The 575422-nt window shown below is 45.2% G+C and overlaps 8 protein-coding genes, 4 long non-coding RNA genes and 3 other non-coding genes across 56 annotated transcripts in view, besides 1 other annotated feature; 8 read left to right on the top strand and 7 right to left on the bottom strand.

Annotated features, from left to right (window-relative positions):
* The first annotated feature begins 20167 nt into the window (after window positions 1-20167).
* On the top strand, window positions 20168-94312 carry Nfyc (nuclear transcription factor-Y gamma). 13 transcript variants are annotated; one of them, XR_003954890.1, is made up of 11 exons: window positions 26006-26217; window positions 61258-61370; window positions 70204-70275; window positions 72514-72627; window positions 77980-78075; window positions 82848-83021; window positions 83533-83654; window positions 86375-86533; window positions 90012-90119; window positions 92356-92415; window positions 93451-94309. XR_003954890.1 is itself a non-coding variant. In NM_001048168.2 (10 exons), exons 2-10 carry the CDS (start codon window positions 61266-61268, stop codon window positions 93568-93570), a joined length of 1008 nt encoding a protein of 335 aa, NP_001041633.1. In that variant the 5' UTR covers window positions 20168-20306; window positions 61258-61265; the 3' UTR covers window positions 93571-94312. The 13 variants fall into 13 exon arrangements, 11 of the variants coding, with proteins under 11 accessions (NP_001041633.1, NP_032718.2, NP_001264024.1 ...); XR_003954891.1 differs by lacking the exon at window positions 26006-26217 and adding an exon at window positions 26500-26860; NM_001048168.2 differs by lacking the exons at window positions 26006-26217; window positions 83533-83654 and adding an exon at window positions 20168-20306 and having other exon boundaries at window positions 93451-94312.
* Mir30e (microRNA 30e) lies at window positions 79050-79141 on the top strand. Its single transcript, NR_029602.1, has one exon. It is a non-coding gene; the product is annotated as a microRNA 30e (primary transcript).
* On the bottom strand, window positions 79050-79141 carry Mir30f (microRNA 30f). The gene has a single exon (NR_105851.1). It is a non-coding gene; the product is annotated as a microRNA 30f (primary transcript).
* Window positions 82125-82213, top strand: Mir30c-1 (microRNA 30c-1). The gene has a single exon (NR_029716.1). It is a non-coding gene; the product is annotated as a microRNA 30c-1 (primary transcript).
* Window positions 94313-104255: 9943 nt separating the features above from the next.
* On the top strand, window positions 104256-155613 carry Kcnq4 (potassium voltage-gated channel, subfamily Q, member 4). 5 transcript variants are annotated; one of them, XM_011240582.1, is made up of 14 exons: window positions 104256-104887; window positions 134199-134289; window positions 134696-134822; window positions 135020-135195; window positions 135856-135981; window positions 136386-136496; window positions 136667-136762; window positions 138647-138735; window positions 142837-142893; window positions 147172-147392; window positions 149262-149361; window positions 151724-151855; window positions 153119-153248; window positions 153641-155613. In XM_011240582.1, exons 1-14 carry the CDS (start codon window positions 104571-104573, stop codon window positions 153851-153853), a joined length of 1986 nt encoding a protein of 661 aa, XP_011238884.1. In that variant the 5' UTR covers window positions 104256-104570; the 3' UTR covers window positions 153854-155613. The 5 variants fall into 5 exon arrangements, with proteins under 5 accessions (XP_011238884.1, XP_011238885.1, XP_006503318.1 ...); NM_001081142.3 differs by lacking the exon at window positions 142837-142893 and adding an exon at window positions 140363-140524 and having other exon boundaries at window positions 104348-104887; window positions 153641-155609; XM_011240583.1 differs by lacking the exons at window positions 135856-135981; window positions 142837-142893 and adding an exon at window positions 140363-140524.
* A 28313-nt stretch (window positions 155614-183926) lies between these two features.
* Window positions 183927-185184, bottom strand: Cited4 (Cbp/p300-interacting transactivator, with Glu/Asp-rich carboxy-terminal domain, 4). The gene has a single exon (NM_019563.2). The coding sequence runs from the start codon at window positions 184942-184944 to the stop codon at window positions 184396-184398; it is 549 nt and encodes a 182-aa protein (NP_062509.1). The 5' UTR covers window positions 184945-185184; the 3' UTR covers window positions 183927-184395.
* Window positions 185185-188470: 3286 nt separating this feature from the next.
* On the bottom strand, window positions 188471-192108 carry Gm29891. The gene is made up of 2 exons (XR_376613.4): window positions 191123-192108; window positions 188471-189004 (listed from the first exon to the last, which is right to left on the bottom strand). It is a non-coding gene; the product is annotated as a predicted gene, 29891 (long non-coding RNA).
* A 49965-nt stretch (window positions 192109-242073) lies between these two features.
* On the bottom strand, window positions 242074-263002 carry Gm8439 (predicted gene 8439). Its single transcript, NM_001101603.1, has 3 exons — window positions 262895-263002; window positions 250913-251035; window positions 242074-242262 (listed from the first exon to the last, which is right to left on the bottom strand). Exons 1-3 carry the CDS (start codon window positions 262940-262942, stop codon window positions 242143-242145), a joined length of 291 nt encoding a protein of 96 aa, NP_001095073.1. The 5' UTR covers window positions 262943-263002; the 3' UTR covers window positions 242074-242142.
* An 18468-nt stretch (window positions 263003-281470) lies between these two features.
* Ctps (cytidine 5'-triphosphate synthase) lies at window positions 281471-311879 on the top strand. 2 transcript variants are annotated; one of them, NM_016748.2, is made up of 19 exons: window positions 281471-281596; window positions 284320-284497; window positions 286308-286478; window positions 288869-288969; window positions 290233-290349; window positions 292878-292961; window positions 293388-293468; window positions 297650-297801; window positions 298735-298867; window positions 302195-302283; window positions 303598-303692; window positions 304379-304441; window positions 306686-306729; window positions 307923-308019; window positions 308982-309037; window positions 309120-309216; window positions 309740-309884; window positions 310366-310454; window positions 311093-311879. In NM_016748.2, exons 2-18 carry the CDS (start codon window positions 284332-284334, stop codon window positions 310448-310450), a joined length of 1776 nt encoding a protein of 591 aa, NP_058028.2. In that variant the 5' UTR covers window positions 281471-281596; window positions 284320-284331; the 3' UTR covers window positions 310451-310454; window positions 311093-311879. The 2 variants fall into 2 exon arrangements, with proteins under 2 accessions (NP_058028.2, NP_001342420.1); NM_001355491.1 differs by lacking the exon at window positions 281471-281596 and adding an exon at window positions 282288-282671.
* A 3205-nt stretch (window positions 311880-315084) lies between these two features.
* Slfnl1 (schlafen like 1) lies at window positions 315085-319723 on the bottom strand. 3 transcript variants are annotated; one of them, XM_017320083.2, is made up of 5 exons: window positions 319265-319641; window positions 318159-318729; window positions 316272-316799; window positions 315925-316068; window positions 315085-315349 (listed from the first exon to the last, which is right to left on the bottom strand). In XM_017320083.2, the coding sequence occupies exons 2-5, from the start codon at window positions 318591-318593 to the stop codon at window positions 315227-315229; spliced, it is 1230 nt and encodes a 409-aa protein (XP_017175572.1). In that variant the 5' UTR covers window positions 318594-318729; window positions 319265-319641; the 3' UTR covers window positions 315085-315226. The 3 variants fall into 3 exon arrangements, with proteins under 3 accessions (XP_017175572.1, NP_808238.1, XP_006502944.1); NM_177570.3 differs by having other exon boundaries at window positions 315086-315349; window positions 316272-316802; window positions 319265-319516; XM_006502881.4 differs by lacking the exons at window positions 315085-315349; window positions 315925-316068 and having other exon boundaries at window positions 316391-316458; window positions 316535-316802; window positions 319265-319723.
* Window positions 319724-321546: 1823 nt separating this feature from the next.
* Scmh1 (sex comb on midleg homolog 1) lies at window positions 321547-446597 on the bottom strand. Of its 15 annotated transcripts, none has more exons than NM_001379185.1 (18): window positions 446291-446399; window positions 404586-404714; window positions 398441-398503; window positions 397972-397995; window positions 395238-395462; window positions 389592-389734; window positions 388602-388672; window positions 383278-383512; window positions 373657-373745; window positions 367914-368157; window positions 346234-346463; window positions 343535-343661; window positions 336473-336673; window positions 334670-334861; window positions 329098-329292; window positions 326684-326749; window positions 323449-323591; window positions 321547-322613 (listed from the first exon to the last, which is right to left on the bottom strand). In NM_001379185.1, the coding sequence occupies exons 6-18, from the start codon at window positions 389665-389667 to the stop codon at window positions 322488-322490; spliced, it is 1995 nt and encodes a 664-aa protein (NP_001366114.1). In that variant the 5' UTR covers window positions 389668-389734; window positions 395238-395462; window positions 397972-397995; window positions 398441-398503; window positions 404586-404714; window positions 446291-446399; the 3' UTR covers window positions 321547-322487. The 15 variants fall into 15 exon arrangements, 11 of the variants coding, with proteins under 11 accessions (NP_001366114.1, NP_001366115.1, NP_001366113.1 ...); NM_001159630.1 differs by lacking the exon at window positions 395238-395462 and having other exon boundaries at window positions 321548-321993; window positions 322499-322613; window positions 446291-446466; NM_001379186.1 differs by lacking the exon at window positions 389592-389734.
* Window positions 446598-454570: 7973 nt separating this feature from the next.
* Window positions 454571-532645, top strand: Gm36574. Of its 8 annotated transcripts, none has more exons than XR_001784420.1 (10): window positions 454571-454626; window positions 455176-455270; window positions 463707-464065; window positions 493950-494233; window positions 494547-494657; window positions 518378-518479; window positions 525195-526077; window positions 528465-529093; window positions 531961-532065; window positions 532604-532643. It is a non-coding gene; the product is annotated as a predicted gene, 36574 (long non-coding RNA). The 8 variants fall into 8 exon arrangements; XR_868087.1 differs by having other exon boundaries at window positions 525195-528906; window positions 529000-529093; XR_868086.1 differs by having other exon boundaries at window positions 525195-529093; window positions 532607-532645.
* Window positions 457801-460144: an enhancer, noted in NCBI's record as "VISTA enhancer mm145". NCBI's record gives its function as "enhancer in: heart[8/8] | other[7/8]" and the evidence as "EXISTENCE:transgenic organism evidence [ECO:0001131][PMID:17130149]".
* A 6156-nt stretch (window positions 532646-538801) lies between the features above and the next one.
* Gm36499 lies at window positions 538802-542045 on the top strand. Its single transcript, XR_376607.3, has 5 exons — window positions 538802-538994; window positions 539117-539207; window positions 539464-539641; window positions 540896-541014; window positions 541769-542045. It is a non-coding gene; the product is annotated as a predicted gene, 36499 (long non-coding RNA).
* A 5808-nt stretch (window positions 542046-547853) lies between these two features.
* Window positions 547854-560614, bottom strand: Foxo6os (forkhead box O6, opposite strand). The gene is made up of 2 exons (NR_166471.1): window positions 559917-560614; window positions 547854-549664 (listed from the first exon to the last, which is right to left on the bottom strand). It is a non-coding gene; the product is annotated as a forkhead box O6, opposite strand (long non-coding RNA).
* A 3871-nt stretch (window positions 560615-564485) lies between these two features.
* The window catches only part of Foxo6 (forkhead box O6), a 20184-nt gene continuing 9247 nt past the window's right edge, over window positions 564486-575422 (top strand). The window contains exon 1 of one of the 2 annotated variants that reach the window (NM_194060.1): window positions 564486-564908. In NM_194060.1, the coding sequence (NP_918949.1) occupies window positions 564495-564908 (414 nt within the window). In that variant the 5' untranslated portion in view covers window positions 564486-564494. Of the gene's footprint in view, window positions 564909-569359; window positions 569492-575422 lie in introns of those variants that run through there. The other variant, XM_011240558.3, reaches the window with a different exon arrangement.

Raw genomic sequence — 575422 nt, 5'->3', positions numbered from 1 at the left:
TTCAGATAAATCAGGGGTGGAGGGGACTGATGGGTCATGCCTGTAAGCTCGGCACTTGGAAGACTGAGAGGGAAGACTCGGGAGTTAGAGTGTAGCCTGAGCTACACAGCAGGACCTGTCTCAAGAGAGCAAAGATGGAGACAGAAAAAAATAGGCCGTTCATCAAGTGGAGAAAGAGAAGAAAGCCATGCCTTACACAAGTAGGGAAATAAACTCCAGGTAGAACACATTTAAATAATTATAGCATATGACACACCGAAAGGAAAACACGGGCGAATATTTTGAACATCAGGAGACCAAAACCATTTTGTAAGCTGAGAAGCCGTAACAGAAAACACTGAGACATTCATTTTCTTGTCTACCAAAGAAATGACCATAATACCAAATTTGAAAGACAAGTCATAAATTGGAGGGAATAAATGCTCTCCACTCTGCCCCTCTGGCCTGTTGTCTCTTCTCCCAAGCCTAGGGGGAGTACACAAAGAGGGCCTGTGAAAGTCTGGACCAAGCACATTGCGGAGACTCTTCCTAAGGCATCCCGGCCAGCGCCCACCTGTTCTAGGACCGGGAAGGCCCGGAAACCCCGGCTCTGCCATCTGGGTCCTCAGCAGGTGACAAGGCTGAGCCAGAGAGTCTGCCCGCAAGCTGCTCACTACTTCCCTCACGTGGCCATTCTGGAAACTGCAAGTTTCAATTCAAGCTACTTCATATAGTTTGTCTGTCTCTTTTCTTTCTTGAGAAAAGGTCTTATTATGTAGTCCTGGATGTCATGGAACTCGTTTCGTAGACCAAGATGGTATCGAATTCCCAGAGAGCCACCTGCTTCTGTCTCCTGAGTGCTGGGATTAAAAATGTGAGCCATCAAACTCAACCTGAGAAGCAGTTTGGTTTTTTTTTTTTTTTTCCTTTTAATATGAATACATTGTCACTGTCCTCAGACACACCAGAAGAGGACATTAGATCAAATTACAGATGGTTTTGAGCCACCATGTGGTTGCTGGGAATTGAACTCATGACCATTGGAAGAGCAGCCAGTGCTCTTAACTGCTGAGCCATCTCTCCAGCCCCAAAGCTTTTTCTTAAAATAAGTTTTCCCCCTTAAGAGAGTGAACGTCTACATAGTTGCTAAGTTAGTTTATTTGTGCGAGCAAGTGTGTGTGTGTGTGTGTGTGTGAGTGTGTGTGTATATACATGCCAAAAGTATTTGGAAGTCAAAGGATAACTTTCAGGAATCTATTCTCTCTACACTGTGGGTTCATAGAATCCTACTGAAGACCTTTCTCAAAAACAAAACAAACAAATAAAAGGGTGAGGCACTGGAGACAGAGACAGAGAGACAGAGAGTTCAGCAGTTAAGAGCATTTGTTGTTCCTGCAGAGAACCCAGGTTTGATTCCCAGTACCCTCATGGTACCACATGACTCGTGACTGTTATTCCAGCTCCGAGAGATCTGACAGCTTCTTCTGGGGTCACCTTTGCAGGCACCAGGCAGGCATGTAATACCTATACATAATGCAGGCAAAACATTCATACACAAAAATAAACTTTAAAAATGAAAAAGCAACAAAGCATGGGACAGGAGGGCTGTGTGGCCAAAAGGCCTTGTCAGAAGCCCCCTGGAGGCCACCTGCTGCTATTCTTCCATAGAGCAACTATTGAGAGCCAGGCACTACTTACTGGGCATGGAAGAGTGCATAAGACCCAGCTGAAATTCACAGCCTGGGTTAGATGTGGAGAGGAGATAGGAAAGGCAAAGAAAGATTCCAAATTCATAACGTAGGCACCCTAAAGCAGGCCTGGAAGTCTGGCCGAGGAACACTTTTCCTCTATGCATCCTCTGCCTCCTCCTTACATTCTTTTCTCGGGCTAGAAAACAGGCGACCATGATATATACCTCCAAAGCCTTGCTGTGGGTTTTGGAGCACGCTTCTCCTGCCTGTATCCGGGCTCCAGCTTTCTTGGGAGCTTGGCTCACCAGGTGCCTCTGCTGATTGCAGCGTTCCCCTGTCCCACCGCATGGCTCAAGGAGCATGTGCTCTGTCGGTCTCAGCCCACATGTCACCTTCCCTGGAAGCCCCCTGCTCTCTTGTCATCCCTGGCCAAGATGGCTCTCAGTGTGTGCTTCAGGGTGCAGACTGCGAAGCGCAACATGAACAGAGCAGGCTTTGGCATCGGAGCCCCGCTGTGCTGTTGATTTTCTGGGAACGGCTCTGAGTCTGTTTCCTTCAGCATGTGTGAAATGTGCTGCGGGCTTCATAGGGGAGTTGTAAAGCTGAATGAGCAAATGTATATAAGCAACAGTGATCAAGACCCAGGGCTGGGTAAGTTTATACTTCTGAGTTCTTTTCTGCTTTCATCTTCTCTACATCCCAAGTTCCCAAGGACCCAAAAGAGGACAGGGAAGAGGAGGAAGCTATCCATGATGGCACTGAGCATGCATAACGATCTGGCTGCTGCGTTAATCAGGGAAAGAAATGGTGACTCCGGGGGGGGAACGTTCCAGGCAGGCTCTCTGGACCCTTGGGCCTCCAATCATAATCGCAGCAATGGTGTAGTTTCTGTGTGACTCATGTCCATTCTGAGGAAAGCCACCCACTTCAGCATCATCTCTTGCATCCCAAGAGTCCATTCCAGGACCAAAAGCAGAGCTCCTGGAGAGGCTGGCGTGGGGGTGCCAGCAGGAAGGTGCTGCCAACTGCCCACAAGTGCCTCTTCATCTCACTCTACTTCTGTCTCTGGATGGGAACATGAGCATGAGACCAAAGGACCAGAAGGAGCATGCAGGAGTATGCCACCTTAGTCCTTCCATCCTCTAGACCAGAGCAGGTGGGGCCAGCACCTGAGGCAAAGGACGCCATTTCCAATATGAGCTGCTGACATTTGATGGCCCTGCACAGGCCAGCTAGAGTGTCTCTAGGATCAAAGAACAGGAGGAAGTTTCCAGGTGGCAGAGGAAATTGAAGTAGAGAGGCCCGAGACAAGCAGGTCTTGGGCAATTGAGCCACCTACAAGCTAAGGTAAGAGGTATAAGTATAGTGTGGAAGTACGGAGGAGATCATAGGTTCCAGTCTAGTCTGGGCAACATGGCATCCTACCAGGAGTGACAACAAACACCCCATTGAGCTGGAAGCTCAGACTTCCCTAGTCATTTTGGGCTTTGAATGCCCTTAAACCAACAGGTTAGGAAAGGAATAATAGTGTTAGGAGGGGTGATAGATGCAGATTACCATGGGGAAATTGGACTGCCTCTCTACAATGGAGGTAAGCAGGATTATGTCTGGAGTGCAGGAGATCATTTAGGGCATCTCTTAGTACTACCATGTCCTGTGATTAAAGTCAATGGGAAACTACAACAGCCTAATCCAAGCAGGATGGCAAGGGATGCAGACCCATCAGGAATGATGGTATGGGTCACTCCTCCAGGAAAAGAGCCAAGACCTGCTGAGGGTAAAGGAAATACAGAGGGGATAGTAGAGGAAGGTAGTTATAAATACCAGCTAGGGCCATGTGACTAGTTGCAGAAACAAGGATTATAAAGTAATACGAATGCTTCTGTTTTATTTTGTTAAGAACACATTTGTATAGCTATTTGTGCTTTCTTCCAGTTTCTTTAACATCAATCAGTATTTAAGTTGAGATACTAAAAGAATGTTCCCAAGGGACATTGCCCCATTGTAAGTTTACAAATGTGCTTGCAATTGTACGAGGAATGATTATATCATGTTAGGCGTATTCATGAACTTGTTATTGTTTCATGTGGACATGAGATATTACTTGTGTCAAGTTGACAAGGGGTGTGGATTGTAGTGGCTATTCCTGGTTGTCAACTTGACTATATCTGGAATGAACTACAATCCAGAATTGGAAGGCTCTCCTGTGATCCTGATCTTGAGGCTGGGAGATACAAGTTTCTGACCTGAATCTTGGCATGGAGATCTTGTGGCATAGTGGCTATGAATCCCAGGAGACCAAGGCAAGGAGATCTCTGAGTTCAAGGTCATTTGGGACAAAGCAAGTCCCAGATCCAGGCATGGTGGCACACACCTTTAATCTGGGCCACACCTTCTGCTAGAGACCTACATAAGGACATTGGAAGAAGGAAGATTCTTTCTTCCTTGCCTGCTTGCCTTGTGGGACTGAGCAACTGCTAGATCCTTGAACTTCCATTCACAGCTGCTGCTGACCACTCTTGGGGAATTGGACTACAGACTGTAAGTCATCAACAGATTACCTTACTATATAGAGACTACCCATAAGTTCTGTGACTCTAGAGAACCCTGACTGATATAATCTTAAAATTTAAAAAAGAAGAGGAAGAGGAGAAACAGGATTAAAATAAAAATGAAAGCAGAAAACGGAATGACTTTAGGCATCGGATGAAGGGGCAGTGTTGTCTGCAAATGGAGCTGGAGAAGTGAGTGGGACAAGAAGAGAACAGGATGAGAACAGAGTTAGACCTGCTGTCTTAGCGAGGCTTTTACTGCTGTGAACAGACACCATGGCCAAAGCCACTCTTAGAAGGACAGCATTTAATTGGGGCTGGCTTAGAAGTTCAGTCCATTATCATCATGGTGGGAGCATGGCAGCATCCAGGTAGGCATCGTACAGGAGGAGCTGAGAGTTCTACGTCTTCATCTGAAAGCTTCTAGCAGAATACTGACTTCCAGGCAGCAAGGATGAGGGTCTTAAAGCCCACATTCACAGTGACACATCTACTGCAACAGGGCCACACCTTCTAATAGTGCCACTCCCTGGGCCTAGCATATACAAACCATCACAGCTGCCTCCTGCCAATCAGCTCCAGGTCTTATGAGAGATACTCCTTGTACGTGAACCACGTTGACTAGGTTCCTATATCTTGTAGCTCAATAAGCCTGATTCCACTGTCTGTCCCTCTTTGGAACTTGGTCTCCTGAACCATCTAAACAGTCCTTTCCGGATCATGGTGGCAAGGCAACAGGGTCTGTTGCTGGCAAATGAGATGGGGCTTGGAGCACTGACATCCCAGCTCCCAAAATAGCTTGGTGGCTGGTTAGTGGATCCAACACACACCTGGCTTTGAATCTGAGCCCCATTGCTACAATCTGCCTCCCCCTTCCATCACAGCCTTTGTTGGATTACAAAGGAGAGGAAGCGCTTGGAGGCACTCTTGGCAGCATCCTCTGGCTGCTAAATGCCCTACCTGCCCCCTTAACACCTTCCCTGACCACTTTAGCCTCTGCGACAACTTCACTGCCAGGCTTGTTTCAAAGAAAGAGCTACCCCAGGAAGATTTTGAGACAAAGAAACTTTTCTTCTTTGGCATTGACATTTCCTGCCTCCCAACTGCTTGGCTCTCATGTCTGCCCTGCCTTCCTCCTTGGCTAGGAACCATGTGTTGGTGACAGGTCTTTGCTTCTCTATGGTGCTTTGTGCTTTTCAGAGCCTTTCACAGGCTCCATCTTGTTTGCTGATCACAGAAACGCAGGGAGGGGCAAGGAAAAATAGAAGACACCACTTACTGTCCCCCACCTCCCCTCTCCAGTTAGAACTATTTTATGGGCTTTAGAGGGTGTCTTACATAGACCTGGCTGCCCTTGAATTTTATGTGTAGCTAAGGATATCACTTTTGAGTTCCTGATTCTCCTGCTTCCATCTCCCAAGGGCTGTGGTTTTAAGCACATGACACTAGGCCAGCAAAACAATTTACTTAAAAAGTTTTTTTGATAGTTTTTGCCATGTGTCCTAGGCTGGCCTCCAACTTATCCTCCTGCCTCATCCTCCTAAGTAGTGGGATTACAGGCATGCAATGCCACACTTGGCTGATACACACACACACACACACACACAGACATATGAATGAATGATTTTCAAGACAAGATTTCTCTGTGTACTCTGGCTCTCCTGGAACTCACTCTGTAGACTAGGCTGGCCTCCACCTGCCTCTGCCTCCAGAGTGCTGGGATTAAAAGCTTGTGCCACCACTGCCTGGCTTGAAAATAAATTTTAATTATCTCTATGCTACTTTTAGAACAGGCATGGTGGTACACTTCTCTAATCCTGACACTTGGGACACAGAAATAAGCAGATCTCTGTGAGTCCTACGCTAGCCTAGTCTACACAGTGAGTTTGAGGATAGCCAGGACTACATAGTAAAACCCTGCCTCAAACAAACAAACAAACAAACCAACCAATGAAAATATTGAAACTGAGTTTCTTAATGACTTGCCTATAATCACACAGCAAGTTAATGGCTAAATGGAATCTAGATAGTTTCCAGGCAAGGACCACACTTTAATGTCGTTATCATCTCAGGATTTGCCTGACCCCAGCTTGCAAAATGGTACTGACATAGCAAGATACGGCCATGAGAAATAACACTCCTGTGGCTGCTGATCATGGTTTGCAGGAGGCATTTACAATAACCCCTCCAGAGACCTGACTGCCCCACCATGTCTTGGGTAGCACCAAGAGACTGCAGAAGAAGTCTGGAATGGATGCAAGGGTTTTGTGACAGTTCCTCTAGTGTTGGCAAGGAGAAATGCTTCGAAACCACTTCCCGTTTTGATTGCTGGAAACAGGGTGGAAGGTAAATCAGAATTTAAAGATTCCCCCATTTTGTTCCTCTGTCAGGACTGCTAAAAAGTAAAAATAAATGAATAAGAAGCAGATGCAATAGACTTTGACTCCTCTTTCTCCCTAAACTCTACTTTGTGACAAAGACACACTTTCCTGTCCCCTGTTTTGGGCTCCCTTGTCAACTGTGTCCAGGGGTTCATTGGATACTTTTGGAGCCCTCTGAAGCTGTCACAGCAGAATCAAATTATCTCACGATGCAAGCTGCAAGCTCTCTGTGAGACAGTCCTAGGGTGGAGGTGCAGCACAGTTGATAGAGTGCTTATCTGGTGTGCACAAGGACCCTGTTTGATCCCCACACAGAAGAAATCTAGCATGGAGATGCATGCCTATAACCCCAGCACTCGGGAGTGGAGACAGGAGGATCAAAGTCGTTATTGAGGATGTATCAAATGTGACACCTGCCTAGACTACAAGAGTCCCTGTCTCAGACAAAACGAAAGGAAATGACAGTTTTATTGGTGAGGGAGTAGCAGTCCCCCAGTGCTTGTTGGGGGTCTGCCCTCTCTTCTTGGCAGTGCCCTGGCTGAGTGCTCACCACACCCCTCTGACCGTTTCACCTCATTCCACAACAGCAAGACCCTATTGCCGGGGAGCCGGCTATTTCTGTCAGCCTTTTCTGAGGACCAAGACAAAACTGTGTCAGTTGGGGTAAAGACAAGGCACCAGAGCTCAAGCAAGGAATTTAGCTCAGTGAAATGTTTAGAAAGATTCTAGAAGACCTGGAGGGGGAAAAAGAGTAAGGTGGAATAAACTTAGTAGCAGCAAGAAACTCCTACCACCCCAAGGCCTAGTGCAGTGGTTTTCAACCTGTGGTATTCGACCCCTTTGGGGTTTACATATCAGATATTTACATTGTGATTCGCAACAGTAGCAAAACTGAAGTAGCAATGAAAATAATTTGATACTTGGGGGTCACCACAACATGAGGAACTGTATTAAAGGGTCACAGCATTAGGAAGGTTGGGAACCACTGTTCTAGGGGATCAGATAAAAGGGTGTAATCTGTGCTCCTAGCACAGGGTGTTTAGTTTTGTTCTGTTTTGGTTTGGTTTGGTGTTTGCAATGATGCTACGAGCAGGATGACCAGCGATCTCTGGGGCTCCAGGAACCCTCTGCCAGCCCTCCAGACCACTGACTGTGACAGTGGTCTGCCTCCAACCCTTCCAGAGACTCCACCCTTAAGCACTAGCTGCTGCCAGAGTTCCAGCAGATGCGGAGAGAACAGCAGCTTTGCCTTTCAGACATTCAGGCTGCCAGCCTCTCTTCAGGCACCGAAGTTCCTACCGGAACTTTCTATTGGTCAACACGACAAGAATCCAGGTGGCAGGAAGAAATCTGGGAGATGTATTTTGTTGAGGTGTGAGGGGCGAAAGCGTGTTCAGCATTCTTCAATACAAAGCAGTGTGGGAAGGCGTGTGGGAAGCTGAGAGCCAACAGATGAATGACTACAAGGCACAAATACTTTTGTAACTTGCAACTCATTTTGGTACCATTCATAGACCATTATAGAGTCCATAATGTATTGGAATTTGGGGTGGTAGTGAGGATCAAATCTAGGACTTTGGGGCTGACGAGATGGCTCAGTGGTGAAGAGCACTGACTGCTCTTCCAGTGGTCCTGAGTTCAATTCCCAGCAACCACATGGTGGCTCGCAACCATCTGTAATGGGGTCTGATGCCCTCTTCTAGTGTGTCTTAAGACAGCAACAGTATACTCATATAAATAAAATAGATAAATCATTAAAAAATACTAGGACTTTGTACATGCTAAATAAGTGTTCTACCTTTGCTACGTATTATATATTGGATTCTGTCTGTCTGTCTGTCTATCAGTCTATCAGTTTATCATCTATCCATCTCCTTTGTGTTGCTGTTTGAAATAGGATCTTGCTAAATAGCCTAGGCTGGAATTCTCTCCTGTGCTGAAGTTATAGGTTTAAGTCACGCATGATAACCCATCCACTTCTCTCGTTCTACCAGCCCCTAAGTCCTTTCGAGGACCTATGTATTGTAAGGAGGCTTGTTTCATCTGGTAGAGCAGGATTGAACCAATCAGGGCGCTCAATACTTCTGGCTGCAATGATTGACCAGGTGGGCATGTAAACATAGGTGGTCCAATCAGAGTCTGGCAGAAAGACTCTCTTCCTTGCTACTTGTAAATGGAAACGTGCGACATTTAGAACTGTTGACAATTGTCTTGGGCCAGTATGGGAAGTGGAAACTAGGAAGGGAGTGATGATGGTGGTGGTGATGTTGTTGATGGTGATGGGGGATGTTGGTGGTGATGGTAATGGTGATGATGGGGGTGGTGGTGATGGTGATGATGGTGATGATGATGACAGTGGTGGTGGTGGTGGTGGGCTCATATGTAACTCACTGTTGCCACCAGAGGGAATTCCAGCAGAGTGGACCAGGCTCATGCACCATACAATGTTTCATCAGTTGTAAAACATGAGCAAGCGGGCTGGAGAGTGGTTGTTAAATGGTTAAGAGCGTTGGCTGAGTTCAACTCCCAGCAAACACATGGTGGCTCATAACCGTCTATCATGAGGTCTGGTGCTCTCTTCTGGTGTGCAGGCACACATGCAGGTGGAACATTGTATACATGATACATAAATAAACCTTAAAAAGTCATGAGCAGCCGGGCGTGGTGGCACACGCCTTTAATCCCAGGACAGCCAGAGCTACGCAGAGAAACCCTGTCTCGAAAAAAAAAGTTTAACTGAAACCAAATAAATACAGGCTGGAGCACGATGGCTTAGTGGTTGAGAGCTCTGGCTGTCCTTCCAGAGGACCTAGGTTCAAGTCCCCACACCCACATTGCAGCTCACAACTGTCTGTAAATTCCAGCTCCAGGGGACTCATTCATGCATCCAGGGTAGGTAAAACACCAATAAAACAAAAATAAATAATAAATAATAAGTCATTAAATAATAAATCTTACACTGTGACCAGTGCACATGTGGATATACACAGGGCTAAAACAAATTTTATAGTACTTTTCACAGTACTTAATCTTGCTTTGTGCAGGTTACTCCATGTCCCTGTCCTGGTTTATGCTACCCCATTCCATAGTTTAAAATAAAAGCTTGCTCCACCATCTCAATGATTTCATGATCTCTTAATGTCTTGTGACCTGCAATTGGATCCACTTCCTCTACGTTGCCAACATCAATTGCTGCAAATTCTAACTCTTTTTTTTCCCCCTTGGTCTTTTTTGGGGTAGAGTCTTGCTATACAGCCCTGGCTGGTCTAGAACTTGTTATGTAGCCCAAACTGGCCTTAATTCTATGGCAATCTTACCATCTCTGCCTTTTGAGTGCTGGGATTACAAGCATTTGCCACCACACCCAATTAAAATCTTGATTTTTAGGCATTTTCAATGCCACCAACTGTCTTGTTTCTCACATTCTCCATCGTCACAACTCCACCGCTGTGTCCCAGATCCTATCAGAGATGAACTAGTGCTACATAGTGAGACCCTGTCACAAGTAAACAAACAAATACAAACACTTCTACTTTTAATTGTGTATATGTATGTCAGTTTGAGGTTTGTATATGAGAGTTCAGGTGCCTGAGGTTCCAGAAGAGGGCGTCAGGTCCCCTAGAGCTCTGGCTGTCCTTCCAGAGGACCTAGGTTCAAGTCCCCACACCCACATTGCAGCTCACAACTGTCTGTAAATTCCAGCTCCAGGGGACTCTACATCCTCATTCATTCATCCAGGACAGGTAAAACACCAATAAAACAAAAATAAATAATAAATAGTAAGTCATTAAATAATAAATCTTACACTGTGACCAGTGTAAGATTACAGGTGTTAGCGAGCCTCCTAACATGAGTGCTCAGAACTGAGCTCAGATCTTCTGGAAGAAGTGTTCGTGCTGGCTGTGGTGGCACATGCCTTTAATCCCATCACTCGGGAGGCAGAGGCAGGCGGATTTCTAAGTTCGAGGCCAGCCTGATCCACAGAGTGAGTTCCAGGACAGTCAGGGCTACACAGAGAAACCCTGTCTCGAAAACCAAACAAAAACAAAAACAAAAAAAACAAAAGAAATGTCCATAACTACTGAGGGACCTCTCCAGCCCTGCAGCTTTTCTCTTACACTGTCCATAACCTCTTGTCTGCCAGAATATTTAGTTTGCTCACCTGCTCTAGACCCTCTCAAAAGCAGAAATAAATCAAGAAAGGGCCCTTTTAAAATTTGATTTCAACTGCTCTCTGAGTCTGAGATGTGGTTGAATGAGGCAGGATGCAGAAGAAGAGATACACTCAGCGTCGAGGAACCTGACAAGAAGGGGAGCAGTGGGCACAGAGAGGAGGTGGCGGAAATCCGGATCCCCATGAATGAGTGGAAAGCAGAAGTAGATTTTGATCCCAGAGTAGCCTTCCTTAAGCTTTCCTTTTGAGACTTCCTGCTCTCTGGCTCCCACATCTTAATTCCCCAAGGCTGATGTCTGGAGTCAGGTAAGCTTCGGTCCTGTCCTCTCTGAGCCAAAGGACTTGGGATACATTTCATCTCTTCTTCATATCCACCCAGCTAGCCGAATAAAACCCATACTGCTTGCAATAGTGGTAGAGGCCTGCAATCACTGCATTTGGGAGGTAGATGAAGGAGGATCAGGAATTCAAGGCCAGCCTCAGCTATCTAGTGAGTTCGAGGCTAGCCTAGACTGCATGAGGTTCTGTCTCAACCAGAAAACCAAGCAACAAAATCGTCTCATCAAGTTGGTTAAGGACTAAATGACACCAGCACATGCTAACTCGCTTTATTAGCTCCCTACCACTATTAATTACTGCCATTACTAGTCCCCCACCAATATTAGTTACCACAGTGATTACTTGATCGAATTCTCTGGGCCAGGCACCACTCTAAGGACTTCTGACAGAAAGGGTTTTCAAGCCACGCACTTCTAAATACTCCCTCTAATAACTATCTATCATTGAGTATTTGAGTATGCACTATGTAACAGGCATAAGTTGGTTTTTTGGGTTTTTTGCTTGTTTGTTTGTTTGTTTGTTTGTTTTACCTTGAACGGATGCTAATCACCCACTATGATGTCAGATGTTTACAATATCTGGAGTTCCCCAGGTGGTCTTAGGTCACCCTGGAAGGACTCGTGATCTGTCTGACACAGTGAAAGCTATGGACCAAGGGTGGGCTCTGAGCTCTCTCCCTGGATATTCTTGTTGCAGGCTACCCCCACTTTGGTTCTAGACCTAACCCTTTCAGCTGACATTCTGCCTCTCTTTTTCAGTCCTCACCTTTGACTCCTACTCTTATTACATGTCTTTGAACTCTCTCAGCCCTACCCCACCCCATGGGACCAACAAGATTAGAAGAAAAGTTTCATGTTCCGGATCTCTCCCTGCATAGGCTTCCAAACTGAGGTATGTATACCCCCTGTACATTATTTAAATCATACTTTTATTGTTAAGAGTTTTAAATTTTAGATGTCTAAGAACTTAATAAATGCCTCATAATATCTTAAAACTAGACATAATCATATCTAGGTGAGATGAAAAGGACCCACTCATTGACACATGGCATGAGCCTAAACAGTAGGTTATTATGGGGAAAAGGGGGCGGTGTTTCTGTTTTATCCACAGAATGCTGCAAAAGCATGCTAGCTTCCAGTATGATTCGTGTGACAGACTGACCTGTGAGTTCATGAGTGCCCTGGCAGTGATGACAAGAAAGCTGTGTTGAGTGCACAGAAAAAGAACAATCAGAGAGAGCAGACACTTACAAACAAGATTAAGAAACTTCCTATCTTCGCCATGGGCTACAACAATGAGAGCCGACCTAGTGTCCACTTGAGGACAACTATAAATGATGACCCGTGGGGCAGAGAGACTGCTACAGTGTATTTAACAAGATTTCATCAGAGACACTGTTTTTGGCCATTCAAGCCAACTCCCCTATAGCTGTAAAAGCTTTTGTACCTTACCTATATGCTATATTGTTAGATAATTTTAAGAGTTAAGATCACCAATCTTGACAAGTCTTTTCATATTCATTGTAATTGTTGTCAATTAACTAATCCTGTGGATCCTAATTTAGATAAGGAATTTGCTGTTATGATTTTGTTAAAGAGACCTCCTTATGTTTTGCTGCCTGTTAAAATTAAGAAATGATCCTTAGTTTAAAAAATTCAGAAATACAAACTTAGAAAAGGTCAAATGAGCAATTTTTAGATTTACTGCTTTAGTTGCAATTTTAACTTCAATATCTACCACAGCTTTAGATCAACAGCTGCATACTGATCATTTTGTTTATGATATACATACGTATATTAGCAACTTATTGTAGATAAAAAATTAGAGGCAAAGGTTAATGTCTTAGAAGTAGTGGTCTCAACAATAAAACAGGATATAACATATTAAGGCTACAAAGACAGAAATTTCAGGTATTAGAAGAATGTTGTCTTTACTCTGACAAGACTGGCTTAGTTCAAGATAACATAGACAAAGTTAGAGCTAGTTTAAAAGAGAGAAAACAACAGAGAAAAACAAGAATTTTGGTATAAAAATTGGTTTTCTACTTCTCCTTGGGTCACTACCTTGCTTCCCACACTTTTGGGACCTTTCTTGGGTGTTCTGCTGCTTTTGTCTTTTGGCCCCTGGGCCTTTAAAAAATTAACCAGTTTTGTTAAGTCACAGATTGAAGCTGCTTTAAGTAAGCCGGTTGCAGTCCACTACCATCAGCTGGATGTCCGGGACTCAGACAAAAAAGATCCTCCTCCCACCGAGACAGAAACAGCGACTCGTCTCCAATTTTCCACCCTTGCTGCTATAGCAGAGTCCCCTTGGTTCCTTAGGTTTTGGAGACAATAGGGACAAAGAAGGGTGACCTCCAGCTCCTATTATAGCTTGAGAGCCACAAATTGTGGTGTTACAATTGGCATAATTCCTACAGAGGCCTTACTGAGTCTGAGGTTGATAATTCTCCTACGAGAGCTGCACAAAACTCAGAATTGTGCATGCTGGTTCGTAATAAATACGAATCCAGTATGGGCCCAGCATGGGTGCAAACTAAGTATTGCAGGGGAAGGTCCAAATAGACCGTTTCTGAGTTCCCTGAGAGACAAACCCGGTTAGGAAGAGGTTGGTATCTAATTTCAGTTACAATTAATAATTTTTTCAAAGGCTCTGCCTCACCTCCCCAAAAGATACCAAGAGCCACAAGTGTGGGTCTGTGACAGCACCCACGGGAGGAATCGGGTCAATGTCCCCCCAGCCATGGTAATGCCCGCTCATCTAAAAATGAAAAGATTATTTGATCACCTCAGTTAAGTGTGGCCTTATTTAATTTAATTCAGAAGGGGGAGATGTCAGAGACCATCCCGTGAGAAAGTGAGCCCTTCACAATCTCCCTAGCAGGCCAAATGGCCTTGTACTGAGAGCTGGTTGTCACCCCCCTTTCCTCCCTATTCCTTTCCTGGCACCTGAGGCTGTAAAAGCTAAATTATAGTCCCCTCTTCCCTATCTCTTCCTGAGTTCCCATGACATCCAAGGACATGAGTTACGCCTGAGCCCAGCCTGACCCCCAAGGCTGTCGAGGAGGATCAATGTTCCAGAGATAAGATCCAGAGTGCCCGCTGCCTGGCGCCTGACTTCGGCCCCCATGTCAGCAGATGCCCACTTCTTTGTTCTTTGTATAATTCTCCCTAGACCCCTCTCATATTCCCCGCGATGTATGCTTTAAAAAGAAGGCACCTCAGCCTAATAAACGAGACCTTGATAGGTTCAATCTACTTGGTCCTCCGACTCTCTTTCTTTTATTCCCATTTCCTTCCAGGTTTGCGGTCCCCCTCGCACCCATGAATAACTGAATCCCGCGGGACGGGATAATCCAGAAGATAGTTTAAAACCTGGTGTGGATTTTACACCATTATTTGGGGGGAAGGGTTGGTTTTGGGGTTTCTGAAACTGGATTTTAGAATCCAGCCCCCAGTTTGTGATTGTCTTGCCTCAGCCTCCCCTCCACCCCCTTTTTAAAGATTTATTTGTTTCTTGTATGTGGGCATGCTGTCTCTGTCTTTAGACAACCCAGAAGGTGGCATCAGATCTCATTTCAGATGGTTGTGAACCACCATATGGTTCCTGGGACTTGAACTCAGGAAGGGCAGTCAGTGCTCTTAGCTGCTGAGCCATCTCTCCAGTCCTTGCCTCAGCTACTTGAGTGCTGAGTTTACAGGCGTGAACCACTACACCCAGTTCCCAACACATCTTACACTTCTTTTCATGTTTTGTTTGGTTTTGCTTTGCTTTGTTTTGTTTTGTGGCTGGCCTTTCATTCACAGAGATCTGCCTGCGCCTGCCTCCCAGTGCTGGGATAAAGGCCCATGCCATCACACCAGGCAACACTTCTTGTTTTCATTCACTTCCCATTACTATCCTATTGCTGTGAAAAGGCACTGTGACCAAAGCAACTTGTAAAAGCAAGCCTTTAACTGCCTTCTTACTTACAGTCCCAGAGGACTAGTCATTATGACTGGGAAGTATGGCAGCAGACAAGCAGGTAGGCAGGCATGATGCTCGAGCAGTAGTTGAGAGCTCACAAGATCTGCAGGTTACAGGCAGAGACAAAGAAGGCCTAGTGTGGGCTTTTGAAACCTTAAAGCCCACCCCTAGAAATACACCCCATCCAACATGGCCACACCTTATTTATTTATTTCCAAACAGGGTTTCTCTGTGTATTCCTGGCTGTCCTGGAATTCACTCTGTAGACCAGGCTGGCCTTGTACTCACATAGATCCACCTGCCTCTGCCTCCAAAATGCTGGGACTAAAGGTGTGAGTCACCGCACCTAGTTAAGGCTGCACCTCTTAATCCCTCTCAAACAGTTCTAACTGAGAACCAAGCATTTAAGCGTCAGAGCCTATGAGGCCCATCCTATTTGAAATAATCACACTGCCAAACCAATGGACTAGTGACCCCACTATGGCTCTTCTATCCTATTTCTCCTTGTGGCACAGTATGTTATTATTCAACTGCCCTTCAGATCTCTCAGTTCTCTGGCTCAGGGAGGTAAGTGGAGCTGGGATTCAAACCCAGATCAGGCTGATTCCAAATCACCTTCTATAACCAATACTCTACTATTCTTTCCAATGCAGGTCAAAAGGCTATCTGAGTATTCTCTACAGTGTATGCATCTACCATACGTAGCTAAGTTTTATTTTAAGGGTCTTGCACATTCTAGGTAAGTTCTCTATCATGTAGCCCAGGTTACCCTTAAATTTTTTTGATTCTCCTGTATTCACCTCTGGCATGCTGGGATTACAGGTGTATGCTGGGATTACAGGTTCAGAGGTTCAGCCCATTATCATCAAGGCAGGAACATGGCAGCATCCAGGCAGGCATCGTTCAGGAGGAGCTGAGAGCTTTATAACTTCATCTGAAGGCTGCTAGCTGAATACTGACGTCCAGGCAGCTAGGACTAGGGTATTAAAGCCCACACCCACAGTGACACACCTACTCCAACAAAGCCATACCTCCTAGTAGTGCCACTCCCTGGCCTAAGCATATACAAACCATCTCTCTCCTCTCTCTCCCCTCTCTCTCTCTCCTCTCTCTCTCTTTCTCTCTCTCCTCTCTCCCCCCCCCCGTGTGTGTGTGTGTGTGTGTAGCAGGATTTTCCCTGTCTAATTAATTTAATTATCAATACAACAAGAAGCCTGTGATTGGACAGGGGAAAGGGAGGCGCAGCTAAGAGTTGTAGACACAGGAGAAGGAGAGAAGAAGAAAGGAAGTTGGAAGGAGATGATCCAGATTCACGTGGCTTTAAATAGTCACAGGTAGGGCTGGTGAGATGGCTCAGTAGGTAAGAGCACCCGACTGCTCTTCTGAAGGTCTGGAGTTCAAATCCCAGCAACCACATGGTGGCTCACAACCATCTGTAACGAGATCTGACGCCCTCTTCTGGAGTGTCTGAAGACAGCTACAGTGTACTTACATATAGTAAATAAATAAATCTTTAAAAAAAAAAAATAGTCACAGGTAGCTATAATATCATATAGGGATACAATAATTGGGATAACTTGTCTAATCTAGGTGAGCAGCTTATATCATTATCAATTGGCTCTGAAATTTATTGATATATAAATCTGACTGATTAATTATAAGCTTCTAGAGTTTTGATTTTACAGTGTTACTGAGAATTGTGACAGCTAACCTCGAGGTGGGTGGTCATTGCATGGGGGCTGGCATGGCAACAACCCACCAAGGGAACTTGGGAGCTCCGGGCCAGAGAGTCTGCTGAGATGAGAACACCTCACTGGAGCCATGTGGCCTTCCCAGTGCCCAATGTAGCACGAGAACTTGCAATTCTTTTTAATATTTCCCGCAACATATGTGTGTGTTCTATATGCATATTCATACATCTATATACATACAAATACATGTGCATATGTATATTTGTTTTGTTTTGTGGTGGTGTTGTTTTAAGACAAGGTCTCTTATAGTCCCTGTTGGCCTTGAACTCATTATGTAGCTATAGCTGGCCAATGAATGCCTTATCTTCTTACTCTACTTCCTGAGGGCAGGGTTCTAGATATGGGTCACCACTGGATAGTGTTTTGAATGTCAATGACCTGTGAGCCATGGGTGACTATGTTTTATAGTATATGAACTGTCAAATTTTTATTTTTAGAGTGATAAATGATGAGACAGGAATGTTTACTGTGGTGGCACACACCTGTCATTCTAGCACTCAGGAGATAGAGGCAAGAGGATGAAGGATGTCCAGACTAGCCCGGGCCACATAGCAAGCCCCAGGCCCAGCCTACTCTATAGAGAAGGACCCTTGCCATAAACAAACAACCAAATAAGTAATACAATAAGGAGAGATTGTCAGGGGCGTGTCCCCTCCTCCTTCCTCAGATGCAATCATGCTCTGGAGGCTCTCTAAAGCAGGAAGGGCTATAGCCCAAGGCCTCTAGAAGAGAAATACTATCTTTGGTAGGAAAGCTTTCTTTGCTTATTAGCCTTGGGGTCATGTGCAGGTCTGTTAAGAACCAGTGTTCTGTCCTTTCAAGGTTTTCTTGATGAAGAAGGGATTACATACTGAAGTTTCATGCATGGGGCACAGTCCTGTGTCTTAAAGGCAATAGAAGGGGATGTAGGAACTGGGAGGCCATGCAGAGAAATGTTTGTCCTGAAGAGACTCCACCAGTCTCTTGGCAGTGAGCCTCCAGGACCAATACAAATGACTAAAGCAGATTGGATGCAATTATGCCTTGGGACTGACCAGCAGAGACAGGCAAGAAGAGTGCATTGTCCCAGCCTGTTCCTTCTTATCTCATTGATCAGTTTGTCTGGTAGACAGCAGGCAGCTTTCCCTGGTTCCTCTTGTGACTTCTCAGGAAGTCACATCCCACGTTTGTGAGGTAGTGTGCTCCCAGAGTATGGAAGTTTCAGGAGAAGGAGACTCTATGTTTGTCCCAAGGTGGCCTCAGGTAGCAACATATCTCTGCTCGCTTTGTTGGCCTTGCCTTCGGTAGAGGTGGATCAAGTGGTTAATGGTTTGGAAACCAAATACTGCTGAGATTCCAAAGAAGCACTGGACTAAAATGTGTGTCTCAATCAATGTGATTGGTCAGATGGAGTCATGTGCCTGCTCCTCTCAGGTAGGTCGTAGGAGAGCAACTACGGAAGTAAGTCTCCCCTCGAGTCAGTACATATCCTCAGAAGGGCAGAGACCAAGATAGCATAATGCAAAAACCTCATCAAAACTAACCAACTACCAACCAACCAACCAACCAAACAAACAAACAAAGAAACACCTGTGAGAGAAAATGGGCATGAACTGGGAAAGCGGGGTTGGGGGTGGGGTGGATTTCTCATCTGGGGGGCACACTGGAGAATGGGGGGGCAGTGATACAATGTTGACCCCTAGTGAAGGATGGAGAGAAGGGAAGACATTCAGAGGGAACCATATAGAGGGCAATGTGGTTGTAGAAAAAATTGGTGAGGGTACTGAGGTATCCTTGAGTCAAAATCATCTGTCAGAAATGTACTGCCTATTCTGGGAACAGGTCTTCTCTAAAACTGTTGTTCCCTGTAGTTGAGAGCAGCCTGGGAAGAGGAAGACTTCAGTTCAGAGTAAGGAAGGATGGATTTTAGAGCTCTGTAGCTGCCAGTTGATCAATTACAATTCCCCTCAGCAGAGATCTGAGAGTTATAGTCATGCAGCTTTATGCCCCCTGAGGCTGGACCACAGAGAGATGAAGGATGGCTCTAAAGCCTAAAAGGGGTGAAGGTATGGGGAGAAGGGTGTGATTAACTACGTGAAGAGGTTCATAGAAGTTCCTGGCCAGCCTGGGCTATATTAACCCTGTTTCAAACAAAACAAAACAAAGCAAAGCAAAATGGGAAACAGTCATGCTGTTACTGGTTGAAAGGCCAAAGGGATGTGGGTTGTGCATTGAGGCAACAGGTGTCTGTCCTACAGCTTGTCATCAAAACACCACATGTCCCAAGATGCTTCCTCAAAAAATTAAATATAGGCTTGCCATATAATTCATAAGGTCACTTGTAGATCTAAGCCTCAAGAGAGCTGAAAGAACACTCTAAAACACGCTACATTAAGTTGTGTGTGGTTGTATTGAAAGAGAGTTTCATTTTGTACCTCAAACTAACCTTGATCTCATGGAAAACTTCCTGTCTCAGCTTCCCAAGTGAGAGCTACCACATTCTGCTTGTACACTGCTATTCAAAGCAGCGTTAGTCATAGCACCCAAAAGGTGGGAATAACTCAACTGTCCATCAAAATGAATTATAGTTACACATTAAATAAAATATTTACTATAAAAGAGAAACATAGTTATAAGGAGTGGTGACACACACTTTAATCCCAGCACTCCAGAGGCAGAGGCAGGTAGACCTCTGTGAGTTTGGGGCCAGCCAGGTCTTCTTGTCACGTTCCAGCCTAGCCAGAGTGGTATGGTAAGAACCTGTTTTTGTTTGTTTGTTTGCTTGTTTGTTTGTTTTAAAGCAGAGATGGTGACACAATCCTGTAATCCCATTCAGAGGGACTGAGTGAGAGTTTGAAGTGAGCCTAGGACACACACAGTGAATTTACGGATAGCCTGGGCTAGGGAGGTAACTCAGTGAATAAAATTCTTGCAATGTGTGATGACTGGTTTTAATGTCAGTTTGCCCCAAATTAGAATCACCTGAATAGGGAGTGTGACGGTTATTCCTGGTTGTCAACTTGACTACATCTGGAATGAACTACAATCCTGAAATGGAGGGCACACCTGTGATCCAGATCTTGAGGTTGGAAGACACAGGCTTCTAACCAGGATCTTGACAAGGGGGTCTTGTGGCATAGTGTCCTTGAAAAGCTTAGCCCCAGGCAAGGTAGTACACACCTTCAATCCCAGAAGACTGCACCTGAAGAGCTCCGAGTTCAAGGTCAGCCTGGGACAAAGCAAGTCCAAGATTCAGGTGTGGTGGTACATACCTTTAATCTGGGCCACACCTTCTGCTGGGAGCTTATATAAGGACTTTGCGAGAAGGAAGATGCATCTTCTTTGACTGTTTGCATTTACTTGCCAGCATATCTGTTAGAACCTACTTCTATAGAAGACCAGCTCAAAAAGCTAGCTTCGTGGACCGAGCAACTTCTAGACTTTTGGACTTCCCATCCACAGTTACCCGTTGCTGGTTAGTTGGACTACAAACTGTAAGTCATTACAGTAAATTCCCTTAATATGTAGAAACATTCCTTAAGTTCTGTGACCCTAGAGAACTCTGACTAATACAGGGGGCTTCTCATCTTATTGCCTCAGTTGATTTGGGAAGACCCACTAAGGAGTGTGGGAGGCCCCTTCAGGGAGCAGCCCAGGTTTAAAAGGCGCAGGCAGGTCAGAAGAAGAAAAGCTAGCTGTTTGCTTTCAGTGCCTTTCTTCTTGCCCGTTCAGCTTGCCTCTTAGTAGCTGCGTTGATCTATCCTGTTGTTGTTGCTCATGCTTCCTTCACTGATAACAGAACCAACATTTCCAGGCCTCTACCGTTGACTAACAGCCAGTGGCTCTCCAGGAACCTTCCAGGTTTCTGGCACCAGATTGGGACTGCTTAGGCGCCCACTGAACAACTACTGGGTTGTCAGCCTGTGCAGTAAGACAGCTACTGTGGGACTACTCCAAGTAAATGAGGCACCCAGCATTAAAGACCGAACAGCTGCTAGGCTCTCCGCCTCTCAGGAGTGAGACAACTGTTACTACTTAAGCAGAAGGGAATGTAATAAATTATATTCATCTTGTTGGTTTTCTTCTTCTAAAGAACCCTGGCTAATACACTGTGCAGGCATAAAGACCTGATAAATACGGGGTGGGTACAGCAGTCTACCTCCAATTCTTCTTATTTATTTATATTAGATATTTACTTTATTTACATTTAAAATGTAAATACCCCTACCTCCAATTCCAACACCTGGGAGGCAGAGAAGGAATCCCTGAAACAAGCCAACTAGCCTTACTAGTCACATCACTGAGTTCTGGGTCTACTTGAAGGGACCACACCTCCATGAATAATAGGGAGAGTGAACAAAGAACTTGCTTAACGTCAGCCTTGGGCCTCCACGAGTATATATACATACATGTATGCACAGCCATATATACACATGCACCCCCACACATAAGACACGTGTCTCTCTCTCTCAAACTCCAACAGCATAAAGCTGATCCTTCATCCCTCTGTCTCTCAGTTCCAAAGCAGTGTGCCATGCAAGGAAGTGGTTTCTGAAATCCATCTGGCCTCTCTGGAGTGCTTAGAACCTTAAGGAATTTACTATGGTCCCAGAGCTGATCTTTAACTTTTCATACCCAGAAGCCTGATTTTTACAGTGAGCAGAGAGTGGAACAAAGTACTGGGGAGCTTTGACGGTCACACACTCACAGAAACCGTTATTTATGGAAATCAGAGTTGGATTAATTTATACAGAGAAATACAGGGTGTTTTGGTTTGAGTGACACACACACCTGCAGTCCTAGCTACTGAGGAGGCTAAAAAGGTGGAGGGTGGCTTGAGTCCGGGCATTTGAACCAGCCTCTCGACATTGCTGAGCCAGCATGCAGTCACATCAGGAAAGAGTGTGTAAGACTTTCTTGGTTGTCAACTTGACTGCATCTGGAATTACCTAAAACTCAAGTGAGTCTGTATACCTGTGAGTGGTTTCTTTTTGATTGAACCATTTGAGATGGGAAGATCCATCCTACACCCAGATCTTTTGAGGTGGGAAGATCTACCTTAAATCTAGGCCACACCTTCTGGTGGCATTTTATATAAAGGAAGCTTTTGCTCTCAGCCCATTGTGCCCACTCTTGTCCTTCACTGCTGTCAGAGCCTACTTCTTTGGGATTCAGACATACGCTGAGACCATACGCTGAGACCAGCTGAGGCATCCAGCCTTGTGGACTACTGGAGACAACTATAACTGGACCACAGCTTCTAAGCCAGTATTTATTTTTACACATACATATACCTCTAGAAAATCCTGACTAGTACAACAAATGCAACATGCTAACCATTTCCACATCCCCTTTCTTTCTTTATTAATCAGGGATAAGTCTTTATTCTTTGGAGCGATCGAGTTAACATGGTAATAAGCACAAAGAGAAATGTCTGTGGCTTGTGTAGTTAGAAAGTTTAGAGGTAGGTACATAGAGCCTGATGGTGGGGACTGGAGGACAGCCTAGTCATCTGTCTCCCCGAACCACTTTGTTCCATATGACTCTTTCTCCGGTTTTGTTTCTGTTTTCAATTCATTATGTGGAGGAAAGACATGGCAGCAGGACAGGGAGGCCAGGGGCCAGAAGAAAGAAGCTGGCTGGTCACATTGTTGCATGCTGATCTTTAAATTAAAAAAAAATTATATATATATATATATATATATATATATATATATATATATATATATATGTATACAACCAACTGATAAACCAAACTTCAAAACAAGGCCACTCATACTGAGATTAGGGTTGGAAGTTCAATTCCTTAGGGATTCACACAGGAAAGGCTTTAGAGACAGAGGCACAAAGACCATAGACACCTCACAGCAAGCAAGGACTCCTGTTCATCTATTGTGCTTACTGTATTGTTATCAGTGATAATACTGACCATTAAAACATCAGAATAGTACTGACAAATAGCTACTGTCTCTGTCCTTTTGCTCACTGCCCTCTCATCCCCTGGGAGATAGTAGTCAGAAATCAGCAAGCAAAGGGTTAAGAAGTAGTACAGGCTACTTTTAGGATCCTAAATGGACTCTTTTTTTGTCCCTCCTACTGTTTCTGGTCTGGAGATTGACCCCAGGGTGCTGTGCACAGTGAATACATGTTCTGTTGTAGAACTACGTGATCAGTCCCTTTTTTTTTTTTTTTTTTTTTTTTTTTTTTTGGTTTTTCGAGACAGGGTTTCTCTGTATAGCCCTGGCTGTCCTGGAACTCACTCTGTAGACCAGGCTAGCCTCGAACTCAGAAATCTGCCTGCCTCTGCCTCCTGAGTGCTGGGATTAAAGGTGTGCGCCACCACACCCGGCACATTATTTCTTAAGTAGGTAGTTCTTAAGTAGATATTTTCTCTACTATGTAGACTTGCATTTACTTCAATTCTAAGAGCAACCTAATTTCTAGGCTCTGAAGGGAAGCAGGGTACAGCCCCTGTAAACTGTCCATACTTAATTACAGTATAATCTCTAGTAATTTGGGCTGTTTCTATGCAATTTTTACATTTTTTTAAGTTTCTGTGTAGCAGAACACAGATTTAAAAAAAAAAAAAAAAGATTTAGCCAGGCGTGGTGGCGCACGCCTTTAGTCCCAGCACTTGGGAGGCAGAGGCAGGCGGATTTCTGAGTTCGAGGCCAGCCTGGTCTACAGAGTGAGTTCCAGGACAGCCAGGGCTACACAGAGAAACCCTGTCTTGAAAAACCAAAAAAAAAAAAAAATTATTTATTTATGTATATTAGTACACTGTTGCTGTCTTCAGACACACCAGAAGAGGGCATTAGATCTCATTACAGATGGTTGTGAGCCACCATGTGGTTGCTGGGAATTGAACTCAGGTCCTCTAGAAGAGCAGTCAGTGCTCTTAACCACTGAGCCATCTCTCCAAGTCCCCAATTTTTCATTTTTCAAAAAACATAATTTTCAAACAAATATTTGTAGACTTCTCAAGTTTTTCTTTGTTTACCTAAGTTTCCTTCCCGCCCCTTAACTGTTAGTTAGCAGAGGATTATCTTGATACCCCTTGAGTCTCAGTCACTGATTTCAAGTTATCTGGTTTGGAGGCAAGTGTCTTTACTGGCTAAACCATTTAGTTAATTTGCTTTTGAACTTTTCCTCACCCTGAGACAAGAGTTTCTCTCTGCCCTGTCCTGAAATTCACTATGCAGAGATTCCGACTCTTCTGGAACTCACTCTGTAGACCAGGCTGGCCTTGAACTCAGAAATCTACCTGCCTCTGTCACTGAGTGCTGGGAATAAAGACGTACCACCACTGCCACCCAGCTATTTTGAATTTCTAATCTTTCTAGTCATCTCCTGAGTCTTGGGATTAACTGCATGTTCCACCACACCAGGTTTTATGCCATGGTGGAGACTGAACCAGGGCTTCCATACCAGGCAAACTCACTACCAACTGAACTGCATCCTCAGGCCTGCCTCTCTTTCTTTCTGGAGCAGGAGGTCTTTCCCAGGGCCATAGGCATTTTAATTATTCACTTCACCCTCATCTACACCCACATCTCAGTCAAAATACAATTTCTTATTTGGGGTATCCAGTAAAAACAAAATTCTTTTTTTTTTTTTTTTTTTTTTTGGGCTTTTCGAGACAGAGTTTCGGTTTCTCTGTGTAGCCCTGGCTGTCCTGGAAATCACTTTGTAGACCAGGCTGGCCTCGAACTCAGAAATCCGCTTGCCTCTGCCTCCTGTCTTTTCTCTTTTCTTTTCTTTTCTTTTCTTTTCTTTTCTTTTCTTTTCTTTTTTCTTTTCTTTTCGTGTGTGTGTGTGTGTGTGTGTGTGTGTGTGTGTGTGTGTGCTGGGCATGGTAGTTTATGTCTGTAATCCCAGGACCCCGAGGCTAAGTAAGGAAGATTTAGCTGAGTTTAAGGTCAGTGTGGACTACATAATGAGCACCGGACAACCAGTTATAGACAGGCCTTGTGAAATACTACACTTCCCCATCCCCACCCCCACCTCCCCAAAATGGTTGGCTTCCATATTCAGCCTAAAGTGCCAAGATTAGAGGCATGTATTACCACACCAAGCCATACATATTGTGTTAATGTATTTGCATGGAATGCATTCGCCCATAGAAGGCAACATCTAGATGTCTTCAGTGGAAACTTCACCCTATTTTTTGACACAGGATTTCCCTGCGTAATTCTGGAAGTCCTGGAACTCGACAAGGCTGGCGTTGAACTCACAGACCCTCTTGCTTCCGTCTTCCCAGGTGCTGGAATTTCAGTTCTACCGCGCTGGCCCCAACCTATTTGTATAGACTGGGCCTCCCACTGAACCAGGAGCTTGCTTATTTAGCTAGGCTGGCAGGTTTCTTTTCAAGCCTTTCAGGTATGGGAGACTACTGTGCTAGTGGCTTATGGAGTGTTGGGGGGGCTAATGCAGGTCTTAATGCTTGTAGGAAGCACTTTACTGAGCCACCTCCCAACTCTTTAATTTTTTATGCCAATTTTTAAAAAAAATATTTATTATTTTATGTAAGTACACTGTAGCTGTCTTCTGACACACCAGAGGGCATCAGATGTCATTACGGATGGTTGTAAGCCACCATGTGGTTGCTGGGATTTGAACTCAGGACCTTCAGAAGAGCAGTCAGTGCTCTTAACCACTGAGCCATCTCTCCAGCCCTTTTTATGCCAATTTTAACGTTTTAAAATGTCACCTTTTTGGTTGTTTGGAAATTTTATTTCTTCACTTACTGGTGTGTGTGTGTGTGTGTGTGTGTGTGTGTGTGTGTGTGTGTGTGTGCGCGCGCGCGTCGCACATTAATGATCAGAGTTCAGCTTTCAGGACTCTGTTCTTCTGGTCCATCCTGGGTTCCAAGAATCGAATTCAGGTCGTCCGGTTTGCTGAGCCCCAGGCGGCTTTTTAAATTTTCCATGCCCGCGAAGTTCTTCTCTCCCTACCATTCATTTCCTTGAAGAACAAAACACGGAAAACTATTTCCTAAAACCCAGAAGCGAGCGCATCCTAGCTGAGAGCTTCAAGGATATAGAACGTCCTCGGAGGTCACCGAGAAACGCCTCCCGCGCCCCTGGGAAGGGGCGGGGCCCCAAAAGTCTCCGCTCTCACTATCCCGCTTGGCCAGGCAAGACAATTCTCGCGAGACTTCAGGCACCTCAGCCGCTGCGCACTACGCGTTGCTGGGAGTCGAGGCGCGGAGTGGGGGGAGGGGCAGGGGAGACGGTACAAACGGCGCGGCCGCCATCTTGTTTGCGCCCCCGCTCCGCACGCGCTCCGGTTTTTCGTGACGCACGCTTCCCCCTCCCCTCCGCCGCGCCCGGGCCTCTGCATTGCCCGACGGCGCAGCAGCGCGGGGGCGGCTGCTTTCTTCGCTGGACGCCGGAGTAGAGGCCTGTGAGTGTATGAAAGCTTGGGTGAGGAGGGGAGAGAGAGAGGGGGCGGCCGGCAGTGAGGGCGGTGCTTCCCGCCAATGGCGGAGAGCTCCCTTCCCTCTGCGGCCGCCGCTGCACTTCGGTCGGCTCTGCCGCCGCCATGTTATGTGTTCGCCGGGCCCGCCGCTGTCGTCGCGGCTGCGCTCGCGGGGTCCGTGCGCCTGGGCCCGCGGGCTTTCTCCCATTGGCGGAAGGCGACGGCGGGGGGGCTCGCTCGTGATTGGTCGGCGGCGGGGAGGCCGCGGACCTGGCACCTTATTGGTCACGCCGGCTCCGGCCTGGGGGGTGATGAAGGAATTGGCGGCTGTCGGGATGCTAGCTGCTCAGGCTCTGGCGGCAGGGCGACGGTCCCTCTAATGCCAGCGTGGCGGGGAGTCTCCGGGACGGAGCCGGAGGCCCAGAGGAGAAAGAGAGTGGTAGCCTGGCGTGTGGCCTGCAACGGGGAGGGGTCACTACTAATACCAGAGGCACGGTCAACTACAAGATGGGGTGTGCAAGCCCCTGCTTTGTAAACACGGAACAGAAGTGTCTTCGAGACCTAGGGGTGCTAGACTTGGAAATTGATCCAGCTTGGGAATGACCCTGAGTAGAAGTCTGAGTGCATGGTATGGAAGTAGTGGGAGTGAGGACCAGAAGGACAGAATCGGATTAGGGAGCCTGCTGTAAGAATTTGGGTTTTGAAACCCGGAGGATTAGTGTAGAACTCCAGACTCCATTCTGGGTTCTGAAATGGAGAGTGGGAAACAGGTAAACAGCCGGATCCCACTGGACAGGTGTATCAACTTTTAGAGGCTGAATGCCATTTTAACATTACATTAAGTAGAATCAGAAAGTCAGCTGTAGAATGTATTTGCATAATTGGGAAGTTGGGGGTTACAGGATTTGGGATCATGCTAGTTTTGAGATGTTATATATGAAATTTTCACTGGTCTAAGAAGAATATAGGATCAGAGCTTTGTGCTTGCTAGACAAACATTCTACCAACTGAGTTACCCCACTTCCCCCTTAAAATTGATCTCTCTTAACTTTCAGTTCAGAGGGCAGGTGAGACAAACTCAGGAGTAATAGACCTTGTTTCGCGTGCTTACCTGGGTGTATGAGTATATTTTACAGTCACACAGATATTGGCAGTGCCATCCTCATTCTGTGAGGGAACAAGCAAGAGTTTGTAAGTTGCTGGAGTCAGGTGTACTGTCCTTGTTGTGGGAGCAGCCGTGCAGATTAGGGTGAGAGGGTTGCTTGAGCCCAGGAATTTGAGGTCAGCCTGTAAGATGTGAGACTCTAAAAGGAAGACAAAACCACGAGGAATTTGGTTAAGTTCACAGCTAGTAAGTGACAGCCCAGATCCAGACACAGATGGGATTCTCCATCCTTACACTGCTTTTAGAGTTCCCACTTCATATCCTTCCTTCTCCTCCTCTTCTCTGTCTTCCTCTTCCCTCTTTACTCTTTCTTTACCTTTTTTCTTTTGAGGCAAGTTCTCCTGTAGTCCAGGCTACTCTTGCTTGCTCTGTATGTAGCTGGTAATGACCTTTCACTCCAGATTCTTCTAGATCCACATCCTAACTGATGAGATTTCCCAGAGAGTCCCACCACTCTGGGATCTTGGAGCTCTTAATTCTTTTTTATTTTGAAATTTTTATTACATTTTAATTTATTATGTACATGTGAGTGTGTGAGCCATAGTATTCTGGAGGTCAGAGGACAGCTTGTAGGTATGTTCATTCCCTCCTTCCATCATGTGAAATCCATGGGAGGAATTCCAGTCCTCAGGCTTTGTGGCAAGAGCTCTTACCAGGTGAGCTACCATGCCAACCTGGAGCTTATTTTATTTTCCTTTTTGAGATGGTGGTCTCACTATATAAGGCCAGGCTGGTCTGGAATTCATAGAGATCCACCTCCTTCCTCAGGAATGGTGAGATTAAAGGTGTTACCAAGACCAGCTGGAGCCCTTATTTATTATTTATTTAGGTTTTGTGTGTGTGCGAGAGAGAGGTGCGGGCAGGGGAGGGCGGTAGAGAAGGTTTCTCTGTGCAGCTCTGGCTGTCCTGGAACTCCCTCTTGTAAACCAGACTTGCCTCAAACTCAGAGATCGACCTGCCTCTGCCTCCTGAGTGCTGGGATTAAAGACCTGTGCCATCACTGCCCTGCTGGAACCCCTGTATTTAAACTCTGTATTACCTTGATGCCACAGACTGTTGTGGGAAAAGGAAAACCCTTGCATCTTCAGCTGCTTTTAGGCATGTTTTTTATGCTAAGGTTCTAAAGAGAGAACCTTGTTGAAGTCACTTAGCTTTGCAAAGCCAAGCCATGTCTATCTTCGGTCACTTGATAGAACCTCATTCTACTGGACAGCATTGCCTCACCTATGGAAGCATTGACTTAGTGGTAGAGATGACCCTTTAAAGGCAGGCTCTTGGGCTGGGGATGTAGCTTTGTTGGTAGAGTATGAACCTAGCATGTACTAAGGCCTGGGTTTGATCACTAGCATCTAATAAGCTGAACCCAGTGATGAATACTTGTAATGCCAGCATCTAGGACATAGAAAGAAGGTTCAGGAGATTGATGATAGCCTGGAATATATGAGACTCTGTCTCTAAGTTAATTAAAATGAAATAAAAACAAAGGCAGAGTCTTCCTGTGTAGCTAAAGCTAGCATCTAACTTGGGATTCTCTTGCCCCAGGCTCCTGAATATTGAGTCTACAGGGTATGTGTTGACTTTTCTTTAACCTCTTTGGTACAGTGCCCAGAGTCACATGTCAGGAAAGTGCACTACCACATGATTCCAGTGGTGACTTTAAGTAATAAGTTCAAGTGTACCTCATTCATTGGAAGGAGAATGGCAGAGGACATACTTATGGTCACAAATGACCTTGAATTTTATTCCAGCCGCAGATATTACAATTTAAGGACATTTCTTAGCTAGCAAGTTGTTCTTTTCTAGTCTCCTTATTTCAGAGGAAACTGAGTTATCTGATGTTTTACAGACTCTTTCATATACTTTAGTTTCTCATGCATGGACTGACAAGTTAGGAAGGTTAATAATGTACAGTTCATTTTAGTATTTTTCCTGCAGAGACTCAAAGTTCCCAACATCCTTTAGGTGGATCATTTACAGGAGGAAATGGATTATGCTTTGACCACAGAGTGCCTCTGGGAAGGGGCAGTAAAGCAGCTGATTTTAAAGTTGGACCTAGGAAAAAATTGTGTCTCTGTAGTTTCTGCAGTCTCTACTGTGTGTGCTGGGGTAGAGTCTTGTCTGCGCTTTCTTTTCTTTTCTTTCCTTTTCTCTTCTTTTCTTTGTAAGTCGTAATTACAAGAAATGAGTATAATAGAGAATGAGAAGATGACATTGTGGACCTTAGTAAATGAGAGAACTCCGTATTTTCTTTTTGGAACTGCATAAAATGTGCCATCCAGTTAGAGCTTCCTCAACAAGGAGGTCTTTTATAATTCTTTCCTTGTGTACAGCGGGATTCCACTTGGGAGAGCAACCACTTGATAGGAAAGAGAAATCTAAATCATTTGTGGTTTAGAGGCTGATTTTCCACAGGTCAGTGTGAGGTCAGTCTTAAACTTCTAAATGCTCAAAGTGGTTGGGAAATTTGTTTCAGAGAAGAGTTATCTCATGATACCCTCTGCTAACTCCTAGTTGCATCAAAGTAAAGATGGAGGGGGAATGAAAAGATTTTCATATTTGCCAAAAGCAATTATTAAAGTTAAACAACCAGTATTATTCTGTCCAGTAATTTTTTAAGTTTTTTTAATGTAGAAAATTTTAGTTGAAGTTGGATTTTTTTTTTTTTAAAGTAAGAGGAAAATGGCATTGTGTGGGGAAAAAATCTGCTTGCCAACAAAACCTTTTGTCAGGTTGCAAGATTTGTTGTACCATTCCCACCTTTCATCTTTCTCAGCAGTGACGTGCACTTGGACCCATTTCCAGAATGGCCTCATGCACCCAGTCTGCAGAGAACTTTGTAATGGAAAAGCTTCAGGTGTAGTTTAGAGAGGTGAACCACAGTCTAACTTTTCTACGTTTGAATGTTTCTAGAATCGGTTTAAACTAAAGGTTTACTTTTTCAATGTCTAAGGTACATAAAAGGGGCTGGAGAGATGGCTCTGCAATTAAGAGCACTGACTGCTCTTCCAGAGGTCCTGAATTTAATTCCCAGCAACTACATGGTGGCTCACAACCATCTGTAATGGGATTTGATGCACTCTTCTAGTGTGTCTGAAAACAGCTGCAGTGTACTCATAAATAAAAAAAATAATTCTTAAAGGTACATAAAGGTGTCCTATTTAAGTTTTACTGTCCATTTAAAGTCAGTATATAAGGATTGCTCTGAGTATGAACTATAAACAATGATCTTGTACAGTGTTTCAGTAAGGTAAAAAATAAAATTACTCAAATGATACTACTGTATGTATTGTTTTGTATCATGACACTGGCGGAAAGCTGTGAGTTTCCCAAGCTGTTCATGATACCTGATTGCTCCAATCCCCAAACTCAGTGAGCTGTATGAAGTGAAATTCTTTGCCAATGTTGTGTCCATTTTAAAAGACCAAGGGCTAATGAGGTATATACTATCTTCACAGGTGATTATCTTTGTTACTTTTAACTGTCTTAACAATTCCTACTCTTCCCCGAGGGCTAAGTACCATAGAGCTTGTTCATTATGAAACAGCACAGTTTGGGAAGCAGAGTGTGCTTGGTTGGCAGTAATCTGTAAGGCAGTATACTTTGTTTTTGGTGATAATTTAACATCATTTTCAGTAATACTAAATTTAAAAAGAAAAACATGTGCATTAAACTTTATATCCTTTTTCAAGGCAGGGTCTCTCTACGTAGCTACATCGGTCTTGGAACTCAGTATGTAGATGAGGCTGGCTTGAACTCACAGAGATGCCCTTGCCTCTGCTGGGACTAAAGGAATGTACTGCCATGCCCAGCAAGTGCATTGAGCTCTTCACTATTTTAGAACACCAGCTGAATAAGGTTGCCTGGAGTCTTTCCACAAAAATGCGTTGCTGACTAGTGACCAAGTCAAATGTAGTTTCTTATTTTACAATTGTTAGGCCTTTGTACATGTGTGTTTGTGAGAACTAGTAAAGAATTTGTGTTAGGATCCTTGTGTAGTGGAGTTCAGGTGGTTGTTCTAGGGTAGTCTGTGAATGAAAAATAAGTACTCTGTGCAGGACACCTGGGTCTTTCTTTGGGAAGGAATTTCCTGAGAATGACGTATGTCTCAAGAATGACATGGATTCTTAGAGGTTAATAATATGTCAAAGGCTTTCCAGTCTAATAAAAAATAAGTTAAAATTAATAACATCTTTTTTGAGCTTGTATGGGGCACATTATTGTTATTCTGTATGTGTCATTAACCACTGAGTCCCAGGCACCATCAGAATGACTCACTGGGTGAAAGTGTTTGCCTTGCAAATCTAATGACCTAACTTTGATCCTTAGAACCTGTGGTGGAAAGAGAGAACCTACTTCTAGACATTGCCCTCTGACCTCCACAGCCCATACATGGAGTAGTAATAAAATAACATTACAAGCACCAAATCTTATATTTTTCAAAGAATCTTAATAGTTCCCTTCCGACTCCCTCTCCCTCTTCTTACTCTCTCCCCCTTTCTTGCAGGCTTAACCGCCCTTCCCCCGTATTTTAAACAGGCTGTTTCGGGCCTCACTGTCCTGGAACTCACTATGTAGATCAGTCTGGCATAGAACTCACAGAAATCCTCCTGTCTCTGCCTACTGAATGCTGGGATTCTGATTTGGGATTCAGGGTCTGTGCCTGTAAGTAGTTATTGAACAAATTAAACTATTCTAGTCTTCCAACCTTGTAAGATGTTACAGTACTGGAGACTTGCTGCAGTAGACCTTTAACAAGCTTGAGGTCATCAGCTACACAGTCATGATAAGGAGGAATTGGAGTGCAAAGCTTTTTTTGTGTGCTACTCCACGTGGCTGCTCATTTTCTTGACTTTACATATTCTTGTCAAGTGTTGAAACAGCCTGTGACTAATAACCCCATTCATAGCTTTCTAGGCAGCTTATCCCCATGTTTGGACAGCTGAGAGCTGAAGTAAGTTCCTCCAGAATAATTCTCATCCATTTGTCTCATTTTATGCCTTGGAGTCTCTACCTGCCCTGTCTAGTTTCTTGAGGAGTCTCACTATGTAACCCTGGCTAGCTTGGTACTATGTAGTTTAGGCTGGTCTTGAAGATTATTTTTTAGCCAAGTAATTTAGGTGTATCATCTACCTAAGGTCCTCTTTTTCCTTTCTTTCATTCATTTATTTTCTAAGCACCAGTGCTATATTACTTTAATTTGATGATAGTCATTACTCTAACTGTTCTGGGCTGCATTTGGGGAGTATCTTAAAAACTGATGGTGCTGGGCAGTGGTGTCACACGCCTTTAATCTCAGCACTTGGGAGGCAGAGGCAGGCAGATTTCTGAGTTCGAGGCCAGCCTAGTCTACAGAGTGAGTTCCAGGACAGCCAGGCTACACTGAGAAACCCTGTCTTGAAAAACAAACACACACAAACAAACAAAAACTAATGGTTAGGGTAGCTTTCTGTTACTGTTGGAATTGAACCTAGGACCCTATGTGTGCTAGGCAAGTGTTCTGCCACTAAGCCACTAGCTGTGTCCTCAGTACCTCTTACATTTTAAAATGGTGTCTCACTAAGTTGCCTGGTCTGGCCTTAGCTTTACCTACCATCCTCTTGCCTTCGTCTGTAGCTGGGGTTACAGACTTGCACTGCCACGTTTGCTTACTTCTGTCTTCTGAAAATATGTTAATACTTTAAAAAACAGAATCTTGAGGTAGGTTTGATATGGGAAGTAGCTGATAGTTGTTCAGAACTAAACCAGGGGGGAAATGGCTCAGAAGCTATAATCTAGTGAATAGCTTCTGGTTTTCTTTAATTTGCTTATAACTTTTGAGACTGGGTCCCTCTGTAACCCTGGCTGTCCTGGCTGTCACTGTGTAGACCAGGCTGGCCTTGAACTTACAGAAATCTGCCTGCCCCTGGCTCTTAAAGGCTGGGAGTAAAGGTGTGCACCATGATACCCAGCCTGATGTGTTTATAATTTTTAAAAGGTTTGAAACATTAAGATGCAAAGATTTGGCATTAAAATAATCTGACTTTTGTGTTTTTTTTTTTGTTTTTTTTTTTTTTTTTAAATCTGGAGCTCCACAGTGCCGTAGAGCAATGTTCCTACATGACTGTTTTTGTTAGTGCAGATGGGGACATTCACTCTGCAGTGCTGCTCAGCTCTTACTGTCACTTACTGACACAGCGGCTAGAGTCAAGAGTAGTTTATATCTTTTCAGGGGACAGGAAGGATCTGAACAGGATCTTGTTGTTTAGCTTTGGTCTAGTGCTTACTGTGTGCAGCCAGGGTGTCCTTCCTCCTGCTTCAGCCTCCAGGGTACTAGAATTACAAATGTGCACCTGATCTATATATTCATGCTGAGCATTGGGAATAGATGTAAGAAAGACATAGTTGCTGACTTGAAGAATCTCCTGTGGTAGTAAAGATATTTTGAAAAACAAATTATAGTATGTATAAAGTACTGTAGTATGCTTAGGTATTTATTGAGAACCTACCACATTCCAGATTTGCTCAGTGCTCTCATTTATCTCAATACTCCTGTGAAGTAATACTATTTTATCACTTTCAACAAGAAATGATCTCAGGAGTGGCTAAGTAATGTAGCTAATATCAAACAGCTAATAAGGATGTAGCTGCTTGTCAGAAATTAGTGTTGTGGCCAAGAATGAGCTCTCAGCCCCTGTGAGAACACTGAAGCTTGAATTGTGTAACCTGAGTTACTGGTTTTTTCTCTTAGTGATTTGAGTGCTTTTTATGGTGAGTTGATGCAATTGTGTAGCATAGAGGGCTGCCAAGATTTGGGGCTAGGGAAGAATTGGAGTTAGAGTCCCAGATATCCCATGAGGCACTTAGTCTACAGTAATATCAGCTAGGGAGGAGAAAGCTATAGTAAGTGAATAGGTCAGATTGCCAAATGCAAATTCAAGGATAATTTGTGTTCTCTTCCTACTGTGGTTTGAATTCTACTGTGGTGACTGCTGATGAAAAATAGGAGTTGAAATGTTTTTCCTGTACACTGCCAAGGACTAATAAAAACTGTGCCCAAGACCGTCACAGAGTAGCAAGGGACTTGATTGGTTTAATCAGGTACATCAAAAGCAGAGCTGAAGGGCAGACTTTTGGAACAATAAGCAGACCTCGGCTGTGACTGGTGGTGAAAGCCTGGATTTCCGGCCTAAAAACCAGAGAGTTTTAGTTCCAGCTGGAAGTCCTCTTACACAGCTCTTTACAGCTGTGGAATTGCCTGCTGCAGGGCTGCAGGACACAGAAGAGAAATTACTGCAAAGTATGGCTAGGGCTTAGCACAAAGCTTGTTTGGTTCTGCATGATGTCTGTCTTCTCTGTAAAAAGCAGAAGGTAGAATTGGATGTCATTTAGCACTTTATATTTTTTTAAATTCTTATTCAAGCACAGTATAATGTACTGTATATATTTATTTAGTCCTTACAGTGTGTACGACCTGTATTACAGATGGGCAAACTATGGCTCAAACTTAGTCCTTGTCGTATAATTAAAAGCTAGTGGTAGAGCCCCGAATACTAGACAACCCTGTGTTATCCCTGGTGACCTTCAGCACCCTAGAATGTTTCCAGAAACAACAGTGAGCCAAGTAAAACTATTAATCTCTCTGGAGAGCAGTCCTGCTGCTTATTTAACAATCAAAGTAAACAAAACAAACAAACAAAAACCCAGAGCTCTTCCTATGTAGATCACATTGGAATTCTGAATTCTTCTGCGCCATCCTCCCTGCTGGTTACATGGGATTACAGGTATGTGCTCCCATACCTGAGTCAGAGTTTTGATGTCATAGAAGGCTTTTCCCCATTACACTTTGAGTAAGTTGGAGTAGAGCATTGTGATAGGATTCTTTTGAAATGCTGAGGCCTCTGCAACCAACTTTACCCACCAAAACATCCTATTTCGATTTGTTGGTGTTTACAATAAAATGCATTGCCTTGGTAATAATCTATGCTTTTAAAATTACAAACACAAAGGTACCTTTAGAAATCATGAAGACTGTTGTACCGGCATAGCTCCACTTTGATATTATTAAGTTTTTCTTTTATTAACTCAACCTGGTTTTATTCTGTTAATAATGATCAAACAAAAACCTGGAAATAGATGATTACAACTTTCTAAGCTTTTGCACATTGCTTTTCTGGTTTACTGCCATAGGTTACTGTAGCAATATCTTACAGACACCGTTCAGGGCCAATCAGAAGCAGTGAAATTACCTTCAATTTTTTAAATGGAACTCCATAGCCAATAGAAAATCCTTTAGGTCGGAAATGTAGCGACCCTTTCTTTCGTTTTTTAAAGGACAATTCTAAATTTGCCCTCCCCTGTTTTAGAAGCGCATGAGACCATATGTGTCTGCTGTGTACATTTGCTAAATATTTCCGATCCTTAAGTTCTTGGGTTTGAAGTGAAGAATCTGACCCCTGTTCTGCTTCTCAAGGTAACTTTAAAACAGGAAGTGTACAAAGGAGGTAACTGATGACGTGAACAGCCAATCATGGCTTTGTATTCTTAGCTGATAAAGCAGCTCAGCCAATGGGACTGCTTCGGAGGCAAGGTTTGGTGTCAAATAGCAGGCTAGATTGAATGCCTTTGACTGTTAAAGTGGAAGGAGGCTGCAGGGCTTCATTGGAGCCTCAGAGTTTTTCACTGAGGCAGGGGTCAGCTGAAAGACAAAGAAAAATGGCGAATAGTTTGCTGGGGGGTGGGAGGACAGCTGTTCGGGTTTTCACTGGAATGAACATTCCATTCTCAGGTTTCTGCATCTTCTGCTGCCTTTTGTCCTCCGTTCTTTTTTGGGGGGGAGGGATAGGAGTGACTTAAATTCTCCCTGTCCGAGGAGATATAAATAACTCCATGTAAAATTAATGCAGTTCTCGGTAAGTTTAATTCTTTGTTTTGTGTTGAGATGATAGAGACTATTTAGCTTCAGAGAGTGTAGACAAGTTGCACTGTTTCAGAAAATGGCCACTTTACATTCCGTGCATACCTTCTTGGTGCACCTAGATTACCTTGCTCTGTTTAGCTTTTGCATGCCCTTCAACTAAGATTTTCCTAGTTTAATATCAACAAGACAGATGCAAGAAGGGCTAATCAGTTTTCATGGGCATACAGAAGCAAAGCACTTTGTCTTTGCATTGGGTAAACTTAACTGTTTTCCAAATAATTTTCCTTTGTTCAAGTGCACTGAAGCTTTTCTACAGAATAAGATGAGTTTTAAGAGGTTTTTTTTTTTTTCCATGCATTTGGTTGACATATGTTTTAAAGATAGAAGCACATTATTGTTCTTTCAATTGCTTGAAAATATGATTAGCAACTGATTCAGGTTCTAATGGGGGAAGGCCCACATGCCAGCATGAAAATTCTCCTGTAACTTTCTTGATCTACTTATCTGTCTCTGGATTTTAATAAGAATCAATTGAGTAAGTCTTCATTGTTCATCTTAGTTTAATATGCTGACTAGTTTAGCATCCAGTTAATACTGGGAGTGAGAAGCTTACCATGTTTTTGTCAGCTGTTGATTGGGTGCTTTAAAATGATTTAAGCAGATGCCTTTGTTTTCAGTATGAAGTATATAAGGAAAGGGCTTACCTGCAGTTTGTGACTAGAAAAGTTAAATGTTTAGGTAGCCTTTTGCCCTTGGTGTTTACCCCTTTCTTTAAGGATATGAAGCTTCTGTAGATTGCTAATCAGTAACAAGTCAGTTCTTGTGAGTTAGTGAAATCATCAGTCCATGTACTAAGATCTGTAATATGTCTGGTTTTTAAAAAGCAATTCTTTGTTTTCTCTTTATTTGGAAATGTTGGATGAAGGTCATTCGAACATTCCTGCTGCAGATCAGTTAGAGCAGTGAGGCAGCAGCCGTCCCTGGACAGGAAAAGGAGCAGGCCTGGCTGAGGAGAACTTGGAAGGTGTTGGTCTGCCTTCACTTGCTTCCTCTTGAGGGAAGGGTTTACCTGATAGGATCCATTGGGGCTGTAAGTGTAGATATGTGCAGCTGGAGTTGGGTAACAGCCCAAGTTCCTGGATGCAGGCCTCTGCCGCTGCTCTGAAAAGTGACCTTGAGGAGTTGAAAGATTGAAGGACAAAGTTTGTTTATGCAGATTGGAACTGAAAAGCTCTCTTAAAATGAAAGACTACTTCTGGGTGTTCTAGTCCAGTGGTTACGAGGAATCTGGTCTCGTTCAGGTCAGGAGTTTTTAAAGGAGTAATAGGCCTGCATTCATTCTCTTCTTCCCCTGCTTGCTTTCCTACCCCCAGCCCCAGGACAATTTTTCCTAAATCTTTCTGATATGATAATTGAGTGAATGATCCAACAGATTCAGAGTTCCTTGCATGCCATTCTGTCACCCTTGTAATCTCAAGGGTTCTTAGTGGAGAAAATGGTATTTCAGGAGTTCAAGTAGTTGTATTTGTGAAACTCCTTGGAGTATTGGAATGCTGATGGTAAGAAACTATTAATTTGGGGGAATTTTAAGTCCTAAGAGAAAGGATTATGTGTCAAATGTTATATTTCAAATGATACTTCTTTATTTTGTATAGGTTGTTGGTACATACTAGTTGTTTCAAGTTGTATATATGGTTTAAAAAAAAGATTTAGTGACCTTTTTGGCTCTGAGAGAGGTCTGTAACAGAGGGATAAAATTGAAGGTGAGAGAAAAAGGGAGGCTGAGGGAAAACTATAATCTAGAACTTTGGAGAGCTAGTTACTTAAAGCATGAAGCCAATTTTTCCATTTTTTTAAAGGTCATCCATTACCTGGGAAAACACAGGCACACCTGTGCAAATGCCTGAAGCAGCTAAGGTGTTTCCTGTATATTGAATGTTGAATGGCATTTGTGAACCCCTCATTTGATACTTCGTTGAAAGACATACAATTCCTCATTTAATACATTAGACTTGAAAATGTTTTCTATACAAAAGAGGAAAAGTTTATATGATAAAGAGCAAAAAACCTTATGGAATTAACCATAACTCATATTGGAAGTGGCAGGAAAGAGAGGTGAGGGCCAGGGAGGCTTGGATAGAGCCTAACACCTGGACCTTTTTAGCTTGTCCAGTCTGGTGATAGACAGTATTTTGAGGCAGTAGAATATAAATTTTTTAAAGCTGAGAGTCCTGTGCTCAAATCAGTTTTGAGTATGGGCAAATCACCTGTTCAAAGTAAACATAAAAATATTAAATTATAAAACTATAGGGTCTAACAGGCTAACAGGCTGTTAGCTGTGCAGCTTAGTTGGTAGAGTTGCTAGCATATAGGAAGCTTAGGATTTGATTCCTAGCCCTTCATAAACCTGGCATGGTGATCCATACCTTTAATCACAATACTTGGGAAGGGGGAAGCAAAAAGATCATTCAATACCAGCCTGGCAATATCTCAGAAAAGAGACCCAGAAATAGCAATTTGGTGAGTGGGATGGTATATGTGTGTGAACTGTGTACACATGCCTTCGTGTGTTGGGGACAGAGTTAACACTGGGTGATTTCCTTTATCATCCACTGCTTTTCTTTTAAAACAGAATTTCTCGGTTAACTTGGAGCTTACCAATCGGCTAGACTGGCTGGCCAGTGAACCCTAGTGTCCTTTTGTTTCTGCCTTCTTGTTATGAGATTACAAACAGGCCTATATACCACCATGCCTGACTTTTGACATGGATGCTGGGAATCTAAACTCAAGTCTTTAGGCTTGTATGTACTTTCTCACTGAGCCATTTCTCCAGCCCCCACTTTCTTCCTCACTTCCTAAAAAGTCTTTTACATTTGCGTGTGTGTGTGTGTGTGTGTGTGTGTGTGGTGGTGGTGGTGGTGGTGGTGGTGGTGGTGGTGGTGATGATAGTGAGGTCACAATCATGGTGTGCTGTACATGTAGGTTATAGGACTATTTCAGTAGTGGGTTCCTTCCTTTCACCATGTGGGATCTGGGGGCTTAGATCGAAAGGCTTAAAGGCTTTACCTGTTGAGGTCTCCCACCCCTACCACCATATATAGTCCAGGCAGGTCTTGAATACTTTAGTCAAGGATGACCTTGAATTCTTGACCTTTCTCCACCTCCTGTGTGTTGAGATTCTTGGTCTACACCATTTGGCCTCAGAGCTGCGGATAGAAACTAGGGCCTGGTGCCTACAAGGCAAATGATCTACCTGAGCTACATCCCTGCACCATTATTTAGCGGTGAGTCTTGAGTGAGGTCTTGTATATTGAAAATTCTCTGCACGTTATGAATACTTGCATAAATATTGTCTGTTGCTGATGCAGGCTAATTGAGGGCCTTAAGTATTTTAGGGAGATAGGTGTGACATCAAAGAAAATGCTGGTGTTGTGATATATTTATAAAATAATGTTTGATTACCTCACCTGCATATTCTCATTTGTGTTTACAGGATCCTGTATTTAAGTTAATTTATTATTTTGTGTATGTATGTAAGTGTGGGCATGCATAAGAAATGGCATATGTGTGGAAGACAGGATAACTTTTAGGAGTCAGATCTTTACTTCTACCATGGATTTAAGAGATTAAACTCAGGTCTCAACAAGTACCTGCTGAGCTATCTCACCAGCTCGATTCTGTCTATTTAATATATATTGGGATTATTGAACCATCATCAAGATTCTTATGAAGGAATTTTAACCTCTGTGTCAAAAATTGAGAGTCTCAGAGGATTCAGGAGTTCGACAACCTCTGTTAAATAGGGAGTTGAGGGCTAGCCTGGGATACATGACGCCTGCCTCAAAAAAACAAACATCAAATTAAGGACCTCAGAATAGGATACAGTGATCGAGTGTGCGTGCGTATGTGTGAATGCACATGTGGAGATCAGAGGATGACCACTTAAGGAGTTCAGGGATTAAACTCAGGTCATCAGGCTTGCCTGGCAAATGTTTTTTCCCACTGAGTCATCTCCTGGTCTTTTCCCCCTCCCCTTTTTTTTAATGGAATGCTGCTTTAAAAAATGTCATCAAACTTAGGAGCTTCTCCAAATAAAGACTGGGAATGGGAAACCTGTTCTTATTGGATACTGAGGTGTGCATTTTATTTTCATGTGGGTAAGTTCTTATTGCTGATTGCTTAGCAGAGATGTGTTGTTTATTTATTTTTTGTTTGCTTTGAGGTCGTGGTCTTTCTGTCTTCAATTATTTGGGAGCTTGGGAAGTAGTTACACCTTGTAGAATAGTAGAGAACAAGTAAATATTGGACTGAAGACTTTAAAGAAGAAAATAGGACTCAATAAAATCTAAGCATGAACATAAATTTGACACAGTTAATACTGTGTATTGCTTCTGTAGTGTAAGTGATAGACCCTCATGGAGGCATTTTTCACACTTTTGTTTTGTTTTGTTTTTTCGTCTTTTTTTTTTTTTTTCCCTTTCTTTCAGAGCTGGGGACCAAACCCAGGGCCTTGTGCTTGCTAGGCAAGCGTTCTACCACTGAGCTAAATCCCCAACCCCTTTCACACCTATTTCACATGTCTAGTGTTACCTATTTTTAGGATTGTGCACCCCCTCCTAGTTGATATTTTGTGACTTCTTTCTTTTAAATTTCCTGTCCTATTAAGTTACTTCCTCTCAGGCATGGTCAATCTGAGGGATTGATGTTGATCTATTTTATTTTATTTTATTCTCTGTGTATTGAAAAACTTAATTCAGATAGAAGGTTCAGCAAAGCTAACATTAACTTAGCTGAGTAATACCCTAGTTCCTAGACAGTGTATGCTTGAAAACAACAGCCTTGGTGACTAGGCTTTTTATTCCTAAAATTAGACTAGGCCACCTTTTCAAGAAGCTGTGTACTTGGGCTGTAGAGATGGCTCAGTGTTTAAGAACATTTGCTGCTCTAGAGGACAGTTCAGTTTCCAGCAACTACATGGTGGCTCACCACTACCTGTGATTCCAAACCAGGCCTTTTTTTTTTTTTTTTTTTTTTTTTTTTGCTCTCTTCAGACACTTCCCATGCATGTGGTACCTATACATAAATGCAGGCAAAATATGCATACATAGGAAATAAAAATAAATCTGAAAAAGGGTAAAAACAACAGAAAAAAACCCAAGTTGTATACTTTTGGAAGGGCTTCAGAAATCTAAAGAGCATTATTGCTGCTCCTTTTTGTTTGTTTTGTTTTTTGTTTTTTGCTTTTCTTTCCTTTTTCTTTTTGCAGTACTAGGTATTAATTAAATCCTGAGCCTTATAAAGGTTAGGTTAGCCCTCTACTACTGAGCTACATTCCATAGCTCCTAAAAATCATTGTTGAAGCAGATTGTGGTTGTCTTTGTGAATCAGATTATTTTAACCCAAATTTATCCCCAGAGTTGGGTTAATGCTAAATTAGACTGAAAGAATAATTTAGGCAAGCACTCTAGTGCATCTGCAGCCCTCCTGGAGTCATGGGATCTAGTCTAGTTTTTCTTGGAACAATTGAGGCCAGAGAGAGTTGGGCTCTATTAAGATTTCAAGTTTTTAGTGTCTGGCCTGTGTTAAAATCAGAGCTTTTAGTCCCACTCAATTCATTGCATGCTTGTTTTAATCATGTCTGGGTGATTTTATCTTTCATGTTTCTTTTGGTACACCTGTACGGGACACAGAACAGAGAAGTAGACCATGAAGGAGGTTTGGTAGTCTACACGTAGATCTGTTGGTTCAGATGTTTGCTGTGGCAGCAGACCTAGTGTCCCTTTGGGGATTGAAAATCTCTTGCCTCAGCCAGTTGCTTGTTCTTAAAACTGAGAATCAGCTAGGAAGCTAATGGTGCCCACCTGGCTGAGGTGTCCCAGAGAACTGGGTGACTTTTATGCATTAACAAAGAAGTAAAATAAGGTACACAGCATAACACCTGCATTCCACCTCATGCTTTTTAATTCTTATTTGTTATTAATACACTTCAAGGGCAAGCTGTTCTCACATATGTTTGGGCCTAGTTCTTCAAATGAGTTCTTAAGGTGACATTTTAATGACATAAAGATTTTTAACATTTGACAAGACTAAAGTAGGAATCCTTGTCTGTGTATGCTTAAAGTAATACTTTATGCCAACTTCTCCCACCTCGCAAAATGGCATTATTATGTGTGCTCATGGGTAGCTGTGAATTTTTGTTCTTTGTTTATTTTTGGTAGCCTGTTTCTTGAAGTTTTTCTAACCACTATCATATATCTAAATGAAAAATCAGTTTATTGAAAGAATGAGGGATTGAACCATATAACTTATAAAACATTAAGTCTTGAAATACTCTGTGATTGAAATTGATTATAGACACAGCTGAGTAGTATGTACTTCATGTCTACATTATGCAAAACGTTCCTTTTCTTTTTCATCTGTTCTTAGTATTAAGGCCAGCTCTGTAGTGCTTGGTCAGTTTCTACTTGTTTATTATGCTCATCTCCTTTCTCTCCATGCAGTAACTGACCCAAAGTTACGTATTGTAAGTTGAGAGGGCAGCTGATTTACTTTTGTTGTTGTTGTTGTTGTTGTTACTGAAAAGGGCAGCTGATTTACTTTTGTTGTTGTTACTGAAAGTACTGTCATTTGGCTCCCATTTCCATGGTGTTAATTACATAGAAATATTTGGATAAAACTAGGTTTTCCTTTCTCTACCTATACTATATAATTCTTACATCTGAGGAGATCCTGGTGGCTTTGCACATTCTTTTTCAATAGTTCATTAGATTTACATATTTTTGTGTGTGTGTGAAAACTTAAAAATGCACAAGTAAAATTTAATCCAGATTTAACAATCTGGTAGGGATACTTACAGTATATACCAAGTATTAGGAACTGATGTGCAAAGTGCAAAGAAAGGACATAGGATTCAAAGGATGTGTGATGGGTTACAATTGTAGCTCAGTTGGTAGAGTACCTGCCTAGCATTCATAAAGATTACCCTAAGTGGTAGCATGACTCTGCAGTCCTACCATGGTAGGAGGAGATGGGGTAAATACTGGAGGATCATACATGTAAGGTCATTTTCAGCTATATAGAGCAGTCAAAGCTATAGCCTAAGCTTAAAAAAAAAATCAAGAGAGGAGACCTCAGTTTAGGAGGGTAAACAATAAAACTGGCTCGATCAGACTTCAGGAGGTAGGAACAAGACTGAGGCATTAAGAACAAGGTCATGATTCACTGTGCAACTTTTGCACTGAGGAGAACAGTAAATAGGTCACTCTGCTCAGAGTATAAAGAGATGAGTAAATGACAGGCAGGAGTAGTAACAGAAATGTCTAGGGAAGTTGGAATCAGCTGTTGAAAAGGCCTTGACATTGAGAATGATTTCTGTTTGACATTAGTGACTGTAGAAGATGAAGGGTAGTAGATGGATGCAGCTTTATCAGAAATATGTTTTCACTAAATTTACTGCACATCCTATGTAAAATGAAGATGGAGCTAGAAATTTTGTGATTTTTATTTTAACTTGATCTTTTCTTGAACAAACTTTGTAGATGACAATGTCACTTGACACGATGTCAAATGGTTGATCATGCCTGCTAGAGGCTTGTGAAGAAGTTTAGAGTAGTTGGTAACATAAGTGGCTTAGATTTATCCTTGGCTCACAGTGATGGCTAAATGGGTATTAGCTATTGTCATTGTAATTATTATTCTTATTATTGTATGGGAGTTATGGAAGTCTGAATAAAATGGTGGCAGCATGATGAGAGGTCAGGTGAGGACACCACTGTTGAACACTGTCATGACTTAGCAGTTAGTGGAACATGAGGGACAGTCTGAATGACTAACACATAGGAACTGAGAGGGAATGGAGCAGGTTTGAAGAAAAGATAAATTTGAATTTGGACATGGGGAATTTCTAATTAGAAATGTCCAGTAGGTAGATTGTATATTTAGGACTGGACGTTGGGGAAATGTCAGAATTGGTAATATTGAGAATATTTGGATATTCTCATTGTCTTCTCCCTCCATTTTCTGTGACACTGCTAGGAATTAACTCTGTGTGTGGCCTTATGCCTAGTGGGCAAGTGTATCACCATTAAGCTATATCCCTAGCCAATAATAATTGGGGTTTAAACTCAGTAATTATAGCTGATCTCGGTGACAGATAAGAGAGAATCAAGGGAGAGAGAGAATGGTTAGAATTTATCAAGCTTCATCTCAGAGATAGAAGCATACAAAAGTGTTGGACCCGTTGGGTATGGTGGTACATGCCTTTAATCTTACCGCTCAGGAGCCAGAAGCAGGAGAATCTCTGAATTTGAGGCCAACCTGGTCTAAATAGAGAATTTGAGGCCAGCCAGGACTAGTGAGATCTTGTTTCAAACAAACAAAACCCAAACAAACAAATAAAACAACCATGTTAGAGACTGCCTATAACTAGGCATCCATAACAAGGTAGACATGTTATTTAGCCCTCATCTTCCTCAGGATGTTTTGAGTCCCGTGTGTGCATGATACATGAGAGCATCATTTTAAGCTCATATATATGCAAGAACCTAAAGATATGGAGGCACTCCCTCTGATCTTACTGGGTAGTTCCTTGAAATGTGTGTGTACAGAAATGTATATCTCCATCCAGTGCAAAGATTAGATTCCTGGCTTGCATTGGATATAGTGTTACTGATAATAATTTTGACAAGTCTGAAGTGTGAAGCCAACGAAAAGTACATGTGTAGGAATTTGGCAGTGCTTGTTTAGCAGATAATTTACATCCCAAAAGAGTCTTAGTTGAGAACCACTGATCTATATGATCTAGCAGAATTTTCACTATAAACTACCTGTATATAGGTTCTAAGTTAAATATGTTGTAATTATCTTCAATAGAAAAGAAAGACATGAACTTGTCACTAGAGAAATAATGGTAAATTTCAAGCTGTCTTACTTGGTTATTTTTATCCTGAATTCTTGTGAATTTTTTTTCTTGGTAATTAACTGGCCAGATTCCTATTCAGCTACTCTCAACAATGGCTAAGCTTATAACAGTGTGCAGTATTTATATGAATCAGTGATTTAGTATTCTTATTTGGTACTTACTAATGTAGGTAGGACAGAAAATGATCTCCATTTTGAGGGTGAGGAAGCAGGGGCACAGCCTGATGAAATGAGCCCAGTGCGTTCTACACTGCCCTTCCTTATTATATAGGAAAACTGTCCACTCTGCTTCACCTTTCTGGTGAAAACTCTCCTGCCGAAAGACAGAAGCTTGATTTTTGGGGGGGTGAAGGGGGATTAGGGATGGCTCATGCTCATATGCTACTACTTGGGAAGTCTAGGCAGGGGGATTACCAAAAATTCAGGATCATCTTTTTTTATAGAGTGAGGATCCCCACCCCACCCCCACATACCCTGTCCTCCCAGTCTAAAAAAAGGTTGCAGGGTGGGGGCAAAAGCCAAGTGGTTGTTTGCACATGCCTTTAATCCCTAATCCTCAGGACTGAAGGTCTCTGAACTCAAGGCTAGCCAGGGCTACACAGAGACATCTTGGCTGGAAAAAACAACAACAAGAAAATTCAGCCAAAGGGACACAAGAAAATTTCTTAAAGAGTTCTCAGTCTTTTTTTTTTTTTTTAAAGAGTTCTCAATCTTAAGGAACAAATGCATAGTAAGATTGAATTACTTTGAAAGCTTTTATTGAAAAAGGTGGCTTTAGTCACTTTTCAGAACAAATTACAGGTAGATACTTTGGACAGTAATACATATTTGGGGAATTGCCTTCTGTGACTCCAAAGTTCACTACAGTCATACAAATAGATGCTTCCCAAAATAGATAACTTGGTTAGATCAGGGTTAGCATTTCTGCAGTACTTTTCAGCCATACAGGGCCACAATATGTAGTATGAATTGGGTTCTTCACTTAAACCACGGAGATCAGTATTTTTAAAATGAGAAATGACTGAACAGTCTGCTTTAGATGTCCTAGCTGTGATTTATAATTCTTGCTTCACCCCTAGTATCTGTGCAGCTATTGAAACATCTATAGTGGAGGACTGACTAAGGCTGTTGGGTATTATAGTTTACCAAGCCCCAGAAAGTGAGTTGGGTCTACAAGGTCTTTCAGTTTCCACTACTGGCTGGTAACCCATTGGTCTAATCTTAGTCCTCGAAGGATTCTGCAGCTTACCAAACTTGGAAACTTTAATCAGTTTCCACCTTGAAAAGAATATAACAATCTGTTAGCTTTGCATTAGAGATCTCAAAATTATTAGAAGCAACAACAAAAAAAGATATGTGTTCCAGCATGAGAAAAATCCAAAAATTCTTTAATTTTGTTTACCAATTAAAGAAATAGATTTATTTTTCTTTCTCTGTATGTGTGTGCATGTACTCACAGTGGCCAGGAGAGGATAACAAATCCCTTGGAGCTGGAGTTCAGGAAGTGAGCCTCCTGATGGGGATGCTGAGACCTAAGCCCTAGTTCCTCTGCCAGAGCAGCAAACCTTCAAAACACTGAGATATCTTTCTTTGTTGTTGTTGTTGTTTTGAGACAGGGTCTCACTGTGTAGCCTTGGCTTGCCTAGGCTACTTAAACCGGGCTGACCTTGAACTCACAAATCCACATATCTCCTGAGTGTTGGAATTAAAGTCATGCACCACCATGCCCAGCTTGAATAACCAATCTTAATAAAGAGAACTTGAATGAAGAAGCACAGGACTATCTAGGCAGGAGAATGGCTGCAAGTTTGAGGCCAGCCTAGGAAGCTGGGTATGGTGACATTTGCCTATCTTTAATCCCACTGCTGGAAAGGTGGAGACAGGTGAATTGCAGCCTGTTTACATAAATTCTGGACTCCAGGTCAGTGAGAAATGCTATCTCAGAAGATAAGGGTCTGGAGAGATGCTTTAGCAATTAGGGACACTGACTATTCTTCCAGAGGACCTGTGTTCAAATCCCAGCACCTACATGTTATAGCTCACAACTGTCTATAATCTAGTTAAAGGAGGTCTAATATCCCTTTCTGTCCTCCAAGGGTACCAAACAAGCAAGTAGTACATAGATATACATGTAAGCAAAACACCAATACACATTTTTTTTAAAGTGAAAATATGGTGGTGAGGCCTGGAGATACAACTTAGTTGGGGTGTTTGCCTGGCATATATTGAGCTTTGGGTTTGATTCCCAGCAACTCATAAACTGGGTCTGGTGATATAGAAGGTGGATGCAAGACGGATCATAAATTCAAGGATGGTATAGCAAGTTCAAGTCCAGTTTCATACACAAGAGTACAGGACATGGGTTCAAATTCTAGCTCTGACATCGACTTATTCTTCCAGAGGACCTGTGTTCAAATCCCAGCACCTACATGTTAGGCCCTGGCCAAGTCTCTCAGTCTACCTGGATTAATCTGTCAGGTGGGAGTATTTGTACCTGTGCTCAGTTTCTTATGTTTGTAGTGAGGACAAAATAAGTGAATGTGAAATTACTTCAGAAGTATAAAGGGTAAGACTGTAGAAATGACTCGGTCAGTCATGGGTTTTTTTAGTTTGATTGTACAAGCATGAGGATATGAGTATGGATTCCCAGCACTCACGTACAAAGCTAGGTGTGGCTTTGTGTACCTGTAACCCCAGGAGTCGGAAGGCCGAGGCAGGAGCTCTGTGAGGCTTGTTATAGACAACCATTCCAACAAAAACATCTTAAAAACTAGAGATCAAGGAAGACACCCAGTGTCAACTTCTGCCCTTCATATGTGTCAGTACACCCATGCACATACTTAACGTACAAAAGTGTAAAAGATACACAGTTGTTGGAGATTAATGTAACATTATTTCACATAGAAGTGGGGGATTTGGTTTTTGGTTGTCTTGGAGGATCAGTTCCTCCCACTCTTTTTTTTTTTAAAGATTTATTTATTTTATTATATGTAAGTACACTGTAGCTGTCTTCAGATACTCCAAAGAGGGCGTCAGATCTTGTTACAGATGGTTGTGAGCCACCATGTGGTTGCTGGGATTTGAACTCAGGACCTTTGGAAGAGCAGTTGGTGCTCTTAACTACTGAACCATCTCACCAGCCCGCTCCCACTCTTAATAATCAGTATAATTTGTGCTCCTCCAGAGCACCCAGGTTCAATTCCCAGTACCCATGTGCTATCTGTAACTCTAATTCCAGAGGAACTTATGCTTTCTTTTGGCTTCTGCAGGCACTGCACACAACTGGTGCACAGACATATACACAGGCCAAAAAAAAAAAAAAAAAAAAACCCAAACAAGCAAAACAAAAAAAGATATACATAAAATAAAAAAGTAATTTACCAGCACAGTCTTCCATTTTCCAGGAAAACCTTATGAGTAGTATGGGCTGCATTTCTAAAGAACAGTTCCTCTCCATCTCTACCCTTTTCTTCTTCCCTATTACTATTTTTTTATTCTTCTATTTGATTATTGCACAGAGGTTTCTTTTTCTTTTTCCTTTTCTTTCTTTTTTTTTTTTTTCCAAGACAGGACTTCTCTGTGTCTCACTCTGTAGACCAGATTGGCCTGGAACTCAGAAATCTGCCTGCTTCTGCTTCCCAAGTGCTGGGATTAAAGGCGTGCGCCACCATACCTGGCTTAGACTAGTTCTTTTTTTTTTTTTTTTTTTAATTTATTTCTTTTTCTTTTTTTTCTTTTTAAAATTATTTTTATTTTTTTTTGGGGGTTTTCGAGACAGGGTTTCTCTGTATAGCCCTGGCTGTCCTGGAACTCACTTTATAGACCAGGCTGGCCTCGAACCCAGAAATCCGCCTGCCTCTACCTCTCAAGTGCTGGGATTAAAGGCGTGTGCTACCACGCCCGGCAATTTATTTTTTTTTAATTGGGTATTTTATTCATTTACATTTCAAATGCTATCCCAAAAGTCCCCCAGACACCCCCCATCCACCCACTCCCACTTTTTGACCCTGGCGTTCCCCAGTACTGAGGCATATAAAGTTTTCAAGACCAAGGGGCCTCTCTTTCCAATGATGGTCGACTAGGCCATCTTCTGATACATATGCAGCTAGAGACACAAGCTCCGGCTGTACTGTTTAGTTCATATTGTTGTTTTACCTATAGGGTTGCAGACCCCGTTAGCTCCTTGGGTACTTTCTCTAGCTCCTCCATTGGGGGCCCTGTGTTCCATCCAATAGCTGACTGTGAGCATCCACTTCTGTGTTTGCCAGGCCCTAGGCTAGTTCTTGATTGAGGATCCTGTGTTTGGTCACTGGGTCCATGGTCCTTCAACTCTATGCAATACTTGTTTTGAGTGTGTGTCAGAAACAGTCAGTTATATAAGAACCAGGAAGAAAATAGTGTGGACATTTGAGACTTAAAAGAGCATATGCTAAAATAATAATAAACCACATTAATAAGTCTGGAAATGCCACATATAGAAGTAGACTCAATTGTGCACTAAGGATATTTTGAGAGGAAGAAAAAATATTGTTTGAGACTAATTAGTAAATATTAAATATTTATGTATTAAATGTCTTTACAGTTGGAGAGAAAAGATAAGTTTTTATTTATTGTAGAACCCCAAATCCTTAAACAGTAGTTATAGTCCATGAAATGGCCCCCAGAATTCTTGCTTTGTGTGTCCAGACGTTTAAATAAAGATGGATCTAGGTGGATCTTTCTTTATTTTTTCTTCTTTTAGCAATAAAAAACCAAACCAAAACCAAAACCGTATGGTGGTTTGCTTCAGTCTCTATATACTTGACCATGCAATGACTGAGGAGGCCAGAGGAGGGCGTCTGGATCCTCTGGAACTGACATTACAAACAGTTTTGAGTTGCCCCATAGGTACTGGGAATTGAATGTAGGTCCTAAAAGAGCAGTCACTGTAATTAACCACTGAGCCATCTCCTTCCTCCACCCCATCCCACCACCCTCAGATAAAACTCACTATTTGACTTTAGGTGACCTGAAACTCATTATGTAGACCAGGTTGACCTCAAACTCAGAAATCTGCCTGCCTGCCTGCCTGCCTGCCTGCCTGCCTGCCTGCCTGCCTGCCTTTGGCTTCTAAGTGCTAGAATTAAAGATGCTCCCATTCAGAGCTTACTTCAGAGTTCGAAACAGAATTTTTCTTTTGGTGATAGGGTAAGTGGAGTATAGTAGTGCGGTAGCAGCCCTAGACTCCACATTCTGAGTACTTCTACAAGACAAAACAGCCTTACACTCCCAGTTTATACAAATCTAAAGTGTCAAAAGAGATGCATTCTAAAGAGTTACATGTTTCTGGATTCATTTAGAAGGGAAACCTGCATCTGTACTCATCACTGGCATTCCCAGTTTTTAAAATTTGAAACATTCCTAGTCACTTCCAGCTTTAATTGTTTGCTTTTTTTGGAATTAGAACATTTTGTTCTAACTTGACTGGTTTGAAAGGCCTGGAACTATTTGATATTTATAAAAGAGATGAGAGGTCTCTTTCATTTTAATTTATATCTCCATGCATATGAAACAGGGCTTTTTAAAAGAAAAAAGTAAAGCAAGTACAGGGAAAGAAGGCTTGATTCCTGTCGGAGCTGTTGGAATGGAGCCATGGGACTGATCCGAGACTGCCGAGCAAACAAGAGTGGCTCTAAGAAGTTAAGTGATTTGCCCAAGATCATAAACATACAGGAATTGGTATTAAGGACCCCCAGGTCCAATGTATTTAAACTTGTACTTTACTGCCCCCCCCCCCACACACACACTGTTCACAGCTGAATACTCATAGTTGCTGATATGTCAAGAAATTTGGGAATGGAAAGATAACGAAAAAGTGACAGCAGGCCAAGGAGAACAGATGTGGAGTGGTTTGTGTGTGGTCTCAGCACTCAGGAGGCTGAGGTGGGAGGATGACTTGAGACCATGAGTTGGATACTTCCCGGGCCACCATAGTGGGAACCTATGGAGAAAGAAAGAGAAGGAGACAGAGAAATGGAAGCTACAAGGATGCTGGGAGAAAAACGAATGTTTGGTCTAAGGATTTAAGTCAGCAATCCCATGCTGAGACTGTCTTTGAATATTTTGAAAATATACCTAAAAACAGCAGAGAGAGGAGGGAGAGAGGAAGGGGGAAGGGAGGGAAGGGGAGAGAGAAAAGAAAGAGAAACTTAAGTACTTAATATCTAATTATCCTATTCACTGTGTTGGAAACTTAAGTAATTTAATATGCCTAGTTGTGTAAAATTGGAATGATACTGATAAATTTATCACTGAGCTAAATGAAGATGTACTAAAGGTAATGTTTGTGTCAAGTGATTTGTAAATTCCAAAATTCCAAAGTTGTCATCTTTAAATACTATTCAGAATCACACTTCTTAATTCTGGAAACAGAAATCTTGCCAGAAATTTGGCAAAGTTTATTTGTAAATCTCAGATGGCCTAGGAAGCAAAATGACACAACCTAGCTGCATAGGCCTTGATCTTTCTCCAGCTAATGTCAGGATTTCCTTTAGTGTCAAGGCCTGAAAAACTAGTTGCTCTACATTCTTTTGCAACAATGCATTTATTCTCTTTTGCCTGGAGAGTCAAAGACAGTACATTTATTACTTCTGTGGGGCAGAGGACGCAGGCCCAGCCTACTTTCTAATGAAGGCTGGGCAGGTTAGGAGTCATGGAAGCCACAGAAGAGCTGTGTGCTCCAGAAAAGCTTCATCCCGGGTTCTTTGAAAGAAAGTGGTGAGTGAATAGAGCATATGACATTGCTCTAATTAGTACCCCTTTTCTTTAAGGGGCCACATACTTTAGGATTTGCAAGCCTTGTGGTTTCTTTTGAAAGCCATAGAGAGCTCAAGCAAATGAGAATTGCATCTTCAAGGAAATTTCATTTACAAAACCAAACCACGCATCATATTTACTTTGGGGGCAGTAGTTGTTAGGCTCATGCTTTAACATTCTTCACTCAATTTTTAGTTGTTTTAAATCGTCCTACAAATTACTTACGGTAGTGCATACTACATACGGCATTACTGTCATACATTCTGGTATGATTGAAGCTGGGGTGAGGAAAGTTGGGGAGTAAAAAATATGTATGCCATATTCTATTCCACAGCAACAAAACTTAAAATACCTTCTTCACATCATGTCACTTCCATTGTATGTACTAGTTGCTGTACCTTTTTCTTTTCCTGTTAAAACCTAGCTATATGATCTGGCCCTTGTTTCATCTTATAGTAGATAGCAAACAGAAACATGGTTTTGAAGGAGAAAATGTGCCTCTGTTGCCAGTTTAAAAGTATGTCCTTGTGAGCAGATCTTTAAGGAGAATGTATATAGCCAAATCCAACACTAGATTGTAGACAAACCCTCAGCTGATCTTGATAGTAGTCAGTTGGGTCAAGTAAGACTCCATTTTTGTAGTGGTGTCTATGTGGTAGACCAGCATACTAACAAGTCTGTCTCTCTCAGCTTCTTTGATTTTCAGATTATAATATGTGTATGAGTGTTTGCCTACATGTTTGTATGTGCATGATGGATCCCCTAGAATTGAAGTTACATATAATTGTGAACCACCATGTATATGCTGGAGGTTGAACCCAGGTCCTCTGCTAGAACAGGTGCTCGTAAGCTCTGAGCCATTTCTTCAGCCCCCACAAACTGGTCTCTTAATTTGTAGAACAGTGTTATTTTTTTTCCTTCTGAAGTTGTCGGTTTGTGATTGGTTTTATGATGGAAACTGAAGGCTTGAAATGATTTTTAGCCAAGGTGATTGATAACGGCATATTCTAAGGTTCATCTTTATGTGAGAAGCAAATTATTGGTAGAATTGTTTAGAAATTCTAGTTTTCAATTTCTTTTTTCCTTTGCAATTTAGATGGTTATCTAACATAGCATGCACAAAGTAGTCTGTCTCATCACTTCCTTTCTTCCTCATCTGCTTATTCAGATTAACATTTTCTCTTCATTGCTCAGTTGCTGTTTTAAATGTAACACTTGAAGAGTTTTGGTTGGTCATTGAATACTTAAGCAAAGCTGGAACTTTAAGTGCTTTTAACAGTGACAGGAAGATGTGGTCAAAAAGTAAAAAGGTGCCAGGCGTGGTGGCGCATGCCTTTAATCCCAGCACTTGGGACGCAGAGGTTGGTGGATTTCTGAGTTTGAGGCCAGCCTGGTCTACAAAGTGAGTTCCAGGACAGCCAGGGCTACACAGAGAAACCCTGTCTCGAAAAACCAAAAAAAAAAAAAAAAAAAAAAAAGTGTGCAGGGCTCTGTGGTAGAGCACTTGCCTAGTATACACAGGCATGGGTAGTTGGGGTGGGAGTCCGAACCCAGATGTAATCTTAGTCCTTAGGAAACTGATGCAAATGAGTGTTTAGGCAAGCAGTGAACTGTGTAGTTGCTTAGAGGCCAGCCCCATGTTAACATAACATTCAAAGCTCCACAGTGCTGTAAGAACAATGACCAAAAAGGAGTGGGGATAGGGACTTTCTCACTTTTTTTTTTTTAAGATTTATTTATTATGTCTAAGTACACTGTAGCTGTCTTCAGACACACCAGAGGCCGTCAGATCTAATTACAGATGGTTGTGAGCCACCATGTGGTTGCTGGGATTTGAACTCAGTACCTTTGGAAGAGCAGTCAGTGCTCTTAACCGCTGAGCCATCTCTCCAGCCCTCACTTTTTTTTTTTTTTAACTTGGCTAATTGGTTGATTTGTGTGTATGTGTGTTTCAGAGGAAAACTTGTGGACATTGGTACTCCTTCCAATATGAGTCCAGGGGATCGAACTCGGGTTGTTAGGCTTGGTGACACATTACTTTATCCACTGTGCTGTCTTGTCTACCCAAGCAAGATAGGTGCTTTGAATAACAGAAAATATGTCTTGGTTTATGTTAAGTTGGAGGCACTGGAATGGTTGAAGATGATAGCCCAAAAGACCTATGCAGGCTGGATTAGAGACATTAATAAGGAATGATATGGGACTGTAGAGATGGTTCAATGCTTAAGAGAACTCGTTGCTCTTTCAGAGGACTTGATTCCTGGTTGTGTCCCTAGCACTTGCATGGGAGATCATAGCAGCAGTAACTCCAGTTCCAGAGGATCAACACTGCACACTTAGAGCATACAGGGGTGTGTGTGTGTGTGTGTGTGTGTGTGTGTGTGTGTTAGTACCAACACATACAATTGCTTTTCACAGTAAAGGCCTAAGATTTTTTTTACATTTAATAGGGAGAGCATTGTTTTTAGTTTTTTTTATTTAAAAAAAAAAAACAGGTTTGGTCAGCCTTTTAGCAGTAAACATTATTGATCAAGAAGTGGCCTTTTTTTGTTCTTTTGTTTTGTTTTTTCGAGACAGGGTTTCTCTGTGTAGCCCTGGCTGTCCTGGAACTCACTCTGTAGACCAGGCTGGCCTCGAACTCAGAAATTCACCTGCCTCTGCCTCCCAAGTGCTGGGATTAAAGGCGTGGGCCACACACCCGGCCACTTTGTTCTTGTTTTTTAAATAGGTTTTCACTGTATGGCCCAGATTACTTTCAAGATCTCTGAAACTCTTAACCTTTTGACCTCTGCCTTGAATGTGGAGAGAGTATGTTTTCCTATATTGGGTTTATGTTTTCCTCTAACAGTTTTGTTGTGTCATTAAGGGTGGGGTTGTGATTTTGAGATTGCTAGGCTCACAGCAAGTTCCTCAATTGTTGAATAGTCTTACCACTCAAGCCTTAAGTCTCTTTCTATCTTACCTTACTTACTGAAATTCATTATAGCCTCCAATTTGGAGTAAACCTCCTACTGACATCATCTTGAGTGCTGGATTACAGGTGTGCAGCAGAACACTTATTTTTTTTTTTTTATTTTTATTTTCGAGACAAGGTCTTGTTCTGTAGCCAGGTAGCCTGGCTTTATTTCTCATATTATGAGGCTGGTTTTGGTATATCCCATACCATAACTAGTTACCACTAATGGTGATTTGATGAAAATGGCTCCAGTCAAAATCAAGACCATGACAATGCAAGAGAACTGTCCCCCTGCTGCTCCCTGATGTGCTCTACTACTGAGCTATATCTTGGGCTTCCAAGAGAGTCATCAAGGTGGCACATTCCACTTTAGAGATCTTTTACAGACTGCAGGCATAGTTCCTTTTTCTTCAAGAATGACAAAGTAACAGGTGTTATTTGCTAATAAGTACCTGTTTGTTCTTAATGATTCAATTGAATCATTGTTTCCAGCTTTTTTGTTGCATTTTTAGATTGAAAATAAGAGTACTGTGAGGAGCTGGAGAGATGGTTCAGTGGTTAAGAACACTGACTGTTCTTCCAGAGGTCATGAGTTCAATTGCCAGCAACTACATGGTGACTCACAACCATCTGTAATGGGCATCTGATGCCCTCTTCTGGTGTGTCTGAAGACAGCAACAGTGTACCCACATACATGAAATAAATAAATAAATCTTTAAAAACAGAGTACTGTGAACCTAGACCTCATGAATATTAGGGAAATCCTCTACAATGAATTAACCCACACCTTCATAGCCTCAACAGAGCCTTAAACTCTCTCTGTAGCCCAGGCAAGACTTGAACTCGTGATTCTTTTGCTGCAGGCCTCCCTCTTGCTGAGATTGCAGATCTGCACTACTAAGCCCAGTTGCAGTTTCTTACTTTATTGGTAATGTGTAAGCCAGACAGAGGTGTTTGCCCCTCCTCCTTACCAGAGTCTGTTTTAAGTGCCTTTTGGAAAGAGGCTCTAAGTTAAAATGATTAATGGTTGTTAAGGACATGCATCCTGTGCTTCTGCATCCACAGCTGCTTTACAGCAACCAAGGCAAAATTCTTGGATGTGTGTGGTCCTTTCTATTATTCCTTTTATATGAAGTTCACCTCAGGTAGTTTTTTGTTTTTTAAGAGATCCTTTGGAGCTAGAATTAACAGGGAGTTGGTTGCAAGCCACGTGGATTTTCCCACTGGTCTGAAACTCAACAGAGATTTGTCTGTCTCTACCTCCCAATTGCTGGAGATTGGTGTGCCACACTACCAAGACTTGGTATTCAGGAAGGGAAACACCTTTACTTGATAAGTCATCTTACCAGCCCGAGAAAACCGTTTATTCTGAGATTCCTATGTAACCACTTCTCTTTGGTTATTCAGGCAATCCTTCCTCTCAGGTCAAGCTGTTCAGGCTTCCCTTTCTTAGGCCATACTGCTCAATGACTCTCGCCCGTCATAGTGGCTACCTTGCCGTCTGCTAGTTGCTATGAGGGAACCAGAGATGGCTCATACAAGCAGCAGACTCAAGGACCTACTACTAGGTTGAGGCTGTTTAGAGAAGTCTGATTTGAGCATTGCAGAAACAATATTTTCATGATGGACTTTGAGTCTTTCCTTTTTAGCTTTGGAAAGGAAACCGTTTATAAAATCAGTTAATTTAAAATCAGACAAATTAATAGATATTGGGAGTTGAAAATACTTCCAGAAATGACAATTGAGTACTTCATCTCATTAAACAAGTCTTATTCAAGTACTTAAAAAGTAATTAATGAACATGAATAATAAATTGAATATCAATAATGAATTAAATCTGAGAAATTCTATATTGCATTTTTCATAAGAGTGATGTAAGTTAATGTGTTTGGTCTAAAGACAGTTTATTTTTGTCTTTGTTATATAAATAGCTTTGTCCAGTGGTAGACAATGACTTAACATAGAATGAAAAGAATCCTAAAGCTCCCAATTCCCACTGACTTCCCACATGGCCTCATTGTGTGGCCCAGGTTGCCCTAAACTTTCCCATTCTCTGCTTCTGCCTCCTAAATGCTGGTATTAGGAGTAATTCTTCTAATTTAAATGTATGTTTCATCACCCAGATGAACCCTGCATGGTTTTCCATGGGGTGTAGAGGTTATAAATGAGCTAATTTTGTAGCAAGATCAATTCAGTTGTCGTTTATGTGCTAATTAATTACTAAAGTAATTCAGGTTACTCCTCCCCACTCCCTTTTGAGTATTTAGCCAGCAGAATTAGTTTGTGTTTATAGTTAGGCTGTCTGTGTTACATTAATATTAAATTATACTTCAGTGAGTAAATACTGAAAACAAAATTTTTATGAGCTATATTGCTTGAGGTATAGTGTAAATTTTAAAGCCAGTCCATGTACCCTTATAATATATATTATGTGTTTTGAAGGAAACAGTTAAAGCTTACCCAATTTTAAATCTCACAGGTGTCTGTGCTCCAGTGAAATCTGGTCACCAATGTCAAGTAAAGGAAAAGGCATTACAATAGCAGTGTGGATTCTCCCTTCACTGGGTAACAGTCTGCACAGCAGTGTGCTAAGATCACACCTAGCCATGGTTCCCTGCAACAAAAGTTAGATTGTTTCTGTTTTTCTGTTTTTTGTTTTGCTTGCTTGTTTAAGATATGGTTTCATTCAGCAGCCAGGACTGACCTCTAGACTCCAGATAATCCTTCTCCAGACCCTAAGTGCTGAGATTATATGTATGAGCCACCATACTTTGCTTTAAATATGATAGCTTTGTGTGTGGTAGTAAGGAACTCAGAGTTAGGTGAATGCTAGGCAAGTGCTTTACCACTGAACCACATACCCATTTCTTCATCACTACTATCATTTTTTATAGCCTAGGTTAGTTTTGAACTCGGTCCTCTACCTCAGCCTCCTGAATGCTGTGATTACAGATGTATACTGCCACATCTGGCTAGAAAAATGTTTTAAAATTTTTGCCTGTTTAACAAAAGGTTGATTATCATTCTCTTGTCATGAATATTTCATAGGAAATTATTAATAGAACTAAACTGAAATTCTTTCCATGGAGCTGGAGGTGTAGCTCAGTAGAATGTTTACCTGGTAAACACCAAGCCTGAGTTTGGTCCCCAGTATCACATGAACTAGATGAGGTCACATATGCTTATAATGTCAGCACTCTGGAAATAAAAGCAAGGGGATTAGAAATTCAAAGTCATTCTTGGATATGTAGCATTCTGGGCTAGCCTGGACCATGTGCAATGACTGTCTTAAAACATTTTTTTTTTTCTAATGATTTCTCTGTTCTGGGTACATTTGAAGTACAATAGAGGCCCTGTGATAATAAGTGAAGTGCAATGGAACTGTGTTGTATGGGGTCTCTGTAGGTATTTAGGACTTGAGATTTTTATCTAGTCATTTCCATTTGTGATTCAACACCTCTTTTTAACTCTTTCCAAAAACTCTTAAGACAACATTGCTTCCCAGATACTAAAAGAGTTGATGTATAGAGCTCTTTATAACCCTCCAGCATCAGAAATTGGCTTCAACCATTTTTCCCATTACATCATCGTCCACTAATGCCATTACACCAGAGTGAAATCTGCTTTGAAGTCTTAACTGTCATGCCTCCCTGTACATACTCATTTCTTTAAAAAGGAAGTGGGGTGGGGTGGGGGATCAGGTAGGTTATGTAGTCCTAAGCAAACATTTAGCATGACTTAAGCATCCTCACAGTTTAAACCTAGATTTACCAGACATTCCACTCTGCTAGTGGAGAATGGCCTACCCAGCTGTACGTACATGAAGCCTAGGAAGTTACATATTTGAAGCCTAGTGTGTTGTCTCATACCTTTAATCCTAGCATGCTTTTAATTCTAGCATATCTGAGGCCAACTTAGTCTACATAGTTTCAGGACAGTCAGAGGTATATAGTGAGACCTCCTGGGAGGTAGAATGAAAGAAAGTGCATTACATGTTTGCTCATGTGATACCTGGCTCTGGTACTTTTCTTTTAACCCTGCAGAATTAGTTCTAAATAGCTTACATAGCACTTTCCCAGTGCCCCGTCACTGGGATATTAGACATTTTCAAGTAATTCCCTGCAATTGAAATTCCTTAGATAACCAAAAGTTTCTTGTCCTTCATTTAAAAACTTACCAGGTAAGTGTTTTTAACTAGCTTTAAAAAAAGACGAAAGGATGGACCATCCAGAGACTGCCCCACCCGGGGGTCCATCCCATAATCAGCCACCAAACGCAGACACTATTGCATAGGCCAGCAAGATTTTGCTGAAAGGACTCTGATATAACTGTCTCCTGTGAGGCTTTGCCAGTGCCTGGCAAATACAAAAGTGGATGCTCACAGTCATCTATAGGATGGAACACAGAGCTCCCAATGTAGGAGCTAGAGAAAGTACCCAAGAGCTGAAGGGGTCTGCAACCCTATAGGTGGAACAACAATATGAACTAACCAGTACCCCCCAGAGCTTGTGTCTCTACCTGCATATGTAGCAGAAGATGGCCTGGTCGGCCATCATCAAGAGAGGCTCCTTGGTCTTGCAAACTTTATATGCCCCAGTACAGGGGATACCAGGGCCAGGAAGTGGGAGTGGGTGGGGAGGGGGGGCGGGGGGAGGTTATGGGGGACTTTTGGGATAGCATTTGAAATGTAAGTGAAGAAAATATCCAAAAAACAAAAAAGAAAGAAAAAATGCTTTACAATATTATTTACAGTTCTGGCTACTAAGGGAATGTTTTCTTTTCTTTTCTTTCTTTCTTTCTTTCTTTCTTTCTTTCTTTCTTTCTTTCTTTCTTTCTTTCTTTCTGGCTACTAAGGGAATGTTTTCTTTTTTTCTTTTCTTTCTTTCTTTCTTTCTTTCTTTCTTTCTTTTTTTTTTTTTTTTTTTTTTGGATTTTTCGAGACAGGGTTTCTCTGTGTAGCCTTGGCTGTCCTGGAACTCACTTTGTAGACCAGGCTGGCCTCAAAATCAGAAATCTACCTGCCTCTGCCTCCTGAGTGTGCCGGGATTAAAGGTGTGTGACACCATGCCCGGCAAGGGAATGTTTTCATCTCCCTTACTATATTACAAAGTAGTTTGAAAAATGTTGGTTCAGACCTTCCTCTCTTTATCATGATTTTAATTCACCACTTCTTTCACCTATCTTTTTTCTTTAACCCTCAACATTTATTTTCTGTGTATGTGTGTGTGCTACAGCACAAATGTGAAAGTCAAAGGACAACTTGAAGAAGCAGTTCCTTCCTTTTACCAATACCTTTGAACCATCTTATCCTCCCCTTTTTTTCTTTTAAAAAAGAAAAACAAAACAAAACAAAGTTTCATGTAGTACAGGCTGACAAACTATTTAGCCAAAGCTGACCTTGAACTCCTCATCTTGCTTCCACCTCAGACGTAGTAGGATTATGGCTTCAACTATCTTTAAAGCTTCTAATTGTTGGTGTACTGTGTTTGGGATTTGGCCAAAGCAAAGCTGGAATTAGGAAACTATTAGGGAGTGCTCAGTTTCAGCTCAGAGACTTCATACTACCACTTACTTACCCGTTGTACCTTTAGCACTTTCAGTGTTTTTATTTAAGATAGATTTATTGGCAATAAGAAGGAATAATAACATCAGAAATTCAGAGAAATAGTATCTCAAGTGTCTAACAAATAAATAAAAATTAATAAGTGTAACCACTACTGTTATTTTCCAAAACCCTTTAGCCTTCTGTTCTGTGTTTATCATCAATCCCCTATCTGCAGGCTGTGGCATGGAGTATGAGCAGCTACAGGTAACCTAGAGAGCTTTGAAGACAATGATGCTGAAGATTATCAGTTAGACTGGACCACAGAATGCCTTCCCATTCTGTGGGGATATTCCCATGGGAAGTTAACTTCTGATTCATATTACTACTCTTCCTTCTGTGTAGCCCTCGCTGTCCGGGAACTTACTCTGTAGACCAGGCTGGCCTCAAATTCACAAAGATCCACCTACCTCTGCCTCCCTGCTGGGATTAAAGGTATACATGGCCACTGCCTGGCTCAATACTTGATTTTCTAAATTGGAACTTTTTGATAGTCTGTGATGTAATCTAGGAAAATTTTGCTTCAAATGTCTTCTGTGAGGATGTAATAAAGCCTATCAGCACAGCACAGACCTTAACACTGAATGAAACAATTAAACCAGTGAAAACAGCTGAGAAAAGATAAGTAACTAGCCTGGTGAGAAAGTATGACTTTATTATTTCTAATGTGCTTTGTGTCTGTGTGTTTTCAGTTGTGAAAATGTCCACAGAAGGAGGGTTTGGCGGTACCAGCAGCAGTGATGCCCAGCAAAGCCTCCAGTCCTTCTGGCCCAGAGTCATGGAAGAAATCCGAAACTTAACAGTGGTAAGGAAAAACAAGGAGCTTCTAAAGCAGATCAGTAGAAACAAGACTCGGGCACTTTTATTTTCAAGCATATTCAGGCGTAGTGTATTCCTGACCTGAATGTTGGGAAATAAAAATAGAATTTAACTTGTAGGAGGCAGTACCAAGGTGTGTTTGTGACAGTGGCCATCTGTTTAGATGTTCTGCTTGGAGGCAGGCTCATGTGGAACTGTGCTTTAGCCTATAGAGAGAAGCAGAGATTGTGCCTTCCTATGGTAGTTTCACAGCCTGTTCCTTTCGTTATAGCCTAGTTTATTGGCTGTACCAAATTTCTATAATTTTGGTAAAAATTATTGGACAGCTTATTCAGCAGGAGATCTGCTGTGAGCTAGCACTTACAGTACTAGATACACTTAGTTAAAACATACTTAGATTAGGGTTTCTCAGTAGCAGCATTATGGGATCTTTGTTCTAAGGGTCTAGCCAACTGCCAATAGCAATTTTTCATAACTGTGATCAAAAAACCCCAAAAACAAACTTCATAGACTAACAGATGTCCCTTTGAGCTAAAATCCTCTTCTGTTGATAACTGTGAACATAGAAAAATCAGATATAATCACATTTTTGAGGAGCTTACCATCTTCTAATTGCAGCTAGAGTAATATTATTCAGTAGCTATTCACTCAGTACTTAAGGACAAAGTAATAGTGGTGAGTCCTCAAGCAATGAAAGGGAATGTACTGTGGGAGGTCTGGAGACAGTGTAGTGCCTGTTTTTCTCTGGTTGAGCTAGAGAAGGCTTTAAACAATGGCATATAGGATGTCTCAGCAGCTAAAGTACTTGCTACCAACCTGATAACTTGAGCTTTGATAAAATTTAATAAGAAACAAAAAGAATAGTGTGTTTATTTTTATTGGGTCTTAAAATATGACCATTAGCCACATGGATAGGATGGGGAAATAGTTCTATGCTAGGAAGCAAAAAAAGCACATGCAAAGGCTTGGAGTCCTAGAGGAAAAGACCTATGTTTAGAGGAAAAACAAAAAGATTTGTATGGTAAAGATTGGGGTAGGAATGCAGTATGTGGTACAGAGGTAGTAGCAAGAGAAAGGTGTGATAAAACAGAAGTATTTTCAGAAAACATTGTGTCTTAGCAAGTATGGAAGGAACTCCCTGTGTCTTGTGCCGTTGTTGCCTTGACAGCATCAGCATTCTGGCCGAGCAGATGCCAGATTGTTTGTCCTGACATGGAGCTAATGTCTTAGGGTTAGCGGTGAGCAAGATTGATTTGTTTGTTTTTCTCAACAGATTCATATTTTACCTTTGTTCTGTGCTGTGTTTTGTAACTCTAATAATAACACTCAACAGACTAGATCATTGACCTCCTGGAAAATGTGTTCTCATAAAACAGACTGTAAATAAGTAAAAAATTAAACTAACTTGGTACTGTGAGTACCCATTGAGTACCCATTGAGTATTTATCAGGTATTAGCATGGGGGTAATTAGTGTTCTGAATGTACCACTGGGTGTTGTTTGTTCACATAAGGTGGGTTTTGAATTATTGAGCTTGGCTCAATAATTTCTGAGTGGCCTGTGCTCATGAATTTCCAGAAGTTTCTTTTCAGTATTCTGCCTGTGCTGTTTCAGATAGAGTAAACAGAGAGCATGGCAATGAAATTTATAAAGTCAGAAGTCTAGGGTGTTTTGCACAAATTTTTGGAAGATAATCTTTAATTTTAATAATCAGGATTCACACACATACACACACACACACAATTTATTAGATTGGCTTATAGGATGCAACCTAGGTAGTCCAACAGTGAGTGTCTTAACACTGGAGAAGCCAAGAATCTGGCTCAATCAGACCCAATAATGGTGCTGAAGGCCTGGAGGGCTGCTGGGCTTCAGTCCTGCTTGGAATCATGAAGAAGTTGGTTCTCATATCAGCAGAGGAAATGTTGTAGCTAGATGAACTAGCCATTAACAGTGAGGGCAAACAGACGAAAGGCAAAGGTTCTTTCCTCCATGTACTTTTGTGTAGGCTGCTACCAGAAAGTGCCAAGTTTAGGGTGGGTCTTCCTGCTTCAAATACTTTTCTTTGATCAAGAAAATCCTTCACAGGAGTGCCTCAGCAGGTTTGTATTTGAGTTGATAACAGATTCAGTAAAGTTGATAGCCAAGATTAGCCATCTCGTATATAATTTAGTGGTTATGTTCATTTGATTTTCTGTGCTTTATTTGATTTAGATCAGGCTGGTGCAATACGAGTACCCTTCTGGTTCTATTTTTGTATGTAGGTGAAGAGAAAGAAATGGAAGAAGGAAGTTGTTTTTACTTGTTCTTCCATTGACTTAAATAAACTTGTCTCCCATGTAGCTCAATTCCTTAGATCTCTACTGTGCTGTAACATCTGCTTGAAAGAATGACTGGCATATAATTGCATAATGAATAATTGAATGAGCCAGACTTCTCCCTTCAGACTTAGTACAGAGCAATGTTAGTTGCAATTTTTCACAAGAGGGTTGGGGTGCTTGTTTCCTTTCTAAGAGTGAGACCTGCGGTTAGTTTTCAGGCCTGCAGCACATGAAGGCCTATATTTCTCTGACTATACCTCTGCCTCTGCAGCCTGTCAGCACTTAATTTGTATTTTTCCAGAATTCAGTGGTACTTAATATTAGACTTTTGAAGGGAGTTGAGACAAGATCTTTTTACACAGCCCTGATCAGTCTAGATTTGCACTGTGTAGACTGGCCTTGAACTTGCAGCAGTCCTCCAGCGTCTGCTCCTAAAGCCTGGACTTACAGAAGTGTCACCACATCAAATTGATAGCAGACTTTCCCAAACGTGTCAGATCCTTTTAAAATGTTGAGCAGATTTTTTATGTTTGTTTGTTTTGTTTTGTTTTGTTTTGTTTTTCGAGACAGGGTTTCTCTGTATAGCCCTGGCTGTCCTGGACCTCACTTTGTAGACCAGGCTGGCCAGATCCGCCTGCCTCTGCCTCCTGAGTGCTGGGATTAAAGGCGTGCGCCACCACGCCCAGCCTGAGCAGATTTTTAAAACCCTATTATGCATAAATTATCCAAGTATAAGTAGAACAGGACTATTTGTAAAAGTGATGTGTGTTTATATTGAGATTCTGGTTGTTCCAAAGCAAGTAACTGTACTTTGACAGGTGGTATATTTCATGATGTATTGAACATACCTGTCCTTAGTCATTTTAGTGTGAATCAAGTAATAGAAATTTATCTTTCATCTCAATTTGACCTTCCTATTCTGTACTCTAAAAGGCTCTGTAATTGTCCATAAATCCAGTTGCTCAGATAGGGATGAAGTTGGTTACAAAGTCTAGCAAATCATCATGTCCCTCAGTGATTACATAAAACATTGTATATTCCTGTTTACCTAGACTCCAGGGACAGGTAATAACAGGTTTTCATACTCTTTTAAATCCAGATTTCCCTCTACCCTCTATCCCTCTCACTTCTGTGGGGTGTGTGGGGTGAGGGTGGGGTCCTTTCAGCTTTCCAAGCACTAGAATTACAAGCATTTAGCACCATGTAAAGTCATGGTAGACATCTTGTCATTGAGTTTTATAATCATCAGGACCTCTTTTAGAGTGGAGAGGAGAAAGCTAATTTAGTCTTTGGGAGAGTAGATTGGACAAATGGCGAGGATCCTGATTCTTGAGAAATTTAGTCTTCCCCTGACTTACTTTCTATGTCTGGTTCAACCTTCGGTAGCTGTAATTTAGTAATCAAGTCATTTAAAGTTCCATCTTTTCATGCTGAACACTTCTAGGTTGGACAAAGACATTTCTAACATGATCGTCAAATTATATTAACCAAATATAACCAGGCAAGAACATGGAAGACTGATGGGTATTTCTAACGTGACAGTCAAATTGTGTAACCAAGCAAGAACATGGGAGACTGATAGACTGTTAAAAGACAGGCCCTGGGAACTGAAGAGATGGCTCAGAGTATAGAGCACTGGCTGCTCTTCCTGAGGATCTGGATTCAGCTCTCAGCATCCACATAGCAGCAGCTCATAACCATCTATAACTTCAGTCTTAGGGGATACAGCACCTTCTTCTGGTCTCTGGGGAACAGGCAATTACGTAGTGCATAGATATACATGCAGGGAAAATACTCATACACACAAAATGAATAAAGATAAATAAATCTTTAAAACAAATAGAGCCAGGCCTGGTGGCGCACGCCTTTAATCCCAGTACTTGGGAGGCAGAGGCAGGCGGATTTCTGAGTTCGAGGCCAGCCTGGTCTACAAAGTGAGTTCCAGGACAGCCAGGGCTACACAGAGAAACCCTGTCTCAAAACAAACAAACAAACTAACTAAATAAATAAATAAATAAATAAATAAAACAAATAGGTACTGGGCCAGGCATGGTAGCTTCATTTATTCCCAGCACTGGGTAAGTAAAGGCAGGTGTATCTCTGAGTCCAGAGTCAGCCTGGTCTACATAGTAGTTCTAGACCAGCCAGAGCTACATGATGAGACCCTTCTTCAACAACAGCCCATATAGGCCAAATGCTATAATCTCTTTCTGTACATCTGTGCTTTGCAGACTTACAGAGTGACCCATAACCCTCACTCTTGATGACAGTTATGAAGGGAATTTTTAAAAAACCAATCAAAAAACCTTGATGTCAGGATTCTACTCAGGATTCCTGAGTTCTATTTTGTCGGTTTGCAGCAGAGTGCAGGCAACTTGATTTTCAAAAGCTTCCCCTAGACAATTCTAAAATGAAGCCAACCATTAGAATTATTACTTTCAGAAGGATGAGAATCTTGACTTTCTGGAGTGTCCCAGTGAGCTTAGTAAGGAGATTTCTGTTACTTAAAACTCCCGATTCTGTAGTGTAGCTTAGAACCCACTACTGACTTTTCTTTGCCTTTCAACTTGAGTAATTTCAAGTCTCCTGAAACTTGGCACTGTAACACAGTAGTAATTTACGTGTAGTTCTCAGACCGTAGTCAGAGCACCAGAGTGTTCAAAGATACTCTTCTGCGGTTTACTCATCCAGTTCCCAAAGAGCAGAGGAAGAGTTTGGGTTAGTCCTTCCTCAGGTCAGCTGGGAGGAGTCAGTGCTTCCACTCTCACAGCGCTGCCTGCTGACTTAAGTCAGTGTGGGGATTCAGTAAGCTGTAGTAGAGAGACCTCCTTTTCTGCAAACTTACCTTGGGCTCTTATGTGTCTCTAGAAAGCTGGAATGGAAGTCTAGAAAACTCAGCTGTTGTCAGAATAGTTACCCTGTTGTCAGGAACCTCACCCCTGACAGAACTCCCTGTTATGATCTGTTTTTCACACAGTGCATTTTTAAAAAATGTTTTTAATATTTTTTTATGTAGACGAGTGTTTTGTGTTGCCTGCATGTATGTATGTATGGGTGGTACATGTGTGGTCCTTGTAGATGTCAGAAGAAGGCTTCAGGTCCTGTGAAACTGGAGTTAAAGATGCTTGTGAGCTGCCATGAGGTGCTGGGAACCAAACCTGAGTCTTCTGCAAGAGCAGCTGTGCTCTTTCCAGCAGCCCCCACATACTTCCTTTTGGAGAGGAACACTTCAAGGCTTGGGGATCATGAGACCTCACAAAAGAAAAAGGTTGGGTAGGTTAGCTACAGAGAATTTGATGCCCCTTTTTTGGCCCCTTCAGGCAGTCTTACACATGTGACATATACATACACAGATGCTCATGAGTATGTACAAAAAAATAAATCTTTAAAAAAATTCTTTTGGCAGCCGGGCGTGGTGGCGCACGCCTGTAATCCCAGCACTCGGGAGGGAGAGGCAGGCTGATTTCTGAGTTCGAGGCCAGCCTGGTCTACAAAGTGAGTTCCAGGACAGCCAGGGCTATACAGAGAAACCCTGTCTCAAAAAACCAACCAAACAAAAAATCTTTTGGCAATTTCACACATTTATGCAATGTATATTGATCATATCCATCCCAGATCTTCCCTCCCACTGCTTCTAGACCTCCCTAAACATTCCCCTTCGCCTTCATAGCCTTTTTAAAAAGAACTAAGTCGCTGTTGCCAGTTTTACCTGCATGGGCATGGGTGTAGAGTCTTTCATGGAAGCTTGAGTGATCTAGTAGTAACCTTACTCCCAAGAAAAATGACCCTCCTTTCTGCAGCAGCCCTCGGTTGCCAGTAGCTCCCATGTTGGAGTTGGATCCACATGAGCCCCTCCTGTCTATGATGAAATGTTGACTGGCTTGATCTTACAAGTCTTCTATAAGTAACCATAGGTGCTGTCAGTTGATGAGTTCAGCAGCCATGTCATCCAGAAGGCAGCTTTCCACAGCATTACTCCTAGTCCTTGAGCTCTTACATTCTTCTTAACCCTGTTACCATAGTTTCCCCGAGTCTTTGAAGGATCAATAAAATGTCTCATTGAGGGAGAGATACTCATCAGTCAATTATTTTCAGCACTTGACTGAGTACAAATTACCCACTGTATAAAGAGCTTCTCTGATCAAGGCTGAAAGCAGAATTAATATTTGTGTATTAATGTAAATATTTAGAAGATAGTTTTATATTGACATTTAGAAAAAACTGGGATTACAGACTGCCAAGGTGGGCTAGAAAGGCTTTTAGATTTGGGAGGGGGTGTGTGTGTGGGGGAGACAGAGAGAGAGAGAGAGGGAGAGAGAGAGAGAGAGATCAACTCTGGGCTTTGGTTATGTAATCTTAGAAAAGTCTGTGGAGAAGACATTAAATGACAAATGGCAGTACATTTGCAAGAGAGCTACTCTTATGATCATGTGCTGTATGTATCCAGGGAGAACTTTGAGAGTTACATCCCTTTCCTCTGGTATTTTTGAGTAAGTAGCATTATCATCTTGTGTGATGTGCTACACTAGTAAGAAGGCAAAGGATAGATTTCAGTGATTAGACATTTTAAAACATGCCTCCAGTCCAACTCCCTCTTTCTCTTGCTATCCTTTGCTCTCAGGTCATACTTCTCACACTGCATGCAGGTGGGATTGGTTCTTACTTCTCTCTGTGAGAACACACGCCTTTGTATCACTTATACATAATTTCTAACTTACCTTTCCTGTGGGACTTTTCCCAACTCTTCTTTTCTCTTAGACCCAATTTGACAGCTGGTTATTTCCTTCTTTGTGTCTCCTTGGGACTTTATACTCCCTAGTGTAAGATAGAGACTGTATAATGTTTTTGATATGACTGTCTTTGGCAAATCACAAGTTCCTCAAGAATAGGGCTAGGGTTGCACATTCACGTAGTTATAGGTGTCATAGGTTAGGTTGGGGTATAGGAATGAGTTAAAGAAAGAGGAGCAGAAGCAAGGTGTTAGAAATAGTGTGTCTTCTGTCTCCTGGTAAAATTGTAATAACCTGGATATCTCGGCTTCTACCACTCCCAAGGTTAGTTATAGTAGAGGCTTCATGGAGAATGTTACCAGATTTGGAAAGAAAAAGATCAAAAGGTGATATTTGAGTTTGTAGAGCTGAGTATAGCCAGGAAGCTTGTTGGTCTATGGAGAGACGTTTGGGTTTTTTGGTTCTTTTTTTTTTTTTTTTGGTTTGTTTTGGTTTGTTTTTGTTTTTGAGTTTCTGCCTTGAAGGTATTCCTCTATGCTGCCAGTTTGCCAGTTCTTGTACTTTTTGTTTGATTTAGTGTTTTGGTTTGTTTGTTTGCTTGCTTGAGATAGGGTTTCTCTGTGTAGCCTTGACTGTCCTGGAACTGCAACTCATTCTGTAGACCAGGCTGGCCTCAAACTCAAATAGATCACCTGCCTCTGCCTCCTGAGTGCTAGGATTAAAGCCATGCACCACCATATCTTTTAGATAGTTTATCCTAATTTTTTTCTTCTATAAAGCCTCTCCCCCACTTCCCCCCACCCCACCAGCCACTGGATTCTGAGAAACCTGGTGATATTTTTCTAGAATGCCTTTGACACATAGAGTTTTCTGTTTGTTTCAGAAAAGAAAATCTACTTGTGGTTATTAATTCAAATAATAGTTCCTCCTTCTATAACATGATAACATAGATACCCAGGTGATCATACTGGGTTTAGAGAGCCATGCCCATATGAACACTCATGAGATACCTAACTTCAGCACATATATTGCTGATTTTAGCACTCCACCATGTCTTTTCTTCAAGGTTATTTTTTATTTCTAGAATTATATCCACTTTTGGACATGTGTTTAAATAGCAGTAGTTTCAGAATAAAGCAAGAGGGGGTAAGGCTTAAATTGTACATAAATTGAGTGGTGACACTCAAAAAAGTCCTTTCTTAAATCCTAGCCAGTGTATTTTCCCAGTAGTGTATTTTCCCTATCCCATTTCTGTTTAAGGAATAAGTAGCAGTCATGATTCTAGAAGGCAGCTGCTGAATTTACCCTCATTTTCAGGTTCCCTACAGAATAGAGAACTGCAGCAGTGTCAGGGAAAGCTCTGTGAATTTGAGGCCAGTAATGAGATCTTGTCTCAGTCAAACTCAAAAGAACTGTCAGGACAGGGAATGCCTTGGAGGAGAAATTTTACTTTAATCTGCTTGTTGTAGATTAGTAACTTGGTTCCAGAAAAGGAAGGAAGATGGGACACTTGAAATGAACTTCTTCTAAGCAGAGGCAAAGAACCTGTTAGTGGTTGACTTTCCTTCATGAGTGCAGTCTGAGAGTTTGGAGCTCTGCAAGGGCTGAGGAAGAGTTTTGGTTAGAGCGTGTGTTTTGTTAATTTATCTGTCCCTCTTTCCTTGCTGCATTTCCTGAGCTGGGATCTGTCCCAGTCTGTCTGCCAGTGCCTGTGCTCAGCTACTTTGTTGCCCACTCCACACTCATGTGCCTCTTATTGCTCATTTCAGAAAGATTTCCGAGTACAGGAACTCCCACTGGCTCGTATTAAGAAGATTATGAAACTGGATGAAGATGTGAAGGTGAATTCACATTATTTTTATATTAGGTTCATATTAGAGCTACAACTATAGCTCAAGGTTTAACAGAAATAAAAATATTATGTTACTTATGTTTTTATTTGGCTTTTAATTAAAGTAGAAATAACTTTAAATGAAACCGTTTTAGTTATTGAATGATGTTTCTTTGAAAATTGGGATATCATGGAATTTTTTTTCCTCTAAGATACTTAGTGTTTGCTTTGAGATCAGGTGCTACCCCTGATTCTTTGCACTTCACAGTGTAAATATTTGCATACATCAGTTCAACAGAGCACTGCTTTCCTCTCAGCACTTGCTACAGTCTCAAACCACCTGAGCTGCAAGAAATTTCTAATGATACTGCATTGCCTTAGTTACTTCTCTGTTGTTGTGATAAGACAGTGTGACTAAGGCAGTTTATAACAGGGTTTATTGGGGCTTATAGTTTCAGAGGGTTAGAATCTATGTTCACTAAGTCAGGGAGCTTGCAACAGGTAGGCAGATATGGTACAAGCAGTTGCTAGGAGCTCACTGTTTTATTCTCCCCCCTGACAAATTTTCTCTGTATAGCCCTAACTTGTCTTAGAACTCTCTGTGTAGACTAGGCTGGCCTTGAATTCAGCTATCCATCTCCCTCTGTCTCCTGAGTACTGGGATTAAAGGTGTTCGCCATAACCTCCTTGCTGGAACTCACTTTTTTTTTTAAATTAATTTATTTTCTTTATATCCCGATCGCAGCCCCCTTTTCCAGTTCTCCCTTTGCAGCCCCTCTACCATACTCCCCTCCTCGGAGAAGGGTGAGGCCCTCCCTGGGTATTCACCCTGCCCTGGCACATCAAGTCATTGCAGGGTTAGGTGCATTCTTTCCCACAGAGGCCAGACAAGGTGGCCAGTTAAGGGAATGAGATCCACAGGGGGGCAGCAGATTCAGGGATAACTCCCACTTCAGTTGTCAGTGAATGGAGCTCACATTTTAAAACACAAGCACCAGGCAGAGAGACTGGAATAATACAGGCTTTGAAACCTTAGAGCCTGCCCCCAGTGACATACCTCCTGGATTAGGCCACACTTCTAATCTTTCCCAAAGAGTTCTATCTGGGAACCACATATTTAAATATATGAGCTTTATGGAGGCCATTTTCACTCCAAACTACCACATGCACCTTTCTGATATTTTGATCATTTTAAAAACAAACAAACCATGAGTAAATCGTACTTGTGAAAGGGTTAATCCCTGGTCATTTTTTTTTTATTCCTAGAAGTTTACCTCTGATTCTTAGGGAAGAGCAGTTCTGACTCTTTACCTCTCAAAATGTGTAAAGTCTTTGGATTTGCTAGGGAAACTAACAGTTCATATAGCTCTTACCTTTTATTAGCTTCTGTGAGTTTGTTTGTTTGCTTCTTGTTAAGACAGGTGTCACCTCATTATATAGCCCAGGTTTGGCTAGAGCTCTTGGTTTACCTGTCTCTGCCTCCTGAGTGTGGTATTATAGGCATGTGCCACCTTGCCTACACACTACACAGCTATAGAAGTGTGCACAAAGATGAATTGACCACCTGTGTTGGTAGAACCAAGATCCCCATTCTCATCTTATATCTTTTAACTATCTACAGCTGCTCTTTACAGCTTTGGTTGAAGTCAGACATATTAAGACAGCTTAGTACATGTCAGGCACTGTGCTGGATACACTGGCTACTCCCACTTATTTCCCTCAGTCACACCGAACGTTTGTTTTGTTTTGTTTTTAAGTTTAAGAAAACCAGAAAAGTGAGAAATATGAGATTTTATCCCGATCTGTTGGTGCCCAGGCTCATTGTCTTTTCTCAAATGGTTTCTTGGGATTCAGATCTAAACTCCGCTACCTGCTGGCTCCATAGCTATGGCAACATCACTTTACTTTCTTAAATTCTACTTTTTTTGAAAGGCTGTTAGGAAGGCTAAAAAGAGTAAGCACCGGTATCTGTGTAATCCCAGCATTGGGAGGTGGGGGCAGGAAAACCAAGTGTCTAAGGAGCATGGTCTGAGACACTGATCAGAGCCAAGAGTAAACACCATGCCTTGACCTGGCAGTGACAGGTGCTATGTCTTACCCTACTCGGGAATTTATTTTACTCTGGACTCTCGAGAGTCTACCGCTTTATTTTGTAGTTCTTATCTAAAGGTTGGCACCAACGCAAGAGGCTGACTGGCTTGAACGCTTTATCTGGTGGTTAACAGTGCAGGCCTACAATCTCTTACAGATGATCAGTGCAGAAGCCCCTGTGCTGTTTGCTAAGGCAGCCCAGATTTTTATCACTGAGCTGACTCTTCGAGCCTGGATCCACACAGAGGATAACAAGCGTCGTACTCTTCAGGTAATGCAGACTCACATCGGTAAAACTAGGGCAAGCAACTTTTCTTCTCCCATGCTTTGGACTGATGGACCTCTGCCAAGCTGATATGTAATTGTGATCTTTCTCTGTTGAAACACAGGTATACTTTGTAGATACAATGATGGTATTTCCTTTCTAAGATTATTAGTTTACAGTTCTCACAAGGTTTTCACAGCTTAGTGATGGAGCACACTCTTTACTTGGTGCACCTCCATAGAGGCAAAGCTCAAGTCATCCAGTGCTTGCCTTTTTCTAGATGTAACTTCTGTTGGAAACTGAGAGCTGTTGTGAAAAGACAGTCCCCAAAGAATTCAAGGTCTCACTCACTGCATAGATATTTATTTTTTGTTCCTTGTCTGCCTTCCTTGGAGTTGTTTTCTTTTGTTCTCTTTTTTACTTTACTATTTTGTTGTGTTTCTTTGTTTGTTTGATTCAGGGCCTCACCATTGTAACTCTGGCCAGCCTAGAACTCATTATGTAGACCAGGCTGACCTTGAACTCAGTGAGATCCACCTGTCTTTATTTTAACCTAGCAAGTCAATATTTATATTGTCTGTAGAACCCTCGATGATACTAGTTCTCAAAATTCTTTCTTATTAGCTAGGCACTAGCCCTTAGAGCAGCAGTTCTCAACCTGTGAGTCAAGACCCCTTTGTGAGATTTCATCAGATTTTACATTACAATTCATAACAGCAAAATCACAGTTACAAAGTAGCAGTGGAATTAATTTTCTGGTTGGGGATATTAAAGTGTTGCAGCATTATAGAGGTTGAGAACCACTGTCCTAGAAGAAAGGTTTTCCAGATACAAACAAAAAAGGCGGGGAAGGTGTGTAGATACAAAGGACTGAAAGTACTTTTAATAAAGCCAATGAGTTCTTCATTTTCCTTTACCTACAAAAGTGGAAATGTATATGCCTACTCATTTCTATGTTTACTGAACACCTAAACTGTGACAGGAACTGTTATATGCCCTGTACATCAGCAGTGTACAAAACAGACACAAATCATATGCTTGTGTGTAGGTAGTGCAGATGCACATTAAGTAGAAGTTAAGATTTGTATCTGGGCATGATAGTATAAGCCTGTAATTCCAACCTCAGTAGACAGGAGCAGGATGATCAGGATGATCAGGGGGAGTCTGAGGCATGTTTGGGTGACACAGTAAATTTCAGGGAAATCAGAGCCACATGAATCAGGGAGATGTCTCAGGAGATAAAGTGGTTGTCATGTAAGCAGGAGAATCTGAGTCCACCTCTGCAGAACCCATGTAAAAAGCCACACACGGTAGTCTGCTTCTGTGATAGGAAAGAGACAGGTGGGTCTCTGGAGCTCATTTTTTCAACCAGTTTAGCCAAATCATTGAGTCCCATGTTCTGTGAAAGACTCTGTCTCAAAAAAACATTAAGATGGAGAGAGACTTAGGAAGACTCTGACATCAGTTCCTGGCCTATGCATGCACATGCACGTATGTATACCACACACACATGCACACATGCATGTATGTATACCACACACACAAGTTCAGATTTATATGCTTTACTGTTTATTTAATTTTGGGACAGGGTCTCTGTGTAGTCCAGGCTGCCCTGAATTATCTTCCCTGTCCTACTTATTTAAAAATATTGTGCCGGGCATGGTGGCGCACGCCTTTAATCCCAGCACTCTGGAGGCAGAGGCAGGCGGATTTCTGAGTTCGAGGCCAGCCTGGTCTACAAAGTGAGTTCCAGGATAGCCTGGGCTACACAGAGAAACCCTGTCTCGAAAAACCAAAAATAAAATAAAATAAAAAAATAAAAATATTGTATGCATGTGTACATGCATACTGTGGAGGCCAGAAGAAGGCATTGGATCTTCTGGAGCTGGAATTATATATAAGTGGGTGCTAGGAACCAAACTTGGATCCTCTGAAAGAACAGAACATTCTCCAACCCCCTCTCCAACTCTAGGCCTGACGTTTTTGATTTTCCTGAGTGCCAGGATTATAAGTATGTGCCACTATGCCCAGCCACTATAGTGCATGGTGTCTGCACACTGTCTCTCACTCTCCTGTATATGTATATATGTACATATGATCTTGTATGTATGTATGTATATGATACATGTGTGTGGGTGGTATATAATCTTGTAAAAGCTACTGTCTAGGTCAATTCAGATTAAAAAGTAAAATGGAGAAAGTACTTGAATAGCCCTCCTAAAAGGTGATGGCAGGGCCTGGCAAAATGACTTAGCTAGGTGAAGCACATTAGACACAGACAGACAGACAGACAGACAGACAGACAGACAGACAGACAGACAGACACTAGGTGAAGTACATTAGACACACAGACAGACAGACAGACAGACACTAGGTGAAGTACATTAGACACACAGACAGGCAGACAGACACACACATGCACGCACACTCGCGCACACACACACACACACACACACACACACACACACACGAGATAACCTAGTTCAATCCATGGTGGAAGAAAAGAGCAAAGCTGCTGATCACTACACTCATACCATAGCATGCCTAATCTTACTGTGTCCCCTCTATAATTAATACAAAGGGTTTTAAAGGTAATGGCCATTAAGCCTGTGTGCAGCATCACTAGTCATCTGTGAGTAAGAGCTAAAACCCACAGTGAATACTGTTCTAATCAACCAGAATTGATTAGGCCAGTATAGGTGTAGAAGGTATCTAAAAATGAATGCTGGTTAGAATGTACGGTGGTGTAATCACTTTTGAAAACCTACTTAACAATTTGCAAGAGTTAAACACATATTTACTCTAACTTGGCCATTCCCTAGGTTTGCATTCAGAAGAAATGCAACATTCTTACTTACTCATTTGTATGTTGTATTTATAACAACCTTATTTGTAATAGCTCAAAACTGGGAACAACTCAGCAACCCATCAGAAATATATAAACTGGTGGTGTACGCCTTTAATCCCAGCACTCGGGAGGCAGAGGCAGGCGGATTTCTGAGTTCGAGGCCAGCCTGGTCTACAAAGTGAGTTCCGGGACAGCCAGGGCTATACAGAGAAACCCTGTCTCGAAAAACCAACCAACCAAACAAAAAAGAAATATATAAACGAATTCTGTTATATCATGAAATGGATCAGGATTTAGGCTGTAAAGACTCCTGCTCCATATAATACAATAAAACTAAAATCTAGTAAAGATCTTAGAGAAAATTGTCTAGTGTATATTAAAGCACTACCTCCAGTGATAATGATCAGTGCTTCCTCAGCTGTAGGGTTAGTGTTAAATTTCTGTATTTCACTGAAATGAGTAACTCAGTAAAATATTAAGGAAGGCACAATAAAGTGGGAGTGATAGTGTACACCTTTAATCCCAGCATTCCTGAGACACAAGGAACTCTGAGTTTGAGGCCAGCCTGGTCTACAGAGTGAGTTCCAGGACAGCCAGGGCTACACAGAGAAACCCTGTCTCAAAACAAAACGAAACATCAAACTAACAGATACATACTTGGGAAGTGAAAGCAGGTTCTGGAGTACAAGGTCATCCTTGGCATATTCTCTCTCTCTCTTCTTCTCCCTCTCCCCCTCCCCCCCCCCAAATTCAGGGCTAACCTGAGCTATAAGAAGGGTAGAAAAGATCAATTTAAGTGAATTGAAATGTTTGCCTTTGTGTGTGTTTGGAGGTACTTTATTTTTTTCCTTCATTTCATTCTTAGGGAGCTGTTTAGTTAGCATGAATAGGTGTCATTATCAAGAAGGCTATACTAGTGTGTTCATCTTAGATGAGTTCTGGCAGACTGTAAGATAATGCCCTTCTTCGTTAGGAGGGTTTATTATGAAGTTGGTAGTTGGCAAGAAGGGTGGATTGGAGATTTGCATTTCAGTGGCTTGGGACCATGACAGATACTAGGGAAGGAAAAAACAGAACATTTCCATGACTCCTTTTGGCCCTTTGCTTCAGATGTGGGATCGAGAGGTTGCTGAGGAGTTTTTGAGTTTGTTTGCTTTTCCTTGTTATGCTATTGTCAAGGATTTATAGTACGTACCTGTTTAGTTTTTCCCCAAATTCTGCTGTTAAAGTTTTACTTTAGCAGGCCACAGGATAACTAACCAGGGCTATACAGAGAAACCATGTCTTGAAAAACAAACAAATTGGGCTGGTGAGATGGCTCAGCAGTTAAGAGCACTGACTGCTCTTCTGGATGTTGAGTTCAAATCCCAACAACCACATGGTGGCTCACAACCATCCATAATGAGAAACAGATAATAATACTTTTAAAAAACAAAAAACAAAAACAACAAAAAAACCTATGGACTGGAGTGAGTGGGTCCCGGGAGCAAGTGGGGCCCAGGAGCAAGAGGAAGAAGGGAAGGGGGGAAATGAATGAATGAATGAATGAATGAATGAATAAATAAATAAAGTAAGAAAAACAAATTTATCATACCTCTCACTTCAGCCATAAAGTGATCTATTTTTAAATACATTTCAAAAATTACTTTCCCATATATACTTAACTATATCACTCACTTGAGCTTAGTGGTTTTGTTTTTGTTTTTTTAACCTTAAAACTTTCAATAAAGTACACAAATCATATGGGAGAAAAAGTGTTGATTTTTATTATTCAAAGGAAGGGGAATAATATCAGACTTGAAGAGAAAGTCCACTTGTGACATTCTTTTCAGCTCTGTGTTCACTACCTACCTATAGTAAATTCAGGCTTGAGTATTCAGGCTCAAATTCGGATTAAACTATTCATTAAGCAGTGCAGTTTTGATTTCTAAACTAAAACCCATAGGTAACATAAAAATCAAGCGACTGGATTATAAGTGCCTGTAAAAAGAAAAACAACAACAACAACAACAAACAGTGCTTAGGGCCTTTAAAAAGATCATACAAGTGAATGATGGGCTGACCTTGTGGACCACAGAATGCCAGTTGAGACTGCTGGCTTTGTCCTGAATTAGCCAGAGGATGGTGGTTTTACAACTTTATGGAAGCTTTGAAACCAGAACAAGCAGAAATAGTGGTGAGTAGGGCTCAGATGTCCTGGCCTAGAGCACGAGATATGTGTATCTCTTTCGTTGATTTCTGTCCAGCAAGTCTGATATAAATTGAGCTGTTCTTATTTTTAGCTCTAGACAAACCTAGAGATTTTTAGTACAGTCTAAAAGTCATCTCCTTGGGCTGGGGCATAGCTCAATGGTAGAATACCTGTCTAGCTTGTGTAAAGCTCTAGGTTTAATCCCAGACACTGGGACTAGGGGATAGGAGAGGATCATGTCCTTTTACTTGAAGGATAACAGCCAAAAGAACTAGATTCTTCCTAGGCCAGTTTTTAACTTTGTTTTTCTTTGTTACAGAGGAATGATATTGCCATGGCAATTACAAAATTTGATCAGTTCGACTTTCTCATCGATATTGTTCCAAGAGATGAACTGAAACCTCCAAAGCGCCAGGTGAGCTGGGAGGATTTGCTCAGCTGCCACCTCCAGGGCCTGGGCAAGATGCTCTCCGGAGCTCCTCCCTCCCTCCCACCCAAAGCATTTCTTGTTTGTGGTTCTCTTCCGTAGTCCAGATCATCCTCAGCATCTCCTTCTACTCATTTATGGGTACTTTTAACTCAGTGCCTCTGGGGTGGGGTTGCAGTGAGAGAACAAAGTTAAAAAGACTAGTCACAGATAGTGGGGTGAAGCTCAGTTCAGGATTTCTTCATCTAAAATAAAAGCTTTTTCAGCCAGTCAGTTTTCAGATTCTAAGAAACAACCTCTTTGTGCATAGTGATCAGATTGGAGCCAGTGGCTTTTATTTTCTTACTCTATGCTGTGTCTCTGTAGTGTGATGACTCTACCCATCATCCACTGAGTCAGAACCTATGACCCCATGACCCCAGGAATCAATAATTAAAGTTCCCTAGATGCTTTGGTGTCCAGTGAAGTTTTAGAACCACCATTTACATTTTTCTTTTTAATTACAAGAACTAAGTGTCTGCCCTTCTTCTGCCTGTTCATCTCCAAAGATCACACCATTTGTTTTGTTCAGCACTTGGGTGCATATAACTTAGTTGTGATTGTGATAGACCCCAGTCCTATAGAGCTCATTGTTTCAGGCACGCAGTTTGCATGATTCACTAGGTTTAGTGTAATATGCCTCAGAGAAGTAAAGCCATACCATGTCCTGCTTGTTTTATTTTTGTTCATAAAATATAAGTGTTTTTAACTAATTATTTTGTAGTATACTGTTTAGAGTCATTTAATGACAACCATTCTCCCCATGTTGACCTGTACAAATAACCAGTCAGAAAACCTGTTGGAGAAGTGGGCATCCTAATTGACATTAATTCTGACCCTGCATGAGGGTTTTTGGGTTAGCAAGCCCTGGGTCACCTCCTTATGGGAGCAGGTTGTGCCTCACTGAAGCTCTTTATTTTTCTGGGCAGTCTTTGCTACTGTAAACATCCTTGACTGGAAGCTGTAAGGTGTTGAGAGGAGCTTTCAGTCGGATGTTTACAGCGGCAGGCTGCCACAGTCGTCCCCGGCTGCGCTCATCGGCTTTGAGACATTGCAGGTTTGTGCCCATGAACTTGTCTCCTTTTCTTGGGTTACTTCCTTTCTCTCTGAGAAGTCACAAGAACTCAGACTGTCTCTCTTCGTTTGGAGCTGATAATACCATGAGCCTGTTTTCCTTATTGGATTTTTGCTCCCATGTATCCACCAGGAGTTTCCTTTAAAGACAAGGTGGTAAGATCTGTGATGCAGTCAGGCATTGCTCTTATTGTACTGATTGTTCACTATGGGCTGCCTGCTGAATAGATGACTAAAGAGAAAGTTATTATCCTATACCAGTGGTTCTCAGCCTTCCTAATGCTGCACCATTTAATACAGTTCCTCATGTTGTAATAACCTCCCAACAATAAAATTTTTTTCATTGCTATTTCATAACTGTAATTTGCTACTGTTATGAATTTTAATGCAACTATCTGTTTTTCAGTAGTCTTAGGTGATCCATGTGAAAGGATCTTTCCATCCCACAAAGGGGTCACAACCCACAGGTTGAGAGCTGCTGACCTATACCTTCCTCCAAAGTTGTTTGTTCTTCTGGGTCTGTCAGGGTGTTAGATTTGCTGGTGGTCTACCCCATCTCCCTCTTTTGTTCTTTGGTTTGGTTTGGATTTTTGAGATAGGCTCTCCCTGTGTATCCCTGGCTAGACTAGACTGTGTAGACCAGGTTGTTCTGGAACTCGGAGAGATCTATCTGCTTCTGCCTCCTGAGTGCTGGGATTCAAGGCATGGACCACTATACTTAGTCCATCTCCCTTTAAAAGGTATACAGCAAGAACACTCCTTTAGCTGCCTGGTTTTAGTTCTTTGTAGGTGTTTGAGCTATTGATTGGCATCCTATTCAGGACAGCTGCTGCCTGGCATTTAAAAGGTTGAGATTGCTGAAAGCTGGCCTGAAATTCTAAGATAGCATTTTTTAATTCTCTGTAGACATGAAGTTTTCCCAAGCTCCAAATTGGCTGGCACCTCCTAAAGTCCTTTAAAAGTGCCTACTCTCCAAAACACACCCTCTGAAGGAGGCAGCAGTTCACCCTGCCACTAAAGCAAATGTATTTTTTCCCCTAGTCTGGAGCTGGCTGCTCATCAGTGTAGTGATGACCCTGTGCTGTGATACTGTTTGTTCACTGTCACTGTTTTTCAGTCTCAGCACTGGAGAAGCCACTGTTAGTGTGGAGCAGGTACCCTTCTGTACTGAGTGTTAGCATGGAGCAGGTACCTTTCTGTACTGACCTATTCGGTCAGGTGTTTTCCTAGGGCTTGGTGCTGATCCATCTGGAAAGGGAGACACTGGATTATGAGGCTTCTCAGAGATGATTTGGAGTCTCCCTCTCTCTTTTTTGCCATGGAAGTAAGTAGATTGTCTGCAAGTAGATGGTAGTTGAGGGTTGACTTCTCCCCGACTAAGCTATGAGTTGAAAGTTCCTTGCTCATTGAAATGTCATTATCTTTTCACCCATTTCTTTAAATCAAGCATCATCATTTCCTGCTGGCTTGATCTCCATTTGCAGAATGAGTGCTTCATAAAGCAGAAGAACCTTACTTGTGCCTCCTTCCATCACAGCAATTTGAAAATAGCCATGCTTGTCCTGACAACAGTGTTCTAGAAACTGTCTAAGTCATTATTACCTGAGAGGATGCAGTAGAAAACATGGGAGAGGCTACCTGCCTGCCTGAGAGCTTTTGCTAAAGCACTATTTTGGGTTCTGGCAGAAGTATTTAAAGAATTTGCTTTTTATCTTGGAAAAACAAAACAAAACCCTTGTTCAGTGTTGTAATTATGGACACCTAGAGCTGATCACAGGTCAAAGGCAGGAAGGGACCGTGTCCCCAGCTGCTCTGTGTTCTCAGTTCTTAATACTCTCATAAGCTAAGAGTGTTTCCACTGTTAAGTCCGGCCTTCCTATTTCTAAAATAGGAAGGGGAGATCTCAGTGAGGGGAAAAATAGACACTGAACTTATTTCCACAGCTTTGGAAAGAGCAGTTGACCTCAGTTTTGTGGTCTAAAGGAGTATTGGTATGTATCCCTGCCAAGACATGGTTGCCAGCTGACTTTTGCTTAAAATGGAAAAGAAACCAAAATTGAAATGGACCTGGCTTTGACTTGAAGTTGAGAAAATAAAAGGAGCTCTATATATATATTTTTTTTACCTCTGCTGAAGGTTGAGGACTGAAACTGTGGGTTTGAAGCATAGACTACATTATCGCAGAAGGTCAGCTTATGCTTAAAGACTTGCTTGGATAACCAGAACGTTAGGAACAGTTTTGTGTTCTGGGTTGATGACCATTGGGGAACCTTGTTATGTTGCGATTGAAATGTCTCAGAGGCTAGTTATTCATGATCCCAGTTACAGGATTAACAGGCAGGCACTTAGCCTGGTACTACAAGGACAACTTTTCCCACACACTTGGTCACAGATCTGAGGTACTCTTTTGTAGAGTTATTGGTTATAGCTGTTCAGTTTAGAAGAATTAATACTGCAGTCAGTATGCATTCAGAAAAGTACTTCTCTCTCTCCAGCTTTCTCTTTGTCTGATAAGTAGACTCATCAGTCAGGTAGTATATACCAGTACCTGTATGGAACTACCAGGGACAGTAGCTAGCAAGCAAGCAAGTGAGAGGCAGTAGTACTTACATCTGAGCAGAACTGACAGTTTGTCATGCAAGTACAAAATCTTGCAATAAGTGTCCATGACAGTGTCATGGAAGTGCACTTTAGAGAGCATTGAGCAGGTGAGAAGGTCTCAGTACCTTGAGAAGTATCTCGTTTTTGAAACCTGACAGGGAAAGCTCTGAATAAGGAAGTGAATAAAATTAGCTAATATTCTTACTCAGCCCATGTGGTCGAATATATTTGTTGTCCTGGACGGGGACACTATGTGTCACAGGTCACTCGGGATGAGACGCTGATCTCTAGGTGGTCAGAGACCTACCAACCCCTGGGCTGTAACCATGTTGTAGTGTGTGTAAACATCCTACACTCTCAGCTGTGAGCTCAAGGTGGCTGGGAGAGGGTTGTTTACTCCTTCTGCCATGGAAAACGTCAGCTGAAGAACAATCTCTTCACCCGACAGATCGGACAGAATGCTGCCTCCCTAGTCAGCCAAAGCAGCGCCCCAGCGGAGAGCTATCATCAGGTCCCCTGGGTTGCACTTCTGTGGCTAAGTACAACTAGACTTAGATGCTCTGCTGGGGTAGACACATCAGTGATGAACATAGAGCTCTCAGTGTGTTGTGAAAAAAAAGCTGGAAAAGCCTAGGAAAAGCTGTTTCCTCTCTCCCTGATAGATCCCTTCTGGGACTTGGGGATATTAAGTTTGGGTAGCATCTTCCATCGCAGGCTTTGACAGAATCTACTGACAAGCTCTGCTGGTGCATGGTTGTTGCTTATGGTAATTATTTGCCTGTTTGCAACTCATCACACAATGGATGATTACTCGGGACTTCAGAAAATTGGCTGTATGTTCTGTGAAGCCTATAGAAACTGTTATTTTTAGTTTGATTTAGCACAACTGGTCTCCAAATTCCACTTCTCCTTTGACTGCAAATGTGGAGAGCTCAGCATTCGGCAGGCAACTGCACATAGCCTGTTTCAGGGAAGAGTGGAAATTCACTGTGGCGGTTGCTGAGTCGGTTTTTTTCCCCTTACCTGCTTCTCCTTCCACCCCACAGGAGGAGGTACGCCAGTCTGTGACTCCTGCGGAGCCTGTCCAGTACTACTTCACGCTGGCTCAGCAGCCCACTGCTGTCCAGGTCCAGGGACAGCAGCAAGGCCAGCAGACCACCAGTTCTACGACCACCATCCAGCCTGGACAGATCATCATTGCACAGCCTCAGCAGGGTCAGGTCTGTGAGTGGCAGGGAGTACCCACCTAGTAACACAGTGTCTCTTAGGTTTGGGTGGGGCAAGTGTGACCAGTACAGAGAGAGGCCATCACATCCTTACAGAGTGCTGCATTTGATGTCTGGAAACCTGAGCTTCCCCCACATTAAGTCACAGAGGCAAAGTATCACCCTAATCTCTCTGGACCCTGTTTTCCTCTTAGGTCAGATAAGGAAAGTGCAGTGGACAAGATGTTCTCCAGGATCCCTATGAGCCCAGATATATTAGAAGGAAAAAAATTTTCACTAATGCACCCATGAACAGTAGTGGGATGTCTGTAAAAGATCTTTTCAGTGGACTCCATACCTGCTACTTGTCTATGCCAGGACTGGAATTTGTTGTTAAAGGGAGAGCAGTACTATTGCTAGCTTGCATACCTCTCCTTTCTGGCAGGTCTCTGTCCTACTGTATTTGTGTCAGGTGACCTTTTCCTTTGACAATAGTAATCAGAGGATTTTTTTTTCTCCCCCATAGTACTGTTGAGAGCAGTACCATCCGTTGGGAGTCATGAGAGGCTGCAGAGGACTCAGTACTGTGAGCTCTGAATCCCAATTCTGTCAGTCATTACTTTATTTATTCATCAGTGAGCATCCTCTGTGAGTAAAGTCTTATGCTAGGTATTGGGGACATAAGCATGGATAAAAAAATCCTGATTTTCAAGGAATTCACAGTAGTCTTAGTTGGGAATACAAATATTTTTAAAGGTTATATCATCACGTGGGATGAGTAAAACTAAGTCAGCCTTAGAATTATATACAGAGTGTTATCAAAAGAGTATCTGACAAAGATATGAGAAATTGGTGGGAGAAAAGGTGGTTAGAGGCTCCTGAAAAGAATAATGTAACTTTTAGAGGGATCACTGGAAGTGTTAATACTTTGGGAAAGCATGGTGTTGCTACTCAAAAGCTCCAGCACAGCCAGCCGCTTAGAAATGAGAAATAGCTGGGCATGGTGGCATACGTGTATAATTCCAGCACACTGGAAGGGGGATGGGGGGAGAATCAAGAGTTTGAGACAAGACTCAGCTGTATGAAATTCTGTTTCAAAACAAGCAAGTAGAGCAAGCAGACAGAAAAGTGAGAAACGGCAAAGGAAATGATGTGAATTTAATTAGTATGAGAGCTATCTAGGCAAGTCTAGGAAACATATCCTAGAGAGTCTTGTATATTTCTAGTGAAGAACTAAGTTTGTTTGGGGTGGGATGGATTTAATTTTTTTTTTTGACTTTAGGATTTATTTCTTGTTCATTTACTCATAAAATAGAAGTATATTGAGTACTCTCTCTGTCGGACACTACTAGGCAAACAAGGTTCAAAACTGATTATGGCCCAGTCCTTGTCTCAGGATTCACTGCACCCTAATGCCCTGTGCCTCTGCAGTGAGAAATCTTTACCTGCCAAAGGCTTTGTCCCTTTACTGAGTGAACTTAAAGAGAGGCTGCCAAGGACTGGCCCTGATTGACTGATTGACCCAAGAAGTCCATGGCTGTTGGGCTTACAGCAGGGCACACTATGGGTGATTTAGCAGCTTCCATGCTAATACAAGTCCTCATTTTCTTGAAACAATTTAGAATACCTTGGAAATACTCTCAAAAATTGGGTTGGTGGAGTACAGTGATGGGTTGGCAGCATGCTTGGTTTTGGTCAGCAAAGATTTCATCTGTCTTCCTTGCCAGCTGAGACCTGCTGGGCTTGGAGCTGAGAAAGCTTGTGAGGTTGATGAAGTTGTATTGCTGTCCTGCTTTAGGTTTAGGGTAGCCAGGGGCTAGGTCACACCTCCCTAGACCCATAGTGAGTGAGTAGTGAAGGTTGTTTCATTTTAAGTGCAGGTATCTTTCCTAAGGTAGGATATACATTATAATAAAGTTGGAAGGAAGTGTGCTGAAGTGAATTCTGTGTTTTTTGTTTTTTGTTGGGAACTCCCTTCTGGAGGTCAGGAATAGATGTAGCATCATGCTACACAGGTGGAAGAGATTATTTATTTGCTGTTGTCCAACCTACCAAGGAGACTTATACTGAGAATGCTGTCTCTCCTCTTCCAGTCATTCTTTCCTACTGAGTAATCTCTTAAATCTCTTCTCTAGTTTCTATGACACACACACACACACACACACACACACACCCTTCCCCCACCCTAGTTTTAGTTACCAAGTTACTACATCTGGGGCACCTGTGCAATCAAGAATTAACATTAGAACAGCAACATCATTTGAAGTCTATGATACTTTGAGACTCTCCCTATCATCTGGTTGTCAGGGTTGTTAGCTCAGAGCAGGGAAGATCATGTCTGATGTGGGATGAGACTACAGGTACAGGTACTCCACCAATCTCCCATCATTCCCATTTTTAGACAGGTCAGATACACTGCGTTCATTTCTCTGTAAAAGTCACATCTAAGAAGCTGGGCAGTGTTGGCGAATACCTTTCATCCCAGAGCTTGGGAGGCAGAGGCAGGTAGATCTGTTATGAGTTTGAGATCAGCCTGGTCTACAAAGTGAGTTCCAGGATATCGAAAGCTACACAGGAAACCCTGTCTCTAAAAACCTTTTAAACAAAGCTACATTAGGGGCTAAGGTCTTGGGATTTAGAGTCTGCTTCATAGTGATAAAGCTGCTAAGTACAAGTCATGAACATAAGGCACAAATGTCTTAAATCTGGACTCTTCATTCTTGACTATTCAAGCTATTGCGTTGCTGGGTGCTGCTGAATGAGGGTAGGCTTTGTTGAGTTGTCAGCATCTGATGTTTTCACCCCTGTGGGGAGCTCTGCTATAATCTGTAGCAACTGTCTGGCTAAGCTGGGCCAGGTTCACTCTGCTGCTTGAGTGGATGAGAGCCCACATGCGCTAGGCCTAGCCTGAGAGATGAGCCTTTGTGCTTTGTTTGCCTTTCATTGTTTTTCATGCCTACAATACAGTCTAGGACCCTAAATATAGTGCATTCACATAGGCTCCACTTCATGTTTCCTGGTGTCCTCTAGATTCGCCTTCCCCTAATTTGACATGGGTCTGTTTCTGTCAGTTGTCATGATTGCTTTGATTTTTTTTTTTTCTTCCCTATTTTATATGCACTCTGCCATCACAGAAGGACTATGGAGTTGCAACATTTAAGCTTAGATATTCTGCACTGTGAACCTAAAACTTGGTTTGGCTTTCTTGTTTCTTTTTCAGACTTAACTCTAGCTGTGTTGTACAACCATTGGGCTGCATGTTAAGAGGGTGACAAATTTAGGCAGTAATGGAGTGTGTGAGCTTCCAGTTTACTACTGCAGGCTCCCAGCCAGAGCTCAAACAGCTTTCTCTTGGCTCTTCCTTCTAGACCACACCCGTGACCATGCAGGTTGGAGAAGGTCAGCAGGTGCAGATTGTACAGGCCCAACCTCAGGGTCAGGCCCAGCAGACCCAGAGTGGCACTGGACAGACCATGCAGGTGATGCAGCAGATCATTACCAACACAGGAGAGATCCAGCAGATCCCGGTAAGCCTGTCTTCACTGTCCCCAGCCGGATGGGTTTCTTCAGTTCATGGTGTCAGTATTCCCATTACACACCCAGCTTTATTCGCTGTTTCCTTTCTACTCTGCTTCAGTCCAGGTTCTGCCTTACTTGTGCTGGAGCTCCCCTCTGTTCCCCTCCTGCACCTACTCAGAGAAACGGTGCTAGCTGTAGCTCTTGCCTATTACCACCACCACCACCTCTGCTACTGCATTTATTTGTTTGTGCATGAGTAGGTTTGCTTTTTTGTATGTGTATAGAAATCAGTACAACATTATGTAATGAGATTTTCCAAGGCACTTTCATCTATACAAGTGGTTTAATGTCAGCTAAAAGCTTCAGTATATATTTTGTCAGGGAATTTGAGTACCACAACTTTTTCTACCACATGGGTCCTGGAGACTGAACTCAGGTCATCAGGCTTGGCAACAGGTGACATTTCATCACCCCCAGACCTATCTTTTGATTAGAAGAGAATAAGAGGGGTATGTAAGGATGGCCATAAATAACACTTGTTACATATTCTTTAGTTGGTTCCCAGAGGAGCAAAGTATATTTTTGGCTTCCATTTAACTTACTCATTCCTTTACTTAAAAAGCCCCTGTTCTTTTAGTTATCACAACAGCAACTCTAGGCATGCAAGAAGCAACAAGTGATCAAAATGAGGAGTAGAGCAGTCCTTCATGAAATGTAGGCTGATAGGAATCCACTTGAACTTGCTTTGCCACTTTTCTGGAACAAAGCCCAAAGAACACCCTTTGTCTCATACAAAACATACGAGTAGTTCCAGGTATTTGGGTTTTACATTTTGTCACTATTTTAGCCACCAATTCTAAGACATTCCTTTTAAATGGTTCTCTTTTTGTATGTGTTGTTGTTTGTTTGTTTTCAAAGACAGAGTTTCTCTGTATAGCTCTGGCTATCCTGGAACTCTCTGTAGACCAAGCTGGCCTCAAAGATCCACCTGTCTCTGCTTTCTGATAGCTGGAAATAAAGGCGTGTGCCACCATAGTCTGACTTATGTGGTTTGTATGAACCAAAGTAAGATCATTTAAGCCTGAGCTCCCCCATCTTGGAGTAGTAATTTTATCCCTCTGAGAAACAAAGTATTGGTCAGAAAATGTGTTACAAAATTCAGCACTTCATCTTCACTGCTCTCAGGACATCTTCTCAAAAGCTGGCATTTCCAGACTCTTGAGGCTGCTCAGCATTGTCTATAATAGTGGTGACCTAGAACACAGACCCTTTAATTCCCTCATAAAAGCTAGAGAAGAGGCTTGTTTGTTGAGGAACTTGGGCAACAGACCCATGAGGAACAGTAGACCCACTATGTCTTGAAGGACTGAGGCACTGGGCAACTCTAGGTCTCTCAAGCCTAAGAGCAAAGCTGCTCACCTGTTTCAGAGTAGAGCCACTTGGCAACCCTAGGAGCTGCTACAGGTGTCATCTCTGTGATTGTTAGGAGCCTTACCTAAACTTGGGATAAGACTTTAGTTTTTCACCCTAGGATTCTTGCCTGGCCTTCCAGATTCCCAAACCACTTTCATCCACAGAAATGACTTGATAGCAACAGGAAATTGCAGTACAGATTTGGAAAGGAATTCAGGCACAACTTGCCAGTAGCTGTATGTATTTCCATTGAACCAGATGTTTAACAGGTTTAAATTCTGTGTCTCCTCTATCTTGCCTCAAGCCAATAGTTGTTCACCAAGAATATAAGTTATGGGGCTGGAGAGATGGCTCAGCGGTTAAGAGCACTAACTGCTCTTTCAGAGATCCTGAGTTCAATTCCCAGCAAGCACTTGGTGGGAGGACTGTAATGGAATTCCATCTGTAATGGAATCCGCTGCCCTCTTCTGGTGTGTCTGAAGACAGCACATGCATAAATAAATCTTTTTTAAAAGAAGAGGAGGAGGAGAAGGAAGGAAGAAGAAAAGAAGGAAGAAGAAGAAAAGAAAGAAGAAAAGAGGAGAAGAATAATGGCTTATGGGCTAGGGATACAGCACTGTCAGTAGAGTGCTTGCCTAGCATGCAAAAAGCCCTTAGTTTGATCCCTGTCACTGTATAAACTGTATGCTTGTAATCCCAGCACTTGGGAGGTAGAGGCAGGAGAATCAGAACTTCAAGGTCAGTCTTGTCTAGGTAGTAAGTTCAGAGCCAGCCAGCGATGGATGGATGGATATATGAATATATGAGTGTGTGTGTGTGTGTGTGTGTGTGTGTGTGTGTGTGTGTGTGTGTGTGTGTGTGTGTGTGTGTGTGCTGGTGGTGGTGTTTTGTTTTTAAAGAACTTCCATTTTTCTTGATGGCTCAAATGCTTTGAAGCCAGCATTTCAGTGAAGCATTTGATGTAGCGATGCAGCACTGCATGTAGGGCGCAGCTTTCTCCTGTCAGCATTTTCCTCATAGAAGTAAAGTTCCTGGGATGAAGTTAGCTTTTGAAAGCCAGGAAGAAGCTTGTGCCAGTATAACAGTGTGATGCTGTGTGCCTGGGGAAATTCTTGTTTGCAGTACAAGCAAGCTGAACAACCAGGAAGGTGCTTTCTGACCCCTAGATACAGACAGACCAAATTAGCATATATTCTCAAAAACTTGCAGCCCCTGAGTTGTGGGCATGCACAACTACTGTCTTCCCCAACCCCAACCCCCACCCCACTACCCTTTATCTCTGCTGACCCACAGATCTCAGTGCAGCTGTCTCATTCCTCCTCCCTTTACCCCAGCTCCAAGTGACAGTACATTCATGGCAGAGTGGAATTCTAGGAGTCTGAGTTAAGGCTTTTCAGTACACAATTAAGTGCAGGCTGCTGTATTACTGGTTATTGGAAGTCCCATTGTAAGCATGAAGAACTCCAAGGACAGTTTTGTAGCTTTGCTTTCCCATAGTGGAGTTTTCTGTGAGAGTTTTACTGGCTTTGCTTCCCCTGGGGAGTATTTGGCCAGAAGCTAGTGCTGAATATCAAGGATCTTCAAAGTCCCCAGACCACCACTACCCCCAACTCCCTCCTGATTGGTCCTGGATCTTGGGGTCAGAGATAGTAAAGCAGGCCAGGCTTTTCCTCCAAGATATGCTGAATGGCTTGAATTGACAGCCATCTGTTTTGGGTGCCTGGCAAACCTTGGAACTGTTCAAAGTGTATGGAGGTGGTAGGGGAGGGCTGCACTTAAAGCTCAGTCTGAAGTGTCAGACAGTCTCAGGAAAGCCTCAGATAAGCTCTGATCAAATAGCCACGTGCCAGCAGAGGATGGGTGTGCAGCCATATTAGGACATGCTCTTTTCTATGTGTGTGGGTAGGTGGTGCTTTGTTGTTTTGGCCTGTGTTTAAAAGGACTTTTTTTTTTCAGGGTAGGCTTCTATGAGAGACTTGCAGGGTGTGTTCAGTCCCTAAATCTGGTCATGGGAAGTGTGTGTGTATGAGACTGTGCTCATCCCCTGTGGTCTCTATCTCTGCCCCATCCTAGGTGCAGCTGAATGCTGGCCAGCTGCAATATATCCGATTAGCCCAGCCTGTATCAGGCACCCAAGTTGTCCAAGGACAGATCCAGACACTTGCTACCAATGCCCAACAGGTATGTACACTGGACACATGGACTTGAGTGGGAGGCAAACATTAGCCAGCCAACTTCTTGTACTCTCATCACACTGTCCTTCAGCAAGAACCATTTACCCCAAACCTTTATCTCTGCCCCTTATCTAGGGGCAGATGGAATTGTCTGGACAGTTGGATTCACAGTGTGTTTCTTACCATCTTGCTCTTGAGGGACAAAGGAACAGACAGAGAGGTCTCAAGAATATCAGGAAGAACCCTAGTATAAGCGTGTACACATCAAGCTGGAGGAAACCAGTTGCCAGTCCGTGTTCCATCCTAGGTCCCAGTGACAGCTAGGTTCTGATGTTCTTGTGCCCTTGGGGAAGCATATTTACTTTACCTCCATAGACAGGCTCAGCCAGAGGAACCCCACACCCCTCATGTCCTCCCTGCCTTGCCATCTTGAAAGCTGAATCATAAGTGCGCGAAGGGGGCTACTTACTCCAGGCCTCAGGCCTGAGGGCCATGGTCATCAATTGCAGATGATGGGGGACAGTGGTGAAGGGGCTGCATTGTTAATGGATCCTTTCGCCTCAGACCCAAAAAAAGCAACAATCGTTTAAGAGCTGGACCTGTCTGGCCCAGTTACATTTCTGGTGATGTATCTATTGACAGTGGTGACAGAGCTGAGTTAGAGCAGGTCTCCAAAGATCTCATTTGGGAAAATGTGAGGAATGAGCCAAAAGTAAGGCATCCATGCTCAGGATCATCTCTGGAATCATTAAAGGACCTTTCTCTCCCTGCTACCTGCTTGCCTGTGGATCTGGGCTTCCCATGAGTTTCTTAGGTCTCAGTGATACTGATTGTCTTATCAAGACTGGTTATGTCCATGAGCCTGTCCCCTTTTTCTACTTCTTTTTTCTTTTCTTTAAAAGCATGTAGGTAGGATTCTTACAATTTTTCTTGAGATCCAAGAAGCCCTTTACTTTTATGACATGGAAGCAGAAGGAAGTGAGAAGGGTTTGTGGTTCCTCAGAGGCCAATTTGGGCAGTAGAAGCCAGAAAGTGGGGAGAATGGAAGAGATTCAAGAAGTGGCTACTTTGTGGGTACTTAAAGTCTCCATGACATAATTTTACAAGTTGGCACCTAGTGGTTGTTTAATAAATGTTTGTTGAGTTCATGCTGGATAAAATACATATGATTTAAAGGTAAATTAAACTTTTCAGCTGCTATGGATAGCAATCTTGCCACAAAGCTCAGTTGGCCTTAATCTATGAGAATTATTGTTTGTCTTGGACTTGTTCATTTATCCTGAAAGCATTTCTGCAAGACTAACTTTGCACTAGGGTAGTGAATAGATTAATCAAAACTACCTACAGTCCTCAAGCAGCTTATAGACCTACAGAAGGCGAAGGACCTAGAATAAGAAGCAATAACAAGCCTTTCACACCTGCCCCTTTCTTGGTCTTTATAGTCCTTGCGAGGCTTGCAGGAGCTGATTTGGGCCATTGTGGGGACACATGAGAGAACAAGCTTTACCTGATAGATTAGCTCTGATAATTCCAAAAGCTGGTACAAAGGCTGCTGCAAGGTGCATGTTCCATAGACACACACGCACAAACCCTGGTCTTTGCAGCTTGCCCAGCTCTTCCCAGAAGCTGTCATCATATCCTGCAGTTCTGTGTGGCAGTATGAAGTCCTGTAAAATGTAAAGTGTGTGGGGTGAATGTTTTTCTTTCTGCGCACGACTCACTCTCTCTCTTTCTCTTGGCCCAGAGGGCTGCACACCGAGTGTCGGAAAAAAGTACTTCATGGCTTGCCATGGGGACTGTGAGGGCCAAGGCTGCTTGCTGCTCACTAGGTGTTTCATATTGCAGTCAGATAATCTGGGTGATACGGGCCTGGTTTGGAGCCCACCTTCCAAGGATGGAAGGGACCACCCACCACTTTGCCCTTCATTTTGTAATCTGCTTTCACTGCCTGAATTAGGGCTTGTAGTCAAAGCCATAACTCTGACTTTAAAGCTGAGAGCCTCCTAACTTGAGGGGAGATGGTGGTTCCGATCTCCCTGTGTGGAGCCAGATCTTTGCTAACCCTAAGTGGAAGGAGAATGAATGAGAGAGACTTTTTTTGCTCTGCAGGCCTTTGTCAAACACCTACTCAGTGGCAGGCCTCATTCTGAGCATTTTGTAGGTCTTGTGCTGTTCAGTCTTCATGTGATGAGCTGATAGACCCTCAGCTAACATGCCTGCTCTCTCTTCGTGCTTCCCTACAGATCACACAGACAGAGGTCCAGCAAGGACAGCAGCAGTTCAGCCAGTTCACAGATGGACAGGTAGGGACCCAGCCTGAGTTGGGGTCCAGGGATGGCAGACGGTGTGGGTTTGGATGGCTACAGCTTTCTTCCTAGTAGTGGACAAAACATTGTTAAATAAGTAGTACTCCTTTACGTCTGCAGGCTATGGGAGCCAGAAACAAACAAACAAACAAAACCTTAAGTGTTATACAGCTCAAATTACCATTCTTCAGGGAGTGACCTGAGCCCTGGAGGTGGGATGTGCCTCTTCGGAGTTCACTCAGTTATTGTTACAGAGCCAGCACTAAAATTTCGGTTTTCTGGTTCCTTCTCTAGGACTACTTTTTTACTATTCCAGGACACTTAGATATGTGGATTAGTTCAAATAAAGGAACATATGACTGCTTGAACACTCTTAGATACCGAAGGAAGAGGGGCCTTCTCTGCTCACCTGCTTTTCCCTCACAGCATAGTCTCTGGATCCACTGAGGATGAGATGGGTGATATGTCCAGATTTATGTTTTCTGATGCCCAGAAAGAGAAGAGTTGGCTTCTGGTCCCTCCGGTCTCTGCCAGGACCAGTGCCAAGCTCTTAGGTCAGGGGTCCTTTGGGTATTTTCTTTCAGGGGCCCCCAAAACCAGGAGGCTGGGCTGCCCTAATTTGTCTTCTTTGCTCTGACAGGTTTGGTTATAGTAAATGGTTAACACCAGACCACCTCCTTGCACAGATCCCTTGGAGGAAAGGTCTGAGGATCCTGGTTTACAAGGTGCTAGTACTTGTAGTTGCCAAAGCAGAAAAGGATACAGCAAGTTTGAGCTAACTGGAGAAAAAAGAAAAATGAAAGACACAGGAGATGGCCACTAAACTACCTCACATGGCAGTCTGGTGCCTCCTGTGCCTGCTGCTTGTTGTCTGCCTCCTCTACAAAGACTGCCACTCCATCCCGCTTCCTTCTGACACTTTGTAGTGGGTAGTAGTTAAGGTATCTGGGACCCCATCAAGTTGGAGGCTTACTGAGAGCTGTCTGCCTCTATCCCGAGAGTGACCTCATTCTCCTCTCTACCCTTTTGCAGCAGCTGTACCAGATCCAGCAAGTCACCATGCCTGCAGGCCAAGACCTCGCCCAGCCCATGTTTATTCAGTCAGCCAATCAGCCCTCTGATGGGCAGACCCCCCAGGTGACTGGAGACTGAGGGCCTGAGCTGGCAAAGCCAAGGACACCCAACACGATATTTGCCATAGAGCCCCAGGCGATGGGGACATACCCTCCCTCACCAGAGGACCTGGGACTTCATTGCCTCCTGCAGGCTAAGATACTGGTGCACTACTTTCCACGCCTGGGGACTGAGATTCTACAACAGAAAGATGCAATATTTTTTATTTTCTTTTTTCCATTTTTGTCTCCAAGGAATCAATATTTCAATATTTTGAGCTATGTGTCCAATGCTATGAAACGAGAATATTAAATAACATATTTATGGCCTTTTCTTGAAACGTGTGGTTGAAGAAATAATTCTCTTGTGTGTTTCCTGGCTTGGGCACTCTCCACCACTGCTAAGGGGCGGCCTGTGCTCTTCCTTCCTAAGGGTGTACAGGATTTCCACTCTGCCAGTTCTGCCCTCAGAAAAAAAGAAAGGGGCAGACCCTTTCCACCAGCATTCTTCTCTGCCCCTTCCCCAGAACCTTCCGAATCCAGAAGATGTGGAAACATTTCCTGCCTGTGGGCCATGAACTCATTCTCCACAGAGAGCTGGTCTCCTCCCCGTCCCTTCTCTCCAGACCCAGGAGAACCAGGACTTTGAGAACCAGGACTTTGTGCACTGCTCTGGCCACTGTTTTATTTTTTAAATACATTAAAGATTGTGCTCATCTCCGTTGCTGCATGGACTCCAGACTGCATGAAATGCAATAAATCTTGTTTTCGGTACTTGAGAATCTGTGTCTGGGACATTCATGGGGGCTACTCACTTGGGAAAAGCTTGGAAAGGTTGATTTGTTTCAAGGTTGGATGTCAGGAAAGGTGGACCACTTGTCAGGAGCTAGTGTACAAAGCCAAAGGAACTTTCAGACTGAGATTCTTGACTGGTTTACAAATGAATTTCATCAGAACATGTCGCTTGCTCAGAAAAGCCTTGCCTCACCCAGACGAGCTACTTGTATGGCATTGTGGGGACATCTTTGCAGGAGAACACGGGCTTCTCTAGCAAACAAAGAACCCAGGAAATCTCTGCAGCCTTCGTTGTCATAATGGCTCTTGCCACTGTCTGCTGTAGTTCTCATCACCAAAGGCTTGGATCTGCCATAGAGGGCAGCCCGTGCCCCTTGCCATTCATCATGTTAGGGCTTCTATAGCCAGAGCCTGCTTCCTGTCCATTGAAGCAGGAGCAGCAGAAAAGAGCCAGCAGTGAGCAATCTCTCTGGCCTCCTTGTCTTTTTCCAACCATAGTTGGGCCTGCTGTCACTGTGTGATAGTGCAATGCCAGGAAAAGCAAAGATCAGTTTGCCATAATCTGGTAGACAACTCCCTGGGCTTTGGGCTCAAAGGGTGAGGTTGTGTAGGGAAGAGGCTTATACTAGACCCTTCAAGCTGAGGCCTGGTATCCTTAGGATTTCCTTGCCACCTATGGCTCACTGTAAACCTGCCTGGTAGGGTAGGCATTGGTGTAGCAAAGACTGATGGTTCACACCTCCTCTTAAAATGTAAGTCCCAAGTTCTGGGACCTACATTATATTCAGGTCTAGCCAAACTGCCCTTTACTCCTTGGGCAAAAAATAGGGGAGACTATTGGCCATGTTGGTGACCATCTGCTTAAGTATACCTCACCTGATATCATTAACTAGGATTAGGAAAAAATGGGATCATAAAATAAGAGCACGTATATGCTAGACCTACATAATTTTGAAAGGATTTGGTGCTGAGCTTCCTGGCTACCAAAGCAAAAAGCTAGGACCAAGTAAAGGATTCATTCATACTGTAAAGGAAAGTTAACAGTTTTGCAAAACTCTTCCTAGTTTTAAAGGAGTTGGATAGAGTTCCCTTAACAGAGAAGATTAAGTACCTCACCATTGTCAGAAAGTAGGCTTAAGAAAGCCCCCATGTGCTTCTAATTCCCAAATTGGCCTTCCCATCTGTCCCACCCAAACCCTCCTTTGTGCACATCACACCATTGAACAGGTAGAGGGGCCTGGTCACAGCAAAGGAACTGTACACTGTTTCCTGGTGCCCCCTGTTCCACCCTTCTTCCCTTCCACCCATTCCATGCATTAATTTAGACTTCATTCTTTTCTTAAGTATTTCAATTGATTGGTGCGATTGGCCAGCAGTTCCTGTGCACAGCACGCTCCCTTTAAGCAGGGCCCATTCAGATGTAAGCAAACCCTTTGGTCCAGCCCCAAAGAGCCCCTATCTAATCCCCAGCACGATCCCCTTACACCCATCAGGAGCACTCTGAGCATTTCTAACTGATCTTCACGGTGACCCTTCCAAAGCCAGGAAGATGGAGTACAATCCCTGAGTTACCGGCAGTTTGAGAGGTCCTGTGCACTGACTTGTCCAAGGTCATTCTGAATTAGGGAGTGAGGTTAAACACAAACCTTGGTCTCCTGACCCCTGTTCATCTCCAGATAGATGCTTTATTCAAAAACAGGAAGGGATGTGTGAGAGAAGAAAGCTTTACAGAATGTCCCACATTGGCTTTTACTCAGCTCCCAGGCCACTTTCCCCAGCCCTGAGTGTAAGTGGAATAGTTGAGTGTAAGTGGAATAGTAAATGAAGTTGGTGCTGCTCTCTGGTGGTTGGGTAAGAATTGGGGACCCCTGGGATTTTGAGAGGACAATGTGGTTGATGCCTTGCTTCCCAGGTTGGCCAAGGCCACGAGGGGGCAGCATACCACCCTTGCCTGGGTCCTTACCATCTAGTCCCATCCTCTATTTGAGAGAGTTCTAAGAACTAAAGGGGGTGCCATCATTTTCTGCTAATACCACAACAAATCCCTTGAGGAGAGGGTCCTTTGTGATAACAGTAGGACAGAAAACTTCCCTCTTTGGAGTATTGTTTGAAGAAAGTAGTCCATTCACTGTATAATTCCAGCACCTGGAAGGTGAGGACAGGGACAGGAAGTCCACATAGCAAGTTCAAAGCCAGTCTGGGCTACATGAGACCCTGACTCAAAAAAAAAGAGGGGGGTTGGTCCTACATTCTCTCATTTCATCACTCTATTAAAGGGAGAAACTGAAGTACAAAGAGGTTAAGAAATTGCTCACCTCTTTGCTTCTTTGCATCCTGCTTGCACCCACTGCCCACTGACTGCACTCAGTGTTCTTGTACTAACTGGTTGGGTTTCTGAACTTGCAGCCATATTTTCAGAATGTGCTGGCCCGAGTGCCTGGAAAGCCCTTTTCCTTTATCGATCTCATATACATCCATCAAAGCCCAATTGAAATGGCTCTCACTGAGAAACTTCTAATTCCTTGAGCAGAGTCAGCGAGGACTCTCTCAGTGCTCCTACATCAACGTCTACAGACTATTATTAGAGCTCACATACACAGCTGGGCAGCAGGGATTTCTTTGGCACCCTGTGCGCATGTCAGATGCTGTTTAGGACATTCTGCATCCAGCTGAGAACAAGCCAGGCAAGGTAGGTACTGCTGTTGTGGACTGAAGCACCTGCCGCATCCTCCATCTCTGCTCTTCCAGGCATTTTGTTCACTTTTGGTTTTTTGTTTTTGATAAATATATATCTCTATCTATCTATCTATCTATCTATCTGTCTGTCTGTCTGTCTGTCTGTCTGTCTGTCTTTCTGTCTGTCTATCTATCTATCTATCTATCTATCTATCTATCTATCTATCTATGAGTTCTGATGGTCTGCTAGGCAGGATCCTCTGAGATAGACCTTATAAGAAATTATTGTGGAGGAAAATAGAGCTAAACTGTAGAACAGAGGGCTTGCCTAACATAAAGCCTTGGGTTTGATCCCCAGCTCATGATAAACTGGGCATAAATAGCACACACCTATAATTCCAGCACCTGGAAGGTGAAGACAGGGACAGGAAGTCCACATAGCAAGTTCAAAGCCAGTCTGGGCTACACGAGACCCGGACTCAAAAAAAAAAAAAAAAAGGGTTTGGTCCTACATTCTCTCATTTCATGACTCTATTAATAAGTTAATAGCCTCTCCTGCTTTATAAGGAAGAAACTGAAGTACAAAGAGGTTAAGAAATTGCTCAAACCATGTTGTGGTGCACACTTTTAATCCCAACACTTAGGAGGTAGAGGCAGATAGATCTCTGAGTTCAAGGCCAGCCAAGGCTACAGAGAAATCCTGTCTCAGAGAGAGAAGGGGAAGGGAAGGGGAGGGGAGAGGAGAGGAGAAGGGGGAGGAGGGGAGGGGAGGGAGAGGGAAGAGGGGGAGCAGAGGAGAGGGAAGAGGGGGAGGGGAGAAGAGGGAAGAGGGGGTGGGGAGAGGAGAGGGGAGGGAGAGGGAAGAAGGGGAGTTGAGGAGAGGGAGGAGGGAAGGGAGAGGAGAAGAGGGAGGAGGAGAGGGGAGGAGGGAGGGGAGGGGAGGGGAGGGTGGAGAAACACAAAGGAAATTTCTCAAGGGTACCAGTTGGCTGTCAGTTTCATGTAGCCTGACCTCTGTTGATCTTGCTCCTTTCCACAGCACCAGCTACCTGTAGTGCTTTCTAAGGTGACATCTGAGATATTGAGAGAAGACCCTATGGTGGTCAAGTGCCCAGTCACATGAGTAGTTTGGACACAGCCTCTTCAAGGCCCTAGAGCCAGGCGAGTGATATCACCCCTAGCTTAGGTATCATGCCACTGCCATAGTCCAGAAAGAGGGGACAAGAAGACAACAGGGCTGGCATTCAAGAGGGGAAAATCTGAGCTGGGTCCCAGCTGGGTCAGGCTGGACTGGGTTCCTCAGGCTGGCTAGTGCTAGGGCAAGATCTGAAACAGAGCCCCAGCTGGCCTGCGCATCGGAGCCTCCAGCCCCTTCTTGGAGACCTGGCCTTCAGTGAGCCTCATGGCACCTGAGTGAGCTCCAGCCCCTCCCCCTAGGCTCTGTGCCTTTTTAACAGGTGATGTCTGTGGGACAGAAGCTTTCTAAGATAATGTATGTGTCCAAATGTCTTTATTTTGCCCTTTGATTTAAACAACAGCTTGGCAATAGATGGAGATGAAGGTTCACAATTCTTTGCCCTCAGCACTCTGAAGATGGTCTTCCACTGTCTTTTGGCATCTGTTGTTGCTGATGAGAAGTTTACTGTCAGTTCAATTATTGGACCTTTGTAGATAAGTGATCTTTTCTCTCTGGTGGCTTTTAGAATTTCCTCTCTATTCTTGATATTCTTCACTTTTGCCTAAAGGTGTTTAGATGTAGGTTTTTGTTTTTGTTTTGTACTGTCTTATTAGGCAGTCTGTAGATCATCAAACTAGAAACTCATATCTCAGTTCTTGAAAAAGCTTGGTCACCTTTCAGTATCTCCTGAGTGATGACACACATACTGGAGATTCCCATTTGTTTTGTGATATCTCTTCTTTCACATGTTTAATTCCCTTATTCTGAACCTCAATCTGGTAGATTTTCCCAGTTCTAACTTCTAATCTACTGATTCTCTCTTCAGCTTTATTTACTAAGTTGCCCATTGAGTTTGTTATTTTTCAATGTCAATGGCCTTAGTTCCTTAAAAATTCAAGATTAGTTGTGTTCATTTCTGCTGTGTGTGTCTGTTTGGTGTCTTTCTGGATTTGTTTTATAGATGCTGATCCTTTATCTTCTTGGAGATTTTTAACTGTATCAGACTTCTTTCAGACTGTCCCATTTTCTCTTGGTCTTTAGATAAGATACATAGCAAGACCCTGTCTTGAAAACAGTCCAGCATTTATCTCCCACACCTAACATTTCAAGGAAAAGCTTCTATTGATATTTGATGAGGTTTGAGGTCAGAGACCAGGAAGGCTCCAGAAGCCTGAGATAGCTTAAGATCAAGCTTGCCCTAGAAGTGCTGCTCTCTGTGCCTCTCCATGTTGTCTCTGAGCCTCTCACCTCTTGTAAGACCCCCTGAACTCATACCTCCTACCAAATATTAGCCATCCCTTTTCTAACTCTCCTCCCTTGCACTCATGGTTTTCAGTCCCTCCTACTCTCAAGATCTGCCTCCTACCCTGTTTATTTTGCCAGGAGAGCTAGCTAGCTTGCTTGCTTGATGTGTCTGTTTGTGCTGAGGTTTGAACCCAGGTCCTTGTACCTGCTAGGCAAGCGCTCTGCCGCTTAATACATCCTCAGCCCTGGTTTTGTGTTTTATTTGGAGATGAGGTCTCACTAAGTTGCCCAAGCTTGCTTTGAACTCCAGCACTTGTGATCTCCCAGCATCAGCCTCCTGAGTAGCTGGAATGACAAACACGAGCCTCCAGGTGACACTTGGTGACTCAACATCCCTTCCTCTACACTCCAACTGCTCTACTGCCCCAGTGACTTTTGCTGAGACCGAGGAGCTGCCAGAAGATGGCCCAGGACCACGGCCATCTTCATGGCCAGCTCTCCAGCAGCTAGGGAAGAAGGAAGATTCCCATGGGCAGAGGAGGAGCCTGCGAGTTAGGAATGGATTTGACCTTCGTTTCCACACCCCCTTCTCTTTCTTTGTCTTGTTTAGGTGACCCCCTCCCTGCCTTTGAGCCTTAAAATCAATGGAGGTTTACATTCACCGAGCTCAGACACACTCCTCTCTGAGCTTCTCCCCATGTCTGTGGCTCTGAACTGTCTGGCCAAACAAGCTTGTCTAGGGGAGCAGATGAGTGGTCTGCTCAGATCTGGGAGAAGGGGCTCCTTAGCTCTCTCCGGTTCTTTGAATCCCTTTTGTCCGTAAGCCTCCTGTCCGTTCTGGACTGTCTAGGGAGTAGAGAGAAGGCCTCTCTACATCCCTCAATGGCTTCCTGCTATTGCCCTGTGAGCACCTTCTGCCAGTTCTCACATGAGCAGTAAGAAGTATCTCCTATTTGTACAGCCTCTGCTGACCTGTGCCTTCCGGCATTGCTATGTCTGGCCCTCTTGAGCCCTCCTCTGCTCTGGACCACGGCTCAGGCCCCATCTGCTATCCAGACTCTTGAGCCTCTGCTGTTAACCACATTTCTTCTTTCTTCCCTGTGCCCTAGAACACCCTCCCTGACCCAGGCCCTGGCTACTCTCACACACTGTAGCCTAATGCTCTATTGGGCAAGTCTCCACCCAGCCTGAGGCTGCCTGACAGGTATGGATCTCCTGAGCTCCCAGCATGTTTGGGAGATGCTGAAAGAGAAGAAGCAGCAGTTTTGTGGAGCTGTGGGCCATAAAACTTATTCTCCAAGTCCTCTTCATTCCTGTCCTAAAGAAGGCTCATTGGCCTTCTCTCGTTGCCAGTGACAGCTTCTCCCTCCTTGGGCCCTCTAGCAATCCAGCAGCTGTAAGAAAACTCAGGAGAAAATTAAGTGTTGGCACACACTGGTAATCCCAGCACTGGGAGGCAGGCAGGTGGATTGTCGCAGTTTCAAGAGCACCAGGACTATGTAGGCAGCTGCACAGGGAGACCATCAGAGAGATAGGGAAGAAATAGGCAGGTGGGAGGAGCCTGGAGCCCCTCACCTCAACCATTCTTTACCACCTTATGATTCTGTCTGCTAAAAGAAAAAGAAAGAAAGAAAGAAAGAAAGAAAGAAAGAAAGAAAGAAAGAAAGAAAGAAAGAAAGAAAGAAAGAAAGAAAGAAAAGAAAGAAAGAAAGAAGAAAGGGACTCCTGGTGCTGACAGTGGCTGAAAACTGCTGAGTGCAGTCAACCCTCCCACTCCAGCAAGGAATCCGAGCCGTGAAATGACCTGAGGTCATAACAGGAGTCAATACCAGGGATGAAGCTACCCCCAAGAACCAAGGTGCCAGCCACTTCTAGACCTTGATCCTCTCAGATCTGGGCATCCTACCCCCTGGCAGGAGCCAGTGCTAGAGACTCAGAATCATCTCTTAGAATTCCTTCTCCTTGGCACTCAGGGCCTAGGAGTTCTGGGAAAGTGCAAGCCAGTGAGGGCGTGAGCTCCCTGCCTGGTTGTCTCTCCTTGGGTGAGTGTCCCTACCTCTCAGCCCATTTCCCACAAAGCACCGGACTCTGTTCTTTGTAAAGGAGAGGATCTGGCCCCCAGCTGGTGCTCAGCAAATGGGAACCCTCTCCCTCCCCACCCTTCCTCGCAATCAATACCTGCTCCATTGATGGATGATGGAGACAGTGATGGATTACAGCAGATCAGGGAGTTGGCCTGTTCTTATACAGCCCTGGAAACTCAAGAGCCAGGGAGAAACATGGGTCAGGGGATGAGCTCAGAAGACTAGGCAGGGTTCCCAAGGAGCTGAGGAAGCAGAGTTGAGGAAGTTGCAGAGGGTGGAGTCAAGGGCATAGATGTGGGAGTTAGAGAATGGTGTGTGGAAAGCCATAGCATACCCCACCTCCCTCCAGTAGGGAGGCTAGACCTGGGAGCCAGAGACAGCTGTTTGCTCAGAAAAGTGTCTTAGTCACTAAAGCCTGCTGTGGGGAAAGTCCGTTCTCTGTCATGTCCTGGGAATCCGGATGGGCACAGGAAGGCCACTGAGTAACACTCAAGAGTAGCCACCTGTCCTCTCTGGACTCTCCTCTGCCTCCTACACACACACACACACACACACACACACACAAACACACACACACACACACCACACCCTAGGAAGAACTCTCTCTTGTCTCCCTCCTCTTACTATCAATGCACATGACCCTCCACGAGGTGCTGACCTTCAAAGATAGCCTCTGGGACCTCTGTAGGTGCTTCTGAAATCTAGCTTCCATCCCAACAGGAACTACAGTTCTCTTACCTTCCCCCAGCCTTGGATGGGGTAATATAGGCCATGAACTGGAAAAAATGACGAGGACCCTCTCCTGCGGAGTTCCATTCACAGAGAGAAGGGAAGCTTGGCAATCACCCACACGAGAAGGGGAGCATGGGTTCATAGGTGGCACTCAACTGGAGGATCAGATTTCCCAGAACAGACCCAATTTTAGATATCCCAAGTGCTGATAAGGGCAACCTGAATTCAAGTTCCGTTTCAGCTAAGATCAAAGCCTCAAAAGACCCCAGCAGCCACTTTCCGTTGTGTAATTTGAATTCTTGACTTGAGTCCCATCCCTGGGCCTCTGATTGAGAACTTGCAGTTTACCAGTCAGGAGAGACAATGCCATATATGGGGTGGGGGATATACGGGCTTCAGCTTATAGGGAGAAGATAGCTATATCTAGCCCTGGCACTTGCAACCATAGTGCGCACCCCCCCCCCGCCCCCAAGTCTAGAAACCTTCAGTTCTCAGTAGGTCAGGGCATGACCTATGCAGGAGCACTGCGCACTCCCAGCACCAGCAGCAGTGGGAGAGATTCAGGTCAGACCCCAGAATGCATCCCAGCTGGGCAGGAGGGTAAGGGTCGCTAGGGGTTGGGGTACAGGCTGCCAAAGGTAGCTTGGGAACTTCGAATCCTACCCACCCTCACGGTCCATAGCCCTCCCTCCAGCCCTCCCGCTCTGGCGCTCAGCAGATCAATGCTGCCTTTGCTGACAGCTGAGAATCGAGCTTGCAGCCCGCCCCCCCCTTCCAGCTAGCTGTGTCCCCCGAGATCCTCCCCGAGGAGTGAAGAAGAGTTTGCTGCGGAAGCGCTTCACCCTGGGGCAGGGCCTGCGGAGGGAGCGGGAGCGTCTGGTTTGGCCATCGCTTTAGGCTGGGGAAGAAGGAAGGAGGGCCAGCAAACCCGAATCATCACCTAGTACACGGTCAGGAGGGCGAGGGAAAAGGGGCCAGACAGCTCACAGCGGAGACGGAGGTCAGGCACCGAGAACTTTTTGCTGGAGAGGGGTGCTCCTAGAGAAAGTCCTGGTGGGGTGCTATAGGCCTTTGGGAGTGCTCTGTCCGTTCCCCTAATACTGGCCCCTAGTACGTTTATTTCTATACTTCTATCTGCCCTAAACAAGCTTTTCTGGGCTAGAGTGGGAGAAGGGGGTGGCGGGTGTGAATCCCACGGAGCGGAGATGGAGTGGGGAGATGAGGGCAGGTACGTAATCAGGGAGGGAGCGTCCCCTCTGCTCAGGGTGATCAACTGGGGTCTCCTCCTTCATCAACAAGACGGGAGGAGAGACGCATCTGGGCACAACTGTGAGCTACACCACCCCACACATCTCTCGATAGCTGTAGGGCACCGGGCCCTTCAAGTAACAACAGCAGGAGGAACGGAAGCTGCTGTCCCAACTTCACTCGGCCCTCAGCGCATTTTAAACACCCTGCACTAGAAACCGAGGGCACGACCCGACGGGCACACCTCCTCGCTTACATTACCCATCGCGCTGTACTGCCCGGTTCTGCACACTCTTCTGTACTCTCATCCATCTATCTATCCACCCACCCACCCACCCACCCATCCATCCATCCATCCACCCACTCACTCTGAACCCACGCAGACCCACGGCTGGCTAGCCAACTCTCACAAGTAGGCACTTCTCTGGACACAAACACCTCCACTCTACAATGTAAGTGTCCCTCGAGCTACCGCGGCCACAACTCCACACTCCACGCTCCACTTTCCACAACCACTCACCAGGCGTCCCAACCTCCCTCCCCAGAGCGGGCCACCAGGGCCACACCACTCGTACACGCCCGGCCTCGGGGCCCGGCGCGCTGCCCGCGCCACGCGCTCGGGGCCGGGACACACCGACTGGGCGGACCGCGCGCCCTGCTCCGCCGCGTCCGACCCGGGTCCCCCTCCCGGTGCTCTTCTCTCTCGCTCCCTCCCCGATTTGGGAAGGCGGCCGCGGGGCGGGCGGGGGAGGGGCGGGGCGGGGCGGGGGAGGGTGACATGTGAGCGGCGCGCCGGCGGCAGGTGGAAAGGCGAGCGGCATGGAGCGCGTAATAAGAGAGTTGGAGTCGGAAAGAGCCGCCCCAGTCGCCGGGGAAGCGGGCGGTCAGTACGGGCTCCCGCGGCCCCGAGGCTCCGAGCGACCGCCTCCGGACCCCGCACGGACCCGGCCTGGTCCCTAGCCCCCGCCGCCTGCGTGCGCGCCCAGGGTCGCCTCGCCGGCCCGGGGTTCGAGCCATGCGACTCTGAGCCGCCCGAGCGCGCCCCCGCCCCGCAACGCCCCGGTCCCCCGTCCGGCGCCGCCCATGGCCGAGGCCCCCCCGCGCCGCCTCGGCCTGGGCCCCCCGCCCGGGGACGCCCCCCGCGCGGAGTTGGTGGCGCTCACGGCCGTGCAGAGTGAACAGGGCGAGGCGGGCGGGGGCGGCTCTCCGCGTCGCCTCGGCCTTCTGGGCAGCCCCCTGCCGCCGGGCGCGCCCCTCCCTGGGCCGGGCTCCGGCTCGGGCTCCGCCTGCGGCGGCCAGCGCTCCTCCGCCGCGCAGAAGCGCTACCGCCGCCTGCAGAACTGGGTCTACAACGTGCTGGAGCGGCCCCGCGGGTGGGCCTTCGTCTACCACGTCTTCATGTAAGTTGGAGCCCCCGCACCCCTTGACGTGCCCCGGCTCTGACCCCGCATGAGCCAGACTCCTTGGGGACCGCCACCCCGCGCTGGCTCCACCTCTCTATCCTATTGCCCCGGGGCAGACCCTCACTCAGTTCCCCTCTTGGGCCTGTGCCCCCTTTTCGGTCTCCCAGCCTGACCTAACCCCTGATCTCCCAGCCTTGACCCCTGTTGCCCTGGCGTCTAACCTCTTCTGCCTGCTCTCCTTACTTTCATCCTGATCGCAGAGCCCCACTGCTCTGATCCGTCATTCAGCTTCTTGCTCTTCTCTGCTTTACCAAGTCCGAAGCCGCTAAAGTGGGACTCTCCTTATCTTTTGTTCACCTCACCCTCCCTGTGTCCCAGACACAGAAGACCCTAGCCCCTACATTATTTTTCTCCCCTCAGGCTCTGTAGTTATGTTGTGCTCCCACCTGGTCCCCTTGGAGATTTCTCTCTTCAGAGACAGGCTGTACCCAGATCAGGGCTGTCTAGGGTCCCTATGGCTCTGACAGGCCTGTGTGCTGTTTCCAACTTTATCCGTGTCTTCTTTAGTCTTGCTCCGCACCCTCAACTTCGAAGTACCCAAGGCAGCAGGCTGCCCTGCCTGCCCTGCCCTGTCCTGCCTTGCCCTGAAGGCTGGGCCCAGCTCTCCTGCCTTGCTGGCCAGCTGTACTAGGCCTGGCTCTGAGCATGGGGAAAAAGAAAGAAGAGAGGGGTATGTTTGGAAACAATGCCGCTGTGGGGCCCCTCCTCCTCTCAGCAGGCTCCTACAACTTTCAAAACACTGACCCCTCTTGGATGTAGAGAGTGAATTTTGGCAGCTCGGAAGGCAGTCTTGGGGGAAGGCCTGGTCGGACCAGGAACATGAGAGGCCCAGGCCATATCGGTTAAAGGGCTGGGCCTGGTGCTGAGATGCTGAGAAGTGCCTGGGAGAGACAATGAGCTGCTCTTACCACTGCCTGCTCCAGGGTCTCCAGGGCAGCCCGCTTTGTCCACCTGATAGTCACTTGACAATCTGTCCCTATGCAAGACTTGAGTTTCCCTTTGTGTGTGAGTTAGCTTGTCTGTTAATCTCTCTACCTGTCTGTCCCACAGCCTTTCTGTTGGTCTGTCTGTCTTCGTGCTTTGTGGGCCTATCCTCTTACTTATTTTGATGTCTGTGTGTCCATCTGTCTATCTCTCTGTTCACCTGCTTGGCCACCCTTCTATCTGGCTTTCCCCACCCGTGTCTTTCTGCTTGTCCTCCTTGTATGCCCTCTTACCTCTGCCCCATGAGTCCGGGGGGTGGGGGGTTGGGTACAGAATCTCAGGGGAAGAGGAAGATGGTACCAGGAAGAACAAAGAAAGGGAACTTTCTACAGACCCACTTAGAATACTTAGAGTGGCAGCTGTGGCTTTGTGCAGAGACCCCAGGCTGAGACTCTGCTGGGTGTAAGGCCAGGCTTTGGATCCCAGTGAATAATCAGGGGCAGCCCACATCTCAGTGCACCCAAAAGACCTGGACGGACGTCTGTTGGATGTAGCTGTCAGTGGAGTGATATAGTTCAATGCTGGTGGACTAGGGGCTCCAGTGTCCACTGAACATTAATACGCCAGAGCCCCTTATGTGCCTAGGGAGGCTAAGACACAGGGCACAGCTATGCTTTCCACAGGCTCTTCCCTGGAGGTGACTTTTCCAAGTCATGGCAGGGCCTAGAGAAGTCAGTTGGCTCCTAACTTAGTTCCTTGGCCCCAGGCTGGGGCCGTCAAGTAGAGATGAAAACAGCCTAACCCTGACCAACCACTACTGTAGCTTCTTTAGAGGGGCCTCCCTTCTTACCAGGAGCTAAATCGGATGACACCTTTGCCCCACATCCGCCTCTCTCCAGATGCCAGGAATGCCCTGGCTAGGGGCAGCCCTGTCCAGAACACTTGTCTCCAGGAGCTCAGGATGGAAGCGTTAATTGGAGCCCTAGGGGAAGACACATGGTGTGACAGTGTCTGGATGTTTAGGGATCTCAGGGAACTGGCTGTAGATCTTGGAGGTCAAGGAGACTGAGAAGGCCCTTCCTGTTGAGTGCTGTGGGGCACTGTGTTAGTTGAGAGCCTTTCTGAGCATTAGATCTGTAGGTCATTGGAGTGGGTAGAAATCCTGTATTTTGGGACTTCTTCATGAATGGGCTAATGGGTGGGAAAGAGATAACTGAACAGTTGTGTGGGTGAGAGGACTAGGAATGGGTGCTAGCACTGGGGGTGGGGAGGGAGCCTACACAGAAGTGTCTCTTGTTTTCTGTGACTTCCAGATATGGACTTTTCCAGCCTCTCGAAGTAGGGTCTTGCATGCTCTTGCCAAGAAGTGCTTAGGGTAGCATTTCTAGCGTAGCCCCACCCCCACTCCCTTTGAGTGGGGTGGGGTTCCCATGCTTGGGGCATCAGTTAAGAGCCTCAGTTAGGACCTGTTTCCAGAGTCCCAGGCCAAGGGTGGGGTCCCCACAGAAGAGCCTAGGAGAGAGGATTTGGGAAGGAAGATGGTTGAAATACCTCCCTCATACCAGTCAACTGGTCTCTCAGGACCCACACCTTCCAGGACTCCTACGGGTGGAGAATTGAGCCTCTCTTGCTCTCAGCTGTGCCTCTGGGAAGTGACTGGCAGAAGCCTGTTCTATCCTGTCTCCTCCTTGTAAAGAGCAGAACGAAGGGTCACTAGACCCTTCTGGGCTCTCTCTGTCTCTAGGTCCTTAGTCCTACCACTTTGCCCCTTCACCCCAGAGCCCCTGCCACTGGCATGTATACCCCTTGCCGCCGCCCCCCCCCCCCAAGGCCTTGCTCTTGGCACTTTACCAAGTCCTCATTACTGAGTCCCTAGGAGCAGACGCACTCCTTGTGGTACCCCCCTCAGACCACACCAGCACCTTTGGAGTTCTAAACATGGAAGGGACTGTGAGGGAGCACGCCCCTCCCCCATGTCCACTCTGCTTCCCTGGCCACTGCTATGTCCTCACCACTCAACCCTTGCTCCCAGCCCCCAGCAAACTTCTCTAAGTGAAGGTTTAAGGCTCTGTAAACATCCTCCCTCAGCCTTGTCCCTGGGGTCAGAAACTGTGGGAATGGGAAGAGGAGGAGGGTAGCCACACTCTCGGGGCCTGTATGCTCCTAACTTTGGAGTCCCCCCACCCCAACCTCCTACCTCAAGCTTGTGAGACAGGGCATAGCCTGGCCTAGAAGTTATCCCAGCACGGAACACCCAGACCAGACCAGGTTAGTTCTCACATTCTGACTGCCCCATCCCAACTCTGAGAAAACTAAGGCTCTGGAGACCAAAGTCATGTGACAAATTGGTAGCAGAAGCAGAGGGCCAGACCTTCAGTCCAGACTCCCTGTCCAGAACCATTCTCTCTGCTCACTCAGGCCACCTGGTGTGGCCCTTGGAGTTCAAACTGAGATTTCTGCTTTTGTGCAGGCGCACACCCTTCCCCAGCCTGGTGAGGTGGGCCCTACTATCCTCCCCAACTGACAGGTGAGGAGGGGGAAGCCCAGGGAAGGTCATGCTGTTCATAAGGAAAAGTCTCAACCCAGATCCCTCTGTCATCCACTGACCTTAGCTGGGTCAGGCCCCAGACCCTCCAGAGCATCTGTGTCCCTAGCGCCTAGCACACTTGCTGCCAGGGGGCACAGTGATAAGATTTTATAGAATTGGGTGAAAACTGTTCTGCTGTTTCTGGGACCAGTCAAGCTTGCATTGCAGAGAATAGCCCTGTTGCATGCTGCACTCACCACAGCCCTGGCACAGGTGCCCACGGATGTCACACATGCACATGCGGCAACATCCAAGAGAAAGAACTGATGTTCCACCCTCTCACTAGCTTCATAGACTAAGTCATGTCAGATCAGGAGGGACTCCTCCCTTAGTGCAGTTTCTGCCTCTCCTTTCCCAAGGTTTCAGGCTACCTTATGAGCAGTCCGGGGACTCTGATACAGTGGGGATGGCTTGGGCTCCTCCCATAGGGCCCCCTGAGCTCCTTTGCCCAACCCTGCTGTGTGTGGCTGGGTCTATCAGGCATAGAAGGAGACACACTTTCCTCCAAGGTGACACTCAGCCTCCCAGACAGCACTGCAGAAACCTGATGCTCCAACACCTTCCCGATGTGACTGGGAAGGACTTGGAGTGTGTGACCCGTGGCACTTTTGTGCTTCTGTTTTTCCTTTATAAGGAGTGGGAAAGTGAAGATGTCAATTTTTCAATGGCTTCTTTGCCCTTTCCCTTCCCCTGGCACCTGCTGCTCCCTCCTTCTCAGTCAGGCCACTGTCTGTCTGTCCCGCTCCAGATCTTAGCACGTTTCTCCTCCTCACGGAGGAAGCCCTTCTGGATGTCTGTCTACAAGCCCCGCTGCTGAAAGAGCCCCATAGCCACACAGCGTTGGAACCAGGCTTGCTTTAGGAGGCGATTATTCTTGGGCTAGAGGCAGCACTTGGAGTGGGTGATTAATTTTAAGTTCTCGGAGCCATCAGAGTCACTGAAGTGGCCCAGGAGCAGGGGGAGGAGGCTCTGGGGCCTGCCCCAAAGGAACTCCATGGGGAAGTCTCTCCACTCAGGTTCTCCACAGTGAGATACAGCTCTGCAGTGACAACTGAGGGGTGGGAGGAAGAGGGGAGGTTGTTTCATTTCCCCGGAGCTAGTTCCACGGGGACCTAAGACTTGGCCTTGCAGATGGAGTTTGTTTCTGTAGCTGCCCTTAGCTTTCGTGAAAGTTGCGTAGTCTCTCTGAGTTCTGGCTGTCTAGTCTGAACAACAGGAATACAGCTGCTTCCAGGTGGCCAGGGCTGAGGAAGAAGAGCAGCCAGTGCTTGGTCATAAGTCATTGTCCTGACGGGAAGTCTGACGGGGTCCTGGGCTCAGCAGGGGAGTGTGTGTGCCGAGGAAATAGTGGGGGTGGTATTGCCCATGTCACCTGTGTATCTGCCAGGAGCCTGACACTGTGTCTTTGTGGCGTTCTGTGGAGCAGCCTCCAGGCCCACCTGAACTTTTTTCTCTTTTAGAATGAATCTCCCTATTGTAGCCCAGGCTAGCCTCAAACTTCTAGGCTCATGGTCTCCTGTCTCAGATGGGGTCAGTGCATCCCTCCAAGCTTCTTCCTTGCACCCTCTCATTTATGCCTCCTAGCCATGGTGTCAGGGGACAGTCATCTTTGCTTCTTGCTGGGTAGGGGATGTCACACAGCTCGTGCCCGGAGTCACTAACCTGAGTCTCTGGGCTGCTTATGGATTTGTTTCTTCCGTTGTGTCACAAATGACATCAGCCAGCACAGCGCGCAAGCTTTGCCAGGCTTGGAGAACCAGAGACTTGCCTGCAGGGAGCAGATGGGGGAGGGGGTGTCTGCTGTGGGGAGGCTGCCCAGTCTCTAAGAACACTGCTCTCTAAGTCCCCTGGGGCCCTGGTTCTGGCTCTGTGTTTGTGAGTGTGCCTGTCCCTGCACCAGTGTGCCATTGTGGGGTTGAGGTTTGGGTTTCGTGGTTCATGTTGTTGTTGTCCCTCCCCCAGACCAAACCCACCCCACTTCTACCCCACCCCCACCCCCAGCTAGCTGACACAGAGAGATAACCCAGTACCAGTGGTCTTTGGGACAAACCCGGGAAGATGCCCGTCCACACTCCACCCTGATCCTCAGCCTCAGTGTCCTCTTCTGCCAGATGGGCCTAACAAGGAAGAGAACCCCACTTTCTCAGGATTGCAAATGCAAACCTATGCCTATGGTGAGAGGTGCTGCTGACTCGAGAGTTGAAATGGGAGAGGGAAATCTCGTAGAGCCTTCTGCTAGGCCCTTCAAAAGACACCAAACCATTTAAAGGGCTACCCAGGAGGCTGCCAGTCCCACAGAGGCTCCCTGGAGCTGGGGAGAAAGTGTGCTCTGGCCTCGGAGGCTTGATGGAACCCACCGGGACTCCAGACAGACTGAGTAACTCTGTGTACCCTGGAGCTTGGCACCTGGGGGTGAGGAGCAGGAGGGGGGGGGAAGCCCCAGGCGGCAGACTAATTGGGCTAAGAATCTGTGGGCAGCGCCTGAGGGAGGTAGGCAGAGAGAGCAGAGCAGTCACTCTTCCCTCATCCTTCCTCCATGGAGAATGGGAAGCAGTGGGTGGTGTGGGGTCTCTGGCCTAGAGGCTGCCTGGAAACCATGTGACTCCTCAGACTCTCATACAGGCTGGTGGTCTAGGAGCAAGCTTGCTGGAGATGATACAGTTCTCACAGAAACCAAAGGGATGGAGGTCAGTTAGCAAGAAGGACTGTCAAATAGCCAAGAGCTGGAGAGGGATTCTGTGGGATACTCTTTTCATAATGTGGAAAAGCCTGTCCGACAGAGCTGAATGTGATTCACTCTGATCATCCCCATCACGCAGAGGAATGGCGCCCTCCACAGCATGGAGGGCAGAGGGTAGACATGTGCTTCCTCTGAGCCCAACATTGGAAAGGAGATAAATCAGGGTCTGCTGGCTCTGGAGTGAGGGAAGGGCTCTCTACTGTGTCTCCCTTACCATCCTTCCTTACAACGCCTCCTTGGAGTGTCCAGGTCTCTGCCTTTGGGTTTATTTTTTGCTGGGCTTGGCTGTCTCTAGGGGTTGGAGAAAGAAGGAGGGCAAGAAAGAGTGGCTTTGTCAGCACAATCCAGGTGCTTCTGGCCCATCTGGGCCCGAATGCCACCCTCTGCAGAAGGGACAACCCTCACCCAGGTGGTGCAGTCAAGATCCTGAGCCCTGGGGAAAATCCTCCTTCAGGGATGGGGTGGGTGGGACCCGCACAGCTTCTCTGTCTAATCCACGTTGCTGCAGCGAGTCAGAGCAGAGACTCAGAGCTCCAGAAGCCTCAAACCAATCAGGAGACAGGATCTGATGGCCCAGGACACAGCTCAACAGATAGATGTTGTTATGTTGTGTGCCACATATCCCCAGGGAAGGGCCAGCCCCTGAATACATTCAGCCATTTCCCCTGCCAGTCTCTGCTTAGAGACCATGGAGTGGGAGAGGTGTGATAGGGAGGAAAGTGGTACCCTTGGTCCACCAGAAGGATTAGGAAGGCACACAGCCTGGGAGCCGAATAAGGCTGAGTGAGCATGTCTGCAACTAACTCCTTCAGGTTCTTTTTATTTTTGGTGTGTGTGCGTGTGCATGTGTGTAGACAGGGTCTTTGGGGTCTTTCTAACTGGCCTAAACTGACTCAACACTCCATATCCTCCTCCATCCTTATATCAAGCACTGACATCACCACATCTGGGAGGTTTTGTAAGTGATGCTAGCGATCTAACCCAGGGCCGTGTGCATGCTCGGCAGGCAGGCACGCTCATAGAACTGTATCCCTTACCACACTTGCAGGCAGACTCTTGCACGCACACACACACACACACACACACACACACACACAGGAGAGAGAGAGAGAGAGAGAGAGAGAGAGAGAGAGAGAGAGAGAGAGAGAGAGAGAGAGAAGTTAAATGACTGCTGGGCATGGTGGCTCACACCTTTGATTCCAGCACCCAGGAAGAATAAGCAGGCAGATCTTTGTGAGTTCAAGGCCAGCCTGGTCTACATTTGTGGGTTCTAGGGCAGCGATGCAGTGAGACCCTGTCTAAAAACAAACAGATAAATGAATCCACAAACCCACAAAAAGAAGTTAAACGACTTGTCTAACATCAACACAGCTAACATTGGAAGAAGCATTGTAGAAGCAGCATTTGAACCCGGAACAAGACTCCTGGAACCGTGTGCTAAGCTGTCTGCTGCTCTCTGCCTTAGCAGGGGTTTGAGTTTACAGGGCCCTCCTACCCACTTCCTGTCACCCAGGATGCAGGAGATTGAAGTCAGGACCTTGTGCAGCTACGCAAGCACTCTACTGCTAGCCCCCTTCTTGGGTTGGGGGGATGAGGGGAGGCTCAAGCCTCCTGCCTTTCTCTGTGCCTCTTCTTCCTGTCCTTGAATTCTGCTTTTGTCTTGGCTCCTTCCCACACAGTTTCATGGTGGGCTCACAATCCTGTGACATTATGTGATCTTTTTGAGGAAAGTTTCCCTTCCAAGGTTTTACCTCTGGACTCCCAATAGTACCCAGAGAGTGAACACCCAAGCTCATCCCTCCAAACTGGTCCTCCTTCCTGGATCCAGTGGCTCTCCTACCTCCACACCCCGGAAGCTCTTCCTACAGACACCCTTTGTGCCCCCTCTTGGAAATAACCCACTATGCGCAGCTAAGTGCTTGCTGTGCTTTTTCTTAGGCTGGTCACATACATCTCTGTCACACCCACTCCGATTGATCCTTCAAAGCCCTGTTTGAACATCGGCTCTTCTCGGAAGCACTCTCTGCCCACTCTACTTCAGCCTCTGCTGGAGATCCTGAATTTTACCTTCTGCCCCATGTATTATTCTTGGTTCTTTCTCAATGTTCTGTCAGACCTAGTTAGGGAAGGGCGAGCACTGTGCATGGCTCATATTCGGGAAAGTTGCTATCCAGGCATGAGAGAGTGGTGGTGGCCAGCTTTTAAGAGGAGGAGGGTTTTACCCGCTGGAGAGAAGTAGAGAAAGGATTCCTTAGACCTCCAAGTGCTGGAATCTCTCTCTCTCTCTCTCTGCCTATATCCTGAGGGCAGAGCTCTGTTGGGCAGGAATAGCAAGGGTGAAGGTTTGAGGCAGGCTTTCCTGGTCTCTTTGCAACAGGTTCTATAGAGCCCTTGGTCACTGAGCTATGCAGGGAACCCCTATCCTTTGGAGCTGAGCTGTAGGCAGAGCAGATGGGGGCAGGAACCCTCCATGCCTCTTGATCGACTGCTCTGCACATACAGCTGTTCTTCCCGTCCCTGTGACTAGCACTGCTACTGTTCCCATTCTGCTGACAGGACAAGGAGGCAAACCAAGTCATGCAGCCAGTCTTTTGCAGAGCTGGGATTTGAACCCACAGATGTGAGACCCTCAAGCTTCAAGTGCTTCTCAGGTGCATGAGCAGAGAGCCTGGGGTGTTTTCAGTGGCCAAGGGAAACACTGAGGAAAATAAGGACATCGTGGTGACTTTTTCTTTGAGCTGAATGCGGTCCATTTCGAAGACTGTCATGAAGGCTGAGACTATGTGCTTTCATTTGTGAAGTGATGAGGCGGGGATTTTTAGAAATGTCCTTACTTTGGCAAAATAAAAAGTTGAAAACCTTATGCAGTCCCTGAAGTACTTTTGGAAATTCAACCGAAACATGAAATCCCCAAGAGCTGGGGCCCTGTCCTGGCTCCCGACCAATAGGGCCGTAGGAGTTGGAAGAGACCTGGCAGCTGGAAGGATTATTGGGGGACAGAGGAGCCTCAGGTCCTGTCCCCTCTCACCCTGGTCTGTTTCTCAAGACTGGCCTGAGGGGTTGGGCTAGCCCAAATCAGGAGCACTGAACCAGGAGTTTCCAAGCCAGGAATGTTCCTGCCTTTGCATCCTGTGTAATACCAGGCAGGCCCATTCTCACCAAGTCTCTGCCCACCCTAGAACTCTAGTTGCATCCTGCCCACCTCTTGGGCCGTCTGCTAATTGAAGTTTTGGTGAATTAGGAAGTGTTCTGAAAAACAGGGCTGTGTGCTGGTTTTCTTATTTTTATCTTCCCATTGTAGGCTCCCACTTCTCTGGAGCCCTGGAGCCCTCACCTGTGTCCCTCTTGCTGACTCTAGTTTGAGCCCTGACATTCAGCCATGGAGGAACAGATTGGCCCTGTTAGAACAGGTTAGCCAGCATGGCAATGCCTTTCTTGGGAAGCCTCGGGCCAAAGCTCATAGATGCACCGGGCTGAGGTCCTAAGAACACTCAGAGCCCGTATTTAGTAACAAGATCTTCACCCCATCTGTAAGGTTTCCACACAGTACTCCATGAATCCCCACCAAGATCCCTATAAGGTAGATAAGTCATTGTGCCCATCGTTCAGAAATGGAAGCTGCAGCTTGCTGGTTGAGCACAAGCCCTTGTCATTGACAAGAGGAAGAGGCAGGAAGGAGTATCTGGAGAACTAGAATTTTCTAGATTCAGTCCAGACAGTGTCTAGAGAGTCCGAGTGTGCTTGCGCACCGCTGCTGCAGGTCAGGCTTGCAGTGGGAAGGGAGGCTTGCCTGCTGCGTGGTAACCAGCAGCACCTCCCTTCCCCAGGCTCCTCCCCCTATTCCAGCTCTCAGTAACAGTAAAGATAATAATAGCGAGTGTTTATTGAGTGCTTACCAAAAGCCAGACAGACGCTGCTCTGGGAACTTGTCTCTCCACAGCCCTGTGATGTGAATCCTGCCAGTGGGCTCGTTTTTTCCAATGAGGCTGAGGCCCAAGTTTGTTAAGTCTCATGCTTGGATGATAGTAGCTGGGCCAAGACCCAAACCCTGGAGTCCAGCTTTGTTGGCTGCAGCCTTGTGAGCCTTCCTCATCCTCATCACCTGTTGCTCAGGGAGACCGTCCTAAACAGCACTTCAACCATCAAGTTCAAGACACCGCTCCCACCTCGTGGTCCTACTACGTGGGACTCATTCCTTGCCCTTTGTTCTGCTCTCATTCAGCAAACTTCACTGGCAGTCCCTGGGGGTGCACTCTAAATGGGAAACTGAGGACAGAGCAGTGAGTCAGGACCCGAGCCCTGTTCCCTAGGGGTGGGGGTGGGGGACATGGACGGGTTTCTGCACTGCATAATAAGTCTTTAGGTACCGCAGATCTTGTGGGATCCTAGCAGAGAGTGGTCAAGTGTAGTCCCAACCCAAGCTGGCTGAGCAGCAGTGGCATCCTGTAGAAGGCAATGGAAGGGACTGAGTGTGGGTGTGACAGCAGGTTTCTGTTAGAAGTGCCTTTCTGGGACTGAGCGGGACCTTGATGGAGGAAGGACTCTGAAAGGAACCCCAGGATGCCATTCCCATTGGCCTGTTCTTCCTCTGCTTAGCCCAAGACCCACATCCGAGAACACCCTTCCACAGCTTCTCCTAACTCTGCCCTGGACCTGGCTGTCCCAACCTGGCCTGCAGCCCTGGGAACTTTGCCTGTAGGGAAAGCTCCAGGCATGTATGCAAACTGCCCTGGGAGAGGCAGCAAGCAGAGCTGGGGGTGTGCTTGGAAGCAGGTAGAGTGAAAACAGGTCCAAAGGCTGGTTGGAAAGGGCCAGAGGGGTTGGGATTGGGGTCTGCGGGTGTCCCCAGAGTAGTGATTCTGAACAGCCTCATGAGACTGTGCAAGGATTGACGGAGACAGTGATGGAGGTCTGGAGAAAGACGAAAGGCCCAGCTCCTCTCTCCCTCCTGTCAACAGCTCAACAGGGTTTAGAAGTCACCAGTCTCATTAGACTTCCCAATCCTGCCACACTATTGATGAAGAGGCCAAGACTCTGACCTGGGCAGAGACTAACAGTAAATCAGCAGTTGAGCCCAGACCACAGCTTGGTCTTAGGGAGCTGTCACACCCTCTGAGCCTTGCCTTTGTGCTGGAATGGCACTCCCCTCTCCCACGTGCTGGTCCATAGAGTACTTCACAGCACACCTGGCCCAGTGTGGGCGTTAGTTATTGTGAGTTCAAATAATCTCCCTCAATCCTTGTGACAGAAATCCTCATGGTAGTACCTCCCGGAGGGAATGTTACTCACGCCATTTCATACTGAGCCTGGGAAAGAAATGTAGCTGGATGGTAGAACATTTGCTTAGGGTCCTGTATTTGGTTCTCAGTACTGAAAAAAAAGTGTGTGTGTCCGTCCATCTGTCTGTCTGTCTGTCTGTCTGTCTGAGGTGATAGCCTGGTCAATAAAGTGAGTACCACCCAAGCATGAAGATCCAAGTTTGACCCCCAGCACATGGGTAAAAAGCCCGTGTCAGTACAATTTGTAATACCAGCGTTGTAGAGGCAAAACCCTGAGACTTCCTGCAGGCCTTGCCCAATCATTGGGCCCTAGACCCCAGTGAGAGAGACCTTGTATAAAAAATAAGGCAGATGGCTCCGGAGGCTCTAGCCTCTCTAGACCTGCCCTCCCCTTCACTCCAAATGCTGTAGAGTGCATCTCTATTCACTCCAAGTACTCCAGCATTTCCCTACCCAAGACCTACTGCTCAAAGACTGGAAGGGTGGGGAGCATGAGACAGGCAGGGAGGGCCCCAGCAGAGAGCTAGGTGCTAGGTGTGACTCTGAGGCTGACCTTTACACATAAGCACATACATGTGTGCATGTCCACGTATTTAGCTGGGATAGGCACACTGCCCCAGTTTTGAGCACAAATTAGCTGTTGTCCCAGGCAAGACCCATTAGACAGTTGAGCAGAGTGCTCTCTCTCTCTCTCTCTCTCTCTCTCTCTCTCTCTCTCTCTCTCTCTGTGTGTGTGTGTGTGTGTGTGTGTGTGTGTGTACAAGTGTTAGGCTGGGCTGACCTGCTGGCTGGAACTCTGCGTCAACTCCACGCCCAGCCCAGCCTTGATGCAGCTGCTTCCCCATGGGAAGGGCCCTCCTGCATCAATGGTCTTTCCCTTGGTCTGTGTGACTGCCAGGGCGTGATCAAGAGGGCACCTGCCAGCCCTCCCCATGATGGGTTTGGCCAACTAATGCCCTCACATGACAGGCATGGGATGAACCTGTAGGCTGGGGAAAGGGATTTGCACGCTCCTAATCTGGGGGCTGCAGCCCTCCCCCATGTCTTGGCTGGGGCCGTGGGAGAGGTTTGTCTCTGCCCTGTGCCCAGTGGCCCCAGCTAGATGCTGGCACACACCCAGCTCTCTGCCCATGGTCCTCTGTGTCCTTCTCATGCTCCCCACCCTTTCAGTCTTTGAGCAGAAGTGGGCCTTGGGTGGAGAAATGCTGGTGTACTGGGGGTGGATAGAGGTGCACTCTGCAGCATTTGGAGACAGAGGAGGGCAGCAATGGCAGAGAGGTTTAAGGCCTATGTCAAACAGTTGATCCTTTGGTTTGGGGTGTAAAGTTGGAGTGTTTGGGGCTAATCCTGGGCCACCCCTTCCTGGAGAAATTTGGCTACAAGTCAAGGAGGCAAATGTGTGGGTTCTCCCCCCCTCGCTGAGCAGTAAACACAGCCGTCGCCTGGGAGATGGGCCCAAACATCCCGGCCCCCCACTGTTATTTATACCAGGGCTCCCTTGCTTCTCTGGAGCCTGGTCTGGCTCTTGAATCCATCCCTGAGCTGGGCAATCAGAATTGAAGTCCATGTCAAGGTCCCAGGTGCTAGCTCACTCTTGCCCCATACACACTATTGATGGCTTCTCGTTCAGGCGGTCCTGGGTCTTGTCAATCAGAAACGTGCTCCCAGGGCTGGGTGTAACTTCGAGGCGTGAGTGCTGGGATGTGCCCTGGGTTTGGTATGCCTGTTGTGTTGCTGTGGTTCCCCTGGACTTTACTCCCCACTGCCTTCAACAGGGGAAGGCTTAGATGAGAGCTTTCCAGCCCATTTGAAGTAGTAGACCTGCTTCTCCAATAGGACCCTGACTCAGGTCAAAGCAGGGCTGGTTTGGGCGGAGGTCAGGGTAGAGGCTAGCTAGGATCCTGTCCACTCTTCCTATGTAGCTCTGAATACAGACTTGAAACCTGCATGTGGTTCTCCTTCCAGGCAATCAGGGTGACAAACCAGGGACTGCTAACTCACAGTGAGCAAAAGCAGAGGCAGATGGGATAGCCCCAGAAGGGAACGAGAACGGGGGCTACACCACGGGCTAAGGATCACAAGGTCACAGGGCCTGGCTGTCCCACACTGCCATATTCTACCACAAGACTCAAGAGTCCCAGAATTGAAATTCAACCTTGGTTGTCCAGATCATTATGAAGGCAGACGTGCCAGGAAGAACAGAGCTCATTTTACTTAACAGCTTGTTAACTTGATTTAAACTTTTAAATATTTAGACTTCCCCATATGTGGGTCTCCATGTGAACTCTTCCCCTGCCCTGCCAGCGTCAGCGGTGTTTGGGTATTGGCCCTCCCTCCCTCTGCCCAGGCTTCTCGAAGTCACCCCAAGACAACTTTCTCCGGAACCCTCAGGCTTCACAAGGCTGGCAACATCCCAAGTCACCAGGGTTCAAGCCTTGGCGTCCACTTGGACCAGCCTGGTGGACTTGAAGGATCAAGGCTGAGCTGCTTTAGAAAATGAATGTCAGTGGAGTGGGGCAGAGGGAGGGACAGCTGGACATGGCACAGACCAGACAGGGAAGACAGTGACAAAGGTTTCTGAGGCTGCCCAGCTAGGGCTTGAAACCCTAAGTGGCTGGAGGGGTACTTCTTCCCAAAGTTGAACAGGGATGCTTGGGGGTGCAGAGGGCTTCCAAGCATGGGAGAGAGCATAGAAATCACTGTGGGAAGTGGATTGAGGCTGTGAGACTGACATGGGACCCACTCACACTGGATTCCAAGTAGACTGGGTATGGGGCCAGACCTGACTCCTAAGAGGTCATGAAGAACCCAATAGAGAGACCAGGCTGAGTCCTAGGCTGGCCAGGAGTAGATAGTTGGGGGAGAGGGACAGGAGATAGATTATTCTGCCTCCTGAGAATGCTGTCTCTCTTCTCTGTCTTCCTCTACCTGTTCCCCACTCCTGCCATGACATTTGCCTTGGGTTTCTGGATAGGAGGGAACACTCATCCTAACTCCCTGCTCCCTTTACAGAGGGGCCACTAGAGGCTTTCCCAGGCTTACTGGCCTGCGTATTCATTCATTTATTCATTCCCTCACTCAGTAGGTATTCATTGGGAACCTACATTGTATCAGTCTTGTCCTGGGTGTTGAAGAAAGACCTTGAAAAAAATGAAGTTTCTTAATTCACAGAGCTTGCACTACAGGGGTAGGAGGGCTATAAAAACCTGTCTCTAGTGTTTATCCCCTGTGCCTAGGTGCCAAGGAACAGAGAGTCTATCTATTACCCCTCATACACTGGGCAACAAGGATATTCATGATGCGGGCCTGGCTCCACCCCTCTTTGTAGGAGGAGCCCAGGTCTTCCCAGTCACTTAGTCTTTGAGCCCCTTACCAGGATCTTCCTGGCCTCAGGGGTCTCCAAGAAGGCCCCGAGGAGGGTGATCAGCACCTTTGGCTATGGTGGGAGGAAGAGGGGTATCTAGGACTCAGTACTACCGCGTCACTGACAACACAGAAAATAGCTGCTATACAAAGGTTTCTCAGTGAGCCAGCCTCCTTTATCTATTTGGCAGGTGCTTATTTTCTCTCCATTTTCCAGATGAGGACATCGAGTCTTGGCAAGCTGAAATGACTTGCTTGAGGTCACACGTGAAACTCCCTGACACTAGGAGCCTTTAAGGACGGTGCTATGAGGTGCTGCCTGGCACCTGCTGCCCTGCCTGGGCACTCAGCCTGTGAGTGGAAACCTAGCCCTAGCGCGCTCTCCTCTTTCCCCCCTTCGTCCTCGCAGGGGCTGGCATCATCCCGATCCTGAGAACTGGGTCCTGCGACCCTGGCCAGAGCAGCACTAGGAAGGCTACAACAGGCCAAGATTCCGTCGTTCTTCCCCTCTTCCCTCGCTCTGTCGGCCTTTTTGGGTGGGCGATCGGTCGGGGTGTTGAATGCACTCTCTCCGCCCCCGGCCTCGGTGACGCGGCAGCACCTTCACACTTTCCGCTTGGCCCGCTGCTCGCCTTTCAGGCCGCAGCATTTTCAATTGTTAATTTGGAAACGAAAAATAAGCCGGCCGGGCGGGGAGGCCGCGGGGAGGTAACAGGAGCCGCCGCTCCTGGAGTTTGCAGTGGCAAAGCCCCGCCCCATACTGCCCCGCCCACAAACCACGCCCCTTCCACTATGCCTCGCCCAGGCCGGGATCTGGGGTCTGGTGGCTCGCACCTTAGAACCGGTAGAATTCCTTGTGGTAGAAAGCCGGCCTGGGCCAAAGGCTGCGCCGGGAGAGGGGGTCCCTAAGGAGCTTCCCCTAAGAACATTTTCCTCTCCCGAGGAGACCGCCTGGTGTCAGCCTTCTGTGTCCCCAGGTGAACCCAAGCTTTGCTCAGGCTTCATGCCAGAAGACCCCTTCCTCCAGGCTGCAGCATCCGGGATCACTGATCCTGTTAGAGAGAGGGAGAAACTGAGTCCTAGATAGGGGTAGATGATGTGCCATAGGTCCACCAGTCAACGCAGAGCTGAATTCAAGTTTATTCTGGCCGGGATAAGGGCGGGGTCTATCAGCAGAAGACAGGGCAGCAGAACCAGAGATGTATGTTGTTGTCCCCCTTTCTCTCTGATCTGCAGGGCCCTGGGGCTAATGAAGTTCTGTTTGATTTACTCTGACTCCTCCTTGAAGCTATTATTCAGAAATGGGAGATTTCTAGAGGCAGAAGATTCTGCGTGCAAATAAAGTTAAAAAACAAACAAACAAACAAACAAAAAAACCAAAAACAAAAAACAAAAAAAACCTCTTCTGGATGACTCCAGGGCACTCACTCACTCACTGACTTCCTAGAGAACACGCAACGGCAGCTCTAGAAGCTGTCCAGAATCTCACTTCCTGTCCCGGAAGCCAGAGTAGCCAGCTAGACCAGCCAAAAATATGGCTCTTGGTCCTGGCTCCTGCAGAGGAATACACGGGCAGCTGGCCAAGAAAGGGTAGAGAACCTGCCCATCTAAGTCCTGGTGCTGCTTTTGCCCCCGTGCTATGCCCTCCGGTGCCCCCAATCCTTACACTTCTTAGAACCAACAGGCAGGATTTTGCCTTTTGGAGGACTCTGGTCTGCTGGAATTATTGGCTGGACAGCCCTCCCTTAACAAGCTAAAGAAACGGAGAGAGAATCTTCAGATAACCTCCTGGCTCCCACCTTAACTGGGGCTATGGAACACCCCAGCTCCCAGCTTGAGCTCACAAGTCTTGTCCAGCTTGCAGGGTTCATTAGCTTCAGCCAGGGCGGGTTCTGGTTTTGGGGTTCATAAGGGGGCACTCAGCTGCTCCAGGTGTGGCCTGCCAGTTTGCATACTGCTTTGCTTATTCAGACCCACAAACCTCACTCTGGGTGGGGTCCTCAGTGGCTGAGCCAGCAGAATTCCCAGGCTGAGATCAGGGTTGGCACCTGAGCTCCCCAGGGGGCCCTGCCCCCCCCCCAAAAGCTCCTGTTCCACCCTGTCAGCTCTTGCCAGCTTGCTCACTCTCGCTCTCTGAAAGTACTGAAAACCAAGTGGCTGGGACTAAAATCCCCCTTCCTCCTCAGCACAAGTCTGCTGATTAAGAGAACAGAAGGCTCTTTAGAGGTGACCCTGACCCCTCTCAGGCTCAAGTAGCTGGGGAACTGGGAAATCCTCAAACACAGGGCCACCCAGGTCACATGCAGGAAGGGCCAAAGCCGATTCCATCCTGGTTCTTTGGCTGTTTGAAAGGCTTGGGAGGTGGGGGGAGAGCGGGTGCTGAGTCTTACTTCTGCAGGCAAACGAAAGAATGTCATCACCCTCGGGACTGAGACATTCAGGGCCAGGCCCAGTACCGAGTGTGATCTAGTTATGAGCACAGGGAGGCAGGCCTCCTTCTCGGACTCAGTTTCCCCATCTAGACATGAGAAGATTGGTAGATTTTAAAGGGATCTTTAGTGCCAGAAATTAGCCCGGATCATATCTCGACGACATCTCTTGAGCAAGTCATGGGAATCTCCCACTAGGATTGTACCATCATTTTCCCAGCTCAAGGTGGGGCTAATGTAATGTTCCTCTTCTTTCCCGGTCCATGCTGCTCCTGCTCATGTCCTGTGTCTCTCCTGGGAGTGAAGGACCACATCCTCGGCCACCTCACGTCCACTTCTACCTCCTTCCCTCTCTTTCTTATCTCATGTCTTCCCTGAGTGTCTGGAACACAGCAGGCCCTCTGGCTCAGGCCTTCTGCACTGCCTTTTCCCTCTGCTCCGACCCTTGCGTGGTTCTCTACTTCTTCCACTATGCTCAGATGCCACCTCCCATGGCCTGCCCACTCCCACACTGGGTCTCTGTGTCCTTTTTGTCCCTTAATTTTTCTCCATCATCATTTGGTGACTCATTTATCATCTCCTTCTACCGAGAACATAAGCTCGCTGAAGGCGGGGCTATTGTGTGACTTTGTGCTTGGCTGGTGAAGTCTTTAGTAAATGGTCACTGAATGCATGAATGGTGAGTGAATAAATACTTTGTGATTCTGGGCTGTCATTCATTTCCTCCCAATCTCTCCTGCTTCAGGGAGTGTTGAGGTAAATGGAGTCAGGCTTGCCAATGTGCTAGGGAGGAGGGATATTTTTTTTTCCTCAGGAAACTTAACCAGTATCTGTTTGAGTCAGGCACAGGACACACAAAAAAAGGACAGACCTCTGGAGTTGTAGTGGCAGTTGTTACAACAGAGCTTTTCATTCCACCATGGAAGTTAGCAAAGAGATGGGGTGGAGGGTCAAGGGAGTATGAGGTGTGTCCCACCTAACCAGCCAGATTAGGGGGGGTACACACATGCAAAGATGGACAGGCAGAACACAAATGGTGTGGAGAACAAGCAAAGCCCTGGGTGCTACGGTGGTGCAGCAGAGAGCGCTAACAGAGTGCCCTGTGCCAGGACCTTCCTTGCCACCACACTTGCACCGGAGTCACAAGTCAGTGGATTTCACATTAAAGAAACAAAAGCAAAGCAGCAGAGATCTTGGTGCAAGTAAAATCTTGTGTGAAGCCCAGCTTGTGAAGCCGAGCCAACGAAACACACATCGAATTGTTTAGTGGGGCCAAGGGAGAGTTTCTTCTGGCCATCTTGCATGCGTTTCTCAAATCTGGGCAACTTGCATTCCAGCCCTTAGTTCCCCTTCACTAGGCCGTAGCAGCTAGCTATTAGAGAAGTCGGTGTTGCCCTGCTAGCCTGTTGTCCTGCTAGCCCCACTGATAGCCGTTTCCTGCTTGTTCCATCACCGGCTTGCGTTGACATATCATGCAACTCCCTTAAATGCTGCAGAAGGCAGTCTGACTGGTAGGAGCAGAGAGAGCAAGCGGAGGTTTGGAGGCTGGCCCAACTGGGAAAAGATGAGACTATCCATTAAATTATTAGTCTATTTTCTGTTATGATAACAATATACTCGAGGCTAGGTGCTTCATTTAAAAAAAGGGGGGCTGTGTTTAACTCATAATTCTGGAAGTTTAAGGGAGTGGTAATAGCATTAGCTCAGGTCTAGTTAGACCCTCATGGGTGATAACATCACAATCTTGTGTGTGTGTGAGTGTGTGTATGTGATCACATGGTAGGATAGGAAGCCAAAGACAGTTCAAGGAGATCTATGCTAATGCCTCTGAGGTCACACCCTCAATGATCTAACAACCTCCCATCAGGCTCCATCTCATATTATTGCCACACTGGGGATCAAGCTGCGCACCACGAACCCTTTGGGGATGACCACATGTAAACCACAGCACTCAAGTGCCTTGTCCAGTAGACACTGTTTTCCATGCCGTGTGTTTTAGGGGATCTGGCTCAAGAAAGACTGGCATAGGAGGTGGAGAACAGTAAGAAAAGGGGGTGTTGCAGAGTCTTTACAGCCAGGAGCACATCTGGGATTCATGAACTAGAGAAGGGGAGGTGGACTTCAGGGCCATCAACCCTGCTCTCTGTACATCTTTCCCTTACCTCCCTGGTTCATGGCTCCCCGTGGAGAGAGAAGCTGATCGGGGACTGCTGAGATGGTTCTGTGAGTAGGAGTGCTTGCTGCACAACCATGAGGACCTGAGCTGGATCCCCAGCATCGGTGCAGAAAAGTGGGCAAGGCCTGTGACCCCAGTGCTGGGGATGGGGGCAGAGATGAGAGGGACTCTAGGGGCCTGCTGGCAGCCCACCTAGCTGAGAGATGGTGAGCTCTAGGGTCAGTGAGAGACCCTGTTTCAAGGGATTATGGTGGAGAGTGACATAGTAGGACATTTGAAATGAACTTTGACCTATGCTCATGTGGACCTGAGTGGGCACATGCACTCATGTGCAAACCCTCCCACAAACACCCTAAAAAACAAGAATCCTGTCGGCTCTGCCCAACTTCAGTTGTAAGTACACACACACACATACACACACACACAGAGTTTTGGTTTCTGGAGACAGGGTCTCATGTGTTTCAAACTGTCTTTGGACTGGTTTATGTAGCTGGCCTTGAGTTCCAGATCCCTCCTGCCTCGACCTCTTAAGTCCTGGATTAAAGCATGTGCCATCATGCCCAGCTGGTGGATCCTTCTTGGTTCAAACTCCAGCCAGGAAGGAACATGGAATCATCCAGGGCCCTTCCATGAGGTGCCCTGCTGGGCTGAGAGGGTTCCAGTGGCTAGGGGTGGGTCAGCCCACAGCAAGCAATTCTAGTTTCTAATGGAGCCAGCTCAAGGGGTCAAGTTTTTGCAACGTGTCCAGCTAAAGGGAATGTGTTTTCTAATTGGTCCTCCAATAGGAGACATTTTTTTTTTCATAGTTTGCACTATGTGCTGGCAGCTGCTGTCTCTCCAGGGACATCCTTGGAGAAAGTAGAACTGAGCTAAGTCTCTCCCTCCCACTGCCCTGCTGGACAGTCATAAAGCCGAAGGAACCTCAGCCATTATTGGATTGTCTCTCCTTCGTGTTACAGACAGGGAAACTAAGGCTCCTTTAAGACCTCATCCCCTCCCTGAGCCCCACTATGGACCTCTGGCCCAGAGATACAGCCTTGCCAGCAGCAGCCTTGTATGGGGCCTGGGTCATGTGTTCTTACTCCCTCTGCCATATTTAGAATCGCTGGATCAGGGGAAACTCTCCTCCCAGCCCTTGAGGATTCTTGGAAAGAGCCTCATTCTGAGGCCCGCTTAATGCCGGCCCCCATCAGCGCCCCAACCCACAAGAAAAAGTAAGTGTCCTCTCTCCTGAGAGGACTGTGGGACCCTCTAGGCTTTTCTGCGCCCCACCCCCATCTCCTTGTCGGGATGTGCCTGGCAAGTCTAACTGAAGTCCCTTCTTCAGCATCAGCTCTGGTTTGGGGCTCAAGACATACCTTTCAGAAGGCAGGAAACAGGGGTCATGACCTCTGCCCTTCAGGAATCTTGGCTGACAAGATTCATTGAGTGACATGCTGGCACCAGGGTCTCCCTGCTGAGGGAAACAGAGCAGTCCTGCTTTGGGGGTGGGTCCTAGTCTGGAGAGCAAAGGAGTCACATACTCCCCAGGCCAGAGGGAAATATCAGGGAGCCAGCTGGCTGTTAGGCAGGTCCTGGGCACTGACTGGCAAGGCTCAGGCTGGGGGCGGGACCTTGGAAGGACGGAAGGCTGGAAGGAGGTCTTGGAGGAAAGAGGGCAAAGAGCCTGGGTCTGACGTGGTGAGGGAAGCATCCCCTCACTCCACCCACATAGGCTGTGTCCTCACTGGATAATCAAACCTGAAAAAAAAAAAACAAAAACAAAAAACAGAGAAACCAAACTGCCTCTTCAGCTCTCATAAAATCCCACCTCCTCTGAGTTCCTGGGTGTCCATGCTTAGGTCCCTCTCCTGACCCAGCCTGGTCCAACTGAACTACCTCCTACCTCTCTCCCCTTCACCCCGTCAGCCTAGGAATCCATCCTTAGCTTACTCCATGGTCCAGGCTTCAGCTCCCTGTCCTCCTGGCTCCTCCCACCCCTGCTCTCTCGTTTGAGGGAGATTCCAGTGTCCATCTTTCTCCAGCTTCCCTGGCCTTTCTCCTTTGCAGTTCTAGCTCACTGGATCCACTCCTACCCTATGTGCTCTTTCTCCAGTCAGGCCAGCTCAGCTCATTCTCTGCCTGCCTGTGAGGTTGTTCGGATCCAGGGACCAACATGTCACCAAATCCAATAGATACTGTCAGGGCTTGTACACTATCGTCCCTTCCCCTCCTCCCCTCTTTTTTTTTTTAAGATTTATTTATTTTATTTTATGTATATGAGTAAGTACACTTTAGCTGTACAGATTTGTTATGAGCCATCATGTGGTTGCTGGGATTTGAACTCAGGACCTTCGGAAGAGCAGTCTGTGATCTTAACCGCTGAGCCATCTCACCAGTCCCCCTCACCCCACTTCTTGCTATCATCCACGCTTGCTTCTCTTGACTTCTGTTTCCTCTCCGTCTCCCTGGATGTGCTCTTTTGGTCTGGACAGACAACTTCTCCCTTCACACTGCTGGGGTGACACTGGGTCCCCCCTAACTTCACCGTAGTTCTCATGTGTTACTGGGCAGTTTCACCAGCCCAGTGTACTTGCCCAAAACGGAGTGGCCATTCATCCACACTGTCCCTAAGTTCCACTTGGTATGATGCCACCAGTCCATTCTCTTCTCTCTGTTCTCTGTTGCTGCTTTCCTGTTCCAGGTCTCCATCATTTCCCAGATGTGTTATCCTGGAGCTCCTAGGCAGTGTCTGACCTGCATGTCAGTCCTATTCCATGGTCTGATCCTGAAACACAAGTGGAACATCATTGACATTTCTGTTCTCTGAACTCCCTCCCCAATGGCTCCCATTGCCTTTCGGATCACATTCAAGTATCAGAGGGTGCTCTCATGGATCTGACCCTCTCTGTGTCCCCCCACTGGGTCAAGGACCTTCTGGGCTGGCTTCCCACAGACACCCACATCTTCGCATGCCCTGCTTCTTCTGTCTGGGTCACCTCAGCCCTGGCTGGTTACCTCTCCACTTTAGCTGAGCTGACATCTTTTTGAAGCAGCCTCAACCTCCTTAGGACAGTCACCAGCTTTCCCACTGGGTCCCCACTGTTACAGTTGCCATGTCTTGGGATCTAGATTATTTATTAAATTCAACTGACTGTATATGAGATTAGTGTTTTTGAAGTGAGTGTGGCTCAGAGAAATTAGAGGCGATCTCTTTTCTTCCTGCTGTGAGATCCCCTGCCATCCTCTGAACACATCCCTTCTGGGCGTGTTTCCAGGGTACCTAGAACTGAGCTGATCTTCTCCCTTCCCATCCCACTACGGAAGAATCACCAGGCTGATGGGAACCGTCAGTGATGAGACCATTCAGGGTCCCCGACCTTTGTGCTGTGGTCTGGCAGGGAACTTGAAGCCCAGAGAAATTCTTGGACCTTGTGGTCTAGGTGGTCTTGGGCTCAAGTTTTGTATTGTGACTTTGGGAAAGCTAACACCCTCCCCCTTGTTTTTTAAATATCAGCTTTGTTGAGAAGTAAGTCCTATTCTGTAGCATAACTCCTGTTAATGTGTATACTTCTGGACTCACAGACTGGCATGGCTTGTCACTTCACTTGTATGCTTGGGAAACAGTGGTAGGGATTTTGTGGAGAATGTGTGCTGGAAGGATTTGGTGCTGTGTGGTACCAGTAGGAAGCCCTGGGCCACTTGGAGCACTTATGCTTGTAATTTGGGCTTGCACAGACTAGTGGTGAAGCTGATGCTGGCATAGCACCTCCCTCCCTGACAGCCCCCCCAGCCCTGGCCGTTTCTAGTAGTGATCTGAGGAAGTGGGGAGACAGCAAGGATTGCCATTGTGTTAAAGGTGCTGATTTGGTGTCAAGCGTGGAAGCACGAGCCTGTCATCCTAGCACTGAGGAGGTTGAAGGAGGGGGATCTTGAGTCCTAGGTTAGCCTGGATACACAGTGAGACTCTGTCAAAAGTAAAAACAAACGAAACCCTGCATTGGTTAGTAACTGAGCTCCATTCCCACCTTGAACTTACTGAATCAGACATTGTCAAGGAAGTACCCAGAAATCAGCATTTTTTTTTTTAAAAAGACAAGGTCTCCATGTACTCAAGGGTGACCTTGAGTTTCTGAGTTTTGCTTCTGTCACATGACTGCTGGAGTTACAGGCATGTGCCATCATTGACAAGCCTTCCAGAGGTTCTGATGTCTTCTGTAATTTGATAGCTGTGGATCTAAGCAAATATCTACCCTTTCCTCTCTAATCTTCCTGAATGAGTAGGGGGATAGTTGCAGAATGGGGGAGGGTATATGGGACAGGAAAGACTGTTATAGACCTCCTAGCTAGCCTACATACTGCCCCTATCTGCCACACCTCTAACTCCTGGTTGGCCAAGGGAGTACACAGGCCCACTTGGCCAAGATGGGGTGTATAAAGATGTAATGGAAGAAGCCTCTAGTCTGGCGCTCTGCTAGGGAGATCTCAAAAGGACCAGGCCAGCCAGCCCCAGAATACCACCTAGCTGGAGAAACTGAGGCCCCAGAGGGTCAGAGACAACCCTTGAGCAATCCTATCAGTCCTATAATGAAGTCACAAGCCAGTGCGGCAGACACACCCAGACTTCCTCTGTCTCCTAAGCTGTAAACATCTGAGCTTGGGTTTCTCCGAGAGCATCTTTGTGTGATGAATTCAGCCAAAGCAACCTCGAGGCCAGAGACTGTAGAGGTTCTAGCCCCAGCTCCGCCACTGAGTGGGATCTGAAGCAAATGTGTCAGTCCTGGGTCTCATGTCTTCATCTTGAAGATAGGAATAATTACTCAGGTGCCGGGGACAGGGTGTTGTTCATCATCAGAGCTAACAGATCCATTCAAATGAATTGAAGACCCAGGATAAGGAAATTCCCTTCCCTGCTAGTGATGAAAGGAAGGGGAGGTGAAGTTCAGGGTTTTGCTGTTGCTTTGGACAGAGTCTTGCTACGTAGCCCAAGCTGGTATGAAACTTACTAGGTAGATCAGGCTGGCCTCTAACTTGTAGTGATCCTTCTGCCTTCAAAATTGCTGGGACTATATGTTGTTTACACTGCTGCTCTCTGACAATTCAAGGGACTTGTAGTCAGTGTTTGCCCAGTGGAGCTGGTCAAGGATAGGGGCAACTGAGGAAAGATGCCGAGACGTCTGTTCAGTCTGGATGGATGGGCTGAGTTTTAGGAGATCCGTCAGTTGGTTCAAGATGGGCCCTTTGGCTTAGGGACAGGGTGTTTTGATGTTGTTTTCTCGGTGCCATGAAATCAGTCAGTCAGTCAGGAAAAGGGAAGGATAGTGTATGAAGCCACTCTTCTAGAGAAAGGATGCTGGAAAAGGCCTCATCAAAGAAGTGGTGTGTGAGCAGGCACCCAGGTAAGCAAGGGAGCAACCAACCAAGCAAACCAGCAAAGCCTGTAGGTGGAGATACTTAGATGAGCTACTGGCAGGCTCAGGAAGTGCACACAGTGAGCAGTGAGCCAGAGAGCAGAGAGGATTAGTTGCAGGGGTGGGCAGGCAGGAGGGGTGAGAGTTGTGTGGAGCTGGGATGGGGGAGCAGATGGTGGGGCTTGACCAGGAGGAGGGATCTGGTCTGATCCAAGCTGGAGGTGGTGAATAGAAGATGACAGAATTACAGCTGGCTCAGGTGGCTGGCCTTAGTACCCAGTTACCATCGCTGAGCTACCAGGGAAAGGAGATCTTGTGGCACGTTGGGATTCTAGCTTAGGACATGTTTGGTTCCCGGGACCACCAGATAGCCAAGAAGAAACTTTGAGCTGGTAGGTGGACATGAGCTGGGCTCTCAGGAAAGCCTGCCACAGTTTCACACCCGCTAGGCAAAGAGGTGAGTACAGTAAGGGCTGGGGGCAGGACTGAACAGGATACTTTTTTGTTTTCTTGTTTGTAGTTTTCAGAAAACTGCATTTAAAAATATGTTAGCGGTGCTGGACATAGTAGCTCATGCCTATGAGCCTTACTAGTCCAGAGACAGGAGGATCACGAGTTTGAGCCTAAGCAGTTCAGTGAAGTCCTATATAAACAAACAAATACATACACACAATATTAATTATTTTAATTTTAATATTAATAAATATTAATAACTGGTGATAGTGGGAACCAGTGGGATGGCTCAGTGGGTACAAGTACTTGCTGTCAAGCCACACACACACACACACACACACACACACACAAACACTCATGCACAATATATACAAGTACTTGCCATCAAGCTCACAAGTTGAGTTTGATTCCCAGGAACTAGATAATAGAGGAAAAGAAGCAATTCGTGCAAGTTGTCCTCTGATCACACACCTGCTATGGTGCATGCACACACACACACACACACACACGTACGTACGTACGTACGTAGGTACGTACGTAGAATTATTTAAACAAGTTGGAGACAGTGTTGCGTGCCTGTAGCCCCATCCACTTGAGAGGTGCAATGGAAGGATCTCTTTAGCTCAGGCATTTGAGACTCTCTTGTTAATATAGCAAAGAACCTTCTCAAAAAAGATGGGGGAATGGTGCTGCAAAGATGGCTCAGTGGTTAAGAGCTCTGCTGTTTAAGAAGACCCACATTCCGTCTGTCCCAACATCCACATGGTGACTGATGACTGTCTGTAACTTCAGTTCCAGAGGAACCAACATCCTCTTCTGCCCTCCTCTGCTACTGTATGTACATGGTGTGCAGACATACTTGCAAGCAAGATACCTATACACACACTACTCTAGTAGAGACCCCAAATTCACCTTCCATCACTTAAATAAGGCAACTCACAACCACCGATAAGTCATTTTCCAGGGGACCTAGCACCCCCCTTCTGGCAGCTACATGCATCTGCACTCATGTGCACATACTCTGTCACCCCACATATACAAGACTACAAATAAAATAAATCTTTTGAAATGTTAGAGACTTGTCTTAGTCACTGTTCTACTGCTATGAAGAGACACCATGACAGAGACAACTCTTATAAATGAGAGCACTTAACTGGGGGTTTGCTTATAGTTTCAAAGGTTAATCCATCCTTATCACGGAGAGGGGCATGGCAGCATGCAAGCAGGTATGCAGGCATGGTGCTGGAGAACTAGCTGAGCACTAAATCCTGATCCACAGGCAGTAGGCAGAGTGGAGTTGGGAGAGGGGATGCGAGGAGGGGGGAGGGAGATAAATGGACTAAGTAGGATTGGAAGTGTCCTGGGCTTTTAAAACTCAAAGGCCACCTCTAGTGACACACCTCCTCCAACAAGGCTACCCCTCCTAATCCTTCCCAAACAGTTTTGTCAACTGGGAACCAAGCACTCAAATATATGAGTCTATGGGGGCCAACCTCATTCAAGCCACCACAAGGCATAGGGTCTATGTATGGAGCAGAATAACTAAGCCCTTGCCTAGAAAGCCCTGGGTTTGATCTCCAGCATTGCCAAACAAATAAATAAATGAAGGTACATTAGTTTGTTATTATCTAAGCAATCCATAGTCATTCTAAAACAGAATCTTAGGAAGCACAGATAAAAACAAACAAACAAACAAACAAACAAAAGCCAAATCCCTTCCTTCTTGCCTGCATACACAAAGGGCATCTCTTCCTAAACATCAGGATCACATGACACTTGAGGTTTCATAATCAGCTCTTTTCACTCAAGTCTCTTGTGGATAGTTGATACCTGTGTAACTGTTGAAGTAGCAAGAAAAAAAAATAAAGGAAAAGAATTCCAGAAGTGCTCATCATAAAGTCATGTATACCCACTGCTGCCTGAGGTCTTGGGCAGCTGAGAAAGGCAATACCAACACTGTGTGGACTGCAGCCCCCATTCCAGGTAGCCTCCTGCTGTTGGTCCTGTGGTTAATGACTGAATCTGAGGACTGTGGGGCCCACGTTTCCCTCTGTGCTTGCCTCGTGTCTCTGCTGACTCAGCTCTGGCCTGGAACTGGCCGCAGAGGCCTCCGTCATTCATCTGAAACCCTTTACCGGCAGCTGCTTCTTGCCTCCTTGATCCAGGGGCATTTCCTGTGATGCAGTCTCAGATGCTGACCTCCAAGGAGATGTAAGTGGCCCAGGGCACAGCCAAACCCTACTCTCAACTGTCCATCAGCCCTTACAGAGAAGGAGGCTGGCCAGAAGAGATCAGTGATTTTCCTAGGTGTACACACACATTCACATGCACGCATGTGTATACACACACACACACACACACACCACATGAGATGTGCACACATGCTTGAACATAGATAAAGATAAGTAGAAAGAGAGTTGGGCTGGGCATGGTGTTGCACACTTGTAATCCTACAACTTGTGAGGCAGAGACTGGAGGCTAGAGTTCAAGGCTAGCCTGGGCTACACAGCAAGACCCTGCCTCAAAAAAATTAACAAAAGAAAGAACAAACCCTGGGGCACCTACTAGAAAGCAGGCTCCAGCAAGGGAGTTTGAAGAGGGAGCCATGAGTAGGAAGGACTCAGAGGTTCTGGGGAACATATAGAGTTTGTACAGGGCTGAGGAACAGGCAGTGAGAAGCTCAGGCAGTGTGCAAGGCTCAGATGGATCTCAGCAGTAAAGCTCTGAGAACACACAGGAAGACTGGCAGGTCAGTGCAGAGTGATGCATTTCCAGGGAAGAAGCTATCACTTCTGGTGTTTTCTGGGTCGGTGGGTGCTTAGCACACCTTGTTCCAAAGAGTCCACACTCCCCTCGCCATGTCTGTAGCTCTCCTGTGTGTATACACCCCTCAAGGCACCTGCATAAGGCCTCCCCAAGGGACTCCTGGCTCCAACCTCCCGTCAGCCCTGGAAATACACAGCAACGTTAAGTGAAGCCCATTTCCTGCTGTGGGTCATTGTTTCTTCATGTGTAACTGACAAGGAAAGTGTTGGATGGTTAGGTTCTAGCATTCCTTTCCTAAAGGGCAACTTGGTACCTTCCCACTGCCCATAGGGTAGTTTCAGGCCTTAGTCTCCAGCTTCTCACTGCCTGTTCCCACTTTTCTCTTCCTTTACCCCTTGTGGTGCTTCTTCCCTGCCTACCCTGTCCCCCTTCTTTTTATTTATGGGGTGATGGTGGTAGTGGTGGCGGTGTGTGTGTGTGCTTGAGTGCATGTGCGCATGTGTGTGGTGGTCACAGGTGTGAGTGTCTGTACTCATGGAGGCCAGAGGAGGACATTTGTGCCCTACGATATTGCTGTCTGCCTTATGGCCCTGAGACAAGGTCCTCCAATGGTCCCAAAGCTCACTGTTTCAACCGAATGGACTGGCTGGCCCATGAGCTTCTGCGAGCTGCCTGTCTTTGATCCCAGGACTAGGGTTATAGACTCATGTGGTCGTGCCCAGCCTTTTTTACATGAGTGTTTGGGATTCGGATGCTTGTACTGTGAGTGCTCTCACTGCTGAGCCGCCTCCCCAGCCCCTCTCTTCTGTAGCTGACTCATTATGAATTCCATAGAAACATGGAGACAGAGCAGCTGTCCCTATTCTTCAGTTGAGGCCGCAGCTTCTGAGCTCTGCTGGAACACTTCCTTGGGACCTTAAAATGGAGCCCAGGGCCAAGGCGAGTGGGTGGCTGAGCCTGGGGAAACACTGAGTCTCTATGTTCTCTTGCCAGCCCAGAAAAAACCTGGGAGGCCTCCTCCTCGCTGAGCTCCAGTCACACCGAGGTCCTCTGGAGAGGGCTTGGGAGGTGTCAGCTCAGCGTCCCTCAGTCATGCCCTCCCCTCTGCCATCTAACCTTCCGGGTCACTCTCCAATTGCAGATTTTTGCTAGTCTTCAGCTGCCTGGTGCTGTCTGTACTGTCCACCATCCAGGAGCACCAGGAACTTGCCAACGAGTGTCTCCTTATCTTGGTGAGTGCGGGGAATCCCCCATAGATGCTCCTTCAAGGGAGAACAGCATATGTGTAGGCACCAATCTGCACCCGAACGGAAACAAACCTCACCAACAGAAGGCTTTCCACCAACTGAGAGCCATGTTCAATGCCACTGAACCAGGGCTAAGAGTCTAGAATGACAGGAAAACTGAGGGCGGGGAGAAGAAAAAAGAAAAAACAAAAACAAAAACACCAGCATCTTATGAAGCTAGATGCTTGTGTATGAGGGCAAACCTGGGCTTCTGTTCTTCCTAGAGGACAAAGAAAGGGTAACCTCTCTCCTGGAACACTCTCAGAGCTTTCCAGGTATAAGAGGAACCTAACCAGGTGTTGGTTTTCCTAACTCAGGATTGGGCTCTGATCTGGGTCCTGGTTCCCCACAGGAATTCGTGATGATTGTGGTCTTTGGCTTGGAGTATATAATCCGTGTCTGGTCGGCCGGATGCTGTTGTCGCTACAGAGGATGGCAGGGACGCTTTCGCTTCGCCAGGAAACCCTTCTGTGTCATCGGTATAAAGCCTTCCCTAGTCTGCCCCACTCCAAATCTCAAGGAGGCATTTTGATCCCAGCCTTGACCCGGACTCTGGTTTCTCATGAATTTTCGTGGACCCTCCCTATCTGAACCCCACCCACTTAATGTCCTCGGAGTTCCAGACCCCAGGTCTTGACAGGGGGTGGGCTGGTAACTTTGACACCCTGCCCTGCAGACTTCATCGTGTTCGTGGCCTCGGTGGCAGTGATAGCTGCGGGCACACAAGGCAACATCTTTGCTACGTCCGCGTTGCGCAGTATGCGCTTCCTACAGATCCTGCGCATGGTGCGTATGGATCGCCGCGGTGGCACCTGGAAGCTGTTGGGATCCGTGGTCTATGCGCACAGTAAGGTGAGGCTGGAGAAAGGTGAGAGGAACCAAGTTGCTACAGACTACACTAGGCACTAGCAAGAGGCGGAGCTTGGGCGGGGCCAAATTGGGGCGGGCGAGTAGGGACTGGAACCAGGCTGGGCTGGCCTTGTTAGGCACTGATGGGGGATGGGGGTTAGTGGGTGCGAGGCATACAGTGGGGCAAGTACAGTTGGGGTGTGATGGGGGGGCGTGTCTTGTCTGAAGTATGGGGCTGGAGCTTAGCAGGGGTGAGGTCCAATAGAAACTGCAGGAAGATCTGACGTGAGGGGTCGAGGCGTCGGGAGCCAGCAGGGGCGGGGCTCAGACAAGGCCTGAGAGGTAGGGCTTAAGGGTCACATCTGGAAGCCCTTAGGTTAGGAGAGGACTGCTCCCAATGGAGTGGGGAACTGGATGGGTGAGGCTGGAAAGGAACCGATGGCGCTCCTGGGTTGAAGCCTGAAAGATGGAGCAAGAATGGCAGAGCACAAAGGGCCTGGAGAAAAAGGGCTGAGCTGCCATGATTAAGGGCAGGCCTGGGCGTCTGGCTTTTGTGGTTTCAGAGAAGGCTGGGTAGGGGCTCCTTCCTTGAAGAAAGGGGCGACTGGAGAAGTGTGTGTAGCCTTTTCCCCTGACAGGTAGGTGCCCCTCCCCCTCCCCCAGGAGCTGATCACCGCCTGGTACATCGGGTTCCTGGTGCTCATCTTTGCCTCTTTCCTGGTCTACCTGGCTGAGAAGGATGCCAACTCTGACTTCTCCTCCTATGCCGACTCGCTCTGGTGGGGGACGGTGCGTGAGCATCTGTGCAGGGCTGCCCTTACCCCTAGAAGCATCCCTGGACACTTCCCAGGTTCTGTCTTCCTAGGATGCCCCACTCAGGGTTGGCCCGTCCTTGTCTCTTCACACTAAGGCTGTGGCTCCTGTGACCAGTCCCCATGCTTGTCCTACCCACTCTGTGGGACCTGTCTGTGCCCTCATCTCCAGCCTTATACTCAGCCCTTGTGATGTGTACCGCTTTTCCTTGACTAGTGTGAGAACGGAATCCACCTGAGAAGTCCTTGAGACCAATCCCTATGGTTGCAGAGGAAGCCCTTCTCTTGTTATTAATTTTCCCACTTGTTTTTGCTGTACCTTCAAGTCCTTGTGTCAGGTCCCTGTGCCCAGTCCTATGGGCAACCTGTTTGTATCTCCAGATCACACTGACGACCATTGGCTATGGTGACAAGACGCCACATACATGGCTGGGCAGGGTTCTGGCTGCCGGCTTCGCCTTACTGGGCATCTCCTTCTTTGCCCTGCCTGCCGTGAGTTCTCTGCTGGTTGTTGAGGGAGGCTGGGGATCAGGACCTGACCAGCCTGGTCCTAAATTTACCTTGGGCAGCCTGGGGTGTCCCAGATGCACAGGTATGGGAACATCCTAGTAGCCTCTTGTCCTCCTTGCCACACTACCTACAGCCATGCCTCATCCCCACAGGGCATCCTGGGCTCTGGCTTTGCCCTGAAGGTCCAGGAGCAGCACAGGCAGAAGCACTTTGAGAAGCGCAGGATGCCAGCAGCTAATCTCATCCAGGTACACGATGCTTAGGCAAGCCTGTGCTGTGTCAGCCCTGTGTGCTGACCTATGGGTTTCAAACTTTCAAAGTTCAGAGAGGCTAGAGACTTCAGCCTGGGGGTGGGGTGGGGGGTGGGGGGCGGTGTACCTGCCACATTATAGACAGAGCTGGGATGTTGACTGCAATATCAGTAATGCTCCCCACCCCCACAGCAAATACCTGCTTTTGAACTCCCTAGACTCACCCTGTTGCCAGCTCTGGCCATAATGTGGGATGTGGAGAGATCCTGGGGCAAAAGGCCCCCATCTCATGGTGGAGACCTAACTCTGCCATCCTGAACTGTCAGCCTGCTCCACTCCCAGCATCTTGATACACTGTATCCTAAGGAAGTCATGCAAGAAGATGGTCCAGGGCTAGACTTTTAGAATTGCTAGCATTTAATGGACAGCTGAAAAGGGAGCCAGTCAAGGAAATAGAGGGGGAGTGACCAGAGATGGGAGCAGGTGTAGGAAGCCGGGAGCATGTGATCTCTGTTTCCCTCAGTGTGATGGAGGATCTGAGTAGACTCTGATCTGTGCGTCACTCGCCATTGCCTTGGCTCCTCTCCAGTGTAGGGGCATGCAAGAGAACTCCCTGTAGGAGATAGTTGAGGGGTACTGACACAGCACACCTCTGCCTGCTCCCCAGCACACCGCCCTCTGACCCCCCAGACCCAAGCCTGACTCAGCTCCTCCTTATCTCTCCTTCCCAGGGTATAATAACCCTTTCTCCATCCCTCCTATCTCCAACCACCAGCCTGGCCTTTTCTTCTTAGCATCCCTTGGGGCACAATGGCCACTGTCCTCTGGGAGCTGGCCTCCCCAGGGGCATTGTAGGGGCAGGCAGCTGGCACTGTCCATGCTGAGAGACAGCTGGTATTGTGGTACCCATAATTAATGAGAGCTCTGGCAGCTGCTCCCCTGCCCATGCCAGGGACCCAGGCAAGCAGGAAGTAAAAATATTTCTGTCTTAGGAAGGCGCCAGGCTGGTGAGGTCACTTGTGGCAACCCCGTAAGGACAAGAGGCACCCAAAGGAGGGGGGCATCCAGGCTGGTCTGATTCTGGTTTGTCTTGTCTGTTTCTATATCTCCCTGCTCTGGTGGATCAATCCATTCCCAGGCCTTCCCAGATTCCCCTCTTCACCTAAAGGATGAGGGACAGTTTTGCTTCTCATTTGACTGCAGTCCCTTCTGCTGCAGTGTCTGTGGCTGCTGAAGAGTTGGTGGTCAATAATCTTTGTTGCTCTAGTCCCATGGTAGCAGTAGGCAGCTGATGAAACTACAGTGGACTCGCTGTTTGTAAATCCATTCACCCAGTCAACATTCCCTCTCTAAACATTCGCAGAACCACATACGCGTGCCAGATACTGTACTTGGCACCGAGGATGCAGGGGTGCCCGTGATGCAACTTATGAAGAAAGACACTAACCAGACACTGTAAATGCGTACTTAGCTAAGGGAGTGAACAGGAGGGCTTAAAGGAGCCTGGCCATGAGTGCACCAGGCACTAAGCTTAGCGTTGGGCAGATGTCTATTCATTTTGCCCACGCAACACTGTTAGGTCAACAATGGTCAGTTTATTCTGCATGGGAGAATGGATTAGAAACCCATGCCTCTCTGACCACAGACCCCCAGCTCTTACCCAGTGCTTGTAGGCCCCTGGCTCTGGTGCCAGTTTACTGAGGAAGTCGTTTCTCTCTAGGTCTTGGTTTCTTGGCTGGCCCTGCTGGTAGCTATGGAATTAGACTTGGCCTCTGGTCCTGGCATCACTCTCAGCTGGCCTGGAACTGGGTTCCTTCAGGGGCAGAGGGCTGGTGAGTGGCTAAGAACTTCTATGACACCCCATTCTCCATGTCCCTCCAGGCTGCGTGGCGCCTGTACTCCACGGACACAAGCCGGGCCTATTTGACAGCCACCTGGTATTACTATGACAGCATTCTCCCATCTTTCAGGTAGGTGCTGCGGGAGTGGGAGAGGGTAGGGGCTGGCAATAATGCCCCTTGAGAAGATGCCTTCAGGGTTGAGAAAGGAGATAGCTCCCGAAGGAACATCTGGGACTAGCTCTTCAGGTCCTGCATAACTTGGAGCCTGGCTGGTCCTCTCCCCAACTCTTCTGTGTCTACTGATCCCAGAGTATCTATTGATGCAGCTTTGCCCCTGGAGCTGAGCCCCATTCGTGGAGTGCTGGCATCTACATGCTCACCCATAGATGATGCCACCCAGGAAAGCTACACCAGCTCTTCTCCCCCCAGTCCTGAGTCGGAGACATATTAGCAATGCAGCTGGTGCTAGGCGGAGGGTGCTATGCAGAAATATGTGTGCTTGCCCCAGAGTCCCTGCGTGTGACTGTGTGGCCCCTGTTACTGTTGTGGGCAGCAGCCTCTGAGGCCAGCAGTGGGTCTGCTCTGCAGGCCCCAGGCTGGGCTGAGACTGAATGGGGGCGGCTCCGCGATGGAAGTTATTAATAGCATCATCAAGGTGTGTGGAGCCAGGTGCCTGGCCAGGCCCTGGGGCAGGAATGAAGACTGCAGAGCCGGCTCGGTTGGCTCAGTCCCATGGGCAGGACGGCATGGAGTGCGTGCTAGTCCAGGCTGCTGTGCTCAGCGCTTCTCTCCACAGTCACTGCCTCATTAGTTACCCTTGAGCAGCTGTTGCGTGATCCCACTTGCCCGTACCCGCACCTGGCCCCCTCTTGCTCCCCCTTGTCCCCCAGGCTTCCCAGGGGATGAGCAGGAGGTAGGGTCTGGAAAGGGGGCTCCCCACATCACTCCTCCCTCTCCCCATCTCCACACCTAGCAGAGGCAAGCTCCTACCTCAGAGGTAGGGCCGGAGGCCGGATTTGAAGCAGCCCCTTTATGGAGGAGGGATAATTTTAAGGAATCAAGACCAAGGCAGAAAGGGCACAGGGACTAGATGCTTAGAAATTGGCAAGGAAGTATATGGCAGTTGGGGTGGGGGACCCTAGATAGAGTGGCCTGGGTTTCCTAGTAAGAGAAACAGAACTTGGGCTGGAGATTTGGGCTCCGTTGGAAAGGCAGGAGAGGGGTGGGGTACCTTCTTGATCATGGCAGTAGGAAATGGCCTGGCGAGTCAGTGGACAGCCAACCCGACACCATCTCCACTACCTCCAGGGACTCCATGGTTGAAGGAACACTGAGGGGGTTGGGGGGTGGGAAGCTGGGCTGGCCACCCTATCAAATCTGCCCTTAGCTCCTGTATCCTCCTGAAACCCAAGTCAGATTGTGACACTGAGGATCTCCGAGTTGCTGCTGGCTGCACGGCTCCCCGATGAGCAGCAGAGTCAGCTAGATTTGAGCTCCCTCTTTGTGTGGGTGCTCTGGACGTATGCCCAACCTGCAAAACCATACCTAGATAACTTCCGATTTCCCAGAAACTTCTTCAGCGAGGGAGAAAGCTAGTCTCTCCACCCTGCCTGTTCTGGCCCGTGGTGTTTGAGAGCACCCTTAGAAGGTAGCTCAAGACTTGGCAGGATCTCAGCTCAGTAGCTCTGGGCCCACTGGGTGAGGTGGGTGGTGTCCCCAAGGCCCTGACTGTAGCTGATGGCGCCCTCTCCTGCAGAGAGCTGGCCCTCTTGTTTGAGCACATACAACGGGCCCGCAATGGGGGCTTACGGCCCCTGGAGGTGAGGCGGGCGCCAGTACCTGATGGAGCGCCCTCTCGCTACCCGCCCGTTGCCACCTGCCACCGGCCAGGCAGTGCCTCCTTCTGCCCTGGGGAAAGGTAGGGGCCCCGTGAGGCCACCACCACCTCTTGCTTCTCCTCTTCCTCTTCTGTTTTCTGTCTCACCCTCTCTCAGACCTCCTCTAGCCACCACATGGGTGTCTGGACCTGTTTGGGGGATTCTCTGGCATTGTTGTGAGGCCTGGTAGTTGTCATCAGATGGCCAGACAGGTACAGACTGAGGGCCCTCTCTAGAGAGGCCACAGTGGACTCACCTTTCTGTTCTCTGGGTCTCCAGGGTCTGAGAGGGACAGCTGTCCACACCATTCCTTCCTGTCATCTCCATCGTTCATACCATTGTCCTCTTTCTTTCTCTGTTTCCACGTCTCCACCCCACCCCCATTCTTCCATCCCTGCATCCCCATCCCTCCCGGGAAGCTGGAGAGAGGAGGAGGCCGCTGGCCCCAGGTGCTTACGGCTCAGGTAATCGAGGGCGCCCGTTCTGTTCTGGGGTGTGAGGGCAGGGATCCCCTCCCCCAGCATGCTCACCGAACATGCTGAAACACACCTCCCAGGAAGCAGGTGCCTGCCGGAAAGAGAACTCTGTGACTAAGACCGCTGTGACTAGGACCTTCGTAAACTCTACCAACAACTAACGCACTCATCTCTGCAGCTCTTGCCTGCAGCTTTGCTAGAGTGGGGCAGGGAGCAGGGGTCTCTTGGGGCTCTCTTCTTCTATACTGAGGTACGCTTTGCTGTGCCCAACCTTCTCTCCCAACTTGACCTGGAACTTTTGCCTGTTGAAAGAAGAATCAAGACAGAGCAGTGCTTGCTTCATCTGTGTGCCCCTAACTGGAGGAATCTCGGGCATGTTAGAATAAGGGAAACCCCTCCTCATGCCTTAGGAAGAAGAGGAACTTCGGTGAGGTTGCTTCAACCCTTTTGAAGTCAAGGGTCAGCTCAGTGCCCTCAAGCTCTCCTCCTCTTTGCCCACCGCTTTTGCTTTGCCTCATCCTTGAACTAGTCAGATGGACATCCGTTCTTTGAGTCTGGGGTATCATTAAGCCCAGGTCCAACATTAGCAACCAGGGAAGAGGTGGGTCCCTCTACACATCGAAGCTCATCTCTGCCTTGTGTCCTGGAAAGTCACCCAGCAACTCTGCTCAGTGCATTGGTAGCATTTAGGCTGCTCGGGGGCCTAGGCTTTCTGATTTGGGGCTGAAGAGGCTCGGGGGATGGATTGATGGGGATAATTGGGAGCAGAGTCTTTTCCTTGTTCACAGTAAGGGCTCTTACTGGTCAAGGGCTAGATAGGTCTGGAACTTCGGGGAGAGGAAAGATTGGACCAGTTAGACTGGGAGCTCCCTTGAAGAGAAGCCCCTGGTGTAACCTGACTTGGGTTCTCCATCACTGCCTGTAGGCGCCACGCTTGCCAAACCACAACTTATAGTCAGAAACTCACAAGGTTTGGCATTCTGGCAACCCTGAGCAGGGCCAAATGTGGACTGTGAGCTTACAGTTCACTCTTGTATCCGAATCAGAAGATACTAGAAGTAGAAGGTAGCTTGGAGCCTGTGCCCTTAATGATTCTTTGTCCCCGAGTCCTCAGAGGCCTGGGAACACATGGATGTTAAAAGCCTGGCATTATTAACACCGTATCTGTCTGCTCTGAAGTGTCTGTCTGCTCTGTGTGTCTGATGGTGGATGAGGAACCTGGGTGGATAAGGTGGGTGTTGAGCTGTGATTTTTGGATCCATCACCAGGCTCAAGCCAAGTGACCATGCCCTTAATCTTGGCTATCTTGACCCTAGGAGATGGGGTGTAAATCCTGCTAGAACACCCCCAGACACGCGTGTACATAGACATGTGTATACACACGTGTGAACACACTTATCTTCCACACCCCACCCTGGTTTGGCCACACGGAGCTTGGAGATGGCCCACACTGAGCATGTTTTCAGAAAGTGGGGCTCCAAGGAGGAAAGGACTTCCTGGGAATGGCGTTCCCAGCGCCAGGACCTCCCTTTTGAGGGCTATGGGATGAGTCTCTAAAAGCCTGGTCTCCTGACTGCCTGTATCCACATCCCATAGAGCACGAACTCAAACTGTGAAGGATGGGACTTCTCCATCGCACAGACGCAGTCTCTGGAGAAGGGACCTTGAGTTCTGCAGGCTCGCCATACACCCGAGGGATCGTATGCAGAGCCTGAGCATCTCTGCATCCTGGGGTTGGGATGGAAGATGACTTGAGTGGGGAATCTCTCTCTCCCTCCAGCCACAGGAGGCCAGTCCCATCCTGGCTGCACTCCACACTCTACCCGCCCGTCTCTTCGTCACTAACCTCTGTTCATGTCTTGTTCTCAACTTTCCAGCCAGATGTTTAGTAATAAGCGGAGTTTCTTTCGGATCCACGCCAGCTGGAGACCGAGGTACCCCCCCTCGTCTGCTCCTCCTGTCCCCCTCTTCCTTTCTCCTCCCACTTTAGGGGCTGGAGAGGGGGTCAGGATGGGTCAAGGACAAGGTGCATGTGCCTGCCGCCTGCAATCTGCCTTGGGGCCCTAAGGAGCCCCCTTGCCTTCCTGGGGATGCCTCTGCCAGGTTTAGGGCATGGGCCCAGTATGTCAGAAGGGACACTCTCAGGAGCTCTGAGTGTGTGCTGGCTATGCTGCAGATCCCTGTGTTATCTTGGCCAAATTCCTTCCCTCCTTTGGACCTTTTTACTTCTGTAGAATGGGCAGGATGAACTAGAGGCTTTCTGAAGGTCCTTCCACTCTGACCTGTGCCAACCTTGGAAGTAGTTTCCTGACTCCACCCTCCACCTGGGAAGCCCACAGGTGTCTGAAGGGGCTGTGCCCGGCACTTCTGTCATCAATTTCAGAGCCCCTGCTCTTTTCAGCTGCATCACAACTATATTTGTGGTACCTGCCCCCGTGCCAGGCCCGGCTCTGTGCACTGGGGAAATGGTAATGAATAAAACATGGTCCCCAGAGAGTTGCAAGGAGTAATTGTGGTTCAGTGCATTGAGTACAACACAAGAGGGGAGCAGAGGGGCTGTGCAGCTGAGGTCAGGTATTTAGCCCAAAAGCAGCCCTGCAAGAGGGGGCTGCCGGAGGAGGGTACTCAGGCCAGAGAGCAGCATAGATCAAGCTTGGAGGGAAAGGAGAAAGCATAGCTGCAGGAGATGAGCCTGTAGCTCTGATCTGAGAGTGGCTTGCTGGGGCAGGACTGGGTCACAAAGAACCCCAGCCCAGTATGAGCCTCATTCTATTGGCATATAGGTGGCCTAGGTTTGTGGAGCCCCTGCCTCCCCAAGGTGCCAGTGGAGCCTTGAGGTTGAGCATGAGGGCCAAGGCCCCAAATTGTCTGTATGCTTCTGTTGAGAGGCAGCCCGTCTTAGAATTGTTCGTTCCAGGCCACCGCCGAGTTTCAATTTGCTAGCCATGTGTCCATGGACACAGCACCTAGCTTTCTCTGACTAAGTTCCCTTCCATGTAAAATATAGGTGCTAATGGGACTCGCTTCTGCTAAAACTGACTGGCTCCTGTAAACGATGACCTCAATCAGTTTACTGTTTCTCAGTTAAGAAGGCCTTTGGGGTGGGGCTCAGTTGGTACAGTGCCTGCCTAGAATGCATGCGTTTGCTTCCTAGCGCTGCATAAACTGGATATGATGGTGCATGATTATAGTCATAGCACACAGGAGGGAGAGGCAGGAGTTCAAGGTTATCCTCAGTTACATATCAAGTTTCGGGCCAGCCTGTGCTGCCTGAGAGCCCATCTATAAACAAACAAACAAAAAGTAGAACCCATACTTTTGAAAAGTAGTCTGGAAGCCAAGGAGGATGTAGCTTTCTGGTGGATCTTGAGAATGCTATCCCCAATCCTGAAAAAAGAAACAAAACAAAACAAAACCCAAAAGCTTGGGAGTATGTCTGTAGGAAATAGGGGCTGCCTGAGGGTGGCACTGAGGAGACTGGGTTAGACCTATTCCTGTGCAAGTGTAGGTTGGAGGGCAGGAAGAATCAGAGGCCAATGGAAAGGCTCCTTCCCCGTCATCCCTGAAGAGGGGCTGTGTGGAATAGCACAGGGGTGGGTGTCTGACTTTCCCAGCCTGGACTGCAATGGGCCGAGTTCCCTGTGGCTATGAGTACAAGGGCTGGCTGAGTTTTCAGGGCAGTTAGCAGCTAAGACAGGGTTTACCCCCTCTGTCCCCTTCTCCCTCATCTTCCCACCCCAACCCCACCCCCACCCCATCCTTCCAGGCACCACAGTTCTACTTTTCTCTACCTCAACACTGCTGACATTTTGAATCGGACAATTATTTTGCTGGGGCCTACAACATGTATCTTGGGATGATAGATGGGACTTCTGGCTTCCACCCAGGATTTCCCAAGAGAGCACCTTTACAGAATGATAATCCCCAGTGTCTCCAATGTCAGGTGCCCTCTGGTGGGCAAGATTGCCCCCAGCTGAGGACCACTGCAGTAGTTCCCGCACTAAGCCCTTGTCCCAGAAAAAGACATAGTCTAAAGTCAGAGAAAATGGAGCCCACCCTTGTTCTGATTTTAGGCAGACCCTTTCTCTCTTACTGCATCTATAAAAGAGGGACCCTACAAGAGGACACTCAGAGGCCTAAAACACCAGGGTCTGCAGATGGGCCCTGTGTGCTCTAAGAAGCGGAGGAAGAAAGGAGATTTTTGGTGCCTACCGTGTGCCAGCTTTTCTTCCATTTTCTTTGAGCTTTCAGGCTCCAGAGAGGCTGACGTGAGCCTTTTTCTGGTCCTTGCCCAAGGAGTTGGAATCCAGGGCTGCTCCGGGTGAAAACAGTGTCTTCTTGCACTCAGGAGGAGCCAGGGCCTTTGACTGCCTGGAAAGTTACAGAATCCCTAAAGCAGGCCAGAAGCTCCCTCTGCCACCACAGAATGAGAACCAGAAAGGGACTTTTAAAGGCCTCTAATGCAAGCCTGAGCCCCCTTCCTCTGAGAGTCCTGCCGGGTCTCCAGAACACCCAGGAGCAATCTCCAGATTCCTGGAGCTGAAGCACAAGGGTTTCTTCAGTATCCTCTCCTTCTTTCCCCACTGGAGTAGCAGAGGACAGGGTGGCCTTGCATGGCCTAGGGTGTGTGGGTGGGTGCTTGCTAGCATGAGGAAAGCCCACAGGAACAAAGCTTGCAGAGGTTTAGAAAAGCCACACTCAGACTTCACTTGGAATCTCTGGGTATGTCAAAGAGATCCCAGGCCAGTGAAGAACGTGACGGATTTCTTCCTGACAGCCTCAAGTTCCCAACCTATGATCTATAACCTCTCCCCCTGGGGCAGGGACCTATCCCTCAGGATGGCCCTATATCTGGGGCACCTCTCCAAAGGTGTCCCTGGTTTTGTGATCTCCCCCCACCTCACCATCCTGGCTCTGCCTCTCTGCTCCATGTCCTGGGCATGGGGTAAGGCTACCTCATACCTGAGATGGAAACCAGATTCTGTCATCTGCTCAGCCTTTAATCTGAAAGCCCCCAGGCAGGTACTATGACCCCTTCTTCACCTCTGCCCCTTCTCAAGCCTTGTCTGAACCTGGCTGCTATTTTCCTGTGCAGAGTGAGGACCTGCATCAGGGGAGATGGTGGTGATGATGCAGGGTATGGGGCAGAGGATGTTGGCTGAGGTCTTACCCACATCATAGCATGGTTCTTGAACCTCTTAGACACAGAGTTACTCTACCAGGTATTGGTTAACTGGGGCCTATCTCAGGGAAGGTTTGGGGATGCGGTGGGGAGCTGGGTACAAGAAGTGAGAAAGCATACACATGTGCTAACAAGCACACAGGTGAGTAGGCAGAAAGACAGGCCTTCCAGGTGCTCCAAGACCATGTGGATAGGATAGCAGTCTTGGAGAACAGAACTCAGACAGGGGAAAGCACAGGAGAACAGGCTTCTACACACAGATTCTCACAGCGGGGGCTGGCACCTCATGTGTCCTGGACATCCAGAGCCTCGGCGGCTCATCATATCATACAGCCCCACAGCTACTAACACATGGAGAGCTGTGTGATAGAGACCTTAGTTTGTGGTGTTCTATTTATACCAAGTCCTAAAGCCGTGACCTGACCAGTGTGGGATAAGATAGCTCCAGCAGAGTGGGGAGGAGGGACGTGTAAATATGGTGGGGGGCAGGGAAGTGTAAAGTTGACACATGGATATACAGTGTATACACGCATGGGTGCCTGTGTACCCAGTTACACGGTATACACACTCTCTCGCTTCCACAAAGCCAACCCCTGTGTATGGTGAGGCCCAGAGCCATGCTCTGTGTGCCTGGCTGGGTGTGCTCTTCCTTCTACAGTGCTGTCCATGTCCACAGGGTTGCTACCTCCCCCCTTCCCCCACCTACCTGGGCTGGTCCTGGATCCTCGTCCTCCTGTCTCTGACTTCCTTCTGGTTTCTCTCACTGCTTTCACTCTGACATCTGTCTCCTGTGTACCCCTTATCTGTATGGGGCTGGGGATGGGAGGTGGGGCTGGGGAGGGGATATGTCCCCATTGACCTATTTAGCTTCATGTAGGCATCAGGGCCCCCACGCTACACCTGAGGAAATAACTGATGGAAACCAAGACCCAGTAGCAGCCCCCTAGATCATCTAGGTTAGCTTTGTCCTCACCTACCTACTTCAGGCCAGCTCACTTGACTCTTTCTCTGCCGTGCCCTGCCCTGGCAGCAGCCGGATGGGCATCAAAGACCGAATCCGCATAAGCAGCTCCCAGAAGCGGACAGGCCCCTCCAAGCAGCATCTGGCCCCTCCGCCGATTCCCACCTCGCCAAGCAGTGAGCAGGTGGGCGAGGCATCCAGCCCCAGCAAGGTGCAGAAAAGCTGGAGCTTCAATGACCGCACCCGCTTCCGGGCCTCTCTAAGACTCAAGCCTCGCTGCTCTGCTGAGGGTAAGCCCCAGGGGTCTCGGGCTGTGCATCTGCTAGAGGCAGCTTGGGTAGGGACTGGCTTGGATTGTCTGCTCTAGAAAATGGGTATCATAAGTTCTTCTTTGCTATAATCCACTCTCCAGACTGTTGACAAATCAAATGAGAATTTAGAGGGAGCACTGGTTGGTGGTAAAGACATCGGATTTGGAACCAGGCTTCTGAGATTTGATTCCTGGCTCTGTCATTTCTTTTTAATGTTTTTAAATTATATTTTAATTTTTAAAAAGGATTTTACTTATCTTATACATCTGTGCTCTACCTCATATATGCCTGCATGCCAGAAGAGGGCATTGAATCCCATTCCAGATGGTTGTGACCCACTGTGTGGTTGCTGGGAATTGAACTTGGAACCTTGGAAAAGCAGACAGTGCTCTTAACCACTGAGCCATGTCTCCAGCCTCCTATTTTACTTATTTACTGTGTGTATGTGTCCGTGTCTGTGCTGGTGGAGGTCAGAGGATAAGCCGTGAGAGTGACACAGGTCTGGGGATCAAACTCTAGTTATCAGCCTTCACAACAAGCACTCTTATCCACTGAGCCTGTCACTTATTTTAGATAAGGACCGCATCTCTCTGGGTCCCACTTTCCCCATCTGTAAAACAGAGGCAACAATAGTATCTATTTCAGATAGAGATTCTGAGGACCCCATAGTGGGATGAGCCACAGCGTAGTAAGTGCTTAGCCCTCTGGAGGAAGTCCTGTGTGCAGCTATCCCCTGGACAGTCTCCTTTGCTTCTCCTTGCTACCTCGTTTTGTAGACATGGAAACTGAGACTCTCAGCACGAGAGTGGGAACACTCTTATCCTGAAGCCAGGCTGGCCAGCTCTGAAGCTGGTGTTCTCTGCTGTCCCCTCGTCCCCAGCCCAGCCTGCTGTCACTGTGGCTGGGGGTCTGGCAGGGGCTGTATCTCTACTGTTAGAGGAAGAGGGTCCCTTTGCGTTCTAGTTCTTCACTAGGACTTGGGTGAGAAGCTGCCTTGTTCTGTGTCTATTCTGGGGAACGGGAGGGCTGTGTGAGGTCTCCTAACAGACCCCTTGCCTCTGCTGAGTGTGTTCCAGGCTCTCGGTAGAGAAGGAATGGTCAATAGGTCTGATGGAGATGCGGACAGGATGCTCCCTCTGTTCTTAGAGAGAGAGAGGCCAGCTCAGAGCTGCTGCCTGCACTGTGCCAAGATGCTGAGGCCTGAGAACTCAGCCTTTTCCTGGAAAGTTACTGATCATCACAGACCAATGGCTCTTTAGGAGGTCCTGACTCATGGAAGCCTAGGCATGGTGGTGCCTGGGCTCATCTTCCTCCGTGAGGAAAGTATCACCCTCTTCAAGCACAGGGTACCCACCTCAGAGGAGCTGTTCTCCACCCTGGCTTTAAGGGCCTTCCTTGTAGCAGGTCTGGCACTAGCTGGAGTACCCTCCTCCCCTAACTCTTCTTGCTCCTAATTGGAAGAAGAGACCACACAATGACTCCATGAAGAGCATCAAATAAATGCCTTTCCCTTGGGGCTTCCTGCCCTGTAAGGGGCAACATGTGGCATGTCCTCAAAGGCTGTGTGTACCATCTTTGTCCCAGGCTAGACCATATGTCCTCTAAAGCAGCTGCCACCCACCTGTCACCAGGCAGATGTCTGCCCTGCCCAACCATGGAATAGGCAAAAGGACATGTAACATAGGACAGTGAGAGGCAACAGCCAGTAAGGCAGGGTACCCTTGAGCCGCAGAAGGTTCTGGATTCTTTCTAGATCCGTCTTCCCATGAGTCCCACTAATGGAGGTGGGGGCTGAGAGTGTTTTCTTCTACTGCTCTTGGCCCTCACGTGCCATTCCTGTCTCTGCAGAGGGCCCCTCAGAGGAAGTGGCCGAGGAGAAGAGCTACCAGTGTGAGCTTACGGTGGATGATGTCATGCCTGCTGTGAAGACGGTCATCCGTTCTGTCAGGTGAGGCTGAGACCCAAGGTAAGCAGCCTTCCATCCCACCTGCCACCCGTCACTGCTCCCCATCTGGGCCTGTCCTCATGGCCGGCCCTGGCACAGGTCCCAGGGTGCCAGCTGCTAGCTGCCTGGAGTGTGGGAGCTGTGGACAGGAGCATATGGCTTCCAGCACTGCCTGCGCCTTCACAACACACATCACACATCATGTCCAGAGGCGTTGGCTCCGGTGGCCAGGGGCACAGCTGCCCTTTGGGGTCTCTGTCCTTACACACACAGTGTCTGCTCCATTCAGGCTGTCTGCTTTCTTCCCCCTTTCCCCTCTCCTATTTTGTGGTGGTCTCCTTCCTTCTTTCTCCCTAGCTGCACCAGAGGCACCTGGTAGCTTCTGCTGTCGTCTCTGCCTACTCTACGAGTGTTTTTCTTCTGTATCTATGTCTCAGTTCCAAGCTTCTTTCATCTCTACAGCACAAAATCTTTCTCCCTGTGTGCCTTGGCCTCTCTCCCTCTCCCTCCTAGGACATCCTCAAGATCAGTACTCCATAGGTCAAGAACTCAGTGAAACTAAGTCAGGGTGTTGTGGTCAGCATTAAAAAAAAAAAAAAAAGTGAAGTTGGGCATAGTGGCACTTCTGTGATCCTAACCCCTTGGGAGGTAGAAACAGGAGGATTGGGAATTCAAGGTCGACCTTGGCTGCATAGACAGTTTGAGGCTCTCTGAGCTACCAACCTCCTGCTTCAAAAAACAGAAAGGAAAAAAAGTATGAGACTAAATGTCTCATACTAAGGGTGACTATGCTTATGAAACGTGTGTGTTTAACCTGTGTGTATGAATGAGTACTGGTTTGCAGGATAAGATGTATTTCTTAGGTCTTGGTGAAACAGTTTTGAGAGCCATGATATATTATTGGCTGCTGTGATAATTAAGTAGGTGCTGGTCTCCTATGCTCTGTAGCCATGCCCAGTGTGGATTTGGCCCCAGCTTCCTGGCGAGGAGTCCTGGCTGGGTCTCCACTTCCAGCCTGCAGCTCAGCTGCCCGAGGCCAAGGACGCTCAGCCCCCTTGACTCTGTTCCCTGGCTCCTGCACCTGCCCTCTTTCCTGTATTCCTTTTGAGATCAGCCAGCTGGGCTCCTCACAACTTTCTCTCCCTTTCTGTGACCACCATCTTGGACACAGTATCTGAGCTGTGAAGGCCAAGAGAGCTCTCCTTAGCCCCCTCACAGCCCTCTCACACCCAGAATGCCCCCAAACTGCTCCTCTGCCCATCTCCCCAAGTCAGGCAGTCAGTACCATTGACAGTCTGCCCTGTCTCCAGCCATAGAGTCAACTTGGATTTTGACTCGTCTCTTGTCCAACCTCTGAGTGGCTCGAATCTGCCTCCTACCTCCACCCCACTGTCCCCTGCCAACTCCGGCCCATCCCGAGAACTGGTCTTGGTGCCTAGAGCATGGAGCACCCCAACACATTCTAGAAGTTGGCAAAGCAAGCATGTTGAAGCAGAGCGGTAGTGGTGGCCCCCATCCCAGTGCCTTCTCTACACAGCCCCCACCCCAGCCCTTCCTCGTGGCTCGTTCTGGCTCCTCACGCTGTCCACCACTTTGAGGATTGTCCCCTTTCTCCCGTGTTCCTCATCCCACCCCTCTGAGCTCCGTCCCTCTCACTTCCATGTCTGTTTCTAGAAAGCTCCTTTCTTCAGAGCAAGAAAAGCTCTCTTGCCCCTGGCTGAAAAATACCATCTGAGGTTCTACCTACTGTGGCCCTTCTCCTGGCTCCCAGCTCTCCTTTCCTATTCTTTGAACCTGGCTCTTGTCATCCTGTACTTCCTTGGGTTCTCCCAGCTCCCCCTGCCCCTGAGCTGGGTCGGGTTTTTTTGGTTTGGTTGTTTTTTTGTTTTGGGGTGGGGTGGGGTGGGGGAGTAGGTAATGCTTATAAGAGATTCTCTCTACACCTGGCCAACCTGTAGCCAGAGGTTGGATATAACTCCCTTTGGGTGTCCGAGAACCTGCACACAGTTGCCGAGAATGCAGGGTGAATGAGACATTTCTTCCCCTAAGCAAGCAGCAGCAGTTGGAGTGTTAGAAGCTCCAGGTCCCACTGAGCTGAGAGACAAGAGGGCCATTTCCTGCCTCCTAGATTAACACCACCTTAGAGGCATATGAGAAAACACTGAGCCAGCCTCTGGATATGCAGGGCAAAGGGGAACATGGTGGTGGGCCATGGTTGGTTAAAGAGCTAGGGGACCCAGCAGAGGTTGTTGGAGAGAATGGTCGAAGCAGATGACCTGAACCTGGATAAAGAAGCAGAGAAGGGACTGGAAGAGTCCCCTACGAGAACAGGCGCATCTATCAGAGATTCCCCTTTCCCTAACAGGATTCTGAAGTTCCTGGTAGCCAAAAGGAAATTCAAGGAGACGCTGCGGCCATATGATGTGAAGGATGTCATTGAGCAGTATTCAGCAGGACACCTGGACATGCTGGGACGAATCAAGAGCCTGCAAGCCCGGTGGGTGTTCAGGCTCTGAGGAGGGAGGGGTGGGGAGTTGAGGGACCTGGCTCAGGGGACAGGGCAAAAGGCCATCTGTGCTCTGTAGGGGTATTGCCAGGTGGTACATCTGTAATCTCAGCACTGGGAAGACAGAGGGAAGAAGATCATGAGTTCTAGGCTAGTCAAGGCTATGAGGCTCTGCTTCAAAAGAGCAAAGATACCAGAAATCAAACCCAAACCAGAAGATCCCAGGCTTGCAGTGTACAATGTTTGGAAGTCGAAAACCAAAACAACAATCTCAGTAATAGTCCTCTGGCTAAGTCCAGTCCACATTCGTGACTTGAAGGCTTTCCATAGGGTGCTTGTCTTCAGGTCCTAAAGTAACTGGACTGCAGTAATCACCAACTTCCCATTTCCCAAATAGCAGTGTGAAGTGAAGCAAGCTACCCTTTGCTTCTCTAGAATCCTGCATGTCCACTAGGTCCAGGATTAAGGAAAAACCTTTATATCAAGTCCCAAACTGCCTAGAGCTCTCCTTTCACCCATATCTCTTATTGTAGTTCATTCATTAACTTAAAAAGTAACAATTAAGGTGGGCCATGGTGCACAGCACTGGAGAGACAGAAGCAGGAGGAGCTCTAAGTTTGAGGCTAGCCTGGTCTACACGGAGAGTTCCAAATCAGCCAGGGTGATGTAAGGAGGCCCAGTCTCAGCAGCAATCACAGGATTGGATAGGGGTGCCGTTAGAGGCCGGAGGAGTTCAACTTGGCTGTGTAGAGAGCTGGATTACAAGAGATCCTGTCTAAAAGGGAAAAAAAGAACAAGTATTGTGGGAAGGAGTGATCGGATGTGACTTCTGCTGCGCTTAGGTCGAGTAAATAAAGACTGAGTTGATCACTGGATTTAGCAACATGATGTTCGGTTGGGAGAGGGAAAGTCTGACTACAGTGGCTTTGTGGGGGAAGGAAACCGGGCTGCAGGCAGAGGACTGCAGGCAGAGGACTGCAGGCAGAGAGCAGAATAAGGTGGGGTCATCTCTGGCCTTGTCCACCTTCTAACATTTCCCTCCCCAGCCCGTTTTCCCACCTCGGAGGCTCTGCTTGTTATTTGGAGAACTTTCAAAGCAGAGGCTGGTGTCTTCCAGGTTCACCTCCCTTGGGCAGGAAAGTGGCCTCTTCCCATCAGTGCAGTCTGTCTTCCTGGTCAGCAGTCAATCTAGGGTTCTCGTGGAAGGGAGGTGCAGTGTAACTCAGTCTTTCTGATGGTTGCTTTCCCCCACAGGGTGGACCAAATTGTGGGTCGGGGCCCTGGGGACCGCAAGACTCGGGAGAAGGGCGATAAGGGTCCTTCAGACACGGAGGCAGTGGATGAAATCAGCATGATGGGGCGCGTAGTCAAGGTGGAAAAGCAGGTGAGTGTAGAAAGGGCTTCTACCAGATGCCTGAAATAGCTGTCAAAGGTTCAGCACTGCCATAGTGCAGAACCTTGGCCTAATAGGGCCCACGTGCTGAGTTCTGCTCCGCCAAGCCCCACCCTACAAACAAACTCGGCTCCCAGAAAGCCCATTCACAATCATTCCTGAAGGATCTCACAGGTAAGCCCTCCTAACCACGCCTCCTACCTAGTAGTCCTAAGATTTCCAAGCCCCGCCCCCGATATCTAGCCCCGTCTCGTCCCCATATCTAGTCCCGCCCCGTCCCCGATATCTAGCCCCGCCCCGCCCAGGCCAACTGTCTTCCTTAGGGGTGACCGGTTCTTGGGGTCCAGCATCACCTCTCAGCCTCGTCCCGCTCCGCCCACCAGGTGCAGTCCATCGAACATAAGTTGGATCTGCTGCTGGGCTTCTACTCGCGCTGCCTCCGCTCTGGCACCTCGGCCAGCCTGGGCACTGTGCAAGTGCCGCTCTTCGACCCCGACATCACCTCGGACTACCACAGCCCTGTAGACCACGAGGACATCTCTGTCTCCGCACAGACGCTCAGCATCTCTCGCTCAGTCAGCACCAACATGGACTGAAGGGCTTCTCAGGGGCGGGGCAGCCTTCGGATTGCCCCTCGGATTCACCCCGGGGCCTCTGGACTCCTCTCTTACTTGAACTCGCTCCCTGGCAGGGAGAGAGGCCATACGCAGTATTGAGCTGTCTGGGTGGGCGAGATACCCAATGCCAGCCAGGTACCAGCGCCCCAGGAGCATGAAATGCCAGGCCACAGCAATGGCTGACCGGAGGCCACTGGGCGCTCCCAGACCCTGTCCGCTCCATCAAGGCTCAATGTGGCCCGCCTGGCAGGGGCTCTGCCCTGGGAATGGGAGCAGAGCACTGGGGCCCTGGTCCCTGACCCAGCTTCTAGCTATGCAAGGTGAGGTCTCCAGGCCCGCCCTTCCAGGTAGAGCAGGGAAGTCCTCCTGCCAAGCCCGGCCCCACCCGGGGATGGGCCCAAGGTGCCCCCACAGGTGCCCATAAAGCACAGGACTCTGCCATAAGGTAGATGGGCATCATATATGCAAACTATGTTAAATATGCAACTTTAGGGACCCCCATGGGGTTCCTCTGCCCCTCCCTTACTGGGAGATGGGCCCCAGCAGTAGCTGGTCTCAGGCTGCTTGGCCATACTCCACCTCCATTCTTTGGCTTAACATCCATCCTCACCCAGCATGGGGCCTAAACCTCTCTGTCCTCTCCAAAGGGCAAGACCTGGGCCTTTCTGTCCCTTTGTAGGTGTCACCCCAGGGGCTCGCTCTTACTGCTGGATATCCATTCCCATTGGCCCTCCAACAGTTTTGACAGCACAAGTTCCTGTATTTCCCCTAAACCTACCAGACAGTGGCCCACCACCAGGAACCACAAGCATGGTCCTTTTATTTCTCCAGCAGAATGCCGCACACACCGATGCACACGATGCCACACACTTGAAGGCGTGAGCACAAAGCCACTGGATCTTTCCTGGGCAGGAGAGGAGGGTTTAGAGCATCCACGTGTCTCCCCAGGCCCCACCTCAGAGTTTGACTTGCTCCCCTCCTCACAAAAGGTCCAATAGTCCTCTGGTTGCCCTAAGGACTATGTTGGTGTCCCCATAGTGTAACTCAGGCCTAGGCCTTGGGGCCTTGCACACCTGGAGAGAATCCAGGCACATCCTCTTCCTAGTCTCAGCGAGGACACGTGTATCCAGTGCTATAGCAACTGCACCTGGCTCTCACCGGCACCGGTCTCTGCCCCACTTTCTCACTTCAATTGGCAGCGCTGCATATTGGCACAAACACCCAAACACTGCGGGCCCCATCCTCAGTTTTAGAGCCCTACCCCTTTGCTCCTTTCCTGCTAAGCTAATGCAGGTGGCAAGAGAGTGAGGGGTGGGGTTCCAACGACAATACTCCGGGGGAGACTTGGGAACAAGGGGCTGAGGCCGAACTGTCTGCATCTCATACTGGGACCTGCATGTACCAGTGCCAGGGCTTGGGTTGAATCCTGCTCAGCCCTATGGTGCCCAATCTCTGTCCTACCATCTGCATGTACCATCAGGCCCTGGATGGAGCCCATCCTGGCTCACTTCACTTGCATTGTATTGCCCCCTGGTGAGCCACTCCACCCCCTCAGAGATGGAGCTGTACAGAGGGTCTGGAGACTAAGATTATCCTGTGACCAAAGGAGACATGGGAAGAGGCCCTCCCTCCTTCCACGATTGAGGTTCCCCCACCAACCCGGTTCTCAGATATGCAAGTACCTCACTTTGTTAACTTATTAACTTATTGGTTTCATTAAAGTTTTCAGTAGGAAGTGATTGGTCTTGGTTGTGCTCGGTGCCTGAAGGCTGAGGCTCCTGGTTTGATGGTGAAAGTGAAATTTGGGTTTATTGTAAACCATAAAAGCCCAGCTCCATATGACTCAAGGAAAAAGAAGAGGCACGTTGTCCCAGATAATTAAAGCATCTAAGGGATAGATTTGGCTTCACCTACAGGTAAATATAGTTGATCAAACACATGCTAACTCCTTGTCTGCTCCACCCACCTCACAGGCTGATTGATCTCTTGTGAGGACCAGTGAAAAATGGATACCACTTTCCTGGTGGTTCATCCTGTGAGGAAACCAGAAACAATGATAGGGGACTTTTTGTTTGTGGAGGGAGGGGGGTCATTTGCTTTTTGTTTGTTTTTGAGCCAGTCTCTGCCCATAGCCCTATAGCTGGCCTTGAACTCAAGACGGTCCTGATCTCAGCCTTATGGCCGATAGGTTTTCCTTTTTAACTTCTACCAGTTGACAATTCGTTTTGTTCATTTACACACAGAAACACTGGTAATGAGAAAAAAAGAATGTGACTATACATTTAGCATAGAACACAGCCGGCACACCCAGCCTTGTATTTTTTTAGACAGGGTATTGCTGTCTAGCTCAGCCTGGCCTCAAACACGCCGTGATCGTGATCATACACACAGTCACCACCACTCCCAGCACTGTCTTTTGTTTTGTTGGCTCTGGAAGCATAGAAGAGCTTGGAAGCTTTTCACTTCCAGCATTAGCCCCAACTCCTAGGGAGGTTTGGGCTGGACACCTAGGGCTCCTTAGCCATGCGATGGGACAGAACAGGAATTAAAAGGTGTTAACATTTCAGTGATTCTCCAAAAAGGCTCAGTGGTAGGAAAGTCATTTGTCCTTACCCTTCTTCACATAAGCAAAGGTCTCATTTAAATTTGAGCCACTTGGGAAACAACACCCTGACATTTATGGATCCTGCCAAGTGATCTTACCACCCAGAGGGCTTCCTCTGGGTCTATACCCGCCAATCTCTTACTGTCGGTATAACCCAGATGACTGGAGAAATGGAATGTTTCCTCTAAATGCACACCAGACCCAGAGTGGGTATTGCAACAAAACAAAGAGGATTTACAGTGGGGAGTGGGCCACAGTGTTGCAAGAGACACAAAAGAACAGAAAATCCAAGGTAATCCAGAGAAAGTTGCTGAACACAGCAGTCCTTCCTGGAACTGCAAGAATGCAGGAAGCCATCGGGACCATCAAAAACGCCTAAGAGTGGTGCTGGGGTTGTGGCCCCGTGGTGGCAGAGCTCTTGCTGGGCATGTGCAAAGTCCTGGTTCAGTCCTTAGCACAAACAGAGGGAGAGAGGTGTGTGAAGTGGGGGAGAGAGAGGGAGGGAGGGAGGGAGGGAAAAAGGGTGGAAGGGAGGGAGATCTGGTGGGGATTCATGAGACCTACCTAGGTGTGCACACCAGATGTCGCCACCCACACAGCCTTGCAGACCCAGATGGGAAGGGGAGTTTGGAAGAGCATTACAGACATTCTGGAATCTACTGATGACCACAGACCCCCTGAACAGTCAACAGCCATACACATCAACCCACACATATGGGACATCCATGTAATGACAGTGTCTCCCACCACGTAAAACAAAGCTATGCTTCATACAAACAAGGTCCTTATCACTCTCTCCCTGTAAAGGGGGGAAACACAAAGTCCCACAGCCTTTAAAAACCTTTTATTTGTAATATTTGAATGATGTGTACTTGCATGTCTCTGTGTGGGTATGTGCATGTGAATGTCCCTCAGAGAGTAGAGACTTTAGATCCCCCTTGCTCTCCCAGAGCTGGCACTACAGGTGGTTGTGAGCCAACAGACATGGGTGCCAGGGACTGATCTCGGGTCCTTTGGAAGAGCAGTGAGTGCACTGTTAACGATTGAGCCATTATCTCTCCAGCTCTCAGGTCTCCAACAAAAGCATCCACACCCAGGAACTAGCCAGCCAACCCTTATTGGGTTGTGTTAACTATTCTTCCGACTCAGTGGCCATCCTGCGTACAACCAAACATTAACCTCACACTACAGTTTTCTGCAGACAAGATTGTCTGCAAAAGTATCGCTCTTGCTCCAAAGGGAAAAGGGACTTATTCTGAGCCAGGTTTGAGTGACCATCGCTCAGGGACATGAATTCAGGTTGCCCTGAATGACATCTTTATTGTGGAAGCATGAGCTTTTATAGGCATGGACCAAAAGACAGTCATAAATCAAAGCCTTTACTAAATCTGTTGCTGGGGACAGTGTAGGTGGATGGGATACAGCAAAGTGCGGACATCTTTGTACACGTTTCAGGTTTGAGCTGATCTGATAACATTCTTAACTTTTGTGTTGGTGGAAGCCAGACCTTAGAGGTGATAGTTTCCAAAACTTTTACCAATTACAATTTTCTTTTTCTTCTTCCTACTTTCTCTCTCAATCTCTCTCCCCCTCTTTCCTCCTGCTCCCTCTCCTTGCCCTCTCCCTCTCTCCACATTCTCTCTCCCCGTTCCCCCTCTTCTCTGCCCTGCCCTCTCCCTCTCCCCTTTCTTCCTTGCCCCCTCCCCTCCCCGCTCCTGTCCCCAGGGTTTCATGTATCCCAGCTTGGTCTAAAACTCATAGCTGAGAACAGTGGTTCTCAACCTTCCTAGTTCTGTGACCCTTTAATACAGTTCCTCATGTTATGGCAACTCTCAACCTTATAACATTATTTCGTTGCTACTTCATAACTAATTTTGCTAATGTTTATGAACTGTTATTTAAATATCTGATATGTGGCCCCCAAAGGGGTCACACATGGCCCACAGGTTGAAAACCAGTGGCTAAGACTGACATAGACCTTTCTGATCCTCCTACCACCACTTCCAAGGATGCACCACTATACTCAATTTATAAAGTACTAATAATCCAACTAATAATCTCACGTATGCCTAATAAGCATTCTGCCAGTGGAATTACATCCCCATCCCAGAGGGCAGCACCTGTATTTGTTATTGTTCTCAGCCTTTTAATGGCACCTGACAGAACAACTTTAAAAGAGGAGAATTTATCTTGGGTCATGGTGCCACACATGTAGTCTATCCTGGTGGGGAAGGTTTGGTGGCGTTCACGTGTCTTCAGGAGCACGTGGCTTCGGGAGCACGTGGCTTCGGGAGGTCTTATAACTTATACAGCTTATACCTCAAGCTCTGCTTCCAAGGCCTTGTGTCTCTGCCAACTAGACTCCAAGTCCAGAAAGCTTCACGGCCTCCCGAAACAGCGCCACCTTCTGGACCAAGTACCCAAGCACACAAGCCTGTGCTGGTCATTTACATTCAAACCCTAACAGTAATAAATGGCGATTAAGGAGACTAAAGATAGCACAGTATAATTGTGGCTCTTGATCTGCAGCATTCCAATCTGTCCAATCAGAGTCCTAGTCAATCACTCTGCAGAATCTTCAACACAGATGTGGCTTTTAAAGGGAACTTTAGTTCATAAAATAGAGAGAGGGAAGCAGGAAAAAAATTAATGCTTTTGAAATGCCAAAACCAAAAAGAAAAAATTCATGCTACAACAACCCAAACAATGAAGAGAACATTTTTTTTGGGTGTGGTAACTGGTCTTTCAGAAATACATGTTTCTTTATGCAAAATATACTATAGCTGATGTATGATATTTCTCCTTACCCACCCCCACTTAAAAAAACCTTTTCATTGGTTCTTTGTGAACTTTACATCATGTACCCCAATCCCACACACCCTCCCCCCTTCATACCCACCCTCCCCCTTGCAATCTCCCCCCAACAGAGAGAAAAATCTCCTTGTGGAAGCTGTACTGTGTCACAGTGTGTCCTTCCCTTTTGTCCACAGGTCCTTGCTTGCAAATGCTCATTGCAAGACTTTGGTCTGGTAAGAGGTCTCTGGCTTCTGCTATTCTATCAACCCTGGAACCTCACTGGGATTCCTTTTGGACATCCTCTTGTTGCTCTGTGTCATGGAGACCCTGTAGTTTTGGATCCGTAGGACTGGCCCCTTTATGCACTTCAGCAGTTCATTGATAGGGTAGATGTTGGGGTGGGACAATTCAAAACCCTGGGTGTGGGCCTGAGAGAAATCTGAGCTGGTCAGCCTGCCGGCTCTTCCACTCTCACACCCTCAGGGCAGCCTCACTGGCATCCCCCCACCTCCAACACACACACACACACACACACACACACACACACACACAGAGAGAGAGAGAGAGAGAGAGAGAGAGAGAGAGAGAGAGAGAGAGCCAGCTCTTCCCTGCTGCACAGTGAAGGTGCAGTGCCCGCTCTCCCAAGACTTGTAGCCGATGAGGGACAGGGACAGCTCTCTCACTCTCATGACCCCAGGACCAGATCCCTCCCTGCCCCACCCTTGTCCTCTGCCAGCCCCTCAGCTGGCTATAGTTTGATGGGGTTTTTGGGTTGTTTTTGTTTTTATTTCCTGTGGATGGCTATTTGGCCTCTGTGAGCACGTGTGCCCCATATACATTCCCAGGGCCTGCAGAGGCCAGCAGAGGGTGTCAGATCCTCTGGACCTGGAGTCACAGATGTGTGTAAGCCACTGTGTGGGTGCTGGGAACCAGGTCCTCTGCGAGAGCAGTAGTAATCTTAACCTCTCGCTAAGCCATCTTCTCCAGCCCCTGGTTAGGGTTCTCTACATGGTTTAGTGACTTAAATGATCTCTAATGGCTCTAAGTCCTTAGCACTCCTGTATGGTTTGGGGTGTTATAGCTCTTCATTAACTTTTATTGTTGTCCATGGAGAATTGGCTGCAGGGTCCACAAAAGAGACTAAAACTGTGGAAACTCCATCTTCTTTGTAAAGGAACATAACCTAGCTGATGTACATCCTCCTGCATGCTTTAAGTCACCTCTACCTTACAATCCCCAAACACAGTGTAGATGCTGTATGAAGTAGTTGTTATACCATATTGTTTAAGAGTAACAATGAGGGACTGGTGAGATGGCTCAGTGGGTAAGAGCACTCGTCTGCTCTTCCAAAGGTCTGGAGTTCAAATCCCAGCAACCACATGGTGACTCACAACCATCCGTAATGAGGACTGACTCCCTCTTCTGGAGTGTCTGAAGACAGCTATAGTGTACTTACATATAATAAATAAATAAATAAATAAATAAATAAATAAATAAATCTTAAAAAAAAAAGAGTAACAATGAGAGAAAAGCCAAAACCTGACCAGTATAAAAGAAATGTCCAGCTGCCTGTCATTTATCTATCATCTTCTATCTATCTATCTATCTATCTATCTATCTATCTATCTATCTATCTATCTATCTATCTATCCATCCTCCCATCCATTCATCATCTAGATCAGGGTTACCTGCCTAGTCTATATATCTATAGACTTCCAATCTATATAACTATCATCTATTTATTAGTCAGCCATCTATTTATCATCTGTTCATCCATCTACTTACCTTCACGTCATCTGTCTCCACAGTGATTGGAACTATGGATGCAGATACAGAGATACAGATACAGAGGACAGAGGGCTGACTGTTAAGATGAGCCTTAGAGCATCCCTGGATTCTACCCTGTTCTGATAAGTAGCAGCTCAGCTTCCCCCGGTAACAGGAAGCAAGTCCATGCAGCCAGGACATTACCTCTTCCTTTCATTCATCGTTATGTGACAATGAGAAGATACAATGAGTTGCAAACTCATTTCTTGCCCTCAGGATGAAGACTTCCAATGTAGCAGGGACCGATGTTACAGGAGCCAAATGCAAAAGTTTGGTAAGTGGGTGTATAGGCTAAATAATGGCCACCAAAAGGAGGAATTTCTAATCTCTGTAGACTGTCACCTCATAAGGAAAAGAGAGAGAGTGCATATTAAATTAAGCTTTTGTTTGTTTATTAAATTTTTCCTGAGGCTATCTCACTACATAGTCCAGGGTGGCCTCAGAACTCTTCAAGACTTTTTAAAACTAAACCCCTCATGTGTTGATGTGTGTGAACACAAATGCAAACATCCCAACCACAGCATGCTTGCAAAAAATCAGAGGACAAATTACAGTAGTCTCTCCCTCCACCACGTGGGGCCTGAGGTTTGAACTCAGGTCACCAGGCTTGGTGGCAAGTGCCTTTACCCACTGAGCCATCTCTCTTACCCAAGGCCTCAAACTCTTGGTTGTCTTGCCTCAGCCTCCCTGATGCTGGGATTACAGCCTGCAATTAAGGATCCTGACAAGAGAAAATTATCCTCTGTTAGAGATAGGCCTTGGGTATGATCATAAATACATTTTGTTTGTTTGTTCATTTTGATGAGATGGTGGTACTGCTGAGAATAAAACCCCAGGGCCCCTCATATGCCAAGCAAGCACTCGGCCATGAAGGCAGACCTCCAGGCCCACTAGTGTCTTTTTGAGAGAGAGGCAGAGGGAGATTGTACACACAAAAGAGCAGGTGATTTGAGGACAGACACAGAAGCGGGATGCTGCTGCCAGCCATTAGCTGGAAGTCTGGATTCTCCCCTTGTGCTCTGTGGGGAGTGCCCACACCTTGGCCGAGACCTGGTGAAACTGACCTTTGCCCTCCGGAACTGTGAGAGAATCTGTTGTTGCTTCAAGCCATCAGGTTTTAAGTGACTCACTGTAGTGGCCACAGAAATCAATACTGTGGGCGATTTGAATCAGTGTAGGTGAGAGGGCCACTCCTTGCCTTCCTGGAATCCTGGAATGCTTGTTGGTGAGGCTAATTCGTGATCCTCCATGCTGGGACGAGTCCAGTGGAACCCACCTGACACCAGGTAACTTGGGGCCTACTGGGGAGGGGTGATATATTAGGTCTTTAATGTTTCTGCTGATAACAGGTGAGATGTGTTGGCACAGGCTGCAGTAGTCTTGGTGAAGCTAAGTCATGTGTTGGAGCCACAGCCTGCATTCTGGCCACTGTGTCTGAATCGTACATGGGTATACTGAGATAGCACAGGGAAGACCTGCAGAAAGGTGGGCTGTTACCGTGGGCTGTCCCGTCTTGTCTGGCTGGCTACTGAGAGCCTTCTCTGCCATGAGTCCTTTTCACTAAGATTTTCTTTGAAACACAAGTATCTTTTGTGCCATGGCTGGAAGCCAGTCAGAATACCTCTTCCCACCTTCCTTATGGCAAGTCTGTCATCACTGTGCTTCCCAAATCCTGGTCCATTCAATCAAACTGATACACACTGCCCATAAGTCAGTGTCCATCATACTTTCTGTCATCTCTCAATTCAGATAAAATGAATAATCAACCACACACACACACACACACACACACACACACACACACTCACACACAATCAAGCACACAAGCACACATACACACACTCACACACAATCAAGCACACACACATATATACACACTCACACATATACACAATTAAGCACACAAGTGCACACACACACACACACACACAAAGACAATCAGGTGTGGTGGTACATACCTATAATACCAGCACTTGGGATGGGAAGTTTCAAGTCATCCTCAGCTATGCAGTGACTTTCAGGTCAGTCTGGGATACATGAGATCCTGTCTCAAACAAACAAACAAAGAAAAAACACAGGTCCATCAAAAAGGCTCAGTAGGGCCAGGCGTGGTGGCATCGATCACTCAGGAGGCAGAGGCCAGTGGATCTCTATGAGTTTGAGGCCAGCCCAGTCTATAAAGTGAGCTCCATTCCAGCCAGAGCTGCATAGCAAGACTCCCATCTCAAAAAAAGAAAAAAGAAAAAAAAAAAAAAGGCTCAGCAGGAAAGGCGATTGCAACAAGCCGGATGACCTCAGTTCAATCCCAGAATCCTCATGGTGGAGAGCTAAGTCAGTAACATCTTCAGATGCCCACACCTGTGCCAAGGCTCACATACACTCCCTCCAAATATAAAGCAAACAAAACCATTGCCAGACACAAAGCTCCCTGAAAGGTGAGTGGGGTCTAGCCAAGCATGGGAATGAGGGTGTTGGTGTTGTTGGTGACTTTCTAGCTAGAGTATGTAAAAGCTCAGAGGCGTTAGAAAGTGTGCCCGATGAAAGAAACAGAGACCTGGTGGTAAGGCTTCAACAGTGTGTGTGTCAGGGGCAGGGCTGCTCAGGGAGGAGAGTGCAAGATGGGAGGATGGAATTGGGGTTGAGAATTTGCGAGACTTTGAGAGATATGACCCTGTATGCCTGAGATCCAAGCACTGGGCGTGAGGGGGGAGGCAGATGGGAATTAGAGGCTAGCCTGAGCTACATAGCAAGACCCTATTTCAAGAACCCTAGGGCTGGGACTGTAACTTGATTATAGAACACTTGCTTAGTATATGCAAGGCCTTTTGTCTAGTCCCCACCGCACATACGACCACACTCACAGATTGCAGTTCATAAATCATTCCGAGGAAGCAGGAAGCAAAAGTTTGTGTTCATTTAGGAGCTGCACTTGGGTAGCTTTGTACTTTATAAAGTTTTATCAAAGTTTCCTTCCTGGGATGGCTGGTGGGTTTTCAGGGACAAGGCTGGGTGTGGCTGGCAGCAGTTAGGAGACTGCTACAGTCATCTCAGCAGGGGATGCTAGCATCCTGAGCAAGTCCCATGGCGGTTCACTAATTGAGTAAATGCCTATTGGGCACCTGCTGTATGCCAGACCCTAGCTCAGCACAATATGCAGGATGAACGGGCGTAGGGGATGAGTTATAACCCTGAGGTCATCCAGGCCCCGGGGGAAACAGATGCTCAATTAGCCAAAGCACAGTCGCTGTTTCTCTTCTAGGATTGTCTGGCTCAGCAAGGAGAGTGTGCAGGTGGCCATGGGAGTCCCTGAACTACCATCACCTTGAGAGCAGAGACTGAGTTTTAGCTTGGCGTGTCATTTATCTATTGCTGTGTAACAACACTCCCCGGCTCTTAATGGCTTAAAGCAACAATTGCTTTATTTATTCTTGATTTTGTGGTTCAGCAGTTCGGTCTCAGAAACAACTGAGCAGTTTTCCTGGCCTCACCTGGGATCACGAATGTGCTTGTAATCATCTGGCATCTTGCCCAAGGCTTATACTGGAAGTTCTTCCAACCCTACGGCAATATGGAAGTGGTTGGACCTTCAGGAAGTGGGGCCTTCGTGGAAAGTAGCTAGGTTCCAGGGAACTGCCCTCAGAAGAGATTAGTGAAGGTTTTCTGAGATTGGATTAATTCCTCCCAGAACTAATTATAATTAGTTGAAAGCCTGCCATCTTCCCTCATCCTCCGCTGAATACCTCTCCCACATGAGCAGAATATTTCCCTCTACCATGGTGCCCTCCTGAGCCTGGCTGCCAACACCATGCCCTTGAGTCTCTAGAACCCCGAGTTCCATCTATTATACAAACCTCCTTCCTTTATAAGGTACCCAGTGCCAAGTATTTTGTTACAGCAACAGAATGTGTGGAGATAACCAAAGATGGTTTTACCTGTCAACTGTTTCATGTACCCTCCTGGCCCACAGGTTGGTTGGTTTATCTGGCCCCACACAGATCTAATTCTCTCATAGGTTAGGGCAGGTTTTGTTCTGTTTAGTTTTCATAGCCAGAGCAGAAAAGCAGACAACTCTCTAGGTCCAGGCTCAGCAGCTGAACCAAGCAGCCCAGGGTTGCAGCGTGTTAGGGTTCAGCTCACGCCATTGGCACTCTGAAAATGTTGCAGAGCAAATGAAAACCATACTGCATGCTTCTTATCTTAGATGACGTCATGTTCTTTTGACAGGCCCCAAGTTAAACTAGCTTCTTTGTTTCCCCCTGAGACGCTGCAGAGCAACCTTGCCTTGCCTTGCCACCCACCTCCTATGGACACTGGGACTGTGATGGCTGCCACGTGGGCGCATCAGTCTCCATAGCAGATACCACAGACCTGGCAGCTGGCATTGTACCTTTGTTTCCCCATGGTTCAGGAAGGTAGGAATCCAAAATCCAGGGATACGCAAAGTTAGCTTCGTTCTTAAGCTTTCTTTCTGAGCTTGCAGTATGCCTTAGTTAGGGTTTCCACCGTTGTGAAGAGACACCATGACCACAGCAGCTCTCATAAAAGCTCTCATTTAACTGGGGCTGGTTTACAGTTTCAGAGGTTTAGTCCATTATGGTCATAGCGAGAAGCATGGCAGCATGGGGCTGCGAGTTCTCCATCTTTATCCGCAGGCAGGCAGGCAGCAGCAGGAGATTGTGAGCCACTCTGTATGTAGCTTGAGCATATATGACCTCAAAGCCCACCCTTACAATGACACACTTCCTCCAACAAGGCCACTCCTCCTAATAGTGCCACTTCCTATGGGCCAAGCACTCAAGCACATAAGTCTATGGGGGGGCTATTCCTATTCAAACCACCATCATTTCCACAAGATCCCTGCATTCTTGAGTGTCTGGTGCTTCTGGTCTCCCCTTCTTTTTTTTTTTTTTTTTAAGGTTTTATTTATTTATTTATTATATGTAAGTACACTGTAGCTGTCTTCAGACACTCCAGAAGAGGGCGTCAGATCTTGTTACAGATGGTTGTGAGCCACCATGTGGTTGCTGGGATTTGAACTCTGGACCTTCCAAAGAGCAGTCGGGTGCTCTTACCCACTGAGCCATCTCACCAGCCCATCCCCTTCTTTTAAGGTCACTATTGATGTTGCCCTTGAGCCTATACCAACCCCACCAGGCCTCAGTGACCTCCGTCAAGCCCTGCTCCAAATACAGCTGCATTTTCAGGTTTGAGGGACTAGAGCTTAAGCATGTGAGTTTTGAGGATCTATCCTATCACACGCGGGGCAGCATTTGATCCACCTCCCCACCCCTCCCCCATCCTGCTTTCTAGAAATGTTCAGGGGCTCAGAATTGCTTTGGAGCCTATTCTTCTGGACAGAGGTAGACACCTGAACACATCATAAAACCAATCATTTAAAAACCTTATTTGGTGGCTGGAGTTGCTCTTCCAGACCAACTCAGCACCCACATCAGGTGGCTCATAACCATCTGTAACTCTAGCTTCTGGCCTCCCTTAGCATTAGTGTTGTGATCATAAAAAGAGAAAGAGCTATAAGAATATGTTCTGGGGCTGGTGAGGTGGCTCAGTGGGTAAGAGCACCCGACTGCTCTTCCGAAGGTCCAGAGTTCAAATCCCAGCAACCACATGGTGGCTCACAACCATCCGTAACAAGATCTGACTCCCTCTTCTGGTGTGTCTGAAGACAGCTACAGTGTACTTACATATAATAATAAATAAATCTAAAAAAAAAAAAAAAAAAGAATATGTTCTGGCAGGGTGTGGGGGAAGGAGGTGCCTAAGAGGGCCCATGCCAAGGTATCTCTTCCCCCTGAGGAACCACACACACACACACACACACACACACACACACACATACTGGTATAGTATAGAATAGAGTTTATTTAGGGCATGGGGAGGGGAGTTAAGAGAGTAGTAGAGGCAGAGAAAGGCAGAGAGAAGAAGAGAGTGGAGAAGAAGAGGCCGGCCATGATCGTGCAGGGGGGTGGGGGTGGGGTGGGGATGGGGAGAGAGGGGGAGCCAGAGGGCAAGAGGCAAGGAAGAGAAGCAGGAGTAAGAGAGAGAGGAGCGGGCAAGCAGCCCCTTTTATAGTGCTAGGCCTACCTGGCCGTTGCCAGGTAACCATGGGGGTGGAGTCCAGACAGAATACCAACAATGTGTACTCATACACACATACCCTGTGAAGGCACACACACACACACACACACACACACACACACTCACCTATGTACAACGAAATAACAAAACGTATTAGGCTGCAGTGGCACTTTAGTCCCAGCATTTGAGGAACAGAGCAGGTGGATCTCTGTTCCAGGTCAGCCAGGTCATAGCAAGCTCCAAGCCAGCTGAGGCTGCACTGTCCCAAATAATAAAAGTAAATCTTTAAAACCTTATTTGGTTAGACACAGAACCTTTGTTATAATATTATGTGTTTGGAACACTCCCCCCCCCCCCCGACACACACTCCCATTAATGTGAAGGTGACCTCAGTCCTAACCATGCCATAGGCATGGAATATGTGCCCAGCATCTTATGGCTACCCAAATAAACCAGGTCTGTCTTCATGACGCAATGTTTACCTAGAAATTAGAGTAATTTGTAGCCTACAAAACCTGAAAGTCTGTTTATGTGAAATCTTGCTTCTTGCCTAAACCATGCCATGGCTCCCCTCGTGGGGCAGACACTTGACGATCTGTCCGTCTCACGGTAGGTCTCATGGGAGGTTCATGGAACAATATGCTGAGATGTTTCATCCAATGGAAGACAGGGGGAAGGCAGGACTGGCAGGCAGAGAAGCTAACCTCCTGTGGTGTCTGCGACATGGAGTTGGTTTGTTTTGCAGTGTTATCAGAGACCTGACTAGCATCTAGTGAGACAGGGGTGTGTGTGTGTGTGTGTTCATATTGCACCTAACAAAAGATCTCCTCAAACCCTCTCTATTTGCCTTTGGTTTTGTCCCAAAGTCTCTAATCATTAGATACACCCTTTCTTTCACACTTCCCTCCAAAACCTAAAAAAAAAAAAAAAAAAGAGTTCGAAGACATTGAGGATTTCCTGGAAGATTGAAGTTTTCTGGGAGGAGATACCCAAGGCTCGAGTCTAGCCTTATCTGCCTGCTCAGAACGCAGAGAAATCTGCCTCATCTCTAGTGTGGTTTGAATAAAAATGGCCCTCATGGGCCCCACTGGAAGGGGTGCTATTAGGAGGTGTGGCCTTGTTGGAGTAGGTGTGGCTTTGCTGGAGGCAAATGGGGGATGGGCTTTGAGATCTCAGAGGATCAAGCTAAGCTCAGTGGCTCAGTTCTCTTCGTGCTGCCTGCTGATCCATCCCACTGTAGAATTCTCAGCTCCTTCTCAGCACCATGCCTGGCTGCACGCTGCCATTCTTGTCGCCATGACTAAACCTCTGAACTGTAAGCCAGCCCCAATTACATACTGTTTTTATGAGAGTTGCCATGGTGTCTCTTCACAGCGATAGAAACCCGATGACACCTCTCTTTCATGGTCTGAGACTCCCTCGGCTCCTCTCCTGGTACTAGGACCTCTCTGCTTTCTCAGGTGTGATGTTAGCGAGATGGAGGACAAGAAACATCTATTTTGTTTTAAAGTTGTTGTAACATTTGTCCATCATGTGTGTTGGGGGCAGACACGTGGAAGTCAGCAGATAATTTGCAGGTGGTTCTCTCTTTTCATCAGGTGTGGAGATCCAGTTCATGTCGTTAGGCTTGGTGGCAAGTGATCTTACCTGATGAGGTGTATCGTGTGTGTGTGTGTGTGTGTGTGTGTGTGTGTGTGTGTGTGTGTGTGTGATGCATGCGTGTGCAGAAGTTGAAGTGGTATTGGGCATCCTGTTCTATCACTGTACCTTTTTTTTTTTTTTTTTTGGAGACAATTTGTCTTACTGATCTTGGAGTTTGAATGGTGGCGGGCTAGCAAACCCCAGCAGTTGTCCTAGATTCGCCCTCCACAGTGCTGGCGTCACAGATGCGCCCAGCCTCCCAAGCTTTCTCTATGGACGCTGGGATCTGAACTCAGGCCCCATACACTTGAGCTCACCCACAGAGCCATCTCTCCAGTCCCTGAAAGATGTATTTCATGTTTTCAATCGTCATCATCCTCTACAGGAGAACAGGCGCGCACACGTAGGTTGGCAGGGAGCAGAGCAAAGCTACACGGGAATGATTGTCTTCTACCCAAGAAACCTCCACTAGTCCCTGCTATGTGCACCCACAGCCACAAGGGGTCAGTAAAGACCTTGGTGTCGCAGCACCAGCCTGGTATTAGGAAACAAGCCGGGTTTGGGGGTCCTAGAGACCCTACCTGAAAGGTTCAGAGGGTACAGGGCTGTGTGCTCAGCCTTTCACTTTTATTCCAGTTGTTTGTTGCTCGCTGATACACATCAAGCACTGCTACAATCGCCACGGTCATGGTCATAGCAGCTCTTGTAAACTCATGAGTCCCTACTTCCCTAGATCAGGCAGTAGTATACTATTGTCTAGACAGAAATCAACAGCAGCAAAAAAGCTCAGATAACCCCAGAAGGTGGTAAGAAAACGAAACGGAAATGGGGTAGTCACAGAGTTAGGAGAACCCTGGGTGTGGCAATCGGGAAGGTCCAAGGGAAATAGCAAGGCCTCCAGGAGCCCTGGATCCAACAGCTCCGTTCTGCAGACGAGGAAATGGGGCTCCAAAAGCCAGTGTAGAGCCCGGAGAGGAAAGAGCCCAAGTGTCTTAACTTCCAGACCAGTCTCTGAATGGCTCTCCTTCCCTTTGCTCTTCAGCTTACCCTGTATCTTCTTGGGATGTGAGGGCGCTTTGAGAACGTGGGTCTTAACAGGACGGTATGTGTATCTCTGTGTGTAAAACTTTCAGAAGCCCTCAGAGCAAAAACTACACGAAAACCACACAGTAATGATAAAGGGATCCCACAGAGTTCTGATTTTGGTCTCGTGATTCAACTTCAAGGCCTCCTCATATATTATTACACATTAAATTCTTTCCCAAATTTCGGGTTTGGTGCCTTGCCTCTCTGAGGGTGTGGCCCTGGGAAAGTTATTTCTTCAGCTCCCTCATCTTAAAATCTGAACTCAACTTTCCTAACCCCGAAGCCACCTCCCTCTCCACACCTCGGGTCATTTGCGTGACTGGGCACTGGGCTGAACCCGCCTCCTGCTCCTGAACCCACCCTGCTTACACACACCAGCCCTGAGCCCATCCATACAAATGTTAAACCCAGTCATGCTTGTTTAGACACTCTCAGAGACGCGATGAGGTAGGTTCGGGTGTGATCATCCCGTTTGCCAAGCAGAAAGCAGGTTCCAGCAAGAGAGGACTCGCTCTAGGTCACACTGTGTGAGCGACAGAGTCAGGCTTCAAACAAACAAACAAACAAACAAATCCTTCATCTTTCCCTATTCAAAGTTCATATCTAAGATAATGGAAAACATCAAAGCTCCATTCCGCCCCCCACCCGGAAAATCCATATAGGTGGTCCAGCAAGCTTCACCTGGTAGGGTACTGCCACCTGCAGGGAAAAGCGTGGTATTGCACCCCACTTCAAGCAGGTGTCATCAAGCCAAACTCAGAGGTAACTCCGGCTGAATTTCTTTTTTCTCTTCTCTTCTCTTCTCTTCTCTTCTCTTCTCTTCTCTTCTCTTCTCTTCTCTTCTCTTCTCTTCTCTTCTCTTCTCTTCTCTTCTCTTCTCTTCTCTTCTCTTCTCTTCTCTTCTCTCCTCTCCTCTCCTCTTCTCTTCTCTTCTCCTCTCTTCTCCCCTCCCCTCCCCTCCCCCCCTCCCTCCCTCCCTCTAGCTCTCTTTCTTTCTTTCTTTCTTTCTTTCTTTCTTTCTTTCTTTCTTTCTTTTTTTTTTTTTTTTTTTTTTTTGTTTTCCGAGACAGGGTTTCCTTGTGTAGCCCTGGCTATCCTGGAACTCACTCTGTAGACCAGGCTGGCCTCGAACTCAGAAATCTGCCTGCCTCTGCCTCTGCCTCTGCCTCTGCCTCTGCCTCCCAAGTGCTGGGATTAAAGGCATGCGCCACCACTGCGGGGGGGGGGGGTGTCCGCGCGCGCGCACTCCGCAGAGCACGTGTGGAGGTCAGAGAACAACTTGTGGGAGTCGGCTCGCCCCTTTCACTGTGTATATTCTGGGGATTGAGCTCAGACCATCTGGCTTGGTGGCAAACACCTTTATCTATCTTGCCAGCCCAAGGTTTTCAAATGTTTTTGGTCCAGTGAACAATCTCAGTGAAGGCACTAGAGCTGTATTTCGGTGGCAAAGAATAAATTCAGCATGAGGAATGTCCTTGGCTTGACCCCAGCACCACCAAAAGAAAAAAGAAAAAAAAAAAAAAGGTGGGAGAGAGGCTCGAGGGGGAGAAGTCTGAATTGTGTGCCTCTTACCTCATGAAAGTACTGAAGTCCAAAATGAAGTGCTCCCCATAATCTTGGGGGTTTGAATACTTTGTTCCCTGTTGGTGGCTGTGTTTGGAGAGGCTTAAGAGTATGGCCTCCCTGGAGGAAGTACGTCACTAGAGGTGGGCCCTGAGAAATTAGAGACTCTCAACATTTCTAGTTCACTCTCTTTGCTTCATGTTTGCAGTTCAAGGTATGAGCTCTCGGCTGCTGCCTCTGCTCTGTCATCTTGCTTGGGTCTAACCCTCTGGATCCATGGTTATAGTGTTTTATCTCAGTGATAGAAAAGTGACTAGCATAAGACAGCCATCTTACCGATCCGATCTCCTCTTCTCTTCTATACCTTGCAGGGCTCTGCCCTTGGCCACCCACTCTGATCATCTTGCATCAGCATCCTTGGGGCAACTACACATGTTTATTATCATCTCAAACCTCACTCCAGAGCTTTGGCCCCACTGCCTGGCCCTGGCCCTGCCCCTCACTTCTTTGACATCAGACAGACTTGGCCCAATGCATCCATTTTTCTCCGATCCCAGCTAAATCCAAGGAAGAGTCATCCTGCCCCCAAAGCCACTCCCTTGGCATCACTTTTGCCTCCTCTTTCCTGTGGCCTCCACAAAAGTTGAAGATGCATCATTGAGACTGCAGGATTTACTTTCACATAGCAGGCATCAAAATTCTATTAGACACACAACCACTCAGAATAAACAAAGACCTTAGTTTTGAGTATGTGTGACTCTGTGTATGTGTATGTGAGAAAGTACCTTTTCCCTCTTGTTTCTCCCTTTTGTCTGGCTGGAATGTTAGCATAGTAGCTGAAGCATATTTTGGGGGATCACAAGGTCTTATCTATCGGGCTGGTTAGCTTTAATGCCAATTGAATGAAACCTAGAATCACCCAGAAAGGGAGTCTCACTGAGGGCTTATCTTGATCAGACTGGCCTGTGGGCGTGTCTAGAGTATGGGCTAGGGGTGGAGGAGATTGTCTTGATTGTGTTAATTGATCTGAAAAGACTTCCCACTGTGGGCAGCACCATTCCCTAGGCAGGAAGAGCTGGTCTGTATAAGTAAGTGTACCGAGAAAGATGTGCACTCATAAACAAACAGTTGTTAATTCCTCTTTGCTTCTGACTGTGCTGTTTCAACTTCCTGCCACCTTAACTACTGCACCACAGTGAACTATAACCTGAAATAATAAGTTAAAATAAGAGCTTGCTCCCCTAAGTTGCTTTTTCATTGGGTATTTTATCACAACAATAGGAAATAAAACTAGCCAGGCGTGGTGGCGCACGCCTTTAATCCCTGCATTCGGGAGGCAGAGGCAGGCGGATTTCTGAGTTCGAGGCCGGCCTGGTCTACAAAGTGAGTTCCAGGACAGCCAGGGATATACAGAGAAACCCTGTCTCGGAAAAAAAAAACAAAAAAGGAAATAAAACTAGAACGCCCATGAATGACAGTCATATGTGGCGGGGCCTAGATACTGACATTATGGATAACACTGCCAGTCCCGGACGCTCTCTGTTCATTGCGCTCATGCCACTGTATGGCACGTAAAGCCACACACAGATCTAAATAATGCAGATGCAAATTCTTGTTCAGCAAAGAGTGGCTGCTTAAGTCAGCCCTTGTACTCCATTCTTCTCTGCACCAAGCCTCTCTTAGTCTCTGCTGGCCCGCTCACTCGTTCAGCCATCTTCTCATTGGTTCTGGGGCTCTCGCTGCTACCTGAATATGTGTGACGGCCTGCTCAGAGCTCCTCATTTCTCCATGTGCCCTACTCAGCTCTGGCCTACCCACCTTAATGTGATCGTCCTTCCTTCTCCACCCGACTCATATCCTCCATGGCTCCAGTTCAGCCTGTCACTATCAATGACCATTCTTTTCCGACCTCGCCCACACCAAGCACTTCCTGTGTTGCCAACCATCTACCCTGTAGGCTGACAGCTCCAGATTCCTCCCCCATGAGCCCTGTTCATTTGCACACACTGCCCCCTTCCTGTGGAATTTTCTGCTTTTGAACATCAGGGTCCATGCTCTCCTCCACCTGTTCTATGATACGAGCACCTACTATGTATCCTGACTGTGAGACATGCTTCCACAGCCTTACTTAACCAGCGAGTCTCCTTAGGACTTCCGTCTTATAGACGCGAAAACTCAGACTGGAAGAGGAGAAGCTTCCCAAAGTGAGAGTTCATTCAGCTGCAAAGGAAGCTGGGAAATGTCATTCCGAGCTGGCAGTCACGTGTCTATCAGTCTGTCTGTCTAATAGAACGACTGACAGCAAGAATGCTAAATTCCACAGGAATGGCGATGTCATCTTTAATCCCAGCTCTTGGGAAGCAGAGGCAGGTAGATATTTCTGAGTTGAAGGTCAGCCTGGCTTCCACAGAGAGTTCCAGGACAGCCAGAACTACGTAGTGAAATCCTGCATTAAAAAAAAGAAGAGAAAGGAAGGAAGGAAGGAAGGAAGGAAGGAAGGAGGGAAGGAGGGAAGGAAGGAGGGAAGGAAGGAAGGAAGGAAGGAAGGAAGGAAGGAAGGAAGGAAGGAGGGAAGGAAGAAAGGAAGGAAGGAAGGAAGGAAGGAAGGAGGGAGGGAGGGAAGGAAGGAAGGAAGGAAGGAGGGAGGGAAGGAAGGAAGGAAGGAAGGAAGGAAGGAAGGAGGGAAGGAAGGAAGGAAGGAGGGAAGGAAGGAGGGAAGGAAGGAAGGAAGGAGGGAAGGAAGGAAGGAAGGAAGGAAGGAGGGAGGGAGGGAAGGAAGGAGGGAGGGAAGGAAGGAAGGAAGGAGGGAAGGAGGGAAGGAAGGAAGGACAGAGGGAAGGAAGGAAGGAAGGAAGGAGGGAAGGAAGGAAGGAAGGAAGGACAGAGGGAAGGAAGGAAGGAAGGAAGGAAGGAGGGAAGGAAGGAAGGAAGGAGGGAAGGAGGGAAGGAAGGAAGGAAGGACTAAATTTCAGCAGTTGTGGGTACACAAGACTTGGGCCTGTCATGTATTCCCAACCTCACTCTGGGCTTGAGTTCTAGTCTCAAGGAAGCCCCTTATTACCACTATCTGTCCATCAAAACCATCCTTCTCTTCCACAATGCCCTAGTTGCTAATAGGTATGTGGCTGCCTGCTATTTCCTAGCTTCCTTTGCAGCTAAATGTAATGAAAAATAGTCATGTGATACAATCCCTAGGCCTCAAAGCCTTCTCACTCTCTTCCTGCTGAGAGCTGTTCACTGTGGCAGCCAGGTAGCTTGCATGTAGCAGCTGGGGATAAAAAGATACAAAGGCTGCTTTGAACTTTGAGCGGTTGTCTTGGCTCACAGGATGGGAGGTCATGAAGAGGGAATGACTGACTGACTAGGACTCAGAAGAGCTATTTTCTCCTCAATTCCCTTAAAACTCTTTCTGTCGCACCGGGCAGTGGTAGCGCATGCCTTTAATCCCAGCACTTGGGAGGCAGAGCTAGGCGGATTTCTGAGTTCGAGGCCAGCCTGGTCTACAAAGTGAGTTCCAGGACAGCCAGGGCTACACAGAGAAACCCTGTCTCAAAAAAAGAAAACCAAAAAAGAAAAAAACCCAAAAAAACAACAACAACAAAACAAAACAAGAAAACTCTTTCTGTCCTCTTTTGTACACAAGCTAACACTTGAATATCTTCTGTGTAAGATTCTACCCCTTCTCCCACTGTTTTGTTTTAGTTTTGGTTTCTTTTTCTTTTGGGTTTTTTGTTTGTTTGTTGTTTTGGGTTTTTTTTTGTTTGTTTGTTTATTTTTGATGGGTTTCTCTGTATAGCCTTGGCTAGCCTGGAACTCCCTCTGTGGACCAGGCTGACCTCGAACTCACAGAGATCTGCTTGCCTCTGCCTCCCATGTGCTGGGATTAAATGTGTATGACACCACCCATCCAGCTTGGTTTTGTTTTTGAGACAGGATCTCGTGAAGCCCAGGCTAATTTCCAGCTTACTCTGTAGTTGAAAATGGGCCCTTGAACTTCTAATTCTCCTGTCTCCACTTTCCAAGATCTGGAATTAGAGGTCACCATTCCTACTTTATGTAGTGATAGGCACTGAATGCAGAGTTTCGTTCATGTGAGGCAAGCATTTCTACCAACTGAACTACACACCCAGCCTCCCCGCTCTCTTTTCTGAGACAGGGTCTTGATATATAGCCCTTACTGGTCTGTAATTCACCGTGTAATCCAGGCTGGCCATAAACTATAGTGATCCCCCTGCCTCTGACTTCCAAGAGCTGAGATTACAGGTGTGTGCCACTCTGCCTAGCTTCAAGTTCTATCTTAAATAAATTAAGTGTTTGAACTCTGTAAGTCAAATTACTAGGTGTGTGTTCATGGGCGAGCCAACATACCTCTGCAAAATGCAGCTCCTTTATCTGGACTAACAATGCACTGGGTTAGGCTACTGGGAAACAGCTGAGATACTGAGTCAGTTCTGGCTGGCCTAGCAAGCAGAGAGTGCATGTGTGCCGAGTGTTGGCTGCAATTTGTTGTTGTTTGGGAGGTTATTTTGAGACAAAGTCTCTCTATGAAGCCTAGGTAGACCCCAAACTGGTAACTCTCCTGCCTCAGCCTGCCAATTGTTAGATTACATGTGTGTGCAATCAGGCCCAACATTACCTCCAAATTCAATAAACTCCAATTTTTAAATTATTTTTAAAAATTATTTATGTGTTTATTTATCTATTTGTGTGTGTGTGTGTGTGTGTGTGTGTGTGTGTGTGTGAGAGAGAGAGAGAGAGAGAGAGAGAGAGAGAGAGAGAGAGAAAGAGAATGTAGAGGAAGGTATCTCGAGTTGTTAGGTTTTATGGCAAGTACCTTTACCCATTGAGTCATCTTGCTGGCCCTCAATAGACTTTATATAGAAAAAGGGAAAGAGAGATGAAGTATTGCTATTTCAAACCAGCTATGGAAAAATCAAGACTTTTTTTTTTTTTTTTTTTTTTGGCGGCAGGATCTTTCTTAACTTAACTTTAGAACCTAGCACTATTTTACTTCAAACCACACATAGAAGATAAGACACTCTAACTCAAACCGCATGAGCTATGAATGAGGGAGAACTGGTTCTCCAGTAAAAATTTGGGACAACTTCTTTCAGGTCAAAGGACTGGATCCTGAAGGCATGAAGGTAGATAGCCCATCTCAAGAGCTGGAGGCCATTTGCATGGGGCCTGGTTTGAAGTCACTCCTCCCCGTTGCTGGACCTCTTCTCTGAATGTGTAAACTACCCCTGCTCATTCAGCATGGGCTGTACAAAGCACGGGAAGCCACTATCACACTGGGGCTTATCACACCAGGCACTGCGCTGAGCCTGTAGCGGCCGATAGCACAGAGGAGCCAGTGGTTGAATTTATCTGTATTTGAACATACTGTAGATCAAAAGGAAAAACAAAACAAAACAAATACAAATACAAAAAGAAAAACCCCAGAGGCTCAGAGAATGGCAAAGTGGCTTTGCTAACTGCAATATATGGAGTTTGGAACAAGGATTTAAACCTACACCAAGACCCAGGTTTGTCCTTCAACCCCAGTTGCTAGTTAATATGTATATGTTGTCCTCAGAAACAAAGTCCAGGAAGAAAGAAAGCCCCGAAATTAGCTGTGGTGATCCCTGAGACTGAAAAGACTGCCATCTCCTTCTTTAATTCAAAGAAACTCTTAAGGGGAAAATAGAGAGATTTGATGATATAAGAAATTAGCAACTGCCAAGGCTGGGATGGTGTGGCTCAATGCGTTTGCCACAGAAACAGGGGGACCCGAGTCAGGTCATTAACACTCATATAAAGCCAAGCATGGCCACAAGCATCTGTAACCGTCAGGTAGGGGACAGAGAGGAGGGGTCCTCAGAGTTTGCTGGCCAACTGGCTAAAGGGTGAGCCCCAAGTTCGTGGCCTCCTTTACACAAATGAGCATACACATAAGCATGCACGTCACACACACACACACACACACACACACACACACACACACAGACACACACACAAGAGAGAGAGAGAGAGAGAGAGAGAGAGAGAGAGAGAGAGAGAGAATTGATAACTTCCAAAAGGCAAAAGATACCATATTACAATTAAATAACCAGTGTGGAAATAATGTCTAAACACTCCCAAAAGGGTTTCACTGTTCAGCTATTTTTATGACTTCTTTATTTCATCTTCCATGTACGAATATTTGCCCACATGAATTTATGTGTACCGTGTATGTGCCTGGTGCCATCAGAAGTCACAAGAGCAAGTCAGAGCCCCTGAAACTGCAATTACTGATGGTTGTGAGCCTTGGGGTGGGTTCTGGGAATCAAACTTGGATCCCAAAGTGGGGAACCCAAGAGTAGCAAGTGCTCTTAACCACTGTACCCTCTCTCTCCAGCCCCAAGGCTTAGTATTTATAATACATAAGGATTTCTCATGTAAGCTCGGCCTGGTGCCACCAGCCTGCTATCCAACTACTGAGAGTGAATGAGTCAGAGGACCACGAGTTCAAGGCCTGCCTGAGTTACAGGGAGAAGTCAAGGTAAACTCCAGGGACTTAGTAAGACCAGACCTCAAAGTAAAAGAAAAAGAAAAGAAGAAGAAACAATGTTAGGGTTCTAGCTCAGCGGCAGAGCCTATGGTTGGAAGGCAGTACATAAAAAGTTCTAAACGATTAAGAAAACTCCACACAACCCCAACAGAGCCCCCAGACAGTGGTGTGAACAGCAATTCATAGAGAAAGAAATACAAATAGACAATATCTTTAATAATGATCAAATAAATGGAAAGTAAATTACTCTTTCTATGCACTTAACTAAAGCTTTGACATGTTCTTAATGCCCAGGATAGCTGAGGGCGCAAGCCTGCAGGATTTCTTACATAGAGCTGGCAGGGGGTAAAAAGGAATTGGTTACATCACGCCAGGAGACATTTTATTTGCACATATCGTCAGATCAAATAATCCCTCTGTTAAGATTTCACCCCGCAGAGCACTTCCCATGGACATGCAAGGTAAATAGACTAGGTCGTCTGATAGCATTATTCCTTACAGAGATTTAGAAAACAGCTAGCATTTCCATCACTGCGGGCTGCAGAGGGGAATTGCTCACAGTTTAGTTATTAAAAAAAAAATGAAGTTTCTGACATGGTGGTACATTCCTGTAATGCTAACACTCAGGAACTGAGGCAGGAGGATCTCTGCAACTCAGGCAACCCTGTCTGGCTACATAGAGTTCTAAGCCAGCCGTGTTTACAGTATGAGACCCTGTCTGAAGACAAGAATAGAACAAGTAAATGATGAGATAGAGCCATATTTACTCATTTAGAAAGAGTATGAAAATATGCTAAGGGGGTGGAGAAACCAGTTAAAGAAAATATTGGGGGTTTGGAAATAGTACAGCTGGTAAAGCTGATAGGCACAAAATCCTGGGCTTGGTCTGCAGTACCCTACAAGCCGGGAGAGGTACATGCCTGTAAGCCCAGCACTTCAGGGCAGAGGCAGGAAGATCAGACAGTCAAGGGGATCCTCAGTTACTTAGGGAGTTTAAGCCTCACTGAAACAGAAGGGAAATGCTATAATCCCAACTATATCAAAGTGCATTAGTATATGTGTATTTGACATAACGTATTCATTTTGCATATGGGAAAGAAAAGCTGGGGGATTTCTGGTCTATGTTTCCTAAAATGTTACGAGTATTTTGGTGGTGGTGTGGGGGGTGCTTTCCCTGGCCTGTGGCTCCGTTTCCCCACAGCGGCTCTCACCTGAGCAGCTCAAAGGGTGGCTGCTTAACATCCCAGGGCAACCTCATGGGACGCACGAGGTGCCTGTCTGACAGAGGAGACGGGGCTTGGAGTCGCTGCCCATGTTTTTCCCATCTGCCAGGGCACACACAGGTGATAGCTCAGCCCCACCATCTTCAAGTCATTCCCAAGCTGACTCCATCTCACCCTTTGTTTGAGACAGGGTCTCATGTAGCCCAGGCTGGCATTGAACTCAGTGAGCAGTCTAGGCTGGCCTTGAACTCCTGCTCCTCCTGCTTCCAGCAGTCACGTACTGGGATTACAGGCATGTGCTATCACATCCTTACTAAAAACTCTTAACTTTCCAGACTCCATGCTGCTCAGCAGGGGCTGCTGGGAGTCCTCCATGTGTGACTCTTGTCCTGTGCTTCAGCTGACCTTAAATCCCGAAGTGTACAGCACCCCCACCCCCACCCCAAATCAGCAGAGGGCAGCAGCTGTGACTGTCCATCCTCAACCTTACCCTAGCACTGTACCAATTTAAAAAAATTATTTCTTTATTTATTCTTATGTGCATGGGTGTTTGGCTTGCGTGAATGACTGTATACCATATGTATGTAGCATCCCTGGAGGTGAGAAGAAGGCATCAGAGATGGAGTAACAGACCATTGTGTGCCTCCATGTGGTTGCTGGGAATTGAACTCAAGTCCTCTGGAAGAGCAGCCAGTGCCTTACCTCCTTTGCCATCTCTCCGGCCCCTCACTGCACCAACTACAACGTCTTCTCAGGACCCAGCTCATCTGAGTCCTCCTAACATGCACCTTTATTGTCGGTGTAACTCTTCTCTTATATGGAGAAAGAAAACCAAGTCCTTGGGAGCTTCAGTCACCTCTGCATCTCACAGGCACAGAGCGGCAAGCTCGGGCTGGGACTCTGTTCTTTCACTTATATTCAGTTCCTTCCCCAGACTCATCGTGGGTATGGGCAGGCCCTGCAGAGCTAGGGTGTGCCTTGGACTAATTCACTGTGCCCCAGTTTCTTGACCTCTGAAATAGAGTCAAACTACCGGGAAGAACTCCTGACGGGGTGGGTGGATACTGAAGCAGGAGCTGGAAGAGAATGAGTGTCTGCTGCTGGCCCTCCTCGTGAGTCTCCATCAATGCTGCACACAGTAGGAACGCTGGAGCCAGCACTCGTTAGGTGCTGACAGTGTCTTTTAGTTGGCACTAATCCTGACCCAGCGCTTGCAGCATCAACACGGCTGAGTGAAGAGTTAGACGAGGGTGGATTAAGGAACTCATGAGGATCACCCAGGAGTCAGCTAAACCGCGGAAGCTGCCTGGGAAAAGGCTGATTATCAGGCTGCTCACTAATTTATTCAGCAATGCTTGCTGAGCTCTTAGCTGAACTGGAACAGGGACAACCAGGATGGGATGGCAGCGCTGTTAGCGAGAATCAACAGCGTACCGTAGACATTCAGTTGTTCTTCTGTTCTCCAATAAGGAAGATGACACTCGGGGACCAAGGGGTCGCCGATGACACATGTGCACTGTAACTGTGAGGAGACACTTGTAGGACCCTGGTGTTTGTGGAGGGCACTCAGTTCCCCTTTGTGGAACTGTTGCCCTAACAGGGAAGTAGCAGCCTTTCCCCGAAGTCCCTTTGGGCATGTGGCTCATCTGTAGAGGGATGCCCTACCCAGCCAGGGCCATGCCAACTCTAGAGCAGCCTGCAATTCCATGACTGATGGGACAGAAGCAGGGAGGAGTGTACTGGTCTAACCTGGATCAACTCTAGCTTCAGAGTTCTGCACAGGGCTGGCTGACTCTTGCTGGGTTGGCTACGTGACTTAGGTTCCTTTGGGCTTCCTCCTATCCTCTGTGAATGTAGACTCTGAAGACAACAATCTCCTGTGAATAGAATATCTTCTTGGAGCCTGCTTCCTGGGGAACCCAGCTTACAGCTGTCTCACTGTCATACTGACCCTGCTGGGTAGCTAGAGCAGCCTCCTTAAACACTGCATTGACTTCAACTTTTCACGTGTGTGTTTGCATGTATCTGCACCATGTGAGGCCAGAAGAGGGTGCTGGAGCCTCTGGAGCTGGAGTTAGGTAATTGTGAGCCTCCTGATGTGGGTGCTGGGAACTCTGGTCTTCAGAAAGAGAAGCAAGCACTCTTAGCCATTGAGCGGTCTTTCTGGTCCTTTTCTTGTTTTGTTTTGTTTTGTTTTGTTTTGTTTTGTTTTGTTTTGTTTTTGAGATAGGCTCTCTCATATATTCTACACTGGCCTTAACCTCAGTATGTAGCCAAGGTTGTCCTTGAACTCCTGATCTCCTTGCTTCTACCCCCCCCCCCCATCAAGTGCTGGGACTTTGAAGCTTGCCTTAACCTCCATAGCAGAGAAGTTCTATTAGTAGAAAGACACAAGGTTTGAGTGATAAAAGATAAATAAAAATAAAGAATGTTGTCCTAGGGATGATGATGATGATAAGGCATGCTTTGTCTGTGCCCCAACTGAGTTCCCAGTCTCTAGGGAGACTGAATTTAAAGATCTCAGCAGACACTGCCCAGGCAGGAGACTGAGGTCCTCAGGACAGAAGGGCAGCAGGCTGCTTTAAGAGGCCGGCTCTCAGGACGAGGTGAAAGACACCACAGGAAGTCACGTGCTAAGAACCATCGGTCAGGGGACTTTGTCTGAGGTCAGGCAGCTCCTGAGAATGTTCTAGAACTGGTTATGTGGTAAAGAGACTCTGAGTTCATTTCTTTTTCACCTGCAGCTATCGGGCCAGGGCCTGGTGAGCTGTTCTAGTCTTATCTTCTCTGCCCATCTGTCTGCTGACCAGCTTGTCAGTGGTCCCTCTTGGGAGGGTGACAGGCATTTTGATTGTTTTGGTTTTGGTGCTGGGAATTAAAGCCAGGACCTTGTACATGCCAGCAGGATCTCTACCTTAAATCTGTATTTAGCACCCTCTCCCCCACTTTTTTCTCTTTTGAGACAGGAATCTTACTAAGGGGTCCAGGTTACTAATCTTATAGGTTAGTCTAGAACTCACTCTGCAGTGCAGGCTGACTTCGAACTCAGCTTCCTCAATGTCAGATTACAGGTGTGGGTCACCACGCATGGCTTGGTGCGGTGGTCTTGCATTCCCTCCTACTTGGTAGTTAAACTACCCACTTATTAATTCATCCTGAGCTGCTTCCTCACTTACAGAGAGGGTAATTGCCTTGTAAAGTAACAGAGCAAAAACTTTAGCCTCTTTTTATTGGTGGAGAAACCAAGGCCCGCAGAAAAGGCAGTCAAGGTAGTGTCTAGCCCAGGGCCAAACCTTTCCAATTGAATTCTGGTCCGGCGAGCCTGGGCAATGCTGGAGCAAACACAGAGCACTCTTAGCTCAAAGGTCTGTCCAGAGGACTCTTTCCATCTGTCCCAGAAGGCCCTGGGATCTAAGAGTAGAGCTTCATTCATCTACAGAACACTTCCTATCACCCACTCTCGCCCATGTTGCAGGTGTTAGAGCTGGTGCCCTCACAGTATACCCTGGGATAACTCACAGCTGCTGGGGTCACATGCAGGAGCACTGGTCACTAGAGCAAAGGCCAATGATGTGGAGACAAAGGGCTCAGTGCAATGACCTTGCTCTCTAGTCTCTGGAATTTACTGTCTCCTAGAGAATGCACCGCTGCCTGTCCCTGGCATTATGGAAGCCTGTCTGACTAGGTCTCTTTCTCCTGGCCTTCAGCCTGTCTTCCAGCCTTTCTCCCACACAGTAGGGGATCTTTCCAGAGTTGACAGCAGAGGGTGCACTAGAGATCTGGACTTGAAGGTCAAATCTTGCCAGGCTTGGGCTGGCGCCACACCCCTTGTCTGTGGAATGAGGACTGAGCTGGTCACATAAAGTTGCCATGAAACCATTAGATCTTCCCAGTCTGTTCCAGATGCTCCTTGTCCTTTCCCAGAGTCCACGAACTGGTATACGGCCCTCCCTTTAGTCAAGGCCTGTCCTGTTCCTCAAGACAGTTGTCATTCCATATTGTTGATCCCATCAAATGTACCTCCCTGAAGCTGAAATGACCTCCACCCCAACTAGCTGAACCTATTCCACCTGTTTTCTGGACAAGTCCCTTCCATGTTCCAAGAACAGTCTGTTTCCAGGTCTGTCCCTATGATTCCTTATGCACCAACGCTCAGAACAAACATCTCTATAGTTTCCGGAGGTGACTAAGAGTCTGACAGTGTGCTATAGTCATTACATGGATGAAGTATGAAGTATGTGTGAAGTATGTATGGTTCAGTCTCTATCAACACACACACACACACACACACACACACACACACCGCTATAAAAGTATCACAACCATATCCTTCCAAAGAAACCAAAAGGGCAGTGTCGTGGGCAAGTGAGATAGTCTCTGTTCAAAGCTAGGGCTGCCTGGATCTTCAGGGGACCCCCCCCCCCCAGTTCCTGGAGTCCTAGTGGCTAGGAAATCAAACGGATTAAGCTGTTAACTGGCCAGGCAGCAGCCTGGACCCCTCAGGTTATGTCATGACAATTGCACAACTCTCAAGACATTTTCAAAAGAAACTATCAGGTCTCTTGTCCTTTGGGCTGTTGAGGTTGCGAGCCTCAGTTTCACTTTGGGACTCTAACAGCCTCAGACTTTTTGCAAGTTACAGGTACTTGAGGGTGGGGATGAAAAGGAAATGGAAACTCAAAATTGTAAAGCAACCCAGTTTTATTTTGGTTTTAGAGGCCAGCGGGAGCATGGCTCCACTCTGCAGGGGTTAGGTGTAAAATCCTTCCCTCCCCCGGGCCAGGGGCCCAGGGAAGGTAGGGGGTACGGAGAGATGGCTCCCTAGACCCAATCCGGTTAGTAGGCTGCTCGAGAAGGAAGGTCAGGCAGAGGCCTGTAATGGCTCAGATTGGGGCAAGGCGGCGGAAAGAGGGCACAGAATCCAAGAACGTGGAATCCGAAGGCTGGTTCAGTTCCCTCCATTAGACCGCTGAGGCTTGGGTATGAGAAGCGAGACCCAACTGTCATCTGGCAGGAGGCAGAGCCTGGAGGCAAGGCAGGTGTTCTCGGCTGGAGCCGTCTCGGCACGAAAACCAGGCGCCTCCACCCTCACGGAGGGTGTGTGGGAGCCGGGCCACCGGGCGCAAGGTCCCGTGTCTCTGGGTGGTGGCTCTCAACAGCTCACCGAGCCGGCGGCCGGCGCTGACCCCAGGTCTGAGAAGCAATCGAACTCGCTCTGGCCGAGGAAGAGCTCCGGCAGCTCGCGTACGCGGTGCAACCCGAGCTCGAGTTCCAGCGACGTCAGCGCCTCTTCGTCGATGAGCTCGGTGTCCATGCAGCCCAGGGCGGGTGGCGGCGGCGGCGGCGGCAACGAGGCTGCGGCTCCGGGCGCCGGCTGCAGAGGTGAGGGCCCTCCAGCGGCTGCCGGGGGCGCCGGGATGCGGCCCGGGGACGGTGTGGCTGCAGACTGCAGGTGCGTGCTACCGGCGCCCGGCGACTGCGAGACGGGGAAGGGCTGGAAAGAGACCGGCGACCCGAAGGAGCCGTATGCCAGGGTCCCGGGTGGCGGCGGCGGTCCCAGCGGAGCCCCCCGCGGCCGCAGACCGCTGTCCATGCCCGGGCCTGCGTATGGCTGCAGAGTCCGGGGAGCGTGCGGGCCGTGGGTGTGCGGCGGCACCTGTAGCAGGCAGTAGCCCTCGGCGAGCATCAGGTGGTCGGCCATAGCAGCTGGCGGACAGTCAGGGCACGCCCCGGGTCTCGGCCAGCGGCTCCTCTTGGGCGGGAGACCCGGGCACTGTGCAGTCCCTGCAACTCAACCAGGCAGAGGAAGAATAAATCGGATTCGTTCACTGTCTCACCCGGGTCTCCCGGATCTCCTCTCTTCTGCGCTGCCCACAGCAGTAGTTGCAGGCCGCAAAAGAAACAGACAGCCCAAGGGTTCCCAGGCTTTCGCGCAGTGCCTTGAAGTCCGGAGATTTTTTATACCAAGAGGCGGGAACGCCACGCCCACTCTCTGTCATTGGCTGGATGAATCCCTTCTGGGCGGGTCGTGAACCTGTCCAAGAAGGTATTGGTCCCGCCCCCTACCAGAGCTCCGCCCTTTGGGCCTGCAAGGGCGTCCCAGGATGCAGGCACTTTGGTAGGGCTGGGTGGTTGACATTTTTCTGGGGCTTGGTCAGGCCTTCGAGGTACTGGTTAAGAGGGGGTATGGGAGTAGCTTGAATTTGCCAGATGAGGTGAGAGGGCCAGTTCCTGTAGTTTCAGGATCTTGGCGTCACTCAATTTACTATTTTTTCGGACTGAGCCTCAGAGGCAGGAGAGATTTCCTGGAAACACACAGTAAATAAAGCCTTTAAGATTCAAACCCGGAACTTTGTATTGCACTTCAGCGAAGTGCAATGTCCTTTGAAGAGGTCAGCTCTCTGTTCCTACAATCCCCAGGGAGCCAATTGCTCCTTCTCTCTGGTTCACACTGTGCTGTCTGTTGAAGCTTGTCCTGAGTTGTTATTAAAGTAATTTATGGGCATGTCTCCTGAAGGACTTGTTCATCTTCTTACCCTCAGCATTTGGCCCGCAGCCTGGTTCAGAGCTGGCTTTCTGTAAAAGTGGAATGAATGAGCAAATGATGGCGTGAATTGCAGCTCATTCACCAAACTGCGGCTTTCTCCTCCGTAGGATGCTGGCCAGAGTAGCAGAGACCACAAGCGCCTATGGTGAAAGTTAGCTGAGGCTCTGTGTGTGTGTGTGTGTGTGTGTGTGTGTGTGTGTGTGTGTGTATAGAGCCCTCCATAGTGCCTGGCACATACATATGTATTAAATGTTCTTTAATCTAGTGAAAGGTTGGCTATAAGGCTGGCTCTAATGATCACCCAATGGGGGATTTCCAAAGCTTCTTTGAATCACAATAATCCTAACTTGGAGCTTTAGAGTGCTCTACATTCTACAAGTGCCTTTCTGGGGTAGGGTATGAATTTTTAGCCCTATTTTGCAGATAAGAAGACTAAGGCACCAAAGGAAAATGAGGCTGTGCAGAGGCTGTATGCAAATAGTCATTCCTATATGCAACAAGCTCTTTGAGCCACAGGCATGCCGGGGACGGTTTCCTGGAGCCTGACTTACACATGTTGGCTTTCCCCTCCTCAGGCTCCCCTCCCCCCTGCAGCAGCCTCTGGCCTTCCTGGAACTTTGGTTTATCTAGCTGGTGTAGAGGGGAGAAGTTTAGCAGCCGAGTTCAGAGGCCCAAGTTCTAATCATAGCTCTGCCACCTGCAGGGGCGTTGGGTGGGGGCTGGGGGGGCATCACTTGATTCCATAGGGCCTCTGCTTTCTGCTGTGAAAGGAAGTTGGTGGTCCTAGTCTAGTATAATGAAAGCCTTGGGCTATCTCTTTTTCTCCAGATAGGGCTCCACACAGAAATTCTTAAACCTGACTGTTAGGGGGAACCCTAACCTTCTGACTCAGAAGGTTAACACTGAGATGTTTGTTTGTTTGTTTGTTTGTTTGTTTTAGGCAGAGCCTTGCTGTGTAACCCAGGCTGGTCTTGAAGCTGATATTATTGTCGTTCAGCCTTCCTAGTGCTTAGACTGTGGGTGGTTTGGAATCATAAGACTATGTTTTTAAAAAAAATCACCCTGACATAGCTGGTCTAAGGACACCATCGTTTGGCAGTGGTTACATCACAAGACAGTTTTGCTTTTAGAAAAAAGTGTGTGTGTGTGTGTGTGTGTGTGTGTGTGTGTGAATAATGCTTTAAAAAGTTATCTAATCTGGGGCTGGAGAAATGGCTCACCACTTAAGAGAGCTTGCTGTTCCTCCAGATGGCCTGAGTTTGGTTCCCACTGTTCATACTGGGCAGCTCACAACCACCTTTAATGCCAGCTTCAGATGATCCAATAGCTTCTTTTTACTTTTGTGGGTACCCACATACACATCTCACACAAACATACACAAATCAAAATTTAAAATAAGATTTTTGAAGTTCTTTAGCGCGTTTGGTGCATTAACTGACAACTAACAATTCACTGGGAGACGGTGGAGGAGCCTACTTCCATCAAGGGCTTGCTATACAAACTTGGGGGCTTGAGTTTGGATTCCCAACATCCACATAAAAAGCTGAGGTGTCCAGGGATCCACCCCATAATCAGCTTCCAAACGCTGACACCATTGCATACACTAGCAAGATTTTATCGAAAGGACCCAGATGTAGCTGTCTCTTGTGAGACTAGGCCGGGGCCTAGCAAACACAGAAGTGGATGCTCACAGTCAGCTATTTTGGATCACAGGGCTCCCAATGGAGGAGCTAGAGAAAGTACCCAAGGAGCTAAAGGGATCTGCAACCCTATAGGTGGAACAACAATATGAACTAACCAGTACCCCGGAGCTCTTGACTCTAGCTGCATATGTATCAAAAGATGGCCTAGTCGGCCATCACTGCAAAGAGAGGCCCATTGGACACACAAACTGTATATGCCCCAGTACAGGGGAACGCCAGGGCCAAAAAAATGGGAATGGGTGGGTAGGGAAGTGGGGGGAAGGGTATGGGGGACTTTTGGGACAGCATTGGAAATGTAATTGAGGAAAATATGTAATAAAAAATATTTTAAAAAAAAAGCTGAGGTGTCGGGCTGGCGAGATGGCTCAGCGGTTAAGAGCGCCGACTGAGTTCAAATCCCAGCAACCACATGGTGGCTCACAACCATCCATAACGAAATCTAATGCCCTCTTCTGGAGTGTCTGAAGATAGCTACAGTGTACTTACATATAATAAATAAATAAAATTTAAAAAAATAAAAAGCTGAGGTGTCATGTTCTTGTAATTGTGGTGCAGTAGAGGTGGATCAAGGAGAACTTTGGAGCTTGCTGGCCAGCCAGACTGGCCTAATCTGCAAACTCCAGATTCAGGGAGAGACCCTGTCTCAAAAAGTAAGGTGTGTGTATGGGGGTGCAGTCTAGTGAGATGGCTCAGAAGTAATGGTGCCTGCAGTCAAACCTGACAGCTTGAACTCGATCCTGAGGGACTCCTATGGTAGAAGGAGAGAATCAACTTCCAAAAGTTATTCTTTGACCTCCACATGCACATCATGGCACACACACACACACACACACACACACACACACACACACACACACATACACACACACACATATGTAAATAAATACATATAAAATAGAGGGAGACACCAGACTTCATCCTCTGGCTTCTGCATATATTGTGCACAATGAACAAACACTTGAACACATATGCATATATACAACACACACATGCATACAAATCTATTAGGTACTTGGAGACATACAGTAAAGAACAAAATAAGTAAAACGAGGCCCTGCGTGCTAGAGAGTGACAGGTAGCATGGAATCCGTGAGAAATGTAAGGGACAATAAGCATTCAGGAGAGGAGGACACAGGGTGCAGATTCTATGGGGGAGCCACCAGCAGTGAGACTAAGCCTCACTGGGACTGTGAGGTCAGGGCAGAGTTTGGAAGCGTCAGGAATGATAGCTCATGGCTGTGATCCTGTCACATGGAAGCTGAGGCAGAAGGATGGGTGAGTATTCAAGGTCAGCATGGGCTACAGTGTGAGACCCTGTCTCAACAAAACAGAAGAGGACACGAATAAAGAAGAGGAAAGAGGAAGGTCTGTCAGCCACATGGTGTCTGGAGGAGGAGCTTGCAAACAGGCATCATGATGTCATCTTCAGCATCTGAACTCTCGGGACATCATGCCTGCTTGTATGTTTGCACGCTGGTGTTCCTGGAAGTCAGGAGAGGCCTTCAGATCCCCTGGATTCGGAAGGAGTAAAGAATAGTTATAAGCCAGTATATGGGCACTGGGAACTGAACCTGGTTCATTTATAAGAACAAAATGCTTGTAACCACTGGGACATCTCTTCAACCCCAACTTTTGAAATTTTAAACCGAAGATGCTCAAATCTGTGCAAATATTCCAAAAATCGAATAAACTCCAAAATCTGAAGCTTTTCTGATCCTAAGCATGTTATATACTCAACCTGTGCTATTGTTCCCATTTCACAGAGGAGAAAAGTAGAGGGGACAGCCAACATCACTCAGCTATTGACAGAGAAGAGAGCATGGTCCTCCTATCCCCACCCTGTGGCCACCCAGAAGCCACTCTCTCTTTCCCTTTGTTGCCAGCATGCCTGAAGGTCCAGGCCCACAGTTCCAGTGGCTTGTTCTGCCTGGAATGTTGTCTCCTTCCATAGGTCAGCTTGGCTAATGCCCCACCCACTCTGTCTTCACTCTGATATGACTGCTCTCTTATTCAAACAGCCCTAGTTAATTGCAGTGGTACTCTCATGTGTCCACAAGTTCTTTGACATTCCTGCCTTCAATTCCCCTCTTCTTGAATGTGGAAGAGATGGTGTGACTCATTTCTCACGAGTACAACAGAGCTAATGAAGATGCTTCTGCCACTAAGGCATGAAAGGTGTGCTCTCCTCTTCCTCCTCTTCCTCTTCCTCCTCTTCTTCCTCCTCTTTCCTCTCCTTTTTCTCCTGTCCCTTCTCCTCTCTTCTTCCTATTCCTTCTCCTCCTCTTTGAGATGATATCTCATATAGCCCAGGTTGCTATGTAGCTGAGAGGATAGCCTTCAATTCCGATCTTCAGGTCACTGCCTCCCAAGTATCTTGATTACAGTTGTGTGCTGCCGCATCCGGCTTTGACTTTCTCTTGAACCAATCCCATGCTCTAGAGTAAGTGAGGTGACATGATGTGGAAACACTCAAGTAGCCAAGGAAGGGCCCACAGAACTAAGAGCCATTGCTTCCCACCAACAGTCAATCTGGTATAACAGCCTTTCACCAGCCTTTGCCAATGTTTGTCAGCCATCTTGGATGGGGACTCCCAACTCCAGACAAGCTTTTAAACGTCTTCACCCCTGTATCCTGTTTGCAACCTCATGAGAACCCCAGATTCAAGTTATTTCTAAATTCCTGACCCCTAGTAATGGGGGTATCAAATTGTGGGGTTTGCATAGCTAAGTGTTGGGGTAATGCACTAAATGGCAAGAGAACCACTATATTAATAAGGCAGTTTGTCTCTGTTCTATTTCTGGAAAGGTACTCAGCTTGCTCTAATTTTTTTCTAAAGCATTTGCATCTGAACATACTATACCATTCACTTATTTATTGTCTAAGTGCTTATAGCTTTACCATATATATTCCAACTCCATAAAGGCAGGGGATTAGCCATTTCATTTAGGCACCTAAAAATGTTTCTTTTTTTTTAAATGTGCCTGACATTTCATTAAATATAAAATAGTGTCAATTTAAGAAAATCTTATTTTCCTCCAAACCTGTGTGTCTTCAAATGAATGAAATATGGTTGTAAGGGAGTATTCAAATCAGAACAAGAATGGCATGGTGGTTCACACCATGGTGGCTCACACCTGAGAGCTGAGGCTCTCGGGAAGCAGAGGCAGGAGGACCAAGAGCTCAAGAGTCAGGCCAGTCTGGGCTACATAGTGACACTGATTTAAAAAAAAAAAAGTTGGTGACACACACCTTTAATCCCAGCACCTGGGAGGGGTGGGCAGAGGCAGGCAGATCTCTGTGAGTTTGAAGCCAGCCTGTTCTAGACAAAGCAAGTTTCAGACAGTGCAGGGTGCAAAGAGAAACCCTGTCTCAAGGAGGGGGGGGCGTAGGTGGAATCATCTAGAAATAAGAAATCCAACACAAATCTATGGTTACCAGGGACTGGGGCTGGGAGAATGGGGGAATGAGGTTTTCTTTTGGCATGATAAAATGATTTGCTCATTATATATGGATGCTGGCTGCAGAACAGGGTGAATCTGTTAAATGCCACAGAATCCTTCCCTCTAAAATGGTTCATTTCATGTTATGCAACTTGCATCTTAATTGGGAAACAGAACATACCACTCACCGCCAACCAAGCCCTGCGTGGATTCAGGGAGTATCTTCTTCTGCATTTCCTCTTTTCCAACTGGGGAGGGAGACGTGATGCCTGGAGGAGTGGCAGCTGTTTTCCAAACCTGAGGACTGATGATGATGAGGAGGAGGAGTGGGGGGGGGGAAGGAAAAGGAGGAGAAAGCAATAATAACAACTAATGTTTAAGGAACTCTTACTGTATACCAGATATTGTTCTGAGCTCTTTACAGATGTCTACTCATTTGATGTTCATGACAACCTTATGAGAAAGGAAGAAGGGGCATGACCCATGCTAAGGATGGCAACGTGGAGTCCAGTTGGAACCTGTGCTGTCTGTGTACCATGGAACCTCTAGAGCAGCCCAAGGTTCTTTGGGAAGTAGAGAGGACTCTCCCTGACTGTGAGGTCCCACTGCCCAGCAGGGACTCATCTGCTCTAAATATTATGCATGGTGTAGTGTAAAGTATGCAGAGCACAAAGCTTTGTGGATGGTCCTGCTGAGGCAGGGAAGTGGGCTTTGCCAACCAGGGGCACAGAGAAATAGTGGTTGTGAAGGGCAAGCTTCAGGAAGTGCCAGGCACCTGTGCTAGGTGAATAATATAATAATGGGCATTTGTGTTTAGGGGGTGGGGCATACCTGGAAGAGTGAAGGTGTGTGATGCTGGAAATACCCATGCATTGCTGCCTGGGCTTCTCACTGTAGCCCAAGAAGGAGAACCAGCAGGAGAGCTTCACTTGTTTAACAGAAAAGAGAACCGAGGAGCATCCAAGAGGCATTGCCCAGCTAGCAAGGGTCAGGGTGGGACTTGAGCCTGGCTCTTCTAACTTCTGACCCACACTTATCTGCTTATGCAAAGGTGGCCCGTGGCCACCCTGACTCCTTAGAGCAGTGTTTCCCAACATCTGGTTCACGACCCCCTTGGCAGGGTTTAGGGGGGAGTGTTGAGCAACCATTTCACAGGAATAACATCAGATATCCTGCTTGCCAGAGATTTATACTACAGTTCATAACAGTAGCAAAATGACAGTTATGAAGTAACAACAAAAATAACTTTGTGGCTGGGAGGGTCACAGAATTAGGAAAGTTGAGAACCGCTGCCTTAGGGGAAGAAAGGCCATAGAAAGGTTCTAACCAGAGAAGTGTGCTCCTGCTGGAATGTTCTCTCTTGCTAGAGGACAGGATGGGGTGGGTGTGAGAATTGCCAATGATGACAGACGTATCCACTCACTTATTGATTCCTTCGTTCAAAGATACATTCTGCACTCATACTGGTTGCCAACCACTCCCTATCACAATGAAACACACAACAATTCCCAGCACTGCGTGAACTGGGTGTGGTGGTGGTACATACCTGTAATTCCAGCATTTGGAGATGAAAGTAGGAGGGTCAGAAGTTTAGGGTCATCCTTGGCTACATATTGAGTTTGAGGTTAATGTCTGCCTGGGCTACATAAAAAAAGATCCTGTTTAAAACAATGGAAGAAAGAGAGGAGAAAAAGGGGTGGGGGCTCTGGTGAAATTAGAGAGAGCTGACTGTGGTGGTTTGAATGGGAATGGCTTCCAAAGGGTCATATTTGAGTAGGTGGAACTGTTTGGGAAGGTTTAGCAGGTGTGGTCTTGTTGGAGGAGGCATGTCACTGGGGTGAACTTTGAGGTTTCAAAGACTGGCTCCATGTTGACTTTGCTCTCTCTGCCTCCTGTTTTGGGTTAAGATGTGGGATCTCACCTGATCCTACTACAATGTCTTTGTTTTACCATCATGGACTTTAACCTAGAACCATAAGCCAAATTAAACATTTTCTTTTGTAAGTTGCGATTTGGTCATGATGTTTTGTCAGAGCTATAGAAAAGCAACTAACTACTACAGTGGCATTGTGCTGAATTCTGAGGGAGAGAAGGAACCAATTCTGCCAAGAACAGAGGAACATAGTCTAGGCCAAGGAGTATTGTGTGCAGAAGATCTCAGGAGGGAGGAAGCTGGCAGGTTGGAAGTCCTAAGGAAGGCTCAGGTGTGGAGGTTGCTGAGTCCAAGCCAATGATCAGACAGGCAAGCAAGGGTCAGACCATGAGTTCAGGCCAGGGAGAACATCTGGTTTCAAGAGGAATGGAAAGCTACTGGATCCAGGAGTCACTTCGGTGTCACATCAGGCCCACAATCCTGTGACCTGTGGGAAAGAGAGATGAAGGAGGGGACAAGGGTCTCAAATACCCACAGTAAAGTCAGCATAGAGGCAGAAATCAAATTGAGTCCTTAGAATTCTGCTGAGGATGTGCAATGTGTGTTTTTACGAGTTCATTTCTTATGGTAATAGATTTAGGGACACTTTGTATGCTGATATACAATTTGTGAAAAGAATACACTATAAAAACACATGTTAGCACACACACAAAGATTTTCAATATCCCTATGTTAAATGGTGGTGAATAGGCTGGGTGTGATGGTCTATGCCTTTAATCCTAGCTTTTGGGAGGCAGAGAGAGACAGATCTCTGTGAGTTTGAGGCTAGCCTAGTCTACATAGTGAGTTCCAATACAGTCGGGGCTAAATAAAGAGACTTTGCTTCAATTTGCTTCAAAGAAGAAATGGTTCAAATAACTGAGTGTATTAAGTCAATAACTTATACCATTAAGTCAATAACTGAGAACATTAAGTCAATGACTTAGGGCATTAAGCCAATAACTTATACCATTAAGTCAATAACTTCTATCATTACGTCAATAACTTACAGTTATTATTAAGTCATCTCTATGTAATTTGCACACATAAAACAGTATAAACAGCACATAAGTGGTTGTTATATGCTGCCTTGTTTAGGGAATATTGACATAAAGTTTCTCTATGTGTTTAGCAATTTGGGGGAAAATATTTTGGTCTGTGGTTGTTTAAATCCATGCATGCACCCAGTGATACAGGGCGTGGACAATTAATTTAAAAATCTCTAGACACATAGGAAAGATAGGAAAATGAGGAGTCAGAAGTGCCCGTGGGACTGTCTGTATGGATTACAAACACAAGACTCCCTGTCATGGCAGCCACTGGGTCTAATCGAGTCCACATCCTAGCTCCTCAGATCTACTGAATGGCTGCCTGCAGAACCTACTCTACCAGCTCAGTTTCTGAGCCCTGGGGACCCAATGTGAACCAGACTCTGGGACAGTGGGTGCTCCAGAGTTCTCTGAGGGTCAAGCTGGGACCACAACCTTGGTTTTCATTCTCCTGTTCTCTTCCTCCCTCTTCTCCTGCGAGCTCTGCTTCCAGGAAGACTGACCTAAGGACGTTCATGTGATGAGGCTGGCTGTGGGTGGGAGGCTGACACACACCATCTCACCCCATTTGCAAGAGAACGCTTACAGGTGCCTCTCTTGACCTCGGTGACACTCCCTGAGATGTCCCCTTTCTCATTTTATTCCTGGGGCTCCCAGTTACATTAGTGACCCACTGTTTCTGGCCATAATCCTTCATGCCCTCGCTCATCAGACTATAGTGGAGCACGGATGTAAGCTGGGCTAATTCTTTCTCTCTGGAAATTTGGAATAATTCATGCACTGAGCACAAACAGGGCTAGGACAACTCCTCCCCAACTCACCACAGGACAGCTTTTGCCCTAGGTATCAGGTAAATGGAAGATGCTTGTCTATAGAGGCAGAAGTATGAAGTAATTGGCAGAGAGAAAAAGAGCAGGTGGGGCAGAGAGGGAGTTTAGCTAGATTCCTGATGGTTTATCAGCCATTTCCCAGTCCCTCCTATGGCCTGCTGTCCTGGAGTCAGGGATGCTCCTAGTCTCCTCCTGATATAGCCCTGGCATGCTTTATCTGGCCCAAGATGCACAAGAAGGAGCCTTCAGATGCAGACGTCTATCCTCATTCTACAGACAGGAAGGAACCTACTCTTCAGCTCGTGAGAACCACGGGAAAGGATGCAATGGGAATTTTCAGAGGGACCAGTTTGTTCTGAGATCAGCTTCCTCCTTCTATGTCCCCAGTGCCCAGGCATTCCACAGAGTACATGGTGTTGTGACTTTTGCATCTTTGCTCTGGACTAGTCGAAACTGCTTCCACAGGCCCAGGAGTTTCATTCAGATCTGCTTAAGAACATGGCAAGCATGTTACCTGCCCTTGGAAGCTGTTACTTCTAGCCTGGCATGCAGAGATGTCCTACAAACAGATCGAGTGCCCAGCTTTGTAGCCAGGCTCAAAGCATGCCTCAGGACCCTTGGCTCTCCCTAAAGATGACTTTGACATATGTTGTCAAGAGTCAGAGGCCTGGTATAGCTACGGGAGGGGCATCTGCTCTGAGAGGTCTTGTCTCACCGACCTCGAAGAATCAAGATGATAAATATGTCAGTGGCGAGCCCAAGCCAGGCAGGTCTCATTCCACAGCCACTTCCTCCTCCACTGAGTCATAGTTGTGTCCCAAGTCCCTGCTTTGATGCCAAGCACAGAACAGGTAAAGGGGGCATTGACAGAATGCCTGTCACTTTATCTCGTACTATGGGTGCTGTGGCCATATCGTTGCCATGGCAACACTTTGAGCAGGACCAGGCTCATAGAGTCACATTTGCTGTTTTATGTGGGAAGGATTAGGATGGAACAGTGGAAGAGGATGGGCTCTGGGAATACTCTGGAGTCTCAGGACTTTAAATTTTACCTCGGGATCTTGAAATATGAGCGGCTGGGCTGGAGCGCAGGCCCGGTGGTCACCAGAAGCACGTGAGTGCTGCTTCTCCCCTGAGAGATCCAAGTTTATTCCCAGATCCCGTATCAGGTGGCTCACGTCTGTAACTCCAGTGCCAGATGATCTAACACCTCTGGTCTCTGTGGGCACTGCGGTTGCATGCACATACCCACATACAGAGACATCCACATAATTAAAAAGTAATAATTAAAAAAAAACATTATTTTTTTTTCTTTCCAAACAGGGTTTCTCTGTGTATCCCTGGCTGTCCTGGAACTCATTCTGTAGACCAGGCTGGTCTCAAACTCAGAAATCCTCCTGCCTCTGCCTCCCAAGTGCTAGACTAAAGATGTATGCCACTATCACCCGGTAAAACAAATGTTTTATAAAAAAGAAGTATTAGGAAAGCTATTCCTTCTAGTTGAGCCTCAGTTTCTTCATTTATACAATGGGAGCAGGCTTAGCAATGATCTGGCTGAATTACTGGGAGGATTAAGTGCACAGTACTACACTTCACATTTCTATCTACACAAACTGAGAACTCAGTAACCTCCTCCCTCAGTCTTGTATTTTCCATAGCATCTGGCACATGGCAAATGTTCAGACAGTGCTGGGTCAGCTTCAGGCCATCCTTGGCTATCCAGCCTTGGTTAACCTCCGTATGGGCTACAGCTGTATAGGTAAGCCCGGAAGGGACAGGCAGATGAAGCTCTTCGCTGAGCCCAGGTAAGCTATCAAGCAGAGCTATGAGATAATGGGTAGCTGCTTCCTGCTTTAAGCGTAAGTTCTCTGTAGTTACATAGCAGAAGCTAGCTGATTTTAAAACAGCAAAGTGATAGGAAGTGTTGTAAGATGGTTCTCAGCATGGACTTGACTATATTTGAGGTCACTCTGGACACCTCTGGGTGTGTTTGTGAGGATGTTTCTAGAAGGTTTGTCTGAGTCCACCCTGAGTAATGATAACACCGTCATGTGCCAGGTGGGGTCACAGGCTGAATATAAAGAAAGGAGACAGTGAGCAGAGAGCCAGCGTCCATCTTGCTCTGCTTTCTGACTCTGGACAGTGGGACGGCCAACCTCTTGCTCCATTGTCACGTCTTTCTGCTGTGACAGGCTATACCCCTTCTCAAACTCTGAGGCAAACAAACTCTCCCTTCTCTTAGTTGCTTCTGCCAGGTAGATTTTACAATAACAAGAAAAGTCCCTCCGGGCGTACTTACCCAGCTGTAGCCCACAGGGAGCATAACACAGGCCTGGATGAACTGTCCTTAGCGGGCAGTGGGATCTGGTGTTCTTGATGCGTCTCTTCTCTATGATCCGTTTTCTGCATATTAACTTTATCTTTGCCACAGCTGCCTTCCACCTGTAGAACTGCAACTTCAACCTTGCAACTTCAGCTAGTGATAAAAATCTAACTTCTTTCTGTCCTGTCTAAGGCATTCCTGGGAAGAAGCAGATGAAAAACCCAACTTCTTTCTTTATATCCCTATCTAAGACATCCCTGAGAGGAAACTCACTGGACCAACGTAGGTCCCTGGAGGTGAGACAGGAGCCAGACGACACAGGCCAGGCTCTGTTCTGAGCTTAATGCATGTTAGTTAACTGACTTCAACCTCGTAACACAACACCATCGGAGCTTTCTTAATAAAATTGAGGCACAGATTGCTGAAGAAACTTGCCCCAGATCATACAGCTGGAAGGAGGCACAACTAGGATCCTTCCCAAGGCTGCCTGACTACAGAGCCCACACTCTTAATAACCATATACTCCACATCGCTCTCGTACCAGGTTTCTGGGAAGATCTGAAGGGCTCAGGCCTGGGCAGGATGAAACTCCAGAGGACTTGATAGTAGCCCAGATGGGGAGAGTCTAGGCACTGTTAATCAAACCGAATTCAGATCTCTAAATGTCTGCCACTGGTGATGACATTGGAAGGACCTAGGAACAGTGGGTGACATTACCAGGAAATGGTTCAATTCAAGGGAAGGAATGACATCAGTCAGGGAATTTCTTCCTCTTAGAAGGACTTCAAGGCCATGTGGTCAAATTTCTTAGACCCAAGGAAATAAATGACTTTCCTCAAGGAGTCCTAGCAGAGTTGATGTCTACAACCTTATACCAGTCTCCCCCAAACACCTCTATCCCAGCAGCTTCTTGCCGGCGGAGATGGCTTGTTGACAGCTACCATCAAATATGTTAAATGTTAAATGTTAAATGTTAAATGTTAAATGTTAAATGTTAAATGTTAAATGTTAAATGTTAAATGTTAAATGTTAAATGTTAAATGTTAAATGTTAAATGTTAAATGTTAAATGTTAAATGCTAAATGCTAAATGCTAAATGTTAAATGCTAAATGCTAAATGTTAAATAATGTTAAATGTTAAATGTTAAATGCTAAATGCTAAATGCTAAATGTTAAATGTTAAATGCTAAATGCTAAATGTTAAATAATGTTAAATGTTAAATGTTAAATAAATGTTAAATGTTAAATGTTAAATGCTAAATGCTAAATGCTAAATGTTAAATGTTAAATAATGTTAAATAATGTTAAATAATGTTAAATGTTAAATGTTAAATGTTAAATGTTAAATGTTAAATGTTAAATGTTAAATGTTAAATGTTAAATGTTAAATGTTAAATGTTAAATGTTAAATGTTGTTAAATGTTAAATGTTAAAGAGGAATGGCAGAAGGCAGTGGAATGAGGCAGACAGGAGTCTACCCTGGCAGATGCCCTCTCCCTCTTCTTTGGAGGGAATGCCATTGGAGGAAATTTGGGGGTGGCTCTATAGACCCGACTGGAAATGGGCTGATCCCCTCCCCTGTTTCATGGTTCCTCTTTCCATGGCCTTTGCTGCTTATAATGAGCTAGCCCCAGCTAGGGAGCTACAGGTCCAAAGATAAAAGCTAGAAGCCCTGGGAAGCTTGTGTGTGCTCAGACTTCCTGGGTAAGTAATAGTCTATGGTGCCTGGGGAAATGAGGAAGGTCTTAAAAAGACCAGTGCCTAGTGTGTACCCAGGAAACCTTTGCTAGACACATGGAGTAGAGCCGGGAAAGCAAGAGAAGAGAGCATTGCTGAGGCCAGGCCAACTAGGGCACCAAAGGCAGAGATAGAGGATAGGGCAGATGTGTCTGAAGTGCCTGGCTAGCCCCTTCATCTGTAGAGTCTCACTCTCTTTTCCAGAAGTGGGAGGTAGGCCTCCATTCTGCAGAGAGGAAAATGAAAGCTGGCATATTCTGGTGACCCTCTGGGTTCAGGACCCATTTGATCTGATTTCAAAGGCTGACCTTTCTAGGTGTGTATTGGCATGTCCTCATGTGGCCATTGCCAAGAGCCCAGCAATGACCAAGTTCTTGCCTGGCACTATTGTGCTTGGGAGTGTAGGGGACTTCTTTACAAAGGATTTGTTCCCCTTCTTTTCTGGGGAATTCTGGAAAGGCCTCTTGCAGCAGAAGCCACCACGCCATGGGGATTGAAACTCACCCAGTCACACACATCTTCCCTCTCTTCTCGCTCAGAATGAGGATGAAGGATAGCTCCTAGAGGCGCAATGGCTCACTCGGGCTCCCATGTAGATTGGGCAGCTTCAAGTGAGATCTTAGCACTCTGCTCCTGGGCTCTGACTCATGGCAGCTGTGGAAAATCGTGGCCAGACCTGCAGCCTTGACTTTCCCACCCAGGCAATGGGTAGTACTAGTCTGGTTTACTTGACTGGGCCTGGAGCCAGGGGCCTGGGAAAAGCTGAGCACAGCATATCACAGGGCCTCTCCCTTGCCCTATTCCCAGGGCCAAGAGCAAACACAGTGCACACCTCGCTGCAGGCACTAGCCTTTGTAGTTAGTTCCCAGAGGGACCAGGTTAGACCCAATTCTCCAGCTCCTGGCACAGACAGGGCAACCAGCTTTCCTGTGCTGTTGAGGAATGCTGGCTTCAGCAACTCCTGGGGTCACTCAGTGCTGGGTAAATCCCAAGGCTAGTTACCTGGACTCTGGCACTGAGTTCATTAGTTGACAGTTAAATAGTGGCTCAGTGGTTAAAAGTGCTTGTTGCTTTTGCAAAGGACCTGGGTTCGATTCCTAGCATCCACATGGTAACTCACAACCATCTATAGCTCTAGTCCCAGGGGATTGGGATACTTCTCTAGGCATCAGGCATGAACATGGTACACATATATACATGCAGGCAAAATGCCACACACACACACACACACACACAGACACACACACGATAATAAGATAAATAAATCTTTTAAAATTTAAAGATATAATAAATGAAATGGATGAACAAGAGCAAATGAGCAACGGTGTTGCAAGGCAGGCAGATGTGGACTCTCATAGTTAAGCTTATCACTGCTGTGATGAGACACTATGACCAAGCAACCTGGGAAGGAAAGGTTTATTTGGCTCACACTTCCACATCACTCTTAATCACTGAAGGAAGTCAGGACAGGAACTCAAGCATGGCAGGAACCTGGAGGCAGGAGCTGATGCAGAGGCCGCGGAGGGATGCTGCTTACTGGCTTGCTCATCACGACTTGCTCAGCCTGCTTTCTTATAGAACTCAGGACCACCAGCCCAGGAGTGGCACACCCACAATGCACTGGGCCCCCCACCCATCAATCATTAATTAAGAAAATCCCTTACAGACTTCCTACACCTGGATGTTACAGAGGCATTGGGGTTCCTCCTCTCAGGTGAGGTTAGCTTGTGTCAAGCTGACATAAAACTATCCAGGCCAAGGACCACTTTTAGAGAGGAAGTGGGGCCCAGAGGGTTTTCAAATGCGGGTTGTACTTCCCTGCTGACTGCCTTTCTGTAGTGCCAAATCTTTGGAAACTGCCCCTTTCTGAGTTGTTTGATTCCTAATATTGGAGACCAAGCCCATGGGCTTGTGTGTGCTAAGCAAACACACTACCACCCCAGGCTTTCATCCCCAGCCTTCTACATTTTTAGTTTTTTGAGACAATGTCCCACGAAGTTGTCCAGGCTGAACTTGAACTAGTCTCAAGCCTCCTTCCTGAGCAGCTGAGATTCCCAGGCCCAGTTGGCTCTCTGTGTATTTTGAGGCTGTTGGTGGTGGTGGTGGGCTCCGTGGGGTGGAAGCTGCTGGGTGAATGAATCATTGTTTTTGACTTGAGACTGACAAGGACCCCACCGAAGGAGGCAATGTCCATCTCACAGCAATGAACCTCAGCGGCCCTGTCTGACTGGATTCAGACCTCGTTCCAGCCACTCTGGTCGTGTGTTCTCGAGAAATTGACTTCTCTTCCAAGCTTCAGTTCACGGTGGCAAGGACTAAATGAGACAATGCGCAGACAGCCCTTTGCACAGTGCCCAGAGCAAGTGCTCCAGAAATGCCATCTGCTGTTAAGTTTTGTTTTTGTTTTTAATCTGGGGTCCTGGCATCAAGTGTGCTCTCATTGTGTGGTGCAGTGGTGGGAGCTGACACACCTGTCATTGTGTGAACTTGACTAGTCACATCTCTTCTCTGTGGCCCAGTCACGCCACTGTAAAGTGGATTCTACCTCATCTAGGATTGGCGTGCCATGTGAAGAAGGGTGCAGTTGGAATGGTCAACCACAGAGTAGGTACTCACTGGTACCCCTTGTCCCTCCCGTATCACCTAAACTCTTATGATAATGCTATTATTTCCATTTATGGAAGAGGAAACAGTCGTTAGAAGGGACGCAGAAAAACGTTTGTTTAATGAATACGTGAATGAGTGGGAGTGTGACTAGTGGAGCCGGTGAGCGACGACGTGCTCAGCTGATGAGGGATGCACCCCAGCAGAAGGGTGCTGCATCTCTCCTGGGAACCTCCTGGCCTGCGTAGCCACTCGGCTTCGCCTGACAATTTGGGGCTGCGGGCCCGCCGCTGCTCCCCACCCAAGTGTGGGGGCTGGGGAGTTAATGGGTACGGGGCGCTTGGGGACCTGCTGATGAAAGGGGCCGCGTGCTCAGAGCGGCCCAGTCATTAGCCAGGCGGGAGCGGCGGGGCGGGCTTATCGCGCATCAGGGCCTCCCCAGCGGGCGGGTCCCCGACGCGGCCGCCGCCGCTGCCCCAGGCGGAGGGCACGGAGGTTCCCACGCTCCGGCCCCGGGCCGGGGGCGTTCTCAGGCCGGCGTGGCCGCGCTCGCCACCACCGCGGAGGCCAGGCTGTAATTAGGGTAATTGCGCGGCTCCGCGCCTAGGGCAAGTGCAGGACCCTGGCTGTGCAGCGCTGGTCCGAGATGGGCAGGGACAGCATGGGCTGGGAATGTCGCAGCCTGGTCTTCCAGACAGGTGAGTCAGCACACCTGGGTGGTCCCAATCGGGAAGGGACTCCTGCACTGGCTTTATGGGGAAATGAGAGCAAAGAGAGAGTCAGCCTGAAGGCAGCACTTACTTTGTGCTTGGTGGTGGCCCAGAAGCAGCACAGTGTGGGGGGCTTCTAAGAGCACAAAAAGGAAATCTATCCTGACCCGTGGGGTCCTGCCAGAGAGGAGCCCGTAGCATGCCAAACTTTAAATAGTGGGCATCAGGAGGCCCAGAAGGATCGAGAAGGATGCCCATGATCACACCGCCAAAATGTCTCAACTAGTGTCGATTTTGCTCCTTAAAGCATCCCAAATTCACAGCACTAGCCAGTCTACCTCTAACCCTTAGGTTCTGGACTGGTCTATTATAAATCAAGCCCTTACCTGCTGAGCACATGCCTAGCACTTGGGCTGTAGAGAAAGGAGGCCCGCATGGGAGATCTGAACTGTCTTAAAAGACCACCATCACCAGAAGAAGAAAGTAGAGAAAGGATTAGGAGAGAAGGGAGATGGGGAGGGAGAGGAGGGGAGAAAGGAAGAATATATGAATCTGGGCCCTTCACAGTGGCTCTCATCTCTAATCTGGACACTTGAGAGGCTGAGGCAGGAGGATTACCATGAGTTTGAAACCAGCTTCTCTTACACAGCAAGAATCTATCTCAGCAAACAAAACACTACCAAATATATGCAAGCACATTTTTTTCTCCCAAAGGAAGGAAAGAGAGAATTCTATTTCAAGATCTAAACCTGTGCTCAACCCAAACCTTAACCTTGCACCATACCTAACTCCCAAATTAATCTTGATCTTGGCTTCTGCTGTGTCCCCAAACTTCTCTAGCATGATCTCACTGTTCCTTCTTCCCAGGCTGCCTCTGCCTCTGCAGCTGTTTCAAGCTGTGTCTTCGTGTACGTGCATACTCGGGTCAGAATGTCCTGGTCCCAAAGCCATCTAGCAAAACCTTTCACCTCCCAAGGCCAATCATAAGCCCTCTGTGTTCTGCTCCCAGCCTGAGCCACCCCGTTCCCTGGCCAGGTGGGCTCTTTTCCGGTTTCTGAAGTTATAGAAGAAAGCCCTGGACTCTGGGGGCAAAACTGCAAGTACAATTACTAAGTGTGAATGAGAGAATAGGAGAATGGGGAAGTAAATGAATGAGAGAATAAATGAGTAAATGAATTATTAATTAAGCCAATAAATAGATTTTTCTGAGGGCAAATTTCAATGCCCAGTCTGGATCCCGTCCCAAACAAGGAACAATAAAAAGACTTAAGATTTCTCTACTCACTAATATCTTGAGATGTGTGAGTGTGTGTGTGTGTGTGTGTACCTGGACCCAGACAAGGCTGGAGAATGCTCCTGGCCACAGTGTTTGCCAGCTATGATCTGAGCAAGATCTTTACCCATGCTGGCCCCTGTGAACTGAGATACGCTAACAATCAAGGTTGTTGTGACACAGCCTTGCCTGTGACAGGCTTAGTGTTAGGTGCTGCAGGAAAGGGGTGGGAAAAGTGTCCCCTCCAGGGACATTGGTGAGGGAGGGAGCCGATCTGCAGGGGAGGGGGGGCAGTCTGGGCAGGCAGGGAAGTTTCAAGGAGCTTGTGAGAATCACAGGGGATGGCTGTTAGACAAGTCAAGGCAGAGGCTGCCACATGTTCAAAGACAAGCTAGAAACAAAGGGTTTCTTTCCTGTGACTGCTGGGGATAAGGTGGGGGTGAAGTGCGAAGTAGGGGCAGCAGAAGTCAGGGCTGGCCAGAGTAGCAGTGACAGCATCAAGAAGTGCCTTCGGGCAGCCTGTGAAGTATGGACTCCATCCTGCTTGCAACAGAGTGGTTGCAGCTTCGAGCAGTGGGCACAGCTAACCCTGTGGCTCACTCTTATAGGCAGGGGGGAGGATGACATGGGGATGAGTGTAAAAGACATAAAGCGACACTGATGGCAGCCAGCTGATGAGTGCCTACTGTGTGGGGCACCATTTAAGCACTCGCATGTTTCCATTTGGATCTCTGCCGTCCCCATACAACGCGGCTGTTCTAACGATTTCCTCCTAGAAAATCATTCATGCACTCAGATCTGCACTTCCGTCTCCAGCTTGGACTTCCCTGCTGAGCCACACACCTCTGCTCTGCCATCATGGACTCTAGTCCTCCGAAGCCCTTTGGCTTTTCCATTGAGAGGTCAGTGACATCTTTACCCTCACAGGTCTCAGCATGATCTCCCAGACCAGCTTCTCCCTCAGGCATTCTCTATCTTAGCTGATGGCCAACCCCTTTCTACCTCAGCCACACAAACATTTTTCTTATCAATCCTCAAACTCTCCCAGTATCCATTAGCCTCAAAATTATTTTTCCAAAAATATTTATTTGTTTGTTTGTTTGTTTATTTTTTGGGTGGTGTGTGTGTGTGTGTGTGTGTATCTATGTACCTTGTGTGTGCTTAGTGCCCTTGGAACTCAGAAGATGGCATCGGATCCCCCAGAACTAGTGTTACAGATGGTTGAGATCCACCATGTGGGTGATAGGAATCATATCCGGGTCTACTGGAAGAGCAGCAGTGCTTTTAAACCACTGAGCCAGCTTTACAGCCCCAGCCTTAGAATTCTTACACTGGCTGTTTCCCATCTGGAATGCTGTCTTCCAAGAACTCATACCATTTTATCCTTCAAATTCCAACTCCAGCAATACCCACTAGCCCCGTCCCTATTTATATGTCAAAGCACTCTGTTTCTTCATGTTATAGTTAGCATTGAAGTTCGTTGTCCTGCTCCCCTCCCCAACCAGGAAGTATGTCTGCTCCCTAAGGATGGGGGATGGGGTGGATTCTTTCTTTGCTTTATAGCCTCAGTATCTAGAATCTTGTCGGCTGCCCCATAAATTATTTTAGATGTTAAATACTGAATCACTTTACAGAGAGACAATCCAAGACACAAAAGAGGCTGCACAACCTTGCCCAAAGATGCATGTAAAAGCAACGTCTGTGCCACGTGATGAGTGATGTGCACCTATAATCTAAGTGACGTGCACCTATAATCTTAGCGCTTGACAGTGGAAGCAGGGAGATTTCAAGTTTGAGACCAGCCTAAATTACACAGGCATTCTAGGCTAACCTTAGCTACATAGCAAGATGGGGTCTCAGTAAAAATCTGTTCCCTTTGTCAAGATTCAGAAACATGATTCTAATGTATGGCATTTTAAGATTTGAGGCAGGAGCATGGCCGACTTTACAGCCTGAGAAACTGGACTAGAATCCAGACTCCAGGAGCTAACAAACCATGTAATCATGGACAATTACTTAACCTCTCTGCGGTGATTTGAATGCAACGCCCAGTGACATTTCAATACTTGGTCAGTAGTTGATGGAACTGTTTGTGGAAGATTGGGAGGTGTGGCCTTTTTGGAGGAGGTGTGTCACTAGGGTCAGGCTTTCAGGTTTCAAAAGCTAACTAACTGACTTCTGGATTTTGTTTGTATATGTGAGCTCTCCACTGCTGCAGCAGCCGCCAGCCACCTCCACCTCTGCCTGCTACTTCTGGCCTGCCATCATGGACTCTAGTTCTCCAAAAACAAAACCCTGTTTCTTGTATAAGTTGCTTTGGTCATGGTGTTTTACCAACGCAACAGGAATGTAACTAATACACTTTCTGAACCTCAGTTTTCCTGATCTACAAATGAGACTAAAGGCGGCAGTGATCTGTGACTTTACGAGGGGATTATACGAGACAGGTTGTGTATAGATAGCCTCAGCATCTGTTCATCTGGCCATAACTTTAAGTCCAAACTGTAAGCTGGATCAAGCCCTTCCTTCCTCATCCCGTGTCTAAAGGTGGGCTGTCTTTCTGCCTCGCCCTTTGTGTTGTGGCTCACAGTGAACTGATGACCTGCCTGTCATTCCCACCACCCGGTGGGCTTTGTAAGACAAGGCCGGTTTAGTGTCTCCACTTAGGAGAAGAACTTGGTCTTAAGAGTAAAGCTGATTAAGAGTAGCCTGATGGTGAGGTCACTCCCTATGGGTATATACTCACTCTCTCTGGCTATATACTCACTTCCTCTGGCTATATACTCACTCCCTCTGGCTATATACTCACTCCCTCTGGCTATATACTCACTCCCTCTGGCTATATACTCACTCCCTCTGGCTATATACTCACTCCCTATGGCTATATACTCACTCCCTCTGGGCATATACTCACTCCCTCTGGCTATATACTCAGCTCCTCTGGCTATATACTCACTCCCTCTGGGCATATACTCACTCCCTCTGGCTATATACTCACTTCCTCTGGGCATATACTCACTCCCTCTGGCTATATACTCACTCCCTCTGGCTATATACTCACTCCCTCTGGGCATATATTCACTCCCTCTGGCTATATACTCACTTCCTCTGGGCATATACTCACTCCCTCTGGCTATCTACACACTCCCTCTGGCTATATAACTCACTCCCTCTGAGCATATACTCACTCCCTCTGGGCATATACTCACTCCCTCTGGCTATCTACACACTCCCTCTTGCTATATAACTCACTCCCTCTGGCTATATAACTCACTCCCTCTGGCTATATACTAACTCCCTCTGGACATATACTCACTCCCTCTGGCAATATACTCCTCCCTCTGGGCTATTGACTTCTAGGCTTTATATTTTAGGAAAACCATCTCTGAGGGAAGGATGTACAGAAGTGTTGGCAGCAGCAATTTCTGCAAGAACCCCGCATCCATCTGCAGCAGACTGTGGTGGGTATGTGGATATGTGATGGATAGCAGGATAGTGGTGGTTATGAATCCAACAGTGGAATGTTACACAGCACTGGAAATGGAGGACCACAGCAAACCTCAACAGACCACTGCTGATGATATCCAGGAATCAGACTCTGGGTCAGAAACAAACAAACAAACAAAAAGCAGGTCACATCCACATAGGTTTGAGGTGATTCTCGAATATCGTACACAGATGTGCAAATCGAAATGGCCTTTTAAAGGGATAGAAACATGAAATAATTTTTTTTTTTTGAGACAAGGTCTCTCTACATATGTCTGGATGGGCTGAAACTCACTATGTAGACCAGGCTTGTTTCAAACTCACAGAAATCAGAACATCTCTGCCTCCCAAGTGCAGGGATTAAAAGAGTGCATCACCATGCCTGGAGGAAATAATTTTTAAAATCAGAGAAGCTAAGGGTGATGGCTCATACCTATAATCCCAAATGACTCTAGCAGGCAGCTCAGTACCCCTTTCTGATCTTGAGCGACAAGGTTTCAGCCTAATAGATGTGTAGAATGTTGTATGGAGCCTACAGCACACCCCAGACAGCAGGATTATATGGAAGCCCCTGGGCTGGCTTGTTAAAAAAACAACTTGATAGATATGTAAACTAATAAAAGAGTAATACGTAGGAGTATAGTATAGAGGTTCTTCAAGACACTAAAAATAAAACTACCATGTGGCCCAGTTACCACACTTCTTGGAACATAGTCAAAGGAAATGAAACCATTGCATTAAGGGGACATGTGTGCCCATATTTACTGCAACTATTCACAGTAGCTAAGCATGGATATGACTAGACATCTACCATCACATGAATGGATAAAGGAAGTGTGCCACACATGCACACAGGATGGCACTCAGTCATAAAAAGCCGAGAAGTGGTCATAACCAGAGGACAGTATGTGAAACAGATCAGACACAGAAAGACACACATCACATGCTCTATTTTGTAAGTGAAAAAAGGCAGTCCGGGCCAGGGTAGATGGGTCAGTGGGTAAGAGTGATTTCCGTATAGGCATGAGGACCAGGGTTCAAATCCATAAAACCCGTGTAAAAGGCAGTGTGGCATGCACCTGTAAACCAGAAGTGTGTATATATGTGTATTCCAGATGGGTGGAGCCAAGAGGACCCCTGAGGCTTGCTAATTGATAACCTCACTTTAGGTGTAGTGAGAGATCCTGTCTTAAGGGAATAATTCGGAGAGTGATCAAGACACTGTGTGATATCTTCCTCTGGAATCTGTGCCTACAACTGTGCATATTGGCACACACATGCACATACTTCAGATTCACACACACACACACATAGAGAGAGACAGAGACAGAGACAGAGACAGAGAGACAGGGAGAGTTGACTTGATCTGGGTGCAGAATAATGAACGCTGGGGAAGAGCCAAGGAGTGAGATAAATGGATATTAGATAATTGGTACCAAATACAATTAGATGTAAGTAACATATTCCACTATTCTGTGGCACATATGTAGACCATATTTCACAACAACACATTGGTTTTGTTGTTATTGTTGAGACAGAGTCTTGCTATGTATCCCTGGTCAGCAGAAAACTCACCATGTAGAGCAAGCTGGTCTCAAATTCACTGAGTCTGCCTCTGCCTTCAGAGTGCCATATACCCAGCTAACTGATATATTTTGTGAGCAGCTAGAAGATAGGAACTCATGATGACAAAGAGACAGAGTTGTTGATTACTTTGTTCAGTTCTTTCAGCCAATTTATAATGTATGTGGTATTGGAGTATCATATGATATCCTATGATTATACCCCATAAATATGTACAATTATGTATTGATCAATTTTTTTTAGTTAGGTGTGATGATACATGCTCACAATCATAATGCCCCCACACTCAAAAGCAATAAAGGAAGGGAGGGAGGGAGGAAGGAAGAAAGGGAGGACGGGAGGGAGGAAAGAAGAAAATAAGAAGCAAGCATGCACAAAGGCTGGGGAGATGGCTCAGTAGGTAAGCAGTGCCTCACAAGTCTAAAGACCTGAATTCAGTCCCCAGAGCCCCACACAATCCCACAGTGTAGTTGCACTGGACACAAGCTAGAGTCATCTGAGAGGAGGGGACCTCAATTAAAAAAATGCCTCCAGGAGGTCCAGCTGTAGGCAAGCCGATAGGGCACTTTCTTAAGTAGTGATTAACATGGGAGGGCCCAGCCCATTGTGGGTGGCTCCATTCCTAGGCTCATGGTCCTGGGTTCTATAAGAAAGTAGTCTGAGCAAGTCGTGATGAGCATGCCAGAAGCAGCACTTCTCCATGGGCCCTGCATCAGCTCTTGCCTCAAGGTTCCTGCCCTGTTTGAGTTCCTGTCCTGACTTCCTTCAGTGATGAGCAGTGCTGAGGAAGTGTAAGCCTAAGACACCCTTTCTTCCCCAAGTTGCTTTGGTCATGGAGTTTCATTGAAGCATTAGTAACCCCAACTAAGACAGGCAGTCAAGTGCCTGTAATCCCAACATACCCCTTACAGGTGGGAGGGACGGGAGGTTGAGCATCCCCAGAAGGTAGAAAGGATCCACACCAACACCCAAAGGCTGACCTTTGACCTCCACACAAGCCATGACAGTCATGCACTACACAGATGCACACACACATCAAACAAACATGTTTAAGGATATGGGCCTGCTCTCTACCTCGATTAGATCATCTGACTGCCACACATGTGTCAGATCATTACACTGTCACAGGCACATGTCCAGGCAAGACAACAACTAAAAACTAAAGTAGTCAACCTCGGGGCTGACCTTGGGCCTTCTCACTAATTTCCGCACTTCGCCACATCTTTGGAAATGTGTCATGGGGGATCTTAGTTACGCAACAGTCTTGGCTACTTTTTGTGTGCATTGTGGAGCAGAGGCTTCTAAAAAGTGGCTTTTGCTTGACTTTGGTGTTTTGAGTTTTTAAAAAATATTTTCCGATTAATATTTTGTCATTTTTTTTTCCTTGCGGAGAAGTGGATCAGAGTAATTTCTACTTCAAAGCAAGACATGTGGGAAGAAAATGTACAATTCTTTGATGAAAAAATATTTTGTATTTAACTAAACTTGGAGCGCTTCAGAGGAAAAAAAGAGTTCTATGTTTAGGGGGGTGGGGAATCAATCAGGTTTCTATGGCATTATATTCCCTGTATAATAAACTTTGTGTGTTCAAATGATAGATTTTAAAGCATTGCTATAGAACCTGTAGAGCCTATAGAAGCACCACTACACTCGGGAATACGGCCACACCAGTGCTGGATAGTTTTATATCAACTTGATACAAGCTGGAGTCAAGGGGGAGCCTTGGTTGAGAAAATGCCATCAGACCAACCTGTGGGGCAAGTCCGAGGAACATTTTCTTGATTGATGATTGATTTGGGAGTGCCTAGCTCACTGTGGGTGGTGCCACTCCTGGGCTGGTGGTCCTGTCTTGGGTGTTATAAGAAACAGGCTGATTTATGTAGCAAAATCCAGGCCAGCCAAGGCTATGGAGTGAGACTCCATCTCTAAAGAAAAAAAAGTATTTGCTGGGTGGTAGGCAGTACTCAAGTCACCACTCAGCCTGCTATTCTCTGCTTTATAAAAAGTATGTATTTAAAAAATTGAAACAGAGTCTCATTTATCCCAGGCTGGCCTCAAGCTTGCTAATGTAGCAGAGAATGACCTTGGACTTCTGAGCACCCTGCCTCCATCCCAAGAAGGCTAGGATTACAGGCACACAGCACCACACCTGGTTCTGCAGTGCTGGAGATCCAACCCAGGGATCTGTGCATACAAGGGAAGCACTCTGCCAACGGAACTAACTCCCAGATGGCCAAGCAATACACATCTTTTGATAAATCACTTACTTGGTGGCTTCAGATTCTGCCCCACTGTCCTGTTTACAAATCTCTCCATTAGTTCAGCCCTGTTTCTCTCACTATAGCCGATTTTGCCCCAAGAAAGAGCATGGCCCATAAGAGAGAGAATGGATTGTCTCTCATTCTTTGGTTCAAATAAGCACACTTGCCATGAATGTTGAACAATGGGGAGGTTTTGAGCCAGAAGTAGTGGCATGTGCCTTTCATCCCAGTACCCAGGAGGCAGTAAGTTTGTGAGTCTGAGGCTAGCCTGTTCTACATAATGAACTCCATGGATATATATATATATATATATATATATATATATATATATATGTCTCAAAACATAAAGCGAAAGAAAGAGAGAGAGAGAAAGAGAGAGAGAAGAGAGAGAGAGAGACAGAGAGAGAAGGAGAGAAAGAGAGAAAGAGAGGGAAGGAAGGAAGGAAGGAAGGAAGGAAGGAAGGAAGGAAGGAAAGAAGGAAGGAAGGAAGGAAGAAAGGGAGGGAGGGAGGGAGGAGTTTCCTGTCACCCCTCTTTCATTTCTTGGTATTGTCTGACTAGGAATAAGAGAGGGCTGAGCTCCCACCTCCCAACTTTAGAGACAATATGGCCCAAGATCACACTAGCTTTGTGCTGGCTACTGTTAAGTCACTCAAAGCTTGCAATGGCTAAGACTCCTTTGTTTCACACATAATCCTGCTGAGCCATGTCCAGCCAAACCCTTTACACTAACCCTTGTACACCAATTTATAACACATACTTTTTTTTATTAGTAATTATGTGTCTGGCCTCATGCTGGGCACTTTACATGGTAAATTATTATTCTTCTGGCTACCACCCACTGAGCACTTTTACTGTGGGCTGACATTGTGCTAAGCACTCTGCATACTTCATTCAGGCCTTATAACAGCCACTTAAAACAGGCTTTATTGGCCCCACTTCACTTGTGAGAAATTGAGGCTTTCGGGAGTGATGTCATTTCCCAAGTCCATCAGTCAAGGTGATGAGTAGAGCTGGGAGCAGCCTTCAGCATCCACTCTATCCCACCTTCAGGCACAGTAGTGAGGAAGTAAAGCCGGGCATGATATTGCACATCCATGAAGTCAATATCCAGGAAGCTGAGGCAGGAGTGTCAGGAGTTCAAGGCTTGCCTGGGATATTTGAGACTCACTGTCTCAGAAAAGTAAAAGTGATTGAGGATGCAACTTAGTTGGCAGAGCACTCACCTAACATGCACAAAAACTCAGATTCAATGCCCAGCACTGAATATAACCAGGCACGGTAGCTGGCATGCCTATAATCCTGGCACTCAAGAGGTGGAAGCAGGAGCATCAGGAGTTTGAGCCCAGCCATGAGACTCTGCCAGAAGGAAATCAATCAATCAATCAATCAATCAATCAATCAATCAGGGGTAGGAGGAAAAGAAAAATAGAAAAGAGAAAGCAAGTGTCAGAGAAGTCACATATCTTGTTCAAAGTCACCCTGACAAGAGGGTTGGGTCCATGAAGACCCGGGTTTCCCTGACAGGAAGCTGGGCTAGTCCCTGCTGAGCACTTGGGAGATGGTGTCCTCATGTGGGTCTTGAGACTGTACAGGTCTGGGACAAGTCACCTGAGGCTGGACTGATGACTCCTATGTAGAGGTATCTTAGTCAGGTTTCTATTCCTGCACAAAACATCATGACCAAGAAGCAAGTTGGGGGTGAAAGGGTTTATTCAGCTTATACTTCCACACTGCTGTTCATCACCAAAGGAGGTCTGGACAGGAACACACACAGGGCAGGAACCTGGAGGCAGGAGTTGATGCAGAAGCCATGGAGGTGTGCTGCTTACTGGATTGCTTCCCCTGGCTTGCTCAGCTTGCTTTCTTATAGAACCCGGGACTACCAGCCCAGGGATGGCACCACCCATAATGGGCCCTCCCCGCTTGATCACTTATTGAGAAAATACCTTTCAGCTGGATCTCATGGAGGCATTTCCCCAAGGGAGACTCCTTTCTCTGTGATAATTCCGGCTTGTGTCCAGTTGACACACAAAACCAGTCAGTACAAAGGGACTTGTTTTATTTGTTTGGGACAGCATCTCACTATGGAGCCCAGGCTAGCCCTAACCTTTCCAAACTTCTGCCTAACTCTCCTAAGCTCTGGGATTGCCAGCTCCTCTGTTCTTGTCTCTGGATGCTTTTGGATCATAAAAGCACTGGTCAATATAAGAAGTGGCACTGCTCTCGTCTGGCTACTCTACCTTGCCAAGTCTAATTTGGGAGGCTGAAGGATGGCTTCGCTGCATCTGCCATTGATTTGCTTGCATGGAGCAGACAAACACGCCAGCCGGTCTCAGCGAAGTGTCATTCAATACACAGAGTCTAGGACGTCCCAGACCTCAAGGTCGGGCAGATCACACAGAATCTGACTGGTAGGAGCAACAGTCTTCAGAGAAACCAGCTCTCTACAAATGCCCATCCGTCTCTGTGCTTCTCTGGCACACCAGATTCTCCCTCTCTTTAGATGGAGCTCTCAGGTAGCTCCCTCAGGGAAGTCCACATGCTCCTTCCCTGCCTGGACCCACAGCTGTCTGGACTCTGCTTGTCCTAATCCAAAGTACAGGCGTTGAATGGCAAGCATGGCTGTAGCAGTGGCTCCTCCAAGTCAGAATCTCACATTTAGCACTATCACCTGAACAAAGAAAGGCCTGGGTTGCAGAGAACAGACAGGGTCCTAGAAGCCCCTTTCCTTGGGGCCATAAAAGGAGCCTATGGGCTGAGCAAGGGACCTAAGAATGACACAAGTCTGGGTGCTTAGAGGCCATTAGTGGCTTTATTTGGACCAGTCCTTCCTCAGTGCAGTTTCTTTGGGAGTAAAAAGCTTTTAGCTGGAATTTTAGTGCCTCTAGAAAAACAGAAAGATTATGAGAGTCCAGTGGAGAGTGTGTGGCTCTCGTTTTAGGGGCTGTCCCCTCCCCTGGGGACATGCTTCTTCATTGGTTGTGGTGTTTGCAGGCTGCATTGACACTCCTGGGGGCTGATCCCCTTCTCTTCCCGAGTCACTGCTCAGCCCTGTAAACATGAGAGGTGAATTTTGGTGCTTTGGACCAGTCAGCTACCAGTCCTCTGAGTCTAACCAGCCTCATTGTCCCGTGCTGAATGTCAGGCTCCTTAAAAAGTTAGAATCAGAAGGTCATTGCTGCAAAGCCTGTCCTTTTCTCAAAAGCAATAACTGGGCTGTGGAGAGAAGAGATGAACAAAGGCTATTTCTTGGTGATCCAAGGTAAATAACACCTGGCACCCAGGCAAATATGTTGTTTTTATTGTAGCTGCAGTTAAACTAACTTAACTCTTGCTCAGGCTGAGGCTAAATGCATTTAAGCAAAACAATCAAACATGGGGACGGAGTGATGGCTCAGAGGTTAAGAGCACTGGCTTCTCTTCAAGAAGACCCAGGTTTGATTTCCAGCACCGACATGAAGGCTCAAAACCAGCTGTAACTCTAGTTCCAAGGGATCTGATGCCCTCTTCTGGCCTCTGCAGGTGCACACATATGGTACCTAGACAAACAGAGGTAAAACACCCTACACATAAAAGGATGAAAAATAAAGTCAAATATAAAAGCAGGAGGTAGAAAGTTTTCCAGGATGTAATGTATAAGGCAGAATGATTAAATTTTACAATACCTAACACCATAACAAAAGAAGAAGAAGTTTTATAGTAATGTCTGACATTTAGGAAGCTACACCAGTGAATGAACAAGTAAATAAATACGTCTTGGTATGGACATGGTGATGTAGGAGAATTGAGAGTTCAAGGCCAGCCTGGGCTACTTGAGAACTTGTCTCAAAAAGGTCAAACAAGCAATCAAACACACACACACCCAACAACAAACAAATAAACAAAGGGAGCCAGGCAAGGTAATGGTGGGGCACACCTATGACCCATAGTACTAGGAGGGCAGGAGAATTGCCAGAAGTTCAGGACCAGCCTGGCAAGTTTCAGGCCAGTCAGAGCTGCATACTGAGACCCTTAAAATGAAACAAAACTAGAATTCTCTCTCTCAGTCTTTGAGTTCTGAATGGGAGCCATCATAACTCCCTGGACCTCAGAGCCTCCTCTGCAGTCACCGTACTTTATACAAAACAAACATGTTTTGTCATGTGCTGGCCTCTTTTTTCCAGGTCAGTCAATTCTAGCGTTAGGGGTAGCATCTATCTTTTAAAGCAAATACTTTAGGATCTGGTTGCCTTGCTTCTTTTGGGTTACTCTGACCTTGCCCCATCCTTCAGAGAAGAGGGGCTTGGGAGACTAGATGGGGTCTTTACCTTCCCTATTTGGAACCTGGGACACACCCCTTCTTCCTGGAAAAGCTGAGGGTGTTGGCAAGGCAGAGAGGAAACCCGCAGGTTGGAAGTGGGGAGGGCTAAGTCACCTTGGGCAAGTCCTTTCCTTCCTCGAAGGCACTCAGAGGTGATTTCTGATAAATAAGTAGCTTGAGCTTGTCTCATTAGGGCGTCATTGTATAAACACCTCTGAGCTCCTACAGCTTTTTCTGGTCTTTGCTTTGTATGTGAGCATATAAGCGGACGAATCCTGAGCCTTCAATAACCTGACAGGAAAGACCCAGCTACATGCCAGACGACAGACAGTCCCTGCCAGATCTGGGATTCCAGAATGTACACAGGTGACTTGGCAAGGGCACAGCCTACACCCCAAAAGATGTTGATCTCCAAGATCAGAGTATTCCTGGTTCTGTTCCAGATTCTTCTCCCATCCCATGGTAGACTGAAGACAGGTTTCGGAGTCTAGTTAGAGCAGTGGTTCTCAACCTGTGGGTAGTGACCCCTTTCACACCGTTCACATATCAGATCAGATATTCTGAATACCAGACATGAATGTTACAATTCACAACAGTAGCAAAATTGCAGTTACAAAGTAGCAACGAAAGTAATTTTATGCTTGAGGATCACCACAACAGGGGGAACTGTGTTAAAGGCTCCCAGTGTTAGGAAGGTTGAGAACTGGACGGATTAAAGCCAGGGTTGACCTCTGAGGAGTCACTAATTCCAGCCAGAAGTTTTACTCCTTGCCTTATGAAAGAAGGATCAGGCTGCAGGCTCCCAGTACTTGTGAGAGTCCACAAGGTGAGGGTGGAGTCCAGAGCTTGGCCTAAGGCTTTGAGCACTGTGTGGACCCACTTGTCTCCCTCACTTGGCCTACTCTTGCTGAGGGGCTGTGCACCCAAGAAATCTTGCCTCAGTCTTTTTGAGTGGGTTTGTATTCTCCCAGGCCAAAGTCCTCCTCAGGGTGTATCTCTGACCTTGAACAGGGTATACATGGAGCAGGGAAAGAACTAGTGGGCTGAGGCCATGTGTGGGACTCTGAGGAAGCCTGCCAGAGTTGAGAGGCAGTGTTGGAGCTGCCTTCTCTTGCTGAAAATTTGCCCAGGGCTAGGTGACATCCTCCTTCTCTTCTTGGAGGCAGAATTAAGTGGCTTTTAGGAAGGCTGGCATCGCTGCACATTAGACTCACCAACTGGCAGAAGAAAGGATGGCATCAGCCAGGGTGACAGGAAGTCAAGGGCTGCAGCACCAGAGGGAACAGGTTTGCCCACATTCTTGGCTGGACAGGATTCCAAAACACTTTTCTGTTTGTGTTACCATCCCATCCACCACATGATCTGTCCAGACAACTCGGCCATGGACTCTTCTCAGCACCAAGTCCCTTGTCAGCCCTCCTCTCTCCCCACAATAACCAGGGGTGGGTATCACTTTGCAGATGAAGAGGCAAGCTCAGAGAGGAAGACTTGAGGGCCTAGAAGGGATGAGAAGGAGTGAACCTTGCAATGAGAAGCTGCTACTCGGGCAAGGCCTGGTTCCTACAAGCACACCTCTGCACCATAGGCCCACAAGGTCCATTTCACATCCAGGTACAGAAGAACTAAAAGCCTGGAAGCTTCTGCTCAGAGCCCAGCATAACACAGAGCCGAGGTGTGAGTTGAGTGAACTTAGCTCTGTTAGGGTCTGATCTTTCCCATGGGAGAGGGGAGAAAGAGCCTAGCAGATGCTCAGATGTCTACAAGCCCACACCATGAGCTTAATGCAAAACTGGTTTTCCATCTATCTTGAAAACATCTGCCTTTCCCACTAGACTTCATTTTCTCTGTGTTTTCTGGTATGACTGGCTGACAGGAAACAGCTAACAAGAGTTCTCAAAGAGTAAAGAGGCCTGAACTGTTATTGATTGTCCTTCTAGTTTTGTTTGTTTTGAAGATAGATAGGGTCTCCAAGGGTAAGAGTCAAGCTAACCTCCAACTTGCTAACATGACCTTGAACTTCTTTTTTTTTTTTAAGTTTTTTTTTTTTTTTTTTTTTTAGATGTAAGTACACTGTCACTGTCTTGAGACACACCAGAAGAGGGAGTCAGATCTCATTAAGGATGGCTGTGAGCTGCCATGTGGTTGCTGGGATTTGAACTCAGGACCTCCGGAAGAGCAGTCAGTATTCTTAACCGCTGAGCCATCTCTCCAGCCCAACCTTGCACTTCTGATTCTCTTCCCTCTGACTTCCACCTTCTACTGCTGGGCTTCCCCACTCCTAGTTTACGTGGTGATAAAGATGGAACCCCAGGTTAGCGCTAGCTGAGTACCTTCCCAACCTAGCCATGTCCCAGCTGTGTTACTGTATCAGTCACTAACACAGTGGGCCAGCCCCCACACTGCAGGATTTGCAGAGAAAAATGGAGTAGTAACTCCTCCCCTGATCTATTTCTGGGTTAAAATTTATTGTTTGTGACAGCTAAATGCTATAGATCATCTTGCATTTATTTTCCTTTGCTTGCTTTGTTTTGTTCCGAAGGATATATGGGGACAATTGGTACGATCTGAAGTAAATGTGTAGATCTATTATATCATATAATGACAAAGTATCTATTTCTTTTGTGGCTGGGTCTTTTTCTATAGTTCTGGCTGTCCTTGAACTCACTCTGTAGACACAGGCTGTCCTTGAACTAACAGAGATCCTTCTGCCTCTGCCTCTGCCTCCTGAGTGCTGGGATTAATTGCACCTAGTTAATTTTTTCCAAGTTTATTTATTATTATTGTGTGTGTGTACGATGTGTGAGTGCTGTTTAGCACATGCAGCAGCATGTGTGTGCGATGTGTGAGTGCTGGTTAGCACACGCAGCAGCACACATGTGGAGGTCAGAGGACAATGTGACAGAGTTGCTTCTCTCCTTACACTTTTACCTGGGTGAACTCAGGTCAAGCTTGGCAGCAAGGGCTTGGTCTGTGGAGCCACCTCCTGGCCTACACTCTCCAGTTCTGATGGTTGTGCGTGGTTATATAGGAGACGGACAGTCTTTTAGGGGAAATACATATTGAGGTATTTTTAAATTTTCTTTTTGTGTTTATTCATTCTATGTGTATGAATGCTTTGCACAAATGTATATATGCACATTGTCTGTGTGCCTGGCAACCTGGGAAGTCAGAAGAGGGCATTGGGTGCCCTGGAACTGCAGTTACAGATGGCTGTGAACCACCATATAGGTGCTAGGATCTGAACCCGGATCCTTTGCAGGAGCAACAAGTGCTCTTAGCTGCTAAGCCACCTCTCCCATTTATTTAATGATAAAAAGATATTCTCTTAACAACTTTTAAATTTCAAGAAGGGCTAGCAGGAGTGCTCAGCAGGCAAAGGAGCTTGCTAACAAACCTGATGACTGAGTGTGAATTTGATGAACCATGGAGGAGGGCAAGAACCGATACACACACACACACACACACACACACACACACACACACACACACACCAAACAGAACAAAATCCACATTTCTGGAAAGTGTGTGCTCACACATCAGCATGAAACAAAGGTAACAGGATGACTCTGCGGGGGCGGGGAAGGGGGGACTGGGAGAGAAGGTAACACTATTCTTACAGCTCTGCTGTCAAGCTGAAATTACATTTAAACAACAAAATTTAAGCAACCGTATTGACTTTTACTTTGAACAACTGTCAATCCAGGACCGTAAGTCATCATCAGACTTCTCATCTGTCAGTGGTGGCTGACCCTAATCCAGGGTGACACCTGGTATCTGAGGGGTCTTATACATTGTGAACAGTCTGGGGGCCAACTAGGTTTCTGGGTGCCAAGGCCCTGCTGGGTGTCTTACCCTAGTCTGTCTTGTGTATCAGCTTTTCTGCTGATGTAACTGGTCCAGCCTGGTTTTGGGTCTTAATGTGTGTCATAGCTGAAGCTTACAATACAGTCACATTTTCAAGGCTGTAGCTATGCCTGCCTCATGACCACAGGTCACTCATGGTCACATCTTATCTGATGATGGTGCTCTGCTAGAAACTTCTCAAATTTAATTATGACCCACCAAGGGAGTGGGTCACAGTTATATCAAGAAAACAAATCACACTGATTGTATTTGTTGAGGCAGGTTCTCCCTGTGTAACCCAGGCTGGGCTCCATCTGCGTCAGGCTCCTATGGGCTGGGTTATAAGAGTTTACTACCAAGGTCAGCTAAGAAAGAGGATTTAACATAAGGAATTAAGCACCCAGCTTTGGATAACTGGAAAAGAGTGAGATCATCAGAGATGGTACACTGCAGGAGACATGTCACTCCAAGAAACTGGGAGCCAGAAGAGCAGAAGGTAGTGCTAAGAGCCCAGAAGCAGGAACCCAGGGCCCTAAGGCCTTCACAGGGCTGGTTTGGCAATACGGGAGGGCAAGCTGGCTCAGGAAGCAAGGTGTAATGGAATCAATCGTCATAGTCAGGATGAGGGGCTGCTGTTGGCAGGAATGGAGAGGCCCCCTTCTTCCTTCAGCCTGACAAGCTCCAGTGCCCACGGAAGGCAGAGCCTACTAGAGATTTGGCTAGAAAAATGGAGACAGACTTGACCGAGTGCCTGCTTCATTGTTATCAGAGAGTGTATAGAAGTAGGTTGGAGCTGAGGGCTAGTGGTTAGTGGGGAGTAGAGAGGGTTTGGGCTCAGAGATATGAACTCTTCACTCCCTAACTCAGCCTCGCTGCCATTTGGTCTCTGTGGCTCCTCCTTCTGAGCCAGCACCTCTTTGAGGTGCTATCTTTTCCGGGCCAGGCCGCTTTACCCTGGGGTCCTCTTTCTGCTTTCCCTGAGTATTCTGAACCTGTGGAAGAGGAGAGAGGCAGCCTCAAAGCTGGAGCCTCATACTCAACCTCTTTCTCCACAGCTCCCAAAAACTCCGTGTTTGTCAGGAACTGCCTCTTTCTTGGCATCAGCCAAACTCTGACTCCATGGGTCACCAAATTTCATTTCTTGTTATTTAATGACAAAAGCAAAACACCTGATGCAAACTTTTCTCTCTAATTCTTAATTCTTGTATTTTTAATGACTCTTCAAAAATAGCTCTGTCATCTCTTAAGAGTCTAATTTAAGCATCATGAATATTTAAAAGATAAGCATACAGCTGGGCATGGTGGTGAACAACTTGAATCCTAGTACTTGGGAGGCTGAGGTAGGCAAATCTCTGTGAGTTCAAGCCAGCCTGATCTACATAGTGAATTCCAGGACAGCCAGAACTACATAGAGAGACCCTGTCTCAATCAATCAATCAATCAATCAATCAATCAATCAATCAATAAAACAAAGTTTAACAAGGAGGCAGGAGATATGGTTTTGTGGGTATAGTACTTGGACCTAAGTTCTGATCCTCAACACCCATGTAAAAGACCTTGCATGTAACCAATCTCAGGGGTAGGGATGGAGATGGGGTGCTCACACTTGTGTAGTCTAAGCAAAAGTGGGGAGCTTTAGGTTCAGTGAGAGACACTGTATCAGAGAATAAGGAAGAGTAATAGGACTCCAGATGCCAACCTCTGGCCTCCGCACATGTACTCACAGATGCGCGCGCACACACACACACACACACACACACACACACACACACACACACACACACAATTTAACAAAAAGTAAAGAAAAAAATAAAAGGAGAATTGAACTGAGTGCTGAGGTGCTTCCCTGAGCCTAATGAAGGGCCATTAAGAAAACCACTTTGGTCAAACCTGTCATGGTGGCTCACGCAGATAAACCCAACAAGCAGGAGGTATAGACAGGACCAGGAGGCCGAGGCATGAGTTCAAGGTCAGCCTTGGCTGCTGGAGACTATGTCTCAATTTCCTTGCTTCCTTGGTTTTATTTTTAAACTTTATTTATGTGTATGTCAGTCTATATATGTGAGCATATGAGTATGTGTGGGCATGTGTGAGCATGTGTGAGCATGTGTGAGCATGTGAGCATGTGTGAGCATGTGAGCATGTGAGCATGCATGAGCCTATGTGCTGAGGCCAGCAGCCAAAAGAGAGTATTGGATTCCCTGCTAGAGCTGGAGATACCGGTGGCTGTGAACCTTGAGTCAGAGGTGTTGGGAACAGGTCTTATGGAAGAACAGCAAATACCACACTGAACTATCTCTCTGCCCCCCCCTCCCTCCCTCCCTCCCACCCTTCCCCCTTCCTCCCTCCTTTCCTTCCTTCTTATCAAATGGAAAAAAAAAACAGTAAAAGCAAGGAGTAGGGAGGCATGGAGCCCTGTGATAGGGCACGAAATTATAGTTAGATAAGAGAGACAAGTGCTGATGTTCTGCTTCCGTTGGGTTATTGTAGATAATAACGCGCTTCTATTTCAAAAGCCAAGACGACATGTGATATACGAGGCCCTGGGCTTTGTCCCCGTGATGGAGAAAAAGCTAGATGAAAAAGGTTTTAAATGTTCTCACCTCAAAGAAATGATAAACACATACCACTAACTGGTGAGATTTTCATGGCCATGAGTTCAAAGTTACACTGGTCTGCAGATTGACACCTTTCTTCCACGACAAAGGAAGTACCAGGATTGTGCAGAAACAAGACTGAGAAATTATCATAGACAGGAAGACTAAAGAGGCCTGATAGATGAATACAATGTGTGTGTAGCTTAGGAGACATTTTGGAACAGACATACAGACACGCAGACACACAAACACACAGAGTGCAGTAAAGAAACTAATAAAATTCAGATGAAGTCTGTAATTTAGTTAGTAGTATGTTAAGATTTTATTTATTTTTATGTGTATGTGTGCATGCCTGTATGTATGTATGTACATAACGTACATCCCTGGTGCCTTGGCGACCAGAAAGGAGCATCGTATCCCCTCGAACTGGAGTTATAGGTGGTTGTAAGTTTTCATCCATTGCATCCTGCGAACCAAACCTGGATCCTCTGCAAGAGCAATTGCTCTTTTGCTAGTGGCTAGTGTGCATGTGACATTAAGGAGCAAGACAACAAAAATCTAAAATCAGGGCCTGAGTACGGAGCACAGGACAAGAGCACTCTCTCTACCTGGGTAGATCCACAGCACCGAAACGTTAAAAGGAGAAGAGGAAACCTTCACACAGTCTCCTGCTATGCCCATGAATGGGGTGCTTTGTACATGCCACATTTGGGGGACCAGTTCTAGCCTTTACTATTTTTTATTACATTTATTAGGTGTGTGTACTTATTTATATGGGCATGTATTTCAGCGTGTGTCTGTATTTGTGTGTCTCTGTGTGTCTGTGTCTGTGTGTCTGTGTGTCCGTGTCTGGGGGGGGGGGGTCAGAGAACAACTTGAAGGACTCAGGTCTCTTCTTCCACCATGTGAGTCACAGGAATCAAACTCAGGCTTTCAAGCTTGGTAATCCTTTGCCCACTGAGCCATCTTGCTGCCTACCCTTTACCTCTGCCCTCTTTACACTGTTGGGAAACTCTGAGGGTTGTGTGAACTGGTACTGAATACAAGTTCTGGAGCAGCTTAGTTCTAGGCAAATCATGTAAGTTCAACTAAACTTTTCATTTATGTTTATGAGCGTGGGTATTTTGTCTGGAAGTATGTCTCTGTGACACACACATGCCTGGAGGTGCTGAGAACCAAACCTGGGTCCTCTTCCTCTGGAAGAGCAGCAGGTGCTCATAAGTGCTGAGCCGTCTCTCCAGGTCCCCACATTGGTATTTTAAAACTATTATTTGGCAATATGTTTATATTTAAAGAAGAGCTAGAGGGCTGGGGATAGGACTCAGCTGACAGAATGCAGACCTAGCAAGCATAAAGCCCTGGGTTTAACTCCTGGTACTTCATAAAGCAGGAGTTGTGACACATGCCTGAAATTCTAGCTCTCAGGCAGTGGAGGCAGGAGGATCGAGCTTTCAGGAACATCCTCAGGTATATAGATGGAGTCCAGCCTGTGGCTCATGAAACAATAACAATCAAGTTATAAGGATAGAACAGGGAGCTCCTTGGTCTGTCTTCCCTGAATGTCACATGACATGCACACTAACCATGAGCGGAAGAGCAATTGTTCTTACAGAGGATCCAGGTTAGGATCCTAGGACACAATGGATGATAACTTAACCACCTGTAACTCCAGTTCCAGGGGATATGATGCTCTCTTCTGGCCTCCAAGGGCACCATCCAAGGATGTACATGATATACATATATAGGTACAGGCATGCACACAAACACTTAAAAATAAAAATAAGTAAAATTTAACACACAACAAACTAAGCTACAGCCTTCATCTGGATTTTGGTAGTTTCTTACTGCACTGTGTGTGTGTGTGTGTGTGTGTGTGTGTGAGAGAGAGAGAGAGAGAGAGAGAGAGAGAGAGAGACAGAGAGACAGAGAGACAGAGAGACAGAGACGGAGACAGAGAGACAGAGAGACAGACAGAAAGACAGACAGAGAATCTGTTTGTGAATCTGTGTGCCTGTTACAGGATTCCTCCTAGGTTACATATACGTTGTATACACCTATCAGACCTCCTTAGTCTTCCTGTGATAATTTCTCAGTCTTGTTTTTGCAGGATCCTGGCACGGTCTCACTTTGCAGACCAGGATAACTTTGAACTCATGGCCATCTCTCTGGTTTAGCTTCCCATGTGCTGGGATTACAGGTTATGACCCACCAGGCCCAGCAACCTTGGTCCTTATGAAGAACACGGTTTAGGTATTTTTGTAGAATGTCCCTTGGGGCCCAATCTGAAGTTTCTCAGGATCAGACTGCGGTTACTGGTTTGTAAGAGGAAGGTCACAGGGATGACGCGTCCCTCTCCTTGACTCATGTTGTTGATATGTGATAGCAACATCCCTTGTGGTCGTGATATTAACCTTAGTCACATGGTTCCAAGGTCATATCTGCTGCCAGATTTCTTTATTGTAAAGTTACTCTGCTTTCTTTACTTGAAAATTGAGTCTGAGTCCAATCCTCGGTCAAGGGTAAGAGAATGGGTTCTGCTTCCCAGGAGAGGGGTATCAAAGTGGGGACAGCCATTAATGGCACTGTGGTAATTAAGGACTCCAAGGAGACACTTTGAGGCTGTTCTAATATGCTGTTTCTCTGTAACTCTTCATTCTCTTTTTGAGTATTGGTCAGTGGATCTTGCCTACAGCGATTCTTCAAGAACTAGAGAAGAACACTTTTCAACATTAAACAACACATTATCCATTGTTTGAGAAAGCATGCAATGTCAATAAGCTATTGTGAAACCAGCCTTTGTATTGTATTAACCACAATCAAATCTACATGCTCTAGATGAACTTAAAATGTATTCAGGGCTCATTCAGAGCTAGGACCCACCGCTGTGGCCATATTGAGTCTGAAGGAGTGAAATCTTTGGAAAATGGTTTTCACTCCTGCCCTGCTTGGAAGCTCATGTCACCCTCGGGTTTGCAATCTCCTTCCCATCACCTCACAGCCAAAGTGAAACAGAGGAAAAAGAAAGAAAGAGAGAGAGAGAGAGAGAGAGAAAGGAAGGAAGGAAGATAGAGAGAGAGAAAGAGAGAAAGCTTGTTTAGACCTTTCATTTGTAACTACAATATCCTCTAGCTGTGACAAGGTCGCCAGCAGGACAAGCGAATTTATGTTCTTTCCTAGAAGGGGCATTTTAAGGAAAAATAAAGTGGCTTGAAAAATCAATTATTGTGTATGTGTATGTGAATGAGTGAGTGTGTGTGAGTTTGTGAGTGAGTGTGTGTGTGTGTGTGTGTGTGTGTGTGTGTGTGTAAATGTGTGTGTATGTGCGCCATGGCATACTTGTGAAAGCGGGAAGACATTGCAAGAATTGATTCTTTCCTACCAGGTAGGTTCTGGGAAGTGAACTCAGGTCTTCAGGCTTGGTTACAGGTGCCTTTAGCCACTGTGTTCTTCATCACAAAAATCTAATTTTAGATCAGCAGGAGAAAGAGAATATTGTCTAGTTATTAAATGTACTGGCTGGTTTTGTGTCAACTTGACACAGGCTGGAGTTATCACAGAGAAAGGAGCTTCAGTTGAGGAAATGCCTCCATGAGATCTTGCTGTGGGGCATTTCCTCAATTAGTGATCAAGCGGGGAGGCCCCTAGTGGGTGGGACCATCTCTGGGCTGGTAGTCTTGGTTCTATAAGAGAGCAGGCTGAGCAAGCCAGTAATGAACATCCCTCCATGGCCTCTGCATCAGCTCCTGTTTCCTGACCTGCTTGAGTTCCAGTCCTGACTTCCTTTGGTGATGAACAGCAATGTGAAAATGTAAGCTGAATAAATCCTTTCCATCCCAACTTGCTTCTTGATCATGATGTTTGTGCAGGAATGGAAACCCTGACTAAGACATTAAAGAAATGAGATCATAGGCTTTGGGACAATTGTGCTTCTCTCCCTTTGGATAGGCACTGAAGAACAGCCTTCCTCACTCCCCCAGCTTGGGGGAAGGGTGTTGTGTATTCTGATAGCAACCCTGTACTAGGATGATGGTAAATTACTTTGGATAGTAGCCAAGCTTTGTATGAACACACAAGAGGTATTAAGTAGCCAGTTGACAGTTGAGTTCGGGCAAGGGTGGTCTCAGCTCAAAGAAAGCAGGCATTAGAGCCAGAAAGAGCTGGTTTTGAAACTGTATTAAATACAAGTTCCCTGGTAGGCTAGTACCAAGCAGGTCATTAAGTTCCCTTAAAACAAGCCAGAAATGTTATGAGGATTTGAGATGATGGGTGTAATGTTTTTGAAATGGTATCTTGAAAATAATATGTATTCACAAATGGTAATAACAATAAACTAATAATAGTAATAAAATAAGCCAGGCATAATGGAATGCTTTTAATCCTTGCACTCAGGAGGCAGAAGCAGGGGAATCTTTGTGAGTTTTGAGATCAGTCTGGGCTACAAAATAAGTTACAGGCCAGATAGGGTTACATACTTAAGACTGTCTCCAAACAACAAAGTAGCAACCAGAGCTGGAAAGATAGCTCAACTTGAGTCACGAGCATTGGCTACTCTTTCAGAGGGCCCAGGTTTGATTCCCAGCATCTACACCCACTGGAACCCCAGTTCCAGAGGATCCAGCACCCTATTCTGGCCTCCACAGGCATTGTGTGTGAACACTTGATACACAGACATACATGCAGACAAAATGGCTGCACACATAAAAACAATACATAAATCACTAAAATGAAGTAGTACCATCTATTGGCTGGTTACTGTATTGGACACAAAAGTAGACATTTCATGGATTTATTTGTCTTCCACAGGTCCCATGTTGCTCAGGATGGCCCTCAGTACATTTGTAGCTAGGGATAACCTTTGACTCCTGGAGGTCCTCCAGCCACATCCTCCAAGCATCATAGTCCTTTGCCACCACACTTGGCTTACCTGTGGTCATTACTTTAATGCTCACATGAATGCTGTGAGCTAAGTGCCTTTTGTATTGCTTACAATCTGCAACAACGAAATTGAGGCTCAGAATTCAGTAATTCCTTTTAACCTGACACAGTTAGATCATGGGTAGCTTGACAACTTTGCTGATAAACACGCTGTATACATGACACTCCCCTTCCCCCCATCCCTGAACTGTTTGAAACCAGACATTGTGATGTACACCTACAATTCCAGTATTTGGGAGGTGGAGGCAGGAGGGTCAGAAGTTCAAAGTCAAGGCCAGTCTGGGAAAAACCTGCCCCACAAAAAAAGGGCTACAGCTTTTCGGGATGCTACGGCCCATACATGGCCTTCAGATCAGCTCAGAGATCCTGCCCAGGTCTCCTTTGCTGTTCAATGAAATATTTGTGATGTCAGTGCCATTGAGAGCTATTTTTATTTGTTTATTTTTATTTTTAAGATTGGGGGCTAGAGCTGGGCAGTGGTGGCACATGCCTTTAATCCCAGCACTCAGGAGGCAGAGGCAAGTGGATTTCTGAGTTCAAGGCCAGCCTGGTCCTCAGAGTGAGTTCCAGGACAGTCAGGGCTATACAGAGAAACCCTGTCTCGAAAAAAAAAAAAAAAAAAAAAAGATTGGGGGCTGGAGAGGTGGCTCAGCACTTAAGAATCTTGCTTGCACCCATGATTGGAGGCTCACAACTATCTGTAGCTCCAGCTCCAGGAAATTTGTACCTCCAAACTTCTTTTGGCCTCCAAACATACCTGCACCCAGGTGCACATTCATGGAGACATGCACATACACAAAAATATTCATAAATTTCTTTTAAAAATCTAAAAACTTTAATTTTAATTAATTGTGTGTGTGTGTGTGTGTGTGTGTGTGTGTGTGTGTGTGTGTGTGTGTGTGTACAACTTGCAGAAATTTGTTCTCTTCTTCCACTGTGTGGGTGCCAGGAATTGAGCTCATGAAGTCTGGCTTGGCAGCAAACACTCTTATCCCTAAGCCATCTTGCTGCTCTGAGAGTTGTTTTTATAACTCTATAGCAAGAGCAGAGTAAGACAGGTCAAAAGAAATAAGCCTGCAGTTATCTGAGAGTAAACTTTAAGCATCTAAAGATTCAGGACAGACAGGTGTGACTACGTGGAGACAGTTAGTGGAAAGCTCTGAAAACTTCCACACTGTCCCAGGGTCCCTGTTTGAGAGAGACATCACAAAATGTCCTTAAAGTCTATATTTACTTATTATTTCTTTTTTATTTTGTTCTGTGTTAGACAGGGCCTCACCAGTAGCCCAGGCTGACCTCCATTTGAGACGCCCCTGCCTCTATCACAGTGCAGGGTCTCTGTGTGCTTAGCACATCCTGAAGGTCGGAAGGTCGGAAGCTACACACAAGGGTAAGTCAGGGTTTCTCATTAACAAATAGTGAGTTGGAACTGGGATGTAGCTCAGTCAGTAGAGTGCTTGCCTGGGTTTGATCCCCACATAGTATAAAATAGATGTGGTGCTGCAAAATTTATAATATCAACACTGGGGAGGTATAGGCATCAGGATCAAGAAGTTCAAGGTCATTTTAGGCTGTAGAGAAAGTTTAAGACTGGCCCTGGGATACATGAAGAAATAAGCAATCATAATTGTGGGGGGAAAAAAGTGCTTCGATTGAGGTGATTTCCTGAAAACGCGTTCTTGGTTTGTTTTTGTTTGGTTTGTTTTTGTTTGGTTTGGTTTGGTATGGTATGGCTTTAATAGTGATGGTTTCTGGGGGTGGGGTGGGAGTAGGGGCGTGTCGGGATTGAGGGTGCCTCCTCTGTGACTTACCCCTGTCCCTCAGCCCTCCCTCGTCATTTTTTAAAAAAGATTTATTTATTTATTATATGTAAGTACACTGTAGCTGTCTTCAGACACTCCATAAGAGGGTGTCAGACCTCGTTACGGATGGTTGTGAGCCACCATGTGATTGCTGGGATTTGAACTCAGGACCTTCGGAAGAGCAGTCAGTGCTTTTAATGCTGGGCCATCTCACCAGCCCAATTTTTAAGTCCTTACCACTTAAGCTCTGGGTTCTGATTTGGGACACCTCAGAATTTACTGTTTAACAGGAGCCTCCTGGACCTTTAGGTTTGGGATTGGGAATAAAAGAGGCTTATTTCTACTGTGGCGCGCTCGGGGTACTAGGAGTCACAGCTGAGAAGTATCTAGAGACTGGCCAAGTTCCCTTTAGGAGTGACAACCACAGTCTTTCTAGCTGGAGCAGGAACTAGAGAGTTCACTGGATTGAGGAGAGACATAGAGCAGTCATGACAAATGGCAGCAACAGCAAAGGTAGCATCAGATGGCTTAGTGTCCTTTAACTTTTGCTTACTAAGTAGGTTCCCTTCTCTTGGAGTTTGAAAGGCGTGGTTGCACTTGACAGACCAATGGCTAAAACCAGAGGAGAGGAGGCACTGCCCATAAAAGTGGGCCATCAAACACCCCACACATTCTTTTGTAGGGACTGGAGAAATGGTTCTGAGCATGTACTGCCTGCCCTTTCAGGGGACCTGAGTTATGCTCCTGGCACCCACATCAGGTGACTGTCACCTGTAACTCCAGCTTCCGGGTAATTTAACACCTCTGGCCTCTGTGGGCATTGTATTCATGTGCACTTTTGCATACTGGTACACACACACACACACTTAAAAACAGTAAAATTAAATAAAAATTAAAGGTTTTTTTTTTCATTACAGACGTTAACAGTGGTTTCCTGCCACATCATGTGCTGCAGGGGACAGTGATTGCTGGAATGGGGACTCATATACAATGTCCTCTCTATCACCTCTCCATGGGGAAGCCACAAAGCCCCTTTGTGTATGCCAGGCTGGAGCCGCTGGGCCCTTGGTGGTTGGAAGGACCTAGGAAGGGTTGCCGTTGTCCTTGGAGAGCCCAGTGAGAGCTACTTCCATGGCTGAGGCAAGAGCCAGGAAAAACAGAGCCTGGAGGAAAAATAACCTTGCCATCACAAAGCTTTAGTCTTTTGGAAAAGCAGTGTCATACCTGACCATTGCTTGTGCCATACAACGGGGTGTCCATTATCCATTGTGTTTCCAGACAAAGAGGACTTTTGTTTCCATCTTAAGCCAGGTTGTTGTGCACCACCTGAGGGTGGAAACAAATGTTGAGAGCCCCAAGCTCTGTCAGCCACCACCACCACCCACCCTACAGAGGACCTAGTACTTCATCCCAGACTCCAGGAGTCAATAGAGGCCAGAAGGAATCCTAGAGCAAAGTGCATTTCACAGATGCTCTCGGGGCAAGTGGAAGTCAGGGTACATTGTGTACCCCACAGACTGAGGCTGAGCAAAAGTGCTGCTTTCTCCTTGTTTCCTTGAGCCTTCCTTCTCTCAGCATCAGGGGAGATATCCCCATGTCCACATCTGTGTCCCCTGAGACCTCACATGCTCTCCTGTGCTACCTCCCACAATTCCAAGCTCCTCTCATGGAGACACACCTCCCCTTGGTTTGCCTGTGGCCAATGGAGTTGAATGTGGCTCTTGTAGAGGTGTTTTTGTTCATTGCTGTTGTTGCTGCTATTGCTGTTGCTGTTGCTGTTGCTGTTGCTGTTGCTGCTTTGTGACAGGCTTCCATGGAGCCCAGGCTGCCCTTGCATTTGCTACACAGATGAGTCCGGCTCTGAGCTCATCCTACCTCTTCTTGCGAAGGCCTGGGACAACAAGTGTGTGTCACCACACCTGGGCCCGTGGACGTTAGTGCTTCTCTCATATTGGTTCTCGAAGTCATCCAACACAAACTCCATCTCTAATATCTGAAGACAGAAAATGAATAAAAAGACAAGCCTGGAAATGGTTGGTACCTGGTGGGACAAAGCAGGCACAGATAGGACTCTGGACAGTATTTGAAGGGTGTTATAGAGGAGTTAGTTAGCTCTTGTCTCAGGCCTGGTGATCTGGAGTAAGCCCTGGGCCAGGCCTCCCTGAACTGGTGGCAGCAAATGACCTGATAAAGGAATGTCCCCGGGAAGCCCATCTGGCTGCCTCTCAGCCTTGGTTCCTTCACTTGTGACATGGGGACAGTACTCTTCTCAGCTCGTGAGTCTTGGGTGGGATCAGTTTGGCAGGCAGTGTGAAGAAGCACAACTCTTATACAGTTCTGGCAAAGCCGAAAAGAAAAGTAGCCAGCTTGGAAGTAACTATCTTCCCTCCTTTCTTTCCTTCAAAGTTTGTATGTATGCATGCATGTGTGTGCATGTATGTATATATGCATGCATGTGTTTGTATGTATGTATGCATGCATGTGTTTATATGTATGTATGCATGCATGTGTTTATATGTATGTATGCATATATATGCATGAATGTATGTGTATATATGCAGGTGTGTATGTTTTGAGACATGTGTATGCATGCATACATGTATGCATGAATGTATGTATATATGTGTATGTGAATATGTGCATGCATGTATGTGTTTTGAGACAGGGTCTTCTGTGTAGCCCTCAAACACACAAGCCTCCTGTCTCAGCCTTTCAGGTTCTGATAATAGCTGTACACTATGTACCCATCTCTTGAGTAGTTTTCCCTAGAAGTTGTCTATCCTCCGACTTTCCCTAACAAGATCTGTTTTAGTAAAGGACCACTTAGCACTCATTTACACCTGAGTGTGAATTTAAACCCCACCCCCACCTGCCCCCTCAGTTCCCTCACCCTTGTCTCTGACTGGTGGGAATAGCTTTGTGGTCATGAGTCCAGTATTTCACCAGTCTCCCGATGGCAGGTTCCATACTCGATTTTTAGGCTGTGTCAAAGATTAGAAATCTGTCTTTCAAAACAAGTAGGGAATTGGGGTTTAAGAGCTTTGCTCATGGTGCTTAGGAGAACCCTGCTTTCTAGAGCGGGGAGCTTGAAGTGATGGACAGTGCAGAGACACAGCAGGGGATCCCAGTGAGTGTGTTCCGATGCCTGTCTTCTCTGGAAGGGACTCCATTAAGTGTCAGAGAAAACTGCTGTTTTAATCCAAAGGTGGGATCTTTGATTTCATTGTTACAAAGACCTCCATCCCAACCCTTTCTAAATTCTGTCCATGTGGGTGACAGAAGAAGTCTCCAAAGGCTGAGTGACAGGTCTCAAGTTTTCTCCAAGTGACTATGGCAGAGGAGAGACTGGGGCCAGTGCCCAGGCCAGTGTCTCTGCTGCTCATGGGGTCGGAGCTCGGGCACCTCTTCCTGGGTCCTCCCCTCCCAACAGCTGATCTAGTCTGGTCAGGCATTGTTGAGAAATGTGCGATGGGAGCTCCTTATTTCCCACTGAGTCCCGTCACATCTGCTTTCTAGTTCTATATCCCACGACGCATCATTCTGGATCTTCATTGCTCCCATTCACTTTCTGGGCCAGGAGGCAGCTCTGTTTTTGCAGAGGTAGCTATACTAGGCACCAGAGACCGCTGCCTGAGCAGAGGGGCGGACGCATACCTCCATCTGTCACATACATACTTACCACATGGCTCAGTCCCCATCGTGATGTTTGGTGCACAGCTGGATTCTAACCTGATGAGTTCACTACAGGAGATGGAAAGTCTTCCATGGCTGTGGGAACTTTGTTATCTCAGGACTCCACGTGGCTTGGTGGTTCATATCCCCAGAACGGGAGAAGCACGAGAGATACAGAGGAGATAGTGGACCCCTGAGGTTAGTGCTGAGAAGGGCCAGTGCCCCTGGTCACGTGATGGATGGACTAGATGAGGGCAGAAGCATGTTGAGAGGGAGCTGGAAAGAAGAGAGCCAGAGATGGCCGGTGCCGACCTCACTGTCTGGCAGTGAGGGTGGGACAAGCAGGACTGTGGGCAAAATGCCGATGGGTACCAAAAGTGTTCTCTGCTCAGCATCTTTTGTGACAGTGAGCACGGCCATGGAAGAGGGGAAGAGGAAGACTCTGGAGTGAGGGGTTTTCTGGTTAGATTTCTGAGGGGTGGGGGCTGCACTTTGCTGCTGTTCAGATGGCTCAACCCCAGGTACAAGGAAGAAAATTAATGGAGATGGGTGTGGACCTGAGGCTTCATTCAGTGCACTACCATGGAAGTGCTCTGTTAGCTGCTGTGTTCACAGTGAATCAGGAGGCAAGGGAGGCCATACATATATAAGCATATAGCCTGGAGCAGTGGTTCTCAGCCTTCCCAGTGCTGTGGTTCCTCATGCTGTGCTGTCCCATCCATAAAATTATTTTCCTTGCTACTTCGTAACTGTGATTTTGCTACTGTTATGAACTAAAATGTAAATATCTGGTATGCAGGATACCTGATCCGTGACCTCTGTGATAGAATTTGTTTGACCCTACCATTCCAAAGGGGGTGTGACCCACAGGGTGAGAACCACAGGCCTAGAATTTTGGACAGTAGATAGGAAATTGTTGCCGTGGGAGGGTGACTGGGCATGCATTGCCAGCCCACCAGGGCCTGTTGGGTAGGGTGGGTATGGATTACAGTAAGATCCAACGGCACAGGCAGTCCAGCCGCTCCTTGGACCACTCCATCAGGAAAGGCAGGAGAGAAGGTCACCTAAGAAAGATGACTGCAGCAAGCAGAGGCTCAGGCAAGGACCTTTTCAGCCCCTCCTTGTACTCTTTGTAGACCTGATAACTGGGGCTACAGTGTTTTCTTCTAACTCCCCTGACTGGCCATCAAACACCCACATCTACTTCCAAGGGGCCAATTTTGGCTCTAGTTCAGAAAAAGAGCTAACACAAGCTGCCCTAGAGATGAGCCGTCCTCTCTCCCTAGAGGTGTGGGACCTATGCCCTCAGAGGATTAGCGGCAGCTGAGACTGGGGTGTTGGAGAGAGGACTACTGTTCGTTGACTGCGGAGTCTCAGATCCACGAGGGACTTGGGGCTCAGTCACATTCTAGTTAGACGGAGTCTGCAAGCCCACCCGTGTCTTTGAGCCTCGGTTTCCTGATCTGTAAAGTGGTTGCTGGGATCCCGTGTGTGCAGGCTCCTCGTGCATCCAGCACAGGAAGTTCATGGCAGAGTAAGCTTTGCTGTGTCTCTGCAGTCCTTCCAGGTCTCAGATTGAGCACAGGTTAGGGCAAGGAAGCAGGGAGAGCAACAGGAGCTGGGCTGGCATAGGTGGCTCGCCAAGGAGATGAAGGTAAGACCCCCTTCCCTAGCTGCTGGCCTCTCCCTGTGGCCATATACATGTGGTCCTGCCCTGACACACATCAGCCTTGCCCATGGGGCAAGGTGCTCACCCTCTCTGCACAGTAGGTGATGGAAAACATCTTTCTTATATCCCAGGCATGTATAGAAAACAAGCTGTCTGCATGCAGATTCTCATACTCGAGAATACGTGTGCATACACAGACACACACACACACACACACACACAGACACACACACACACACACACACACACACACTGTGACCAGATTCCTGTCTGCAGTGAGGGTTCAGTTCCCCTGGTTTCAGATGAGGAAATAGAACTTCAGTTCAGGTTGGAACTCAGGCTTGGGTGTTCATCTGCTGCACCCAGGGCTCTTTCTTCAAAGCTATGCTTGATGGTAAGGTAGGCCCAGTGGCCATCCACAAGCAACTGTAGACAAATCCTCATTCCCAAGTCCCAGAGTCTCTGAAGGTTCCCATTATTCTTTATTATTTAAACACGCACACACACCCCACCCTTTCCTGCATGTGTGTACTCACAGGCTCAGGCTCAGGTGCCTGCAGAGGGCAGAAAAGGATGCTGGATATCATGGAGCTAGGGTTACAGAAAGTTGTGAATCAGTCAGCGTGAGTGCTGGGAGCTGAGCTCCTGTACTCCGGAAGAGCCTCACCAGCTCTTTTTTTGTTTGTTTGTTTTTTGGGGTTTTTTTGTTGTTTTTGTTTTCAAGACAGGGTTTCTCTGCGTAGCCCTGACTGTCCTGGAACTCACTTTGTAGACCAGGCTGGCCTCGAACTCAGAAATTCGCCTGCCTCTGCCTCCAGAGTGCTGGGATTAAAGGCGTGTGCCACCGCCCGGCGCTTCACCAGCTCTTAACCACTGATCCCTCTCTCCTGAGCACATGCCTTTTAAAAGTCAGAGATTGGGCCTGGCAGTGCTAGCACACACCTTTAATCCCAGCACTTGGGAGGCAGAGGGATCTCTGAGTTCAAGGCCAACCTGATCTACAGAGCAAAGTTCCAGGACAGCCAAGGCTATACAAAGAAACTTTCTCAAAAACAAAGAAAGATTTTGGAGTGACAATGTGGCATTTTATACCTCTGCTAGTGGCAAGTTTGGAAACAATGTTCTCCTGTCATGCACAGGGCTCTGAGGAAGGCCCTGAACCAGAGAGGGAGAATGGCGGCATGGCTGGTTTTTCTCAAGCAGCCTGCAGCCACCTGCTTGGGTGCTCAGGGACACAGGTGTAGCTCCCCTGGAGCCAAAACAATGCTTCAAGGCTCGCCTAGCCCAGGACTCTGTGTTCCCACCTGCTGCCCAGGTCCCCACCCCAGCATGCCTGGCTGCGCCCCAGGAAGCAAGGCAAACAAGCTTCCATTGATTCCCGTCCTGGCTAGGAGAATGCTCCTTTGTTGAGCTCCACACCTCTTCCTCTAGTGTCCGTGCCCACAGGACAGGTGTTCAGGATAGAGGCAGCCAGGCCGAGAGAGGAGAGCCTTTCCTAGGGATCCAAAAGAGAAGCCAAGGGCAGAATGTCTCCCCTCCCCCGCCGCCCCCCTCCCTGTGGCTTGTGTCCTTTTCTCGCCTGTCATTGTTCAGGCCTGGCACCCTTCTGTTGGACAGTGGAGCCCCAGGCTGTGTGTTTACCCCCCCCCCCCATCTTGAAAGCCTGCTGCTCCACCAGGTTATATCTGGACAGAAGCTCATGTGGTACTGAACGCCGTTTATCCTTGTCCACAGCCCTGTGACCAGCCTGGAACTCCATTCAGGGCAGTCTAGGAGAACAAAGTCCACTTAGACTTTAAAAGCTAACCTGGTCTCTTTCTCACCTCCCAACCCCCACTTGCTCTCTCACTGTGTAGCCCAGGCTGGCCTGGAAAGCCTGGGCTCCAGCCATGCCCACCTCCTCAGCCTTCTGAAAAGCTGGGGTTATAGGGCACAAGCACCATGCCTGGGTTTTCAGAGTTTAAATTTTTTTTTTTTAATTTTATTTTAGGGGGTCTGTGTGTGCCTGCGCGTAGAAGTCGGAGACCTTTTTATTTAGTCAGCTCTTTCCTTCTGCCTTCATGTCAGTTCTGGTGACCAAATTTAGGTCATCAAACTTCCCAGAAAGCCCTTTTATGCTCTGAACCACCTCACTGGCTGTTGGTTCTCTGGCACTCAAGCTCCTTAGCAGGCCTTCGCAGCACTCCCTAATTTGGGCATAAACCATCTCTCACATGCTCCTCCCGCTGGCCTTGACACTCCACTGTTCAGCCACCCACCTGCTTCACCCCTACTCACCAAGCATGCGCTGTGTACCATCATTGCTCAAGGGGCTAGATCTGCTTCAGGAAACCAGGCAACTCCACAACAGACTAAGGAACGTCATAACAGAGTGTGCGGGGTGCTGTAAGGAAAATCCCTCAGCTCAGGGAGTGGGTAGTATGATATATGTAGGGATCAGGGAGGGGACACTGTGTGAGGTGGCGCTGTGACAGAAGGAACTGAGAACCGAAGCAGGGAACAAAGGGCACAATGAAGTTTGCCTTCTCTGCTGAGTGACAGGAGCCTCCTAGCCTAAGTGTTCTGTGTGCTTGCCACCTCCAGGCTCCGCCCCCAGCCCCCGCCCCCAGCTCGGTGAAGCCCTTTCCAAGGGTATCCATCTCTCCCTGGCCTATCCAGGATCACACTGCAGCCTTCCTTATTTACTGACCTTGTCTCCCTCCTTCCAAACGCTAAGATGCTATCTCTGGTGGTGGACTTCGCCACTTAGAGGGTTCAGGTTCAGATTTCTCAGCGACTTGCTTAGTACCAGCTGTGGAGCCAGGCAGAGGCAACCTGATTCATCTTCAGTGCCCTTCCATAAGGTCTGGCTTATGGCCACTTTTACAGATGGGTATTCTGAGTGACTTCATGTCTAAAGAGTCGTGGGGATGGAATTGGAGTAGAAATTGTATGACCCTGGAGCCTAGCTCTGTTAACATTTTTTTTAAATAAGAAATTATATCATTTCCCCCCTTCAACCCTTCCCTCTTGTTCTAAAATTAATGTCCTCTTTTTTCTTTAATTGTTCACACACACACACACACACACACACACACACAGAGAGAGAGAGAGAGAGAGAGAAGGGGGGTATGCCCCATCATGCCCAGGTTATTCAATGCTGGGGACTAAATCCAGGGTTTCATGCGTGTTAAAGTAATTACCAAATGAGCTATGCCCCCAGCTTGCCCGCCCAATCTTAATGACCTGGAGTCACCTCCTTCTTTAGGCATGAGACTCTGGTCCTCAGATGCCCCGGCCTGACCCCAATCTTCTCCACCTTCTCTTCTATGGGACACTCCGCTTTTACACATTATCAAAGCAGACATTTCGCCTTCTGTTCCTTCCTGCCTGTGTCGTACCAGAGTAAAAGAGCACAGCCATGGCAGCCAGCTTGGGACAAGGCCATGCAAGAGTAGACACTGCCTTCCCCTTTCACGATGGGTTCCTGCCACGGGGCTCCAGAAGGAGAGCCAGGAGTCATCAAGCAGAAAGAACCAAGGCCCAGTGCTCATCAGAGTTGTGCACTGTAACTACCGCTGTTTCCCTGATGAATGTCGTGGGTGGGAATGACGTCTCAGAGTGAGAAGTGTCACAAAGGCCTTTGCTCTGGGCTCTCTTGCACCAGTCAGTTTTAAACTTTTTCTTTTGGGTTTAGTTCGGTATGTCAACGGCAATAACAGCCAACAGCAGCTGCTCTATCATCCAGCAAACTGAAACCGTCTCTCATCTTTCTGCTGACACCCTGAGGATGCCATTGTGAGTCTAAGACGGGTGAAGCAGTGTGCTAGAGGTCATCCAGATGGTTCTCCACGCCTGGCAAGCCCTAGCTCCCAGGCTAGTGGGCACCCAAGGCCTTGATCTCTACTAGCTCTGCCACCAGGTGTTGGGCTGCTTGATCACAGGCGGCAGGTGGGTAGAGGGACTTAGGAACCCCAACCCCTTAGAGAGAGTACAGTGCTGGGTCTGCTGTGCATCTCTGCTCACATTGCTTGCCCTCTCTGTGTTATCATGGCATCAACTGTGTAATGGAGTGATAAGTCCCCTCTCTTGGGCCTGCCCTGACAAGGATGCACAGTGATGTTTGTGTACATGCTTTGAACCTACAGTATATTATTATCTATTCCTGGAACTGTAGGAGAACCAGAAACCATGGGGGGGGGATGCTGGGATGGGCCTGCTCTAGGTAGAGAGAGGCAAAGTGAACCTATTGCCTAGCCGAGCTCACATGACAGGAGACCTGCTAAGTAGGTCAGCTTGCGGCAGGAAGAGCTATTCTGGGATCTGCTTGTCAGCGCAGTGCAGGGGCTGCGAGCAAAGCCTGGCTATTTCAGGGCCGCCAGAGAACAATGCTCAACAACTTTCACTTGGATCCTGGCCCTGCCTTTGTGGCTTGGGCCTGAGAGGCCAGAAGGCCCTCATGAACTCAGGGCCAGGGCTCTTCGTGAGTACTCTAAGATAGAGGTGAAGACATAAGGAGCATCCCTGCATAGCTTTCCGTCTCCTAGGTACCACTGCCCAAGAACTGTGGGTAAGGACAGCAAGGTTCTGGGCTTGCATTTCCCACTGATGGGAGGTTGAATGACTTCCCTACAACCTAGCGACTGCTTGCATAGGCCTGGCTTCCTCTTGTAAATGTGTGTGTGTGTGTGTGTGTGTGTGTGTGTGTGTGTGTGTGTGTATGCGCGTGTGCACCATATGGTAGATATATAATGTGTGTGTGTATAGTATGTGTGTATAGTGTATATGTATGGTATATTGTGTATATGGTAGTTATGAGTGTGTGGATACATATGGTCTTTATGTATAGGGCATATAGATGGTATGTGTGTATGAAGTGTTATGTGGTATGTTGTGTATATGTGATATGTGGTATGTTGTGTATATGTAATATGTGAATGATATGTCATATGTATCCATACATAGTATGTTTATGTCTGGTGACATGTGTGTGATATACAGTATGGGTATATGATGTGATATGTATGTGATGTATGATATGTACACATATCAATATAATGTGTGTATTGTGTATGTTATGTAGTACCCTTTTGGGTGTGTGTGTAGGTGACTGTTTATGTGTGTGTGATGTGTATGTGTCATGTGACAGTGTTTGTGTCCTAGCAATGTTTTATTTACTTTTTTATTTTGAGACAAGGTCTCACTAATGTAACTGTGGTTGGCCTAGAATCCACTATGTAGATCAAGCTGACCTTGAGTTCATAGAGATCCACCGCCTCTCTAGGGCTGGGATTAAAAGTGTGCACTATCATACCCTAGCCGTGTTTCAGGATTCATGAGATATTAATAGTATCATGCACAGGTCTGGTCTAGGCAAGTGCTCACAGACGCCTGTACCCACTTGAGCTTCTAGGACCTTCCAGGCCATGACAGTAACTGTGAGGAGGACAGAAGCACTTGGTGTGCTGTAGTATAAAACAGCCGTGGTAGAGCAGGCTTCACTGGGATAGCTGGGTTTTAGCCTGGTACTCAGAAAACTGTCTCATCTGGGCAGGACGGGACACATCTGTGGCCTCCTCTCCCATACCATCCCCCCCACCCCCCACCACCACCCTCCGGCAGTGAGATTGGAGGCAGGAAACTGCTGAGAGTGAGGGGTATTCTCTGAACAAAAACAAAACAGAACAAAAATGAAGAGTCCCTTCAGGCACACAATGACCTTGAGGTCAGCCTGACCACAGGAGACTGGCTCAGCTCCTCCCTGTTCCTGCAGGCAGGTGGCCTCGGGTTGCTGTGTCTGCACAATGCTCCAGCGAGAAGTGAGACAATTAACACTACGCCTGATGGAGCTATTATTGTTACCTTATCTAATCCTAACAGCAACCCTGAGATGAAAAACAGTTAGGACCCATTTTACAGACAAGAAAATGAGAGCTCAGCAGGTGAAGAAATGTATTCATGGTCTCCTAGGTGAGAAAAAATTTTACTAAGATTTAAGTCCAGTTTGATGCTAAGATTGTTGTTTTAACCCCCACTCACTATGCCTGGTGTGTGTGTGTGTGTGTGTGTGTGTGTGTGTGTGTGTGCGCGCGCGCGCGCGCGTGCGTGCGTGTGGGGGGGGGCACGTGTATGTGTGCTCAAGTGCAGATAGATGAGGAGTGTGGAGCACAGCGTGTTACACAGTTAGAGTGTAGCTGCTGCTTCTGCTGTACTGTTATTATCACACATATTGTCAGAAGTTAGCTGGAAATGGTAAAAGTTCAGCATGACTCATAAAAATAGAGAGTTTTCTAAGCTATTAGACAAATGCAACAATGTCATTCCCAAGTGAACTGTCGGAAAGAGGGGGCTAGCACCTGCAATCAGTTGCTGATAGAATTCCCTGAAATTATGAAACCTGGTGAAATGTACATATCAAGCCATAAGGCAGTGGTTATATAAATTATGGTTCATGTCTTTGCTGGAAAATTACACACCCACTTAGAAAAACGACAATATGACTGAACATGGAAAATGTTTATTATATAATTACTATTACAGAAAAGATGCTGGATATAAAATTCTAATTTTGTTCTAATTACACCTCCATTAAAAATATCTTCTGCATGTCACAAAGAGCTGAGAGGGAATATGTAGACATTTGGTGTGTTAAATGTTGGAATTGAAGGTTTCTCCTTTTGTAATTGATTCAATAATTCAACCATAATTTATTGAGAACTTACTAAGTGTCAGCCATCAAGTTAGGGATAATTATTAGTGTGGGTTATATTGGGCTGCAGGAAAAGAAGGTTTTATTGCTCCCTGAAAGCAGCTCCAAGCTGATGTGATGTTTTTAGGGTACCAAGGCCCTCTGCTCTCTACTGGATACCTCTGGTGTGCGACACCCACATTCTTGATGGGCAGGGCATGCCCCTTCCTGGGAAAAGTCTAAGGGAAGGTTGTGTGTATGGTGCCACCTGTATACCAATACCCCAGTCACAACTTGGTTATGTAGTCACCCCTGCTGCAAGGTAGATCAGGACACTCCATTTCTCTAGCCATGCATAAGAATAGGGCTTTGTTGATCTAGGAGAGAGAGGACAGCAATGGGGTACCACAGTGATTGTTGTGTGACTTCCTGGGAGAGAAGTGAACAAAGGTCTGCTCACCTGGAAAGAACACTGATACAAAGAAGCCCTTTCACTCAAGTCCGATTACTGAAGCGATGAGTTCATTGGGGTTTGTATGGGAGCTGGAGTGAGGACTTACTTATAGAAGCATGGCCAACTGGAGCCCACCCCAGCACGGTGCAGCTCACACAGGCTGTATCTCTAGAGCTCCCTGCCTGACACACAGCTCCACCAAAGACAGCCTCTTCCTGCCACTCAGCAGCCGCCTAGTACTTAGGTAGCCACCATGCACATAGAGCTGCAATGCCTAGTGCACGCGCATAAAGCCTCAGTGCCTAGTGCATAGAGCTGGCAACACCTTGAGTTTCCTTTGCCTGATAAGTTTCATGAATTTTTTACAAAATTATTATAGCTAGGCAGTGATGGTGCATGCCATTAATCCCAGCACTTGGGAGGCAGTGGCAGGCAGATCTTTGTGAGTTCGAGGCCAGCCTGGTTTAAAGAGCGAGTTCTTGGACAGCCAGAGTTATTACACAGAGAAACTCTGTCTCAAAAATAAAAATTATTTTGGTGTGTGTGTTTGTACATGCATGTTCATGTGTGTGTGTGTGTGTGTGTGCGTGTGTGTGCACGCATGTGCGCACATGCATGTGAGTGTGGATGTGAGTGTTTACTACAGGCATGTGAGTAGCTTAGTTTGGAAATCAGACAATAATTTTGGGAGTGGACATCAGTTCCACTGTGGGCTCCAGGTCATTAGCTTTATGTGATCTAACCCACTAAGCCCAGGTTAGCTCGATTATGATGCTCCCTCTTACTCCAAGAGAGAGTATATCAGTTTGGAGCTATACAACACAAGAGCCCAGCATGGAGGAGAGACTTTGTACTTCAAGGAGTAACTGTGGACCACCTCTGGAGTGCTGTGCTGGGGTTGTGGGATCCCAGGGGATGGGGTGATGAACTCTGCCTGAAGGGTCTAGCCTTACCACCTTTGGGGAGGTTCCGCCTCTAAGGAGGGTTACCATGATGGAGCCCCTCCTACCCTGCTCCTACCAGGTGGCACCAAGCTCTTTATAGGGCCTCATGTGGGCAGGGGTGAGGGGTCCTCTTGACCCAAGCTGGGACTGGCCAGTGCTTCTAGGAGCTGAACAGAGTGGCAGCTTTTAGAGCCATGTTCTGACTGGCCATACTGACTGTCAATCCGATTCCCCACCTTCTGTCTACCTGTTGTGCTCTAAGGAATCCATAGCTAGCATTCCACTCCCCACCATCTATTTTTGGCTTGAGGTAGCTAGAGAGACCAAAATAAACTGAGCTAATTCAGGGGTCGAGGTACGTTAACAAGGGCCATAGCTTTGATTTTCCCAGTGTGATGAGCTGAGAAGTCAGGAGGGTTTGAAGGAGGACAAGGCAGGGTTTCCAGGCAGGGAGTCAGCAGTGTATAGATCTGGAAATCTTTTATTTCTGTGAGTGGTTTATTGATTGTACAACAAAAATGACCACCAAGAGGAGAAAATACTTAACAAGGCATTAGAGGAAGGGAGCTAGAGGCTGATGAGGCTCCTGGGGGAAGGGCTTGAAGGCCTGCCATCCAACAAGAAGCTTGGCTGTGTGGTCCTGGGCACAACGGCAACCTCTCTGGACTGGTATCTTCAATTCAATGAGAAGATTTAAGTGAATTAAAAACCACAGCCAGATGTAGCGGTGAACATCTATAATCTCAACACTTGAGAGGTAGAGGCTGGAGAATCAGGAGATGAAAGTTATCTTTGGCCATTGAGTTCCTAGATAGCTTGGGTTATATAAGACTGCCTCGCCGGGCAGTGGTGGCAACACATCTTTAATCCCAGCACTTGGGAGGCAGAAGCAGGTGGATTTCTGAGTTTGAGGCCAGCCTGGTCTACAGAGTGAGTTCCGGACAGCCAGGGCTACACAGAGAAACCCTGTCTCAAAAAAACAGAAAGAAAGAAAAAAAAAAGACTCTGTCTCACACAAACAACACACACACAAGAACACCACTAACCACCACCACCACCACCACCAGGTGCACACCTTTCATCTCAGCACTTGGAAGGCAAAGGAAAGCAGAGCTCTGTGAGTTCAAAGCCAACCTGATCTACATAGTGAGTTCCAGGCCAGCCAGGGTCACATAGGGAGTCTCTGTTCTGAAAAAACAAACGAAAGCATACTCCAAACAAAGCAAACCTTAGGGAGACCTTACTTAGGGGAACTTTAATATGCTGCTCTCTCCAGGCCTGGCTCACCCTCATGTCACACTGACCCCCAATTCTATCATGATTTCCCTGTAATCTGACACTGGCAGCTCTCAGAGGTTCCCAGAAATGGGATGTCTGTGTTTGCATTTTCTCCCACTAGTCTGTCCCTGCATACTGAGCTCCTGGAGGCTGCCTCCTCACCAGCTTCCCAGCCATTATCTCTGCCTTCTTCCTCTTGTTATCTACGGAACAGATAGCATGACTGATAGTTATAAAAAAAAAATTCATAACAAGTGACCAAAGGCAATCTGAAAAGGGACCCGCATCAGTCACTGTCCTGTTGCTGGGGCCAAACACCACGACCAGAGCAACTTAGAGAAGAGAGTTTATTTTAGCTTACAGTGTGTGATGGCTAAGAGTCCACCATGGTAGGGAAGTGTAGCAGCAAGAGAGGCACTGACATGGAGGCTAGAGGGGGAAGCTGGAAGATCACATCTTTTGCTTCAGACATGAAACAGAGAGCAAGCACACAAACTGGACGTGAGACACAGCTGTAAACCCTCATCCTCGGTGATATACTTCCTCCAGCAAGGCTGCACCTCCTAAACTTCTGCAAGTAGTGCACCAGCCTCGGATGAAGCTCTCTAATGCCTGAGTCTACGGGCTAGGTGTTGCTTTTTCTTCAGACCATCACAATCCCTCTTTGATCCCAACTATTGGTTATTCCAGAAAAAGCAAAAAATGATGGTGCCAGTTAAAGGGTCAGCAGTTGCCATGGAGCTCAAGGAGAAATGATAGAACACAGGAAGTCTGGAGCGCAGTGAAACTTCCTGTCTCGAAGTGTGGCTTGGGAGACCCATGTCCTACAGGCGCAGAACCCATGTACGGCACAAACTATGGGCTGCAGTCAATTAGATCCTGCTGGGAGTAATGTGCCACACCAGTGCAAGGCACTGAAATAGGATGTGTGTGTGTGTGTGTGTGTGTGTGTGTGTGTGTGTGTGTCTGGTGTATCTGGTGTGTCTGTGTGCCTATGTGTGTGTAAAAGTCAAAGATAATGATAGGTGATAGAAAGGTAGATAGATAGGTAGACAAATAATAGATAGATGATAGACAGACAAACAAATATGAGAGTACATTTGTAAGAGAAAGTGGATGGTTTGGTGTGAAAGGCAACTCTGTATTTCACATCAAATTTTTCCACAAACATAAAACTTCCCTGGAAATGGAGTCTAATGCATGCCAGCTCACATTTCTCTGGAAACCCTCCCTGCTTGCCACTGCACCCATTGCTCAGGGAGTCTCCGTGTGACGACTGCACGCTGGCTCCACACTGGGAATCCTTCGGATCCTACTTTGTTCTTCAAGCCTTCATAACTGCTGATTCTGCCAGGGCACTTCCTTCAGGTAGCTGGCAGAAGGACACCCCTGACCGAGAGCTGCCCCTGCACCCCAAGCCTCCCCTTGCTGTGCAATCCTAGCTCCGTGTCACTTAAATAGACACTGTGTGTGTTTGTATGTATGCAGGTAGGGGTGTGTGTGTGTGTGTGTGTGTGTGTGTGTGTGTGTGTGTGTAAGCATGGAGGTCAGAGGTTGTTGTCCCCATGCTGCTTCCCCTCCCTTATCGGCATGACCTCAGACAAGCATGGAGAGAAACAGACTTCTCAGGAGGCAGGCTTCATTGAGCAGCTCATTTAATTGTGAGGAACAAAGGCGATTAAAGCCTTTGAGGAGTGGGTAGAGGCTATGGGGTAAGTGTACACCATTGGTCCAGGCCTGGGTGCTGGGGATGTCTCATTTGCATAAGAACTCTGTGTGCTGCTGGGGAAAGGAAGTTTACCTGGCCAGCAGCACTGTAACCTCCTCTCGAGGGGTAAAGGTAAGGGCATGGGTGAGCTGGTACAAGCAGGTCCAGGGCAGAGAGGGAGGGAGGGAGGGAGGGAGGGAGGGAGGGAGGGAGGGAGGGAGGGAGGGAGGGAGGGAGGCAGGGAGGCAGGGAGGCAGGGAGGCAGGGAGGCAGGGAGGCAGGGAGGCAGGGAGGCAGGGAGGCAGGGAGGGAGGAGTCTTACTCCTGTCAGTTTCAGGAGATTTCCAGGGATTTGGACATACCTCAACCCCACTCTTGCTCCAAGCCTGCTACCCTGGCCGCACAAAAGGTCAACCTTGGGTGTCACCCCACCCCCTGCTTTTATGAACAAGGCCCCTTGTTGGCCTGGAGCTTGTTATGTATGCAGAGCTGGACACCCAGCACACTTCAGGATCTGCCTCCACCTCCCTAGTGGTGGGATTACAAGGGAACACCACTATACCCAGGCTTGTACTCTACAGCATGGTGTCTGGAATTGAACTCGGGTCCTCATGCTTGTGTAGCAAGCATTTTCCAACTGAGCCTCTCCCCAGCCTTCCATACACACATTTGGAAAGTGTAAGGGGAGTGAGAGGTGATGGATGCATGAGTTTGTTGGAACTCTCCAGGCCAGGCCTCGGCAGGAGCCCCGGGAAACTGCTTATTGGGAACTCTGGCTCTCATGGTCTCCCACACAGAGTTTATGTGGTACTTGCTGTAGAAGATGAAGGAGCAGCTGAGTGTGTGGGCCCTGGGTACACATCCCAGCTCTGGTGACTTACACAGCTTTGTATGTGACTCTCAGAAAGGTTTCTGGGGGATATTTTATATTCAGTCAATGCTGGTCCTCATCATGACCCCACACAACAGTACTCTCCTCTTTATTCATGGTTTCTTTTGCCATTTTTGGTTTTGAGACAGGGTCTCACGCTGTAGCCCAGGCTGGCTTAGAACTCACTATGTAGCTCAGGCATGTCTTAAACGTGCAATAATCCTCCTGTGTTTACCTCTCCAGGGCTGAGATTACAGATATGTGCCATCCCACCTGAATTTATGTAGTGCTGGGGATTGAACCCAGGGCCTTGTGTGTGCTAGTCAGGGATTCTCCAAGCAGAGCCACATCTCAGCCAGATGGAGCAGGAGGAACAAGAGCTGCCATCTTGATACATGTGATACTGAGACTCAGACCCGGGAGGTGACCTGCTTGCTCAGTTTACCCAGCAGAAGGTGACAGAGATGACTGGAACTCTGAATGAGTGTCCATTCACACAAAGGGGACAGAGTGGGACAGAAAGGTACAGGTAGTCCGAAGCCCACCCTCCTCCCCCACCATGGTGGCTCTAGTTTTAGTCTCCTGGGGATATGTTGTTGGGAGGAGCCCATACTGCTCACTGATGGCCTCTTGTTCTCTCTGGAAGCTCTCAGGGGACAGCACCAAGAGCTCCCTGGGCTCTTTAGCCAGATCTAATAATTGGCTGCCACTTGCAAGGAGGAGAGGAGCCATCAGCTTTTATGAGTCTCCGGTCTCCCCGCTTTGGTGTAGGGGAAACCATATGGGCATTGTAGAGCACTTGTATTAGTCAGTCTCTGAAGGAGCAGAGATGATAGGATGGATGTTACTAAAAAGGAATTTATTAGGTGGGCTTACCGGATGCAGTGAAACTAGACTATACAGCAGCAGGATGGGTGGACTTGCAGGCAAAAGCGAAAGCAAGCAGGAAAAAAGCAACGTTTCTTCCTTGCATACCCTTTCACCTAGGCTGCCACCAGATACTGCCTCCTACAGTTAGTATGGCCCTTCCTGCTTCAAATAATCTGACCAAGAGACACCTCCCAGGAGTGTCCAGCAGACTGTGTTTTAGTTGATTCCAGATTCAATCGAGTTGACAACCAAGATTATCCCTGAAGGGTGTGTGTGTGTGTGTGTGTGTGTGTGTGTGTGTGTGTGTGTGTGCGTGCGTGCGTGCGCGCAGGCTCAGCCCTGTCACTACCTTGCTTCAGGTTCCTTCAGCCTTCCAGCTGCTCTCTAGGAGAGCCCTGGGACTCCTCAGTCACAGAGACTCTCCTCTGCTCCAAGCCCTTGGCCCATCCACTTTCCCCTTTATGACAAATGTGCTGTTGGGTTAATAAGCCTTGTCGGAAACGAGGCTCATAAATCCCTGTCTTGGGACCTGAGACACCACATCATGCCAAGGCTCCAAGGAACTATCCAGGAAAACAGCCTCGTTAGCCTTTTCAAGCCAGGATTTCACCAATGGCTGTGACCATGCAGCCTGATTCTCAGACCCAGCCGGCCTGCAGCACCCGCTCTCGTCCTGGTCCTGGTCCTTCCCAGTTCCCGGCCCTGCTCCATGCACAGGCCCTTTCCTCGTGGCCTGGGCTTCCTCACCGTACAAGTCTCAGAGGGCAGACTCCAGGCTCCCTCAGTGGTGCTCATGTGCCCAGTCAGTCCCAGCACCGTGGGCAACCTGCCTGCCCTGAACCCTCTTCAGCTCCTTCTCTTCTTGGACTACATCAAAGAGCACGTACCCTAAGAGCCTTTCTCTGTGGTGCTGGAGAGATGGCTCAGCAGTTAGGAGACCTAATTGCTCTTCCAGAGGACCCAGGTTCAATTCTCAGCACCCACATGGCAGATCAAAACTGTAACTCCAAGATCCCATATCCTCACCCAGACATACATACAGGCAAAACACCAGTACTGAGAAAACAATACCCTTTTCTGCATCCCCAGATTTCCTTTGAGAGAAATCATGGTGGTGGAGGGCAGGACCCAACTCTCTTCCCACTCTCTGAAAGCACTGGCTGCTCACAAGGAGACAGATTCATGAGTCCAGTCCATGCCAAGCCCCTGCCTATCCAGAGCCACTGTCATGGTCTTGTGTTGAGAGATAGGGGCTGTCTTAGTCAGGCTTTCTATTCCTGCACAAACATCATGACCAAGAAGCAAGTTGGGGAGGAAAGGGTTTATTCAGCTTACACTTCTATACTGCTGTTCATCACCAAAGAAGTCAGGACTGGAACTCAAGCAGGTCAGAAAGCAGGAGCTGATGCAGAGGCCATGGAGGGATGTTCATTACTGACTTGCTTCTCCTGGCTTGCTCAGCCTGCTCTCTTATAGAACCAAGACTACCAGCCCAGGGATGTTCCCACCCACAAGGGGACCTCCCCGCTTGATCACTAATTGAGAAAATGCCTTACAGTTGAGTCTCATGGAGGCATTTCCGCAACTGAAGCTCCTTTGTCTGTGATAACTCCAGCTGTGTCAAGTTGACACAAAACTAGCCAGTACAGGGTCATAATAGGAATATGAGAGAGAGAGAGAGAGAGAGGGAGAGAGAGAGAGAGAGAGAGAGAGAGAGAGAAGCAGTGACCTCAGATATCTTGGGCAGGCTACTCTCCTTGTTCATATCGCAGTGAAGGGTAGAGTGTGTCTTACAGGGTACCGCCAAGGAGCAGTACCTAGCCTAGTACCTAGCCAAGGGCTCTTAGTAGGTAGATGCTGTGATTATAGTAGTTGGCTTTGCCTCACGAAGTTTACTGTGTTGTGGGGAAGATGGACATTGAGTTAGCAAGTGTACATGTAATTAGTTCATGATGTTTCCGTTAAGTGTCAAGGGCAAAAGCCAGAGTTGGATGTCATGACACAAGCCTGTCTGAGCCCTCCAGAAGCTGAGGCCTAGGAGATCAAGGCCAGCCTGGGGGCGACATTAGGAGACCTCGTCTCAGTGCTTTACATCATGGGAGCATAAGGCATATGAGCCAGGCTTGGCCAGGGCTTCAAAGAAAGATTCTCAGAGGGTATTGTGTTTAGGTCAAGATGGGAATGAGCCTGGTCCAGGAGGATGTGAGGATGTGAGGGTGTGAGGGCATCCCATACAGCAGGGATAGCATGAACAGATGCTGCGCTCCAAGATGAAACTGAGGAAAAGTGGGGGGAGAGGTCAGGACTGCAGGCAGCCAGGGAGGTGAGGACTGGGGTCTGCACCCCACCGTGGGGAAGGAGAAGTGACTAGGAGATCCAGGATGGAGTGACTCCTGGAGTGTGTGTGGGTGAGAGGGGAGCAGCGATGGAGATGCACATCAGAGTCAGGAGTCTGGCAGAAGCAGTTACTCCACACAGCAGGTGTGTTGTCTTCCATCTGGGATGCGCTCAAGATGAGCCTGAGGTTGCAGATGGGGTTAATCATTTAAGGGAAGTAAAAATAACAGAGAGAGTCAGATCATACTATATTAAGGATGTAAAAGTAGGCGAGGTAATTATAGGTTGAACAGAGATTTTGAGTTGGGGGAAGGGGCAGGCATGCATCACCTGAGTTACATCAAAAAGGGCTGGGGTGGAGGATGGTTAGCTCATTTTTTGTGAAGAAGAGATTCAAGTGGAGACCAGTTTGAGTACAAAGGAGAGAAAGTCTACAGGGGATTCCTGCACTGCCCTTCATGGATCCTGACAGGAAGTAAGACAGTTGACAAAAGTCACAGTCCAGACATCTCCTGTGATGTCTCTCAGGAGCTTCATCCATCCATGCAAAAATAAACCAATATTTTCCAGTCATTGTCCTTGGGGGCATGATAGTGATATGAATCCAAGGCCTTTGGCTTTTTCTAGAAGACACAGACAGCAAATGTGTCAGCATGTAATTTGACAACAGATAAATTGGGAAATGATGAAAAAGTCTAAATTGGACAGTGGTAAGGAGACTCTGCTCTGAGTGGTCCTCTGAAGGAGTGGCTACTGGTGTGTGTGTGTGTGTGTGTGTGTGTGTGTGTGTATACACTCATGAGGTAGCATGGTATTCAAATAAAAGTCAGCGTTCAACCTCATGTATCATTTATTAGGTATTATCTACCTTGAATTAAAAATACGTATATTTGAGGAATGTGTGGTGTGTGTGTGTGTGTGTGTGTGTGTGTGTGTGTGTGTGTGTGTGTGTATGTGTGATGTATATGCATGTGTTCATGGGTACCAGTGCAAACTTGTTATAGTGCACACGTCAGAGGACCATCTTGGGTCCTTGGCTTGCTTGAGCCAGTTTCTTCTTGTTTGCTGATATTAGCTAGTCAGTGAGGTTCTGGGAATTCCCCTGGCTCTGCTTCCCCTCTCACTGTAGGAGCATTGGATTACAGATGTACTACCATGCCTGGCTTTGCATGGCTCCTGAGATCTAAATTCAGGAATTCATGTCTGCATGCTTGCATAGCAAGCACATTACCCACTGAGCCAGCTCCCCAGCCCCCCAGCCACCAGCTCCCCAACCCTCTAGCTCCCCAGCCCCCAGCTCCCCAGCCCCCCAGCTCCCCAGCCCCTCAGCCCCCCCAGCTCCCCAGCCCCCCAGCTTCCCAGTTCCACAGCTCCACAGCCCCCCAGGCATGCCCCCCCCAGCTCCCCAGCCACCCAGCTCCACAACTCCCTGCCTTGTTTTTGAGATAGTATTTCCCACTGATCTGGAAATCATGAATTAGGCTAGGCTCTGCTGTCCAGAGAGCCTCATGGATCCTCTTGTCTCTGCCTCCCCAATGCTGTTTTGCAAGCATGTGGTTCCATACCCAGATATTTGCGTGGGTAGTGAGAATTGAACTTGGGTCTTCATGATTGTGTAGCAAATGCTTTACCAACTGAGCCATCTCCCCAGCCTAAAGGAAACTTGATTTTTAATAGAACAATTAATAAATTACATGCTTCTTTGAGATTGCTTATTGGTTTAGTATTGCTGTTGTTGTTTGTTTATTTAGTTAAGTTTTGTTTTTGAGACTGATATAGTCTTGAATTTGCTATGTAACTGAAGATGACTTTGAATTCCTGATCTCCTTGCCTACATTTCCCAAATATTGGGATTACAGGAGTGTGTCACCATGCCTCACAAATTTCTGAGTGTAATGGGGAGTGTATATGGGGTTGCCTTCCATCTTTTTTTTTTTTTTTTGGTTTTTCGAGACAGGGTTTCTCTGTATAGCCCTGGCTGTCCTGGAGCTCACTTTGTAGACCAGGCTGGCCTCGAACTCAGAAATCCGCCTGCCTCTGCCTCCCAAGTGCTGGGATTAAAGGCGTGCACCACCACGCCCGGCCCATCTTTTAAAGTTTATTTTATTCCAGTGTGTGTGTGTGTGTGTGTGTGTATTGTGTATGCGTGTGCCACAGCACCACCACGCCCGGCCCATCTTTTAAAGCTTATTTTATTCCAGTGTGTGTGTGTGTGTGTGTGTGTGTGTGTGTGTATTGTGTATGCGTGTGCCACAGTACCTGTGTTGTGGTGGTCAGAGGCCATCTTCTGGGAGTCAGCACTCTCCTTTCACCCTGGGTTCTTGGGGTCAAACTCAGGCCATCTTGAGTAGCAATCGCCTTGGTCCAGCTCACTGACTCCACCTGTCCATTTTTGTGTTTATATGTTAAATACTTGACGTAAAAATATTTAAGGTGGGGCTGGAGAGATGGCTCAGTGGTTAAGAGCACCAACTGCTCTTCTGAAGTTCCTGAGTTCAAATCCCAGCAACCACGTGGTGGCTCACAACCATCCATGATGAGATCTGACACCCTCTTCTGGTGCATCTGAAGACAGCTACAGTGTACTTAGATATAATAATAAAGAAAAAAATGCCAGGCGTGGTGGCGCATGCCTTTAATCCCAGCACTCTGTAGAGGCAGGCGGATTTCTGAGTTTGAGGCCAGCCTGGTCTAGAAAGTGAGTTCCAGGACAGCCAGGGCTACACAGAGAAACCCTGTCTCAAAAAACCAAAAAGAGGGGGCTGGTGAGATGGCTCAGTGGTTAAGAGCACCGACTGCTCTTCCAAAGGTCCAGAGTTCAAATCCCAGCAACCACATGGTGGCTCACAACCATCCGTAACGAACGCCCTCTTCTGGAGTGTCTGAAGACAGCTACAGTGTACTTACATATAATAAATAAATGAATCTTTAAAAAAAAAAAAACCAAAAAGAAAAAAATATTTAAGGCAACAGAATATGAAATAAAAGCCATAGAGATGGACAATGAAACCAATAGAAATCAAGTGAGATAAAGCAAATGGCATTGAAAACATCTCCATGCCAGGGACAGGGACAGCTCAGCGGGGGAAGTGCTTACCACTGCTGCAGGAGCATGGGGTGCCCAGTCAATCCCCAGCAGCCATGCAAGATGCCGCATGCACTCAGTGGTCTGTGCTGGGGAGGCAAAGACTGGGGCATCTCTAGGGCTTGCTGACATTGGAGGCCGTGCCCAGGCTGCCACACACACCAGCACACACACATGTGAACACCAGGGAAAAAAAGAAATGGTACATTTGAAAAAAAAAAAAAAAGGTATTCGGAGCCTCAGGGTCCCTTAGTAAAAGACATGTAGACCTTGGTAAAACAAAATTTAAATATTTTTTCTAGTTTACACAAATTACTGAACTGCTAAGAAGGCTGAGCTCCAGCTGCTGAGAAGCTGGGAAATGAGCGCAACTAAAAGGATTCAGGCTTAGTCATTGTGCAAGGACACTGGAGATGTCCTGAAAGAAACCTAGAGGATTCCCCAAGATCAACAGCAATCCTAACCACTTTACAGCACAGCCAGAGTACGCCATGGAGCTAGAAGAAATTTCTGGGAATTATCAAGGAAAAAAAAAAGGTTAAAAAAAGTTATCCTGTAGAGAAGGGGAGCCATTTTTTTCTGTCTTCAGAAATTAAAAAATTTACAAAATTGCCATAGATGAAGAGGCAATCAATGACAACAGAGTAAAAAACTGTAAGAAATCATAGGAGCAAAACGGACAAGCAGCTAACCAGAAAATATTGCATTTTCTAAAGTCCATCATGGTTGCCAAGCTATTGGCCAACTGTTAAAAACTGTTTTATCTCACTGTGATTTATTCCCTCATTGCCCACAGGTCTTCACATTTTGCACAATACTGCTGTGTTACACACCACCCCAGGGTACAAGGGTTCTTAATCTCTAACCACAGTGAAGGATTTGCATAGATCTGCAGATCCAACACACTCTGCAATTCTACTCTGTAACTCACTGCCCCAGGGCACAGGGGCTCCTAACCCCTAACCACAGTGAAGGATTTGCATAAAGCTGTAGATCCAGCCCAGTAGGCTACAGTGCGGTGTGTGTGTGTGGGGGGGGGGGGGACGACTGGGGGAGTCTGGGGAGGGGGTACATTAGGTTATCTGGGCCAGAACACTGGATGGCTCTTCTCTAAGTGTTATGCAGTGTCCTGCAGGGAGCAGGGTGCTTAATAGGTAGAGGATAGCATCTAGACTGCAAGCTATCCCTTCTGCTCAATTCCATTGCCCAGAGCAAGGCAATGGCCAAGCCCAGAGTTGATAAGGTAGAACTGAACTTTTGACTCTTTAGTGGCCACAACTGCCAGATCTATAGCAAAGATAGACAGGAGAGTGAAGACCTTGGGGAAGAGAAGGAGGAGGAGATATTTTTCAAGCCCTTTCTCTCCCTCTTTCCTTCCCTCCTCTCTCTACCACCCTCCCTTTCCCTTCCTTTATACAACACAGCATGACCAATAACATGTTGTGAAGCTAGAAGAAACTTTCCAAAAATTACCCAGAAAAAATACTTTGAATAAACTGTGCTGTAAAGAAGATAGTTTCTCTCTCTAGAAACATAAAATTCCATCCCTTCCTCTCTCTCTTCCTCCTTCCTTCCTTCCTTCCTTCCTTCCTTCCTTCCTTCCTTCCTTCCTTCCTTCCTTCCTTCCTGTGTGTGTTTGAAACAAGGTCTTGCTATGAAGCTAGGCTGGCTTCTAACTCACAATCCCCCAACCTTAGTCTCCTGGGCACTGGATTTACAGGCACAGACCACCACTCCTACTCTGAGATCTTTTTCTCAAAGCACCCCTCGATCCTCAAAATTATATAAACCCCAGGTTTCTACACCACTTGGGTCTGCCTGGAAGCTCTGTTCTTTTAATGGACAGTACCCAAGGTGGCTGAAAGCTGACTTCTCTAACAATGAACAAGGCTGACTTCTCTAACAATGAACTCTTCTCAAATACGCACTTTACTTATTAGTATTTTGAAATACTTAATAAACAAAGCTTTACTGAACTTAGCATTCACTTATATCATTTCAAGCGATTCTATTCATTTATGGCAGAAAAGGAAATGCTGTTGGAGTCTTTGAGAAAAGCTTCAATTGTCCTAATTGTTTAAATGGTTGCAAAAAATATGATAGTAATTTGTAGGATAAATTACTTTTTAAAGTAAATTTGACGAAGAATTTTTGCAACTATTTCAGATACAAAATCTGATCTAAAAGTACACGATCATAGGAGCCAGCTAAAGATACACAACTACATCAACATAATAGGTGTTTTATGGCACACTTTTCATATTGGTTCCTGTCGTTTATCCTTATAGTTATTTTTGGTAATATACCACCAAAACCAAAGCTTGGTCATAACCCTACCATGCAAATACTGACTACAAATTCCTACATCCTGTGCCCCATTCTCCATCCCTAATACCACATTTTAAATTTTCTTCTTTCCTTCCTTCCTTCTTCTTCTTTCCTTCCTTCTTTCCTTCCTTTTTTCTTTCTTTGTCTGTCTATATGTCTATATTTTCTTCTCTCTCTCTCTCTCTCTCTCTCTCTCTCTCTCTCTCTCTCTCTCACACACACACACACACATGAAGTGCCTATGCAAGCCAGAAGAGGGCATCGGATTCCCCGGGCCTGGCATTCCAGACAGTTGTGATCCATCTTGTGGGTGCTGGGAGTCAAAAAGTAGCCCTGTGGATGAGCTGTCAGTGTTGTTTAGCAACTGAACCATCTCTCCAGCCCCCTATTCTGATTTTACGAATACCAGATGCTTTCACCTTTATAGGCCTTTTCTGCCGTTGTGTGTACACATACACAAATATTTGTGTGTGCACGTATATTTATATCATAGTATTTAATCAGTAGTATGCAAAATATGTATTTATAGATTAAAAATATCCTTTAATCTAAAAGTTTAGATTAATTTCCTTCTTATTTTAAAGAAGTTAAAATATCTTTGTGGGTCCTTGAAAGTATGGAGGGCCCTGGTGTGGCACCTCCTGTGCCCTGTGATGAATTAGCCCTTCCAGTCCTTCACATGAGGGGACACTGTTATGGATCTCATCCTGGTCATTCTTGTCCTCCTCTTTATCATAGTTTATTAAGCTATATGTGTTCCTTCCTTAGAAAAGGTGTTATGGCCGGGCGTGGTGGCGCAAGCCTTTAATCCCAGTAATCGGGAGGCAGAGGCAGGCAGATTTCTGAGTTTGAGGCCAGTCTAGTCTACAAAGTGAGTTCCAGGACAGCCAGGAATATACAGAGAAACCCTGTCTCAAAAAACCAAAAGACCGGGCGTGGTGGCGCACGCCTTTAATCCCAGCACTTGGGAGGCAGAGACAGGCGGATTTCTGAGTTCGAGGCCAGCCTGGTCTACAAAGTGAGTTCCAGGACAGCCAAGACCATACAGAGAAACCCTGTCTCGAAAAACCAAAAACCAACCAAACAAACAAACAAGCAAAAAAAAAAAAACATTAAAAAAAAATTTAAAAACAAAAAACAACAACAAAAAAAAAAAAACCAAAAGAAAAAAAGGAAAAGAAAAGAAAAAGGAAAAAGAAAAGGTGTTATGGTTTGCATATGCTCTGCCCAGGGAGTGACACTGTTAGAAGGTGTGGCCCTTGTTGGAGTAGGTGTGCCCTTGTTGGGGTAGGTGTGTCACTGTGGGTGTGGGCTTTAATACCCTCATCCTAGCTGCCTAGAAGCCAGTCTTCCACTAGCAGTCTTCAAATGAAGACGTAGAACTCTCAGCTCCACCTGCACCATGCCTGCCTGGATGCTGCCATGTCCCTGCCTTGATGATAATGGACTGAACCTCTAAATCTGTAAGCCAGCTCCAATTCAATGTTGTCCTTATAAGACTTGCCTTGGTCATGGTGTCTGTAAAATCCTAACTAAGACAGAAGGTTATGTCCAAAGTTAATAATTTTGATCTTCATAAAAGAGTGTGCTAGAAACTGTTGGCATATAATCTTCCTCAATCACTATTAGATTGGCTAGATAAAGCCATGGCTTTTTAATTCTTTGACAAATTTTTATGTGTATGTAAAGTATTTTGTAATTTTCACCCCCATTATCTTTCTCAACCCCTCTCATTCCCATTCAATACATTGTTTTACCAACAAGTCCCTTCCTATTTTCATGTCTTTGTGAGTGTGTGTATGTTGATCAATTCCTATCTGACTGCTGTTTACAGAGCTGCATATGCGAGCACATCACAGCCTATGAATCAAGCTCCTATTAAAGATATTTTTCATTCTTTTGTATCAGGACAAACAACTTCACTATTTTAACAGCTTAAAGCACCAAATATGTATGTCTAGTTATTACTCTTGTTTGTGTTATATGTCTGTGCACCATGCATGTGCCTGGTGCCTGCAGAGGCCATAGAGGACATCAGATCCCCTAGAACTGGAGTTACACATGGTTGTGAGCCACCATGTAGATGCTGGGAACTGAACCCAGGTCCTCTGTAAGATCAGTAAGTGTTCTTAACAACTGAGTCGTTTCTCCAGCTTCATAGGGGTTCAAACATGCCCAGAATGCAGCAAGGTCCCCTAATCCATGGCAGGGCTGGTAGTTCACACACAAACCACCTGTAGGGTTGCCAGACAGGTGAGGGATTGGAGATCCTTACCGCTTGCCAGCTCTGCCCCTTCTAAATGAGTGGTTTTGGGCACCATGCTTTCCTCTTGGTATCTTGGCTCTTGTGTGTAAACCAGGAGGAATAACACAGGCTGGAGAGAGCCTTTTGAGGATCAGGTAAAACGGTCTGTGAGAGACGCTCCTGGAGCCACACCTATCTGTTGAATCTGTGCTGGTGGGATGGAACCTGGAGAAATTTGGCAACAGGCCCAAGGCTACACATCTGGCTGCCCTTTGCTGCTGGAATTCAGAGAACTTCTAAACGTTAGCCTTCTCAGTTTTTCTGTTTCCCTGAAGTTCTTTTTGCTTTGAATTTCTCTAATCTGATGGGAACAGGATGAGACAGACAAGGGTCTCTCCAACACGGTTGGAGTTGAAATCAAGTTTATTTAAAATTCATCTTCTTTCGGCTGTTACTCCTGGTCTTGGCCAACCACCCATAGATGAAGGAAATCCAAAAGCTACTAGATCTGAACATGGATTCCAGAAGAGCTCCCGGGAGTGATGGGGGAATTATTCCTGGAATGTGGGATTCTTGGAACTCAAGTAGCTTTAGGAATTAATTTCTAAATTCAGCATATGAGATAGGGTCATGCCTCCTCAGATCCCACCTGGTCCTGAGTCAGGGCAGCTTAATAATAAAGAGTTACTAAATGAATGAACAAGCATGTGTCAGAGAGATCCGATTCACTGTAAGGAGACATTCTGACCTCATGCTAAAGGCCTTAACAGGGGTCTGGAGAGATGGCCCAGCTGGTAACAGTAACAAGTTAGAGTCTCAGCACTCATGTGAGAAAAACAAAAACATAATGTGTCTGTGTGCTCCTGAACCCCAGCATTGGTGGGGTTGAGGTGGGCACGGGTGAGAGGGATTACTAAGGCTTTCTGGCCATCAATCTAGCTCCAAGCTGAGTGAGAGATCCTGCCTCAAGGACTAAGGCAGAGGGTGACAGAGCAAGGACCCAAAGCCATCCTCTGGCCCCTACACACAACAAATATAGGCTCAATTGTCTGAGTTCTCTCTCTCTCTCTCTCTCTCTCTCTCTCTCTCTCTCTCTCTCTCTCTCTTCCCTCCCTCTCTCCCTCCCCCTCCCTCCCTCCCTCCCTCCCTCCCTCCCTCCCCAGGGCATTAACAAAGATGAAGGCTGTGCAGCTCTCTAGATGATGATCTAGCTAGAAAAGTTTGGAAAGGAAACTAAAAAGGATAAAACAGAAGAAGGAAGCTGACCGCCAGCATTTATCTCGTTCCTCTTCCCACTTGTAGACAAAGTGACCAGCCACCTCCTGTTCCCACAGCTGTGCTATTCTTGCCAAGAATAGGCAAAACTCCCCAAAACTATGAGGAAAAATAAAACTTTCCTTAAATTACTTCTGTTTGGTGTTTCATCAAGACAAAGGAGGGAAAAAACCAACTAATGTGTGAAATACTTCTTACCAAGATGGCAGTCATTCTGAAGAAAAAGTTCAAACATATTATTTCCGTCCTTCCTCCCCTCCTTCCTTCCTTCCCTTCCCTTCCCTTTCCTTCCTTCCTTCCTTCCTTCCTTCCTTCCTTCCTTCCTTCCTTCCGTCCTTCCTTCCGTCCTGGGGATTGAATTTAGGGACTCAAGCTTGTTAAGCAAGCATTCTGCCACTGAACTATATCCCCAGCTACCCTTTTACTTAAAAAAAAAATCAATTTAGTCAAGTGTGGTGGTGCACATCTTTAATTCCAACTCTAAGGAGGCAGAGGCAGGTATATATCAGTTCAAGGCTAGACTAGTCTATATAGCAAGTTCCAGGACACTCATGGCCTCACAATGAGATCCTATCTCAAAACAAATTATTTTTATTTGAGTGTTTGTGTGTGTATGTGCATGAAGTTATGTGCACTACATGTGTGCAGGTGCCTGCAGAGGCCAGAAGTGGGTGTCGGATGCCCTGGAGATGGAAGTTCAGGTAGTTGTGAGCCTCCTGATGTAGGTGCTGCAAACTGAACTCAGGTCCTCAGCAACAGTAGTACTCTCTTATCCACTCATCAATCTCTCCAGCCCCTCTTTTTTTTTTTTTTTAACTTTTTATTTGGAGAGAGGGGCTAAATTATTCAGCCTAGCTACTTAGCTGGGATTGCAAATGTGACGCCCAGACCCAGCAAATGTTTTTCAGTTATCAAATTAGCAACAAACAAACAAACAAACCAGCCAACCAAGTTTTCAGAAGAGTGTCCACAGCTGTCTCTGCTCTGCTGGCATGGCTGTAAAGTGGTGCATTATTGTTGGAGAAAGAACTGTAAATGTCCATTAGAACTCAATGCTTACCGGCCATTTGATCAAATTAGTGTCATCTCTGGGGATTTATTTTTATGGAAATCCTAGCAAAAGTGAGCAAAGATAAACGCAGAGTTGTTGCTGGGCATAATGAAAGGCCAAAGGCGGCCGGGCAGATTTCTGAGCGGATTTCTGAGTTCGAGGCCAGCCTGGTCTACAAAGTGAGTTCCAGGACAGCCAGGACTATATAGAGAAACCCTGTCTCGAAAAACCAAAAAAAAAAAAGAAAGAAAGGCCAAAGGCTCCTAGGAGCCCGAGCAGGACTGGGCAGGGATTAAGTTCGAGCACCCGAGCACCACCACACCAGGCATGGCCTACACTTGTAATCCCAAGATTTGAGAGGCTTGTGATAGGAAGGAAGAGTGCTGTGGGTTCGAGGCCAGTCTATACTACATGGTAAGTTCCAGGCCAACCAACCTGGGCTATAGAATAAGATCCTGTATCAAACACACACATACACAGATACACACACACACACACAAAGTGACTAAGTGAGCTTGCCCACCAGGCTGATGGGGAAGCCTGGCTATGAAATTGATTTGAGGAAGGCAGAAAGCTGGCTAGCAATAGTTAGTGGAAGGCTGGCAGGAGAAAGAGTGGATTCAGCACAGCAGCTTACCAGATGGTCTCTTTCTCTTTTAATTAATCTATTCTATGTGTGTGGTTTGTGGGTATTTATTTATTTATTGAGACAGGGTTTCTCTGTGTAGCTCTGGCTGTCCTGGAACTCACTCTGTAGACCAGGCTAGCCTCAAACTTGGATAGCTGTCTGTCTCTGACTTCTGAGTGCTAGAATTAAGGTGTGTGACACCATCTCCTGGCTTATGTATGGGTGTTTTGTTTACATGTATGTCATCTGTGTACCATGTGTATGCCTGGTGTTTGTGGAGGCCAAAAGAGGACATTGGATCCCCTAATTGGAGTTAGAGATGGCTATGAGATACCATGTAGTATCTTCCTATGGAAGAGCAGCCAGTGCTCAGAACCACTGAGCCATCCTTCCAGTATCCTTATCAGATGATTTCTTTGAGGAAGAGAAGGACTGGGGGGTGGGGGGGGCAGAGTCTTTCCAGGGGGAGATAGATGCAGAGGAGGATGGGTGCAGGGGGAGGTGGGTGCAGGGGAAGGTGGGCACAGGGGGAGGTGGTGCAGGAGGGAATGGGTGCAGGGGGGATGGGCACAGGGGAAGGTGGGCACAGGGGGAGGTGGGTGCAGGGGGAAGGTGGTTGCAGGAGGAGGTGAGTTCAGAGGGGATGGGTGCAGGGGGGATGGGTGCAGGGGGAGGTGGGTCCAGGGGGAGGTGGGTGCAGGGAAGATGGGTGCAGGGGGGATGGGTACAGGGGGAGGTTGGTGCAGGGAGAGGTAGGTGCAGGGGAGGTGGGTGCAAGGGGAGATGGAGATGGGTGCAGGGGGGTGGCTTCAGGGGACCCCATGTTCCCATATTCCATCCTGGATACTGTTGCTGCTGACATCTGCTGGAATTTGCTTCATGGTGGAGATAACAAGAGACAGAAATCAGAAATCATACTGTGAGGAACTTGTGTGCTCCTCTGTCCCCAGTGCAAGGGGTCTGGCACAGAGTGGGAGCTCACTGAATACTTGAGAAAGAAAGAAGCAAAAAGGCAAAGGAGAGAGTAGAAAGGAAGGAGATGGCTCAAGGACCTTGGTGTCAGGATGCTTTGAGGGAGGCCTTTCAGGGGTGCTTCCTACTATGCCACCCCACCACTCTTCAGGTTTGCACACTCCTATGTGTACAGCAGGTTGGGGAGGGGTGCAGAGAGAAGGTTGTACCAGTTCAGTGGTTCAGACCTGGAGCCCCAGAACTCTAGGGAATGCCCAAGATAGAAACATGTACCAGGAGCTATTTCAGTCTTTCTAAATGCATGGAACAAACTAGCTAGCATTTGCTCAGGGGATGGTAGGCTGGGTATCTTTGGGGCCAGAATTACATCGTTCCTGGGACAGAAGAAAGCATGTGGCTCGTGTTTGTTGGCAGGGAGGACTAGCTTAGGGTAGACATCATCTGGAGATGCGCTTTTAGGGAACGGGTTTAGCCTCTTTTGGTGAAAGTTCCTTCAGTAAAATGAGGGCCATAAGAGCACCCCATTTATGGTGGTCACTGGAACAACTTGTCTACATGGAGTGCTTGGCGGCGAGCCTGGTAGGCCGAAGCAGCTAGTAGTTACTATCATTATTAATTCAGAGTAGGAAGTCTGGACATCCCGTGATAATCAAAAACTCTGATTGGAGCTCCATAGGTATTGATTAATAAGTAGTGGAAATGAATGAATTATTAATTATGGGCAGCTTGTTTGGAAGACAGGTTTCAAAGTCAGAAAGCTGCCTAGAGAAAAGTCCAGAGCTAGCAGGAGGAAGGCCAAGCCTTTTGTGAGGACCCCTGGATCTGGTGTTTTCCAGGATCTTCTCTCTCTCTCTCTCTCTCTCTCTCTCTCTCTCTCTCTCTCTCTCTCTCTCCATCCATCTTGGAACAATATCTTCTAAGCTTGAAGACCCATCTCTTGCCTCTTTGTTAGTTCCTAGGGTACTTCCCCTGGCCCTTGTTCTGCTCCATAGGCCTTGGAAGATTCTGTTGCAGCTCTCGATACACGGTGCTGTGAGTTTTTGAACCAACGACTCACAATCGCTCCTGCATGTACATCACTGTGAGCCCCCAGCTCACCCCTACCTCCCAGATCAGTAGGCTCTGGGTCTGTATTTCTCATATACTCTTAAGGATCCCTGAATCTGCTGGCTCCAGGAACCCACTTTGAAACCCACTGGAAACCATCGGTTTCCTGTGCTTCCCACAGCACCTATCTTCCCAGCTCCAAGAACTCCACGCCTCAATGGTTATTACATAGAAAAATGAAACTCAGCTGAGCCCATGCAAATCTGTACAAAGATTGCCCAAGGGCCTGTGTGCTGAGTTCCTGTTGGCTCACCTTTCCCTCTCCTGGCCCCTAAAGAGTTTCCAAGGGTACGCTTTGCTTCCTTTTAGAGCTGAAGAGAGCCCAAGAAGCTGCCTGGTTTGTTCAGGGCTCCTGGGAGGCATACTAAACCGGCAATTATGAGCAGCTAGAAGCAGGAGTCTGAGTGTATCCGGAAGTGCCTGTGTCTTAGGTTATAGCACCCTCTGGTGCCAAGAGCTCAGGTCAGCACTTGGCACTAGTAAGGCAGGTGAAAGAGGGTTGGTAAGGGAGCCCCTAGCTGACCTCCCAGCCTCCTGCTTTTCCCTCTTGACCTCACCCATGTTACCACCCAGCCTTGGCTACACTTCATTTGCCCCTCCCTTAGTTTAAGCCCTACCTGTGTCTTTCCGCCGCCTCTGAGACAAAGGACTTCTGTCAATGTCCCTAGGTATTTACTGGCTGGGGGCACTTCTGTTTGCCACCTTGGTGGCACAAAAGTACCTGCTTGAAGACTCTGATCCTTCCTGAGGGCATGAGGTTTTTGGAGGTCCTGACTCAATTTGGGTATCTCTATACATGGCTTACGGAATCTAAAAAGGCTATTTATCCTCTGTAAAACAAACTAGAGTCTCCAGTACCATTCATTAGACACTGACCCTACTGCAGGGTGTACAGGGGAGGGATGATAAAGGAGACAAAGGTCTTAGCGTCTGAGTGCCTGCTCTGGTGGGCAGGAAGGTAAGAAGCAGGATATATTACATCCTGGTCAGCAGTGGTGAGTGCAGGCAAGGAACAGAGGCCAGAGATGAGGCCATCCCAGGCAGTGCTGTTAAGGGAATCCTCACCGGTGAAGTGAGATTTGGGTAAAGACCCAGACAAGAACCTCTCACGGGCATCAGGGGAAGCCATTGCAAAGACCCTGCAAGTTTCACTTCCTCAAGGGCCAGCAGGAAGGCCAGCGGCTTAGAGGCAGGAGGCTGAAGTGAGGATTCTTTGTGAGGATTCTAAAGTGAAAGCTCCTTTAGGGGTGGTAATGGGGGCTTTGGGGAAGGCAAACAAACTGTTGTGTAATGTAAATAAAATCCTGCTGAGAGTTCCCAAAGGGCAGCTTGAGAACTTAAGTTCAAACAGGGTTGTCCACAGCAGGGTTAGGAGACTCACTAACTCCTGCCCATCAGCCCCTGGTGTCGGCCCCTCCCAGGGACTCAAGGCCTCTTGGGCACTGGCAGTCGGCAGAAAAGGCACACACAGAATGAGGGGAAGGGGAAAGGGAGGCTCCAGGTTAACACATCTACTCTAGTTAAGGAGGCAGAATCAAAGGTCTACTCACCTCAGGAGGGGAGAACAGAGGTCTTAGAAGCAGCTCAGGAGTCAACATCTGACTTCTCTCAAAGAGGCAACAGGCAGATTCGCAGACAGGTCGTTAGGGAATGTGTGCTGGAGGTCTCTGAGAAAGCAGGCACTGTCCTAATAGAGGCATTACATCTTCCGCCTTGCTGTTCCTCTCTTGCCTGGAATGTGAACCTGGGGCCTGAGGTAATGTAGTCATCTTGTAACCAGGAGGTCAGGAGGAGGTGAATTTCAAAAGAGAAGTTTCCTGTTAAGCCCGGCAAAGCAGAGAAACAGAAGACTCAAGCTCCTCATGGAGTTCTGTGACAGCACCAGCCTGGGATGCCTAGCTCTAGACTCTGTGTGTGTGTGTGTGTGTGTGTGTGTGTGTGTGTGTGTGTGTGTGTGTGTGTAAAAGTCATAACCACCTATTTGATGAAGATATTGGCTTCGGGGTATACTCCCTCCAAAGAGCGTATGTCTGTCTACCGGCTTCCCACCTGAAATAATGACCTGCTCACATTTAGCCACTGGATAGTATAAGTCTTCCTCAAGTTTGCCAATCCTCTATGTGAAAAGGTCTATTTTGCTTTACTGAGCAATTGTTTAGTTATGAAGGGTTTTGTTGTTGTGATTGTTTGTAGTGTGTGTGAGAGAGAGACAGAGACAGACAGACAGAGAGAGCGAGAGTGAGAGCGAGAGAGAGAGAGAGAGAGAGAGAGAGAGAGAGTCTTAACTTTGAACTTCCAACCTTCCTGTCTCTATCTCTCCTGTTTTTGGGAACTATGTATCACCACCCTGAGTTTATGTGATGCCAGGGGTGGGAGGGGCCAGGGTGGGTCTGGGTTCTGGGTGCATGCACAACCTTCACTCTGAGCCACATTCTCAGCCTCCCACTAAATTTTATTCATTCCTTAATTCAATAATTAATTTGTGGGACTGGGTGTGGTGGCACACACCTTTAGTCCCAGCGCTGGGGAGGCACAGGCAAGTGCCCTTAAACTCTACAAGTTCAAGGCCAGGTTGGTCTACAGAGTGAGTTTCAGGCCAGCCAGGAATACACAGAGAGACCTTGTTTCAAAACAAACTAAAGATAGCATCTTGATAAGTTTGAACTCACTATGGCAACCCTGACTTCAAACTGGTTTCAAACTTGTGACTCTCCTGCTTCAGTCTCCAGACTAGTAGAGTTATAAGTGTTCATCTCTACTCCTTGCTTCTTGAACATTGGAATGTTTTTTGGATATTTGTTTATGTGATCTGTGTGTTTCTGGGCCCCATTTATTGTTATGCAGAGGTACAAGAAAGAAAGAAAGAAAGAAAGAAAGAAAGAAGGAAAGAAAGAAAGAAAGAAAGAAAGAAAGAGAAAGGAAAAGGAAAGGAAAGAAGAGAAAAGGAGAGGAGAGAGGAGAGAAGAGAAGAGAAGAGAAGAGAAGAGAAGAGAAGAGAAGAGAAGAGAAGAGAAGAGAAGAGAAGAGAAGAGAAGAGAAGAGAAGAGAAGAGAAGAGAGGCGAGGCTGTGGACATTTCTGCAGTTATTGAACCTGCAGTTTAACTTAGCACAGTTTCTTCTTATTTGGCTACAGTGCATGCTTTGTTCTGGAATCCCAATTTCCATTAATTAGGACACAGCTTTCTACTGAGTGGGCCATGAATGAGCCAGAGGCACACTGGTCTATTCAACTCCTGGAGATTTGCCACAGATGGGAATATATTTAGGTAGTATGAGATGGCTCTCTCTAGAAACACACTGAGTTTGAGTTCAGTATTGATCATTTTAGCATTTTGGTTTTACTCAAAACCTGCTTCTGGGAAGCCTCTGTCATGATCATGAGCACACCCCTTACACCTCTGTCACACAGCAGACTGTCCAGGTGGTTGGCTGATCTGGTCCCCTGCAACAGTTTGTAAGTTAGTGTAAGACACTGGCATTCAAGCTGGGCAGAGTGGCTCACACAAAGAGTTCCAGGCCAGCCAGGACTACAAAGAGAAATACTGTCTCAAAATAACAACAGCAACAAAAAGTTCAGCTTTCAGAGATATTGCCAATGGTGGTTTTAGTTTTTCAGATTTTCTTTTCTTTTTTTCTTTTTCTTTTGACTTTGTGGTTATTCTAGAAATACTATAGAATTTAATTAATTGCAGAAATCTCTTTTGTTACTTTATAGTCTGTAATAGTACGCCTATTTGCCTTTTGAATGTGGTGCAATACTTTGCTTCAATTTTGACATGATAGAAAGACTTTGCTTTAAAAAAAAACAAAGCAAACCTCTGTCTGTCATCAGCATCAGCAGAGTGTGAAGAGACCAGACAGAGCCACCCTCCACTGCTTCATTCTAAAATGGGTGGACTGTCCAAAGAACAGTTTTTTTTGGGGGGGGGGTGTTGCTGTTGCTTGTTTGTTTGTTTGTTGTTTTTTCTTTTGAGAAAGGGTTTCTCTGTAGTCCCAGCTATCTGGAACTTGCTCTGTAAACCAGGCTGGACTCAAACTCATAGAGATCTGCCTGCCTCTGCCTCCCAAGTGCTAGGATTAAAGGGTGTGCTGGTCTGTGATATCCGTGGGGATTTTGGGGGCTCTAACCTGCCCAGAGTGGCCAAAGAGTTTCACTCTCCAAAGGGGAGGGGGAGTCGGATCAAAGCTCTGGGAAGGTGGGGGTGGGAGACAGGACACTACAGGCTGGCAGGGCACAGCTGGGAGGCAGGGTGAAGCAGGTGGCTAGGAGCCAAGGTGGGGCCACCAAGCTAGAAGTGACTGAACTAGGCTAGAGCGGTTTCCAGCAAGGAAAGCTTCCGGAGAGAATTCTCTTCCCTAAAGATAGATACTCTCATCTTTGATGAAATGACTCGTGCATTTTATTCCTTGTGGATAGGACCTTATATACATTTTGGGGTGGGTTGGTCTTGCGCGCGCTCGACTGGCCAGGAAGAACGATGCTGCAACAGGATCCTTCTGCACATGTTTATTGGGAGAGCTTGATTGTAGAGGCGAGAAGACCCCGAGCCCAGAACTGGTGCTGCTTATATAGGCCTAGGAGAGGCGTGTCTCACATCTGATTGGTTAACTTGTCTCTCATCTTGGCAAAAGAACCTTCACTGCCTATGTATGTGTGGTGGCCAGCAGTAGCCAACTGCCACTCTGCAACTGCCACTCTGCAATGGCTTCCCACAGGTTGAGGTCTAAAGCAGATGCTTTCTATTGTCTTGGTCTGAGATGTTAGGGGTGCCTCATCTGCATGTGAAGGGGCTTCAGGTGTTGCCCCTACATGACTGATTGTCACAGCCCTCAACATGGGGTGTCATGCTCCAGGGTAGGAACCTGGACAGGTGTAGATGGAAGGCCTGCCGTTCTCAGATACGAGAATTACTGGGGTTTCTGAATCTGCTCAACTTTACCAAGTATTCTGTCTGGTGGCACAGTCCACTGCCCCACAGGCATGTGACACCACCACCTGACCCAAAGAACAGTTTTGTCATGTATTTATAAGTTTAAAAAATAAGAAAAAGTTGAAAATTAGGAGTCACTTTCACTTCATAGTTTTTTGAGGTTTCAAAAACGAACTTAGAACATGCTTGAATCTCTGATTTTAAAAAATCCAATAACTGTGCAATCGGATGTGTTGAGTGAAAGATGAACTTGCAGGGGAGTGGGGGAGGGAAGATGAGAGATGGGGAGGGGTTGGATCTTTGGTTCTTCTACATGGCCTAGCCCTTGATCAGTTTGTGGAACACAACCCTTGTGCCTGTGGGATCTCCTGATGGCTGAAGGTCTTTCCTGTGCCTGAAGCAGTAGACAGCTCCGTGGGTTGGGTTGAGTGACCCAAATTCCTATGTGACAGCCCTTGATTAAATACCCTGGACACTGAAGTTAGGGGTGCTCCTCTGGTTTGCAGCACTTCATCCAAGTTTCCACGTCCCTCTGGGGAGAATTCAGTCGCTCTGCTGAGGGACAGTGGGACCTTGAGCCTGGTTTTCCATGGACCAGTGGCTCTCAACTCTCCTGCTGCTGTGGCTCTCAAATGCAGTTCCTCAAGTTGTGGTGGTCCCCGACCATAAAATTATTTTCATTCTGGGCGTGGTGGCACATGCCTTTAATCCCAGCACTCGGGAGGCAGAGGCAGGCAGATTTCTGAGTTGGAGGCCAGACTGGTCTACAAAGTGAGTTCCAGGACAGCCAAGGCTACACAGAAAAAACCCTGTCTCGAAAAACAAAACAAACAAAAAAACCAAAAAAACAAAAAACAAAAATAAAATTCATTACTACTTCATAACTGTAATTTTCTACTGCTATGAATTGTAAATATCTGATATGAGATCCCTGTGAAAGTCATTCAACACTCCCAAAAGTACACAACGCACTGGATTTACCCAGGCATTTCTCCTTTTCTGACTTTAATCTGTAACTATTCACTATGCTCCTTAGGTTTCACAGTCACTTTAAACTCTGTGCTACTCAGCCAACATTGGATCTAGAGATGTCTTGGGAAATCCATCCCCCAATATTAATATGTGTTAGCAACCCCTACAGATTCAAAGAAAAGAGGCTTTTATAAGGATGAAGTTACAAATGTTTATCTGTGAATCAGTTGGAATTATGTGAGACAGAAAGAAAAGTTATTGCAGCTATAGAGAGCTGTGTCTGCGTGTGAAGAAAAATTCAACATGACTTGAAGACAATGAACTAAAGTGCCATTGTGTTCTGATGCCTTTTGTATCGTCTCAACCAATCCAGCATTGCATATTGTCCATGAAAGAAGAGGCAGAGATGTTAGATCAGAGAAGCAGAGAAGGGGCCAGGAAGGCACTCTCCAACGACCCTAATTGTATTAAGAACAAGAGAACCACTACTGACCATGGCGGGTGGGGTGTGATGGATGTGGCTGCCATTTGCAGGCTCCGCATTGTGCAGTTTCTTGTCAATGCTCACTATGGCCAGGAATTTAAAGGAAGGATAATTAGAAAAACATATCCAAGGATTTTGTAGCCATTTCAAGCATAAAATCCAATATAGAAAACCTATTTGGAGAAGAAAGCTGATTTTTTTCATAAAAACTCTGAAACTATATTACTTGGACATTTTATCCTAGTTAAATATTTACTGCCTTTTGAAACTTTCTTTTTATGTGACCTATTAAAGAAAATGTGACCAGGAAAGTCCTTAACCGACTTTGACAACACTAGACTTTCTTTAATGTGTCTTAAAATACTTCCATACCATATTCCACAAGTCCCACCTATGATGTGTGAAACACTAGGGACAACCCAGTTAAAATAATTGTCCTGCTACAAAATGATGTTGGTTTAAAATACAGAATTGTATTTCCCTCTCCACTGACAACCATCCCAGGATGATGGAGGGACTCCGAGAGACAGTATTCAGCTGGTTCCCTCCAGCAGGGAGGCAGCAGGATGCCTTCTGTACTCTGCTCATTGTACCCAGCCTGCATTGTGAGTTATTTTCTCAGCCGCCCAGTTCTCTACATTTCCAAAAAGAGCAGCACTCTTAGAGCCAGACAAACGCATATTGCCTGCCCCATCTCTGTTGATTAAAGCTGGAGGTCCGGCTAGGTGCTTATCCTTTCTAAGACTCAGTTTCCACATCTGTGAAATTGGGAGAAGAGGGACAAAAACCTAAATGGCATCTTCGAGAACCAAATGAGGAAGGCAGGGAGAGCGCGAGCAGATGGGAGCTCATGCTTTCCTTCGTTGTCTAGTGCAGCATCTGTACCAATGTCTGCCTAGTGCATTAGTGTCGGTGGTGAGGAACCGAAGTTAATGAGACGTTAGCCTCTGGCCCAGTGGTCTCTTGGGCACAGATCTAGTAATCAACACACACACACACACACACACACACACACACACACACATCACCACACCAAACCAACTAACAAACAAAGCAAAACAACCAACAACTCCTCCCATGAGTGATTTAGGTACTGATTTGGACAGAGTCACGTGTCCTGGAGGACTAGGGACCTGGGCAGGGGACTCACAGCATCTGCCACACTTGCTAATGTTATTTTTTTTTTTTTTACATCATTTGTGAAACACGGGGGCGGGGTGGGGGGAAGCCTGGTGTGGAGGGTGGAGGGAAGTGGAGTGGAAAGGGCATTTAGTGAGGCATACTTGCTTCTAGACCTGAAATGGTAGCCAGGATGCCGTGAGCTCCTGCAACCTGTAGAAATAGTTTATCTTGGTTGCCTGGCCTGGAACGGAATTTCCCAGTCTCCCCTGAACCTGAGCTACAATGAGGAGGTATGCATTCAGCCGAAGAAACCAACCCCAAGTTTTCATAGCATAAGCAAAGTAGAGTTTCTGCCTCTCCGGCCACTTGTCCAAGCATGAGCAGTGCAGGCCTGGTGTGTCTGGCTGGAAGACAGGCAGATGTGAGGACAGAGACGGAGTGGCAGAGAGTGCTGCTGGTATGTGGCAGCAGCTCCAACGTGTCCTTCCTCTGCCACGTGAGGAACTCCTCTTCCCACACTCTGCCTCTGTGGGCCACAGAGGTACCAACCAGGTGCCACTCACTCAAGCTGCAGCCGTCTTCCCCACTGGTGCCCTTCCCTGAGGCTGGCTGTCCTCAGCTGCGATAGCTCCTCAGGAGGACTGTAGCCTCCCCTCGCTTCCCCGGCTCTCCATTCATTGTGCGGGGCCTAATTCCTACATTGCTCTATCGGTGCAAGTCAAAATGATCTCATTCCCTCATTAGTCTCCTGACTCTTTTTGTTTTGTGTTGTGTTGTTTTAAGACGAATTTTCTCAGTTTTCCATCTTACTTGCTGCTTCTTGAAGTTTACTCTTATATGCTTCCCTGTTCTGCCTGTGTGGATCTCAGTGTAAAAATAATGAGGTTTTGATGTGTTTGCTCAGTCCTCGTTCATGTGCAATGAGTGTTCTGTTCCCTTAGTGCCCTACGCCTCCGACCTCCTGGTGGAACCCAAGGTCCACCTCCCTTCGTCACATCCCTTACTTTTCACTACCCTGGCCTCACCTGACTTCCTCTCTGGAATGACCTCTGCCCATCCTTGGAGACTCTGCTCTGGGAAGGTTTCTGGGCGTGCTGGTAGGTGATGCGCACCCCCGTGGGTTCCAAGGCATTTGATCACCTCCCCCACCAGTGCCCTAACCGCTGGATCCCAAACTGTATCTGTAACTTTGGTGACTCAGGTAGTGTCTGGCAGGAGGAAAACCCCAATAAATGCAAGGTCAATGAATAAACAAAACACACCCATTCTACTGACTCCTTTGAATTGCTTGTATAATCAAAGGAAGAGAAAACAGGGCTTGGTGGTACATTCTTCTCTTAGCCATACTTGGAAGGCAGACTCAGAGGATCAGGACCTCAGGGCCAGCATTGGCTATATAGCAAGTTGGAGGCCAGCCTAGAAAACAACAAAACAAAGACCAAAAAAGCTCTAACTAACTAACTAACTAACTAACTAACTAACTAACTAACTAACTAACTAACTAGTGAGTGAAAGGGAGAAAGAGAACATAGGGGCCTGAGAGAGAGCACACAGGTATAACTCACTTTGCTCTATAAAAATCTCTAAAAAATGGAAAGATTGACACATTTAGACAATGATCCTCAGAGGGTTTTTTTTGGGGGGGGGGTTGTTTGGTTTTTTTGTTTGTTTGTTTGTTTGTTTTCGAGACAGGGTTTCTCTGTGTAGCCCTGGCTGTTCTGGAACTCACTTTGTAGAAATCCACTGCCTCTGCCTCCCTAGTGCTGGGACTAAAGGCGTGCACCACCACTGCCTGGCGATTCTCGGAGGTTTGATAACATTATCTAAGTTTAGCTTTAAAAAGGCACCCCACACACTCATGTACCTAAACCCACAGGAACCCTCCCCCATGCCCATCCCCCATTCTCCACCCCCAAAAGAACACTGAGAGACCAAACCAATGGAATTAGAGGTCAAGGCTGTGGCTATGATAGAATGGCAACTCAAGGGGACCGAGGGAGCTTCCAGGCTTCTGTTGGTGTTGTTTCAGGGTCTGCTGTCCAAGTTCCGTAGGTGGGACAAATATGGAGAATTTATCAAATTATGTTCTAACAATTTTTATGCTTTCTAAAAACGTCAAAACAAATACTTTTAAAACTGTAACATTTAAACATACAATAGATTTTTCATCTTTTGACACATATTTACTTATGTATTGGTCATTTGTGTGTAGGCTCACCCACGTCATGGGATATATGTTCTTTACCTGCTCAGCCATCTCACCAACCCTCCGAATATAATATTAAACTTCATAGCATGAAATAAAAAACTACAAGCTCCAAACTTCTTTCTTCAGGTTGTCTTTAGTGTGCAAAGTGATTCAAACTCAGAAACAGATGGGAGTTTTTGTTTCTTTGAGCTCAGATCAGTTAAATGCATGTTGAATGCAGCTATTTGAAAACGTTGACTCACTTAAAAAACTCTCACATGCAATGGGAAGTGCTTATTATGTGAACATGAGGGCTGTTGGATGCCCTGTTTTCCACCAGGTTTCAAACACACCTTTCATGTGCTAATGACAGGAGTAGGAGCTGTTGCTCATGGAGATAGAATACATCTCTTAGATAGATCTTGGGTGCAGATGTCTGGAGCCTGGCCCAGAATCTGAAATTACAACTATTGAGTTTTATACACACACAATAGCTCCAGTGAGTGCTTGGTGGATGCAAAATCTCTTGATTTTTCTCTCCACTTGACGTCATTAGGTTAGCTCACTGGGTGCTATGGCAGCTGGGAGAGTGCTGGGTGTATAGTGGGTGCCCAGAGCACATCGACACACTGATCCATGACAATACCCAGGCCACAAACCACCCTTGGGACACCCTTGGGCCTGGCAATGCTCAAGACCCTCCAATTATTGGCCTGAGCTGATGCAAAGATGGTTTTTGTGGTGTTTTCTAAACAACTGAAATACAATAATTGGTTTGCTTTCAAGAATGTTGATTTGTCTTGGTCAAATAGATGGATAAAAGCCAGACCATGGAAAAGTTTACAGCCACAAGGTAATTTCAGAACCATAATTTAGTTCATAATTGAGGGGCTGATATGTGCCCAGCTCTGTACTGGGAATGGTGGACATAATGCTGGGTTGTTTTTGTTTGTTGGAGAGTTGGAGACTGAACAATTAAAAGCACTCTCTTGTAGAGAACCCAGGTTCAGGTCCCAGTACCCACATGGTGGCCCACAACAATCTATAACTCTAGTTCCAGGGAATCCAACATCCCCTTCTGATCTTCCTGGGTACCAATACACACATGGTACACATGCATACATGCAGGCAAAATACTCAAACATAAAATTAAATAAATCTAAAACATTTATTAAAAGAAAAACTCCAAAGATTCCCCCCAAACAAAAGCAAAAAGAGTGTTGTTTCTAGAGCTGCCATATTGGAAAGGGGGTACCATTTGGTTGAGATACCATTAGGCTTGGGGAGGGTGGTTGAAGGTCATCTTCCAGGTCTGTCCTATAATGGATATAGTTTCATGTAGTCAACATTCTTGGGGTGGTTCTGGAACCTGTGAAGTTGAGGGTTGGCTTTACCTACTCTTCCTGCGGCTCTAGAACCAAAACAAAGCATTTTGTTCCCTTGGTCTAGAAAGCAGAAATCCGTATATAATCTGGCATGTTGTATGTGCTGGGACAGGAAAATCAAAAGAGGTTCTGCAGGTCAGAGGAAGGCTACCTACTACCCCTTTAATACCTGCCAACAGGGGGAGAGATGATAAGATGGACTCACAGATGTCTACTAAGTAGCCTAAGCTTGTGGCTGTCCTAGTCAGGGATGGTCCTTTATATTTTTATTATCCCAAGTCAGATCATATTATGCAAAAAATTCATGTTTGTACTTGCCCATTTCTCTTTTTGGATTTTTCAAGACAGGGTTTCTTTGTGTATTCCCAGCTGTCCTGGAACTAGTTCGGTAGACCCAGTTGGCCTCACACTCACCTGCCTCTGCCTCTGTCCTGGAGTTAAAGGCTTGTGCCACCACCATCTGGCAAGATTTTTTTTAAAAAGTGAGGGTCTAATGCCACCCAGGCTGTGATTTTGCTAGATATCTAAGGATGATCTCATTCCTAAGCCTTCTGCCTCTACCTCCTGAGTGTTGGGAGTACAGGTGTGTGTGGCCACACTCAGTTCTACGTTAGAGATTGAAAGCATGGCTTCGTGCATGCATGCTAGGTAAGAACTCTGTCAACTCAGCCACATCCCCTGTACATGATTTTATAAAGTGGTTTTCCCCGTAAGTGTGTTGGATTAACTATGAGTACATGATCATACTGTATGGTCACAGACTCTGTCAGGGTATATTATTAAAGGCCTCACACAGGACAGATATCTTTGACAGAGCATTCTCACATCTCATAGTGTTCCCTGCAAAGGGCATTGAGGTGAATATAAAATTCACCCTCTTGCCTAACTGCTGGCTGTAGGCCTTCTGCATTTAACTTGAATACATAACAGCTTCCTTCCATCTATCTCAGAGTTAACATTAGGTCCACAGTACTTCATTAACCTAGTGTCCAGGAAAAAGCATCATAGAGGAATAGCAGTGGACACTTTATGCCTGTCCTGAGCAAGCCAGCATCACGGTGTGCACACCTTCACTTCCTGTGAGGCTGTTTTGACAAATTTTCACTTGGTGATATTACTATGAGCTTATATCTCAAGTCATTATGAAGAACAGGCCGGTGACTCTTTCCTGTGTGTCCTCTCCATGAAGACTAGATGGGGGGATTGATTTCTGAGGTCAGAGGTGGGAATAATGGTCTTTTATTTATTCAATAACCATTTGCTGAGTATCTATTATATACGGATACTATGAGACACTGTGGATAGACTTTCAAATGTAGTAGTGAAGACACAACTCAACTTACCAATTAATTTCATAAAGTATCACAATTTCGACATCTGTTACTAGGAAAAACCGGAGGGGCTTAAGGATGCAAGAAAGGGAATCCAAGAGCCAATAGGTGTTGAGGGTGGGATGTTTCTCGTGAGCAATTATTATGTTTTCAACTCATTCACCCTGGTTCTTTTCACTTTGGCTTTTAGAAAGCTTAAATAATGGAAAGGCTAAGAAGTTAAGTTTGCAGATCACCTCTGAAAAAGTCTGTGATCTGATTTCATTTCACTTGTGGAACAACTATTAACTAAAAGCCTACTATGTGCTGGGACCGGGGAGACACTGAGCAAACAAAAGAAATGAACATAGAGCCAATAAACAAGGGGGCGATGTGGATGAAGAAGTGAACCATTAAAGGATGATGGTCAAATGCTGTGCTTGGGACTCAAGCATCACTGGCAATAAGCATGGCTGGCTTTCAGTTGGGAAGAGGCTCCTTGGTGCAGTTTCCAGGAATGGTTCTGAAGGCTGTTATTCATTTCTAGGCTTCTAGCTCAGCACCAAGGAAATTCAGGCATACGATATGCTTCTAAGAGATTAAAAAGTTTTTAAACCCATCTGTGTATAAGTGCATGTGCAGAGGTTAAAAGACAGCATGTCTCTTCCTCAGAAGCATTGTCCACCTCCTTTGACACAGCCTCTCTTTGGCCCAGAGTTCATCAGTTAGAGTAGACTGGCTGGCTAGTGAGCCCAGGGTCTTTTTGTCTCTGTCTCTGCAGTGCTGGGTTTACACATGCATAGCACCACCACATGGGGCACTTTTATGTGTATTCTGGGGATTGAATTTGGGTCCTCATGTTTGCAAGAGTTATTTTCTCTCCAGCCATAGTATGTGTCTGTTTGTGTGTGTGATTTTATCTCTGCCATGACATTAAAAAGTGAAGTTCTTTGGAAGGCAGAGGGAGATGATCTCTGTGGGGTTTTGTTTTGTTTTGTTTTGGTTTTTGGTTTTTGGTTTTTTGAGACAGGGTTTCTCTGTATAGCCCTGGCTGTCCTGGAACTCACTTTGTAAACCAGGCTGGCCCTGAACTCAGAAATCTGCCTGCCTCTGCCTCCCAAGTGCTGGGATTAAAGGCATGTGCCACCACGCCTGGCAGTCCATCTCTCTTATACACATATATTCTTACCACCCTTTTGTGGGAACTGATTGAATGCCAATGGCAAATAGCATCTGAGAGACCACAAGGGAAAGGTGTTGTGAAAAGGGAACCTGCGACATTTCTGGGGCCATAGAATACATAATCTCCTACTGGGCAAGGCAAAGGCTCTGGGAATCCTGGCAACATCCTCAGCCATTCACCACCATCCAGATGAGCTTGTCATGGTGGACACATCTACTGCGGTTCTCATACTGGACACATCTTCATTTGCTCCTTTCATTTTATACAAAGTGTGCCAAGGAGATGACGACTTCAGAGCCCAGGACAGTGCTGTTCCCTTTCTTTTCAAACATCTGAAGGCCTACACCACACTCTTCATCGGTTTCCACCCCTTATTCTTGCTCACAGTCTGTAGCATGGGGACTAGGGTTTTAAAGTCCAGAATCTTAAGTTCTGTCCCAGAGCCCTGATTAGTGCCCTACACTGGGTAGATATAGTGAGAAGTCTGGATTTGGGGATTCTTAAAAAAACATGGAAATATTATACGAATGTTTTTGTTTTAATCCCAGGTGTAGGGACATAGGGTTGTTTCAGACTGTCTGCAGCAGCTGACTATGATTTGCCTTGTGCTCTAGCAGAGGCACGGTGTTGTCAGCTGCAGACCGTTTCTATGACTGTATGACATTTGGAATTCTGGGAACTTTTCAGAGGGTATATAAATGCTAGAGCCCCAAGAGGCATGGTGGGTAGTTGTTGGTTATTCAGGTAGTTTGGCTGTGGTTTGTTAGTAGTTGTGCTTAAAAAAGAAACAAGAAACAAACTAGATTCTGAGATCTCTCTCTCCCCACCTTCCTTCCTTTTCTCCTATCTAGTGATAGAGAGTAAAACTGGGGGCAATAAATGGTGGGAAAAAGAAGAATCCACAAAGTAGCTAAGACAGGTACAAGTGTACAAGACCTTATCATGGCCTATTCAGTTCAGAAGTTGTAAAGCTTCTTTGAGCTCTATGGTTTGATTCTTTTTTTTTTTGTTTGTTTGTTTTGATTTTCGAGACAGGGTTTCTCTGTATAGTCCTGGCTGTCCGGGAACTCACTTTGTAGACCAGGCTAGACTCAAACTCAGAAATCTGCCTGCCTCTGCCTCCCAAGTGCTGGGATTAAAGGTGTGCGCTACCACACCCGGCTATGGTTTGATTCTTAATGAGGCCACAAATTTTACTGCTCAGCATTGTACTACTGCTTCTACTTAATTTTCTCATATTTTACAAAGACACACACACACACATACACACACTCACATGCGCACGCGCGCGCGCGCGCGCACACACACACACACGCACCCACAAATGTATACATGCATGCACGTACACATACAGAGCACTTTAAATTCTTTGTGATCTAAGATTATGATTATGAATTTACTTAAAAACATAATTAAAAAGTGAACTCAGTTGAGGAGACCTAATTTGATAGTCATATTATGACAACATGTAGACAATAAGAAAGGCTATGTATGAGTGCACAAGGTATTTCACGGATAAACAAGGGACTAGGAATAGTGGTTGATTCTGAGCAGAAACTGGGAACAGAGGCCTATGCATGGTCCTTACATACCTTCCTTTTTGTCTCCTGAAATTTGTGTCTCATATATATATATATATATATATATATATGTGTGTGTGTGTGTGTGTGTGTGTGTGTGTGTCATATATATTTATTTATTTATTTTATTTTTTTGTTTGTTTGTTTGTTTGTTTTTCGAGACAGGGTTTCTCTGTGTAGCCCTGGCTGTCCTGGAACTCATTTTGTAGACCAGGCTGGCCGCAAACTCAGAAATCTGCTTGCCTCTGCCTCCAGAGTGCTGGGGTTAAAGGCGTATGCCACCAGGCCTGGCATGCATATATTTTTTTAAAAAGGCAAACTGTAATTTTAGAATATTGTCCATCTATGAAAACTGACAGCACATTCGTAACTAGTTGCTGTCTTTCTCTCCTGCTCCATCTCTCATGAGGTAATCTATGAGACTGAGGATTTGGTGATGTAAAAGTCAAAGTCAAAGAAAGGTTCCATGTTGGGCAGAGTGAGGGAGACAGCACAGGATGATTCAGAGGGCTCCTCACACTGGCCTTGGGAGGCCATTTGCACTCACTGTAGTCTGGTCTTCATTAACTCTAAGAGCGGTTCTCAACCTTCCAGTGGTAATGCTGCCACCCTTTAATACAGCATTTATGTTCTGGTGATCCCAACCACAAAATTCTTTTCATTGCTACTTCATAAATGTAATTTTGCTACTGCTAGGAACTGTAATATAAATATCTGTGTTTTCTGATGGTTTTAGGTAAACCCTGTGAAAGTGCCACTCCATCTAAAGGGGTTGAGATCCACAGGATGAGAACCTCTGATCTATAAGGCAGTGATAATGTGGGTGTTTTCGTTTGCATTCACTGCCATCTGTTCATCATCTGTAAGATAGTGATAATGGTAGTGCTTTCATTAGAGGGTTCTAGTGAGAAAGATGCTAGATCCTGTTTATTAAAAGGTGAAGAAGATTGTACCTGGTAAAGAAATGGAGCCAGAGAAAGGTCAAGTAACCTCAAAGAGATTCCAATCTGAGGTAGAGGAGACAGACAAGTAAATAGCCAATGCCAGCCCACTATGACAAACACCTCAGGCAGCATCCAGTAAGGTGAGGATGTGTGGGAGGGGTGCTATATTAGAGTCCCCTGGGAACATGGCCTGAGGTGGGGCTCTTGAGTCAGTGGGTGACTGAAGAAAAGCGCTGGAGGGCTCAGCTGCTTTTCGCCATGACTCAAAGCCTCAGATGGAACTGTAGAGCTGAATGTGAGTGCCAGGTAAAGTTTCTGAATGCACCGCCACCAAAAAGAACTCAAAAGTGAGTGTGTGACAAATCTAAGGTGTTTCTTAGCTGTTTTCACATGTGCTATATCATGTGATTTTTACCACAGCCATGGCTCTAGACATGCAATACGTGTACTCGCTTTGCAAGACATATACAAAGCCAGCAACTATTGCCTGAAACATCTCTGTTCAGATTTAAAGCTGTTGCGTGCTATAACCTGCAGAAGACATGCTGAGTACAGACATGCTCATATAGAAGCCTAGTAGCTAAATGACAGAAAACAAAGACTTTTAATATTTTCCTGCCACCATTCCTTAGCATGTATCACATTTATAAATATTTCAGTTGTATTGTGTTAGAGTATATAGCTGGTAGGGTGCTTGTCTGTTATAGTGCAAACCCTGGTTCAGTGCATAATACCTGGTACAAAAACTTGGTGGTCCATGTCTGTAATCCTTGTATTTCATAAGTGGAGGTAGAAGGATCAGAAGTTCAAGGTTGTCCTTGTATTACAAAAAAAATGAAGAAGCTGGGCAGTGGTGTGGAATACCAGCACTTGGGAGGCAGAGGCAGGCAGATTTCTGAGTCCAAGGCCCCCCTGGTCTACAGAGTGAGTTCTAGGATAGCCAGGGCTGCACAGAGAAACCCTGTCTCGAAAAACCAAAAACTAAAACTAAAACAAAAAAAGAAAGAAAGAAAAAGAAAGGGAAAGAATGTTTGATTAAAAAATTGCTGTTTGAGTTTGAGTTGCTGACTGACTTGATATTAATTTCTAAAAGAATCATTAAATGAATTTTGGCTTGGGATTAGAACTTCCAGCAACTTCTGAAATGGCTATCAGCATAATTCTGACATTTTACATTCAGTTATATACATTTATTTGGTCTTCTCATCACCGATGATTATATGATCTATCAACTCTAGAAAACCTTGAAGATAGCCTATATTCTGTAGTATCACATATTCAATCAAGACTCGTGTGTGTGTGTGTGTGTGTGTATACTCACTTGTAATGGGACATGTTAAGGTTAAGAGGCCCGAGAATGACATTAGAATGTCTTCCTCATATGTTCCTCCAGCTTTATTTCATTTTTGTTGTTTTTGTTTGGTTTGTTTTGGTTTTTTTTGTTTGTTTGTTTTGAGACAGGGTTTCTCTGTGTAGCCCTGGCTGTCCTGGAACTCACTCTGTAGACCAGGCTGGCCTCGAACTCAGAAATCTGCCTGCCTCTGCCTCCCGAGTGCTGGGATTAAAGGCTCGTGCCACCATCTCCCAGCGAAACACAGTTTTCTTCGGAAAAACCATACTTACTTCATGATGTATTAACTGTTTCAACTTCTGTGCTATGAAGACAGAGCTCAGTTGCTTGTGTAGCATCGAGTATGGGTGACCTGCCCTTTTTAGAAAGTTTGCCTTGACCCCATTCTCTGAGGAGCAGTTGATGATGAAAGGCATCCCAGAGAGGCAGGTGGAGATGGAGGACAAGATGCCTAGCTGACTAAGTACTGTGCTAGGAGGGGAATTACTCATGAAGTTCAGAACAAGTCCAGGCTAGGGATATCAATTCCAGAGTTGTCATTTTGAACATGATTATTTAGAAGATGATTTAAGTGGAGACTTTTAAAATAAGGCCCAAGGCAGAACACTATTTACAGGTCAAGAAGAGGATCTAGGCAGATGCAGGAGGCCTATAACTCAGGGAAAAAAATGAATATGGTTTCCAAGAAGCCAGGAGAAGACCATTTTAGGGAGGGAATGACCAGCGGGGACATAAGATGCCACAGAGGATGTCAGTTCAGGGGGCTGTGTTTTGGGACTATGGCTGCACATAGAAGCTTACAGGAAGACTGAGTCTAAGGTTAGGAAAACAAGTAGTTTAAGTATGCATAAATGCATTCACATCATGCACATATTGTCTTCCTTTAGGGTCTGAGAACAGGTATGGAATTAGAATCTGTACCCTATGTTCAGAGATAAGGTTTGGGAACATGAACTTGATTTTTGATCAAAACATTTTTGGTGGAATTACAGAACATAAACTGGGCTGGACATAGTTCAGGCTTTAACGACATTGGCTCATGACCAAAACACATAAAAATATTTAGTTAACAGGAACATGAACAATGGCTGACTAGAACTCGTACAAGGAAAAGGGTGGAAAACAAAACCCAGAGATAGTCAGTGCCAACATTTTCCTCGAGTTTTGCTGAAAAGTGACAGACTGGGAGGTGAAGCAGAGATGGCTGTAGACAAACAAGGGCCCTGGGCAAACATGGGAGAACCATGTAACACTCTGCACTGGGGTAGTAGAAGGAGAAAACTGGTGATGTGGAGGGGAGACATCCCAGGCATCGGTGAGTTGTATGGCACCTGAAGCAGTGAGAAGAGGGGGGCTGCCCTCTCCACTGCAGCCACTTGTCTGAAGTACCAAGATGAAAGACCATGCTGCTCGCACACATGAAAGCAGGCTGGTAGACAGAAGTTCTCTTGTTGGCTTGCATTTTCTTGGTGAAATGGAAAGCAAGACCATCAAAGAGAATATGGGAGAGTGGAGGGGAGTGAAGGGGTCCCCCAGAAGAGCGACTGGGGGAGGAGTTCAGTTTTGTACCTCTTATGGAAGCTTCTTGGAGCAGAGCAGTTTGGGTATTTGGGCAGACTCAGAGCATGCTGTTGGTTGGGATCTGAAAGAATCCGGAAGTCTCCGAGAGAAGCCCCTGTAGAATTCTCCTAAGTGGTTTCTTGGAATTCTACTTGTTTGAGTCATTTTCCTGAAAAAAACCAGTATGGTCATGGGAGGCATACCTTTTCTTTAACTCTTTCAGCAAAGACAGAAGAAAAAAAAAAGCAATAAATTACTCCTAATGGAAGGAAACAAGCCTCCTGGATGGAGTTCAAGGTACAAGGTACTTCCTAAGGAAACCTTTGTGTAGTTTTTGCAGGGTGGAGGGTATTAAAAACTCACATGGGTTTATGTAGTATTCAAAAGACAAAATCATCACCTTGGGTGCTGTAAATCTTTTGCCTACAACGCTCTGCATAGAGCTGCCCTTCCAACCTCTCCAGCCTGCACTGTTCACTCTGCAAGGCTCTTCTGGACCTCGCCTGGAATGTGCACACAGACTTTTTCTTCTGCCTCATTTTCTATTCCTCCCTCCCTTCCTTGCCAGTAAACGTTTCTGCTACGTGTTCAGAACCCGCTGTACACTAACTCCCCAAGTCCCAATCGTCTGTGAAAATCCCCATGACTTGTTAGAAGTGGGCTCGTTTGCCTCTCTACATTTAGTGCCGGATGGAAGTAGGCTCGCGACAGTTGTTCTAATGCAGGCACCGTCAGGGTGCGTTGTGTGGAAAGGCAGCTGGCTAGGACGTGAAGCCAAGCGGCCCGGCCTAAGAGGGAGACAAGCAGGCACCGGGAGAAGGCGGCGGTGCGGGGCGAGAGCACGAGATGATTTGGCCCGCAGCCTGAGGGAAGGCGGATGGGAGGTGAGAGTGTCCACCGGCTATTGCGGGACCAGGCAAAGGCCCTCAGGGTTCCGGTTAGATGCGAGTCACCAGCATCCTCTAGACCTCGGGCGAGGAAGCCCACAGAACCCACAACTCCCGAGACCCACCCGCAGTAGCCACTCAACAAGCTGCGGCGAGACGTCCCGCGCATGCGCGCCCTAGCCCCACCCTCCCCTGGGCCCGCCTCTCCCCGCCCTCTGCGTGCGCACCGCCTAGAGCCCGCCTCTCAGAAAGACGGCTGGCGCATGCGGCCCGGCCGAGCACTGGCTGCCCGAGGCTCACCACGCGCGCGCCGGCCTTGCTGTGGCTGACACGAGACTCCGAAGCCGGCCTCAGGTAGGCAGACTTCAGGGATCCCGGTGGAACGGCTCCCGGGTGCAAGAGCCTGTGGCGCCGACAGAGCCCGGCGCGGACGGCCACGCCGCCGGGGCGATAAACGTCTCTTCTCACCAATCAGGGGAGAGCTGGCCCGGCGTTCTGCCCAATGGGCTGCATCTCTAACGGGAGTGGGGCGGGCAGTCCCGGAACGCGAGCTGCCGGCTCCCGCGCGCGGGCCGCGTGGCCCGGCTAAGGAAAGGGGCCGAGTCCGGCGACGCGGGCAGCCGGGCTTGGTGAGGTAGAGAGCGCGGTGTGCCGCCGCGGAGGGGTCTCCCAGAGCCCCAGCCTGTGATGGGGCCCGACTGGCGGCCTTGAGCTCCTCCCGGCGCTGCCCGGCGCGCGGGAGGAAGGGGCTTGTAGGTTCGCTGGGCCTCACGGCCCAGGCTACCCAGCTGCTGTCTCTCTTTCCAGCCCAGCGCGAAGATGCTGGCGTTCTTGAGGCCACTACGTCAGCGTGGCTGCCTTACGTCCACACTCATTATTTTAAATCCTCAGCAGCCGGGTGACGCGGGTGGGTGCTGCTGTGGTTCTCGTCCCACTTTTTACGGCGGTGCGAACCCGGGCATCAGGCACTTCGGGGCTAGATTTAGATTTCAGCACATCTGCGGTGGATCCTGAGCCTGATTTTCACCAACTTCATTTTTTTTTTTTTTTAACAAAAGCTTTCACATTTTTCATTCGTGAATTTATCTGGTGCCCCTTGCTCTATATTATAGCTCCTGTACTTGAAAAACCTTTTGTGTCTTGTCATCTTCAGAAAAAAAAGTGCAGCGTGGACATTCAACTTTGCCCATGGACTGGCCCCTGGCCATCCCTTTGCCCTAATCTTTTTTTCTTGGTGCATCCTGTGGGCTCACCTGCTTGTTCATGCTTTGCCTGATTCCTAGCTCATTTCAGTCAGTCAGCCTTACGGGCCCATTACAAGGCAGGTTTTCAAAAGGAGCTCCTGGATCCTCCCTCAGTCCAGGTCATCTCTCCCGGAGATACTTAAGTTGGACCCACATTTGACTTAAGTTTGTGGTACCCCCAGCATGTGAGTAGCTCTCCCATAATAGGTAGTTTGTAAACGTTAGGGAATGGGTCCTCTCCAACTGGCTCTTTGTGGCTTTTGGAATATTTTTTTGCCAGTCACTCTGGGAGACTGCCAGAATCTTAGTGTCTGTCTGTCTGTCTGTCTGTCTGTCTGAGTCTCAATCTCTCTCTCTCTCAGAAACACACACGCACATACACACAGAGAGATCTGAATAAAGTTGGGACAAGATGAGGTGATCCCGTGACAACCTGTTCTGAACTGAGGAATCTGTAGGAACATCAGAAATTGACTCAGTGAGTCTAGGCTGTAGTCTTAGTAAGAAATGCCAGGATGCCAGGTTTGGACTTATCTAAAATACTAAAATATAGCCAAGTTTGATAAATGCATTAATAAGAAGGAACCATATAATTATGAGGTGATACAGTTTTTCTCTCAAGGATATTGTCTACCCTTTTGGGGTTCACAGTCTGCATAAGCATACTAAACACTCCTGAAGGTCTTGGGTTAAAGACTAGTCATCATTTCTTTTGATTTTTTTTTTTTTTCTGCCCATAAAGTCACCTTCCCCTCTTTTGAGATAGGAATTCCATATGTATGTAGATCAGGTGTCTTTGAACTTGGGGCAACCCTCCTTTCTCTTTCCAAGTGCCCCTTTCTTTACAGGCATGGAGTACCTTATCCTGTCAAAACCTTTCTGGGAAACCCAGTTGTATTTTGTAGAAGTACACTTTTGAAACGACTGCGCAGAGGGTAGAAAGAGCAGGATAACATTCCTTACTGTGTAAGGGGAAAGGTATTTCAAGCATTATGCTTTCCTTGCCAAGTTTGTTCATTCTCGTTCCTGGGAGGAGTGGAGCTGGGAAATGCGTCCTGCAGAATTCCCCTTTCTTTGTTCCTTAGCTTATTTTTGTTTTAATTTGGCTTCACACAGGGTTTTTAGAGGGGGGAAGTGTCTTCTCTGTGCTAAAGCAAGCATTTCTTGATGCTTGGTGGCGGCATTTTCTCTTTTTGGTCACATTTGGCTTTGCTGACCAATTGGTGGCCTCTGAAGCTGGGGACTGGTGATAAATCTTTTGACATGTCACTATGTCATTGCGTATTGATGCTGTTTTCACTTGACATTTAACTCTGCTGGTCTTGTATCCACTCTACTTGTCTCACATGTTTCTTTTACTCCCTGCCACTACATTATTACCCTATGGGTTTATGAGTTTAATGTTATCTTCCCTATTCAGTGTGTGCTTCTGACTGGGTTATTTCACAAGTTCCATTTCCTGCAGCCTGTATCATTTCTGTAGGGCATACCTGTGAGAGATTGCTGCCAAGAAGCAACTTAAAGTACAGATGAGAACTGCATGTAATTGAAGGAACTAGAGGGTTTTTAAGACTTCTTTTAAAGGCTCAACAGTTCTTTTCTGTTGGTCAGTCTTCCAGAACTTTGTTTTCTCTGTGTGATAGCAAATTTTCAAGGAGAATTTGAATGCTTATTCAAGATTGTGATTTCCCCCACCCTCCCATACCAGGCAAGTGTCTCAATATTTACCCCGGGTGGGGAAAAAACAATCACAGTCTTGAATAAACTACAAAGTTATATTTGTAAGATATATGTATATAAACGTGTGTATTTATATGTAAAATTTCCATGCAGGTTAAAAGAAAAATGAAGTACATTCTAGTTACTGGTGGTGTTATATCAGGAATTGGAAAAGGAGTCATCGCCAGCAGTGTGGGCACAATACTTAAATCATGTGGCTTACATGTAACATCAATTAAGATTGACCCCTATATTAACATTGATGCAGGAACATTCTCTCCTTATGAACATGGTAAGAAAACTGCATTTTTTTCTCCTTTAAATAGTAATGTGTCTGGGAGAACATGCTAGCTTTGGGGCATGAGGTATACATCTTGTATAACTTCCATTTCCTGCCTTCTAGAATGATCCTTAGTGCAACCGAATGCTTTTCTCTCTTGGATTAAGAGGAAGCTGCTATCTTAATAGATTACCCAAGAGTTTCTATAATACATGTGAAATATGGGGGGGGGGGGTGGCAGCTGAATAAAAGTTTTTATTCCCTTGAAAAATGAAACATTTGGGAAGATGGAATATGCTGCTTTGTGTCCCAATGTGTAGAAATTGCATGGGTGAGTAGAAGCTGTAAGAGACTGGGTTTTGGCCTTGTCATGACAAGTGTCCTTCAAACAGGACCATTTTGTAGCAACAAGTAGATGCTGGACTTGAAGAGTAGGTAAGCTTGGGATTCTTGTTTTCCTACTGGAGTTGAGTAATATTCATAATGAGGATATTTTGAAGTGAGTGAAAGTTGCACCCATAAAGAAGGGTGGAAGATAGCATTTTACTTTGTTATTGAAATATTTTTTCTTTTTCTTTTTGATTTTTTGAGACAGGGTTTTTCTGTGTAGCCCTGGCTGTCCTGGAACTCACTCTGTAGACCAGGCTGGCCTCGAACTCAGAAATCCACCTACCTCTGCCTCCCAAGTGCTGTGTGTGCCACCACACCCAGAGAGATAGGCTTTCTTTTGTGTGGCCTTGGCTGCCCTAGAACTAGCTCTTTAGACCCAGCTGACCATGATCTCACAGAGATCTGTCTGTCTCTGCTTCCTGAGTGCACTGCCTGGCTTGAATTCTTATTTGTGGTGTGATGAATGAAATGAAATGAAATCTGCCTGCCTCCGCCTCCCAAGTGCTGGGATTAAAGGCGTGGGCCACTAGGCCCGGCAACAATAGAACTCTTTAAGTCCCCATGCCTTCAAATTTTAAAATTCTATACATTTGTTTTCTGGTTTTGAAGTAAAAATCTGTAAGGATATATACTACCATTAGTAATAAGTAGCATTAGAAGATCCATATACTAAAGGGATTTTGTTGTTGCTATTCTCTCATTTCTAGGGGATTGAACCTAGGGCATTGTGTATGCTAGCAATATCTATTTCTAGATAGGTATTTTTTTTTTATCCCTATAGATAGAGCTAGATAAATAGAGACTGCTTTTGGAGGGATTTTAATATAAAGTTATTGAGCAGTGGATGGGTTCCTGTTCTAGAAGGTGACACAAGACTGTTCCCTTCCCTGTTTCTGAGCTTGTCCTCTGTGTTGGTGTAGCAGTGAGTCATACTAGGTAGCATTTCTACCAGTAAGTTATAAAGAGTAAATGTTAAACAAAGGATGGAGCAACTTGGGCTGTTGAGTAACTACTGAGAACTAAAGTGTAGCTCAGGCTGGCTTGTAAATTCAATACCACCTTTTTGTGTATATGTCTAGGGATTTCGAAGTGTCCCATTTCTATTCTTGGACATTTTCTGCTCGAGTAGGTGTTTTGCTCAAGATGCTATATTAAAGTCTCTCCACTCACAGCCTTCATGGCTGGCCTTGCCCTCCGTTCCATGCTGTTTAACTGTTCCCGAGAGAGAGTGAGTTCAGGCTGAAAGCTTCATCTCTTGGAGAATAATTGCTAGTTTTTCTTTTTATGACATATTTAATTTTCTAGAAATGATGTCCTTGTTTTGTAATCAGATTATACAGACTTTGTTCTGAGTGTTTATATTTCAAGATTGAAATTGCGCCATGGCAAATGTGTTTTTCATTTCCTTGAACATGTTCACTCTTCACTGCAGGAGAAGTCTTTGTGCTGGATGATGGTGGAGAAGTTGACCTTGACTTGGGAAATTATGAGCGATTCCTTGATATCCGTCTCACCAAGGACAATAATCTGACCACAGGGAAGATATACCAGTACGTCATTAACAAGGAGCGCAAAGGGGATTACTTAGGGAAGACTGTCCAGGGTAAGAATGGGCTTAGCTTTAAGGCCAATTTAAGTTCTTTTTAGTTCAAAAACTTACTTTTATATGATTTCACTATTTTGTCAAGGTATTATTACCAAAATATCCTTTCAGCTGGAAATTCAGAATTATATGGTTGTTCACTCAAAAAATAATGTGAGAAAGCCGTTGTAGTAATGGCATTGGTAGTGTTAGTCTAGCATAGTGGCATGATTGGAGTCCAGCGAGCTGTTACTTTTACATGCTGAGCAGTGAAGGCAGCTTGATTGGGGCCTAATGCCACGTGGCTTGTGTAAGTGAGGAGTAAATGAGCTTCCATTGCATATGTTGGTTTCCTGTGTCCTGTGGGCTGGTGGGAGTCTGAGAAGTAGGCTCTTGGGGCCCTCTTGAGCGTTCACCAGCACAGCTGACATCTGTTCTGAGATTTCCTATAAGTAGTCATTTGGGAAAAGTGTTCTCATTTGAAAAGGTGGCATTGGGACACCATTGGTCTAGTGGAATGACAATATGCCAGTTTGGGCCGTTGCTTTCCTCTGAGTTATAAGAACAGATTTGCATTTGATTTTTGCCTTGGCTGCACTGAGAGCTAAGGTTCAGCCTGACACCTAGTTCTGGCATGGGGCTGCCTTTGCCAGATCAAGGCTTAATTATTTGTTAATTTGGGGCTTAACTCTGTTCCTTACTGCCCTATGAACACCTTTTCTGTAAAATGGAGGCGGCCAAGGCTTCTGCTGCTTGAGCTGCTGCTTGAGTTAAGGGACTACATCAAGGATGGTGCAGTTGTTCCACCTTTCCTTTTTTTTTTTTTTTTCCAAGACAGAGTTTCTCTGTATACCCTGCCTGTCCCCGGAACTCACTCTGTAGACCACGCTGGCCTTGAACTCAGCAATCTGCCTGCCTCTGCCTCCCAAGTGCTGAGTGGGATTAAAGGCGTGTGCATGCTGTTCTACCTTTCTGACACATGGAAGAAATTAAGAATTCACATTGTGAATTAAGGTTATGTCAGACATACAATTGCTGGTTCTGGTGTGCTTGTTTTTCTGTTCATTATCAAGAAATGTTTACTGAATACTCAACTGTGGTCAGACCCTTACTGGTCCAGCTCAGTGTATGTGATGAAGGTCACTATCCTCATGTTAGTTGGCCATGGGACAGGCAGAAAACAAATCACATGAGATGTTGATAGCATGTGTGATGGAAGTAAAGAGTAGGGCCAGAAAGCGTGACTGGGAAAGCCACTCCAGACAGGTGACTTGGGGCTCCAGGAGAGAGCTTGAACTTAGGAGCCAGTTAAGAGTGAAGGAGGAGGCACAGGCACACAGGCCTCAGACCACTGGGATCTTTGGGCAAGGGTTAGAGGGAGGCTGCTGTGGCTGAGACACTACAGTCTGGAGCAACAGAACAGTCACTCGGTGGATCTTGTGATGCTTTCATTGAGTACTGATTAGTGTTTATAGATCACTTGGCTGCTCATTAGCGCTGCTTCTAACCCCAGATCATTCCCAACAGTCACTTTTGTACTTTAGGGACTTACATTCTTGTTCAGCAACTGTGATTCTAAAGTGTCCCATAGTAGTTGGTTATTATTGATTCTTGGATGTGCAGCTGTAAAGACATTCTCACAAGTAGAGATAGCAGTTATTGCTACTTGATAGATGGAGACACCAAGGTGAAAAATAGAGGAAACTTTTTATTCTTATATTAAATCAGTGAGCCACATCTAGTTCATGGTGAACTGAGATTTCATCCTAGATGCTGTGCTTTCATACTCTGCTCTGTTGTTATGTCTCTTGCTGTAGATTGTCTATACTTTGGTAAACTGGAATCAAATGGCACAGGGTTCTGGTAGACTGTTTGCTCCTGGAAAACCACTCAGGTGTGATGTACCCACTGCAGCCTCAGCTAGGAGCAGTAGGGATGGTCACATGGTCTTGTGTCCATGTGTGGCCAGAAAAGTAGACTGCATAGGTAGGTGTTCTGAGGTCCTTAGGGAGCCACTCTTATTTTATTTTTTAAAAGGCTGTATTGAAGACAGGCTTATTGGGAAGCTGCTCTCAGGTGAATTCACTAGTCCCAAGGACTGAGGCCAAGGAAGTCACCATGGGGGTCTGGGGTGGGGGGAGAAGCAGCAGAGAGAAGAGAGTAGGGAGCCACTCTTGGCTTCATTTCACCGACTTCCAGCAACAGTCTGGAAAGGAGGCCTAGGGAAGTGTGAGCCCAAACATTTATTGAGTCATTTAAAGGTACTTCAAAATGATTATATGATTATATTTCTTGTTTAGTCAAAAAGGTACCCCATTATTTGTTCATCCAGGCAGAAAAGTACATCAGTTTGTTTTATCAGTGAATGTATCCAGCAAGTGCAAGTCACAGGTTTCTTTTCTCTTTCTCAGTTGTCCCTCACATCACTGATGCAATCCAAGAGTGGGTGATGAGACAGGCATTAATACCCGTAGACGAAGATGGCTTAGAACCTCAAGTGTGTGTTATTGAGGTTTGTATGATTCTTTTTTTTTTTTAAATAATGTTAGTTTTTACATTGTTCTTTTTTTTAAGATTTATTTATTTATTATATGTAAGTATATGTAGCTGTCTTCAGACACTCCAGAAGAGGGCATCAGATTACATTATGGATGATTGTGAGCCACCATGTGGTTGCTGGGATTTGAACTCCGGACCTTTGGAAGAGCAGTCAGTGCTCTTAACCACTGAGCCATCTCGCCAGCCCCCTTTTTTGGTTTTTCGAGACAGGGTTTCTCTGTGTAGCCCTGGCTGTCCTGGAACTCACTCTGTAGACCAGGCTGGCCTCGAACTCAGAAATCTTTCTGCCTCTGCCTCTGCCTCCCAAGTGCTGGGATTAAAGGCGTGCGCCACCACTGCCCGGCTTGTATGATTCTTGTCTCTGTGAACTAGTTCAGTCATTCCTCTCCTTAACCACCAGTAGGACTATGCCCAATGAAATCCCACCCTTCCATTCCTGTCCATGCAGTGTGCAGCAGCAGGTGGAATGGAGCTCAGGGGAAGCAATGCTGTCCCCACGGGTGCTCCCTTCTGTGTGTGCTGGATGATCTAACACTTGTGACTCGTAGTGGCAGGATACATTTCTGTCCCTCCCTTGATGTTGGCAGCCCTTTGCTTGCCTCTGGCAGAATTTATTTACCCTGTTACTGTCCTTTGCTTTGTTTCTGTTCTACTGTCCCTTCATTCCAGGACTGGAGTTCACAAGTCCCAGCAGTTTTGTTATAACTGGTAGTTTTTAAGTAATTTATACTTAAGGAGATACATATAGGTTTCACTCTGTCTGTCTATCCTTTGTGGCTCTCAAGTGAATTAAAGGTACCTAAGAATTACAGTTTAGTTCCTGGTACAGGTTTTTTTGGGGGGGTGGGGTGGGTGTTCAAGACAGGGTTTCTATGTAGCCTTGACTGTCCTAGAACTAGCCCTGTAGACCACACTGGCTTCTAACTAACAGAATTCTGTCTGCCTCAGCCTCTCAAGTGCTAGGATTAAAGGTGTGCCTAGCTCCTGGTACCTTTAAAACTGACTATTTTCCTAAAATGCTGTGGCAATATCTGCAATGTTCTTGGGGTTATCAAGAGATTCTAACCGCATCACCTTTGAGCATAAAGCAGTGTCTGAAGACTGACTTCTAAAGGGCTACTAGGCTTTTGTGGTCACACTGTAACTGGGCACTGAATTGAGAGACAGCACATGTTAGAGAGTCAACGATAACTTTTGACATGCTGTGTCCTTTCAGCTTGGTGGCACAGTGGGAGACATTGAAAGCATGCCCTTCATTGAGGCCTTCCGCCAGTTCCAGTTCAAGGTCAAGAGGGAAAACTTTTGTAATATCCATGTCAGTCTGGTTCCTCAGGTAAGCATGTGGTTTGGCTCTAATAGCTTTCAACACTGAAGGTGCTGGAAATAGGAAATAAAGAACTTCTGTGAGTCTATTAAAATCACATTCTTCTTTTTGTTTTGTTTTGTATTGTTTTTCACGACAGGGTTTCTCTGTATAGCCTTGGCTGTCCTGGAACTCACTTTGTAGACCAGGCTGGCCTCAAGAAATCCACCTGCCTCTGCCTCCCAAGTGCTGGGATTAAAGGCGTGCGCCACCACTGCCCGGCAAAATCACATTCTTATATTTAGTTATTTGGTGTGTGTGTTGGTGGATGGAGGACACACATGCTCATACCTGCTGAGCCTTCTTGCCAGTCTATGATATGAAAGATTAAATGGAAAACATTTAAAAAATGAAACAGGACAGTTGAAATTAAAGATGGTAGATTAAACTTGTATGCTTATCTTTACTATCTGTCAAAGTAAAATAATTTTTGAAGACAGAAATTTAAAAAAGATAGATGGCGTGGAGAACTGGTGGTAATAGAAGTAAGGAATTCACAAAGCTGCTGAAGGAGCAGCCTTGCAGCAGCAGATGTTGAGAAGTCACCCCTTTCCCGTGGACTCTCCAGAGTCTCGGGATGGGCACTGGGAGGCTGTCAGGCTCTTCTGGGAGTAGATACGAATTAGGGCTCACCGTAACTGTTGCTTTAGAAGAGGTGAACTACTTACTAATTTGCTTATGTGCTCATTCCAGCATCTGTGTTTCTTTCTTGCCATAAGATAGCCCTGGGAAGGGTTTCCTGACAGGCAGACACTATGGACAGTTGAGAGCAGTGATGCTGACCATAAATATGCCGGGTTGCTGAGATGCCTTGCTGTCTTCTACCTGCTGGTTTACAGAGTCTTCAGAGCCAGAGTGGGCCCCTCCACATGGGAAATCTGAGACCTATATATGACTAGCCTAGGAGAAGACACTTACCCTAAGGCTCCCCAGTCACCAGCCTGTCACTTATAGGGAACTTGTAGTTTGCTTAAGAATCAGCAGCCAGTGACTGCATGTGCTGGGCAGGAGCTAGATAAAGTAAGAGAAGAACATGAGATAGGCAAGAATTGAAGTTGGGTAAACAAAGATGAAAGTATGAAGGAGGGAGATTGAAAGAAGGGCAGAGACAAAATAGGAGAGAAGAGGTAAGAACATTAGAAGATTGGTTCAGATGTGTTAAATATAAAAGGATATCCTGAAAATTTACAACAAAGAAATGAAGAGAGAAGTGTAGCCTGAAGCAGGTTATCACGTTGTGGCTGGGGACCAAGAGTTACTGATTGGCTATGGTAATAGAACCATATTCCTTTGTGAATGTGTCATCTTGGCTGCTTTATCCTGAAACAACAGAGTTGAATATATATGAAAAGCCATATGATTCACAAAACTCAAAAAAATAGTAGTGGGTTTTGAGATAGACACTGTGTCATAATGTACCTCAGAGCAGCCTGGCCTCACTGTGTAGTCTAGGCTGTTGGCCTTGAACTTTTGGCATCCTAAGTGTTAGATAATGTACACGAGCCACGATGCAAGGCTCAAACCTAAAATACTATTAAAACTCTTTTCAGAGTTTTCTGACCTCTGCTCTGAACAAGGAAACTTCAAGATACAGATTGAAAAAGCCTATTGAGTGCTTACTATATATTGGGGGTAAAATGGCCAGCACTAAGGTTATTAGCTAGGAGAGTACAGAATAATGGAGCAGAAGGCCTCAAAGGCTCTAAGGAAAAAAAAGATCAGATGACAGTATGGCAAAATTAGAAGACAGCAGAAAGGCTTTAGTAGTGAGGTAGTGGTTTTTAACCTTTCTAATGCTGCAACCCTTTAATTCAGTTCCTCATGTTGTAGTAACCCCAATAAAATTATTTTGTTACTTTCTAACTAGTTTTGTTACTGTTAGGAATTGCATTGTAAATATTTGTTTTCTGATGGTCTTAGGTGACCCCTAAGGCACAAGTTCTAAGGGAAGGTCCTTTCTGAGAACTGTAAACCTAGCAGATTTGTCTTAAGTGTGGGAAGAGAATAAAGACACTTTAATATAGACAGAGATATGGCACATGACTTACCTGAACAGTTCTTTACATACTCAAAAGTGTACACAGCTGAAGAGGATGGTGTCATGGTACAGGACAGAGAGAGCTCCACAGAGCATGCCTTAGACAGGAGCTGAAAAGTAGCAGTGAAACGCAGCAGAAGACTTGAGTTAACATGGGGTTTAGCTCAATGGCAACCCTTGTCCTGAGTATGGGCAGAGCCCTGGTTCAGTTGTGCCCAAAATATAGATATAAGCAGAGACATTATTTGGAGGGTTTGGAGAGTGGGAGGACAGGGCCAAGTAGTACTGTCTGTTAAGCTGAACCCCATAGAACCAATAGACTCTAAAACATGCATGTGTGACTTCAATAGAAATCTAGGCTGAAGTGTACAACTGAATTATTCAGCAGTTTAAAGAAAAGTCATGCTAGGAATTTTTCCTAGAGAAATGAACCACTGTTTTTTTCCCTTTTGTAAAACAGCCAAGTTCAACAGGGGAACAGAAGACAAAACCCACCCAGAACAGTGTTCGGGAACTTAGAGGACTCGGGCTTTCTCCAGACTTAGTAAGATTTCCTAAGTCCCTGGTTTTGGTGTCGTCTCCCAATTCTAATTAAACTCTGGCCTGCATGGCAGGATGGACGTTTGTCAGCATGTGTTTGATGGTGGAGAAAATGTGCATCGGGTGGGGCTGGAGTTTGTGTGGACTTCCTGGGTCTTGCTTCTTGCTGCCCTCCATTCCTCCCAAGAACATTAAGGAGGAAAACCTGTCAGTTAGCTCTTCTAGTTCACTCATTTCTCCTTTGCTGTCTGTCATACTCTCCTTGGGATGTAGGAGTTTGGAGGAAAAAAAGAAAGATAGTGGTGTGTTTGTGGATCATGTGCACTGTGTTTAGAGCTGACATTTTCATCTCTATTTTAATTCCAGTTGTGAAAAAGCCCTACTTTGACCCTTCTTTCTGCTCAGAGTCTCTTGTTTTCTTAATTGCTAGGTGGTGTGCAGGTGCTCAAATCCTCTTGACACATCTGTGAAAGAGAAAATATCAATGTTTTGCCATGTGGAACCTGAACAAGTAAGTAAAATTTCAGCTCTGGAAATGGCTTTTTACTTCTTGCCTAAAGCCAGGACCACTCTACTTCTCCAGACTTGTTATGTCTTTGGTAAGAGACAGAAAACTGTCCCCTAGTTCTTAACACTTTTCCTCTCTTCTCCCATCCCTTGTTCTTTGTGCTGTTTGGCATGAATGTCTCTAGGGTTTCACCTTACTCCTTGTGCATGCTCATCAAGTTCTCCTGCCATTGAGCTATCTCAGGCCTGTATTTTTACTTTTGGTTCATTCTAGCCTTGACTTTATGCTTATCTAATCTTAGTCTCCCAAGTGCTGAGATTACAGGTGTATGCCCCCAACCTAGCCATTGCTTTGCTTTTGTGCTTCTGGTGCAAATCCATTTACACAGTGATACATGGTAAATAGGTGATCTCTTAAAAAAAGATTGCTAGAGAATGTAGTTTTGCCTTACTTAAGCCTGTATACCCAAGCCAGTTCAGACCAGATTAACCCTTCTAGTTTTCATACCCAGATATGTTGGGAGTTTCCTTGACTACAAACTGGCAGGGAAATTTACACTGTTGTTCAGAGATGGTAGTACATGTAGCTTGGTGCAGGTTGGAAGTTGAGGGAATCTGAGGCTGCTAGGTGAATTGTTTGAAGATGGGTGTATATGTATAATATGCACAAGTGAAGGAATGTGGTTGCTAAGTACATTATTAAAGGAGGGGTACATAACCCCAAACCAAATGTGGCTCCCAAGTTAAACTGTCTCCTGTTTCTCCTTGGTTCTTTTTTTTTTTTTTTTTTTTTTTTTTTTTGGTTTTTTTGAGACAGGGTTTCTCTGTGTAGCCCTGGCTGTCCTGGAACTCACTTTGTAGACCAGGCTGGCCTTGAACTCAGAAATCTGCCTGCCTCTGCCTCCCAAGTGCTGGGATTAAAGGCGTGTGCTACCACGCCCAATCTTTTTTTTTTTTTTTTTTTTTTTTTAATTTATTTTATGTGTTTGAGTGTTTTGTTACCATGCACAGTATGCATGCCTGGTACTTGTAGAGGTTAGAGAGGGCACTGGATCTGGAATTCGAGTTGCAGATGGTTGCAAGCTATCTTGTGGCTACTGGGACTTGAACAGAGGTGCTCTAGGTGAACAGCCAGTGTTCTTAACAGCTGAACCCTCTCTTTAGCCCCAACCAGTCATTCTTAACATCAAAATACCGGAGGCAACTAAAGAATAAAGAAAGGTTTATTATAGTTTAGAAACTGAAGTCTAAACAGCATAGTGCAGACTCTGGGAAGGACCTGTGGTGGCTGCAGGTAGAGTGCAGGAGTTTGAAAGATCACCTTTCTATTCCAGCTGCAGAGAGCTTGAGAGGCCAGATTCCTTATGGGAACTCAAGGGTTATAGGAAGAGTGTCGTAATTCCTTCCAAGGGCAGAATTCCCAGCATCTCAAGGACCTCCTACGCCTGGTCTTAAGAGTTCCCCAGCACCTTCCAGTTATGCTTGCTTGGGCTTGACTCTCCAGCCACATGGGCACTTGAAAGGCTCCAAACCATGTGGAAGCCATAGCACTAAGAATAGTCTGAAGGGGCCGGGCGTGGTAGCACACACCTTTAATCCTAGCACTTGGGAGGCAGAGGCAGACGGATTTCTGAGTTCGAGGCCAGCCTGGTCTACAAAGTGAATTCCAGGACAGCCAAAGCTACACAGAGAAACCCTGTCTTGAAAAAAACAAAACAAAACAAAAAAGGATAGCCTGAAGGAGATCAGAATGTGCAGGCAAGGCATTTCCAGATGAGAGTATGTAGAGTTTGTTTTACTGCTCCATGACTGAGGGTCAGGAGACAGCAGGCAAGCCCAGCTAACCTGGTGAAAACAGCAAAGCAGAGGCCTTAAAATGAGAGCCGTCCACTAGTGAAACTTGAAGGACATTGGTAAACAGGGCAGTTCATGGCATACATGGAGCAAGGGGAAAGTTCCTTGACCTTTACAGAAGACTTCTTCCATGAGGAATCAGGCCTTGGGATAAAGGCATCCAGGGCTGAGACGCCTATGCCAGCGGCTCCTTCTTAGGTTCTGTTTTATACTCAAACCACTGAGCATAGAATGATTTTCACTTTTTCACAGTGACCCTTTATTATTTTATTTCAGGTATTTGGGTCTTTATAAGTGAAGAGAGGGGAGATTCCTTTCTTTAGCAGAATTGACTTTCAGAAGAATTAATTCTCTGGATGTGGTGGCATGTGCCTTTAATCCCAGCATTTGGGAGGCAGAGACAGGTGGAATTTGATGCCAACTTGGTCTACAAAGCTAGTCCTAGAACACCCAAAACAAAACAAACAAAACCAGAAAATGTAGGGAAAAAACCCCCAAAAACCCAAAGCTGTAAAAACTCTTCTGATTTTTCAGAGGTGAGCACCCCCTTAGTTAGGACAGATTTGAATCTCAGATCTTTTGCCTGTCTTAAACATTGGATTTTTTTGTCACGTTTTAAGAGGTTAGTTTGAATGTGATCTTTTTGTCAGGTATGTGATGTGCAATGTTTTCTCAGCCTCTAGTTTGCTTTTTTAAGCTCTTGGTGTCCCACAAAAGCTTTTAAATGCTCAATTATTTCTTTTGTGGGTTGTGCTACTTTCTGGCTATTTGGGAAGTTTGCTTAATCACAATAATGAAGATTTATACCAGACACATCTTGAGTTGGTGTCTGTGTTTGATAAGGAGTAAAAAGTCATTTTTTTGTGTGTGTATTTCCAGGTATGCAGCTCTGTTTGTTGAAAGGGCCATCTTGTGATAAGTATTCTTTTGCATTGTATATGAGAGTTGTTTTATAAACTTTAGATTTATATATATAGACTTCATAGGTTTTGTTAACTATAGTGGATGATATTTTTAAAAATTGTATTCTTGATTTGGAATGGCCCACACATGAGGCACTGTACTGATTTCTTTTGATTCATGGTCTAGCATCCTACAAACATTCAGTTAGACACAGATAACTGTAAATTCTTGTCTTTTATGGGCACACACAGGCAGTAGTGACACACTTAGGTAGTTGTTTTTGGTTTTTCAATGGGTGACATCTTGGTACCTGAATAGTGACTGGGGCCATCTTCTTGTTTTTAGTTCCCTAGACTTGACAGTAAGCAGGTAGCAAGTGTCAGGCTGAGGCTGTTTTCCATTTTCAGAATTTCCCTAATCATAATTTACCTAGAATTTTTATTATGAACATGTTCTGAATTGTAGTTTTCTGACTTGTAATTGTTTGTGCCCACAGAGATGATCCTTTTTAATACACTGTGTGGCACGTTTCATTGTTACTCTTATTACTAGCAAATACTCATTGTACAGAAAGATAGACTGTTTTTAAAGATAGTATTTCCATAAGTTTATATCCTGAATTTTAATAGCATTTATTTATTTATTTTAAAATTTATTTATGCTTTTTGAGATAGGGTTTCTGTGTAGCCCTGGCTATCCTGTATCTCACTCTGTAGATCAGGCTGCCATTGAATTCACAAAGATCCTCCTGCATCTGTTTTCCAAGTATTGAGATTAAAGGTGTGTGTGACCACTGCCTAGCTTGAATTTATACTCCCACCCCCTTTTTAAAAATTTGTTTCCCACTTCCTTTACCTACTGTGTGAACCTTCTTTTTTCATGTACTGTATGTCTCCTAACGGGAGAGTTGCCAAATTCCATTTTAAAATGGTCCAATGTGGTAGATTTCAAATTTGACTGCACATTGCAATAAGTGGGGAGCCTCTGCCTTCAGAGACCATGATCTGATTGGTTGTGGGTACATAGGCTTAGGATTCTTACAAACCCCCTCAGAGGTTCTTCTGTACAGATGAGTTTGAGAACCACTGATCTGTTTGTGGATTCAGGAACAGGTCCTCTGTGGGTATACTTTCATTTTTGTATTATGAGATAGCCTAAGTCTAGACTCCTGGGTGCAGGAATTACAGGCATGTACCATCCCATCTGGCTCTCTTATAAGGATTTTTGCATTCATATTCATAATGGCCTAGCCACTAATTATTTTCTATTCTTGAATCAGTTTCAGAAGTTTATCTTTTTCTAGAAAATTACCTTTTTTGTTCCAAATTAAAGTGTCACTCCACCCCCAAGGTCATATAGATATAACCAAAGTTACTTGCTTTATTTAAGCACCTATTAAATCACTTTTTTTTTTTTTTTAAATGACAGGTGATCTGTGTTCATGATGTTTCATCCATCTACCGGGTACCCTTGTTGTTAGAAGAGCAAGGGGTTGTAGACTACTTTCTTCGGAGACTTGACCTTCCTATTGAGAGACAGTCACGAAAGATGCTGATGAAATGGAAAGAGATGGCAGACAGGTTTGCCTCCTCACATGCAATTGGGCGCACATGAATTCATCTTTTGCAGGGGTTCCACCATGCTGTAATAATAAATTAGCACTCCTAATAGAAAAGGTGCTTGGTAGGAGGAGAGGTCAGAAAGCTAACAAGGATTTTATGTCAGCATGTGGTCACAGCACAGAGGAGGAGGCCTGGCCAGGCGGGGCCTCTTCCCAGGCCTCAAGGCAGAGAGTTCAGATTAAAATATTATCTCTCAGCAGCTCAACAGCACCACTAGCAGCCCAGGGGCAGAGGGATACACATATTCCCAGAGCCCCTATGAATGCTGGCATTAGCTGCAGTGCTCCTGTTGTGTTTCTGTTATCTAAGCGGAGTTTAGGAACATTCCATTCACTCTATAGAAAAGGGCTCAACAGGTGTGGGCTGCTGCCACCTTACCCTAAAGCTCTGAGATTGTGTCATGGTGTAGAGCAGGGTGAACCTAACTGTAGTTGGGACATCACTGTGGTGGTGGTGTTTGTTTAGGGTTTTTTTTTTTACACACACACTCCCCCCCCATAGCCTTTTTTTTTTTTAAATGACATTTATTTATTTTGGTTATGTTTGTGTGCTTGAATGTGTGCGTGCCACAGTGTGTCTGTGGAGGTCAGAGGACAACTTGTGGGGATCTGCTTTTTTCTTTTCCCTTTCCATGGGTTCTGAGGATAGAGCTCAGATCTTCACACTTGTATGGCAAGTGCTTTTAACCACTGAGCAGCCTCATTAGCTCTAGTCCCACTTCCTTTGCAAAGCCTGCCCAGTTGATCTGAGGGTCATTTTTATTGTCCTGTGCACAGACTGAGGTGATCATCTCTGGTTCTCGTCTTCCCAGGCATGTTTCCTGTTTCATGTCATTTTAGTCTCCTGATGGCATGGACATTACACGTAACTGTCTTGGTTTTTATTTGCTAGGTATGACCGCTTGCTGGAGACCTGCTCGATCGCTCTTGTGGGCAAATACACCAAATTCTCAGACTCGTACGCCTCTGTCATTAAAGCGCTAGAGCACTCTGCATTGGCCATTAACCACAAGCTGGAGATCAAGGTAAGGACGTGGGGGTGGGTATAACCAAGGAGGAAATGCAGACAGTGTGTTTATGTGCTTTAAGCATTTAAGAGGTGTTTTGGGTGTATGTGGGTCGGTGTTTGTGTACCATGGTATACATATGGAGAAGACAGTTTGTAGAAGTCACTTCTTTTCTTCCACAATGTCAGTTTTAGGGATTAAGCTAGGTTGTTGGGATTGGTCAAAGACTCAAGCTTACCTGCTTTGTGGCTTTTGGAGCTCTGCATTCACTTTTAGGGATAAGAAAGATTTATATTGGCTGTTGGCTCCAAGAAGACACTAGAATATCTTTCAGAAATAATGAAAAGGCCTTAGTGTTTGGGTCTGACTGTCAGTCCGTATGGAATGGGAGGGCCTGGTGGACATAGCTACCATGCACAGCTGAGGGCACTGCCTAAGATCCCTTTCCCAGTAGCTGCTCTGATGAGATGTCAGTACAGGCTTCTAGCAAATATCATGGTTAAGGACACAAGACTACAGGCCTCTGATGCTGGCTTTGGCGCCCAAGTGCTCTGTGACCTTGGATAGCTTAACTTCAGGCCTCAGTTTCCTTTAAAAGGGGAGCTCATGAAGCTGCGCCCACAGTTGGTGTTAAGGTTTCCTGCCTGCTTCTCCACACAGTTCTATAATAATTGAGTGTGCTGGCACATAGGTTCCTATAGCGTGGTATATGGGTTAAGAAATGGAAGAGCCCAGTTTACTTACCTTGACTCCTTTTGGGGGGCAGGGAGGTCGCTAGTTCTTTTCATAATTAATTTATTTTAACTATTTGAGGTTAGCTTGTGGCTACCATATGTTCAGTGGTGGAAGCTGAGAGAAGAATAAAGAATAAAAAGTCCTGACTTTTTAGGGATACTGAGGTTCTCAGACATAGAACACCTAGGAAAGAGGTTCAGCTGCCTTGAGGCTGAAAAGGGTTGGGACGGCACCGGGAAGGAAGACTGTCAGGGGCTTGGGGATGAAGACTATTTGGGACTTCAGTATGGGGAGGGTCTGTAGGTAGTGGTGAGGACATGAACTGGGTCAGCATAGATTTTACCCTGAGGTTTGGGAAATAACAATTAGACAGGGGAGATTAGGAACAGTAGCAGAAAGAACATTATTTTCAAAATAGTCGAAAGACTTTAAGAGAGAATGCTACAAGAAATAAACCAGATATAATTTGAGTAGTTTTTAGGTCAAACAATTGAGAAAGGTAGGATCAGAACTTCAAGGTCATCTTTAACTTCATTGCATTAGAATCAAATACTGCTAAAATGCTCATATCTTATTATAAATAATTATGCTATCTGTATTATAAATGATACGCCATACTTCAATTTGAGTTTGAATCCAGCTTTGAATATATGTGAAAATATGCGACCTGCCTCAAAAAGGAAAGGGACAGGGAAGGAAGGAAATTGTAAAATAAGATGCTTGTGAGGACATGCTTGGCACTTGGTTTTCACAGAAATAATTGCCAGTGAATTCAAATGAGCTGGCGGCACATACCTATAAGGTGGCTGAGAGGACAGGGGACCTCGTGCTTTGCTTCCAGGAAGGCATGGTAAAGGTGCACTGCTTTAGAGGTGACAGTTTTATATAAAAGCAGAGTGGCACACAGGTATTTATTCAAGAGAAATGAAAATGTTTTGGGCTGAGGAGGTAGCTCAGTTGACTGAGTTCATTTTCCAGCACCACATAAAACTGGGCATGGTGCTGTGCCTGCCATTTCAGCACTTGGGAGATAGAGGACGGATCAGAAGTTCAGGGTCATTCCCAGCTACATAAGGCAAGTGGGCTATATGAGACCTTGTTTAAAAAACAACAGAACAAAAAACTCAAACCTAAAACAACACAAAAAGATTTTATTATACAAGTGGATACAGGCATACCCACCTCAAGTTTGGAAACAACCTAAATGTCTCTATCAGTCAGTGTGTAGAGTGTGATGAGTTTATGAAGTTGAAATTGATTCAGCAATACAGAGAAGCAAACATCTCATAGTGCAGCAGCATGGATGGATATCAGACAGCCTGAACAAAAGAAGCCGGGCTCAACACTATAGATAGCTGCATGGTTCCATTTACATGCCATCAGATCCCATTACAGATGGCATGTTCTAGAATAGACATGGAGTTGTATGTAGAAGAGGCAAGTCCAGTGTGTGGTGGCAGAATCAGCCCTGTGGTTGTCTAGAATTGAGAAGCCAGGAACAGCTGTCCCTAGGCTGAAAAGGCCTTTTGGTATTATGTCTTTGACTGGTGGGGTGCATTCTGTCTTCATGTGGTAGATATGTCCTAAGTCAGGATCATTATTGCTGTGATGACGCCATGACCAAAGCAACTTGGGAATGAAAGGTTCATTCAGCTCAAACTGCCACAGCACAGTTCATCATCAAAGGAAGCCATGACAGGAACTCAAGTAGGGCAGGCCCCTGGAGGTAGCAGTTGATGCAGAGGTTATGGAGGGGTGCTGTTACTGGCTTGCTCATCCTGCGTTACCCCACAGAACCCAGGATCATGAGCCCTGGGGTAGCACTGCCCACAATGGGCTCTGCTTTCTCCCATCAATCACGTCGAGCATGGAAGTGCTCCACGGGCACCTACAGCCTCGTTTGTTTGTTTGTTTGTTTGTTTGTTTGTTTATAATGTATGAGTGCACTGCAGTTATCCTCAGACACACCAGAAGAGGGCATCAGATCTCATTACAGATGGTTGTGAGCCACCATGTGGTTGCTGGGATTTGAACTCAGGTCCTATGGAAGAGTAGTCAGTGCTCTTAACTGCTGAGCCATCTCTCCAGCCTCTCTAACATGTTTATATCTTACTGTTCATAAGTCATGTTTTGAAGCAGATAGAAAAAGGGAGAAAAAAAAAAAGAGCCAGGCAGTGGTGGCACATACCTTTAATCCCAGCACTCGGGAGGCAGTGGCAGGCGGATTTCTGAGTTCGAGGCCAGCCTGGTCTACAGAGTGAGTTCCAGGACAGCCAGGGCTACACAGAGAAACCCTGTCTCGAAGTCCCCACCCCCACCCCACCCCCAATAAATGAAAACCAGCTGACAAACTAACCACTGGAGTTCTGGTGGCCTGGGTAGAGTGTCATTTTTGTCTCCTCCAGTGGCTTACTTGTAAGAGGATCTAAACACTCTGAATGGAATGTGTAGAACCAAATCAAAGGCTAAATAGTTGGAAAGGAGAATTTAATTATGTTGTCACTTTAAAACTGAAATGAAGGGAGATGGAACATTGATAATGTTACTTGAAAGTTGAGAGTATGGTTGGACTCATAAGTTGCTGTTTCTCTGCCTGCCTTGGTGCACTAGTACATCGATTCCACAGACCTGGAGCCAAGTACCCTGCAGGAAGAGCCTGTGCGCTACCATGAGGCATGGCAGAAGCTCTGCAGTGCTCAGTAAGTAGCCTTCTCTGTCATGGTGCTCGTGCCAATGAACTTGGACCTGTGCTTCTAGTGCTGAGGGAGGTCATTGCCTGTAAAAATGTCTTTAATGACTAGACTGCCTAGTAAATGGCATAAGTTATAAAAAAAGTGCAGCTCACCATTATAGTTGGATAAGAGGAAAACATTTTCATTATTTTGATTCTTGCTATGTATATCTTTTTTTTCTCTTTAAAAAAGATTTTATTTATTTCATGTATGTGAGTACACTAGCTGTTTTCAGACACACCGGAAGAGGGCATCAGATCCTATTACTGATGGTTGTGAGCCACCATTTGGTTTTTGGGATTTGAACTCAAGACCTCTGGAAGAGCAGTCTTATCATGTAGCTTAAAGATTTTTTTTCATCCTGGTTATTTGATGAGTTGCCATCAGTTGAGTCTCATAAATTGTTTTGGTAGCTGCTGCTATTACTACAACTACTACTACTACTGTTTTCTTTCTCTCTCTCTCTTTATTTTATGTATGTGAGTACACTGTAGCTGTCTTCAGACACACGAGAAAATGGCATCAGATCCCATTACAGATGGTTGTGAGTCACCATGTGGTTGCTGGGATTTGAACTCAGACCCTCTGGAAGAGCAGTCAGGGCTCTTAACCACTGAACCATCTCGCCAGCCCTCTTTTTGTTTTCTGAGACATGGTTTCTTTGTTTAGCCCTGGCTGACCCGTAACTGTAGTCTGGTCTTAAATTTAGATATCTGCCTGCTTCTGCTTTCCAAGTGCTGGGATTAAATGAGTGTGCTACCATGTCCAGTTAGTTTATTTTTTTAAATAGTAAAAACTAACGGGGTTTCTGCTTAGATGCTTGGTCAGTGTGGCACACTGCTGAGGAAATTCCCCTCACAGAATCTAAGAGGAGTGTTGGAATTGGGGGAAGAAAAGTGAACTGATTGTATGTCCAACACACCCATAGTCTGGTACTTAGGGAGTTGAGGCAGGAGGATTGTGAGTTTGAAGCCCGCCTGGGCTATGCTGAAAGACCCATCTCAAAAAAGAAATATGAATAAAGAATTTGGGGGAAGGGCAGTAACAACATTGTTGTTATAGACCATTCTCTGTTGGTGTGATGGTGCTCATGTCCTTGTTTGCATTAAGCTCCTTGTATTTATAAGCACAGAAAGTGCATCCACAGTCTTCGTGACAGTGCAGGCTGAGCTAGACGGGAAGTGAGTTCAGGACCTCAGTGTCTTGGCAGTGACTTCTTTGACATGACTGAGGGCTGGATTATCTGATAAGGGAATTTGCTCTGCGGTCTTTTCTCTGCAGTGGAGTGCTGGTTCCAGGAGGATTTGGTGTTCGGGGAACAGAAGGAAAAATTCAAGCAATTGCTTGGGCTCGGAAACAGAAGAAGCCTTTTTTGGGTAAGCCTTTTTGTGCTCTCTTCATGCTGACAAAGAAGAATGAGTGGAAAGGAATTTTCTGGGGGAAATTCAATTACATTTATTTATGTATGTGTGCATAGGCCCGTGCCATGACATACATGCAGAGGTTAGAGGACAACTTGCCAAGGTCTGTCCTCTCCTATCATTGGTGTCTCAGGAATTGAACTTAGGTCATCAGGCTTGGTGGCAAGCACCTTTACCTACTGATTCACAGTGTGGAAAGTTTAAGAGCTGCATGCAGATGACAGGGAATTTTGCAAAAGTGGACTCTTAGGTAGGAAGTAACTGTTGCAGTACATGTAAGACTGGACTTGGTGTTCTCATTTGGCAAACCAGCCAATAACTGGGCCAAGTGATTTTGGATGCTTCCTGTTGCCACAGATTTAGGCAGTTTTCAACTTGATCAATTTGGAAATGAGAACTTAGTGAGAGAGGATTAGGGACTTGGATTCTAAGGTACTGAGTATAGAGTCTTTAACTGAGTAGCTTTGCAGAACCCTGAATTTTCATGAATGTGTAGGTCCTGTTTTTAATTTAGTACAGGCAACAGCTTTGGGTGTTTCTTACATTGTGTGATTTCCACTTAGGGTACAAGACACTGACAGGCTGGGACATGTGGGAATTGCCCTCTCATATGAGAGTGACTTTTTTTCCTTTCTTGGAAGGTGTGTGCTTAGGAATGCAGCTAGCAGTGGTAGAATTTTCAAGAAATGTGCTGGGATGGCAAGGTAAGTGTATGTTTAGCAACTGATTCCTGGAGGGCCCGATAGCCATTGTGTGCTGGTGGTTGGGAGCTGTGTGCATGATGCCTGCTTTCTCAGCATTTCTTAGTGTTCAGTGAACTGGGTATCTTGTTCATAGGGAATCACTCTACTCATGTCTGAGGGAGCACCAAGCAAGCAAGCAGGCCTTTGGCTACTGACCCCCCTGCTTTTCTTATCTCAAGATTCTCACTTTGAACACAGTAACTACTACCCAGATGGTACCCAGCAAGAATCCACTAGTCTACTGAACGGCTGTGCAGTTATAGACTTGGGCTCAAGTTCTGGCTTTATCACTAATTGTGGGTAGTTTTAGGCAACTTTCTGTCTTCTGTTGCTTGTAGAATGGGCATCAAAGTGATTCCGACTTCACACAGTTGTAAAAAGTAGGTGAAGGTGCTGGAGATTGTTAAGCAGTTACAGACTGTCTTCCAGAGGACCCAGGTTCAAATCCCAGCATCAACATGGTAGCTCACATCTGTAACTCCAAGATCTGATACTCTCACATAGATATACATGCAGGCAAAATATTAATGTGCATTAAAAAAAAAAGTAGGTAAAACCAGGTGGTGGTGGTGCATGCATTTAATTTCTGTGAGTTCAAGGCCAGCCTGATATACAGGTTGAGTTCCAGGATAGCTGGGGCTACACAGAGAAACCCTGTCTCGAAAAAAACCAAAAGAAAAAGTAAGAGAAATAGTATAAATAGTCCCTAGCAGTTCCTGGCAGATCCAAACTGCTTAGATAGTGTAATATCCACCTCTAACTGGATTGACCGTGGGAGCACATCCAGAGGTCACTGGCTTCTCAGAGCCATTTTTGAAGCTGCTACAAATGGAGCAACCTGTAGGTATGGAAAAACTGTCTGGCTTAGGCAGTGAGATGGGAAGGTTCCCTGGTCTGGGATGACTGGAGCACTCTCACAGCACCTGCTCAGGCTCTTGCCTCTCTACAGGGTCCCACTGGGCATGTGGTTGTGATGTGGTTATCGGGGTTTGGACCCAGGCAGGGGACAGAACCTTACATGAAAACTCAAGTGCACACTGCTTAGGGCTTGATCTATTGCCTTTTTTGTCTACTGGCTTTGCTTATGGTTAGTACATTTCATAAAATAAAGAAAGGTTGTTTGTTGAAGTCAGTAACATTCCCAGCTGTTTCAGAGACTGGGGCAGGAGGATCACAGAAATCTGCCTACAGAGTGAGTTTCATGACAGCCTTGACTATATCGAGACCCTGTCTCAAACTAAACATGGAAAAAGGCTGGGCATGATCAGCCCTGGATTCAGTATCAGTACTGCAAAGAAAAATAACAAACCAATTAATTCCTAACTTAGCCGAGGATGACAGCGTGTATATTAGATGCTCAGAATGAAAGAAAAGGCAGAGAGAGCAGTTCTTGTTCATCTCAGAGAAGCTATAGCAAACTGAAAAAACTAATGTAAGAACTGTTACTAAAGAAACATGGTGCTGGGCGTGGTGACACATGCCTTTAATCCCAGCACTTGGGAGGCAGAGGCAGGTGGATTTCTGAGTTTGAGTCCAGCCTGGTCTACAGAGTGAGTTCCAGGACAGCCAGGGCTACACAGAGAAATCCTGTCTCAAAAACCAAAAAAAAAAAAAGAAACACGGTAAGATGATTTTGGTCTACTTTGTGCCGCTTGATTTCAGCTTTCAGAAAGCTGAAAATTTACCTGTGTTTGTTGTCTTATCTTAAAAATGTTGTTCCCGGAAGGGGAAAACAGTGTGATTATATTTTAAAGTTACTATTTTTCCATTCCTTTTTTTTTTTTTTTCCTTTCTTTTGAGACAGTCTGTGTAGCTTTAGCTGGCCTAGAACCCTATGTATTCTTGAACTCTCAGAGATCCATCTACCTTAGTGCTGGAATTAAAGGAATGTGCCACCACACCTGGCTATTGGTACCCCATAGTTTTCTAATAATTTTTCTTTATTTTGTGCAAATGAGTGTTTTGCCTGCATGTATGTAAGTGCACTCTGCCTGCCTGGTGTCCATGAAGGCTAGAAGGCACTGGATCTTCCAGAACTGGGTCCTCTGTAAGAAGAGCAGTGAGTGCTTTAAGTACTTGGCCATTCTCCCTAAACTGTAATCATCAGCTTTAAACTGAGAGAGCTCATGATTTGAAGCTTAGCAGGAAACTAGTAACTAAGGTTTTGTTTATAGTTTCATGACTCAATTCTGTTTAACTTTTCAGATGCCAATTCTACAGAGTTTGACCCCAAGACTAGTCACCCTGTGGTGAGTCAAGCATTTGAGCCTCTCGGGCTTAGAAGGGGTGGAAGGGCATCTGTGAAGCAGGGGATGGCAGTCAGGCAGTGAGACCACTGTGTCCCAAAGCCCCTTCAGACCTGACAAGGACCTTTTCAGTTTTCACCTAATTCCTCACCAGTCTTTCCAGGTTACATTGGAAGTCTTTAAATGATAGGTTTGCTCCCTGATAGCAAGAGAATTATCCTCACATCCCCTCAGCTCCTGGTGGGAAGCACGTGTGAAGGCTTGCTGCCACTGTTCTCAGAGCTCCATATTTTAACAATTCATGGTCTTCTCAGTGCCAGTCCTGGAGGGTAGACAGGTTCAGGATTAACGAGCTAAGGGGTGGTGATTTCTTTAGTGGCAAGCAAAGCTTTCCAGGCTATACTCCTGCTGTTGATCACCAGGGGCCTGGGGCCTGGGGCCTAGTCAGCCTGTGGTGGTACTGAGGCTCACTAGGTACAGGCAGTGTCTTTGTCTTTGAATTCCTAGCCCATGAATGACAGGCATGCTTAGGCATTTGCTTTTTCAGTACTCAGCAAATGCTGAGCATTGATTGTATGTGAGCTACTGTTTTTGTCACTGAGGATACTGTGACAAGCTGGACATGGTTTTTGATCTTATTGACTTAGCTTCTGCATATTTGTTCTAAAGTTGAAGTTTTGTTAATGTAAGAACAATGGTGGGGTGAGGGAGTGGAATACAGGGAGGCTTGGAGGGGTTTAAAAGGTACTCAGATGACTGTAGCAGCCGCCTCTGGGGTACCAGTCTACCTGTTCACAGACTTGCTAGTCACTGCTGGTCTAGAGAATGGCTGTGTAATGATTAGTCCTGTGTCCATGTTGCTATGCCACAGCATAGAGCCTTTGGCATCACAAGTGCTAGGGCAGGGGATAGCATCATAAGGAGGCTGAAGGCCGGGCGGTGGTGGCGCATGCCTTTAGTCCCAGCACTTGGGGGGCGGAGGCAGGCGGATTTCTGAGTTCAAGGCCAGCCAGGGCTATACAGAGAAACCCTGTCTCGAAAAACAAAACAAAAAACCAAAAAAAAAAAAAAGGAGGTGGGGGGGGGGGAGGCTGAAGCATTGAGTTCCTGCCCTGGAGGGCTCTACTTGGGGAAGGAGGTCTGGCTCTAGCAGAAGCAAAGTTTGGTAGTCAGACTTGTTTTCTGAATATCTCTAGGTTATAGACATGCCAGAACATAACCCTGGGCAAATGGGTGGAACCATGAGGCTGGGCAAGAGGAGAACCCTGTTCCAGACCAAGAACTCAGTCATGAGTAAGTTGTTTCACATGAGTCTGGCTTTTGTCCTGGTCTGTGCAGGACATGTGGGATAGGTGGTTCTAAAGCTCCAAAGAGCCAGGCCAGCCTTTTCTTGGCTATGTGGCTACTTTTGCATTTCTTTCCTCCTCCTCATCTCATGCTTGTTTAGGATGTATGGTGTTAGCTAGATGAGCTATGGTAGTGCATCTGGGCCCTTGGGTGTGGGTAGATTAACAGAACAGGCCATTAGGTTAAAGCCATTGTAATCTGTGGTTACTTTCTTAAACTACTAGTAAATAGAACTATGTGGAATTTGGTGATTTTTTAAAAAAAAATCAGTTTCACATAAATATGTTTTATTCTAACAAATAGCAGTTGTGGTTAAAACTTCGGGGGAATTGGATGAGGAAAATGCCCCTACAAGTCTTGCCCAATGGGAACACCTCTCCTTTAACCATTGGTAGAGGTGCCTGGGGTTCCAGTCCAACTAGTTTGAGAATCACTTGAGTACCATTTTCAGGATCTTCCATCTATGCTGTTCTGTGGGTTTGGGGTCTCAGTTGGAGTAACTGCGGAGTGGGTCAGTGAGCACCCCATATGCACACACTGCACTTGTTCATCTACAGTCACCACATACCAACTAGCTTTTCATTTCCCTTCCCCACAGTGTTCTCAGGGACCTGGTTTTCTTGGAGGGCCTGGCCTGTCTTTGGTGTTTCCCAACAGCACAGTGCTTATCATTTAGCAGTGATGTGTTCGAGGGAGGTGGTGAAACTTTGTTTTTGATGTGGTTCTTGGTTTGGACAGAGGAGCCAGAGGCCCAGGAATTCTTCTGAATTATATCAAGAGCAGGCAAATGTGGCTAGCAGAAGTTTGGTAGCCTGATTTACTTACATAATAAGTGTGAATTGGGAATAGTTAGTAGTTTGCATAGACTGTGTGCAGGTCTAAGTCCTAAATTGCCTGGTTTTCTTCAGGGAAACTCTATGGAGACACAGACTACTTGGAAGAAAGGCACCGCCACCGATTTGAGGTGAGGATATGAGCCTGTTCCTTCCATTACTTTGCAAAGAAGGTAATAGAGAGGCCAGAACAATGCTTTCCTGTCCCACCAGGTGAACCCAGTCCTGAAAAAGTGCTTGGAAGAGCAAGGCTTGAAGTTCGTTGGCCAAGATGTGGAAGGCGAGAGGATGGAGATCGTGGAGTTGGAAGGTGACTGTCTGGGTAGTGCTAACTCAGTGGACAGAGTGCAGTGAGGTTTTCTTGGTGTGTGGGAACAGAACAAGTTGTCCCCATCTGCAGCACAGCACTTGGAGAGCTGAGGGACGAGGAGGATAAGTTCTATGTCACCCAGGGCTACAGAGCCAAACGCAATTTCAAGAAAAAGAGAAGTGTGCTGCGCTTTCTCCTGAACTGGTGTTGAGGAGGAGGCTGCAGTGTCAGGGGAGGGGCTTCTGACATGGCTGCAGAGGCAGGAGGCACATACCTATGTACGGTTTCCACAGCAGGCATGCAGCATGAAGACCTAGCTGGAATGAGTGCTAACTCCCTTTTAGCTTTCACGTGAACAGTAGTTTAGCCTGTGCAAGTGACAGGATACTCGGATGGGACTCTGGAGAGCAGGGACCGAGCTTTGAGTTACACAGTGTGTAGCAGTGTCAGCTGACTCCTTTTCCTACATTTCAATGATAGACATTTTCGAATGCTAATTGTTCCTTCTGAATTTGTGTTGCAGATCATCCATTTTTTGTTGGAGTGCAGTATCACCCCGAGTTCCTGTCCAGGCCTATCAAGCCCTCCCCACCCTACTTTGGCCTCCTCCTGGCCTCTGTGGGGCGGCTCCCACATTACCTTCAGAAAGGTTGCCGGCTCTCACCCAGGTGGGGATGCTAACTCATCACAGTGAGGTTCTACACAGTCCTGAGAAAAAGCCATAGGTGCCACGGCCTGGTCATTGTGTAGGTGACCACATACTCCTTGATGTGCTGTGAAGGCTCCTATTGTTGCCTTGGGGTTTTGTTGTTAGGCTGCCCCTATCTTGCTGGCCAGGCTTCATCTTTGTAGTTGCTGGGTTCTGTTTTTGCTGCTGAGCATTTCCTGTCCATGGCAAGTGGGTCACAACCAGGTAGACATGTGCCCTATCTGAGACTGGTGTCTCTGGGTGGTTAGTATATTAATGTTGAGCTACTGGGGAGGGGCTGCATTTCCTGCAGCTAGAGGAAGGAGTTCCCGCCACAGCCTCAAGTATGTGGAGAGATGGCTGCCACATGTGCACACGTGCTGCATATAACCGTGGTTGCAAAGGTGGGGAAGTAAAGTGAGTCCCTGACGGGAGCTGAGTAACCCTTCTCAATTCCACAGGGACACTTACAGTGACAGAAGCGGGAGCAGCTCCCCCGACTCGGAAATCACTGAACTCAAGTTTCCATCAATAAGTCAGGACTGATCTGGTAAGTGACTTTAAAAAAACAAGTTATTTATACACTGTAGCTGTCTTCAGACACACCAGAACGGGGCATTGGATCCCATTACAGATGGTTGTGAGCCACCATGTGGTTTCTGGGAATCGAACTCAGGATCTCTGGAAGAGCAGTCAGTGCTCTTAACTGCTGAGCCATCTCTCCAGCCCCAGTTAGTGACATTTTTAAGGTTTAGTAGAAAACCGAAAAAGTGATAACAGACTCCCTAAGAGCCCACAGGCCAGCCAGCTTAGCTCTCCCTGTGAGCTGCAGATTCTGAGATTTGTCATCTCACAGAGTAAGTTGGAGACTGACAGGGAGATGTCTGTCCACCTCTGTCTTCCATGTATTGTGTAAGCACACACATAGAAGCACTTACATTTCTCCACTTGTCAGTCATTGGGAGTTGCCTGTCCCTCAGCAGCCTTGAAACAGGCTGGTGCTGTCAACAGAAAGCTTGTATCTGGCTGAGACAGAGGCTGCTGCAAGGCCTTGAAGGTCTGTGGATTGCAAACATAGGCTCCTGCCATTCTCCTGCAGGAACAGGCCTTGTTCCCTGTGTGCTGGCAGCTAAGTTCTGACACTTTAATAAACATCATATAATTCTAGCTTTTTGTTTTTCTTTACAGGATGAGTCTTCAACTTCAGCTTTGACAGTTTACAACTATGATTTTACATCCTGCTTTTGACACTTCTTTTAAATTATGTTTTTATTAAGATTATTTTATTATGGGGGAAAAGCATTTGGAAAACTTTGTCACTTGCATGTCCCGTCATTTATACTTGATCCTGCAACACATGTATTTGTGCGACAATAATACCTTTGCAGTTTTTGTGCTTCTGTGATGGGAAACAGGACTCTGGATGGAACCTGATGGTGGCTGCTGGCTGTGGTTAAGGGCCATCAACCACCTTGTTTTCCAGCCACTCGAGTCACTGTCATTGGAGTGAATTGCTGTTGTCTCCCTGGGGTGCCAGGACTCCCGGTGCTGGGCTGCTAACTGGGTGTTGCTGACATCTCAGTGCTGCTGAGTTACAGGGGACTAGGTGCCAGCTGTGGTTGCCCTCGCCATCCAGAGGGTTGTTTGGTTCTTTGGTACATCAAACTCTGTCTGTATAAAGTATCATATAAAAACCCCGGGTCTCTGGCTACACTTTCTATTCCTGGGGCTGAGAAAACTCCTTGCATCAAGGGGTCAAGAAACACGGAATTTTAGGGTAACCGGTTCTAAAGCCCTCTCTTGTGTGTGCACCGTTGGCTTGAAGGTATTTTTTTTCTTCCAGAATGGTGTTATTGCATTTGAAATGCAATTTGAAGTTATTTTCTTAATGTGATATGGCAATGGGCATGACCATGTGCCTACAGTATGGTGGTTAGCTTGATGCATATCTAACTTAATAAATAATGCAGAACCATTGGTGTGCTTTCTCTTGTCACTGGCTGGGGTGCTTTTCCATGGGCACTGAGCTTCAATGCCAGGGCTTCTCCTGGGCCAGCCTCAGTGAGCAGTCTGAGTATCAAACTAAGATGCAAGCCTTAGTAGCAACTAGGATTTCTCAGCAAGTCAGTTTGGTTGTCATGACATGTGTTCCAAGGGATTAAAAGCCAGTTGGTGCTGTGTGACGTAGCAGGAAGAGAAGAGAGGAGCCATATGCTGCCTGAACAGGATCCTTTGCACACTACAGACAGGTAATCATACAGGGAGCCAGGCAGCTGACCATGGGCTTTCCTAACCAGCTGTTAGGTTTTCTTTCCCACTTTGCACTCATTCAGAAGTTCAAGGTCACGGGGCAGGGGCAGTTCACTTTCCAAAGTGAATTATGCAGTGTTGGTGACATTGGTATTGACTGACTCGGGCTACTGGCCTGGCTGTGTATAGACAGTAACTTCCTTCACTTGCTACAAGTTGAAACGGGGCACTGGGTAGGAAACTGTGTCTCATCTGTTTGCCTAACTCCTACCTCAGATTCCTCATTTTCTAGTCCAATGTCACTGTCACTCTTGAGACCCAGAGCCCCACTCTTCTAATTCCTGTTCAAAAGCATCCTATCCTGTATTTGTGTTCATTTCTGTGAGCTCACAGCTTTCTTCTGTAGGGATCCGGTCTGGCTATGGGATGATTCTAAGCTCTTCCCACACAAAGGGCCTACTGCTGTTGTCACAATAGAGAGGGCTTGGCTGGGTGTGGAATGGTTTGGAAGAGCCATCTCTTAATGTCTTTCTACTGATGAAGATGGCCTCGCTAGACCAATCGCCACATAGTAGCTGCATGCATGACCTGTCAGCAAAAGGAAGCCCACACACACACACCCCACCCTGGCTCTCCAGAGCTTGCCATGCGCTGACGATCCTGACAGGACCAGATGCTTGGTGGTGCTGGAAGGCGCCCTCTATGATTAGTGACTACCAGTGCGCAGCGGCTTCTCCCTCATGTCCTTAGTGTGCTGACCTCAGGCTTAGGGGAGGGATAAGGGCAGGTGGCAGCTGTGTTCCCTGTTCCCTGCTTTTGCCAAAACAGCTTCCAGAGAAAGTACTTCTGCGGGTGGTAGTACCTGGACCAGAATCTAGCACGGTGCTTGGCCCGTGCATGTGTGATGCCCAGAAACATCCTTCTCCTCTCACCTTTTGAATGATGGCTTTATTTTTTCATTCATTCATTCATTCATCCATTCATCCATTCATTTTGGTTATCCTGTGTGGGAAGCCACATGTGCCGTTGCTGAGTGGCACTGACTACTGCTGGCCACCATGCATAAGATTGGACAAACAACCAATGTGTACATATGCAGTAAAGTTTTTTGCAAAGACACTGCCTGGCCCAGGCATGATAATGAGGTTCTGTAAGGTACTGAGAGTATAACCAATCAGATGTGAGACATGCAAATGAGGTATGATAATGAGGCTCTGTGAGGTACTGAGAGAGAGAGAGTAGCCAATCAGATGAGGAACATGCAAATGAGGCTTAGTGCATAACCAATCCGGGTATGAGACACGCCTCTCCTAGGCCTATAAAAGCAGCACCAGTTCTGGGCTCGAAGTCTTTTCGCCTCTGCAATCAAGCTCTCCCAATAAACGTGTGCAGAAGGATCCTGTTGCAGCGTCGTTCTTGCTGGTCGAGTCGAGCGCGCGCAAGAATCCTGGGGCTAGAACTCATGACTTTACTCAATGAAGTGCTCCATCACCGAGCCACAACTCTGCCTCAGGAGTGTATTCTTTATGTAGCACTGGGAACACCAGTGTGGGTAAAGGGAGTTTGGTGATCTGTCATGAACATTTATGATCATGTTTGGTTCCTGGAAGCATTGTGAGTGTTGGCAGGGGTTGTATCCTGTTTGTAATCTGGAAAAATCAGGTCTAGAGTAGTAAGTGGTCCAGGAGTGTCCAGCATCTGGTGGGTGGGGCATGGGAACTGAATTTTCAAAACCAGTCTGTGTGCACATGTATCAAAGAGGATTCAATGCTTGTCAGCACTCACCATCATTTTTTATTTCGGTCCCTCCTCTGAATATAGCCAGCAGCCTCAAGGAAGAGAGAGCTGGTAACTGTATACTTTCATGGAAATCCTTCTCTTGTAAAATGTCAATACTCCATGATTATCTGGTAGCTCAGAGTGCAAATGTCATGATTGTCTCATTAGTTAATTATTAGGCACCCACCACAAGACTGCATGTATTCTGAACACAGACCATACCTAACTTGCAACATGTATTTTAGTGGGAGAAACTATAATGTTGCTATGGAAAAGAGAAAGAAAAAAAAAAAGGAAGCTGGGGTTCCAGGAAAGTTGCTCTTGCCTATAATCTTAGTATCTTGGTGGGATTTGGGGGGTGTGGTGGTGAAGCAGGAGTACCAAGTTCAAGGCCAGCCTGGAGTGGAAGCTAAAATCCTGCAGCTCGGAAGGAAGAGGGCCCTAGGCAGAGATTACCCAGTGCAGAGGTGGGGGTGGGTTCTTTGCTGTGGCACACATGGCTGGTTTAAGGGACAGCAGGAGAATCTAGCATAGGTGGCTTTCTTAGGACAAAATGCATGTGGACAAGGCAGGTGTGGCAGGATCTAGCTCTGGGTTTTGTGTTAGTAGACAGTAGTCCTGTCTGGCTAGACCCTTCCTGCGAATGGCTATTCTGCCACAGCCAGCAAGGTACCAGATATGATATGATGGTGACAAAATATCTCTTGCCCACTGTTACTGTCTCACAGGTAACAAGACTGAGGCAGAGGTAGGCACTGTTGCCCTGCCCTAAGTGCCTGTTGTCTTAGGGCAGGGCTGTGAGGGTGCTGAGCGGTTGCAGAGCTGTGCCAGTGGGCTCTGGCTCCTGGGCAGTAGTGGGCTGGGCATGGCTGACCAAGTGTCTTAGAAATAACCAGGGACTCCAGTACCTGCAGTGTAAGGAGTGATGACGCGAACATTCCAGCAGGTTGGGTGAGCTGCAGAGTGCTCATGCCCTATAACTGCTTACAACGTAGTCTTGCTGGCTGCAAGTGGCCTTTCCAAGTTGACATTTCCTAACCCACTGTAATTGGCTTAGACAAAAAGGTGCATTTGGTTGGAATTAGAGTTATAGTCCCTTATAGCTCAGCTCTAGAAGACTAGCCAAATTTCCTGAAAGCAGGGCCCCTTGAGGATGTGCCAAGAGTTGTTTATTAGTTATGTTACTGTGCCCACACTGAGGTGAAGTCCTGTGGCTCCTGTGTGTGCAATGCCAAGGGAGAGGAGGTGGCCCAGGTAGGTTTTACTCCAAGTCTTAGCCCACATCTTATGTCCTCACAGGACACAGCAGCTGCAGGACAGTGGCTGGCGCTGCCTCAGCTGCTGCTGAAGCTGCTCCTTTTCCAGCGTTAACACCTTCACCTTCTCTTCCAGCTTGCCCAGCTCCATCGCCCACTTCTGCGAGGACAGTGAGGCAGTAGATAATTAGGCTACCATTTTCTTAGGCTGTCTTCTCTCCAGGGATGGGCTGCAGCCTGAGGGCCTGACCATGCTGCTGCCTCTGATGAAGGGTCTTGAGGTTGCCTGCTTACTATCCATCCACTCGGATGGAGCCCCCTTTGCAGCCTTTCAAGGGCTGGCATGGGGACCTGATCACTACCTGTCTAGATCCCTTACCCTCTGCTTTCTACCATTTGGTGGGTCTTTCTTAGAAGGAACTCAATCCTTCCCTATCTCCTCACCAGGCTCCCCTTCGGTACAGTGCACAGCCCTTTTCTAGTTGGAGTCTAATCGCTCTGATCCTTTGGTCTTTCAGGTGGGTGTGACTTTGTGCTATGGAATGGGGTACAGATTTTAAGACGACTTACTGGGACTTTCCCTCTAACCAATGAGCAGTGAATTGTGGGAGGAGGGGGCAGAGTTCCTTTTCTCCAAGGCCTCCCTTCTCTCGGCTTGCCTGGCACTTTGGGGCTAATGGCTGGTGGGGTCTGAGTCAGCTTGACCCCAGCCCACCTTGGCGAGATCGTCCTCACCTGCCTGCACCAGTCCTGGATGGCGCCAACCGACAGTGGGCCCTGGATGCTCCCATCGCGCCTTAGAAATACCTCCCCCTGGTCAGTCTCGTACAGCTGTGGCTCACCCTGAGCCTTGGGAGTGTGCACCGTCAGGCGGAGTACCTTAGCAGGGGCAATGGAGGCTCAGAGGGTGCCACGTCTCATGGAGGTAGTCCCAGTTCTACTTGGGTAGTCCCATACTCCTGACGGCAGCCTGGTAGGCTCCTTTCCTTAAGCTAGCTCCTGTTGCTGCTTCCCACCCCTATGCTGCTCAGCAGTGTCACAGGGCAGTATCACTGTCCTGCACGATGACGGTGCAAGCTCACCTTGAGAGGTGTGCTGGTCGTGGTTGTGCTTATGACAGGGATGAAGGTGAGGGTGTAGGCATCGGGAAAGACCTGGGGTTTGAAGCCCTGCAGGATGGAGTCTACCAGCAGGCGTGTACGGTCCTCATCACGATGGCTGCAGTGGATGCCCTGCACCAGGCCACTGTCCTCGACACCTACCAGCAGACTGCCACCCTCACTGTTGAGAAAGGCACATACGTAGCGCCGCACATGGTGCTTGAAAGCCAGGCTCAGGTACTCACCGCTGCCTCGCTTAAACTCCATGTTCCGTGTCTCGCTGCCAAGGAAGGCACCCTGGAATAGCTGCTCCTGGCCCAGGATCTTATGGTGCACAATGGCACTGTCAGAGCGCACGCCACTGGGTCGGTTCTGAGAGATCTGCCGACGGCCAGCCGAGCCCCAGATAGGGGAAGGGTCTGCCAGTTGGGGCAGTGGTGGGTGCCTGAGGCCTGGGCTGGGGCCAGGGCTTGGTCCAGGGCTGTGGCTTGGGCTTGGACCACTGTCCTCCTGCTGGGGTAAGGGTCAAGATTGGGTGTATAGGCAAAGGCAGAAGGCAGAGGACCCTAACTTAAAAGGACTGCCAGACCCCCATCACACTCTTGCTAGCAGTTCTTTTCTAGGCCAAGAGCCCAATTCCGCATATTTGCAAAAGTTAGTGCTGGCCCAATGGCTTAAGCCAGCTCTTGGGTTGGGTTCTGCCTTGAAACCTGCTGTAGGATGCCTGAGGGATAAGATTGCCACTTTGAAGTTGGCAGTTTGCATACCCATGGGCCAGTCTTTCTCTACTAGGAATGTGCAATAAGGTCCTAGGCACAGATGTTCCTAGAAGGCATCTTGGTAGCCCTTGTAGTCCTCTAGGCAGAGATGCAGGTCCCTGAACTAAGGGACCCTTCCTTCTTTGATATCCCTTAATGTCTGCTAGCTACGTCCTAGGTAATGAAAAGTCCCCTGAATCTCAGTGTTTTCTGCCCATCCCGAGTCCCTCTGTGGCTTCTGCTTTGTCTCTAGGGCTCTGGCAGTTTGTTCATGCATAGCCAGGTCTTTGGTACCTTCACATCTACAGGGTTTGACACTCAACTGAGTTAGTGCATGGAGACGGACAGAGCCCTAGTAGCCCAGCAACACCCAAGAGAAGATGAACTTAGCCTCAGAAAAATAGTAGGTACACATGTGTATCAAAAGGTTATCAGAGCCGTTTAGTTCCACAGTTCAAGCCCCATGGATTTGTCCTTGGAACAGAAGACCAACGATACTGGTACCATTTACCCACAACAAAACTGGCCTGTACCCTGCTTTCCCTTGTTACATCTGTAGATCTGAGCCTACCTTCTAGCCCAGCCTCCTTCCTCAGTGGCCTCTGTAGCCTCCAGCCTGAGCCCCAGAAATACCCAGTATCTCTGTCCTACATCACTACTTCAACATCTTTTCTCTGCCTTCCAGGATTCCTAAGTCCCAAGCCTTAGGACTGGATTTCTGGCCCCCTATAAATTTATCCCCAGTGGGCAGTGAGGGCTTGCCCATTCTCACACAGCTACCTCAATTCTGAGACTGGCAGAGTTGGCTCTGTTCTTGGAGGGCTTGACACAGACAGTGCATAGATTGCCTGCCTCAGCCTTGCTTCTAGTGTTTGTCAATGGAACAAATGAGGTAGACCAAGGAGAAAAATCACGACTTGGTATGTTCCAGGCCCAAACCTGACTGCAATGCAAAAAGGTCCCTAAGAGTTAGTCTCCCTCTTAGCAGAGGGTCAGTCATTTGAGTCACATCTCCTGGGTGTGCAGTTCCTCATGCTATCCACTCTTAGGTCTCTTCATGCTCTTCAGGGCAAACTTGGGTTAACTGCACTTACGGGTTAACTGCACTTACCTCCCTGTGGTGTAAGGACTCCAAGGCCTCACTCAACACCAGCTCCTTGCCCCGGGCTGTGAGCTCTTTGAGGATTAGTTGCTCCTCCAAGGCCATCTGCAGGCGCCAGGGGAGGGAGGCCAGCACTGCCTTGGGAGCAGCCACCTGTACCAGTGCATAAGTGTTCCGTGGCCGCCTCACTACCTCAATTTGGCCACGGGCCACTGGCAGCTCCAGCCGCTCTAGGGTGTCTCGCAGTAAGCAGGCAAGCACGGGCACAGAGAACTGAGGGTTTAGGTGGCTCACGTAAAGAGTATGTGTGCTGGGAACCGCCTTGAGGCCAGAGTCCTTGGGTGGGGACTCTTTTAGGGGTAACTCTAGGAGGGACTGTTTCCCCTGGGACATCACAGGAGACTCCCACATCTGTGTCTGCGCTGATCTCTTTCTGAGGCTCATGGTGGTCTTCTTCAGAAGGAATTTTGGTAGTCCTCACTGCCGATTGCTCCTCCTGGGCCTAGCTCTCAGACTGGCCAGGGCTTCCCAATGGACTCACAGGTGCTGAGGCTTCTGGAGGCTTGTAGATGGGCAGAGGCTAGGCAGGGTCAGAAAGAAAGGGCAGAGGGCAAGTAACCAAGTAACCCCCTTGGGTGCCTAGGAAAGAGCCAGGCGGGGCTGAGCCAGGCCTCTGGGCCAATAAGGATTTGCCTGAAGGGTTAGGAGGAATCCTTGAGGTCTCTATACCCTCTAGATACTCCTCAATCTGTATCTAGGACCTCCTGGCTGTCTCTGGGGTTTCCTGACTTCTAGAAGGTTCATAAAAGTCTCCAGGCCCTAGCAAGATGGTTAAAGTGGGCCTCAGAGAAGAGACCATAGTTCCAAACTGAAGGTGGTCTTTCCCACCAACTCTAAAACCGGCTAGGAGGTTAGTGTGGGTCACTGAAACTATTTAGGATTGGGTTGGCAGGTTTTGGGGTTCTGGTACATAGACAACTATGGTGCCTCCCCATAAAAAGGGCCTTTGCATATATACCTAAAACTTGAGGTGGCTCAGGAACTAGAGATTGTTCCTTGCACCTTACCCCAGGCTTGGGAACTCATTTACAGACACACAAGAGCCTTCCACTCACCCCCACACCCCCAGCCTCCAACTTGGGTGGCAGGCACCACCAGCCTGCATCTTTCTAGATTGGGTCCTTGAGGTAGTCAGAGTCCAAGAGCCACCACAGCTGCAGTGGGGATATTCAGGGCTAGCAGGAAGAGGAGGAAAGAGGAGGCCTATGATCTTCATGTCCTGCTGGCTCCTCCAGGGGCATAGGCGGTGTCAGCCCCGAGCTCCCACAACTCCTTGAACCAGGACACTTAGGACTTGGCCTGGAGACAGAGAGAATCAGGGTCTAGGGAGTGGGCGGGGCCTGTGTAACAGCCTCTGTGATCTCACGAAGGCCAACAATGCCTTCTGGTTCAGACAAGCAGGGTTGGGATGCTGAGTGAGACAGACTTCAACAACCATCATGTCTGGTAGATAATGTAAGCAGACACAGCAGCTCGATCGATACACACCTTGCCCATGGGGCCCTTGGAGTAAAATCTAGAACTGTGGACCTGAAGACACTTCTTCCCTCTACACCACCTCTCCAGCCTTCGGTGCATACACAAGCCACCACTTACCATCTCCTTTGGCTCTGCAGTCTAAAGTCTCCACTTCCTTCCTTCGTCCCCAATTCCCACTGACCACTGACCAGACCTAGCTGCTCCCAGGATGAACCAAAAAGTACATGGTGTGGTCCAGGGCTCCCCTGATACAAGGTTTCTCTATGTGTCAAACACAGATATTTCTAGTTATTGCTATCTAGAAGGAACTAAAAGTCAGCTAGCCATCTTGAGGGACAGAGCTATCTGCTGCTTGAGTGACATGCAGCCTCTGACAATGTGGCAGCTAGTTCCTTGAGGGCAAGTCTTAGCTTACAAAAGGACTTTTTATCATTATTTGGAAACTGATTTATGCCGGGCAGTGGCGGTGCACGCCTTTAATCCCAGCACTTGGGAGGCAGAGGCAGGTGGATTTCTGAGTTCGAGGTCAGCCTGGTCTACAGAGTGAGTTCCAGGACAGCCAGGGCTACACAGAGAAACCCTGTCTCGAAAAACCAAACAAATGAATGAGTGGATGAAAGAAAGGGAAGGGAAGGGAAGGGGGAAGGGGGAAAAGGGGGAAAAGGGGGGAAAGGGGGAAAAGGGGGAAAAGGGGGGAGAGGGGGGAGAGGGGGGAGAGGGGGAAAAGGGGGGAAAGGGGGAAAAGGGGGGAGAGGGGGAGAGGGGGGAGAGGGGGGAGAGGGGGAAAAGGGGGAAAAGGGGGAAGGGGGAAGGAGAAGGAAAGGAAAGGAAAGGAAAGGAAAGGAAAGGAAAGGAAAGGAAAGGAAAGGAAAGGAAAGGGAAAGGAAAGGAAAGGAAAGGAAAGGAAAGAAGGAAGGAAAAAGAACCCTGATTTATTACTGTGTATGATATGGGGGAGGGAGTACAGAGGACAACTCTGGAGTTGGCTCTCTCCTTCCTACCTCTGAATTTTGGGGATCAAACACTTTTTACTGACCAAGTCACCTTGTTGGCTCCCAGATAAATACTTCATCACACACTTCCCTCCTCTACTTCTAGTGACCCTGATTACTGGGAACAAGGGGGAGGGAGACCACAGTGACTGACTGGTTCAATCAAGTAGCTGTTTGCCTTCCTGAGGGCAGCCATTTTGAAGGCATGCCTGAGCCTTTGTTGCACGTAGGGTTGGAGGCAGAAGCTTGGGCAGGGAACTGCAGGGAAGTAAAAAGGCAATAGTGTGCAGGTCAGGAAGAGGCCTAGCTCCACAGGGTGGCCGGATGAGGCTCTCTGAAGACTTGGCCATGCCTGTTCCCGTCGGCCCCACAACTCTCACTCCCACAGCAGCAGTGTAGCTTGGTGGCTCCCTGGCTGTTATCTCAGGCTGTTGTGTCCTACACTGGCTCCAGTCAGCCTTCTTCACCTCCTGTAAACCTGCTCCCACTGTAAGCCAATAGGCTGCATGATCCTTGCTCAGTACAGTGGGTACCATGAAGGCTGTCTGTATTGCCTCTTCTCACCCCACGAGGAGGAGGGAAAGCAGCCTACTGAGGCTCTGGAGTTGCTATCTCTTGGATTGCTTCTTGGCTTGATGGAACTATAGTACAAATGATTGTCAACCTGACAGTGAAGCAACTGGGAGAAAGCCTGGGGCCTGCACGATGCTGAGTGCTGTGGGCACTTGGACAGTAGCCTGTTCTTTGGGACTGTGAGGCAAGAGTTCCTAGGGATGATCCGGCTCAGGCTCCTTGTTTTACATGTGAAAGAACCAAGATGAAGTGAAGGGGTAACCTGCTTGTTGAGTGATTTGGATATCAACTGGTTAAAAAGACACGGGCATTTGTATTGGTTTTTATTTATAAACAAACGGACACAAAATAGTTCAGATGGCAGTGGGGGCAGCAGTGCTGCTGACTTGCTTAGGAGGAAAGCACAGGAGCTAGCAGAGGGCAGAACTCCTCCAGCCTTGAGGTCCTCCTCCCACCATTGGGGCCCCGTGACCTAATTGCATTAGGCCCCATCTTTTGCAGCAATTCTGACCAGGGCAGGGAGCTGTGGGGGCAGGGAGAGGGGAAACTCCATCAGAGATGAAGACTGGGGCTACAAAGGACCCAGTGTAGGAAGAGAGACCCTCACCTTTTGCTCAGTGAGCCAAATACTTTGTCCATTCCAGAGAAGAAGTGCCCTAGGGCAGTGTCTTCTGAAATAGGCCACACTTCTCTGGAGAGGCCCTCTCTGGACCAGAGGATGGTCTCCCTCTTCCAAAAAACTGTTTGGTGCAAGAGAAGCATTAAGTCCAAACGCCAGAAGCAATAAATTAGCAATAAGAAAGGATCTCTTTAAAAAAGGTCTGCACCATAAGTTCAGAGTCTGGGGATCCAGTGAGAAGGCATGAGCTGGGGGCCTTGGGACACTATGCCAAGCCCAGGAGGTGGCAAGGGGCCTGGGTACCAGGGCCTTTCAAGGTCCTAGGGCTGGCGTCTTCCTCATCTCTTGAAAGGTGCTCGTCTAAACTTGTGGAGAGAGGCTGGCTAGCCTTGAGAAATAAATAGAAGGGCCTGGGAGCCACAGCAGGCTAAGGGGAAGAGCAGCACCAGCCCCGGGCCCACTGTTCCCTCCTCAGTCCTTCATGGAAGGACACATCAGGGCAGGAAGGGTAGCAGTGGTGGCTTTCCAGCCTCCTAGAGTCCTGAGGTCACCCAGAGCCCTACTAAGGTGCCTGGGAGCTGGCGGGCGGCTTCCTGGGAGAAGAGTGCCTCCTGTTCAGAACTTGCCCTGCTTCAGCCGGTCAATGTGAAAGGAGAGCTTGAGGGCGGGCCCCAGCTTCAGGCCCATGTACTTCATCATCATGTCACTGCGCAGCAGGAGCAGGGCCTTGCCATCGATTTCCTGGGGGTGGGGAAGAGCAACCATCAGAGGTCTGCTTGGTCGAAGACCGTCCAGAGCAGTGTTAGGCACACAGTGCAGTCAGGCTGCTGGGATCCTGAAGCTTGCCCGTTCCCCTCCCTGTCACTCTGAGCACTTCTCCCCAGGCAGGCACTGTAGGACAGGCTATTTCCACCTTGGTCTTCTCTGCTACTGGGGGCTGGTTTCCTGTCCTGAGCCTCTAAAGAAGGCTGGGCAGACCCTCCAGTGCACAGTGCACTGAGCCCTCTTGAGACAGTGGTGACCTTTAGGCCTGCTCTGGACGGAGCCTCTGCAGACCCACCCACCTAAAAGATTTACATGGTCAGTGACAGGGGGTAGACTTTATCTCTGTGACCACAGGAAGAATGGCACCAAGTGGCAGCAGAGGTAGGGAAATGGGTTTGAGCCCAAAATTAGGGTGTGGTCAGAGCAGGAAGGCCAGAGCAATGCCTAGCCACGGAACCAAGTGGTCTCTTGAAGGGAACACTGGGCTCACAGTTCTGCAGAGGAGAGGACCCATGAGACGGAAGCAGGGGTCGCTCACATAGGATTCTTTAACTTGGGCTGAAGTCCCTGAATCTCATACCAAGGCAGACATGGATAAAGCACCCTTGAGAAAGAGATCCCTGTAACCTGGAACAGCCCCACCAGGCCACAAAGCCAGTAGGAATGTGGCTCAGTGAGAGCCTGAGCTAAGACTGAGCTAATCCCAGGAAGCATCCCGTGCATTATGTTCCAGTGGACACAGAGCAGACGGCCACGCCCTCTGACATCTGTTGGTTAGAGCACACACAGGAAGTCAGACACAGGCACCTACATGTTTTCGGAAGAGGTCAGCATGGGATCCAAGCTGAGGATCGGCTTCCCGGACAAACTGCATCACATCCTCCACTGTCCATGAGGAGGGGTCCCGGCCACTCAGGCGAGGGGGATCTCGGCTCTCCAGATGTCGATCTGACCCTGAAGGATACAAGGGCACTTAGCACAATGCATGAAATGACTGCTCGTCCACGGCCACTGGTCACCTGGCACACTCCATGGCCTCCGAAGTGACACTCATAGCAACGTTCAAATGCTAGGAGATGCTAGGAGGCTTCCCATGAAGAATGTTTCCATAGAGAGAAGTCCCCACTTCATTCTGTCCAGCTTTTGGAATTTTACACTGGGCAGTGATTCACATTAAACCCAAGGTAGGTATCAATATAAGGGGGCTACTCCTAAGTTTGGTGGTGGGACAGGAAGAAGCAGGTACTTACTTTTGCTTTGGGGACTAGAGATAAAACTGATAAAGCATACTCTGGGTCCTTTGCCAAGGGTTGAAGAATACGTGGCTTCCCTACAGTTCCATATACTAGGGCAGAACGAAACGAGACAAAACACGATTTTTGCCTTGGCTGCCTGGAATCTCAATATTTAGGACTCTGTTTATAGCTTTTATCTCAATTGTGGTTGAAACACAGCTCTTCTTTGTCCCTGTGTGACTTGGTATCTGGTTATTTTGGTCATCCACACTTTTTTTTTAAATTTTTTATTATGTATTTTCCTCATTTACATTTCCAATGCTATCCCAAAAGTCCCCCATACTCTCCCACCCCCACTCCCCTACCCATCCACTCCCACTTTTTGGCCCTGGCGTTCCCCTGTACTGGGGCATATAAAGTTTGCGTGTCCAGTGATGGCCGACTAGGCCATCTTCTGATACATATGCAGCTAGAGTCAATAACTCCGGGGTACTGGTTAGTTCATAATGTTGTTCCACCTATAGGGTTGCAGATCCCTTTAGCTCCTTGGGTACTTTCTCTAGCTCCTCCATTGGGGGCCCTGTGATCCATCCAATAGCTGACTGTGAGCATCCACTTCTGTGTTTTCTAGGCCCCGGCATAGTCTCACAAGAGACAGCTATATCAGGGTCCTTTCAGCAAAATCTTGCTAGTGTATGCAATGGTGTCAGCGTTTGGAGGCTGATTATGGGATGGATCCCGGTCATCCACTCTTGTATGTCTTTGCACATGGGTTCCCTTTTCTCCTGCAGTCTCTCCATCTCTTCAGGCAAACTCTAGCTTATCTAAGGAGGTCCTGCCTCCTAGCACCACATCGGTTTCAATGCTGAAATAATTGGTCCCTCAAAGCATCTCCTATGTTGGTTACAACCTATTCTGAAGAGAGCACATGTAGACACATAACTACCTGGTAGCATAGCTAAGACACATGAGCGAAGGATGGTATTCTTTATCTATCTCCTCCTGAGGCTGAGAACCTCCTCCTGCCTGCCTGTCTTCATTCTGGGTCTTAGGGCTAAAGCACAGTAGTGGGCACACCTGACCTTTCCTTTTCTGTCCAAGGTTAGTAGAGCATCAGCAAACCCTTCCAGCTCGTGGAGCAGACAAGAGCAGAAGTGCTAAGGCAGCAGAGGACTAGAGGCAGAGAGCCCCTGGGGGGTTTAAGGAGCTAAGACTGAAGTGGGAATGTTCTCTGCAAGTTTGTCACTTTCCCCTTGACTAACAGTCCTTTGTAATGCCAAACATGAAACCAGCGCTGGTACTCTGGAGCGGAGGCATGGTTGAGCAGTGCAAATGTACCCCTTTTTGACCATCCAGCTGATGCCTTTAATCAGGGCTAGGAAGTATGTGTGTTTGTTCACATATAAATACACATGCAGGCTTACACACATATACATTGCACAGCATACTGTTAACTATATTGTGTTTTCCCCAAATTCCTATGTTGAAATTCCCAACCCTCAAAAGTGATTATATTAGGAGTTTGGGCAGAGCCCAAATTTAGTAAAAAGATTAGGGTTCTTTTTATGAAGGAAGCCTGAGGGGATACCCACCAAGTCTGTGGGTTAGGCGAGGCTCATCACATGACAGATATGCCAACACCTTGATCTTGGCTTTCCAGCTTTTAGAACTGGGAGAAATAAATTTCTGTTGTTTGTAAGCAACCCACTTTATAGTAATCCTTATAGCAGTACAGAGGAGCTAACACTTTACATACTGATACTATTAAGTATTTATATTTGTCAGCAACCTCCATTAGAATATATATTCAACAGGGCAGGTGGCAGGAGTTTTAATTTATGTGACAACCAGAGGGCCTTTCATGAAATGACATCTGAGCAAAGACCTGAAGCAGCAGAACAGTTGGCATGTTTAAGGGTATTAGGAAGGGAATGAGGGAGAAACAAACGCGTGAGGTGATGTGTGTGAGGTGACGTGTGTGAGGTGACGTGTGTGAGGTGACATGTGTGGCCTATGTGCTTACTGAGGGGAAGAGGGCGGGGTGGTGAAGACAGGAGAGAACCATGTCTATCACTGACAACTACTGACTGTGCTCAGGTAGCTTTGAAGATGAGTGACGCACCAACCCAGGAGAAGGCTCATGTGCAGTCTGCTGAGAATAGGTGTTCAGGGCAAGGGGAGTCTTGGTGATAGCCTAGGCCGCAGACACCGGCACAGTGTACTGCAGAGGTAGTCAGGAAAGCAATTGACGCTAAGAACAGCAGTCTACAAGTTAGAAGACCTACTGTTCTCAGCTTCTGTGACTTCTAAAACAGCCCCTGAAGGAGGGGACTGAGGCCTAGAGAGGTGAAGTGACTAGCTTAAGACTACCCAGCTAAGGAGGGGACGAGTTAGTGCCTTATCCTTGACTTGCCTGCTCCCTTTTCTGTAGAGAGCTGACCTCAGGGCCCTCACCTCCACACTCAGGAAAGACAGACAAACTGTATTAGTCTGAGGATGACAGGGTCAGGTAGAGAGGATCTATAAGGGAGCAGGGTAGAATACTTATGTCTGATCTTCTGAATTAACGAAATAAGACTTGAATTCTTTTTTGAGATAAGCAATCTAGAGCTCATCAGATAGAATCCAGCCTTAGAGGTTCTTCATGTACAAGAGTTGAGTATGACCTGGCCCGTGGCATGTGTAAAGAGGGGAGAGCTGACCCACAGAGCCATGTGCGCTAAGGAGGGGAGAGAGCCTATCCCAAGGCATTCCTGCTGGACCCAGACCCTGCCGTGGTGGAGATGACAATCACAGGGACTCCCCACGTACCTGGGGAATGATTTAGTTTCCAAAATGACTCCACATCCCTTCTTTCCTTTTTTCCTTTTAACACTCCTGTGGAAAGACCAGGTTGACATGAGACTTTCCATTCTTCATGGGGAGCACTTTGCACATAGAGACAACTTATCCATATCTCAAGGCAAGGAAACTGAGGTAGCCATGTCTCAGCTACATCTCTGTGTGACAGCTCTTTCTACTTCATTTTACCCCCTGCTAGGGTAAACACAGGGAGCATGTCTGTCTCAGCCTCATGAAATCTCTCTTATAAAGTCACCTTTTACTTCTTGTTACTGCAATCTTTTTTTTATTTTTCTACACTTTACACACTCTGTGCTGAGGGAGGCTAGGGTTTGAGGATAGTACATCCTTCTGGCTTCCTGTTGGTATTTCTTGATCACCTTCCTATGAAAGTCATGTGCTTCAGAGGCTAAGCTCATATCCAACCATCTGTTCTTTTTGAACACTTATTTATCAATAAAGCTCTGTGTTACATTCCCATATTAAAGAGGTTTTGGTGCATAGCTCACTATTTTGGGCCACCCCGTGGGGCAATCCATTCAACTCTCATACCTCCAGTGACTTTCACCTCTCTTCTACTTCAGATATCTACTGCTAAGGTATCTGTCTGGTGTTTATCAGCATTTGGAACAAACGCTTCAGAATTTTAACCATGCTCTTCTCTGATACCAACTGGTCATCTTTCTAGCTCTCTCTCAGAGCTGTTATATTACAATGCTTAGCTGCCAATGATCCCCACTAAGTTCCTTCTGGTTCCACTGAATTCTTTATGCACTGTCCTCCTTCCTGGTTCTTGCCTTACTAGCACACCATACAACCTTGATTTCCAAACTGTCTTGCCTCACCTCCTATAAGAGACTCTAAGAAACAAAAGAAATCCATAGCTTTTACAAATTAGTCTCTACCCACAGCTGGCCCCTGAGATTTCTGGCAAACATTCTTTTCTTTACCCACTGTCTTTCATTGTCTATATGACTGGTCTACTCTCTCCCCACTCCTAAAGCCTTCCCTCCCTGTTCAGTCCTTTCGATGTTCAGTGCTGGCAGTCTTCTTCCTGTGCCAAAGAAAGTGTATCTTCCAATCCATAGCCTGTGCTCTGGACTCCCACTACTTCCCACCATTCCTTTCTTCTCTGCCTTAACCTCTCACAAGTTCAAGTTATCTATTGGCAATCATGCCCAAGTGCTGTACTCAATAAGAATTTCTTTGGACTCACAGGTTCTCTCACCTGTCTTTATTTTGATCAATTCTCCCTTGATATTTTCTCAATTCATCGCAATACCCTCACCATGTCTCTTGATAAGATTACCAACTACCTACCAATTACTGAGTTGTGTAGGTATTCCTCAGGTCTGCTGCTAAACATTCTTGGAGTGTCCAGCCACCATCCAACCAATGCCCCCTTCTCCTCACACTGGGGGCCTTTCCTGCTGTGCAATCCCCTGTTTCTGCTCCCACTTTTCCCACTTGGCCTACTAGGCACCCATCTTTGGTAAGCTGCTCTTCTCATCCCACCTTTCCTCCTGGGAACTCATTACTTGTAAAGTTTCAACAGTAATTGATGAATGGTCCCAAACCCTTAAGCACTGCACTCTTCCTATGAATCTGACCTGCACCAGCCGCTGTCTGCTGTCTACTCCAAGATGACTCATGCCCCTCCCTCCCTTCCATCTCTAGGTCTTCTGTAGTGAATGGCACCATTCAGCAAACTGTATCTAGATCTCTAAACCTAGGAGACAGTCCCACTTCCTCCTTCCTCACTGTAAACCTAGGAGACAGTCCCCACTTCCTCCTTCCTCACTGTCTTCAAGCTTTTCTAAATTAATCTAGTGAGAAGTTTCTAACACTATCCTAATTTTCAGGCTGTTTTCACTTCGGTTCTGGCCCATTCTCTCTAGTCTTGTCCCTCAAGTCCAGGTTCAAGCCAGCACTCCGTTATTCAGATAGAGTTCTGTTTGTGTCTTGCCTCTGATTACCACTGGTAGCCTAGCTCTGCCAGCATGATCAACTCTAAACTCATCAGTTTGGAAGTTTTCCATACTATAAGCCCTAACTCTGACACTGTTTCAGCAATGCCAAAGCCATACAGTCCTCATGCGGCTGATTCTATGCTCTGCCTTTAGCTCCATTCTGTCCCTTTTTGTTCTAAGTCTTTGGCTCCCAATTTATGGGGTTTTTTTTTGTTTGTTTGTTTGTTTGTTTTTAAACCAAGCCCAGAATACCAATAACATCGCAGATGGCTGGGCAAGGCACAAAGGTGAGTATAGCCCCAGTCCTAACACCCAGTAGGGCAGCAAAACTAGTTCCCCTTAGTACTCTCTGATCCCAGGAACAAGGGAAGGAAGGGCAAAGTCATGAGGCCCACAGAGCCCTAATCAGCTTACCCTTAGAGCAGAGCCTACGCACAGCAGAGACAGTGCTTAATGGGAGGCCACAGGAGGGAAGCAAGGGCCGATAGCCAGGAGTCCGAAGGTTTTGGGATGTGCTGACAAGGTTGGCAGGCTTCAAGGCAGAATCCATCAGGTCTGAGTGTGTCTCCAAGGACCGGGCCAGGCTATTCCCCAGGACAAAGGTTTCACCTGGAAAATAATAAAACCAGAGTTAAAGTAGGGACTAGCTTGGAGGGACTGGCAGAATGCTGGCTCCAGGTACCTTCCTGAGTGGAACAAGAGGCAGCAAGACATAAAGCCCTACAAGGACTCAGGACACCTGTGTATCACTCCTGTTTCTGGCTCAGGAGCTCAGGACTTGGATTCCTCCCTGGACTCTCTTTCTAGACTGTTCCTTTTGGCCTGAGATAGTAGTAGTTCTTCCTTTTCTGGATAAGGACAACTGAAAAGGAATAGAGTTACTTTAGGCGGAAGATAATTCTTTAGTCCTAAGATGCTACAATGAGGATAAGGGCTGTGGGAAGGATGCAAATGCTCAGAGGAGGCTTCTGGATGTGTGTGCCCATGCACACACACGTCGAGGCCAGAGGATCCTGAGTGTCTTCCTCTAGCATTTTCTGCTTCATTCTCTTGAGACAGGATTTGTCACTGAGCCTGAAGTTCACTGTTTTTTGAACTAGGCTAGCTGGCTAGTGAGATCCCAAGATCTGCTTGTCCTTGACCCCCAATGTTGGAGTTACTAGCACATATAGCCACAATTACTTTTTAACGTGGGCAGTAGGGATTCAAACTCAAATCCTCACTATTTCAGAGCACGTGCTTTTAATTACTGAGCCAGTAAATCCCGACAGGAGGGTTCTTTAGAAGCAGATGCTGATCAGCAGGACATCTCAGAAATACTCCATGACAGCTGATTAGAAGCCTGTCTGCAGAGAACCTGTTCCTTCGATGCCCCTAGTCCTTTATCTGTACTGACCTTGTTCCACAGAAACATTCCAAGAAGCCAGGGGAGCTCAGGCACAGGGACTCAGATCAGGGTAAGAACTTGACTCTGACACTTAGCAGACTGCTTCTTACTACACTGTGGGAAACCCTGAGACGTTTATCCACACACAGGAAGCCTTCCAAGGGGTTTGTGAACATCTGAAAGCCTTTGAGAAGGGAATCCCATGACAATTATGCACCTCTATGGACAATATCAGACAGCAGGACCCAGTCACCAGGTTGTGGATCTAACCTAAAGCTTAGGATGGTATACTGACTAGTCTTATGCAACTTGATACAACCTCGAGTTATAGGATAGGAGAGACTTTCGGTTGAGAATGCCTCCATAAGATCATTTTGATGGGGGAGGGCCCAGCCCACTGTGCACCGTGCCGCTCCTGGGCTGGTGGTCGTGGGTTCTATTAGAAAGCAGGCTGAATAAGCCATGCGGAATATAATATTCTCTAGATTCAGTGGTTCTCTGACCTCTACTTGAAAAAAACTGCTCATCTACCCACCCTCAATGACTGACTGTTCTCGTAGAAGATTTTTGGCAAATATGTCACTGTTGAGAGTTCTAATGGCTAAAATGCCCTCTTTTTTTTTTTTTTTTAAAGCTGAAATCTGTCTTCTTACAAATTGTCCCCCATGTTCTACTCTCTGTACTCTGAGTCTTGCCTGTCTTCCCAGGTTCCTCTGGGAGTATTTGTTACCCATGACTTTTCTCCATATTTATTTCCCACCCTTTCCCCTTTCCTCGCTCACTTGCTTGCTACCTTCCACTAGGAATGCTTGTAAGGTACCTCCTTGCAGTAAGATCTAGAGAAGAGCTGCCTTTTATTGATGGTGTGTATACACAGCAAGGACCTCATTTCTGCCCGCTGATATCCAGCAGAGCAGTGGCACAGCCTCATTTGTCCAACATCACAGCAGAAAAGCTAATTTACACTACCACGATGGCTAGAGAGCTTCCATCTCTGTCTGGATAGATAAGCAAGCTGACTCCCAGAAAAAGGGCGCTGAGGATGGATGGATGATTATGCCAGAAACAACTCAAGTCACTGAGTACTGGGAACAAAGGAACTACTTCCCCTAGCACATGGCAGCCCAGAAATCTCAAAGCAGCAGATCTAGAAGTTAATGCAAGGTAGATTCCAATCATAGCTAATGTCAATAGCCATAGTAACTAGCTGAATTAAAATAAATGTCCTGCCTCATGTTGCCATTATTTTAGGGAATCCAAAGGAGCCCCTTCACATGCCTGGTACTTGACCCAGAACACGTAACGCTGCAGAAGGGATTCTACTGTTAGCCTGCTCTCACTCAGGAGTCCTCTCATCCACTGCCTTTCATGCTCTTTGCTGATCATAAGCAGCTGGGCTGGAGCATCTCTGATCCATGCTTTCTCTCTTAGCTTCAGAGTGCAGGAGTTGAGTGAGTCTGTATTACCTCTGTCTCCTAAAATCCAATATGGAATCTGTCAAAGAGTGAGGATTTATAAATGTTTGATGACCTAAAGCTAAAATGCCTGGACTGGGTTCTTCAAAATGCCAATCAGAGAAGACAGAAAGAGTAGAGAACAGCTCTAGATAAAAGAAGATTAATAGACAGGAGAGTAAAAGGCACCAAATGATCCAATAAAAATCTCTTACTGGATTCTAAATTATAGAAAACAAAGCAAAACAAAAACAGCTACAATAGACATCATTGAGATGACTGGGAAATTTTTCATCTGGATGATATAATAGCCCAGGAGTATTTTATTTACATTTATTTTCTTTTTAAAGATTTATTTCTTTATTTTATTTACATGAGTGCACTGTAGCTGTCTTCAGACACCCCAGAAGAGGGCATCAGATCCCATTACAGATGGTTGTGAGACAACATGTAGATCTCTCCAGCCCCTACATTTCTTGAATACAAAAATTAATGTTCTTCTTTCTGCCCTTCCACCACCCTTTCTGCCTCCCACTTTCCCTTCTTCCCTCTTCACTCTTTCTGACGCAGGGTTTCACTGTGTACCTCAGGCTACCCTTTAACGTGTGAACCTCTCCCCTCAAATTCCTGAGGGCTGGGATTACAGGTATGTGCCTGTATTCTATGCTCTTTAAAAGAGGTATGTAGAAAAATATTTTTTTTAAGATTTATTTATTATTGTATCTAAGTACACTGTAGCTGTCTTCAGATGCACCAGAAGAGGGCGTCAGATCTCATTATGGGTGGTTGTGAGCCACCATGTGGTTGCTGGGATTTGAACTCAGGACCTTCGGAAGAGCAGTCGGTGCTCTTAACCACTGAGCCATCTCTCCAGCCCCTAGAAAAATATTTTACTTGTTAGCTGGGCCATGGTGGCACCTGGGAAGAAGAGGCAGGTAGATCTCTGTGAGTTCAAGGGCAGCATGGTCTATAGTCCTAGTTCCAGGGCCACACAAAGAAATCCTGTCTTGAAAAACCAAAACAAACAATCAAGATAAAATTTCACTTGCAGTTAATTCTTGTGTGTTAAATAAACAAAAGTCATGTACATAGATATGTATTAAATATATAGATACCAGTATATGTGTGAACAGTGCAACAGAGCAAATGCTACAAAAAGTTAAAAGTGACTCTTCGTGAAGATGCGTTTTACTTTTGTTGTAATTTTTCTATAGGTTTGAAAGTTTCTAAAATAGAGCAGTGAGAACAGTAAATCTCAGTTCAGGTAAGGAAACTTAACAGGATATGAACTTTTGATGGTTCTCTGTTACATTGTAAGTACATGGTCAGCTGAGCCAAGTCCACAGATGTCGTAGGGCAAGGTGGTGGCAAGGCAGGAAGGGGAAAGGGCTCCAGGAAATGTGGGGGAATGGCAACAAAACAGGTTTAAAGGAAAAACAAACAAAAAAAGCTACAGATACTAATGGGGCTCTGCAGAGGGCCGGTAAATAACCAGAAAAATATAGGTGCCAATGAGGTATCAGAGCAGAGGAACAGGCAGGCAGAGAAGACAAGCTACAGAGAGGAGGAGTCAGAAGTCTAGACAAAGGCCTGGCTTGTCTGGGCACAGTTAAAACTACTAGTAAGAAGTAAACAGAAGGCAGGATGCAAGTAGACAACATGCTGAAACCTCCCATGAAGAACAGCTTGGTGGGCAGAGAGGCTCAGAGTTGGTGCAGCCTGTCTGACATGGGGTTGATGGGACACAGTCACAGCTAGAAAGGGTACCCCTACTCTTCTTCATGACTAGAGGCCCACTGCGGGCATGCCCCCAGCAGCCGCTGTACTTTCCCAGTTCATGAGGGGCAGTGTTCTAAGTTTCTTCTCTTTGTGCAGCTCCCTCTCATGCACCTCCTCTTTCAGATTTCCAGTCAGGCCTTTCATTAGGGAAACAGAGCCCAGGGCTCCCAAATGACAATGGCTGAGAATATTTAACACGTTGTCTTTGTCTGTTCCAACTCCAGCCTATCCAATACAACATTCTAACTGAAGGACTGTTCTTATAGGTTCTGATGTTTAAAAAAAAAAAAAAAGCAATTTAGAGCAGGTAGTTTAAGAAGTTTCCTCTGAAGAAAAGAACCACCTGAGAGGCATGAGACAGCTGCAGGGCCCAGATGTTTGGTTGACATGCAGGCAAAGGAGTAGTTTAGGTATCTTTTCACCTCAAATCACATAAGCAATCCTCATTTGTGGCAGAAGTATAGAGGGGTCAGAGGAGACTGGTTGTGTGGTCTCTTCCCTGAGTACATTCTCTAGAAGTGATACTTTCGTCAGAAGTCTTTTCATTAAGAGTCTGATGAAAAGACATCAGGAAAGGGAGTGTGGGAGTGAGACCCATGCAGAAGCCCCAGGCACCTTTCAGACTCACGAACCTGAGATAGACAGAGTAGCCCCAGGCTGACGTACCTCCTCTCTACTCAGGGCACCATCACAGGTGTCTTTTAAAGAACAATTCCTCCCATTTAACAGCAACCTACCTCTCTCTGTTTGGACCAAGCTTTCCTCCCTCCCTCGGTTCTGTGTCCTGTATTCCAGATCAGAGCTGCCGAGCTCCACTCATTCTTCAAGCACTCTGGGAAGTGCTTAGTCACTGACCTAGCCACGTGGCATCCGCTTTCTCATTGTGGCTCTGGTATGTTAACTAAAAAGTTATTTTCCAGCCTAGTTGGAAACAGCAGGAACTTGAATGGACTTGTTAGACTGGCAATGCTAGAAGTTAGGGCCACATGCCAAAGAAAAGAATGGATGGCCAATCAAAAGGAACAACTTCCTCCATCTCTAGCCTAAGAGTAAACCTTGTAGCTAGCAAAGGAGAGCTGCATGAGGCCTCTGATTCATACTGAGAGATGTGCTGGGGCTTCTTGGGCTGCACAGAAGGAACCCATAGGACAACTTCTCGAGACAGGGGTCCAGAGGAAAGAGAGATTCTAGAGTGACAGCAAAATTCTGAAGACTTAAAGTGGCAGAAACCCAAAACCCCCTAGATTAACCCAGATGTGGCAAGGGTAAAGGGCAGAAACCAGATCTCCGGAGTGTGGGTGCTAGGCTCGCAGGCGCTCCTGGCTGCACAGCCACAGCTCAGCCCAGTCCCCATCCCAGCTCCTACCTGGTAGGTACCTGTCGTGGTTGTGATTATACTCTGTGGCAGTGAGTGATAAGTGAGTCTGTGTAAAGGGCTGGTTGCCAAACAGATTGTCACTTCGAAGGTTGTGGCAGAGCTTCTCCAGGAAACGGAGGACATAGGTGATGCTGTTGACTGCTGGGAGGTTCAGAGTGTGCTGTTCCCGGTCAAACACGGCTGTGGAGTCAAGTACACAAAGAAGTAAGTTGTACAACGATGGGTCGTGCCGGCTGGAGAAGCTCAGCTCATGTGTGTCTTAGGCTTGGCAGGTTACAAAAGGCAGTGCCAGGCTGCTTGCCCACTTGTTTTCTTCCTGCTCTTTTCCTTGCTCAAGGGCTTTGATTTTTGCCTCTAACTCCAAAGGGCGTGTAATCATGGGAGTGCCAGGCCAGGTCTGTTGCACCCTCAGGGCTCTGGTGTGGTCTGACTCAACCTGTGCAAACAACTATGAACATAATGCTATCTGCTTCATCACCTGGCTGGGCCTCTTTCAGGAAGTGCGCTCACCTAGGGTGCTGTGTTCACAAGAAATCTGCCCAACAACAGGGAGGCTATGCCGAAATAATACTGCTGTTGTTAGCAGCGGCCTAGACATACAATTTCCAATCTACATCAGGATACTGGATTTGGACAACATTGGGAAATGTTTCACACTTGTTATTTTTACATACTAATTTCTATCAAAATATTGTCATAATTTTTAAAAAGCAAAAGGCTCATGTAAGTGTCTTTGAGGGAAGTGAGGAAATGGAAATCTGGGGAGATAAATCACTCAAGAAAGTTTTAAAGAGGAAGAACTCTAGGCAGTAGAGGTGAAGAGCAACTGCAGGCAGTTAGGACACCTCAGACCCTGCAGACGGCTGCAAAGGAGGCCAGAGAGTGGTCTGGGCCTCAAGACCTGGTTTGAATGTATCTGCAGTACCCATCCTCCATGCATCCAGTGACTGTCTGGACTTGCCTCTGTAACATTTCTGTTGTCACCCTTCTATAGAGTATGTAGATTTTCTTTTCCACCATTGCAGACATGAGTCTGTTTTCCCTTTTCCTGGCTAGTGTTTGGCAGAAACCTCTGCCACACAGTAAAGGCTCAACAGGTATTTGCTAAAAGGACTATTTGGCTGTTTATGCTTCCTGTCAGCTGGTTCCTTAATACCATAGCAGCTTGCTAAGGGGAAAGGGGGGGGGGACTATAAGGAAACATTAGAGTAAAGACTGGAAGGCACAAGGTAGGTCAAGCCATTGTAGCCTTGGTGGGTAAAAATAAGATTTTGGACTTAAGAAAACCGAAAAGAAATAGAACACAGCAGGAAAATATTGTCAGTTACTGCAGAAAAAGTACCATACTGTTAAATCAAGCTCGCATTTTCCCTCTATCCTGGAATTCAGCTCTCTTGGATGGGTCCTATAGGCCCAGAAGCTTAGGAGGCAGAGAAATGAAAGGAGGTCAAAGCTCCTCTGGAGCCAGTTGAGGAAATTCTTTTGCTGCAACAACATAGGCCCTATGTTATTTCCTATGAAATGGCTTTAAGCAACACTTATATTTTCTGTGTGTGGACCAAAGTTTAGAGGTTGTGTTAGGTATTTTTGGCAGAGGTATTTGGTACATACTATATGGTATTCAGGTTATATAAGTCCAGCAGAGCCTGGGAACTGGCAGTATGGACTCTGGAGGAATGAGATACGTTTGCATTCTCCAGAGCCTATGAGTATGAAGTCAGTACTAGGATCTCTCATCAGAATGAAGGTCTGACACTCGGGTTAGGAGGCCAAACTAGCCCAAAAGTTTACCTGAAATGACTTCACCGCCGTGGCCCTGTTTGAGGAAGCTGAAGACAGTTTTCTGGTGATAAGCACAGTCAATGCAAGCCTGGACAGCCTGCTGCAGCACCACAGAGGCACGGGCTGGCCCAAAATGGTCAGGGAGTTGTTGGATCTTCTTCTTATCCAGGTGGGGGCCCGTGCTGCCGCTCTTGTTCAAGTAGATACAAACTACAGGAAACAAAGAACCCAGGAACCTTAGAGTGTGCCTGGTAGAGAGAAGTCAGAGAGCAGCTCTCTTCCATCTGCTCAACTCTGGCCTTGGCTCCACTTGGCTCCAAGCTGCACCACCAAGAACTCAGAACAAACAAAGCCCATTAGGAGAACAACACAGAACAGAAATCAAGGCACAGGTCTTGTGTTTTGTTTTCTGGTCCCCTATAAGAAAGTGTAAACTTTGAAGACTCTCAAGAATCAAACTGCCTTATCTCCTAACCTAAAGATAGCTAATTGGCAGGAAAAAAGTTCCCATGAAGGTGGATCTAAGGGTCAATCTATGAAAAGAAGGATCAGACTAGGTCTGTCTGCTAAGAAATGGGGACAGGGACTATGACGATGTTCAGTAGATCAAGTGCTTACTGTAAAGCGTGAGGACTGGAGTTAGTACCACAAGAATCCATGTAAAGGCATGGTGGACCACCTCTAATCCAAACCCTTGGAAGGCAGAGTCAGAAGTTCCCTGGAGCTTGCTAGCTACCTAGACTATCCTACATTGGTGAGCTTTGGGTTTAACTGAGAGACCTTGCCTCATTGAATAAGGTAGAAAGAGATTGAGGAAAACTATTGGCACACACATATAAGTACACACCACACACACACAAGGAAATAAAACACAAACAGTGCATGTTGTTGAACATCTGTAATCCCAGCACTTAGGATGCTGAGGCAGAATTCTGGGTTCCAGGCAAGCTTGGGGTAATATTAAGTAGACTCAAAACCTCCCCAAATTTAAGAGAACAAACAAGAACAAATAACAAAAGGCAAAATGTAAAAAGAAAAGAAAAAGGAAAAGAAAAAAAAAGGATTTTCATGTTTGGCAGTGTGACCTTTGTTCTAAAGTCACTAAAAATAGAGGAACTCAGAGATAAGACACTTAATAAGAACACAAATATTCATAGCAGTAGTTTATTCACAATAACCTCAAATGAAAACCAGCTTAGGTATTCATCAACAGGAGAATGAACACACAAATTATGGTATGTTCATCTGAAGGAAAACACATGGCAGAAAGAAAACTTTCAAGTATGGATAACAACAACAACAAAACTTTCAAAAATGGCTTTCAAAAGTGACTTTCAAAAATGTTTTTTGAGTAAAAGAAATGAGATTTAAGAGTACACAGGCGGCATGGCTAATTTATATCAAATTCCAGCTCTGGGAACTCTACTTCATGTTAAGAATACTGCAATCAGATTAGCGGCAGAGACTAACTGCAAGAGCCTGATGGACTTCTGGGGCGGTGGAGGTGTTCTGTGTCTTTATCACAGTGGCAGTGGGGAGGAGTTACACAGGTGCTGAGATTTATTAAGACTCAGCAAATTATATGAGTGTACAATAGACTTGCAACTAAGATTTGTATATTTTACTGATGTAAATCTTATATAATTATTCTAATAGTGATTTTAAAAATTAATTATACATGGGTCATATGGTAAAATACCAAAGACCAAACTATGCAACCTCTAGAAGATTGTCCATTTTAGAACATGGCTTTCATGACTCTAATTGATCTCTGTTACACTTGACCAATAGACAGCACTAGGTCTGGGCCTAGGATTAAGAAAGCAGCAGCTTCTACTTTCTATTTCTTGGGATAATTACTCTTTGGTCCCAACTCTATGTGTGGGAAAACAAATTATTTTTGTGGAGAGGTTCATGTGGAGAAACAGGCAGAACCATTATGCCAGCCATGTGTAAAAGTGAATCCCCAAACCTAATTAGTCCCTCCTCCCCTGGCCCAATCTAGCACTTTATGTAATGGATGAGCTGTCTCTACCTAACCAGCCCTTAGTGTTTCAAAATTTAGTTCTATAGTAGTTTATCACATAGCAAAAGTGTATCAGAATAAACTTTTTAAAAAAGATTTATTTATTTCATGTATGTGAGTACACTGTCACTGTCTTCAGACATATCAGAAGAGGGCATTATAGATGGTTATGAGCCACCATGTGGTTGCTGGGAACTCAGGACCTCTGGAAGAGCAGTCAGTGCTGTTAACCACAGAGCCATCTCTCCAGCCCCCAGAATAAATTCTAATACAAGATGCTTCAGTAGCAAATGCTAAGCATACGGCACTAGATTTGGAACCAGAGGTAGAAAGCAGCAGAAGCAAAGCACTAGTGTGAACTCAGACCCCTCCCTGGGGTATTTTTTTCCTTTGGTGCTGGGGATCAAATCCAGGGCCTCATCCAAGCTAAGCAAGTGCTTAGCTAGCACTGAGCTACATTCCTAGCCTCTTTAAGAGAGGTTTAATGGAAGCCTAAAGTTGCCCAGAAAGCTGTCAGTGAGAGTTTAAAGGAAGGTGAAGGATGGGGGTGGGAGGGACAATGTGCTAGGAAGGGACTGAAAGTTTGATATGACTGCTGCCCATAATAACAAAGCAGGAGATGTTCTTGATGAGCTCAATGAAATAGCTAAGGTGTTTTAAAGCCACCAAAGTGTTACCTGTCTTCTTACTCTTTATGATAAAATGTAAGATGAGAGAGAAAATCCTTTTTTAAGAGGTAAGAAAGAAGGTGGGGTCATGGTGGCACATGTCTTTGATCCCAGCATTCATATCAAAGACAGGTGGATCTCTGAGTTTGAGGCCAGGTTAGTCTACATCATGAGTACCAGGCCAACTAAGATTACACAGCGAGACCCTGTTTCAAAAATTCAAACCAAACAAAAGTCAGAAAGATAGATACAAGAATATGCTTCATAGATTTGTTTTAGGCCAAAGATTTCCATAGGAATTTGCTAAGGGAAATCCTTGCAGACTGTTATACAACAATTTCTAAATATTTTAATTAAAATACAGTTACATAAATTTCACTCTTCCTTCCATTTCCTCTCAAATCTATGGCCTCTTATTCTTTTTTTTTTTTTTTTTTTTTTTTTTTTAAATATGTAAGTACACTGTAGCTGTCTTCAGACACTCCAGAAGAGGGCATCAGATTTTGTTACGAATGGTTGTGAGCCACCATGTGGTTGCTGGGATTTGAACTCAGGACCTTTGGAAGAGCAGTCAGTGCCCTTATCCGCTGAGCCATCTCTCCAGCCCCCTCTTATTCTTTAATTACTAAGGTTCTCCACGGTGCTGTCTTTTAGTTGTAGCTGCAGAAGAGGCACAAAGTAGAGAAGGGTTTATTTTCAGAAACCTTTGTCACTCATCTTGAACCTTGGTGCTACTCAGAAAAACTCCTCAAACTGTTAAGATAGTTCTTTTGTTAGAATGATTGCTAATATTGGACTTAGAAGGTTCAGAGGTGGGGGCTGGTGAGATGGCTCAGTGGGTAAGAGCACCCGACTGCTCTTCCGAAGGTCCAGAGTTCAAATCCCAGCAACCACATGGTGGCTCACAACCATCTGTAACAAGATCTGACTCCCTCTTCTGGTGTGTCTGAAGACAGCTACAGTGTACTTACATATAATAATAAATAAAAAATCTTAAAAAAATAAAAAAAGAAGGTTCAGAGGCAGTACAAAATGGAAAATACCTGTTCTTCCAGCCCTGGCTCTTCATCTTTTTGGACTCCCAACTTTTCATAGGCAAGGAGAAAGGAGAATACCTACTTGTCTAACGGCAAAGGACAAAACAGAAGTCTACAATGTCTAAGGAACAGCGCTGGATCTAGTTAAGGAACTGCCACATGTGCTCATTTGAGTTTCACAATTTCTGCAATTAGTGATTGCTACACACAATAAACCCATCCAGACCCTGTTCACAGTCACGTGTTCCCTATATGAAAAATCACATCTAAGTCTTGTGGCTAAGAAATTTCACTTACCTGTACCTCGTTCAGAGGACCTGCTGCCTGACATTGCAGAGAGAAGACACTTTTGATGAAGAGTCCTGTGAAGGACTGAGAATTTAGCTTCTCAAATAAGAAAAATACAAATAATTTATATTTAGGGAGTTGTCTGAGGTGGTTTTAAAATATAGCTCATGATTCTTTAATCCTCCCACACTGAGAGGTGAGGTCAGATTAGGGATCCCAATTCTTGAATTTAGGTTCCATGGTTCACTGACCAACAGAATATGGTTGAAATAATGCTATGATAAGTTTGGGGCCTGGGCGCTAGTGTCTTTCTAACAATGTTCTATTAATAATGAATATGTGGCTAGGACAAGTTGGAGTTATCTGGGAAGAGGTATCTCAATTGAAAAACTGCCTCCATTCAATTGGCTTACAGGAAAATCTGTTGGTCTTGTTTCATCAATTTTCTTGATTGATGATTGATGTGGTAGGGACCAATCTACTGTGGGCGGTGCTAAGCCTGGGTAGGTGGTCCTGGATGGTATAAGAAGGCAGGCTGAGTAAACCACCAGGTTGCTGCGCTGAATTCCTTTAAGGGTGGACTATTATGTGAAAGTGCAAGCCAAATAAACCCCTTCCTCCACAAATTGTGTTTGGTCATGCTGTTTTCTAGGATGAACAAAGAATCAGTTGCCCAAAGAATTCAAGATCAACTTGGATAATATTGAAAGACTGTCTCAAAATAAAACACCAAAGAATCAAAACAAACAAAAAGCTCATTAACAAAAACCAGAACAACATAAATTAAAAGTCAGGTGGAAAAAAAATCATCTTATCTATAGGATAATATCTCAGAATCATACAAAAAGAAAATATAAACTATCTAAATTATTGAAAGAAAAACTCCCACCAACACAAACTTCTGAACCCTGTAAAAATTCTCCTTCAAATGTGAAGGAGAAATAAAAAGAAAAGCTAAAATAGCGCGGCATTGGTGGTGTATGCCTTTAATCCCAGCACTTGGGAGGCAGAGGCAGGCGGATTTCTGAGTTCGAGGCCAGCCTACAAAGAGAGACCCTGTCTCAAAAAACAAACAAACAAACCAAAAAAAAACCAAAAAAAAAAAAAAGACAGAGAAAAGAAAAGCTAAAATAGCATCTTCTAAGAAATGTTAAGTTCTTTAGTAAGATATAGATCAGAAATAGATTATAAAAAAGGAAGGGCTAAGGAGTATAGCTAGTATGCCTAGTATGTACAAGACCCTAGTCTGGATTCCCAAAGCAAGCAAGCAAGTAAGTAACTAACTAACTAAATAAATAAAAACTAAGAGAAACTAAATGAAGACAAACGTTTTTATTCTTAATTACTAAAATTTATTCTAAATAATTATCAATAATGTATTTGATTACCAGTGCTTATATGTAAATATATATATGTATATACTTACATATATGCTTAAATATACACGAAATTATTAATACCGACGTCTTAGTAATTCAACTGTTCTACTGCTGCAAAGAGGCACCATGACCAAAGCAACTCTTTTTTAGTTTATTTGGTTTATATTTTTTCTTGAGACAGGGTCTCCCCCTTCAGAGCCCTGGCTGTCCTGGAACTCACTATGTAGATAATGCTGGCCTCAAACTCACAGAGATCTGCCTGCCTCTGCCTCCTGAGTGCTGGGATTAAAGGCCTATGCCACCATTCACATGTGTGACCAAGGCAACTCATAAGACAAACAAACAAACACCATTTAATTGGGAGCTAAAGGAAGTTTAGTCCATCCAATAGAGTATTAGAGGTGAAGACAGAGAAAGCTGGGGGCCTGAAACTTCATGACCTCAAAACTTAGTACAGTCATTGCAACCATGGAGTATATACTGGCAAGTGAGTAGACAAACAGAACAAGATATTATAGAGCCCAGAAATAAACTTACAAGAATTCACCTTGTTTTTGACAAAGGAGTAAAAGCAGTTTCTTCAATAAATTGTGTTGGAACAACTGAAAATTCATGTGAACCCTTCCCCACCCAAAAGTCAAACAACAAGCAAACAGATAGACAAAGACCTTGCACATGCTATAGGAAGGCCCTGCATTTTGAAGCTATCTGGAGAGGAAACTATGGCTGAGTACCCCTCCTGTCTCTTGATATTTTAGGGTTTGTGCAGAGATAGATATCCACAAGGATGTCTCTAGGTAACTATAAGTTTTCAGCCAAGTATCTCGATGCATACAAATGAGTACTTTAAGATCGCCCCACTGGAAAGGTATGCATATGCTTTAAAGGTATAGGTATTTTACAGTTACCTTTATAGAAGATATTCTATAAAATGGGGACAGATATGTATGACTTTTGCATGTGCACCTGCACTCACACCCTAGCTCCCAGGTTGATTTTTCATCCTCATCAACTACTAGATTTTGCTATGAATTAATCATTTGTTGGCTGGTCTCCAAAGTAAAATTCATTTTCGCTGTATCAAGGTTTGTCTTCATTAATGATTGTTTTTCTAAAAGTTAGAAGCAGCTCTTCATCCAAATCTGAATGGTGGCAGCCTCACTGGAATGCTATAAGGGATCATTAAGAAGGGAACGTCCCAAGCTAGGGAAATGGTTCAGTGGTTAAGAACACTGGCTGCTCTTAACCCAGGACCCAGAGGCCCCAGGTTCAATCCCAGCACCCACATGGCAGCTCACAACTCTAACTCCAGTTCCAGGTGATCCGACTCCCTCATATAGACATATATGTAGGCAAAACACCAATGTACATAAAATTAAAAATAGATTAAAAAAAAAAAGAAGAAGAAGAAGGGAATGTCCCAACTAAGTGAAATCAGCCCTGGTTCTTCTCCAGCTCTGAGTTCACAGAACAGCTGCCCTAGTTTTTCCCCTTCTGACAAATGAAACTTCTCCGAGACAATTTCAAATGCCAAAGAGGTTGTTTGTTTGTTTGTTTTAAAATTCTACCTAGATTTAGAAGTGGACAGGGCTAGTTATTGGTAGAAGACTAGAGGAAATGTAGAGACTATGCCCCAGGGGGGAACTGCAACAAGATCCATCTTCTCCTCTTACCTGTGGGGGCCTGCATGGCTGAACTTGGGACGGTGGCAGCATCTTGAGGAACAGTGCTGGTGTCCGGTTCAGGGGTGCTGGTTGTTGGTGAGGTGGGTGGTGGGCTCAGCAAAGTCCGAGGTTTCCTCTGTTAAAATGGATGCGGAAAGGTTTGCTACTCTAACAGGTGACTTCTCTCCTCTATCCCTATCACTCTGTATACTCACGAAACCAGTATATTTATGAATGGAACCACACGTCATCTTTATTTTCTACTTAGTAACTGGCCTCAAAGTTGCATGTACTGAGAGTCCTTAGTGACATTTTCTGAATGTATGTATATAATTTTGATCTTCTGAAGAGAAAGAGCTTAATGCACTTCCACGTTAGATTCAGTATCATAAGAACTCCAAATCCTTTGTAAATTAGGCAGATAAAAGCAGAAAGCATGCTATGGTTTAATGTTATTACTTTGTTTCTTTCTCTAAATGGAAATGAACCTCTGACTCTACCAAATGCTTTCTTCTGCCTCTCGCCTCTTTAGCTCATTACCTGCTACTTCTTCCCTTAATAATCTAACAGTCCCTAAATATACTACTTCTCTAAAAACCCTACAATTTTATCTGCCTACATCTTTAGAATTTTAAGCTTTCTCTTCAATAGGAAATGTTCTCTCTTGCTCTCTTACTTTTCCTCTTAACTCCATTCTTTGTCCACATTTGTCCATGTACTATTATATTGCTATCTGCTTACCCACTGATGGCTTTGGTTAACCTATAGAGCTCTCTTTGAGGGTCTGAGTGCCAATCCTCACATGGCACTTGACATATAAGTATTAATAAATGTTTCCCATGAATCATATAGTAGATATTGGTAACAATAAAGGGGTTAAGATCCCCCTTTATTTTCAAGAAGATGGAAAGAGGATATGGTCTACTGTGTTTCAGACTTCATGAGGGACAGAGCAGAAGCAATCATAGTATCATAAGTCTTGGTTTTTAAAGGCTCCTAAAGGGCCTTTAATATAATCAGCTTCAATATTTCTGTCTTCCTCTTCCTGAAATAGCCCTCTTACAGCGCCACCTAGTCCCTGAGAAAACACTGGCAACCATAAGGCTTACTACTATTTTGAGATAATTCCTTGTATTTGAAACAAAGACCTTCTGTGCAACTTCCCACTTACTGGCTCTTATTTTGTCTTTGGAGTCTCTCAGATACATATATTCACTCTTTTGATTATCCTCAAGATATACCCACATGCCTTGGTATCCTTAAGGCTTTCAGCTTCTCTTCTACAACATGAAAACAAGTGTAATAAAGTAACTGTGTAATAGATAGAAGTAATAGTGGTGGTGGTGGTGGTGGTAATGTAATACTAATACCAATACTAATACTAATAAGAGTGTAGTAGATAGAGCCGGGTGTGTTGGCGCACACCTTTAATCCCAGCACTTGGTAGGCAGAGGCAGGTGGATTTCTGGGTTCAAGGCCAGCCTGGTCTACAAAGTGAGCTCCAGGACAGCCAGGGCTACACAGGGAAACCCTGTCTTGAAAAAAAAAAAAAAGAGTGTTAGGTGTTAGTAGCAACAGATCAGAAGTACAGAAAGATTAAGCAACAACATTAAGAATTTATATCCAATCAAAAAATAGACAACTAAAAGTGGCAACATCATAACTAAAATCATTCATCCATCCACTCATCCATCCACCTATCCATCCATCTTTCATATATAGAACAGCTCCCAAGAGACTGAGATATAAGGCACTGCTGGAGGAAAAGAGAAGATTAGGTAATGGACTCTGAGGAGCTTATATTCTATAAGGACAGAGGTTAGCTAGAGTTACTAATAAGAACAACAAATAAGTCAGCCAAATAACTAACCCTGGGGAAATATGGAAGCTGCAATGGAAATCCAGTGTGAACAGGATATTTTTTCCATAGGGTGACTCAATTAATCCAGCTCAGGAGGGGGCTCTGAGAAATCTTTGATCACTGGGAGTCAAGTAGAGGTGAGAGGCTAACAGAGGCCACAGAGAAGCTTTCATACCACTACTTTTCCTGGGAAAGAGATCCATGAATAGATGGAATGACTTAAGAAGGAGTAGTACGTTCAGCAACAATGCTCAGTGAAGCTGGACTTGGTCTTTTCCCACATTAGAAGAAAATATATGTCTCTTAGGTATAGAAGGTGTGTATGCTGTAGCAACCTTGGAACTAGATCTAGGAACCTATCACTGCAACCTTTTCACATGTCTAAGTTTTAACTTACTCCATAATAAAATAATGCTAATAGTATTTCTCAGAGATTTGTGAAGTCATGATATGGATGCGATAGCAACTACTATAGCCTGGCATTAAGTGATTAAGTGAAGTGCTTTAAAAGAAGTGGTAGAAATAACGAAAGAAATACATTTACAGAATTGATACACACTGTTTACATGTCAGACATCTATTTCATGAAAGATAATGAGGGGCAGGACCGTTATCTATGGAAGACATTAGATAGATCCTCTCAAAACCCAAAATTTGTTTCCTACTCTAACACTAGCAAACTCCATATAAGAGCTAAGCAGGAATGAAAATATAGGATTTCCTCTTAAAATCCATCCACTTGGGGGGCAAGATGGCTAGATGTGCTCTTTTTTGAGATGAAACATATGAATGAATTTCCTCTTTGCTCTCCTGTACCTCTTTCTGGGAAACCCACGTTTTTACCTACCTTACTGCCAGGCTTGGGACCTCTCTTCTTTGGAAATTTCAAAGGTTCAGCTGACTTGGATGGGGTAGAGGTGGGATGGGGAATAAGGATCTTGGGTGTTCGGCCCCGCTTCTTTCCTGGTTTGCGGCCCCTCTGCCCTGGCTGATGCTCCAAGACAGTTTTGGTGCTGTGGATGCTGGGCTTCTCAGTGCTCACATCAGATGAAGGGGACGGATTCTTTGGAATCACAACTGTAAGAAAAAAAGATTCATTCTATCATCCCTCCACCTGCATTTCCATCTGTCTTAGGGATTCCATTACTACAAAACGCCATGACCAGAAAACAAGCTGGAAAGGAAGTGTATTGGTATTACACTACTTCCCACACTGTAGTCCATCACTGAAGAAGTCAGGACAGGAACTCAAAACAAGGTAGGAAACTGAAGGCCGGGCCTGATGTAGAAGCCTTGGAGGCATGCTGTTGTTGATTTTCTCTGCATGCCTTCCTCAGCCTGCATTCTTATAGAACCCAGGACCACCAGCCTAGGGAAGATGCCACTCAAATGGGCTGGGTCCTCCCCGATCAATCACTAATTAAGAAAATGTCTTACAGCTGGATTTTATGGGCATATTTTCTCAGTTGAGGTTCCTCCTTTCAGATAACTCTAGCTTGTGTAAATTTGACATAAGATCAGCCAGCACACCACCCAGACAGAAGGAAAAATAGCTTGCACTTCTGTCCCAGAGGCTCAGAACTGGGATAGAGCTCAGGTGTCTACACCCTTCTTCTGATGAGAATAGAGATCTAATTAAAGAGGAAGTGATGTCTCTCCCAGGTTACTCAGTGAGGCAAGAACTTTTGTTTTCAACTGAGCCCAGACAGCCAAGGCCACATCACCATGGTTGAGGTTTTAGCATGGTAACTGCAGTGAGGGGAGTGAAAAATGGATATGGAATCATTCTCCTTAACTTAAAGTGCTTGCTCTTTATTAACTGTAAGGTTATTTATTGTAATTTCCAAGAAGTATGGGATTTTGCTTCTGCTTTGTGCTCTAGTTATGCCTAATGTCATACTGTGTCATCTACTTTTATATTCCAGTTGCCCTATATATTGAGCTTCTTATTGTTCTTGGTTACACACGTATCAATACTCAGTTCTCAATGCTTAATACAGGGCCACATTTTCACTTAAGTTCTCTCCGACTAGGATACCTTCTATAGTATTCTGTGGATATCTGTGTTCTAGGACTCCTTAGTTTTATGCCAATCATTCATCTTCTCCTTAAACTGAGAATATTTCGAGATCAGGAATACTTAATCCATCACACAAATAGTAACTGAGCACTTGCTATCGACGATATACTGCTTTGAGTCCTACGGATAGACAGAACAGTGGAAAGAACAGCTTCCACTCCGGGGAACGTGTTTGTGTGTCTGAAGTTAGAGTAGCTGGACCTGAGGTAGCAATGTGGAGAGGTTAGAGAAGAATGGCACTAAGACTGAGGAGACCAAGTTGGGTAGATAGGTCAGCCACTGCTATGCAAGCACAAAGACTTAAGTCTGAACCCAGAACCCATCTAAGAAAGCTGGCTGTGGTGGTGTGCACTTGTAGTCCTATCTCTGGAAAGGCAGAGATAGGAAGACACCTGGGGCTCACTGCTCAGCCAGCCAAATTTACCAGGTAAAGTGGACCAATGAGACCCCCATCTCAAAAAACAAACAAACAAACAAACAAACAAACAGGTTTGGGGGTTGCTAAGGGGATGGCAGTCAGTAAGGTGCTTGCTGTATAAGCATGCTCATCTGAATTCTGATTTCCAGCACTCACATACACCAGCATATAAATACACAAAGACATACAAAACATTTGAAATTACTATATCCCATCAAAATTTCCAAAATCAAAAGGATTAAAATCTATCCCTAATAGGGGTGAAGGATGTGAAGCAACTAGAATTCAATACTACTGGTCTGAACATAAGTCATTTTGGAAAATTATTTAGTTGCATACCTTATGATCCAACAAAAGATATGGCCACCATCAGACACATGCTGGACATCACATTTTTTTGTGAGGTAAATGATGGAAACAACTCAAATGACAAACAGCAGAACAGATTTCTAAAAAAATGTAGAATACTCATACAGAGGACCATCACAAGAAACACAATGAACTACTGCTAACCATTTTTATATGTAACAACATAGCTCAATCTCATAGAAATATGCTACATAAAAGAAGCCAAATAAAAATTAAATAAAAAAAGCCAGAATACACGTACAATTTGTGAAGTTTAAAAACAGAACAAAGTAATCTAGATTGACAAGATAAATCAATTTGAAGGAACTAGATACTATGAGGGAGACTTTGAGATGCTTAAAATGAACTGTAGCAGAATAAAAGAAACAGAGAAGACAAAATAGGGCTGAAGAGAAGGCTCAGTTCTTGCCACACAAGAATGAGGGTCCAAGTTCAGATCCCCATTATTCACATAAAAGTTACATCTACTTGATTAAATGTAGCCAAACATTAGCAAACAAACCAGGAAAATATACTGAACACATTCAATTAAAATCTTATCTAATGAAAACGAGGAGTTTACATGATACAATGTTATTAGCTGGACCAGCTGGGAGAATAATGATGCTTTTTATTGAGATGGAAAACACCAGAGAAAGAGATCTGGAACTGAGTTTCTAAACTTGTTTCTTATGAACTGCCTATTAGACGTTAAAATATGGAAATGTTAATTAGGGAGTTATATATCTGAATCTGGAGGAGATGCTGGATTTGAAGATAAAAATTTGAGAATCATCAGTGTGTTTACTGGTATGTAAAACCATTAGAATAAATGAGATTTTGTTGACTATGAATACATAATCAAGAAAAGAGGAAAGAAGATAATTTCTAAGACACATTAATGTGCATCAGTTAGATAGAAGACGGTCTAGCAGAGGAGACTAAAGAGTGGCCTAAAAATGAATCCAACAGAAAGTGAGGATGAAGTTCCAGGAAAGTGGAAAAGGTAGCATCCTGACCTATGATCAAAGCTAACACCACCACAGCTAGAACACCCCGGTTTATCTTATAATGTGATGGACCAAGAATATCACATACACACCATCTTTCCTTCAAATCAATTCTTTTTGAGGTCAAACACACCAAAACTAACAAAATGACTGGCCTTGTTACAGAGAGAAAAATACAGGAATTATTCTATATTCTGAAGGTGAGAGTGACATACAGTTAAAGCAATGTACAGTTTGGTTTAGAGCCTAGGGGGAATATACATTTGAAAAGGGATAATAGATCAATTGATAAGATTTACATACTTACTCTGGCAACATCTCATGTCAAGTGTGGCTTACTGAGTCACATTATGGTAGGGCATCATATGAATTACTGAATAAATCAGAGGATGTATTTACCACATGATTTAGCAATTGCAATCATAGGTATACACTCCAAGAGGTCCTAGCATACTTATATCACATATATGTTAAAAGCAGTATTTTTCCAATATAATATTTTCATTGATTATTTGGAAATTTTACATCATGCACCCTGATCACACTTCCCAGTCCTCCCAGGTCTGCTTCCTCATCCTTGTGACTCCCCTTGAAAAAGAAGAAGAGAAAGAGGAAAAGTAAGAAGAGAAAGAGGGAGAGGAAGAAGAGGAAGAGGTGGAGGAGGAGGAAGCAGCGGCAGCAGTACCCAATTTATATTGCCCATATACTCAGTGGAGCACGGTAAAACTCCCAGCCTCTTAAAGAAATCTGTATCCATTCCTCTGTTGAGGGGCATCTGGATACAGAAAATGTGGTACATTTACACAATGGAGTACTACTCAGCTATTAAAAAGAATGAATTTATGAAATTCCTAGGCAAATGGATGGACCTGGAAGGCATCATCCTGAGTGAGGTAACCCAATCACAAAGGAACTCACACAATATGTACTCAATGATAAGTGGATATTAGACCAGAAACTTAGGATACCGAAGATATAAGATACAATTTGCTAAACTCATGAAACTCAAGAAGAACGAAGACCAAAGTGTGGACACTTTGCCCCTTCATAGAATTGGGAACAAAACACCCATGGAAGGAGTTACAGAGACAAAGTTTGGAGCTGTGACGAAAGGATGGACCATCTAGAGACTGCCATATCCGGGGATCCATCCCATAATCAGTTTCCAAACGCTGACACCATTGCACACACTAGCAAGATTTTGCTGAAAGGACCCAGATATAGCTCTCTCTTGTGAGACTATGCCGGGACCTAGCAAACACAGAAGTGGATGCTCACAGTCAGCTATTGGATGGATCACAGGGCCCCCAATGGAGAAGCTAGAGAAAGTACCCAAGGAGCTAAAGGGATCTGCAACCCTATAGGTGGAACAACATTATGAACTAACCAGTACCCAGGAGCTCTTGACTCTAGCTGCATATGTATCAAAAGATGGCCTAGTCGGCCATCACTGGAAAGAGAGGCCCATTGGACACGCAAACTTTATATGTCCCAGTACAGGGGAACGCCAGGGCCAAGAAGTGGGAGAGGGTGGATGGGGAAGTGGGAGGGAGGGTATGGGGGACTTTTGGGATAGCATTGGAAATGTAAATGAGGAAAATACCTAATAAAATATATATATATAAAGAAATCTGAGTCCTTCCCCACCCGCACCCGTGCCAGATGCTATCAATTGCGGAGAGCTACACTTCAGCATCACTTCATCACAGTTTTTAAGAGTTCTCCTCAATGGCTTTTCATCTAGACTGTTATTTTTTGGAAGTGGTGGGAGTGGGTGGTAGGGGTTGTCAGAGAAATTTTCTATGTCTGCCTTTCTCAACTGTAAGTCTGCAGTCATTGATACAACTACAAAAGTAGGGTGGGGGGTTGCCCTTAAAAGGAAGGGAGCACATATTGGGCTTCCACATGGTCTCTGGTGGCAGTACAGATCATGCACATCAACATGGCCTCTGGGAAAATACAGGCCATGGACACCATCATAACCCTTGGTGACAGTACAGGCCAAAAATATAAACATCAGCATGACCCTCTGCTATAGCACAGGCTATGGACACCAATATGGGCCCCAGTGGCAGCCCGGTCCATGGACATCAACATGGCTTTAGGTGGCAGCACAGAATATGGATGTCTACCTGGCCTTCCATGGTAAAAGGGCCACAGACATCAATACACCTTGGCTGCAGCAGGACCATGGACCTAGGCATGGTCCTCTTGTGCTATTTTTAATAACTGAAAAGTTGAAATTATTCACATGTACACTATTAGTAAAATGGATTTAGGCTGGGCACTGACAGAACATGTGTTCGTGAGTATCATGAGTCCTGGGTTTGTCCTACAGCACACATACACATTTAAAAAAGAGGGACAGATTTGTAAATGCTATTTAAGCTAAGAATGGTAGCTCACATCGCAAGCACTTGGGGAGCCCAGGTAAGTAGACTGTGTGAATTCAAGGTCAGCCTGAACCATAGAAAGAGACTTTGTCTTTAAAAACAAGTTATGAAGATAGCAGTTCTCAGAGTGTGCTCTGGGGAATTTTAGGGGAGACTGCTTAGTCAGAGTAACATGCTTGCTGCCCAAACACATGGATCTGAGTTTGATCACCAGCATGTATATAAAAAGCCAGGCATTATGGTATATGCTTGTTACCACAGTGTTGAGATGGGAACATAAATCCCTGAAGCTGGTTAATAAGAGACCTTGCCTCTAAAATCCAAGGCAGACAGTGTCTGAAGAGGAATGATATCCAAGTTTGGCCTCTGTCCTCCAAACTCATGTGCACTCATGTATATGCTTATGTGTACACACGAACATGCATACACAGAGACACAAAAAGAAAGGAAAAAGATCCTTCTTGAGTTTCTAATGGTGATCAGTATTATTTTCCCTTTTCACATTCATTCTCTCATGATGGAGTTTTCCAGAGGCTACTCTGTTGCAGGATATTTGATCAGCTGTGAACCCCGAGACAGTGTTATTTACTGAAAGACCAGACCTGTGGTGTGTGGCTCAGCCCTTAGCATACACCTTTAATCCCTATGGCTGAAATACAGAGACACCCTTAGAATATACCATTCATCCCAAACAATGAAGGTGAAGTTCCTTTGTAAAAGGAAACACCCATGTTTCAAAGTAATGTCTAATTGAGTGGCAGAAAAAGTGACAAATCAGAGAAAGATCTGACAGAATGGGATATGCCCAACTCTCATGAGAAGAGAGGGAAGGGAAGCTACTTAAAAGAGCAGTGCAGAGAGGGGAAGAAGGAAGGAGGCATTTTTATTGGACAGTTGTACAAGACAGTTTGCAGAGAGAGAACCAGCTAGACACAGGAAAAGAGAACAAGCCAGAGAATGAGAAGGAGCCAGAAGATGAGAACAGATTGCTGAAGTTAGTTTGAGGTAGAAAAGCACAATTTAGGAGAAGCGGAGAGGAGCCAGATTGAATCAGTGTGGAGAGGAGGTTTGAACCAGAACAGCTGAATTGACCAGCCAGCCAGAGTTCAGAAAGATCGAGGAAGGGGTGAGCTTATGCAGCAGTAACTCTCAGAGGCTGAAAACACTCTAGGCCTAGATAAAACTGTAAAGAGGCTAGAGGCTCCCAGGACTAGGCCTAGGTTAGCAGAGGGAGGCAGTAAGACTCGGAGATGACAATTACACTACTTTATGGGCATCACTGGTAACCAAACGTCTACTTGTGTAATGTTATTTCTTGAGCAATATTTATTCACTACTAAATACTTTTAAAACCTAGCTTTCAGGGGTAGCTTTCTCAGGTCTAGAAAGATTGCTCAGTGGTTAAGAGCACTGGCTGCTCTTCCAGGACTCAGGTTTGATTACTAGCGGCTATGTGGCAGCTCACAACCATACTTCAGTTCATGTCCTCCTCTGGCCTGTGGACACAGACTTACATGCATGCAAAACATACACTCACACATAAAAATAAAAAGTTTCTTTTGTATATAAGTATGCATAACTTTAATGTACATTGTTTGATAAGCTTGGATACATGCACATACTTATGATACCATAATCAAGGTAAAAACCATAGTCATCAGCTCCAAAAAATTTTTTTCTGATTCATTATGAGTTCCTTTTGTGTGTGTGATAAGAACATTTAACATGAGAACTACACTCCTAACAATATCTTAAGCACACAGTATATATAGGCATTGTGTTATACAGTAGGTCTCTGAACTTACCATGTGTCACTACCCTTTGGCAATTGCCAATCTAGTCTGCTTCTATACATTTGGCTATTTTAGATACTTCATATGAGTAGAATCATGTAGTATTATCCTTTTACGTTTGGCTTATTTCACTTAGCAAAAAGCCCTCTGGGTTTGTCCATATTATTATAGAGGGCATTCATATTCATTCTTTCCCTCCCTCCCCTCATCCCAGTCTTTTTTTTAACACTGAGTTTCATAACCACATTTCTGTTTATCTGTTCATGGATACCTGGTTTGTTTGTTTCTGTGAATATGTGTTCATATACTCCTGTTTTTAAAAGTTCAGTCTGGACTGGAGAAATGGCTCTGCAGTTAAAAACACTGGCTGCTCTTCCAGCACATCTGCTAGAAACTGCTGCAGCACCCGCACAACAGTTCACAACTGTCTGTAACTCTAGTCCCAAGGAGTCTACATCCTTTCTTGGCCTCCTTAGGCATCAGGCACACACATGGCTCACAGACATAATGCAGGAAAAACATTCACACACAGAATAAAAAAATAAATTGGAGAAAATATATTTTTAAAGTTCTATGTTTTAATTTCTTCTGCAGCAATATGAAAATATATATATAAAATTTGTTTGAAGTCTTTAAAATATATTTGACAGTTAATCTTGTCTACTTGATGTTAGAATCTTTTAGTAGACAAGTTTCTAGGTGTGTTTGTGAGGTTATTTCTACAAAGTTTTAAGGAGATGTGAAGATCTACCTCAAATGTAGGTGGTCCTGTTTCTCAGGCTGGGGGTCTTAGACCAAATAAAAAGTAGAGAGTAGAAAAACCAGTGTGTTTCCAGCACTAATTCCTGTCCACTTTCTGACTGCTGATGTGATATGCCTCACATTCTTGCCAAAAGCTAGACTCCCTCTGTCCCCACCTGCTCCTTGCCATGATGGCCGCTGTCTTCAAACTGTAAGGCAGGGAAAGCCTCCCTTCCTTGCCTCATTTTTGTTAGGTATTGGTCACAACAACTGGAAAAGTAACACAATATAAATATCTACAAAACAGCCCAGCACATACACTACTACTAAAGTTGACAATATTAGAGCTCTCTATCTACAGCAATACTGTGAGAAAGTTCTTTTCTTTCTTGTATAGAAAAAAAACCTTAACTCATTTAAATTCAGTGTTCTTCTTATTTTATGCCTTAGCTGGAATAACTAAACAAGCCAAATGGCCCACTTTAAACTGATTATTATTGGTCCCAAGATAGTGATAGACTATCAACCTAAGTTGAGTAAAGAGATAATTAGTCATATGACAAACAGGGCTCTTAGTTGGTACTTAGCACACGTCCACAGAACTGAAGTGAAGCCAGATAACAAGGGAAGAACTCTGTCCCAGCTCTTTTCTGCAATTCTAATAGTTTTGTTTCTCCTTTTCTCTAAAGCGTAAGCATACAGTACACAACTATAAACTGGGGAGAAAATCGAATTCGCTGGACTGAAAGATCTAGAGAGAGGAAAACAGTTATATTGGACAGTTCTGAGAAATCAGGTCATGCGTGTCTTTTGTGAGCAACACTGAGATGAGGTTTCAGGCTAATTTAATAGCTCCATAATAACTACATCCAAAGCAGCTATCCTGGGGGAAGATCTGGAAGTCCTTCCCATTAGAAAGCCCCAATCCACCTTGCACGTTCTAACTTAATTATCTTGCTTGACAAAAGAGATGATATCAGGGACCAGGGACCAGGGACCTAATTCTAGTTCTGTCCCTTATGATATGACCTTGAATTTGACATTTAAACATAATCTTTTCTCACTTTTCTAGATGTAGATGATTAACCACTTTAATGACTGTCTTATATCGGAGAAGGATGAAGGATATAAGTATACTCCAATACATTTCAGTTCTACTAAGGTGGAAAGAATTAAGTCCTCAATCCTCAGTACTTAAGTTCTTATACACCTGGGCTTTCACGTGGCCTTAAAGAAACTCTTGTGAAGACTGGCAGTGCCTCCTAACAAACGAGGAGAGCAAGCTTCCTCAAAGGTAAAGTGGTAGAGCTGGACACCATTCTAGTCTTTGTTATGTAGCCTAGAAGAAAGAAAGCTTTCTCTGAACAAAGAGAAGAGAGCCAGGGAGCACCAGCATTCATCTGCTCCTGACTGCTGAGCAGTGTTCCTCATACTCCTGCCAACAGCTAGGATGCTTTCACCATCAGAGCTTCCTCATCATGGAAGCCCTGGGAGCAGCAGTTTGTGTGCTAATTAACTTGACCATATTAGCTTCTAAGAACATGGCAAATGGTAGTAAAGCTGTCAGGGGAAAGAGAAAGCTCTCTTTTAATTTTTTTTATTAGATATTTTCTTTATTTACATTTCAAATGTTATCCCCTTTCCTAGTTTCCCCTCCGAAAATCCCCTATCCTCTCCCCCCTCCCCCTGCTCACCCACCCACCCACTCCTGCTTCCTGGCCCAGGCATTCCTCTATACTTGGGCATAGAACCTTCACAGGACCAAGAGCCTCCCCTCCCATTGATGACCGACTAGGCCATCCTCTGCTACATATGCAGCTAAAGCCATGAGTCCCACCATGTGTTTTCTTTGATTGGTGGTTTAGTCTCAGGGAGCTCTGGGGTTACTGGTTAGTTCATATTGTTGTTCCTCCTAGGGGGCTGCAAAGAAAGCTCTCACTTATTGAATGATTCTGGTTAATGAAATGACTGAAGTGACACCATACCATCCTAACGTTATATCCTGCCTGCCTGGTCACTTGCCAGTCTTCTACCCCTACTAACAGCCACATTTGCCTTGGCCATGCTCCTGGGATTGTCCATGATCTTGACCAAGGCCCAAATGTACTACATAGGAACTAGGAAGTAACCACTGACCTTAAAAAAAAAAAAAACAGATGTTACTAGCCACACACCCACAAGTCCGTCCATAAGGCCCCTTCAAACACTGATGTAAAAAGTTGTACCTCTAAGCTTGGGTAGACTTTTCAGAGTATGAGCTTGTTCTTGGTCTGGCCATTAATAAAAGAACTAAAAACTTTAATTGGCTTAGCATAGTTGTCAATAACTTTCTTGCGGGGATCATGTCAGTTAATGAATGTGAGTAAAATTAGAAAATTAGAAAATTAATTTAGGAAATAATGAAATAACTGATTCAATCAAGATTACCAAATACTACACAAACATTTTGCACTGAAGTGTGTCTTCAGCCTTTTGCTTATTTATTTGTAGTCTGAGAAATGTAACTTACTAAGGACAATACTGTTACCTATATTTCCTAAACTTGATCTTTACCATGCTAGGTGCTAGAGGCATAGCTATAATATATAAGCTTTGAGTTCAGGATTTTGCTCTATGTTAACTACTTTTTCAATGCTCTTTTTAAAAGTCCTTAGTAGACTATAAACCCACAACAGAGGTTAATCAAGATTATATGTAGCTGCCAAAGCATTAGGCATGGGTTTTAGACAGATTATACACATTTTCTTCCCTAGGGAATACTTTTGAGCTTCACAGTCATAACTCCAGATAAGGCCTGTTTTTGAACAATAACATACATATAAGAATAGTAAAAAACAGGCAAAAAAATCAACCTATTTGCTTCTGATTTGCAATAATTGTAGTTAGGAACATTGTATCTGTATGCTATATAATCTTAGACCCACATGATAAAAGCAGCCAAAATTCTACCTGGATACTGTTTTCTGGTAGCTTTTAATAGAAAGATTTTTGGCTAAACATGAAAAATACATTTTAAAAGTAAAAATGCAGTCAAGGTTCTTTTTTTTTTAAAAAAAAATTAGGTATTTTCCTCATTTACATTTTCAATGCTATCCCAAAGGTCCCCCATACCCACCCCCCCCAATCCCCTACCCACCCACTCCCCCTTTTTGGTCCTGGCGTTCCCCTGTACTGGGGCATATAAAGTTTGCAAGTCCAATGGGCCTCTCTTTGCAGTGATGACCGACTAGGCCATCTTTTGATACATATGCAGCTAAAGACAAGAGCTCCCGGGTACTGGTTAGTTCATATTGTTGTTCCACCTATAGGGTTGCAGTTCCCTTTAGCTCCTTGGGTAATTTCTCTAGCTCCTCCATTAGGGGCCGTGTGACCCATCCAATAGCTGACTGTGATCATCCACTTCTGTGTTTGCTAGGCCCCGGCATAGTCTCACAAGAGAGAGCTATAACTGGGTCCTTTCAGTGAAATCTTGCTAGTGTATGCAATGGTGTCAGCATTTGGAAGCTGATTATGGGATGGATCCTTGCATATGGCAGTCACTAGATGGTCCATCCTTTCGTCACAGCTCCAAATTTTGTCTCTGTAACTCCTTCTATGGGTGTTTTGTTCCCATTTCTAAGAAAGGGTAAAGTGTCCACACTTTGGTCTTCGTTCTTCTTGAATTTCATGCGTTTGGCAAGTTGTATCTTATATCTTGGGTATCCTAAGTGAGGGTATCATCCTGAGTGAAGTAACCCAATCACAAAGGAACTCGCACAATATGTACTCACTGATAAGTGGATAGCAGCCAAGGTTCTTAAAAATACTCTTTTTCTTTGACTGTCTTGTATTTTTGAGACCGTAACTTAAGGTTCTAGTATTTGGCATAGAAAAGATGTCTAAATGTGTTTAACATACCATTACTTAAAGAGAAAAAATGGAGCATAGAAGTGAGGGATGATAAGAAATTAAGCATGTCTCTATATAATAATAAATGACTTTAGGATTCTACTGCTTTCTATATTTTTCTAAATAAACCTTAGTAGGCAGTCATAGGTGTCCTAAAGAAGAAGTTATTGCTAATTTTATCTTCTCTACAGCAGTAACAGAGCATATGGAATTAGAAACAGATACATAAAATATAACATAATTCTCTCTCTCTCCCTCCCCCTCTCCCTCTCTCCCTCCCCCTCTCCCTCTCTCTCTCTCTCTCTGTGTATGTGTGTGTGTGTGTGTGTGTGTGTGTGTGTGTGTGTGTGTGTGTGTGTGTGTATGTATGTATGTATGCTTAAATTTTTCCTCTGGTTAGATTATTAAGACCCAAAACTTAAGGCTTTAATATTCAGCATAGAAAAAGATACCTAAATGTATTTAACATACCATCACTTAAAAAGAAACAATGGAGTCCTCATTTGTAACTGCAAATCTAGAGAACTGAGGAAAAATTCTTAAGACTAAATTTTTTTTTTTTTTTTTTTGTGGTGGGGATATCTAAGCTCTAAGAACAAGTGACTCTGAGTCCTTTGCCTGGGTGGGACATCTGTGTCACCACCCCAGAGCTCAGGAAACATCTCCAGAGAGGGGATAGAAAGAAAGTGGAAGTCAGAAGGGCTATGAAATTCTGACCCTTAGCCTTAACATGGCTATTGCACACATGAACTTATAGATATTGTGGTTACCTATACACATAAAATCTGCACAAAACCAACCCAGTTAGCAATTCCAGCACAAAGCAGGAAGAGGGTATCCTAACCCTGAACAGCTGACAGCTACTAAGGAAAGAATAATCTTTTTCTCCCCAGAGAGTGTGGCTTATTACTGGATTCCCTATGCTGCCATGGGTGACCCATGCTCATGCAGGTACACATAGTACTGTGATTGGGGGTCCTTAGAAGAGTTGGAAGAGGGAAGTAAGGGATAGATAGGATCAAGATATACTATATACATGTATGAAATATGTAATGAAATAAAAATGTAAAAAGCAGGAAGGTCTTATAAGTCAGTATGTACTCATGCTGGTTCATGATACAATAAAAGCTTGTTAATAAAACCTCCATGAGTTCTATGTATTTCCACAAAATAAGCAGTTTTGACCTGCTTAAGTCAGATCTCACTGTTTCTAGGGATTTGAAAGATACTAATACATATACCCAAACCTACTCTCATTCTCAAGTATCTGGGCATCAGCAAGGACCCCGGAGGCATAGCTTAAGGTACTTTGAAGAGAGGCATGGAGCAAGATATTTTGGTCATCTGGCAGATTTAATTAGAATCAGTGAGAAAAACCCAAGTTCTCTGCTTCATTTTAGAGTGAGCACTACATCTCATTTCTCCACATTTCTACTTCTGTTTGTGCCAATAAGCATGCAATCAAGAAAGGACTATTTATGGAACAGTGGCTCACTGCACAAATCTCACATCACAAAAATAATACATGCTCTTCCTGATCAAATCTGAATACTTCATGAATGAATGTGCAGTTCCTTTTCTATTGGGATGCCTGGGCATTTTCATTTAGGTATGAGTATCACATAGTAGGCCGTTTATTAGAGTGCTTTGAACCTACAAACCTTTTCATTTCAAGTTTCAATCTACATTTAGAGCAGACACTCTCCATAACCTCCACCAAGCCTCACATTGCTAACAGGAGATGGTCTACACGTGTTAAGGAGATGTATGAATAAAGGTCAAGGTTGCTAGGTGTGAAGATGTCACAAGACCAAAGATGGAATAATGACATCTGATGTGTTTTGTGTGAACCGAATAAGGAACTCGTATATCAGTTCGGGGAAATGGTGAAGACAACTAGTTTATTAGCTATGATATGCCTTATGTTGGGACTAAAAAATGAGGAATAGGGGCTGGTGAGATGGCTCAGCGGTTAAGAGTGCCATATGCTCTTCCAAAGGTACTGAGTTCAAATCCCAGCAACCACATGGTGGCTCACAACCATCCATAACAAAAATCTGATGCCCTCTTCTGCAGTGTCTGAAGACAGCTACAGTGCATACACATATAATAAATAAATAAATAAATAAATCTTTAAAAAAAAAAGAGGAGTAAAAAAGAGAAAAAGAGAAAAGCAGTCGTTCTCATCCAGGGCATCAATGACTTTACTCATTAACCAAAATTCACATACTTTTTTTTCTTTTTGGCATGGCTACTGAATGCTTCCTTATGAGGAGCATCCTAGCTATCACAAGTTTCCTGAAGAGACAGTCTCTTGTACCTTATTAGAAACGGAAGCTGAGCAGAAGCAGGAGGTGGTCCAGGCATAGAAGTGTACACGTATTTATAAACACAGAGGTGGTATGTGCCATTCTTAACAGTGGCCATCAAATTTCCAAAGTTAGAAAAAGAGCACTAGTTAAAATGGCTTTTAATCTGCTCATACAACTTTAGTAAATATTAGTACTGCCATTTTTAATCAAGTAAATAATGTCAGAATAATGACATCACATGAGCATCAACTGAAATGAAATGAAATGATAGTATAATCTATCTCACCAAAACCACTCAATAAACATGGCTACCCATGTGACATGTGATGATATAAAAATATAATTAATAAATTAGTTCTATTTAACACAGATTCAGGTTAAAAAAAACTAAATTCCTTGAGATGGAAGAGAGAACTTTAGATCTTCATTAATGCTTATATTAAAAACTTAATTGATTTCAGCTTATAGGGATAGACTCCTAAATAAATATAAACCACCATTAAAATAGGTGTGAAAATAAGCATTACTTTCTACCTTACATCTTAGCATCCTTAACAAAGAGAGAGAGATGGCTTCAGTCTTAGCTCTTTTTCCCTGAAAAGCTTCTCCTCTGTCACATGGAATACTAGTGACTTCAGCAGCTGGCTAGTTGACACCTCTTGCCATTGGCTCCGAACACCATCTTGTGCTGCCAAGATGGTTTTCCTGAAAATGAACCTGACCTGTAACTTTGCCACTTACAACCACTCAACAGCCTTCACAGCTTATAAAATAAAGACCCATGTATCAAATGGCCACTATGGGAAGCTTTGCATTTCTTGTGCCTTCCTCTTTCATCTCATCTCTATTCCTCTCCTTAAGATCTAGATATTCAATCTTTTTTCTGTCTTCAACTTCTCCTTTTTTATTGTTGGTTTTTTGGTTTTTGTTTTTTTTTTTTTTTTAAATTGGGAGCCAGGTAGAGTGGTGTACATCTGTATCTCGTGCCCACAGGAAGCAAGAAAATGGCTGCAAGTTCTGGGGACACCCCCATCTACACAGTGGGTTCCAGGCCAGCTGGGGCTACAGTGTGAGACTCTGACTTACAAAGCTACCACAGGAGCTGGAGAGCTAGCTCAGTGGTTAAGAGTACTGGTTGCTCTTCTACAGGACCCAGGTTCACATTCCAGCACCTACACAGAGACTCACAACTCTCTGTAGCACCAGTTCCTGATATATGATGCTGTCTTCTGGCCCTTTCTGGCACTAGACATGCACATGGTGCATAGACATACATGTACACAAAATACTCAAACACTGAAAATAAAATGAAAAGCCACCAGCAACAACAAAATTCTGCGCCTCTGCTCATCTGTTTCCACTCTCTACTTTTCTATTCTTTAGATCTTAGATTAGTTGTTCCTTAATTTGTAAGTTTCCAAATCTTCAATCTCCAGTCCTCTTATCTAGGTTAAGGGTTCTTTGGCACGTTTGGTCCTCTAAAGCTACAATTGGTCTCCCTACTCTCAAAACTGTGACCTCTAAAGGCAGGGTCCCTTTAATCTAGCTAGTAATAACACTCAGGCATGACCTGAAGTTCACCTTACTTGTGCTCATCTTATCTCTATTCGTTCCCATCTGTAGTCTAGGATTATATTTTAACCAACTCCATTTGTGTCTCAGAATCTGGAAGTGAATATGGTATTGCCTAATGGTTTGACTAAAAATGGCCCCAATAGGCTCATGTATTTGAATGCTTACTCATTGGGGAGTGGTGCTATTTGAAAGGATTAGAAGAATGAGGTATGGTCTTGTTGACGTAGGTGTTGCCTTGTGGGAGGGAGGAAGTATGTCACTAGGAATGGTCTTTGAGGTATGAAAAGGAAGTCTGGCTAATGGTGTATGTCATCAGGTGTGCTCCAGAGTAGTATCTCTACTGGACATTGGACTGGAGCAGACAGTCCCAATTAACAGAATAATGTGTGGCATAATCCAGGATAGCAATAAACTGGCTTTTACAAGAAAATGAGTATGATATAGGGTATATTTGTTTTCTTCCTTTTATAAAAGTACTTAGGAAGTCAAGCTATATTGACACTGCTATCAGATCAAAGCAGGGGAAGTTAAATGACTTATGATGACTGAAGCCTGGGTAGCATCACTGGATGTCATGTGGGATGAATTCTATTATTCTTTATTTTGTTTCGTTTCGGTTTTGTTTTATTTTTCAAGACTGTAATAGCCCTGGCTGTCCTGGAACTTACTTTTGTAAACCAGGCTGGCCTTGAACTCAGAAATCCGCCTGTCTCTGCCTCCCAAGTGCTGGGATTAAAGGCGTCCGCCACCACCGCCTGGCTTCTATTACTTTTTATATTAAAAATAAAGCATATGGGGCTGGTGAGATGGCTCAGTGGGTAAGAGCACCCGACTGCTCTTCCAAAGGTCGGAAGTTCAAATCCCAGCAACCACATGGTGGCTCACAACCATCCGTAACAAGATCTGACTCCCTCTTCTGGAGTGTCTGAGGACAGCTACAGTGTACTTACATATAGTAAATAAATAAATAAATCTTTAAAAAAAAAAAAATAAAGCATATACTATTTTAGATTTGTTTCACTTAAAAATGACTAAGCTAAAAAAAATAAAAGCTGTTGCCTCATATAACCACGAATCCTGAATTAGTTGCCTACTTGTTAGCTGGTGCCATGAGTTTAGTAGCTAACAGGCCTATGCCTGGCTTAGTAAAGGAAAGGAGAGGCTGTAGGATTCTTTCAACATAGACAGAGATGAATAGTAGGGGAGCTGACTATCTGGAATCAAGTAGGAGACAAAGTCATGAGCCACTGGCTACCTGTTCCCAAGTTCATTAATACATGGGACTTTTAGAGGCTAAGGCTCTTCAAAGCTCTAGTTAAGCTACTCTCATTCAGAATTATTTGCTTAAAGACAAAACAGGTGTGTGGTCTCACTGAGCCTAGAACCTACTTTAGAGTTCTGTTAGTATAAATACTGTCTTTTTCCTCTACCAGGACCTGGAAGCTTAAATCCAGGATCGCAAATGAAGCTTTGAATAGTACAGGCATGTGGAGAAGAATTTAGAGTATGCGGTGATATGTGGGGATGATGTATACGGGCACTGTGGCTCAGGCCTGATAGTTGTCTCTTCCTGCCTTGTATATCATATACCAAGTCATTTTAAGCTTCAGTTTTCTCATAAGTAAAATGTATCTGAAATTCATTATGCCTAATTTAGAGTTAAAGGGAAAATTAAATGAAACAACATGTGTGAAATAACATTAAGTAAACATACCTTTTTCTTACCACAACAAGAAACATTCCTATTTTACTTTGAATTTTTAAACATTGCATTCTAATGACCAGAAGGTAGGAAAGATGGAGGAGACATAATAATCAGAAAGGAGAACAGACTAATAGGCAGAAAAGATCTTGTTCTGTGGAATGGATTGCATAATCACATTCCTTTCATACTGTGTCAGTTGCTTCCTAGTCAGGGCGGGAAGCTCAATAAATCTCTTGCTTTGGGACCTACTGAGGCAGGAGGGAGGAGACAAAAGCATTACTGGAGGAAAGAGGAGTGATAAATGCTGAAAATGCTGTGGAAGAAGGTCTCTGCTCCCTGAGCCTGGTCTTTCTGGCCACCTGTCATTGAAATAAAGTCTATGGCTTTCTAAAGGACAGGCTGCCCTCCTACTCCCCTGGAAGCATCAGCACAGAGTCCTGCTTCTTATCCACTAAGGATGCAGTCAGAAAGGGATGTGTAGTTAGCAGTGCCTATCAGTGGCCTGACTGACTGGTCTAGATTTCCCAGGAACAGAACAGACTTTTCTAGACAAGAAGTCTTACTTCTGAACAGAGCCTGAGGAACAGCACTTATCTGGTTTTAGTTTTAAGTAAACAAAAATAAATCAACCACCACTTCCAAGGCACTTGCAAGTTGGGGGACGGCAATACCTTTCTTACACTGATCTAGGACATATGTTTCTTGCAGCATACAGAAGAGTGACACTTTCCTGAGATTAAAAAGCCTGTTTCCCCTTATCTTGGTTCAAGATCCCTCTACTTCAGCACCACTAACTGGCATTCTCATTCCACTTCACACAACTGTACAGTACAGCTGTGCTGGGGCACAACCAGCAATCCATTCCCTTCTTGTTGCCAAATAATATTGTAGTAAGTGAATATATAGAAATACATCTGTTCCTGGGCTGTGATGAACAGTACTGCTAAGATACTCATGTTTTATGGAAATGTGTTTTCTGTTTTGGGGAGTATATACCCGGGAGTGGAAATTCTGTGTCATACAGTAACTCCATCCAGCTTCTGTGATTTCCAAACTCTTTTCTAACCCTGACAGCAACGAATGAAGAGTCCAATTGTTCTACACCTTCCACTACACTCATCACTATCCATGTTCTGATTACAGCAACGAGTGGCTGTGAAATGGCACTGCAGTGTGATTAGCATTTCCCAAATGACGAATGGTGCTGAGCATCTTTCCCAGGCCGTATAGGCCATTTGTTCTCTGGAGGAGTATCTACTCAAATAATTTGCCTGTTTATAAGTTAGAATACAAAGTAATAGTTTCAGTATAGCATTTTTATACATGCATATAATTATATGTTGTTTTTCTTCACCCCCTCCCCCGCAGCATTCCCACATCCCTTCTTGCTGGCTTCCTTACCCCTTACGGATAGTCACACCTTCTGTTTTTGTGTTGCAAGTATTACATTATTGCCACATTTCCCTTATTTCCTCCCTTCAGCTTTCCCTAGTATGACCCTCTCCACACACACACAAAATATATTCATTTGCTAACAGACATCCTGTCTATTTTAAAATTGGCTTATCTTTTCTATCCCTGAGCTGTAAGTATTCTTTTATATTTTAGAAAGTAATTTCAAACAATGAATCAAATCTCTTCAGTCTTTGTAGGCACATCTGACCTGTGGCCAGGTTGCATGAATGCAACTCAGAATATTTTTAGGCAATAATTTGAAAACAATGATATCTGTTCCCCAATTAATTTAGAACAAACATCAAAACTGCCACTCAGGCTTATAAATGATCAGGCCACTGCCTGCCTCTACAGCACCTATTCACACCGCCTTCCCCCTCAGCTACATACTCTAGTAAGAACATCTTCATTTTGCTCATGTATGTTATTAGCCACACAGTGTCAGTGGTTTTCTCTGTATACTTGTAATCTTTTTCCATACATGGCTCCTTCTTATTCCCCAAGGTTGCAATTGAAAATTTTACAAACTTTCCTGAAAAAGAAAATTCTCCACAAATAAATCTGGGGGGATGATAGACCTATAGCATTTTTTTTCAATGATAGCAATGGTACCATGGATGTGTATTTATGTTAGGATTTTTTTTCAAAATATACATTTAAAACATGACCTTCTTTGTGTTGATTGAAACCGGGATCTTGCTCATGCTATGGCACATATACCACCGAACTTGTGATAGCTCTATCCACTGGAGTGACCGTATTTCATGAAAGTAGGAAGACTGTCCATTTGTGTCACTGCTGAATCCTCAGCTTGGTTTACAGTTGGCATCCAATAAATAGATAATTAATCAATGTTTTGTATAAATGTTTAGAAAAGAAATGCTGAAACAATAGAGTAATTTTCCATTCTTTCAGATTTACTAATATGCTTTAGACTTAAGATAATGGAGCTATTATTTTTGCTCCCAAGAGTATCTATCTTAAAATCTCTCTTGGATATGATGAACCAGCCTGGCTCCATCTTAGGCTTGAAAGCCATCTCATAGTAAAGACAAACTAGGTTCATTCCTGTTAATGATTTAATCTGTTTTCCAAAGATTGAGCTGTTCCAGGAAATGGCAACTGTACCTTTGTTTCAGGAGCTTGTGATGATCACCTTGTTATGTTCATGTTCTGCTTCTGCAACCCCTTCCTATTTGCCTGCCACCCCCCCACACTTCTCTGCTATAAAAAGTCTTATCTCACCTATGTCCAATTCTCATCTCTTGATCCCTACCTTTAAAGGGATCCAGCCTGTGTACGTTTAAAAAAAAAAAAAAAAGCTTGTTTTAATTAATTTGGCCATGATCTGGGTCAGTAGTCTTTCTCCTTACATCTGTAAAATTAACAGATGATCTCTACTATCATTATTATAAGCATTGTTGTGTATGTGGCGCTACTGTAATATGGTGTACATACTCCTGCATTTGTATGGTTAATTTTATAGCAATGGTATTATAACAATGCTGATGTAGTCTAGTATAACATGTATAATATAAGTAATGATAATAAGTACAGCATATAATAGTTATAATAATAGCCACAGAAATACTTCGTTCCTTTTTAGAACGGGGAACAAAATACCCATGGAAAGTTACAGAGACAAGTTTGGAGCTGAGACTGAAGGAAGGACCATCCAGAGACTGCCCCACCCGGGGATCCATCCTATAAACAACCACCAAAACCAGACACTATTGCATATGCCGACAAGATTTTGCCGACAGGACCCTAATATAGCTGTCTCCTGTGAAGCTATGCCAGTGCCTGGCAAATACAGAAGTGGATGCTCACAGTCAACTATTGGATGGAACACACGGTCCCAATGGAGGAGCTGGAGAAAGTACCCAAGGAGCTGAAGGGGTCTGCAACCCTATAGGAGAAACAACAATATGAACTAACCAGTACCCGCCCCTGCCTCCAGAGCTCGTGTCTCTAGCTGCCTATGTAGCAGAGGATGGCCTAGTCAGCCATCAATGGGAGGAGAGGCCCTAGGTCTTGTGAAGATTATATGCCCCAGTTTAGGGAAATGCCAGGGCCAGGAATCGGGGAGTGGGTGGGTTGGGGAGCAGGGGGAGTGGGAGGGCATAGGGAATTTTCGAAGAGGAAATTAGGAAAAGGGGGTAGCATTTGAAATGTAAATGAAGAAAATATCTAATAAAAAAAGAAAGTGAAAACAAACAAACAAAACAAAAAAGAAAAAAAAATAGCCACAGAAATAAAACAGAAATTGTCTTGGAGCTTGCTATTTTGCAGATGTGGGCATTTTGTCCATGTGATTTCATTTATTTCTCTCAGGAATTTTTTGAAGTAGGTGTTCTTTTATAAACAGGCATTTGAGGTTTAGAGGTGAATTAGCTGCTAGTGGCAGGCAGAGGTAGAGCCTGTCCTTTTATCCCAAAGGTTCTACTTCATCAACAGTGTTTCCCAGCTCACTACACAATTCTCAACCCTTGGAGGCTGAGAATGACACCTTCAAACTTTTAAATGTGTTAGGGGCAAAAGCAGGAATTGCCTGAGAATAGGTTGGGATATTTAGAAGAGAGAATTTTTTACTTTTCCCCAGATTTCATATCTGGCTTAATTTGATCTTACTCTTGATCTGTTAGTGATTATTCTCTGGAAGCCCTTGGTGTGTACCTAAGGAGTCAGCCCTCATTCCTCTCCTGCCTACAGTGAAGCATGCTGGTAAAGACAACTGAGCACACTAAACCTGGACGATTCCTCGTATTAGCTAAGGTCTGCTTTCAGGCAACTACAGGTGGCTCTTTACCTTTGGTGCCAGGTGGCTGCAGGTTATCTCCAGTCAAAGAACACCAGCCCACAGGAAAGATGTCCCGGGAGTCAAAGCGGCACCAGTAGTCAAATGCGCCTCGCCACCCATCAAAGGTGACTAGCACTTCTGCGCCTCGAACTTCTCCAATAGTGGCTGGGCAAATGAAATGAGGGTTCTTTCTGTCTACAGCTTCTAACTTCATTCCCATTTTGAAGAAGTTGTGGGAAGGTGATGGTGGCTCCTAAATGAAAAACAGAAATATTCAGACCTTTTTCTAATGTGTGAGGTAGCTACACAGATCAAACCGCAAATAAATTCACTGTCCACTCTGTTCTTTTCTCCTCATAAGTACCTGGTTGGAAGTGCCCCTCTACTTTGTCATTCTTTTTGTTTGTTTGTTTGTTTGTTTGTTTTGTTTTTTGGTTTTTCGAAACAGGGTTTCTCTGTAAAGCCCTGGCTGTCCTGGAACTCACTCTGTAGTCTTTCTCCTTCATCCTTCAAACAAATTAATTGGCTTTTGCAGTTAAGATTAAAAAAAAAAAAAAAAAAAAAAACAACCTTATTTGGATCTTGACTGGAACTGCAGGCATTTATAGATTGATTTGGGAAGAAATATCATTTATTACTGATAACTTTAAACCTTATCTATGCACATGATTCCCTTCTTCCATTTAAAACTTCTTTAATACAGATTTCTCTTTTATACAAAATTTAAATATCTTCTATAAATATATCATGCTTTAATTTTTGTTACATTATGTTGTGTGTGGGTATATGTGGAGGTGTACTACTATAGTATACATGTAAAAGCACAAATTATGGGAGTTGGTTTCTTCTAACACCTGAGTCCCAGGGATAAAGTTGAGTTGGCAGCAAGCATCTTTACCCACTGAGTCATCTAACAGCCTCTCATGCTGTTTACATACATTTGTTCTAGGTATATTAATGTCCCATTGTTACCATGAATGGTATTTAAAATTTTTTTATTATTAAACAATTAGTTAAAGTAGAAATGAATAATGTCTTAAAAGTTGATCAGTGCTCTTGGTATATGAATTTTTGCCTGCTTTAGTTATCAACCACTGAGCAATATACATGAAAGTATTTCCTACTGATTGCAGATTTTCCAGTTTTGTTGTGTTTTGTAGGATGAGGCTCTCTGAGCAAACCGTCTTGATCCAAGCAGCTGCAGCTGCTTACAACAGAACACCACTAGCAGCCTGGTGATGGTCCCTCAGAAAAGTCAGGCAGAGGAAGGGTCACTGGATCCTCTCCTGAGATTAGCTCCCCTTTTGTACCTCAGTCATTTTTATGCAATTCTGCCATAACTGCATTTAGTCTTAGGGTCTAGCAAGGTACTAGAGAACACAGGATGGGGAAGGTTAACTGGAGAGAGGAGCTCCACCCACCTATGTAGATAGGTGGAAGCCATCACCCATGCTGGATGAAGAGAGCTTTCCAGTGCAGCTGCTGTGAGGTCACCCATGTTTTGTAAGCAACCCCATGTTCTACAGCATGCTCAACTGACTCATTGGATTCCTAGGCTGGACTTGGCTTTGTCACTGGGTCTTTTTTTTTTTAAGATTTATTTATTATATGTAAGTACACTGTAGCTGTCTTCAGACACTCTAGAAGAGGGCATCAGATTTCGTTATGGACGGTTGTGAGCCACCATGTGGTTGCTGGGATTTGAACTCGGGACCTTCAGAAGAGCAGTCAGCGCTCTTAACCACTGAGCCATCTCGCCAGCCCCCTGTCATTGGGTCTTATAAGGAGAGGTCTTATAAGAAAATATTGCTATATTTTCCTAGGAAAGGAATTGCCACATCACCATTGATTATCATTTTCTTCTTCATCGACTCTAAGGCTATTTTTAAAGGGCATATGTACTACTATGATTGCTTTGTTTTCTTGGTGAACTCTTACTTTTAACTCAGCACCTAGTGACTTCTTTAATGCTTTTTAGTATCAACATCTCTGTTCTATTCTATATACATTTTATCTTGATAAAGGTTTGCCTGGTACTATCTCTTATGTTTTTACACTGCTAATATATATTTTTTTGATATAGAGCTTTACTATGCAGCCATGGCCAGCCTAGAGCTTGCTATATAGACTAGGCTGTCCTTGTACTCAGCCTGCCTCTTTCTCTGCCTCCCAAGTGCCAGGATTAAAAGTGTGTGCTATCATGTCTAATGGCTACTATCAATATTTTTATGTTACTATGCCTTAATATGTCTATTACAAATAGTATGTTGCTGGGCTGGAGAGATGGCTCAGTGGTTAAGAGCACCCACTGCTCTTCTGAAGGTCCTGAGTTCAAATCCCAGCAACCACATGGTGGCTAACAACCATCCATAATGAGATCTGATGCCATCTTCTGATGCATGTGAAGACAGCTACAGTGTACTTAGATATAATAACAAATAAATCTTAAAAAAAAACAAAAAAAACCCAAATAGTATGTTGTAATTAAAAAGTTTCTCATGATGATCGTAACAATATTTATTTACTTGTGTTTTGAGAAGTCTTGGTATGTTTCCCAAGTTTGACCCAAACTCTTGGGCTCAAGGGATTCTCCCATCTCAGCTTTCTGAAAACTTGAACTACAAGCAGGTTACACTAAGCCCATCTGAATTTACTACAGAGATCTTACTGCCTACGTTTCTACTTAATTTTATTTATTTATTTATTTATTTATTTTACTTTTTTCAACGAACTACATTTCCCTCACTTTCTCTTCACTGACTGAGAAATTAAACACTCTATGTATAGCTGTTTGGTGGATTCCTTTAAGATCTTAACTGTATGGCTAATTCAAAAAATCTAAAACATCTCTATTAAAAATTTTCCCCCTTTTCTCCTTTACCAACTCAGAAGTTATTCTATTTATAATCTTTTGTAGATTCCCTTAAGAATTTAACTATATAGATGGCATACAAAGTCTACCTCATCTTTATATATAGTCCTAGACAATGGAAGAACTTTAGACTGTTTTAACTACTTCTGGGTTATAAAGGGATAAGTAATTAATTTCCATGTTGCTTTTACTCCCGGTTAATCACTTTGTTATTACACTTAGAGCATACAATAATCTACATGAAAACAAACCCATTTCTTCACCAAATCTTCTTGTGTCTCATCCTTACTTTGTGGTTCAATTGCTTTCTTTCTGAAACATACCCAACATGGCTCTGCTACATTCTACCTGCACTCGTTTGTTTGATAGTCTGATTTTCACTTCCATTCTGAAATGACAGTGTAGTTGGAGATCAGCTTCAAGGTAGATGACTTAGTACTTTGAAACATAGCCATTGCCTTTGGCTTGAACTGCTGCTGTGGAGAAATATGCTGTGGTCAATGTAACCACTCTGAAGGCATCCTGCTGATTACATGCTCAGATCTTCTGTATTGACCTTCACTTTCTAGTTATAACAATGCCTTATTCTTACAGTATTTGTGTCTATTACACATGCTGGAAAACTTATGATCTCTTCAAATATTACTTCCCTTTTACTCAACTCATCTTTCTGAGTTTCAGGATTTCCATATACGATGCCTCCTTATACTCTCCTCATTTTTTTTCTTAGTGTGTATTTCCCAATGTTATAGTCTGAGAGGGTAACTACATACATACATACATTAGATGTATATATGTATGTATATATACACACACATACATACACACACATACACACATAATCACATATATACATACATATACATTATGGTGGATGTCTTTTTAATCTTTAATTTTAAAGGTTTGAAATTTCTGTTTTATTTTCAGATGTTTGCTTTTGTCCTTTTAAAAATGTGGCATTTAAAATAGGATATTTTGAGCAAGTGAGATGGCTCGGTGGTTACAGACACTTGCTGATAAGTCCTATCTGTAACCTGAGTTTCATCCCCGGGACCCAAAGAGTGGAAGGAGAAAGAACATGCTCCTACAAGTTGTCCCCTGACCTCCATATAAGTATGTATGGCATGTACCCCTCCCCACAAAATAAAATATGTAAAGATAAATTTAAAACCAAAAGTGTTTTTCTTTCTTCTTCTAGTTCTTCAGGCAAAATACTTACCTTATACTCTTTAGCTGATATTTGTACTGTCTGAAACTACTTTGAGTGTGTGGTGTTTGTTACATTTGTACCATGTAAGATGTGTTTTGAAAGTTTCTGAGATTTCTGTAAGGCAGGACCCAGTGGTCATTCTGAGCAGTCTTCACTGAATTACTGTGACATCAAACCATCTAGAGAGTTTGGAGTTTGCTTCTGCCAGGCACCAAGCAATACCTTCATATAACTCTCAAGTCCCTGGACAACCCAAGCACAGGGGAGAAGACTAACCAGAGGTGGACGCATCCACCCTTCCCAGAGTCTCTTCCTTAGAAATGTCGTTATCTTTTTCATAGAAGAGATAAAAATTTAACAGATCCGGCCAGGCTCTAAGATCTACTTTATTCTGGCATGGGTTGAAGACTAATCTGTGCTTTACCATGGGTATATAAAAGCAAGATTCTATAAAGTAAGATTGGCAGAGCCCCCAAGACAATCATGAATTTATCAGATGTTTTTAACACTGTTGCTTTTCTTACTTTCTAGTGAGCACCACACAGCAAGAGGAGCTTTCCCTACATAACTACCTCACAGTCTAAGGTATTTATCACTGAAAGAGGCTTCAAGTGGCCTAATATATTATATTTGGAAACTGGAGTTTTCCCATGATTTAGCTTTAACTAGCAACACAGGTAAGCCTAACTCAGTCATCTCCACAGGGACTCCCAGCCCACTAGAGAAGCCAACTATCACCAGGCTAATGTTTTCTCCTTTTGAGGTACAGAAAGAATAAACACAGGTTACTACTCCTGTTCTGCCCCTCACTAGCTGTGTGTGATCCTTACTCAGAAGCAAGCTTCCTAGGGGCTGGAGAGCCGGCTTAGCAGGTAAGAATGCAGGTTGCTCTTTCAGAGGACCCAGGTTTGGCTTCCAGCACCTACATGGTGGTTCACAATCATCTGTAACTCTAGTTCCAGGGAATCTGACATCCTCTTCTGGCCTTTGGGGGCACCAGGCATGTATGTGGTACAAACATATTAATACAGGGAAAACCCCCCAAACAAAAAAACAAAAGCAATTAAAAATTTTTAAGTATGCTTCCTTAGTTGTTGAGTTTAATAATTCTTAGTATATATAAACTAGAGATGTGTATTAAGTGTGATAATATATGTAAGGCTACAAACATGTTATAGATAATTAACAATTCCTGTAAGAATTGCTTTAGGATTGTATTATATTTGAGTTTTAATAAACACATCTTAATTTCTTAACAATCCTGTAAGAGTTCACTCTGCAGATAAAGTAAAAAAAAAAAAAAAAATCTCAGCCGAGTGGTGGTGGTCCATGCTTTCTAATCCCAGCACTCAGAAGGCAGAAGCATGTGGATCTCTAGGAGTTCTCAAAAAACCAAACCAAACCAACAACAAAAAGATATTAGATTTGTTGGTTACTGGCAGCTAGAACCCACAAACCAGGAATACTGTCTCATTATTGCAGTTTAATATAATTCACTGAAGATAACACCCACTTCACAGGTGTTTTAAAAAATCTTCTACTGAACTACTTTTTGAGAAGCATTCTCATGTCACAGAAATAAAGGAGACAACAGAGACTCAGAAATTGATGGAAGGCAAATACTTGATCTTATGAAGCTTACAGATGGTGATAGCTGAGAGACAGTATACCTTATGGAAAATCTTGATGGGAGCCATCTCTGCTCCATTTAGTGTCTTCAAAAGGAACATGGGCCAAGAGGAGGCATTCAGCCGAAATCCTGCAGTAAATATAATGGAGAACAGGTTAAGAAATGTTCTCAAACACAAGGTGGCATCTAGCTATTCCTGCTGGTCCTATGCTGTGACAGTCACAGAATCAGAGGCCCTGGAAAAGGGTTTAAAAGCTGCACAGAAGAAGCGGCTCAGACAGATGAATGAAAGGAGGCCCTTTGGAGGGAATGTACTTTATCCAAGATAATGCAGCAAATAAGTGGTACAACATTTTAAAGAAAGGTCACTGAGAATCTTCCATCTCATTTGAAACGTGAGGAGCTAAAAAATCCTTTCAGACATATAGGGGTATCAGCACAACAGCCAATGTATACTGGATGTAGTATTCACTTCACATACCACACAACATATAAAATAATACCATGAGACACACACAATGATTTATCCCCAGTTTATAAAAGATGAGATGGAGATAAGAATGGTAGGTTGTCCAAGGTCACATTAGGTTTCAATACATGATGGTTTGCCCTATCTTTAAAAAAATTATTTATGATCACAGTATTAATCCCAATGCAGTCATCTGTCCCCATTCCCACCCACCCTCATCCACTCTTCCTCCATTTCCCTTCAGAAAAGGGCAGGCCTCCCAGGCATATCAACCAAATATGGCATGTCAAGTTGCAATAGGATTAGGTACTTCCCCCTCATATTAATGCTGGATGAGGCAACCCACCCTCATTAGGATAAAACAGGGTTCCAAAAGCAGGCAAAAGAGTCAGAGACAGCCCCTTCTACTACTATTAGGAGTCCTGCAACACCAAGCTACACCTATGCAGAGGGCCTACATCAATCAGATTGGGCAGTTCAGTCTCTCTGAGTTTATGTTAGTAGATTTTGTGGGGTTTCTTGACTCCCCTGCCTTCTATAATCCTTTCTCCACCATTCTACAGAATTCATCAAGCTCTGCCTAATGTTTATTAGACTTATATCTTATAGTTGTTTACTTCATTACCTCCTAGCAAACATCTTTCAGGGTAGAAGGGCCAGATATACATGTTGACAAGGCAGTATCTTATTCCATGACTTCCCAGGTGATGTGGATCTCTCCCCATCCAAATTCAAGAGAATAGGAAATTTGTTTCAATACTCTTGAAGTCATAGATCTGAGTTTTACATTGAAAAGGAGCTTGGGTGTCAGAAGTTAATGGTTGATTCACAGTGTTAATTCCATTTAATTATCACACAAGCCATTAGTACTAAAGCTTACTAATGATGTTTCAGGTGAAACGACTTGAGGTTAAAATTAAGGTAAAGCAAATTATCCTTGGCCACACAATGTTGAGTCAGTCCTGACACAGCCTCCTTTGTGCTCACTTGGCTAGGATCCTTTCAAAATCTTCAGGAGGCCATTCCAAGAGTTTCCAGGTGTTCCTGAGGTTGTGGGAGTCACTGGAGGAGTAGAGTCCAGCTGTTTAGTGAACTATCATGTCACGGTTTTAAATGTAGATCGACAGAGCTGTACTCTTAATTAGAATTTGAACCCTCTGGTGGCAAGCCACAGAACATTACTCACTATACATTAACAGGTGGATCCACCCCCACTCTACCATTACCAATGTCTTGTGTAACAAGCTTTGGTTATGGTTATCAATAAGACCCCATGGCACCTAGCCTCGGCTCTCCTCTCTGAAGAGCTTGCCATGTGAATGTGCATACAGAGGTGTCATTAACTCATTAGTCCTATGGACTTTTCTCTGTTTTTCCAATTTCTGTATTTGCCAGACAAGATGCTGACCCAAAGCACTACTTTCCAAGCATGCTTTGGGGTTATCAAAGTTTCAGCCCAAGAGTGCAAGAAAGAAGAAACAGAACTAGAGGAGAAGTACTCAGGAGGAGACTATATGGGAAGAATTGCACCTACAACTCAGATTTCACTGGCAATAAGAGTTGTGACTGATCTTGATGTAGGCCAAAGGTGCAGATGTGGTCCAACAAACGTTTCTTGCATTATCAATGCCAAGAGCCTTGCTGCAGAGTAGGTCAGTGAAAACTTTAAAAATTACCTTTATAAAATAAGCATTTAAGGCACTATGATAAAAACCTCTTCTCTCTAATATTTTGATTGTTTTTCTTCAATAAAAATTTACAAATTTCTATAAAGTTCAATAAACAATCGAAACAATCGATGTATCCTTGGAAAAAAATCTCTCCACTGATCCTGAAAGCTATATAGCAAAGAAAATGATTGAACAACAATATAGACCACACACAGAGTTCCTTTCACATTGCATAGCACATACCTATCAGATGGTAGCCAACGTTGCTGAGAAAGCAGTTTATTCTATCCTGTTTAGTTCTGCTTAGAGCAGAACTAAATTTGGACAGTGGAACCTTCAGGGGTGATTTACAGGCTCTGTCTGTTTTACTACCCAAATTCTGACTTTACCAATCTAAAACCTAGATAAAGAAATTACTTAAAGCTCCCTAGTGATTTTAGCAGATATCCAAGTTTTAGACCGACTGCTCCAGAAGCACTGTTTAAACACAATATTGAGAAGAATGGGTCAATAATAGTAGTTCTGAGGGAAGGTTGCCATCTTTGAGCCATGTAGTCTATGAAGAAAGGATACAAAAAAATGTGATTCATTTACACAATGGAATACTACTCAGCTATTAAAACGAGATCATGAAGTTTGCAGGCAAATGGATGGACATCAGTATGTATGTACTCACTGATAAGTGGGTATTAGCCAAAAAGTACAGAATACCTAGGATTCAACCTACAGACCATAAGAAGTGTAACAAGCAGAAATGCCAAGTGAGGAGGCTTCAATCCCACTTAGAAAGGGGAAGGAGGGCTGGTGAGATGGCTCAGTGGGTTAGAGCACCCGGCTGCTCTTCCGAAGGTCCAGAGTTCAAATCCCAGCAACCACATGGTGGCTCACAACCATCCGTAATGAGATCTGACTCCCTCTTCTGGAGTGTCTGAAGACAGCTACAATGTACTTACATATAATAAATAAATAAATCTTTAAAAAAAAAAAAAGAATCTCTTAAAAAAAAAAAGGGGGGGAAGGAAATAATCATGGGAGGTGGAGGGAGGGAGGGACCTGAATGGGAGAGGAAAGGGGAAGGGGAAAAGGGGGGACAGGAGAGAAGCCCAGAGGGTCAAGAGAAGGAATGGAAACAAGCAGCCTTGGGGAATGGGAGGCAGGGGGACCCTTTAGAAAGTACCAGAGACCCAGGAGGTGAGACACTCTCAGGACTCATTAGGAGTGACCTTAACCAAAATGTCTAGCATTGGGGAGAGGGAACTCAAAGAGTCTACCTCCAGTAGATAGACAGGACCTCAAGTGTAGGGCCAGGGTTAACTATAAGACACAGTCAAAATTTCTGACTCAGAATTGTTCCTGTCTAAAAGAACTGCAGGGACAAAAATGGAGAAGAGACTGAAGGAAAGACAGTCCAACTTAGTATCCATCTCATGGGGGGGGACAACAAGGCCTGACACTACTATGCTATGATGTGCTTATAGACAGGAACCATGAGAGAGACCTACTAGCAGCTGACTATGACAGAAGCATTGGACTCAAGGCAGAGACCCCTATGATTGAATTGGGGGAAGGATTGAAGAAGTTGAAAAGGAGAGTGACCCCATAGAAGACCAGCAGTCTCAACTTACCCAGAACCCAGGGACTGAGCCACCAACCAGGCAGCATACATGGGCTGGTCTGAGGCCCCTGGCACAAATAATAGCAGAGGTTTCCCTGATCTGTCTCCTACAGAGGACTTAGAGAAAGGACTAAAGGAGCTGAAGGGGTTTCCAACCCCATAAGAACAACAACAATATCAACCAACCAGAGCCCCTCCCCCCCCCCAGCTCCCTGGGATGAACAACATCCAAGGAGTACTCATAGAAGGACCCATGGCTCCAGCTGCATATGTACCAGAGGATGACCTTGTCGGCCATCAATGGGAGGAGAGGCTCTTGGTCCTGTGAAGGCTCGATGCCCCAGTGTAGGGGAATGCGAGGGCAGGGAGGCAAGAGTGGGTGGGTGGGTTGGGGAACATCCTCATAGAAGCAGGGGGATGGAATAGAGGGTTTAGGGAACAGAAACTGGGAAAAGGGTTAACATTTGAAATGTAAATAAAGAAAATATCCAATTAAAGAAAAGACTTGGTCTTTTCTCCTCCTCCTCCTCTTCCTTTTCTTCTTCCTTTCTCTTCCTCCTTCATATTTAGTAGTTTTTGCTAGAATAATGTTTCAGAGTTGACCAATCTGAAGTACACTTCCCAGAAAGTGAAAAATAGCCCCTTGGGCTGGAGAGATGGCTCAGCAGCTAAGAGCACTGACTGCTCTTCCGGAGGTCCAGAGTTCAAATCCTAGCAACCACATGGTGGCTCACAACCATCCGTAATGAGATCTGACACCCTTTTCTGGTGTGTCTGAAGACAGCTACAGTGTACTTACATATAATAAATAAATAAATCATTAAAAAAAGAAAGAAAAATAGCCCCCTTAAACATAGATTTAGGTCTCTTTTTTTCTTTAAATTTATTTTAAACCTTTATTTTGTTCTGCTTTGTCTGTCAAACAAACCCCCCCATACAGATGCACAGGGTGGATCTTTGTGGGCCATGTTCTAGGTTTCATATGTCCTTCCATGAGATTTTACCTTTCCAGTCCATCTTACTCTCTTGGATGTTTTTCCTTCTCTCCTCAACATTCCTTTAGTGTTTTCATTTGGATCTGTTGTCTCATTGGCCATCTTGGAACTGAAGTTTTAATTGAGGTGATTTTGATTCATCAATGTTTTCCAAGTTTGGACAATCCTGTTTCACATTTTCTAGCACACATTTCTAGCGTGATTTTCACTGTGCGTCAAGGTATTTTTCTCCACCTGTCAGGACTTGTTTAACTCAAGTTAGGTTGTTGTGCAAGTTTCTTTCTGATTAGTCATTGGTTTTGGCAACAAGATTTTCAGTAACTGAAGTAGTTTCATTCTCATCTCTTTTTCTTACTTTTTATGGAGGTTGACTGATTATTTTCAAGTGTCTAGTTTTCCTAGATCAATAAAATCCAGAGGTTCTATTTTGGCAGGGAACTTAAGTTTCTGAGTTGCCATAATGAAATGTAATTTCTTTAGAAGACAGACTTCTTTGGAAAGAGATGAGGAGATTGGGATGTCTTTTGATTTTTATTCTCTTATGTTCTACATAGACTTGAATTCCACTCTATTTCCTTCTTCCCTGTTGTAACACTAAGTCTCCTTTCCCACAACAGTGTTTTTTCTCCCCAATATTGTTCTCCTTTTTCTAGTCTTTCATACTACTAGCTCAGACCCTCCTGCTTCATGATGTAGTAGCATATAACTGAGTCCACTGAGTCTCAGCTTTATTTTGAATATCTCCTGCTCTATATGGGTCTTTTTCTTTCTAGGCTATGTTAGATCTCCAGTGCTCTTCTTTTCTGCCTGAATAAGAATACCATCTGGCCTCTGATGGTATCAGAGCTTCATATTCTTATGAAAATGTAGCTTAATTTGTTGTATTTTTTTGTTATTGTTGTTGTTGTTGTTTTGAGACAGAGTTTCTTTGTGTAGCCCTGGCTGTCCTGGAACTCACTCTGTAGAGCAGGCTGGCCTCAAACTCAGAAATCTGCCTGCCTCTGCCTCCCAAGTACTGGGATTAAAGGCGTGTGCCACCATGCCCAGCAATTTGTTGTATTCTTAACTCAAAGTTATATTTAAGTATGAGTTGGCAATGGTTTGATTTGTTTTCTTTTATTTTTTAAAATTTTCTTTAGTTTATGTAGATGAGTACACTGTAGCTGTACTGACGGTTGTGAACCATCATGTGGTTGCTGAGAATTTGAATTTAGGCCCTCTGCTTGTTCTGGTCAGCCCCACTCCCTTCGGCTTAAAGATTTACTTATTATCATATCTAAGTACACTGAAACTGTCTTTAGACACACCAGAAGAGGGCGCCAGATCTCATTACAGATGGTTGAGAGCCACCATGTGGTTGCTGGGATTTGAACTCAGGACCTTCAGAAGAGCAGTCAGTGCTCTTAACCACTGAGCCATCTCTCCAGCCCTGTTTTCTTTTTTGATATATAGGTTTATAAGATTTTTTTTAAAGATTTATTTATTATTATATCTAAGTACACTGTAGTTGTCTTCAGATGCACCAGAAGAGGGCGTCAGATCTCATTACAGATGGTTGTGAGCCACCATGTAGTTGCTGGGATTTGAACTCAGGACCTTTGGAAGAGCAGTCTGTGCTCTTAACCACTGAGCCATCTCTCCAGCTCTTGTAGAGACACTGTTCCTTTTTTTTTTTTTTTTTAAAGGAAATTTAATGTTATATGTAAGTACACTGTAGCTGTCTTCAGGCACACCAGAAGAGGGTGTCAGATCTCATTACAGATGGTTGTGAGCCACCATGTGGTTGCATGGGATTTGAACTCAGGACCTCTGGAAGAGCAGTCAGTGCTCTTAACCACTGAGCCATCTCTCCAGCCCTGTTTTCTTTTTTGATATATAGGCTTATAAGAATTTTTTTATTACTTTACATATACTCATTATTATCACTGAGTATATAGTTTTAATAATCTCTGAAAATGTTTCTATTCTATTGTTTGTTTTGAGACACAGCCTCATGAATCCCAGGCTGGCCTTGAAATCATTATGCAGACAAGGGTGACCTTGAACTTCTGGTTCTTTTACCTCCATCTCCTGAGTGCTGGGATTATAAATATGAACAACCATACTCAGCTTATTCAGTGCTTGGGGTTGAACCCAAGGTTCTCAGTCTCACACATGCTAGTTAATCTCTCTATCAACTAAGCTACATTCTCTGTATTAAAGAGTTTCTTTTTTGTTGTTGTTGTTGGGTTGAGAACTGAACCCTAGAGCTTCATACCCTAGGGCAGGCAAGTGAGAAGTAAGCTACCACTGAGTTGTATTCCCAGTCCACACAATAGCTGCCTTTTGTTATTGCTGTTTTGTTGTTATTGTTTTGAAGTGCTGGAGATTCATGTATGCAAGACAAGCATTCTACCAACTATCCCCAGCAACATGCTTCTAAATTGCCATCCAAAAGTAGCACAATAAAATAGCAAATAGCACTGTGCAACTGGAAGAGGCAGTAGGAATAATTCTATTTCACTGTAAAGTTATCTTTAGGACATCCCAGTACACAAAAAAGACAAAGCTAAGACAAGTTTGTAAAGTATGCTATCTTTTATAGGCATACATGTAATGTATATGCATCACATAATTAACAAAAAAAAAATATATATATACACACACACACACATACTCTTATTACTCTTTCTTCTGGCACAAATATATTCATTTTAATATGTAACAGTTATATATGTGTACACACACACACACACACATATACCTAAATATATTTTTTATATTTTTGTTTGCATTTATTTATTTTTAAAGATTTATTTATTTATTATATGTAAGTACACTGTAGCTATCTTCTGACACTCCAGAAGAGGGCGTCAGATATCATTACGGATGGTTGTGAGCTACCATGTGGTTGCTGGAATCTGAACTCAGGACCTCCAGAAGAGCAGTCAGTGCTTTTAACCACCGAGCCATCTCTCCAGCTCCCCACCCCCCCTTTTTAAAGATTTTTTTGGTTTGCTTTTTTTTTTTTTTTTGGTTTTTCGAGACAGGGTTTCTCTGTATAGCCCTGGCTGTCCTGGAGCTCACTTTGTAGACCAGGCTGGCCTCGAACTCAGAAATCTGCCTGCCTATGCCTCCCGAGTGCTGGGATTAAAGACGTGCGCCACCACACCCGGCTTTGGTTTGCTTTTATATTACTTTTTCAGTGTCAGGTACTGTATCCAGGATCTTGTGCATGCTATGCAAGTGGTCTATCTCTGAACTATATCCAAAGTCTGTGGCTATAGTTTTTGAATGAAAAATAAACAATAAAGTTAAAGAAAGTGGTAGCCTATTCAAAAAGGAAAAACAACACTGAGAGGAATTTTTGATACTTTGTTTCATAAACTTTACTTTAAAATGAACATACTTATATATTTGCAAACCCAGTTAATTAAAAAGTAAGTTCACGCCTACACTTAAATGAAATTCTTAAGTTAGTGACAGAGCCACCCAAAAAGAAATTAATCCAAATAACTATATTGTCTTTATACCAACCAACCTTATTCAAAGAAAATCAAGATGAGAAAGGACAGAGGAAAAGAGGGAGAGAAGAAGAGGAAGAAATATAGAAGAGGATGTGAAGAGAGGAAAGGATATGAGAGAGATGGAGGAAGAGGAGGAGGATGGAAAGAAAGGAGGTAAGAGAGGGAGGAAAAGATAAACAGAAGTAGTGAGGAGCTCAAAGGAGTATGAAAGGAGACAGACCAGGGAAGATACAGAAAGTAAAGGTGGTGTGACAAGAGCAAATTCTAAATAACAAATAGTTAATAGTATTAACAAATAACCCTGGCTTATTTCACACCTTTAATTTCAGCACTCAGTAGGCAGAGGCAGGTAGGTCTCTGAATCTGAGGCCAGGCTGGTCTACAGATCATGTTCCAGGGCTACACAGAGAAAACTGTTTCAAAATAAAAAAAAATGAATTTATTTATTAAATGTGATAATGTGACATAGCTATGTTTTAAAAATATTCTTGCCTATAAGAGAGACATGCTGTTTCATGATAAGGTGACACTATATTGTACTTAGGACAGAAACAACCAAGTACAGGTAAAATAGAGTACACAATGATAATTGTAACAACAGAAGACAGACTGACATAATTGTGTTGTTTTCTTTACTTCTGTACATACTTGAAAGTTTCTCACATAATTTTTTTACATGGAAGAAAATGTTAAAACTCTTTCAAATGATACATAATCCCTGAGCACAGTTAATATATAGCTCAGCATCCTGAAAGGAACATGTCCCAGAGCCCATAACTTATCACTCCATCTTATGAAGACTCACCACAATTAATAGTTAACTGTCAGTAACTGATGAGGTGGCTTGATTTTCTCAGGTACCAAGAAAACAAAAAGAATGACTATGATCTAAAGGAGAAGTGTAACTATTAGTTTAACTAAAAGAATAGATGAATCCTTAATGAGAAAATTCCAATGGCCAAGTAAGAACTGGGAGAGAAGAACTGGGGGAGAGGACCAGGTATCCTTTCTTCCAGGTGAATTTTCTCTCTCATCTTTTTTTGGATTTGATAAGAGCTTTATGCTCCCTCTGTCTGTCTGTCTATCTGTCTGTCTCTCACCTCTATGTTTTTGAGGTAGGTTAGATGGAGCAATCCCCTTCTGTTCTCTCAGGACCCATGAGCACTGGCACAAATGGGAAGAGCATGGTCTCTTGTTAAGTTAACCAGGGTGTGTGAGGACTATAACCCTGCACTAAGGTAAAGATAAGTCACTTTATTTTAGGTGGCCTTTCAGGGGAACTACTCTATGAAAAAAAAAAAAAAAAAGAAAAGAGTAGGGATGTGTTCCAGACTTTTCCATAATACGATGTATACTTTTTGGAAGCTAGCCAATTGGCCAGGGAGAGCAGGGCTCTAGATACTCACCTAGAGGGGGCTGCAGCATCCCGCCATTCTTCTCACAGTTTCCAATTGGCTGGATTTCAGAGGAGTCAACCAGTCTCCAGAAGTCATTCTTGTTGTCACTGCCATCAAGGCGCAGACGAAGTCGGGCACCTGTCAATCCAACGACCGTGGCAATACAGGTGGATGTGGTGTTCCTGGGATCCTGTGCTTCCAATTTCATGCTGATCTTGAACTCATTACTTGGAGGTGTGTAGGACTGAGGAGAACAAGGCAAGGGAATTAGGCAGACTACGGATAAACTGCATGTCAATAGGAATGCTAGGGAGGTAGAACTTGAAAAAAACAAGCATTTGGATTCAAACTGGCTATACACTTGGGGCAGGGACAACCAGCCTTGCTTATTCCCTAACATTTAAGAAAGGTTTTACACAAATGAAGCATGAGAAAATACAATGAAGGAAAAAAGTTACTTTCCTGTGACGTATCAAGTATCTACTCATTACCAGTATAAGAAATGGTAGGAGTGTCCGGTGATGTCTGCTGAGCATCCACCTTTTCTAATTCTACCACACAGACCATTAGAGGTTAATTTTTTATGTTAATATTCAATCAACTAACATAATTGACATACAGTAAACTGTACTCTTTGCTAAGTCTTGACATGGCATTACATGTACTGTATTTACCTCTGAAAGTACCATTATAATCAAAATAATGAACACACCATTATTCTTCAAGTTCTCACATGCTTCATTATACTTTCCTTTGCTAGCCCCTCCCCTTCTAATCTTACATGGAATCATGGAGGAGTACTGTTTTTATTATTAATTTTTTTAGTTAGTACAACTATTCTCCATATTGCTAAATATATCAATATAAGTAAAGTATACCTAATCTGAAATTATGAGATTCAAACTGAGAAACTTTGTCACTGACATGCTGGTACAAGAAAATTCTGTACTTGGCATTACATGACGTGTTGAAGTCAAAATACAGACTATTAAAATATTGTATAATAATTACCTTGAGACTAGAGGCATAAGACATGTAAGAAACAATAATAAATTGCATGCTTAGATGGGTTAAATCCATAGATACTTTGTAAGAAAATATTCCAAAATCTGGAATTTTAAACACTTGTGATTTCTAAAATGTAATGACCCTGGATCTGATATACATCTCCTTTAGCTGCTGAGTAAGAGACCATTTAGTTTAGCTCTAGCTTTTGGTTCTTATAAACATGTGGCAATGTACATTCATAAACAAATTCTTGGATGAAAATATACAATAGTTCATTAATGTCTATGAGGGATTAATTCTAGGCTGCCACTTTATATTCAATCAGATGTTCAAACTCCATATATAAAACAGTGTGGTGTTGCCGGGCAGTGGTGGCTCATGCCTTTAATCCTAGCACTTGGGAGGCAAAAGGCAGGCGGATTTCTGAGTTCGAGGCCAGCCTGGTCTACAGAGTGAGTTCCAGGACAGCCAGGGCTACACAGAGAAACCCTGTCTCGAAAAACCAAAAACCAAAAAAAAAACCAGTGTGGTGCCTATTTGTAGCCTATAAACTATAAACATCTTCCCATAGACTTTTTTGTTTTGTTTTCTTGATTCAGTCTCTCTGCAGTCCAGTCAGTTCTCAAATTCACAGTCCTCTTGAGTGCTACAATTACAGCCTATACTACTATGCCATGCTCTTGTCACCTGTACTTAATTATAATAACTAATATAGATTGTTATTGTATTATCTAGGTAACAACAAAAATACCTTCTGTATATGTTAGTACAGCAACCCCTTTACCCACCCACTGCATTTATTTTTTGAGATAAGTGTCTTAACCATCGTCTGGCTGTACCTGGTCTCACCATGTTGCTCAGCTAGGCCTCTAATTACTGTGCTCCTGCCGCCTCAGCCTCCCAGGTGCTGGGATTATAGATGTGCAACACTACACGTAGCTTTCCCCAAACATTTCAGATCTGCTGTTTAGTTCATCTACAGATAGATGGAGTACCACTCTCTTTTCTCTTGCATAAACTTCTAATAGTAGAATGGCTGGATGATGAGGGTAGGTTAATGTGTGACCCACACATCAAAAGCTAACTCCTTTACAGCATATGACTCAATGCTTTTTAGCATATTCATAGTTGGGCAAACACTATACCTATTTTTATAACATCTTCTACATCATCCCTAACATTGTTAGGCACTTTTTCCATTTCCCTCTCTGCAGAGACGCCCAAAACTATTAATTAACCTTGTTTGGACATACTCCATTTTCCTTACTTATCATTGATAGACATTTGCATTGTTTCCTCTTTGGATAATACATATAGCTAATGTTAAGAAAATTTATTACAACTTTTCCTTGGTAAGTCCATACCCACACTTAGGTATGTCTGTCTCATAATAAAGTATAGACTAAACCTTATTTAATAATAAAAATGAACAACTATTCCATAATGCTCAATTCTGAAATTTTTTCTGCATCAAAGCCAGGAATCCTAGTTTGTTTTGAGTCAAGGTCCTTAAAAGATTAGGGAACTCCACGGGCTGCTGAGAGCAACAGTGTGGAGTTACGCCTCTGTCCCCTCACCTCTGGCACAATTACATCATCTGCAAAGAGTAGGATAATTGACTTTTCTTTCTGTCTCTTCCTAAGTGCTCTGGTTAAAATTTCTAGTATTATATTACATAAGAACTGTGGCAATACTAAATTTTAAGACTTCTAAGAGCCATATAAATTCCAACAGCAGGATAGTTTCTAATTCTTACGAGGGAGAAAATGCTTTCAGCTTTCTTCATTCAGTAGGATGCTGCCTAAATGTCTATCAGATACAGGCTTTATTATATAAAGGTACAATCCTTCTGTACCTAATATGTTCAGGAATTTTATCTCCCGATTCTTCTACAAATTTTGCATATGGCTTTTGAAGAACAGAAGTTCATATTTCTGAAGTTTTCCTTTTATTTTTTTGTGTATGTTGTATACTGCATGTGTACATATTTATGTTTGTGCATGTGTGTGCACATGTATACTTATGTACGCATAGGCTGAAGGTCAATGTTAGATGTCTTCCTCAATTGTTGTTTCTCACTGCATGTGTGTGCTTGCTGACCCTATGCATGTGAAGTCATGTTGACATCAGGATGCTCTATCACTGTCCACTTTAATGTCTGGCTACAGGCACAGGCTGTCTTGCTTGGTTTTCATTTGGGTGCTGAAGCCAGATCCTCATGTTTGAGCAACAGCAATTTACTGACTAAGCCATTACCTCAGTGCCTCCTTTTATGATTTTTAATTTTTTTATAGAGCATATTTTAGTCAGATACTTTCTATATGTAAGGAGGATATTTATAAGTTCACCTACCCCTTTGGCTGCTATTTTTAAGTGGAAGTTTCTCTTGTGTTAAATATCTTGTTGGATTATTTTAAATCATTAACTAGAATGCTAATAATACTGAGGCAAATTTTCTAGTTAAATTATTTATTTCTAAGGTTGATTTCTCCTTTAATAGTATTATGTTTTCTGCCGAGGGTAAGCCACTGTGTCTGTTTGCTAACAATATATGAGATCCCTTTTGTTCCATTATCTTTACCCCATTTGAAGTCTTTTAAATGGGAATATCTTAGCCTCACATACTCTTTTCTCTTTCCATTCTCTTTGGGAACTCCAATTATACATCTATGTGGTGAGCAGAAGCCGGGGCTTGCTGTTCTCTTTTCATTTATATCTGGACTCTCTGTGGTTCACTTTGGATAATTTCTGTTCCTGTGTCTCAGAGCTTAATATTTTCTTCTAACATTAATATTAACCATAGTATTTTTAATTTTACACATAGCTGAGAGTCTTGATATATGTCATTTCTCTACTTGTATTTTGAACCTATCAATTAAATTATCAGTTTAAGGTGTTTAAGAACCTGCTGTTCTGTATGGTCCTGAGTCACTTGAACCAATTAATTTTACTACTGACTGCATTCTTCTGCCTCTTTGCATGCCTAATAATCTGTGACTGCATGTTAGGTACTGTGGATTTTAACACGGAGTACTAGGTATTTTATTTTGCTATAGATGTCCTGTGATTTGTTTCTATATATAGTTTCCTAAGGGCAGTTTGAGCCCTTCAAGTTTTACTTTTATGATTTTTTTTTTAATGAAAGAATGGAACATTGCTCAGAGTATGACTATTTCATATTATCAAAAGGCTTCCTGAGTATTCTTCCAATGCCCAATTAATGAAAGGGTTTTCCAGGAACTATGCTCAGTCTTGTGTGAGTGATTATCAGGCTGTCTTCTAATACTTTCAGATTGATTTTCCATTGGCTGTAAGTAGGTTCCTCATCCCTCAACAGCAGTACTTCCCTGAATAATTAAAGACAATCCTCTGTACACCTGTTGGGTTTTGTTATGTTAAACACTCATCTTCTCTGACACACTTCCCTGTAAATTCTAGCTACTTTAATGTGTATGGACTCCCTGTTCCATATGCTTGAATTAGGGAGTCTGGTGGCTCAACCCAAGATTCTCTGTCCTTGGAAGATGATCTGGATCAAGGCAGTGAGAAGTCAAATCACACAGGCTTATTTGTTTCCCATTTCTCAGATCACTGTTCTCAGATCTTTGGTGACTTGAAAGCTATCACTTAGTATATTTTGACTGAAAAATATTTTAGGTAAAAATATGAATTTAGACTACATTATCTCAAATAACCAGAAATATGTACTTTTTCTTAGGAAACAGATAAAACCTAAGACATTGATAAGGAGTAGTTGAGGACTAAAGGAAGAACATATAGAGAACCTGTGACATCTTACAGTTTACCAACAGTGCACTGCTTCACTCACCAACTTTATCACACACTGATATCACAACACCATCCACATTGTCTGGAACACTTAATTGTATGTGGGAAGCTCTAAATTACTCCAAAAATGCCCCTCAGTAAATCTGGGTTCAGTGTTCTTAAAGAAAGGTAAGACTGTGGCAGAGGGTTGAATACCGGTAAACACTGCTCCATATTCAAGAACCACATAAAATCCACAATTCTCATTTCTAGCTCTCTCTGAATTATGAGCTACAGAAAAGAAAAAAAATAAAAAGACTCAGGATAATGAGTAGCAGAATAACCTTGGAGGAAAGGAGGTGTTCCTTGGAATGAAGTTGGGGAGATGCCTGGTGCTAAATAAAACTCAGTGCCCAACTTTTACTTGAGTCATTCTAATAAAATTTTACGTTGGGATCCTTAGGTAAGAAGTCAAAGGGCTCCTACTTCATGCTCTGATTACTCAAGCACCAGAGAGCACTATCTCCCACCTACTAACCATGTTGAAAATCAATTACCTGCTTGAAGCAATGGACAGGCGCTGGGACTGAACATGTTTCTTTTAGGTATTTGTCCCAGGTAAAATGACCTGTAAAGGAAATAGAAATCTCTATCACAGTCAACTTCCTTAAAAAATGCTTTTAGGATGCACTTTACACCAAATAACAACTAAGTCATTAGTGGACTTTAAATTTAAACTTTTTTTTCCTATTTGATCATAATCAAAGGTGATCTTAGTGGGAAGAACCCAAGTGCCCCGGGTGAGTCTTTTTAAATTAACATTTTAAAATCAGTCTTAAGATGACTTTCACTGTTTTTCATGTTAGTACCTATACTGACAGAAAATTCTCAAGTAGGGTATATTAGTATACCCTATATAGGGTAGTAAAGAAGTACCAAGAAGCCCATAGAAGGCTAGAACTTTCTACACACAGTGAACTAGAGATGCAGAAAAGGCAGAAGGTAGTGGGAGAATTGTTTGTTTTGAACAGTCAAACTCCTAGAGAAGCCCTGAAATGCTGTCAGTTAACATAATTTAGCACTCAATATGGTTCACCCCCACATCACAGCTTAGGAAGTATAAAGCAAAGACTATCTAAAGACATGGCCAGAAGACTTCACGGGAGGGAAAGCAACATGAGTGAGATAAATACACTCCAGCCCTCACCTGTTAAATTGATACTCCAGGCACCAAATGCTGTACAATGGTATGGAATGAAAAGAATGTGATAATCTAGGCCAAAGTAGGGCTTGGGAAGCAGTCCTGGCGGCAATAGGAGGAGAGACTGGCTGTCTACACAATCTTTTAGTCTCTTGATACTGCCTTAAGTATCTCAAAGGGTAAAGAAGAGTGAACTAGAGAAGCAATCTAAGGTTGACAGAATCCTGGGCCCAGGACAACATAGAAAGGCATAGGCTATTATATACAATATCACTGAATGACAAAAAGATCACCAAGTTCTTTATTTAAAAGTTAAAGCAATTTACAGTTTCCCCCTAATACCCACCTAGAGGTGACCCCATGATGGAGCAGGGAAGGTCCCAGAGACTCTCACAAGCTAAAACACTGTAGCAAACCAGCATTTCTTGAATTTTCCTCTGTAGTGGAGCAGCACAGGGCCCCTTTGGGCCATGCAAAAAGCACTAGATGCTGGGAATAAAAATGAGTCACTGAATAATGACATCTAAATCACTACAAAGACGATGCCAAGACTTCGCACTCTGTCAGCTTTATACCTGCTGTTTTGTCCCTTTCCCACCACCCTTAACTAAGCAAGTAAGTCTGGCCAGAAATCCTAATCAGCTCGGAAATATTTCACAAGCCAGTCTACAACTAACAGAATGACTAGACAGCCCATACAGTAAACGAGTGGGTAATTTCCTGGAATGAAGATTTAAAGAGGTTACCAAAATTCAATTTTGATAGTATTATGTTATAGCTATTAGTTGAGAAGGTCTTAAGTTGAAGAATGAATAATGTTATCATTACTTGCTATTAGAAAAAGAAAACATTGCAAATTATTATTACATCTTTACAAGTGAAATATTTAAGTCAACTTTTAAATCCTGAATTTCACTGGACTGAGACCCTTAAGCTCACTACCATCTAGAGCAGAAAGTCCAGTTCAACTATATTTCTGTGCTGACAGAAATGAACTATGTACCCTGTAAGATAACACTAGCTACATAATACTACATATAACTTCTGAATATTTTAAATGTGACTAGTGTAAGGAACTAAATTTTAACTTTTATTTAACTTCAAATAATTTTAAAATGTACATAAGGCTCATACCTAATGTGTTAGGAAGCAGAGGTTAAAATGTATGGCCAATGCTGGGCAACTGTTTTTATTAGCATGAGTTCTGATCAAAAGTACCCAAGAGACTCTGGTTTTAAGAATTATGATGGCATTAGTTACAGTTGCCTATCACACAGATCAACCATGCTAATCAATTCCTGTGCTATAAGGTAAAAAGCCCAGAAACCCCAAGCAAATACCATGTAAGAAGTCTCTTGTTACTGAGTGAAGAGGAATTTACAGCTCACCCACCATGATGGCTCACTGCTTTGAACCATATTTTTTTTTCTTCTATTTGATTGCCTGGGTTATCAACAGGTGTGGGGGCAGGGGGAGGAGAGGGAGAGGGAGGAAATGAGAGAAACCTAACCAGATTATTTAAACACATTCTTTCATGTTTATCATAAAGTCAGCTATTATATGACTTCTGAATCTGCAAGCATTAAAATAATCACAAAAGAAATGACAGTAAACAAGGTATATATCAAGAGTTAGTTTTTTTTTTTTTTAAAGATAACAAAACTATTATGCTATGGAAGCTACCTAGTCCATGTCACAGTTCTTACACTAAGCCACTGTGGTGTGACAGAGCAGCAGACAGTTGGAAATAACAATGAAAGCTTGCATCTAGAAAGCCTTGCTAAAAGCAGCTGGCAGACTGAGTATGGGCCTCCAATAGTAGTTTCACAACACAGGGTCTAATTGTTGATTCCAAAACCGTGCTCCTAAGTGCTCTCATTTCTTCAAAGTTTTCACTCAGTAGTTTCAAGGACTCTGGTACTCTGGTTTATGGACTACTGGTATTTTTTCATATATTGGAAGTCAAAAAATGTTGCTTTTATAGCAAATATCTTGGGCAAACTTAACCTTCCAAGCCTCAGTTTACTCAGCTGAAAGATGGAGAAAGTTGTATACACAATGCATACATACAATTGCATATAAATTCTTCATTTGATACCTACATAATACCCTTTCAAGTATAAAGAACTGTGTTAGATGTTATGACACTTTCAGTTACTAGATAAGCAGAATACTTGCTTATGTAATATTGTAATTAAGTTTAACAAGGTGGAACGGATCACTATGAGAATGTAGTATAGGAAAATTTTAATATTTCATTTTTGTTATTTTAATTATGTGTGTTATGTCAGTGTTTGAGTATGCACACATGTGTATGGGTGTCCACAGAGTCCAAAAAAAAGGGCCACCAATCTCCTTAGAGTTAGAGTTACAGATGAGCCACCTGACCTGGGTGCTGGGAACCAAACTGAGGTCCTCTTCAGGAGCATCAAGTGCTCTAAATTGTTAAGCCACCTCTCCAAGGCCAGTAAAGGGAAATTTAGTTCATACTTGGGGTCTGCAATCACTTGACTAATATTATTAACAGACATATAGTATTTTATAATTTAAACACATATAAAACAAGTGTTTAAAAGTGTTCACATGTTATTTAAAACATTCAAATATTATAATTTGAGTTTTCAATTATTTATCCAACACACGTTTATTGAGCATCTTTCAGAGTAGGTACTTTAACAGAAATCCCTTCCTTATGGAATTTACCTTGCATTCTGGTGTATGATAAGACACACCTAGCACACAAATAAAAGATGTGATAAACATTTGAAAGGAAGAAATAAAGTGGTGTGAAAAATGATGTAAAAAACAAGGAAGCAAAATTATTGATTTTTGCATCAGCTATTTTAACTGGCTACTATTCTGGTTATGTTCCCTTTAAGAACTCTACTTCATTCTACTTAGATGTGAAAAGTCCTTAAGAGAAATAATAGTGATCAATGTCTTTAGATTAGAAGTTCTACTCCAAGATTACTGTCAAAACACTGTTTCATTGTGCATATGCCCTGTAACTTAATATATCCTAACAACTTGTGATGGTCATTTAAGTACCACCTGATGTCTTAGTGCTTATCTTTGTGTACCCATCTGTACTTTTAAAATGATCTTTGGGATGGTTAATCTTAATTATTAACTTGTTTGGACTGAGAGACACCTAGGAGCTTATTAAAGCATCTTCCTGGGCCTCTAGGAAGGTGTTCCCACAGATGAATACATCATGAGGGCTCTGACCTAATCAATGACTTAATCTATTGATAGATTGAGACTATCAGTAGATTCCTGGGAAGTGGTCAAATGGTAGAAGATGGAATCTAATTAAGAGGTTGATTACTTGGTATGTAATAAGCCAGAGGAGCATTTTGGTCATATTCATACCACACCCTCTCTTGTTTCATCCTACTCTAAGGTTTTAGTTAGTGATGAAAGTCTGACTAAGATGGTCTTCCTAGGGAAAATACCAAAGAGGAGAATTAATAGACAAACTGGATATTTTAGGTTTTGACACAATATATATTGCTGAAATATCCTCTACAAAGAGTAGTCCAATTTCTACTACTATCACAAGTACATGAATGAAGAGAGAGTAGATTGTATATACATTGTATACATGTATAAAATTCTCAAAGAATAGATAAATAAAGTATATAAGTATGTATTCATGCCTTTGCTAAAATTATGTTTTGACAGTTTGTAGCTTTTGATTTTTTTTTAAGATAGGGTCTCACTTCTATATCCCAGTCTGACCTGGAACTTGGTATTTATCCTAGGCTGACCTCAACCTAATAATGCTACTGCCTTAGCTTCTCATGTGCTAGGAAATTTGATAAATCTCAACAGTAAAAACCAAACCAAACAAAACAAAATGATATGCTAATATACTTTTTGGACAGTTCTTTGATTACTAATAAGGTTGAAGATCTTTGGAAACTTAGTTTTTATTTTTTGCAATCTTTCTGCTAACAAGCTTCCATTTCTTACAGAGTCTAAGGTCTTTGCAAACATTAGCCCTTCCTCTATATCATTAAAATGCTGTCTCATTCAGTAGGGTTTGCCCTTATGTTTCTCCACCATCCCTTTTATGGCTTCTTGTTTTTCATACCACATATTATATTATATGTTTATATTATAAAAAATATGAAGTTATTTTTTTCTTCAAGAATATCTCCAGTTTTGTTTTTTTATATGTAAGCACTAATCTTTTTGTAATTTAGATTATAAAATAAATGAGACAAGCATCTGGCTTTCCTCATTTACTTTTTTCTCTAATAAATGTGCTCCAATATCATCTACTGAATAAACCATTTTTTCTCCATGGATTTGAAATCCCCGCTTTTGTATTAATTTTTTATATATTCTTAGATCTATTTCTGGATACTATTCTGTTCTTCTCATTCATCTGTCTATCTCAGCATCAGAAACATTGCTTCAAGTAATTTCATAATCAATTTAAATAATTTGCTTGACTGGGTTCTTTTAATAATTCATACTTTACATACTATGTGTTCTTGGCATTTTTCAGATGGTTATTAAATGATGGCATATATAGTTCTAATAAAATCCAGTTGTCCTAAAATGTCTAATGTTAAACAGTACTCACAAAACATCATCCAGGGCCGGGCAGTGGTGGTGCACGCCTTTAATCCCAGCACTCAGGAGGCAGAGGCAGGTGGATTTCTGAGTTTGAGGCCAGCCTGTTCTACAGAGTGAGTTCCAGGACAGCCAGGGCTACAGAGAAACCCTGTCTCAAAAAAACCAAAAAAAAAACAAAAAACAAAAAAAAAAAACAAAAAAACACCCCATCATCTAGAACCCTTTAAAATTATAATGGATCAGATAAAAATAAAACATCAAACCAAAATATAACTTCTGAAAATAACTTATTTGCATTATTAATGTTTCTCAAATATACCACAAAACCTCTTAGCTAACAGCAAAGTGCTTATCAAATACCCTGGCTAAAAAGGAAGTTTCAAGTGGCAGCTCAGCTCCCAGAATCAATGCATCAAGAGTTCATTCATATACATTCCAACCATCTGGTTTGGGGTTTTAAAAAATTCATGCACAGAGAAGTACGAGTGAGTTAGTATGTATAGTCTTTCATCAAATGCCTCAAGACTAGAGCAGAAGGTTGGGTAAAACAAAGACCAAACATTTAAACAAAACCCAAAACAAGAACAACAAAAACCTCACAAAACAAAACCAACCCAACTACACCAAAACAAAACAAAGTAAAAAAGTTTCAGCTGTGACACTGAAAAACATTTTCATGTAGTTTCTTCACTGAGGAAAAAAGAAAGAAAAAGAAAGGTCACTTGAGGTGGTGTTGTAATAGAAATATCTAGAGCAATGTTACTGTTCTTTTCAGGTAATGAAGAGAAGAGGCTTTGCTTTCTGTAGAGTTCAGGCAAGGAATCTGGGGTGGAAAAGGTCTGGGTTCAAGAGGCTTCACAGGCTCAGAATCATTAAACTTATTCTAGATGGAAGCTTAAGAGTTTCCTCAAACAAATTTTTGGATACTTGGCTTGGCCTCCTACCGTAGCACCGCACTCTAACTACCTTGTACCATACCACCACTATATATGAAGTCACTCAACACAACCACGATTTCATCTGCAAAGCCTTCTGATTTTCCTTAACTCCTTTATGCTCTTTTCACACTCATCCTGTCATATCACTGTGATTAAAGTCGATGGATGAAGGCTGTTTATTCAACCCTCATTGTTAAGCATAGTGCCTTGAAGTTTAGTGCAGCCTAGTCAAAACTTTTGGATAAATGAAAGCAAGAAAGAAGCACACCAGTCCTACTTCTGTCCTGGACTAGTAACATCACATGTGGGCATTAAGTTTGGCCTGACTCAGAGAGAAAAAGATAGTACACAAGAATAAAAATGGTGACTTTGTGTTAGAGATCTGAAAGTATGTCACGTGTGAATCAACGGAAGAAACAATCCATTAACATTAGACAAGGTAAGAAATCTCAGAGTCATTTCCTCACCCATTCTTCCAAGACTTATTTACAGTATTGTGCTGGGCACTGCAGATACAACCATGATCAAAATATTGCCCTCATTCTTGTGAGCTTCAGTCTAGTGAGGGACAGAAACTAAGTGATCCATGGCAGAAAGGTGTGGTGAGGGCTGCACTTGGAGAGGTGGAGGGTGCTGTAGGAGCACGCAGAAGGTTTGTGGAAGGCTTCCCAGAGGCAATAACATTCGGGCTCCTAAGTATAAAAGGATAAGATAAGCAGGAGTCAAAGCAAAAGCAAACTGTTTCAGAGAAAAGTTTCAAAAAGAGACTATAGGCTGAAAGAGTGTGGGTATTAAGGACTCTTAAGACATGGTTAATATAGTCACACAATAGGACCTAGAGACAAATGTCTGGGCATGTCTGTAAAGGTTTATCTAGATTAGGTTAACTGAGGTGAAAATATACACACAAACTGTAAACGCCACCATTCAAAGGGTTCCAGAGTACATAAGATGGAGAAATTTAGCTGAATAGAGGCATTCAACTCCCTCTGCTTCCTATTTGTGGAGATGGTAGCTGTCTGAAGCTCCTGACACCACTACTGCCCTGCTCTGTACATACACACACTGTTCATGAACTCCGGCTAAATTAACCCTTCTTTCTTCCTAACTTGCTTTTGTCATGTATTCTGCTAGAACATCAAGACAAGGAACTAATGCACCGTGTTAAGAAATACAATACTCATGTGTTTAGGGGCAGTCACTCTAGCTGCACTGTTACCTTGGTGTAAGTGACAGTGGCTGCACTATAAAATTGGCAGAGCAGCAGAGAGAAGGCATACCTGGAGCTGCTATCTAATAACCAGAAAGCAGACTCTCTTCTGTATGGCCCAAAGTTACAACATGTAAAAGAAATTATGAAGAAACATATTTGGCTCAACAGATACCGGTCTAATATGAAGCTATTTACCTGAAGAGGCAATTAAATTCCTAACAATTTGAGGAGCTCAAGATATTCAATAAGCAATCTAAAGTGTCAAATTTTGAAATGCTACATCAAAGCAAATAATAATTATTACTCATATCAAATCTAGGGTTTTAAACATGCCAGGCAAACACACTATCAGTGAGTTACATCCCAGCGCTCCAAAGCAGATTATTTTAGGGTCTTTTTCAGAATGAAGGCTTTGGAAGTCTTTGACTCTCAATTCTCATGGGAAAAATAGATCATGAAGCCTTAATGTATTTTGGAGAATACACCTGTGTCACCAAGTACTCTAATAAGGAAAACTGCACTTTCAAATTATAAAGTCCCTTGCCAACTGATAACCTTCATGTAAAATAAGTAACGAAACTCCCTGTGAACATACTCTTTAGAACATGCCCAAGGCAGCAAAGTGAGCTACAACTGTTAACATGTTTCAAATTAGCAACAAGACCAAAATCAAGCAGCTAAACTGTGCCCCCTTTGCCTGATGATCTTAGATTAGCTCAGCATCCCTGTTTCATGTTCATTTTAAAGACGAGGAATTATCTCAGAAAGATTAATTTGCTTGGAGTAGAGAACAGAAATTGAACCCAGCCTGTCCAACTCCATGTTCATGGTTTTCCCAATTACACATTAGTGCCATAAAAGCTTGAGGAAAAATCTAAAGAATTAAGTAATATCTATTACTTGTTCACCAAATCCCCTTCACCATTTTACTTCATTCATTTCTTCAGCCCACATTCAAAATGCTTCATTTCAAAAGATGTCAAATTGTACTTAACGTGTGAGCTCAGCTGCTGAGAAGAATGAAAACATTACAGTCTCCAGTGTAAAGCTTGAATAGGCAAGGTTTATGCTGTTTTCAAATTCACTAACTCATGTGATCTTCCAGTCCTGCGACCAGACAAGGTACATTATTATTCCCACTTAACTAATGTTAAAACTAAGGACCAGAGCCACAAAGTGACTACATGGCAGAGCCAGCTCTCAACAACTCAGGAATTCTGCTGGACTCTTCCTCTACTCTTCTGTTTTGCTGTTTTCTGTATCAGGATTGACAGAAATATCTTATAGGAAGAAAAGACAAGAAGAGAGTGGATAATAACTATAATACTGCTGAACACATGGAATTACAGTAACAAAATGTATCAAAATACTTGAGCAAATATTGACACTTATGTGTTACCCAGGACATCACAGGACCCTAAGAAACTGACTGCTGCTTATGTAGAAACCTTAAAAGTGGACTGAGAACCATAAGCATTAGTTTTATTCCTCAAATCTTAGTCCTGAAATATACTATGCAAGATAAAAACTAAATGCAGTATCACATCTGACTTGTTACTTAAACAGATGTATCTGTGGTTTTCTGTAGTTTATAAACGAAAAATATCATTATGTTTAATTTTGGCTCAACATATCCTATTAATAATTTCCTTTAGGAAAATCACACTAAATGTATTATGAACAATGGAGGTTTGCTTTAGCATAAACTTGGTAGAGTGACTTCCAGTTTGGTTTGGCTTCCTGTTTTACCTGTACCTTATATAATTAACCATACTCCTTCCCTTTTTGTTATTTTGATCTGTAACCTCCTGATAAGTAGGACTTGATATGACACCTAAGTTAATTACATGCCAATTAGGCAAACAGTGATTCCTGGATTATGAAACAAAGACACATGGAGTTCTTTTCCTAGTGGATTAAAACTACTTACAATCAAATCCCTGGTCTAGTAAGTCACCTAATTTAACAGAAAAAGAAAAATATCTTACCTAGCTCCAGGATGTCAACAGATTCTATTAAAGAAAACAAATGTTAAACCATAGGTCATTAGGTAATACAGACTGTAACAAAATGACAGAAAGTTAAAGCTCTGGTACAAAACAGGGGCTTAAAAGTTTATCTAGTACAACTATTTTATTTTAAAAGAGCTTATTAATAACTGCAGAAGCATAACATTCAATCTTGCCTTCCTTTTAAGCCTAAAAGAATAAAATGGAACTGCAGAGGCCAAGCAACTGTGCCTAGAGCATTAACACTAATTTGGGATTATTTATACTCAGAATCTAGTCTAGGTTTCCAGATCAAAAGAAAATAGATTTCTTTTGACAGACACCTCTAAACATGATAATATATGCTTTTAATTTAAAGAGCCAGTTGGCTATAAATGCAGACTTCTAAGAACAACTTTTATGGTGAGAGACTGAATACAATTTTTCATGCTAAATATTATTTTCTTACCTTGATATTGAGATGCAGACTCTGACAAGTGACCATACTTAGGTTTTTTCACATCATTCCAGTCTATTTTTACATAAAGAGATAAGGATAAGTCATGAGGAAAAAAAATACAAGATTCAGTACTTGTGGCAGCATGAATTAGTAGTTCTTAAAATACATCTCAGAGATTTCACTCTAAGGAAATAATACAAATAGAGAAAAAGGCTTTATTTGAAAAGGTTCAGCTTTTCTATATAATAAAAGAAAAAGGCAAATGTTTCAGGATTTGGTACCTTCCCTGGGTTCAAGCTTCCTTTAGTTAATTCTTTCCCTGGTATGCTCCCATTTCCTCCTTTTGGAATGGGAGTGTTTATTCTGTGCCAGTGTACGTTGGTAGTATAGAAGCTGCTTATAGGTGTTCACAATTAAAAGACTGCATGAATCTTAGAAAAGACTGCATTTACACCTTAGATCTGTTCATGACTAGGGGATTTTTTAAGTTGGACTAAATGTATTCTGCCTTATCAGATTTCCACAAGCCTATGGGACAGGCTTAAAGTGATATATTTGAATGTTAAGTTGGCGAGAGATAGCCTTTTGATGGTTATTATTGTCAACTTGACTAGATCTAGGATCACTGAAAATTTCTAGGAATATCTTTTTAGTTTCTAGATTGCTTAGCATGAGAAGACTCTCCATCCCCTCCAACAAATGTGGGTGGTACCACTCCTTAGGCTGGTTTCCTAGATTGTGTGGAAAGGAGAAAACAAGATCAGTTTCCTATGATTATTTGGAAGTTCAAATCAAGAACTTCCAGGTAAGATGGCAGATTAGAAGCTGCATCTGCACAAGTGGATGGATAGAAGATAGAGTTGACAGAATAATAACTAGGGTTGCTGCACTTCAGCTTTAAGATGGTCCTGCTAACTCCCTTACTCACTGACAGAGGGTGTTTTCTGTACACACCAGCAAATGTCTACAAATGGACCTTGACTATTCCTGCAGCAAGTAGGCCGCCAAAGCCACCCCACTAATCAGCATAACTGATTAGTCTTCCAGGAAACTGCTACAGGAGCAGCACAGGAATTCTAGAGAGAGACTCTAGGCTGTGAACCAGAACCTGAGACAGACAGACAGACAGAGGAAACACCACCCTTTTCAAAAAACAAGCTACACAGAGTCTTATCAAGTATGCTGTGGGACCTAACATAGTACTCTGTCAACATATAAAAATACTCAGCTTTCCATATCGTGATTCACAGAAAGCCCTACCTATGCCAAGTCGATCCTCAATTCATTATCTAATGACCTTGCTTGGGAAAAAGACAGGGCACATATCTAGATGAAGGAAGGCTTAGGCATTTATGTATTCATTTTATTTCAGATTCAACTAACTTCTACTATACCCATGTACTAGGCCAGTGCAGACTCTCTCATATATGTCATATCAGGTATTATCAGTATCTTTTTAAAGGTGAGAAATTAGGATGCAGTAACGATTGGTTGGGGCAAGGGCAAGGAAAGATAACATTCTACAAAAAAAATGAATCCACATAGAAATGGAAAAACTTAGTGGGATACCTCCCTACTTGGTCAGGAACCTTCTAAACTCCTTAGAATAACAAATATAGATTTTTGCCACTGTTCTTGGATGCCCATCAGAATCTGATAGGAAAATCCTGTAAATGTAACCACACAGTTACAGAACACAGAGAACTCAAGCTGAAACTGCGCTGGAAGCTTCCTTCCTGCTGGCTAGCTTTCAATGTGTCAGGAAGTGCCATGCAGGCTGCTGAGGGAAAAAGAGCAACCTGTAAGTCTTACCCAGCTGTGAACCCTGCAAGTTACAGTACCTACCAAGATAGTCATGCAGTGGCTTTCTGATTTGAGGCACATCCACAGAAGGCAACCTGTGCCTGGTACCGTAAACCTACTAAAGAGCCATGACCAGGGAGGGCATAGGCCCTAAAGGGAAACTTACAAGTCTTTGCTAAGTGGACAAGTTGTCAAATTGCCTTCTAACTACTAGTGTTTGCACCCACAAATTGGTATTATTCAACTTTTGTCAGAGAAGCTTCTAGTTGGTGCTGGAAGCAGTTAATGCAGAGATTCAAAAATGGTTAACGTGCCAAAAATAAGCAACTGCTGTGTTCTACTACTCTCTAAATAGGACACTTACATCACTCCTTCCAAGACTCAAGGAACGTTATGGAAGAGAGGGCAGAAAGAATGTAAGAGCCAGAGGATGAGGAGGTATGCTGTAAAAAAAGTCTTACGAACACAACACGGCCAACGCACCAATGAACCACAGCAGCTGTGGTTATCTGAACAAGACTGGGCCAACCAGCATTTCATCATGGACAGGTTCATAAGGCCTCACCCTTTACCTAAGGGACTATAGCTGCTAGTGAGAGAAGTGTCATTTTCTTCAGTGGGAAGTTGCCCATACTATAGGAAATAACCCTTAATTATGCTCATGCAAGCACAGAAGACATAAAAGTAGGAGGGGGGACTTCTTAGGAAGAAAAAAGGATTTAGCAGAAGAGGGAGAGGGAATATGCAAGGGAAACGGGGGTAAAATAACTAAAACTAATTCTTCTATACATGGATAAATTGTCAAATAATAAGAAAAATAAAAATAACATCTGTAAACATGCTTATTTGGGTCTATTCATTCAGCAGATAGTCATCATCTGCTATTTAGCAGTCACTACTCTAAATATGAAGATCTCTGAATAAAGTGGATAAACCCTTGCCCCCTCCTGGGCGGTGGTGGTACACACCTTTAATCCCAGCACTTGGGAGACAAAGGTAGGTGGATTTCTGAGTTCAAGGCCAGCCTGGTCTACAGAGTAAGTTCCAGGACAGCCAGGGCTACACAGAGAAACCCTGCTTCAAAACAAATAAACAAGCAAGCAAAAAAAAAAAAAAAAAAAAAAAACATGCCCCAGTCTATAGTCTATGATGTGCTCACCAGGGATTTAAAAAATATCTCTTTTTATTAGAGGAATCTTTTCTTAAAGATTTTATTTTTTTACTATCTTTTCAGATGTATGTGTGTGTGCTTGCTCATGCAGGGTTCCACAAATATGTGTGTGCATATGTGTATGTGTGTGCACAGGTATGTACATGTGTATGGTGTCTGTACACATGTGTATATGGGTGCCTATGAAGGTCAAAAGAGGACACCAAATGTGCCAGGGTGGTTTGGTACCCATGGGGGAAGAGTTCCCCTTCTCTAAGGAGAAAGGGAAAATGGGAAGAGGGGAGGTGTGGGGTGGGACAGTGAGGAGGGGGGCATTCTGTGATTGGGATGTAAAATGAATAAAAAAAAAAAAAAAAAAAAAAAAACCAAGGCATCAGTTCCCCTGGATCTAAAGTTACAAGTGGCTGAGAGTCACATGTCATGGGCTTGGGATTCAAACTCCAGTCCTTTGGAGGAGCAGCAAGTGCTCTTAACTGCTGAGCTATCTTCCCAGACCCTTATTTGAGGGATCTTGAAGAATACTCATTGCAAGGAGGCACATGTCAGAAACTTTTAGATAATGAGACTTGGCCTGTGGTTAGTCATCCCCTAAAATGAGCAGGTAGAAAGCTGGATGAACACTTACTACCAAAGTTTTGGAAAATTTTCCAAGCTGAGAAGAAATGTACAGGTTGGACAAGCAAAGTGACCAAATAAACTACTCAGATCCTAGTAAACATTTGAATTCTCTTTCATTAAGCATCAAAGAACATTTGGGCACTGACAAAGCAGTGATGGATACATTTTTATATGTCTTTGTGTCTAAGAGTATGTATGTGTACTCTTATGAGCTACAATCTGCATAGATTATGCCATATCTTCTGTATTACATACATCTGATTCAATGAAAGGAATGGATGGAGAGAAAAGCAGTTGAAGTCTTCATATTCTATGTCATTCAATTTGATATTGAAATTAAGTTTCAAACATATTATTTTCAAAATAAGTCTCTAAACTGCCTGCTACTTCCTTATTAAAATTATACTCATTCATGCTTCGAATGAAAATTCACTGACAACACATAGGTCCCAGCTGTGTGCTATGTAATAAGAACACAAAAAAATAACAAAACATCCACTTTTTAGTCTAAAAAATGGGGAAAGACACATAAACACACACTTTAAAGTGTTGTAGACATTATATTAAAACAAAGCATGGGACTTGAGGCAGACATGAGGGAAGAGCCAGTTCTATAAAGGAAGGAGTGAAAGGGTAAGAATGTCAGGGAAAGTCCATACTCTGTAGAGTCTTGGAGCAGGACTCCTGACAGCAAAGTAAAGCAGTGGGGTCAAGGGAGTGAAGCAGCAGCAAGGGCTGCATGCGCTGCCCAGTCTGGCAGGGCAGCCCCTGGCCACATCAACAGCTGAGTACTTGCAATGTGCTGCAATCACTGAAGAGGTGAGTATGTGTGCAGTTTTGTGTACTTTCATTAATTGAAATTTTAAAAACTGACTATAGCTCCTAAGAAGACGCTTATGTATATTTGAGAAAACTTTTAAATATATTTGGAACAAGACTTGATATGTGAACTTACTTTTCCAACTGTGATCCTTTTTTTTTTTCATTTTCAGATTTGCTTATTTTATGTGCATGAGTGTTTTTACATGTGTGTTTTTACAACGTGAGTGCCTAGAGATGGTTGTGAACCACTATGTGATTACCAGAAAACAAACGTATGTCCTCTGCAAGAACAGCAAGTGCATCCAACTGGTGAGCTATCTCTCCAGCCTGTAATTATTTTTAAAATATAAATACAAATTAGGTATTTCTGATAAATCTGGGACCTGAATTAAGATGTGTTAAATAGATTCTAAACACCTTTTTATTAGACTTTTATGTTGGTCACATGTCAAAATAATGTTTAAAATATAAATTACGCATATTATTAATTTCCCTGGTTTTTATCTTTTTAATGTTAAAGTTTAAAGTGCATATGCAAATTGCACTGGTCTCTACTGGAGAACACCAAGTTGGACATCTGTGCTTCAGTTGACAAGGCAATGGCTGTATACTTTATTACACTGAAGAAAAAGAAAGAAAGTGCCTAGCGTGAAGGGCTGTGAATGGTGGAGGACCCCTTTAATCCCAGCACTCAGGAGGTAGAAGCAGAGGAATCTATGAGTTTGAGGTCAGCCTGATCTACACAGCAAGCTCCAGGCCAGCTAGGGCTATATAGGAAAACCTTGTCTCAAAAATTAAAAAATAAATAAACAACAAAGGCCAACAACAAAAAAGTGCTTAGATTGTGGTGCTCACACAGATAAGAAATTCATTAAATTTCAGGTTTTTCTTTTCTTTGTTTGTTGCTTTTTCCATTCTTAATAATATCTAGTCTGGCCAAACAGGAAAATAGTTTTAGCCATTTGAAAAGTTAAACTTCCAATCTCCTTTCCCAACTTGGAAAATTCATGTTAACAACGACGACGACGACGACAAGAAGGCATTATAGGTATAAAGGAAAAGAAAGGGGCCTAGAGAGATAACTCAGCCATTAAAGTATTCACTCTTCTTGTAGAACACCAGAGTGGTTCCCAATGCCCATGTCAGGTGACTGTAACTCCTGTAACTCTAGCTTGAGGGGATCCAATGCCCTCTTCCGACTTCTATAAGAACCTGAACTCATTTGCACAAACCTACATGCATACAGATGCATACACCAAATTTAAAAATAAACTAAATGGAAAAGTGTGGTGGTTTGAATGGGTTTGCCCCCGCCCCCGGGAGTGGCACTATTGGGAGGTGTGGCCTTTTTGAGTAGGTGTGGCCTTGTTGGAGGAAGTGTGTCACTGTGGGGGTGGGCTTTGAGATTGTATATGCTCAAGCTACCCCTAGTCATACAATTTCCTTCTGCCACCTGCAGATCAAAATGTAGAACTCTCAGCTCCTCCAGCACCACATCTGCCTGCCTGCTGCTGTGTTTCCCATCATGATGATAATGAACTAAACTTCTGAACTGTAAGCCAGCCCCAACTAAATGTTTTCCTTTATACGAGTTGCCTTGGTCATGTCTCTTCACAGCAATAAAACTCTAAGACAAAAAGGATAATAAACTTAATTAGTAACAAGAAATCTCTTAAACTCAACCTTTGTTAGGTCTCCTTAATTCTACTTACTGATAAGATAGCATGAGTGAATACTTACCACTAGGCTGCATAGTCAATGGCCTAAAACTAAGCAAGGAGTGATGAAGCTTGAGACTTATTCCTGGATCCACCTACACCTTGCTCTGACCTCTGACAAGTTAGTTTCTCTGTGATTTAATCTCTCCATCTGTAAAGAAAGGAAGTGGAGAAAAAGAGAATGGTTAAAATTCCATGGTGAGACCTAAGTACTAATACTGGGCTGCACTATTAAGAAAAATGTATTTCAATACTTTTTTTTTTTTTTTTTTTTTGCTAGTAAGAGTATCACAGAATTAAACGGTTCTTTATAACAAATACAACAGGTACAATTGAACTCTTTACACTCAGAAATATAAATATTTTTTATTTGTTTCTATGCAAATGTTGAAAATAAACATAGTTTCCGACTAACCAAATAAAGCCAGAAAATCCAAGTCACAAAAACCTACTAATAAAGATTATGAATTAAGCTCTACCGTACATATTTTGAAACCTTAACCCCACAATTTGAACGTATTTGGAGATAGGTTTTATAAAGTGGTAATTACTATAAATGAAATCACAGTGATAGAGAGTGGCCACTGTATTTGAAATTGTAGATTTATACGATATAATTATTTTGATTTTTTAGAAAAGTTTTTGTTTGGTTTGGTTTTTTAATATTCATTTTATTTATTATATTCAGAATGTTACCCACCCTTTTAGGTCCCCCCTCCAAGAGTTCTTCAGCCCATTCCCTTCTTCCCCTTTGCCTCTGAGAGTGTGTGTTCTCCGACCTACTCCACCTCACCTCACACCCCTACCCAGGCATCACCCTTCCCTGGGACATCAAGTATCTTGAGGACTGCGACCACTCAAGGCAATTCTCTGCTACGTATGTGCTAGGGTCCATGCACTAGCCCATGTATGTTCTTTGATTGGTGACTTAGTCCCTGTGAGATCCTAGGGCTCCAGGTTAGTTGACACTGTTGGTCTTTTTATGGGGGGTGCCATCCCCTTCAACTCCATCAATCCTTCCCCTAGCCCTTCCATAGGGGTCCCTGACTTCATTCCAAAGGTTAGCTCTGAGTATCTACATCTGTCTCAGCTGCTGGTAGAGCCTCTCAGACATCAATGCTAGGCTCCTGTCTGCAAGCCCAGCGCAGCATCAGTAATATAGTGTCAGGTTTTGGTGCTTGCCCATGGGATGGATCCCAAGTTGGGCCTATCACTGGATGGCCTTTCCTTCATTCTCTGCTCCATTTTTGTCCCTGTATTTCCTTTAGATAGGAACAATTCTAGGTCAAAAGTTTGAAGGTGGGTTGGTGATCCCATCTCTTCACTGGGGGCCCTGTCTATTTACTGGAGGTGGTTTCTTCAGATTCCATCTCCCCACCATTGGTCATTTTCGCTAAGGTCACCCCTACTGAGTCCTGGGAGCCTCTCACGTCCCAAGTCTCTGAGACTTAATAGAGGTTCCTCTTGTCCCCATAAATTTTTAAAGGACAGAATTTAAAATAAGAAAAGCCCTGACATGACATTCGGAGGCAATGAATCTCCAAAAATATAAGTTCATTTTCTGTTGGTAATCTCTTCCTGAGCATGCTGCCTCAGTCTCTGTGAGTTCATATATGCATCAATTATAGTGATTTAGAAGGCCTTGTTTTCTTGGTGTGCACCATCTCCTCTGGCTCTTATGTTGTTCCTTCCTCCTCTTCCATGGTGCTTCCTGTGCCTTGAGATACAGGATTTGAAGGAGATATCCCACAAATGGCCGAATGAAAGGCCTCTCCCTCTCTGCATACCATCTTGCTGTGGATCTCTGTATTTGTTCTGATATGTTGCAGGAGTAAGAGTCTCTGATGATGGCTGAGCTAGGGACTGATTATATTTGTCCTTTTGGCTCTGGGTCACCTCACTTGGGGTGATTTTTTTTTCAAATTTCATCCATTTACCTACAAGTTTCATTATTTTATTATTTTTAAAGGAGGAATGATGTTTCACAATATAAATGTAATACTTTTTTTTTTTTCGGTTTTTTGAGACAGGGTTTCTCTGTGTAGCCCTGGCTGTCCTGGAACTCACTTTGTAGACCAGGCTGGCCTCAAACTCAGAAATCCATCTGCCTCTGCCGCCCAAGTGCTGGGATTAAAGGCGTGCGCCACCACGCCGGGCTCGTAATACATTTTTTTAATCTATTCTTTTGTTGAGGGCCATAAAGATTATTTCCAAATTCAAGGTATTCTGAATATAACATCAAAGAACATGTTTGATCATGTATCTCTATGATAATAGTCTCACTTTATAAACTCAAACTTGATACATAACCCAGGCTTGCCTTGAATTTATAATCCACTTTCTCAGACCCCCAAGTGCAAGGATTATTTTCATGTTCCTCTACACTTGCATGTATTTCTGGAAATTTTTAAAAGAAAGAAATGTGGCTGAAATATCAACAGGGATATGGAAACATTGTTTATAAATGGGACAAAACATCACCCTAACCACCCCGGAAGCCAAGAAAGCTTGGACAAATTCAGCATATGATACTTACTATTAAAAAAAAAAATCAGCTGTAAATTGTAACATATATTACAATTAATTCTTAGCATTATCACTACCACTAAAGAGTCCACCATAAGCCAGGTAGGATACTAAGCACTTTACTAATAGATACTACCTTGTTGAGTATTCACCATGTGGCACAATATCACTATCTTCTTTTACTAAAGAAATAATACCAAAAAAGTTCAATTAACTTTCTTTCATTAGAAAAATCATTTGAACTCAATCAATATTCTTCTTTAAAAAAACAACTTAATTTTAATTTTTTATTTAAAAAATCTCTTTATCATAAGTGGTACTTAATCCATTTATTTGTTTATTTAATGTTTATTTTCAATTATCTGTATTGTGTGTGTGGGCAGGGGATGCTCATGAGTACAAATGCCTGCAATGGCTAGAATCCATCATATTCCCTGGAGCTGGAATTACAGGCAGGTCTGAGCCACCCAACATGAGTTCTGGGAAGTAAACTAGGGCTCTCTCTAAAAATAAATAGTATGTGTCCTTAACCACTGAGCTGTCTCTCCAGCTCTGGTTTTTATTTTTATTGATTTAGTTTGTCTGTGTTTGTGTTATGAATATGTGTGTGGGTACCTATGGAGGTCAGAAGAGGGTGTTGGATCCTCTGGAGCTGATATAAATACTGGGGTCCAAATTCAGATCCTCTACAAAATTAGTACATGCTCTTGACCACTGAGTTATAGCTCTAGTATTCCTCCATGTTAACTATAGTGTCTCCCATCTCTGTGCTGTCCTACCCCAACAAAAATGACACAAGGAAACCTGTGAATGCTTCTAACATGCTTATTATTACCTCAATCTGGATGCCGACTAAGAGTGGCATAGTGTGCCGGGCGGTGGTGGCGCACGCCTTTAATCTCAGCACTTGGGAGGCAGAGGCAGCTGGATTTCTGAGTTCAAGGCCAGCCTGGTTTACAGTGAGGCTACAGAGAAACCCTGTCTCGAAAAACAAACAAACAAAAAAGAGTGGCGTAATTAAATGTAGAATGCTCACAGGTACCATGTTTCAAATGCTCATAAAGTTTGAAAAATTTGAGAGGACAATAGGTTTGAACATACATACAAATGTAAAGAGGTGAGAAAGGAAGTGGACCAAAGGAATAGGAAAAAAGGGAAGATCCCTCAGAAAATGAACCTGGAAAACAAAGATGCATCAAAAATACCTCTGAAGACCCACTGCGAAAAGAGAACCCCTTTGGTTTGGGATAAAACATAATTCCATGCCAGCATATACAGAGCTCAAAATGTAAGAGCTGGTAATAGAACACCTGTTCGAAATAGGCAGGGAACTGGTGTGGGACAGACAACTGATGAACCACTTCCATTAGCTCATATACTTAGTGCCTCTCAGCCGACTGTCTGCCTCCAGGGTCTCTTAATTTACATACTTCATTTGGAGACAAGAGTGAGATTAATATTCCTCCGGGATGTGCTCTAAGAGAAGGAAGGGCAGCAAACCAGGCAATCCTGTTTCCTCTACATAGCAGATGTGAGCAAAGAAGAATAGATTTCCGCCACTAGCTTTGTAACAGATCTTGCCTCTCTGTCTGTACATACAAAGAGAAGAATCCCAGAGAATGCCAACATTTTCTTCAACAACCTAAGGCAGCTAGCAATGGAGGGCTCATGGAAATGCTGAGAGGCAATGATGCCCTTTGTCCTATGAATTTGTCCTAAATAAACTTCAATATATATATAATGCTTACTGTTTTTAATGGCTTCTGTGTGAGCCACGGCAAAAGAGAAGCTGATGTTCTTTAGAATGCTTCTGGCTTGTGCTTCTTGAACAGAAGTTTAGTGGGTCCAATGTTCCATGTTGTGTTTCCAGGAATACAAATGTGGATCTTATGTCATGAAGTAAGTAATGCCCACCATCACCATCTCTTTCCCCAGTTAGTACTTAGCTTTCTGTCTGCTGAGATGTCATTCCACTATGCAGTCCAAGCTAGCTTCAAGTGCTCAATTTTCTTAAGTATCTCTGATTTAGAGTATCACTAAGCTCAATCTTGTTAGTATTTGGAATAAAGGAAATGATAGTCCCATATGCTCTACTATGTCAGTCAGAACACATCAGAGATAGGCCCTTATGTTCAAATCTAGATCTGTAACCCTGAATGTGCTACAGGTGCATGATTTCAAAGCAACAAGGAGAGAAAGGCTTTTTTAAAAAAAGATTTATTTATTTATTTTATGTATATGAGCACACACTGTAGTTGTACAGATAGTTGTGAGTCTTCATCTGGTTCTTGGGAATTGAATTTAGGACTCTTGCTCACTCTGGTCAACCCCACTTGCTCCGGTCAACCCTGCTCGCTCCGGTCCAAAGATTTATTTATTACTATAAATAAGTACACTGTAGCTGTCTTCAGACGTACCAGAAGAGGGCATCAGATCTCATTATGGATGGTTGTGAGCCAACATGTGGCTGCTGGGATTTGAACTCAGTACCTTTGGAAGGGCAGTCGGTGATCTTACCTCCTGAGACATCTCACCAGTTTGAAAGGTTTTCTTTTTAAATATATTTTTTAAAAGTTGTATGTGTATGGATGCTTTGGCCACATGCATACCCATCCATGTGCTACATGTGTGCATGGATAGTATCTACAGAAACCAGAAGATGGCACTGGACCCTCTGAAAATGGAGTTTTAGATGGTTATGAGCCACTATGTTGGTGCTGGAAATAGAATCTGGGTCCTCTGTAAAAAGCAGCCTGTGGTTTTTAACCCTGAGCCATCTCCCCAGCTTGGTGTGTGAAACTAAGGAAAAGACTTTTGAGAAATACACAACCTGTTTGTAAATATCTGGAGGCCTCTTATGTAGAGGAGTGATGAAGTTTCCTCTTCTTGTTCAATAATTCCTCTAGGGGGAATACTGCCAACTAGAGAGTGGAAGTTACAGATAGGAAGATAATGAGCACATTACTTAGAAATTTTGGCAGTCAAAGGTATTCAAAATGAGATAAGCTCACTGTAAAGGAAAGGATGAATTTGGCATTACAGAGGGTTTGGAAGTAGAACTAAGATAATCTTTTGGTCAAGATTTTAAATCATTAGAAACAAGAGGGTGTAACTTTAATTTTTTCAAAGTCTGCTTTTAAAGATGGTTCTTAAATCCTTTAACCTCCCTCCCTTCTAGCCCATCACCCATCAAAGGTAGTGGGAAAGACAGGATACAGGGCAAGTAAACCTGTTTAGAAATGGTTCTTTTGAGTAAATTCCATCTGTGCTGTCAGGAAATCAGCAGTTCAGTTCACAAGACAGAAGCAGCAGCTCGATCCACTCACAAACACTTCACAGATATACTAGCAGTCCAGTTTGGTAGTGTCAGGATAGCAGCAGTGGTGGCACCACCTAGCAGGAGGAAGAGCTAGAATATTGCAGAATCTGCAGAAGTCAACAGGAGGACCAGAGCCAACAGGAATGTCAGGAGCAGTTCTCAGTTGTGCCTCTCTCAGCAAATTGAAGATCAGTGAAGACAGGAAATCAAGAAGCATTTAGCTATGCAACCAAGCCAAGCTCAGCCAAGCCCCCATCACAATCCACTGGGTCCTATTTATACTCCCTCCAAACATCAAGCGTCTTGCCGAAGGTGAGTCTGTCTCATCTGACATCACTCTGCCTATCAACCCAAAGAAGCCAGAAGTTTTTTGGCAAGTTTCTCTATGGTGTCCCTACAAATGGAGCTCAATTCCGCAGTGTAAGGCGAACCAATACATGCATGTCACATGTCGTTAGCAAAGAATCCTTCATCATGTATCCTCTCACATGCTTGCTTTAGCAGAACATTCTTTCACCTGTGTCTGCTTCAGTGAAACACTCCTTCATGAGTCTGACTTAGCCTTTTACCTGTGTCCACTTCAGTGAAACGTTCCTTCACATGTTTGCCCTTGTAAAACACCATCTGACACAACTGACTTTCCAAAGAATCCTTAAGTTTCCACTTCAAAAGGGACTAGACGTGCAGCTTTTAAAAGTCCTTTCCAAATCTAATACTTAAATCTAAGTCCTGGTTTTAAACTATAAGCAATACTGTACAACTTAAAGTTTTGCTCATATATGTGTGTAGATTTGTGATTTATTGTGGGTTAACATAAGACTTTTCAGCTTTACAATAATACAAAGGACACTTATCTTAGTTACTTTTCTGTAACTATGATAAAACATCATAGCCCAAATTATAGACAAAAGAATTTATTTGGGGCTTCCAGTTTCAGAGAAGTAGAGTCTATAACTGTCATAGTGAGAAACTTAGCAGCAGGCAGCAAGCACAGCACTAGAGCAATAGCTGAGAGCTTCAATCTTAAGGTACAATTAGGAGGTAGAGACACTCAAAAGCCCATCCCTAGTGATGCATCTCCTCTAACAAGGCCACACCTCTGAACTCTTCCCAAATATTTCTACCAACTGGGACCAAGTATCAAATATTTGAGCCTATGGAGACATTCTCATTCGAACCACCACAGAATACAATGCAGCCATTCTTTCTCTTATAATATAGTGTTTAACAGATAACACAATTGTAATTTAGGTTTTATATTAGATGACTTTGTTCAGCTCTTGGTTAAATGAAGTTTTCTATGTGTATCTAAAATAGGCTAGGCTAAACTATATGTTTGGTAGGCCAGATGTACGTAAATATATTTTTGACTAATTATTTATTTTCAATTCACAATCAATGTTTTGAGGATACTGAGAAGAACATTTATGTATATTTACTTATGAATATTATATATGTACACAATGTACACACACAATACAAGCTCTCTCTGAGGGCTTACTGAAATGTGACACGGGGACAGTATCTAACACAGCAGCAGCAGTTTTGCTTCCTGCTTATTAATCTCTCATTTACTGGAATTTTACATACTTTATCTTAGATCCCTTTGGTCTTGTGAGACTCGGGAGTAATAGCAGCAGGACATAGCTCGATTGTATACCCTTTATCTAACACACTATAAATTGGTATGTAGTATTCTTTTTTTTTAGGAAAAAAAAAAGTAGTGGAGAATGTGAGCCTATTTTGCTTTACACAGTATGCATAGTACTGAAGAGCTAAGTATTTGTATTAAGAAATGAAGTGTATCTTGAAGACACCAACAGATTAATTTGCATCAAGTACTAAGACACAATCTATAAGGGATTTCTTTTTTTTTTTTTTCCATTTTTTATTAGGTATTTAACTCATTTACATTTCCAATGCTATACCAAAAGTCCCCCATATCCACCCACCCCCACTCCCCTGCCCACCCACTCCCCCTTTTTGGCCCTGGTATTCCCCTGTACTGGGGCATATAAAGTTTGCAAGTCCAATGGGCCTCTCTTTCCAGTGATGGCCGACTAGGCCATCTTTTGATATATATGCAGCTAGAGTCAAGAGCTCCGGGGTACTGGTTAGCTCATAATGTTGTTCCACCTATAGGGTTGCAGATCCCTTTAGCTCCTTGGCTACTTTCTCTAGCTCCTCCATTGGGAGCCCTATGATCCATCCATTAGCTGACTGTGAGCATCCACTTCTGTGTTTGCTGGGCCCCGGCATAGTCTCACAAGAGACAGCTACATCTGCGTCCTTTCAATAAAATCTTGCTAGTGTATGCAATGGTGTCAGCGTTTGGATGCTGATTATGGGGTGGATCCCTGGCTATGGCAGTCTCTACATGGTCCATCCTTTCATCTCAGCTCCAAACTCCGTCTCTGTAACTCCTTCCATGGGTGTTTTGTTCCCAAATCTAAGGAGGGGCATATATAAGGGATTTCAATATCATTCCATAGCTTGTGTATTTTTTCTAATCAGGCATTTTCTGTTCCTATCTGATTTGTTGGTGATATCTTACAACTACAAAAAGTTCTCATGCTTTTTATATATTGTATATGTATGTTTTCTAATGTCCATTAAGCTGGAAAATATTTATTCAATCATATTGATTAATATTTGCAAAGTATTGGGAATGGTAAAATTTAGAGGCAAAACTATCTGTGATGAAGCCTTGCAATTAAGAGTTGTAAGAATCTAAGAAAGTCTCTTAACCCACAACTGTCATAACACAGGGTTAACAAATATAATTTACTTTATGGAATTATGTATGAAGGATAAAAAGACTACAGGAGATAATTATGTGGAAAGTACATTTCAAAATATAAAGAGCTATGTAGTTTGTCCACAGGCTTTGTTAAAACAATAGAATGAGCTGGCAAGGAGGGGTAATTTTCTTTATTCAGTATGTTTTTGCAACACAAAACATTCATACACAGGATAAGTCTCTATGCATACTATGCATACAGACTCTGACCTTTTCAAGGATCTGGTTTTTGCATAGTACCATCAGCTATATCAAATAGGAAATCATCCTTCCTTAGAAAGCTATGAAAAGTCTGGAAGCAGAAACATATGTAAAGAGGAAATAGAAAAGTGAAATAATGTAGATTAAGAGAGACTTGTGGAGAAACTAGGTTTCTAATCACACAGGAAGCCATCAGACGGGGGGTACCCAAACAGACCTTCCCAGGAGCAGCACTTCTGTTAGGATTCCAGATTCTAGGATTCTTCCCTTAGCTTTATGGACTCTCAATATTAATTCTGTTAAAAATAGATTTTTATGAATAAAAACCATGTTTGTCCACAATAGTAACAGGAAACTAGGATACTACTTTAAAAAAAAAAAAGCCTAAAATTTTCAATGGCCAGGACTGTTCTATTTAACAATGCATCTATGCCAAATCAACATGAAAACCAGAAGACTCTTGAGCAGAGTAGACCAATTGAGACAGTGGCAAAGCTTTCCTGTGAAATGTTAGTGGGATCTGGAGAAGTGGCTCAGTGGCTAAGAAGCCTGGCTGCTTTTGCAGAGATGCTGGGTTTGGTTCCCAATCGTCTAGAACACCAACCAGGGACCTGAAGTCCTCTTTTGGTCTTCAGGGGCACTGCCCACACATGGTGTACTTATATGCCAGAAAGTATGCATATACACAAAATAAAAACGTAAAAAGCTTTTTAAAATGTTAAGATTGTTAGTTTGATGAGCCATGTAGTATCTGCTGGAACACCTCAGCTCTTCTGTTGTAGTATGAAAGCAGCCACAAGCAGCACAAAAATTAATGAGCATGGTTGTGTTCTAATATTTTAATTCAAACACAGGTAACAGACCATGATTTAATAGAAAAATAATAAAAAACACTAACAAACAAAATTTAGCCACATGGTCTGAGGATTATTACATACAAATATCAGCAAAAATTATTTCCAGAATGCAAAGGTGGTTCACCATATGAAAACCAAACAATGCAATGTATGCCATAATCAGAAAGAGATTTTAAAAAGGCAAAAATTTGAAAAAAAAATCTCAAATTGATGTTAAAAAGCATTTGACAAAATTTAACACTTTCACAATAAAACACTCAACAAAGAATAGTATTAACATAATAAACATCACATATGAAAAACTCATAGCTAATAGTATAAACAATAGAAAAAGTTGACCAAAAAAAAAAAAAGCCGAACATGGTGGCGTACGCCTTTAATCCCAGCACTCAGGAGGCAGAGGCAGGCGGATTTCTGAGTGCGAGGCCAGCCTGTTTTACAAAGTGAGTTCCAGCCTGTTTTACAAAGTGAGTTCCAGGACAGCCAGGGCTACACAGAGAAACCCTGTCTCGAAAAACCAAAAAAAAAAAAAAAAAAAAAAAAAAAAAAGAAAAGAAAGAAAGAAGTGAAAACTTCTCCCTTAAAATTAGAAAAAAGACATCTCCCATAAGCCATCTCTAGACTGCCTGTAATACCTATATATACATATAATAATATGAATGTGATGTAAATAGTTGTTACTTTTTACTACTTAGGAAATAATAAGAGAAAACGTTCATATATCACACCAGTAATTAAAGGTGTCCAGATTTGAAAGGAAGCAGCTGAACAATCTTTGAAGCTGATGGAATAATATAGTAAACCTTAATAAGTACACACACACACACACACACACACACACACGAAAGAGTTAATAGAACTAATAAACTCAACATAGTTACAGGATGTAAATGATGATCTGAAAAGGAAATTAAAATAATATGAAAAAATATAGGATTCTTTTTTTTAAATGTATTTATTTTTATGTACATTGGTGTTTTGCCTGAATGTCTGTCAGAGGGTGCCAGATTACATGGAACTGGAGTTGTGAGCTGCCACGTGGGTGCTGAGAACTGAACTTAGGTCTTCTAAAGAGAAGCAAGTACTCCTAACTGCTGAGCCATCTCTTCAGCCCAACATAGGAATTTTTTAACCAAAGAAATGTATACTGAAAATTATCAAACAGTTCTGAAATGATAAAGGCAATAAATAAAATCAATTAATAAAAAGGCAACCCATGTTCATGAATTCTAAGACTAGTATTGTTAGGATTATGATACTACTCAAAGGAATATACAGAGTCAAATCAAATTCCTATGAAGACCTCAATCTTTCTTTTTTGCCTTTCATACAGCTAGGGAAATTGGTCTTAAAATTTACATGGAAGTACTAGAGAGATGATGACTCAGTAAAATGCCATGAAAACATGAAATCTGAGTTCAAAGCCTAGAACCCACAAAAAATGCAGGTGTACTGGCATATGCCTCTAGTCCCAGTACTGGGGAGACAGACATTAAAGGATTCCTGAGATTTGCTAGCTCAATTGTAAGCTCCAGGTTCAGTGAGTGAGAGAGCCCGTCTCAAAAAACAAAACAAGATGGAGAGCAATTGAAGAAGACATCCAATGTCTATTTCTGGCCTTTTCACACACTTGCACACACAGACAAGCAAGCTCCAAAATGTATGTAGTGGAGGATAGGAGTGAGTGATGAATATATAAATATGAAATTCTCAGAAATATATATTGATTTTTAATGTATATAAAATCTTTTTTAAAATCCCGAGCAGCTAAAAGAATATTTAAAAAGAGTATTTTTAATTAATGCCGTAGAGCAAAACTGAACCTTTGTTATATATTACACACACACACAAAACTACTCAAAATTCATTAAGAGTTAAAATATAAAATTGTTAGGAGAAACACAAGGTAAAGTCTTTATTACACTTTTAAATATGACACTGAAGTACAGGAGCCAAAATGGGGCTGGAGAGGTAGTTCAGTGATTAAGAACTCCCAAAACCCGCATGGTAGCATTAAACCACCTGTAATTCCAGATCTGATGCCCTCTTCTGACTTCTGTACACCACTACACATGATGCACCTAAACTCACACAGGCACAAATATACACACATAAAAATTTAAGAAATATTTTATTTTATTATTTTTTTAAAGAATTACTTATGTATGTGAGTACACTGCAGTTGTCTTCAGGCACACAGAAGAGGGCATCAGATCTCATTACAGATGGCTGTGAGCCACCATGTGGTTGCTGGGAATTAAACTCAGGACCTCTGGAATAGCAGTTAGTGCTCTTAACTGCTGAGCCATCTCTCCAGCCCTATTTTTATTTTTTTTAATTCTTAAATTCATGTCTTTTTTTTCCAAAGATTTATTTATTTATTGTATGTAAGTACACTGTTCCTGTCTTCAGATATTACAGAAGTAGGCGTCAGATCTCATTACGGATGGTTGTGAGCTACCATGTGGTTGCTGAGATTTGAACTCAGCACCTTTGGAATAGCAGTCAGTGCTCTTAACTGCTGAGCCATCTCTCCAGCCCTTTAAAAAAAATTTAAGAAAGGGTTTTACTGTGTGGCCTTAACTGTCCTAGAGCTCACTCTGTAGACCAGGCTGGCCTTAAACTCAGGGAGATCCACCTGCCTCTACCTCCCAAGTGCTGAGATGAAAGGTGTGTGCCACCACAGCAAGGTATAAATAAATATTTTAAGTAAACATAAATGTCATAAATAAAAACCTAATTCTTTTTCATAATAAGTCTTCAAAATTTGGTATATGGTTATAAGTATAACTTGGTTTTTTTGTTGTTTTTTTTTTTTAAATGGAGTTTCTTTTTTTTTTTTGGTTTTTCGAGACAGGGTTTCTCTGTATAGCCCTGGCTGTCCTGGAGCTCACTTTGTAGACCAGGCTAGCCTCGAACTCAGAAATCCGCCTGCCTCTGCCTCCCGAGTGCTGGGATTAAAGGCGTGGGCCACCACACCCGGTTAAGTATAACTTGTTAAGTGAGAATTTTTCATCAGAAAATCATGATCTGTATTTTGGTTTTTACGGTTATAATTGAAAAGGCGTCTCATATAAGCAAGGTGTTCAAACCCTACTTAAAAATTTTCCAAGAATGTAAATGAAGGTTAGTTTCTAATTAAAGTTATATTAAGTTTAAAAAGTTCAAGTCACACCCAAGCTTGAAAGGATAAATATTAATAAGCATCTATTAAGGGTTTATCATGTACTAAATTTTCTCTAAATATTTCACATGTATTAAAATAAAATGTTCAATTATCTCTATTCTATAAGGCAAGAGCTATTATTCTAACAGTAGTGATGAGGAGGTCATTGCAAAAGAAAGTCTGAAAACTTAAGTTTACACATTTAGTTAATGGTGCACTTACTTTTTTTAAAAAAATGGTTCATTAACTTAAAAGCAATAGAATTTGGTTAATTTTCTTACCTCTATGGTTTTTCAAGAAAACCAGAATACTTGATTTTATTTAGCAGAAAATGCAATCTTTTTCATATGAGAGGTTCTCAGTATTGACCATTTCATGGAATCCTGTCTGGATTATATATTAATGTAAATTTGATCATATCACTCTCATTTAAAATTTTTCTAAGGCTGAGCGTACCTTCCCATGGCCTCCACGAACAATGTGACCTGGCTCTGAACTCTCTGCCTCTCTTTCATCCTGTCCTAGCTCTCTCATTCACTCCACACTCTAGCCTCTACTGAGAGGCCAAGAATCTCCGCATTTCTGCCATGTTTCATTCTTCTAGTCACCTGGCTAACTTTTTATTTTTCCAGACCTTACTTTAAATGTAAGCTCCACAGAAAAACCTCTCACTCCGAAGTTGTCATTCAGATCTTCTCTATTATTCCTTAGTTATCTACATAGTAATTAGCACCATTAAATATTTTCTACATCTAATTATGTCTCTCTCCCAACATGTCGTTGTCTTTGTTATTCATTCAGCCCGAGATCTCAACACCTGAAATATGTCTAGCACAGAGGAAATGGTATTTGTGAGTTAAATGAAAGTACTCTAATAACTGGGAAAAATAGTATACATTTTTCAAAAAGATAAGAAAGAGCTCAGTAGTCACAATTGAATTTTTAAATTTTTTTCTTGGAAGGATTTGTAATTAGAACCTATGAATAGATTTCTGAGAGAAAAATAATTAATGAAAATTGTTGAAGATTGGTTCTAATGCTTTGAATTTATCTGTCCCCCAAATCGGGACTCTGTGTGTTCAAACGCTGAAGGTCCTTGTCCTCAATTGATTTTTTTTATCGACCAGTAAAAAGCAAACTGCTAATGGCTGGGTGGAGAGAGAGAGGCAGAACTTTTAGATTCGCACAGGCTAGGAACTGGAAGGGAGGAAGAAAAGAGAATTGCCATGATTTGGAGGGAGACATATCAGATTTAGAGCCGCTGAAGGAAAACTATCTGAAATGTAGGTGAAAAGGAATGCACCCCCTGGAAGGGCTGCCCTGAAGCGTCTTGGGCAGCAAAGACTAGTGGGCCACCAAAAGGAGCCAGAGCAACAAAGATAAAATACAGAATTAGAGAACTTTAAGCCAGGAGTACTGGAGGGAAATGTGTGCTAGCCTCAGGGAGGATTAGAACTGTCCAGCCTTTGAGCTAGTCAAGGCACGTTAAACTGGGGTGGGGTGGGTGGTGCGTGTGCGCACACATCTGTCTTTCATTTGCAAATCCAGACAGCTCTTAGGCAGGTGCTCATGTGCGACTCATCAGTAGCACAAAGCGGTTTAGCTAATGACTGAGACAGAAACTCTCCTAAAATTAAACAAAAATAAGATGAACACTAATATTTATCTGTAAGTCATTGTAACTTCATAGGATCATTGTTTAAAGGTACCTTCATGATGGAAGGAATTGAGTAACAATGATTATAATTCAGCTTTACAACACAACTTATTGACACAAAGGCAAATTCTAGCTGATTAAAAGCCATTTAAGCCGGGGCCTAGCAAACACAGAAGTGGATGATCACAGTCAGCTATTGGATGGGTCACATGGCCCCCAATGGAGGAGCTAGAGAAATTACCCAAGGAGCTAAAGGGAACTGCAACCCTATAGGTGGAACAACAATATGAACTAACCAGTACCCCGGAGCTCTTGTCTCTAGCTGCATATGTATCAAAAGATGGCCTAGTCGGCCATCACTGCAAAGAGAGGCCCATTGGACTTGCAAACTTTATATGCCCCAGTACAGGGGAACGCCAGGGCCAAAAAGGGGGAGTGGGTGGGTAGGGGATTGGGGGGGTGGGTATGGGGGACCTTTGGGATAGCATTGAAAATGTAAACGAGGAAAATACCTAATTAAAAAAAAAAAGAAAAGAAAAAAAAAGCCATTTAAAAGCCATGCATTCGGGGCTGGTGAGATGGCTCAGTGGGTAAGAGCACCCGACTGTTCTTCCGAAGGTCCAGAGTTCAAATCCCAGCAACCACATGGTGGCTCACAACCATCTGTAACAAGATCTGACTCCCTCTTCTGGAGTGTCTGAAGACAGCTACAGTGTACTTACATATAATAAATAGATAAATCTTTAAAAAAAAAAAAAAAAAGCCATGCATTCAAATAACAAAAGGTTTTGTTGTTGTTGTTGTTGGTGGTTTTTTTTTTTTTTTTTTTTTTTTTTGGTTTTTTTTGAGACAGGGTTTCTCTGTGTAGCCCTGGCTGTCCTGGAACTCACTTTGTAGACCAGGCTGGCCTCGAACTCAGAAATCCTCCTGCCTCTGCCTCCTGAGTGCTGGGATTAAAGGCACAAAAGATTTTTAAAATACAATATACAGCTACAGGCTTGAAAACATGAGGTCATCAGTCATCTCTACCATGAACTTTGTAATGTTGGTTGTGAGCGCAGCTTCAGGTGGCTGTGTTGTCTCTACAGCTCCTTTGTCACTTATTATTGAAAGGCATCTAACAGAGTTACTATCTCAGCTATACTTGAGAGACACTTTAACTAAGGATAATAAAATCATTTTACAAAATCCAACTATATAAAGATTTCATCCAGTTTCAAAATCCTCTATAAGTTTCAGTCATCTGATTCACTATTTACTCATTTGTGTTAGTTATTTGTATATTGTACACAGCAAACTCAAAGCTTTAAGATTTGCTTCAGGATACTTCTCCAGCTCATCTTCTCTTTCCTCCTTCCTCCAAGTTGTCCTACAAGATTCATAACACTTTGACTCATCTGCTACACACCGAACACCTCTTGCTAACTTAAAACTCTTTCCTTACAATTTAACTTAAAAATCAGTGAAACTGCTCCCTTTCAGCCTTTCTGACTCTTTTCCCTTGGTAAACAATTCCTCTTCTACACAACATTTATAGCTAATTCATACTTAAAAACAGTCAAATCACATTATATTTCTCTCTCCACATACACACACACAAGTTAAATTTTTAAAGTAAAATTTAAACCTAGGTAAAATTAAAAGTACACTCTTATCGAGTTAGAAAGCACATAGCACTAAAACAGTATTTGGACTTTGCAAAGTGTATGTTTCAAAGGAAATAAAACAGAAACCTTACACCTTTTAACTAAATTGTGCACAACAATGGCATTTGCCCAGAAGGTCCCTGCTAGCACTCTGTGCCCCAGCTGGCCTCTAGAAGGTTCATTACTTTCATATTACCACAGTGGCAATTTATTAATGTGCTCAATGCAAGGAAAATAAACTGGAATGACAGTCCTGGCAAGCAACACTTTACATTGCTAGAGCTCCCTTTCACCAGCAGTGCCATGGATAAGTCTTCTTCATGCAAAACCATTTTTATATAGTAGTCTGAGATCTTCCACATTGATGTTAGTACTAAAGAGAAGTTTTTTAAAGTACAAAAACTATAGGTCCTCATGAAGATAGACAAGGGAACCAGGCACAGTAGCACCTGCCTATTATCACAGGACTTGCAAGGCAGAAAGCCCTCTAGGTTTTGTTGTTGTTGTTGTTGTTTTTTTTTTTTTTTTTTTTTTTTTTGGTTTTTTTTGAGACAGGGTTTCTCTGTGTAGCCCTGGCTGTCCTGGAACTCACTTTGTAGTTCCACACAGCTAAACACACAGCTATGTGGTGCTCACCGCCTTGCACTGATGAGCACCGTACCCCAGACAACACTCCTATTTGCCTTTCCTAGGGCTGCTATACTCAATAACAGCTCTAGAATGTATCATGCTACAAAGCTGAAGTTTGACATCAAGCTGTAGACAGGCCTGTGTAATTTGCTCTAGCAGCCCTAAGAAACTAATAATGATCTTTGTACCTAAAATGGAATGCTGCTCTAACAGTTAAGACTGAGGACTTAATCCTAGAATTAAGTTAAGAGAAGGAGCTGAAAGAGGTTAAGGGTCCTCAATAAAAAAACACCTTGACTTGATGAGACACATGGTTATAAAATGTAAGCACTAAAGGTATTTCTGGTGGGATCTTGAAAGGAAATAAAATACAAGTTATTGGGCATCTTCAAGAAATCTCTGTTATAATAAAGTGGCAGAAAACTTTAAATTGTGTTTGGCAGCTGAGTTTCTTTAGAAGGTAAAAGTGATTACCTTGGATGCTTATCTCGTATTACTAACTAAAGTGTGAAAGGGCCTGGAGTCTTCTTGATGCTTAAAGTAAAATATAGAAGACAAATCAAGAAAACAGTAAGCAAAAAGGAACCATTAATTGATGACTTGGAAAAATCTCTGCTCATCTAGAGACTGCACTCTGAAAACACAATAAAAACTGAGGCTAGATACTCATTTGTGTGAGTCAGTCAAGTCTTTCATCAGATGGCTTGGATGCCAGTACATTAAATGGGAAGCCTGACAAAGTTTTGAGAATTTCATACCAGCAGAAATGTCTTCAGACTGGACCAAAGGGGCAGAAATAGAGCACTATAAAGGTATATTGTTTCCAAAGGCAGAGTCACAGATACAGAGTCACATAGGCCAATGAGATATTGGGATGAAAGGATAAGGGCATTTTAGCAGCTCAGAAGACACAATTTAACCACAAAATTCTATTCTCTTATCTTGAATATAATGCCTCCTACAGAATCATGAACTTACTCTAGACCAGTGATATTTTTATCCTCAAGGTCCTGGGCTCATGCCCTGAGGCATTGGTGAGTTTTTTCTTTAATTTTTATTTTATTTTGATGGAATTACAAGGATGGATGGAGGATATGGAAGGACTGGGAAACGAGTAGGGGATTTACATGATGTAAAATTCCCAAAGAATCAATAAAAAAATGTCTCCTTTTTTTGATGGAACTTTCTCCTGTGACTGCCGTATCATTGTATCTTGGAAGCAGGTAACCTGCCTTCTAGGCTTCACAGAGTCAATTCTGTCTCAGGATGGGCCATATCCAGGGACTTACTCATGCCAGATTCAAATAGTTAGAAGAATTTGGAAATTTATTTAGGAAAGATGCTGTCTCAAAAACAAAAACAAAGAAGATAGAGGACCAGCTCCTGAGAAACAACATTTGAGGTTATTTTCTGACTTCTACAAACTTATGGCATGTGCATGCATGACACATACACAATGTGGAGAAAAAGGAATTCTGCACACACCATTGGTGGGAACGTAGTGTAACCATTATGGGTTGTAAATGAGTATAATCAAGTGACAGAACTTCCTTATTCTTCATAGATGAAAATCTTCATTATATAGAAAATATCACATTTTCTTTTTTCATTCCTCTGTGGACAGACATGGTAGCCAATATCTTGAAATGTTTTCTATATTTTTTCCTTTAACAGTTTCATGTTTTAGGGCTTATATTAAGATATTTAATTCATTTGAAGTTAAAAAACAGAGATCTACCCTTTTTTGGGGAGGAGGGGCAGAATCTCACTATGTCACCCTGGTTGGCCTGAAACTCTCATCATGCTAAGTGAAATAACCTAGATACAGGAAGACAAATATCACATATTTTCTCTCATATACAGAATCTAAAGTTTTAAAAAGGTAAGACATGAAAGTATGAACAGCACTATTTGGTCAGAGGGAGGGGTCCTGCATAAAGGGAAAGGGTATAATGGGGACAGAAATGATCTAAGGATATGAGACATCTGCCCCAATACTGAATATACATTTCAAAGATATGTGATTAGCATACCACAGAGATACTTCAATGGCTATGTCCACTGAAGTACTATTCATAAGAGCATATACAGAGAACCAAACTAGGTGCCCATCAGATGAAAGAGTCAAGAAAATATGATATCTGTACTGGCTAGTTTTTGTCAATTTTACAGAGTCACCTGGGAAGAGGGAAGCTTCACTAAGGAATTGGCTCTATCCGATTTGGTCTGCAGGCAAGTCTGGGGGTGGGGGTGGGCAGTGTTTTCTTCATTGATGGTTAATGTGGAGGGCCCAGCCCAGGATGGGTGATGCTACCCTTGGACTGGTGGTCTTGGACTGCACTAGAAAGCAAGCTGGCCAGTAAGCAGAATTCTTCCATTGTCTCTCTGTGTGAGTCTTACCTTCTGGTTCCACTCGTGAGCTCCTGCACTTGCTTCCCTGAAAGATGAGCTATAACCTATAAAGTGAAACAAACCCTTTCTTCCCCTAAGTTGCTTCTGATTAGTGTTTTGTCACAGCAACAGAGAATCCAACTAGGACAGTGTCTTATTTATCCATCCACGTGTGTGTGTGTATGTGTGTGTGCATGAGAGAGAGAGAGAGAGAGAGAGAGAGAATGAATATATTTTTAAGCAATGAAATATGAAACCCTGTCATCTTCAGCAAGATACATGAAACTAGAAGATATCTAGCAAGGTAAGACATGCACAGAAAGACAAGTACCACACGTTCTCCTCATCTGTGCACAAGCCAAAGGTAGGTATCAAACACCACTTTATTTTTTCACAAGGGTCTCTCACTGAACCTGAAGTTCATCAATCAGGCTAGACGTGGGCAAGCCCTGGAGTCCTCCATCTCTGCCTCCCAGGACTGGATTATAAGTGTGCACCATCACAGCCAGCTTTTCCTATGTGTGCGAATCTAAATTCAGGTCCTCATGCTTACACACAAAGCATTTTACCTACTGAGCATCTCCCTAGCCCTTGAAAACGTTTTATTTTTTTTAAAGTAATTATAGGTCTTTTAAGTTTATCCCATACTTTTCATACAGACAAAATCATAACTACTCAACTGATGTTGATATACAAAGGTAATAACTATTAAAACATTTTTCAGCACCATATAAACAATTCAAATAAAAAACTATATCTATATATGAAATCATTTTTGTTCACAAGTCAATGTGAGGACATATTCACAATTCTGACAAATAATGACACTGTGCTTTCAATTAAGACACAATATTATATGATAAGAATTGTTCACATTTGTCTGAATGCTTTCTATTGACCTGCACTTGGCATATTTTTTACACCTACATGTATGACATTGATATGAGAAAATTTATATGACATCCAGTTAGCATATACTCTAACACATGAGTCTATCTATAGACTGCAGTTTGTCAGACCCATAAAATGAGTTAACCATTTGGCATATCATTATGAAGAAACATGTTTTAATTACATTTCAAATAAATAGCATCTAATCCTTTATTTGAACAGTTTTAGATTTATGGAAAACTGCATAGATACTTTGTACTTTCCACTCAGTTTCCTGTTTATAATATCTTGTATCATAATAACATGCATATCTGTTAACATGCATATTGTTAATAAAGCAATGCCAAAAGGCGCTCTAACACACCCGGGATCATAGGGTCAGAGCTGAGGAGGACACAATATCTGCCCCAACACCAGAAGTAACCGGGACCAGCAGGACCTGGGCACCCAAGAACTCCACCTAACCAGTGGCACAGGTTCCTTCCAGTCTGGGCCAGTGCCCTGAGCAGACCTTGGGCTCGAACTCTAAAGCCAGTCCCACAACACCCAGAGAAAGCTCCACTCCCAGGCACTCTAACACGCCCAGGACCACAGGATCACAGAATTCCAGGATCTCAGGAGCTTGGTCACACCAGGATCTCAGGGTCCCAGAGACAGCTTGACTCTCAGGAGCTCTGACACACCCAGGATCTCAGGATCACAGGATCCCAGAATCACAGGATCCCAGAATCACAGGATCACAGAGACAGCTGAACTCTGAGGAGTTCTGACACAACCAGGATCACTGGAAGGACAGGCTCCAGTCAGATATAGTGAGGGCAGGTAGCACTAGAGATAATTAGATGGCGAGAGGCAAGCGTAAGAACACAAGCGACAGAAACCAAGGTTACTTGGCATCATCAGAACCCAATTCTCCCACCATAGCAAGTCCTGGATACACCATCACACTGGAAAAGCAAGATTCAGATTTAAAAAAAAAATCACTTCTCATGATGATGATAGAGGACTTTAAGAAGGACATAAATAACTCGACCTTAAAGAAATACAGGAGAACACAGGTAAAACAGCTAGATGTTCTTAAAGAGGAAACACAAAAAAATCCCTTGAATTACAGGAAAAAAACAATCAAACAGGTGAGGGAAATGAACAAAACCATCCAAGATATAAAAATGGAAATAGAAACAATAAAGAAATCACAAAGGGAGACAACCCTGGAGTTAGAAAACCTAGGAAAGAGATCAGGAGTCATAGATAAAAGCATCACCAACAGAATACAAGAGATAGAAGAGAGAATCTCAGGTACAGAAGATACCATAGAAAACATTGACACAACAGTCAAAGAAAATGCAAAAAGCAAAAAGCTCCTAACCCAAAACATACAGGAAATTCAAGACACAATGAGAAGACGAAACATAAGGATAATAGGTATAGAAGAGAGCAAAGAGTCCCAACTTAAATGGCCAGTAAATATCAACAAAATTATAGAAGAAAACTTCCCTAACCTAAAGAAAGAGATGCCCATGAACATACAAGAAGCCTACAGAACTCCAAATAGACTGGACCAGAAAATAAATTCCTCCCATCACATAATAGTCAAAATACCTAATGCACAAAACAAAGTAAGAATATTAAAAGCAATAAGGGAAAAAGGTCAAGTAACATATAAAGGCAGACCTATCAGAATCACACCAGACTTCTCACCAGAGACTATGAAAGCCAGAAGATCCTGGGTGGATGTCATACAGACCCTAAGAGAACACAAATGCCAGGACAGGCTACTATAGCCAGCAAAACTCTCAACTACCATAGATGGAGAAACCAAGATATTCCATGACAAAACCAAATTTACACAATATCTTTCCATAAATCCAGCCCTACAAAGGATAATAGATGGAAAACACCAACACAAGGAGGGAAACTACACCCTAGAAAAAAAAAGCAAGAAAGTAATCTTTCAACAGACCCAAAAGAAGATAGCCACACAAACATAATTCCACCTCTAACAACAAAACTAACAGGGAGTAACAATCACTCTTCCTTATTATCTCTTAACATCAATGGACTCAATTCCCCAAAAAAGGCATAGACTAACAGAATGGATATGTAAATAGGACCCAGCATTTTGCTGCATATAGGAAATGCAACTCAGTGACAAAGGCAGACACTACCTCAGAGTAAAAGGTTGGAAAACAAATTTCCAAGCAAATGGTCCCAAAAAACAAGCTGGAGTAGCCATTCTAATATCGAATAAAATCAATTCTCAGCCAAAAGTTATCAAAAAAAAAAAAGATAAGGAAGGACACTTCATATTGGTCAAAGGAAAAATCTACCAAGATGTACTCTCAATTCTGAACATCTATGCTGCAAATGCAAGGGCACCCACATTCATAAAAGAAACTTTACTAAAGCTCAAAGCACACATCGCACCCCACACAATAACTGTGGGAGACTTCAACACCCCACTCTCAGCAATGGACAGATCAGGGAAACAGAAACTAAACAGAGATACAGTGAAACTAATGGAAGTTATTAAACAAATGGATCTAACAGATATCTATAGAACATTTCATCCTAAAGCAAAAGAATATACCTTCTTCTCAGCACCTCAAGATACTGTCTCCAAAATTGACCATATAATTGGTCACAAAACAGGCCTCATCAGATACAAGAAGACTGAAATAATCTCATGCACTCTATCAGATCACCGAAGACTACGGGCTAAGTCTGGTCTTAAATACCAATAAAAACAATGGAAAGTAAACATACACATGGAAGATGAACAACGTTCTACTCAATGATAACTTGGTCAAGGAAGAAATAAATTAAAGGCTTTTTAGAATTTAATGAAAATGAAGACACATACCAAACCTTATGGGGCACAATGAAAGCAGTGGTAGAGGAGGAAAACTCATAGCTCTAAGTGCCTTCAAAAAGGAACTGAAGAGAGCTCTTACACTAGCAGTTTGACAGCACACCTGAAAGCTCTAGAACAAAAGAAGCAAATACACCCAAGAGGAGTAGAAAGCAGGAAAGAATCAAACCAAATAGAAACAAAAGGAACTACATAAAGAATCAACAGAACCAGGAGCTGGTTCTTTCAGAAAATCAACAAGATAGATAAACCCTTAGCCAGCCTAACTAGAGAGCACAGAGACAGTATCCAAATTAATAAAATCAGAAATGAAAAGGGAGACATAACAATGAAATATACCGTTAAATAACTATTCTGTTTGTTGAATGTCAACAGTTGAAAATATTAAAACCATGTTCTACAAACATCATGGAAATATTGTTGATAATTTTTCTCACTGTGCTTGAAATTAGCATTTTCTTTCTTATTTGGGGGGGGGGTCTTTTCTTTTCTTTCTTTTTTTTTTTTTTTTTTTTGGTTTTTTGAGACAGGGTTTCTCTGTGTAGCCCTGGCTGGAACTCACTCTGTAGACCAGGCTGGCCTCAAACTCAGAAATCCACCTGCCTCTGCCTCCCAAGTGCTGGGATTAAAGGCGTGCGGGAGAAATTAGCATTTTCTTAATGTTTAACTTCAAAGAGTTTTTGCTATTTTGAAATTTTTAAAATATACTTACTGATAAAATAATTTCTCTCCTAGAAACACTGAAAATCTTTTTTAAGTAAACTGATTGTTAGACAATGTACACAGATATATAGTGTATTTTAAATATTCTCTCTCTATGTCAGGTAGTATCATATAAAGGCTTTTAAATATAGTTCTTAATGATTCATTTTTAATATTTCATGCTCTTTTACTATGCTTAACTCCCAAAGAATATTTGTATGTTTTGAAACAATTTAGCATTCAACATTAGATATAGGACCCTCAGTTATGGATAGTATTAAATATTCATTAATGATATTTTTAGGGTATGAAAGGATATGAATATAAAAGGTGAACAAATTTTTTATGTATTATGTTTCTCAAAATACTCAATATTATTAATGTGTGATGTATAAAATGCATTTAAATAAGAAAAATAAACCAATCCTAATAATCTATTAATTTTAAAGTCAATACTCGAGTCACATTTCCTTAATTTTACCTAACATACTCTTTTTGTTCCAAGATGACACCCAAGTGATTATAATATATTTAGTTGTTCTATTTTCTTAAGCTTGGCTTGATAACTTCTCAGACTTCTTTTTTTTTTTTTTCTTTTTAATCATGTACACAGTTTTGAAGAGTACCAAACCGCTCTTTCTCAGCCTGGTCTTCAGCTAGGATTTGTTTGATGCTCCTGTCGTGAGCTGAGGAGACTAGGGTTATAGGCTTGCTAAGGAAGGACACTGGAGTGAGGTTCGTCTCACCTGGATAAAAACTGCAACAGGTGAGGGAGCTCCATCTCTCTCTGGAGCACCAGGCACGTGTGGTGAAAAGTACTGCTAAAGTACCAAGCATTGTTACAGTTCTGTTAAACTGATTAAATCTAGGAACTAGGATGATGACTTAGTCTATAAAGTGATGACTGCACAAGCATGAGTTCTTGAGTTTGAGCCCTGCATACAGGTAAAAGCTGTGTGTGGTGGTATGTACCTGCAATCCCAGTGCTTGGAAAATAGAGAGGGGAGAATCCTTAGAGCTTGCTGCCTAGCCAGCCTAGTCAAATCTGTGAGTTTCAGGTTCAGTGAGAAACTGTCTCAAAAAATGAGGTAGAGGGCCAATTGAAGAACACATACAAATTAATATCTGGCTTATATACATGCATGCATTTTCTAATACATATACATACACAGGCATACACATAAAGTATCTACTAAAGTCACAACTAATGTTGGTAAGTTCTTTCTGATTTTGTTGCAGGGGCTAGAGAGATAGGTCAGTGGTTAAAAACACCAATTGCTTTTCCAGGCCACCAAAGTTCAGTTCCAGGAACCCATAAGGCAGCTCGAAATGGACTGCAACTCTAGTTCCAAGGGATCCGATACCTTAGTCTGGCATCTGAAGGCACCAAACTCACAAGTGGTATACATACATACATACATACAAACAAAACATCCACACACATAAAAACTAATGTAAAAAAAAGATCTTCGTGAAAGCATTCCTGATGGATGTTCACTTTACTGTAAATGAGCAAAGATATTACGGGATGGGGCAATGTAACCCTATGATTGAATTCTTTCTTGCTTCCTTGACTGCTGAAGGGAGGCTCAAACAGCCAGCCAGACTACTCTTCAAGGAACACCAGCTGTTTCCAACACTCCATGGATACTTTGAAAAAAAATGAGTAAGGACTAAAGCTGATTGCTCTGGCTCCTGAAGGTACAGCCTTAGCCAGGGCTGTTTGAAACAGTTTGTACCTGTCTTTTTGGTATTACAAGCCTCAGTAAACACTTGATGACCCTGTAAACCATTTCCAACAAAGGCAGAAGGAGCATTTTTTTTCCTGGTGGGACTATTGTGGCAGGTGCTAAAAAGACATTGATGCAATTGTTGTAAAACGAACCTTCATCTGAATGCCAGGTTTGCTATGGTTGGTGAGAACACCCATTTTTTGGCTATATAAGCAAGGAGTTTGGTTACTTGGCTGAGAGACAACTCCTCTGCCATTGGAAAATTAGGCACAAGTAAAAGCTTCTTGGGTGGCCTTGTGTACTTCAGTTGTGGGGCTGAGCTAGTATCAGAAGGGAGAAGGAGCAGAGAAAGTAGAGCAGCAGTGGCAGCAAGACAGCAGAAAGGCAGACAGAGGAGCAGCCAGGACTCTGAGTGGCAAAAGCTGATCTGCCTGTATGGACAGGACCACAAGACTGGTCAAGTGCAGCACACACAGCAATGGCATCAATAGTGGCTGAAAAGCATCAGTAGTCACCTCTTGAGCAGGAGCAACTGAAAAGAGGTCATAGTAACAAGAGGGAACTGAAAAATCAAGAAGCCATCTAGGGCAGACACAGGGAGAATGGCAGAAAGGAAAAGAGAACAGAGTTGAGGCTGACAAAGAACTGAAGAATATAAGAAACTGAGACGAGAAGCTGCAGGCCCCCTAGTCACTTGAAGAGTTCCTGAGAGCTGACAAGCCCTTAGGAACAAGCCAGAGGTCTCAGACACCTCAGGCCAGGAGCTGTAAAACTGACAACTGCCAAGGACTAGGGAATCTCCACTTCCCAGGCCAATGAGGGAGCTGGAATACTGTAGAGCTAAGGGCCTGGCTTCCTGAAGCCTGCAGGAAAGCTGTAACACTAGAAGGTACTTTCTGTCTGCTGCTTCTCCCCCTGCCTACTGCCTTGTCCTCTGGGGTCAAATGCCAACTGGCACCATGCCAAAGACTAACACTTGAGCTTTGCTTTGCCTAACCACTGCTTCTAACCTGAAAGAGCAAAAGGACCCCAGGCAGGGAATTGTAATAAAGTCACTAAGGGAAAAAACAGCTCATCCTCCTTTGTATCATTAGAGAGTTTGTAAGTGACAGGTTGAGATGAGAAAGCATATCCAGACCAAAGGTTGAGAGAATACAGAAATTAAAACATGAACATGGACTCTTCTAAAAAGGAACATACATTTTTCTCAAATTCAAAAATCAACCTCAAGCTGAAAAAAATGACTCAGTTGGTATAGTGCTTGCCATGAAACAAGCTGTAATCCCCAGAACCCAATTTTTTAAAAATAAGCCAGATATGGTAATGTGAACTGGTAACCTTAGCAGTTACTGGAAGGCTAAGGCAGGATGAGGCCCTGCAGGGTGCCAGCTAGCTGGCCAGCCTAGCCTATCAATGGAGCTCCAAATCCATGAAAACCTGTCTCAGAAATAAGGTGGACAGTATTCCTGAGGTCTTCCTCTGGCCTCCATATGCATGCACCACCTGCATGGGCACCACCACAAGCAGAAAGAATCTTGATTGATTTACTGAAGCAATTCATTCTTCTACTTAGATGTTAATCAATTTTCTGTCACTCTAACAAATACCTGAGACAACCTACTAATGAGTAGAAAATATTTATTTTGGATCAATTTTAGAGAATTCAACTCACATTCAATTGACCCTGTCATTCTGGGCCCGCGGTAGATCAGCATTGTAGCAGCACAAAGCTGTCAACCTCATGATGGAAAGCAGGAAAAAAATGAAAGAAGATACTGAGGTCCCTCCCACTATTGCTTTTGAGAGTATGTCCCCAATAGCCCAGAGACTTCCCATTAGACCCATATTTTAAAGGTTCCAATAGCATCTAAAAGCACCATCCTGGAGACCAAATCTTTAACAAATGGGCCTTTTGTGGGCCATTTAAGACCCAAAATTATAGTATCAGGATTCTAGTTTGCCTATACTGTTTGATGAAATAATATATACTCAATAAACATATATGTGTTAACTATCATAAGTCAACTTAGAAAGTCCTAAAATTATAGAACACTGCTGGGGACAGTGTACATGGAGTTAAGCCAAGCTGGTCTGTGTTTGAAACTGTGTCCTAGCATACATTTCTTAATTGTGGCCAAATATCTGAGTCCCGGGGTCTATTTTTTCCTAACATATCAAATAGGACCAATAATATTTATACGAAGTTAGCAAAATTTTTTTCATATTTCAGTGTATCTAGAAGATACCCAAGCTACTTCAGAAAGGTTACCCTCCTGCTTAGTTTAGTACCTTATGTGGAAAAGGTGTCCTCTAACTACATTCTAGAATAAGACAAGATATGTACAAACACACATAAAGAAGATCTGGCTGCCACTTTGATACATTGGATAATCTCTGAAGCAATTTCCTATGCTTTCCCCTCCCCCATCTCATAAAACTAGTTCATGCATGAGATACAGCAGCCAATCAAATACCTGATGATATTTGAGACAAGAATCAATAGAGCTATATTCCGGCTTTCGTGCCTTTGTCAAGCTATTCCTTTCATTGGGCCTCATTTTATCACTGAACAAATAGCAGTCCCAGAACCTGAGTTAGAAGAGATCTTAGATATCACCATTGCCTAAATCACAAAGCCAGTAAATGGAAGAGTAGGATTGAAGAGGGACTTTCAAACCACCAAGTCATACAACTATGCCCAGGTTGTTGAGGGACTGTTGGTTTGTTGTTGTAATTAGGTATATCTGTGGGGGCAGGATGGTGTGCAGGTGCCCTTAGAAGTCAAAGGCAGTGGAAAGCCCTGGAGCTGGAGTTACAGAAGGCTGTGACCCACCCAGGGTGGGTGCTGGGAACTGAATTCAGATCTGTAAGAGAAATGCCCACTCTTAGTCACTGAACCGTTCCTCCTGACCCATGTCCAGATTGTTAAACTCTGCTTTAAAGTTCTTTTCCATCCTCTAGTTGCAAAGCAGTTAAGGCTGAAATGTTCTTTACATTATCCAGAAGCCCTTTACTTTGTCTTGAATCCACTAAAAGCAAAAGGATAAGTTCTATTTTTGTTAAAAATCAGAAGATAAAGAGTAAACTAAATTATCAATATCAATCCTGATTAGCTAAGAGAAACCATAATTACAATCTTCAAAGGATAAAAATTCCTTTCTTCATGTTGATACACCAAGCACTTAAAAAATGGAGATCTCTTTTGAATAACATCTGACTCTATCATCTTCTTAATTAACAGGATTACAGTCACCAGGCCAGAGAAGTGCTAGTGAGCTGAATGATTAGCGCTCTGAGAGAGCACCTCTATTAATTTGGTGTCCTGTACTTAAAGCAAATGACTTTTTTAAAAAGTGAATGCTGTTTTAATAGTTTTGTTTTGACTACCTTGGGTTTTTCATACTGATAACTCTTCTTGTTTAACTTATTGTTGTCCCTTTGACATTCAAAACACTTTTTCCTACCGATTTTGTTTACAAGTTTATTGATCACATACACCGACTGTGGTCCCAGGCTGCCAGAGTTCAAATCGTAGTTTTACCATTAGCCAACCCGGTGACCTTGAGCAGACTGTCTAAGTTCTATGCAACTGTTAGGTGCTATACAGATAAATGCTGTTGTACCTCTTCTCCCTCTTAACCCCTTCTTTCAAGGCTTTTCTTTGGCCAACACTATTCCATTCAAAGGGGTCTTTATCTCTTCCTGTGGGAAGCTGTCTTTTCTTTAGCTCTTTCTCAAGAGTTCATATGTTGTTCTCACTACAGAAACGTACAAAGGTCTCCATCGTCTGCCTTGGCAGACTGCTGTTCTCACTTTTGTATTCTGATAGTAATTTGAATGTATTTCAACCACAGCATTTGTTATGCTAGATTCAAAGAGTTTAGATAATTTAATACAGCCTGTATTAGACTATTACAGACCTACAAAACCAGAAATTTTATATGATTCAACTTAATTATATCTCTTTATACTTCTGCTATCTTCGTGCCATACTATACTCATAAAGAAGGGCTATATATTGATGTTTAAAACACAACTGGTGAGATCATATTTTTAAGTATAATGGATTGATACATATATTCACTACACAACTGAAATACAACTTAAGCTTTTTATATAACTTATTTTCTGAAATTTACTCTATACTCAAATTTTTGTGAGATTTACAAGTTCATCTTCATTATCATATGTAATTATATTAGGTAAAGTGTCAATATTTTCATTCTTTTTTGAAAGATATTTGAATTAATTTTTGTTTTGTTTGTTTTTTGATACAGGGTATCTCTACGTAGCCCCTGGTTGTCCTAGAGCGCAATATGTAGACCAGGCTGGCCTCAAACTCACAGAAATCCACTTACCTCTGCCTCCTAAGTGCTAGGATAGCATGTGCTATCATGCCTGATCTTAGTTTTATTTTTTTGCTATAATCATGTGTGAATATTTTTGTATGTTTCATTTTTGTTTTTTAATGATTTATTTTGAGGTTATAATATTACGTTATTTCCTCTTTCTTCCCTCCTACTTACCCTTACTTACTTACTCCCTTTCAAATTAATATTCATTCCTCATTAATTCTTGTTACATACGTATATGTATAATATGTATACATAAATACAACCTGCTTAGTCTGTATAATGTATGTTTTCAGAGCTCACCATTCCATATTGGATAACCAATTGATGTCCTTTCTTGGGAAAGATTCTCCCATTCTCAGCATTCCTTACTTGTCTGTAGTTCTCTGAGTAGAGTGGAAGTCTTTTTAGCTTTCCCCACTCCTTTACCTACCATCTTACCCCTCTGGTCCTTTAGCATGTCTATTGTTGTCCCTATTCAGCTAATGTTTAGGTAGCCATGCCGGTGAGGCTTTTGGGTGTAACATTTTATTTTCAACAGGTGTAGCCAAATTGTTTTCTGCTGTGGTTGTGTAATTACTAGTCTCACCAACAGTATCCAAGAGCTCTTTTAGCTCTTCTTCATCTCCACTAAAGATTTATTTATTATTATACATAAGTGCACTGCTGCTGTCTTCAGATACCCCAGAAAAAAGGCATCAGATCTCATTGCTGATGGTTGTAAACCACCATGCGGTTGCTGGGATTTGAACTGAGGACCTTCGGAAGAGCAGTCAGTACTCTTAACCGCTGAGCCATCTCTCCAGCACTCCACTAACTTTTGATATTGCGAGGCTTCGTTTTTGCCAATTTGACAGGTACAAAATGGCATCTTGTAAGAATTTAATTTGTCCAAATGGTTAATAAACATTTGGTCTGTCTTATCTGTGTACTGGTTGGTCTTGTTTTAATCCACTAAAAGCGATTTTTATTATTGTATTAATATTGGCTATTAAGTGTATCAACTCTATGACTTATCTTTTAATTTTCTTAATTATGGTATCCATCTTTATCATAGTCTACTGACTAGTTTTATGTCAATTTGACACAAGCTAGAGTGAACAGAGAATCCTTAGTTGAGAAAATGCCTCCTTAAGATCCAGCAGTAAGGTATTTTCTTAATTGGCAATGAATGGAGAAGGATCCAGCTTATTTTGTGAGTGGTGCCACCCCAAGGCTGGTGGTCCTGAGTTCTATAAAAAAGCAGGCTAAGCAAGCCACGAGGAGCAAACCAGTAAGCAGCATTCCTCTATGGCTTCTGCCTCCAAGTTCTGACCTGTGTAAGTCCCTGCCCTCAATGCTTTTGATGATTTCCTGTTATATGGAACTATGAGCAAAATAAACCTTTCTTCCCCAAGTTGCTTTAGGTCATGGGATTCCATCTCAGCAATAGTAACTATAACTAAGTGAGGGCATGGATCATAGCAGTGTCTGAACCCTAGTATTTATTAGATACAAATAAATATTAGACACAAATATTTGTTAAATTGATGAACAAATGAAAGCCTGTAAAAATGCCAACAACAACGTGTCTAAACTCAAATAAATATTCTCTTACTTTGGGATTATGACCCTTTATATAAGTGTTTATTTCCTAATTTTTTATTTTATTTTATTTTTTGGGATAGGATTTTTTCTACATAACCCTGGCTGACCTGTAATTTGCTTTATTTTTGAAGAAACAAATGTAATATGATTTGGAAACTTTCTGGAACAGTGAAATACTACAAAATCAGAATTGGAAGTCTAAACTTCTAAAGTATCTGTTTATGAATGAATATATTGACTTTTCTGTTTTCTCTCGTACTTCACAGGATACAACGGCTAAAACAGTCTCATTGTTTCTAATATGTCCACCATGTTAGAGTGTCCCAGAGGAATGTTTATATAAGTGTTTTAGGATTTCTACTGCTGTGATAAAACACTGATCAAAAGCAACTTGAGGGTGGCAGGGTTTTTAGTTATCCTACCATTTCTTATCATGGACCATTAGCAAAGGAAGTCAGGGCAGGGCCTGGAGGCAGAAACTAATGGAGAGGCCATGGAGGGATGCTGCTTATTGGCTTGCTTACTATGGTTTGTTCATCCTGCTCTCTTCTTCCACCAAGGACCACCTACCCAGGGGTGGCACTGCCCATCAATCAAGAAAATGCACCATCAGCTTGCTCACAGGACAATCTAGTAGGAGCATTTTCTCAACTGAGGTTCCCTCTTACCAAATTATTCACTCTAGGTTGTGTTAAGCTAACATAAAATTAGCTAGTACAATAAGGATGGTGTAAAGTGACTCTAATAAAACATTCTAAGAAAGCACCTGGGAATGTGGCTAGAAGCCAAGCCGCAAAAAACCATGCAAGGGCTGGTGAGATGGCTCAGCAGTTAAGAGCACTGACTGCTCTTCCAAAGGTCCTGGAGTTCAAATCCCAGCAACCACATGGTGGCTCACAACCATCTGTAACAAAAATCTGATGCCCTCTTCTGGAGTATCTGAAGGCAGCTACAGTGTACACACATATAATAAATAAAAAATAAATCTTAAAAAATGTATTAAAAAACCATGCAAACAAAATGAAAATACATGTATATGCTTCCATTTTAAAAAGTAGATAACAGCCGGGCATGGTGGCGCATGCCTTTAATCCCAGCAGTTGGGAGGCAGAGGCAGGTGGATTTCTGAGTTCAAGGCCAGCCTGTTCTACAGAGTGAGTTCCAGGACGGCCAGGGCTACACAGAGAAACCCTATCTCGAAAACAAACAAACAAAAGTGGGTAACAATTATAATCAACAATGGGGGCAAAAAAAATACAGCAGCATTTGTAAGCATCAAAAATTAAGAAAATTAATTCATGAAGACTATCAGGAGAACCACCATGAGGCTCAATAATACACACCTAGTTTTTAGAAAGCGGTCAAAGAGGCAGTGAGCTGCTCTGCCCAAAGCAGAGTGTCCGGGGACCTGGTTTTGAGGAGTCATTCTGACCCTTTGTAGCTGTTCACACATCATCTTCTGCATCTGCACTTCAGCTTCTTATCAGAAAATCCTGTTGACAATGTCTGGCTTCCCATTATTAGGATTAGTACATACTTCAAATTTAAAAAGGTGTACACAACATCTGTCAATATTCTGCAGTTATAATCATCGTCCCTTCCCCACATCTTCTACCTTTCTACTGTGACCTGAAGCACCCCCATAGCCAAAGTGGACATTAACTGCTCTGACAATAAATTGCTAGTGCTGTTGTAACAAATGCCACAAACAAGGCCACTTAGTGACCGAGGGAGATATGGCTGGCAGCTGTTTGTGAAGCTGCATATGTGTTGGGAGCCGCCCCCACATTCGCCGCTGACATCCTGTGTTCTAAGTGGTAAACAAATAATCTGCGCATGTGCCAAGGGTATTTTACGACTACTTGTACTCTGCCTTTCCCGTGAACGTCAGCTCGGCCATGGGCTGCAGCCAATCAGGGAGTGATGCGTCCTAGGCGAAATATAACTCTCCTAAATAGGGAAGGGGTTTCGGATTCATTATAGGGGTGGCTTTCGCTTTTGGGGCTGGGGGTTTGCGCTCCTAGCTCCTGAAGATGTAAGCAATAAAGTTTTGCCGCAGAAGATTCTGGTCTGTTGTGTTCTTCCTGGCCGGGCGTGAGAACGCTATTAAGACATATGGGTACCTAAACATAGGCTAACACTCTCAGGACTGCAGAAGGGTTTGAGTCCTAAGAATGCAGGTGCACTTAAAACAAGTGAGCAGCTGCTTGTTAAGAGAATGTAATGGAGTGGCAGGCAAAAGAAGAAAGACTACATACAGGGATGTAGCCAGCAAGGTAACCAAACACTGAAGGGCACTGAGTCCCAAGGGAAAAGAAATGTTTTAGGGAAGAGAGGATAATCCTGAAAGTAAAATACTGCTGAGGCACAGACCTGCTGCCTTTCATACACTTGCCCACTTCAGCACCAAGGAGGAAACTGATGATCTTGACTAGAGCAGTTCCCAAGCCTCTGCCACCTTCCTGTGGTGACTAGAATGAATTCCAAAACCTTTAAATCGGTTTAACTTTTGAAATAGGAAGACTATTATTTCATGAGTACTTAGGAAACTGATACAAGCAGCAACAATAAACTAATATATACATGAATGTAATATACGATGTATAGAGCTCCTTCACATACATTATGAATTTTTTTAAAACTAACAGAAATCTTGAGGTCCTATAGCACCCAACAGGTAGTACTACATTTTCAGATTAGGAAACCAAACCTTATTAAGTCAAGACATGGTAAAAACAAAAAGTGAGGACCTGCAAGATGGCTCAGCATCTGAAGGTGCTTGCTGCCAAGCCTGATGACATGAGTTTAAATCCCAGGACCTTTGACCTTCACATGTGCACCAACACCAACACACACACACACCTAAAATAAGATGTAAAGGTGATAAAGTATATATATATATATATATATATATATATATATATATATATATCTCCAGTGTATACAACTTAAGTTTGTATAAAGGGTAAGCAGTTTACAAGATTTATTTCATTGATAAAATTTATATACATACGTGTGGTATGTGTGTGTGTGTTTGTGTAGGCATCAAAGAGAGAAAAAGGTTAGACATCAGGAAAAGACAGGGCTCAGAGATTTAGCTTAGGCAAACAGAAGATGTAGAAAAACATAGATATGTAATTTAAAACAACTTTGTTACAGGGAAAATAAAACAAATATCTTTTTCATGGTATCTACGTTTTTAAGCAGTATGTTGAGACTGAGAAGAGGAATTAAAAAGGTCAGAAGGCTGAAAAGAGAGTGGTTTTTGTTTGTTTGTTTTATCCCTAAGACATGATAGAAAATAGGACAAAAAAGTAAGTATGCAGTAAAGGCCCAATGGCAGCAATCAGTCAACAGTGTCTCAGGTTTGTCTCAGGTTGGGTAACACTGATGCAGCAGACAGGAAAGAGGTCAGTCTGAGTCAACAGGTTTATGACTTCAGCCATCAGGGACAGAAAAATGGAGCATGGTACTAGAGGATAATGGCAAGAGGGTGAATTTTAAAAGTATGCTAAAAACAATTGACCTGGAAAGGGAAGGAGTGATAAAGTCAAGATATGATAATGAGGATAATCAAAGGCCAGGCAAAGGAGAAATTCTAAACAAAGCTAGTCACTTTCATTTATCATTTCAGAGGTGGGCCAGCTCTAGATGATAAAAGATAAAACCAATATTTGGGAGAAAAATAATCCATGTGAACACTGAAGTCACTCAGAATGAAGAGAGTAAGGTTAAAGAGAGACCGTGGGTGCCATATCCTAAATGATAAGGAAGACCTAAGAAGGTAAATCTAACACCTATTCTAGAAAACCAGAGGCATTTAACACGAAGGAAAAGACATGGTCTGGAAATAGTGGTATTAGAAAAATTAGTTATCCTCAATTCTCCCATTTAGATAAATGTAGATGAGCTATATATTAAAGGGTTACAGAACAATCAATATCCTCGCCAGGCAGGACTCAATGGGCACACACAGCACCACCAGTGAAATGGTCAACAACACAGGAAAATAGGAGCTTGGAAGAACATGTAAAAATGCTTAAGAAGAGAATAAAGCTTAGGAGAAAGACGAAGAGGAAGTCAGGCCAGACAAGAATAATAATACCAAAGATGACAAATGACTAAAGAGGCTGGGAGACCAAGAGTTTCTGGGTTTATCCAACCATAAGGTTATCAAAACAATTAGCTGCAGAAAGAAGGTCCTTGATAGCTAGAGTTAGCATTAAAGCTTTGGCTAAGGTATCAATTTCAGATAAGGAAGGAGGGACCCAACATTTCAGGGTCTTATGTGACCAACATCTACCAAGAATTTACTCATTGTCTTCAACCTTACAGCTATACCTTCCCTCGTTTTATAAAAAAGCTGAATGTTTGAGAATCAAAGTAACCACCTCCGTGCAATTAATACCTAGCAACAATGAGAGCTCTGGGCTTTGTTTTAACTCTAAGTCAGTATGATGGGAAAGAATTTTTTACCAATAGAATCCAGTGTTTGACTGAGTCTATCTACCAAGTAAGGTCCTTGCAAGGATTAAACTACAGCTTCAAAACAGACCATAACAGTTACTTTGTTAATCTGAAATTGGCCTACAGGAGGACTTAGTTTCAAAGAGGAATTTATTTACTTCAAACAAAAATTTGAACTTCTGGAATAGAACAGCAATGGCTTGTGCTGTAAGATTGAAAATCGACAAATGGGACCTCATAAAATTGCAAAGGTTCTGTAAGGCAAAAGACATGGTCAATAAGACAAAAAGGCCACCAACAGATTGGGAAAGGATCTTTACCTATCCTAAGTCAGATAGGGGACTAATATCCAATATATATAAAGAACTCAAGAAGGTGGACTCCAGAAAATCAAATAACCCCATTAAAAAATGGGGCTCAGAACTGAACAAAGATTTCTCACCTGAGGAATACTGAATGGCTGAGAAGCACCTGAAAAAATGTTCAGCATCCTTAATCACCAGGGAAATGCAAATCAAAACAACCCTGAGATTCCACCTCACACCAGTCAAAATGGCTAAGATCAAAAATTCAGGTGACAGCAGATGCTGGTGAGGATGTAGAGAAAGAGGAACATTCCTCCATTGTTGGTGGGATTGCAAGCTTGTACAACCACTCTGGAAATCAGTCTGGCGGTTCCTTAGAAAATTGGACATAGTACTACCGGAGGATCCCGCAATACCTCTCCTGGGCATATATCCAGAAGATGTTCCAACCGGTAAGAAGGACACATGCTCCACTATGTTCATAGCAGCCTTATTTATAATAGCCAGAAGCTGGGAAGAACCCAGATGCCCCTCAACAGAGGAATGGATACAGAAAATGTGGTACATTTACACAATGAAGTACTACTCAGCTATTAAAAAGAATGAATTTATGAAATTCCTAGGCAAATGGATGGACCTGGAGGGCATCATCCTGAGTGAGGTAACTCAATCACAAAAGAACTCACATGATATGTACTCACTGATAAGTGGATATTAGCCCAGAAACTTAAAATACCCAAGATATAAGATACAATTTGCAAAACACATGAAGCTCAGGAAGAACGAAGACCAAGGTGTGAATACTTTGCCCCTTCTTGGAATTGGGAGCAAGGCACCCATGGAAGGAGCTACAGAGACAGAGTTTGGAGCTGAGACAAAAGGATGGACCATCTAGAGACTGCCATACCCGGGGATCCATCCCATAATCAGCTTCCAAACGCTGACACCATTGCAAACACTAGCAAGATTTTGCTGAAAGGACCCTGATATAGCTGTCTCTTGTGAGACTATGCCAGGGCCTAGCAAACAAAGAAGTGGATGCTCACAGTCAGCTATTGGATGGATCACAGGGCCCCCAATGGAGGAGCTGGAGGAAGTACCCAGGGAGCTGGGAGGATCTGCAACCCTATAGGTGGAACAACAATATGAACTAACCAGTACCCCCACACACCAAGAGCTCATGTCTCTAGCTGCATATGTATCAGAAGATGGCCTGGTCGGCCATCAGTGGAAAGAGAGGCCCATTGGTCGTGCAGACTTTATATGCCCCAGTACAGGGGAATGCCAGGGCCAAGAGGTGGGAGTGGGTAGGTGGGGGAGTGGGTGTGGGGGACTTTTGGGTTAGCATTGGAAATGTAAATGAAATAAATATCCAATAATAAAAAAATTTGAACTTCTGAATTAATGTGTATAAATGAACACATAGTGAACTGATGTAGGTAGAGAGGATGGACGTACAACCTATCGCTCACTAATATATCTGGAACCAATTCCAAATTTGATAGTGTCAAGGATCTCACAGAAAAGCTCAGTCCATTTCTCGAGCCACATAGCCCACTGTTGACTTAAACAAATACCCAAATTTGTGTCAAATCTAATTAATTTGAAACACTTGATAGAGTATACTTGGTATGGAGACATAATTATTATTTAATCTACTGAAATATCTCCAGGGCCCAAAGAAATGTATCTTGAGTGTGAAGACTAAACTTATTTCCAAATGTTGAAAGTGACTGCTCTTTCCTACTGTTCATTTAGTCCTTCGGATAAAAGAATACTTACTGTATTTTGCCTAATAATTTGGTAAGTGTGCGGGAAAAGCTTTATTTCTACAAGCAGAGCATAAGCCCATTAACAGTAAAGACAAGAAAATTAGCATTTACTTTACTTATATAAAGAGCCAATTGCTTTTCTAGTGCTTATGTTTTTTATGTAAACTTTGAAATAAGTTTATGAAATAAACTATGAAACTATGAAATAAGAACTTATTTGTATTATTTATTTTTATTTTTTTAATATTTATCAGGGTATTTACAGGCATAAGGTTAGAAATAGCAGAGCCTAGATGTGAATCCTGGTGTTTCTAAATCCAAAGCCTAGACTCTTCTGGATTGTCCCAAAACCATGGGTTAATCTCACTGCTTTATCTAATTGTTTCCTACTTACCTACAAGCAACATAGAAAAATCCCTTTGTCATTATATATGGGCAGAAAAGATTCAGTATATGGTATGTTTCCTTATTTTCAAGACTCAAAAAAGAGTCTTGGTGCAAACAATATTTGATATGAGCCCTGAATAAAAATGAAGAGATGAGAACCCTGCCTGTAAGGAAAAGGTAAAAACCCTGACTTATCCACTCCTGCATTTAAAAGTCCTCCTCTGAGGTTTGTGCCATCTGGCAGTACCACTTTCTGCCCGACTGCCTCCTGTGTCATCTACCACCTCAATTAATCCTTTATCTTTACTGCACCTGGGTCACAATCTTCCTCTTTTCCTCATCCCATCATCCTAAATCACTCTGCTGTCCTCACAGCTCCGCCACACTCCACTTCAATGACCTTCGCTTCTGCTGTATTTCACTTAGCTTTCCCGCACACACATATATATATCCCGCACACACATATACATGCATATCTAGTTGTCACCTAGAACAGGTCCACATCAGACTTTATTATTTATAATAATAAACTAATATTTTATGTCCTAACCACAATTTATTTTCTTCCACATTACTTCCATTATTTGTCCCCTGGTCTAACTCAAAAAATTGCTAAATCTAAAAATAAGAATAAAATAAACCCATCTCCAAGTGTTTCCTGTTTCAATTAATGACACCCTCCTCCTATGGTTATCCAAGCCTAAGACCTGAATACAACATGAATTATTCCCTCATACACATAAGACCTCATAAGCTTTCTCAAACTCATTTCTTACTTTTTCATCTCTGTAACCATTTTTAATGTTACTTCAACCATGTCTACTTTTTTTTAAAGTAAGCCTTCAGTGATTAAAGAACATCCCCCACTGAATTAATTTCACAATATTTATATATACAAGGTCCACCATGACACAGTCTTTGCCTGGCTGGACCTTCATAATTTACTATATTTTATCTCTACCGTTACATTATTGGCAGTCACAAAGTGTTGTGGGTTTTGTGGGGGTCAATCCTTTTCTCTTACTTTTCCTTTATTTGTTCTATTTTCTCTAAGGCATATTCTACTCCTCTTGGCCCCCTCATCACCAGAGCCTAGGCTCATCCCTCCCCATAGCCTTCCCTCAAAGCCTGGCTAGTTCAAAAGCCCTCACTCTCCATGCAGTGCTTAACTTTTATTGAGCTAGCCTGTGTAAGCACCACATTGGTCCAGCTCCACAATGTTACAAATGTCCCACTTATCTGTGTGTCCAGTCTACACCATACATAACTCAATGCCTGACACATGGTAGTATATAAGTATAAAGGTTACAATACAGCAAGTTTAAATTTCATTGTAATGTTCATATCAGAGTTTTCCCAGTTTTGAATCCTTACCCTGGAGGGTGCAGTTCTGTACAGAATGGCACCATATAATTCTTTAACAAGTTACACAAAAGTGAAACAGTATTTGCACAAACTAACATTCCAGAAATTAAAATCTGACATGTGTGGAGCTGGTGAGATAGCTCAATGTTTAAGATCATGTATCTCTCTTCCAGAGGAACCAAGCCTAGCTCTTAGCACCCAACTGTTATCTTACAACTCTCTATAACTCCAGTTGTAGAGAAATCTTATTCCTCTAGCCTCCATGGGCGCGCGCGCACACACACACACACACAATTAAAAAGCAACACCTTTAAAATTTTGACTTATGTGCTACAAACTTAAAAACCACTAACCAATTCAAAAAACAAAGACATAAGTACAAAGATAAACACAGTTCTGACTGCTGGTATGCGCTTGCCTTAGTTACAAAAACAGTGAAACTTTGCTCAGATCTTGAATGAGGTCCCAGCCACAGATCTTAGCATTTTATCTACAAAGCCATCACTTCCCTAATGGGCTTAAGAAATTACTTGTTTGCAGGGATGCTTAGGCAAAGGTCTAAAAAACTAATAAAAGATCCGTTTTAAGTACTTTAACCCTACGTACCACCAAGGCTAAGAATTAAACTTTAAAAAAAAAAAAAGGAAAAAAAAGGAATGCTTTTTTAATGAGCAACAGAAAGTGTTTTTTTCACAGCAAGTTGAGGCCTTCTGCTGGCAGGGAAAAAAAGCAGAGTTCATTGTCATAAGGCAGTTCTCTCTCCAAGCAAATATTAAATTGCAGTTTGGCACCAATCTAGGTCTCAGTCCTTTTTAGAGCAAAAATAATAAGCTCTTTTATCTGCATGATATATTACACTGTACAATCTTTTGATATACATTAGCTCACTTGATGAAGTGTTCAATTTTTCAAAGGAAGAGAAACCACAAAACAGGATGATCTCTTTTAGCTTGGGGGAACACATGCTACTACTATACAGCTTTTCCCTCTCCCCTCCCTACCCCCACCCGCTAAGTTCAACGCAGTACGAAAATGAGGAAGGGAGAGTACTTTTTATTTAAGGTCAGTCCTTTAGGGTCAAAGCTCTTCCCTTAGAAATGATTGAGCTTGGTCTCTCTGCTCACAAGAAGCTCTTCTGTGGGGGCAATATGGGCAAACCAGTGCTCATCAAAGGAGCGGATCAAAGACCAGAGTAAAGAAAAAGACTAAAGGAATTGGGAGTTAGCCAAAATAAGACTCAGGGGACACGATTACTATCTTCACTCTTAACAGCTGCCCAAGAGGAAACGAAGCAGAAAGACGAGAGACAGCCGTTCCTTTCTACCTATAACCAAATCCATCCAGGACCAGACTGGACGGCCTTACTTTAGAAAGGTTATTAGGACTAGGACGGAGAGCCGTCCTAAAAGGTTCGCCAAATTATTAGGGTATTATTTGGAATTTTTAAAGATAACTTCCTTCCCGAATAGGATAAGAGTAGGGGGAGCCTGGATGACTCTCAGATCTCTTCGCTTTGGGGTATGTTTTGGGGTTCACCTATCTACTAGGGAACTCCTTCCCCTGCTGTGCTCTAAGGTTGTCCGCCGTTCCCTGTCTCAGGTTCGAAACCTTCTGTAGCCGCCGGGTGTTTGCCCGGCTCCAGGCAGGTGACACAAGTGAGTCTCCCCCACCCCGCCCCCAGCCCCGGGACCCCTGAAGAAAGCTCCAAGCCCACTGTGTTCACGACCCCCGGTGCTCCGCTGCTGGGACCCAGGCGAATCTCTCTGGCGACGCGTCCCAGCAGCCCGAAAGAGCCCCCGCACTGGGCCCGAGCCAGGCTTCCCGGTTCCGCCCCAAGCCCTGCTCCCCGCTCGGAAGGGGCCCTGTGCGGGGACTCGCGCGCCGCGCCCCCGACCGACCCCGACGCGTCAGGCCGCCGCCGGACACTGGGCCCGAGCAGATGCGGCGCAGGCCGCCGGGGTTCTGGCCGGGTTGACACGGCCGCCGGAGGGCCGCGGACACAGACACCAGGGTCACCGGGCGGGGACTCGCTCCAGCCCGTGGCCGTAAGGCGGGCCTTGAGGGGCCCGGACCGGGCCGGGGGTGGCAGTGAGGCGCTTACCTGAGGGCGACAGCGGCGCGGGGCGCGGGCGGCTCACTCCCATCCAGCCGCCATGTTTCCGCTGCGCAGGGAGCGAGCGAGGACGCCGGCAGGGGCGGGCGACGGCTCTGGAGAGCGGCTCGGCTGAGGCGGCGGCGGGAGGCGGGGGGCTCCACCGAGGCGGCGGCGGCGGCGGCGGCGGCGGCCGAGGGGCGGGGGGCGGGGGCGAGAGCTGCCCAGCCCCGCCCGCCAGAGACTCCTGCCGCGAGGTGGCGCGCGCCGCGGCCGTTGGGTTCTCTCGCGCGCGCGCGCGGGGCGGCGGGAAGGGGCGACCCCTCGCGCCTTCCCCCCGCCTCGCGACCGCCAGCCCTAAAAAAAAAAAAAAAAAAAAAAAAAAAAAAAAAAAAGCCGCGACCCACTGGATTGCTCGCGTCTCCCAGACAAGTGAATGACGTCCTCTGAGGTCCCAGGTTCGAATCCCGTCGGCCCTCAGCCCCCACCCAGCTGGTGGCCGGCTGTGGAGTAATCTTAAAAGAGTTCCTTCGCACCTTTAGTCTTTCCAATGCGCAGGCGGGAGGAAAACTACTATGAGGAGAAAACCAGTGCGCCCCAAAAGGTGCAACAAGACTAACAAAAGCAGGCCTTCACTTTTGCCCCGTAGTAGGCTTTGAATGTTAGCGTGCTAGGTACTACAGTGGCTAGGGTCCTTCCAATGATGCTACCCCACCCCACACACAATTGTGTCTCAAGAACGTTATGTTTTAGCCCGCGGAAACTGAAGTTCATGGGGGTGGGGGGGAGAGCTACGTCTCCAAGATCACACAATTTTACTGGCTGTGCTCTTGCCTGGAGGTCAGGTGTTAAGGGAAATGCTGGTTGATTTTTATCAGCCTGAAACAAATCTACTCTTATCTCAGAAGGTGGAATCTCAGTTGCATAACAGTCTCCATCAGAATGGCCTATAGGCAAAGTCTGGGTGGGCATTTTCTTGTCTAATGATTGATGTGGGAGGTGCTACCCCTGGGCAGAGGTGGTCCTAGGTGGTATAAAGAGAGGCCAATAAAGGATGTTGCTCCATAGCCTAGCTTCATTTCCTGTCTCCCTGTTGCTGTTCTCACCTCCCTCAGAGATGAACAATGTTGTGGAAGTGTAAGCCAAATAAACCATTTCCTCTCCCAGGTTGCTTTTGGTAGGGGTCTTTATCACAGCTATGGAACTCACACCAGAACCAGAGAGTTCCGGGAAAGCAGCCCTTACTTAGCCCGAAGCTCATTCAATCTGGTTCCTAGAGGAAGCTGCAAAGAAAGGCTTCTCAGGATGAGGAGAGACTGAGAGCAAAGGTGTGGCAGGGATGGCTATCAAGAGTCTGAGAGGCTCTGGGAATCTGGTGGTGATGCTGTTAATGTTAGAGAATGAAGGGAAGCCAAAGCACGGCAGATCCTTGCACATCTACACTAGAACTTCAATTTTTTTTCCTCTCTCTCTTCTATTGGATATTTTCCTTATTACATTTCAAACGTTATCCCCTTTCCAGGTCTCCCCTCCAAAAACCCCCTATCCTATCCCTGCTCCCCCAGCCTCTATGAGGGTGCTCCCCCACCCACCCACACACTCAATGCCTTCCCTCCTTGACATTCCACGACACTGAGGGATCAAACCCCTAAGGCCCAAGGGCCGCTCCTCCCACTGATGTCCAACGAGGCTATCCTCTGCCACATATATGGCCGGAGCCATGGGTCCCTCCCTGTATACTCTTTGGTTGGTGATCCAGTCCCCGGGAGCTGGGGGGGGAGGGGTCTGGCCAGTTGACACTGTTGCTCCCCCCATAGGGCTACAAACCCCCTCAGTTCCTTCAGTCCCTTCTCCAATTCCTTCATTGGGGACCCCATGCTCAGTCCAATAGTTGGCTGCAAGCATCTGCCTCTGTATCTGTCAGGCTTTGGCAGAGCGTCTCAGGAGACAGCCATATCAGGCTCCAGTCAGCAAGCACTTTCTAGCATCTGCAATAGCGTCTGGGTTTGGCAACTGTATACGGGATAGATTCCCAAGTGGGGCAGTCTCTGGATGGACCTTCCTTCTCCCTGTACAAAGTTCAAGTCCAAGTGGATCAAGGACCTCTACAGAAAACCAGATACCCTGGATCTAATAGAAGAGAAAGTGGGGAAGAACCTCGAACACATGGGCACAGGGGAAACATTCCTGAACACCAATATTTATGCTCTAAGATCAAGAATTGAAAATGGGACCTCATAAGATTGCAAGGCTTGCCAGGCGATGGTGGCATGCCTTAAACTCAGCACTTGGGAAGCAGAGGCAGGTAGATCTCTGTGTTCGAGGCCAGCCTGGTCTACAGAGTGAGTTCCAGGACAGCCAGGGCTACACAGAGAAACCCTGTCTCAAAAAACAAAAAAACAAAACAAAACAAAAAACAAACAAACAAAAAGAAGATTGCAAGACTTCTGTAAGGCAAACCACAATAGGTCAAAACAGCAACCAATAGGTTGGGAAAAGATCTTTACCAATCCTACATAGAGGGCTAATATCCAATATATACAAGGAACTCAAGAAGTTAGACTCCAGAGAACCAAAGAACCCTATTTAAAAATGGGGAACAGGGCTAAACAGAATTCTCAACTGAGGAAAATCGAATGGCTGAGAAGCACCTAAAGAAATGTTCAACATCCTTAGTCATCAGGAAAATGCAAATCAAAACAACTCAGATTCCATCTCACACCAGTCAGAATGGCTAAGATCAAAAACTCAGGTGACAGCAGATGCTAGCAAGGATGTGGAGAAAGAGGAACATTCCTCCATTGCTGGTGGGATTGCAAACTGGTACAACCACTCTGGAAATCAATCTGGTAATTCCTCAGAAAATTGGACATAGTACTACCTGAGGGCCCAGCTATACCATTCCTGGGCATATACCCAGAAGATGTTCCAACATGTAATAAGGACACATGCTCCACTATGTTCATAGCAGCCTTATTTATAATAGCTAGATGCTGGAAACAACCCAAATGCCCCTCAACAGAAGAATGGATATAGAAAATGTGTTACATTTACACAATGGAGCACTACTCAGCTATTAAAAACAATGACTTCATGAAATTCACAGGTAAATGGATGAAACTTGAAAATACCACCCTGAGTGAGATAACCCAATCACAAAAGAACACACATGGTATGTACTCACTGATAAGTGGATATTAGCCCAAAAGTTCAGTATACCCAAGATATGATTCACAGACCATATGAAGCTCAAGAAGAAGGAAGATCAAAGTGTGGATGCTTCAGTGCTTCTTAGAAGGGGGAACAAAATTTCACAGGAGGAAATATGGAGACAAAGTGTGACACAGAAACTGAAGGAAAGGCCATCCAAATTGGTTTTTTTTTTTTTTTTGAGTCCATGGTAATATGCACTTTGAGCCTCAGGGTGCCCCTAAGGTCCTTTCAGGGGTCAGTGAACTGAGGTGTCCTTTTCTTAATAATGCTTTGTTGGAAAAAAGAATAATAATGCCTTGTTGGGAGCACAGCGTGAAGATTCCTGTGCCCACAGCTCTTCAGGAAAATGAGAACTGTTAAGCCAGTAAGCAGCATCTCTCTATGGCCTCTGCACTGGCTCTTGCCTCCTGGTCCCTTGCTTGCTTGAGTTCCTGCCCTGACTCCCCTCAATAATGGGCTGTTTCTCCCCAAGTTGCTGTGACCATGGTGCATATACCATCACAGGACAAGTAATCCACATTTACCAGGAACCCACTGAGTAGCCTGCGATGAAAAGTCTGAGGGACTATGTGTTGGGGTGCTGAGAAGGCTCCCATGGTGTGGTGGAGCAGAGCAGTTGGTTACAAAGTATGAGGCTGACCTCGCCAGACCCGCCTTCTGTTTCCTTCACTTTCAAGTGTGTTGGCACTCCCAACACTTGAGAGCTTGAGACAGAAAATCCCCAGCTCAAGTCCAGCCTGGGCTACATAGTGAGACCCTGCTTCAAACACAAAACAATAATACAAAGAGTAGAAAGCTCCTCCCTTGGGGAATATCAAATGCCTGTCTCAAGTTGTTGAAAGGTTTACCGCAGAGCATTTGGCTTCTATCACCAGCCCTTCGCTCAGACTTGCTCATTTTCAGCTCCATTCCTGCTCAACAGTTCCGAATGGAGCCCATCAGCTTCACAGGTTAAGGAGTAAAGTAAACGTTCTCGGTCTTAGTCCAGCACTTCAGCCAATGGCACTGCTAAACTGACAGCCATCTAGGGCTAAAACTATGGTTAGTCTCCTTTCTGCCACAGTGACAGCGTGCCTGAGAGAAATCAAAGGCGTGTTTGGCCAATTCAGAGGTTTCCATGCGTTGTTCCTTCACTTGGCTAACCGTGTGTTCCATGCATGTATGTGTTCACATGTATGTGTATGTGCCTGTGAGTACCCGTAGAGGCCAGAGGTTGACATCCAATGTCTTTTTCTATTGCTTTTTATCGTATTCATTGAGCCTAGACATCACTAGTTAGCTGGCTAGTCTGTGATACCCGGGGATCTGACTGTCCTTACTCCCCCAGCCCCGTGTTGGGATTACAGATGTAGATCAGCAACTGTACCAAGGTTTCACGTGAGTGCTTCATGATTTTGCAGCCAGCACTTTACCCACTGGCCATCTTGCTAGTCTCTACCCATTCACTTTTATATGTGTGGTAAGGAAGCAATAAGAGACTCATTTTTATAGCAAAGGCCTTCTTCCCAGACCCATTAAGTTATGAATCTGTCTATTGATTTATCCACTCATGAGGTTAGATCCTTCATAATCCAATCACCTCCCAAAATGTCCCACCTCTGAACACTATACTGAGGACCAAGCCTTCAACACATTAACTTTTAGGAGACATTTAAGATGCAAACCATAGTAGTGGTTTTGAAATGACTTCCTTTACTTAGCCAAGTCCAATAAAGTAGCTATAGGGGTTGTAACCTAAATCCAGATTGTGTTCTCTCCAACTTGCCGCCCACAGCTGCCAGATCCTGGCAGTGTGTCTCCTAGTTCATAAAACTTAATAAGACCTCATTAGCAACGGGCCACAATCCAAACTTCTCAGCCTGGCATTCAAGGCTCTCCATGGTATAACCACAGTCTTCCTTTCTCAATTTATTTCCCACTATCCTTCTTTCTTCTTCTTTGATTGACGTGTTTCTAATTTGTCCTCTGAGTACTCCAAGCTTTCCCATAAACTTTCTGTCTTAGTACGCTTTTCTTTCTGTCACCGTGTGTCTAAGTCCCCACTTGATTCAATACTGTCTTCAAGCAGTCTTCCATGATGTTGAATATCAAAGCATTTCCCATTGTTTACTATAAGTCAGGCACTCATTAGGTGTTTCACCTGTCCTGTCTTAACTCACTGTGGGACACTGACTTCTCACAACAAACCTGTCCAGTAAGTAGTGAAAGGATTCATATTTTATAGATAAGAAAACCGAAGCACAAAAATAAGTGAGAGCTGTCCAGGTAAGTGGTGGCCACACAAAGGAACCTGAGCAGTCCTGTTAAGAGCCTCCTTTCTCAACCACTGTTGGAATTCGAGATGATTTTCCCATCTCTCATTGGCTCTCACAGCCTGCCCTCCAATCTTCTGATCTTCTCTAAGGGCATTTAAGACTTTTTTGTCTTGTCACTGGGTAACATGATTTATTTTTCCTCCATATACAATTAGTTTCTTAAAAGAATGGTTTTTTTTCTGGAAAACCTGGACAAAATGGACAAATTTCTAGACAGATACCAGATACAAAAGTTAAATCAGGATCAAGTTAACGATCTAAACAGTCCCATATCCCCTAAAGAAATAGAAGCAGTCATTAATAGTCTCCCAACCAAAAAAAAAAAAAAAAAACCCAGGACCACATGGGTTTAGTGCAGAGTTCTATCAGACCTTCAAAGAAGATCTAATTCCAATTCTTCACAAACTATTCCACAAAGTAGAAGTAGAAAGTACTCTACCCAACTCATTCTATGAAGCCACAATTACTCTGATACCTAAACCACAGAAAGATCCAACAAAGATAGAGAACTTCAGACCAATTTCCCTTATGAATATAGGTGCAAAAATACTCAATAAAATTCTTGCTAACAGAAAAAAAAAAAAAAAAAAGAATGTTTTTTGGTGGCACACGCCTTTAATCCCAGCACTTGGGAGACAGAGGCAGGTAGATTTCTGAGTTCAAGGCCAGCCTGGTCTACAGAGTGAGGTCCAGGACAGCCAGGGCTACACAGAGAAACCCTGTCTCGGAAAAAAAAAAAAAGGATGTTTTTAATCAGTGCCTCATCTGCAACAGAACCTGGTAGGCAATTCATAACTATTTCCATCCAAATGACTGACTATGTGGTAGAAGACCAGTAATAAGTTCTGGAGCAGGATCATCGACCAATTGGACAGAGACTCAAAATGGCTTGGCTTTTAAACTTTTGAAATTTTGTCATTTACTTATTTATTGTGTATGCAGGAGGAAGGAAGAGGAAAGAGGGGAAGAAGAGGAGTAGAGTAGACACACATGTGCCACAGTGTACTGTAGAGGTCAGAGGTCAATTTTCAGGAGTTGGTTCTCTCCCTCCACCCTATTTGAGGCAGGCTCTCTGCCGCTGTTTCTACTGCTGCAGTTGCTGAGTACTGCAGGCTAGCTGACTTGAGAACGTCCAGCTCACTCCCCTGTCTCTACCCCTGAGGTCACCAGCACAGCCAACATTTTACTCGGACCTGGGGAATTAATTCGGGTTGTCAGGCTTGCACAGAAAATGCTTTCACCTGTTGACCCATGTCCCCCGCTTTGTTCTTACATTTTGAATTGTTGAAAGAAAAATCAAATCGTGCTGGGTACGATGGCACACACCTGTTATCCCAGCACTTGGGAGGTGACGGCGGGAGGATGGGAAGTGCAAGGCTGTCTGTCCTTGGCTTCATAATGAGCTCTAGGCCAGCCTGTCTCAAAAAAACCACCTGAACAGACAGAAGGAATCAAGAGTAGAACTTTACAGCATAGGAAGCTCACATGTCACGGAATTTTCATAGTATAGTTATACTTTTCATGTTAAAAACAGTATAAAATATTTCTAGAGATCAATAAACAGAGTTCAACTTTTGAATAAAAGGCTTTACTTTGAGTCCCCAATGAAGGAGCTAGAGAAAGTACCCAAGGAGCTGAAGGGGTTTGCAGCCCCATAGGAGGAACAACAATATGAACTAACCAGTACCCCCCAGAGCTCCCAAGGACTAAACCACCAACCAAAGAGTGGGACTCATGGCTTCAGCTGCATATTGTAGCAGAGGATAGCCTAGTTGGTCATCAATAGGAGGAGAGGCCCTTGGTTCTGTGAAGGTTCTATGCCCCAGTATAGAGGAATGCCAGAGTCAGGAAGCAGGAGTGGGTGGGTGGGTTAGTGAGAAGGGGGGAAAAGGATGGGGGATTTTTGCAGGGGAAACCAGGAAAGGGGATAACATTTGAAATGTAAATTAAAAAAAATGTCTAAGCCGGGTGTAGTGGCACACACCTTTAATCCCAGCACTCGGGAGGCAGAGGCAGGCAGATTTCTGAGTTCGAGGCCAGCCTGGTCTACAAAGTGAGTTCCAGGACAGCCAGGGCTACACAGAGAAACCCTGTCTCGAAAAAAAAAAAAAAAAAAAAAAGGCTAATAAAAATTTTTTTAAAAGGCTCTACTTTAGCCACAAAAGATGTCATATATAGGCATATATATGGGGAAGTAAAAGTCCTGAGACTTCAGCTCTGCCAAGATTGCCATGGATATAAATATCATTCAGAACCCAACCTCTGCGGGGCCTGGGATGTGGGGGACATGCACGTGGGATGGGAGTGAGGCACACGTTCAACAGTGTGCGTGTGGAGGCTAGAAGACAACTAGGTGGAGTTGATTCTCTTCCCACCTTTATATAGCTTCAAATACTCAGCTGAGATTTAACTATTTCTACAAAAATGAGCATACCTGTCTTGCTTTTTTTATCTCTGATAAATGATAAAATTATGTTTAGCGAAGCATTGCTGTAAAACAAATTTATGATGTCAACGTTTGATTTGTATGCTTATTTTATAGACTGATCCAAGGTCACATAAAGGTTTTTCAGGCAAGAACAGGTTGCAAGGAGAAAAAGTTAAAAAAAAACAAAAAAAAAACTGGTAGCTCTTGTGCCATAAGACAGGTACTGATGGTTGGTGCCTCTGTCAGCAGAGCACCTTAGAAAAGATCCATCCAATCCGTGCTTGGGGCACTCAAAGCTGATTACTTCTTTTACTGTGGGGCGGGGCCTGGAATATCCTCTTGGAAGGAGGATGGGTGCTGTTCTCTGTCCAAGGATCCTTCTATGTAAGGTCAGTAACTCTCATCCTTGGGAAAGCAGAGTAGACACAATGTGTCTGAGTATTGATCTGCATCTCCGAGGCTTACTGGCTCCTTCAGTGGAAATTTAGTTAGTACTGAGTGCCTAGGTTACAGGGATAGTTACAACCTGAATCCGAGGCACTCCTTGTCAGGAAGCAAATGCGTAAATAGCTATGGCAACAATGTTGTTGCTGCATGAGCAGCTAACGCAAGTTAGCAGCTTCAAACAATGCCTACTGATGAGCTCTGGAGGTCAGAACTCCGACGGGTGGGTCTGGGTTCTCTGCTCAGTGGGTCCAAGGCTGAAATCAAGGCATCCGGAGCCTCAGTGAGGGAAAGGTCTGCTTCCAGCACCTTCGGGTTGTTGGTAGATTGCATTTCTTTATGGTTGTTGCTCACTGTTAACTGAGAACTGCTTTAAGGTCCTTGCCATGAGTTCTCTGTCATCAACAGGGCCTCTCGCACATTTACATAACCTGTAGGCTTTGAATTTCTCTCATCTCCTGTGAACTGGCTATGTTTGTAACCTCTTTTTCTAGGCTGAAGGCTGCTTGAGAGCCAGGCTCCTCATTCCCACGTGTAGCTCCAGTGCTCACGGAGGGGCAAGGAGGACTCCTTACTACTTTGCTAAAAGGTAAATAAAACTACATATTGTCCTTTTGCTCCCTGTTTTTCTCTCAGACCCAGCTCAAAACATCTCTGACATGTCTTTTTACAAAAGTAAAAAGAGGCTCACTGGTCCCTTCTCTGAGTGACCATTTAGTAAGCTCCCGCATATGAAATGTATTACATTGTAATATTTTAAGTGAGGCAGGTTTTCTTGGACACACGAGTTTCATTTATAATCCATTTAGTATCCCAGGATACAGGCATCTTAGATGTCATTAATTGTTTAATGTTTGGAGCTTGTTTGTTTGTTTGTTTTGTTTTGTTTTGTTTTAAGGAGATCAATGGGCTTTAAAGCCCAGGAAGCAACTGGAGAGTGAAACTGGACAGATGCTGTGACCTTGGGGACATAAGTAAAAACAGGGGCAATGGGGAATGAGGGAATGAGAGAAATTCATCAAGATGCAAGCTCTTTAAAAAAAAGTGGGGGCAGGTTGGGGGATGCTAGGAAGCCATGCTATGTGTATTACATTAAAGAATTAAACTTGGCAGAGCCTTCTTGGAGAACAGCAAACAGGAGTGACCGTTGTGTTATTGTCAACTGAAAGTCAGCATTTTACTTTGACTATACTCTTGATGATCTCAGGGCAGAGCTGCCAAAGGCAGCAGAAAAGCATGGCTTCTGGTCCTTAAAGAAAGGGAGTGGGGGAGGGAAAGGCCTGGACACGAACTGGCCTCCCTCAGGATTCTGAAAATGCCCAGCTCACATCTTCCTATGTGTCTTTTGTGACTGCTTTTCTTCTTTGAAGCTGTCTGAGGTCATTACAAGGGCAGTTTAGACCTATCATCTGCTTTCCAAATTTGGACCTGAAGGAGGAGGGTTGGACATTTTTAAAATCTGATTTACTGGGAACTCTGAACCTACAGTCTCCTCACAGAAAACCGTGATGTGACCTGGCAGGTCCAACACAGCGGAGCATGCATTAGCGCTGACTCCATGATATACCACAGGACAAGGACAAGTACTTTATTAATGCCTCTCCAAGCCCCAAGTCTCTCAATGTCTGCTCATCTATAAAGTAAGAACAGTGTATCTACATCACAATTTGGTAAATGTGACCAAACAGTGGCTCTCAAGTATTCTTTGTGGGACCATTAGAATGGATTGTTTTGTTTGGAAGTACTCTCCAAGTTTGTAGGCTGCCCTTGAACTCTCTGTGCAGCCTAGGTTGCCTTGAACTAATGATCCCTCTGCCTCTGTGTTCCTAGTATTGAGATTATAGGCTTGTGCTACCATAACCTCGATTTTATTTTTTATTACACCCATTAGACCCATCCCCATTTCTCTACTCCATACCTCTCAGCCAGCTTCATCCTCAGGCTCCCATAAGAAACATGCAGACACATCCTCTGTCAAAAGCTAACTGGATTCTAATGCTGGAACTGAATGTGGCTGGGACTGCCAATACGCATGCCTGAGTTTAGGGAGCTCAGAGCACACACTTTTACTGAGAACCTGATCCTCTCAGTTACTACTGAGTGGCTCCATGTGTAAGTCCCTTGGGGGAGATGTTAGAGCAGCATGTGTTTCTCAAGGAGACAGTGGAGACAGACTATGAAGTAAGACAGGAAAATGTAAGTACAACAGGCATGTAATCAAAATGCTGTTATGTGTAGAAGAGAGACCCAAGAAGGGTTACAAAGACAAGGTGGGATTTTAAATGGACATTCAACAATTAGGAAGAAAACTTGATTGGGGGCTTGGGGTGGAGTTAAGGGAGCGGGGCCTTGTGTGGAGAATTTATAATAAGGAACGCAAAATTAAAAAGCTCAATTAGGATGGCCTAGTCGGCCATCACTGGAAAGAGAGGCCCATTGGAAACGCAAACTTTGTATGCCCCAGTACAGGGGAACGCCAGGGCCAAAAAGGGGGAGTGGGTGGGTAGGGGAGTGGGGGTGGGTGGGTATGGGGGACTTTTGGTATAGCATTGGAAATGTAAATGAGCTAAATACCTAATAAAAAATGGAAAAAAAAAAAGCTCAATTAGAAGGTGACAAGTGGATCTATGTGGGCAGAACTGAGGGTCCAGGTAGAGGAGACCTAGAACCATGAGCTAGTTGTGGAGAATCTCAGATGTCGGCTGGGAATTCCAAACATAGAAGGAGTGAGCAGGGGGGTGGGCAGTGGGGTGGGCAGATGCAGGGAGCAAACGTATGTGGTGTTTGGTTAATTTTTCCAGGTTCTAGTTTTTGCCTGGAATGCCCCTGATTAGTCTCTCCTGGCATCCTATGGCCTACCACAATGCAAACTAACACACACACTCTCTCTCTCTCTCTCTCTCTCTCTCAGATTGATTGATTGATTGATTGATTGATTGATTATATGTGAGTACACTGTAGCTGTCTTCAGACACACCAGAAGAGGGCATCAGATCCCCCCTTACAGATGGTTGTGAGCCACCATGTGGTTGCTGAGAATTGAACTCAGGACCATCTGGAAGAGCAGTCAGTGCTCTTAACCACTGAGCCATCTCTCCAGCCCTCAATCTCTCTCTTTTAAGAGGCTTTGACCTGTCCTCCAAGCCAGCCAGGCTTTCTCCTAGCTCTCAGTAACCACAGCTCACCATCTGACTCTTTCCAATGGCTTCTTATCACAGTGAATCTTATAGGCAGGAATTATGATCTACATTTTCCAAATTCTACAGGTAGAGGTAAATAGCTTTAAGCCTAACAGAGTCCTCTGGAATACTCTGCCTACAACTTCTGGGTACAAGACCACCACAATGCTCAAATGTCACTTAAGTTAACCAGTAAACTTGGTAGACAGAGCATATGATTTGAATGTCTTAACTCAAGAGTACCATATTAAGTGGTACATTAGAATTTACTAGTCTTCATTTTACCAGTGAGGTCCAAAGAGATACAGTAAGGTCATATGGTAAGGTAATGTTCAGAAATAAAGCATGTAAAAAGTTCACAAGGTTTAACACACACCAGACACTTAAACCTGCCTACCTCCCCAGACTCTTGAACTATCGACCTCGAGCTGCTTGTAATTCCTCCCACACTCAAGCAAACTTCATTCCAGTTTTGCATTTGCCATACCTGGAACTTTTCTTCTTTCAGCTGTCTTCACTGGGTTAACGCCTACACATGAATGAGGAGTGCCTTCCCTGGAAATGTTGAATGTCTCTTGCATCCTCACCTAGAGATGGGGTAAATGGCTCTCCCCTTGCTGCCCTGGTAGCCTGGACACATACTTCCATTGCTTAACTAAAATGTGTTGTCTGTTGTTTCTGTCTTCTGCTATGCTCAGAGAGACTCTGTCCCCAGCACCTCACACCTGGAATAGTACTGTTGCTTAGTAGATGTTTATGGAATGGAGGTACACAGCAGGATCCTTTCCCTCCCAAGCCACAGGCCAGAGAAGCAGTTTCCTTATTGTCTCTGAGTAACACCAACCCATTTGATATGTAGACTCTGATAACATGAGTGCTTTGTAGAGACAGGCTGAGCCCTGGGCCTCACTCTTTATCTAAAACACTTCTGTCTCTCTCCTCTTATAAAATACCAAATAAAAATAGTTCCAGGAAGCCATGTGGTTGAGAAACTCCAGGCGCTGCCTAAGCTCTTAGATCAAGGCTGTTATTGCTGGGCAGCTGGTCATTAATCCAACGTGCCTTTTCTCTGTGCTTTGGTTTTGTACCCTTCTAAAGACACGGATCCCTTTTGTCCTTGGTTGCCCTGAAGACTGCTGCTAGCTGGTAACTGGAAAAAAAAAATAATACCTCGACAGCAGTTGATGTTAAGATGATCTACAGTTATCGGTTGACCGAGGGCTCACTGTGCTCTGGGCTTGTGATGTTAACCAGATGGCTTGGATCTTCAGCTTTAAAACAGGAGAAAGAACACCTACCTTACCAGCTTACTGAGGAGTGAGAGAAAATAGAACAGGAGCAGAATCCCAAAGGGCCATGGTACAGGGAGTACTCCGTCCAGGTCACAAATCAGAGTCCTCACACTCTCCTGGCTGTGCTATGTCTGGGCCATCAAGTGTTAATCTTGGTGTCATATATAGAAAGAAGAATAGTAACCAGTTGACACCTGGAAGCAAGTAACCAGCTGAGAAACCTGGACATGAGACTTTCTAAGAAATAGATGAACTATTTGAGACTATTTATCCAGCATAATTAAGAGTGAAGTATGGCAAGGCCTTAAGTCTTCAAAAAGCCGAAAACTAACATGAGGAAGGATTAATCCTGTTTGCTTTTACTTCTATAAATGTTGATGCTATTGGGCACTGGGAACTGAGGATTCAAAGAAAAATAAAATACAATACCTGTCCTTGAGGCTTGTAGACCTCAAGGACCAAGACAAGGCCAAAGAGGCTCTTCAGAAAGCCATAGAACATACTAGAGAAAGTAGAGAAAAGAGTATTTTGCTAGAAGAGAATGAGCAAGCTTCACTGGGGAAGTAACATTTGAAGGAGCCTTACAGGAAAATCATGATTTCTTTAGGCAGAAAGAGAGGGGCAGGGCATGACGGCAGCAAGCACAATGCACACAAAGACACAAAAGCATCCTTTTGGGAAACCTCGGGGCACTGGAAGAGTGGAGCAAAGTGGGCACGTCAAGTCTTCTTAGAGCCCAGATTGTCAAAGGTCTTGGTTGTTCAACTAAACAGTTTGGACTGTTTACCTCAAGTGGGCATTCAAGAGCCATCAGAGGTGTTCAGCAGGATATTTGATTTTTAAAAGTGAAGCTGTAGCCCAGACGGCTGCCAGGGCTGTACAAAAAAGCTGCATACCAGAGACAGGAAAGACGGAGAACATACACAGTGAACCTTGTGCCTGTCACAGTTGAACTTGAGCCGGTTCTTTAAACTCTCAAAACCTTTTGGGTCTTAAACTTATAAATTGAGATATGGGGAGAACACACCCAAGCTGAGAAAGATGAAACAGGCTTCTGAACATCAACATGACGTATTAAAAGTTTCACATTCTGGAGTTTTGGATTAAGGATGCCCAAGCAGGAAAGTCCATGCTAATATTCCAAAATAGAAGAAACTCCGAAGTCTGAGACTTCTGTTCCCAAGTATTTTAGATAAGAGGTATCCAGCCTGTAAGACACCTACTTTGTAAAGCACTCAACAAAAATGATGTGAGCTGCCCTAGTTTTGGTTTTGTTACTGTGATGAAAGACCTTGACAAAGCCGGGCGTGGTGGCGCACGCCTTTAATCCCAGCACTCGGGAGGCAGAGGCAGGTGGATTTCTGAGTTCGAGGCCAGCCTGGTCTACAAAGTGAGCTCCAGGACAGCCAGGGCTATACAGAGAAACCCTGTCTCGAAAAACCAAAAAAAAAAAAAAAAAGACCTTGACAAAAAGCAACTTAATGGAGAAAGGACTTATTTTAGCTCACAGTTCCAGGCCACACTCCATTACTGGGGCCAGTCAAGGCAGGAACTTGAAGCAGCTAGCACACAGGCAAGAGTGGAGAGAAGTCAATGTGAGTCTGTACAGTTTTTAGTGAGCTTTCTCTGCTCTTATGTGGTCCAAGGCTCGGAACTAGAGAATGCTGTTGTCTACTTCAGGCTAGGTCTTCCCATGGTGATTAAGGCAGTCCATGTAATTCCTGCCGGACATACTCACAGGCCAACCTTTCCATTCCTGCCAGACATACTCACAGGCCAGTCTTTCCCTAGGGAGTTCCTCATTCAGGTGATTTAAAGTGTGTGCTCAGTAAGTGAGCATCGTCACCCTTCCCCTTCCTCCTAAAAGACAGATCAGACAGAGTTCTGCTCATTGAATGGTAGTCAAACAATGGCAGGCATTCCCTTGGAAGGGCTGAATGCACTTGTGAATACATTCAAGAAAGGTGCTTATTTTGTAGAAAGGGAGATGAACGAGCTAAATCTCTGAAATTCATTTCTTGCTCTTAGAGTCCATTTCTGCCACCTTCAGGGTCCTAGTACTGGGGAAATTGCCAAGAGTCTGGGAGATTTTAGTGTTGATCTTGGACCAAAGGGAACTTGTCTTACTTGAGTGAGCATTCATGACTGCAGTGTAGAACCCAGAAAGACCTACTGTAAACTTACCAGTCTCTTGGAAGTAACGATCATACAGAAGCGAGAATGCGGGGTCGGGCTTAGAGGGCTGCACCTCAGAGGTGGAAGTTAAGTTAAGGATTTTGCTCTGTGGGCCTGAATGGGTCATGGCCATGTCTTGGCCTTGATTTCCCCATCAGAATCTAGCTTTGAGAGTCCTTTTAGTTCTAATCATCTTGGATTCTGGGAATCTAAGTTACTAAGATCATGAAACTCTGGCTATATAAACATCAAAAAATTCCAAGTATTCCTGCAGCAACTGTATGATTCCTAGGTTATTCGTGTGCCTCAGTCTCACAGCGTTAATTTCTATCTAACACACTTTTCTAGATGTGTCACGCACACTGGGGGCAAGACTTGCTTGACATTCTTCTTAGAATCAAAATTTGGGAATTCAATGTATTTCAATTCTCAGTGTTAACTCAGCTGCAAATAGGATTATTTCGTATTTCTGGTTGAGAGAGAAAGCACTTTCTCCAGTATGGCACGAAAATAAAAATGTCAGTCATCTGTCACAGAAGAGAGAGATTGTTTTTATCCCTGAGCTAACTTCAGGGCACAGAAGCTGCCTCATTTGGAAGCAGACAAAGACAGAGACTAGGTATAGGACAATGTTGCTTTTGTGCTACGCTTCCCTTCCCGCTCCGGAATATTCCTGCCAGCTCCTCTGACGGAAGCTGTCCCTCCCCATCTCTGGGAGAACAAACACCTCCATTTGCTTTCCTTGCACTTTCGAGTGTTACAGCATTGATCATAGCACATGATGGTTAGTGACTGCCTGTGATTTCAATTCTCCTCAAAAGGAAAAGGCCACTAAAGTTTGGTGACCTTCTGCAGAATGCTGGGTGTGTGTACTTTAAGTCATCCATGTGAAGCTGTTGTTATTTCCTATCTTAACTAAGAAAGGTCAAGTTAAGTGGCTTGGTCAAGGTCAAATGGCCAGTAAGTATCTGAGTCTGGCTTTGAATTAGGTTGTTTTGGGTTACGAAATGTGTTTGGGATTATTCATGCCCTTTTCTTGTTTTCTTGACTTCTCTGTAACCTGAACTCTTAGTATGGGGCCGGCCTTTGGTAGATATCAATTACCATTGTTGAATGACAACCCCATTCTGTTCATTCAGTCGACAAAGATTTCCTGAATGGAGCAAAGCTTTCAGAGAGCTACAACAGAGGGTAATTGGATGGGGATCAAACTAGCCTTTCCTTGACTTGCAGTGAGCTAGAAACATCTGCTTTGAACCAAATGCTCTCATTAGCCTTGTGGGAGACTCTGCTCAGTGGGAGGCTGTGGTACTCTTTTGACAGGGCCAGCTGGCACCATAGACTTATTTAAGCCAAATTAATTTCACATCTTTCTAACAATCTCACTTTAAGGTCCTCATGTCATAGGAGAAGTAGGAGTCAAAAACAAGTGTCACACATTTGAAAAGAGCTATGATAGGGACTGTACAAGACTCTGAGAGCAGAATGGAGGGAGGGATTCATACTGCCTACAAGAATTAGAGGTTCAGTTGTTGTTTTTAAGAGAATTAAGGGAAAATTCAGGGGAAGGTGACATTCCAGCTGAGACCCAAAGGACAATCAGTTTTGTTTATTTTCCAAGGAGAGAAAAGAAAAGGACATTCTTGGGGAAGAACATGCAAAGGGAGGGGAGTGTCCCCTGGAAGCATCAATGGTCCTCTTTGGTGGCACATCAACTATGAGGGGACAATAGCAAGAGAAGAGAGAAGGATTCTTAGTCAGGCCAGGGAGCCCAAGAGTCTTGAATGTCTAAGGATTAAGATTGATTTTGTAGATATCCAAAGACATTCCAGTGTCCCCATGAACTAAGCTTCTAAGTGTCAGCTAAGTTTATATCTTCGTCTCCAAAGTCCTGACACTGAGCAGACTTAGCAGCAGTAGGAATGTGGTGGAAATTGAAATTCTGGATTCTAGTCTTACAGTGCTATTTAATCCCATTGGCTGCTGCCTCTCTTTAGGCTTTCTCTTAAGTAAGGCAAACTAGCGTATATATGTACATATACATGGGCATGGACATGTATATGTCACACACACACACACACACACACACACACACACACACACACACACACACAATTTACTCTGCCTCAAATATGCTCAGTAGTTTTGTCAGTGAAATCCCCCAGAAGGTTTACCTCCACTTCTGCAGTGAGCAGGTTGTTAAGTCAATCACCTATCATCTCACTTCTTTGTTATGCAATTGAGGTTTACATCACTCCTTCCCTGACAGTGTGGAGGGGGGAGGGAAGACTTACTTCTAACTGGTAGACTCAGCATACATGGAAGGATGGAGTGGGTAACAAAGTCCTTTCCCATGAAAGCATGGTACCTGTCTTGCAGAGTCTTAACGCCTGTCTTAGTGCCGTTGTTGGCTTTGAAGAAGTCAGCTACCATGTGCTGGGCTGCCTGTGATGGGAGACCTCCTAGTCAAGGAACAGAACTGAAGGTGGCCTGCCTGTCAGCCAACAAGAAGCCTGACCTGTCCATCCTGCCACTGGAGGAACTGAATTCTGCCCAAACCACAAGCCCTATGGAAGCAGATCTCTCCCTAGCCAAGCACAGAGGAGACCCCAGCCCTGGAAAATGCCTCCATCTGTTCCTGACCCACAGAACCCAGGTCACCGGCATGTGGATTAAGTCTCTGAGCTTGTGGTAGTTTGCTGTAGAAGTGCATTCGATTCCTGACCAGCAGCCTAATGGTTTGTTTATAACTCCATGCTGCCTCCCTGTGGCAATCTCCAATTAGTAGCTGTGTGTATCTGTGTGTGTGCTTTTAGGTTTTTTTGTTTGCTTGTTTTTTTTGTTTTTCGAGACAGGGTTTCTCTGTGTCACCCTGGCTGTCCTGGAACTCACTCTGTAGACCAGGCTGGCCTCGAACTCAGAAATCCACCTGCCTCTCAAGTGCTGGGATTAAGAGCGCCATCACTGCCCGGCTTGTTTTTTGTTTTTATTTTCCTTTGTGTGGCTTGTACCTTCTTATGATAGGTGTTAACTTGATGGCCTATAGGATGCTTACATACCTGATTGAGTTTTATTCCTGGGTATGCCTATAATGGTGTTTCCAGAGGAGACCAGTATTAGGATTGACTAAAGCAGAGCCACCCCCACCCTCTGCCCTGCCCCTCCCCAGTGTGTCTGGGCAGCGTGCATGCTGTTGAGGGTCAGAAGAGAACAGAGAGGCAGAGGGAGATTACTCGGAGCTGGGACACTGACACTCTCCTGCCTTTGGTGCTCTTGTTCCTCAGACTTTAAGATCTGGACTGAAATGAGCTACACAAGTAGGAGTCCTGTGTCTCCAGATATTACACAGTGGAGTGTGGAGCTCTTCAGCATCCAAGACCTTACTAGTCTGTCTGTCTGTCTGTCTGTCTGTCTGTCCTGTTATTCTTCTGCCCATCTTCCCTATTGGTTCTCTTCTCTGGAGAACCCTGACACTTAGGGTTTATATTCAGTATTCACATTTAAAATCCCTGCTCAACAAGAAATACTTAGTAATTTTCAGCACAGCCAGAGACAGTCCTCAGAACGCTGAGAAGAGCCACTAGCAAGAATGAGCTAGCTGAGGAAAGGACATCTACCCAGTGCTATGTAAGCAGTTAGCTTTCACTGCATTCTGCTTGGTTTTCTCAAACCTCTGAGGCTGGTTTTATAGAGGGAGAAACAGAGTCCTGGAGAGGTTAGGGGACTTATCTTTTATTACACACATCAAATTAATTAGATCCAGGCTCTAACTTAGTTCTTCTACCTTCAAACGGCTTAACCAACTAAGAGTCTCCCATGCATTTCCATGTATTATAATAGATCCTTTCAGAAGATCTAGCAGGCAAACTCACCCCTAAAGTTCTAAAGGTGATGTGGGCAGGAGTCTGTCTGATTCCAACGTCTGTGCATCACTGGGTTTCTAACATCACCTCAGAGGAATAGAACCAAGATGGAGACTCTAGCTTCCCCTACCTTCAGCTAGCATACGGCAGGCATTCTGGAAATAGAGACAGAATTTTATCTTCTTTGATGGTCTAACCTTTTCTGTGTGTAGCTGAGGTGTCCCTTGATATGACAGAGTGGATAAAAAATGTTGTGACAACCAAACTCAGACACCAAAGTATCATCTTAGGAGACCTGGTAGAAAATGCAGATCCCAGGGTCCCCCTCTATAAGCTCCTGGCTCAGAACAGCCCAGCAAACATTGTCACTAGGATCCTCTGGTGGTTCTGATACCTACAGTCACAGACCACATGAATATTAATGGAAAATTCACAGTTTGCCTGTTCTCTGACAGGAGTTCTTCCCAAGCAACCCCACTCATACTTATTATCCCTTCTCCTGTGGAGAGAAGAAGCCAATGGTGTGCTGGCAAATGTTTGAAAATTGAGCCTTTTTTAACAACCCAAAGTAAAAAAGGACAAAGGAATCCTGTCTGTAGCATTTGCTGACATCTACAGTGGAGAGTCATACACCAAGGCTGATGTAGCTATCGCTAGGCCTTCCCTTAACACTGGACAAAGTAGAAGCAACTGGCTCCCCTCCCATTGGTGGAAACCCAGACAGAAGCAGGGCCTCACTTCCTCTGGACCCAGTTTCTTTACAGAGTGAGAATTCATGAAGGACAAGGGTGCTGTCCTCAGAACAGTGTTACCTGTTAGCCTGTGGGTTATGTATAGGGCCGGGGGAGGCTGCATTGAGGCAGTTGGGTTGCCTGGAAAGGGTGGGCCAGCTCTCTCATCCCTTCTTTCTGGGTGTGGAGGTGCTCACAGCCTGGATAGAGCAGGCAGGGAATGAGGGCACAGTCCTGCTTGGCATGTCCTCCACACTTAACTCTGTGGACTTACTTCCTTGTCTCCTAGCTGGGAGACAGATATAGTACTCTACCTCCAGGGTAGTCACGGAGGAATCAATGATACAGACTGGCAGGCAGATAGGTTCCTACAAATATTCACCTCTCCTTGTCCTGCTTTCTTTTCCTGCCCATGGAAGTGATTGCCCAGATTTTGCTAGAGACTGGTTAGACCAGGGGCTCCATGTCTCTAATCCCCAGGTTAGTAATTTACCCACTCTGTATAATCTAAAGAAAAGATCTTGTGACCAAAAAAAAGTGTATATGTGCAAGTTTCTATCTGTTCCTCCATTATTATATGGCACAGGGATGAGCATCTACCATTTAAATCTTTTCTAACATTTCACACCAAGGCTTCCCAGAAACACATCCTGTAGTCAAAGCTGCGTGATCCCACACTGTACAAAGGCCAGGGCACACCATGGGAGCGTGTGCTGGCAGAGGGTGGAGGTAACTCTATAGTTAGTGGTCTTTTTAATTTTTATCTAAGAGAGGGAAGACTGGAGCAGGGCTGAAGCTGTAATTGGTAGAGCCCTGGAGACACCCCTTTTGCTCAGGGGAGGAGATGTTTGATCGTTTTAATAATCTTGACCAGTGTTCTGGTCCCTGTCAGTGCTCAGGCAGTTACAAGATGATATCGTTTGTCTCTATGTATTGTAATAATAACAATTTTATCTGTCTTGGTGTTCTGTGAACTCCTGAATATTCCCTAGGAGGATCCCGCAGCCTGGCCATGAGTGCTGGGCCAGCAAACCCTTGGCATGGCCACCTTTTCCTCCATATTCCCACGGCATCAGCTGAGGTCTTAGGCACAATCGCACACTTCACCACATCTCAGCCCCATGGTGACTCTGGGAAGACCTTTGTCTCTGTTTTATGGAGGAGTGGCTTTTCCAATTCATGCTGTTGCACAAATGACAGAGTCTGGCCAGGTCCGTGGTGGTGCACACGTTTAGTCCTAGCTCTCCAGAGGCAGGTGGATCTCTGTTGAGTCTAAGGCCAGGCCAGTTACATAGTAAAACCCTGTCTAAAAACAAACAAACAAACAAACAAACAAACAAACAAACCAGTGTCAGGGGACATGTCAATAGAAAGTCCAGGAACACCCTAAGTCTTCCTTCTTGGTCCGGAAGTGCTGTTGCTGTTGACTGGTCTGGCACACCCTGTCCAGGCTCTGACTCGCAGCCATGTTCATCAGCACAGTTCTGTGGAGTTTGAGAGGGTGATGGTCTTGAGCTGCAGGCTTTCTAGTGACTCCCCAGTGTGCCTGAGAACAGGTGGCTCTCTTCCCTTACACCTCCGTTTCTTGCCTTCCATCCTTCCCCTCCCTTCTTTTCTTTCCTCTTCTGTTTCTCCCCAGCCCTGCCCCCAGTACAGGATGGAATTTCGAGTCTCCGACTTGCTGGGAAAATGCTACACCTTGGAGCTATGCCCCCAACCCCTCAGTTTCTTCTTCTAATGCCCTCAGAGCTCCTCACTCGGGACACCTGAGAAGAAGTACTTGGGTGGATGAGGAAGTGTGGTGTGTGGACGAATGGCTGTCTGGTAGGTGGAAATGGCTGTCTCGGGACTGTGCTGCCTTTTCTGTTTTCCCAGCTTTTCCCCCACTAGGGTTCTGGGTACCCGGAGGTCTCCTGGCCTGGTTGCCCAGCAGTAGCAGTAGCTGACATACTACACTTCCCAGTAGTGGAGTCCCATCATCTCAGCCTTATATCTTGCCATTCTGCCCTTGGGTGATGGCCAGTTTCAGCCACTGCTCCCAGCTGCTTCCTCCAGTGGCTCCATCTCTGCCTGCCCAAGTGCCTGAGGCAGGGGTCCCTCAAGACCATGCCTCGAGAGGAGCTTGAGGCACACCTTAGAAATGATCTGGTCCAGGCTGGAGAGAGAGTTCAGCCATTAAAGGCTAGACTCACAACCAAAATATAAGAAATGATATGGCTCAACTGTCTCAGGCCCAGAGAGGGGATACAATTTCTCTACAGTTACACAGCAGCTTAACCTGAGACACAAGCAGCAACAAGGTCTCCTAGTGGCTAGCTCTTCTTCCCTCATCTGGCAAGCCTAGATTTGTGTAAAGCCTGTGATTTCTGGTACATTTGATGGGTTAATTCTGTACACATTTATTGAGCAGGTTTTTGTGCTTTGTTTTGGAGGCAACAAGAAGAAGAAAGCCCTGTCTGTGTTTAGAGGACAGTTATCAAGTAGAGGTGAAAAGCAGATACTAATGACATCACATTTGTATCTAAGTAAACCTAGCAAAGTAGACAAAACACTGCCAGAAGATGGTCTGGGAGAAAGGACCTGCTAAGGAATGGGGTGGGGAGTGTCAAGATGTCTGAAGTATGAGTTCACCATGCAATCTCAGATGTCATGACCATGGAGGTATGGGTCAGAAGAACACTATCATCATGTCACCTACCAAGCAAAGAAAATTTTAGAGTAGAGCCCAAATCTCCAAGTATGTAAAGGCAATGTTGGGCAGTCATGAAGATGGACTCACGGCTGTTGTTTTTCATTTTTCATCTTGTATTATCTGTGGTCGTAGTGCTTTGAGACAGGGACTCCCAGTGGCCTGAGCTTGCCAAGTGGGCTAGGCTAGCTGGTGGCAGCTCCAGAGCTCCATCCACCTATCTCCAGCTCCCTAGATCGGGTATTACAAACACATGCCATCACACGGGCTCTTGTTTATCTTGGTTCTGGGGATAGAGCTTAGGTCATTATGGTTTCAAGATAGGTACTTTGTCTATTAAATTATCTCCCTAGCCTGATACCTGTCATTTGTGATCCAGGAGGAGCCAGTATCTTGTCCCTTTGCTAATTCACACTGCATTTGTTAACTTAGTTATATGGAAACCTACTTAGGACCTGGCACACAATAAGGGTCTTTGTGAGTACTGGCTAGTGTAGTCCCAGCTTCACAAACTGGACCTCACAGTAATAGCCCAGTTTAGGATTTAAGTTTCCACATAGCAAAGGTATCATAAACGATGAAACTTAGGGTAGAACAATGCTCTTTGGGGATCGCTTTGTCTTAAGAATGTCAAATTTTATTGACATTGTAAATCCTGGTGATCTTATGAGGAATGTGCATGTCAAACAGATGACTTCAACAGCTGCTTTGTCTGCAGCTCTGTGTGCAATAGTGGTGCAGATTTACCTTGCAGGAATTAACACAGCCCTGCCTGTAGTGAGCCAGGCTTTCACGTGGTCAGTCTCGGTGGCTTAACAAAAGGAATTAAGTAGCATGCAGGCCCAATGTATTTTTTTTAAATGAACACAAATTACCATCTATTAGGAACTAAACAGTTTGCAGAGGTTCTTTCAGATGAAGACTTTCACGTTCTTATTTTTGAAGAGAGGAAAATGTATGCCAAGATGAATAACTTGCCCATGGTGGCACATCTATGAAATAACAAAGACTGGTTTATCCTGCCAGTATCTTTGGAGGTCACAACCACATGTTTATGGTAACCTTTGAGACCATCTGACCCGGTCCTTTTTTCCTGGTGACGTTGAATACCACTGAGGGTCACTAAGATTACTCGCCAGTTCTAATGAGACAATGTGACCCTGGGTGTGGGTCTCCTGACCCTGCTTAGTGACCTCTTTGCTTCCTTATTTTAAAAGAGCCTAATACATAGACCCACTGCGCATCTCAATGCCTAGTTTGTGATAGATGCAATTGTGGGGAAAAGAGCAGTCTTGGACTTGGGCCAGAGAGATGGCTCACGGGGTAAAAGGGTAAAGGCACTTACCAATGAGCCTGGCAATCCGAGTTCAATTCCCAGAGCCCACAAGATAGCGGAGAACTGATATCTGCAAGTTGTCCTTTGGCCTCCATATTGTGTGCTGTACATAAGCACATGTGCACACACATGCCACAGACACAATAATAATAATAATAATGATAATAATAATTTTTTTAGATACTTGGACTTGTAGAAAGAGGTTCTAAAACCAAATCTTACTTCAATTGCTCACCTAGTAGCTTTAGTAACCTTAAATGAATGTTACTTCCTGGTTTCAGCTTCCATTTTCCAGATAAGGAATAAGGGCACATTGCATCTTAAGGACTGAATTAGAATGGTTGCACCAGAAGGGGCATGAATGCTGAAGACACGGGTCCCTGCCTTCTGCCCTCTGCTCTCAGGATGCACAGCAAGGCTGGCACACAGCGGGAGCTGGAGGGCAACAGGGAGCAGGCTTTGTTGACAGGCCAGACAGTGACTGTTAGGACAGCTAATGTGTCTTTGGCTCCATCTAGCTGAGTGCTCTTCTTAAGGCCATTTCAGGAGCAAGCAATTCTCCCCAGAAAGGCTGGCCTGCAGAAACAAATGATGAACAATAGGTGGCGGTAGAGACCTTTCAGGAAGAGGAGAGACCAGGAACCTGGCGAAATCTGTAGCCAGAGGTTTCACTCTTTTGCTTCTAAGAAGGGAGGGTCTCTGGGGACCGTGAGTCAGGCCATTCTGCTTCTGGGAAGGGGGAGGCACACTTTTGGCAGACGAAGTATTCACAGCCACCCTCTCAGACCTAGCTTTGTATCACACTGAGTGGAAGAAGTTAAATCATTTCCCAACGGGATATAGTTGAGAGTTGGCTCCAACCAAGGCCACTGCTTCCAAATCCCACACTCATCCCAGAGAGTTCATGCCTTCCAGCCAGTGACTCACTCTTGCAACACAGCCTCGTGCTCTCAGCAGTGGGGAGCTCTGTAGTGTTTGAGGATAATGTGCAGTCTCTCTCCGTGGTGGCTGATTTCAAGCTTTCGTAGGACATCATGGAGCTCAGAGTTGAGAAGTCAGCGGTCACTGCTCAAGAGTCTGAGTGGCTCAGCACAGGGCATCCACATGAAGAATGAGGAAGTGTGGCCTTGAACGGCTTCACCAGGCAAAGTGTAGACTTACTTTTCTTTTTCTCATTCATCCTTGAGTATGCATTTCAAATCCCCCTTTAATCCTGCAAAAGTCTTAGTCTTTGCCGCTTTAATTTTGCTTCTCTGGCAATCCCTCCGTTCCGGAACCCCTCTATAGCACTTTCCAACCTGCATCCCTGAGCTGCTAGGGCCATACAATGCTACTTGCTTCCCAGTACCTAACCTCACTTTCCTTAGCAAATAAAATCTATCCTTTAATTAGGTGCATGGCCTCTTAGAATAAAGCCACACTCTCAGTAGTTCTAGACTGAATGCAACCAGGAGCCTTGGAGAAACATCTTTAATGCAAATGAGTGTGTTGGCCCTTGGCCTGTTTCTTTCTATTTGAAAGATGTGTGAGTTGGCTGGAGTAGGGGCAGCACTGGAAGACTTTATGCAGTTGTCTTAGTCCTACACTACATAAGGCTGGACCACTCTGGAAGGAAGTTGCATCTTGGTTAAGCTATGGTTCTTTTCTATTTATCTCCATTCCAGTTTCCAAAAGCAAACTCTGAAACAAGGATTTGCATGCAAGCAGTTTACTGAAGGGATGGACCCAAGAAACACAGCTAAAAAGTCCCATGAGACAGGAAGGAAAGACTAACAAAAGATTAGGCCATGAGCAAGTTATTGCTGGATACAACTGACTCTTATCCTGACAAGACAAGGCTATGAACTGTCTTAAGGTTTTTATGGAGCTGTGACTAGACACCATGACCACAGCAACTCTTATAGAGGAAAACATTTAACTGGGGCTGGCTTACAGGTTCAGAGATATAGTCCATTATCATCATGGCAGGAAACATGGCAACGTGCAGGCATTCATGGTGCTGGAAAAGTAGCTGAGAGTTCTATAGTTGGATCAGCAGCCAGCAGGTGGACAGCGTGACCACTGGGCCTGGCTTGAGCACTTGAAACCTGAAAGCCCACCCTCAGTGACACTCTCTGACAATGCCACACCCACTCCAACAATGCCACATCTCCTAATCCTTTCAAATAATGTCAATCCCTATGAGCCTTTGGGGGCCATTTTCATTCAAACCATTAAAAGGACCCAGTGCCAGATGGAACCTAACTATCCCACCAGTTCAAAGGAAACCAAAGCATTTAGCCAAGAGCTGATGCCTTCTGCTGTTCCAGCAGCTTTTCTGGGGCTACCTGCTTTCCCCTTTATAAACTGAGCACGGCTTTGTGGTCAGAGATGCTGTCCTAAATGACTGCTTAGGTCACTCAGGGGAATGTAGGCTGTTCACTGACACTATGTACAAACCAACTTTCCCCAGAACATTATTTATTTCCTGTGTCCTATAATTTGACTCTTGCATCCTAAGTGAAATCTTCAATTCTTGCCTCCAAATACTTAATTCTGCCGTTTACCATATTCAATTGGATTTATTCTGTCTCCCGAGGTTATCTAAGTGGTATACATATATGTCCTATTTATCACTGTCAGTGTTTTCTAATGGTTTATGCTTGCTGTTTACACATCTTTAATTTATAATCTAATATTATTGCTATGAATGACTGCTATTACTGACTTTTTAGATTTAGTGCGTGCGTGTGTGTATGTGTGTGCTACATTGTACTTGTGGAGGTTAGAGAATAGTTTGTAGGAATTGATTCTCTCCTTCCACTATGTGAGCTTGGGGATCGAAGTCAGGTCATCAGGCTTGGCAGCGAGCCCCCAACACACTGCCACCGAGCCATCTCACAATCCCTATTCTTGGCTTTATTTTGAAGTTGTTTTCATATAACCCCATGACTTGCTTTTTGTCGGCAATGGAGTCATTCCTAAGACAGTGTTTTATTTCCCCCTTTGTTCTGGAACTTTCTTTTGCAGCTTTTCTGAGGTGGGATTAATGTCTTGTGGACTTCGGGTCCTTTTACACTATTTTGTGTCTATTCCAGTCTCTTCCAGAATCAGGTTTTAACCAGACAACTTTTGGGCAGAGAGTGAGGACTTTACACACCAGCTCCTGAACAGGGGTGAGCTTTGCACAGCTTTATGTGTGGCTGATGTAGCCTCACTGGCCCTAAGGGAGCAGAGGCCAGAGGGTCCCCTGCTACTAGGATTGTACCCTGGCTGTGTTCACTCCCTGTCTTTCTGGTCCACAGAGACGTTTGTCCTGTCTCTGAGCAGGGTGCTTCCTTCTCTCAGTCTGTCTTTCACACTGCTGCTCTAAGTTTGGTTCTGGGAGCAGAGATTGCAAACATGAATTTGCAATCCCATCTTGACCAGAAGTTTATGGACCCCTTAATCTGTAGAGGGAAGATGCCTGTGGCCAAGGGCAGGATTGTCCCAGGAACTGACATGCAGATTCAGGGAACAAAGGGTCCTTCTCCTCTCCCTATAAATCTCTGTTCTAGTACCTGAGAAGACAGGTCTGCAATGCATTTGAGCCTCCAGACTCCCAGGCTTGCTTTTCAATGTATCCCCGCTCTTCACCATGCTCCTACCTAGGGTCCTTACTTGCACTTCACCTCAAGGTCTCCCCTCGCTGGAGCTTTAGGTGGCCAGTTGCATTTTAAGAAGGGACTCTAGAGTAGGTTTCCATCTTTCAAATGTGCAGGAATGAAATGTAAGCGGCAGGCTGACAGAATGTGTGTGGGGTTGGTTGGCTGGGTTGGTTGGCTGGGTCAAAGCCATCACACCTGGCTGACTGGGAGAGCCTCCTGACAACAGGAGCTGTCCAACATGGGGTGGGCTGCTGTCACCAGGGGAACTCAAGCGGTGGACAGCTGACCTTCCTCGGAGCCTGGGGCTGGGAGAGGGAGGCTTGAAGCAAGAGTGAGGAGCAAAGGAAACAGCTCTATGGAGGCATGTGGTGCAGCGGGACAGGCCATCATGGATGCCACTGATGTTCCCAGAAGCCATGCAGCCCCAGGGCTGGCCGTGTTCCCCATGCTGATGGATTTCCAGAAGCAAGGCCTGAGAACTCCGGTACAGACTTCCCGTTGGGGAGACTTTTCATCTGTGAATAAGAGGGTTGCCCTCGAGCTTGGAGGTTCACAGAGTCTCTCCTATTGGAACTTGGAGATCAGGCACTGAAGGGTTTCCCCACTGCCAGTGTCCTCAGCCTCCCATCTTTGTGGACAGTCTTCACAGGTGGCTCTCCTGCCAGTATTTGTGTACTTCTAAACAATAATCAGAAATATGTTTCTGGACTACTAGACAGCATTTAGGGAATTTTCCTAAGGGCACTTCAGATGTAGCTATCCTGCTTAGCCCCAGCAGGTATATAAACACAGGGGCCAGAGATCAGATCCCAACATCCTACTCACCTGCTCTCAGGCCAGGGCAGTTGTCATGGCAGATAGCTATCTTGAGTACTGAAGGGACACATCTCTATGGAGCTAATGTGTTTCACGAGTGCTGTGTCTTCTAGTGTGTATAACAATCCGTTTCGCAGATGAGGACTCTGGACCCAGAGAGGCAAAGTGACCTGCCCAAAGACACACAGGTAAGAGGCAGAGTGCACTTCCTTCTCAGGCACTTTCATTCCAAATCCCTCAACTAGTTTCTGTTCCAACTTCTGTTCCTGAGGTAACTTCTGCTAATGTGAGAATCTCTGTGTGGATTGTAACCCTTAGGTCATGACAAAATATATTTTAACTTTCATCTATGTGATGATTAACATTATAGGATAACTTTCCCAATTATAAAATAGGACATGTTCTATTTTGGGTAACTTTTTAGTTTAAAATAATTATACATTCAAAGGAAGTTGTCAAACATGTACAAAGAGGTCCCTTGACTCTTCGCTTAGTTCCCCTAAAGGCCCAAATTAAAACCAGGATCCCAACATCAACACAATGTGTGTGCTTTATGTCGTTTGATCACATGTACAGATGTGTGTGCTTTATGTCGTTTGATCACATGTACAGATGTGTGCAACTACTACTGCAGTCAAGATACAGAACCATTAAAGCACTGCATAGGTCTCCCATGTGCTAGCATAGCTCCCCCATATGCTAGCTTCTCTCTCTCTCTCTCTCTCTCTCTCTCTCTCTCACACACACACACACACATACACACACACACATACACACACACACGCACACATACACACACATACACACACACACATACACACACACACACACACACACACATACACACACACACGCACACATACACACACATACACACACATACACACACACACATACACACACACACGCACACATACACACACACACGCACACATACACACACATACACACACATACACACACACACATACACACACACACACACACACACACACACACACACACATACACACACACACACCCCACTCCTCAACTCTACAATTTTGTCATTTCTAGAATGCCTTACAAATTGGACAGTACTTGCTGGGTAGTGATGGCTAGTTCCAGGACAGACAGGGCTACACAGAGAAACCTTGTCTTGAAAAACAAAACAAAAAAACAAAAAAGAAGGAGGAGGAGGAGGAGGAGGAAGAAGAAGAGAAAGAGGAAGGAAGGGAAGAAAGAAAGAAGTGGATGATGCTATACATAGCCTTTAGAGATTGGCTTTCTTGGCTCAGCACAGCAAGAGAAAACCATTCCAAGCCCTCATATTGGAGGAGGAGGTGGTCTGTTGGGTCCCCTTTGGGCAAGTTGAGTCAGGACTGGCCCTGGGCTTGCTGTGTTCACCCTTTGCAGACCAGGTCAACAGAGAGCAGACACAGGCTAGGTGCAAGGCTATGCCACTTAGCCTGCTCTACCCCACACTCTCCTCACAGGCCCTCCCTGTGGCTGCCACCACCTCTCTGCATCTGCCTCCCCCTGATTTTTCTTGCTCTGTGTGTTTCTATCTGTAGCTGTGAGTGAATCCCCCTTTTTCTCAAACCACAAAACATGGCAGAGGGCAATTTCCATTGAGTTGTCTTGTGTCTGGATTGTTAGGTGTTTCCAATTGCACAATTCTCCTTCTTTCTCCCTTTCTCCCCGAGACTGTCTCCCACATAATATGAACGTTTGGGGGCCTGCTTTTGACAGCTCTGCTTTTGAATACTTTGGAAAGTAGAGCAAGTGCCTCTTTCAGTCCTGTACCGCCTGGGGTGGGGATGCATGCTTGGCAAGTTCCTGTTGAGTTTATTCTTTGAGGCCAGTCCTGAGGAGGGAGGGCCTCTTGCCTGCACGCCCATAGTCAGGGCATTGGTCACAGCATCTGCCTTGAAAAGAACTAAGAGCTTTCTGATGGCCAGCTCAGGCCTTCTCCCTCTGGTCCAGACTCCCTCCTCAGGCTGTTTAGACTCTCAACACAGTTCATTCATCTGCCTGTTCTTTCATTCATACAGACTGGGTGGCATGACTTCTTGTTCCAACAACTACTCAAGTTTTGGAATGGACATAAAAGGAGACAATCTAAAGAATTAACCGGTCTATAGCCACACTACCCTAGATGTATGCCACATTGCACCTAACTAAATATCCAACATGAAGAGGATATCCTAGAGAATCAGATGTTGCACAGCTGTTAAATCATGGTTGGAGAGCTTTGGGGATAAGACAATATTTATCATATACTGTTAGATTCCTAATGATGATGGAAAAGCGTATAAGTGTAAGAAAATGACTCCAAAAGCCCCACCGTGCTAACAGTTCTTATTTCTGGATGGCGTGATTATGAATGACTTACTTTTAAAAAAGGGTTTTTTTTTTTTTTTTTGAGGCTGGGATAATGGCTCATTGGGTAAGAATACTTGGCACATAAACACAGGGACCAGAGACCAAATCCCAACATCCATGTAAAAAGCCAGGTGTGGTTTTGTAACCTTGGTGCTAAGTTGTAGGAAGGGCTGAGACAGTAGGACTCCAAGGACTTGCTGGTAACTAGCCTCTCCCCTTCAGGTTGAGTGTGAGAGCCCATCTGACATGCACAAGGCAGAGGGTTACAAAGTAGGACACTGCCATCTTCCTCTAGCCTCTGCACATACACATGTGCACACAGGACATTTTCTTAATGTTTAGAATAAGCACTTTTTTCCTTTATAACTGGAAACTAATATGCATCATTAAAGCTAAATGAGATCTGTGAGGTATAAGAAGTCACCTCTGCAGTTTTCTGCTTGGGTGGTGTTACAAAGACCCCACCCCTCCCCTTGAGCAGTAACTCTGGGAGGCAGAGTGAGTGTCCAGGCACTTGGCTTTGGATTCAGCTTCTGCTGTGGGGCTGGGCTGATGGAACTGTACTCGGCTCCGAAACGGAATGGCTGCTTATCTCTGGCCTTCCCTAGCTTCTAGCTGGGACACAGAGCTCTCAGCTGCCAGCCCGTGGAGAGTTCAAGAAGCCTCAGCTGTGCCATTCACGCTCAGTCCTGTTGGAGGGAAGAGACCTATAGTCCCATTTGCCTGGGGGCAGTTATTGGGGGCACTTTCCTTTTCTTTAGTGCCTCGGGGCAAACTCAAATCCAGTGCATGCTACTGGCCACATGCTCTCCCATTTAGCTACATCCTCTGGGCAATTGTTTTTGACAAAGAGATTTTAAAGCCACTTCTGGGTGTCCTTTAGGCTATGTCCATGACAGTTTGGGGAGAGACAGTCTATCTTGGCTAGGATTCCACCTCTACCAACCTGAACAATTTTCCTACTTCCTCTTTGTGTCTCAATTTCTCTTGAGAAGGGAGGAGTAATGATAAGATCTGCTCTGTCAGGTCCTTGTGAGAGTCCTCACAAGTCTGTTCACAGCGTCTGGAGAATAGGGCCTGTCCAGGCGTAGCACACCGTGAATGCTAGCCATCTCACTGATTATTTCGAGCTGTGTTTGAGGGAATGAGAGTGCAGGGTATCTGACACTGGGGCTCTCCCAGAAAAGCCCAGATGTGATGAATACCAAATGAGGATCACCAATTAAAAGCCCTGTGTTGAGTCTGTTTCTTAGCGAGCCAAGGTATAAAGAAATGTGTGCTGCTCTGTAAGGAGGCCTGGAAAGAAGAAAGTGGCCAGAGGCACTCCTCAGGAGTCCCCCACCCCCACCGCCACCCCCCACTGCCTGTCCTTCGCCTTGAAAGAGGACAGGAGGCAGATGAAGGGCCCTAGCAGGAAGTGTGAACACCCCTGGGAACAGAGGGAACTGTGTTATAGCAAGCTTCTTCAGTAACTGTGAAGTCTCAGCTGGGGTTGGGGATGCTCCATGGGTGAGACTGGAGCAAGAGATAACTTTGAATCCATCCCTGCAATTTCTGCTCTTCCGCAGATGCTGATTTCTCTACTACACACAAACAGAGCAATGCAGGCTTGGCTTGGGCAGTGGCTCACTCAGGACTGCACCTGGGAAGGGTGAATGGGTCTGGGATTTGAACCCAGGGCTATGCATTACAAGTTCTCAGTTCCTGCTTTGGCAGGACAGTAGATCTCTTCTCTGCAGAGGTGGGGTTGGGAAGGTCAGAGAGAGAGAGAGACCTCAGAGGGGAAATTAGGGCTGCAGGGAACAGGGGGAGGTGGAGGGAGACCTGGTCCCAGGTGTGCGAGAGATCCAGAGCTGCTGGGCAGGCACATGGGAAAGAGCAGAAAGTAGGTCAGTCACACAGGAGACAGAGCATGAAATTAATGAGCTCATGGGAGTTGGAGTAGTCACCTTCCAGGAGGGCAGTGAAGGAGGCGGAGAGTCCCTCTGGGAGAGATCTTGAGGCCTGAGGGGCTGGAGCAGGTGGGAAGTGGTTGGACCATAGAGTTTCCTTTCTAGTGCTGAGCATTGCGGGAAGGGGGGCAGTTATATCAGCTGGGCAGCAGAAGGGAATGATAGTGTCCTCAGGGGCCCAGACTGAGGTGTCAGACATGAGCTCTGTGGGGGCAGAGGGCATGTTTGCTCTTCAGATGCTGACATTCCTGCTGCCCAGGACAGTGCCTGGCACAGGATTGGCATGCTGAGGGGATACATGAGGAGAAGCCGCCCTGCCTTGTGCATTGCTGTGTAGCTCAGGGTGGAGGCGGAGGAGAGGGTTCAGAGGCATCAGCCGAGTTCAGCATCACCTGCTGAGTGGCTGCCAGGTGCCATCTCTGCCCTGGTGTTGAGCACACCATGTGTAAGAGAGGGGCTTTCCTGTGAAACTCACCATCTAATAGAAAAGCTGGCTATGAGTGACTTTAACAACATGTGCTAAGCACAGAAGTGGATGGCTGATGGGGACCAAGAGAAGGGGAGTTCTGTAACATTTCTCTGAGTAAGGAATTGCTGGGGATGTGGAGGCTGTCAAAGCTTAAGTGCATATACCAACATGTGTGTGCATACACACACACACACACACACACACACACACACTTAAAAATATATGTCCAGGCATAGAGGTGCATCCCTGTAGCTTCTGGTCTTGCGTAGTAGGAAATGAACAATTTCAAGTTCAGCCTTCGCTACATAGAGTTCAAGGCCAGCTTAGGCTAAATACTGTGTTTATTGACTCTGCTATGTCTTGCATATTGAATGTCTCCCAAAAGCCCATGTATCAAAGCCTCGGTCTCTTACACGGTGGTATTAGGAGGGAGGTGCTGTGGAGGGGAAGCCTAATGGGTGTTTCTTAGAGCATGGAAAGACTGACGCCAAAGGGAATTGTAGAGCGCTGGCCCTTTCTCTCCTCTGCTTTGGCTGCCTGGGTAGTGAGGCGACTGATTTTGCCCGGGCACACACACTCTTGCCCCAGGCCTAAAGCAGTGGAACTGATGGATCATGGGTCAGAACTTGCAGAACATTTTTCTGAAATAAATGTTTTCTCTTCATGAGTTGAGTACCTCAGGTTGTTTGTTATAGCCTCAGCAAGCTGTCTACTTGGCTCCCTTCTTCCCTCCTACAGGGTGACATGAAATTCATTTGGGTGTCAGGGCCCTCGCCTAGAACTCTTGAAGGAGGGGGAGGGTTGCTAAGTAGGAAGGCTTCAATCTCGTGATGCCTTACCTCCATGTTCCTCAGTTCCTTTAGAAATGTATCTCCTCCAAGAGGGGCTGGCCCAAGTGTCAAGTAAGACTGTGAGGACATTAGGACAGGATGCAGATCTGGTCGGGCTCTGCTGGGGACAACAGTGAATATGACATGTGCCACAAGTGTTCACAACAGGAAGAAGAGTGAGTGAATATGCCAAGTGCTGCCCCACTCAGAGACCTTGAGCATCTGCCTGGGTCTTAGATCAGGGTTACCTGCTGCTGACTTGGTTGGGCCCTGTGTCTGGGGTATCTTTAGTGGTTCTGGCCTGACCAGGTCGTGGTAATCAGAGTTGCCCCATAAGCTGCTCCGTCTAGCCAGGCCCTTGCAATCAGAACTCTCCAACCTGAAGTACCCAACTTGTCCTGCTTAGGATAGAGTCTTGTCCATGCCAGTCCAGCCCTCAGTGTGGGCTCACAAGCTTTTGGGGCAGGTCAGGTATCATGGCGCCAGTTTACAGATGAGAAGGGAGAATAAAGTGACTCACTAAGGCTCTTCAAAGAGGGTGTGTGTGGAGAACTAAGCTCACAGTTATGTCAGGCCAATTCCAAGACATCTGAGAGGGGGTGTATAAAGGCATAGCAGGGGCTGGAAACTTCAGGGAGAAATGGAAACACATACAAGCAGGACCTGAGTCCTCCTTTCCTGAGGACACTTCTGACCTCCAACCCCAGATCTGTCAGCCTGTCAATGAGAAGGTTCTGTGCGCTCTGATGGATAAAACCAGAGGGTTTTAAATCACAGGCCCAGAGCAAGGTGGACCCTGAGGCTTTCTGCTTTGGTCCACATCCATCAGTAAGCACTCAAGGATATAATTCCAGGCAACACCCTGGGCGCTGTGTGTGTGTAAAGGAGACTCCAGCATGTGCACATATCCTGCTTCTCTAGGACTTGGTCTGGTGGGCTTTTCTACTTTGTCACAACTGACATTTCAGGCGAGGTAATCCTTGAGGGATGCTGTGCAGCATAAGAGATGTTTAGCATCTCTGGCATTTGCTATCTCTGGATAGTCACATCCTCCAGAGGTGGCAACCAAAGCTGTCTCCAGACATTGCCAAATGTCCCCTGGAAGCAAAACTCCCCTGGGGCACACATGCTAACATAGTTTGCTGGGAGCTGCATCAGAGACTAGTCCATAGAGGACAGTGCGTGAGAAGGGTAAAATTAGCCCCTCAAAATTGGCCAGTGGAGATAGAGTTCACTTGCCTGAGAAGCTGGGATTCAGTCCTAGACTCTCTATACCTGGCCCAAGTGCTGCCCTGCCCACACCTCCCCACTTCTCTCCAAGTCCACCCACTGCCCTCAGCTCCCCCAGGAGGACAGATTCTGCTCTGGGAAGCCAGCCCTGGTGCTTTGAGCAGCTGGTCTCCTCAGCCCCGGACTGGTCTCTTAGCCTGCCATAGAGTTGGTGCCTAATAAGCTTTCACGCATGTTAGGAAAGGCTCTGTCTGTCCCCTGAGATGGCCCTCTGAAAGCCGACTGGGTGGCCACTTAAGTGCTGTGCTTATGCGAAGAACAATACTTCAGCAGAGTGCTTTGGCGTAAGTGCTTCCAGGTCCCCCACTCCACAGAAGCTGCAGCGTGGGAAGGAGATGGCTCTGCAGCGGCTGAGCCTACAGACTGGGCTCTTAGCAATACCCGGACCAGCTGTGGGCCCCCCTCCAGCCCTTGAGCCTGCGGGCGATGCTTCCACTTCATTATCTACAGGGGTGAGGGGCACTGCCATGCCTTCCCTTGTCTCCTAGTGCCCAAGGGACCAGTGAATGCTCAAAGGCAGGGGTTTCTCAAATGAAGCATTTGCATGTTAACTGTTTTCTGAGTTTCCAAGGGCAGTCTGTGGGGTAGGTCAGCGTTCTGTTTTTACTTTCTTTTTAGAATGACTACTTGAATAGTCATCCACACACTTAATGAGAGTTACTCTGTGCTCAGAACTCAGCAACGGGCAGACTGAATGCAGGCAGGACGGAGACAAAAGTACATTCAGAACAATGCTAAGGCTGAGAAAGCCGGGCAGGTGCTGAGCTTCAGGTAGGGAAGACCTCTCTCCAGAAGGTGACATTTAATTAAAACCCTGAAGGCAATCGGAGGGAGGGTTGCACAGAAGGTACTGCAGGCAGAGGCCAAAGCAAAAACTACCCCTAGGGTCCAGAAGAGTGGTGAGGTGGCCGGTAGCAGTTGGGGGTATAGATGAGGGACAGTGGGTGGGAAGGGAGGATGGGGGTGGGAAAGATAAAGGTCAGGGAGGGGAGAGGAGGGAAGGGGAGGGAGGGAGGCAAGAACTTTGGCTCTTGTCCTAGACTGGTGGGGGAGGGGCAGATGGCCCCAGTGGTTGCTTGAAAGTGAGTCACATGCTTGCTTTCAAATTTTATTCAGAACACAGAAGGAAGTTGATCCCACTTTGCTACTTTTCTGGAACTTTCTCCTGGTCAGCAACTGGAGTCACACAGCCAAGTCCTTGATGAAGCCAGGCCCTGGTTTGTCCCCTGCGGTTTCCATCAGGCCTTTCCCACCCACAGCTTACTCCAGTCCACTCCAAATCTTCATGGAAACAAGCAGAGAACATTTCCCAGTGATTTAAAAGGACTTCTGTGCCACCAAAGAGTATCGTTTACTCTTACTTTAATGGGTGAATGTCCCTCTACCCAGATGTCCTTGGAACACGGAGACAAAAAGAAGAGCTTGCTAGATCAGAAGGCCTGAGATCTGGTCTGGATTATGTCGTGTTGTTGCTGTCTGATTTTCCACTTTCCCCGTTTTGAATTTTCTTAACTGCCCAGAAGTCAGATGGAGCCAACCCTGCCTGCTACTTCCTTCCTTGTACCTTCATGCTACAGTGGAAGCCAAGGGCCCCTAGGTGGCGCACCTTCCTAGGCTCAGTCTCCCATGAGCAACTGCTAAAGGAGGCTAGAAGATTTGGGGGAAATGGAGGGGCAAAGATGATCCAGAGAGTGGATCTAATGGGAGACTGAGGCAAAAACCCTAAGCTAGAGACCCTTTCTGCACCTGCCCTGGGCCCTGAGGGAGTTGGTGGCACAGAGCACCTCTGTCACTATGGCTATCAGGTTCTGCTGTGGGCTATAGCCCTTACAGGCAAGGTGAATGTCTTGGGATAGATATGAGACAGTACTTATTCTCGCTCATAGATGAAGATGCTGAAGACAGATGTGCTTGCCTGGTCACCTGGGGAGCCAAAGACACAGTGGCTGTCTAGCTGGCCTCTGCTGAGGAAGGGCTCCATAGCAGGGAGGGCCTTGAGCTCAAAGTGTGGGGTAGCATCCCTTGATTTGTCCATTTCTCTTAGCTGGCAGCCTTCCCTCCACCCTACATCTCTTCTTAGGCTTACTCTCTTTCCTTCACAGCTGTAGCTATTCTCAGGAAATCCTAGGAGAGGAGTTGTTAGCTCCTCTTAGGCAGAGCTGTGTCTCAGGGCAGTTTTAGGACACGGGGTGAGGGTCAGGAGACTTTGGGTGGTGCTTGCTCCCTCTGGCTTTCTTCTCCTTATAGATAAGGGAGAGTGCGGAAGGAGGGAGTTGGGCTAGATACTGCCAAGGTCACTGTCTAGTTTGAACCTTCTGAGTTGTCCTTGAAACTCCCCTATGTCCATCAGCAAGCAGCAGAAGGCAGGCAGGGCTCTGCTTCACTCACTTAAGAGGGATGGGGGTGTGGAATAGGTGCTGTGTCATCCTGTTTATGACATCTGGCTTGGCACAGATGACAGGCTGCCGCAGAAGCCAGAGTCCTCCTCTCTGAACTTCCACAATGACCACCTATTTAGGGAGATGCAAACCTACCTCTGCAGAGGAAGCCATGTAAGGCTTGCATGGGCCAACAGGAAAGAAGCCCTCCCCTCTGTGTCCCTGCAGGTGTCCCTCTTTGGTTCCATTGCTAACCCTCTGACCCTCTGACCTTGGGATTCTTCCAAAATCAAACCCTAAGGAAGGAAACAGTTGCCACTGAAGAAATTCAGAGAACAGTGCTAGAGGAAAAAGATGTGAGGGGAAAGGAAAGAGTAGCCGCTTCTCTTCAGTCAGCCATGTGCTAGCTACTCTACTGTCCTCTCTGTAGAGTAACTCATAGCTTGCTGTCAACCACAGATGAACTTCTGTGCTCTCTGAAGATGAGTCTCAGAGGACCACATTGTGCAACTGTGAGTGTTCCATAGACCACTCTTGTCCCTGTAGAACACAAGAGCCAGGGAGGCATAACAGGGCGTGGGCCAAGATAGCTAACTGATTGTGGCAACTCACTCTTCACAGATTCTAAATTATAATCAAATTTATGTCTGATTCCATTCTCAGATTAGGTAACAGTCAAGTGGGGAAACTGAGGCTCACACAAACCCAGGGACTTGCTTACGTGTGATCACATAGTACCTTGGTTGGCTTTGAAGCAAATCTTTGATCCCAAAGTCTAGGCAGTCCATAGAGAAAGCTACTTCTTTGACAAGTTAGGTTTGTCTTGCATTCATTTCTTCATCTTGTAGCAGTGAGGGGTTAAAGATTAGGTCAGTGGTTCCCAACCTTCCTTCCATTGCAACTCTTTAATTCAGTTCATGTTGTGGTGACCCACAACCATAAAATTATGTAGTTGTTACGTCATAACTGTAATTTTGCTAGTGTTGTGACTAGTGGTGCAGATATCTGATATGTAGACTATCTGATAGTGACCTCTGTGGGGGTGACGATGCACAGGTGGAGAGCCATGGGTGAGCTGCATCAGTAACCAGAGGTTCCCAGACCTTCTTACTGAGAAATGGGGAGTGACATGCAGTGAAACCAGAGAATCAGTAATTTGAGATTTTTTTTCTCAAGTTTACTAAAAAGAACATTTTGTGGACTGGGTATGTAGCTCAATTGGTGGCGTGCTTGCTTATCATTCGATAAGACTTGGGTTCAATCCCCAGCTAGGCCTGGTGATGCATATCTATAATCCTAGCACTTTGGAGCTGGGAGTTGAAGAATCAAAAGCTCAAGGTCATCTTTGGCTGTGTAGCAAGTTTGAAGCCAGCCTGGGCTACATGAAATATTGTCTCAAAAGAGAATATTTTACCTTCCAAAATGTAGAAGGATCTACTTTTAGCATAAAGTGGAGAGAGGAAACCAATGATATCTAAGAAAGGAATTCCTCTTTTCTAAGTATGCCTAACATAACACCTTGATGAGCCATTGTGTTTGTAGCAAACACTTGATACCTAGGCCTGGCTGAAGTGAGCAAGAGACAGACAGAACCAGAATAATTCCTTTAACAGACTTAATTTGTAGCAGGGGACTTGGAAGGATGAGCGGGTAGGTAATTTGGAAACAGAAGTGCTAGAGACCCAAAGACAATTTGCAAAGGTCCTCAGGTGGAAGGCAGAGAATGACCCAAGGATTTTTAGGGGGAATAATGGCCAGTAGCTAGCTTTGATTGGCAGGTGTCTTTTCCAGCACCTGCTAATACAGAGGATGTCTCTGGGTGCAGCATTGACTGTGAAAATTGTTAGACCTCACTTTGAGACCCAGCTTTGTCACTTGGAGGTCATAAGCACTGTACAAGGTCTGATTTCCTTTTCTGTGGAACAGATCTGATCTTCCTGGTGGGAGGTTGACAGAGGAAATGGGTGGGATGGAGGACCCAGTACAGCACCCAGTGTTCAAACCCTCAGTAAACAGCTACTCAGCACAGTACCTAGTGCTCAAACCCTCGGTAAACAGCTACCCAGCATAGCACCTAGTAAGTGCTCAAACCCTCAGTAAACAGCTACTCAGCATAATACCTAGTTAGTGCTCAAACTCTCAGGAAAACAGCTATTCAGTTGCTGCTTAGGATTAGACAGAGTTGTTTGGATATTCACTGTGGCAAGCATGTAGGAGGGTTTTGTTTGAAGAGGGGGTAAGTTTTGTTGCTGTTAAATCCAGCATAGGATCTGACAGTAAATCATCTGGAAGAGGGGGTGCATTAAAATCTCCAACCTTAGCCCTTCCTCAAGGCCGAATGCTGTCTGTGCCCGATAATCTGCCCTCTTGGAAATGACAGCCTCTCCTTCTAGGGCTCAGCCCAGAGGGCAGGACTCCAGACAAGGACAGGCTGAGGACTGAGGGGAGAGACGAGAGTGAGGGAGTAGGAGGAGATAGGAGGAGGGAGAAAGAGTGCTTTCAGAGACTGACAGTCATTCACAAAGACACAGGGAGTGTGCTTGTGCCTGTTTGCATGTGAACGTGACTGTGGAATCACATGTGTGCATCAGGTAGCAGGTGCATGCGGGTGTGTGTGTGGAGGTGGCTGGGGGTGGGTGTGTCAGTGTATGAATGAGTATGAAAACTGCCAGCGTTTCAACATCCCAGTGCATGAGTGCATGTGAGTATATGGTATATGCATGCATGTGCATGCACACATGAAAGTGCATGCATGTGTGTGTAAGTGTGTGTGTGTGTGTGTGTGAAGTTCATAAGCACATGTGTCTTGTCTGGGCTTGTGTGTGAGGCTGACTGTGACTCTAAGTGACAGTGAAGGAGACCTGTCTTCTAATAGTGTCTGGGTAGCACCTGGAGTACATACATGCCCCTGATGCATGGAATATCTATGAGAAGGGACCTTCCGCAGTTCTGACTCTCCTGACTCCCCATCCTACCTCCACCGATTTTTGCCTCCCTACTTCCCCAGTCCATACCAGCAGCACCACCACAAACCTGCTGATCTCACCTGTGGGGTTGAAAGAGAAGGAGAGGGACAGGGGAGGGAGAGGAGTGACCAGCCCCTCCTACCCCCAACCCTTGGTGCTGCCAGGGAAACGTCCTCCTCCACCCCCCACCCCCCAATCACCGTGATTCCTGCTGTGAGGGAGAGAGGAACCCTCTGTTTCCATGGCAACATAGCAGCCCTGCTTCCCAGCCTGAGCCCAGGCTCCTCTGAGCCATGGAAGGAGTGGGAAGAAAACCCTTCCTCAGGCTTTTGAGCCCCACTAGGTGTCCTGACCTCTAGACTCCCCACCTCCACCCTGAAGAACCCCCAGTCTCCTTTTATGCTCACAAGTCCTCTGAGACTCCCTAACATATATGTACCCATTCTGCTGCTTGTAGGGTCTGGGGACTTGTCTTGTTCTTACAGGAAGGACTAGACCTGAGCATGAACCCCAGATGGGGTTGAATTCCAGACTTCACCTGGAAGAGGTACCAGTGCCACCACTTCTCTGGTTCCCATGAAGGTGACATACAGGGTCAATGTGTCATGCCACTAGCAGAGTGTAAATTAGCCCAGCAATTTTTGCAGGACCTTTCTTCCCTGGGACTCCACTTATTTTGTGATGCTGAGAATGGGATGCACAGCCTTGTCCATGCTAGCCAAATGCTTGAGCCCTGAGCTACCTCAGCACTTCGAGTGTCCTCTCCTGTAGAAGCACATGTTTACAGGCATGCACACAGGGGCAGTGGTTGTAAAGTTTTCTCTGACAAAGAACATCTGGACTTCACCCCAATGTCCACCAAGAGAAGTAATGGAAGAGATGCAGCCATGGTCTCAGAGATCTTAAAGAGGAGTAGTTATGCACAGTCTCAAAGATGCATTGCCAAGAAAAGAAAGAGCAGACTGAAGAGATGAACGAAGGGCAGAAGTGGGTACTCAGAAGTGAGGAGGTGACCTGCAAGAACAGGGTCCTGACAGACATAAGAGGAGGCGAGAAGAGGCAGCAGAGGGCAGACGGCTGACTCCCTTCATGGGCATGCCCTGGATACAACTTTCATTATTAGTATCCTATCCAGAGGTGAGATGATGCATAGCTTACTGGATGGGTCTAGAGACTGATGCCAATGTAGAGGAGGCTATAGCACATTAACATAGAGCAGCAACAATAGTCTTACTATGTGCCAGCCCTTAGCAAACTCTTGTCAGCCAGGCCAGGTCAAGCCTCTCCTGTGAGGTGGCAGGTGACATCAAGAGAAGAGAGAGTCTGAAACAAGAAAAGGAAAGTTAGATAAAAACGAACAACAAGTTGGCTACGTAGGCTAGCCTCTGCTACAATTGACGCTATTGCAAAAAGCAAAACTAGTCAAAAACCTTTCCCTATGATCCATACTATGCCAGTCATGAGCTGGGTGTTTTAATGTGTTTATCTAGTCTTCACAGATATCTATCTATCTATCTATCTATCTATCTATCTATCTATCTATCTATCTATCTATCTATCTATCTGCCTATATTTATGGGGAAGAAACAGAAGTTCAAGGAAATTCATTCACCCACTTGCCCACCCATTCACCACCCATCTATCTATTCATACATCCATTTACACACTCATCTACCTACACACCCACCCATCCACTCAATCATCTGTCCATCCATCTGTCCATCCATCCATCCTTCATTCATCCCTCCATTCATCATTCATCCACCCACGAATTGATCCATCCATATCTTACCCATCCACCCACCCATCCATTCCCTCAGCATATATGTATTGGGCAGCTTCCATGATAGACACTACTCTAGTTGCAAAGTGGTTGAAAAATCCTGGCCTCATGGAGTACAGAGTCTGGAAGAGAGATGGTCAAAGCCAAATCACGTTGAGTTACAAGTGCTGTGCAGAAAAGAAGCCAAACAAAGAAACTAGGTGCTCTGGTTTTCCGAAAACTCCATGAAGAAGTGATGGGGTCTATCCTGAGCAGAGGCAAGCAGAGGCCCTAGGCTGGGAGCCTGCCTGCTATGATCAAGGCTGACAAGAAGATGGCTGTGGTTGTGGGTGAGGAATGGAAGGGAGTGGGGTGAGCTTGGAAGGTTTTACGAAGCTGTGGAAGTGATTCTACATTGTGTTGGCTTAACTGGGACAGGATCTCAGTTCCACAGTTGCAAATTATCCCTTTGACCACAAAGTGCAGATAAGGTCATGGGTGGCAAGACTGGAGGTAAAGGGTTGATTGGGAAGCCTCTGTACAAGCCTGGTGAGAGGGGAGTGGCAGTATGGAGCACAGTGGGAGCCTCAGACTGTAAACAGAAGTCAGCCCTGAAGTTTATTTCAAACATAGAGACAACAGCGTTTCTTGTGAGACTGAATGTGGTGCAGAGACCAAGAGAGAAGCCAAGGCGGACTCTAACTCCAGGCCATAGTGACTGTGTGAATGTGGGTGCTGTTTGTGGAAGACAGAGCTGGGAGGAAGGACAGGTTTGGGGACAATGAGGGTTGACTTTAATTTTGAGATGGCTTTAGACATCTAAGCGGGAATGTCAGCTAGGCAGCGGGATGTATGAGATGGGAGTTCAGGGGAGATGTCAGGACTGAAGATATAAATTGGGGAGCTGTCAGTGTAAAAGTGTTGCTGAAAGCCACCGGGTGGGATGATATCACGGGAGGGAGGTGCAAGCAGGAGATCGGCTGCACAAGAGCTTCAGCTTCGGTGGTAGGTGAGAGGAGTCAGAGTCTCTGATGACTTACAGGGTCCTCCCTGGAAGGTCTCCTGCTAACCCAGGAGGGAAACAGCAAGTACTGTGTGTGATGGTGAGCCTCAGAATCATTCAGGCATGTTAACCCAGGTTGGCTGGACAGGACCCCAGAACTGCAACTGCACTCCTCCCCCCTCCCCTCCCTCTCCTCTTCCTCCTCCCCTCCCCCTCCTCTTTCTCCTCCCGCACTTTTGCCTCCACCTTCACTTCCACCTCCTCCTCTTCTCGAGGCAGGAAAATACAGATGGAACATCAAGTACCCAAGGCTGGACTCAGATTTGCTATGTAACCAAAAATGATCTTGAACTTCTGACCTTGCTCCACCTCCTGAGTGCCATCAAGATTACTGATGTGCAGAGCCGTGCCCATTTAGTGTTGTCTAGAGAGCAAACCCAGAGCTTTGTGTGTGCTAGACAAGCACCCCTGCGAGCCACATCCCTAGCATATGAATTGTGTTTCTTTTCTCCCCTTCTTCTCTTGTGTGTGTGTGTGTATGCATGTTCACATGTGAGTGGGCCCACATGTATGTGCAAGTACATGTGTGTGTATATGCATGTATGTATGTATGTATGTATGTGTGTGCATATGGAGGCTAGAGGTTGCTGTCAGGAGTCTTCCTCCATCTCTTCCATCTTATTCTTTAGAGGCAGTATCTGTTTTTTGTTTGCTTGTTTGTTTGTTTTTGTTTTTCAAGACAGGGTTTCTCTGTGTAGCCCTGGCTGTCCTGAAACTCACTCTGTAGCCCAGCCTGGCCTCGAACTCAGAAATCTGCCTGTCTCTGCCTTCCAAGTGCTGAAATTAAAGTTGGGCACCACCACTGCTTGGGGAGGCAGTATCTTTTAATCAGACCTAGAGATTGCTGATGCATCCAGACTCACTAGCCAGGGATCGCCTGTTTCTGCCTTCCAAGGCTGGAATTATAAGCTGGTCACCATGCCCACCTCACATTTACCTGAATTCTGAGAATCTGAACTCTGCTCTTACATTTACATGGCCAGGGCTTTAACTACCGTGCCCCTTAAGTCAAAAGTTCCACATCTAGCAGGTCACCTGGTAGTGCCAGTGTGAACACAGGGACATTTTGTGGGCTCCCTTTACAGGGTAAGAACAGAAAGGATCTGCAGAAAGTACCTGGGCTTTGGAGTCAGCTCAAATTGGTTTCAAGTCTAGGCATTAACACTAATTTGCTCTGTGATCATGGATCAGATAGTGATGGCTTTCATGCCTCAGTGTCCCTATCTGTAAAATGGGAATACTCTCTCTGTGTGCCTGAGGTCATTATGAAGACAAGCAAGTCACATCTTTGGTCATTCTGGACAAGGTCCCAGACAGGTACAGTAAGAAAATGTTGCTGGGTGCCTGCAGCATTTCTGGGCAGGCAGGGATGGTTCCGTTCTCTTCAGGCTCATGGGGCTCCGGGTGTTCAGGTGGGAGAAAGATAGAAGTGGCTTCTATCCTGGAGCCTTGCTTGCTTCAGGATGCCTGCTATCAGGCCCCACAGGAGAGACAGTATACTCCAGAGTCACCTCATCCCTACCCTACTAAGATCTAAGATCTTTTGCTATCGTCATCTTTCCTCCAATTCACAGTTGGGGGCGGGGGTGGGGGAGAACCACCGTCGCCCCTGCTGGTTCTTGTCCCTGGTCTCCTGTCTTCAGTGATCAGTGTCAGCTTCCCTGTAGACTCTGGCCCTGCAGCCCATCTCCTGAGACATTGCCACTCAGCCTGCCCTGGAAGGGAATGTGGCCTGATGGTCAGAACCTGGCTTGGCATCACACACATGGGGCACAGCCTTAGGGACAGGACAGGGGCGAGTGAGCAGGGTGAGCCGTCTTTTCTGAAGGCACAGAAGCTGAGCAGCACGGTGCAGGTGAGGGTGTGAGGAAGCTTTGGGGCTCTGCACGTTCCTTTCTCTTCCTCACGCCAGGAGCCATCCTCCCCCTGAGGCCTGGAATGCTGAGAAGAGCAAGGAGGCCGCCTCCCCTCCCCCCTGTTGCTATTTAATGCCGTTAACAATGGATTCATTAGCTGGGATTAATCTCATACACCAGCTCTCTATCCCCCTGGCTATTAATCACTCACTTCATTAACAGGACAGCATTAGCCAACCTGGGAGCCAGGACATGGCACCCATACCAAGTACCTGTGTCTGCACATTCTGGTCTTTGCTCCTGGCTAGTCCAGCCCGCCTCATCTCCCTGCCTCCCTGCCTCTCTCCCCTGCCTCCCTCCTTCCCTCCCTCCCTGCCCCTTTCCCTGCCTTCCTCCCTGCCTCTCTCCCTGCCTCTCTCCTTCCCTCCCTCCCTGCCTCTCTGCCTGCCTCCCTCCCTCCCTCCCTCCCTCCCTCCTGGACTCCCTCCCTTCCTTCTTCTCTCCTTGCCTCCCTACGTCCCTGTCTCCCTGCCTTCTTGCCTCTCTCCTTCTCTCCCTCCCTCCCTCCCTCCCTCCCTCCCTCCCTCCCTCCCTCCCTCCCTCCTTCTCTAGCTCCTGGACTCCATCCCTCCCTGCATGCCTCCCTCTCTCCTTCCCTCCTTCCCTCCCTCCTTCCCTTCCTCCCTCCCTCCTTCCCTTCCTCCCTCCCTCCCTCCTTCCCTCCCTCCTTCCCTCCCTCCTTCTCTCCCTCCCTGCCTCTTTCCTTCCCTGCCTCCCTGCCTCTTTCCCTCCCTGCCTCCCTGCCTGGGCCCATTGCCTGTCACCACCCACATCTGCAAATGTACAATCTCTCTCCTTGTGTTTCTGCTGTGATCGGGTCTCTACCCAATACCTTCTAGATACCTGCTTCTCCTTTTGTCCTCCTACTCCAGGCCCCACACACAGTAGGATCACCTTCTAGGCTGCAGAACAAAGCTTTGAGCGAACCAAGGAAGGAGCCGCCAATCCCAAAAGGCTTATTTTTTAAAATTGCCTTTTCTGTTTACAAAGATAATATATGCTCGCTGTACAAAATCCAAACAACATAAGAAAGGAAGAAAAGAAAAAATACAAATTCCCTGAAATCCCCGTCAAGATAATAACCTTTCGCATTTTGGTGAGCATCGTCTCCGATCTTGAGTGATATATATATAATTTTACCTAAATGGGATCATACTAGGCATGCTGTTTTGCAACCTGCTTTTCCACTCAACAATATGTTGTGGAAATCTTTCCATATCAGCGAATATAAATATACATCAGGCTTTTTAATGGTTGCGTAGCATTCTGTCTTATGGAAATAACATAATTTAGTCAATGGATCTCTTATCGATGAGCTTTGAAAATGTTCCCATTGTATCACGGACATATTTGACACAGAGGGCAACATTCTTACATCTTTATCTCTGTGCACTTGCCTAGTTAACTCCTTAAGATTCATTTCCAGAAATAAAATTTCTAGACAAAGGGTTGGCATAGTTTACATTTTGCCATAGAAAAGCCTCATAGAGCCAGGTGCCTGAGATTTCAAAGCCAATGTTACCACTGCTTAACAAAGGTCTCCAGTAAATTGTGTCTATCAGTTTCAGTTTTCTTATCTCTAAAATGGGGATGATAGTGGGTTGGCAAGATGGCTTAGCAGATAAAGGAACTTGCCACCAAGACTGGTGACCTGAGTTTGATCCCTGGGACCCTACATGATGGCAGGAGAGAACCAACTCCTATAAATTGTCCTGACCTCCACACATACAGGTGACATGGAACATACTAAGATTTATTAATGAGTTTAGTGTTAGGATTAAATAGACAGTTGCATGCAAAGCACCAAGAAAGCTGTCTACTGCCCAGTGAGGGCAGTATGTATTTGCCTGCATGGATGAATTGAATGGCTGACCCTCAGAAACATTGAACCTGCATGTCTTTCCCTCCATAGTACCAGCAGTGTGGGGGACAGCTCCTTTCTTTCTGCTATTGCTGATCAAAACTACCCTTGCCCCTTTGAAAACAAAGCCGGTTTCTGCCTTCATTAGGTGATGGTGGACCTCCCTTTCCTGTTTGTTCTCTTTGATCAGCGGTGAACCAGCCTGTGGACTTGAACTCTGGTCTCAGCAGACATTCACATCGCATCCCTGAGGCGCCTGATCATGTGCTTGGCCCACTTCTCCACTGGAGCATTTGTCTTTTTTCTTATTCCTGGGAGCTGTTTTGCATATTAGAGATCATATCTCTAATCTTTTTCTACTTCATCCTGACTTTCAACCTTATTTATTTCTTGTCCTTCATAAGTACTTGATTTTTTTTTTAATGTGGTGAAGACTGCCAGGCTTTTCTCTTTGTAACTTTTGTATTTCATGTTGTGCTAGAGAAAGGTCTCTTTTCTAAACTCTGGATGCACACTTTGCTTTAGTGCGCTTGTCCACGGTCATTCTTTGCTTTTTTTTTTTTTTTTTTTTTTTTTTTTTTTTTTTTTATCTCATGCCTTTACTCCTTTGAGCTTATTTTGGTGCAAAGAGCAAGGCACAGTTCTAGCATTATTTATTTATTTTTTTCCCCAAATGATTGGTCAGTGTTCTAGTTTGCTTTCTGTTCCAGGGGAAAACACTGCAACCAAAAGAAAACTGCGGAGGAAATTGGCTTACAGACTACAGTCCATCCTCAAGGGAAGCCCAAGGTAGGAACTCAAGGCTGGAGCTTGAAGCAGAAACCAGTGGAGAACACTGCTTGGCCCACTACATTGCTACCTTTCAAGTGCAGCCCAGGCTCACCTGCCTGCCTGGGGATGGCACCAACCAAAATGGGCTGGGTTCTCTTATATCAACTAACGATCATGAAGATACCCACATGACAACCAGATGAAGGTGATTCTCAATTCCCAGGTATGTAGAGTTGACAGTTGAAGTTGTCAGTGGTCAGGTGAACACTTGTTCATTCAATCAGAGCCCCAATGATGACTAGAGAGGGGAGAAAGGTGCATAAGTACCTTTCCACGAGAGAGGGGAGTCAACAGGTGAGCAGAGCAGTCCTGAATGGGAGTCTCCAAGGGTCCTTCCTCCTGGTGACCCTGCTTGTCCTGCAGGTGCAGAGATGTTAGTTGAACTGGGCCACACCCAGTACTATCACCAAACTCTCATCCCCAGAGGAGCTGGAAAAATGGCTCAGTGGTTAAGTGCATGTGCCTCTCTCTTCCAGAGGATTAGAGTTCGAGTCCCAGCACCACGTCAGGGTGGCTCATAACCACCTATAACTCCAGCTCCAGTGGCCTCCAACATCCTTGGCTTTTCTCAGCATCTGCATTCAAGTGTACGTACCCATACATATCCATATATACAACTTAAATAAAAAGTTAAGGATAAATCATTTTAAAGCCCTTTTCAGAAAGAGCTATGTGTGTTGGGAAACTTGCAGCCAAGTCTTAGCAACCAAGATCAAACTGTGCCTGCTTTTGGTGTCAAGAGCATGTTGCCTTGTAACTTGAGACCTTACCACTATCGTTACTTTAGCAGCCACTGTCCCCCAAGACCTCCATAATACCACAGTAACATATAAATAAGCCATCCGGCCATGCTCACTTACACTCTTACTGCCGGGAGTAAGCATTGGTCTTAGGCATGGTTTGGAGACCTTCTGTGCTCTTCAGAGCCAAAGCCCCCACAGCCAGTGTGTATGAAGTATGTTTCAGAGCTTGTGGGGAAGGGAAGCTCTGCATTGTCAGCAGAAGCTTCTGGGTCACCCGTGCTGGAAGAGGCTGAGATCTTACAATCGGTGTGCAGGCTGTGGCCACTGGATCCTCTGTGCCGGTTTGTTTAAGGTGGCTTGAATTCTACCTCGATAGAGTGAGTTACAAAGCAGGTTGTCTAGAAGTTCCCTGGACAAGTAAGTGTTCAGCACAGGGGATCCTGGAAGAGGTGTCCGTTGATGTGAGCATCTGTGAGATCCACTACGAGTTTGCATCACAGTCTTTGTACAATGGCTGGACCTTCTGAAAGCTAGAATGACAGGAGTGGACAAGCCTGGAGTCTGTGTCAGGAAGAATGCCAGGCTGGGCAGTTATTCTGTGGGCACCAAGGATAAATTATGGCACCCGGGCCCACAGAGCAGGCACAAATCACAGGCTATCAGGAATAGGGAGAGGCAACCCCAGCCTTTCTCCCCAGCAAGATTAATGGGCTCAGCTCTCAGGTCTGGGTTCGAGATGATTGGATTTTATGATGTTTCATTTCCCCAGGACACGCCCCTTGTTCAGAGCATGTCATAGCACTGTGTGTGCATGGGTGTGCACATGCATTTATCATCCCATGTGACTTGTTGGGATGCTGTGGGCTGTGAGCTCTGTATGCCTCTCTAGGGCTCTGTGGTCTGTATGCCTGAACAATCCTCTGCATTGTGCAAGGGCTTTGTGGGGGTGTGAGTCTGCCGTAGGATCAAGATGTGGGGAGCTGGGGAGTTGGTGACATCTATATGTGGCTAAGATACAGTTTCCATGTGTCAGCTGGGGAATATGTTGTGGGGTCCTAAGTTGAATGTCTGGGTGGTTTGATTACATCCCCCACCAGGAGAAAGAAAAGAAGAGAAGATTTAGGAAAGATAGTTTGGGGTATAAGTCTAAGATCTGGGCAGAACATTAAGGGGAGACAAGTCAAAAGAGAGATGGAGACTAAAGGAAAAGTCTAGGCTGGGGGCTAGGTGCAGGTAGTCTTCCACATAGCCAAAGGATAATGCACTGGAGGAGGTAGCGTTTAGCAATGCAGCACACACACACACACACACACACACACACACACACACACACACCCTCTTAAGGTAGAGAAGATGCCTGAGGCTATGCTAACTGACTCTGGCTGGTTAGAATCCAGGGGGAAATTTCCTAGGGAGCTGGAGTGGCCTAAAAGGTGAGAGTGGAGAGAACTTCCTCTTGAACGTGAATGCCCAAGGCAGTCAGTCATAAGGCAAGGACAATGCAGAGGCCAGAGACAATGTGGTGGCTTTCAGGATGGGGATGGCTCAATGTCTTGTAAGACTCAGGGCCCAGACAGCTAGGCAATCTGCTGTTTTCAGAAGGTAGGGCTCAAGGAGGCATTTCTAGTGTTGGATTCAGGAGAGGGGTCTGCACAAAGAGTTTACTTAAACCAACAGTATGGACTGGAGTCATGGCCAGAGCGACTCCCATGAGAGACTCTAGGTGGTTTGCTAAATAACTTTGAAACCCACACAGGTCCTCTGGTGGCAAGGAGTGGCCAGGCATGGTGGCATGGCATAGGCTTCAGAAGACTAGAGGCAGAGTGCTCCATCAGTGTGGCTGTGGGGACACCATCAGCTCTGCTGCAGAAAGACTTTCTGGTACCGCCTTTTGTGGAAGGAACACCCAAACCCCCAGTAAACTCACAGGTTCCCCTGAGTGAACGTACCTAGAATGGGACCTTGGTTTGTCATTGAAATCTTAGGAGGAGGGGTATGCATTGCTTATGTCATCCCCTGGGAAGGAATTTGATCAACAGTTGACTTTGTTTTCAGGCTACTCAGACCCAAGTATCTCATCTAAACAAACAGTGTGTGTCCAGTAGAAAGAAAAGACACTCCTTTTAGGTCTTTTTTGGAGTGAGAAATCCTCCTCACAGCCTTGTCCAACAGGCTCCTTGCCACATGCCTATCCCCAAACTAGTAAATGGCAGAGGGAGGTGGGAGGAGGTTGCCAATATGTGCTGGTCAGGACTTGCCATGGGATCTAGACTTGTGGGTGGGCCCAAAGCCTGCTGCTCTGAAGCACAGGCCTCACACAGCCACCTCCTCTCCAGGCATTAGACCTATCCACAGCAGCAGCATCCAGAGCATTGGTACCAGTATGTGATAAGTGCTGGCACTGGAGTCCTGTTGTAAAATGATAATAATCAAACCTGCTTAAAGGCTCAGGAAGAATAAATGTACAACCCGGGAAGGACTTGGCCTAATGTCAGGTGCACAGCAAATAGCCCTGGGCCTCTTCTTTACCAATCCCAACTATCTGTGCTGAGAATCACACACAGGGTCTGTGTATGCCAGGGAAGTCCTCCAATACTGAGCCACACACCAGCTCCTTACACAAAGTGACTTAAAACCCCAGCCCAGACCCAGGTCAGGGCTGAGCTAGTCTTTCATCTCAGTGCTCTGTGAGCCTGGACTGGGCTCTCTACAAGTCCTACCCTAAGCTCTTGCTGAGCCTTCTTCTTTTTCTAGTTAAGTGGAGTCATCACGTGGCTCTCATCTGGGTGATAGGTCAAATAAGAGATCGCCTTTTAGGGTGCTCTAGAAACTGTGAAGGGCTGTGGGCTGCAAGGAATCACGGTTCTCATTATCTTGTTGGAGTTGGGCTCATTCCTGGGCCTGGCATCTGCTTTGACTTTCCCAGTTCCTGTTTCTTGCCAGTCTCCGATTGCTTGTAGCCACCCACGATGCTGGCACAGATCATGTAAGGATGGGGAATTTGAATGTAGAAGGAACGTGACAGCAGACAGCAGCCCTCTGTCTTGTTCTCAATCTCAAGGATGGCCTGCCATCTTTCCAAGTCAGAAGGCTCCAAGCCATACCATTACCCATCTCAGTCCTAGTTTCTATGGGGACATCATACAACTTTCTTAAATGTAGGGGTTTATTATGGCTCTGGGGTTGATTTTGAGGAACCTGTTAGGGCCATGGTTTGTGGGCACCTGGAGCTAGAGCCTCCAAAGATGGCATGGGGATGGATATTTAAGATGTCTTCCCTTTCTTTCCTCTCTTACACATGAGGAGACTGGTTGCAACAACTGGAATAGCATGGGCTGGCTCTCCATGAACCTTCTCTGCAAGGCTGTGGGGGCTTTTTCATTGCAGAATGATTTTAGCACAGCTGGGCTTTTTAAGCGGCAGCTGGCTTCTCCTAGACTCAGTGGTTCTCAACCTTCCAAATGCTGTGACCTTTTAACACAGTTCCTCCTGTTGTGGTGACCCCCAACCATAAAATTACTTCGTTGCTACTTCATAACTATAATTTTGTTACTGTTACGCATCCAAACATAAATATCTGATATGTAACCCACAGGCTGAGAACTAGGTTCCAGAGCCTGCTAAAGGATCAAAGTGGAGCTTTGTATATCCTGACTCAGTTCAAGTCACAGTCCTGCTGTGTTTTATTGACCATTCAGCATCAGTCCAGATTCTGTGTGGCTGCCATCCCTGGAGACCGGCAGCTGGCGGCTGGCAAAGTGCTAGTCTGTGATTGGAACACTGTTCCACAGTGGTGTCTTGCTAGGGTTTAGAAATGATGGGATGTGCCCACACGAAGGTTCAGATGTTGGGGCTTCGTTTCCAAGGTGTTAGGATTAGGAGACAGTGTAGAACTCTCTGGCAGGGGTGGGGGAGGCTAGCGAGAGGTCAGTGAGGGTGTTCCTTTGGAAGGGCTTAAGGTATTTCTCACAGCACTGCAGTTAGTTCTCTGGAGAGGTTTGAAAAGTCTGAGCCTGGTGAACATTATGGACGAGGGAGTAGAAAGATTGTAAGAGCCAGAGATCAGGAAGGATCGAAGCAAAACTATCTTCCAGACACGCCAGGACCATTGCATTTGTGAACTAATAGCCATTGTCGTCGCCTGCGTGAGACTTGCACAAGATCAAGCCAGACAACATTTAGCATGAAGTGGGGAGGACTCGTGAGCCCCCTGCCCAAGAAGCTACCAACAGTTGGCAGCCACCGGGAGAGGGAGAGTTGGTTTCCTTTCAGGGTGTTGACCTAGTCAGGTGACCATGCACCACACTAGGATGCCTCCTTGTATGGATGGCTCCATACTCATGGACACTTGTACAGCTCAAACCAGACTAAGGGGGATATTTTTCAAAAAGGAGGTGAAGTGGGGGACCAGATCTGGGAGAAGCTAGGAATCCTGTGTCTGGTCTCACTGGACTCTTACTTCCTTAGCAAGTATTCTCTGCAGTTGTAATATCACAGGCCATAAGGTTCTCATGGAAGCCATGTTGATACTAGAGTGATGCCTTTGAACTGACATAATTATGAACTAGTTTCTCTCTCTCTCTTCCTCTCTCTCTCTCTCTCTCTCTCTCTCTCTCTACACACACACACACACACACCACACATACATACACATACACACATACACACACACATATACATTAGACTGCCTTAGATATCTTGTTATACTAGCAAATCATGGAGTAATCAATTTCCCAAAGATCAAGAGGTTGGGACATGAAGGAGATGCCAATGAAGGGCGCTGAGCAGCTATAACTGCTAGCCCCCAACTTTCAAAAGCAGATCTTGATTATGACTTAAGATTTGGGAATTTTACAAATAATTTCATGTAAATTAAAAGCCCTAAGGCTCACCTCACTAAAGAAGAGTTACAGATAGAAATATGCTCAACATTAATCACTAGAGAAAAGCAAACACAATCTCAATGAGGTATTATTACACACCCGCTAGCATGATTAAAATAAGAATGAGTTCTAAGGCTGGTGATTTGGCTCAGTGGGTAAAGGCACTTGCCACCAAGCCTGGTGATCTGAGTTTGACTCCAGAATCCTACAGGGTAAAAGGGAAGAGCTGACATTAGCAGGTTATCCTCCGACTTCCATAGTCACTTGATAGTATATGCATGAGTGTGCACATACAGAGACTAAACAAACAAGCAAGTAGTAACTGCAAAATTAAACTGAAGATCCAGTTTTTAAACTGATGATAACAAGTGCTGGAAGGAATAAGAACAGTTGGAATTTGCACACTCTGCCCTGTGGGGTGCAATATGGCACAGCCACCTTGGAAGTCAGTGTGGTAGCTTCTTACACGCTTCTCAAGTATTTACTCAGGAGAAAAGAAATGACAGAACCATAGGAAGACAGGTCCATAGTGTCCCCAGCAACTTCCATCTTAGTCCCAAACTGAAAACAGACTGACAGAGAAGTCCAGCTGTGTCACCAAATTCATTACTTGTGATGCAGGGGAACAGATCTCAGCCAGTGTGCATGGTCTTAGTTTTTCCTACCTGTGACCAAATACTGGACAAGAGAAACTCGAGATGGAATAGGTGGGGATGGCTTACAGTCTGAGCATGAGATGGCTCAACACAGTGGACTTGGTCAGGAAGAAGAGAGGTGGGCGTTAGTGTCAGCTGCCCTTTCCTTCCACTCAATCAAAGACCCCAGTCCGTGAGGCGATGATGCCCACATTCAAGGTCATCCTTCACTTTTCCTTTCTGTTTTTTTTTTTTCTAGAAACAACCTCATAGATAGGTCCAGAAATATTTCCATTATAATTCTACACCTAGTCAAATTTGCCATTAATCACCAAAGATACCAACTGTGGTGGTTTGAAGAATGTCCCCATAGGCTCATAGGATGAGTGCTTGGTCACCAGGGAATGGCATTGCTTGAAAGGATTAGGAGGTGTGGCCTTGTTGAAGTAGGTGTGGCCTTGTTAGAGGAAGTGTGTCACTGGGTGTGGACTTTGAGGATTTAAGGGCTCAAGCCAGACCTTGAGGCTCTTGTCTCTTCCTGCTGCCTTTGGATCTGGATGCAAAAGATTCTCAGCTTCTTCTCCAGCACCATGTCTGCCTTCATGCTGCCATGCTTCCCACCATGATAATAATGGACTAACTTCTGAAGCTGTAAGCCAGCTCCAATTAAATGCTTTCTTTTATAAGAGTTACCTTGATCACAGTGTTTCTTCACAGCAATAGAACACTGGTTATGACACCAACAGATATATCTGCATGGGTCAATCTCAAAAGCTTTCTTTTTATAGAGTGACGAAACCATCTTTGAAGGCTATAGATGATACACATTATAGCAACAGCGAGCTGATCAGTGGCTGTAAAGGCTGGCACGGGTGAGGATTTTGAGGATAAGGAAACATTCTGGGGTCATAGAAATGCCCTATGACTTGACTGTGGTTGTGGTCTCACGACTACACATTTGTTAAATGCATCAAACTGTCTACCTAACAAGGATGACATTTCCTGACCAGAAATCATACAGCTCTGAGGCTACCAGAGTTTGAAAATCCAGGCACCTCCTTTCCCCACTTTTCTTCTTACATGTAACCAATCTCCGAGCCACTTTCCACTTCTGGTTTTCTTTCTAGATAGCCTGTGTACCGCACACCTATCCTACCCAACACAGCCTTCAGGAGCACAGTTCCCTGTTGCTCCCTCTATTGTACCTGTCACATTGTTAACCCTTCCTTGGCCTTCACTCTCCATCAGAGGACTTTCTAACCCCTGCCTCATCAATGCTTGCTTTTCTTTTCTTCTTCTTTTTCCTTTTTTCAGACAGGTTCTCTCTATATAATACTAGCCATCCTAGAGCTCACTCTAGACCAGGCTGGCCTCGAACTCGCAAAGACCCTCCTGCCTCTGCCTCCCAAGTGCTGGGGTTAAAGGCACGAACCACCCACACCTGGCTTGCTTTTGGCTTCTTACATAGAGGGCAAGCTCTATGGGGATGAAGACAGTATTTTGCTCATGTCTGGCCCACATTAGCACTTAGCTCACTTCATGAATTAGTAAACGAAGCAAGAATATGCACAGTTTCTTTGGTCTTATATTGCATGAATTTGTTTACCCACAAGCATGCGATACTTTTTTCATTTTCATGTATTTTTAAACTCCTTGTTAATATTGAAATAATTCAAAAGTTCAAAGAGTAAAAGATAAAAAAAAAATCTTTCACATGCAGAGTTTTAAAAAAAATAAAAGCAAGGCTCTGCTTTTCCCTGTTAGTACATAGAAATCTTCCTTATTATTTTTAATAGGCAGGTGTGATGGTAAGCTTTAATCATTAATTGACACAACCTACAGTTACTGAGAAGCAAGTTTCCGTGAGGGGTTATCTATATTGGGTTGGCACATGGGCATAACTGTGAGAGTGTCTTAAGTTAACTGATGTGGGAAGCCAACTTTGGGCAGCACCACTCCCTAGGCAGATGGTCCTGAATTTACATGAGCAAAAGCAAGCAAGCACAGGATCATATGCTTCTGTTTCTCGCTGTTCTTCACTGCGGATGTGATGTGACCAGCTGTCTTAAGCTCCTGCCTTGACTTCCCTATAATGATGGATTGTAAAATGAAATTGTGAGCTAAATAGATATTCTCCCCTAAGTTGCTTTTTATTGGGGTAATTTATCATAGCAACAAAAATGAAACTAGAGCAATAGATGATGCCCCAGAATATATTCACATCATTTTTTAACGTAAATCAGTCCTTGATGGAAATTTGGGAAGCCCCCAACATCAATGTTTCAGTGTTGTCTTAATTAAAATGTGGCACTAGACGTTGGCATAATTGTGTTACAGTTGCTGGACAGAGGCTTAGAAAACTGAGTTGTTAAGAAGGAAGTTTGTGTATTTGCACAGAGAGAATATCTACTATATTCCAAAAAAAAAAAAAAAAAAAAAAAAAAACCAAACCAAACCAAAACAAAACAAAACAAAACAAAACAAAACAAAACAAAACAAAACAAAACAAAGCACCACACAGGCTAGGCATGGCAATACAGGCCTTAATCCCAGCACTTGAGAGACAGAGGCAGGCAGATCTCTTGTGAGTTGGAGGCCAACCTGATCTACATAGTAAGCTCTAGGTAAACCAGGACTATATAGTGAGACTGTATCTCAAAACAACAACAACAACAACAACAACAACAACAACGATGCATTAAATACCTATTACTACAGGGTATAAGAAGTTGTGTGTCTACCCCCTCACTTTGGAAAAGCAATCCCTCCTCAAGTCTTTCCACTTAGATACCGTCTCACCACGCTGATGTACCTCCCCCCACAGTCACTATGGATGCACTTTTAGATTCTATTTTTTTTCCCGAGGTCTCACTATGTGACTCTAGCTGTCCTGGAACTCACTATGTAGATCAGGCTGACCTTGAACTCACAGAGATCCACTTGCTCCTGCCTCCCGAGTGCTCAGATTAAAAGTGTGCACCACTTTTACCTCATTTTTTTTTTCATTTATGATCTTGCCTTATTGGTGTGTAGGAACTCCTTGTGTCTCTATGACTTGAAAATCATCGGCTGGAGAGTTATAAATAACTTTTAGGGGTGATGGAGATGTTAATTTTTGATTGTGGCTGTTTCACAGGTGTGTGCTTATGTCAAAACTCATCAAATTTGTACTTTAAATATGTATAGTTTATTGTATGTCAATCATACCTCAAAAAGGCATTTTTTAAAAAAAAGTTAAAATTTTACAGTTCATATATTCCCTCTCACTTTGTTCATCCTTAAACCCTATTAAAGACATGTAGACATTCTCTATACATACATGGCAATTGACAATTTGTGTTCTAGAGTTAGCTGTGTGGCTTGGGCAAGTTACATCATAATTCTGTGCTCAAGTTCCTTATGTAAAATGCAGTGGATTGGGCTGGAGAGATGGCTCAGTGGTTAAGGGCACTGACTGCTCTTCCAAAGGTCCTGAGTTCAAATCCCAGCAACCACATGGTGGCTCAAAACCATCTGTAATGAGATCTGATGCTCTCTTCTGGATGACAGCTGCAGTGTACTTACATATAATAAATAAATAAGTAAATAAATCTTTTTTTAAAAAATGCAGTGGATTAAGTGGCTACATACATATTAAGTATCTTTTTAAAAGAGTTGTTTATTGGAGGCTGAAGAGATGGCTCAGTGGTCAAAAGTACTTACTGCTCTTCAAAAGACTCAGGTTCAATTCCCAGCACCCAAATAATGGCTCACAGTCATCTGTAACTCCATTAGGGGCACATACATGTGGTACACAGACAAACAGATACACAAATACATGCATAAAAATAAATATTGTTTAATTTAAAAGTTTATTTTATTTCTGTGTATGTGCCTATGTGAATTTATGTGCCCCATGTGTGTGTAGGAGCCCACAGAGACCAGAGAGGGTATTGGGTATCCTGGAAGTGGAGTTTCAGATGTTTGTGAGCCATCATGTGGGTGGGTGCTAGGAACTGAACCCATGTCCTAGGAACCAAACCGAAGTCCTTTGGAAGAGCAGTAAGTTCTCTTAACCTCTGAGCCATCTCTTTAGCCTAAATCCATACACATTAAAAGTTCTTAGAATGATAACCAACATATGACTCTACACAATAAATTAATAATTGCTCATGATTTCATTTCTAATTTAGGAAAACATTTTCACCCCAATATTATAGAACATTCTAGTTCATTTTCTTTGAGGAACTAATGTGTAGGGGTTTTTTTTCTCCCCCAATTTGTTTGAAAGTTAATGTAGGCAGTGTGAGTCAGGGGTCAGCTTTTATTGTTTTCCAAATGGGTAGACAGTTGTTCAGTGTTATTTATGGAACACTGCATCCTCTCTGTTCTAATTTCATGAATTATCTTTTCTAAACAGTGAGTTCCTGTGTAGGGGTTCTTCTCCACTTTGGCTAAATCCTTGAAATATTTATTCCTTCCTTCTTACTTCCCACTGTGTAAATGATTATGACTTTTATCAACTCTAATCTGGTCATAATTCTTGGCGATTTCATGTTCAAATAGATCCTCTTTTGGACACCTGTATGGTTTGAGAGCTTCTGTACCTTCTGAAGTGTGTTCGTGGAGCTGGGGATCGTCTCACTGTCCTCCACTCTAGCTCACACGAATCCCCAGTGAAAGTGTTGGAAGGTGGAGCCTTTAAGAGGTAATAAGAGGTAGTTAATGATGCTGGGAAGTTGGCTCAGTGGTTAAGAGCACTTGTATCTTTTCCAGAGGACCTGGGTTCGATACCCAGCATCCACACGGCAGCTCACAACCTTCTGTAACTCCAGACAAAGGGGATTCAGTGACCTCTTCTGGGTGCCCAGCACCAGGCACATACATGGTGTACACATAGACATTAAGGCAAAACACCCATACATATGAACTAATAAAATAAATAAGTATAGAAAATTAAGAAGAACTTACAAATGTTAAAGCAAATGTAATTAAAGTACTTATCCTTAGGAGGTCATTGCATGGACTGACGCTGTTGTTTACATGGGCTGGTAGCAGTGGCTGCGCTCTCTGCTGAACTTTTGCCTTTTGCCATGCGATGCTGTAGCAAAACTCTTTCTCAATGCTGGCACTTTGACCTTAGACTTCCCAGCCTTCAGAACATAGGCTAATAAATGTTTGTTTTAAGTCCCTCAGTGACAGGTGCTCTGTGCAGACCACAATGGACTCAGACACTCTGCCCTTTTCTCCTTTAACTTCCCCTCCACTGTAGTCTGTGCTTTCACCCCCTTCCTCCACTCAGAGCTCTCATCGGGCGATAGACCTGATGCTACCACATCTCTGACTTCTTTAAGCAATTCACCTGTTAGGTCATTAGCTTTCATCTTTTCTGCCAGTTCTTCTTGTTCATCTACTCTGAGACACCTTCAACCCACCAGGACCTACCAGCCAGTGACCAACTTTGCACCAGGACCTATCATCCAGTCACTGACCCACCATGATCTATCATCCAGTGACCAACCCATCAGAACCTACAAGCAAGTGACCAATCTACCAGGACCTACCATCCAGTGATCAGCCCACCAGGACCTACCACCTAGATTCACCCTCCTTATCTTCCACCCTGCCCAGTTCACATTCTGTGGTTCATCATCACTGTCCCCTTACACACACCAGCTCCTGTGACCCTCACGATGTCTTCAGACTTACCCATTGACTCTCAGCCTTGGCTTGTTCCGACTGTCCAGAGCCCCCTGTTTTTTTCTGTTAGCCCTCTGTTTTTTTCATTAGCTGTTATACAGCTAAGTGAATTTGGGGGGGAGGTGACCCATAACAAGCTGCCCACTCTCCTATGAAATTCCTTTTCTCCAGGCTCAGGTGGTCCTGTGGTGGGGACAGGGAAAGAGAACGGTTCTTGACCACTCACTACCCTGCTCTCCCATTCAATGCCTTGTTCTCACTCAAAAGACTGAGCCGCTTTGTAAAGAAAGCATCCAAATGGCTTCAAGAGTACAAAAAGGTACTGAGCTTTATTCATCATCAAAAGAACGAACATTAAAGCCATGGATGGGATGCAGCTCAGTGGCACAGCACTTGCCTAGCATGTCTGAGGTTGTAGCTCACTCCCAAGCACTAGGGGGAAGAAAGGAAAACTGTAGTGGGGTACCATGGCACACCCCATCAGAGTGGATAAAATTAAACATGCCTGTGATGGTGCCAAGTGGTCTGGAACAAGTGGGCCACTGCTGATGGTGGGGTAGATTGGTGCAGTACTCTGGAAAACTGTGACAATAGCTACTAAATATGAAGGAACACTCATCCTAAGTCCCAGCAGTTCCAACACCCTTTCCCCACCAAATAGAGGTGCATGCATTCGTATTTCAAAGGCACATTCAGGCAATTCATAGCAACGTTAACTATAAAGGCACCAACAGCAAATTCTCTGACTGTCTATCTATCAGGAATAGGATGAAACATAAGCCGTGAAGTGGCCAGATAAGAACATTCTACCCTGAGATTCCAGCTCACACCAGTCAGAATGGCTAAGATAAAAAATTCAGGTGACAGCAGATGCTGGCGAGGATGTGGAGAAGAAGGAACACTCCTCCATTGCTGGTGGGGTTGCAAGCTGGTGCAACCACCCTGGAAATCAGTTTGGCGGTTCCTCAGAAAACTGGACACAGTACTATTGGAAGATCCAGCAATACCACTCCTGGGCATATACCCAGAAGATGCTCCAACTTGTAATAAGGACACATGCTTCACTATGTTCGTAGTGGCCTTATTTATAATAGCCAGGAGGTAGAAAGAACCCAGATGTCCCTCAACAGAGGAATGGATACAGAAAATGTAATACATTTGCATAATGGAGTACTACGCAGCTATTAAAAACAATGAATTTATGACATTCTTAGGCAAATGGATGGTTCTGGAGGATATCATCCATGAGGTAACCCAATCACAAAAGAACACACATGATATGCACTCACTGATAAGTGGATATTAGCCCATAAGCTCAGAATACCCAAGATACAATTTTTGAAACATATGAAACTCAAGAGGAAGGAAGACCAAAGTGTGGATACTTCCATCCTTCTTAGAAAGGGGAACAAAATACCCATGGAAGAAGTTACAGAGACAAAGTTCAGAGCAGAGACTGAAGGAGTGACCATCCAGAGACTGCCCCACCTGGGAATCCATCTCATAAGCAACCACCAAACCCAGACACTATTGCAGATGCCAACAAGAGCTTGCTGTCAGGAGTCTGATAAAGCTGTCTCCTGAGAGGCTCTGCCAGTGCCTGGCAAATACAGAAGTGGATGCTCACAGCCATCCATTGGATGGAGCACAGGGTCCCCAATGAAGGAGCTAGAGAAAGTACCCAAGGAGCTGGGTTTGCAGACCCATAGGAGAAACAACAATATGAACTAAACAGTACCCCCCAGAGCTCTCTGGGACTAAACCACCAATCAAAGAAAACACGTGGTGGGACTCATGTCTCTAGCTGCATATATAGCTATGACCTAGTCGGTCATCAGTGGGAGGAAAGGCCCTTGGTTCTGTCAAGGCTCTATGCCCCAGTATAGGGGAATGCCTGGGCCAGGAAGCAGGAGTGGGTAGTTTGGGGAGGAGGATAAAGGAGGAGGGGATAGGGGAATTTTCAGAGGGGAAACTAGGAACGGGGATAACATTTGAAATGTAAATAAAGAAAATATCTAATAAAAATGATAAAGAAGGGGTTGGGGATTTAGCTCAGTGGTAGAGCGCTTGCCTAGCAAGCCCAAGGCCCTGGGTTCGGTCCTCAGCTCCGGAAAAAAAATGATAAAGAAAAAAAAAGAACATTGTAAATGACAATGGGTAGAAAGAAGTCATCTCTGCCTGCCGTTGGCTCAGTGTGGAATGAAAGAAGTAGCAGCGAATGGCTCTACTACCTCATTTCCAGAAACAGACAAAGGCACTGTATGGCTTAGGATAGTTTACCTTTGGGGATGAGAGAGGGGAAACTGAAGGAGATGGGAGGGGGCTCCAAGCCCTGGCAATGTTCTCTCTCCTCATCCAGACAGTGGTCTCACTGACAGGTAAATACTTCTGAAAACTCTGAGCATATACTTTGAACATGTGCACTCCTCTGAATATACGTTATACTTTAACCCAAAGTTATCTGTGTATATACATACACATGTACACATGTGATTGTAATGTTCTATGTGTATACATGTACATGTACATATGTGCATAAAATTTTCTCTTGATCCTACTTTCATTCTGAGATATTGTATGGTTTTACCTATTTATCTCTTTTACTTTACAACCAAAATTGCAAACTATGGTTTAGATTCTTAGTCCCATAGATTTTTAGACCCCTATATTCTCCTGAAATTGCTCTTGTGCCCATTTTCCAGGAATCTTGTCAGTTGCCTTCTGACAGGACCAGACCAATAACAGGACAGGGCAGTAAGAGGCAGTCACTTGACTTCCTCTGCCTGCTGCTCCAGTTCCTGCCAAACAAGCCAGCCTGGGTTCTGGTTTCTTCCCAGGCAGTTGCAGCTCCCAGTGTCAGTAATGCTTCCTGTCACCTCTACAGCCCAGGGAACTTGTAACTTCCTGCTCTTGATGGCTTTACTGCCTCCCTACTTCCCATTGGCCTTTCAGTTTCCCACAGTACCTATGCTTCCCTCACAGAACAATACTGTTTCCAAGGGTTGAGCCCAATGGAAAGATGGGAGTGAGGAAGGACACGGGACCTATACTGGAACTGATGTACCCAGGTGAAAAATAAAGGTAACAAGTTTTAAAGTAATGGTATTGACTGTGATGAGAGAAAGCAGAAGCAGAGGACTTGTCATGGATAGCACTCGGGTAGAAAAGGGAAGAGAAGAGTTAAAAACCAGTTGCAAGGTATGTGGCCCAGGCACCTGAGAACACAACGAAGACGTACAGCTTTAAGGAAACAGGAGGGGACAGTGAGCTTGTTTAGGGACATGTTCAGTTTGAGGTGCTTATTAAACATTCAAACATAGCAAGTTGGCAGTTGGATATAGAGTCCCTGTCAGGAAAGAGCTTTGATATGCAAATATAAATTATCAATGCATGAATAGAAACTCTGTGAACATCGATGGGTGCCAGTGGGGTAAGTGCAGATGCAGAACAGATGTTTAGAGGCCAGGGGTGTGAGGACTGGTGAGGGAGTCTGAGAACAGGTCCCCGGAGAGATAGAAAGCTAAGGTTTGGCTCTCAATGTTTCCCAATGGCCTGTGTGTTAATAATGATATGCTGTTGCAAGGCAGTAGAAGCTTTAGGAAGCAGAGCCTGATGGGAGGAAGTGAGGTCACTGGCTATGTACCCTCAAAGAAGATGCTGAAATATTGGCTCTTCTCTGTCATTATTTCCTGCCTGGCACAAGGTCTGTGCCCTCTGCCACATGATATCAGTGCCACCCCAGCCCCAAAGCAACATGCAGTGACCACGGAGTTCTGATATCATGAGCCCAAGCAAACCTTTCCTCCCTTTAAAGTGATTAGCTCAGGTATCTTACCACCACCACGGAAAGCTAACTAACAAATAGAACAGAAAGAACGATCGTCAAATGAAGAACGTCTGCCTAAGAGAAGGGTCTAGTGTGTCAAAATCTGCTCGTAGATAAAGCCCAACATAAAACTGTTTCTAGCTTGTTGGGTTTTGCTACATGGCTACTGGTGACTCTATTGGAGAGTGGCCTGCGGAAGGATGAGCAGTGGATCTCAACAAAGATGCTGAGGACAGCAAATGACCCTTCTTCTCCTCATCCATGTTCTGTTTCCTTCTGGAACTTATTTGGGGTTTGTAGGACCTAAAGCATTGACACTTACAAAGGCTCTCGTTAGGAAAAACATAAAGGGTAAAACCCAGGAAATTAAGTTCAAAAGTGAACATTTGGGGTGACAGACCGTAACAAACTATGCCGTTTTTAAGCAAATGAATAAGCGGATGTGGTGGCTCACACCTGTAATCTCAGCTGTCCTGCTGTGTCCAGGGAGTCATCCACCATCCCAGGCTTCCCCATCCCTTCTTCCCCAGTGGTTGCTGAGCCTTGGACAGAAAGGGTGTGGTATCTTTTGGAGGCTTTATAATTTTGGTCACTGGTTTATATGATTTTGTTAGTAATGGAATTTTCAATAGAAAGAATATAAATATCCCCTCTCCTATGACTAGTTCAGATGCATTAATATGTCTAACCCTTTATAAAATTTTCTTCTTCCTCCCCACTTGTTATTACTAAAGGGGAGTAAACTTTGGGATTGTCTCATTTGCTAAAGATCCATCAAATGTCTTTTATATGGGAGCAGTAAGATGTCTTGAGTTTTTAAAGTTTTCTTAGGCAGTGACTAATTTTAAAAACTTTTGCGAGATGACAACACTCAATTAAATCTCTCCTGTCAAGTTCCAGGGTACGGCAGCACAGTGGGTGGGAGGAAGGTTTCTGGAAACCATTCTTGCTCCAGGAAAGCTGGCGATAACTTCCAATAACATGAAAGGAACCTGGACCACACTAATACACCCTACAGAACCCAAGCAGAAGGTGCCTCCATTCAGGGCTCCCTAGATGCCTCTCTGGCATGCACTTACTCCACGTCACTCTAGCACCAAGGACACACCCAAAGCAGAAAGCCCTCAGGTACCAGCTCTGGTTAAAATAGCCAACTTTTGTAAATGTACCAAGCATGTGCTATGTGAATGCACAGCTCAGGTATTGTCTTTTCCATGTAAGGACAGCATGTGTAGGTTCCAGAAACTAGAACATGGATGCTCTGGGGAGGGGCATTGACCTTCCTAACCATCCCTCTAGGGGGGAATCTTAAAGTCTGGGCATGGTGGTTCATGCTTACAATACAGATACTTGGGGACCGAGGCAGAAGGGTCAGAATGGGTTTGAGGTTGGTCTGGTCTACCCAGTAACCCAGACGGCAGGCTCTTACGGTGTCTCAGATAGGGGGTGGGGAGGGGTTGGGCAGAGCAGTCCTCATGCTTCAGTCTCTGGGAAACCATGCTTCCTGGAGCTCAAGGGTATATGAGTTTGCCGCCATTGGAACCCTGTGTCACTCAGGTTCCCATTAGAGAAACAAAACCACTAAGAGATTCCTACAAGGAATTGGCTTGTGTGACTGTGGAGCTGGTGAGGCCTGTTTAAACCTACAGAGCAGCTGTCAGAAAAGTCTTGACGGGAAACTGGCATCTGCGGTGGCACCTCTGAACAGTCTAGGTTCTGCTCCTAAAGCGGGTGACTGAGCCTGGTCCTCCAAGATTATTATGATTTCCTTTGATTAAAGGAACTTATGGACTCTAATCACAGCCACTAAAAACCCACAGTAACACCTACAATCACACGTGTTATATGATTGAATAACAAGGACCATACATAGCATCCAGACACACAACAACCTTTTGGCTCTTGTCCTTTGTCTGGTTAACATAGCCTCTTTGTTTTTTTTATTAATTTTTTTTAAACATTGCTGGGATTGAGCTCAGAGCCTCATGCATGTAAGGCAAGCCCTCTAGCAACAGGCCACACCTCCATCCATTAAGTTAGTTTCTTACAATGTTATTTTCAGTCACCCATACATGTTCTTCACTGTGTCAGGAATGAACAAAAATCTTCCTTTAGTTCATGATGTTGAAATGGAGAGTTGGTTGGGATAAACCTATTTAGTTATGACTTATCAGTTGTATAATGTAGAGAAGTTAAGATGGCTGCTATTTTATTTATAGGCCATCTAGCTGAGTAACTGATTGGGCCGAATGCCCTTGTCTGTGTTGTCTTTGTTTGGCTTTGGCATCTCAGGGTCAGTGGCTTCAGCTGATAATGACAGCCTCGGTTGATTTAAAGACTGGCTCAGTAAGCTGAGGGGAGGTGCATTCCAGGCATGGCTGCCTGGGGGCTCTGTGACCAGAGATCATTGCTCTGCTTCCCGGAGTTAGCCCTCCTGCCTGACTCTATGTGGCAGGCAAGTGTCTGCCCAGAGTACTGTGGCCTCGAGGTCAACAGCCACTTCTTTCCAGAAGTCCCTGAAAAATATCTTTCTTTTTGCTGTCTTTGGTTAGAATCCCACGCTCTTCCTAGAGTCATTCACAGTGGGTGTGAGGAGGCAAAGACTGAGGAAGCCTGCCTTGGTGCTGGAACCAGAGAGCGCGTACACATTCCTGGATGGACGCAACCGCAGAACGGAATGTAGAAACAAAGTCAGGGCATAGCAGACGCCGAAGGCCTTGGGAAGGCTCCCACCTTTAACATTGTAACAGGATAGAGTTGAATAGAAATTACTTGTTCCTTGAAGGTCTCCTTTAACTCATTCTAGGCCTGATGCCATTTCCAGAAGCTGATCTTAAATCATCCGAGTGCTTCTGTGGCTATTAGCATCTTCACCTCTTCCCCAAGCCCTTAAGTGGATGAGCAAACAGAACGATTAGCATTTGGTTTCGCGTTCCGGGTCTACATTTGTTTCTCATCTTATTAATTTCTGCTTTTGTCTCTAGTCATCTCTTCTTTTTAGAATTTTTACCCTCCAGTTTTCTCTTTCCCAGCTGCTTGCACTCCGTTTTCTCTCTTCCCTTTTAACAAATGTGTTCAAGGCTAGATATTTTTCTATAAGTACTGCACCGACCTTGACAATCAGCTTCATTTCCTGACGCCCTCAGTGCCATTCATTTTTGAAATAATCTGTCATTTCACTCTTGAGTGTTCTATAGACAGTGTTTTAAGTTTCTGAGAGTGGAGTTGTTGTCTCTCTTCTCTCATTGAGATTATTTCTTCTCACATTGTCAGAAAATGTAGTCTGTATGCTTCCTACTTTTGGATATTATAAGGTTGTTTTTTTTTTTCTTCTTGTAATCAACTTTAAGAATTGGCTATTTTTGTAAGTAGCCCATACATATTTTAAATGTATAAATATGCATTCTTGATCATTTTCTGTTGCTATAGTAGAATACAGCAGAGTGGGTAATTTATAATAAACAGATTTATTTAGCTTGTGGTTCTTGAGGCTGGGTGGTGGGAGGCTGAGAGGCTGCATCTGTGAGGGCCTTCTTGCCACATCAAAACATAGCAGTGGCTGGAGGAGGCGCATGGGTAAAGTGCTTACCGTACAAATGTGAGGAACAGAGTTCTGATCCTTGGAATCCACATAAAAGCCAGGCAAGCACAGCAACCACTTATATCCCAGTGTTGGGGAGGAGAACCCAGGATCCCTGGAACAAGCTGGCTAGCTAGACTGGCCGATTGGAAAGTTCTGTTCAAGTAGGAGACCCTCCCTTGATATATAGGACAGAGAGTGCCTGAGGAGGATGTCTGGTATCAACCTCTGCCCTCCACTCATACACACATGCATTCACACACATGCATGCACCCATGAATGTGAATAGGCACACACACAGGCTTTAAAGAAGTAGTAAAGGGGCTGGAGAGATGGCTCAGCGGTTAAGAGCACTGACTGCTCTTCCTGTGGTCCTGAGTTCAATTTCCAGCAACCACATGGTGGCTCACAACCATCTGTAACGAGATTCAATGCCCTCTTCTGGTGTGTCTGAAGACAGCTGCAGCATATGCATATATAAATACATGAATAAAACTTAAAAAAACAACATTAAAAATGGTGGCACAAACTTGTAGTCCAGGATTTAGGAGGGAAGAAGATATAGTTGAAGCTCAGCCTGGGTTACCTAGGGGAACCCTGTCTCAAACAAATTTTTTAAAAAACCATAAATATCTGCCCCCCCCACTTGCACAGCCAAAAAACAAAAAGCAAACAAACAAACAAAAAAAAAACCCCAAGTAAACAATAACAGTAAAACAAAAGAAAAAGAAAACTTCTCTGGTGGTAGGGCACTAATAAGCCAACCTCAAGGGTGAGAGCAAGAGAGGGCTGGCCTGAACACTCTGCCTTGAAGCTGAGGGCTTGAGGGTGGTGCCCTTCTCCCCTTGCTGCCCCGGGGCAATCAGAAGAGTAGGAGAGCTGTCTCTGATGAAGGGGACATGGGAGGGTGAGCGGGCTCCAAGAGCAGGAGAGCTGGCCCAGCCCCTAGACAGCTGCAGCACTCGGGAGAGTGGGCCCCATGCCTTGACCGAGCAGCACAGTGGAGCTGGCTCTGGAGGTGTGGGTGCAGGTGAGTCAGCTCTGAGGGCATGAGAGCAAGAGAGCTGCCCCTGTCTCCTGCCAGGGGTGGCACTGCACGTCCTAGCTGGAACAGTGTTGAAGAACTCGCCCTGATGGTGTGAATGAGGAATGGGAAGCAGGCTGACCAGCTCAGCTACCACCCAGGTCCAAATCCAGGACTTTCAGTTGGCCTACCCTAAAAACTACATCATCTGTGAACTGTTGGGATGCATGAAAGGGCCAGTCCTGCTGTTCCAAAGCTGCAGGATCTCCATGGCACAGGGCAACAAAAGGATAATTGGGAGGAATCCCAGAGTGGATCTAATATTGATGGTGCCATAGAAGCCAGAGACCTCGAACCAGACCAATGACTCATTGCAAATGAACATATCAAGTGAGAATGGCTAGACAGAGGGATGTACTGTGTGGCATGGTGGAACAATGGGGCCAAACTCATTCTTTTGTCAGGAACCACTCAAGAGATCGCTAATCAACCAACAAATAATGGCATTAATCAAGTCAAGAGAACCCTGTCCTGCTGACTTATCTCTTCTTCCTCCTCTTCTCAGCTCTGTTTTTTTATTGTTGCTGTTGTTGTTTTTTAATATCTATATTTTATGTGTATGAATGTTTCACCTATATGTATATGTGTGCATCACACACATGCCTTGTACCTGAAGTGGTCAGAAGAGGGCATCAGATCTCCTGGAACTGGAGTTACAGGTGGTTGTGAGCCACTGTGTGGTGTTGGGAATCAAGTTCAAGTTTATAGCAAGAGTAACAAGTGCTCTTAACCACTGAGCCATCTCTTCAGCCCCACCTTATCACTTCTTAAGAGTGCCCTCATTCAACATTGAACCTATAAACTCACGTTTCTTTGAAGGGCGCAAAAGAAAAGAAATCATAGCTATTTCTGCTAAGGCATACTGCATTTCCGGAAATTTTCTTATATAAATCTTATATTGAACTTTCAGGTTATATTACCCTGTAGCCTTACCACTCCACTTATCAGTTTCTGGAGAAATAGGTAAACATTAAGTATTATTGCAAGTTTGAATCCTTATCTTTGCCATTTTAAAGCTATTTTTTCCTCTATTCTAATATTCCATTGTTTAATATACAACATATCTTATTCTCATATCTTCTTGGTGGATTGCATCTTTTATAAAGTGTGCTGTTTGTCCCAGGCAATGCTTTTATTTTCATTTCTATTTAATCTGATACAAATGTGCGTATACTTCTTTTTTGTTTTGTTATCGCATACCGATTTGCCATTGTTTTTTGTTTTTTTAACTTTTTCTGTGTTGCGTTGTTTTAAATGGGACTGAGATGCCTTGTTACCACGGTAAGTACAGTGTCAATCTCATAATAAGAACAGCTTTGGATGTAGGGCTGCGTACTCGGGTTGTTGATAGTCTCTGTAGTTTTGTAGGATGTTCTAATCTATTCATATTTATTATTATTTCTGATATGTTTGGATTTTCCTCTGCTTTTTACTTGTTTGATCAAGTTTTCCTTATTTTTTGGTATTTATTGGCACGTTTTGTGTACCATTTGTTAGTTCCTTCATTTTAGGTAAATTTATTTAAACATTTTCCCCTTCCAATAATGTCTTAAACCTCCTACCACCTCCTACATTCTGTTAAAACTTTAGATCCAAGTATTGTGGTTTTATTTTGTTTCTATACTTTCAAAAGAAGTCATTTCTTAAAAACCATGTGAACTCTTACAGATGCATTTTTATTTATTATTTAGACTCTTGGGTATGTGTTGGCTTCTTAAAATTTTGTACTCCTGTGACATTCTCTTTCTTGAGTTCCTTTTTTGTTTTTCTGAAGTGCATAATTATTTTTTCAGCAGGAGTGAATGGGTAGTAAATTTTCTTTGTCCTTTATTATCTGAAAATAACTCAGATTTGTTTTTCATGCTTGATAGCTTGGCTGATGTAGAATTGCGCGTTCAAAAAAAAAATCCAGAAGCGTTGAAATTTTTGTTTTTATTTTGTAACTTAGAAATGTCACAGGATGCGTGTCTTTTTAGTACTTTCTGCTTAGCATTTGGTAGGTCTTTTTATAGTTTGAGAACTCAGATCTTTCTCTAGATTTTGGAAATTACTTTAAAATCATATTTTAAATTATTTCATCACCTCTAGTCTTTGTCATTTTTGTTGCTAACGCCTGTAAGGTAAATATTGGGTCTTATATCTCCTCTTACTTTGGATTTTCTGTGCCATCATCATACCTTCCAGGAGAGTTCTTTGACTTTATTTTCTCGCTTTTAGTGTTCAAGGATGATTTCCTCTTTGTTCCTTACCAATAGCAGTCTCTTTTATTTTGTAAAGTAAATGTCTTTTGGATCTCTTTGGGTTCCTTAATGTTCCCCACTCTTCCCTGCATTATCTCCACTGACTCTGAGATGAATCATTTTGGGTTTTCAGTTTATTCTTTCTCATACTCAAATAAATACCTTGTATGTGTGTAGGTTGTGCGTGAACTGTGTATGTATGGGTTCATGTAGGTGAACTTGGGTGTATACATGCCACTGTGGTAGTGTGGGGGTCAAAGGACGTGCTCAGGTGTTTGTTGGTCTTCACCTCCCACCTCATTTGAAACAGGGCTTCTTCTTATTTGCCAATGAGCACACAAAGCTACCTGGCCTGGACTATGAGCTTCCAGAGACTTGCCTGTCTCCATTCTCCATTTCACTGAAGGAGCACTGGAATGCTGCAATTACAGTTTCGCACTACTCTTCCTAGCTTTGCGTGAACTCAGGTCAGCAGCTGAATAGGCTGCACTGGGAGGCCCAAGATGGCGCCCTTACAGTCTGGGGTCTTGGTGGCCTAGACACCTCATCTTCCCACCAGGTGGCCTCTTTCTCTACATGGTTTTGTTGTTTGCTGGTTGGTTTTTGTATTGCTTTGTTTAATTCTCCAGAGACTCCTCTGCGAGGAGACAAGGATGGACTTTCTTTTAGAGCTGCTGCTGGCTTCTAGGGGGCTGACAAGTCCCAGGTAAGTACTTATCTGGTCTCTGCTTGTATTGCCCTTGCTAATGCCCATTGGCTAAAGCAAGTCACGTGGTACCGAGTCAAGCTGCAGGGTACCTACAAGCCTATGAGCAGCAAGAAAGTGACTCATTGCCTCAGTTTACCACATCTCCACATTCACCAGTCACTGGCTTCCGGCATCAGGGACGAGAGCCTCAGTCAAACACTCTGTGTCTGTAGGAGCGGAAGGGGCAGATTGCCTCCGTGCTTTTCTTTACCCGATGGCTGCTCTGTGACCTGCTCTCTGCTCCCGGCACTTGGAGTGTCTCCAAGGTTCTGATGGAAGGACAGCATATACCTCTTCAGCCAATTTCTTCTGCACTGATATCATTACTCTGGTTTTCTCCACAAATCTAACCCTGTTTGCTCTTATTTTCTAAAAAAAAATCCTCAAATTTGTCTGATATCACAATTTCTAGTTCCTTGGGCTAGCAAGGAGGTATTTTTGAGGGTGGGAGTTGGGGGTCTCTATTATTGCAATGAATGCAATGAATTTACTTCGTAAAAAGAAGAAAGCAGAGAGATCCCTGGTGATGCAGGCCTGTATTCACACAGTAGGGGTGCTGAAGGGACAGTTTATTTGGACCAGATGACACTTTTGTATCTTGCCAGTCTTGCAAGATGCTGTAGAAACTGAGCCTGCAGCCCCTTCTCAGCCTGGTGAGTTAGATACTGATTTTGTGAGGTAAAATGTCCTACTGTTTATAGGTTAGAGTGGGGACCCTAGGAGCTGGTGCTCTAGTTCCGTTTAACACCCTTGCTTTGTTCTTAAGAGATGAGGCTCAGAGGTGGGTGCAGACTGGGTTTGGAACATGGGTCCCTGCTTCTTAAATCCCTCACCGCACACTTTCCCATATCATGCCTCAGTTTGCACCTCTGGTTAATGTCCCGAACAGGTCCAGGCAGTACAGGCTATCGTACAATACCCGGGAATGAAGGATTTGGCACAGGAGTTGCCCTCCATGAGATAGGCGTCTGTCTGGCCCCTCCTCCTGAAGGTGATTATTTAAGCTGGGATGTGAGTGCCTTTGGATCATAGATTCTCTCTCCCTCCAGCGCCCTCTGTCTCCTACTCCGTTATCTATTTACCTATCTATTTACGTGAGCTCCCCCCAACACACAATGAATTACGTCTGCAAGGCAGTAAAATGTTATGTATTTGCAAGGCCCATAATCTTTAAAAGCCCAGTGATGCCAGCTCCAGACAGCAGCGAGCTCCCTCCAGTATGTTAATAGATAGTATTAGGGCAATAATGAAAACACTTGAGACAAGTAAGCTCCTATCAAAAGCTGAGTAATAGGGCTTCGCCGAGTGAATCACAATGCAGAAGAGATTAAGACGTCTGCCGTTGTGCGGTGTCTATTCAGACTAACAGCTGCTCCGTTTCTGATTAAAACGGGGTTGGAGAGACCTTTTTGAGCAAGTCCCCCTTTTCTCCTGCTCTGTCCTCACCCTTCCTACCTCTACCTCCACATACAGAACCCTGCATTTGCACTTAACCACAGCCATTTATGTGTGTGTGACATACAGTGGGGCCACAAACATTCATTGCATCCTCACACACAGACAGAGTCACCATTGTATGCACAGCCATTAACACACAGCCACAGAGTCACACCAGCATATCCAAGCATGTACACACCACATCCACACACATAAGCACACGGCCATACATGGAACCAGTTTCTCATACTCTCATGGCCCCAGCCAGTCTCTCTCACACACATTAAATTACAATCTGTCACGAGCACAGCATCACATATTCATTGAGCTGCAATCTGTCACACACACACACACACACACACAATTTTCACACAGTTGCAAAAAGACACCCAGAGACAATGAAACAAGAGTCACAAACCTACACATATCTAGCTGTCATATTCACATGCAGCCCTGGGAGGTCCTTTGTATGCAGAAGCACACAGGAATACTCACACATGAGATCGCTGTTTGTTAGCAACACACAGACCTTCATTCAGAGAAGCTTTTGTGCCCACACCCAGACAATCATCAATACTCATATGCAGCCGTGCGCTCATGCAAGACAGCCAGCCGTGTATGGCATGGTGCTCCCCTGTACCTGAGACACAGAGGCAGTCTGTACCCCTGCAGACCTCAGCTACAGGTGTGCTGTGCTTGACACAAGTAACAAACTCACCTGGGTCCACACATGGAGAACGACATTGCTCCTCGTATTGGCCACGACCCCAGATTCAAGAGCACAGTGCAACTGGTTCCAGGCTTTAGATTTCATAGGACATTGTAGTCATAATTCTGTCTCTGTAAGGCTGTGTGGTTTGGAAAATGATAGAATAATTTCTGTGGAACCTAAAAGCACAAAGAGCTCTGACCTTGAGTGGCCTGCAGATGCAGTTTTAGAACCTAGTGCTATACTAGGATAAAACAGTCTCCTTTGGGGAGGTGGTGAGCATCCAGGCAGCCAAGATGTGCACAGAGGGACCAGAAGCCACCAGATGAGGAGAGTAAAGGACTCTAGCATTGCATCAGAGTAGCCAGATGCCTTGAGGATCAGTTCTGGTCCTGATCCTGTGTGTCCCATCCCTCAGCCTTTGCCCCATCAGCAGCCTCCTTCCTCCAATCTAGCTCTCCAAAAAGAGGCCAGGAGTCCTAACTGTATACTTCTTTTCCTTTGCGTAACATCAGATCCGAGACAGTCTTGAGGCTGCCCATTCTGATCTCTTTTCCTGAACTCTGTACTTGGGGAGGTACGAGTTTTAGTAAAATAAGGAATTACTCAACCTTCCTCCTGATCCTTGGGACCTGACAGAACCTTTGGAGACCAGTTTAGCAACCCTCAATGGAAGGGGTCTGTGTCCTTACAGGACATCTGGAAATATCCTTAGTAGCCAGTGTGGGGTTGCCATGCTTGGCAGCATCTAGGATGAAGCCTGTGGCTGCTGCCTACCCCCCTTCAACCTTCTCTTCTTGGTCCCTGTCTTAGTCAGGGTTTCTATTCCTGCACAAACATCATGACCAAGAAGCAAGTTGAGGAGGAAAGGGTTTATTCGGCTTACATTTCCATACTGCTGTTGATCACCAAAGGATGCAGGACTGGAACTCAAGCAGGTCAGAAAGCAGGAGCTGATGCAGAGGCCATGGAGGGATGTTCTTTACTGGCTTGCTTCACCTGGCTTGCTCAGCCTGCTCTCTTATAAAACCCAAGACTACCAGCCCAGAGATGGTCCCACCCACAAGGGGCCTTTCCCCCTTGATCACTAATTGAGAAAATGCCTTACAGTTGGATCTCATGGAGGCATTTCCTCAACTGAAGCTCCTTTCTCTGTGATAACTCCAGCTGTGTCAAGTTGACACAAAACTAGCCAGTACAATTGACCCCTTGTCAACTTGACACACAAAAACATCACTAGTAAGCCTCAACCCTTACAATCTTATTCATCCCCAAGATCTAAATAACTTTAAAAGTCCCACAGCATTTCCATATTCTTAAAATTTCAATCTCTTTAAAATATCCATCTTTTTTAAAATCCAAAGTCTTTTTATAATTAAAAGTCTCTTAACTGTGGGCTCCACTAAAACAGTTTCTTCCTTCAAGAGGGAAAATATCAGGGCACAGTCACAATCAAAAGCAAAAGTCAATCTCCAACTGTCCAATGTCTGGGATCCAACTCACGATCTTCTGGGCTCCTCCAAGGGCTTGGGTCACTTCTCCAGCCATGCCCTATGTAGCACACACATCATCCTCTAGGCTCCAGATGCCTCTACCCCACTGCTGCTGCTGCTCTTGGTGGTCATCTCATGGTACTGGCATCTCCAAAACACTGCATGACCCCTTCAGTCCTGGGCCTTCAATTGCAACTGAGGCTGCACCTTCACCAATGGCCTTCCATGGCCTCTCACAGTACCGAGCCTCAGCTGCTTTGCGTGACCCCTTCATGCCTTCAAAACCAGTACCACCTGGGTGACCCTTACATATTACCAAGTCCCGCTGCAGCAGGAGTACAACCTTGGCCATCTCTGGAACACAGCATCTTTGTGCTTTCACAAAACACTTCCCAGAAGATGTCACCTCAATGATGCTGGTCTCTTCTTAATCACCGCTAATTTCTTAGCTCCAGCTAACCAGCATCAATAGTCCCAGTAATACAAAGTTTTTGCTTTGGTAGTTCTGGTATCTTGTTAATCACAGCTGATTCTTCAGCCCCAGCTAACCAGAACTACAGAATCTTCACAATCAAAACAGCAATGGCCCTGAAAAGAGTCTTTAATTTTCCCTCTGAAATTTCACAAACAAGAGCTCCATCTTCTGCGGTGTTCTCAACATTATCTTCCAAGCTCCTACACGACATCCGACAGAGCTCTTAACAATGGATGGATCTTCAAGCCCAAAGTTCCAAAGTCCTTCCACAGTCCTCCCCAAAACATGGTCAGATTGTCACAGGAATACCCCACTCTGCTGGTACCAATTTGTCTTAGTCAGGGTTTCTATTCCTGCACAAACATCATGACCAAGAAGCAAGTTGAGGAGGAAAGGGTTTATTCGGCTTACATTTCCATACTGCTGTTGATCACCAAAGGATGCAGGACTGGAACTCAAGCAGGTCAGAAAGCAGGAGCTGATGCAGAGGCCATGGAGGGATGTTCTTTACTGGCTTGCTTCACCTGGCTTGCTCAGCCTGCTCTCTTATAAAACCCAAGACTACCAGCCCAGAGATGGTCCCACCCACAAGGGGCCTTTCCCCCTTGATCACTAATTGAGAAAATGCCTTACAGTTGGATCTCATGGAGGCATTTCCTCAACTGAAGCTCCTTTCTCTGTGATAACTCCAGCTGTGTCAAGTTGACACAAAACTAGCCAGTACAGTCCCCATGTCCACTTTGAGGGGCATCTCACTGCTCTTTTTCCCAAGCAAATCACTCCCCTCCTCAAAGATACCTTCATCAGTCTCTACAGTAACATCTCCATTTGTCGGACCCCCCACCCCCCCACCACTAATCTGAACGAACTCTATAGAGGAAGCAGCCTCAGAGCCCATGGGCTAGAATCAATCTTTTCCTGTCTGTGCTGTGCATGATAGTTTCTCCCTGCACATCTGTCTTTGGAGGGGGATGTTGGTAAGGCAGGATGGGTAAGCAGTTCATGGAATGGGGGCAGGAGAGACTCTGAGACAAGTCTCTAGGCCAAGTGACCTGAAGGAAAACCAGCTCCTGAGTAGACCTCCTATGGGCATAGTTGGGGAAATGAGCTTCTATTCAATTATGCTGCACTTGTTGGGCTATGGTTTGGTCCTGAAGCCGTTAAGTAGAGTGGGGACCAATGGCTGGGTTGGGGAAGTCGTCCTTGTTTCTGAGAGTCAGGATCTCAAGATAAAAGAAGCAGGAGAAGGAAAGACTTGGATGGGAGCAGGTTCAAACAAGTCAGGCAGGGCCTGCAGATGGTTTCTTTGGCTGCACTAAATGACCAAGGCTTGAGTGATTGTCATATCCAGAGGATCAGTCCCCAGGAAGAATTGAGGCATGAGGTCAGAGCCTGGGAAGAAGTTTCAGTCTTAAAGTGCTTGCTGGGAAAACATGAGAACCTGCGTTGGGACCACCCGCACCCACAGAAATGCAGGGTGGGAGTGGTGGCTGCCTGCAATACTAGCTGGTGCTCAGGAGGTAGGGACAGGGGTTCCTGAGATGAATTAGTGATAGCAGCCAAATTGGCAAGCTCTGGGTTCATATGAGAGATCCTGTCTCAAAAAATAAGGTGAGCAAAAATTGAGGAAGACACCCAGGGTCAACCTTTGGCCTCTACACATGTACACACACACATGTGTTTATGCACATATGAGCATACACACACACACACACACACACACACACACACACACACACAAATAAAGTGAGGTCAGAAATCAGAACCTAGATGCTAAAGTCTTTCAAAGCAGTTTTCTGTCTATCCAGCCTATAGAATCTTGGTTCCAGGAGCTGGCTTGGGCGTTTAAGGGAACTGCATGAGATGGGTGTTTACTAATGGACGTGAGCATTCTGTCTATGTGGGTCTCTCTTCTCTCATCAGGCAGAGGATGCTCTCTAGGACAGGCTTAGTTTTATGTCTGGTACATACATAGCACAGATCAGTGGGCTTTTATGTCATTTGAATTCTGCCTTTGGTCTGGACTCCCCCCAGGTCTGCCTGGAGCACCCCCACCCACCCACCCACAGCTACCATCAAAGATTCACCTGCAGTATGGGTCTTCTTCCGGCTCCTAGAACCCATTCTGCCCAACCCTGGGCTGGGAGACTTCGAGAACTCAATCCTGCCCCTTAGGTGCTTGGCTCCAGGGCTGTAGCTCTCTATGCTAGGATTACCTTGTCCTCACCAGGTCAGGCCTCACCCTAGATCCTATCTGACACCATATTTCAATGCACTCCCCGTTTATTCATTCAGCAAATATTTATTCCACATTGTCATCAACCAGTTCTCAATCTTCCTCTTGCTTGAGCTGTCATTCCCTTACACAGATAAATGCCTCTTCTTTCCCACACATGCAGCACATGGCTTGGCTCTTCCCTTCTGACCTCCCCTTCCCAGCCTTGTCTTACGAATGCCGTAATCAGTGCTTAGGGCTCAGTCCATCTCTCTCTGCCTAGCCTACTTCCCCAGAGATCAGTGCCAATCTCTTGGCTTTAGGATTATCTGTTTGCTGATGACTTTTAAGTCTCAAGTGGACTTTTTCAGCACAGACCTTGCCCTGAACTCCACACTGGTAGATTTTGTGCTTCCTCAACGTTTTCAATGTTAACTCTTGGTTATCCAGCCAAACCCAGTCTACCCAAACCTGATCTGTGGGGGCGGCTCCATAAACAGCGAGCCTTCTGTTGGAGACAAGTCGTGGAACAGTTTATTCACTATAATACAGCACAATGGTTTAAGGAGTAAGGATGAACTGTCTGTGCCAAGACATCCTGTGGGGCAGCTTTTATAGGGAGTTTGTTATGTGGGTGGCTTGGAGGCAAAAATGACTTAATAGGTGTTTTAATGTCATGGTACAAATGGTAGCTGGATCTTGTGGTTAGTGCTTTCTGGTACAGTAGTGGTCTTGTCCAGAGGTAATAATGACCTTACTCTAAGGTCATATATCTCAGCGTAGCCATTGGCCAAAGCTGAGTCCACATTTTCCAATTGCTCAGTCCAAAGGCTTGTCCTTGTCTCTCAACACCTCAAACTTAGTCCAAGCTGGGGTCACTGAAGTGGCCTCAAGCAAGTCTGGTTGTTTCTGCCCCCACTTCCCACCAGCTGAAGAGTGTAGTAGGCTCTGGCTGCCCTCCCAGTTCTTACCCACCTTCTTCTGACATATCAGCTGTAGACTGGTGGCCTTGACCCATCTTTGTTCCTCTGTCTATCGTGGGTCATCCCTGATTCCTTGTTCCCATGAGCCTGGCTCCTGTTCCCACTGTATCCAGCCTTCTGGTGATATCATCTGAAAAGAGACACAGCAACTCTTCTGTCCCTGCTTGTCCCACCTCTTTTGTCTGCTCTCTGTCCCTGTAGGCCTAACATTTTTGTTTCCATACTTAGCAAGTTGCGGGCAAAGAAAACCAAGTTTAAATCCCAGCCTTTGGCTAGTACCTTTTGGGCCCAAGGGCCTCCTTAAAGCCCAGAGGCCTAGGGCTAGGATGCTGAGGGGGTGGGGCATTTCTTTTGTGTTAGGTCCTTACATTCCTATTCCCTTTAATTTTCACAGGAGCTGTGAATAGTTAGTTACTCCTTCCTGTAGGAGAGAGGAAGAGAATTCATGTGATCCCAGATGCACAGCAGGTCCCATCTGGCCCCACACTCCTGTATCTTCTACATTATCGGTCCTTGGAGATCACCGCCTTCCTTCTCATCCATCCACTTACAAGAACGAGGTGAGAAGTGTCTTCTCCAAGGCCGCACAGCATGACCCAAAGATTTCCCAGGCCTTCAGGCTCGGCTGGCCCTCAGTAGACCCAGAGGCAGGAGGAGCACAGCCCCTCGAAGCTGATCCTTTTATCACATGGCTCAAGTCCTGGAATCCAGGCTGAGACCTGCAGCTCTCAACATGGCAAGCAATAGCATCTCCCTTCCTGGGGAGGGGAAGGCAGCTGTGGCGGTTGTGGCGGGCGGAGAGAAATTTCCTCTTTCTGTAGATTGGATCAGTCACTCTCAGAATTGATGGCAACGGCTTCATCACGAAGATCTAATGCTTTAATTATGTTGTGACATGACCTGACATGGGGGTGGCATTTGATGGATTCTCTGGTGTCATCAGCATGGCCCTGACATAGGAAAGTGGCAGGAGGCAGAGGGAGGAGGGAGAAGAAGGGCTCTTGGAGGGAAATGGGTCTTCCCAGGGACCCCTCCTTCTTTTCCAGCTCTCTGTCTTCCCAGGGAAGTTCATGCAGTATGGAAGAGGGGTCCAGGAGAGGAGGGGCAGCTGCTACGGCAGAAAGTAAATGTGCACTTCCACGATGACTGTGCATATGTGCACAAATGTGTACAAGAACCTGGATATATGGAAGTGTGTCCAAGCAGGTGACAAGATTCAGACCCAGAGATGACAGCGAGAACTGCATGGCTGTCTGCCTTCAAGGAGGGAAAGGGAGGTAGGTAAGGGTATGACGGAGCACCTAGCTGGTCAGCATGTCCTGGGGCTGTCTAGCAGATGCAGTCACACAGTCTAGAGGACAAAGCTGAAACCAACACAGAATGTCCAGGGAGGCAGGCTTTACTTAGCAGAGCAAAGGGTGCCCTGCCAAAGCATGAGGAACTCTGAGAGGCCATAAGCATTCTGTCCCAAGAGAGGATGCTGGCATTTCTGTAGAGAACTTTCTTCTTTCTGGTTCCCTGACCAGTTATATCAGAAGCTAGGACCCGAACTATCCATGGTGAGTAGGTTGTTCTCCCCTTCTCTCTCCGTCACTACATAGTTGCCCGCTCAGAGTCCTGGGGTGCCCTGGACGTGGCAGGAAAGAGAAGAAATCTGCTTCCATTAGCCTAAGCTCTTCGCCTTGATTCTGCACGCACATCCCCTCCTCTCCTTGCTCTCCCCATTCTGTCCTCTTCCTTTCAGATTAAGCTCTTCCTTGCAGGCCTGTAGGCTATAGAGGGCAGGACTCCTGGGCTAGCTGAGTAACTGCAGGCTTGATGGGGGAGGAAGCAGAGATACCTGTTGGCACCCACCCACACATCCTCAGGCCAGGAGCTGGGTCAGTCCTTTCTCAGACTGTATCTTAAGTATCCCCATGACCACCTGTAACCAGGCTGTTATCTCCATTTTGCAGCCGAAGACAGTGAGGCTCAGTGACGCAAAGCTTCAAGCCCAAGGCTACATGTCAGGAAAGGAGGGAATTAGATTTGACTTAGCAAAGGTTTGTGCGGACGGAAGCTCCAGACCCAGACAGGGATGCCAGACACACCGTGTACCCAGAGCCATCTCTGATTGTGTCCACCCTCGTTTTGCCAGTGGGGCTTGTCTCTGCAGCTCTTGGTAGAGGAAGAGTACCAGAAAAGATATTCAGAGAGAGGGGTCTGGCCTGCTGCCTCCATCCTTAATGAAAGTTATATGGGGTTTAGGTCTAATAAATAAGTGGCTCGGGGAATGGAGAGAAAGCTTAGGTATTAAGAGCACTTACTACTCTTTACAGGACCTGGGTTCAGCTCCTAGCACCCAAAGTCAGGTGGTTCACAACTGCCTATAGCTATAGCTTCAGTTCCAGAGGATCCAATGCTTTCTGGTTTCTGCAGCCACCTGCATGTAGGTGGTGCACATAAATTCACAAAGGCACAAAGACATACACATTTTTAAAAAAATAAATAAATATGTATCTGGAGAGTCTCTGAAGCTCTATCCGAAGTGATCCCTATTCCACTCCACTCACCGCACTGCATAGAAGGGGAAATCACGGTCCACAGAGAATAGATGGGTCCATGTTAGTATTACATCTCTGGACTCTGAACTCCTGCATCAAGGCACTGCTATGGCTGTGCCCAGGGGCTGGCACTGGTAGTTACAGTGATAAAAGGCTTCTGGAGCCTTGAGATTCCTCTTGAAAGCTGAGTTAAGGGAGGGCCAGCCAGAAGAGGCTCTGAAAGCCTGGAGGGGATTTTTCACAGCCTGAAGAAATCACCACAGTATATTCTTAGTCCTAAACCCTTGTAGCCCCAGCCTCAGCAAAGGATACAGAAGGCAGATTGGCCAGACTTGCAGTAGTTCTTGGCCTGGGCTATGTCTCAGTGGTATCAAGGCAGGTGAGGGTAGGCCTGCCTGAGCTTCTCTAAAGGTTGTATGTTCCAATAAGGAACCAGAACAAAATGGGAGAATTAGAAAAAATCTCAGGGGTATGATGCAACTGTGATGAGTAGCTGGCCACACACAGAAGCTGGTGCGAATGTAAGTGGCTGGGCACCCCTTATCTTGGTTGGGGTGGTCAGGCTTCCAGTTCTCTCAACAGTGAGGACATGAGAGTCTGCACAGTTGAGGGATGTATAACAAGAGCTGGCACAAAGAGAGGCATCTGTTTCCCAAGCAGAGTCCGTGTCTAGATGCAACCAAGGACAAATATGACTGTGGCGTACTCCTCTGGGCAGTTACCACCCAGGGCTCTGTTGTGATTAACTATAACTAATGTAACCATGTCTGGACAAACCTGGCTCAGTTTGTATGACCATGGGTATAGATGGTCTGACATGGGCTTTAGAGTTAGGTTGTTAATGACTTTCGTGGCAGGTATGGCCATGGTCCTAAGCATAACTCCTTGTCCCAATGTGGTACATTTGCGTTGAATTGCGTGGTCCCTTTTAAATCGATCGCTGGGACTCTGTAACAGGTTCCCCTATCACAAGGGGGCGCTGTGCATCTTCCTAAACCATTACCTTCAGCTGGTGTCCCATGGGTGGGCCAAGTATGCTTCCATCTGGCACCAAGACCCCCTAGTCCAGGCCCAGATGCTTCTACTGCTAGGTTCTTGAGAAGTTCCAGGTTTCTTTTCAGATTTTTCCTTTTCTGGAAGAACACAAATGATGAAGTTGACATCCTACCTAGTAAGAAAGTCCCATAGAAGGGGTCCAGAGAGACTCAACTGTCAAGTGGCCTCCTCTGACACATGGAGAAAATGAAGATCAGATGGAAAATAACCTGTGCAGATCCAAGCCCAGGATCAAGCAGATTGCTCCAGATAGACGCAGTTCTCAGGTTCAAGTTCAAGTTCAAGACCCCGCAGGTCTTGAAGGGCCACCCATTTGACCATGGGTATCAGTAGCACATGGGTTTTGGGTCCTGGCTCCTTATCCAATGTGTGATTCTGAGTTGCTTCCATCCTCATCTGGGCTTTTTCCCCCCATGAGGCTGTGTGTGCTCGACAGCTGACTTAGTGCTGCTGGGTATCAAGCAGAGTCCATCGAGGAGAAGTGGTAAACTTGAGGTCAATGGTAAGGTGAGTGTGCTCCACTCCGGTCACTGCCCCACCCCCACCCAGCCTGTAGGTGCCAACACTTTACTGTTACATCTTGCAGTTCTTCCTGGACAGGTTTTCCATTTTCCAAAGTGACCTGTCTACCATACCCACGTGAGGCAGGCCTCATGCCAGAGACTGTCCATCCCAAGGAGGAGCCCACTTCAAGGTGAGAAAACTGTAGCTTGCTAGAGTTGTGACACAACAGCTCTGAGCCTTCCCTGACTGAGTGAGAGGCACTGGGCTGGACACTCACAGCGGTGAACTGGGGGTGACTAGGCCAGCCTCCAGAGTATCTCCCCAAAGAGTACAGAGACTTGCTTGGGATCTGCCAGCCTGATTTAGACAGCAATTTGCATACAATTTACCCAGAAAGCTGCACTGTGAAAAATATAATTACTTTTTTAATATTCTCACTCTGATGTGAATGCTTACCGCCCGTAATGAATTACTTGCTTAATGAAGATAAACCTGAATTGGAGATGCACTTCGGAGGGCTGCTGGGGCAGCCAGTTTGATGCCATCATTTGCAGCTGTTAATCTCTGAAATTGATGCCCTTGTTGGTGGATCATAAATTGAGGGGAAAATCTGAGCGCCAGCTCTTCCAGCTACTTTGCTGTGCAGCAGGGGCTAAGCTACCGAGTCTCTCTGAGCTTCAGTTTCTTCATCTATGGTAAGGTTATCAGTATTGGAGCAAGTTGCATCCTTAGAAATGTGGGGATGAAGCTATGACAATACCATGACCAAAAGCAACTTGGGGAGGAAAGGGTTTATTTCAGATTAGAGTTCTCAGGTCATACTGCATCGCTGAGAGAAGTCAGGTAGGGCGCTCAAGGCAGGAACCTGGAGGCAAGAAGTGATGCAGAGGCCATGGAGTGGTGCTGCTTGGTCCCTGTGGTTTGCTCAGCCTGCTTTCTTAGAGGACCACCAGGTCAGGGGTGACACTGCCCAGGGAGAGCTGGGTCCTCCCACATCAATCATCCATCAAAAAAATCCAGTACAGGCCAATCTGGTGGTGGCATTTTCTCAGTAGATGGTCCCTCTTCCCAAATGACTCCAGTTTGTGTCAAGGTGATGTAAAACTCACCACCACAGATGTTTAGGAAGTGAGATTTAGTTGAAGGGATTGGATTCTTCAAAGGTACACCCTTGGGATTGTGTTTGCCCCCAGTCTCTTCCTCTCTGGCTCTGTTTGCTGGATGCTGTTAGATAAGAAGTCTTCTTTGCTACACACTGCCTGACCAAAGGCCCATAGCCTACAACTGGTGGACCATCGGAGCCCTCTGGAACTCTAAGCCCAAACCTGCCTCTCTCCTCTTGTTTTCCTTTTTTGTTTTTGTCACAATAAGGAACAACTGACTGACACAGTAACAATGTGCTATCAGCTTTTTATGAATCGGTAGAGACTTGATTTGATAACTGTTTTATTAAATAGCATCACACTTTTTTTTTTCATGAGTGATTTTGACTGGTAGCCTTCTTTCTTAGTGATGTCATCAGCGTTTTCACGGGAAGTATGCTCAACTTTCCTGCTGAGAAGTGGTGGCTAATTGTCTTCCCTTACTGGTTTGCTTGGCCAACAGCAAGCAAAGCTAGTTACAAGAAACTTTGTAGCTTCTTCCAGGCCTCTAGGGATTTAGACTCAACTGTGATGGAGATCTAACTACCCAGAGATCACCATGGTGCTCAGAGGAGGCCTACGGAGAAGGGAGAGGATACAGAGTCAGAACCTTTGACTGTCACATACCCCACAATTTGAGGCACACCAGCTGAGGCTGTAGAACTCCGATGGGCCTTCTCCACTGTCCAAATCCCTGACCCCAGCCTAGTGACAGACAGGAAGAGAAGTCTGCTTTAACTCACAACCTTCAGGGACAGTTCACTGTGCAAATATGAGCAGCAGCAGGTTTGTGCCGGCCTCAGAAACAGAGTGGGTGAGAGTCCTTCCTCTGTAGTTCCTGCATTTGGAGAAGATGGCTACTGTTTGGTCCTTAAGCATTTGATACAATTTAGCAGTGAAAGGACCCAGGTGGTGGGTTTCACATTATAAACTTAATTTCCATTTTTGAAGGGTAGAGAACGTTTTTGAGACATATATCTCAACTTGGCCTTGAGCTCTGAGGCTGGCCTTGAACTCCTCCTGATCCTCCAGCTTCCATCTCTAGAGTGTTGGCATTACTGGCATGAACCACCATATCTGGATAATTTCTAAAATATATATAGAAACATAAATACGTTGTTCTTTTTAAAAGCAGTTATTACATGTAGGTATGTATGTGTGTATATATACGTGTGTGTATACATGTATGTGTATGTACGTGTGTGTGCATGCATGTGTATGTATGAATGTGTGTGTGTGTGCATGTACACACATATACCATGGCTATAAAAGAAGCCAAAGGACACTTTCCATAAGTTTCTTTCCATCAGATGGGTCTTGGGGATCTAACGTTGGTTCTCAGGTCTGGGGAAAAACAAAACAAAACAAACCACCTTTGCTCATTAAATCATTTCAGCAGACTCGTATTTGCTTTTCCTTATGGAGTGATCTGTTTGGATTGGTTTAGTTTTGGTTTGTTTTTCAGAATCTCACTTTGTAGTCCAGGCTGGCCTAGAACTCATGACCCTCCTACTTCAGCCTTAGCATGCTCTTTGAAATGCCAATAAATCATCTCATTTTCATTCTGAGAACCCAATGACCTGGGAATAAAACGGAAGTCCCTCTCCAGCCTACAAAGTTCACTGTAATCTGGCACTGGCTTTTCTGGTCTCACTGATGCCTTGTTCTCGGTGTTTGCTGGATTGCCTCCTTCCTGTCACTCACATCTCAGTTCCTAGATCTGGCCCCTCCTAGGAATGTCTTCTTGACCAACATTAATGCTCTCTTGTCTGTCACTCTTTCATATCATCCATTTAAAATTTTATATCATGTATCACTTTCTGACATTATCTTTGGTTTTTTTTTTGTTTTGTTTTGTTTTGTTTTGTTTTGTTTTTGTTTTTGTTTTTGTTTTTGTCAATGTGTTTATCTCTAGGTGTTCTCCACAGAGCTCTAGCACTTCAGGTCTGTGTAAGCAGGGACCTCATTGATCTTACTCACTGCTGTTGGGCTGGATCTCAGGGCACATAATCTATGTGTGGTAAGTACACATTCTCTAAGTTATTAACTTGTTGTCCTGGACCCTCTCACCCACCCCTGGCCCAATTGTACTCATTCTTTCCTCTGAATGCCCAGAAACGGGCAGCATTGGGTAAAAGAATGAGCAGTTCCCAGGTGCCATACAAGGCCAGCCCATGGGGATTCTTCCGTCAGGGTGGAACACTAGTCTGGCTTCCTCACCTATCACCAGATGCAGCAGAGGCAACTCTGAAGCTTCTTAGGAGACAGGACCAGGTGATGCAACCCATGGGAGAAAAACTATAGTTACTGGTTGTAGGTTAGAAACCCCTCAGTTCTTGTGCGTCTTTGAGTAAGTCACTCCCCTATCTGTCTCTCACAGTGTTTAGATTAGTTATACTTTAATAAAAATGAATTCTGCTTCAAGTTGTTACTATTATCATCATTATTATTAATCTTCCCCTTTCTCTTGTTTTCTTCCTCTTCCTCTCCTCTTCCTTCCTCCTCCCCTAACTCTTACTCATCAACTCATCATTTGCACTGCTGGGGATAAAACTCAGAAGCTGGGCTGGTGAGATGGCTCAGTGGGTAAGAGCACCCGACTGCTCTTCTGAAGGTCCAGAGTTCAAATCCCAGCAACCACATGGTGGCTCACAACCATCCGTAACGAGATCTGACTCCCTCTTCTGGAGTGTCTGAAGACAGCTACAGTGTACTTACATATAATCAATAAATAAAAATTTAAAAAAAAAAAAAACTCAGAAGCTTACTAACAAAGACCGTGTCTATCACCTCTCTAATTATGAATTATCCGTGGATGAATTAATTGATGAAGTCAGAGCTCTGTGATCCCATCTTCCCAAACTCCTGGCCATTGGGGACATTTATAGATCCAAACCATAATGACTGTTAAGTGGGGTTTATTCTAGGAGTGCAAAGTTTAACATTAAAAAAGACAATTGATTTAATTTACCGCATTGGCAGAATCAAGGGTAAAACCCTAAGGTCAGCTCAATAGACGGAGAAAAAGAGCATCAGGAGAGTATTGAGCTGACAAATTCAATGCCCACTCATGATCTGAGAAAACACAAATGTTCTCAGCAAACCAGGAATAGAAGTGAAGTTCCTCAGCCCAATGAAAGACATCTGTAAAAATACTTCATTCTGTTCTACCTACTGGAAGATGAGTATTCTCCTCCTCCTCCTCTTCCTCCTCCTCCTCTTCCTCCTCCTCTTCCTCCTCCTCCTCTTCCTCCTCTTCTTCCTCCTCCTCCTCCTTTTCTTCTTCTTCTTTTTCTTCTTCTTCCTCCTCCTCCTCTTCTTCCTTCTCCTCTTCCTCCTCCTCCTCTTCCTCTTCCTCCTCCTTTTCTTCTTTTTCTTCTTTTTCTTCTTCTTCCTCCTCCTCCTCCTCTTCCTCCTCCTCCTCTTCCTCCTCCTCCTCTTCCTCCTCCTCCTTTTCTTCTTCTTTTTCTTCTTTTTCTTCTTTTTCTTCTTCTTCTTCTTCTTCTTCTTCTTCTTCTTCTTCTTCTTCTTCTTCTTCTTCTTCTTCTTCTTCTTCCTCCTCCTCCTCCTCCTCCTCCTCCTCCTCCTCCTCTTCTTCCTCTTCCTCTCTTCCTCTTCTTCTTTTGGATCATGGTAAAGGTTCTTGGTCATGTCATTTCTATTCAGCATTTTACTAAACATCCTTGACAGTGTGATAAACCAAGAAAAGGAAACAAAGATGCAAAGACTGGGGAGGAAAAGTTAAACTGTTTTCATATGTAGCCAATGTAGTTATTTTTGTAGAAAACCACAGTCCTCAAAACTTATCAGAACTAAGAAGGGAGAGTCAATATAAAGCATAAAGTCTAACTTTAGGGAACTGGAGAGATGGCTCAGCTGCCAGGGGTGTTTGCTGCTCTTTTAGAGGACTGGAGTTCTTTTCTCAGCACCCACATGGCGCTCACAACCTATGCTAACTCTAGCTCTGGTATCTGGTATCTGACGCCCTCTTCTGGCCTGTCCAAGTACTTGCATGCATCTGTGACTACTCAAACATAGACACACATACACATAACACACATACAAATACATAAAAAAGAATAAATAAATAAAATCTTTCTTTAAAAAAATTAACTGTCTTTTCTATATTATCAGTAAGCAACTGGAAAAGTAAAACTTCAAAACATATTAAAATAACAGGAAAACCTTAAGTACTTTGAAACAGACGTAACCAAAACAGATAAGCTCTCTGCACAGAAATTAGAAACTCTGTTGAAATAGAGAAGACCTAAACAAAGGAACTAGAAGACTGCCTTTGGGAGGATGAAGTTTAGGGAAAGCCACAGGGATGTGGGGTTGGGAAGGGGAGATGGAGCATACAGGAGAGGAGCTGGCGTATACTGTCTCATAGGACTTACTCACATGGCCCCAGGACAGCACTCGAAAGTGTATATTACCATTCCTAGTCCATGCATAAGAAAATTGGGGCCAAGAAGCGGGAGTGGGTGGGTAGGGGAGCAGGGTGGAGGGAGGGTATAGAGAACTTTCGGGATAGCATTTGAAATGTATATAAAGAAAATATCTAATAAAAAGTAGATAAATAAATAAATAAGAAAAGAAAAGAAAATTGAGGCCCAGACTGGTCATATAGCCCAAAGGGAAGCCCAGATCAGCAGCTAGACTTGTCTCTGAGTGCCTTCCACCACTCCCCTGTCCAAGTCTCCAGCAAAGGGCACAGGATTTGGGGAAGCCACTTAAGAATTTCCCATGTGCACACGTTCACCTTTCAGGCTTACGAGGATAGAATGGGATAATCCGTGCTAAGCACCTGGCAGTGCTTAGCTGGGCAGGCCCTTGAGGAGGAACAATATGGCTGCGGCTGTGTGCACTGCACAGCTCAGTCTCACAGACAAGGAGACTAGTGCTGGAAGAATGTGGCCATGGCCTGAGAGGCAGGCTTCCTGGAGGAAGTGTGGGTGAGTCAGGGACTCAGTGGTTCCAAATGTAAGTCTGAGACATTTCAGTGTTCATAGGCTCAAAGGAGGAAAAGGACATGCAGTGGATTTTTGCATAAAGCCCGCAGTGTTTAAGAAAAGGATTACTTTTTTTTTCCTGGAGATTATGCCTTTCCTACATTGCTAGCATCGACACATCTTTTCCAGAAAATGGTTGTGAGTGGAGGACGGCTTCTGTGTTGTAAACATCCCCACGAACAAAAGGAAAATTTGGTGACTTTCTGTCCGCATCCTTGAAGTTTTTAACTAGTTCATGAAATTCAGTTCCGAGAACAGCCGGCAGCTGGAGCTGGAAGACATTCTGGGTAGGAAAGTTCTATGTGCAAAGAACAGTATGGTATGTCCTGAAACTGTCAACAAGCAGCAAGCACCCATGGGCTGGAGCTTCTAGTGGGGTCTAAACAAGAAGCCAGGAAGCCACATTCTTGGATTAGAGTGGTCCCTACCCTCACCTCCCTGCTACCCAAAGTGGTGCTACCTCTCTTTAGGGAATAAGACTGTTCCCTAAGGCTCCCTCATAAGTATGCACAGTGTGTGTATGTGTGCACGTGTTTGCAGGAATCCCTGATGAGAAAAGGTGAGGACTGGAGAGGTATTAAGAACAGATATGTTCTAGGGGCTGGAGAGATGGTTCATTGGTTAAGAGCATTGGCTGCTCTTGCAGGGAACTTGGATTTGGTTGCCAATACCCACATGGTGGCTCACATCTGTCTGTAACTCCAATTCCAGGTATATAAAAAATATGTATAATGCATACATTTATATATGTATATAAAATATTTTTAAGTACTTAAAGTCTTTAAAAAAAAAAAGACCTGTCCTGGCCTAATAATTATTGAGGAGACACACAAGATGAATGGAGGGCAGCAGATACCCACTGGGGAGAGCAGGAAGGGAAACCCAAGGCTCTCTGAGCAGAGTGTGCAGCTCCTGCATGTCTGGGCACACATGAGTGTGTGCTCACATGTGCAAATACATCTACTCTGTGCCTGTCCCTGGGAACATCTGCTGGTGGTGTTGGCCTGGCTGGGGTATGTGCTCAGTGTTGGCTAGAGAGATTCTGGCTGTTGGGAAGGTTCCCATAGGTGTGCATCCTGCGTACACATCTGTGTAGGGAACGTATGTCGAGTGTGTGCTGATGGTGTTGAATTTGTGCTGTGTATGTTTATGATTCTGTATAGGAAACCCAGGCTGTGTGTTGATGGTAGTGAGTGTGAGCTGTGTCTGTCTACATGTCTGAGTGGGTTGAGTGTGTGCTAACAGTATCAAGTGTGTGATGTGTTTGTTTATGAATCTGCACAGGAAATCCAGGTTGAGTGTGTGCTGATGGTATACGATGTGAGCTTTGTGTGTCCATGTATCTGGGCTCCATAGCTTGAGAGTGCTGATGGTGTTGAGATGGTGTTGGAAACCAGGTCAGGCCTTTCTCCTTTCCTGGTCTTCTGAGGGTCCGACTGAAGTTCCTCTTTACTTTGATGACTTCTTTTCTCTTTTTATTTATCAATATCTAACCAAGGACCAGGGACCTCCTAATGGGCAATGGTGTAGGAGATAGGAAGGCAACATCCCTATTGGTTCCCTCTTGTCCTCTCCCCCAACCCCTGAGAGACCAGTATCAGCCTTTGGTTCTCAGGGTTAGAACTATGTTTTTTAACTGAGGTGGGAAGACCTCAGGGACCAGGGACGATCCCCACAAAATCCTGTCCCCAGACTAATTCAGTTCTGTAGAGTCTAAAGCTGGTACCTCCCCTCTTCTGTATTTTGCTTAGTCTGTTATTCTGAAACTTGTCCCTGGTGTGACCTTCTCAGGAGCCCCGTGAGTACACTGGGGACTGAGGGCCAAAGCTTTCATCTCTTGTTCTGTCTTTGCCACCCACCCTGCCAGCCTCAGCTTCTTTCCTGGGGCTTCTCCAGATTTGAGCTCTGGGGAGGGGCTGGCTCACCAGCAACAAGCTTTTCCACCACACTGCCAGCCTCTTGGCCCTTACTCAAGATCCAGCCAGGGAGAGATCCTGCCCAGGAGAGATCTCAGAGGGCAGAATGAAGCTGCAGGAGGGTGTGTGTGGTATGGAGGAGCCCTGCCTCTGAGTCTGTGTGTTTGTGAGCCGTTTATCAAGTGCTCACTGATGCCCGGATAGTGCTAACAGCTTAACTCACATTGTCTCATTTAATGGGTGTGACAATGTGTGAGAGGGTGAGAGAAACAGGGTGACAAGGGAGAGTAGTCACTGGCTATAGCCGGGAGCCCCAGCAATGAATTCCCTTGCTCCATGCTAACAGTGCTGCCCTTGTGGGTCTGACCAGAGCCTCGGGATGGGGAGCAGACTCCTGAGCCCGCTCCAGTGTGGGTCCTGGCAGGAAGAAGGAATGAGCTATGGCCAGGTTCCAGGCCCACCTCCCTTCCTTGTCCAAAGCCAGGTTTTTCTTTTCTATAAGGTGCATTTAATACTGTCCAGCACTCAGGGGGTCATTAGCAGAGGCAAAGCCAGCTGAAAGTGGGAAATACCTGTTTGTTCCACCTGGTCCTCACTCTTCAAAACCCACACAGAAAGAATAAGTCTCCCATGGCTCAGAGGTCAGCTCCAGAGACACAGTGGTCCTCTCTCCTTAGCTTGCCTGTGGCCTCTTTGAGTTTTCAAGTTGCCTTTCCTCTGTGTACCTGTGAGCTTCTTTGGCAATCCACTCTTGGGATCAAGTCACCTATCAGATCAGACAGGGGCTCACTCTTAGAGCTTCATTTCAACCTAATTACAGTCTATTTAAATGTAACCACATTTTGAAGTTCTCGGGGGTTAGGGCTCCGGCATGTGAGATGTCAAGGGATGTGCCCCACCTCTGTTACTCCTTTCCTCCTTTGGGTCCTGGCTGATGTCCCACTGTCTCTCACTGCCAGCAACACTGTTGTGAAGACCTACTGTCTACAACCTGAAACGCAGCCGGAAACTCCTCCCTCCAAGAAGCCTTCCTCACTAACTTCTGCCTCCTCTGGTCTCTCACAGCCAGCAAACATAGACCTGTATGGTGGCGCATGCCACACAAACAGATGTCACTTGTCATGCCTGATATGACCTGTACAGCATCGTGTTTGCTCCCTAATTGTCATCCTTCCTCTCCGTGAAGACATGACCCTCCTTCTCCTTTTGTGGTTTTGAGGCTACATTCAATTGTAGCTCCTGCTTCTTAGCATAAGGATGGGCATGTGACTTGAGTAGAGCCAATCAGAGTTCTCCCCTGGGATTGCCAAGCAGTGAGTACTGGGTGAGATGAGGCCTTTCCTTCCTCTGGGGTGCAGAATGATGTAATCCTGGCACTTGGCATAGCTGTAGCATCTATCTGCTGGGCACAGATGAGCTTGGGCAAGCCTCTCTGTGCCCCAGTTTTCGCTGTTGTACCACGTGTGATGCTAACAGCACTACCAGGATCCTCATGAGACTTCCTGTTAATGCATAAGCTGAGGACTACCCACTTTGCCTAAAGTTTAAGATGTGTGTATGTGTGCGTTGTATAAGAAACATGGTTAAATGCTTCAAAAAGCAATGCAGTAAACTATACAGTTAAGAATCCTGGTGTTATCATGACTCCTTTGAACCCAGGTCTCATCACTTAGATGCGCTACTTCTTTTGTTTACTTGTTCAGCTCTTTGTTGAGATGCTGTCTAACTATAGAGCCTTTGCTGTCCTGACTCATTTTGTAGACCAAGCTCCCTCTAATCAGAGGAGTCCCTCTACTTCTGCCATGTGAATTCTGGGATTACAGGTATGTGACACCATGCCCAGCGTGGCAATTGTTTTAAAATCTTTTCACAGGGGGCCTGTGAGATGGATCAGCAGGTAAAGGAGGCTGCTTCTAACCCCGAGGACCAGAGATCCATCCGTGAGACGCACATGCCGCAAGAAGAGGACCAGCTCCTGGAAGTCCTCGAGACCTCCTCTCATACACTAAGTCAACTGATGAGTTAATTGAAATTTCTTCGAGATCATTTTAAAGGGTTCTATATGGAAATATAAACACTTTAATTCTTTCTTCTAAATCATATGCCATCTAATCTGTGTCTTTTTAAAATTTTCATTTAATAGCATATCCTGGGTGCTGTCCATAAAGTTCTCTGTGGCTGGCCCTTTCTTTCCTATTCCATGTATGGATGAACTCCACAGCTCCAATGCAATGGTAAGCCAGCTTTGTGTGCGTTGTTCCACATGAGTGCAGTGATCCCTGGAGATGTATATAGCTAAACCGATCAGGAAACACACACACACACACACACACACACACACACACACACCCAAAGATACTCACTATTAACTAACCAAAAAACCACGCTGCCATTTTGCATCACATCCATTTGGGTAGATGTGATTAAAAAAAAAAAAAGACAGACAGACAAACCTAACTGTCTTTGTCTGCTCTCCTTGTGCTACTATAGGCAGCTTTGGCCAAAGCAGTTCCTGCTGAGGACCTGGAGGCTGTGAAGCCCAAGGTCAAAGTGCTGACTGTTGTGGTGTCTGGCATGGGTTGTCTTCCTGGATTGCAGACATCTTTATCTCGCTCAGCATCCATGCGACAGACTCTTCGTTGTGTACCAGTGGAGAAGGGAAACACAGGTTCTTTCCTTTTCCTTTCATATTGCAACATAATTCACTTGTACAAAAATCCTCCAAGGGTGTGGCAAGGTACAGGGAGGTATTGCTGGCCTCCGTGGAGCCTGTTCACTTCATGTAAGAAAGCTGTAACATTTTACCATGTGTATGTCACAATGCTCTCCTTTTGTAGGAAATACAATATTGAAAACACGGTCAAAGCCACTGTCTCTTCTTAACCAAAAATCTGACATTGTATGTTCTTATACTTTTATTCCATATATGACTATGGCCACAAAATATATTGAAGGTTTTCTGGTTTTGCTATATTTTCCACTCAGATGTGCTCCTACATACACACACACACACAGAAGCCAGAGTTGACAATGCTAGGTGTCCTTCTCTTTTGCTCTCCACCTTACATTTTGTGACAGAGTCTGTAAATGAAACGAGACTCCTAATTGGCTAGACTGACTGGCCAGTGAACTCCCAGGAGGCTCCTGCCTGTTTCCCAGTGCTGGGATTATGAACGTGCATCATCATGCCTTGCTTTTTTTTTTAAACATGGGGATCAAACTCAGGTCTCATACTTGGGAGGCAAGCACTTTCTACTGACTGAGCCATCTCCTTCATTCCACTCAAAATGCATTCTAATACCCTTGTTTCTATTATTAACTCATGTTATTTCTATTTCAAGTATTAAGGTAACATGAGTGAGGGGGTTTCAAATAATGTTTTGCCATTTGTTTATGATTCTATTACTGTCAGAGAATATAATTTAGTCCACTTCAAACTTACTGCACCTGGTTTTATGGTCAAAATATTATCTGTTTGAGTAACAATTTTATATCCATTTAAAAGTATGTCTTCTGTTGTTGTGGGAAGTCTTTTTATAAAGATCCAGTTAGGTCAAGCAGGTTGATAGTGTTCTTCAAGTTTATTACTTACTACACTGTAGCTCCTCCTAGTTGAAACTAGAGGGAAGTTTATAAGGCTCCAAAGTATATGAAACACACAAGGCTCAGGAGCCTCCTGAAAATTACAGGATTCACAATGTCCTTTGGGGCCTCTGTGTAGAGAGATCTCTGGGAATGTGGCTTTCATGAATCAATGGCCACGTTAGGGGTAGGTTTTTTAATGATGCATCTGCTCTTGTGTCACCTACATTGCTGTAAATGACCTTAGTCAACTTATCAGTTCACTAGGCTAGACTTGGGTGAAGTTGGTTTATTTGGTTAAACATGAGGTGAGAGTTGTTTGTTTATGTCTTCCCTCCAGGAAAACAATCCAATGATGATATAACCCTGATGACTTTCTGCTTTTTTGTTCTGCCAGTCAATGGAAGATGGATATTAAAATATTTCCAACTATAATTGGAAGTGTATCCACTTATCATTGTAGGTCTAACAGTTTTTCTTTAATGTATTTTAATGCTCTACTACTAGGGATATAAATGCTTGAGATTATTATCTCTCCTTGATGAATTGATTCCTTTATCATTATGAAACAACTCTGCTTCTGATAATATTGCTTACTTGAAATCTATTTTGTCTTATATTAATGTAGCCATTTCACTTTTGGGCTGATTATTTTAAGAATGGTATGTATTGTTTGCTTGACTTTTAATCAATTTATATCATATTTATATCATTATATGTGCATACAATATAGGGCTAGATATTGCTCTTTATAAACAAATTGGCACTCTTGACTTTAACTGTGGTGTTTAGACCATTTACATCGAATGCAGTCATTAATATGAATGAGTTTCAAATCTTGTCTTCCTGTTCTTTGTTTTCTTTTTTTAAAAAGATGCGTTTATTTATTATATGTAAGTACACTGTAGCTGTTTTCAGACAAACTAGAAGAGGCCATCCAATCTCATTAGAGATGGTTGTGAGCCACCATGTGGTTGCTGAGATTTGAACTCAGGACCTCCAGAAGAGCAGTCAGTGCTCTTAATGGCTGAGCCAACTCTCCAGCCCTCTTTGTTTTCTATTTACCCTGCATGGTGGCTCCTTTTTCTCTTTTTCTACATTCTTTGGCATGAATAGTTTTATATTTTATCTCTTTTATTGGCTTAAGTGGTTTTTGAGATGATAGTATATTATTTATTTATTTATTTATTTATTTATTTATTTATTTATCCAGGAGCACCTTCAAGTATGTGCCAGGGGCTGGAGAAGGCCTGCTTGGTAAAGTCTTGCCATGAAAGCATGAAGACCTGAATTTGGGTTCGCAGCACAGCGTGGAAAAAGCTGAGTATAGCAGTACACACCTGGAATCCCAGCATTGGGGAGGTAGAGACAGTAGGATCTCTGAGGCTTGCTAGTGAGTTCCTGGCTCAGGGAGGGACCCTGTCTTAAAAATAAGGCAGATAGTAATTGAGGAATGTAATCAATATTGACCTCTGACTTACAGCCACACACATACACACACACACACACACACACACACACACACAGAGAGAGAGAGAGAGAGAGAGAGAGAGAGAGAGAGAGCAAGAGAGAGAGAGAGAGAGAGAGAGAGAGAGAGAGAGAAGCATCTAAAGGGAAATTTCTATTAACTCTTTGTCAGCCTTTATGTTGGTGGTGTATTCTATATTCTATATATCATAAAACCAAAATATGCTTGACTTTATCCAATAAGTTATCCTCATTAGCATGTGTGTGTATGTGTGTGTGTTGTCCATTAATGCATGTATTCATGTTCACATGTGTGGGCATGCATATATGTGCATGCTCATGGAGAGGTCCAGAGTGCATGTTGGGTGTCTTCCTTAGTTGTTTCCTGCCTTCCATGTTGAGGCAGACTCTCTTGCTGATCCTGGAGATGAGGGCTCTGGCTAGTCTGCTTGCTTAAGGAGTTCTTGTCTCTGCCTCTATGGGCTGGCATTATGGATGAGTGGTCCACCACCCCCGCCTGGCTTTTAAGTGGGTTTGGGGAACTGAGGTCCAGTTTTCAAGTTTGCATGGCTATTGTTTCATCCACTGAGCCATCTTCTTACCCACACAACATGTTTAATTACAGAAAAAAAAGAGTGTCTGGTACTTTCCCCTGTAGCCATCTTCTCAGAAGCCTTCACTCCTCCTGCAGACCCTGGGCTCAATTGGGGAATTATCTTTCCTAATGTCTCAAGGACTCCAACCTTCTTTGTGTCCATTTGTGATGAGTTCTTTCAGCATTTTTACATCTTCCAAAAGTCTGTATTTATTGATTGGCAGGTCTCTGCTCTGTCTTTGTTCTCCCTTTGTGCTGTAAAGATGCTCCACTGTCTTCTGCCCTGAAGCATGTCCAACAAGCAATCTGCGGTCACTCTTATTTTGTACATATATCCTCTTTTCCTCCACATCTTTTAGATTTCCTCTTTATTACTGATTTTAAACAATTGTATCGTTGTGTGCTTTAATAAAGCTGTATGCTTGATTGTGCTTGTGCCTGTTGACCACTGAAATATTGGAATGTATGGTTGTCTTTCCAAACTTGGGAAGGTTTTTTGTTGTTATACCTTCAAATATCTTTATATTTCCTCTTTTAAAAAAGAAAAAAGTAGCCATTTATTTACTTTTGTATGTGTATGGTTGTTTTGCCTGCATATATGTCTGTGCATCGCATGCCTGCAGTGCTCTCAGAGGCCAGAGGAGAGTGCCAGAGCCCCTGAGACTGGGGTTACAGTTGTGAACTGTCATGTGGATGCTGGAAATTGAACCATGGTCCTCTTGTACTGAGCAGTCAGTGCTCTTAACCATTGAACCATCTCTTCAGCTCCCCTGCCCCATCCTGTCCTGTCCTGTGTTCTGCCCCCTACCCCTATTCTTAGGAATTCTAACTACACATACATTTGCTGCTGGACTGTCCTATAGCTCATTAATAATTTTTTAAAATATTTTTTGCCCTTGTCTTTTATTTTGGACAGTTTTCATTGCTAAAACTTTTTTTTCTATCTGTCTGTCTGTTTGTCTGCCTATCTGTTTGTGTTTTGAGACAGAGTAGCCTTTACTGTCCTGGAACTTGCTCTGTGGACCAGACTGGCCTCAAACTCAGAGATCTCAAATTCAGAGATGCCTCTGCCTCTGCCTCTCTGCCTCAGCCTCTGCCTCTGCCTCTGCCTCTGCCTCTGCCTCTGCCTCTGCCTCTGCCTCTGCCTCTGCCTCTGCCTCTGCCCAGCGTGTGACAGCACTGGTCAGTTTAATAAAGAAGTTATTTTTAACTTGTTTATTATTAGTGTAGAGTGTATGTCATGTGCACACATGGAGGTTAGAGAACAACTTTGGGGACTCCGTTCTTTTCTTCCACCATTATGTGGATCCTGGGGATGGAACTCAGGTGTCCAGACTTCCATGGCAAGTACCTTTACTGCTGAGCATCTCTTTATTGTTCTTACCTATTGCTACGTCTTTAAATTACTACTCACTTCTTTCACATTGCCAATTCCATGCTGCATGCTCTTTCCATCCCAAACACCATCTCCCCACCCCCATATCCAGAAGTTCAATTTGGTTTTGTGTTGTCAGGGTTTTTTTGTTTGTTTGTTTGTTTGTTTGTTTTCTTTTCTTTTCTTTCTACTTAACGTGATCAATCATTGCTCTGACTTCCACAACCTATGGACTATAGTTAGCGTACTTATTTAATGTCTTCTGACCTAATTCCATCTTCTGTGCTACTTGGGGGGGGGGGGTCCATGTCTAGTGGTTCGTTACATCCTCACATAGGTCATATCGTCCTGTGTCTTTGCGGGCCTGGTGGTTGCCGGCTGGCTGTGAGCCATCGTGGATTGCACCTTGGTAGGAGCTGATCGTTTTAGTATTCTGGTAAATATTCTTGGGCTTTGTTCTGGGGTGCAGTGAAGTCACTTGAACAGAGTGTTCTTCTGAGGCCCGCTTTGCTGCCCTCTCAGGCAGAACCACTCCTCTCCCTCCAGTACAGAAGAAGCACTGCCCTAAGAACCCTGCTTTCTGTGCTGGGAGCTGAGAGGGTTTGCCCTTGGGCCGCTAGGCATGTGAAAGGTACCAGGTCTGTGTGAGCTCTGGAGATGATTTCCTTGGCTCCCTTGGGATGGTCCTTCCTTGTACTTGGGTAGTCCACTCACGTACTGGTTCTGCCCGTGTTCAGGCCTGCAGGGAGCCCTGAGGGTCTTTGAAGCTCTCTTCCTCTCTCCAGCTCTCTTCTCTCTAGGTCTCTGCCCTGTGCATTCCAGCTGGGATGGGCTGCTCAGACTTCCCGGTTCTGTCTCCTCAACTCAGAGGGAGCTGCAGTCTCCTTACCTTGAGCAGAGTCTGGAAACTCTCCCCAGGTGGAAACTGGCAGTCCTAGGACTCAGCTCATTAGTTTCTCCTCTCTCAGGGACTGCTGCTTTGTGCTGCCTGGTGTTCAATGTCTGGAAACTTCTCAGTGGTTATAGGACAGCGAGTAAATTGGCACCCTATTTTATATTCCCAGAAGCTCTGTAACTACATTTTCACAATGAATTATTCCAATAATCCCGTATTTTCGGTAGAGGAATCTTACTTTATGGGTAGAGAAAACTGCAATTTAGAGATTAAGTTGCATACAGTAAGTAGAGTGGAGAGAATGTCCCAGCTAAGATGGACTGTGGAGCCAACACTCTGGAATTTACTCTCAGCTTTCCTACTTACTAGCTGCGTAGTTGTCCCTCTTCTCGGGTTTTCTCACCTGTAACAGCTGGGATGGTGCTATGAGAGGTGAACTGAAATGGCGGGTGGAGGAAAGTGCAGAGGGACCACAGAAGTGGTACGTAATAACTCCCTACTACTGTTGTTATGAGAGCGGACCAGTTAAAAATGTAGGCTTGACGGAGGGTAGCCCACTTGAATCCTAGCTCCATCATTAACTCTGTGTGGAACTGCAGCCATTCATGTCAGTCAAGGTTGGATTAGAGAAGCAGAACCATTCAGAGACTCTAACCTGAGACTAAATGGAAAGAGATTCTGGGAAATGTGGTTCTGCCGACCTTAACTGACTCTAGAGTCTTCCTAGGCTGACTGCTCTGAGTTCGTATCCTCTTCTCTGGGGCAAAATAGTAATGTTCTCCCAGGATTCATTGCGTGAACAGTGGTCATGAGTAGTACGTTAAATATTGACACGCAGTCTGGCCCAGGTTAGGTTTCTACCATAGATGCTCCCAAAGATGAAAGTTGCCAGGGAGTGACCTGAACCCACAGCTGCTGTCACCAAAGTCTGTGCTCTCCTCAATGCACCATCTGCCTCCCCGTGCTGGGTTTGGAGTGTTAAGAGAAGATCATCCCCACCCCAAGTCCCTAGTGCAGAGGTGGGTGTGCCAGGAAAGGGAAGGCAGCTGGCCACCCCACCCCAACCCCCCCCCCATCCCCATCCCCTGCTCTACGGGAGGGAGGGGAAGAAAAGGAGAGATCTTTGATTTGCTGCAGACAGGCTCTGTGCAGGGCCTCCTGGGGTGGCAGCTTACCTGGTTGGTGACCTCAGTCAGTCCTGAAGAAAGAATGGGCTGGGCAGGATTGTTGTCTCAGCAACTACATAAGGGACTCTGAGCCCCAGAGAGATGAAGCCACTCACAGGAGTTCACAGAGTGACCACATGACAGATAGGTCCTAGGACATGGCTAGAGGGACAGAAAATGTTGCAGCTTGGGGATAGGGGTGGGAGGTGTTGCTTTTGAAGGCAGAAACTTCCCTGAGCTCAGAAGTCAGGGCCAAGTTAGGAGCCCCTCCCACATCTGCCCTTGCATCCACACCTGCATGCAGGCATCGAACAGAAGTGCTGGTGACTGCACAGTGATGCTGTGGCTGCGGTGATGGAGGTGATGGAGATGATGGAGGTGATGGAGGTATTGGTGGTGGTGGTGATATCGGCACTGGCAAGAGTGTGGTGCTAGGACTCTGAGAATGATGGCAATGATAGCTGATGGTGGTGGTGACGTGGAAAGAGTAGCAGTGAGTGTGGCACTGGCTGTGGTGTGGTGGTGTTAATGTTGGCAGTTTGTGGTAATAATGGGTAGTGGTGGTAGTAATAATGGTAGTAATTAGTGGTGGTTGTGAGGGTATTGGTGGTGGTAGTATCAGTGGTGGTGATGATAATGACGGTAGAGGGTGGTGGTGAGGGTGGCAAGAAAGGTGGTGGTGGTGGTGGTGGTGGTGGTGGTGGTGTTAATGGTGGTGGTGGTGGTGGTAGTGGTGGTGAGGGTGACAGGGTAGGAGTGGTGGCGTTGGTGGTGGCAGCAGCCGTGGCAGCAGGGAACAGTCACACCTCGCTGTTTTGTAAACTGTTTCTCACAGCTTGTTTGTCCCGGGTTAGGGCTGGAGCGGCACCGTATGGAAGTGTGACTCATTGTTTAATGTGGCAGCTCATTAGCGGAGCTTGTTGCTGCCTCTGATTTCTCTGCTCTTGCTAATTGGAGAGCCCAGTGGGGCCCTGGCTTCCCAGGAAGAGCCGTCTAGATCCCCCAGGACTCCAGCTGGCCCTTGCCCTCCGGACTGCCCTGCTGCAGGAGGACCCCCCCCCAATGCCAGTGGGCACTGGTGTCTGCTAGAGAGAGTTCAAATCCTGCTTTGCCCAGACTGTGTAGCTTTGGACAAAGCACCCCGTGAACCTCAGTTTCCTTATCTGCCTAGCCAGGACAGGTGAAGATCACTGTTCGCAAATTAGTCTCCAGGTTTGTAGTATATTCTCAATAAGCAGCATTGCTACTACTAGGCAGACATCTCAGAGAGTCCCTCCATCCTGAACTCCCATGGGTGACCCATGTGGCCTAAGAAAGGAGATTACTTCCACTGATGATGTAACCGGACAGCATCTCTGCTCCTCCCGTCCGGGGAATCCACTCAGAAATCTCAGGCTCTGCTTATCACTGCATCCTGGCTAGACAGCCCAGCTCATCTGCAGACAGTCCTGGCCTTCTGCTCACACCGAGTCCCATCTCTCCTCTCTGAGCCACACAGAACACCTGCCGCCACTGTCCTGTGACAGTTCATGTCCGGTTTCTTCAACTGCCCCTTATATGACGTGGTTACTGAGGTGACCCAATACAGCTTCGTTCTGACAGCTGCAACCCTAGTCATGCTCTCTGGACAGGCCACCCTGTGCCAGGATGGCTCCTGACGTGTGCAGTGCTACATTCCACCCAGTCTCCTGTACTGCCCTGCAAAGCATCCATTATTCAGTGGTGACATCAGGGGAGCTATGCATGCCATTCACATTTCCTAGTAGCCAGCTTAATAAAAGCAAAATCGAACAGGTAACCACCACTCAAAAATATTTTATTCAACCTATTTAAAAGAATCTCATGTCAGCATTTGATCAGTATCTAAAAATCCTTAACGAGATTCTAAAAGAATAAATAAAATTTATTTGTTAAATAAAAATTTTAAAAGTTTTACTCATGTAACAACTCCAAATCTTGGGGGGTGGAAAGATGACTCAAGGTTAAATGCTCTCCATGCAAGCCCGAGGACTGGAGTTCAAATCCCTAGAGCCCATGTAAATGTCACAAGGGTGTGGCAGCCCACCGGCAAGCCCAGCATTCGGGAGACAGAGACAGGACGTCCTGGAGCAAGCCAGCCAGCTGCACTAGGTGAATATGTGAGCTCTCGGTTCAAGGGAGAGAGCCTGCCTCAGTGTGTAAGGTGGAGAGCCACTGAAGAGGGTACTCATTGTCAGTCTCTGGCCTTCATGTGCACACACACATGTAGATGCACTGACCATATATGCATGCACACATGTGTGGACACACATAAATGTGTGCCCCTGAATTAACATAATGCATTACATACTTACAACACACTCCACTGTAAATCAGCCATTGCTCTCAGCATGCATGGCCGCTCACTATAGAGGCCATGGGGATGGGTGCCCAGCTCTAGACAGCATCTCTGAAAGTGGAGAGTGCTGACTGGAGGTTGTGGCTGACATAGCACCACCTAGGAGGGAAGAACAGTCAGAGACTTGAGGGTTAGGGCTCTGGCTGTGAGAAGGTCTGGGTCTGTCTGGCTTCTATCATTAGCTTCCTTAGTTCACAACACACAGTTAGGAAAAAAAAATTTTTTTTGTGGTCACTCTGACCAAACACCTGAAAGAAACAATTGATTTATTTGGGCTTATGGTTTCAGAGGGGTCAGCCCTTCGAGGCAAGGAGGGTGTGGGTGTGGCAGAGTATACTTAGTTCCATCTGCTAGGTCCCAGCTAATGGTACTTGCAGCTTGCACCACCACCCAAAACAGCACCACCACCAGCTAGGGACTAAGCCCCTTATACATGAACCTTTCGGGAAGGACACCTCTTATATAAATGGAAACACTACATATGTGGCAAATCCTTGCCTCCTGGGTCCATTTCCTCATCTGGCAAGTGAGGGGTGTGCTGGGGACCCACTGCTGTTGTGTGTGTTCTTGCAAGCCTCTAAGGAAAGCCATGCTGTATGCTTTCTTGCTTGTTTCAGACTTGACACTCAACTCCAGCGATGTAGAGTCATGCAGCTTTTTGGCCATCATGGACACCAACATGTAAGCCCCAATGTTGCACCTTCCTTTCCACGGCTTCTTTGGTGAGGAGCGAGCCAAACACAGGCGGTAGAAGGTTCCAATGTGACTTTACAGGTGCTCTACTAGATGGAGATGTTTCTGTCCACCTAGGCATTTTGTCTGTCCCTCCAGGGCTGGCCCACCAGCAGGCTAGCTGTGATGCCAGGTCTCAGTCCTTCCCTGCACCTATTGGGAACCAGACACAGCACTGCCCGAGGCTCCTTGCCCTCATCCCTGTCCTCCCCACATCCTCAAACCCAGATGCTCACAGGCTTCCTTCTCATCCTAAGCAAAGCCACCTGTGTGACTGAACAGAACACAAGCCTTGACAGAATCTGTTTCCACAGGAAACCCAGGAGACAAATCCACCTCCTCTGGCATGGTGGCCACCAACAGGGTCTGTATCTTGCTCTATGCTCTGAGTGTATGGTCATTGCGGCTGAATCCTCAGACGACTCTTTTAGAACACACTCAGCCTTGCTCGGCTGCACTGAGCCCTTGTCAGGCTATTAGTGCATCCCAAACACGAAATGCCCTGAAAGAGAGAGAGCTTGGTGTCAGCAGCCACTTCTCTCCAGGAACATCCAGTGAGCCCGGACTGAGGGGAGTTTGTATTAGTCAGGGTTCTCTAGAGTCACAGAACTTATGGATAGTCTCTATATAGTAAAGGAATTTATTGATGACTTATAGTCTGCTGTCCAACTCCCAACAATGGTCAGTAGCAGCTGTGAATGGAAGTCCAAGGATCTAGCAGTTGCTCGAAGAGAGGGAGGGAGGGAGGGAGGGAGGGAGGGAGGGAGAGAGAGAGAGAGAGAGAGAGAGAGAGAGAGAGAGAGAGAGAGACTGAGACTTCCTTCTTCCAATGTCCTTATGTAGGTCTCCAGCAGAAGGTGTAGCCCAGATTAAAGGTGTGTACCACCACACCTTTAATCCCAGATGACCTTGAACTCAGAGATCTCCCTGTCTTAATCTTCTGGAATTCATTGCCACCATGCCTCAAAATTTCCATGCCAAGATCCAGGTCAGAAATTTCTATCGCCCAGCCTCCAGATTAGGGTCACTGGTGAGCCTGCCAATACTGGATTATAGTTCATTCCAGATATAGTTAAGTTGATAACCAGGAATAACCACTAGAGGAGTTGGTAGCGCCACCTTGGTGTGCCCATCACTAAGGCCAGTGATCTTTTAAAACAAGAGAGAAACCCATTGGGTAAGAATCTAGAGTGTTTTATGAGAATAGTTGAATTGACTGGGCCCTCTGGAAGATTCGGGACCACTGTTGGGCACACATTTCCACGATACAGTGAGTAGAAAGTACTAACGTTTCCTCAGGATCCTTTCTGTCCTGGGTGTCTTGTCGAATGAGGTCATCAGGTCTCATACAACCCTGACCAAAGTCTCAATGGTATCCCCTTTTCACAGATGATGAAACTGAGGCTCACAGATAGTTGCGGACTACCAGAGTCTTAGGAAGGTCTCCCACTGCCCTCGTCCCCATAGCCTTTTGAGGGCATGCAAGGGTCCCTGTTGACAAGAGTCTGGTTTCTGGCACCCTTCTCCTCTCTGTTCTTTTCCCATCTTGCTCCGCAATTACTCTCAGGGATGAGATGCCCCTACAGTTTCGCGATTGGGCACCAAATTTCTCATCTATACCCTTCCTGGAACTCCGTACTGCCTGCCCAGCTGGATGCCCCCCTAGGTACCCCCCCACCAGCCCTATGACAAACCTTGAATCTTCCCTTAGTGCTTCTACCAATTCTGGGACTGAAGTTTCCCCAAAATATCCCTTCCTGTCACCCCATGGCTAAACAGTGAAGCCTGCACACCCAGTTATCCTTGGCTCTCGCTTGGTCCCTAAGCAACCCCAGAGCTTGGAAAAACCTTGCTGTCACCCCCCAGTTCACAGATAAAGACATGCTGGAGGTTCCTGGTGCACAGTAGACAGCTGGCCAGGTCTAGCCTTTTCTATGCCTGTTGGTTTCTCTATTGTCTAAACTCATAAATTAAATCTGCTGTGATCAAGCTGAGCCTGGGTACACAGCTAGCTCTTCCCACCAGGGACAACTCTAGATGTCCAGCTGGCTCTGAGACGCCATTTGGCAAACTGATTCCCCAGGCTGGTTCCTCCTTGGTTCTGTGCAAGCCTGACCATGATACAGGCAGCCCTGAGCCTGCCTCTGCCCCCCATCCCCTGCCCTGACTGTACTTATTCAAGTAACAGCCTCGGGGATAACTGAGGGCAGAGTGTGAGATGTGGAAACAGGTGGTAGTGAACCAGTGGGAATGCTCCCATCTGCCAGGTATGTGGCCTGTCACTACAGAGCTCTGTTCTGTCACCGTGGTTGGTGTAAAGCCAGATCTGGACCCCACAGGAAGTAAGTATTCTAAGTGCCACCTTACAGTAAAACAAACAAACAAACAAACCCACAACAACAAAACAATAACAGCAACAAAACAAAATACCTGGGGTTCTGAGAGGCAAAACAACTTGCCCAAGGCTATAGCTCAAGCCAGGTTAGAAAGCAGGGCTGCTGGCCCCTTCGGGACTTTTGACTTTCAAGTCAAATGTCAAAGGTTTAGGACAAGTAGACGGTTTTTAAAACAGCTCGTCAAGGGCTAGGCAGTTGGATCAGTTAGTACAGTGCTTGCTGCACAAGAATGAAGTCCTGAGTTCAGATCTCCAGCACCCACATAAAAAGCAAATGTGCACCTGGGACACACATGCTTGGGAGGCAGAGACAGAAGGATGCCTGGGGCTTGCTAGACAGTCAGTCTAGCCAATCAGTAAGCTCTAAACTCAGTGAAAGACTCGGTTTTTTAAAAAATTAAAATAAACGGAAGAAATGACTGAGGAAGACACTTGCCAACTTCTGGCCTCCACCCTCCATATACATGTGCATACACACACACACACACACACACACACACACACACACCCCTTGTAAAATGTAAGCATCAACAAAAAATAAAAGACACGGGAAATGCCAAGCACAACCGTCACTCAAAACTTCAGATTTTGCAGACACCTGGTGAGACTTGCCCACAGGTCCCCCTCTCAGCTACATCCTCACCAGGGGATTTCCCCAGATCCCAGACTTGGAAAAGCAGCTGCTGCCAAGAGCCGCAGAGCGCTCGGTATCCTACAGGTGGCAGGTGATGCCTGAGGATGGAGAGCCAAGGCTCTGAGACTCCGCAGAGCTGAACAGAAAGGACAACAAAAAGGCAGAGGAGATTGTCAATAAGGACAGGCGGCAGCTCTCACCAGAGCACCCTGAGTCAGGAGCCAGGCCTTGAAATACAGCACTTTATAGAATGCACTGTCCCAGCCACAGGATGCCCTTCATTATCACAGCTACTATAAAATAGTTACCATCTTAATTATCGCTTCACTGGAAATGCATTGTTAGTAACAGCAAGAATATCAGATAACTTGCCCAAGATCACACTACTGATAAGTGTGTGGACTAAAGAAACAGGAAATCGCAGTACCCATTCAGGTATCTGAGGGGATGTCTAAGTTGCTTTTCTGTTTCTGGATGAAACATCTCACACCAAAAACAGTTAGAGGATGAAAAGGTTTCTTTGGCTTACACTGTCAGGTCCCAGTCACTCAGGTCCCATCACTGAGGGAATTCAGAGCAAGAACTCAACCAGAATCTTGAATCAGAAACCATAGAGAAATTCTGCTTAGTGGCTTGCTCCTGGTCATACCTAGCTAGTTTTCTTATGCAGCCCAGAACCACCTGCCCAGGGAATGGTGCTGCCCATAGTGGACTTGACCCTCCTACGTCAATGAACAATCAAGACAATTTCCTACAGACATGCCCACTAATTTCATATGAGCAATCTCTCACCTGAGACTCCTTTCTCAATAACTCTAGGTTGTGTCAATTTGACAAAGTAATAGGACATGGACTTCTAAGATCATGGCCTGAGGGTGGTCACAGGGCACAGATGAATGGAGGTGGCCCTGGATGCTGTGATGTCTGAAGTTTAATATGTTCTCAAAGACTGGGAATAGGCACACACATCCTTTTAGTGACAGTGGTGGTGGGTACTGAGACCTATAGAATTTTGGTAACATATTTGAAGTTGAATAGCCAGAGAGGGGTAGCATAGTATTCACCTCAAATCTGCCTGCCTGAGGCCTTTATTCTCTGCACCATTCCACACTGTGGTTGCTCAAGGTGTACACTCCTTCTTCTGGGTCCCTTCTATAAGCTGTAGCTTGAGTCCATTGGGAGATGCGTGTTTCCCTCTCTTCATCTACATCTTCCCTGTTTACACTGTTCTGCATTGTCTTGAGAGAGAAACTACAAAGACAATGGCCATGTTCAGCAGGAGCCCACAGGCTAATAGATGGGTGTGAGAATGGAGAATTACAGCAGAGAACCTGAAAACAACAAAAAATGTGCCCAAGGACCAAAGGAGGAGCTGCTGGTGCACTGTAGTGCTTAATTTTGTAGACTTAACTAGGCCCAGGATGCACAGATTAAATGTTATTTCTGGGTATCTGAGAGGTGTTTCCAGAGGGGATCAGCCTTTGAATTAGAGAACTTGATGGAGGTTGGACTCCGTATTGTGTATGGGCACTATCTGAGCTGAACCTGCCTGCCTGCTGGAAATGGCATGTTGACCATCTTTCTGTCCTTGCACTAAGATTTTTTCATGGCTGTCTCTCCTGGTTCTTTAATCTCCAGGCTTTAGAACCATGCCACTGACACCCTACATCTCCAGTTTGAAAAGGGAAGATTGTGGGGTTTCTCAGACTCAACAATTACACAAGTCAGTTGTTCACTATGATCTGTCTGTCTGTCTACTTATCTATCTATCTATCTATCTATCTATCTATCTATCTATATCTAAATTTATTTTCTATCTGTCTAGTTTCTAGCTTGAAAGGGAAGCTTATAGGACTGCCAGCTTGCATACTTACAAGCCACTTGCTATGTGTTACCTATTGTCTATCTATTTTTCTATCTAGCTGTCCATCCATCTATCTATATCTATCTTATATCTTCAATCTATATCTATCTTCTGTCTACGTATATTAATCTTCTATTTATATCTATTTTGGAGACTTTAACCAGAAATAATCCTAGAGGTTGGACCTAGGGCCTCACACACAGAACTACAGCTCCAGGCTTTCAATCTCTCTCTTCTCTCTATGTCTTCTTATCTTTCATCTATCTATATTAATCATCTGTTGCCTGCCTCTTATCCGTTTTCTCTCTCTACCTACCTATCTTTTGTCTGTCTCCATCTATCATCCTTTGTCTGTCTCTTATTGGTTCCATTTTGATGATGGACTCTGATGAATGCAGTGTCCAAAGGGATCAGTCCCAGCAAAGCTTCACGGAGGAGGTGACAGCTACACTGACTTCCAAGGTGGGAAGCCCTTGTCAGCATGAGAGAGATGCCTTGCCAGTGTCTTCACTCCACAAGTGACTTGCTTCCTGCATCTGGGCTTCTTTCCCTCATTCATCATTCTTGCCACATTTACTTCCTAAAAAGGATTTGGGGTAGACTCTAACTTTTAGAAAATGACATATACAATAACAATAGGCCCATTCAGTGGGGGATGGGGGAAGGTCTTTCTAACAAAATGAGAAAAGGGAATGAGCCATAAGCTTAAACTGAGAGTGGCTACTACAGGCAAAAACAAGATTTAGCTCTGTGCTTCCCGGCAGGCAGGCAGCAAGGTAACACTTGTATCCACTGTACCGTGATGAGAGCCTAGACCACCGGTGTGCCATGATCACCCACCACTCTATGGTGATCTTTTACATGTGTTTCTGGCATTCTTGTATATTTGTTTAGTGCTGTCATTTGGACCTTGAGTCCCACATGAGGACAGGTTGGTTCCCAGCCTGCAATACTATGGACATATATATGTATAGAATCTTTAAGAGGCTAGGTCATCTGAGGGTCATGTTCTTTTTTGTTTGTTTTTGTTTTTCGAGACAGGGTTTCTCTGTATAGCTCTGGCTGTCCTGGAACTCACTTTGTAGACCAGGCTGGCCTCGAACTCAGAAATCTGCCTGCCTCTGTCTCCTGAGTGCTGGGATTAAAGGTGTGCGCCACCACGCCCGTCTTCATGTTCTTTTTATATGTGTGTGTACATGTATGGTATATGTTTGTGTGTGAAGTTATATATGTGTAGGGCGTGCATGTGTTTAGGTCAGAGGATAATGTTGGGCATCACCTTTAGGAATGGTGTCCCCTTCCTTTGAGACAGGGTCTCTCATTAGCTAGTGACCCCAGGGATCCTTCCTTCTATCTCCACCCCCTCAGCATTGGGATGATAAGTGCATGCCACCATGCTTGGCACCTTTATGTGGTTGCTGGAAGTCAAACTGTATAAGGTCTTTGCACTTCTAAGGCCAAACTCAGGTCTTTGCACATTACTGAGGAGCTATCCCCTAGTCCCTGGTTCTTAGCAGCTGGTAGGACTGCTTTAGGTCTTTAGTTCCTTTCTTTACTTCCAGCTGTGCTAAGAAGTCTTCTCTGACACATCCTTCCTGCCAGATATGCTGCCTTGTCATGGGCCCATGGGCAATGCATGCAGTGAGTTCAGATGGAAACCTCTGAAACCAAGGGCTAAGATACCTTTCTTCTTCATATGTTGATTAGCTCAGGTATATTGTCATAATAATGGAAAGCTGGCAAACACAGCCAGTTAGAGTGCAGAACTGACCTTGTATGACATCTTATTTATATGATAATGTTAGAAGAAAATCCAAGAGTTTTGTGCCACTACTCTGTGCCACTCCTTGACAACTGTCCCCCTTTTGTGACATACTGGGAGGATGAACAGGTGCTGAGGAGTGCAGCCAAACACGGTCAGTTATTCCAGAGTCCCACAGCTACTGGCACAGCCTACTTGCCTGGGGAGAGATGTCCCAGAACAAAGCACCAGGTTGGATAATCAACTTGCCAAGATGCTAACTAAACACCTTCAGATGTACCAGGTAGAAGGCCACATGTTATCAGCCTTCAAGAAATGTCCTTGTTATTATATTTTCTTTTATCCTACTTACAACAGCTCCATGAAGAAGGTGTTGTCAATGCTGGCTGCTTGCTAAGGAAAGTGACATGCCGGTGACATTTAATTGGAGTCAAGATCATACCCAAGGATCACTGGGCTAAATTCCTGTGCTCTCTCCATATTGTGGGGTAGAGGATGGGGGTAGAAACCATGGCTGAGGACAAGCAAGCAGAATGGAGCCAAGCTTAGGGTAGGTGTGTATGGGGTAAGGTCCTTTTGCTAGATGAGGTCCCTTTGAATGGTAGTTGAAGAGAAAACTTTGATGCACATGTGACCCAGGACCATGAAGCTGATGGTGTATTCATTTTGGATGGATAGATGCAAACTATACTCAGTACAAGAAGAGCAGTATACAAGAGTCTGACAGGCAGGTGGGGATGGGCCCAGGTCTCAGGATCCCAGGCAAGGTCAAGCCCACTGGAGGACCACCACTTGGCACTCGGATTGACAGAGGCTTGAAAGAGGGGGACAGGAGCATTGGTGTGGGACATGTTCATGGCTTGGCTTCAGTAGGTCTATCCCAAGTATTACATTGCAACGACTAAAAAGTGAGGTTAAGCAAGCATGTGGTTTCAGATAGAGCTCAGGGTAGAAACTGGCAAGCCCTGTCTCAGACATTGTCTGTGCAGGCTATGCCACCCGTGCTTGGCATCATCTATCTGCATAGGCAGTGGCCAGATTAAAAAAAATCAGCTGCCGTGGGAGGGGGAAGCATAGACTTTACAGTGGGAATACCCTGGCTTAGAGCCTGGCTCTGTGACCTGAGGAACACTATTCTGTCTCTGAGCTCCTGCGATCCCCTTTAAAACACTGTCAGACTCTCACGTTCAGTTAAGGATCAAGTGAGAGGCGCGCCTGTCCTCAGTAAATGTTAGTATCTTTGTCATTGTCGGAGTCAATGAGGACGAATGCAGCGAGATATAAAAATAACGTATCAAGAGTTCTGGTAACTAGTCTAAACACTAGGCATTGGTGTGCTTTGTGCCTTGTGAGGCCTTCATTCCCCTGGGTTAACCACTGCCCATATCACCATGTGCTGAGGATTTCAATGTAGGAGTTGGGCAGGGGACTGAGATGTTCAGGTCCTCAGATGGTGCCTCGTTTCCCCATCCACAGACTGGCAATAGTGGCCACTAGTGTGGATCATGACTTTCAGGACCTGCAGTTCATGGCTGCACAGAGAGGGCCTCCTCCTCCCTCCTCCTTCTAGCCACTTCCACTAAGCTGCTTGTTCTCACTACCAGAAGCCTTGGCTTGGGTTCTAAGATGCCTCTTACCATAAGGTCCTGAGGCCCACAGTTAGCCCAGGAGGTAGGATGGCTTTTTACATGCCTTTGGGAACACAAGGCAAGACTGAGAAGCTATTAGCCACAAAAACCACTGTTTCACAAAATTCACACAGCTGCATATGAGCTACTTTAATTCCACCCAGTTTGGGGCTAGCTGTTTGAATCTCCACCTTGAAAATGGGATAAGTGAAGTCTCAGGTCACAAAGGAGATGCCTGCTAAGACTCATTGCTGCTGTCTCTTTCCATAGATGCCTAGCATCTAGTGATGAGGCAGTAGCCAGCTTGGCTTCAGGGGGCTGCTCAGAGACAGAGGCTCATTGACTTAGGAAAGTCTGCTAGGATCATAGTTCAGAGGGCCTAGGGGCCTGGCCAGAGAGGCACAGCAGAAAGAAGCAGCCTTCTAGAACTCTCATACTGTTTAATGAGATGGTTATGACTGGCTCTTGAGAATCCAAACAACATCATATTTGCAAAGTGGTCTCAGAGCTTTGTACCCACCTACCTTTGAGATGACCAGCTTACCTGCCCCTATCACACACACACACACACACACACACACACACACACACACACACACACACTAGAGACAAATGACTCAGCCTAGAACACTTGGCTCCAAAGTACTGTTGCATCAGAGAGACAATAATAGACTTGGGGTCGGAGGAGGGGTCACAAGGAAGGGCAATAAAGCTGTGGGACACATCGGTCTGTATTTTATTATCCCTACACCGTGTTTTGCTTGCCACCACTGTGGGAGGCTGGTAAGACATGGACCTCAGATGCTCAGTCAAGCAACTTAGTGAGAAAGGTAAAATTGGAATGTAAACCTTCCTGTCTGTGCATCCCACACAGTTTCTGTGACCACTCTGCTTCTGGGTTCATTTGCACCCCTTAAAATGTAAACCCTCCTGGAGCCTTACCATGTGATATTCACTTGGGAATAAAACATGGGCTAATATAATTAATTAAGAATGGGACATAGTAGAACAGCAGGAGCCCCACAATCTTTATAGGAAGATGAGACATAGAGACAGACAACAGGAGACAGCCCCAAGAAGACAGACCTGGAGGGTCACCATGTTAGTGAACAGGTGGAAAGAGACCAGAATGCTGTGTCCTCAAGATAAGGCCATAGAATACTGCCATTGCCACCAGAGCCTTCAGAAGCTACACAGCCCTATCACCACCTTAACCTTGGGACCTCCAGCTTCCATTTTGAGAGACAACAGGTCTGCTTTGTTATGGTGGCCCTAGCAAATGAGTGTGCTTCCTCACGTGGTGCAGAAGGAGGCGTGACTCCCAGGGCTGAGCTTTAGGAGACAAAACACTGAGCAATAGGCTCTGCACTTGGCTTGCTTTCTTGCTTGCTTTCTATCTTTCTTTCTTTTTCTTTTTTTTTTTTTTGGTTTTTCGAGACAGGGTTTCTCTGTGTAGCCCTGGCTGTCCTGGAACTCACTCTGTAGACCAGGCTGGCCTCAAACTCAGAAATCCGCCTGCCTCTGCTTCCCAAGTGCTGGGATTAAAGGCGTGCGCCACCACTGCTCACCATGCACTTGGCTTTTATTTTATTTTATTTTATTTTATTTTATTTTATTTTTGAGATTGTGACTCATATAGTCACGCTGCCTCAAATCCTCTGTGTAGTTGGAATAGTCTTGAACTCTGATCCTCCTGCTTCTACCTGCCTTGTGCTGAGATTACAGGTGTGCACCACCACGTGTTGTTCATAAAGTGCTACAGACGAAGCCTAGGGTTATGTGCCTCCTATATAAGCACTTTACCAACTATGCTACATCTCTACATTCTGGTTGGACGTCTTGATCATACCCCAGTTAAAGATAGCTATTCTTATTGCACAATAAGGAAACAGAGGCTCAGGGAAAAGAAAGTGATTTCCCTTCTCTCAACTCATTTCCCATACAAGAAGCATACCCTATGCACCACAAGAAACCAACCCAAGGCTTGGGAGATGGCTAAGTGACTTAAAGTGTGAGGATCTGAGTTCAAATCCCCAGAACCCAAGTGGCGTGTGTCTGTAATCCCAATGCTCCTAGACAAGATGGGAGGAGGAGATAGGAGAATCCCTGGGAGCTCATAAGCTGAGTAGTCTGGCATACTCATCTATGAGTGACCGAAAGAAGACTATGCCTCAAGATGGAAGGCAAGCGCTGACACCAGACATTTGTCTTCAGACCTCCATACACATGCATGCATAGCCTTTACATGCCCTGCTCACATGCACACACACACACACACACACACACACACACACACACACACACACAGAGAGAGAGAGAGAGAGAGAGAGAGAGAGAGAGAGAGAGAGAGAGAGAGAGAGAGAGAGAGAGAAAGCAGACCCTGACTACAGTTTGAGTCTCAGGGAGACAGTCGTCTCACTTTCCTTCTCTGAGTTTCTTTTCCCTCATTCAGAAAGAAGAAATAAACATACCTGCCTCTCCGGTCCTTGTAAGAATAGTGTGAGCTCATGCTTTCATTTGCCCCGCACTTCTTCTCATTGTCAGCCTCTCCTCGAGGCCCCGAGGACAGAGCTGTGAATAGATTGGGCCAAGTCCTTGCCCACAAGGAGTTAGATTCTCAGTCAGGAGTTCCGCAGAGGCTGGCACTCAGTGAGGGCTGAGTGAAACTGAGGGCACAAGAAGGCAGGATGGAAAGGGATCGCATGTTCCGGTAAGAAGGATTCACTCTGGCATTGATTCTCTACCTCTGTTGATGGGTGGACAGTTTTCTGGCCAAAGGAGAACATCAGGTTCTTTGGGCCAGGTCCTTGTGTTCTCGGGAACTCTCCGTAGCTACTTGATCTGCTTTCCTGACACAAGGAACCCTGTGCCCAGGGAATAGATTGTGGAAGCAATTGAAGTGGCCTTAGATTTTCTAAAGGGGCCCTCCATGCTACTGGGTCCCTTTAGCCTTGCCTCTTCAGCTCAGCCCCACCCACTTCCGGGCACTGTCCCAGCCTGGGCCAGGCATGAGCCTACCCTGGAGGTTCTCCCAGCTGTCCTGATGTCCCCTCTGCCTTCTATAGACACGCCTCCTTCCAACCTGGAGGCCTACTCTGGACACCAGTCCCTCCCCCTGCTTCCATAGGTGTCCCCAGACATCACCCCTGTGCTATTCTTTTCCCCCTGCCACTGGGGCATCAAATGTCAAACAGGCTCTGCTGGGCATCAGGAGGGTGGTTTCTTTCATTTTATTTGTTTGTTTGTTTTGTTTGATAACTGTGGCTTGCGGGGGGTGGGGGGGGGTGTTCTCTTGAGACTCCTAGGAGGGCCAGATGGGTTTTGCCATGGTCTAGCTCTGTCCAAGTAAAACCTATTCGTCTTTAAGCCCATAGTGGGGAGGTGGACTCTCTGCTTTCACAGGGTGAGAAAGATGAAGATCAGGATTCCCTGGCAGGGTGGGTGCAGGTGACAGCAGCCAACCCCAAGTACTGACTGCCTTCCGGGTGGGCTTTGAAAGAGGAGTCCTGGAGCACAGAGCCACTACACACATCAGGACTCAGAGAAGCCACCCTCTTGTCCTCACTTGCCCCTGAGTGAGCCGGGGAAGCTGGCACCGAGCAGCGGGACACAAACTCTGGAGGGCCTTGACAGCTCAGCAGCGGTGGCAGGGGCTATTCTGAGAGCTGGGAGGGGCTGAGACAGGAGAGGAAGCAGTTCTTGAGTCAGGATGGGGGTGATCACTGAGGTGGCTGCATTGGGACACTGTGTGGGATATGCATGGTCTGGGAACTACTGGGGAGGCTGCTGGCACTGCTTGATGGTTACAAGTGTTAAAGAGTTGTATGGGCAAGCACACGGTGCAAGTGATCAAGTGTGTGTGCATCAAAGTGCACGTGTACGTCCTTGCTGAAGAAGGTGTGAAAGCAAGCATGCCTGTGTGGGGGAGGAGGAGACAGAGGAAGGTAAGCAAATAGGAGCTTGTTAGGGAGCTGAATGGGTGTGGGAGTGGGTCGCAGTGAAAGGACACTGAGCTGGAGAGCTTGCATGGGGGAGGGGAGGGAGGAGCCAATGGTTAAGAAAACCAGAGGAAGATAAGGATTATGTAACTAGACTTTGAATATAGGGCATTGGGTAAGCGAGCCAGTGAATGTGAGTGGAGGTGTGTGCTCATCATATGAGCCGTGGAGACTATGTGAGCCGGGGAAAATACACATGAGCAACAAGAATCGTTTCTGGACTGATTCTGAGCCTGGTACTATTGTTCAGAGTCTTATTTCATACTTCAGGCGTCCTGGGAAGGCAGCATCATGGTGATACATGACGGCAGGGTAGAAAACAGGGGCTCCGAGCAGCGAAATGACTTGCCATACTCCTTTGGATCACGGTCAGATTGCCTCCTGATGAGTGTGTGTAAGCAGGGAGTGAACAAGCCTGTGAGTGAACAAGAAAGTCAGTGTGCCCTAGTGAGTGTGTTAGGGAGCTGACCGTGCCAGACATAGGCCCCAGAGGACAGGACAGACAGCAGCTGTGGCCACTAGGCAGGCAGGGGCAGAGCAGATCCTGAGTCAGCCTCTGGGCATTTCTGCCAACCTGGCTTCCCAACCCTGCAGTGACAGCCTGTGCCAGAACCCCCAGCTAAGTTTCATCCAGCCATGGTGTGGTCCCCAGCAAGCTCTCATGTCACACTAAGAGCCAGGCCTGATCTCAAGGATGGCAAGAAGCTAGCCTCCAAGGAACTCAAGAAGTAGAGCCAGTGTTGACTCCCCAGGCAAGAAGGGCATCTATGAACTGTGGGAAGGGGCCAGCAGTGATTTCAGCCCTGGATGGTTCTAAACAGAACCACCTGGAGCATGTGTATATGTAAGGGGGTAGCACATAGTTCCCATACCCACCCCTGCCTTTGGGACGTGACTCAGGCTGATGTTAATCATCTGCAAAATGGGCTTGCTCCATCCCCCATCCCCTGGGAGAGCTCCAGCCTGTCAATCAAAGCCCTACCTGCTTTCACTTACTTCTATCCTCTCCCTGGGCTTCAATCTGAGGAAAGGAAGTTTTTAAAGAGGAGGCTGTTTCCCTTAGTGAGAATACAGCTCTTCTACTGCCCAGAGAACTCCACCTCCCTAGTCCCTTTAGGAAGCAGGTACTGGCCAGGAGGAGGTTAAGACTTGGAAACTCTAGTGTTGGACATGTTAATTTTGGTAGGTTGCTTCCCCCACTCTGGACCTCAGTTTCCTGATCAGCAAAACAGGAGACTGTGCCAAAGGGACATGAAGGTTTGCTGGCAGGGCAGCAAGCATCTGGGCAAGCAGGGAATAGTCAGGCATGTGAGGGGGTTTGAGTTAGAAGAAGTGCCAGGGTTAGACTGATGTTTAAGCTGAGTTTTGGTGGAGGCCTCACAGCTGGGAATGTTTGTAGGCATACGGCATAGCCTGAGCATAGGCTGGCAGATGGAGTGGTGACTGGAGACTTAGCCTCCCGGACCCTTTGGGATGAGGTAATGGACTGCATAACCTCTTAGGAGCTGCTCCCTTTGAGGTCACGTGACGATGGGATTAACATCTGAGTCCTCTACTAGTCTATACAGTAGGGACCTCATTTGTCTCCATTTGCTGCTCTTACCATAGAGCCCTGAAAGAAGACAGGAACAATGAAAATGTTCAATATATACCCATTAAACGAGTGAGTTCCTCCCCAACCGTTCTTAACTTTGGGGGTGAGCACTTGTTTCAACAGCCCCTTTGGGAACCTTCCACAGCCTGGAAGACAGTGGTACCTAAAGTGAGGTCCCTAGTGCCTGTCAGCTTGCTAGAAATGTGAAGTCTCGGCCCCAGCACAGACCTGCCGCCAGACACTCGACGGTCGGGGTTCAGGCATCTGTTTTAATCCTCTGTAGGATAAAACCTACCACACACTGAACTTTGAGAACCAATGCTCTAAAATTGTGCTTGCAAGCACAGTAAAAGCCCAGGAAGCCCCATTTGCACAGAGAACAGGTAGGGTTGTGGTATAACGCCTGGCCTACAATCCAGGAATTATCAAACCATTTCTTTTCCCTAGACTGGTCCATGGCACAAAGAGACGAGAGTTAGATCAACCCTTAGTCTGGCTGTTGGAAGGAAGACTTGGAAACGTCAAGGGTCCAGAAGAGGAGGGCGGGGCATTTCTGGGGATGGTAGAAGCGGGGAGGGACCAGTGTTCCGAGCCCCGCCCCATTTCTGTTGCCCCGGGAAACCCCGGGTTGTAACAATAACCTGCTGACGCGCTCCTGGGAGGAATCCTTTGAAGGTTGTGGGCGGGGCAGCCCCGCTGTGCACCAATGGAAGCACTCGGGATCCGCCCCTACGTTGCCCTCCCCGAGCCCGGCAGGGGGCGGGGCCGCGCCAGACGTTTCTCGCCTGCTCCCTAGGGGGCGCTGTGGCGTGCGGGGCTTCGGCGGGGTCGCCCTTAGCGGGAGCTCCACGCCCCCCACAGTCAGCAGGCGGGGCACCCAGTAAGCAAGGATTCCGCGGCCCTGGGCGAGCACGCCCCGCCTCCTTTTGCTCCGGGTCCGCCCCGTCCCCGTCCCCCGCCCATCCCGAGGTGCAGCCGGCGCTGAGCGCGGCAGGCGCGGGAGCTGGCGCTGGAGCCGGAGCGGCGGCGGCATTCACGGGGCGGCGGCGGCGCGGGCTCTGGCACGGGCTCGGGCTCCGGCATGGTGCAAGCCAGCCTCGTCCCGGGAGAGCGGGGCCCGCGCGCGGGACCGGCGCCCGCGGAGCGGCGGCAGCGGCGGTGGCGGTGGTGGCTGCGGGCACAGACAGGCGGCAGGTGCTAGAAGCTGGGCTGGGCGAGGTGTGTGCCCGCTGGGCTCCCGGGCCGCCGCCCCCTCACTGCCTGGGTCTTTGCCTCCCTCCGTGCTCGCCAGTTTGTCCAGCCTCCTGCCTCCGCTCCCCGGCCCATGGCGCCCCGCGGTTGAGCCGGCGCCGCCAGGGACCCCTCCCGCGGGCCTCCCCGGGGCGCGCAGATCCCAGAGCCGCGCGCCCACCCTCCGCGGAGCCTCCCTCCCTGCCTCGCCCGAGCCGGGCGGGACCATGGCTGCGAAGCTGCGAGCGCATCAGGTGGACGTGGACCCGGACTTCGCGCCGCAGAGCCGGCCGCGCTCGTGTACCTGGCCTCTGCCGCAGCCGGACTTGGCCGGCGACGAGGACGGGGCGCTGGGTGCAGGAGTAGCCGAGGGTTCCGAGGACTGCGGGCCGGAACGCAGGGCGACGGCCCCAGCGATGGCCCCAGCGCCTCCGCTGGGCGCAGAGGTCGGACCCTTGCGGAAAGCGAAGAGCTCCCGACGGAACGCGTGGGGGAACCTTTCCTACGCCGACCTCATCACCAAAGCCATCGAGAGCGCCCCGGACAAGAGACTCACGCTCTCGCAGATCTACGACTGGATGGTCCGCTACGTGCCCTACTTCAAGGATAAAGGCGACAGCAACAGCTCGGCCGGCTGGAAGGTGGGGCATCCGGGCTCCGGGCAGGCTACAGGGAGGGGGGCTCTGGAACACCCCTAGGGGTCATGGAGTGCGCGCCCAGGGCGTGGGGCAGGTCAGTTGACAGGCGGGGGCATGCTGGCAGCAGCTGTATTCATTCATGTCCCCTAGGAAGGATGCGCGGGATTGGAGGTCTGGTAGGGTGACAGGGGATACCTTTTTGAGGCATCCCAGAGGATTATCCCTGGCCTGTCATTGAGCGTATAATAGCATAACTCATTTCCAGACCACGGACAGTAGGGAGCCCCCTTTGTTTTGTGTGACTTGTTTTACCCTCTCCACCAGGGTACTTGCTTTAAAGAGCTGGAGTCATGACCCGGGGCTCCTGTCTGCTTTCCCTCTCAAATCTTCCCTGGCCTTCCTGACACTGGCCCCATGGTGAAGAGTGCTAACAGATCAAGCCTCCCCCCCCCCCAACCCCATGCAATTCTTTCTATAGTGTTGAGAGTTCATCCTGGAGCCTAGTCGGGGTGAAAAGCATGGCAGACCACCGGAGATGAGTTCTTCATGGGGCAGTTGTCAGCCCCTTCCCTGGTACAGCATGGGGTGGGGGAGGTGCTTTAGGCTCCCTGCTGGGACTTGTGGGAATGGTGTTGAGGTCTGGGGGGGGGGTCTATTTCTACCCACTCGGGCAACTTATCTCTCACTTCCCTGGCTTTCTGGGCTCAGATGCACTTAAGGAGTGGGGCACCCCTAGAGAGACCTCAGTGGCAGGCAGTGGAAAGGGGAGAGCCATCTTGGGAGAAGACTTGGATGGGGGCTTTACTGGATTGTAGCTTCTAGATCCAGCTCCTCCTCTGTCCATCTTGTTGGGAAATGGGGCTAGCCTATGCACTTGGGGGTGAAAAGGCATGAGGGGACCTCTTGTGGGAGAGGTAGTCACTGTGAGGAAGACATGTCTGTGACCAGAGATGAGGCTGTTTGGGGTGTTGATTGGCAGCAAGATCTGAGGAGAGGGGCAGCAGCCATGGCCAGATCTAGATGCACTTGGGAGTCCTGATCTGGGAGCCCCCGGCTCTTGGGATTCCTGTACACTGGCATCTTCTTTGGCTCTCCTTGACCATTATGGGGCAGGAACACAAGACACAGAAGTAGACCTGAGTCTCATCCCCTCCATTTTCCAGTCCCCTACATCTCAGTTCCCACCAGAATACAACTTTCTCTCAAGTGTGCCCTGCTCTTGGGCTTGCTCTGCTTCTTGTCTGCTGTGTCCACCTTCCTTCCACTCCTTCCCAGAGATGTAGTCACTCTCCTCAGGGCACAGGGTCCCAGTGCCTCCTCCAAGAAGCCTTCCCTAACACTTGTTAGCTAGCTCAGGACTCCCACCTACCCACCTTTTTTTTTCCTGGCCCTAAGGCATGCATCATGAGTCAATCATGTGTGCCCTACCTCCTGCTCCCTCCCTCCCTCCTTTACTTTTGAACGACGGTGTCAGTGTTAGGACTCTTCTGTCCCCATGGCACCTTACAGAGAGTCTGGCCCAAGAAGCCACCAGTGTATGCATGCTGAGAGTAAAGAGATGGGTAGATGGTAAAAGAGACTGTGGATTGGCGAAGAGTGCCAGGACCTGAGCAGATCAGGAGGGCTTCCTGTAAGAGGCAGAGCTCCAGCAGGTTTGGATGGATGAAGGAGACTGGGGAAAGATAGGAAGCAGGGATTTGAAGCTAGAAGCCTGGAGGCAGCTGCAGTTCTGAGCAAGCATGTTGGGGCCGAGCTCTGTGCCAGACTCTTCCCATATCTTTAAAGCTCTCAGTAGTCCCTGAGCTGGGTTTTACTATAACCATTCATAGGGGTGGTCTCTGAGGCCCAGAGGACGAGAGTCAATTAACTGCCTAAGGTTCTACTCCAACCAAGGTATGTCACCCACCTCTCCCGGTCCCAGCAAGCCTCTGGAACATGCCTGGCTAGCCCTGGCGAGAGGAAGCTGCTGCTGGTGTTGAACAGAGGCCGACATAAAACATAGGATATGATGGCAGCGTGCTTAGAGATAATTGAGCCCCATGAGTTCATTTCTCAGACTGTGAGACTGAGGCCTGGGGAGGTAATAGGACTCTCCCCTGAGAGTGTCAGCAAGCAGTAAGCCCTGGATAAGGACCCGAATCTATCTGCCCATTGACTGCAGTTCCCACCGCACCATACTGTTAGGGGCATGCTGGTCCTCCCTGTACCTCATTCCCAGTCCTGGACTGGAGCACTGGGTGAGCAGCCCCAAGCTTTGCTTTTACTTTTGGTCCTGGCAAGAAACCACCCAGACACTGGAGGGGATCTAATTCAACCTGTCTCATCATTGGGTGTCCCCTTTTACACTCCTGTTCCCCCAGGGTGCCTCCATTCTCTCTCATTCCTGGAACTTACTGCCCTTGAACCCCTTCTGGCACTCCCAGTCAATTCCTTCAGAAGCCTGGAGGAGGAGCTATCTCCAGCTCTCAATCTCAGCTTGACCAAGGCTGGGAACACCTCAGGTGCCAGGACCAGGCATCCATTATTCCTTCATCCATTTCATCCCCCACAAAAGTGTTGCCCTTGAAAGCCTGAATGGTACCATACCTCAATCCCATGGGGGTCAGAGGGTGCTATGACTCCTTACGGGGACCAAAGTTCTTGGCCCCACCTTCAGGATGCATTGCTCTGAGCAGCTTCCACATTCAGACCCTGTTTTTTTTTTTTTGAGATGGGAAAGGCTGGTGGGTGGGGCAAAGGGCTGGGGAAAGTGAGTTCCATATTCTGGGGAGTCCGATGTTCTCTCACGGAGGGGTTGGCTTTGATCTGGGGGTGTCTTCTTGGTTAGGGAAAATTAGGGAGATAGTTTTGTGATGGGGTGAAGAAACTGCACGTTCAAAAGCAGAGAGGAGGAACTGTGCCTGCTGGATTTGGGGGTGCATGCAGTTGCAAACTAGAACCTAGGGCTCTTGGGCTGACCGGAAGTGATCCTGCAAAGGTGGAGTGGTCACCTTCAGAAAGGAAGGGAAGAGAAAAGCTGATGTACTGGGCCTTTGTCCTAAAGTTCCATCTGTAATGAGGAGAGGGGGTCCCAGTGCTGCAGAGGACAGACAGACTCAGGCCACCCAAACCAGACAGAGGCCTGGAGAGTTGGGACTATCTGTGGTTGTACCATAAGGGCTAGTGCCATTCCCCCTGGGGACAGAGAGTATCAAGCCTGGGCTCAGGGCTTGGCAAGGAGTGTAGTGGCCCTAGAGTTGTGGCCCTGGAGTTGTGGCTCCCACAGTAGACCCTCCCTTTCTTTCCCTCTCAGCTTCTCCATAAATCCCATGTTCCTTTGGCCTTGGCCTCTTACGGGAAGTCTTCCTGGCTGCACTGTCCTGCTGTTCCTTCCACTGAACGCCTCTGGAGTTGTTCAACTCCTTTTGTGTTTCCTGGCTGCCAGTCCTTGGGGAGCTCCCAGGCCAGGCCTGGGCGCCTCCCATTTCTGTCCCTAGGCCCAGAGGGGTGGAGCCCAGTGGATGGGGACTTCCCCTCTCCCTCAAGGGCTGGAGCAGCTTAGCTGCTGAGAGGGGTGGAATCAGGAGGCGGGTGCTAGCCCCATCTGGCCCAGGCCTGGCCCTGTAAGTTCCAGGTGGGGAGGGGGCTTGAATGAGGGGCTGATCCCAGAGCCAGCAGCAGGGTCCTGCTCTTGGCTCTGAACAGCGGTTGGGAGAGTAGCGCCCCCTCCCCCCCAGCCCGCTCCACCAGGGCGCCTTCCCCCTCCTTTGTCCTCGGGGATCCCCAACCCCAAGAGCTTGTGGGGGTGCGGGAGGAGGCGGTGTGAGCCCCGATTGGGGGGGTGTCCTCACCCCCCTCACTGCACGAGCGAGGGGCTGGCAGCTGCCCGCCTCCTGGGCACGAGCCCGTGCCAGCCGCTCCTGGCACAGTTGCTGGCACGCCCGGCAGACTCCCACGGCCACCTGCTCACACCCACCCACGAGCGCTGGCGCGCTGCGGGCCCTTCCGGCTTCCCGGGCCTCCCAGCGCCCCTCCCCCGACGGCGTGCCCGGAGCCCCCTCCCCAATTCTCGGCGCCCCTAGACCGGCCCTATGCGACCCAGGCCCCCACCCTGCACAAGTTGGGGAGCTCTCGAGGCGGGGCTGCTGAGGGCCTCCGGGGTTGCCGCGCCGCGGGGGGAAGGGGAGCCGAGAGGCAGCAGACAGACCGACAGACAGGGTGAGGGCCCCGCCTGCCACCTGGCGCCGCTCCAGCGGGACGATGGCGGGCAGCGCCGTGCCAGGCGGTAATTGCAGACAGACTAATTTAAAGAGATGAGACGGTTATTTTTAACTCGCGTTAAGGTAATGAACGGCGCGGGGGGTTTGTGGGTTCGAAAGTTCAGCGCCCTCCAGCCCCCACTTAATGCGGGTGGGGGGCTCTCTGCAGACCTTGAGGGCTCCACCTTTGGACTTACTCAGGTGCAGTGTTGAGGTTCGGAACTGAGACACAGGGAGGCCCTGCCAGAGGACAGGGCTAGTGAATGCACCAAGCACATGTCACAACAGATTCTCACCACTGTCCTCTTTCCAGATGTGGAAGTGACTTGCCTTGAGGTCACATGCCTAGTAAGTACCAGCCCTAAGTGGTAGAACCCAATTCTAACCCTTAAACTCCAGCATTTCCTGTGCCACTGTGTAGGACTGGGGGCTCCTTAGTTGTTGCTGGGAAGGGTTTGGATTTGGAAAGCTGTTGGGGCTCCTTCCTGAAACTCACCTCCTTCTGCTTTTGAGTGGCAGCTGGTGATGGCCAGCCATCACCTGAGATGTAGGGTTTGACTTAGCTTTGCTGAGGAATGGTGAGTGGCAGTGAGCCTCAAGTGGAGCTTCCCTGACCTCTCAGCAGACTCACAGGCTTCTCCCTACACCTGCAATGTGCCTGCCTCCCACTTGGGGTTGAGTGACTGGGAGAAATCAGGGTATAGGGCTGACACCTCCCCATTAGAGCCCCCTCCACCTCCAGACTTTGGGTCACAGAAGAAGTTGAAGGGTCTGATGCAGGATGACAGCCTCGCGTAGTCCCCTCTCACATTTCTTTCCGGGACTGCCATTCACTGGGAAGACAGGTCCTGCAGTCTTCTTCCCAGCAGTGCCCTGAAGTCACCCACCATGTCCAGGTGTAACCCTTTGTGGTCCTCTGGACCCTGAGGCTAGGTAAGGGGGAACATGGCCCCTGTGGGAAACATGATTCAGTGTGTGTTAGCTGGAGTTATTCCTCTCTCTGATCCTCAATATCCTCCTGTGAGTCCAGAGGACCTTAACACAGTCCCTAGGCCCTTCCGTACTAAGACTTACAAACCTTGTGGTACCAGGAGCTGAGAGGTTCATGGCACCGAAAGGGCTTCTCACTGGTGGATACCTGTGACTATGGGTGTGGATAGTCTCGAACCTGAGCTTTCTACTTAAAGATGCCTGCCCCTACCCATGACAGTACCCACGTGGCAACCGTTTGGCTGACACAAGGGAGAGTGTTCATGACAGCCACAGCTGTCCCCAGTGCAGGCAGATGGGGGGCTCAGGGTGTTGGGTGGGTATCAACTTGGGCTCTAGGGCCTGAGGAGGGTGCTTAGAGGGGGACAGCTGGATCTGGAGCACCCCCCTTCTCCTGGCACCCCGGTTGCTATGGAAACCCACTCCTGTTTGGGAGGGTTTGGCTGTTTGCTGCCTCTCCCCACCCCCCAACCCATATGTGGAGGTGGGAGGGGGCCAGGTGGTGTGTGGGGGTGGGGCCTCCCACACCCTACCCCCAGGGCCTCCCTCCTCACTAAGAGAAGCCTTCCTGGTCTCTAAGGGGGCTGCCTCTCATGAGCAGGGGATTGAGGAGAGAATGTGGGTGCTGGGCAGTCCTATCATTTGCCCACATTCTCTCACTCCATCCTTCTTGAAATCCTCACTAGGTACTCGTGTGTAATCCCATTTTGCAGTTGAGGAAATCAAGGCATAGCTGGGAGAAGGCAGAGCCTAGATGGGGATGCAGACCTGTGTATGTCTACCCCATTTCTCCCGTCGTCTCCCGCTGTCAGTGTGGTCTCACTCCCACATAGCCTTCCTGCACCGAGATCTTCAAGATCTCTTTTAGGATTCTAAGGCTCCTAAGTTCCCCCTGGAAGCCAACCAATGCTGCTCTGGGTCCCTGGGCCCAACACGGCACTTGTCCAGGCCTCACCTCCCACCCGTGTTTCCTGCCACCTCTATGCTCAGACACCCTCATGCTGCCACCTTCGCAAGTGACACTGAATATCTCAGCCTACACCCCCTGCCAGCCGTCACATGCCTACCAAGGCAGCGCTCGTTGGTCGATCTCTTGGGACACCCTTCAGAAAAAATAGCTAGGGGTGCTTGAGTATTTTGATTGACGCCACCACCATCCAAGTGGTTCAGGAAGCCAACATATCTCCTTGAGGATCTTTGCTTAAAATCCCTAGCTGTCCGCAGGCCTGGCTTGTCATCAGAGAGTCCCCTGAAGCTTTGCACCAGCACACTTTCCAGTCACCTTTCTCGATTCTTTGGGTATGAGCTCTGAGATGTATATTTTAACAGGCATGTCTGGTGACCAGTCATTCAGAAGCCGCTTCTAAAATGGTGGCCTCCCGGCCTCCCGGCCTCCCGGCCTCCTCCTACCCGCCCTATGTACTCACTGTGCATCAGAGTCTTCTTTAAGCTGCTTCCTAGTTGATCCCCTGTTCCTTTTCCTCCCTACTGCCCCAGGGACTTGGACCTCATGCCATCAGTTTCAGGGGACTGAGCCCCTGCCGCAGCACCTGTGTCTACCCCGTGTATCAGAATCACCCTGTATAAGACATGGTCGGAAAGAAGGCAGCCACAGCCAGAACTTGCACATGCAGTCTTCTGACAAGAGGGAGGCGATAGAGGGTGATACTTGGAAAAACACTCTGGGCCTGGGATGTAAAGAAAGTGACTGTCACAGACCCTGTCCTAACTAGTACCCCTCTGCTGGGAAAGAGAACATATGTACAGCCCAGCACTTTCTGCCCATCCTTGGGATGCTTAATGTGATATCTTGTCAACCTTTCCTGCCCCCTTCAGTCCTCTGACACTTGCTTTAGCCACCTTGAACCACATGTAGCCCAGGAGTCCACCTGCCATGTGCCAACGCATAATACATTCTCTCGCTGGATTTTTACAGTTGATCCATGGTACTGTTGTTGTGGCTGTCTACCCCACTGGCAGATGAGGAAACTAGGAGGGAAGGAAATCGAGAGGCTTCAACTATGTGTGGCAGGCAGCACTGGAATGTCCCAGCGCTGGCTTCACCCTGGTCTAGCACTCTCTCTGCCCCTGCAACTGGCTTTGTGCTCTCCCTTGAAGTTTGACCCTGGGGCTTCAAGCATGGGGAATGAGCCCTAATTTCAGGTTGCCTTTCCCAGCAGATAGTGTCCCAGAGTCAGGGACCGGCCAGTTTTCTGAGTCCTTGGCTTACAGTCCCAGGGCTGAGGGTACTATAATCCAAAGTGACACCGGTGGACACCTGACGTACAAAGCTGTCAGGACTGGCTCTGTCCTTGAGGGGCTGGGAGATTAAGCTTGGGAGATGAGGACTCAAAGAGTCCTGTGCAGGATAAACACCATCAGGGCAGGACAGGGTAGAAGGTCAGATCATCAGCTGTGGGTGTTTTTAGAGGCAGGGAAACAAGGAGGTCAAACCCTTGGGGCTCTTTGAGGAACCCAGCAGGAGCAGAAGCTGGGAAAGCAAAGTAGCCTGGGATTGCAGGCAAGCTCAGACTCGGTGCTGGCACTCCGGTGGGAATGGGAGATGAGAGGACACCGGCAGACAAATCACTCACGAGTAACTTATGTGGCAAGCACACTGTCGGGCGAGACGAGCAGAGGAGCCTGTGTTAGGGTCCAGAGGTCAGGCTGAGTTCTCTGCAGCCAGCCCACCATGTCCTAAGACTCTGGTGAGAATGGCTGGGTTGTGTATGGAGTAAGCAGTCTAGGGAGCCAATGGCATCAGTAGAGCCTAGTTCTGCTTACCTTCTGGGTAGCTCTGAGCAGTTTCAGTCTTAGTTTCCTCCCCTACAAAATGGGATGGTGGGCCTATGTCTGAGCTTTCTTAGAATTTCAGGAAAGATACCTGTAAAGTCCCCAAGAAGTCTTATCAGAGGTCACTACTATTATTCATTGCTCTATGAAGAAAAGAGCTATCTGCCAGTATATAGAGTAGGACTCGCTATGCATGCCCCTAAAAGGTGTGTGTGTGTGCGGGTGCGGGTGTGTGTGTGTGTGTGTGTGTGTGTGTGTGTGTGTGTGTGTTAGAGGAGTCCCTCTCTATTGTGGTCCCAGAGTGCAACATGTGAACATGTGAGAATTTTGGAACTCGGTCTTCTGCCTGCCTTACTTTGATCCATTACTTTCGGGTCTCTAGAACCTTCATTGTGGCCTTGGAGAGCAAATTTAAGGCTGTGTGTTTGTGTGAATGCGTGTGTGTGTGTGTGTGTGTGTGTGTGTGTGTGTGTGTAGGCCAGGTATTGATGTGAGGTGCCTTCCTCTATTGCTCACAGCCTTGTTTTTTGACAAAAGGTCTCAGTGAATCTGGAGCCGTCCATTTTACCTTAGACTGGCTGGCTGGTGAACACCAAAGGTCTACTTGTCTCTAACGACAAGCACTGGAGTTATAGCTGTATGCTTTCATACCTGGCTTGTACACAGATGCTGGGGATCTGAGCTCACATCCTAGTGTTCGTACAATAAACACTTTCCAATTGACACCCCCCAACCCCAAGGCTCCTCATTTTCACAGATAAGAAAGCCACTTATTCCAGGTAATCCTCAAGCCTAGCGCCACCTGTTCCTGGTATACTGGATTCTCTTTGCCCCACTGCTAGGCTGTGTGAGCTTGGGCAAGACCATTCCTACTCTGGTTCCTGGTTCTCCTCCAATAATCTGGAAAGCTTGGAGGCCTCCTCCTTCTCCCTCCTGTCCCCTCCCCTGTCCTCAGCTGGCCTTGCCACCACCTCCTCTTGTAACCTGAGCTGGGCCTTGGGGAGGAGGGGCTTGCCCTCTGCCAGAGGCACCTGCCAGCTAAGCAGATGTGAAGATGAAGGTCCCAGTGGGGAGAGTGAGGACTTAAAGCCAGCTAGGCTGGACAGGGGCAGCCACACTTAGTACACCCAGCCCAGCCTCTGGCCTCTGGCCCTAGAGCTCACCCAGGCACTTGTCCATTTTTTTTTTCCAGCGGACATTTGTGGTATTCCAGTATGTCCTAAAGGACCTCTGAGGCTTCAGGAGGAGACAGATGGCAAATGAGGTTACTGCCCTGGTCTGGGTGGGCTGCCCTGGACCCTTGGAGTCCCTTGTCAAGGAAGTAGAGGGCCAAGGGCAGCCCCGGGGGGCATGGCCAGTGTCTGTGCGGGTGGCTGTGCCCCTGGGAGAGCAGATGGTTCTCTTGGCACTATGCCTGCTCCTCCTCTTTCTCCCCCAGGAGCCAGCCTGCAGGGCTCGGGCACAGCTGCTAGGCCTTCCCCAGAGCTGGGTCCAGGGCAGGGCTAAGTGAGGTCACTGCAGCTGCTCCCAGAGCCTGGGCAGGGGAGCAGGGAGGAGCTGCCTGTAGATAAGGGAGGTGGTCAGACTAGAGGGGTGCAGTGCCAAGTCTGAATGGCTTTGCAGTTAGGGGTTCTGGGGAGGGGCAGCTGAGAGCCAGTTGGCCAGCTCCACTTCTGTTCCAGGACAACCCTGGTGCTTCTGCCAGGCCTAGGTTTCTCTTTAGAGCAGTGGTTCTCAACCTTCCTAATGCTGTGACCCTTTAATACAGTTCCTCATGCTGTGGCGACCTCCCAACCATGACATTATGTTTGCTGCCTCTTACATTTAGCTTTGCCACTGTTATGAATTGTAATGTAAATAGCTGATATGCAAATCCCAAAGCAGCCGCAACCCACAGGTTGAAAACACACCGGTCTAGAGGCATCTCAGAGCAGGGTCTGTGGATTGGCACCTGTCAGATGAGGATGCTGAGCTCAGAAGGTTGGCTCAAATGCTTGGTGACATAGTTATAACATATGACAATGAAGTGATAGTATTTAATATACGGTATCCTACCCAGGCATGGTGAGCCTAGCACTGAGGAAGCCAAAGCAGTGTAGATCTGGGCTATGCAGTGAGATCCTATTTCAAGGAAAGAAAAGAAAAAAAAAGGAGTCTTTTTCCCAATTATGCTGAATTCTCCTGAGGAGCCAGAAAGCTCTGAGGAAGGGACAGGAGGCCATGGTAGCAGGAGCCCCTGGAGAGACCATGCCAAAAGGGAGGCTCAAGAGGACCCTGGTAGCTGGTGGCAGGATCTTAGGAACGGCTCGCTGGGATCGTCACCAGTACCAGACATGAACAAGTCAGACACTATGCAGGGCACCCTCCTTCCTCCACACTTCTGTAATCCCCACAAACCTCCTCAGTGGAGGAGACAGACTCTGGGAGAGATGAACTCCAGTCTGCAGTTAGCACTGCTATGGGGTGGCTCACTGTCTCTGAGGCTGGTGGTGGGAA

Source organism: Mus musculus, chromosome 4, assembly GCF_000001635.26.
Source record: "Mus musculus strain C57BL/6J chromosome 4, GRCm38.p6 C57BL/6J".
Taxonomy (NCBI): domain Eukaryota; kingdom Metazoa; phylum Chordata; class Mammalia; order Rodentia; family Muridae; genus Mus; species Mus musculus.
The sequence above is the reverse complement of the archived record's forward strand: the minus strand, read 5'-3'. Positions and strand labels throughout refer to the sequence as shown.

Bases quoted from the DNA above. Each gene is read 5' to 3' on its own strand.
- Nfyc (NM_001048168.2), top strand. From the start codon at position 61,266: ATGTCCACAGAAGGAGGGTTTGGCGGTACCAGCAGCAGTGATGCCCAG. The intron at 86,534-90,011 runs GTAAGCCTGTCT...GCCCCATCCTAG, and splicing joins GAGAGATCCAGCAGATCCCG to GTGCAGCTGAATGCTGGCCA. The intron at 92,416-93,450 runs GTAGGGACCCAG...ACCCTTTTGCAG, and splicing joins GCCAGTTCACAGATGGACAG to CAGCTGTACCAGATCCAGCA.
- Kcnq4 (NM_001081142.3), top strand. From the start codon at position 104,571: ATGGCCGAGGCCCCCCCGCGCCGCCTCGGCCTGGGCCCCCCGCCCGGG. The intron at 151,856-153,118 runs GTGGGTGTTCAG...TTTCCCCCACAG, and splicing joins ATCAAGAGCCTGCAAGCCCG to GGTGGACCAAATTGTGGGTC. The intron at 153,249-153,640 runs GTGAGTGTAGAA...TCCGCCCACCAG, and splicing joins TAGTCAAGGTGGAAAAGCAG to GTGCAGTCCATCGAACATAA.
- Cited4 (NM_019563.2), bottom strand. From the start codon at position 184,944: ATGGCCGACCACCTGATGCTCGCCGAGGGCTACTGCCTGCTACAGGTG.
- Gm8439 (NM_001101603.1), bottom strand. From the start codon at position 262,942: ATGTTGACTCCTGAGCTGCTTCTAAGACCTCTGTTCTCCCCTCCTGAG. The intron at 251,036-262,894 runs GTGAGTAGACCT...AAAAATGGACAG, and splicing joins CTCTGTTCTCCCCTCCTGAG to GTGGAGTCAGTGAGCTGGAC. The intron at 242,263-250,912 runs GTACTGTGGCAC...ATTGAATTGAAG, and splicing joins CTCTGACCACCACAACACAG to ATACCAGTCCAGAGAGGTTG.
- Ctps (NM_016748.2), top strand. From the start codon at position 284,332: ATGAAGTACATTCTAGTTACTGGTGGTGTTATATCAGGAATTGGAAAA. The intron at 302,284-303,597 runs GTAAGTAGCCTT...TTTTCTCTGCAG, and splicing joins CAGAAGCTCTGCAGTGCTCA to TGGAGTGCTGGTTCCAGGAG. The intron at 309,217-309,739 runs GTGACTGTCTGG...TTTGTGTTGCAG, and splicing joins GGAGATCGTGGAGTTGGAAG to ATCATCCATTTTTTGTTGGA.
- Slfnl1 (NM_177570.3), bottom strand. From the start codon at position 318,593: ATGAGCCTCAGAAAGAGATCAGCGCAGACACAGATGTGGGAGTCTCCT. The intron at 316,803-318,158 runs GTAAGTGCAGTT...CCCTTACCCCAG, and splicing joins AGTCCTTACACCACAGGGAG to CAGGAGGACAGTGGTCCAAG. The intron at 316,069-316,271 runs GTGAGCTTGCAC...GCCCCTGCTAAG, and splicing joins CGACCAGCACACCTCTCAAG to GTACTCCGCCTGACGGTGCA.
- Scmh1 (NM_001159630.1), bottom strand. From the start codon at position 389,667: ATGCTGGTTTGCTACAGTGTTTTAGCTTGTGAGAGTCTCTGGGACCTT. The intron at 388,673-389,591 runs GTGGGTATTAGG...TTTCCTTTACAG, and splicing joins CATCATGGGGTCACCTCTAG to GTCATTTTACCTGGGACAAA. The intron at 383,513-388,601 runs GTAATTGATTTT...TGTTCTCCTCAG, and splicing joins CTGTCCATTGCTTCAAGCAG to TCCTACACACCTCCAAGTAA.